The sequence below is a fragment of the Cupressus sempervirens genome, chromosome 6 (genome assembly GCF_028749045.1).
Source record: "Cupressus sempervirens isolate cs-2001-9-10 chromosome 6, ASM2874904v1, whole genome shotgun sequence".
Taxonomy (NCBI): domain Eukaryota; kingdom Viridiplantae; phylum Streptophyta; class Pinopsida; order Cupressales; family Cupressaceae; genus Cupressus; species Cupressus sempervirens.
In genome coordinates this window covers 134,203,099-134,779,814 of record NC_143123.1, presented here as the reverse complement: position 1 = coordinate 134,779,814, position 576,716 = coordinate 134,203,099, and the positions used below count along the sequence as shown (strand labels likewise).

Sequence of the window (576,716 nt, the reverse complement as noted above, 5' to 3'; positions counted from 1 at the left end):
AAATTGTTCAAGAAACAAGTCAACAAATTTTTGCCAACTTGATATAGATTTATTAGGAAGTCCTATGTACCATTCTACATCATCATTGGTTAATGATTGGATACAATTTTCATAAACACATATTCATTATGTTCTTCAAATTCTTCAACAATGTTTTTGAGATTAATCACACATGTTTTAGCAGATTCTACAACAGTTCTCAAATCATTTGACACATGGTTTGGATAACCCACTATCCCAATGAAATCTAATTGTTTATACGTTCCAATTATCATTGAAGTCCTTATTCCTTGATTTTCATGGTGAAAGTTTTTTTTTTCTTTGATTATTCACCATTTTTTTAAATTATTAGCACGATTATTTCTCCAATCACCACTAGTCTTATCCTTCTACTTTTTATTTTGAATAGGTATGTTATTTCTCTCATGACCTATCTCTTCACTCTTATTATACAAAGGATTTTTATGTATATTATTAAATGAATATTTTTTATTTTTATGAGGAGGAGTGTATTTAGAGGACTTAACTTTTTCTTTGATTTCCTTTACTTCAGTCCAATTAGGATCTTTGATTTCGCCCTTTTTGAGGCCCACTCTTTCCAATAGCTCGCTGGGCTCCTTTCTTAGGGCTTTTCATGCTTTTCTTAGGCATAACAATATTTGAAGAGCTTTTATGAGTTTTTTTAAAATTTTCATTAATCTCATCTATATAATCATCTCCTTCCTCATCAGTCTCATCGTCCACTTAGTGAGATTCATGTTGTTCTTGATTAAGAAACAAACCTATTTTGTGAAACAGATTTTCCTCCCCCTTTTCATCATTATTGGCATGATCATCAACATATTATTCTCTCTCTCTATAAGAAAACTTCTTATACCTAGTTAATGACATATCAACATTTTTTTTATCTTTTATGTTCCTCTTCTTCCAGTGTATTCAAGGTATTTTGTCCTAGAATGAACTGATCTTCTTCCCCACATAAATTTTAGGGCTAAATGTCCATTAGTTTTCTTCTTTTCAGCTACAAGTAACTAATCATTCATGAACACATTAATTCATAAATTATAAATAGATTCACTAACTCTTCTTAGAGGAACATTTACTGGATCTTATGGGTTCCTCTTTCCAATCGAGTGGAAAATTTTCTTTCTCTAGTCCGTGAAAAATGAAGTTTTTGGGTAACTTCACAATTCGAATTGTGAGCAACTCTCCCTAATAGAGTCGCCAACTTATTGGTTCTCAAATTGTTGGTTGAGTACCTATGAGCCTTGCTTGCTCGATGTTGGGAATCTCAACACAATCTTGCAGAGACTAAAACTTAATAATTCAATCTCCATACTTTAGACTCTGTGGACCTAGGTGGATGAACCTTTATCTCAACCTGTACAATGACTTGAAACTTTCTATTATAGACTTTATAATTGATATTCTTGAGTTGGCAAGTATGTTCTCAAGGAGAAATTGAATGTATGAATGCTTTAAATGTGTGTGAAGATTATCAAGTAATGGGGTGTAATAAAATATTTGTATGATGTATGTAGATGGACATAATAAAGAGTATCACCTTCTACAAACCTGTACTTATCTTTAGAAGAAACAAAATACAAATCCTTTTCCATTTGGAGAATAGAGTCAATTTCAAAATTATCCACAAATATTAAACTACATGCAGATGGGTGCACTACCATCAATCATTGGATGAAGAGCTTGAAATCATAAAACCCTAGTTAATTGTATTTAACTTCACAAGATGAAGATCAATTACACAAAACACACACAAGCATATGAGTTTTTCTTATTCAAGGGTTTGCCCTAATTTAAATCTATTGAATTATTAATCCAAGAGGGCAATTCCCAGATATCAATATTGATGATCAGTTCCTAGACTTTGGAACATAAATAAAGTATTCTTATCCATTGTGAAAATAAAGGTACAATTGAGATGTGTTTGGTTGCAATATCTACCCTATGTTGCATACATATATTTTTAGTATTTGTTTGTTATATCTTGCTATCTTTCGCTACATCTATCCTAAGGTCCCAATACCCTATGTTATAGAAAAAAAAAGGGTGCAAAAAGCTTTAGATTACAAAAAATTAACTAATGACTAATTGCAACCATTCACCAAAACTTACAATAGAAAAACTTAGAAAGTTCAAGAAAATCATAATTCTCATATCTTGTCGAGAATCTCATCACAGTGTCAATTCCCCTAAAGATCTTAAAAATCTACAAGAATTATATAAACATCGACCTTGTCCTCCTCAAGCACCAATTAATGGTTGTCACTAGTAGAGCTTGTATAACTAGTTTGTGATTCCCAGGCAACAATATACATATTGTTAAGAACATCCAGTTGGTATTCCTGGGCTAGAGTCAAATATGGTTGCATAACACGCCTTGGGTAATTCTTTGCATTGTAAGCTTGAATTGGTAGTCCCACGGCTGCATGTCCTTGAAACCTGCAAATAAAAACACAAATTTTGTATTGCGAGAATGTTGTTGATGGACAATCTCATGGTGTCCTTTTAACAATGGGCAGAAATGCATTAAGTTTGACCATATTTATGCATGTGCCATCATAAAGATATTGTCGCATCTAATTCAATGCAAATTTAGGAAAAATAAATAAATATAGTTATTTCACATGCTTCTCTTACTATGAGATTGAAGAAACAACATGCATATTTTCCTTTAACATAGATTTTCGTAATTATGACCTTGAAGAAATCTCCAATCCGTGAAATCAAGAAATCGAGGAAGCATTATTTCATAACTTGAGAAATCACAATATCGGGCTATCAAGAATTCACTAGCTACAAATCACAAAATCATATGAAGAAGATTTTGTTTACTTTGAAATTGTGAAATTAGGGTCCACTTTATATTACTTGCTCGATATTCAAAATTTTAGATTTTTGATGCCCTGCAAACATTGTCCTTCTGAAATAGCAAAAAATATTTATTTCACAACCTTGCTCAATCCAAGACTTAAAAAATGAGAAATGGCTCATCGTGAAGGAGAATTTTCTGGGGTACCATTTGGGTTCTCTACTGGATTATGGGTCTAGGCTAGCTAGAGTTGGGATCTTGCAAGATCTTGTATATATTATTGTAATTACTAATGCATTTGGCTATAACCCGAAAGGCCTTACATCCAGGTATGTTGGATGTAAATCTTATGATTCTATTATGAGAATTGGCATTATTGTTGATCTAAATCTCTGTGTTATTGCTTATATTTTATTGTGTGTTTAATTATTGGGGGCTAGGACATCTCCTTTAGGGATTCTCCTGCCTTGCATTGCATCACAAACAAAGTGACCTATCCTTACAATATGGTACTTGTTCAGAATTGACTATTATTCCATGTATTATTCATAGTGTTGCCCCTCTTGCAAGTTGGCCACCTTTGCTAGACACTACATACCAAGATAAAGGATAGGTGACATTCTTGACTAGATTCTCTTGTTCTGATGATCCTATGTGTTTTCCCATTGTAATGTGCTTCTGTAAGAATTTGGCTTAGGCCAGAATTCACCCAAGACCAAGGAACTTAGACACAAGCACAATAGTAGACCAAATGGAGAGAGTATGATCAGAATGATGATATTCATTCAATATGCCAACTTGAGAGTACACTAGGAGTGCCTATATATAAAGGCCTCATGGTAGCTTCTAGAATGCATAGAAGTCAGCATCATGATAAGTCATACAACTAGGCACATGTCCACCAAATATGGGTTATCCTCCATTAAGCACAAAATTAAGTGTGATGATGTGAGGATAAGCTTACAATGGTGTAACATGCAAATTAGTGGTGTAGACAACATGTGCTCAATTAGGAGTGTGGATAACTATGTTGTCAAATGACAACTCAGTGAATGATGCAAACTCCTGTGTTGTAGACATCATGTGCATAATTAGAGTTGCGCACTTCTGTGAGAGTACACGAACTCCTAAAGTGTCTCACCTAAATAAATAATAAAATAATGCAAAATAACTAAATAATGCCTTAACCTAAGTAAACTTAAGTAAGTGTAATAAGTAAATACTTATTTACACCAACACCCCCCCTTAAGTGCAACTTAGGGGAATGCCCTTAAGCTTACAAAATCTAGGATGATATGCAAGATGGATCCGAGCTATTAGGCCATGTTAGGTATCCATGTACATAATGATATGCAATCTCTCATAAAGTGGAGAAAGAGGGAAAACCTCATGGGAAAACCCCTCCCCCAAAAAGAGAGATGAATAAGGATGCATGGATGGATGGAGTAATCAAGACCCTCCCATTACAACATACATCTAGTATATACATAAGAGAATGATGAGAAGAGGAAGAGAGATAGGATAGGCTTCCCCCCCCACCCCCCCCACAAAGAAGAATGTTGAACAATGACTGCTTTGATAAAGAAGCTAATCCAAGACTGTAGAATGGTATTCCTCCCCTTAGGGAGAGACAATGCCAAGGGTACAAGTGAGACGCTTCCGCTGTGCATGGAAAGAATCCCATGGATAAATGATGTCTTTCAAACCTGCTCAACTGGCTGAAGAACCTGTCTCAAAGAATTGTTTGTCTTTGCAATTGATGAAGAACCTTGTTGCAACTATTGATCATAAGTATCCATAATCACTTCAACCTGTAATGATTGATCATGTAGAGAATGAACAAGAGAGTTAGATGGAGCCCTTGTGACAACTGAAGAAGGTGTTTTTGCATCAAGAAGAAGAGGTAGATCATCAATATTATCCCCAAAATCTGTCATTGAATCTGTACCTGGAAGACTGGATGTACCCTACTGTGCTAGACCTATCGCTGTGGTGATGTATGCATATGGACTACACTGACGTTGACCTCTCGCTGTAACTATCGATAGAAACCCACGTGTCTGAATCTATTGAAGCACTATCACTAGTGTCACTATCAGTTTCCACACTATATGATGTGTAGAGAGGAGTAGAGGACAAGCTGGAACAACTTTCCTCAAAGTACACATCCTTCTCCACAAAAAATTGATGTGTCTCTGGATCTAGAAGTCTATATGCCTTCACATTGTCTTCATAGCCAATGAAGGTACAGGGCCAAGATGACTGTGCCTTGTATCCCCTGAAAGATACCTTTGCCCATTCAAGACAACCAACAACTCTGAAGTGTGTCACAATAAGGTTTTTTGCTGCACCATGCCTCAAAAGGAGTCTTGATGAGGAGATCGACTAAGAATGTGAGTGGCACTAGAGATTGTTGCGACTTCTAATGATGGATCTAGAGACTTGGCATGGATCATGCAACTTACCATAGACTTAAGAGTTCAGATCCTCAATGCTGTAACATCTATCTTATGTAGACTGAATGTTGGTGGAGTTTGAAGATCAATGCCCTCGAGTCTACAAAAGTCCATAAGTCTTATGTTCACATACATGCTTCCATTGTCCATTCAGAGAACTATGATGGCCTTTCTAGATTTCCATTCTACATGAGTCTTGAAGTCTAGAAACTTGTCCAACACTTCATTCTTATTATGAAGAAAGTAGACCCAAGTAAACCTTGAAAAGTCATAAAAAAGGTAAGTATGTATCGACCTTGTCTAATTGCAAAAGGTCCCGCTAATACCATGTGAACCATCTATAGAACACATGGTGCTCTTGAAGACTTCCCTCTCTATATATTCCCCTCTGGATGCATATCCACTAAATCTATTGAGCATTCACCCTTAGAAAAGTTGATTTGAGGTAGACCTTTGACCAATTTTTATGTGCAAAGTTGTTTAAGGTAGCGAAAGTCAAGATGACCATATCGCTGATGCCATAATTGCATGTCTAAATTTGATTGTGATAACAAGGCCTTTGAAGGAGACTTGGGCACAAAATGGGAGAAAGAGTATAACCTTTTGTTATGATTCACTTTCCCCACTGCAACCAAGGAGTCACATCTTAGACTGTGCACCTTTATTGAGTCTGGAAGGAATTCAACTCTATATCCATCTCCAAGGTGAGTGATTTGGTAGATTGAAAGGAGATTTGAACTTAGGTTTGGAATATAGAGAACATCTTGAAACTCTCCATTTTCCATCTCCACTCCTTTTCCTTCAACTTCCATTTTGCTATCATTTCCCATGAAGATGTGTGGTACCTTTGATTGCTTCATTGAAGAAAAATCCTCCTTTGAAGAACCCATATGATATGATGTGCCTGAGTCAAATATCCATTCCTTTGAGGAGTTTGTATTAGCCATGAGTGCCTGCCCTTTGCCCTTTCAATTTGAAGAAGACCCTTTATCCTTGTAAGCATTAGGCAATGGAACATTATGTTTCTTTATGATATTGGTCAACTGATCAATCTTTTTAAGATAACACTCATGCTCTTCATGACCCAATTTCTTGCAATAAGCACAATTCTTCTTCTCCTTATTGTTGTCCCCTTTCTTGTTAGAATTTGAGGACTTGCCTTATTGATTGGATTGTGGTGTTTTTTTTTTCTGCATCCTCTAATTTGTTCTTCCATTTCTTCTTACCCTTTCCTTTATTTGAAGACTGTCTAGCTGAATTTTGAGAACTCTCATTGTTGACCACCAATGCTTTGGACTAAGGTGATTTGAGAATCCCCATTGATTTCAACTTCTTTTCTTCATCATCCAACAGTTTAGCATATTTGTCAAAAGTGACTTTCTTATAGGTAGACCTTGAGGTAGTTTTTGAGGTGTTAAAAGAAGATACAAATGTGGAATACTCTGATGGAAACTTGTTATGAATAAGATAGATCAGTCTATCATCTTTGATAGAACTCCCACAACCAGTAAGCTTTGTCCTTAGTTCATTCACCTTGATGATGAAATCCTATATTGAATCATATGACTTAGGATCTAAGGAGACAAGCTCATCTTCAATTTTGAAAACATCCTTTTCAGACACTTTACCATAAAGGCTTTTGAGGGTATCCCAAGCTTCCTTAGATATAGACCACTTCTTAATTTGATACATGATCTTATCATCTACCCCCAAACATATATCACCTAGGGCTTTTCTATTCATTTCTACCCAAGCTAAAATATCACTTGCTGGTTTAGGAAGAGTACCATCTACATATTATGAAACTCCATTATGCATTAAGTGATACCACATTTTGATTGACCACGTAGCATAGTTATTAGGAGTTAATTTAGGAAACTTAAAGTTGCCCATAATGCAAAAAATGAAAGAAAAGTGCAGAAAAGAGAGAACACAACACCAAGAACACCCCCTTTTTCACTAAATCAAGAAACCCCCCCAAAATAGATGCTTTGGGCACTTTATCAGTAGTGCAATTACAATGGGCCACTTTCCAATTTTGGCCTTCGTGGACTTCTAATTTTGCTTGTTACAACCTCTTAATGGATTAGAAATCTAAGACTTTACAATGTGCTACAATTCTAAAGCAATACAAAGCAAAGAAAGGCCCTATTACTGAAAGTGACACTTTTGTCCACACAACCCTACAATCTAATAGCAAATCTGGAAAGTAGATGAAAAATAATGCACTTTCAAAAAATGAGATCTATTTTCGACTCCAGATATGCCTGTATGGAGCGTTTGAAGTTGCAAAATGTAGGATTATGCAAGTACAATCACCAAAAGATGTAATTTTTGAACAATTCATGCACCAAAACTAGAAAAGAGCTACACCACTAAAAAATAAGGAAATTCTACCCAATTTCAAAAAAAATTGCACCTGATTTGGAGTTTGGATGTCTAAGTTATGGCCTCTCGAAGTTGGACTGCAAAAATCAAAATCAATCTAGAGAGGGGTTGCATTAGAAAAAGATGGCTTTAAATTTGACGATCATACAGTCATCGCAGTAATTGTAATTTGGTTAAGAATGACAGTCAAATGACTATCAAATTTAGGCTTAGAAATGTGATGACATTAGCAATGTGCAGGATGACATCAGTTGATGATGTGGCTATACAGATTGTACTGAAAAGGTCTAATGTGTGAGGGAGACTTGGATGGTATGACCTACTGAGTGTGCTACTAAGTGTCGTTAAGTCACTGGATGGGGTTGTTGACAGTATTTTGCTGACTAAGCTACCGAGTTAGATCTGACTAGGTTGATAGGTTAGCGTGAGATGTTTAAAGACTACCATGTGTTTAGTATTCAGTGCATGTATGATTTGCATGTCACAGTGGAGTCGAGCCTCATGGCAGCAAGCTACAGAGGGTGCTTCACCAAGTTTTTAAATGCACGTGACTAGATTTCAAAACAACGTTCGTCAGTTTTCACTTTCACGGAGGGTGTTGTTAGACTTTTTAATGGGTGCCAAGAATTAAAATGGATCATCAAAATATTAACTGACGTCACTGGGTTATTGGTATTTGTCCCACATTCATGGGATATTCAAATACTAATGGGCTTAAAAGAGATAGATTGCATGTAAGGAATGCAATGAAGGCAACCAGCTATTGATTCATGCTGGATTTGTCAGTCGTACGTTGGAAAGGTGGTTGTGTAGCTGGTGATGGATATGGGGTTTGGTATGGTAGCTCTTCGTTGCAATCTGTGAATTAATTGATGCTTGAATTTATTGAGCAGTACGACCAGAATTTGCAAAGAGGCTAAAAATTAAATGAACCCGCCAAATTAATAATGCCTTGCACAAATAAATTGTAAAGCTGGAATCTAACAACCCGATTCTGCAAAGAAAAATTCTCTGATAGCCCAACTGGGCGTGAAAATATTCCAAAAAATAAATTTTGAAAATACAGAGAAATAATAGATCCAAAAATGCAAATAATATGATCGAATTAGATCATACTCGAATTGCAAATCGGGGTCTCCGAGTTTCGATTTGCAATTTTTTATTGCCTCACGATCAACTTTCACCTAGCATAGGCAAGTTTATAGTCAATCTTCACCAAATTGATGCTCCGAATGTAACGGTGAGGTTAGATCTAGCTCTAGATGCTCCCAAATTTTGTGGATTCTCCAGATTCAGATCAAGGTGCTAAAGCATGAATGGTCTCAAACAACTATGTGTAGAGAATCTCCCTCCGCTCTGATACCATGTAAGAATTTGGCCTAGGCCAGAATTCACCCAAGACCAAGGAACTCAGACACAAGCACAACAGTAGACCAAATGGAGAGAGTATGATTAGAATGATGATATTCATTCAATATGCCAACTTGAGAGTACACTAGGAGTGCCTGTATATAAAGGCCTTAGGAGAGCTTCTAGAATGCATATAAGTTAGCATCATGATAAGTCATACAACTAGGCACATGTCCACTAGATATGGGTTATCCTCCATTAAGCACAGAATTAAGTGTGATGATGTGAGGATAAGCTTACAATGGTGTAGCACGTAAATCAGTGGTGTAGATAACATGTACTCAATTAGGAGTGCAGATAACTATGTTGTCAACATGACAACTCAGTGAATGATGCAAACTCCTATACTGTAGACACCATGTGCATAATTAGAGTTGTGCACTTCTGTGAGAGTACACAAACTCCTAAGTGTCTCACCAAAAAAAAAAAAAAAAATGCAAAATAATTAAATAATGCATTAACCTAAGTAAACTTAAGTAAGTGTAATAAGTAAATACTTGTTTACACCAACAACTTCTCATGTGATGTGCTATATGTTTTGTTGAAATTCCTTTAAATGACCCTTGTTTCTCTATTGGAAGGTGGTGATAAAGGAATCAAAATGTCATACACATTCCTCTATTCGTATCTCACTTCTCTATATGTTGTTATATGTTATGTCATGCATGTTGTACTCTTTATAAACGCGTCTCTGTGATATCTAATTGGTGATACCTATTATTGTCACGTGTTATTGTGGAACTAAATCTCTATGTTATTTGTGATACCTATTATTTTTGGTCTTTTCAATATTGACCCAAAAGGCTCTTCTTTATAACTTTTATGTTTTATTCTTCCACTATCTTACAGTTCTACTACTATTGGGGATGATGCTATTTTATTTTGATATAATATCTAATGTATTATCATATGATCACATTGGCCCCAAATTTAGTAGATCTCTTTTGTGCTCTATTTTATCATGTTTTTATTTTCCTTAATTTGTCATTTCTTTGGTGCATCTTACAATGGAAACATATTTGATAGGTGCTTGTATGCTCTATGAAAGATATTGCTCCTCTTAAGGTATTTGCAATTTCTTTAATCTAAGGGTAAATACTTTGCTTTGTGATTTACAATTTGCACACATATACACAATGATTTGGTGCAATCTCTCTTGTAGATTACTAGGGGGACACGACTTTCCTTATTTTTATCCTTTTCATTTGGATCCCTTAATGAAAACAAGGCTCTTCTTAAGGGAAAATTCTCCCCATTTGATCCCTAAGGAGCCAACACTTTCCATAGGCTTGATCACTTTCTTTGATCCCTAAGGAGACAATGCTTTCCTTAGGATTATTTTTTCCTTTGTCAAATCCCTTAATAGAGACAATGTTTTCCTTAAGGCCCAATCATTTTTTGATGGATTGACTAGCATAAACCAACTTTATAGACCATTCAATTCCATTATTTGTTGTTTGAGGTCTATAATAATACAACCTCTTACTCGACTAGTGATTATACCCCTTCCCCCATGCACCCTCTCTCTCTCTCTCTCAATGACTATCTTATCTTGGTTTTGGATTTGATGAGTACTTGAGTCACTTGGGGATTTGATGTTTCTTTCTCTCCTTGCTTTTGACGAGACCATCCTTATGCATTCAATCTATTTTATTGTCAACATGATTTTGTCTCATACTTTCGCTAAAGTGGGGGCTAAGTGTATCATCCTAATATGCTAGCACCGATAATTAGAGGCTCTAGAACTTATTAGACCTCATTTTAGTGATTTTAAGACTTGAGTGTCTGTTATTTCCAATCACAACAACTTGTATTTTCTTCTCCTATTTCTTTTCACTATTCCTTATATCTGAACAAAAATTGGGTTTCCTTAGGTTTTTGAGCCCAAATTTGGGCTAGGGCTTAATGGTGTGTTTTCCTCTAAAGTTTCTAAGCTACAGTCAACCTTGATTTAATTTGAATCACAAAATGGAGTATAGAAGCACATCCTCTCCCCTCATTTGATAGGAATCAATTAAGTGCAAGCTATCATCAAGAAATTCAAGTCGTGCAATTAAGAATTTGTATTTAAGATTTGAAGGTAATAAGCCAATTCAAGATCTCCAAGTTTCTATTTTCTCAATATATATTCGCAAAAAGAAAATCTTCTCTAGTTGATGCAAGTTTCACTCCCATGATGGCCAATTAGAGAATTCTCAATCAAGTAAGAAGATCCATGCATAAAATCTCTCTCTCTCTCTCTCTCTCTCTCTCACACACACACACACACACACACACACACACACACACACACACACACACACATCATAATGATCAAGAATACACACATTTGAGATCTAGTATTAGAAATCATGGTCCATGCATTTTTTTAGGCATCTTGATTCTACATGTCATTCCAAGGTTAACTCTTTCGATTCCTAACAAATTCAAACATCTTCATAGATTTCAACAATTACTATATTTGTTCATGAGGGCTTCCTGTAAGGTGAACCAATGATTTACCTTTTTTTCATTACTTTCATTTATGCAATTCAATTCAATTCAAAGGTTAGGTCTTAAATAGGGGATTTACCAAGGAAAACCCCTTTTCACAACCGTTTTCCCTCATTTTTAGTATATAAGACATGTTGTGGAGTTGTGACTTCAGATATAAGAAGTATAGGTGCAATAGAAGGATCTAAAAAAGTTGCATTAGTTTTGGCACTACTAGGAACAAGTTGACTTCTCAACTTGTCCCTACACTTTTTGGCTAAAAATTACAAAGGAGAGAGTTAGAAGTCTTAGTTTCCTAGATTTGGAGTTACAATTAATTTTAACATTCCAACAACAATTAAAATCATATTCAAATTTCAAATCTCCTCATCTTGTTTTAAGGTACAAACATTCTCTCTCTTTTCCATTACACTTATTTTTATATATCAAATTTTCTATGATTTACTTTATCATATCACATACATCACCCTCTTTAGGAATACAATAGCTCCTTTAGCATAGATCTTACATTAACACACTTGAACTTTTGGGTTGTGCTAATCAAATTATTTTAAGGGCAAGTTTGTATTTAAATGTATAGGCCACAATAGGAAACTTGGTGAGTGATCTACCTATTAACATTGTTCACCATTTTCCACTATACAATCTTATATACAATGATTAGATAAAATCTCACATATTTTCCATACAAGTTGGAAATGACACAATTTTAGATTAAATCCCTCTCTACAAATCACAACCATTTGGATGATCTACATTCCTCCAATGTTGTCACTTGTGTTGAATCTACAATTATGAATATGAATTTGGCCTAGATTTGTAGTTGTAGAATTCTTTTCCAAACTTAAATTCAAATGCAGTCATGGGTCTAAGTTGATCCATTTTTGACCACCTATTGCTTGTTGATTTGAGCATGAAATACTCAAGTTGGTATACTACGGTGTTGTGTAAAGTAACATACCCTAATTCATTAAGATAGTCTAGATGGACTTGTTAAGAGAAATACTTAGTATTCATATCACACAAGGACTTATCATCAACATTTGCATCAATAATCTAGATAGACCTTTGTATGGCTACTTGACATGTCCTTGAATTTGCCCAAAATACTGAGTCAAGTCACATTCTACATCTAAGTGTCTGTTTCCATCATCATGTTTAGCTAATAGAGGAAAACACATTTTTGTAGAAATCTGGCCACAATATCAATTTCACAAAAAATGGTAAGATTCAAGAAAATAATAGAATTTGTAGAAATAAATAAATTTATAATTGTAACAATTAAATTACATCTATAGACATAATGTAAAGTAGAATATAATAAATCTCAAAGTCTATCAAGAACCATTTATCATAATTTAATTTTTTTTTGGTTGGTATCATAATTTAAATTATTAGTTACATAATAAATAAATTATAAATAACTTTTGAGAAGAAAATGGTGAGTATCTACCACTTTGGCCTGAGAGTTATGCATAGATCTCCCACTTTGTTGTGTTTGACACAAAAAGAAAGTCCTTAACAACAATGCACAAGAAGTAGGAAAGTACAAGGACCTCTTCAAATTTTAGTGACGAGTCAAGTGAGGTACTCTCTTAACCACTAGTTGGTTCCTTCTTTTTTTAACTTATATATTCCAAAGATATTTAGTAACTTACTAAAACTATATATGAATTATTTGTCCACACAATCAGCACCTTAATTTTACTACTGTTAATATCAAAACATTGCAAGCAAATATTTTTATTTTTATTTAATTTAGTCCACAAAGAGATTAGAGATTAGAAACTATAGAAAAGGGAAATAATTTAATGCAGGCATTGGAGCGTCAAGGACTTAACAGGCGTTAGTTCCTCAAAGCATAGTAATTGGTAATAAACACGAGCTTATTTGGAACATAAATTGTATAAGGATAAGGATATCTTAGTCCCATTTCTGGCTTGTCGTTAGCCTCGTTGGAGGCATTTGTCCACTGGAAAAATATAGCATGTATTGTATGTGGTTGAGTTTTCATGGAGCCATAACCTTTTATTGAACAGGACGGAGTGATAGGCTTCTGCAGTTTATGATTCACCAAGGTCTGCCATTCCTCGTCTGATCTTCTCTTCTTAATGAATAATTTTTTTTTCTCTCGAATTTATGCAGCCGTTCTTCTATGGAGTTCATTTAGTTAAAATTAGACAAGGTTGTTACTTCCGCTTGATCAACACGAAGAAGATTCAGCATGCAGATTATTTTGCTCTTGACTCTTTAGACCGCTGGTCTCGCGAACCTTATTAAAATTCCTTCGTTCCACAACTTAAGTGAATTGAATTTGTCAGGAGCCAATTTTAATTTGTAGAGCTCAATGTAGTCGGCACGTTTAAGTGACAAACGTTCTACACTCAGTGTATTCATAATTGTACCATTTCGGTGATGCGGTTGATGATATTCTGATTTTATCTTATATAAATATATTGCCGGGACCATTTAAGACATCTACTTTCACTTGCAGAACGTTTTTTCTGTGCTTTGGTTCATTTTTTCAGCATCTTCATATATTTGGGTTTAGTCTGGTAACAAGTTAAAGCCATTATACCTGCTCAACTAGGTAGTAGTTATATATCATAAGAACAAATGCTTTTCACAATGTATCCAAATGTGAATCATGGTCTTCTAGGTGTACGTGTGCTTTGCTTGCATCTAGTGTCCAGGATTTCTTTTTGCCTGTTGAACAATGTAAGATGAGAATCGTCTGTCTCTGGCCTATTGAACAATGCATTATGAATATCACCCATCTCCATGCACGCAAACTGCAAACATGTGCCTAGTACTCCATATGGGCTTCCACAAGAGGTGGTCTCATAAGAGGAATTGGTGTCTTGGCTTGGTGGGGACCAAAGACACTTATATGTAGGTGTGTGTTTATGGTTGCCTAATCAATGTTTTATCCAGTTTTCGCTATCATCTTTCTTCTTTTTTCATATTGAGCAACATGATACATGTTGACGCAGTTGTTAGAGCTCAAATACGGATTATGTCCTTGGTTGTTTACTAGACGATAAGGGTAATCAAATGTATCAGCTAGTTTAGACCAACCGGGTTTACTGTCATCAAGTGTTTGGGGAAATTGGTTATCTATGATAATTCATGCAAATGGAAATATGTGGACGGCAATGACCTGGTGCACAGGAGGGATTATTGTACATGGCAGGGAATCAGAAAATTAGTCACGTGTATTATCTGAAGCTTCAATTAGTTTCCTAGTTTTGAAAATTTCCTGAAGTTTAAATGTTAATGAGACTTGAGCTATGAGCCTCTTAGTCTTACGCCCTGCTTTAAATTGCCCGCACCTGCTTTTTGCTTGGACAGGAGATTAGATACTACACATTTCGATTTATGACAAATGCTTCAGGCAGCAAGAGAGTTCATACCTTGTAGATCCTACTAAAGACTAGTATTTACTATTATTTTATTGGTGAAGCGACATATGTGGAGGGTTACAATGAAGAGATAAATGTGGAGAGTTTTATGGAGAATAGTTGTTGTGAAGGGATAGATGTGTAGAGTTTTGATGAAGCAAAACCAGAGTAAATTGTAGATATGAAATGCCAAATGTGAAGAATTGAGATGTAAAGCAATATCCGTTGGTTTTGATTGCTATGTATAGAAATTCAATTTTATTGTTTGTTCATGATTCAGATGCAATAGCTTTGTGTTCTACTGCTTAACCTATTTTTTATTTCTGCATGCACACTCTTTATTCTAATATCTGGAAGGAACACTCAAACTCAATGATGTTAACATTGATAAACTTGAAATAACAGCTTGTAAAATGTGCATATTAGAACCAGCGATTTGAGTATTTGGGGAAATTACTTCAAGGTTTCCATTCAATTGGCTGCCATATTTCTTCCTTGAACTGATGAATATAATCAATTTCTTAAATAGATTCTTTAAGTTCCAGTCAGTGTTGAACCCTCAGTTACTCATGGCTATCAGGATTTTTGAGTTTCCATCCACAATTGATTTATACACTACGTTATTGAAAGCCAATCTCATCCTGAACACTAGACCTTTTCCTTCTGCTACAATGTTTTTGTATTTCTAGTGATGAAGGTTCAAACACTAGGAATTCACCTGAGTGATTCTGCAGCATACACCCTGCTCCTAGGTACTTGGATTCCCATTATAAGCTCCATCAAAATTTATCTTTAGCCTCACCCATCAGAGGAGCATTCCCTCCGATGCCTTTCTTGGGTTCTTACATTTCATTGAGGTCAAATCTACTTAACTCATAACTGCTTTATTAAAATTTAATACTATATTATCATATTTCATTTTTTTAAATAATGTAGAGTTAGAATTTCTTTAGGATCATAAGCACTAACAAACCTCCTTGGTATAAAATTATACTTTGATACACAATTGTTCCTTAATTTTGTAAACTTAATCTTGACTCTCTTTAAGAGGTTTGTAAAGATATATGCTGTTTGAACATCAATTGGACCATACAATGGCAGATGGTTCCTTCTCATGTTTTATAATGAATAGCATGTCCGCTTCCTCTATGCATTCTTGAATCAGTTAAAGGCTAAAGCTAATGTATGTACCTGTTTTAATGCATTTTACATATTTATTGGCCTGCCAGGTATACATGTATTCAGGTGTAGGTCACTGCAAGTGAGACATCAATTTGGTGTATGGGAGCCTCTTATGCAAGCATCTCACATATAATGAAATAGCATGTTGACTTCCTCTGTGCGTTCTTGAATCAGTTGAAGGCTAGAGCTTAAGTTTGCAAATGTTTTAATGCATTTTACATATTTATTGGCCTGCCATGTATGCTTGTATTCAGGTGTATGTTACTGTGTGTATATATAGTGCTGAAACTTGAAAGATGTTATATATTCTACTGTATTTACTATTTTTCCAATCATTTACACAGGCATGGTCTCAGCGGTGAAGTCTCTGTAGGTTCCAAGCTAGACCTCAGTTACTTTAAGGAGTCACATAATCATGGTATCTGCAATTATTTGTCCCATTGGGTCTATCCAGTACATGCCAGGAAGGGTTGTTAACACAAGGACCAGGAAGTATTCAAAAAGAACATTATCTTCCCAAAATTCTATAGGTTCTGCAATAGCAAATAAGTCACTACCTTTCAGATCATTTTCAAATAAATTCACTTTTTATCAGAGAGAGAGATATTCCAACAGAAGACACGGTTCACTATTACACAGAATTTCAGCATCAGTTGGGAATGAAGTGACACTTGAGGAACCAAATATTGATGCTCCTGGACAAAGTGGAGATTTAGATAAGCCATCAGAAGGCGATAAAGCATATGAGTCTGGCTCATTATCAGAAACTGAATCACTTGCTGGTGAGGATCCTTCAAGTTCAGGACAGTCAGTACCCACTAGAAATATTAGCAGGAATGGGAATCCAAGAGTGCCAAATGAAGATTTAGTTCCTGGCGCAACTTTTACAGGGATAGTGAGAAGAATACAGTCATTTGGCGCTTTTGTTGATTTTGGAGCACGCGTGGACGGACTAGTACATGTATCCAGGCTTAGTGATAGCTTTGTTAGAGACCCAAATGATGTTGTTTCAGTTGGGCAAGAGGTGACTGTTAGGATAGTAGAAGTGAATCTAGAAAGAGGACGTATTTCTCTTACAATGAGTAGTAAGGACAGGGCAAGACAAGTGCCATCTATAAAAAGCAGCGTTACACCTGCCCAAAGTGGAAAAGTTGCTGGACAAATCAGCAATGAGAAGAGAGAGGCGACTCAAAAGAGGTCTAAATTGAAGCAAGGACAAATTGTAAATGGGAAGGTCAAGAATATAATAGACTCTGGAATATTTATAAGATTTAATAGTGGTGAAGAAGGGTTTCTTCGTTCAGATGAGGCATTTGAGAATTATTCTGGAAAAATGGATTTACAAGTTGGACAAAATGTTACTGTTACAGTATTGCGTATTGAGAATGGAAAGGTGGATTTGACAATGAAAAATGACGAAGGTGAGGAAAGTTTTAAAATTCTGCTTCATAAAGGCTCAGGTAAAGTTGCTTCAAATCCTTTTGAGTTGTTCTTTCGCAAAGATCCTGTTATTTCTTCTCTTTTAAAAGAAAAGGAGAAACTGCAGGAAAATGAGAGGCTAGTAGAATCTCAGGCAGAGGCAGCAGCCACAATTCTTGAGGAGCATGAAGGTGAAAAAGTGGGTATTGAAGGGTCTGGGGAAGAAGCTGCATTAACTGAGGAAGTTGATAACAAAATTTCTGTAGAGGACATCATTCCAATACCAGAAAGCATTAGGAAAGATAAAGAATCAGAAACACTTGAAACAAATGATAAAACAAATTCCATTGAGAACTTTTCTGTGTTATCGACTGAGCAAGTAATTTCTACTGAATATCCCACAGATGAGGTAGCTGACATCCAAGCTAAAGAAGTGAATGCTGTGAAGCATATTTCAGACCACAAAAAAGATGTGTTGGCAAATGATCCTGTAGGAGTAAATGAACCTATACCAGATGTGGAAAATTCCAGGTCCACTTCAGAAGCCAGCCCAAGTGACATCTCTTCTAATCATGAGGGAAGTACGATTTCTAGCTCAGATCATGCAGTCTCTGATGCATATTCATCAGGAAAAACTATTAATGTGCCTAGTGGTGAAAGCCCTCGGCCAGTCGCTAAGACAGGTATACATAATGTCAACTTTCTTTTTGTTGTTTCTCACAAATGAAGTCTTATTGGAATTATCTGAACTTTTTATTTATAATGTTTTCTGCTTCTATGAATTTTTAAGATATGTTTATTCTTGCTTGTCACATTAATTTACAGGCAGATGACTTAATATTGGATATCCTTGTTGAGATGGGAAAACCAATTTCTTTTGACTTGGGAAACGATAGAATTTGATTTTGATCATCTGTCATTTATTCAGAATTTCCTTAGAATTTTGAGTTTAGGATTCATCAAATTTTATTGTTTCTCTTAGAAAATTAGATTCCATAAATTTTATGCATTCTCGGACATCTCCAAAGGGAGATCTTCCCCATAATGAGAAGCGCCTAGGCATGAAACTGCTACAATAGTATAATGATCACAGTTGGGTTTCCACCCAACACTCTACATTATTCTTTTTTATGTTTCATAAATCTTGATTTCCATGATCAAAAGTTGCAGAGTCAGTGTCCCATTTGTCTCAAGTAAACACTAAAACAACAATATAGCAATAATTCTTTTTAGTCAGCAAGACTTAGTATTAGAACACAGCTTGAATCTCCATATTCTACCACATCTTAGAGGAAATGCACTCGCCAGTTCTTTATAGTTTGGAAAGTAAAAAATATAAATGTACATGTTGGTTTAATCGAGGAAACAGCACTTGAAAAATCCAGCATGTTACAATAGCAAGAAACAGCATCAAAAGAACTCAGCAGTGAAAAATAATTAATACGGAAACAACAGCAAACCATGGTCTTCATGATCCAGAAATATATGAACTGATATGTTTGCTCACTTGTTAGATCCTCATTGGATGTTTACTTTAGCTCTCATTCTATGAAATGATTTACACAACAAAGTTATTCTTTTTTCTCAGTAAGTTTCTGCAGGATTTTATCCAGCCTTCCAACTACCACTCCTAGCTCTGTTCTGAGACAGGCCAATGTACTGAAAGCAGTGAAGAGTGTTTGAAACTTTTTATTCAAATATCCTCTAGGAATTTCATTTTGCATTGCTTTCCAACAGTACACTGATCCTTACTAAGTCCTTAGACTCTAGTAGAGATAACTTTTTTAGTTAAACTTCCATAGAAATATCATTAGAAAGTGTTCATTTCCAAACAAACCTCATAAATCGTTAGGAGTAGGTCCACTATTACTCTTGCGTATTCTAAAATCTAGTGTAACTCGATTGTTCATAGACGTTTAACAACTTATTATCTACATGAATCTTGGAGTGAGCAAAGTGGGACACCCATGTGAGAGTGAGGATGTGTGTAATTGTTTTATTGTTTTCTAGGGACAGAAATATTGTTTTAACGATGTAATGTCCCCATTTTAGCAGTTGACCAAGTGCGTGCGCGTTAGCCTTGTTCTACATGGTCCCGAGGGCTAACGAAGGGTTTAATGGGATCTTGGAGTGTTTTGGCCTAGTCATTTCCAGTTTGGGCCAAAACGAAGTTGATTTACTCAGTTTCAGGCATACTTACTATTTTTAGTAAGTCGGCAGGACACAGTGCAGGTCAATTTTGGAGATTGGATTCGATACTCCTCGGTGAGAGCTTTCCGATGAGCTATCACTCGCATTATTCGGAGTCCGATTGTTAATACATTTTAATGCCTGAAGTTTTATTAAAGTAACGTCTAATTTAATTGTAAAATATTAAAGTGTTACTTTAATATTTATTTTATGGTGATGTGTACCCAAGGGAGACATAAGGGGTATTTTAATATATGTTTTATATTACACATCTTTTATCCCACATTGCCCATATGAGTTGAGGGGACCCGTGGGAATAGAATAAAAGGAAGCATTTGTGGCTTCATTAGACAGGTTGAATATGAGAAGAAATTGGTGTGTGAGTTGCAGCTTTGTTCTTGGCATTTGAGGACGTCTATCCTCTCTTGTAACATTCTAGACGTCATTCCCTTGGGGTTTGGCCTTTGGAATTCTTTCTTATTGGCTTTAGTATCAGGCAGTTTAGTTGCATTTCCGGCTACAGGCAGATTTGATATTTTGCTCATATCTTCTTCACTACTTGTCCGACGCTTATGCCGCTTGGAGGGAATGGTATTATGAAGGTAGTGGACTGATTGGAGGACAAAGTATTGTAGCAGCAAGTTCGTAAGCATGGGCTGGAGTATTATGACAATATTTCTGAAGTAATTAGTGAGTTGATAAATCTGCCATGTATTTGGTTTTATGAATTCTGAAAATAACATTTTATTAGCAGCAGTTCATTTCCACTTTGCATATTGTTGTAGTTTCTCTCTTGTTTATGTTGTATGATACCAATTCCATGCACGAAACACAACAAACAAATAAACGTTTGATTTCCAGAGTTATAAGGGGTTTTAAGAGGTTGCATGCAAACTGTTTGACAAAATTCATTTCAGCAAATTGGTTTAGTTTTATGGGACATCCAGGGGTGTCCATTACAGTGGTATCAGAGCTATAAGTCCTGCCATCCTGTGGAGGTCTTATAGGGAATTTGGAACAGCCGGATAGAGGGAAAAAGTAAGTAAAAAAAAACACAGGCTAAGCATTTATGTTTGAGCATGCGATAGGGGTCTTATAATTTCCGCGATACCAGAGCAAGACAAAATAGGATTTCAGACTTGCAAAGCAAACAGTCTAGTACATCCGTGCAGGGGGACATTAAATTCAACCATACAGACACAGAGGAGATATTCTGTGATCAGGACAATAATATGGGTGATCGAGATGACAGGAATACAGGATTAGGCGGAGGCAGAAATGCTGGTCCAGATCAAGGGGAGGTACTGTTCCGACAGTTACTGGATACATTAGAGCAGGGGCAGCGTATGCAGCAGGAGCAGAATAGGCGAATGGACATAATGTTGCAGCTCATGGCTTGACAGATGGGTGTCAATATTAATCCAGGTGATGCTAACATCAGAAACAATAACAACGAGGGAAACAATAACAACGGGGGAAACAATAACCATGAAGGCCAAGGCAACAACAATGGTCCTGAGAATAACATTAATGGTAATAATGGACACGGCAACAATGGGAATGAGGCTGATAACTTTAGACACGTTGCACGCCCAGCACGGACTGTGAGCTCGAGACCTCTTCTACCCACTTTTCCACCCAGAGATCCGGTTCATCCAGTAAACGAACCGCAGATTACCGAGTTACAGGATCAGTTCAGGAGGGACTGGGAGGCTAGTGGACCAGAGTTTCAGGCAGATATTTCTCTTAGAGATTATATGGACTTGAGGATGAGACACATGCCTAAAGCAGGAGGGAGGAATCAAAACTTTGAGCTGAGGAAGAAAGTTGGAAAACTTTCTTTACCTTATTATGATGCTTCAGGGAAGATGACTGCACGAGCTTGGGTGCAGAAGGTAGATACATACTTGCAGCTTAATCCTATGCCTGAGGAGGAGGCTATCAAGTATGCGGCTATGCACTTGGATGGCGTTGCACATGAATGGTGGCATCATGGCATGGTGACTTTGGGGCATAATCAGATTACATCCTATGAGGAATTCACCGAAACATTGATTGGGAGATTTGACACTAAGGATCCCGAGTTACATTTCAAGGAGCTAGCACAGTTAAAACAGTCAGGTTTTGTGGATGCTTACATTGCCGAGTTTCAGCGCTTGTCTGTACTTGTTACTGATATCTCTCCTAGGAGATTGGTGGTGTTATTTTGTGATGGTCTTGCTGATCCATTACGAGGTTGGGTGAAGGGACATGATCCACTCACGTTAGCTGAAGCAACTAAAAAGGCACGAGATTTAGCCCCTTCGGTATACAAAGGAAAAAACCATTCAACAGATTCTTCCTACCGCAAGGACAAAGACAAAAAATCATTTCAGAAAGAGTATAGCAAACCCAAAGAAGGATCAAAAGGACTAGACAATGAAACCTTGAATGAACTTCGAAAGAAGAAGCTGTGCTTCCATTGTAGAGAGCCTTGGGACTTATCTCATAAATGCTCTCTCAAGGCTAAGGCAAATCAAATGGAGTATTTTTCAGTAGAAGAGTCAGAGTCAGAAGGGGAGGATCAGCACTCCGATTCAGATGAGGGTAACACTATAGAGGAGAGCAACATTCCTAAGGATGATAGATCGTTGGCACGCTTGACAGGGGCCCAAAAGGCAATCACATTTAAGGTCAGGGGTACTATCCAAGGGCAGAAAGTGATATCTCTTATTGACACTGGGGCTACACATAACTTCATAGATGCACAGTTGGTAGCCAGGAGAGGGTTACAGACAGAGGAGCATGATGGGTTTAGAGTCATGGTGGCTAACGGTGATAAGTTATTATGCACTCGGAAGATATCTAATCTTTGCATCAGGTTTGGAGATGGCTACGAGTTGGAAGATGAGTTCTATGTTGTGGACATGGGAGATTATGATGTCATCCTCGGCATGACATGGATGGCTTCACTAGTTGAGTTCACACTCAATCTAGCGAAATTGGAGATGAGATTCCAGCATGAGGGGAGAACTGTGGTACTTAGAGGGCTTTCAGATGGAGGTTGCAAAATAGTGTCCTTGAGGAGAATGCAGAGACTTTTTCGTCATGATGACATAGAGTGGGCAGCAGAGTGCCACATTATGCTAACTTCACCAGAGCCACAAGAAAAGAGTCATCCACTAGATGTTCAGAAGATACTTGATAGACACGCTAAAGTATTTAGCGATATTCCTCATGGGGTTCCTCCTGACAGAGGGATGGAACATGTTATTGAGCTCGAGGAGGGAGCCAAACCAATTATGATTACTCCCTATCGTCATCCTAAGAAACACAAGGATGAGATAGAGAAGGCGATTAAGGATTTGTTGGAGATGGGGCATATCAGGCCTAGTAAGAGCCCTTTTGCTTCAGCAGTAGTATTGGTAAAGAAGAAGGATGGGACAATGCGCATGTGCATCGATTACAGGGCATTGAATAAGAAAACAATTAAAAACAGGTATCCCATTCCTAGGATTGATGAGTTGCATGGGGCATGCTTCTTCACCAAAATTGATTTGCGATCCGGATACCATCAGATCAGGATGAGAGCAAAGGACATTGAGAAAACAGCCTTCCGATGTCACTATGGCCACTTTGAGTTCATGGTTATGCCATTTGGTCTAACCAATGCACCTGCTACATTTCAAAGTTGTATGAACCAGGTATTCAGGAAGCAGCTGAGGAGATTTGTCTTGATCTTCTTTGATGACATCTTGGTCTTCAGTAAGACCTGGGAGGAGCACTTACATCATCTGGAGGAGGTGTTATCTATTCTGGAGAGAGAGTCATTGTATGCCAAGGAATCTAAATGTGAGTTTGGCATGACTGAGCTCCTTTACCTGGGGCATATCATTAGTGCAGATGGCGTTCGGGTTGATCCCGAAAAGATTAGAGCTATTGTAGAGTGGCCTACTCCCACAAACCTTACACAGCTTAAGGGATTCTTTGGTTTATGTGGTTTTTATAGAAGTTTTGTTAAGGGTTTCTCATAGATTGCTACACCCTTGACAGATCTTACCAGGAAAGGAGCCTTTGTGTGGACAGGGGCAGCACAGAGGTGTTTTGAGCATTTCAAGCAGGTAATGTCTTCATGTCCAGTTCTAGCTCTACCGGATTTCACAAAGCCTTTTGAGCTTCATTGTGATGCATCAGGTGATGGGATTGGAGCAGTATTGATGCAGGAGAAGCATCCCATTGCATTCGAGAGTAGGAAGCTCCGAGGAGTTGAGAAAAGTTATTCTGTCTATGACCGGGAGATGTTGGCCATAATGCATGCATTGGCCAAATTTCGATCATATTTGGTAGGTGGACGTTTTGTGATCAAGACTGATCACAACAGTATTAAATACTTCATGAGCCAGCGTGATCTTAATGACCGGCAACAAAAATGGGTAACTAAATTGCAGGCTTATGACTTTGACATAGAGTTTGTCAAAGGTAAGAAAAATGTGGTGGCTGATGCCTTATCTCGGAGACCTCACTTATGTGCTCTGGCAGAGATTTCAGGAGATTGGAGAGATCGGATTATAACAGAGTATGTCGGAGATGCTTGGGCTTTTGGATTGATTTCAGGTACCATACAGGATGATCGCTATGAGGTGATAGATGGATTGATCAGAGTTCAGGACAGGGTTTATTTGATTCCGTCATCACATTTGAGAGAGGCGATATTGAAGGCATTTCATGATGCACCCACAGCAGGACATCCGGGGGTCTTCAAGACCTATAGGCAGATCCGAGAGCGATTTTCATGGAAAGGGCTCAAGGATGATGTTCAGAGGTATGTCAGGGAGTGTATGGTTTGTCAACAGAATAAGGGAGAACACACATTTCCTGCAGGTTTATTACAGCCCTTGCCCATTCCTGATAGGAAATGGGAAAGTATTTCGATGGACTTCATCACTGGTTTACCACGAGTGCAGGGAAGGGATTGCATCTATGTGGTGGTGGACCGCTTGACGAAGTTTGCTCACTTCTTTGCTATTCCGTCCACTTACACAGCAGCACAGGTGGCAGATCTTTTCTTTAAAGAGATATTCAGGTTACATGGGCTGCCCAGATTCATTGTCAGCGACCGGGATAGTAAGTTTATGAGTGTTTTTTGGCAAGAGTTGTTTAGGTTGTGTGGTACAGATCTTACACCTAGCACTAGTTATCATCCGCAAACAGAGATTGTGAATAAATGGGCGGAAGGATATTTGAGGAACTATGTAACTACACAACAAAAGGCTTGGATCAGATGGTTGCATATGGGAGAGTATTGTTATAACACCACTTATCATATGTCCATCAAGATGACTCCTTTCATGGCACTCTATGGTTATGAAGCACCTAGCTTCATGGATTTAGTTTTGGGGGACAGTAGAGTGCCCAAAGCCAAAAACTTATTGCAGGATAGTCAGGACATCCTGAAAGTGCTCAAAGAGAATATACAACAGGCCCAGAATCAACAGAAATTGTATGCTGATCAGCACCGAATAGAGCGTAGCTTCGAGGTAGGGGATATGGTTTACTTGAGGCTACAACCATATAGACAGTCATCGCTCAAGAAGAGCGGAGCTGAAAAGTTGAAACCTAGATTTTATGGTCCCTACAGGGTGATTCGCAAAGTGGGCAAAGTCGCCTATGAGCTTGAGCTTCCAGAGGGCAATCGAGTGCACAATGTGTTTCATGTGTCTAGGCTTAAGAAAGCCATTGGTCAGAGTGTAGTGCCTTCTGCAGATTTACCCCCTTTGGATGAGGAGGGGAAGCTTGTGTTAGTACCTGAGGCTATTGTGGATACCAGAGAGAGGAAGCTTAGAACCAGGATAGTGAAGGAGTATTTGGTCAAATGGAAAGACCTGCCGGAGGAAGATTTTACATGGGAGAGTGAGCAGGTTATTCAGCAGGCTGGACTGAGATTGCTTGAGGACAAGCAATTTCAAGGGTGGCGGACTGTAATGTCCCCATTTTAGCAGTTGACCAAGTGTGTGTGCGTTAGCCTTGTTCTACATGGTCCCGAGGGCTAACGAAGGGTTTAATGGGATCTTGGAGTGTTTTGGCCTAGTCATTTCCAGTTTGGGCCAAAACGAAGTTGATTTACTCAGTTTCAGGCATACTTACTATTTTTAGTAAGTCGGCAGAACACAGTGCAGGTCAATTTTGGAGATTGGATTCAATACTCCTCGGTGAGAGCTTTCCGATGAGCTATCACTCGCATTATTCGGAGTCCGATTGTTAATACATTTTAATGCCTGAAGTTTTATTAAAGTAACGTCTAATTTAATTGTAAAATATTAAAGTGTTACTTTAATATTTATTTTATGGTGATGTGTACCCAAGGGAGACATAAGGGGTATTTTAATATATGTTTTATATTACACATCTTTTATCCCACATTGCCCATATGAGTTGAGGGGACCCGTGGGAATAGAATAAAAGGAAGCATTTGTGGCTTCATTAGACAGGTTGAATATGAGAAGAAATTGGTGTGTGAGTTGCAGCTTTGTTCTTGGCATTTGAGGACGTCTATCCTCTCTTGTAACATTCTAGACGTCATTCCCTTGGGGTTTGGCCTTTGGAATTCTTTCTTATTGGCTTTAGTATCAGGCAGTTTAGTTGCATTTCCGGCTACAGGCAGATTTGATATTTTGCTCATATCTTCTTCACTACTTGTCCGACGCTTATGCCGCTTGGAGGGAATGGTATTATGAAGGTAGTGGACTGATTGGAGGACAAAGTATTGTAGCAGCAAGTTCGTGAGCATGGGCTGGAGTATTATGACAATATTGCTGAAGTAATTAGTGAGTTGATAAATCTGCCATGTATTTGGTTTTATGAATTCTGAAAATAACATTTTATTAGCAACAGTTCATTTCCACTTTGCATATTGTTGTAGTTTCTCTCTTGTTTATGTTGTATGATACCAATTCCATGCACGAAACACAACAAACAAATAAATGTTTGATTTCCAGAGTTATAAGGGGTTTTAAGAGGTTGCATGCAAACTGTTTGACAAAATTCATTTCAGCAAATTGGTTTAGTTTTATGGGACATCCAGGGGTGTCCATTACAAACGAGGCATTGATGAGGAGATTACATGGAGGAATTGTAAGAGAATTCCCATTATTAGTGGACGCAAGGTGTAATTAGTGATCCGCGGAGAAGTGCTTGGGAGTTATACTTGACAACTATGATGATGGTTTCCAAGGTTTTTGGTGTGAGGGTATTAAACTTTTGATGGTTTTTAGGTAATTTTTGAGTCTATTTGTTGAGAGTGAGTTGGATGTATCTTGCTTTCTTTCTTATAGGGTTATGTTGCTGATTTTCCTTTAGGAGTGAAGGGTGTTGATCTTGTCAAAGTGCAATGGCTTTGTGAATGTATTGTAACATTCTTGTAGAATAATACATTGGGTGTGTCCATTTTGGAGGTTAATAATTTCTTCAAAAGGTCTTTAGAAGGTATATTTAGGTCACCTCTTTTTTGGTTATATTTTTCTTCCCTCGTTTTTGTTATTTATTGTGTTATTTCACATGTTGGAATGTTGTTGATTTTGTTTTAGATCAAATACTTATATCAAAGTATTTACTTGTTTATTATCTTAATTTTGAGTTTAGATGCCCGTGGTTAGTAGGCATATTGTTTACTGCTAGGCTTGGTAAATTACATAAATGAAATAATAATACAGATGCAATGCATACCAAATACATGAGTAAAATATATCTTTATTCGCTCATGGATTCATTACAAAGAAGAAGATCAAAGATAGTTGGCCAAGGATTACAATTCATCTGACTATATACCAGTACCCTCCTCGGCAATACACAACATATTTAAAGGACTTGATGGTTGCCAAGAGGAACACTATTGTTAACAACTGACACTTACAACCACCTGAGAGTGACAACCACCTTAATATGGACAATTCATATATTGATGGATAACTAATATTATCAAACATAAGCAATAGGCATTGTACATTGAGTACATCATCCCCTCCAAAAGAAAGTTGCAACAAGTATATGCTAATTTATATTCGGGAAGACTAATGACTTGTATTTTGCAATCTCAACATTATAACTTAAAATTAGGGTTTGGGGGCAATACCCCAATAGGGTCAAGTGGCAGTGCCCCTTTTGGGTGTTTGGGGTAGTACCATGTTGTGCACTTTTTTCGATTTTTAAGAATCCAAAAACAATATTGATAAAGCCGGAAAATGCAATTGTCAGTTGTGTCCAATTTCTTATTTGTTGAACATAGTGCTGAAAATTAAGGAATTGTCTCCATTCGAAAGAGTGGCACTGATTTGATTGTACGATGTTGGACACAACAAATTGTTTCTTCTGTACAAACAAGTGGTTCTGTTGTAATCGTACAATATTTGACATAATGAATTGTTGCTGCTGCAAGGGAGAATGATAACTAGGTGGTGCACGGTGTACAATATAATTGAACAACAAAGGGCATACAACCTAAAGACAAACCTATACGACTTGAAAGAGAACTTGTATGGTTTGGAAGAGGACATGCATGACTTGGAAGATGACGTATATAGCTTGCAAAAGGACTCGTATAGCTAATAGGGTAGACCAAATGATGCACAACAATGACCAAAACACACTTTGTATGGACAACTTGTAAGATGTGCAACATGAGTAACTAAAGTGGTTGTACGATGTGTTGATGATGTATGAACTACAAAATCTGCCTTCTAGAGGAAGAACCCAAGTGTCATATGAAAGACAAAATGATAGATTTTTCTGATGGGGATATATGTAATGTAAAAATTGCCCAAAGGGTTGCATAGAATGAACTTGTTGTACATGAACGAACTGCAAAATCTACCTTCTAGAGGAAGAACCAAAGTATCATACTGAAGATAGGATTTGCTTACGGGGCCATACATAATGTAAAAATTTCCCAAAGGGTTGTATGGGATGAACTTCTTGTACACAAAACGACCTTTGTCTAAGATGTTGTATGTGATGTAGGCACCGTATACTGTCACTGTATGTGAGGACACTTACCAATGACCATGTCCCAAGCTACCGTACAGGATGTGCAGACTCAATCCTTTGTACATGATATGCAGTCTTCATCCATCATATGGGATATTTGGTGAACTGAGTAGAACGATGCCACACCAATGCCAATGTTCTTTCCATTTCTTATTACTAAGTGCTTGACTGGATTAAATCCTGCCAATGTTGTGCTTCACTACTTTTGGCAAAGACAAACATGCACTTGTGAGAGTGAAATTCATAATTTTGCAGACTGTGTATGTTAGACAATGACCTCTTAATAGTCTTCATTATATTTTGCTTTCCATTTTCCATCTCTATAATGTCAGATGTATTGTCCATAAATTTACATACTTTTATACGTTTCTCTTCAACACAAGTTATAGCTTCAAGAAAATTATAGGTGGGCAAAAATGCTTTACAGTCCTCCATTTGCCAATAGAATAGTCCATTCAGGGAACTTGTCTCCTCTTCAAAACAATCTAACGTCTTGAGCACCCCTTCACCATTTGGTTTCATGCCTTTCCTTCTGTCCTACATTCCCAACTCTCCATCTTTTGATTTTGATACAAAGGATGCCAATTCCTTGTTCACTGCCTCATTTGTCAAATCAATATCACACTTCTTTTGCTTTTGATTGAGAGAATTTCGGCTTCTGATTTTGGTTCGATTTGGCAGCAATTGATCATCCTCTCCCAAGAAGTGCATCATAGGCTTTCTTTTCCAATGGGATAACTACAAAATCCAAGAAAAGACATTATGTACCAATTCTTGTCTTTGGTGCCATCAATGCCTGTAATGGCCTAATTTCATGTTGGTTGACAGCTACCAAGTGGCAGGTTGGCAACTAGAGTGGTGGCTTCCCAAACACTTCCACATTTCCTTTGGCAACACATGTGACTCTCGAGCCTTTGTCAAAGATGGTATTTGCCATCTTTCTCCTCATATTTCCTTTTCAATATCAATTTGCTTCCTTCCAATTGTCAGCAACATAAAATTGGTGGCCTAGTTTTCTTTGGGTGGTGACATTTGTAATGTCCCCCATTTTTACTATTGCATATCAAGAGAACAAAAGAGTTTTACACTTAGTGTCACAGAGCACTAGCACTAATCCACCATACAAAAAAAAGAATCAAAACACAGCCATTAGGCTGTCAGAGAGAGTTTATATAACTAGAATACTTGTTAACATACTAAATGAAAAGGATTATTCCTCCTCCTCTTCTCTTGATCCCAAAGCAGTGAATCTCACAGGGGAAGGCATAAATGGCCTAGGCAGATCATCCCTTTCCACTAACTTCTTCTTCTAGGTACCGTCAGTACGAATCTTATGTATAAGTTGAGCAAGGGGAATATTAAATTCATTCACATGGCAGTTTCTTTCTTTCTCCTTTATGGTGGTAAATCCATACTTGAGATCTTTCTTGTTCAACAGTCCTTTACCTTCTTGTATGAACTGCCGAAACTGCTCCTCTAGTTTGAATATGGCTGTTACCTGCATAGCAATATCAGCACATATGAGTCTCCTCAGAGACTCAGCAAGGATTCTTTCTTTACCCTGAAAAACATTATTATTCCTTAACTTCCATAGACACCAGAGAATAAATGAAGAGAGAATAGTCCAGAACACATTAAGGTTATTGCTGCTACAACAGGTTTTTCCATAAATAATATTCTCAACAAAGAAATTAATATCAAACTCAAAACCGAACATATGCCAAATAGCCCAGGCAAAGGGGCATTGAAAGAACACATGGACAACTGATTCATGACAAGAGCAAACAATACAGCTATTAGGGTCACCTCTTGGTTTACTGAAGGGCAATTTATGCAGAAACAATCTCCAAAGAAAGCACACGATTTTAGGTTCAACAGGCCTAGCCCAAAAATGGATAAGGATTTTTTTCCAGACATTATGCTGAAGGGAAAGATTCCAGTAGGAGTTAAGATGGTCAAGGATATTGGTGTTGTAGGTAAGAATGGAGTACACATACTTGGTCTTAACAAGGTGCAAGGGAGAGGAGTCAGGCCATCTCAACTGAAAGGAGCAAGAATCACTATAACAACATTCCAATGTGACTCCTGCAACATCAAGAGCACTCTTAATCATAGAGTAAGTTCTAATGGCCCCCTTTTCTAAGTTGAATTTTATAAATATTAATAATATTAAATAAAAATAATAATAAATAAATATTATATACATAATTTATTATTAAATATAGTGTGATCAAATTGATACAATATGGTATTATATCAATTGATATAGTGATAACACAAAAATAATATTTTTAATAATTAAGTAATAATATATTCAAATATAAATAGATCTTTAATAGAATTTGATTGGATATCGACATTGCCCGTCAACACTCTAGATTTGATAAAACAATATTTATCATAGAATATTAATAAATAATAATAACTTCTCAAAAAATTAAACAAATAAAATTAACAGTATGATAAAAATAATGACTAATAATAAATGATTAAAATATTATTATTATATCTCAATAAAACATATAGAAAATTAAGAATACAAATACCAAACAATAATAACAAACAAATACTGATTTAACAAAGGATATAATGAACACCAACAAGAGTTGTGATTTTCTCTAGTCGGGTATATAGGAACAAGGTTTGGGGAAGCCTAAGGGATATATCATCCAACTCCTTATGCACTAGCAGGGAAAAATAGGCTAGCCTTAAGATAAATATCATTGCAAGATTCATAGAAGAGTATCGAGAGACAACTTAACATCTGGATAAGGGTGACTCAGCAAGGAATAACAAATACGCCGGAAGTTTATCAAGCAATTCCTAAGAACTCAAAAACACTAGAGCATATACTTGGAGAAGATAGCAACGATAACATATACCCAACAAAGCATGTCGATTATTACTAGTAACTCAAAATTGAATACATTCATACAAACTATCTTTTCACCACATTGGAAAACAAAGAGCAACCAAAGAACAAGTCAAGTACCATCAGTTAGATGGGAACATTGGTGACTGGTTGTTAAACTAGACTATCTATGAAAGATTATTAGGAGGGACAAGCAGCGAATAAGGAAGTCTTAAACACCAAAAAATATAATATAATTCCAACCCAGCCATTACAAATAACGAAGACATCAAATTGATTGTGAGAGCCATTCACCACCAAGAGCTATGGGGAAAATCATTTTGCGGCAGCTTTAGATAAACTTATTCTTAGACGTAGCTTACATAACATGAATGAAGAAAGAAATGCAGTATCCATGATGGCATATGCGAGAGTGTAGCGAATGAGAGGAAGAGGATATTTATTAGCATTTTAAATTAATATGGTCACCGTCTTGTAATGAGCCACTTATATATCATTGAGACATTGAAGACCCCAACCAAATATATTGTAGTTTAAATTGTCCCTATTATCGACTAGTTAAGAGATCATTAATGAAGACTTTACAAATAAAGACATAAAGTCAATTGTCCAGTGGTTATCATTTACAAAGGGAAGTGATTTTATTAGCAAGTTGCATAGTAATGTGATGAAACTTCTAAACAATCGTTATCCATTGAAAGGATGTGATTAAGGCATGTCTTGTCACTTGACAAGCAATTGTATATAGGAGTTTTTTTGCAACAATATAAGTATAAACGTCATAGTCAAAAGGAATACAAGAAGATCTATAATCTACTTCAAACAATAATATCGACAAGTAATTGATCAGAAGACATGATCATAATTTTGTTCAAATCAGATTGCCAAGGAAGAGGAATAATAAAGAAAGAAAATTACTCAAGGGTAGAAGGTTTTCAATTTTGATCAAAGAGATTAATTGGGTATGAGAAATCAGAATTTGGGTTTATTCCAAAAAGAGACATTATAGTTGTATTAGAGCATGATGATGTCATCGTGCAAGGTGAATGATAAACATGGAATCATCAAATAAGAGAGGACTAAAGGAATACTAATCATTTAGTCACAAGAGAAAGGGCATCATTGTTCAACATCAAATAATATAATAGTACTAAGGTTCGGTAATGCTCGATCCTAGGAAAGAAGACACATTGTTGTGGTGATATATATTGAGAGCGATATGAAAGAATGAAAGCATAAGAAACATGTTGACATCATTTAAGGAAGATATGTGATAAAATAAGTATGAGTTATGTACAACTTTTAAAGAGGGCATTCGTGATGAATGTTGAGATTCCTAAAGGTAATCCAGAGACTCAAGATATTTTTTGTAGAGGGAATTTTGAATGTCGATCACAAAGGGCATTCATGGTGAATGTCAACATAGAGGGTGTTCTTGAATGTTGACCACATAAGACATTCTTTATGAATGTCAACCATAGAGGGCATTCTTGAATGTTGGCCACAAAGGGCATTCTTGGGGACTGTTGGCCAGAGAGGGTGTTCTTAGTGAACACCGCCATGCTTGGTAGAGGGCGCTCTTAGCAAGTGTTGCCATTATTAGCAAGAGGGTGTTCTTAGTGAGTGCTGCCATTATTGGCAGTGGACGTTCTTAGTGAGCACCAACATGCTTGGCAGAGGGTGTTCTCAGTGAGCGCTGCCATTATGGGCAGAGAGCGTTCTTATTGATCCGCCATTCTTGGTAGAGGGTGTTCTTAGTGAGCACAACCATTCTTTCTAGAGGACGTTCCTAGTGAGTGTCGCCACTCGTGGTAGAGGACATTCTTTTAGAATGTACCATTATTGGCAGAGGGTATTTTGGAGATTTTATATCTGAGAGACTTATTCATAAGAGGCAAGAAACACTTATCAAAGGAAAAGTGCTACAATACAACAAGATAAGTTTTATTTGAATAATATGATGAAATATTTTCAAGATGATAAGTTTGTATCCATGAGTATGTTACAGTTCTAATCTAAAGTTGAATTATCATTTTAGGATTGGAATTGCACCAAATGAACACATTGCTTGAGGACAAGCAAATTGAGGAAGGGCAGACTGTAATGGCCCCCATTTTAAAGTTGAATTTTATAAATAATATTAAATAAAAATACTAATAAATAAATTTTATATACATAACTTCTTATTAAATATATAATCATCCAATCGATGTAATATAATCTTATATCAATTGATATATGATAACACAAAAATAATATTTTTAATAATTAAGTGATAATATATTAAAAAATAAATAGATCTACGAATAATGCAATTTGATTGGATATTGACATTGCACGCCAATACTTGCATTAGAACATTTGATAAAACAACATTTATTTTAGAATATTAATAAATAATAATAATTTATCAAAAACCTTAATAAATAAAAAATTAACAGTATAATAAAAATAATGAATAGTAATAAATGATTAAAATATTATTATTAGATTAATAAAATATATAGAGAATTAAGAGTACAAATACCAAACAATAATAACAAACAAATATAGATTTAACCATGGATATATGAACACCGACAAAAGTTGTGACTTTCCTTTGGTCCGGTATATAGAAACAAGGTTTGGGGAAGCCTAAGGGATATATTTTCATCGTGCACCACCAAGGAAAATAGGGAGAAGTAACAAGGTAGCATTAAAGATAAATATCACTACAAACTTCATAGAAGAGTATTAAAAGACAACTTAATATCTAGATAAGGGCAACTTAGCAAGGAATGATTAATACATCGGAAGTTTATCCAGCAATTCTTGAGAACCCAAAAATACTAGAGCATATACGTGGAGAAGAAGCAACAATAAGATATACCCAACAAAGCATGGTCGATTATATTAGGAACTCAAAAGAATACATCCATGGAAATTGTCTTTTTACTACCGTGCAAAACAAAGAGCAACCAATAGACAAGTCGAGTACCATTGTTTAGATGAGAACATTGGTGACTGGTTGTTAAAGTATGCTATCTACGAAAGATTATTAGGAAGGACAAGCAATGAATAAGGAAGTCCAAACACCAAAAAATATATTATTTTTCCAACCTAGCCATTACAATTAACAAAGACATCAAATTGATTGTGAGAGCCATTCACCACCAAGAGATATGGAGAAAATCATTTTGTGTAAGCTTTAGATAAAACTTATTCTTTGACGTAGCCTACATAACATGAATGAAAAAAGACATGAAATATCCATAATGGAATATGCGGAAGTGCAGCGAATGAGAGGAAGAAGACATTTATTAGCAGTTTAAATAAATATGGTCACCATCTTGCAATGAGGCACTTATATATCACTGAGACATTGAAGACCCCAACCAGATATGTTGTAGTTTTTATCCCTATCATTGAGTAGTTAAGAGATCAGTAATAAAAACTTTACAATTAAAGACAAAGTCGATTAAGTGCACAATTGTTATCATTTACAAAGGGAAGTGATTTTATTAGCAGATTGCTTTGTTATGTGATAGAACTTCTAAACAATCGTTATTCATTGAAAGGATGTGATTAAGGCATGTCTTGTCACTTGACAAGCGATTATATATAGGCCTTTTTCTATTACAATTTAAGTATAAACAACAAAGTTAAAAGGAATACAAGAAGATCTATAATATACTTTGAAGAATAATATCTACAAGTAATTGATCAGAAGACACGATCAAAATGTTGTTGAAATCAGATTGTCAAGGCAGAGGAATAATAAAGAAAGAAAAATACTCAGGGGTAGAAGGTTTTCAATTTTGATTGAAGAGACTAGTTGGGTATAAGAAATCAGAATTTGGGTTATTCCAAAAAGGGACATTACAACATTGCTGTTGGTTTCATTTGTGGCTTACATTGGTTTTGGCTGAATGTATTGTCACTAACTGTGTTGTTAGTTTCTACTCTTAGTTGTGGTATAGTTTGAAGAAGTTCTACCAGCTTGATGGGTATACTTATTTGTAGGACTCGGTGATCTATGTTCTTCTTTGACTCTAATTGCATTGACGTACTGGCCGTTATTGGAGGTTATTCGTTCCTTTACCATCACTTGTTTGACATATGCTCTAGCTTCTTGAAATTGTTCATTCTTGATACGAGGGTCTAGGTACATTACTTTCTTTGTCTATGCTCTTGTGGTTGTGAGTCTTGTTCCTCCCATGTCCAACATATTAATTCCCTTCTGCTTTAGGCAATTGGTGTTGTCATGGTCACTTGGGTCGCAACATTTATACAAGAATTGTACATTGTCTTTCTTATTCTTGCAATCTTTTGTAAAGTGTCCCCATTTTCTACATTGTCGATGCTGTATGATAGAACATCCTTTGGAGTCCTATAATATTTGATTTTTCATCTCTTTCCATAATCACTTGGTGATACATGTGGTTTCAATGGAGCCGATTCTCCTTGTGTGAAGTGTACTTTCATACTTCTAGTCTTTATATTAAATGGGCACTCCTTTATTTATTTAATCCTTACCTAGAAAATCTCACGAAACATCTTTTCTAGGATAATTACCCTTTTTGATGAAAGGATACACTGCAAATGTAATAACACTGCTGTAACTTAATGTGTTTTCCAAGTGTAGATCTGGAAGTATATATATAAGGATTGAAGAGACATGTTTGTAAGTTGATCAATAACATCAATTAATAATTAGTAGATGTCAATAACATGACATAATATGCATATCTCTCTCTCTCTTTATATATATGTATGCATGTATATATATATGTGTGTGTGTGTGTGTGTGTGTGTGTGTGTATGACTCATCTAGTAGTTATTAATTACTGGTAATAATATTTAATTGGTAAACATAATCTCTTGATCAAACTAATTCGACTGAAGCTACAACATTAACACTCCCTCTTAGCTAGTGAAGATTGTTTGCAAGACGAACACATTGTACTCTTTGAGTAATGAGAGAGAAATATCATCTCAATGTGATATTTTGAATTAGTGAAAACATGAAATGTCCTTAGACTGAAAGCTACTGAAATACAAAACTGAACTATGACAAATTCGTAAACACTGGGTGCACAATTGTTAGATAATTTCAGATGCAATGTTTCGAATCATCCTCCAAATTAATGGTTATTAGAGAAATAACAGTGACAATGTATATATATTTTGTTCAAGCTACGAATAGAGTGATATTAAAGGAAAACCTTAGGAAGTTCCTTGCGTGAGCAGAAAAAACCTTACACTTCTTCCTGTTAGCTGCGAACTCACTGCCAAATCTGAGCCTGTCCCGATCTGTTAATGAATCGTTCTGATGTCATCCGATGGGTTTTCTATATTAATACTCGGAACCCACAAAGCTGAGTCACGTATCCCGATTCTGCCCTCATTCTGATTAACACTGTCGTTGGATATTGGAATATGATTTGCGACCCGTGATTGGAGTCCGACGGTTAGAACGGAATCCGTCTGGTATTAGGAAAGATCGCGCCCTGGTCGTATATTAGTTTGGGGCGGTTTGAAATATTCCTCCTATCTTCCAATGACGCTTTCGGCTGCGGACGTTCATGTGTAGTCCCACGAAATGCGTAGAAACCGGCTGCTTCTCAGACCCGATATTGATTCGAATAATCTCCTCCTGTGGTGAGAGAAGTTAAACGCCTTGACGAAAGCAAATGGCTGTGCCTTCAGCCCGTCAATCTTTGACAAGGGTGTATTTAATTGTGGGGTCTATCAAATAGGATATCGGATTTGTCCTCCTGCTGCAGCTGGATATTAACTCAAATTACTTCTATTCGGATGTTGCCCTTAACCAAATTCTTCGCTGTTACCTGTCTTCAATGCAATGTATCATTCAGAATTGGCCTTTGGCCACGAATTTAGCCCTGATGAAATGACTGCCGTGCCACCTCCAACGTGCAACCCTTCGGGGGATATTTCACCTCCTCAGTTATGTAGATCCAAGGGAGTTTTCATTCCCAAAGACCTATTGGAAATTTGCAGACCAATGACTATAAATTGCTCCAATTAAAAGAGAAATCGAATCCACAAAACCGCTTGTTCAAATGGGAGCCTTATGTCCTCTATTTATTTACTTCGCTGAGAAGTTTCTGGAAATTTTCCGGAATCATCTTTTATGATGTACTTCAATTATTAAACTTTATAAAATTAAATAAATAACTTTATAAAGTTAGAGTACAACCTTAATTTAATATTAGAACGAGTAGGCCCCACTTACTAAATTATTATTCTTCGAGAGCAAAATTGTAATTACCGGAAGACAAGAATGACCCTCTTCCCATAATCATTTGCCTACGAGAGTCGATGATAGGCAAATCCCCTGTTAGAGTTATGTCGCTAAAAAGGGGACATGACAGTCCGCCCTTCCTGAAATTGCTTGCCCTCAAGCAATCTCAAAGCTGGATGCTGCAAAATTGTCTCACTTTCCCAAGTAGCATCTTCGACTGGTAGATCCTTACATTTAACCAAATATTCTCTGATTACTCTTCTGCGGAGCTGTTTTTCTCTGCTTTCTAAAATGAATTCCGGCACTAGGATCAATTTCCCTTCATCATCCAAGGGAGGTAATACTGCAGAAGGTATCACATTCTGTCCCAACGCCTTTTTGAGGCGTGATACATGAAACACATTATATACTTTGCTGTCTGCTGGAAGCTCAAGCTCATAAGCCAATTCCCTTATTCGCCTGATGATCCTGAAAGGTCCATAATACCTGGGCTTAAGCTTCTCTGACCCACTCTTTTTGAGAGTAGATTGTCGAAATGGCTGAAGCATTAAGTAAACCATGTCACCTACCACAAAACTTCTCGCAGTTCTCTTCTGATCTGCATACTGCTTATATTGATTCTGTGCCCGAGCAATGTTATCCCGTAGAGAGCTAATAATGTCTTTACTTTCTTGCATCAAATCCCCGGCACGTGGGACCCGAACATCACCCATTAACAGGTCGATGAAACTCGGTGGATCATAGCCATATAATGCTCGAAAAGGTGTCATCTGGGTAGACATGTGGAAAGTTGTGTTATAGCAATACTCACACAAATATATCCATCTTACCCAAGCCTTTTGCTGATCAGCCACGTAATTCCTCAAGTAGCTTTCCACCCATTTGTTTACTATCTCTGTCTGTCCATCGGTTTGCGGATGATAATTGGTACTGGGTGTGAGTTCAGTGCCACATAATCGGAACACCTCTCGCCAAAATTGACTCAAGAATCTACTATCCCTGTCACTGACAACACTGCAGGGTATCCCATGTAACCTGAAAACCTCTCTGAAGAATATCTCGGCTACCTGTACTGCAGTATAAGTAGTGGTGATGGGAAAGAAATGAGCATATTTCGTTAGTCTATCTACCACCACATAAATGCAATCACGACCTTGAGCCTTGGGCAACCCAGTAATGAAATCCATGGATATGCATTCCCACTTCTGACGCGGAATGGGAAGTGGCTGTAGAAGTCCTGCTGGAAAGGTGTGCTCCTGTTTATTCTGTTGACAAATAGAACACTCACGAACATACTGCAAAACATCCTTCTTGAGTCCTTTCCATGTAAACCGTTCTCGCACCTGTCTATATGTTTTAAAGTATCCGGGGTGACCAGCTATGGGTGAACCATGAAGAGCTCGCATAATAAACTGCTTCACCTTCGATCTTGGGACTAAAAATATCCTGTTCTTGTAAACAATCAACTCATCCACAAATGTATACCTGGTATCAACAATTGTCCCGTCAATTATCCCAGATGCCCATGAGTCTCTAGCATATTTTGCAATAATCAAATGCTTCCAGTCCTCAGAGATCTCAATCATCGAACTAAGTTGTGGTCTGCGTGACAAGGCATCCGCTACCACATTCTGCGTGCCCTTAACATAAGATATATCAAAGTCATATGCCTGTAACTTGCTGACCCATTTCTGCTGCCTATCATTGAGATCTCTTTGCCCAAGGAAATGTCTTAAATTGTTGTGGTCAGTTTTTATGCAAAATTTGCCACCTACTAAGTACTGCCTGAACTTAGCTAATGCATGCATGATAGCTAACATCTCCTTGTCGTAAATGCTGAATGATCTCTCTGGCCCACGGAGTTTCCTGCTTTCATATGCAATTGGGTGTTTATCCTGCATCAAAACAGCCCCAATACCATCTCCTAAGGCATCACACTGAAGTTCAAATGGTTTCGAGAAATCAGGCAATGCTAGTACCGGACATGAAGTCATGATCTCCTTGAATCTGTCAAAACAAGCCTGTGCCTTTGCTGTCCAAACGAAAGCTCCTTTTTTAAGCAAATTTATTATAGGAGCCGCGTGTCGTGAATATCCGCAAACAAATCTGCGGTAGAAGCCACATAAACCAAGGAATCCTCTTAACTGAGTTAGGTTCTCAGGAGTAGGCCACTCCACAATAGCACGAATCTTATCAGGATCCATCCGTACTCCTTCTCTACTGATAATATGACCTAAGTATAACAACTCAGTCATTCCCAAATCGCATTTGGACTCTTTGGCATACAAGGACTCTTCTTGCAAGGTCTGCAATACTATTTCTAGATGCACCATGTGCTCATGCCATGTCCGACTGTATACCAAGATATCATCAAAGAATACCAACACGAATTTTCTCAGCTGATGATGGAAGACCTTATTCATGGTGGACTGGAAAGTAGTTGGTGCATTGGTCAATCCGAATGGCATTACTACAAACTCAAAATGCCCACAGTGACACTTGAATGCAGTCTTCTCAATGTCCTGTTCTCTGACTCTAATCTGGTGGTAACCTGATCTCAAATCAATCTTACTAAAGTAGCATGCCCCATGCAGTTCATCTATTAGCTCATCAATCCGTGGAATAGGATATCTATTCTTAATGGTTTTTTTATCCAGCATCCTGTAATCTATACACATCCGCAATGAACCATCTTTCTTCTTAACCAAGACTACTGAAGAAGCAAAAGGAGACTTACTAGGTCTGATGTGTCCCATCGCCAGAAGCTCCTTGATGGTTTTCTCTATTTCATCTTTGAGCCTTTTTGGATGCCTGTATGGAGTGATCATGACTGGTTTAGCACCTTCTTCTAGTTCGATGATGTGCTCAATCCCTCTATCAGGTGGTGTACCAGGTGGAATATCACTAAATACCTTACTATATTTTTCCCTCAATGTTCGTATGTCAGGATGATATTCTGTCTTTTGTTGTTCCTCCTGTGTAGGCATGAGAGTACACATGGATGCCCATTCAATTTCCTCATGTCTGACCAATCTTTCTAATCGTCTGAGAGAAATTGTTTGGATGTCGCTATTCCGGATAGCTCTCAACACATGCTGTTTCCCATTTACTTCAAACTTGATCTCCATGTCCTGGAGTTGAAAAGTGACCTCACCTAATAAACGTAACCATGTCATTCCCAAAACAATATCCAAGTCGCCCATATTGACCACATGGTAATCTGCCTTGAACTCATAATTATTCAGGCGTAAAGGCATATCTCTAACCATCCTGTTACACTTAAGAGTGTAACCATCAGCAACCTGTACTCGAAGACCTTCAAATTCTTCTGTCTTAATACCACGGCGCTCGACCAATCGTGCATCGATGAAATTATGTGTAGCTCCTGTATCAACCAATGTGATCACCTTTTGTCCTGCTAGAACACCACGTAATCTAAAAGATCCTTCCTGCTGAATGCTAGACAAGCGCCCTTGCTGTAAATGCAATTCAGGTTCCTCTTTTTGCTCTGAATTTCCTGTTTCTTCCTCAGACTCTGAACTTCTGTGATCATCCTCTTTTGTTGCACTGTCGAAATCTGATCCTTCGTAATATGCCCACATAACCCTATTGGCTTTTCCTTTAGGTCTCAAAGGACAATCATGATCCCTGTTATATGGACCTTTGCAATAGAAGCATAATTTCTTCCTGCGCAAGTCGTTTAATGCTTCTGCATCCAGGGGTGTAGTAGATTTTCCTTTGGTTTCAATGCTCTTCCCTTTATTCTTATCAAACTTCTTATTGTCTCTGAAAGAGGTAGTACTCCTGGAAGTGAACCTTCTAGAAGGTGTTGTAAGCTCCATATTCCGTGCTTTCCTCATGGCTTCCTGTAGTGTTGGCGGGTCAAATGCCTTAATCCATCCCTTGAGAGGTTCAGACAATCCTTCTGTAAATAAGATAACTAACCTCCTTTCCGACACATCTGGTACCATGACTAACAACTTTTGAAATTCACTAATATAAACCTCTAAATTGCCAAACTGTCTTAACTGAGCAAGGTCGCGAAAATAAATTTCTGGATCCTTCTTATCAAAACGTTCAACCAATCTATCCACAAAGTCCTGGTATGATGTTACCTGATTGTGCTGCAAAGTAACCATTCCATGTGACCACCAATCATGAGCTGCGCCTTCCAGATGCAAGGTGGCATACCTGATGGCATCTATTTCAGACATAGGCCTTAACGCTAGGAAGGTGTCCAACTTATGAATCCAAGCTTGCGCTGTCATCTGACCACTACCATCGAAAAATGGTAAAGTGAGTTTGCTAACAGCTCGCTGTAACTCACTATCATAACCTCCCCTAGGCTTCCTATTCTGGCGGCTGCTCCTCATATGTTCTCTCCTTTGGTTTAAATAGCGATCAAAGTTCAATAGTTCACGCACATGCGGGGGTAATGCCTGCCATTCTGCAGTAGCAGCCCTAAGATCATCCTGGAAATCATCCGATACATCATCTTCTCCCATCTCCTAAGCCTCTTCCCTTAGGAAAGTGGGACGAGTAGGCCTATTTGTTGTCCATGATCTGCGCCTAGGAGCACCCTGTGAGCCTGCCACACTTCTATTATCATGATCTGATGTACCTCTATCTTGTTCCTGAATCCTGGGATGAACAACTCTCTCCATTATGGTAGTCAAAGCGTGCAGAGATTGCGCTATTTCTTGCTGTCCGGTAGTCATGATTCTGTAAAACTCTCCGGTTTCATCATCATCGATTCTGGGAAATCTCGGTGGACTTTGTGATTGTCTTTCACCCATATCTCTGCTCTTAAATATTGTTCTCCTGCGAATATAGTACTTGGAATATGGTTGCATAAAATATTTCTACCCGACAGGATGGCAGGACTACTGCTCTGATACCACTGAAATGTCCTTAGACTGAAAGCTACTGAAATACAAAACTGAACTACGACAAATTCGTAAACATTGGGTGCACAATTGTTAGATAATTTCAGATGCAATGTTTCGAATCATCCTCCAAATTAATGGTTATTAGAGAAATAACAGTGACAATGTATATATATTTTGTTCAAGCTACGAATAGAGTGATATTAAAGGAAAACCTTAGGAAGTTCCTTGCGTGAGCAGACAAAACCTTACACTTCTTGTTAGCTGCGAACTCACTGCCAAATCTGAGCCTGTCCCGATCTGTTAATGAATCGTTCTGATGTCATCCGATGGGTTTGCTATATTAATACTCGGAACCCACAAAGCTGAGTCACGTATCCCGATTCTGCCCTCATTCTGATTAACACTGTCGCTGGATATTGGAATAGGATTCGCGACCCATGATTGGAGTCCGACGGTTAGAACGAAATCCGTCTGGTATTAGGAAAGATCGTGCCCTGGTCGTATATTAGTTTGGGGCGGTTTGAAATATTCCTCCTATCTTCCAATGACGCTTTCGGCTGCGGATGTTCATGTGCAGTCCCACGAAATGCATAGAAACCGGCTGCTTCTCAGACCCGATATTGATTCGAATAATCTCCTCCTGTGGTGAGAGAAGTTAAACGCCTTGACGAAAGAAAATGGCTGTGCTTTCAGCCCGTCAATCTTTGACAAGGGTGTATTTAATTGTGGGGTCTATCAAATAGGATATCGGATTTGTCCTCCTGCTGCAGCTGGATATTAACTCAAATTACTTCTATTCGGATGTTGCCCTTAACCAAATTCTTCGCTGTTACCTGTCTTCAATGCAATGTATCATTTAGAATTGGCCTTTGGCCACGAATTTAGCCCTGATGAAATGACTGCCGTGCCACCTCCAACGTGTAACCCTTTGGGGGATATTTCACCTCCTCAGTTATGCAGATCCAAGGGAATTTTCGTTCCCAAAGACCTATTGGAAATTTGCAGACCAATGACTATAAATTGCTCCAATTAAAAGAGAAATCGAATCCACAAAACCGCTTGTTCAAATGGGAGCCTTATGTCCTCTATTTATTCACTTCACTGAGAAGTTTCTGGAAATTTTCCGGAATCATCTTTTATGATGTACTTCAATTATTAAACTTTATAAAATTAAATAAATAACTTTATAAAGTTAGAGTACAACCTTAATTTAATATTAGAACGAGTAGGCCCCACTTACTAAATTATTATTCTTCGAGAGCAAAATTGTAATTACCGGAAGACAAGAATGACCCTCTTCCCATAATCATTTGCCTACGAGAGTCGATGATAGGCAAATCCCCTGTTAAAGTTATGTCGCTAAAAAGGGGACATGACAAAACAACATAATTTAGATGTTACTGTCATCGAGTATGATTCAACCAGGAACATCAACGATATGATATTCATTATACTTATATTTTCTTTGGTATGTGCATTGGCATCAGATCTCATGATGCTTGCCAAGGAAATTATTTGCACATGGTGTCTCAAAAATTACATCTCATAATATACACCATGATATATCTCAATATGATAACTTAAAGAATTATCTATGAGATATGTACTATCATGATCTCCATAGACATCAACCAAATGATATCCACCATGATAACGGGTTAAACTTTTGTTAAGATCATCACCTTACAATAGTAATCACAATAAAAAAAATCAATAAAAGATCATCACTTCTCATGATGTTTTTACAAAATCATGTTCCTGCTTTTGTCTGTTGGCTGTTTCCCTTCTTTGTTTTCTAGTTCATTCTTTCTCAGACATTGTTTGGTGCTTCCGCTGGGTTGCTCTTTATCCCTATTGTATCGTCCAATCCCTTGGACGCTTTAGTTGGTCTCTTGTTGGACATTAATAACATTATCTTATCTTATTATCTTATGTAATAACTCGTGATATCCATCATGAACCATATTAGAGGGTGAATCCACTATGGATATTCCTCAATTTTCTGTCTCACAGAGAACTCATTAAAGTACATCTCAGGTAATCACTAATGTTGAGTCTCCCTCTCAATAAGGGCTCAGACCAATAACTTCTAACTTTTCTTCAATAATCTATAAACTATACTTTGGCAAATTGCTTGGAGAAAATATCAGTTGTCAGATATTCAGTGATAATGTACTCTGAATGCATAACATTCCAAGTATTCATTAATGGTTTAGACATTCACATAAAGGCCTTTTTGTTTACACACGGAATTTCATCTCATGTCTGGTATAGTTTCCTGATCACTAGAGAATCCATCTCAACATGGTCTACTTCCTCTAAATCAATATGATGAAGATCCTAAAAATAAACTGAAGCATATCCTCTATTTGCTCCCTTTTTCATGGAAGCATACTTTGATTCATTGTAACATGAGTGAATGTACTAAATTGTGGATTTATCCTCAAACTTGGGAACACCAGACATTAAACATAATGTGGTTACCTTCTGAAACTTCAAGTACATGTATCAACCTCCTGACTTCTTTGTCCAAGGCTTCCTCTAATGAAATTTCAGGCTCCCTTTTGTTATAGAAGGATAATCATAATCCTAATCATTCAAGATATCTTGCTTCAAGAGTCTCTGACATGATTCATATGTGGCTGAAGGTGCTAGATCCAAGACCACGTAGGAGCTACTATCATAAGATCAAGTTCTAGACCAAATAGTTATATATTTATCTTGATATTTGAACAAAATCCCATCGTAGTCTGCTCCCTCTCATGGGAAGAGCCCCTCATCTTTGTTCATAATCCGAATGTTATCACCCGCAAAAAAATGCCTCAACAACATTCCTAATGAACCATTCTTCTCTTTTTGCAAGAAAATCCTCTATGACTAAAGAAAATAATAAGAGCATAACAAGGCAAATGACTCTTATGGTACATACAAGGATAATGATAAGAGATTAACTAAAAAAATATAAGAATATACTCAAGAGAGAATAGTTATCTCACATTCTAGAGCAACTGTTCACTATCCTCCAATAAATTCCATGTAGCAGTAGAACACATTCTTCCTCAAAAGGCCAAACCGGTTTGAATTTTTGTAATAGAGGAAAACCCTTCATTTGTGCAAACCCTTCCATATCATCATTGTAGAGTGTATGAAACACCTTTAATCCCTCACAACCCCCAATAAATGGGAGGAGCTCATACTCTCTCCTCCTATATAACATTTGGTGGTTCACATATAATACACATTTAAATATGAAAGACGTCTCAAACTTGGAACCTCCTATGTTATCATGATATTCCACAAGAGTTGTTTCTTTAATCCATCGCATTTTGAATGTCTTAGAACTGAAGCATCTCCTGATGAAATGCATGACTCTAAAGCACTTTACTTGCCCTTATCCCAATATTTTGATATTGGGTTGCTTCTTTTGAGAACAACTTTGGATCAACCATCTGTTTACCGTATAGGTAGAGTAAATGAACGCATACAGACAATAACACGAACAAAAGTATTATATTCGCAATAGTAGATGAATGATGCTTTATAAAGATCCCAGACGGGATATAAATACTACCGCCGAACCTTCCCGAAGGGGTCTGTCGGCCACAATTATTCTATCCGCTACAAACTATTTACCGACGACGTCGGCTACAGAATACAAAAACACTGCCGGACCGTCGGCTACAGAATACCAAAACACCACCGGACCGTTGGCTACAGAATACAAAATACCGCCGAAACCATCCAGTCGGCTAACACCATTCCCCCCAAAAAAAGGTTGTCTCCTGATGACTAACAAAATTAGGAGACAACTTACAGACCATAGAAGAAATACTAGAGAGAAGGGAGTGTCCTAGAAGTGTGCTGCTGGCGACGTAACTCGTACACCTGCTCAGTCCGGATGCAGAGATCTGTCTGAACCTGAGAATTAACTTCGACGGCCTCCTTTAAAAGAAGCGCCGCATCCATGGCCTGCGTCCTAGCTGACTGCATCTCGTGCTCAGCGGCATCCTTATCTCGAACCGCTGCCTCCATACCTTGCTTAGCCGCATCTCTCTCCTGCACCGTTGCTGCCAAATCTGCCAGTAGTGCTGCCCGCTTTGTGGCCCATGCTGCATGCTGGTCGGCCAAGTCGGCGGCTAGCTTCTGTCTAGCCTCAGTCTCAGCTGCCAATGATCTCTCTGCTGCAACCCTGTTCGCCTCTGCACGTTGACGACCGTAGTAAACATCTTTGTACAGTCCCACAATCTCATGTGCCAGCTTCATCATAGGGGTGTCACTGGGTCCTAACTCCAGCTCAGTGACCCAATCTGCCAACATCTCAGCTGTCTCTGTTGCCGGCCAGCCCCTGTCTATAAAGCAAGTCTGAAATCGCCGAGGACAAATCCCACGGATATACGCTTTGATCAAGTGCCACTCCCTTCGCCGAGTCAGGGCCTGAATTGCCACATCGTGGCCCTTCTTCAATGCAGACTTCATAGTCCTGAGGTAATCCTGACACCTGTCCTCATCTGACCCATAGTGCTCCTTGGCGAAGGCCAATGACCATTCCGCATCGCTGTTTTCCTCCTCATCAGCGGGAGCCATGCCCACATCCGGTGCCGCCTTCTCTACTGTTGGCGCAACCACGGCATGTGGCATTCCCTCCTCCTGAAGCTGAGGCTTTGGTACCGCTGGCCATGTTCCTGAACGCCTAGGAGACTGAATGGACAGACCTCGCTTGGCAGGAGTGAGTCGGAACTGCTGCCTCAGAAACTCACTAGCTCTATCCATCACCTCCGGTTGGTCGAACTGCGCAAGCTCCATGTTCGTCTCCGGTACTGGCTGGGCTGACTCGGCCTCTGCTAAAAAGGATGACGAAACGGTGACCAATACATCACAATCAATGACCTCCAACCGAACCTGCGGCTCAGACTGTGGCGGTGGCAACTGTGCTCTCGGTGTGACTGCAACGGTGACATCTGCTGGTACGACTGGAATCCCCTCCGCTACAGCCGTCGGCAATGACTCAACAACTATCCGTGGGACGACATCCGTCACTGTCTGTTGAACCACCTTCGTCATTGTCCGTGGGACATCATTCGTCAGTGCCAGTGGGGCCACCTCCATCACTGTCCGTGGGACAGCTGCCTTTGCTGGAGGAGTCATAAGAACCGGGGTATGGCGCTGACCAAACGCTGGAATGATTGTCGAGAACGTAGACAAGTGCGCTGAAGTTGACAGCTGAGGAGGGGTAAAGAATGTGGGCCCACTACCTGTTGCCTCACCATCAACTTCCGCCGATGTGCTCACCTCTTCTTCCACGGACTCAGCCTCGTCACTCATGGAAGTACCCTCTCGTCCGCTCTTTGTCTCTCCGGAAGGAGCCAATTCGCGGAGTACTTTCTTGTGACCTGCTGTTGATCCTCCTGTATCTAAGTGTCGCCAGTAGAATATGGGAGGCTCCCCGTCTGCCAACTTGCCCCTTGGAGGAGCCTCAAAGCCATACATTGGAATCTGGCTAGCTGCAGTCTCTAGAAACAACCCGATGGCATGGTGCGGCATAAAAAATGTTCGGTGCTGAAGCGTCATGAATTCCTTCATCCTGTTAGCAAGTACTGAGGCCCAATCATATACCACTCCCTGCATGATACCATTCATTAACACAATCTGCGGCAATGCGATATCTGAGGCTCGGGTGGCACCTATCAACCTGCTCTTGATGACGTCCATGATACAACGCCAATGACCCTCCCGAATAAAATCTCTGCGAAGCCCTCTGCACCTTGTCCCCTGAACTGCTGTCTCACTCTCCACGGGTGTAAGATCCCTGCATACTAGAGCTATCCAATGCTCTTTCCGTTCCCGTGACAGTTTATGATTCCTAATTTCCACTTTCCTCCCATCGGGGCCAGGGATACCGAAAACCCTAGTGAAATCCCTAGGTTTAAAAGATACTGTCATCTGATGCTGCTTGTATAGGAATGTACTTGTTCTGCTTGGAGCGCTATATGTCTTTATCATGGTGCGCAAAACTGATTCGAACAATCGGATAGAAAAGATGGGAAGCTGAATAGCCCAATGTACCTGAGCCCGCATCAAAATCTGCTTAATTTGGTCTGCCTCCGGAGTCTCCTGCCACCACTTCCGGCATTCGCTTCCACTAAGACTCTCAAACTGGACGGTGAGATGAGTGAGTTCCTCCTTGGTCTTCTGTTTCTTGCTACTGGAACCGGAAGGGCCTGCAACTCGAATTCCCGATGCCAAAACTCTTGAATTCTTCTCCATGCTAGCTGCCAACTGACTCTTCCACCGCTTCCGCTTGCCCGTTGACTCCATGCAAAAATGGCTTATTTCTCCTTATATTGTTTCCTTTATTGCCAACAGCCGTGTGTGATTGTCCCTCATTTTCTGGTATTTGAATTCTTGCAACCTCATCATTTGCATTCCAAACCGCGCTCCACTCCTTTCACTCATGATAAACAGTATACCTGCGGCCTTGTTTTTTGGTGGAGGAGAAACTCTGATTGGCGGAGCTGAATCTTTTATTTAAACCTGCATCCTTTCCGCGGCCTTTCTTTCCTTACCTGCGGCCTTTCTTATCCTACCTGCGGCCCTTCTTTCCTGACCCGCATCCTTTCTTGTTCTATCCGCGGCCTATCTTCTTCTACCCGCGGCCTGGTGGAGGAACAATTGATTAAAGCCCGTGGACAGGTTGTTGCCCGCGGGGCCTTATATTAACCCGCGGGCAGGCTGTCCGCGGGTCCGTCCTTAGTCGCCTGCGGCCTAGTCTTCTTCACCCGCGGGTCGTTAGTTGCCCGCGGGGTCGTCAAAACTCTTTTTAAATTTTTTTTTTTAAAAACTTTATTTATTTATTTTAATTTTTTTTTATTTTTTAACTTTTAAATTTTTTTTTTTTATAAATACATCAAATAATAGGGGTACCTGGGGTACCTTTGGACGACGTCGCCGCCAGAGAGTGCTGTACTGATGACGAGGGAGGATTCAATGACGGCGACAACTTTCTTGCACGATATGGTTTCAACTGGGATCCGTTAACTGACTGAGCTATCTCCTGTCCATCCAAGGTTGCCAATTTGATTGCCCCAGTGTCGCCAATTTCTCGGATCTGATATGGTCCAACCCATCGCACTTTGAATTTGCCTGGCTTGATTTCATTACGGCCATCATACTTCAGTACTAACTGTCCCGACTGGAATCTGCTACGTTTCAAATGCTTATCATGCCAGAGCTTGCGTCTGTTCTGTGCCACTTCCGTCGCCCACTGTGCCAACAATCGTTTCTCCTCTAGTCTATTCAAATTATTCAATCGCTCTTGTAAGCTTCCGTCGTCATCCAATTTGTTTTCCAATGCTATTCGGAGACTCGGAATTATGAGTTCTGCTGGAACCATCGCTTCCTGTCCAAACATCAACTGGAATGCTGTGTGCCCGGTCGTCACCTTGTATGCCGTGCGGTACGCCCAGAGGGTAGCGGGTAAGTTTTCCTCCCAATCGACACCTTCCACTGCGCAGGATTTGTAGATGATAGATACTAGAATTTTATTGGTGGCCTCTGCCTGTCCGTTCGCTCTTGGATAGTACGGACTCGACAGTGAATGATAAATCTTAAACTGAGTGGTGAGCAATCAAATAACATGATTAACAAAATGACCTCCTCTATCACTTGTTAATTGCAGCAGAATTCCATACCTGGTGATGATCTGTTCATAAATAAATTTTGGGGTGCTGACGGCCGAGTTATTTGGTAACGCACGAGCCTCCACCCACTTAGTCAGGTACTCCGTTGCAACAATGATGTATCGGCACCGTCGAGTCTTGCTCACCCTCAGTGGTCCAATAAAATCTAGTCCCCATCTCTCAAAAAGTTCGTGCGCATGAGAGGGTTGAAGTGGCATGAAATCTCTCTTTAGCGGCTTCCCGGCCCGTTGGCAAGTGTCACATCCGACAACCCATTCCCGCGCATCATTGTACATCGTCGGCCACCAGAGACCTGCGAGTAATATCTTTCGTGCAGTGGTGTCGGGTCCCATGTGTCCTCCCGCGGGACCCTCATGTGCTTCTTTTAATACCTGCGGTATCTCTTCTTCCAATACACATTGCCGAAGAATATGATCCGGCCCCATTTTGTAGAGCAACCCATTGATCAATTGAAATGTACGACTCCTGATTATCAACTTGCGCCTATCATTTGGTGACATCCCCGTGGGAAACTGTCCTGTTGACAGGTACTCGCCAATACTCCTGTACCATTCCGACAGTACCCCAATCTGGAACAGCTGTGCGTCAGGGAAGTCGTCATTCACACCATCCGCTGGTTCCCCTGTTTTGATCCGCGACAGGTGATCGGCACTGACGTGTTTCTTTCTTGGCCGGACAATGATTTTGAAAGTAAATTCCTACAACAGTAGCAGACATCTGCTGATCCTCCCTTGGATGACGGGTTTGTTAATCATGTACAATAGGGCCTAGTGATCAACATAAAACACAAACGGTGTAGCAAGCAAATAATGACGGAATTTTTGCACAGCATAAACCATTCCCAAGGCTTCTCTTTCAGTCGTGCTGTAGTTCTGCTCTGCCTTTAAGAGCAACCGGTTGGCAAAGTATATTGGATGATCCAGTCCGTGATTACCAGTCTGTGCCAGGGTTGCGCCGATCGCATAATTGGAGGCATCCACATGAACATGAAATTCTTTATATAGTCCGGATATGCCAGGATGGGTGCCGTAGCTAGTTGTAGCTTCAGCCCTTCAAATGCCTCATCCTACTTTTTCTCCCATCTAAATGATTCTTCCTTGCAGGCTAGCTTATCTAACGGTTGGGACACCTTGGCAAAATTTTTAATAAATCTCCAATAATAACCTATATGCCTGGGAAAAGATTTTACCTCCGTCACATTAGTAGATGGCTGCATTTCCAGAATGACTCTCACCTTGTCGAGATCCCTCTTTAATCCTTCCTTACAGACAATGTGTCAGAGTAGTCTGCCATGCGGAACCATGAATCTGCACTTCTTGGGATTCAACGCTAGCCGGGCCCTGCGACATCTCTCCATACACTCACCAAGTGCTGCTAGGTGTTCGTCCTCCGTGCTAAATATTGACCAATCATCTAAGAAGGCCTTGAAATTTCCCACAGACATCTTGTCGAAGATATGTAGTATAATCTGCTGGAATGTGGCCGGTGCATTACACAACCCAAAAGGCATCCGATTGTACGCGTAGACCCCATCTTCAACAACAAACGTTGTCTTCAACTTATCCTCCTCCGCTATAGAAATTTGATTATATCTAGAGAACCCGTCCATAAAAGAGTAGATTTCATGTCCTGCCACCTCCTCCAGAATGCTATCTGTGAATGGAATCAGAAAAGGATCTTTGATCGTTACTGCATTCAGGCATTTGAAATCAACGCATATCCGGATCTGAATAGTATCCTTCTTCAATGAAATGACTATCGGTGACACCCATTCGCTGGTCTGTACCTTGAAGATAATGCCGACTTCCAGCATCCGGTTGATTTCCTCCGTAACCTGGGCGGCATAGTTCTTGTTCATCCTGTAGGGTCGCTTCCGTACAAGTACAGCTCCTTCCACCAGCGAAATTCGGTGCACACACATTTCCGGCGGTACTCCTTTGAGGTCCTTGTATGTCCATGGAAACACATCTTTGTAGTCCATAAATATCTTGAATGCCGCGGCCTTGAGTACTGGATCCCAATTATCTCCGACTAGTATATTCTTCGGCTCTGCTTCGTCCCCCAAATTCATTGTTTGCAGCGTAGCTTCATTATACTTGATTGTCTCTCCTTCACTGAATGCATGGGCGGGTGTAACATCCAACGGTGCGTCCCCCTCCTTTACTTCACTAAACTCCTTCAGATATTTGTTCTCAATTGACAGAACATTGCAGCTGTGAAATAATTCGTAGTCCTTCATTTGCCAGTGGTAGAGACCGTTGACGGAATCCAAGTCGTCATCCGTTGTTCCCCCATCCAATCGGAGGACGCCCTCCTGATCCGGTTCCATTCGTCGTCTACCTTCATCCTCCTCTCCCTCAGAATCTGACGACAGGGCCTCTTCTCCTACCATTTGGGTATGCAGATCAATGACGAATCGGTGACCTTTACTTTCGAGGGATAAAGTGTTCTTCTTCCAGTTGTGTCGAGCTCTTGCTTCGATAAGCCACCCGCGGCCCAGGATGGCGTCATAGCCTTTCTTTTTCAATGGAATCACCACTAAATCCATCAGGAACGGCTGGGTGCCAATGGTTACTGGCTGTGCCATGAGAACACCCAGTGGTTTAATACTATGTTGATCGGCGGTCAGTAGCTGAAACCTTGGAGGCCACAATGTTGGCTGTCCAAGCTTCCTCCAAGTTTCTTCTGGCAATACATTTACGCCGGACCCTTTGTCCACTATGGTGTCTGTGAGAACATGTCCAAGTATCCCCATCTCGACAATTGCAGGGTGCCGTCCGGATCTTAGCGCCAGCAACATCTGATCTTCTCCTCCCGTAACAATTTCCTTTTCTTTTCGTCGACTCGGTTCTCTCGGTGACTTTTCCTTCTCGAGGCTTGATTCTCCTGCCATATTTGAAAGAGCAGATCGAAGTTGGGGCATGGTGAGAAGCAAATCACTTACCTTTACTTGCACCTCCGTTTGCAAAATTTGTCGTACTATGTTTTGTTCTGCGGAATTTCTTGCTGAAGTGGTGGCTGTGTCCGGAGGTGTTACTGCTTGAGATACTTTTCCAACCTCCGCCCGTGCTGCCGCAAACTTTTTCTTTTCTTCGACAGGGTCTGGGTATTCTTTTGCTTGTTGCCGCGTAATTGCCAGAACTTCTTCCTCATCGGCTCCAACAGTGATCAAGTTCACTCCGGATTTTGGACATTTTGAGTCGTCGTGATCGCCGGGTCCGCACCATCGACACAATAGTTGAGGTGTATTTGCTGTTGGACATTCCCGCGCAAAATGCCCCCACAAGTTACATGCTCGGCACTGAATAATTAGTTGTCCGTTTGCATCATACTGAATTCGGCTTCTGCTCGTATTGGTATTGTTATTGTTGTTGGTATTTTGTCCACGCCGATTATTCCTGTATCCTCCAGATGTAGCGCCGGTGGCATTCGTGTTTCCGTTACCACCTGACGGGGAAGCCTCCTGTGTGAGAAGTACTTGGGGAGATCCTCTTGTTTTCATGTTAAAGGGGTAGTCTTTTGTCGAATGTCCCATGATTTGACAGATGTCACAAAATTGGTTCTTCGGACACGATCCTTTAGTATGACCGTCGGTCTTACATTCCATGCACCACAATTCACTACCTTTTGGCTCGTTCTGCATATTTTTAAACTCCTTCATCATTCGAACCATATCCTTCTGTAAGGCACGAACCTTTTTGCTACTACCTTCGTCGTCGCTGCTATCATCTCCAGCAGATTCGTCATCATCAGAGTCGGAGGAGCTGGTTTTCTTCTTCTTTGTCTTTTGCGTGCTTTCAAGGTCCAGTGCTTTGTTATAAGCATCGGCATATGACGATGGTGGTACAATTTTCATTTTCCTCCGCAACTGTGAGCGTAGGCCATCTACAAACCACCTTTTCTGCAATCCGTCCGCTGGCTTGCTTTCCATTTTGTTTATTAAGTCTTTTAATCTCCTGGCATAGACACAGACAGTTTCGTGCTTCCCTTGCTTGGTATTGAAAATTTTCGCTATGATTTCATTATCAGCCTGCAAGAGTTTAAATTCTGCCAAGAACTCCTTTTTAATCTTATCCCAGGTATCCAGCTTCTGTGGATCCATATCCGAAAACCAATCAATCGCGACACCTCGTAGGGTTGCCGGAAATTGCCTGGCCCATTCGACGGCATCTGTGATTCCATTTGCCCGCTAGATCGTCTCACATGTCTTACAATGTCGGATGGGGTCGGCTGTACCATCACCTTCAAATTTCGGCAGCTTTTCTTTGGGTCCCGCCATAACACTGGAGGTGTGCACTCCTACACTGGTCGGCACTCCCACACCGGCGGTCGGCACTCCCACAGCGGCAGTCTGAACTCCGACACTGACAGTCTGTACTCCCACACCGGCGGATTGGTCTCCCACACCGGAGGTTTGCACTCCCACATTGGAGGTGTCGACAGCTACGAACCTTGGTGAAGACAAAGGATCCTCCGAAATTGTTTTCCGCGGAAGTCTATCCTGGACGAAGAGGTCACTCCACGCTCGTGCTCCATCGGCACTGCGAGCCTTGCGAGTTGATGCTCTTCCGTCTGAATTTTCTTCCCTCGGCGAACACAAATTCAAGAACTCCTCTCGTGCTTCTTCCACCAATTCCACCCACTGCCGAGTCTCCTCCAACAATTCCTCCGCACTTCGGTTTCCGTCGGCAATCTTCGTCGGCGTTCGGCTTGCTGTGCCAGAATTAAATTCTCCTGCGCAGTACGGATTCCATCTTTTCCCTTCACCTTATTCCGATCTTTGTTAAGCTGATTTGGCATTAATCTTCATTCCTCCCACCTTCCAGATTCATAACGCAATGGCGCCAAATGTTTACCGTACAGGTAAAGTAAATGAACGCATACAGACAATGAACACGGACAGCAGAATTATATTCGCAATAGTAGATGAATGATGCTTTACAAAGATCCCAGACGGGATATAAATACTACCGCCGAACCTTCTCGAAGGGGTTTGTCGGTCACAATTATTCTATCCGCTACAAACTATTTATCGACGACGTCGGCTACAGAATACAGAAACACCGTCGGACCGTCGGCTACAGAATACAAAAACACCGCCGGACCGTCGGCTACAGAATATAAAAACACCGCAGAACCGTCGGCTACAGAATACCGAAACACTGCCGGACTGTTGGCTACAGAATACAAAATATCGCTGGAACCATCCAGTCGGCTAACACCATCAACGGTATGTGAGCCATCTCATACCAACCCTTAAGGACAATACTTTAAGGCTTTATAGTTACCTGCATATGCTTGGAAACATCGTTGTCCATGCTTGATTAACGAATCCCAACAATCATAGAGTGTCTATTGCCATCTTATTATAGTCAAATGGTAGAGGCTTAATCGAGTAGATCTAACTATGTATGGTTAAGGGATAAGTTTCAATGATAATTTTAAAGAACGTGGTCCATCTCCCTCTCTTAATTATGTTTCTTTCTTCTTGTCGTTTTCTATCCACAAATTTTGATAAAGGGCCCTGATAGGCCAACACTGGGGCGGATAATAAGAGGAGAATTAACAATTTTATGATGAAGTTCGGCTGGTTTCTATGTGTCAATCCGAGAGCGTAAGCTTGCAAAAGGTGTCCGAGCAGTATGCTATCAAGGGATGGTAGTTGTGAGATGAGGATTTATGAATGCATCTATAACACACAAAAAAAACAAACTCACACCAAATCAAAATGCTTCTGCCACAGGAACTGTCACTTCTAGCAGCAGAAACTTACTGAAGTATAACAGAAATATTCTATGATAAAATAACTACAACTCTTCGTAATGTAATTCATATGAAATATTATTACACAATCAAATACAGATATTAAACACATAAACTAATATACTATGATTAAATCCATACTATGTAATGCTAAGATAATTAACATGCAAACGAAAATTAATTTAAATGCACTCCAAACATAACTCACAGAAAATAATCACTGGGTAACTTCAGAGTGGGCCCTTCCTCCTCAGCTACTTGGTGAAGAAAAATAATAGTCTTACACCTTTGTAATCATGCAAATATGGAACTTATATTACAGTATAATAATAACAGTCTGTGTACAATAATCCCTTCTACAAAAATCTGTGTATTCAAAACCTGCCTCCCCCCGCTATGATATTTGACCATATATAGATATATATACCATTGCTATAAAACAAACACTAAACAGAATATGTACATGATATCTACGTGGCTGGCTTATGCCAAGCAGACATAACAAAACAATGCCACATGAATTACATTTATAACTGCACATAAATATAGGAAACTAAATACTAATAAAGTTTCCCATGTGAGTATATGCAACGGAATTTTGCTTTGGTTGTTTGCAATTGTTTCCCTTGCATGGCTGGAGTTCATCGTGTGATGGAAACAAAGGTAGATATTAAGCAATTTAAACTCCATACAGATTGTAATACATGTGTCCAACCAACATATATTCTCAAATGAGATTGCAGCAGTAGACATTTTATTTTGGAAGAATAATAGTTCACGTCCACATGCGACAAGAAGTTACAGTCCCAATTGGCAGGCGACAGGAATTTGCAGTCCCAACTGATAGGCGACAAGAAGTTTGTTAAATGGTAGGAAGATCTACAACAACAAATCAACATGCTGTAGTAGTAAAGATTAGTAAAAGAAATCAATTAATGTATTTTCCGTATTTTAATCCCAAAACAGTATTAAATACTACTTATTTATATTAAATCATATGCAACGTAAAATAATAAAATGGAATGGAATAAAAGGAAATGGAATAAGGAAGTGAGTAGGTAAGTGCATAAAATGGATTAAAATAGGGTATTAAATAAGTTATAATTGGCTCTCATCAGGCCCTCAAAAGTTTTAATATTTTAGAGTGTAACACTCTAGGATCCAGCTCAACACCTTACAACTTCAACGGAGTATGTATCAACACTATGGTGGTAATTTTGTACTTCTTGTCACAAACTGAATATATTGGAGGCCTTTATAATGATCTCCAATATACTTTTCAAACTATATTAAATTTTAATATTCTTTGTCGATTAATCTCCTCCAACCATTTGTATTGCACAAGATAAACTTCATTTGTTTTGCCAAAACTTTTAGTTATGTGAAACAACTTTGGCATCATAGGAATCTTTGTTTCAACAAGAAAAAATAACCCCGTGTGCTCGCAAATATTTAGCAAATGACCCGTATGTGACAATTTCTAGGTAAAAAGGTACCAAACTCTAGAAATATTATGCCCAACACAGTTCATAACAAAAATATTTGAATATACTATGGAATCAATGGATTAGTAAACTCTCCATATAAATGCATCAAACATCAGGAGCCAATAAATCTTAGTTACTTCCGATTATAATGTTTCATTTCAATGTATGTCGAACTAGCAAATATTATATCCTTTCAATTTATACCTCTTGCACCAAACGTGAATGGGGCAACTTAAAATTTAATTTTCTAGGAAACCTCTCTTTCATATTTCCAACAAATATGCTTATCAGTATGCTGTCAAATAGGAGCTTAGACAACTTCCAATTTGGAAAGCTATTATCAGTGTTGTAGAAGAATGGATCACACGAATTCTTTTTTTCAATCCAACAATAGCCGCCCACAACGTAAGCCTTAGAATTGGATCAATATGACGTTCATTCCATATTAGTATTTCTACCACTAATGTACAATATATTTCTTTGACAATAGAAATATAATGCTTAAATATTCTTCAGATGAAGTCTTCGCCACTCTTATTAGTCACATTGATATCTGTTATAGAAATATTGCCTGAGCAATAGTGATCTATAATCTATCAGTCACTCCTATGATTTAGTGAGGAAGCTACAACATGTGTGTAGAAGATGCCCATCGCGTTGTCTACCTGCTGAAGAAGTGTCAAGTGTTTGTGAATGACCATCATTGTGAACCACGACATACTCTTTGACATCATCCCCGTCAGTATCGCTGCCCATGACTGCACTACACTTGCTCTAGGAGTGATGCAGGTGAGGCTAGTGATCATCCCCTGCACTACACCAATGATGGAAGGCTCGCCAAAGATTATCATATTGATGGACAACCACATGAACAAACTTGTAGCGACGCATATATGCATGTTCAACACGACCAAGGAAGCCACGAGATTGGCGATGTAGGGGGCTTCTCCATTAGATCTCAACCATCCCAGCTAGAGCATACTTGTGCCTCCCAGCATCAGAAGTAATGATGAACTTGCCATGCTTCTTTGAATCCATTATCCCCATTTTGTCTCATTTAAAAAAATATTCAATGACATCTCTTCGTAGTCAATAAATTAATGATGATGAATCTCTGATGGCTCATGATTTAAGGAAACTTGTTTCCATATCCATATATGTAACTCACGTACATGATTCTAGTAGTCAATGATATCACATATCATTATCTTGGGTGCTTCTAATGAATTAATGCTATTTCCCTGAACTCATCGATTATATTTTGTATTTCAAGCTGATTTCATTCCTTTTGCATTTGCAATCTCCTGCTGTAAAATCTACGTTTCTATCATTCGTAAAACCTCACAGGGTTGGTTTAATGTGAATCACGAGGCATGTCCTCATGTTGAATTTAGTTTAAATAATAGGCTTGGTGAGGAACCTGCTCTGATATCATGTTGATGAAAAGATTGCTGCAAATGTAGTGGCACTATTGCAACTTATGTGTTTTCCAAGTGCAGATCTCAAAGTGTGTGCGTGTGTGTGTCTATATATATATATATATATATATGTGGGTAGAGAGACATGTCTCTAAGTTGATCAATAACCTTAAAATAATAATTATTAGATGTCAATAACATAACACAATATATATATGTGTGTGTGTGTGTGTGTGTGAGAGAGAGAGAGAGAGAGAGAGAGAGAGAGAGAGAGAATAAATACTCAGTTATATATGTATGACTCATCTAATAATTACTAATTATTGTTACTAAGCTGATTGAAGCTACAACTTTAACAACCTTTAGTGTGCTCCTTATTTATCTCACAGTACACCATTGTTAATTTCTTTATTACTTAATTTCTCGACCTTCAAATTTTTCATCATTCTCATCATATCATGTTGTAGGAGCTAAATGTATGCTGATTCATCATTGCTACTACCCTCTATGCTCTCATCATTGTCCATCTTCCTCTTCCTTTAGGAGGGTGTCTTGTTTTCACTCTCTATGCCTATCGCCCGATTGTAGGCACTGGCATACAATGATGGAGGCACCACTTTCATCTTTTTGTGCAAGAAGGGAATCAACCCGTCAATAAACGATCTCTTCTTCAACTTGTCGGATGCTTAATTGTCAAACATGGCTAACAAATCCTTGAGCCTATGATTATATGCCTGCACATTCTTATTCTTCTTTTGTTTGCTATTATAAAGTTCGGTTAGAATCTCATTGTCATCTCATAGCAATTTAAACTTGGCCTCAAATGCCCTTTTAAGTGCATCCCAAGAGGTTATGGATGAAGGATCCAATTTTGTGAACCAGTCAAGGGTTGTACCTTGTAGTGGTGTGTGAAATGCTCTCAACCAATAGTACCTGTCAGTTTGATCGCTTGTTACTCAAATAGTCTTGCATGTCTACCAATTCCTTGTAAGATCTATTGATCCATTCCCTATGAACTTCAGTAGTTTCTGCCGATTGACACTTGGACTTGTCAAAGGAGTTGCTATCTTTCTTGCCCGCTTGCTCCTTTCTGTGCTAGACTTTGTTGGATTATTCCAACTGCTAAGTTCCAGTGTGTTTTGCGGTAAAACTAGTGTAACACGAACACTAGGGGACGTCGTGATGGGTTTGTGGGATGTGAGGACAAAGGGCTTTAATTTCGAGACGATGGTGGGGCTGTTGTATGTTATACATAATATATATAGAACTTGAAATGCTAGTTATGAAATGATGTTTCAGTATAACATACCAAATACTTGAACATAGCAAAATTGCAACATGAACTAGAACCAAAACCATTGAACATTCAGCATAGTAACATATCTGATAGTAAAACTAAATAGTACAAAATATCAAATTACCAATTACTATTAGATATCTGAATTATCAACATAGTTCAATCAAAATTCAAAAATATCATAAAGATGATTACAATGAGTAGCGTGATATCAAAACGAGTACAAAATCATGTCAAAATGTAGTTAACGGAGGCCTCCAATCATCCTCCAAGGAAAAATCCTCATCAGTGGAACTAGTGGACTCCTCACAGTTAAGATCTGCCAAAGAAATGCCAACCATCCCTACATTTGTAGCTGTTGTAGTCTCATTTTCATCAATCTGAGATAGCTCCTTTGGCTCTACATACATTGTGTTGTTGGGCTCTCCTTGTACATGTGTGTCCTATGGTCCATGATACACAAGGCACTGTGTAAAACCACTAGCTTCTTTTCTCTCCTAGAGGGAAATTTGTTTCTCTTATTGGAGTGGACAAAGTTATAAGTAGACTAGTTCCTCTTAGTAGCCAAAGAACTAGGAGCCTAGGATGGTAGTCGGATGACTAGTGTTGATCTTTGACCTTTGTAATCGATGACATTTCCACCACAAAATTAATTGCTTTTGTGCCATGGTTCTGATATCCATTTTTTCCACATCCGAGTAATCCGTAAGAGTGGCAAATTTCGTCTACTCTTAGCGAATCTCGCCCGTGGTATCAACATCATATAACTTAGCAATTCACCCGAAGAACCCCGCTTTCACTTCATCATCCTGAAGTGGTGTAACTCTACCAAGCCTAGCCATGTGCCACTTAGGATTTAATGCATAAGCAATCATGTGCAAAGGAGTGTTTAGCTTGCTCACCTGCATTGAGTGATTTGCCAAATGTGCTCATTGTAGGATGCTAAATTGGGGTCCTCTCTCAGTAACAACCCTAATCTAGTCAAGCATAGAATCTATGCACTCATACACCTCTCTAAGGGTAGATGCATCCCCGTCACCATATCTGATCACCTAGAAAACTAGAGTAATGATGGAGATTATTTATTTGCATCACTCCATAATTGATCCCTCTTCATTGTCTGCTTCATCCTCTTCCCTTGCTTTTTCTTGACCTCAACCCATTGATTCCATTCATGTGTTATAACCATGGGTTGTAGTGACTCTTGCAACTCAAGCATTCTCTCCAAGAGAATGTAATAGGATGCATGTCTGGTTTCAACTAGTTTCAAGAACTCCTTTGTGAAGCTCTTGAAGAGTGCATGTTAAGCGCGTTGGTTGCAGATAAACATTTACAAAATCTCTTGCATCATTGGCTACTCCTCTAAACCAGTCATTCTTCCCCATGCCCTTGAGTGCATTAATGGTTCATGGCATGCATACAACACGGAGTCGACCAAATATGTCTATAGGTTGCCTCAATAAGCTTCCTTGCAACTCTGCACAAATGTGCTGCATTTATCACTACTTGGACCACATTTTGTGGCCCAACCTCCTCGGTAGCATCCCTAAGGACCTAAAACTGAAAGTTAACATCTTGGTGATGCCTTGAACAATCATCTGCCCTTAGAAAATATGGGCGCTTTGTGTGTGTAACCATGGTGTTGGTGAGTGGACAATGACTAATGTCTGTCCACCCATCTATACTATTCTGCATCCAGATTCTATCCACATTCCTTCATCTGCTCCATTAAAATATTGATTTTGTTATATTAGTTATCTAAAGGCACAGTCCTCAATTTGTGATTTATTTGAAACTGGAAGCTAGGTATTAATGAAAATGGGTGCTTATCTGAGATTTTATTACAGCTCTGGTCATAATTGGTATTGGACAAAACACAAATAGATTGGACTGAGATCTTCTTGTTTCCTACATTGAATAGATCATCTAATAACAATATCACTTTTTTGATTACTTGTAGCTGGTTGAAAATTCAAAATGTTCTTAGCAGCGAACCTTCAGTTTTATGATTTTGGAATAGTTGCAAAAAGCTTTAAGATGAAAATGCAACAAAATAGTGAATCATAACATTTTGTCATTTTGGTTGATCATGTTATTTTTTAAGATTCAGTTGTTGAATTATGAACTTTTTTAACCCTGCAAAAGAGATCCACCTTTAAAGAAATGGAATTGTTTCCTCTTTTACTGCCTATGTTTTCAAAATATATGTTTTTAGCAGTAGCATCACCTATATATCCAGTTGCTCGTCAGTCTAATATTGTTCTTGTTCTTGAAGGTATTTCAGTTGAACACTTAATGATTTATGGCATGGAATAGAGATCTTCAAAATACTCACTGTTTTGATTTGTCATTTTTTGAATTTTACTAACTTGGTCCATAGAAGGTGATCCAGACTTTCAACTCTGATAATTTTGATATTTATTGACATTTGTTATGGCCTTTGATGTGTCAAACCAATCAGAGACAGATACAATGGCACCCACACACTCAGGTGTTATATCTGCTGCTCTTGTCAAAAAGCTAAGAGAGGAGACAGGAGTAGGCATGATGGATTGCAAGAAAGCTCTTACAGAAACAGATGGTGACCTTGAAAAGGCATGCGAATTTCTCAGGAAGAAAGGACTAGCAAGTGCAGAGAAGAAGGCTACCCGAGTTGCAGCTGAAGGGAGAATAGGATCTTATATTCATGATAGTCGTATTGGTGTGTTAATTGAAGTTAATTGTGAAACAGATTTTGTCTCAAGGGGTGATATTTTTAGAGAATTAGTAGACGACATGGCAATGCAGATTGCTGCCAGTCCGAATGTTCAATATGTATCTGTAGAGAATGTTTCTGAAGAAATTGTGAATAAAGAAAGGGAGATTGAATTGCAGAAAGAGGACCTTCTTAATAAGCCAGCAGAAATCAGGCAAAAAATTGTTGATGGACGCATTGGAAAGATACTTAAGGAGTTGGCCCTATTAGAGCAGCCTTACATAAAAAATGATAAGATCATCATAAAAGACTGGATTAAACAAAGCATTGCAACCTTAGGGGAAAACATTCAAGTAAGAAGATTTGTTCGATACAATCTGGGAGAAGGTTTGGAAAAGAAAAGCCAAGACTTCGCAGCAGAAGTTGCTGCACAAACTGCTGTGAACCTGCCAACCTCAGTGGGAGCAGAAAAATCCGGAACTGGACCTGAATCCTCTACAGTCGCTGAAGAAACTAAATCTCCTGTGGATAAGTAAGTTCCTAACGTCCTGTGCATTTTTCTGTATCAATATATTTGTTTGTCTAAAATATATTATTGCAGTTCAATCGAAATCAGATATTTGGGTAGGAATACATTATTAGCCACTTGCAATGCAGAGATATTGAAAATGGAATACCATAAAAGTAGTCAATAAGGAAGCCTTGATGTAAATGACTGCGCTGAAAATCTAGCCTGATAATGGCCAGATACTTTAAAAAAAAAAGTTTTGTCAAACTTCTGGAGAGCTTTTTCGTACAAGACAATTTAAAACTCAACTTCATCTTTTGGGTGAATCCTAATGGCACTAGGATACAAACATAAACAGGAAGATTCTCATTTCTATTCAGAATCTGTTTTGTGGCTCTTTCCACCATTTGTTAATCATCATATTACAAGTAGGATTCACACATGATTCACATGTAAGGTGTAGCTCTTCCTTTTCTGGTGAACGCAGACTTAAATTTTTTTAATTGTAGATTAAAAGAAATATAGTAGACATGTCTATTTACATTCTTTGAAGATGAGCAGAAGGAGACTCAATGTTACAGGTTTTGCCATTGGTATGTGGATCCAAAATTTTAGAAATCTTGAATCATGAGAATTTAGTTGCAGTGCTCTTTGATTTGTTAGTCTTGGACTAAGTTGTGTGATAAGTGTTTTTGAGGGTATGCATTTTTAAAAGACTTTCTAGGATTCACCTAGACTAGGTGAGTCCAAGGTGAGTGACCCTCGTTGAGTTAAGAGACTTACTAGATTCGCCGATTCTAGGCAAGTATAGTGTAATGTCCCCTATTTAGCTCACCATAGTTGGTAGTTTGGATTAGCCTATCATTGGTTCTTGTAGGCTATGTCAGATGGTTAGAGGGTTCCCAATTGGTAGAATGGGAGGCTCTTTCCCTTTTGCAGTAGAAAAGTATTCAAGATTGCTCTTAATTTGGTTCAGTTTGGTACACTTACTATTTATATTAAGTCATTTATCCAGCATTTCTATATTTGGTCGGGCATTGAACTGGTCTTAGTTGAAGTGATGACCTTTGGCCCCTTTGTTTTGATTAGGTATTGAGAGATTTGCTAATTATAGTAAATTGAGGGTTGATAGAGATGGACCCTTGCTATTTTTAGTGTGACACTCTGGGTGAAGTCAGAAGTGACTTGCAGTGAATAATGATGGAGCTATAATATTATAATGATTATTAAAGTTATACTTTTATAATAATTTATTATCAAATGCATACCTTTGATTGAATTATGAGGTGATTATAATAAAGTTATAATATAAAGTCACTTTAAGTTATTCCATCTTGTTTGAAAAGTTACTTCATAAGGAGGAATTGAAACTAAAGAATGTTTTATCCCTCATTACTAGAAGTGCAAGCATTCACCAATTAAAGAGCTATATAAGAAAAGTCATCCTTTCATTTGGGACATGTTATGAAGATTTCTTGTTTTTATTTTCTCCATTGTTGCTGGAAATCAGTGACTGGTTATTCTAAGGACAAATAGCCTTGGAATTAGAGAAGGTTGGATGGTAACCCATATATTCAAGATTGGTGGTTTTTTGGGAATGTTGGATTTGTTTGTAGTCAATAATTTCATGGAGTGGGCACTTCAAACCAAAGGTCAGTTCTTAAGTTTTACTTGACTCAATAATCTACATGGTTCAAATCTCATGGTGAATGATTATAGTGGAAGACAAATTAGTTCCAGGATTTATTGGTCTGCATTCTATATGCACAGGACTGAGTTGCACAGATTTCCTGGCAATTACATCTCTCAGTTTGTAGACATTTATTCCATTAGAAAATCAATAGTGGCTGTAGATTGCTAGATGTGTGTATTAAGAGATTCTTGGAGCTGCAATTTGGATGGTTTTTGCATAGTTTCAAATTGACTGAATTGTAAGAACAGCTGAGGGCCTGTGTTGGGTATTGAGACATACATTTTGCAGTGATTTTTAGGGGATGAATGTGTGGTTTACTTATTTACTCTGCTGGACATCTTTGGCATTCGATTTTGGCAGCTGCATATGGTGAGAGATTGTTGGAAGCATGAATGCTGATGATATTCCTATGGGGGAGTATTGTAGATATGTTATTATGATGATATGTTACATTCATGACTGAGTTTGTCATTGATGTCAACACAGTAGTCTTTTGTGGTATCTGACAGAAGAACAACAAAAAGATTAAGTTGGTATAGACAGCTAGTTGAATAGTCTAACTATCTGAGGTTATGGGAGATACATCTGAGGATCTGGTATATGCAGTTAATGTTGGAAGAATAAATGATAACTTTGGAAGAAGTTATGTAAGTATTGGTGATGTCTATTCTGAGATAGAGTTTACAGAGGCATGTTCTGGTAAACTTGTTATATCTCCTAGTAGAATTGTTATTTTGAGAATCGAGGTTGAGGATGTGAAGAAGACATGTTGGTGATGACGTGGCTAAGTTTACTCGTCATAATATCGCGTGTACAGAAAGTTATTCAAGTTGCAAGGCAAAAGATTAATGTTATCGCTAAGTGTAACATGTTCTTAATGTGGTCCTATAATGATTAATTGAGAAGGTCTAATAGCCGACTCAGGAAATTGTATTATTGGACTCGGTATAAAGGAAGGACATTTTCCTTTATCAAGAATGACATGGAAAAAGTAATTTTCTAAGCAGTACAAGAGTGGAATGCGAAGTTGAGAAGAGTAGAGCGGAAGTGAAGGAAACTTCATTGCTGAAGTTTTGTAAAGTGATCCAAGGTTTGATATTTGGATCCGAGGTTTGTGACTTGGTCTACAGGGTTTGACAGTTATTGGTTTGGTTCATAGAACAAAGGAAAGAAGAACATAATAGTATATTGCATGTTTGAGCAGTGAGCTCTTCTTGTAGTTGAAACTGCATGTTTGGGCAGTGGGCTCATCTTGCGTACATAGTACCACGACTCCTAACAGGGATTCAAAGTCTCCTAATAGGGACTCATATGTACTAAATATTGTAATAGACTCTTAACAGGGTCTATCCTCTTACAAGGAATATTTATATTAGTACATCATCTTGTGGGCATCATTCCCACCGGGGTTTTCCCTTTGATCAAGGGTTTCCCTAGTTAACATATCTGGTGTAATTGTTTATGTGCATCTTATTATGGTTGCTGTTTACTTGGGTTGAATGGTTAAGTTTGTTTAAAGAAGATAAATGTTTTAATTGTCGGATAATTGATTCACCACCCCCTCTCAGTTATCTTGGTGGACTATTGTTTCTAATGTAATGTCCCCTCTTTATTTCGACATGGCATTGATCATGGATTTGCCTATTCCAGACTCTCGTAGGCAAATGGTGTGGAAAGAGAGTCAATTCTGCGGATCAGATGGTCATATCTTGCTCTTGAAGGAGTGTTGAGGTTATATTTTATCATTATGTGATATTGGGGCCCACATGTTATAATCTTAAGTTGAGTTGCACTTTTTATTTTATAAAATTACTTTATTATAAAAAGTGCATTATAATGAGAATTTATAAAGGATGTTTCTAGAAGTTCTAGCAACTTCTTAGAAAAGTGAATAAATAGAGGGTTGGGCCTCTCATTTGGACATGCTTGGATTTGAGAACTCTTCTACTTCTTCATTGTGAAGACATTTGTAGACTTTGGATCTGCAAACTATTATTCGATCTTTGGGAACGAATCACTCCCTTGGATTGGCGACTTTGAGGGTGTGAAATATCACCTGAATTGTTGCATGATTGGAGTTGGTATTCAGCCATCTCATTGGAGCTTATTGAGAATTCGTTGTTAGGGTTTGTTTTGGTTGGAATAAGGATTTCAGATTTGCCCTATCATTGGAGAAGCATTTGACAAGAGTTTGAAGACAGAATAGGTGCATTTTTCAGAATTGGCAAAGCAGGGTTCGGAACCACATAATTGCTCATATCTCCTCAACCCCTTGGAGTTATTTTTTATGGTTTTACAGGGTTACTACCTAACCCTAGGCGCCCACTTTCCTTGCATTTGGGGGTCCCAAAACCCTGGTATTATTTTTATCTAGCAGCCGTACAGGTACGGCCTGGTACGGCCCTGCTAGTTTGGGCAGCAGCTGCAAATTAAGGACAGTTTGGGGGTGCGGTTGGAGGTCTTCATCAACGATTTGCATCAAAACGTGGTGTTCTTCCATAGTTCTTCAAACCAGTTTGAGGGTTTCAGTGGCCTTTATAAGAAGGGTCATTACAGTGGTATCAGAGCCAAAGTCCTGCCATCCTGTAGGGAATTTGGAACAGCTGGGGAAGTGTTTGACGAAATGTCAAAACACTAAAATCAGAACATGCGACAGAGGCCTTATAATTTCCGCAATACCAAAGCAAGACAAGATAGGATTTCAGACCTGTAGAGCGAACAGTCTAGCTCATCTATCCAGGTGGACATAGAATCCAGTCATACAGACACAGGGGAGGTATTCTTTGATCAAGACTACGACTACAATATGGATAGAGGTGAGAATCTTGGTCCAGATCAGCGAGAGGAAAGATTTTTACAGTTATTAGACACTTTGGCACAGGGACAACGATTAGCAGAACAGAGAGCACAGGAACAGAACCAGAGAATGGAGCTTATGATGCAGATGATGGCTCGACAAATGGGGTTGAACGCTAACATAGGTGGAGGAAATAACCAGAATGGTCACAATTAGAATGAGAATAATCAAGATGAGATACATAATGGAGGCGAACGAATTGGGAACAATTTCGGTCATGCCCCCCAGCAAGCTAGGACAGTGAGTTCGAGGCCTATGATTCCTACGTTCCTTCCTAGAGCTCCAGAGCAGCCGGTACCAGAACCCCAGATCACTGACATACAGGATCAGCTGAGGAGAGATTGGGAAGCAGGAGGTCCAGATTTTACAGCTGCAATCACCTTTAGAGAGTATATGGATGTACGGATGAAGCATATGCCCCGTGGACAAGACAGGACTCAGAGCTATGAGCTACGAAAGAAAGTAGGAAAACTACAGTTACCATATTATGATGGCTCGGGGAAGTCTACAGCAAGAGCTTGGGTTCAAAAGCTTGACACATACTTTCAATTGAACCCTATGTCCGAGGAAGAAGCTATTAAGTATGCAGCAATTCACTTGGATGGGTTAGCACACGAGTGGTGGCATCATGGTATGATCACTATGGGTCATGCACACATTACCTCATATGTGGAGTTTACGGAGAGACTGATTGAACGTTTTGATAAGAAAGATCCAGAACTCCATTTCAAGGAATTAGCCCAGCTTAAACAGTGGGGATCATTGGAAACATACATTTCAGAGTTTCAGAAACTTGCAGTGTTAGTAACAGATGTATCTGAACGAAGGCTATTGGTTTTATTTATGGATGGGTTAGTTGATCCGTTGAGAGGGTGGATTAAAGCTCTCAACCCTCCCACTTTGCAGGAAGCCATTAAGAAAGCTCGTGACATGGATTCCTCTTCAGCTTCTAAAAACAAATTTCAGGCAAAGAGTTTCCCTTCGGGAAAAGATAAGGACAGGAAACCCTTTCATAGAGAGGCACAGCTACCTAAGGAAGAAAGTAAGAGGCTGGACAAGGAGACACTTAATGACTTGCGTAGGAAGAAGCTATGCTTCTATTGCAAAGGCCCGTATGAGTACGGCCATGACTGTCCTATGAGGCCAAAAGGGAAGGCCAACCGGGCAATGTGGGCTTATTACGAAGGCTTAGATTCAGATGGTTCAGAACATCATGATGAGGATCCTGATGAAACAGAGGGAGAGCAGGAGATAGACAGTGCAGGGCAAAAGCAGGAAACAGAGCTACATTTATAGGAAGCACGACTGTCTAGTATCCAGAGAGAGGGATCTTTCAGACTTCGGGGGGTCTTGGCTGGACAGAAGGTTATTACATTGTTGGACACAGGTGCCACGCATAATTTCATTGATGCACGATTCGTAGAGAAGCGTGGACTCATTACTGAGGAGTTCGAGGGACTAAGAGTCAAGGTAGCTGATGGATACACTCTTCGTTGCGACAGGATGGTACGAGACTTACCTTTGCGCTTGAACAACTATGAGTTTAAGGCGGACTATCATGTGGTCAACATGGGTGACATGGACATAGTACTTGGAATGCAGTGGCTACATTCATTAAAGGTGGTTACCCTGAGATTAGAGGATATGGAGATACAATTCGAAATGAATGGTAGGACTCATGTGCTAAAGGCTATCCGTAATGGAGACATCATGACTATCTCATTTAGGCGGCTGGAGAGATTAACTAGGCATAATGATATAGAGTGGGCAGCAGTTTGTACTTTGATACCTACACAGGAGGAGCAACATAAGGCAGAATATCATCCTGATATTCAGAAGTTGAGGATTAAGTACGAAAAGGTATTCAGTGAGATTCCATCAGGCAGGCCACCGGACAGAGGCATTGAGCATATTATTGAGCTGGAGGAAGGTGCTAAACCTATCATGATCACACCATATCGACATCCAAAGCGACTCAAGGATGAGATCGAAAGGACCATTGAGGAGTTGCTAGCGATGGGGCACATCCGACCCAGTAAGTCACCTTTTGCATGTTCTGTTGTTTTGGTAAAAAAGAAGGATGGAACGCTTCGAATGTGTATTGATTACAGGGCATTAAATAAGAGAACCATTAAGAACAGGTATCCTATTCCTCGCATTGATGAGTTGATAGATGAATTGCATGGGGCCTGTTATTTCACGAAAATTGATTTGAGATCAGGATATCACCAGATCAGAGTCCGTGAACAGGATATTGAGAAAACTGCTTTCAGATGTCATTGTGGGCACTTTGAGTTTGTAGTCATGCCTTTCGGCCTGACCAATGCACCTGCCACTTTCCAGTCCACTATGAACAGAGTTTTCCACCATCAATTGAGGAAATTCGTGCTGGTGTTTTTTGATGACATTTTGATCTATAGCCGATCATGGCAGGAGCATCTAGAGCATTTGGAGACGGTGTTGAGCATTCTACAGAAGGAGTCCTTGTATGCAAAGGAGTCCAAATGTGACTTAGGGATGACCGAGCTGTTATATTTAGGACACATCATTAGTGCAGAGGGAGTGCGGATGGATCCTGAAAAGATTCGCGCTATTGTTGATTGGCCTCCACCAGAGAACCTTACACAGTTGAGGGGGTTCCTTGGTTTATGTGATTTTTATCGCAGGTTTGTCAGTAGCTACTCACGACATGCAGCTCCCATGACAGATTTACTGAAAAAAGGGGAATTTGTGTGGACTCAGAAGGCACAGGACTGTTTTATGAGATTTAAGGAGATAATGACTACGTGCCCAGTTCTAGCATTACCTGATTTCACGAAGCCATTTGAGCTTCAATGTGATGCATCTGGAGAGGGAGTGGGTGCTGTACTTATGCAGAATAAGCACCCCATAGCTTATGAGAGCAGGAAGCTCAGAGGCCCTGAGCGTTCATTCAGTATATATGATAAGGAGATGTTGGCCATCATGCATGCTTTGGCCAAATTCAGACAATATCTTGTGGGTAGCAAGTTTTGTATTAAAACTGATCATAACAGTCTGAGGCATTTCTTGGGACAGCAGGACCTGAATGATCGCCAACAAAAGTGGGTAAGTAAGTTGCAGGCATATGATTTTGACATCTCATATGTCAAGGGAACTCAGAATGTTGTTGCAGATGCTCTATCTCGAAGGCCACACCTCACTCTTATGGTTCAGATATCAGAGGATTGGCGACACTTGATTATAGCAGAGTATGCCAGGGATACATGGGCCTCCGATATAGTAGAGGGAACAGTGATTGATACCAGATACACACTTGTAGATGATTTGATCATTTACAAGAACAGGATTTACCTAGTCCCAGGATCGAAGGTTAAGCAACTGATTATGAGAGCACTTCACGACTCACCGACAGCAGGCCATCCCGGGTACTTCAAGACTTACAAGTTAGTTCGAGAGCGGTTCACTTGGAAGGGGCCGAAAGCTGATGTTTTGCAGTATGTTCGAGAGTGTCTTGTTTGCCAGCAAAACAAACAAGAACACAGCTATCCGGCAGGGCTCCTACAGCCACTTCCGATTCCCGACAGGAAGTGGGAGTGCATCTCCATGGACTTTATCACAGGTTTGCCCAAGGTACAAGGACGAGATTGTATTTATGTGGTGGTAGATAGATTAACGAAATATGCTCATTTCTTTCCTATCACCACTACACACTCAGCAGCTCAGGTGGCAGAGGTTTTCTTTCGGGAGGTTTTCAGATTGCACGGCTTGCCTCAGAACATTGTGAGTGATAGGGATAGCCGTTTCATGAGTCACTTTTGGCAGGAGGTATTCCGGTTATGTGGCACGGAGCTTACACCCAGCACTAGCTATCACCCACAAACCGATGGTTAGACAGAAATTGTGAACAAATGGGTGGAAGGGTATTTAAGGAATTATGTGGCAGCTCAGTAGTGAGCTTGGGTCAGATGGATATATCTCTGCGAGTATTGTTACAATACTACATATCATATGACTATACAGATGACACCCTTCATGGCACTTTACGGTTATGAAGCACCTAGTTTCTTGGATTTGTTGTTGAGCGACAGCCGGGTACCCAGTGCAGGTGAATTATTACAGGAGAGTAAGGATATAGTTGCTACCTTCAAAGACAATATTGCAAGAGCTCAGAACCAGCAGAAGCAGTATGCAGACCAGAAGAGAACTGAGCGTAGTTTTGAGGTAGATGATATGGTTTACCTCATTTTGCAGCCATACAGGCAATCTACTCTTAAGAAGAGTGGTGCAGAGAAACTTAAGCCACGCTATTATGGACCATTCAGGATTATCAGGCGAGTTGGTGAAGTGGCTTATGAGTTGGAGCTTCCCGCAGACAGTAGAGTGCACAATGTGTTTCATGTGTCACGCCTCAAGAAGGCGTTGGGTCAGAATGTGGTGCCTTCTGCAGTATTACCTCCTTTAGACGATGAGGGAAAATTGAGTTTAGTACCAGAATCCATCCTGGAGAGCAGAGAAAAGCAGCTTCGTAGAAGGGTGATCAGAGAATACTTGGTTAAGTGGAAAGATTTACCTGTTGAGGATGCTACTTGGGAGGGGGATGCTATTTTGCAGCACCCGGCGTTGAGATTGCTTGAGGCCAAGCAATTTCAGGAAGGGCGGACTATAATGTCCCCTCTTTAGTTCGACATGGCATTGATCATGGATTTGCCTATTCCAGACTCTCGTAGGCAAATGGTGTGGAAAGAGAGTCAATTCTGCGGATCAGATGGTCATATCTTGCTCTTGAAGGAGTGTTAAGAGGTTATATTTTATCATTATGTGATATTGGGGCCCACATGTTATAATCTTAAGTTGAGTTGCATTTTTTATTTTATAAAATTACTTTATTATAAAAAGTGCATTATAATGAGAATTTATAAAGGATGTTTCTAGAAGTTCTAGCAACTTCTTAGAAAAGTGAATAAATAGAGGGCTGGGCCTCTCATTTGGACATGCTTGGATTTGAGAACTCTTCTACTTCTTCATTGTGAAGACATTTGTAGACTTTGGATCTGCAAACTATTATTCGATCTTTGGGAATGAATCACTCCCTTGGATTGGCGACTTTGAGGATGTGAAATATCACCTGAATTGTTGCATGATTGGAGTTGGTATTCAGCCATCTCATTGGAGCTTATTGAGAATTCGTTGTTAGGGTTTGTTTTGGTTGGAATAAGGATTTCAGATTTGCCCTATCATTGGAGAAGCATTTGACAAGAGTTTGAAGACAGAATAGGTGCATTTTTCAGAATTGGCAAAGCAGGGTTCGGAACCACATAATTGCTCATATCTCCTCAACCCCTTGGAGTTATTTTTTATGGTTTTACAGGGTTACTACCTAACCCTAGGCGCCCACTTTCCTTGCATTTGGGGGTCCCAAAACCCTGGTATTATTTTTATCTAGCAGCCGTACAGGTACGGCCTGGTACGGCCCTGCTAGTTTGGGCAGCAGCTGCAAATTAAGGACAGTTTGGGGGTGCGGTTGGAGGTCTTCATCAACGATTTGCATCAGAACGTGGTGTTCTTCCATAGTTCTTCAAACCAGTTTGAGGGTTTCAGTGGCCTTTATAAGAAGGGTCATTACATCTAACAATTGGTATCAAATAGATACACTGGAAGATAGGTTGCTGGGTAGAAATAAGAATTTGGATGACTGTGTGCTGGTGCCCAACAGTTATTCATGTATTCATTTGTTCGATGCTTCAGCTTGGAGGGGTTTCTTAGATTGGTTAATCTGTAAGTTCATTGTGTTTGTTAGCAAGCTGCTTACAATTTGACGGTTTCCATATTCAAGCATTTAATTGAAGTAACTCTGAAACTTATTTGATCAAATATCTCTTGTAGACTAGTGCAAAGTTGATGTCACTTGGGCCAATTGTTTGATATAATACTGCTAGTAAAATCTGATACTTGGTAATGTTGTTTGGATGCAAGTATTGGTACATTCCCTTCTTGAGTAAACTGGTTGCTCTCGATTGTCACCCAAGTGCTTGTTAATAGTCTTGTGCACATTTTGCAAGTCATATTGTGTTTTTGAGACTAGTTTTTGGAAGATTTCAGAACAGAGTTTGCATGCAAAATGTTTGACAAAATGTCAAACATGCAAAATTGAATACCCAAACCAGATTTGAGACCATATCCTTGTGTGGGCTATTACAGTGGTACCATAGTGGTTTCCTGCCATCCTGTTGGTGTTTTAATTTAATATTCAGAGAGCTCACCTTGCATCATTTGAATGACTAGCACTCATAAGTTTAAAATTATGTGTTACTGCAGCATCGTAGGAGAATCTAGAGAAGAGATTGATCTGGATGCCATCTAGGTAAGGGAGAGATGTGAACAGTAAGCTCTTTGTCTCTTTGAGGGCTATCAGAGTTTGCTAGATAAATTTAAAGAACAATAATCTCTTCAGGATTATCTGAACTTGTTTGTCACCTGGAGGCCTGAAGAGATTGGGTTGGTGGGCATCTAAACTTTATGATCATGTTACAGGAACTCCCACAATGAGCCGGAATGAAATGTGATGACAAGGTCTATGCTTCATTTGCAAAAGTTTTCAGGAGCCTAAGTACTAATATACAATTAACAAGTTAAAGGAGCTTGAGGAAGACTGCGAATGGAATGAAGAGGAAGCCATGAAAGACGTAGATTTGGAGATGCATATATTGCGTGAAGATGAATAGGATTCATGGGACATCATTTGGAAGAGTGAAGAGGATCCCATGATGAAGCCATTGAGATAAAGAAGACTTATACACATGCTGATTTATATTGCATCCAAATTATTGAGCTTAATTATCATGTAGATGTGTTAGTAAATGACGAGAATGGTGTGGAAATATCTACCAGTGCTGGCACCAAGTTGGAAGTGTCAAAGATGATGAATGTGTTGGAGATATAAGCTCTAACAATTCTGATTTTGTAGCAGTAGGTGGAGTTCTTTGCATTCTCATGAGATAGCAGCCATTCTGTTTGTGAAAGATCAACGTATGGAGTTCTATAGTGTTGACACTCAGATTTGGGTGTTAGAAATGAGTTATGGGATGCATATCAGGACACAAGTAGTCTGATTTTTCAATCAGACTTTGGAAAACAAGTTAGTAGAATTATTTGTTGGTAATTGGTCCCCAGATCATGACTTGGAGGGACTTGTGGTTACATTGAAAGCAGAAGTGTGTGAAGAGTTTGTCAAAACAACTTCCACTTTACTAGTTGATCCATCTTTAGAGGTACAACAATACCTTGGTTTATGATGTGTGCATTGATGATTGCACACATGATGTTGTTGATCATGAGGTGAGCATTCGGGATACAACTTATATCATTTTGTGAACTATGATTGAAAGAGTTTGCATAGGAGCTATGAATTTCAGAGACATCATTTGGTTGGGCAACTGAATGTTAATGCCAGAATGATTGCCACAAACATACAACACTTTGATGTTGGCTGCCTATGGTTGGAGTACTTTTGTGACAAATGAGCACTATGATGGTAGTCTTTCCCTTACAAAGTTTCGTACACTTTGAGAAGCCATCGGAATAAGAAACATAACTATTTACGTTGGTTGACAAAGACTATTTTCTTGAATGAGATTTCATTTGCTATGATGTGCTGAGGGGAAAGGAAGAGGAGGTAGACAAGCTCACTCATGAGCTAGAAGTGACTATGAATACATTGAAGAGAGCGCAATTGGCCATTCACGAGTCTCAATCATAGATTGAGGAGATTTTTGTAGAGTTGAGGTTGGCACAGTCTTCACTAGCTATGAATTCAGTACAGTTGTCCATAGTGGCAGTTGTTATCCACAAGTTATGGTTTTGAGCAAGTTGAGGATGTGAATACACTCATTACAGTTATAGGTGTAGATGATATAGTTGGGAATGAGTACATCTATTGAGAGCTGTAGAGAACCACATGTTGCATCATGTTCTCCTGTAGTTGCATCCATTGTTGGTGTTGTTGGTCATGAGTTAGATGATTGAGGTTTTATTTAGAGCTAGTATAGTCAATGCTTGACCAAGGTAGGAGCATTTTATCGTAATTGCATAGGGAGTACTCATCACTACTTTTCCCATCCACACACTGAGGATTTTTTGATGCATAGGTGTGGATTGGCTTTGAGGTTGTACCATCCTTTGTGGGATGAGTTTTTATCGTCTGCATTAGATGGGATTAGTTGCTGCAAGTGTGATTACTTGTAGAGTTAACACATCTATGGGAGCTTTGTAGAGGATGGAGATAGTGGTAGTTGTACAAACACCTTTCACGATTCGCATCTCCACATAATAGATGGATGCGAGTTGAATGTGCTTTGGGACTCTAGTGATGACATGACTAGCACTACAGTTTAGGCAAGTATCATTGATTGGCTTCACCACTTCAGACATGGAGAAGTTGCATTCAGAGTTGAGCAAAAAAAGTCTAAGGATGTTTTTATAGGCAGTGTTATATTTAGAATTTGGGATCCTTCTAGTGCATTGGGATTTTGGACAGATTTCACTAAGGAATTTTTAGGAGTTTACATAGTGAGGAATGCCTATAGTTTTTCCTTTGCTTATCTTGTGCATGTCCTTTTTCAGATGCATAGCTCAATTGTGCATATGTTGGACAATGTCTATGACAACTCACTTTGCACAGATTTGGGAAACAATCATTGTCATCCTTTTGAGTTGCTCCATATGAGATTTTCACTCCTGCGACATTTATAATTGAGTTCGATTTAATTTGGCAGGTTTTGTTAGTTGTATTGGTGATAATGTTACAAGAGATAGTGATCATAGGGACATTACACAATTCTACCCTTGGGATCTAGGTGAATTGGAATGTTATTTGTTTGTGAGATTGCTTGGAGACAAGTAATTTCAAGAAGGGCAAACTGTAATGTCCTCTTTTTAGTTCAGCATAGTTAGTGGTTTTGATTAGGCTATCATTGACCCTCATAGGCTAAGTCAGATGGTTAGAGGGTTTCCAATTGGTAGAAAGGGAGGTTCTTTCCCTTTTGGAGTACAAAAGTGTTCAAGATTGCTCTTCATTTGGTACACTTACTATTTATAGTAAGTCATTTATCCAACATTTCTATATTTGGTAGGGCACTTGGACTGGCCTTAGTTGTGGTGATGACCTTTGGTCCTTTTATTTTGATTAGGTATTTAGAGATTTACTAATTTTAGTAATCTAAGGGTTGATAGAGATGAACCCTTATTATTCTAGTAACGTAGAGTGCTTAGTAGTGAATGCAGTGGGCTACTTCCTGGTGAAGTCATTGATTTGCAATGATTAATGATGGAGTTGCAATATTAAAATGATTATTAAAGTAGTACATTAATAATAATTAATTATTGGGTTGTATGCTTATTTGGTAATTAATGTTCGCTAGTTTCTGTCGAGGGCTAGGTAGAATGGTTGCAACAATTGGCACTTGCACCCCCTCGACACCTCTATATGTTTATATAATTGGCTTCGAGATATGTTGTTGTCGTCATGAAATAGAAGTATTATTGCTGTCATTCTGACACATTAAAAAGCATTGATGAGATTAGTGGAAATGTATATATGAGTTCTCTATATTGTATCTATTTTGTTACATTTACTTGTATTCTCATATGTGTTATACTTTACCCTATGGGGCAAACCTTTGGTGTTGTTGCCTAGACAAGTCTAGGAATGCTGGTACTGTATTACATGGCAAGGGTAATATAATGGGCCAACCTGTGAACAATGCGGGCGCGAGTATCAAAAATGAAGAAGGTTTTGAAGAATTGTTTGAAGGAGAAAGATCATTGACGATGAACCTTGCAAACATATTGCAAGCACCGATCAAAACTTACATCTAGAGGGAATCGACAAAGGAAGAAGTTCTTGCAAGTGCAGTGTGGAATTCCCTAGGGGTTAGTCCAACTGTGGACCACTTGATGCGCTGTCTGCCAAAGCTATATACACAACACTTGCCTTGTGTAACTCATGAAAATAAGACAACAAAGAGAACTACCGTCAAGAGATCCTTCATTGGTATGAGGAAAATAACCAAAGAGAAGACAAGAGCAACAAGAGTTGAAGGAGGCAACACATCCTCAACCCCTTTGAAAGAACGATTAATGCCAAACATACTGACAAAGATAGAAATTGTACTTGGAGAGGATAGAGAGATGAATGCAAGGCTATTTAGATAGCCTTAAGATTGTAAGAACAAGGAGAAAGAAGACAGTGGCTACAGAGACTTGCCAAGGGATGACTTGAAAGGGAAGAATTACCCAAAGAGAATCTAGGAAGTACCAAAGTGAGTGAGTAGGAAAAAGGATACAAAGTGAATAGTGCCAAAGGCAATGCAAAATGGTACATAGGATGCAAAGTGAACAATGTAGGTGGTGGTACTGAAGGGTATGGGGTGGACGGTTCTGAGTGGGGTGGTGACATCCAAACTAATTTAGGGTACTTGACATTAGTTGAGATATTTCACACTTACACTACCAAGAATTTGAAGGGAAGTAGAGGAGACCAAGAACAGATAAGTATGGGATATTGGCACAACTGAGGGTGTCGGGAGGACACAAGAGCGTGGTAATCAAAACGATATGTTCGATCCTAGTATGCAGATGTCGGGAGTTCACATTGGATTGAGGATAAAGAAGAACATAACAATGGAAAACAAATCATTTTTTTCTAAGTTCACAAGGGAAAGGAAGGAGGATCCCTATGACATTGTTAAACATGTGAGACAATTTGGTTGGCCAACAGGATACCAACTAGGATGAATGGGAGGTGCAATTTTATGCAATCCTACTATGAGTTGCCATAGATTGGTTCTCCATTGTAGACAAGATAGAGATGAATACATGGGCCAAGTTGAAAAATGATTCCAGAGCGAATTCAAATTACTGCAAGATGATAATGAGAGTCTGGTTGAGATTTATAGTACAAAGAAGGGAAACCACGAGAATGTAAGAATGTATAGGTGGTGTCTCAAGGAGTTGCTTGGCAAGATGGAGAATCAACTAATAAACAACCTAAAGAAGGGCTGGTTCATGGGGGGTTGAAATCCTCCTTAAGAAGGAAAATGAATTTTTTTCCTTTGATGTCATGCGAGGGTGTGTACAACTGAGTGGTGGACATAGAGAGCGAAAGAAAAACATCAAGAAAGAAGAAGAACAAGTTGTCAGATGGTGATGATTCCTTAGATGGAAGTAGCATGATAAAGAGTCTAGCATGAAGGTGCAAGTGCTCCAGAAAGATATGCATCATATGATGAAGGAATTTAAAGCCACGAAGGGGAGCAACAACAAGAGCAAGGGAGGGTTATGGTGTACAAACTCTAAAGAGGAGGGCCATACAAAAGGCACATGTCCTAAAAAGGCCTTATGCGATATTTTCAAGGTGATGGGACACTCCACCAAGGAGCGCCCCATATGATGTTGAAACAAGAACTACACAAGCGGTCTTTGCACAAGAGTAGTTGTCAACATTTGCAACCAAGTACTCTCAACAACAGATGAACACAACATCATCTAACGACTAGGTGGAATAACTAACGGGGAGTAAGAAGCAATGACAATAATAACACCAGATTGAGTCAAATGCAATATAATGCTAAGGTTCGATCAATGATTCAATGCTGAGCTTGCAATTCTGTATGGATCCTTCGTCCGAGATTGCCAAAAGGAGGAAACCCCTCGACATTTGTGTCAATTGTGTGGTCTTGGTGACCATGATGATGCAAATTGTCCCAATCTTGGAGTTAACTTGGTGAATACTGACAGGTCGGATGGAGGAGTATTGGAAATCATTAGAGTACAAGCCAAGAAAGCAATGTACCTAGACCCCGAAACAAAAGGAGAGGATATAGGAAGCAAATATTGACATTAAAAGGGAGATGTGGTTAAATGAAGGGAAAGCCATGACATGATGAGAACTCCATTTTGTACAGAAGCAAGACAAAATATTGTGAGGCAAGTATTGTAGATGGAGGTGCTTGTGAAGATCAAGGAACTCCTCGAAACCATGCTGAAATTGAGGATTGCCATCACATCGTACATGTACCTACCTATATTTCAAATTACAAATAAGTTCCAATCAGCCCTTCAGTAGACCTAATGTCATTGACTATGAGTAGTGGGTGACACCCCACAGTGGTGGAGATGGGCATCTTAGGAACCATCCTCACAGACACCATTATCGATAGGGGATTGAGGTTGAATGTGCTACCCAAGGGATCTTGGAAGAAGTTAGGAAAGCCGATATAGTTGTCGTCAACCTTTAATTTGGTGTGTCGACCAACATGACATCAAGCTGATTGGGACTCTAATGGCCCAATGGGTAACTATCGGTACCCAACCCTTTGTTCTTGGTTTGGTAGCGATCCCCTTGCAAAAAGAAAAGGTTAAGATGCTATTTTGCGGAGGGGGTGACTTGTCACTGTCGAGGTGAATTTAACTAGAAGTGTTATGCCTTGTCAATGGAGAATAGGGGGAGGAAATTTGTGATTCACCTAAGAACTTAGATGGTAAATAAGGAGTCAGAGCCGGAAGGGGAGACGATTGGAATGGTTGAAGGAAATCATAGGATGGAGCCAAATGATGAGGGTGTTCTAGAATTGGAAGGGTGCTCTATAGACGATATGGATTTTATGAATGTGCTCTTCCATTGACTTCGAGTTGCTCTATTAAAACTTGTTGCATATAGAGGAGTCGAAAGAAAAGGATGTGTTTCCACAAGAGTATGAGGAATATATGGAAGGAGATGCTCGAGTAAATGAGGCTCTTGTACACCGGTTTGATAAAGAGAAACATATACGATATGAGGAGCCTAGGTTAAAGGTAAGAAACTTGGGAGATGAAGCAGAACATACTGGTAGGGGATAGTTGGAATCCAATATTAAAGGCCGTGACCTTTAAAATATTCATGGAGTACAAAAATGTCTTTTCTTGGACCTACTAGGATTTGAGGGTAGTGCCTCCAAAACTATGCATACATTGCATTCCACTTGTACTTGTTGCCCAATCAGTACAAAAGAGATCGTACAAAATTATGCCACCAAAATGAATGGTGAGATAGAGAGGATGCTTGAAGTAGGCATTATTTTTTTAGTTTAGACTAGTGAAAGGGTATCACCCATTGTGATTTCACTGAAGCAGGCGAACCAAATCTGCATCTATGTAGATTTTGAGTGCTTGAGCTACTATTTGTTGTGAGGTTTTCACACCATTGCCCCAAAATTTTGGGGACCCTCTTTTTTTTGGTTGCCTTAGCAATTTTTTCGGAGTTGTCCAAAGGTTTTCGATTTGAAAATTTTACACTTTAGATGCCTTTGGGCTAGGAGGGATGTAGTTGTATTTCTTTTTTTTCACCCGGTATTAACTTGATTTTATGAAGCATGTAATTTTATCCTTAGGCCAAACAAATTTCAAAGACAATATTTTTTTTGATGGTTAGAACAAATATTCGGTAGGATAAATTTTCAAATTTTTGGACTTAGGTGATATTTTGAAAATTTGAGATAATTGTATAAGTTTGAACATTTTCAAAATGAATTTGTTAGATTTAGTCATTTCGGAAAATCTTGAATTTTTTTGGTGAAAAAGAAAATTTTGATAGTGAAATTGAAATTGGAAAATCGATTTTGAATGCCAGAGAAATGATTTATTTTGGTTAAAAATTAAAATTGCATTGCAAAATTGAAAGTGGATTAAATTGCAAAATCTCATTAAATTGGTTGAAATATTGCTTAGGAGATTCTTAAATATTAAAGGAAATTGGTAAATTAAAATCGAAAATCGATTTTAGCTTGCTAAATTCAATTGTAATGATATTTTAATTGCTAAAACGTTTTTAAATGAAAATTTTGGCATCTACTAGGCTTTCCTTGTTTTATTTTGCAATTTTTGATCACAACTAGCGATTAAATAGGCTAATTTCACTTTGAGCTAGGTAATTTTAGTGATGCATTTAAATCTAGGCCATTAATGAAGGCACTAATTTAATTTTGCTTTCCTCCAGGGCAAGTTGGCCAGCTTGGAGGGACATGGAAATTTTGGTATAAGAGGGGCTCCCGCCTCTCTCATCTCCTTATTCCATCTTCCTCCTCATGTGTTAAGAGATTTTTCTTCGAGAAGCAATTTGCAGATTTGGGTGATTTTCTTGGGAAGATTTTTCCTTGCTTGGTGGCATTTTCTTCTTCCATCTTGGGCGAATTTCTGCCCTTAGGTGATTTTTTGGGGCAGATCTGAATTTTTCTTGCTTAGGTGATTTTTGTTGAGGTCTGATTTTCTTTCCAAAGGGTGTGATTTCAATTTTCAGATTTGGGCAATTTTGTTGGTGAAGAGGCTATGTTATCCAAGGTCCGATTTTTGGCAAATATGTGGGCGATTTCAAGGAGACAAAATTCTGATTTTTGCTAGGGCATCATTATTTGCAAGGAAGGTTGAAATTTACAAAATCTGATACAAACTTGAAGAGGGCCCGGTTATTGGTAAAGAGAAAATTAAGGTAAAATTCTACTCATTTTTAGAGGCGAAGATTGGTTTAAAGGCGGATTCTATTCCTTGTTCTTGCTTGGTTTATTTCTCTTATATTCTTCTTGCATTCATCATCCACCACTTCATCATTCCATTGATAGGCTGAAGTTTGGAGAGATAATTGTAGATTTTATGATAGGACACTTGAAGAGGTAGAAATAAGCTAGACCACCCAAGGTTTGAAGTTGGGAGATATAAGTGTAGTCCATCCTAAGGTAACAAAGAGGCAGAAATAAGTGGTCGTCCCATCCCTAGGTTGAAGGTTGGAGATTGATAAGTGTAGAGATAGGACTTGGCGAGGCAGAAATAAGCTAGATTCCATTGATAGAAAGAAGGTTGGAGATCGATAAGGGTAGTCCATATCACTTAGAACGAAGGGGCAGAAATAAGTGTTTAAGATAGTGGATGTTAGTGCGAGCAAGAACCCAAAGGGAACGAACACCAAAAAAGACAAGGAAGACATGATGCCTAAGACCATCTTCTTCTCGAAATTGAGGCGAATAAGTGATACCAATATTGGTACAGTGAACATGATCTAGTTAAAGGACAGATTAAAGGAAGGACAATTCTCCATGGCAAAGAAAATCTATAAAAGCGGAATTGTACACGCGGCGACTTTCCCTCCTACCTTGCCTTGTCTAGAATTGGTCATAGAGTGTGCATCTCGGTTTGATTTGGTTAGTAAGTCCATCATTTTTGATGAAGGGAAGAGAGTATTGGCCAACATCGGCGAACAAGTGATCGAAGAAACATTTAATATCCCCCAGTACAAAGGCATGACAATGGTAATGATGGATCAGGTGGCCAAGTCATTTCAGGATAATCAGGAGGCTTTCTTCATTCACCTAAAGCAAAATTGGTTACACGAAGGCAAGAAGGGAGTTCCCAGATCATCAAGGCTCACCGTATCAGATTTCAAATCAAAGTATGGCGATCTCATTGTGCTTCTCAGCCAGATTATGAGCTTAGCTCAAGGTCTGCAATTCGAAAACTGGATGTATTATTTTATTGATTAAATTGAAAATGGAAAGAGAAGATTTGATTGGGCTAGGATTATAAGTGAGAATTAAGAGTTGCAACTTAGGACAATGCAAAATCAAAAGCAATTCTATATGGGGTCCTACCTCTTTTATTTGATTTAGTGGTGGCGAAAATTGAAAAGTGAATCTGAAGGAAGAGCAAATTTGGAGGAAGTGATTTAAAAACTATTTGAGGCTAGGCTAGGCTTGGCTATTCATGCAAACCAAATTTGAATAGGAAGGTTAGAAAAGACCAGGATGGTTAAGGGAATCAAGTTGGTAGATGAAGGAGGAATGAGTACGGTGGAGTCTTGGTTTGTTGCCTTGCAAATTCTCCTTTCTTTTGGGTAGGATAGGTGTCTGATTCTGATTGGCTGCCATTTTTGTGCCTTCTCATTGGTTGCCACTTTTCTTTTGTTTTCATTGGTCCATTGATGAGATAACATTTTCTCATTGGCCGATGGGGTGGCAACCCTAATTAGGGTTTCTAGGATCCAATCTGGATTGTTGGTTTTGCCTCTTAATCTCTACCGTTGGTTGTAATTTTGGCCTCTATATAAGGCCATTTGCTCTCATTTGTAAAGGGTCGGAGAAAATTGTTGCTAAAATAATACCAAAATCGCTTCTCTTTATCATTTTTGTGACTTGCATGGTGATTAAAAACATTTGGTGTTATTGCATGGTTTCTACTTCCAAATAGTTAAAGTTAGATTTCCTTTTCAAGTTGTTATAGTAGATTTCATTTCAAGAAAGTTAAGTAAGAGTAAGAGTAAGAGTAGATGGATAGTTGCATGGTGATATTAGTGGATGTTTGATAGGGATCTATAACTAGGCTACTAACATCCTAGTGGCTTGGTTGGGAAGCCTTTTGTGGTAAACTAGTCTTTTTCCCTTGAATCATTGCATCTATGGAGGTAGAGCTGCTGGTTAGCTTTCATCAGATTCGATCTCTGTCCATTTGCTAATCTTTCCATTCAAAGGAGTAAAATAGCAAGTAGTTGAGTAATCGGATTTCATTCTAGGAAAGTTGGGAAGGTAAAAGTCATTAGAGCATTATTGCCCATCATCATGACCCTCAACATTATCTAGCACTATACCCTCCATCATCACCACCATCAACACCATTTGGCGCTCACATATTTTACAAAGCTATCATCATCACCATCACACCAAAAGTCCAAGATTATCCTTGAGTGAACAACGTAAGGCTGCCTACGTGATTACCAACAAATCACATCGATAACTGAGTTAGTATCCACAGGTGTAAGGAACATTGGAGTTTTTCTCATGTCTTCATGAGTATTAACCTTTCAAGAGAGGAATTGAGTGTTTGATATTCCATATCAAGTGTTTAATTGCTATATGTTATGTAGTGGTAGAAAGCTGACATCAACACTATCAGGGACTCTTTTCCCATACCATTCAGAGATAGTATTCTAGAGAAAGTAGTAGGGCACAAGATGTACTCCATGGATGAGCTCTCGAGGTATAACTAGATCTCCATTGCCGAGGAAGACAAGCTGAAAACCACATTTGTGGATGAGGATGATGTCTACGCCTAGAACAAGATGCCCTTCAAACTATGTGATGTGTTGACAAAATTCTGAAGAATCATAATACACATCTTTGATGAGATGTCTGTAGGGAATTTTAAAGCATTTCTTAATGTTTGGTCCATTTATAGTAGGCAAGATACCCATTTGGAAGCCCTAGTGGAGTGTGGAATTGTGTAGAAGAGCCCAATTGGTGTTAAATCTCAAGAATTATTGAATTATGGTGCTGCAAGGGAAATGGTTTGGGCACATTGTGTGCAAAGTCTGGTTGAAGACTAACCCTGAATAGGTGAGGGTAATTGTGGAAATGGAAGCCACTAATGATGTCATCAGAGTTAAATCCTTTCTTGGCCACATCCGGTACTATTGGAGGTTCTTCAAGAAATTTGCATAAATCTCGTACCCCCTAGATAAATTGACTTAGAAGGGCTAATTATACACATGGGGGACCGCACAAGGTGAGGCCTTCAAGGAACTAAAAACAAGATTGGTGGGTGTGCCTATCTTGGCATATCCAAACTAGGACAAGGAGTTCCATGTCCATGTGGATGTCTTTGTTAGTGCTTGTAGCTTATGTCTGACATTACTGTGATCAACATGTACATATGTATATATGTACAATAGTATGATGTACATACTGTTATACATATATGCATACATACGTGCTGTATGTGATCGTTCACAGTTTGAAACCGATGACATATTTTCTGAGATCATTAAGGCATGATCGAAACTATTTTTGATTCCTTTGATATTTAGATCATTATCGATCTATCCTTTATATTGGGCCACAGATCTTAATGATTGGTAATGCATTGATTACTTTGGTTAAGGTCCGTAACAAATCGTGAAGATTAGTTACCACCGAATAGGTGTGGGGATGAATGTTCATGTCTCCATTTGAACATTCATCCCCACACCCTTTCCACTTTATATATATACCAATCTGCCCGAAGTAAACAAGGCATCAAAATCTATTAATGCAAGCACATCAAAGGATCGAAGGAAATTTCTAAGTTCAATAATATTGTTTTATCTCTGTTATTACTGCACTGACTTCTACAGAGTCTGTAAGCAAATCAGTCCATTGGCATTAGTGTTTATATTTGCAACAAAATTGTGCATCAGTCTGCAATCGAATTAAAATCTGGTAAGAAACTTTACATGGTAGCAAAGCCTTGTTAAGGAGAGATCTCATTAAGTTTAAGAGATCAGATTTCACATTAAATTGTAGTCTATCTTTTCTCTACAAGATGACAAACACGTTAAGATTCAAACACCACCTTGCAAGTGCTGATAACTTCGAATCTTGGAAACTTCGTATAATGATGTTAGTAAAAGAAAACAAATTGGAATCTTTTGTAAGAGAAGATAAGGAAGAACCTAAAGATGATCTAGAGAAAACATTATGGATCAACAATAATGAGAAGGCCATGAAGATAATTGTGGATGGTGTTCGAGATCACATTGTGCCTATTATGGCAAAACATGCAACACCATATCGCATGTTTCGAGCTCTTGAAAATGCATTCATAATAAGTAACATTGGCAAAAAACTTGCTCTTAAAAGAGAAATAAATAATATCAGCATGAACAAAGGAGAAACTATAAATGCCTTCTTTATGAGAATCACAGATTTGAGAGATCAATTATTTGCAATCAGTTATGAGATTGACAACCAAGAATTATCCCTAATAGCGTTAGGAGGACTTCTGAATTCTTGGGAATCTTTTGTACAAGGTATAAGTGCTAGATCTAAAATCCCAAAACTAGATCCATTAAGATCTGATTGTCTTCAAGAAGAATCAAGATTAATGATTAAGGGAAAACACAAAACCTTAGATGAAGACATTCAAGTTCTTAACACGATCTCTCATAGGAAGGGAAAGAAGAAGAAGAACAAAAGGAAAAGAAACTTTCATGGAAAAGGATAGTCTAAACAAAAGAAAGACTTGTCCAAAATTCAATGTTTCAAATGTGATCTATATGACATTATGCGATAAATTGTCCCGATCAATCTAAACTGCAAGCGTCATTTGCCAAATCTGATAAATCAAACGAAGGACATGAATTTGAGAAATATGCCTTCTATTCAGCATTGTCTAGTCAAATTTCAATCAAATCTAACACATGGATAGTTGACAGCGGATCTTCAAGACATATCACTGGATATTGGGATAACCTAGAAAGCATGCAAATAGAAATAGATGCAGAAGTTACAATTGGTGATGATTCTACATATTCCGTAAAAGGAATTGGGACCTACACCATCAAATTGAAATATGGAAATTCTATTCAGCTTTCTAGAGTTCTTTATGTACCAGTATTAAAAGGAATTTAATATCAATATCTGCACTTGAAGATGATGGTTATAGAATTGCATTCATGGAAAGTAAAATACTAGCTTGGCCTAAGAATTCAACCATAAACAAGGCTCTAACAATAGGAGTACGACAAGGACTATTATATGAGCTATGTACTAAGACAAACTTTGCACTTGTGCATGAGACTTCAGATTCAAATGAAATATGGCATAGAAGATTAGGTTATTTCAACTTTTGTGGCCTAACGTCCATGGAGAAGTTAGTAACCAGAATGCCCAAATTAAGCCATATTCGCAATGGATCCTGCAAAGGTTATGCCTTAGGGAAAAACACTAAAAAGTCATTCCCTCATAGTTTGAGCAAAACTAAAGATGTGTTGGAACTAGTGCACTTTGATCTATGTGGACCCATGTCTTTACCATCTATAGGAGGGTTCCTATCCTATGTGACATTTGTTGATGACTTTTCAAGGAAGACATGGATATACTTCCTGAAGTGCAAAGCATCTGAAGAGATTCTTTCTAAGTTTCAAGAATTCAAAACAATCACTAAAAACTCCTCAAGAAAGAAAATTAAAGTTCTGAGAACAGATAATGGGAAAGAGTACACTTCTGAAATATTTAAAGAGTTCTGCAAACTTGTTGGGATTAAGATGAAGTTCACAGTCCCCTACAATTCCTAACAAAATGGAGTTGCTCATAGGAAAAACAAAACTATTGTAGAAGCTGCTAGGGCTATGATTTTTGATCAAAACTTGAGTATGTCATTCTAGGCTGAAGCATCTAATACAATAGTCTATATTCAGAATAGATGTCCTCACTCATATTTGGACAATAAGACCCCTGAAGAAGCATTTTCAAGAAAGAAACTTGACATTAGTCACTTAAGGATATTTGGATGTCCTATGTATGTTCATGTACCTAAGGAGAAAAGGACAAAGTTAGAACCTTCTGGAAGAAAAGGAATTCTTATTGGTTTTAGTGAAACAGTAAAAGGATACAAAGTATACATACCTGGACATAAACAAATAGAACTAAGCAAAGATGTTATTTTTCGAAGAAGACATTGCCTTCAAAAGAGCTAAAACTTCTAATCAACTAGATATAGTTGACGTATCCCAAGAGGAGGCTCTTGCTCTTGAGATTCTGAGGGATTACCCTGAAGAGACTTCAAATGAAACTGAGATCCTATGTGAGACTCAAGAAGAGAGTCTTCATCATTCTAAAAGGCCACTTTGGGTAAGGAAAATTATACAAGAAGGAGATGGATTTGCAACACCTTTAAGGACTTTCCAAGAAAGCTAGAGACCTAGAAAATTGACGTACAGTGATTTCATTTGTGAGAGTCCAAACCTTGAACCTTCAAGTACTTCAGAAGCACTTAAACATCAAGCTTGGAAAGATGCAATGGTGGAAGAGTGTCAGTCGATACTAAAAAATGATGTTTGGGATATAGTTCCTAGACCTTAGGGAAAATCTATCGTGTCTTCAAAATGACTCTTTAAAGTTAAGTATGCTATAGATGGCAACATTGAAAAACATAAAGCTTGTTCTATGGCTAGAAGTTTTTCTCAAAAAGAAAGAATTGCCTTTGAAGAAACTTTTGCACCAGTTGCTAGGTATACCTCAGTTAGAGTTGTAATAGCCATTGCAGTAGCCAAAGGTTGGAAAATCCATCAAATGGATGTAAAAACTTCTTTTCTAAATGGAAAAATTGAGGAAGAAGTATACTTGGAACAATTAGAAGGGTTTGTGACTCATGATGTTGCCTCTTATGTATGTAAATCAAAGAGGGCTCTATATGGACTCAAATAGGCTCCCCAAGCTTGGTATGAAAGGATGAGAAATACTTTTTAAGTCTTGGATTCACCAAGAATGTGGCCGATCCAAATCTCTACTTTAAGGTAACTAAAGCCTAAAGGTGATATGCTAATTCTAATTCTTTATGTTGATGACCTTTTGATTACAGGGGAAGAACATCTCATTAATCAGTGTAAGAAAGATTTGGCTTATGAATTCGAAATGGACTTAGGAATTCTTCATTACTTTCTTGGTTTGGAAGTATGTCAGAAGTCTGGGAATATTTGTCTACATCAAGAGAAGTATATTGTTGATATTTTGAAAATATTTGGAATGTGGGACTGTCAACTTATGTCTACACCTATGGAAACCAACTTACACAAGCTAAAGGAAGCAAGTGCTGAATCTAGTCTAGTTGATCCCACTTTATACAGACAGATAATTGGGTCCCTGATGTATCTTGTAAATACTTGACATGATATCTGCTATGCTATGAATGCATTAAGTCAGTTCATGTGTGAACCTCATGAGATTCATCTTGTTGCTTTGAAGCATATATTAAGGTATCTCCAAGGTACTATTGAGTATGAACTTAACTATGAGAATAACAACTTAAAGTTACATGGATATACTGATTCTGATTGGGTCGGAAGTGTAAAAGGCCAGAAAAGCACATTAGGATGTTGTTTCAGCGTAGGATCAGCTATGATTTCTTGGATCTGCAGAAAGCAAGCTTCAATTTCTCAGAGTTCTACTGAGGCAGAGTATATTGCAGTAGTAATGGGAGCTAGAGAAGCAGTGTGGCTTCGAAAGTTGCTATCTTACTTGTTTTGTGAGCGTATGAAACCTACCACTATTCATTGTGATAACCAAGTTGTATCAAGTTATCTGTGAATCTGGTATTTCATGATAGATCCAAGCATATAGAAATTCCTTACCACTACGTAAGAGACATGGTGGAAAGAAGAGCTATTTAGTTGGAATATATTAATGCAGGTGATCAAACAACTGATGTTCTCACCAAGGCTCTTCCTAAAGTGAAGGTTGATCATTTCAAAAAGAAATTTCGCCTAGTTGAAATGTAAGTTTATGAGATTGAGTCTCAACTTTGTAAATTTGTATTATTTTAATAAAGATGTTTAAAGTGAACTCTTTTGTCATATGTGTGACTCTATGACTCATGGGCCTACCCTATGTTCATTACTTAAAAGGTGACAATCTTTTATAATGAAATGTTGATTCTAATAATATAAGGTGATGACTTTATAATTATTAGATTACTATCATGATGAATATCATGTGACTTGATTTGCATGGAAAAATCATGATAGTTAAAAGAGCATGTTGATGGATATCATGTGACTTGATATCTGATGAAGATCAATATGTTCAAACTCACGGTCGATATTATGTGACTTAATATCTATGGATATATCATAATCTTTTATGGTGGATATCATGTGACTTGATATTTGTGTACACACCATAACTGGAAAGAATATCATGAGACTTGATTTTCTTAAATATATCTTGGGGAATATTACTTTTCAAATAAGAACTTATATCTATGCACAGGGAGTGTTAATGCATGTCGCTTCGGTCTGACATTACTGTGATCAGCATGTACATATGTATATATGTACAATAGTATGATGCACATACTATTATACATATATGCATACGTATGTGCTGTATGTGATCGTTCACAATTTGAAACTGATGACATATATATTTTATGAGATCATTAATGCATGATCAAAACTATTTTTGATTCCTTTGATATTTAGATCATTATCGATCTATCCTTTATATTGGGCCACAGATATTAATGATTGGTAATACATTGATTTCTTTGGTTAAAGTCTGTAACAAATCGTGAAGATTAGTTACCACCAAATAGGTGTGTGGATGAATGGTCATGTCTTCGAATGGAGACATGAACATTCATCCCCACTCCCTTTCCACTTTATATATATTCCAATCTGCCCGAAGTAACAAGGCATCGAAATCTATTAATGCAAGCATGTTGAAGGATCAAAGGAAACTTATGAGTTCAATAATATTGTTTTATCTCTGTTATCATTGCACTAACTTGTATAGAGTTTGGAAGTGAATCAGTCCATTGGCATTAGTGTTCATACCTTCAAGAAAACTGTGCATCAGTCTGCAATCAAATTAAGATTTGGTAAGAAAATTTATAGTCTTGAACTATGCAATCGATGCTTTGTTGGCCTAGGTGAGTGAGCATGGGTTGGACCATCCAATCTACTTTGTAAGTAGCTTTTTATTGAAGGTGGAGAAGAATTACAATACAACAAAGATGGAGGTTCTTGGGATGGTCTACGTCGTACAAAAACTCTGGTATTACCCATTGGCAACTCTGTTCACATTTTATGTGGACCAACAAGCGTTCATGTACCTGGTGAACAAATTGATCATTCAGGGAAGGATCAACAAGTGGCTACTCCTGATGTAGGAGTTCACCTTCATAATCATTGTCGGACTAGAGAAAAGCCATGTGATTGTCGACCAACTATCACAGATAAAGTCTAGAGAGCCACCAAAAGGAGTAAATGACGATTTTCCGAATGCTCACGTAATTCAGATTGGGATGCTACTGGCTTGGTATACCAACATTAGAGAATACCTTTTGACTTCATGGTTTCTGAGAGACATGCCACTGGATGAAAGGAGAAAGTTTGTCTTGAGAAGTAGGACTTTTCAATTAATAAATGAATTGTTGTATAAAATGGGACTCGATCAGGCGTCGAGGAGATGTGGGATGGAAGAAGTCCTAGGAGTGTTGTGGGAGGTATGTGAAGGTTCGACAAGAGGGCATATTGGACCGGACACCACAACTCGAAAATTGTTGCTAGTAGGCTTGTTGTGGCCTAAATTGTATAATGACACTCTTGAATGGTTCATCGGGTGTGACACCTACCAGAGGGCGGGGATACCATTGAAGAGGGACTTTATGCCTCTCAATCCCTCATATGCCTAGGTGTTGTTTGAGAGATGGGGGTTAGATTCCATTGGACCATTGAAGGCAAGCCGTGTACGAAGATGTCGATACATTGTGGTGGCAACAAAGTATTTGACCAAGTGGGTGGAAGCATGAGCCTTACATGATAACTTTGGTTTGAGTACGACCAAGTTCATTTACGTGCAAATCATCAGATGACACAACATTCTTGACCAAGTGACAAGTGACCGGGGAGGGCACTTTGAAAATCATGTGATCAAGTTGCTCATGATGGATTTCAAATTTTTTCACTCCATGTGAAGCCCTTATTGTGCGAGAGCTAACAGGCGATCAGATTCAAAGAATAAAGAATCATGTGGCATTGAACAAGAAGATTGGGAGAAGCTTCCATTGGCGCTATGGGCCTAGTGTACAACATACAAGGTGAGGATTGATCAAACACCGCTCTAGTTGATGTACTGTCAAGAAGCCTTTGTATTGGAAGAGTTCATGGTGCCAAGTCTCTAAATAGCTTTTGAGAGCAGTTTTGGTGACATGGAAAGCTTGAGGGAACGATTCTATACCTTGAACAAGCTCGATGAATGAAGGATGATGGGCCAAATGTGTGATGGAGGCAGCCTAATGACGCTGAAAGTTATGGCATGATAAATATATTAGAAGGATGAGATTCACTCTGGGACTGAATTACAATGGTCATAACAAGATAAAGCCCGAAAAATTTAAAGTACGATGGTTGGGTTCTTATAGAGGTTGAGAGGCCAGAGAAAATGTAGCAATCAAGTTGTCAACTCTAGATGGTCGTGAGGTCCTCAATGCTATGAATGGGTCAAAGTTTAAGTTGTCCTAGGGAAGAGGACAAATGAATGACCTAGTTACCTGAACAAGCCCAACCAAGGGTAATTTATCTAAAACATTAAAAAAATAAAAAATTAAAGAAAAAAGAGAAAGAACTCTCTTGTACAATTGATCGTATGACAAGTCATGGCCATATGGAGATTGTCATATGGAAAGGTGGGAAAAAAGAGCCCACGACAAACAAAGAAAACATTGTACGATTTCATGGGCAATATAAGACCCCACTTTCCAACACCATACCAAAAAAAACACACAACAAAAAGGAGAGACCCTACTTTGGTCTTGCCCAACATAGGGCACACAAGGAGAAAGGAAAAATAAGGGGGGCATACAATGATAAGAAAAGGGCTAGTGATTCAAAGAGAGAAGTTTGTACACAAAGAAAGCTTAAAAGAGAGTTGCACAATAGCATAATGATTGGAGCACAAAGAGACAACATTGGGGGAGTGATGACAAGTACAACCCAAAAAAGGATTTAGAAGATTAGCGCTATACATAAGAAGACTCAAAACAACGCATTTGGAGGAATCATGGGGGGAAGCTGAGCAAATCAATTGTAAGTTGGAGTGGATTTCAGGAATAAATGCAAAGGAGATACACATAAGGAAAAGTAAGAAATACAATCCCGTATGAGATAAGAAGTCGTACAACTTGTTGTGCCTATGACAAATTGTGGTATAGGCACCACCAAGCAATCAAAAACAAGACTAGAAAATCGGAAGTTTGTACACTGGTATAGGGGAAAGACAATTCTTGAGGGTATAAATCAAACTTCTTGATTCAGCGAATGCAGGGCAATAAAGACAACAATACTATACGCCAACTAGGGAAGTGAAGGATTGTAAGTAGAATTGTTGCTATAAATTATTTGGGCTAGTGAAAGCATTTAGGTTGGCTATAAATGATAAAAGAAGAGCAAAGGGTTTATGTGTTCAAAGATCTACTGGGAACCTCACATTTTGTGACCATACATTGAGGAGAAGCAACCAATACGACCATAAGCAAAAAACAGTATGTGTATGGAAGGGTCAACTTGTACGTCCTAACTAAATCTATTGATATTATATTTAATTGATTTCAAACAACAAAGTGGTTTGATGGACCTCGGAACAGGAAAAGGTAAATGGAGAAATTAGTTATGACAATTACCTACAATAATTGGACCACCTTCGACAATGGATAGAGGAATGACGACATTATCTTCCGGAGTGTGAGTTATTGGAAGAATGAATGTCGGGAAGACACCAAGGGGAAAATGACAAGGCCAAGAGTTCGGAGTTAGATGTCGAGCCATGAGGTGACGATGGACACTATCACCTTTAAAGGTTTGAATGATGTAAATTGTAGAAAATGGTGGCTGGAGAATACACATGTCCACCCCATAAAAGAAAACCTTAGGGGTGTAGAGGTCTAGTGGGCCATCTAGATGCTTGTGTTTTGCATTAGAGATTTTGAGGTATTGGAAGCTACGATAAGCACAAGCGGTAATCTATGTTCGACTTCTAGTGACACCAAATCACAACTTCATTTGCCACGTATGTCTTTACCGGAGTCTTTTGCATTCCGGGCACACATGGAAAGAAGATTGATAAACTACAAAAAGTGACACTTGCGAACAAAGTCACCCTCTTATAGATAGTGTGCCGAGATATACTGACATTGACCAAGTAGGATACTTTCAAGCATGCTAGTAGAGGGTGGGGTGTGAACAAGTCATTTCTTCGTCATGATGACTGGAAGTTCCGATTGGATATATTGAAGAGTTGCCTGATGGCAGGCAACTACGACCATGATGAATGGGCTAAGCAATGGTTTCTTATACAATTGGGCTTCTGTGTTGGCGGATAGGATGCAGGAGTTCATGACGCTCCAACACAGGGCCTTCTACATGCCTCACATCACCATAAGGCTCTTCCTCGAGGCCGTGCATATGCAAGTGTCTCTCCACGTACATGAGTTGGCGGGCGTACAACTTGACCAACCACCTATCTTCTACTAACTGCATCTAGACATTTTTGGGACTCGACAGGGAGGTTCAGTCAAGCAAGATACACAAGTGGTGAGTTGTGGGGTCAGAGAAAAAGTCTAGGATAGGTGGATAGGATAATGATGATAGTAGACAAGAGGAGTCAATGGATATGTTGAGGGCTAGTAGAGAAAATTTTTAGATGGTACCCAAAGGCGAGGTTCACGTGGTTGAGGGAGAGGCATTGGGCTCAGAGGAGGCAATCAAGAGCCCTTCAAAAGTTTTCTTGGGTACCCCTACACCTCTTGTACAGATAGTTGTGTTCACTCGAAGCCTACCCGTATTGGGATTTGAAATGTCTTTTGATTTGGTCACCTTGACACCTTGGAGCACCGTCACCTTCATGCCTTCCAGTATGAGCACCATGGTCATGGAGCAGCGAGATGAGCTTGTTCTGACAGAGGTTAGGGAGCCCATGGTAGTGACAAAGCCTAAGGTGGTAGCGATGGTGGAGGTAGAGGTGGCCATTAAGGTAGTCGAGATAAAGGTGCTAGGCATGGAGCGGCCAAGAGAAGAGATGCTAAGGTATGGTGTTGTTAAAATGTTGGTGAGCGTAGGTATAGAGTCAGAGGCAACAATGGATGCTTGGCTCACCCATTTCCAGTACACACCCATAGCACCTGTTGGACCCACAGTCCTTTCACCACAGTGAGAGGTGCCATTGGTTCAGTAGATTTTGGATTGGATGGAGTTTATCTATGAAGGAGTTGGAGTAGATCCCTTTGCATGACATCAGAGTACAAGAGGAAATTGAAGTCAGGATTCATGTATCCTTCTAGCACGTACCTGAGACTTGTGAGTCTAGCGACCTCTAGTACGTGGCAGACATGACGCTAGGCTGCCACCAATACTTGGCCTATTTGGAGACGGTGTTCGGAAGATAGTGGCCTCTGCTCAACTCCGAGCCTATGAGTTGATAGATCAAGATGTTGAGTTGTTGTTGGCATTTGTTAGAGGGAGTTGCATTTAGGAGTTTGCCCGATGCTTTGAGTCTCGGGGATAACAAGCTACACCTTGACAATATTGGAGGGTTTGAGCCTTTTAGAGCACATGGGAGAGAGTCAAATTCATTCTTTGTTGAGGAATATTGGGCGGGCATTCTACAAGGTGTACTACGAGCTTAGGCGGACCCAACACATGGCATTAGGGGCTGAGGCCGTATTGGTGTGAGCATTGACCACTTAGGAGGGGTTGGCCTCTTGGCCCTAGGAGGTAGAGGAGTTGGTTCAACACAGGGTCTAGTTGGTAGTATTGGGGGCACAGTTGGCTTAGGAGAAAGCTGAGAGAGCACAGTTAGATAATGAAAGAGCTGAGAAGGCGGTGGTGGAGGCTCACCTTGCTGTAACTAGGGAGGAGACAAACAAGAAGGATACGGAGCTCTTGGTGAAGTCCTCAAGAATGACATATGTTAGCGGTGAGAGACTTGAGACTATGGATTGAGCAGGTGTACAAGTTGAAAATATGGTTAGCATCATTGACACCACAACTGACATTTTCCTCATTAGGGATGCTCTCTCAGCCCCCACCTACTTCTTGATTTCTTTTGTATAGTTGTATTAATCTCCATTTTATTGTGTGTTGTCTAAAGACAACTTTCTTTTTGTGGGGGGTTATGTTTTCAGCTAATTGGGTAATTAATTTTTGTTGAGAGCTAGGTAGTTGGGCAATGGTTGCCAACATTTGGTACTCGCACCCCCTTGACACCTCTATATATGTTCATGTAATTGTCTCCGCGATATGTTGTCATCATGAAATAGAATTATTGCTGGTGTCATTCTGATACATTGTAAAGCACTGATGAGATTAAAGGAAATGCTTATGTGAGTCCTTCATATTATATCTGTCCTGTTACATTTACTTGCCTTCTCTTATGTGTTAAACTTTACCCTGTGGGACAAACAAAGTGTGCATCATCAATTGAATTATGAAGTGACTATAATAAAGTTAATATAAAGTCACTTTAAGTTTTTCTGGCTTGTTTGGGAAGCACTTAATAAGTAGGAATTAAAAGTAAAGAATAATTTATCCCACTTTGATAAATGTATAAACAATCACCAATCAAAAAGCTATATAAGTCAGGTTATCCTATCATTTGGTATACGTTATGAAGATTTCATATTGTTATTTTCTGCATTATTGCTGGAAATCAGTGACTGGATATTCCAAGGACAAAAATTAGAGAAGGTTGGATGGAAACCCATACCTTCAAGTTTGGTGGACTCATATAGAGTTCACTCTAGAGATTAGTGACAGACTTTTGGGAGTGTTGGATTTGTTTGGAGTCAATGATTTTATGGAGTGTGCCCTTCATACCAAAGGTCAGTTCATCAGTCTTCCTTGATTCAATAATCTACATGGTTTATCTCATGGTCAATGATTATAGTGGAAGACAATTTAGTTCCAGAACTTATCGGTCTGCATTCTACACACATAGGACTGAATCGCACAGATTTCTGGGTGATTACATCTCTCAGTCTGTAAACTTTAGTTCCATTGGAAAATTGATAGTGGCTGCAGTTTGCTAGATGTGGGTATTAAGAGATTATTGGATCTGCGATTTGGATGGTTTTCACACAGTATCGAAGTGATTGAATTCTAAGAACAGCTGAGGGCCTGTCTTGGGTATTGAGATTATTGGATCTGCGATTTGGATGGTTTTCACACAGTATCGAAGTGACTGAATTCTAAGAACAGCTGAGGGCCTGTCTTGGGTATTGAGACATGCATATGGCAGGGACTTTTGGGGGATTAATGTGTGGTTTACTTATTACATCTGCTGGACATCTTTGGCATTTGATTTTGGAAGCTGCATACATTAGAAGATAGGTTGTTGGGCAGAAATAGAACTTTGGATGGCTGTGTGCTGATGCCAACAGTTATTCATGTATTCATTTGTTCAATGATTCTGCTTGGAGGGGGTTCTTAGACTGGTTATTTTATAAGTTTTCTGTATAACAATCTTTAGGTCTATAAGTATGAAGTCGGACCATTCTTGTGTTTGTTAGCAAGCTGCTTACAATTTGATGATTTCAATATTCAAGCATTTAATGGAAGGAAGTCTGAAACTTATATGATTAAATATCTCTTGTAGACAAGTGCAAAGTTGATGTCAAGTCAATTGTCTGACTTGATGCTGCCAGTAAAAGCTGATGCTTGGTAATGTTGTTTGGATGCAAATATTGGTATTTTCCCTTCTCAAGTAAAATGTTTGGCCTCTGTTGTCAACCAGGTGTTTGTTAATAGTCTTGTACATGTTTTGCAATTCATATTGTGTTTTGAACTTTTGTGAGACAAGTATGTGGAAGATTTCAGAATGAAGCTTACATGCAAGTGTTTGATAAAATGTTGGAACATCGAAAATTGAAGACCCAAACCAGATTTGAGATTATATCCTTGTGTGGGATATTACATATGGTAGGGTAGACTTGCTAGACTCGCCGTTTCTAGGCAAGTATAACAAGGTAGACTGCTATTTCAATTAGTTTAAAAAACAATTACAACCTTTGAGTACTTGTTTGGTTTATAACATGCCTATCTAAGATTTTTAAAAAAATGAATATGGTGTGTGCCCATGGTTGTTTGTGTGGTTTTGAAGGTCTTCATTTGGCCTTGGCAGGGGCTTGCCCCTCGACCTCATCTTGTATTGTGACTGGGGATGTGCCTAGGGTGTTGTCCAGGAACCTCACTAAGGGAACTGTTCCCAGACCCTCACAAAGGGTGCTGTCTTTTGACTCTGAATTGTTTCCGACAAACCCACATCAAAATATAAGTATGAGAAAATGATAGGTCAATGATGAATCATGATCACAAAATTTTGAAATTACATATCCCTTAATGCAATTATCTACAGCTTCACAGCCAACGCTACAATAAAAATTATCTTGTTTCATTCATTGGACACCCTGTTTGGTATACAAGGATTGCCATAGGCAAAGTTGGTATGCTACAATCATTCTACTTCTAAACATAAGTTTAATCATAGTTGGCAAGAAATGCCATTTTCATAGTGCAAAATTGGATCAATCATGCCTTGCACAAACAACTAATAGAACATTTCCATCTATTTTTATGGTAGTTAAGGTCAAACTTGAAGATAGCTATTAATCTTTTACTCAACTATTCCTCTTTGTTAATGATCTTTGTGTACTACCATATCTGATAAATTAAATACCTGAATTAATATTAAGGATGCCAATCCATACGACATATAAACAAACTTGACAACAAAACATGAACTCTGGATAAGCTAAATAAATTTATTACAGTCCGACAGGAGACCACAAAGAGGGTCTAAGGGACTATCAAGAAACAACTAGAGAAAACAGCCAACAATGGGCACATCTAAATGGTGCCCGAAATAAGAGTAGAACCAACAACCAAAAGGAAACAAAAAGAGAACCAAAGGTGACTGCCAATAGCAAGCTAGGCATCCTCCGCCACGGAAAATAATTCCAAAACCGAAGATACATCCTAGGGCAAGAGGAAGGCCGTTGCTACCGCTAGGAGTTGTTGAGAGTGGAGGACTGGTACCATGAAAAAATCCTGCGAGGCCTCACAGACATGGAGTACCGAAGGTTAGGGGGACCGAGCGACCACTTGGTACTCAAAGCCGGAGTGACCACCAAGAAGGAGGTGATGAGCTGATTCGTGGTCTGGCTTGAGGGGGACTGAATCTGCAAGGTGTGATCCCAAAGTCTCGTGATCTCCTTAAGCTAAGGGCAAGGTAATTCTAATTGGTAAATTCGAAGAAGGAAGATAGAGACCTGCACCCTTTGAAAAGACAATAGAATTTCTCTCTGATCTCATAGTAATTGGGGCACTAAAAGATAAAGTGTGCTTTCTTCTCAGACTTCTCCATGTGGCAAAGCTGACAACTTGGGTTGTCTCTAGCAATCATATGATCTATTTGGATACGAAGGCAGTGAGAGCCCATCCTGAATGAACCTAAGGATATGCAGAACGCGGGAGTCCAACACTGAGAGGTATGAGGGTTGCACGATAATTCCATCTTGTAAATCAAGAATCTGCCTCGCCTAAAAGGCCATCTGTGATGTACCCTACTTGATTGGCTTGAATTGTCGAATAACGTTCTTATCCCTTAAATTTACAAATGACTTCCTCCTATTAAAAATCGTTAATGTCAATGACAATGTTGATGCTTTTACTCAATCATTTGATCTACCTTGTTTGAATAGACTTTGGATCATGAATCCAACATGTATATGGATTGAACTATAATGGATTATTAATATAAGATATATCCTTTGCATATTGGCATTTGTGTATATTATAACTGCAGATCTTTGATCTACATAGTGGATTAGTTTATGTCAATTGTATAATCCCTAACTAGGAACCATATTTGTATTGAATGAATTTGTAATGTCATTGTTCCTTGTGGCTATGGTTATGGCCTTTTCTTATACGTGAGTTTACTTCAGTTGAATCTCTGATGATGCTGCCCTATCGCATTCAATGACTACTGTTCGATTCTCATGTTGGTTGAGCTTCCATGGTGGTGGAGGTATTAGTATTGTGTGTTGACCCTAGTTGATTTGATGATCATTGGAAATTAAATTTCTTTCTCTTGTTATCCCCTTTTTTTGAAAGATTTGATCTTTGTGGTTTAAATACTCCGATTTCTCAACCGTTGTGACTATTCCCCTATAGTCACACCATTGTTTTAATATATTCTATTAATTAATGATTATATGTTTATATTTTAATATTAAATTTATATTAAGATATAAATTTAACAATATTATTCTTTTATATATTAGTGTAATGATACTATTTCATTAATGAACTATAATATAGTTTATTATTTTATTTATTAATAATTATATATTGTTGTTAAAATTCTCTTTCAGTAAATAAATAATTATATCTAATTATTTATTATTAATTTGTTTAATCTTTTATTAAATCAATCTTGGAAATGGGGACATTACAATCCGCCCTTCCCAAAATTGCTTGCCCTCAAGCAATTCAATATTCCCTCATGATTTTATCGATAGTTCTGTAACAACAAAATATCAATTTCGGATTAGATAGTTATAAATACAAATTTATAAATCACAAGATTAGACTAAAATTAGTAAGATTGATTTAAAGAAGGAACTTATGTTGATGTTTGTAGTACTTGGGGTAAGTGTTTCTTGCCTTTAATGAATAAGCATCTTAGATATAGAATCTCTAAAATGTTCTCTATGCCAATAAGGGCAACATTCTATAAGAATGCCCTCGACCACAATTGGCGACGTTCACTGACAACATCCTCTACCAAGGGTGGCGATGCTCACTGAGAATGCCCTCTGCCAGGCCTAGCGACGCTTCTCTAAGAATTTCCTCTGCCCATAATAGTAGTGCTCACTAAGAACACTCTCTTCTACTTATGGCGACGTTTACTACAAGCGCCATCTACCCAACATGGAGGTGTTCACTAAGAACACCCTCTATGGCCAACATCCAAGAATGTTCTCTATGGCCAACATTCACACGATGTCCTTTGGGGCCAACATTTGAGGATGCCCTCTATGTCTGACACTCAAGAATGCCCTCTATGGCTGACATTCACATGATGTCCTTTGTGGCTGACATTCAAGGGTGCCCTCTATGGCCGACATTCATAAAGAATGCCCTCTGTGGCCAACATTTAAGAGTACCCTCTATGGTCAACATTCATTACAATTGTCCTCTGTGACTAGCATTCAAAAATGTCACTACAAATCTCTTGGGTCTTTGGATTCCCTTTAGGAATCACGACATTTATTTTGAATGCCCTCTTTTTAAAATTCTTATAAATAACTCATTTTGTCACATCATTCTTAGATGACCTCAATATGTTCCTTGTGCTTTTATAGATATTGTTTGAAATTACATGTGTCTTTTTTTTGAGATTTGACAAACTTTAACTAAGTCATGATGTCATTTTTTTCCATGTGATTATGTGATGGGCATCCCTTTAGCTATCACTTATTTGATGATTGTATATCTTCTACCCTTCAAGATGGCAAGATCATGCTCTGATAGCACTGTGATGTCCCCTACCTGATTGGCTTGAATTGTTGAATAATGTTCTTATCCCTTAAATTTACAAATGACTTCCTCCTATTAAAAATCATTACTGTCAATGATAATGTTGATGCTTTCACTCAATCATTTGATCTACCTTGTTTGAATAGACTTTGGATCATGAATTCAACATGTATATGGATTGAACTATAATGGATTATTAATGTAAGATATATCCTTTGCATATTGGCATTTGTGCATATTATAACTGCAAATCTTTGATCTACATAGTGGATTAGTTCATGTCAATTGTATAATCCCTAACTAAGAATCATATTAGTATTGAATGTTATCGGTTAAAGCGTCGTGACACTTGAGTCACCCTTTTGGGAAGGTATACATACACCGTCCGAAATGGACTTTGGATTATCATTGTAATCATTGGAGTTATTGTAATATGCATATTGCCTATATGAATAAAGTATCTATTCTACGTTATATCGTGCTATACTACATGTGTTAAAGTATCTTTACCTTGTAGGGTAAACATTTGGCGCCGTTGCCAATCAAACTTGGAACAAAGGAAGTGTTATGAAGATTAATGCCGAATTTATTTAACAAGGATAGGAACAAGGTAAAAGACAAGGGTGAAATATGTGCAGCACAAGAAGTTTTAATTTTAGCACAGCAAGGAGAAGCTTCAACAGATTGTCTACGGATACCGAGGGGGTGAAGGGGCACAGACGGAGGGAGTGCATTCACCTAGTAGGCCAAGGAGTACCAAGGAATTGCTGGAGGAGACTCGACAACGATTGAATTTGGAAGAAACAAGGGACGAGTTCATTAACCTGTATACATCGAGGGTAGAGTAGCCGAATGGAAGGGAAGCAACTCGCATGGCTCGAAGTGCCGATGGAGCATGAGCATGGAGTGAACTCTTTGTTCTCGATACACTTGACAAAAGGATATAGGAAGAGAATCGAACAACTTCGCTTGAGGAAGATCTTTTCTCACCAAGTAACACGGTTGTTGGAAGTAGGACGGTTGTCCGAAGCAGCGCAGTTGTACAGAACAGTGCGGATGGTCTGCGGAAGCAGTGTGGTTGTGCAGAACAGCGCAGGTGCTCAGAATAGCACGGGTACTCAGAACAACGCAAGTGCTCAGCAGGTACCTTAGAATTAGAAGAAAGTAACAATGGTAGGAACAAAGGAGAAATTGCCAAAGTTTAATGGAGACAGGACGACAGATCCAATCAGACATTGCAAAACGTGTGAAACAATATGAACGGCAAACGGTGTAATAGATGAAGATAATTGGGTTCGACAGTTTCCAGCGATCCTACAGGGTGTGGCAATTGATTGGTTTGCGGATGCCGACCCTCGGAAACTGACTACATGGGCGGATGTCAGAAAGGAGTTCATAGCAGAGTTTTGACTGCTACGGGATGATAATGAAAGTGTAGCAGAAATATACAGCACCAAGCAAGGAAAGAAAAACAATGCGTGTCTATGCAAGACGACTGAAGGAGCTAGTTGGGAAGATGGAGAGTTAACTAGCTAATGGATTGAAGAAAAAGATGGATTGTTGAGGGGCTATGGCCAGCTCTGAAAAAGATGGAAATTGTACCACCAGCATTGTACACCGACGTGTATAATCGTGCAATGGATTTGGAAAGCGAACAAAAGACAAGTAAGAAGAAAAAGCATAAATCATCGGATTCAGACAGTTCGTCATCCAAAAACAGCAGTAGTGACGAAGAATCAAAGAAGGTTCAAGCATTACATAAAGATATGCTCCGAATGATGAAAGAATTTAAGAATTTGAAAAAGAATCCGGACACAGTGAAGGGAGAACTGTGGTGCACAGATTGTAAAGAGGATGGTCATACAAAGGGATCATGCTCGAAGAAACATTTTTGTGACATCTGCCAGGTTGTGGGACATTCCTTAAAGGAGTGCCCGTTTAACATGAAATCAAAAGGACACCAACAGGTGTTACTAACGTAGGAAGTTTCCACTGGAAATAACACAAGCAACGATGCAACTTCGAGAGGATATCGCAACAATAATAGATGGGGAAGGGGTGGCAATAGCAACAAGAATAACAATGGAGGCCGGAGTCGAATACAGTATGACGCAAGTGGACAGCTGATGATACAGTGTCATGCGTGCAATCTTTGGGCCACTTAGCTAGAGATTGCACCATGAAGGAGACACTGCAACTACTATGCAGATGGTGTGGTCCAGGGGATCGTGAAGATTCAAAATGCCCAAAGCAAGGGGTAAATCTATTAAGCATTGAAACATGTAATGAGAAGGTACTGGCGGTCACACGTGAACAGGCGAAGAAAGCGAAAGACCCTAATGTAGAAGAACAGAAGGAGAGGTTACAGAAAGCAAGAACATAGCTAGAAAGGCAGATGAAAATAGGGAAATCACAAGTAAAGGACACTGTCGAAACTTTGAAAAGGAACTTAGCGGAACAAAACATGATAAGACAGATAATACAAATAGAAGTTCCTATTAAATTAAATGACCTCACGATGCCATAGTTGTGAACAACTATTATGAACAACTATTATGAATATGACACCATCCTCGAGAGTGACGAAGGAAACAGGAAGGGATAGTAATGGAACAACGGTAACAGACCTAATGCTACTGGCACTTACGACAGGAAGGCATCCGACAGTAGTTGAGATGGGCATTCTGGGCACTGTACTGATAGACACAATTGTGGACAGAGGTTCAGGGGTAAATGTCCTACCAGAAGATGCTTCAAAGAAGTTGGGACAGCTGATGTTGTGGCCACCCACGTTCCAATTGTTAACTGCAGACCAACATGGCATTAAGCCTCTAGGGATACTGATGGCACAACCAATAACTATTGGAACACAGTTGTTCCTGCTTGACTTTGTAGTCATTCTGCTAAAAAGAAGGGGATATGATGCCATTCTTGGACGAGGATGGCTCGTACAAGCAAAGGTTAAACATGACTAGAAGAAGAATGCACTATCAATGGAGAGTAGAGGACAGAGATTCATTATTGATTTACACACACAAATGGTGGGAGAAGAAGCCAAATCGTCCGATTCAGAAGCAGAGGACGAAGGTAAGAAGCAAATGGAACCAGATGAGGAAGGAATCCTATGGTTGGAAGGTGGATCGAAGGACGACGATTTGGACTCGGTGAACAGCCTATTCCACTGGCAGATGGAAGATTACGAGCTCTTTCCGAACTGTAATATGTTAAGGGTTGACGAAGGCGAGAAAGGAGAAGAAAATGAATGTCCAAAGGAATACAGAGAAGTGGAAGAAGGAAAGGCAATTACAATTGAAGCTGAAGGGAAGAACATACCGTACGAACTGAGGAAAATGAAAGATTCCACGGTACGGTACACAATGAATGGACCGCGTAGAAAGAAAATGTTACGTTGCACCACGGATATCATAGAAAGGTGTCGACAGCAAGGAAAACACATCGTGCGGTTTGCACATGAAACAAAGAGGAAGGGCTTAATGAAAATTGTAGTTGTACGGAGTGAATGTTCTAGAATCAAGAATACAGTTATTGACAACAAGGAGTGGCAACTAACGAAATTCATGGTATGTGCCACAAAGGTTGTTAGCTGACTGGATGGTTTCGGCGGTATTTTGTAGCCGACGGTCCGACTATGTTTCTGTAGCCGACGGTTCGGCGGTGTTTCTGTAGCCGACGGTCCGGTGATGTTTCTGTAGCCGACGGTCCGACGGTGTTTCTGTAGCCAATGGTCCGGCGGTAAATAGTTTGTAACAGATAGAATAATTGTGGCCGATGGACTCCTTCGGGAAGGTTCGGTAGTAGTATTTATATCCCGTCTGGGATCATTGTAAATCATTCATCTACTATTGCAAATATAATTCTGCTATTCTGCTATTATTGTTTGTATGTGTTGACTTCTTTACCTGTACGGTAAACATTTGGCGCCGTTGCCTTATGAATCTGGAAGGTGGGAGGAATGAAGATTAATGCCAAATTAGCTTAACAAGGATCGGAATAAGGCGAAGGGAAAAGATGGAATCCGTATTGGGCAAGAGAATTTAATTCTGGCACAGCAAGCCGAACGCCGACGGAGATTCCAGAAGATTACCGACGGAAACTGAAGTGCAGAGGAATTGTTGGAGGAGACTCGACAGCGGGTGGAATTGGTGGAAGAAGCACGGGAGGAGTTCTTGAATTTGTGTTCGCCGAGGGAAGAAACTTCAGACGGGAGAGCATCAACTCGCACGGCTCGCAGTGCCGACAGAGCAAAACAATTTCGGAGGATCCTCCGTCTTCACCAAGGGTTGCAGCTGTTGACACCTCCAGTGTGGGAGTGCAGACCGCCGGTGTGGGAGTTCAGACTGCCAGTGTGGGAGTGCAGACCACCGATGTGGGAGTCCAGACTGTCGGTGTGGGAGTGCCAACCACTGTAGGAGTGCAGACCTCCAGAGTTATGGCGGGACCCAAAGGAAAATTATCGAAATTTGAAGGCGATGGTACAACCGACCCCCTCTGACATTGTAAGACATGTGAGACGATCTGGCGGGCAAATAGAATCATAGGTGCCGACGAATGGGCCAGGCAATTTCCGGCAACCCTATGGGGTGTCGCGATTGATTGGTTTTCAGATATGGATCTGCAGAAGCTGGATATGTGGGATAACATTAAAAAGGAGTTCTTGGCGGAATTTAAACTCTTGCGGGATGATAATGAAATCGTAGCGGAAATTTTCAATACCAAGCAAGGGAAGCACGAAACTGTCCGTGTCTACGCCAGGAGATTGAAAGACTTAATAAACAAAATGGAAAGCAAGCCAACAGACGGATTGCAGAAAAGGTGGTTTGTGGATGGCCTACGCTCGAAGTTGCGGAAGAAAATGAAAATTGTGCCACCGTCATCATATGTGGACGCGTATAACAGAGCACTGGACCTTGAAAGTGAGCAGAAGACAAAGAAGAAGAAAACTAGCTCCTCTGATTCTGATGACGACGAGCCTGTCGGAGATGATAGTAGCAACGACGAAGGCAGCAGCAAGAAGGTTCGTGCCCTACAGAAGGATATGGTTCGCATGATGAAGGAATTTAAAAACATGCAGAAGGAGCCAAAAGGCAGTGAGCTGTGGTGCACGGAGTGTAAGACAGACGGGCATATTAAAGGATCGTGTCCAAAGAACCAATTCTGTGACATTTGTCAGATCATGGGCCATTCGAAAAAGGAGTGCCCCTTTAACATGAAGACAAGAGGATCTCTGCAGGTGTTTCTCACACAGGAGGCTTCCCCGTCGGGTAGTAGCGGAAACACAAATACTGCCGGTGCTACATCTGGAGGATACAGGAATAATAACAGAGGGCAAAATAATAACAATAATAATGGGAGCCGAAGTCGAACTCAGTATGATGCAAACGGACGGCCGATCGTTCAATGCCGAGCATGTAATTTGTGGGGTCATTTTGCGCGGGATTGTATAGCGGCAAACGCACCGAAATTAATATATAGATGGTGTGGACTCGGCGATCACGAAGATTCCAAGTGTCCAAAGGCTGGAGTAAACTTGATCAGTGTTGGCATGAATGTAGAGGAGGTTCTGGCAATTACACGGAGGCAAGCGGAGGAAAAGAGAAAAGTGGGGGAAGCACAGGCGGACATTGCAAAGGCATCGTCGGCGGGGACATCTCAGTTGAAGGATATCACCGGCACCTTGGCAAGGAACTTTGCAGAACAAAACATTGTACGACAGATCTTACAAACGGAGATACCGGTCAAGATAAGTGACCTCCTTACAATGCCCCAGTTACGGACGGCCATTCTGAATCATACACCGTTTCCAAAAGCAACGGAGGACATAGGAAGGGACAGTAGGGAAGCGACAGCAACAGACCCAATGCTGTTGGCACTCACCTCCGGACGACATCCAACGGTCGTTGAGATGGGGATTTTGGGAAATGTTTTGACAGAGACAATTGTTGACGGAGGGTCTGGCGTGAATGTCTTGCTTGAGGATACTTGGAAGAAGTTGGGAAAGCCGACGCTGTGGCCACCTACATTCCAGTTACTCACGGCGGACCAGCACGGGATCAAACTGTTGGGAACCTTAAGGGCACAAATGGTAACTATTGGTACGCAACCATTTTTATTGGATTTTGTGGTTATTCCATTGAAAAGAAAAGGATATGATGCTATTTTGGGACGAGATTGGTTGGTGCAAGCAAAAGTAAAACATGATTGGAAACGCAATACCCTATCAATGGAGCGCGGAGGCAAAAGATTCATAATTGACCTGCACACGCAAATGGTTGGCGAGGAGGCAGCATTGTCAGATTCTGACAGTGAAGGCGAGAGTGATGATGAAGGAAAGAGGAGAATGGAACCGGATGAAGAAGGAGTATTGAGACTTGATGGAGGATCGAATGACGACGACCTGAACTCGGTGAATGGCCTTTACCACTGGCAGATAGAAGACTAAGAACTCTTTCCGAGTTGCAATATGTTAATGGTCGACGAAGATGAGAAAAAGGAGGAAAACAAATGTCCGGAGGAATGCAGGGAAGCGAAAGAAGGAAAAGCTGCCAAGGCTGAAGTTGAGGGGAAGAACATACAGTTTGAACACAGAAAAACGAAAGATCCCACTGTTCGGTACATGGTGAATAGACCGCACGGAAAGAAAAGATTACACCGCAGCGTAAGATTAGTGGAAGGGCACCGACAGCAAAGAAATAATCCAGTTGCACGACGACCACAGGCACAGTGGGCGACGGGGGTGGCACAGAACAAACGTAAGGCGTACGACGGTCAGAATGAAATCAAAGTGGAAAAGTTCAAGGGCAGATGGGTTGGACCATATCAAATTCGGAAGGTCGGCGACAATGGAGCGATCAGATTATCAACTTTGGACGGGCAGAAAGTACCTCCGGCAGTCAACAGATCCAAATTCAAAATATATGGTGCCAGGAAGACTCCGTCACTGTCACAAGATGGCCAGTTGACTCCGTCGTCGTTGCAGAATGGCGACGCTTGGAGGCAAAATGGAGGTACCTTTGTTATTTGATTTCTTTTAGGAGGAAGAAAAAAAAAAAACCAAAAAAAAAAAAAAAAAAAAAGGGACCCCACGGGCAGAGTCTGTCCGCGGGTGGAAAAAGCCCCGTGGGCAGAGTCTGTCCGCGGGTGAGAAAGTCCCGCGGGCAGGGAAGCGGAGGTCCCCGCGGACAGTGTGTCCGCGGGTTATTAAAAGTCCCGCGGGCATAACATTTTAGAAAATCCTCGCTAGAAAGCCACCGGTGGAAGAATGGTCCGCGGGCACAAAATTTTTTCGCATCCTCCGCCAATGATAGCCGCGGGCTTACAATCATTTCCGCCAGAATTTTTAGCAGCCTCCGACGGTAAGAGCAAAGACTGCGGGCGACGACAGGAAGGCCGCGGGTAGGAGAAGAAAGGCCACGGGTAAGGAAAGAAAATGCCGCGGGTAGGAGAAGATAGGCTGCGGGGAGGAGAAGAAAGGCCGCGGGTAAGGAAAGAAAGGCCGTGGGTAAAAAACCATTCCCGCTAGACTCCATTCCCTCCTCCAGCCAGACTTCCGTGGGAAACAGAGACATAAAGAAGAGTGTTTGTTTTGCCAGAAGGAGAAGAATTTCTGTACAGAGGGATTTGTGGTGGATTGTAGAGGAAGCAAAAAAAAAAAAAAAAAAAAAAAAACGACGACAGAATCAAGTTGTTCAGAATGAGTGACAGATGATGCCAAAGGGAAGGGGACACATCCATGGTTGCCAGAAAGAGTGCAGAATCGGCAGATAATGATAGAAATGGTGTGTTCTGTGCATTTTTGTGTGGGTTTCGAAGTGCCAAATGTTTACCGTACAGGTAAAGAAGTCAACACATACAGACAATAATAGCAGAATAGCAGAATTATATTCGCAATAGTAGATGAATGATTTACAATGATCCCAGATGGGATATAAATACTACTGCCGAACCTTCCCGAAGGAGTCCATCGGCCACAATTATTCTATCCGTTACAAACTATTTACCACCGGACCGTCGGCTACAGAAACATCGCCGGACCGTCGGCTACAGAAACACCGCCGAACCATCGGCTACAGAAACACTGCCGGACCGTCGGCTACAGAAACATCTCCGGACCGTCCGCTACAAAATACAAATACCGCCGAAACCATCCAGTCAGCTAACAAAGGTTACACAGAACAGGCATAAGGCATGACACGACAAGCACTTGAAGTTGAACAAATTTCAATCGGGACAACTAGAGTTGAAGTATAATGGGCGCAACGAGATTAGAGTGAGAAAATTTAAAATAAAGTGGGTTGGACCATATAAAATCTGTGAAGTGGGCAATAACAGAGCAATAAAATCATGGACCCTCGACGGGAAGGAAGTAGCCAATGCAGTGAATGGGTTGAAGTTGAAAGTCTATCATGAAAGAAATAACGCACCTCCGTGGACGAGCAACTGAGAGACAGTCTAAAAATTAATATATATTGGTGTATATATGTAAAATAAGTGTAAATAATACTAAAGGATTAAAAAAATTTCATAGTAGGCATAAGTAAGAATATGACAGAAGGCACTGCATGGTCTTTGGGAGTCTTTTAGTAGCATATCACAAAAAGGATTGACTAAAGAATAGCACTGTACAACGTTGATAGGAAAGGAAGAACATTGCAATAATACCGTACGACCTTCTATGTCACAAGAAGGTTAAGTATAGGGTCGTATGGATATAAAAGAACAACAGCTAGAAGGAGAAAGTACCATACGACGTACGGAGGAACAACTAGAAGAGGAGCAAGGTTTCCCATATAGCCATACGGATCAAAGAGCATTGAATATCAAGCAAAGACCATCAGAACCATATCGTACAGCCCGTACGGAAGTACTAGGAGGGAGCATTGACTGCAACCAGTTGCAAAGACCATACGACAGTAGAAAATAGAGGAAAACACCATACGACCACATATCGAAAGAATCTGTACAGACGTTGGATGAAAGAGAACCTTGACCGTACAGCCATGAAGGGGACCGTACGGACATTGGGAAAGTGACTTGACCATACGGCCCTATACAAAGCAAAAAAAAAGTGACTTGACCGTACTGTACAATGAAGATAATTAAACTAGGAACAAAGAGACTATACGACTCTACAGACAAAGGAAACACATGCATATGGGCCATACGGACATATGGTTTAAGGAGCACTATGGGGAAATGTTGGGGGACTGTACAACCAAGCAAGGACAGTGACATACTCTACCCTATGGGGTTAACTGGTGATATAATAAAAGGGATCAGAGAAGGATAGAGAGGTACAATAATAAAGTTACCCTTTAGAGGCCATACCAGAGCCTTTCGAGAGGGATGTTATGTTTTGAGGCACTTAGAGTAGGTGTTGGACTTAAAGCTGTCTTGGTGGATGCATAAAGAGCTTGGGAGGAGCTGATCATCCAGTTGGAGGCAGTAGAGTGACACTTGGCTCAGTGTACCCAGGAGTTGGAAGCAGAGAATGCGGCACGGGTGGCTATCAAGGTCAGATTGGCTAAGGTCACAGTATTGTGTTAGCAAAGGCTACAGATGCAATGTGTTTTGGAGACCAGTTTGGTGTAGGCACGGGAGGAATGTGAATGTGATGTGATGGAAACAAATCTATCCTGTTATAGTTAGTCACAGTTAATGTATTCCGTTTCGTTGATTTGTCTCGGTAGTTTTTGTAATTGTCGTCCAGAGACAACTTTTCTTTTAGGGGGGATGATGTTGTCGGTAAAATCTATATTGTAGCCGACGGGTAGAATAGTATCCGAACGGGCGTGTGATGCTTGAGTCACCCCTTCGGGAAGGTATATGTACACCGTTCGAAATGGACTTTGGATCATCGTTGTAATTATTGGAGTTATTGTAATATGCATATTGCCTATATGAATAAAGTATTTGTTTTGCGTTATATTGTGCTATACTGCATGTGTTAAAGTATCTTTACCCTATACGGTAAACATTGAATGAATTTGTAATGTACAAATTCCATAGGTACAAGAGGACTCTTCTTATGTAATGTCTTCTATCTCTGTTATGTGAATTAGTCACTACCTCCTATGTTTATTGCTGTCTGTTTCCTTATTGAGTTTATATTTTCCTTATGTGATCCTCATGAGTTGTAGCTTTATCTGGTGTGAAAGATATTATTTGGTGTGCGGAAGGCTTCAATTACTAATGCTTTTAATATGTTGGCTTAGTGTTTATTTATGGATAGACTAAGGTTGACTCTCTATGTATAAAACACTTGATAATTCTGATACAAACTATCTGTGACTTAAGTTTTGGTTATTGATGATTTCTGTCTTTTAAATGGTTCTAACTCTAACTTAAAATCTGTCATATGTATCTAACATTGTTCCCTCTATTCATTGTTTGCTGCTTTAACCTTGTCTATTATTCCTGTTGTGTTCCTTTTCTTTTGTTCATGTTATGCTGACTATGTTCACTTTTTGTACTTTCTAAAGGAAGGTGCTCTATCTTTATGACTAACCTTACATTTTACCAACTATGTGATAGCTTGCAATTATTTTCTTCATATACTCTTACCATGATGCATGGATCTTTGGTCTGCACGAGCTTATGTGGCAATGATTATGGCATTGTAAATCATGTCTTGTCTTCTACGATTTGTATATTCTATCTTGACGCTTTCTTCTTCATGCGTTGCTTTCAATTGTTCTCATTAGCATGTTCGTTGTTCCTCGTGGCTATGGTTATGGCCTTTCCTTATATGTGAGTTTACTTCACTTGAATCTTTGATGATGCTGCTTGTCGCATTCGATGACTGCTGTTCGATTCTCATGCTGGTTGAGCTTCCATGGTGGCGGAGGTATCACTACTGTGTGTCGACCCTAGTTGATTCGATGATCATTGGAAATTAAATTTCTTTCTCCTGTTATCCCCTTTTTTCTAAAAGATTTGATCTTTTGTGGTTTAAATACTCCAATTTCTCAACTGTTGTGACTATTCCCCTATAGTCACACCATTGTTTCAATATATTATATTAATTAATGATTATATGTTTACATTTTAATATTAAATTTATATTAAGATATAAATTTAACAATATTATTCTTTTGTATATATATTAGTGTAATGATACTATTTCATTAATAAACTATAATATAGTTTATTATTTTATTTATTAATAATTATATATTATTGTTAAAATTCTCTTTTATTAAATAAATAATTATATCTAATTATTTATTATTAATTTGTTTAATCTTATATTAAATCAATCTTGGAAATGGGGACATTACACCATCTTTGGCCATAACCCTCTTGGGGGATTGGTCCTAGTCAAATGGATATACTGTCTATAAATGTCCATCTTGACGTACTTGTTTAGCTCCCAACAACAGGGGACCAAATGAGCGGATGCATCTAGAGAGTACTCAAAAGGAGGAAGGCGATCAATCTCAATCCCAACCAACCTCATAAAAACAAAGGCTTGAAAAAAGTAACACTAAGCTTGACCCGTGGGGTTAGCACCCACAATTGCCTTTAAGGACTAGTAATCCAAAAGTATATATGATGTCCCCTTGTAGAGTTTGCAAAGCACCGAAGAAAGTGGAGGAACCAAACCAGATTGAAGATGGCCTTGAGTCTGAGATGTGCTCCAAAATCGATCATAATAATATTGTGAGGGATAGATTGGTGACACCTGATGATGCGCCTAAGAAGAAGATTCTAGACCCTCTTCACCGAAGCTCAATCCTACTCCAGGAGAGAAGGTCCCCAACCAACAGAACCATAAAGCACTGCCATTTTGATCAAAGTGTCCAGCAAGGTCATTTTGGATGAGATGTCCTGAAAATGATGTTGGAAGCAGTGTCTCTCAAGCAAAGCGAGGGAGATGCACCCCTTGTTAATGCAAGGTTGTATGGTTGGTTTCATGCTGAAACAGGGTCCAAAGAACTTGACCCCCAGATGTGTATGAAGAAGAAAACTTCACCTCCATGCCCTGGAAGAAGTGGAGATGAGAGGTCTTCAAACAACCAAATATCATTGCCCGAGTCTTTCCCAGGTTAATCACTAGGTGCACAAATCACAAAACGAAGTCAGGCCATCCAGCAGCCACCGAAGCCCCTCTGGAAAGGAAGCTAAAAGAACCATGTCATCCACAAAAAGTAGGATGTACATCAATTTCTTGAAGAAAAATCTTGAGTTTGTCAATATTGTAATATCCCTCCTCATAATGGAATTTTATTATAATATAAATCTATAAACAGTTTGAAATCAAAGAAATAATATTTATGAATAATTGATTGATTAAGAGACTGATAATGATAGGATAATTATGTATTGATAATACCTGATATTATTTAAATAAATTTGAAATATGATTATATGTATATATACATATATACATACATATATACACACATTATATATTTAAGATCAATATTTAAAGAATTATATAAACCTAAACATTTATAATATGGATTCATATTAAATACACTAATAACAAATTGAATTGTAATACAAACTTGATTAATCAACAATAAATAAGGAGGAAATATATTGGTTGGGGGGAAAAGGGGAAAACAAATATCAGAACACAATTAGGGAGAGGACAATACAGGCAGGAAAGGGATATGAGCAGAAGAAGAGGAGATAGAGCTAAAACTCAGAGAAGAGAATAGGAAGATAAATAAAGATGTTCATTATGTTCAGGACAATACAGTCAGAGATTAATTGTCTTGCATTCACAGAATCAGAAGAAGAGTCCAGTCAGCCATAAAGAAGAGAATATTGAAGGGAGGACATACGGAAGAGACTAAGACATTTTCTAAATACATTCCATGTTTGAAATTATATGCAGCAATTATAATGCATACAAATTATATTAAAAACCATTATGATAAGGAGCTATCACATATCATCGAAACCATATAGACAAAAAATGCAGAACGACGAACACTCCAATATAAATATCTATGGCATAGCATGCTGACGTGGAGGATTGAATAGGACAAGACAAGGACCTTTGACGAAAGTTAGGAAAAGACAATACCAACCGTGAGATATACTAAGCACACAATAGCATAGGCATTCGTCGTGATATTGATAGGGACATGATCGCTACAAACATTGGTATTGCACGACAAACAGAGGTGATCATGAGAACTGAAACGGGCTCTTCACATAAAACAAAAATCGGCAGATGCAAAGGGCATTGCCACGTGAGCCAACAAGGACACTAATATAAAGAAGAAAGAACATCTGTAAATAAGATATGTGAGACAACAATAAAAGAATAGATAGAAGAGTATTGTTAAAGATGATGAAGACTACAAGCAATAACATATAAATAGTAATAATGCTCAAATCAATGAAAGGAAGCAGCAACGAGGGATCTAATAATTAAAAAAGCTTAGGGCAGTCATAAACAAGTATAGAAAAAGGTGGAATAAGAACTAATATACAATGTTCTGCAAATAAGAATTGTGTAGAGTAATAATTACAAGAAAGAGGCATGAGTAATTTATAACTCATATAAGTTATCATTCAGTAAAATTGTTTATAGAATGATATCTATTCTAGAGATAATTATCATTAAGTGTTTGGGATTTGCGATCATTTTAGAGGCCAATGTAATCTTGGTAGAGAACATTCACTATGAATGTTGAGTTCTTCTCTTAAAGAGAACTTATAGAGAGAAGAGGGCATTCTTTATGAATGTTGAGGTTCCAAATTGGAATTCAGAGAGAGATTCATAGAGAATCTCTTAGGGACAATATATATTATAGTGGTCAAACATATACATATGTTAGAGATAAGAGACTTGGTAGAGGTGGGATCTCTACCAAGTAGTGTTACCAGAGATCGCAAAGAGGCCTAAGGGAGAAGCTCTTTCTATGACAGTTACCTAATCGAGATAAGGGTGACTAGAGAAAGGATCTCTCCCGAAGGATTAGGAAGGGTAGCTTGGGTAGCATTTAGATTAGTATTTACTTAAATCTAATATTGCTAATATGTTTTACATACAATTTTTGATATTGTATTGACAAATGGTTGCAGGTCATAGCATTTGAACCTAATCGGAAAGTGGGGACATTACAAATATTAATGCCAAATAAGGTAGGGGAGAGGGGAGAACCATTCTTTACCCCAAAGGTGCTCTAAATGGGGTCCGGAAAGCCCTGTTGTGTCTTGAATCTGACAACCACTCTCTCATATAGTCTCATGATGGTCGTCAAGAGAGTCTTCGAAACAAGGCTGTCTGAGGTACATAATTAAAGGTTTTGCGAAAGTTTACGAAGCAACAATAGACTGTTGCCAAGTAGTGTCTAACCTCCTCAATAATAGCTTGTAGTGTCAAAATGTGGTCCACAGTTTGGAGGTCTTTGTTGAAACCAGCCTACCTTTTAGCCCTAAGATGACACCAATACGACTCTCTGTTCAGAATGGTGTGCAACTCTATAGCATATAACTTAGAGAACTATGTCCAACCATAATGGTCTTATAATTGTTGGGATCAAAAGCCAGTCTTGATTTATGGATCTAATGAATGATATGCCACAACCAAGAAAGGGGAAAGCCTGAACCCACTAGCATATTGAAGAAGCAACAATATACTGTTGCCAAGTAGTGTCTAACCTCCTCAATAATAGCTTGTAGTGTCAAAATGTGGTCCACAGTTTGGAGGTCTTTGTTGAAACCAGCCTACCTTTTAGCCCTAAGATGACACCAATACGACTCTCTGTTCAGAATGGTGTGCAACTCTATAGCATATAACTTAGAGAACTATGTCCAACCATAATGGTCTTATAATTGTTGGGATCAAAAGCCAGTCTTGATTTATGGATCTAATGAATGATATGCCACAACCAAGAAAGGGGAAAGCCTGAACCCACTAGCATATTGAAGAACATAGTGAGGCAAGACCTCAGTTTTATGATGCCAAGCTTGAAGAGTTCCACTTGGAACCCTTCTTCATCCACTGCTATTCATAGATTTGACAACCTGATTGATGTTGGAGACACTGAAGAGATGACAATGTGATGAGCGGGTAAGGAGGAGGGGGGTTGTTTGGGAATGTTGTAAAGGGTGTAGGTGTGCACAACTAAGGAGGTGGGGTCCAACATGTTAAGGAGGGGGATGATGGGGAAAAAGGGTGTACTAGGAGGACCATAAGAGTGAGGAACGAAGGGATCTGTATTGTGAGGCAATGACGAGTTGTTTCTTATGGCAGAGGAGGCAACAACAAGAGGATCTCATCGAGGGGAACTTGGGGGAGTTGGCAGAGAAGGGGGCCCAAACCGAGTGCTGGAGGGACTTGTAGTCCTCATCGTACCATTGGTTCATGGAGCGAGAACTCCGACACTTAGGGCCTTGGGAAAGGGAGGTTGAGTGGTGCGGGAAGGAGAGGAGGGAAGACTCCCAAAGCGCGATGACTAGGCAGTGAAACAGACTAGTGGCCAAGGAGGGGTCGGGAGGAAAGAGTCGTTGGAGGTGGAGGGTGAAAAGGTCCTGGTCGCCATCATAAAAGGAAATGGAAGTCTAGGTAGGGGGTGTCTTTGAGAAGAAGTGGGAAGGGGCAGAAGGAGCGAGGGGGGATGGGGGGTTGGGGGAAAGGGGAGGCCAAAAGGGTAAGCTTGAGGATAGCGTGGTTAGCCAGAGGGATGTGGGGGATGGTGAATTGCATGATGAAGGGAATGAAAGACGCAGAAGAGAGCATGTAGTCCACCATGCTAGCATCGCCACAGTGAGGGCAACATGTGAAAATCCCAAAGCTAGGAAGACATGAGACCATTCTGGATTAGCAGGCTTGATAACTCACACAGCTAGAGAAGATGACGATTGTATCTTGTGAAGGCCCCTCGTCTTTTGAGGAGCATTGCAAACCCAAAGCGGACAGATTTGACTCAGAAGTACAAACTAAATCTATTGTCTGATCATGAAGGGGGGTCTAGTGGTCATTGGTTTGTGCATTAAAGTCCCCCATAATAATGATGTCCCCCAAGGCTAAACAGGCGATGTGATCCTGGAAATCCCCGAAAGGATCTCCCTCAAGGTCATCGTACATAGCATAAGAAGAAGAGGCCAGAGGAAAGTAGTGAACGACAATAAAGATGTCCCTAGTGCGTAGTCATTTGGTCAATCTAGATCCACATAAATCGGACTGAACTATCAGAATAAACCCCAAAAGTAAAATTCAAGAAATGGTCCTTAACCAAGTAGGAAAGCCTTGCCAAACCTTTGACCCCATTGGAATACTTGACCTCATCCCTAAAAGTTGACAACCATTGAAAGCCGGTAATGCTCGAGAGAGGACAAGCAAGGCTCTTGTGCATCTTTGTCACCAAGAGAATGTCCGCTGAATCCATATCATCACCAAGAAGGCCCAACATGGACCACAAGGTACCATTGCTTTTCCAACAGTTGGCATGCAGGGAGCAGCCCAAGGACTCTCTCATGTCCGATCACCTTTGTGAACGTCATTTTGCCTTGGTCACTAGCCTTGAATCCCACCTTAGAGGAAGAGTCCCTAATCACGACTCTAAAGTTCTTGATGACCACCTACTTCCCATTAGTCTAGCCTCTGCAACCAAACCTTGAGAATATTTTAGCTTTGCAACTTGTGATTTTTTGAGGTTCTCATCAAGGCAAATCTTTGTAGGTAGAACAAAGAGCTTTGTCCTTGCCCAAAGCACTCAAAGACTGTTTGGCAATGAAAGGAATCAAAGGAATAAGGTCTTGTCTTGCCCAATCCATGCCCTACCAAGTGTAAAATCTAGAATGCTGAGCTGATTAGAAAGGAAATAATGGTCGGCAACAAGTAACTCACAGGAGGATGAAGGCTCCAAACTCTTGAGTTCCTGTGCCCGTATGACATGTTAATTTGCCATCTTGGCATGAACCAATTCTTGCACATGAGACAGTGGGGTCAGGTTGGTATTGTTACAGATTGAAGCCCACAACTTCAACTGCTGTTTAGTATCAGATTTGAGAGAGCTTTACTTGTCTAGTTTTGATTGTTTCTCCCTTAACTCATAAATTCCTGATAGTTGTGTTTTGTTGTTGTCAGTCAATGATTGTAGATCAATGATATTAGTAAGGGTTCTGTTCATTTTAGCAGTGATTTAGAGGGCGTTATGGGCATTAGAATCAAGTTGTTTACATATTCCTGTCACCATGTTGGAGAGGGAATGAACTGTCTCTCACCGGTACATGTTTTTAGATTCCAACTTTGTGATTTGATTGACCATCATTTGATAGGTGACAAGAGTGGAAGGAGGCTGTGAAATGCTGGAACTGTTATCCACTTCCAATAAATAGGCCATCAGAAACCCAAGCCACACACAAGCATGGAGCAACACATCAGACAATAGGCTACACAAAGCATGGAAAGCGTAATAGAGAAATTGTCATTTAGCGGGAAAAGGCAATCACTTGCCAGGTATAACCTAAATGCAACCAGCTATCAAGAATAACCGAGCCAGATTGTAACTGGCATTCTCGGAAGACTGCTTGAAGTTGAGGCTGGAAGGAAGACACCAACTGAGAACTGAGAAACATACTAACGCACAATGACAAATCTCATTGAGAGAAAAGTGGATAAAGACAAGAACAATTTCCAACAATAGGAGGGAAGGTGTCAAGAAGAGAGAGAGCACACATAGGCCAAGCACCACAAAGGAAACAACAACCTGAGAGGGGAGAACACAAAAAGTGAAGAGGCTCTATGCAAACACACACATGATATGAAAAGGTGGTCTCGTAGGAATACAAGGAAATGGGAGCACAGTGGAGGATAGAACCAAAAGGAACCATAGGCCAAACCACAAGTGCACAAGACAAAACCTGAGAAAGCGGGAGGCAGACCTTGCAAACACCACCTTGACAACATAGGAAATAGGAAACAAGAAACACCCATGAACATTGCAGAACGAACAACCCCCCAAATGCCACTTGACTAGTGACATCTCAGAGCAGAAGCCATCAACTCAAATGATGGCTGATTGATCGAGTGGTGAGCAAAAATGCAAGCATATCCTTTGCTTGAATAGACAAACTAAGCACTAAGACAACAAAATATCATGCCTACATCGTCCACCAGGACATATGTTAGATGTCAAGGTATTGCTTGCCTTGATGTTGGGACAAGTAATGCTTGCTACTTAGAGCCATAGACTTATATGTTTAGTTTCCATATTTGCTTGATGCCATGAATTTTATATATGTTTGACAATATTTATATTGTGATATGAATATCAGGATTTAACTGTGTGATTTTGAGTCAAACTCGATGACCCATGTTTCATGAGTAGTGATTCAACATGAATCCATCTCTCATGAGATAAATGGAACACTTAGCACTCATTGGATCTAGGTGATGCTCACAGGGGTGAAGCACCGAGACTTCCCGGGAGGTCACCCATCCCAGTACTACTCCAGCCTGAGCGCGCTTAACTACAGAGTTTCCTCCATAGTTAAACCCAAAGCTTGCAACCCCATTTGCAAAACCTTCACCAAGTGTTGTGCCTTATGAACCATTCATTAGAAAGCCCCTTAAGCTCATCTATTGATAAGTAGGAGATAATTTCCACAGCTAGTCAAATTGTGATATGAATATCAGGAGTTAAGCGCGCTCAGGCTGGAGTAGTACTGGGATGGGTGACCTCCCGGGAAGTCCCGGTGCTTCACCCCTGTGAGCATCACCTAGATCCAATGAGTGCTAAGTGTTCCATTTATCTCATGAGAGATGGATTCATGTTGAATCACTACTCATGAAACATGGGTCATCGAGTTTGATTCAAAATCACACAGTTAAATCCTGATATTCATATCACAATTTGACTAGCTGTGGAAATTATCTCCTACTTATCAATAGATGAGCTTAAGGGGCTTTCTAATGAATGGTTCATAAGGCACAACACTTGGTGAAGGTTTTGCAAATGGGGTTGCAAGCTTTGGGTTTAACTATGGAGGAAACTCTGTAGTTAAGCGCGCTCAGGCTGGAGTAGTACTGGGATGGGTGACCTCCCGGGAAGTCCCGGTGCTTCACCCCTGTGAGCATCACCTAGATCCAATGAGTGCTAAGTGTTCCATTTATCTCATGAGAGATGGATTCATGTTGAATCACTACTCATGAAACATGGGTCATCGAGTTTGACTCAAAATCACACAGTTAAATCCTGATATTCATATCACAATTTGACTAGCTGTGGAAATTATCTCCTACTTATCAATATTTATATTTTTAAATATGTTATTTCATTTAGCTAAAATTTATGTTTATACTCATGTGATCAATGTATACTAGTGTATGTTATCAAAGTAGCTTATCTTTGATGAGGTTACTGTCTTTAAGGCTTATTTATTAAAAGGAGTATGAAACAAGTTTTGATTCCTTGAAAATGTTTGAATTTTTTGGGTTTTTCAATTTGCCAAATCTTTGTCGAGCCTATGCTGAGTCCGAGTCCAAATAAAAGCTAACTTGCCGTGTCTAAAGTAAGTCTAAGTCTTTTAACATTGGTTTATGACATTAAATTTAACTTGTTTATTCTTTGATAGATGGGAAGTATTGTGATGAAATATGTTATTTAATTTAGTTTTATATGCAGGCAGAATTTACTATGTTAGATGCAATAACTTCCTTGCTTGTCACAGGTTGGTATTAGATATTGCATGTTCTCATGAATGTCAAAGAAATATCAAATAGTAGGATGCAAGTACTTTGAAGGTTTACATAACTTGATGTGAACAAGTAAGAACAAATTCTCATTTTCCTATTTATAAGGAAATTCTCTTATGGAAACATTCATTGTGCTCCCTCTCATACCCACAATTTCTAGTGACTACAACTGTATATAATATATTTGTATCCTTAGTTTATTTACTCACATACCATAATGTGATACTTCCTTCTTAGGTTCAGTTAGCTGGGTTGTTAGACTATTGTGGACTTCCTATAGGCTGTTTGGTAGTGGTAAGGGATTCCAATGTTCTTGGAGAGCTCTGTTTCAGGTTTTCTTGGTATTTGATGGTGGTTTGGAGCTCTGTTGGTGTCCATGACTGGAATGATGTTTTCAGAAGTATTTTTGGCCTCATGGGCTGTTCTCCATAGTTATTGAAGAGCACATCTATTTTTAGTAAGTTATAGCTCTCAACATCACTTCTCAGTTTTAGTTACCTCATGATGCAACCAATATTGGTCCTGATGCCTTGGTGGTTCCTTCTACAATTTGCTCAAGAATATTCAAAATATGCATCAAGGTTATAGTGACGATGTTTTATTTATATTATTTACTTCTGCATTATATTTTTATAATGTAATGTCTCCTCAAATTAATGCCTAGGGAAAGGGCACTTGGAAACGAGTTAATTTTAAACGGCAGAAAACACATTAGAGGGAAATTTAATTATTTTGAATTTGAAATTACACTTTTTCCCTCAAACTTCATAAAAGGTCTTTGGCTGTCATTTGTATTATTCAAAAGTACACACATAGTAAGGTGCTGTTGGATCGAACAGAGGGTTCTTTCAAGGATGAAAACCCTCATCACTAGTTTCAGATCCGAGAGATGGTCCCTAGCTGGCTGTAATGATTTCACACAAGAATCACCTTTGTTTTCTATATTTCCAGAATTTGGGGATTTAGGAAAATGAAGATATTTTAGGTTAATTGTTTGCAAGTTTCTGGGCTTATTTTTTGTATTGGGTTTTAGCATTTTTGGTGTTTTTTGAAGGAGTCTTCATTGAGTGTTCATAACTGGCACATTCATCTCATTCAGAGCAGTTCATATCTTATTTTTTCTGGACTTTAGGGCATTGGATGGTGTGAACATGCCATGAGTTTGGTAGGCAGGTTTCTTCTGGGTTTAAGCAGCCAAGACAAGACTGTTTTGAGGTTGCTTGTGGATTGAATGAATTATCATTTGCAGGTTATACATTACAGTGGTTCTTTTGGTCATGGTGTGAGCCCTCTAGGTTGTAACACAAGTTTTTTACCTCTTTGGAGGTGCCAACTATTTGGACTATTGTTGCAATCTATTCCAGGCTATACATAAATGTGGGTTTAATGAATTTTTCACAGATTGCTGCCCCACTCCAGTGTTTTGGACTGCATTGCAATTAATTGATGAGAGTTTCAGATGTGGGTTCATTTTCTTTCTGCCAACTTAAGGTTGCTGAATATATCTGGAGTCATTTCTTGTTAAAATTGATCAATATTGGTAGTCCTTGAAGCAGATTGGTGACTGATATCTGTGGTATTCTCGCTAACCCAGGCTTATAACAGCTGCAAATTTTGATCTGCTGTATCTCAGTTTGTAATCAACCTGTATCAGCACTTTAATCTGGGAAATCAGACTCGGAATGTTCAAAATTTGACTCCAGTATTGAAGCATTTTCCAAGTGATGTTTATTATGGATGTTTCATGAATGCAGGTCTTATTTGAATGATTGTTCTACTGAGTATCATCACAGCCGCGCTTGGGTAATTTTCAAATATAATCATAATTATGATTGTAGTTATAACACCATTGTATGGTCAAGGGCCTCAAAGAATGGGGTTCACTTTTAAACCTAATTTGAGTGGCATCCAGTTACTCTCTTGATACCTCTAGCCCCACATATATGGGTAACTTTGCACATATTTTAGGGTCTCAAAAAATGGTCTTTGTATTGTCATGTTTATTTAGTAGTTTCTTGTCCAGTCTGAAGGATGAGGATTTCTTAAGCTTGGTATAGAGCTTGATCCTTATTTTGGATCTTCACTTATCATCTAGCTAGAGTAACAGAAGCTTCTTCATTTCCATGACTTGTTTGGAGACTTGCTATGGCAGAATTGAGGTCAGTGAAAGTTAGCTCAACTTGGTATTTTTGGAAGGTGTAGGAGAGGAACTTCAGTGATGCTCTTAGTATAGGTAGTGAGAACAAGGAACACAATGGTAAGGACGGAAATTCAACAAGCCTTTTTAATAAAATTTCATCAAAGTACCTTTGTTGAGTATTTGTTCTTAATCACAGTTTAAGCACCATGATTATTTGTAAATCCATTTAACCTACTCCCACTACCTTTTAGTTTTGGTATGCCTCTCAAAATATCATTAACAACAAATATTTTTGAACTATGTTATAGAATAGGCACATATATAGGTTGACTTTGAGTGCAAAATGTCTTAGAATGGGTCTTGGTTCAAATCGGTTGTGGATTCAAACAAGGTATGCATTTTCCTGCCTGAAACGTTTTGAGTTTCACCTGCCAAGTCCAGTCGACTCTAGCAAGGATGTGATTATTATGGACTGAATGCCGACCATTTCAATCGAAGACACAAATTTTGAAGGGATTTTTGGGGATATTGTTGACAAAAAAAACTGTAAACTGTAGCATTTTTATTATATTGTGACTTTTAGCTTCTGTAAGACGAAAGGATGACAAGAAAAACATACCAGTGCAAGTTCCTGAAGGGTGAGCGCATATTCATTAGATTTTTTTGTGGGTGACATTGATGTCCTGCTGGCTGCTATTCTCTCAAACCTGGTTGTTAACATTCTGGATTTTGAGTTAAGTTTATTTGAATCATTTCATAGCTTTGCATTTACCACCAAAATGTGTAATGTTTTTTTTAATTCAGAATTTGAATTGTTTAGTATAGGTTAAACCTATATTCCCCGGGGACGTGTCCCCCCCCAAAAATGCCAGCCCCGCTCCCTAAATCGGCAAAAGAATTTGCCGTCTTGGAAACCCATCCCATTGTCCCCTGCCGTCCCCGTCCCAGAAACTCAGGGGAACATAGGGTTAAACAGTTAAAGTCTAAAATGAAACTTTAAAATTCTTTAACTGGTTTAACTGGTTTGAGCAGTAAACAAAATGGAAATGAATATGGTCAATGAAGTAACCAAAAAAAAAGCATGTTTTTAAATTTGAAGCCATAACATTTACATTTTTATAGTTTAAGGCAGACAAGAAAGAAAAGAAACATATTAAAATTTTAAAATAATTGAAATACAGACAGTGAAGACCATATTGCATTGCAAAACTCAAATATTCCGAGCCTTTGCAGTATTAATTGTGATATTTTGTTCCTTCTCATAGCAATCTAACAAGACAATAATGAACATTATACCTCAATCATGCAAGGGTCCTATCATGAGCAGTTTTAGTTATGCTATTACAAGATCCAAACTATCTTTTTGGGTTCTAGCCCTTCCCTACCCCCCAGCCCCTGTACTTCTTTGTTTGCCCATGGCGCCTAGGAAGACTGTGGGTGAACTTGGGCCAAACTTGAGTGAACATAGAGGGGCCCAAGGGTTGCCCATGTTAGATGCCTAATCCGAGATGTATTACCGGCACAATGTACTAGTAACTACCAATAATAATACTAGGTATAAATTATAGATAGCATCAGAAAAACTACTTGAGAAAACACATAACATATAATGCAAGATATGATGGAACGATATAAGTTTCCATAGCATAATAATCTCCAATACATCACCATAATTGTGGATATGAATAGTCCCGACTGTTAGTCAAGTCTGCCAGGTGTCTCTAACTGAGAAATTTTTTGGAAACAACTATTTTATTAATTTACCCCTTAACTAACAATTATTATTATGGCAAAATAGCCACCATCATCTTCCCTCCCCCCCCTCCCCCCCCAAAAAAAAAAAAAAACTTGTCTTTGAGATGACAAAAAGAAAATCAGAGTGACTATACTACTATCAGGATGGATGGGAGGACATCCCTGGAGTAGTGGAGGTAGTGGCCAATGGAAGCTACTATTGGAGAAGTCTCAGGTTTCTTTCTGCAATTAATAGTTTCTCCCTTGCTGCCTTCAACAATCTCAGGGCATCCATGAGGTCCTCCTCTGCTGCCACTTACTTTGCACCTTTTCTAGGGGTTTAGTCTTTTCTTGGCTCAATTGTGTCCGGTTCCTGTAATCTTTTCTTTAGCCCATTTTGCTCGCCTAATGCTTTTAGATCTTGCCATGTGACTGTCTGTAGCTGGAGAAAGGTATCTCTGAAGGTCTTCTCCATCTTGATGAGAATGTCTATCATGCCAGTCTTCCCTTTATGTCCAATTACAACCCAAGGAATACTCCTTTCCCACTGCTTGTCCTTCAACTCTAGATCAGGCCAATCCTGCCCCGAGAAGTGCTCCATGAATTCTTCCTACCAATCTTCCATCATGAATATCAACAATGCCTCCCTTGCTCAAGTCAGAGATCCTTGTCCAACTCTTTGGCTTTCTCTACCACGTCTTGTGTGGCTGAAGTCATAGTGTCCAACTCCATCAAGAACTGTTAGGCATAGTCCTCAAAATAAGGGGTGAGGCTTTCTTCGACATCTCCTTCCAGTTCTCCTAGTGTCTTGTCCCCCCCCCTCTATTCCCATTCCTTGTTGGGTCGGGTTGGCTTCCTCTTTAGATTGCCCCATCATGAGAGTGGGTGAGGGAGGTGGGATATCTTGTACCTCCATTTGAAATTTCTCTAGGAGGTTGTGTATCCATTCCACCCTCTTCTTGTTCCCTTCTTGAAAGTGAAGTAGGCACAGGTGGTGCCATTGTGGTAGTAACTACGGTGTATGGAGTGGCTATTGGGTTGGGAGGTGTCACTAGTGAGTTGGGTGTAATCACAAGTTCAGTCATCTGTATTGTCTCAATTTCGTGTGAGGTAGTGATCTTGATTGCATGGGTTCCCTGCTTCGTCAATTAGAGATCCATTGTCTTTGCTTGTGTTATTTGTTCTGTTGAGACTAGGTGTGCTACTGTTGACAACTAGGATGGTATAAAGGATATCCTTTTTGCACCCCAATCTAGGAAGGATGGCAATTTTCAGCCAATTATCATCTCTCCATTGCCAATTGTCATCCCACTACCAGTTGTCATCCAAATGGCCATGGTACTTCCAACTCTATTGCCAAATCTAGTGCCCATGACCAGTCCACTACTAATGTTGCCGCCTAACTTGGCTGTAAACTCCAGTGCCAACTTTGCTGCCAATGCCATTTTGATTGCCAACTCTAGTACCAACTCTGTTGCCAACTCCAGCGCTGACTTGACTGCGATGCCAATTTTCGCTACCAACCTTCTGATTGTGACCTCACTTTGAGCATCAAGTTCCCTTCGTATAGTCTCTGTGTTTGGGGAGATGTTGCCTTTTAGCACCTCTAGTGCTGTTTTTAGTACGGATCTTGGTGGTGGTCCTTCTTAGACAGGGACAAACTTGATCTCATCCGATGTTTCCTCTATGTCCTCCTGTATGACCCCTTCTTGCACTGCTCCTTTTCTAGTGCCACAGGGTGCCATCCCAAATTCCTCTTACTTTAAACTCGAAGAGGTGTCCTGTCTATTTGTCTCTTCCTCTTTAGAGATGTCATCTTCCTCCTCTTCTTCTGTGTTGGGTGTGCTTGCTATAATTTCCTATCTCACCTTCTTCCCTAGGGGCTCAAGGCTTCCAGCTGAAAATTTGTCTAGGTGTAACCAAAAGTTCATAGCTGACTTGTATGACTCTACTCGGCTAGCAGGAATAAAGTTGCACTAGTACTCAGGTGTTGCCTGTGTGTGAAGTGCATCCAAAAACAAATCTATAGCATGGTGGGGCATATAAAATGTTTTATGTTTAAATTGCAAGAACTCCTTAATCTAGTTTTATAATAACTGTGCCCAATTATATTTCTTACCATTATTTAGTCCATTTATCAAGCGTAACATCCATATGGCAATGTTTGATGTCCTACTTCCCCCTTTGTGTTTTCTCTTCACTAAATCCATTATACATCGGCATTTTAGGTTGGCTATGAAGCTTTTTTTGCAAACTTCTATTATTTTTACTCCATATGCTATACCATTGTTTTTGTGTTAAATGTTTTCTGCAAATAAGTTCCAACAACTATTTCTTGCCCCATGGAGACATTTAGAAGGTTTGGTCGTGGAGTGTCCTTTATTCAGTACCTCAAAAACTTTACTGAATTCTTTTGTGGAATAGTACATTATGAAAGTCTAATGGAAATACTTCACTTTTGACTTGTATGTGGTTTTTTTATAGCCATGAACTATGGTAGACAAGATTGGTTCAAATCTTTTTAATAAAAAATAGGTATCAAAGTATTTTATCTACCTCAGCCTTGTGCAACATAGGGTTCAATGGTTGATTTGCGTCTATGGCCTCCTACCAGGCTCTTCATTCACTTCCACTGACGCTCTCGAATATGACATACTCTGTTGTAATTCCTTCATCTTTGTCCTTGCCCTTACTCTTTGTTTTGTTAGAGATTCCCATGGCATCTTATGTTTGTAATGGATTTTTCTGTTCAACTTTATAGCAAATGTTGTATGTTCTTTTTTTAGGCTTCCCCAAAGATTCCTCTTACCATGTTATATAGGTCTCATAACTACCTTCTCAATTGGCGAATTCTTACTTCCAATTGGTGAACTCTTCTTAATGGCCATATAAATTGGAGGGACGAATTTTCAACCAGTTGTATGACTTGTATAGACAATGTGACATGGCTTTTATAGCCTTCCCTTTTAAGTTTTTTTTTTCCTTCATTTTCTTCACTGTTTCACCTAGTTTTCTAGTTCTGAGCTTCTTTGTGGGTCCCTTATCGTCATAATTCTACTTCTTTATTATTTTTTTCTCATCCCCTTGAACCTTTACCTCTGATGCATACTGCCACATACAGGTACCTAGCCCTACCCCCTTAAAGCTTGTGTCTACATAGTGCTCTTTGTACTTTTGGTGCCATATTACCTCTTCCTCATTTACTAGTTGGAGGTCCCTTTGCATTTGGAACCACTCGCCATAGAGCATTTGGCTTGGTTTTATAGGGGGCTTCTTTCCCCTTAGTACACTTAATTAATTATTCTACATAGCTATCTCATTTGGAGATAAATAAGTTGTCTATTTTTACTACCATTTTCAAGTATGTTCCCAAGGTGACATCATACTTATTCAAGTCAATCTCATCATGTATGTTTGCCTCATAAATAATCTTCTCGCTGCCTTTTCCGTCTTTCGTTGCTTGTCTTCTTCCTCATCAATGTCATAGGCAATGAATCCCTCCCACCTTCCTTCATATGGTGCTCACCATCGCAAATATACATTTATTCTTATCTAGTGGATTGGGTCTTCGGATAATGCATTGTGAGATGCTTGTGTATCCTTGGTACCATCATCCCTTCTACATGCTTTCTGATCGCTCTGCCAAAGCTATCATAGGCTTGGCCTAGTCTAAGTCTGGTGTGTATGGTTCTTTAGTTATTATAGGATCCTCTTCAATCTCTTTTTCTCTGCCAATAGTTTAGTCTCCTTCGTTGCATATCCTAACATATTGATCTTTGCAACACGTACCTCCCTCTCCTTATACGACTCCAATTTGGATCCATTCAGTAGTTCCGTGATAGGCCTATCTTCTAGCGTTGCAAGTGTAACAAACCCATTGTTTCCCACTTCTCTTACTTTATATGGCCTGAGCCAACGAACTCTGAACTTTTTAGGTTTAATTTCATTGTGGTAGTTATACTTAAGAACTAACTAGCCCGGTCGAAGATTCCTTCGTCATTGATGTTTATTGTGCCAGCATTTTCTTATCCGTTGGGCCACCTCTACTAACCATTGTGGGGTCATTCACCTTTCATTCAACTTCATCAGATTGAATAATCAGTCCCTGAGACTCTTCGTATCTCCCCATCTATCTTCTACTACCACCTTGAGGCTTGGCATTGCATATTCTGTAGGTCCAATTGGCTCCTCCCCGTATAGTAACTAAAATGGTGTGTGTGTGTTGTTGTTGTTGTCTTGTAGGTTGGCTGGTATGCGAAGAGCACAATTGGAAGCTTCTCTTCCCACCCTCCTAGTCTACATGCCTTCTAGAGTATCCTAACCAGCACTTTATTTGTAGATTCTTCTTGTCCATTTGCTCAGGGATAGTACGAGCTTGATAGGTTATGGAATATGCTGAATTTTGTTATCATGTTTTTGATCACCTAGTTGACAAAGTGTGCACCTCGATCACTAGAAATGGATATAGGTATGCCAAATTGGGCAACTATTTGCTCATATAGGAACCGAGCCGTGCTCATGACGGTATTATTAGGGAGTGCCCTAGATTTTGCCCATTTTGTCAAGTATTTAGTGGCTACCACGATATACCTACATTGTTGTGCGACACTCACTTTGAGCGGTCCCACAAAGTCTAGGTTCTATCTGTCAAATAACTATTGGGGTTGGGAAGGAAACAATGACATAAAATCTTGTTTCAATGCTTTGCCTACCCTTTGACAAGTATTATTGTCTTGCATTTTGTCACTACAAAATGTAGGTAATAGTACGAAACTTTTCTCAATAGAGTTTCACATTTCTCTGAGCTAATTCATTATTTAATTGGCCAAGATTAATCAACCAATCCTTCCCGATTGATATAATGAATCCTGTTATTGAAGGTTATCTTCAAGTTTTTTGTTTTTTTTAGTTTGTTAGCCTATACTTGATTTTTGAGGCCTTCAAAGTCTTTTTTGCATTTTCGAGTGTTTGTTTAGATTGTTTTCGTCGTTTGGTTTCCTTGAATCTCTTGCTATTGGTTTTACCTTTGATTCAATATCTCTTGGGGCTTAATTAGAGTTATCAGTCAAAAGATATCAAGGTTTTAGTGTGTAAAAAGTGGGTTCTCCAAGTCCAGTTGCATATTTAAAATATTGATGTTATATTCTAATGTTGAGTTTCTTTTTTTGAAAAATATAACTTAAAATGACTTTATATTATGTTTTTAAGTTGGTTTATTGCTTTTGATTTATCACTTAAGTGATTTAAGTGACTATAGTGATCTTTATGTTATAATTTGATGTTGTGTTGCTTTTTATTTTTTTCACTTAAGTGACTTTATACACTATATAGACTAATTTAATATTGAGATTTACTTTAATGTTTTATTATAAAACATTTAAGTGAAATGTTACTTTTTGAATATATTCACACATAATATGTAAACATTGAGTGTGAATATTATATTTGTCCCCTTCAAGTGATATTTGCTCAATAATCAATTAGACATGTGCTAAATAGAAAACTTAAGTGATGCAACTCTATTACATGTCTTTTTTGAAATATGGTACTTGCAAATGCATATAAAGAATGCGATTTTCCTCATACATTCAATTACAAGTAACCAAAAAATGCAAATGCATTTGTAGAGTGCGATTTTGGCTTGGACACCCATATGCATGAAAAGTCAAAGCACATTTTAAAACATGCAAATGCATCTATAGAGTGCATTTTTGCACTAGAGACCATATGCATGACATGTCTTTGCCCTTCTAGAGTGCAATTTCGCTCTTTGCATTGAAACGTTGAACTTAGGCAAGTTTTTTGCATATTTAAAACATGTCTTTGACCTCCAAGAACTCGATTTGCATCAAAAACATGCTTTTGCAGCCAAAATGTGACATGCAAATGCACTTATAGAGTGTGATTTTGACTTCAGATACATGCAAATACACTTCAAGTTCATGTGTTTCCTCCTGAAGACCAAAAACGCTCAAACATATGTCATTCTCTTGCATTTCAAAACATGCAAATGCATGTCAAGAGTCCAATTTACAAAGAGGGCACATGCTTTATCCAAATGTGTCACATGTTAAAGCCCTCCAAGAGTGCCATTTGCCTCTTGTATTAGAAAACATGACATGTAAATGCATTAGGAGGATTTCTTTTCTTTTTACATGCTAAGGCATTCATGCATTTGCAGCTCAAGAGTGTGATTTGCACTACGAACCCCAAATACATGCATTTCCCATGCAAATATGCTCATGCATTTGACCCTTCAGTCCATGATTTGCATCTTGAAGGCAAAAATGCCCATGTCTTAGGGCCTTCTAAGTTTGTTTTTGCGTGAAACGTTGGAGATAAAGGAAGTTGCAACAACATTTTTCTTATACACGCACATGCATTTGCCCTTGGAGACCATGATTTGCCTCTAAACTTTGAATTTTTCAAAGATCTTTGGTTTCCACATGCAAATGCACTTGGAGAACCGGATTTTGAAGAAGACAAGTTCATCCTAACTTCTCTTTCTTCCAGACTTTTCTCATTTCTCTCCAAGTAAGTGTGAGGATTCAACTCTGCTTGCATTTCCTACTTGTTTTGCTAAATTGCTACATTCTTTGGTTCATTTTTATCCATTTGTTAAAATGCAGCCCTAGTTTTTTGCTTTAAGTTTTTAAATAAGTTTGAAATCTTCATGTTGTTGCAAATGCAAAAGCTCTTCAACTTCAAAAATGAAATTGCATGTAAAGAGAGGTTTTGGAGTTTGTCAAAGTTTGAGTCAAAGCAAGAGGTATGTTTTTGTTTGTTGCTTGTTTTTTGGTTTGTATCTGGAGAAAAGTTGGAGATCTTCCCTCAAGAATGCGAGTGCATTTCCATGCTTCCATCTTCCATGTTCAATCCACTGTCCAAACTCTCTCATACTCCATATTCCCATATATATAATCTCATTCTTCAAACCCGATTACATATTTTACACCATGTAAAATGATGAGTTCTTACCAAATGTAAATGCATCTTTAGAACACGAGTTTGGTCAAAATTCACATTTTAAACACCTAAACTCTCATTTTACACATCCAAATGCATCCAACTTGCATTCTTTTCCATCCAAAACGAAAGCCCTATTTTGACTACATGTATTTCGTCATTTTAAACCCAATTTTGGCCATTGTTGCCCAAAATACAAGTTGTTCAGTTCATTCCCAGCCTTCAAAAGTGTTCAATAAGTATCTAATTGTTAGTGAACAGATTGTCTTTTCCAACTTAAACCAAAAATCTACTCTATGCCTGAGGTGGGAAAATTCATCAAAGTTCACAACAGTTTGGTAAACGTTGTATTATTCATTTCCCTCTGAATTTTTACAGGTACAGCTCCCTTTACAAATGATTTATTCAATGAATTCAAAGAATCAAAATTAATTCAATGCATACTTTTGCCATAAAGTGCTTAAGGAACACTCATATACTCATGGGTGCTGAGGTAATGAATTACATATTCAGAACATCAATAAATGGAAAAACTCACAGTGTTTTCACAAGCAAGCAAGATTTAACTATGAATTTCAACTTTGCAACAACTCAAACTAAACTTTGGGAATGATAAATATAGACGAACAACAAAAGAAACAGCAGCAGATATCATACAGAATTAATCATCACAACCCACAAAGTAACCTTGACTGATTTCGCTTCAAACGCTAAGTTTTAAAGCACGAAAAAAAGTGATTGATATATATATATATATATATATATATATATATATATATCAAAAGGACTTCTCCAAGCACCAAGTCATCAAGAGAAGATCTTCACATAATTTGTCTATTGCCATTTCCACATTAAAAAAAACTAGTACTAACTTTAACAACTATTCTTAAACTACTGAAATTCTAACCCCTATCTAACTAAATGCTCCAACATTTATAGTTCTTTTACAAACTTGAAAAGGCCTCCATTAAAGCCCAGCCTTTCGATTGGAAACAGTTATGGGAAAAAGAAACAATTTTAAAACAGTTTTCAAAGAAAATGAAACAACAAATAATTATCTTCAACTAAACATCTTTGCCTGCCCTCTCTCCTTTGGCCATGGTTTGCTTGACCAGTTTCCAGCTCTTGAAGGCGTTTGTGAATTCTTGGTCGCATGAGAGTGAGGGTTTTTTAAGCTGAGTAGCTTTGACCTGTAAGCATCCTTTTGCCATTTAAGCTCTTTAATTCCGTGGCTTTGTCTCGGCATGAGGTTCTTGTTTAGATACAACATTGATTCAATGTTAGCTAGGGTGGTGAAATCTCCAGAAGTGGGTATGTCGTCCTTGATTCCTGTTACGGCGTCATTGAAATTTTTGGTTAAAACCTCAGAGTCTATATTGCCATCTTCAAACTATAGGATCCCTATAGGGTTAACAATCTGCATATCTTTAAGGAGTTCTTTATGCATCTCAGCAATTTCAACTTCTACTGATCGCATTTCTTCAATGGCTCCTTTGTAAATCAATTCCTTCCAAACCATATTGCTTTTGAGGATAAATAACATGCATGAATCTACAGTTTTCATGGGATTCTCATTTAGAAACTTCAACACTTCGTATTTTTCAACTTCATGAACTTGGAAAACAATAGCTTGGCACTAATTCAGATCAGCTTCCCATACTAGCACAAGGGTCTGAATTTCACCTAACAACACTTATTCTGCGTACGTGGTAGTAAAATCTAAAATAAATTTACTACCTTCTTTCTATAGATCTCACCCATTCTTGTATTGCATCTGACAGTAACTTACCCCTTTGCATTTGTTAACCAATTGCTGGCTGTCTAATGAGTTGGGGTCAAAAGATTGTGGAGTTTGAACCAATGGGAGGGCGCCCAAATTCATCAGAGAATCTATATAAGCAGCCATAGTGATTACTAGTGCCTTTAGCTCTTTCTTTTCTTTACTATCCTTTTTAGACCGAGTTAGCATGTGGCTTGCAGAAAATTTGAAGAAGTGATTACCAGTGTTTCTGGTAATGGCCCCCAATTCTATAGTGGTAACTTTAAAACTTTCCGCGTCAACTTCCCCAAACTCATCTTTTTGTTTATAGGTAGCCACCTCTGTCATTACTTTTCCCGTCACTGGGTCCTTGATCAAATGTGCATCACTCTTCATCTTTTTGCTTTTAGAACCACGGGCTGCATATTTGGTGACGATATCTTTAACTGGTGTAGACACTGGCTAGAGACTCTGTTTCTTACTGACTGAATTAGACAACCATGATGGAATGGTGGGAGAAGCTGTAGTCCCTAGACATCCTCTAGGAGGGGTCATGAAATTAGGCTGATTTGTCTTAGGAGCTTCTATTAGCTGCACATCATCGTCTTGAGTATTCGAGAGGGAAAGCTTATCTCCTAGATCTTACTCCTGAGTCATCATTTTCTCCTTCCGAATCTCCTGCTGCATGAGTGCCTCGGATTTAGTTCTAGACTTGGTTCTAGGGTCCGTGATTTGTTTAGGAGATGCTATTCTTTTCTGCTTATTGGGAGTTGGAGTGTCACCTACAACATGAGATGAAATAGGGATGTTAGAAGTTAATGTTTGAGAGAAAAAAACCACTTTTGGGGATTTTGCTATTCGTTTTTCATTGACAGTTTTCATGCTTCTTCTTCTTAACCAATTATTTGTATGGGTGAGAATAGATCTGGTTCTCAAATTTATATCATCTTCTTCACCTTGACTCTAGTCAACTTTTAATTGCTTTAGTTCACTTGCCTCTTCCCATCCTGGTTCAATAATGTCTAAACCATCCTCAATTACCCCTTCTAGTTGAAATTTCAATTTGAGAGAATTAATTTGCGGCAGTGTTAGTCTCGAATGGTCCCTCTTTATCACTTCTTCCTCATTTTTACAATCTTGCCACAGATCTTCCAGGTAAGGAACTGTCGGTGATTGATGTTTTAAGCCAAGTATTTTAGCTACAAACCCTTTACTGTCAAAATTCCTCCTTCCCTAGTAGGATCCAAAATTGAAACTGAGTAAATTACTTCCAACCACTGAGGCATTGATCATATTACTACAGGTTAGATAGCCAAGCTTAACAGGGAAAATGGACTCCCACTTCTCTTGAGGTAGATTATCCTTAATCATTGAGAACAACTGTTTACAAATCTCAGCTATAATAAAACAATCTAAAGCATACTGAGGTAATCTCACCAGTTCTTCTTTGAATCCCCCTATTCGTAAGTATGTGAACTTAGGAAATTGAATGAAATAGCTCCCATACATTTGAATCAATCTTTGGGCCCAAGGGGATATCCTTGGCATGGGTGCTTTTCTAAGTTTCAAATGTACACTTTCTATCAGAACATCATGTGTTTTCCTGAAATCTTCCAATACTCTATCTCTTTGAAGTACGGGACAATACTGATAGACAGTTACATTTTCCTTCCAAGTTTCATGAGGAAGAGAAGTGATATTGCTGACACATGCAATGCAATAGGTCAGATAGGAAGACATATAAAAATCTTTTCTAGATACCTTAGAGTGTTTAAGTTGATTTCATAATGAACTGGCTATCAATTCTACCCAATCCAACAACTGTTCTCCTTTCAGGATAATTTCTATATAGCGGTACATCCAATGCTCAAAGAGAAAAATGTTTGCAGAACTTTTCACGTGATGCAATAAAACCATGAGGTCATGAACATGAGGCTTCATATGATCCTTGGTAATTATTTTGGGCAATCTTGAACTACCTTTATAATTAGTCTCTGTTTATTTCCTAGCCAACATGTTACCGTATTTCTCTGGATTTTCTTGGTATTCAACTAAGGATTGGGTAGGACTAAAAGCAACAAAGGTACATTCAGATAGACGAAATATTGATGAAATAGTCTCCCTAGAAATGGACAACATTGGTTCCCCGTCTTTATTCAGAAAACTCTTGGTTCTTACGTCATAATGATTAATGCACAACTTAAGTAATTCAGGATTCAAAAAGGCAGGGGGAAAAGCCGCAGCTTCAACTAAACCACTTAGAATTTCTAAGCAACCATTAACCTCATTAGCTTGCTCAAGGAAATTTTCCTGTAGCTTTTCAACTTTGACACCTTCCAAATTAGTGTCAGAAATGATAGGCCTCTCACACTCTAAACTGGAAATATTTCCAAAGAAATGCAAAATAGACCTCATTTTAAGAAAAGGAAATTAAAACCCAACACTTCTTTTGTGCTTCAAAACACATACAAAAGAAAGAACAAGGGGCTTCTTGTATTCTCACCTGTAGTCCACTAAGAGAAAACCATACCTCTTTTCTTCGCTTAGCTGTTCCATCTTTAATTCACCTCTTACCATGATAAAACAATTAAGTTGGAGACTTATGCTTTTAAAGGAAAGGAGACATAGGCGAAAGTACTGCCTCATAATGAGGTATTCATGGCATTTTCGTTGCGGCCTGATTTGCATGCTTGAAACTGTGACAAGATGCCTTCATTAAATGGTCATCTTTGCGGATGTCCTTGCAATAATTACAAATCTCTGACAAATAATCCGACTCCCAAATGAAAGATTTTCCCCCTTTTTTATCATGATGACAACCAATCTTTCATCTCAAACAAAAATAACTCAAACAAGATTCTCAATTATTACTCCCGACATCTCAATCAATTCCTCGGGAACCAGTTGTCCTTTGGGAATCATTAGCACTCGTGCAAGCCTTCAATGGTAGAACTGCTTTGAATTGCTTCGAACCGAAGTTCAAACAGACATCTCCAATATACTCAGCGGGTCTCGTCTGCAGAAAAGAATTAGTATCTAAATCCCTTGTTTGAACTACTTTGAACTACTTCGAACCTAGGTTCAAAGCGGTTCAAGAAATAAGAACTGTGAAAGACATCACGGGATTAATCTCTATATACAAAGCCTGGCGATACTTATAAGATATGAGACTGTGAGGGGCTTGTTTAATGTATGATTTCAAGTTTCAAAAGGAAGCGAAGAAAGTTTTAAAATATGGCAACTCAAAACTAAGGCTAACAAAAATCCATACTTTGAACACCTATACTGGTTGGAATTTTCATGTTACAACGAACTCTTCAAGTCAAGAAGGCGTGCTTCAAATCAAAAGAAGCGGTAATTCATTCAGTCTCCACTTTCCTAGTGGCTGGTCTTGAAATGTGCTAAAGCAAATTTGATCTAAAAAAAACATAGAGAGAGAAATCAATTGAAAATGCTGATGGGAAATTCATTCTGGGTTTAAAGTGTCAGAAATTTCAGAATGTGCAAATTTACATCCGGACATCAGTAAGAAGATTTTCAAAGTGTCAAAAATTTCAGAATGTGCGAATCTACAAAGAAAAATTCACAATTGTGGAATGAGGAAAAGCTTGATTACATGAAGTTTCAAATGGCAATTGACAATTCATCAAAGAGAATACAGTGGCGTAGAATACAGGGACTCCCGGTCTGAAGACCATCGACAATTGCATCACATTGCATCACGTACAAAGCCTTTGGTGATAATCTACAGGATTGTTTCAGCAGTTTTAACTTTTTCTTCAAGAGCATTTTCATGCTTCGTAGTTGCTAAAAATAGATTACGTGTAATCTGATTTCATGTCATTCAATTACACAAATGTTTAGTACATGTAATCTAATAAATCTTCTTTCCTAGTTTTACTAGGTCAAGGTGGTTGAGTTGCTCCCGCTTTTTCCTCCTCTCTCATTCCTTTTCCTATATAAAGAGTGCCCCCCTCATTGTAAAAATCATCTTTTATTCTATGCAAGAAAGCTTTGCCAAAATTGTGCAAGCATAACTTTGATTGTGTAGTACCAATTTGGAAGAAAAGTGTATACAAAGAAACAATTGGAGCTGAAACTTTGATTGGGAGCAGTTGTGATAGAGAAAATTAGAAATTTTGATTGTGATTTGTGTCTATTATCTTTGATTCATGTTACTATTGTATGATTATTAGAGCAAGTGATTAGCAAAAATGATTGGAGCCAAAGTTTTGAGTGGGAGCAAGTGTGGTAATATAAAACTAGAAGCATTGACTGTAGGTTATATTATTGGCTGATATTCACGAACTTTGTTAGATTTGAGTTACTTTAATGTCTTTGAGCTGAAATATCTTATAGAAATCATCTACTTCTGGAAGTCTTTGCGCCCCAATGATAGTGACTTACTCTTTATAGTGTAGAAAATTGGACTTAGATCCAAGCCGGTATGATTTCAATCAGCCTTTGAGGTTGGTGTTGGTTTATCGATACAACTGTTTCCAATTTTTGGATAGAAGTGTAGTTTAGAGGTTCTTCTTGCCAATTATCCACTTCGTGAGTAAGTGGATTCTTTCTTGAAATAAGAGGAAAGAACATTAGTAACACCCTTCAAAGTACCTCTAACTTCTTGCTTACCCTGAGTTGATATAAGGAATAATGAGAGGGAGCCTTCTCTTTAAGGTAGGAGAGACTTTGTCTCACACGTTGTGGCTAGTCATCCTATTTTGCAATTGAATTTGCACAAATTGTTGGTTGCAAAATATCCACTCAACAAGTATCACACTTGAGTACCCACTCTTGTGCATCGCTGTACAATGTTGACCACCACAGTCTTGCCAGTAGTACCTTCCATGCAGTAGCATTGAGTCCCATGTGCCCTCTTGCTAACCCTTCATGGGATTCCCTCAACACATTTGATATTTCTTCCTCCATGACACACTGTCGTAGTACATGGTCAGGTCCCATCTTGTATAATAACACACTGACTAATTGGAATGTTTTGCTTTTAAGTGCCAACTTCATTCATTCACTGAGTGACATCTTGGAGGGGAACGTGGAAGTATATAGGTATTGCCCAATGTGTTCGTACCGTGAAGGTAGGACTGCTATTTGAAATAGGTGGGGAAGTCTTTTTTCTCCCCGTTAGATAGTTCTCTAAATTTTATCCTTGATGGTTGGTTAGCAATGACATGGCTGTTCTCGGTCCTTATGGTGATTGTGAAAATGAATTCTTGAAGTAGTAGCAGCCACTGACTTACCCTTTCTTGGATGATGGGTTTATTCACCAAGTACATTAGTTCTTTGGTAGTCTATGTAGAACATGAAGAGTGTGGCAGGTAGATAATGCAATAATGTTTGAATGGTATATACTATGCCCAAAGCCTGCCTTTTTGTTGTACTATAGTTGCTTTCTGCTTTTGACAATAGTTGACTTGCAAAATATATTGGGTGGTCTGCCCCTCCTATGTTAGCTTGTGCCAAGGTGGCCTCAATGGTGTAGTTGGAGGCATCCACATGGAAATGGAATTCTTCATCCTAGTCTAGATAGGCCAGAATTGGTTCACTTACTTGTCTCAACTTTAATTCTTGGAATGTTGCCTCATGTTTTGTACCCCATGTGAAAAGTTCATCCTTGTGAGTTTCTCCAATGGTAGTGAGATTTCTGCAAACCCTTTGATGAACTATCGATAGTAGTTAACATGTCCATGGAAGGAGTTCACCCCCATCATATCTGCAAGAATCTCCATCTCAACAATTACTTTCACCTTATTACAGTTAGTTTTTAGGCTCTCATTGCAAGCTATATGCCTGAGCAGCATGCCTTGAGGTGCCATGAATGAACATTTCTTTGGGTTAAGCATCATTCGTGCCCTTTGGCACTACTCCATGCATTTCTCTAGGGTTGTGAGGCAGGTTTTCTTCCTATTGTAAATTGACCATTCATCTTGAAATACCTTAAAATTCCCCACTGACATCTTATCAAAAGTATGAAGTTTAATCCTCTAAAAGGTGGCAACGACATTGTACAAACTGAAGGGCACCTTGTTGTACACATACACCCTGTCTTCTATGATGAATGTCCTTTGCAATTTGATATGATTATAGCCCAAAAATCCATTCATGAATGAATACACCTCATGTCTTGCCACCTTTTGTAGTATGCTGTTAGTGGAAGGGATGGGGAACAGGGCCTTGATTGTGATGGTGATAAGACTCCTAAAGTCGAAACAAATTTGAATTTGATTGGCCTCATTCAAAGATATGACGATGTGGGGGCACCCAATTGATTGTTTGTACTTTGAAAATGATCTTGGTGTTTAGCATCTTCTCCTTTTCCTCCTACACCTTTATCACATAATTCTTGTTCATGTAGTATGGTATCTCGTGGATAGGATGTGCTCCTGGTACAAGGGGTATCTGATTGACGCACAATTTTGGTAACAGCCCCTTCAGATCTTTGTATGTCCATATGAATACATCTTTATACACTAGGAATATCCAGAATATTGTTGTATTTAGTATTCAAATTGTCTCCTACAAGGATTACCTTGGAGTCCTCCCCAAGGTTTACTTTTTCTGTGGTTGGCTCCTCGTACTTGATCGCCTTGTCCCTATCTTCCTCTGCAATCTAATATGATTATAGCCAGAAAACCCATTCATGAATGAATACACCTCATGTCTTGCCACCTTTTGTAGTATGTTGTCAGTGGAAGGGATGGGGAACATGGCCTTGATTGTGCTGGTGATAAGACTCCTAAAGTCTAAACAAATTTGAATTTGATTGGCCTCATTCAAAGATATGATGATGGGGGCACCCAATTGATTTTTTGTACTTTGAAAATGATCTTGGTGTCGAGCAACTTCTCTTTTTCCTCTTGCACTTTTATCACATAATTCTTGTTCATGCAGTATGGTCTCTTGTGGACGAGACGTGCTCTTGGTACAAGGGTTATCCGATTGATGCACAATTTTGGTGGCACGCCCTTAAGATCCTTGTATGTCCATGCGAATACATCTTTATACTCTAGGAATATCTAGAATATTTTTGTATTTAGTACTCGAATTGTCTCCTACAAGGATCACCTTGGAGTCCTCCCCAAGGTTTACTTTTTCTATGATTGGCTCCTCGTACCTGATCGCCTTGTCCCTATTGAATTGGTGGGTCACGGTGTCATCCCACTTGCCTCATCTTCTTTGTATTGTTTGTACTCCAAAGGGAAATTATTAGTATCCTCAGCTTCAATTTCCAAAATCTCTAGTACATTGCAACTAGGGTGGAATACTTAATAGTTTTCCATTTGCTAGTGGAATAGTCCGTTCAGTGAGATGGTCTCATTTTCTGAACAATTTCCTAGCTTCAGTATTCCTTCGTCATTGGGCTTCATCCTTCCCTTGCCATTGTACTCTCCCTCATCAGATTTAGAGTTCGATGCCAGTCCTTGGCTCACCATTTGGTTCCTCATGTCAATGACATATTTCTTCCCCCCACTCTTGATGGAGAGAGTGTTCTTTTTCTAATTGTGTTTAGCCTTACTTGGGATAAGCTAACCTCTTCGAAGAAGCGTGTCATAATCTTTCTTCTCCAGCGAGATGACCACAAAGTTGAGGACAAATTGTTATGTTCCAATTATTAACTTTTGGGCTATGAGTGTCCTAATTGGTTTTATACCATGTTGGTCAGCGCTTACCAAGTGCAAAGTTGGTGGCCAGAGTGTGGGTTTTCCACGGGCCTTCCACGTCTCCTTTGGAAGTACGTTTACCCTAGACCCTCCATCCACAATGGTGTTGGTAAGGGTATGGCCCACGATTTTCAACTCTACGACTACTGGAGTTCGTCCGACACCTATTGCCAAAAACATAGGGTTTGTAGTATTGCTGGCTGAGGTAGTTTTTTAGGTCTTCCTTCCTCATCTCTTTTGTCCCCTAGCTACCACCCTCTTGTCCTACGCATGTATCCCCAGTGTTGGTGATTACTAGCTGTAATTGTGGTAATGTCTTTGTTAGGTCTGCTACTCATACTGGAATTGTTGCCTATAACATCTGTTGTATGATGTTTGGTTCAAATGATGATCATATAGGTATAGGTATATTGGTTGTGCCATGCATTCGTTCTTCTTCCATTGCGCTTTCGATCTCCATTTTGGCTTCCACCAATCTTTCCTTCTTTGTGCATGCATTGGGATATATGGCTTTCTTGGTTTGAAGTCTTGTAATTGCGAGGACTTCTCGTCTGGGCATGTTACCTCTATCATGTTTGTTACCTTTCCCTTTAGGCAATCAACATCCTTGTTGTTGCCAAGGCCACACCATTTACATAGTAAACTACTACCATCTTGCTTGCTCTTGGAGCCTTGTGCAAAGTGACCCCATTTGCTACACCTACAACACATTATCATTGGCTGTCCTTTCTCAGTGTATTGAATGCAACTCATTGGTGTATTATTGTTGCTGCCTCATCTGTTGTTGCAATAATCACCTGATGAAGCATTGGAGGTTATGGGTCATGGCGGTGTGGTTAGCAGGGTTTCCTGTTCCCTTTTGAAGAGTACTTGAGTGCTCCTCACCTTCAGGTTGTAGGGGCACGCCTTGAAGGAGTGTCCCAACAGTTGGAATGCCACTAAGGGATTTCATGGGACAGTTGGCCCTCGTGTGTCCTTAGCTTTTGCACTCTGTACAACACAATTTCTTGCCTTCTTTACTTTTCTTGTGTGTCCTCATCTCTTTCATCATTCTCATCATGTCCTTTTGAAGGTCTTGTATTGTCTTGGACTCTCTTTCGTTGTCATCATTTGTACTGTCGTCATCACTTATCTTCTTCTTCCCTCTGGATGTGTTATTATCACTATTGATGTCCGTTGCTCTATTGCAAGCCTCCTTATAGGATGATAGAGGTACTAACTTCAATTTTTTTTTTGAATGCAAGGGGTCCTTCCATTAACCACCTCTTCCAATTTACAAATCAGTTCCTTTAACCTATGATTGTAGCTCCGAACTGTCTCATTCTTCCCTTGGCGAATATTGTATATTTCAGCTACCACCTCATTGTCATTACAAAATAACCTGAATTTTGTTTCAAACACTTGCTTCAGATCATTCCAGGTCATTCTCTCCATTGTTGGGAGGTCTGTATATTAATCAATTGCTATAACTATTAAGGTGGCTGAAAAAGGTTTCAGCCAATGGTCCTCGCATTTTGCCCTCTAGATGGTCACACACATTTTACAGTGGTAGGCTGAGGACAATGATCCATCCCTACTAAATTTGGGCAACTTTTGTTTGTCTAGGTTGTTCATTATTTTTCTCCTGCTATTGGTGCCTTATGTATTATTAGACTATGGTAGGTTGGTTACTCCTCTGCGTCATCTTCCCTTCCCCCTCCCTTGTTGTACCCACCTTGATAGTCTTGGTACTCCCTCCTTTTGAGAGTTTACAAATCTGGTCTCCCTATCCTTGTTTCTGATATAGAAAAACTTCCTATACCTTGTAAGGTGCTCTTTAAAAGAGGTCGAACATGTCTTCTTTAAGTTCCTTTTCCTCGTATTTGTCCTCCGAATGTACAGATGGTGTTGTTGGTGTAGAGTTTCTCTCTTCACTGTCTCCCTCCTACTCCCACGAGATGCTCGAGAGGAGAAGTTCGTGTGCAATATCCTCCCACTCCTAGTGTGTCATTGATGTTTGAATGTTTTGACTTTTGTTGGAAGGGCTGTGGGATCTTTCTGCCAACTGTTGCAAGCCTCGTCGTATTTGTATTTGTTCTTGGATCTAGAGTGATCACCTTACGACAGTTTCTACTTCCTTTGCGGTTCTTGTCTCTTCCTTTGTACACTTTCTATCCTTGTTTGGCAAGAGAGGCATTAGTATTTGGAATTGCTGGAGGTACAATGTCTACTTGTGTCTTGGGGTTCCTCTTGCCTCTGTCTCCTTTCTTTGTATGGCTGTATTTGTTGGCAGCATTCTAATTCTCTTTCCTCTCGTTCCTCTTGGAACCCCAACAATGTGCGAGCCAACAATCTTAGAAGGCTACCCAGAAGATTGTACACCGACATGTTTATCGTGAGTTTGGCATGTGTTGTGAAAGTCAAGGGAGATCTCTTGCTACCCTTCCGCTACACATACTCGTCTACCGCCGCGTCCCACACATGAGCCAAGTCCTGTGTCAATTGGTCTTCTTGAGTCACCTCCATATTGTCCTCCATGTCGCTGTTAGTTTCCACTACCTGCTGATCAAAGGTATGACCCATCACACTGTCAAGAAGTGTATCTTGCCACTGTCAAACTGCCAAGTTTGAACTTAAGCAACAATGCCAAAATGTTAGATGCCTAATTTGAGATTTGTTACCAGCACATTGTACTTATAACTGCTCAGTGATAATACTAGGAATGAATTATAGATAGCATCATAGAAACAACTAGAGAAAAAACAAAACATATAATGCAAGATATGACAAAACGATATAACTTTTCATAGCATAATAATCTTCAATACATCACCATAATGATAGTTTGCTTCCTTCCATTGTGGATAGACTTGACGGTTAGTTAAGCCTGCCAAACATCCCTAATTGACATCTTTTAGAAATAACTATTTTATTATTTTACCCATTAACCAACAATTATTGTTATGGCATAATAGCTGCCTACAGCCCCAAGTTAGAAAACAAAGAAAATAAATTATTCAGTGCCAAATACCTTATTTAGCGCTTAAGCGATTAAATTGTGAAAATGGCATGCACCATGCAGGTTTTTGCAGTTTTAAAAGCCTTAGTTGAACTGAATTGTGACAATGATGCTTGCTCGCTTACTCTTGAATGATCATTTTTTATCATATAGTATGGTATTTGATCATAAGAATTTTTCAAAAGCAACATGGTGTGGCATTTGAAATGTTTCCTATAGCTAAATATATTAATAAAACGAAACATAACAGTCCTTTTCCAGAAAATAAGTAAATCTGCCTGGCTCATTTAAATGGCTGAATTTGGATGTGGCATTGAGTTTGTCCCCCAGCTCTGGTTTCTTATGTTAAGATACTTGTTTGTTGAGTCCTCTTCAGAGATCATTATTTAGATTCTCTTCGATAATTTGCTATCCAGGGAAAGAAAAATTTCTTGTGTGCATGCCAGATTCTGTTTTCTTGGTTGGATTAGTTTAATAAAGTTTTATGCCTTCTTTACATGCATAAAGATTCTGTTTAGTATGTACGCATATGCATGCCAGGAAGAATGAAGGTAGTAGTAGGTACTGCCTTTTTGCAAGTGATGTCTAAAAATATTATATCTGTTAATTTGCTAGATCAAGGTTCCCACTTTCAAATGGGCTGTCTGAGATATGTATGTACTATCGTTTATTTGACCTGTTTGTTTGGGACTGAAATAATGATACACCGCATTGTGTTCACTATTATTCTTTTACATTTTGGGCAAGTTGCTGCTTTTTTATTCAGAGATTTTTTAAAATTTAAATAAGTGCCTCATAATCTTTTTAATATGACTGGTGATGCTGGCACAACACGCCCTCTATGTCCACGTGAAATGTTTTTGACTTGGAGCTATGAACCAGTGAGGCCACAAAAGAGGGATCTTATCCCCTTATTACAAAGCTAAGGCCCAAACCTGTGAGTATATTGGATTAGAAAAGTCACAAGCCCACAATCAGAATGGCCCAGCGGGGGTTTGAACCTAGGTAGGGACAACAGCAACACAATCACTTAACCAACATTAAGTGGTGAACTCTGGATTTTGAGGAAAATAATTTACAAAAGAAAAACATTTTAATGCTAGAAGTTTGCAGGTTTCTCCTTGAGGCAATTGCTTTGTGCAAGTACAGTGATTTAACTTTGGGTCTTGCAGAAAACACTTCTAAATGTTTTGTTATATTTTTTTGCAGCTTGTTGGGAAGCTTTAATTTTTATAGGTTTGTGAAGAATCTTGCTTGTTTGAGCACTACTTTTATAAGGATTTAGCTGCAATTTGGGAATGGAGTTGTAGGTCCAGATTGTGAGATGTGTCTAAGATGAAGATGTTAAACTATTTAAGCATCATATGATACATGTTCTCAAACTACAGGCTTTGCAAATGTGGGAAACCGCAGCTTTGCAAATTGTCATGTTAGAAAAGACCAATTGAAAGATTAGACCTTTCTTTGTTCATGCCTGTTACAATTATTTGAAATTTGTATGTCTCTTGTATCTCTGACGACTGGATGAAGGATCTCATCTAAAACATCAAACACAAATATTTGATGCAGTTATATCCAGAGCATCAGAAAATGGAAGACCGTGTTTTTATGCCTATATTCTATTGATTCTGTTTTAATGCTTGATCTATATCAGAAGAATTTACTTTATTTGAATGTTATCTCTGTATTTGATTAGTTTGACTGATGAAATTTTGCATCTATGTCACAGGCAAACTCTCATTTCTGCAGCAATTGTTAAACAACTTCGCGAGGAAACTGGGGTGGGTATGATGGACTGTAAAAAAGCTCTTACAGAAACAGGAGGTGACCTTGAAAAAGCCCAGGAGTTCTTGAGGAAGAAAGGATTAGCAAGTGCCGACAAGAGGTCAGGAAGAATAGCAGCTGAGGGAAGAGTAGGTTCCTATATTCATGACAATCGTATTGGTGTTCTTATTGAGGTTAACTGTGAGACAGATTTTGTTGCAAGGGGGGAAATCTTCAAGCAACTGGTAGAAGATTTGGCAATGCAGGTGGTTGCCTATCCACAAGTTCAACATGTTAGCATGGAGGACATCCCAAAGCAAGTAGTGGACAAGGAAAGAGAGATAGAGATCCAGAGGGAAGACCTTCTTACAAAACCTGAGAATATTCGAGAAAAGATTGTTGAAGGGCGGATAATGAAGAGGTTAGCTGAGCTAGCACTGCTTGAACAGCCTTTTATCAAGGAGGATAGCATTCTTGTTAAAGATTTTGTGAAACAGGCAGTTGCATCTTTAGGAGAAAATATTCGAGTCAGAAGATTTATACGATACAATCTCGGTGAAGGCATTGAGAAGGAAACCAAAGACCTTGCCACAGAAATTGCGAAACAAACAACATCGAAGACATAAGCACTAAGATATTAATTCTTCATTTCAGTATAGGCAGTACTCAAGAACACAATTATTTGTTTAAGGCTGACTACACCTCTTGTGCTGCTGAGGAGAATAAAACTGTGTCTCTTGCAGTACTAGATAGCATTCCCATCTTGGAGAGAAGTGTATACTTTTGTGAGGGGTTTGAAAATTTTCCAATCATTTATCGGTCATGGTTTCATAGCTCACCATAAATCTCAAACATTCTACTTGCTATGATTTATGTTGATATTATTTTCTCAAATAAAACAAATTTTATTTACAGTTGCAGAACTTTGTGCTATTCATGGTGAGCATTAGAAAATGATAATCTCACATGTTCTGATCATCCTGTTGAATATCATTCTTTCTTTTGGATGGGCATCAGCAAGCCGGATTTAACAAATTAAAGAGAAGCACCCTAAAAGATCCTACTCTATGGAATAGCGTTTTATAAGTCTTTAACATCATTTCGTATTGTACATCTGGGATGCATCCCTGGGGCTAAGAAGGTGTTCCCCTATTTGTTGGTGCTTTGAGAATGCAGGATAGGGACAGAACATTCCCCTCTACCTCTCAAAAATAGATTTTTTCTTGGGACGCACCGACTTTTCTTTGTAGTAGTTGGGTGACAGCAAGGTGTCCCCAGTGTCCAACATCTTGGGGACCCCTTCTCCCCTGCTCCCAAAACTATAAATTTTCTTGGGGACAATCCCACTTTTCTTTCGAGTATTTGGGTGATGGCAAGGTGCCCCCAATGTCCTTCCAACATACTGGGGACATCAGGGGTACCCTTCCTACTAAAAATCAGGCAAAGCAAAAATAAAACAAAGAAAAACCCTGAAGTCCATAAGGTCCCATCTTAATATTTGCACTCACATTGAAAATCCGGTGACCATGTTCATCTTATGAACTGACTATACACTTTTCCACATTTACAATTTACAATTTACTTTGTTAGTAAGAAGAAAATTCAAAAGAAAGGGATGGGGACAAATGAATGATAATAGAAAGGAAGAAGATACATGATTATATCTATTTTTCAAAAAAACTTTCTTTGTTATGTATCATTTGTATTTCTTGTTTTTTTATTAATTTTTGCTCTTTTTACATTACATTATATAAACACTTTTATTTTAATTTGTGATTGAATAAGTACAATGCATTTTGTATATATTTAGTTTAATGTTCTGTGATTAAACAATAGATACTTAAGTCTTTGTTTCCACCTAAAAACATAAATTTGTTTTAAAATCTTGTGAATTCTTCCGTATTCTTGTTTATTTATACTTAGAAATTTTTTGTTTTTCCTTTTCACATATAATGTGTACACAGTTCTGTATACAATAAAGTTGAATACTACAATGCAATTGAAGTAACATGATGCACTTCTTGGTTGGTTTTGTGATTGAACAGCGAGTATGCTGCTCTTCTTATTTTCTGCTTGAAAACATAAGAAATTTCTTTTAAACATTTTCAAATGAATTTGTACTTTAATTCTGTTATTCCAATTATTTTATGTTTCAAAATATTCCTTGTTTCGCATTAACATATATAAAGTTTGTTATTTTCTTTTGCATTTCTTATTGATGGAAATATTGTCATTGATGTCAAAGGTCTTCAAGATGAAGTTGTTAAATATTGTTATTGATGTCAAAGGTCTTCAAGATTATGTTAGAAATTGTCATTGATGTTCTAGGAGTTGTACTTGGTTGTTCACAAGATATAAAAAACATATACTACTTAATTGAAAAGTTCAGACAAATTAAGTATAAGACAACTACAAAGACAAGGAATGACAAAGAAAGGATTAAGTAGACAAGAATGCTATCAAACAAGAAAAGAAATAATTACCATCCATTACCACAAATATGATGTTGTTGCCTTAAATATGAAGTGATAGAAACGAAGGCATTAAAATATATTTGAACATGTATGATTAAGCATAAAGCTTAGCACCTATGAAGTTGGAAATATGATGAACTAAATTGAAGGCAGCAACGGTATATGCTAACAAAGAGATTAAAATTGATATGCCAAGCACAATAAGGAAGCCGCACAAGACAGAATATCCAAGTCAGCATGTGAATGATTGTTTGAGAGTGCATTCAACGCTTTAGTGAAATTAATATGAAATTAACATATATCTTTATCTTGCAGCGACGGTGAAGTAATGTAATTGCAGAGGTATGAAATATAAGATATTCAAGTTCTTATTTATACACGTGCCATTTGAATGTATGAGTTCAAAAATACAAGATACATGTTGGCATTGAAGATTGATGTCACTGAAAATAAAAAAGAGAGAAAGAATAAGGTTTGTGTTCCTTATCATGAAATATAGAGAAGGCATAATGCAACAAAAAGATGGTGTTGAATGGTTTGGCAAGTTTTTGTGGCATGCTAGTCAACCCATTAAAGGCGAATTGAATGGTCTAGAAAGTGTGTGTGGCATCCTAGTCAATCCATCAAAGATTGATCCGCAAGGGGAATCCATGTCCCAAAAAGGAAATAAAAAAATCTTAGACATAAGGATGTGTGTATCCTTAAGAGATCAAATAAAAGATTAAGCTTCTCAGTCTGTTAGTAGTCCAAAGAAGGATAAGAAAGCAATGATAAGGCCTCTTAGATTGTTAGTAATCCAAAGAGGGATAAAAATCAAGGATCAAGCCCCTCAAATTGTTAATAGTTTGATAGAGGGATCCAAAAAGAGTTGCAAGGATCAGGCTCCCTAAACTATTAATAGTTTGATAAAGGGATCCAAAGATCTATATATAACCAACCATCAAAGTGTGTGTGTGCACAAGTGGGAGTAGTGTATACATGGGATTAAGAGTGATTGCAAATACCTCAATGGGAGAAATATCTTTAGCAAAGAATACATGCATCCACTAAAAGTGTTTTTGCTACAAAATGCCCATAACATAGAATAGTTCAAGGGAAATAAACACATGACAAAAAGAGAGAGCATGAAAGAGATATAGCAATTTTGAGGTCAGTATGATCATATTTCTTAAAGAAAGTAGGACTACAAAACAAAAAAAGAAGGTACATAAGAGATATGAAGAAGAGTTATTTTGGGCCAGCAACATAGAGGCCAAAAAGAATCAGTGTTACAATATTGCAAGCATCCAAGAAGACTACAAAAGGGCACATTTATGAACAATAGCACATATAAAATATGATACCTAACAACATATAGAAGAAGAGATACAAAATAGAATGATATGTATAACATGTTTGATTAGTTTATCACCTTGCACCAACATTGTCTGCTACTAGTTACACCAACATGATCACCAATTTAGCATATGATGCTATTTTATATGGTACCAACATTTTTAATTGAGCATCTAGGCATATTTTGAAAAATCATCCAATGATCTGAGGTTTTTTTATCAACAAAATATTTTCTGGTGGGAGGAATGTTTTTGACGCCGTAGAATGTTTTAGGGATGATTGCAAAGGAATAAGATTTACAATCATCATAAGGGGCATTTACCGAGTTGACAACAAGGCCATAAGGAGTGAAAGCTAGTATTTTTTTTCATAACTTGAATATACAAACTTTAAATCACTCAAGTCTTCTATTGCTTGAAAACCGATTTCAGTGCATATTTCCCTATTTGTTAGACCTTTAAAATTATTCACCAATTTTTCATACCAAAATTCCTGAATGTGGGTTTATTTTGTGCTTCTAGATGATGAAGGGTACCCCCCTTATTAACATAAACACATATAGTAGAATAGAGAAATAATAACAAATTGAAAGAAAAATAAATTGGTTTCTTATTATCTCCACAAGAAATGGAATTGCAACATTCATAAACATGACATGAAAAGCCACATGAATATCTAACTTTGCAATATTTTGCAAGCCAGAACCACCATATGCATCCCTTAGAACTCTCCTAAACAACCTTACAAGCCTTTTTTATATGGACAATTATTAACCTTCCAAGAAAGTTCTAGAAACTTTAACACTAAAATTCAAGGTTGACCAACCCTAAGATATTATTATTCATATTTAATTACAATAGAGTAGGTCCCAACAACTTTTAGAACTCAAAAGAAATTTTGAAGGAAATTCATTTTCATCCATTTCAAGCGACACAACTTTTGGAGGCCATAACTCATCGCTAATTTATTTGATTCTCTATTATGAACCTATTGGTGTTTTTAAACTACCAAGCAACAAAATACTTGATAAAAAGATGATGAAGAAACACTTAGTCTAAGGGTTAGTTATTTCCTATGCTCAACTAAGAAGTTCTCAAATCTGGACCCAACTTCAACAAAACCACAAGGATTTTCTACTCTTTAGGTTTTGCATAACCAAGGCGGGTGTAATGAGGGATAAAATGATTCAAAACTAGATACTACTTTCACACTTCATTCATTTACTGATATTCTTTTACAACACTCATCCCCTGTAGCAAGTATTTGGTCATAATTCTTCTCAGATTTACATATAATTTTGGGTAACAACAACTAACCAAAACACAGAAATTAAATGCAACCAAGTACTAACCAACTATGATATTCTTCATACATTAAAGTAAAATTGATTTGATTTTTGAGAGTTTTTCTTGATGCTTATCCACGATCTCTTCATATGCAAATTGAAATAATCGATCAATGCCTCATTCATTAGGATTCAGAGTCTAGCCAACTATTTTGACCTAATTGATTGCATTACAATCAATATTTTCAGTTGTTTACCCTAAAACTCATTCTTATACATATCCTTCTCACTACCTGGAAATCCTATCATATCACTAAAGAATCTACTTAATTTATTGAATTAAAAGCAATAACAAACTGATATACAACCTATCTTAGTTGCATTAAATTGAATAAGCTTTGCCCATACAACCTCAAGATAACCAGTCAATAACAATGGAGACAAGACTCAGAGAAAACAAATATGGTGGTAGTTCATCTTTGTATTAATTTTCTTTGAAAATCATATAACATTGGAATAAAACTGAGAACAACTCTGGACAAGACAACATGATCCTTGAATGTTAATGTATTCTCAGATTTACAGAGAAAAATACATCACAAAAATTTACGACAAGAAAACTAGATGGAATGTAAACCTAGCAAAAACTAAAAATTACATAATATTTCAAACCCCTTCTCTAGCCTTGGGATCTCATCTATATAACATGAGATGTAACAAGCTTCAAGCTTAGAGAACAATGATAGTTGTTCTAAAGACAAAAAGATATTTACAAAAGGTTATTGTCACAAAAGACAAAATTTGGTGCAACAAAAAGATTTACATCATGAATATTCCTTTTGTGGGACCACTTCTGCTACGACTTCTTTGTTGCTGAGGAGTTTGTAATTGACCTTGACATAATTGTGATTCCTCAGAGTGTGTGACCGTTGGACTTGTGACAAACTAGGCTTTGATATTTGATAACTAAGTTTAACTTGTGGTTCTCCATCCAGGTCATTGTGTACTGATAAACTAATAGTTACACTTAATTCTTTTGTTGCCAAGTCATTAGTTTGAACTTCTGTACTTGTTATTGTAGTTGATTGTTTATCTTCCTTTTCTTCTGCTTTAACTAATGCATCAATTATTTGTAGCTCATCTTGGTCCACCTCATCTTCATTAGTTTCACTGAATACTACCTATTTTGAATGTACAAAATTTGCCATCCACTTGTCAAAAAGTGTGTCATCTAGCCAATTAAAACTCAATATTTCATGTTGCTTCTTTAAAACATATTCTCCTAATTTATTTATTTCAACAAATTCCTCCTTAAGAGAATCAAAGAATATTTGAACTTTAACAACTTCCTCAGTTGTTTTTGCCCACCATGCATGCCCATTTTCACTTATGACCCTATTAATTTTAAGGCACAACAAATCATCCAATTCTTTGGCCTATTCTTCCTTGTCTTTTAATTTATCTATTTTCCTGAGTGCATAGGGGAAAAGTTCAAAATCTTCATCAAGATACTTTGAGCAGTAGTTTAAGATTCTCTTTTGCACTACAAAACACTTATCATCAAAATTAGAGAGATCATTAGTAATGTCAAAGGTTTTTTCTATTTTCTTACAAGATAGACTAATGATTGAAAAACATAAAAGAGTGATATCCCTATCCCTATTATTCCATTTATTCACAGTTGGCTTCAAAGAAACCTCATTACTTTTTATCTCATTCCATATGTTCATTATCTTTACAAATTTCTCATAACATGTAGGCCAGCCAACCTTATCTACTAGATACATGATTGTTTTTCTTATTTTTTCCTCATATTGAATATTCAATTCCACATGTAATGCCCAAAGTTTGCTCTTCTCCTCTTCAAAATCCCCAGTTGTATAAAATTGAGGTCTCTATGGAGTATTTGGTAGGTCTATGAGGGGAGTTGACTTGAAAGGTTCAATTGGAGGATGAGGAGGATAAGCAATCTTGGGCTAGCTGGATTCCCCCACTATTATTTTTCCAAGTTGCTTGTCCATTTGGGCCATCTGAGCCTCCAACTGATGTATCCTATTTCCTCTTTCCTCATATGCCTTTAGCATCTCTTCAAATCTAGCATTGAGGTCCAAGAATTTATTCTTGTCTTTTGTAGCAACAAAAACTCCAAAATCCACCATTTCTTTGGTCATTAGAGACACCTTTTCACTATCTACCTCTTCTGCCCTATATACAATGAGGCTGCTTATATGTTCAACATTCGAGGCTTCTTGCACCCTAGTTTTATTCTTTTTTTTGAATGGACCATATCACCAATGCTTGATGATCATTACTGTATTTTAATCCCTTATGGGCCTGCAAGATCTCTTCTTTAGTTTTGAGTTAAGTATCTTTTGCTTTCCTCACAACATAAAAATCCATGGCATTTGCAATATCCTATTCAAGTAATATCAAAATTCCTGAATTCTTCAACAATTGTCTTCCCCCTGCAAGGGTTATTTGTGCAAACTCCTCCATGAAATTGGCTTTAAGTTCTTCTTCAATTTCAGAGAGCTTTTTGCCAGGTTGCTTTGCTTTGATCATTTTACACTTGGCCTTAAAATTGTCAATATTTCTCCTCCATAAGAATTGAACAAATTCTATTGACTTGACAAAACTGTCATCATCAATAATTTTTTAGAGGCCTGTACTATTACAGGATCTATTTCCTTACCTCTGTAATCTCCCACAATGAGAGCTAGTGTTGGCATGGGAGGTTCCTCAGGCACTCCTATATTTGCTATTGTAACTACAATATCCCTCTCCCATCCCATTTGTCTCAAGCACTCTCTCAAGGATACTTCATTATCTATCCAGAGTGGGGTCTAGGTAGGGGAGTATTCTTCAAACTTAGAAGATGATCCCTGCTCCTCCAATTTCTATTTCTTAGGTGCATGTGCACCAGGTGGCTTTTAGAGCGTGGTCTTTTGTATTGAGAAACACGTTGTACACTTCTAGCCACTATATATCTAACTTTCTTCTACAATGTGTATTGCCCTAGGTTGAAAATCATCTTACTTTCCAATCTCTCTACCTCAATGGCCTTATCAGGGTATGCTTGGATCAAAATTTCCTTCTTCTCATTCAAAGTTTGCATAAACCCAACAAAGTTATCCATCAACATATCTATTTCCATGCCCCAATATTTTCTATCAGCAAGGCAATCATAATCTAGTTGAAAACCATTTATAAAATCTAGGACCTTTTTATATACTTTCCATTTCTCCTTCCTAAGTTCCTACTCTTGTAATGACAACTTATTCCTAACTATATCCTCTGGAAAACATAACACATGTTTATGCTTTGGCTTTAGTTCTTTCTCTAAATAAGTCATAAAATCCCTCCAGGTCTATAAAGTGAGCATGGCATTGAGCCATTTTATATTTATCTAAAAATTTCTCCAAATGCCTCCATCCCCTTTTTATGAAAACAAAATTGTGCACAATAGTAATTTGGGGAAAGAAAGTACCTTTAGACTTTCCCAACAATTATCTTTCTTCCGTTGATCCTATCTACTATAGAAGCTTAGCAATTCCTACTTTCAAAGGCACTTGATAGGGTAGCACATGTGATTTTCCAAGAAAACCATAAACTCTGAATGTAGTAGACACTGCATATGGGATGGGGTATACCCAATTGTGACTCACCATCAACCCTTTAGCATGATCTTTTGGTCTAATCAGTTTTAATAGAGGATGAGGTATCCTAGGGCTATCCCCTACTAATAACTTTCTAAGCTTGGAGGCAAAATACCTATCAAATCTGACAAAGCTTGCATCAGTTACCTCCCATGTCATATATGCACTCCATGATTGGACAAGGAGTCTTTCTCCATCTCTTTCCAATTCTAACTTCATTTCTTTAGAGAAAAAAGGTAACTCCCTTATACAAGCATATGTACATCAACATGGAGTACCAGTGGAAGGGCTTATTGACTTTAGCCTTTGCAATACCCATTAACCTAGTATGAATTTCTTCTGCCAAGAGAGTAGCAAATTCAAAAATAGAACTCATATCATATTGAAGGGTTTGAGCAATGATGAAGACAATGGAACCTGGGATGTGGTCTTGCTCATCCATGCCAAAGATCTTGTAGAGAGAGAAATACAACGCCTATGCTCTAGGGTTGAAATATTTTTTCAACAATGGCTCTGGAGTGTTTGGTGTAACCAGGGGTAATTATCCTATTCTGACAAAATGCTCTTGTAATGGTCCTCCCCTTAAATATACCCTTTGCGTATCATATCTAGCCTGGAGGTCTTCCATATCTATCTTCTCATGGACTGCATGGTTAGGGTTTAATTTGAAAACCTCTTTGATTAATTTTGGTGAAACCCTAAAAAGATTATCATCGACATAATTCTTCACAATCCTGGTTATTGGATCATATTTCTTTGACATTATTGCAAGAAAATCATCATCAAAGAAACTCCCGAGATAATTAATTTTCCAATGTCAAATTCCCATACATTGTTTAGGGGAGTATCAAGTCTTTGCTTTGCAAACCATTTACAAAAAAACTCCAAACCTTCGACAGATACTTCAACATCTCTTAACCTATTTTCTTTATCATAAAAACCCTCGCTCTAGGGATCTTTGGAATAAATTCTTTTCCCCTAACAAGTTCATTCATGGATTGTGATATTTTCTCTAAGAAATCATCATGTACAACCCTTTTAAAGTAATCTATCTTCCCTAAGAAATCCCTTCATGGAGGCATGTTTAGTGATTATCTTACTGTGAATATATTTTCTCGATTTTCCAGAAACTCAAGATACTCACCCAATTTTCTTGTGTTTCTCCTTTGAAAATCGCTTAGCAACAAATTGAACCCTCAGAAAATTTGAGCCCTTAATTTGAAAATCTTCACTTTGTGAGAATTTTACAATTTTAGTATTCAATAATGGAAAATCAAAATTCTTATTGTAAAATTAACCACACATGAAATAGCATTGATCAAAATTAATGCCCCAATAGTTATTTCATGTCGCACAGTGAAATTTGAAATTCAACCATCGATCTTCACAAATCAGACAACTTAGCTTTAAAATCAAAATGAATGCATTTCCTTTTGTGAAAATGGCCACACGTTAACGAGGTGCTTCCCTGCATTTGCTAAGGTTCAAGCAAGTTCAAATTGTCAGAAAGCGTCGGTCATCGATCCTAATGAGATTGAATATCATGAAAAGCTTTGGAATTTCTATGTTTTCTTTTAATATTTTGGGCCCACTTACACAGTCACCCTCCAACTCATTGAACATGTAAATTTCTCAACAAATCAACAGAAGACATTTTGGCATGTGTCCCAACTCAGCATTACTAGGCAACCCTTTGAATGACTAACCCCACCAGTCCACATGTCAGTCAGGCGCTTTCCCACTTTCGTTAAACATTGAACATCTTCATAAAATGGGAAAGTGCTCTCCGTAGATCTTCAAACTATTGATGGTTCCATAAGATTTACCTTGTTTGAAACCTAGTCAGCAACAATAACCAATGAAAATGAGTTAACTTTTCTAGTGCGTCCTGATAGCAGTTTGACAACTGAGAATTATCTTGACAGGTCTAACCTTTGCGGCCCATTAAAGAACTGACATCATTAGGTACATGTGTCATGTAGGTGCTTCCCTGCATTTGCTAAAGTTTGAGCACTTTCAAATTGTGGGAAAGTGCTAATCGTTGATCTTTCTTTGATCAATGGTTTATAAAGGAAAACCCCATCATAGTTAAAAACACTGTCAAACAACAGTAGTGAGTCAATATGAGGTCAAAAAAATGGTTTAGAAAAAAGGTTGATAACAAAAGAATTTCAAGAAAGTATTTAAAAATAAACACTGAAAAATAAAGAGAATTTCTTAAATCAAAAAGCTTCCTGCGTAATTTTTCAAAATAAAAAAATGCTTTCCTATTTTTTTGAAAACTAGGGCATAACGATAAGGGTTTTATGAAACTTAAAGTTTTCATCTAGGTTTTTAACACACCTTATCTCTAAAATCATAAATCCACTAGGTTTTCACCTTGAAATGCAACAAAATTATTAGAAGTGAAAAACTAGGTTGACAAACCCCATTTCAAAAATGCCACAATCTTCTCTACAATGCTTCAATCATGCAAGATCCAATTAATCAAGGTTTGAGCCCTTTTTAGATCCTCTAAACCCTTCAAAACTGAGCTCAAAGATTTTATAACTTGTTGCTAATATTGAAAAATTTCAATATCTTCAAAAACAAAGATGATATTACAATGAAACTTTACTGGAAGACTGATATATCCAAAGTGAACCTCTAGGGGATAAAGTGTTAATTCTTGAAAAAATATGATAATATACTTATCAGTTTCTTTAGATTAGAAGATCATATTAAGAATGTTATATCCCTAAACTAAATTAGCCTTAAAATAAATTAATGTCTTCATAAGCATCGACATCTATTTGGGAACAATAAACTAATGGTCGGCCGCCTAATTGTAGTTAGATAATTACTAACTCTTAGTCATCAAATAGGGGCATTGATTTTTTGAAGGGTAATCTATCTTGCAAAGGGGCTGACCTAGACAGGGTCATGTCCCTTCTAAGGATATGCCCCTTGGTTAGACTATAAATAAGGGGTTTGAATGTGGATAGAAGGCACACATTCAATATACAAGTCTGCACTTCTAGCAGATCTACCTTGGACGATTTATAACAGTGATATAAAATAATTTTTAGAATAATATACTATTCTCCAAAGCAATTAATATTTTGTCTTGAATATTCAAAGGACCATTAGCAACAAGAAGAAGCTATTTCATCAGAATTATTTTTATTAGAAGTTACAAAAATCTTACATGGTATAGGAGCTCTGGTAGTCGAACCTAAGCTCTACAAATTGACAATCAAATTAAAAAATATCTAGCAACATCCTTCTACCTTCAATGGCCAACAAAATTAGACTCAAAGACACATTTCATTGAAAAGAACACTTTATTGCTTTGAAATTTAGAATTATGATGACTCTTGAAGACAATGATGTAGTACAATTCATTGATAAGGAATCCAAGCAACCTAGTGTTGGTCCTCATAAAACTATCTAGATTAAAGGAAACATGAAAGCCATGAAAATCATATTAGATGGTATTAAAAATGAAATATCACCTATGCTAATAAACAACAAACAATATTTAATATGATGAGTCCATTGTTAAATGCATATGAGGTTAAAAATGCAACTAGAACCTTTGCACTAGAAAGGAAACTAAATCATATCAAGATAAGGAAGGGAGGATCTATGAATTCATACTTCCTAAGTGTGGCTATTCTAAGGATGAACTTTGATGGAGACCCAACCCAAGAACATAATGGACACAATAGAAGAAGGGAAATTGTATTAACTGAAAAATAAGATAGTACATTCAGTACAGAGAAAATAAACTTCAAAACATGCCCTAAGGGCTTACAATAGCATAAATGTGGAGATAATTTCTCCTTTCAGTACCTCCTCTCAAACTCCACTCCGAACTGCCTTTTACAATGCCAGAAATCTCCTTAAATAGACCCCGGAGGGTTAAGGACTAGGAGTGCATTCTAGAAAGTTCTAGTAGGCATCCATTGACCAAATAGAAGGTTCTAGAAGCTGCGTTAGAAGTCGGCACAAATCTAGAAGAATCCAGAAATGGTCACCGAACTTTCGGCAGGCATAGCTCTGATTGACGAACCGTTTACATTTTCAGAAAGCTTTCGAAGTGCTCTATAGCCCTATGGACCAACTTCGCTCGTCCCCCATTTTTCATCCCTTTTTGAGGTCATTTAATGCCCCTAACTTGACTTTGAAGCATTCTTAGGAGGTCTCCAAAACTTGAAAAACTACAATAACTTTCAAACCGTGGGGCCTTTTGACCTGATTCTTTTTTTGGAATGCTCTAAATTACAATTACATTCATCTGGCCAATTTACACCTCCTAGTTCACCAAAATGATGGCTCAATTACATTCTCCTATTTTTTCAGGATTTACATGAACACTGATAGTGGAACTGTGAGAGTTGGAACCTTTATTTGACCCAAATGGGTATCCAAAAATGAAAACACATGAAACATAAACTAAGTCTAAGTACATTTTTTTGGGTGACACAGGATTGCCCTTATACCTCTGGATGCTCCTGCATCAAACTTGCAAGTATAGGGACCATAATTGAAGACAAAGAGCTATCATTTATGGCTATAACTGGGTTACTAGATTCATGGGAAACATTATCACAAGGAGTAAGTGATAGAGAAAAACTTCCAAACTTCAATAGACTTAAAGGATATTGCCTTCAACAAGAATCTAGGAAACTCAAGAAAGGAGGGAAATTGAAAACTGAAGACGAAGAACTTCATGTCCTCAACACAAATTTTCCTATAAAGATAAGAAGAAGCACTTCAAGAAGAAGAAGGATAATCGAAGAAACGACAAACCTAAGAGAGATTTATCCAAAATAAAATGCTTCAAATGTGAAAAATTTGGACACTATAAATCTAATTTCCCTAAGAATACAAAGAAGCAACTAAACTGTGTAAACATTACAAGGAAAGAGGCAAACTATGATCCTAAGAAATGTGTATTGTATTTAGCGCTATTAAATGAAGTATCAAGCAAAGAATGGGTAATTGATAGTGGATCATCTCGACACATTACATGATACAAAGAAGTACTAGACTCAATAGTAGAAGAAGTTAATGACGAAGTTACTATAGGTGATAATTCCACTCATTCTGTTAAAGGAATTGGGAACTTCACCTTGAAACTAAAGTCAAGTATTTCTCTTCATCTCAAAAGAGTACCCTATGTACCAAGAATCAAGATGAATCTAATCTCTATTACAAAACTTGAAGATCATGAACATAAGGTTGCATTCATGGATGGTAAAGTAATGACCTGGTCCAAGAACTCTTCATTTAAGAAATCAAAGTTAATTGGTCAAAGAAAGGGATACCTGTATGAATTAAATACATAGCCTATTCAAGCCTTAATTCATGAAGCTGCTGATATAAATGAAATGTGGCATATAAGTTTAGGACATCTAAACTTCAAAGCCTTATCAACTATAGAGAAGATGGTTACTGGTTTACCTAAGTTGAATAAAGATCATTTGAGCATATGCAAAGGATGCACTCTAGGTAAGAACACCAAAAGTCCATTTCAAGATAGCACTAGAAAAACTAACAATGTTTTAGAATTAGTCCATTTAGATTTATGTGGACCTATGTTTGTTCCTTCTCTTGGAGGATTCTGGTATTATATACTTTCTGTAGATGATTGCTCTAGGAAAAATGGATTTACTTCTTAAAATGTAAAGAACTAGAAGAAATCCTTAAGAGATTTAAAGAATTCAAATCCTTAATTGAAAACCTATCAGGACACAAAATTAAAAATCTTAGGTCTAATAATGGAGGGGAATATACATCAAATTTGTTTAAAGATTTTTGCAAAGAAGCAATAATTAAGAGGAAGTTTACTATTCCCTATAACCCATAGCAAAATGGGGTAGAAAAAAGGAAGAATAGAACAATTATAAAAGCAATAAGAACTATGATACTTGATCAAAATTTATAATATTATCTTTGGGCATAAGCCTCATGTACTATTGTCTGTATTCAAAATAGAAGTCCTCACTCCCACGTTAGAGATAGAACTCCTGAAGAAGTCTTTTCTAAGGTTAAACTAAATATAAGTCATCTTAGGATATCTGGGTGCCCAATATCCATACATCTTCCAAAAGAAAAGAGAACTAAGTTAGAATCCTCTGTGAGGAAAAGTATTTTTGTCGAGTATAGTAAAACATCTAAAGCATACAAAATTTACATACCTGGTCAAAATAAAATTGAAATTAGTAGAGATGTTATCTTTGAAGAAGAGCTTGCATTCAAAAGAGCCCTAAGTTCTAAAGATCCCTCTCATATACCTAGTTCTAAAGAACTTGAATTTCAAAGGGAGAACACTGAAGAAATTGAAGGTGAAATTAAAAATCTTAATCTTGAGGAAACTCAAAATCCTAAGAAAATACCATCTTGGGCTATTAAGACTATAGAGGAAGCACAAGACTTCACTACACAATTTGCAACCTTTAGAGAAAGCAAAAGACACAAAAAATTTTCTAGCTATGTAATAAACATGAGTGACCTATCCAAATCAGAACCAACAAATGTTTCAGATGCTATCAAACATATAGCTTGGAAGGATGCCATGATGGAAGAATATCAATCCATTATTAATAATGATGTTTGTGAAATTATTCCATGACCTAAGGGAAAATTTGTTGTCTCTTCTAAATGGATATTTAAAATCAAGTATACTATTGATGGTAGCATTGAAAAATATAAAGCTAGATTCATAGCTAGAGGATTTTCTCAGAAGGTGAGAATTGATTATGAAGAAACCTTTTCTCGAGTGGCTAAATACACCTTTATAAGAGAAATTCTAGCTATTGCAACATCAAAGGGATGGAAATCACATCAAATGGATGTGAAAACAACATTTATGAATGGAAAGATTACTATAGAGGTATATTTGGAACAACCTGAAGGATTTGAAACTCATACCCTAAAGGCTTTGTTTGAAGGCTCAAGAAGCTCTCTATGGGCTCAAGTGGGCTCCAAGGGCATGGTATGAAAGAATTGATGAATATATGACCATTTTAGGATTCTCCAAGAATGAAGCTGATCCAAATCTCTATTATACAAAGGATAAAGATGATATGAAAATTTTGATACCATATGTTGATGATTTACTAATAATAGGTGATGATCATCTTGTAGATCAATGCAAGAAATATCTAATCAAAGAATTTGACATGAAAGATTTAAGACTCCTTCATTACTTCTTGGACTGGAAGTATGGAAGAAATTTGACAACATCATACTTAATCAAGGAAAGCATACATTAGACATTTTGAAGAGATTTGGAATGTGGAACTACAAACCTATGTCTTCTCCAATGGAGACTAATATACACAAATTTAAGGAAGCGTCAATAGAATCACCCCCCATAGATTCTACTCTTTACAGATAGATGATTGGGTCTCTTATGTACTTGGTAAATACAAGACTTTCTATTTGCTACGTTGTTAATGCCTTAAGTCAATTTATGTGTGAGCCAAAGGAGATTCACCTAGTTGTAGTCAAACACATTATGAGATACTTACAAGACACTCTTAAGCTTTGGCTCAAGTATGAGAAAGTTGACTTGGACTTACATGGATTCACAAACTCAGATTGGGTAGGAAGTGTTATTGATAGGAAAAACACTTCAAGATGTAATTGCAGTTTAGGCTCAATGATGATATCATGGACATAAAAATAATTAGGCATTAGTAGCACAAAGTTCCATAGAAATTGAATACATTGCAACTACAATGTTTTTTGGGAAGCAATTTGGCTTAGAAAGTTACATGTGGGATTATTTGGTCAAACCATGAATCCTACTATCATTCACTATGATAATTTGAGTTCTATCAAGATTTCTATGAATATACTTTTCCATGATAGATCCAAGCATATTGAAATTCCTTACCATTATGTATGAGATATGGTAGATAGGAAAATTGTCAAGTTAGAATACATTTGCACTGTAGATTAGCCATTAGATATTCTTACCAAACCTCTCTCTTGAATGAAGATAGATCACTTCAAAAAAAGACTTGGTATGGTTGAATTATAATACATTTGTATTATTTAATTATTAATGAAATAATTTTGTGTTAAAATTATTATTGTTAGGCTATTGACTGTTATGGGCTTCACCATTTGTATTCATTATCTAGGAGGTGATGATCTCTGAGATAATGAACAATTGTGTAAAAGACATTATGAGAGATGATGATCTCTGAGATAATGTACTGAATATTAGAGAACTATTGTTAGATCTAGATGAGTTCAATCACATTGTGATGTAGACATTTCTATGCCTATGAACCACAACTTGGATAAATGAAGAATTTAATCATTCTTCAAATTTAATCATATGTACTAGAAGATCTTAACTAAGGATCATATTGTGATATAGGTTTGTTAGTACCTATGAGTCACAACTTGGATAAAGGAAGAATTTAATCACTCTCTAGATTTTTTCTTGTGTATTACATTCCATGCAATACTATTATCACAAGACTAGCTGATAAGTCATATTATAGGTATCTAGTAATATGAAAAAGTATCATGTGTTCAATGATACAACATGCTTATAAGATTTAGATAGATATAGAGTATCAATCTATGCTTAGTCATTATAATTGATGGGCTAGATATGTTATCTCTCAATATGATTCTCAAGTTTAGAGGGAGTGTTAATCCTTGAATAACTCTGATACTAAACTTATTAGTTTCTTCAGATCGAAAGATCTGATTAAGCATGTTATATCCCTAAAAAAAATTAGCCTTTAAATAAATTAATGTCTTCATATGCATCGACATCTATTTGGGAACATTAAACTAATGTTCAATTGCCTAATTGTAGTTAGGTAATTACCAACTATTAGTCATCAAATAGGGGCGCTGATTTTTTGAAGGGTAATCTATTTTACAAAGGGGCCAACCTAGATAAGGTCATGTCCCTTCTAAGGAAATTCACCTTGGTTAGAATATAAGTAAGGGGTTTGAATGTGGATAGAAGGCACACATTCAATATACAAGTCCACACTTCTAGAAGATCTACCTTGGGCAATTTATAGCAGGGATATAAAATAATTTTTAGAATAATATACTATTCTGCAAAGAAATTAATATTATGTCTTGAATATTCTAAGAACCATTAGCAACAAGAAGAAGGTATTTCATCAGTATTATTTATCAAAATTTGCAGAAATCCTGCATAAATTAGAATATTTGAGCTTAAATGACTAGCTTACTAAAAATGGTAAGCTTCTAGAAATAGAAACTTTGCACTGAGATAACCCTTATTGAAAAAGACAAACCATGCATTTTTTTTGGTATCACAAGATTTTCTTTATACCTAGGATGCTCTTGCATCAAAAAATTGAGGTAATTTAAGAAACAACCTTGTCACATCTCAGGTGTTTAGAGAAAACCAAGGAAGTTAACCTCCTCCTTTGTCAACTATGATGAATCTTTAATAGGTCATCCTTTCCATTTGACTAGATATTCTTCATATGTCTAGTTTCTTGTGCTTCTACCAAAACAATGGTTCAAAATATCTTCAATCTCCTTTATAGATAAAGTAGTTAGTAGAATACTACATTGTGCTTCTATGACCTCATCTTCAATGTCTCCTTCATGATACTCTATCAGGTCTGAAATGTTAAATACTGATGAAAGATTCAATTCATTTGGAAATTCCACTTCATAGTCATTTCCTGAATCATACTTCTTCAACATCATATATGGTCCAAACTTCTTCATCTTCAACTTACTATATATTCTCATTGAGAATCTCTCATTTCTCAAATAAACCAAGTCTTCATTTCCAATCTAAAATTCCTTATGCACCATTTTTTCATCTGCATTAGCCTTGTACTTTGTATTCATTTTAGTAATGTGTTTCCTCACTTGCTCATGCGAACTATTCGAGTATTTTGTAAAGTCTTCAATTTTGACACTAGTCTCCCCTTTGTCAAAATTCCTTAACAAAAAAGTATTTTTTAGACTACTTCCATATACTATAAAAAATGGTGATTTTATGGTGCTCCTATTGACATAATTATTATATGCAAAATTTTCCTATGGTAAAATCAAATCCTATCCTTTTGGCTTATCTCCATCCAAACATATCAACGGGTTCCCCAAACTCCTATTAACCAATTATGTCTGTCTATCAGTTTGTGGATGGTGTGCTATGCTGAATTTTAAATATGTTTTTGACTCCTTTCACAATGTTCTTTGAAAGTACATAACAAATTTGGTGTCTTGATCTAAAAATATAGTACTCTTCAGTAGTTCTTGTAGCCTCACTACTTTGAAAAGTAATTTTGTCATATTTTAAAAGCATCATTAGTCATCTAATAGGGAAAAAAATGTGTCATCTTTGAAAACCTTTCAACCCCCACAAAAATGAATCATGCCTATTTGAGTCCTTGGTAAGCCAAGAATAAAGTCCATACTGATATCTTTCCATGCCTTCTCTAGTGCAAATAATGACTGATATAACCATGTATTTTTCTTTGCTCCTTTTATCATTTGACATACTACTCTGTACAAATTTCTTAACATCTATTTGTAATTGTGGCCAATAAATAATCTCACTAACTAGAGAAATGGTTTTATCTCAACCAAAATGTTCAACCAACCCTCCACGATGCTTCTCCTTAATAATATTCTTCCTCATAACACTCCTTAGATGCACAATTGAATATCTTTGAATAACATACCATCCTAGATGATGAGATCGAACCACATGACACTACAACATTTGGGGTCAAATTGCGACAACAATTTGCAATGACGGTGTAATTTGTGGTCATTTTCATTTTTATTTATTTTTGTAATTCTCTCTGACATTGTCGCAATACTGATGGTGGCATTGTAATTGCAACACCCTCAAGAGCTTAAAACAAAAAAAAAAAGAAACACAAAAAATCATTTTTCGTTTCTTTTGATTTTCGAGAGCTGCACACGAAAGAGGTGGAGAGCTCCGAACGAGGGTGGGAAGCTGTGAATGTTATCATGGCCCTTGTGATCAGTGCATTTGGTTGTTGTACCCTCATGATCTCTGCATTTTGTTCTTGTGCCCTTGCTCTGCGATTGCATTTTCATGTCATGCGCTTGCTCTACAATTTCATTTTCATGTTGTGCCCTCGCTCTATAATTTCATTGCCATGCCATGCCATTGTGATCTCTGTGCCCTTGCTCTATGATTTTTTTCAAGGGAAAGAAGAGCTACATATGTAAATTTTTTATTTTCTTTATAAACATGTATGTCTTTATATTTCTTTCTAAACTTGTATCTCTTTATATATTCAAAGAGATATTTTTCAAGGTACTCATTACATATATGATCTAGCTGCATACATATTCTAGAATCCAAATAGTAAGACAATAAAACTCACTCAACCTGTGCTAAGTGACTTACCTCAAGATCCTGCAAAAAAAAAAATGTAGACCACAAAAAATTGGCTGAGTTCACAATAAATTTTATAGAAACATATCATAACAAATATTTTTAGAAAGAAACAAGCCATAACCCAGTTAAATTGGTCTAGTTGCTGATTAGCTAGGTTGATTAAAAATTCTTGTAGAATTATCATCAGATTAGGTACAATAAAATGAACAATTAGCTTTACCAAAAATGATTTAGCTACATAAATATTCCAGAATCCAAATAATAAAATAATAAAACTCTCTCAACCCGTGCTAAGTGACGTACCTCAAGATCTTACACAATAATAATGCAGACCACAAAAAATGGATAGAGTTTGCAAGAAATTTTACAAAAACATATCTTAGTAGATATTTTTAGAAAGAAACAAGCCATAACCTAGTTAAATTGGTCTAGTTATTAATTAGCTGGGTTGATTACAAATTCCTATAGAATTGTCATCAGATGAGGTACAATAAAACAAACAACCAGCTTTACCAAAAATGATCTAGTAGCATACATATTCTAGAATCCAAATAATAAAACAATAAAACTCACTCAACTCATGCTAAGTGACTTACCTCAAGATCCTGCACAAAAATAATGCAAACCACAAAAAATGGGCAGACTTCTCAAGAAATTTTACAAAAACATATCATAGTAGATATATTTAGAAAGAAATAGGCCATAACCCATTTAAATTTCTCTAGTTGCTGATTAGTTAGGTTGATTAAAAATTCCTATAGAACTGTCATTAGATTAGGTAAAATAAAATGAACAATCAACTTTACCAAAAATGATCCAACTGCATACATATTCTATAACATTGGCCTCCACATCATTTTACTTATTGTACAATAACATCATAGGGATGGTGAATTTTTCAAATAGATGTAGAGAGTGCAATGTTTCGTAGAAATATTAATGAGGAGATCTATATGGATCAACTATAGGGATATTTTTAGGAATTCTATGTTTCTTGTAGTATCTAACATTCATTATATGGCCTCAAGAAAGTCTGTGGGGCTTGGTAGGAGAAGATGGACTCTTTTTCTCTCTCTTCTGGTTTTACTCAATATCATTCCAATCCCATAGGTTACACTCAATAGAAAGAGGGAAACAAAAAGAGGGTTATAATTTTATCTTGGTATTATGTGTAGATGATTTGGTCCTTACAAATAGATCTCACTCTATGATTCAAAGTGTTTAGTGAACATTGATGGAGATTTTTGACATGACACTATTTCCTTGGGATTGAGGATGTTCAATATTTCCATGTGATTTTAATTTGTAAACAAAAGTGACATGCTTTCAAAGGTTTGGCATGCTTGATTCCAAGCCTACCGCCACACTCTTTCAACTAGGTACTGTTTTGAATACCAATAGAACTTCTTTATTAGTTGATATTTCATTTGGCAATCTTTTATACCTAACACATACTTTCCCTAAAATTTCTTTTATGGTTGACCTTTACGTGCTCACTTTTCTCATGATCCACATGAGTGAATGACAGACTATCAAATGCATTTTGAGGTACATACTATTCATCAAGCGACTCTTGCATCATTTGCTTCAAAGATATAGATTGGGTTTGTGATTTTGATGATTGGAAGTCTCCTTCTAGCTTTTTATTTATTTATTTATCTTGGTTTATGCCTTATTGCATTTTTTTTGCAAGAACTAATCTCTAATTGCATTATCATCTACAAAGGCTAACTACAAAGCAATAATTCTTAATAGTCAAAAGGTTTTATGGCTTAATTAGTTAATGATAGAGTTTCTCTCTCATACTAATGGTCTCATTATTCTTTTGTGTAATAATTAGAGTGTTATTCATATTTTGTGCAATCTAGTGGCACATCAGAGGATTAAGTGTATTCAAATCCACATTTTCATTATATTTAACAATTGATTCAAGATGATATTCTCCACTTGGAGTACACATTGATAGAGGGACATGTTGTAAGAATATTTGTAAAACCTTTGGCATCTCCATGCTATATTTAGTTGTGTTTGATTATTTTAATGAAGGAATTTGTCTTTGAGGGGTTCTCTTGAGCCCTCCTTACATCTCTTACTTTTGGAGAGGATTTTTTGACCATGTGGTTTTGCTCCTTTTTCTTCACTTCAAGAGGCTTTCATTGTGCAAGGGTATTTTTTTGTTAGGACCTATTCATGCATTTCATGGTTAGAGAGTTTTCAATCCTACATTAACTAATTACCTACATGTTCAAGAATATCATCATAGAAATTTATATACATAATCCAGAAAGAGTTTGTACATTCATTCTCTAACTTAAGTTTAGTCAATCAAACATTAATTTATAATATTCTACTCTAGTTGGGTTCTAGTTTATACATTGAACATATCATGCACTTCTAACTTGCATATCTAGCTCTATTATACTATAAATTTAGTTTGAGTTATCTCTTCATTGTAATTCATATTGCATATTATGACTTTTTTTAAGGAATATAACTCTCTATTTGAATTTTTTTCCCTCAATTTTTTGCTAAAATTTTATGTTCCAAGATCTTACTTTGTGCATACTTTGATCGTTATAAGTATATGATGATTAGTTGGTGTAGTATTTTATTAAATAGCATTAGACACAAAAATTATTTATTTAATTTAACTCCTTTTTGAGTTTTTTATTCATATATTTGCAACCACTTTGTGTTATCCTAAGATGATATGGTCTTTTCTATGCATCACAAAAACATGGAGAAATAAATTGAAAATATATTCTACAATATATAACACTAGAGAAACAATACAACTAGGAGAAGCAAGGATTTAGGTTAGTTGAAGATGAATAAATAATTTTTCAAGTGGAAATAATTTGAACAATTAGGTGTTCCCAGCTAGCAGGATCAAATACAATTTTTCAAGGTGATAAAATTGCATATGCAGATGCATCACTTGCATGCCAGGCATGAAGTGCTTTCCCCAACTTATAATGAATGGTTGGATATAAAGGCTCCATACACTTGACTAAACAATGGAAACCAAAGATATTGAAGAATAACTTCAGTGAAGAGTTGAGTAACATTGCCTCTAAACCTCTAAACATATTGAGAGACATTTTGTGGTTGAAATTGGGGCCCCTTCAAATGATGATCAAATAGGGCCCTTAGGCGCAAATGTCTTGGACATTAATTTGAGCACCCAAGATCGTGATTAAGGACTTCAAAGTCATGAGGATGAACTAGGTGAGATCACCTACCTAACATGGATATCAAAGTGAATGTGATGGGGACAAATAATAATAGCCCAACCCATTGGGAGTTAGCAAGGTAGATCTAATATCAACACCATGTTCTTGCTTTTGAGCTAATAGTTCTTCAGGTGTATTTTCTTGTAAAACACTAATTTTGATGAACATGTAAACTCTTAGAAAATTCATTCTTGTTTTCTATTACCATTGATGGGATTCCCTTGAACAAAATCAAAATGAAGAGGAATAAATATACCAATTTTTTCTTTCAAAACCATATGTGCAAATATAAACATTAAGTACAACATGTCCAATATTTTTGTAGATATACACATTAATTACACCAAATGTTTCTTTCAAAACCATATGTGTAGATATAAACATTAAGTACAACATGTCCAATATTTTTGTAGATAGACACATTAATTACACCAAAATTTTCTTTCAAAACCATATGTGCAGATATGAACATTAAGCATATGATGCTCTTGATGCAAATGATGTTGCTATTGATCATGATGATGATGCTTCTACTAATCATGACAATGAGGAGGAGGAGGATGATGATGATGATTATTATAACCTTTTACTATCTATAATTTATATGTGATGCTAATATTCAATGTAATTTTGAGTATATATATCATAAATTTTTTAGCTAACATAAAAGAAATTATTTACTATTGTAGAAACATGAAGCCCTTTCACAAGCATCCCACACAGTCTCATGGATCATGAGGTATAAGTCAATAAACCTCATAGAGATTAATTTTTTTTACCATTTCTAAAATATATCTCTCATTTACACCTATGTCTCTTATTTCATGGAGTCCAGGTACCAACGAATAGGTATTTGTCAAATTTGTCTTCCTCGAGTGAGGAAAATGTAGGAATGGAAGAAGAAAGTGAGACATTTAGTATGTCTAAATTAAGGAGATCGACTCAAGGTCAAAATATTAGAAAAAAATCAATAAGCGCATAAAATTTTTTGTTGCTCAAGTGGGGTCATGTTCTTATGATGATGAGAGTAAAGGTGAATCTAAGGTGCCCTTTAGGTACAAACATCTACAGAAACAATGGGTCCCCAATGAACTTCCTCCAATAAACACTATTTTTTGTGTTGGAGATAGGATATATCACATATCTCCGTCTTCATTACATGGTTTGGGCCTATTTTCCATGGATGGCATAAATGTCTCTTACAACAAGGTTGTTGAATTGATGGAGCATGTCGAACCTTGCTATGATTACATTAGTTGGATGTAGATTGTTAGATTTAAAAAAAAAAAGTGTAGGTATGCACTAGTGGAAAATCATATACAACAAAAAATTAGTGAACAAAGTAAAACAGTAGCTATATATATTGACGAAAGATCGAAAGCATATGGGAATATTGTAGGTTTTATAAATAGTACATGACCTGCATCAACTAAGAAGTGACCCAATTTCATATTTGAGGTGCGCGAGGGAAATCATGTATTTGTATGTGCGATAAAATCAGTACATGGAGGCGAAGAGCTTCTTAGGAATCACATAGATACAAACAAAGCCACTGTCATGGGCAAGGTGGTATGTATTATGCACATTTAAAATCAAATCCAAACAATGAAGATAAACACACCATTACATTTTTATATTTTTTTGCTAACTTAGAATAATAACACGTGTTTTAACATGTCTCAATGATTTGTTTTGAAATGCAGGGCTATAGTATGGATCGACAGCCATAGGATATACACAATAGTGACAAGTAAAACTCATTATTGTTGTACAAATTAGATACAAGAAATATGTTGATGCATATTTTTTATTATTCTTTATTATTCACTACAATTTTGGATTGATTTTAAATATAGACCTTATAATATTGCTCTCACAAATGAGTGTTGATCAAGACAAGTGAAAGGAAAAAGTAGTCCATGAGGATGAGGAACCATGCCACGATGAGCTGCCTGAATTTACTATTGATTTTAATTCAGCCCTTGATCTTGTGATTGCATTGAAAAAGTTGATAAATTATATAGGAAAAAATCTATCACAAGTGGCACTAACTCAACCTTAGTCTCCTACAACACAAGATATGATTGATAGGTTGGTAACCCTAGTTCACACATATATAGTAAGTATTAATATAGTTTTTAATTATAGCACAAGTTCACTAATGGTTTTTATAGTATAATATTTTATTTATGTCATTAAATAAAATGAATGTGTTATTTTTTCAGAGGATGGTAAGGATGTTAGGGAGTGATCCCCTAGAGGATGATACTTCAGGTGGTTCAAGTACATCACATGCTCTATTCTACACCTATTTTTTGCTTGAACAATATTTTTTTTAATAGCTCTAACAATTTTGTTTTATTGTGCTCTAAAAATCTCATTTTTCAGCTCCTACTATTAATCCTCTATTCACTACACCACCTACTACAAGGAAAAAATTGAAGAGGCACTGCCAACTACAAATTTGACAACACATAGCTTGGTGATAGATGTGGTGGCACCATGTATTGGTAAGATGATTGCTCTTTTTCTCTCTCATTTTTCATGTGTTTATTTCACTTGAACTATTATTTCTTAGGGAGAATTTCATAATATTGGATTCATTTTATGTAGGAGGCGATGAGGACCTTCCTTCCCAAGTTAGATGTATGGGAACATTAAAGAATTGATCAATTGCTCATTAGAAATGAAGATGGTCTTCCCCTGAAAGTACCCTAACTTCCAAGTACTTTAAATATTGATCCTTTCTTTTACTATACAATATTTTACTCATAATCAAATGCACTAACCTCTCATGCAGTCCCTTGCAATAACTACTAATCACATTATTATTTTGCAAGGAATAATATATTTTATAAAAAACTTAATGATGAATGTTTGCGTATATTTGGGCCAACCATATGCATAGGGTATCATATTTTGATTTCATTGCTAGATCATGTTTCCTTAATTTGATCAATTTCTTCAAGTAAATTAAAAGCTAGCTTCAGTTCATTTATGAATCTAATAGTTTTTAAATTTTTCTTAAAAGGTGAAATCTACAAGAAAAAGAGTTAACAAACCTTCTCGTTGATGCCATGACATCACTTTTTGGACCCAGTGTCTTTCAAAGACTTAGGCTCCTTAAGCAAGTGAGCCAAGCTTTGAAGTATACTGGGTTCAACTACATGACCCAACTAGAAAAAAAACCCTTGTTATTAGCAGCCCCAATATATTCTCATTATTGAGTGAGATAATCTTATAAAGGATGCCACTGAGATAAAAGCAAGAGATGATGGAGAACTAGTACCACCCAAGGAAAGAAGGTATGTTATAATATTAAGAATGAAATTATGTATTAATTACTCTTAATACTTATGTGATCAACATATTTCAAACTCCACATAGGTTTCTTGACACATCAAAGGAAACCAAAGCAAGAAAATAGAAGGACGAGCAACACAAGCTCGACTCGGGTGGATATTCAAAACTTCTTGCATGAGTTGTAAATATAAGTAAGTGAAAAATTATATGCAATCATTTATAAATTGCAAACAATTTGGTCTTGATGAGATTGATTACAAAAAAAAATCATGATACCAAAAAGAAATGTAGGCCATGGAGTTTTAAAAACAATCTCTAAAGAGGACAAGAAATTAGGCTACATAAAAGGCTATACAGTCATGGATAAATGACTTTGAGAAATGAGTGTGCGAGGTTCTTTTGCTAGATTGGTCAATGAGGTGAATAAGTTAATTTATTTTTATTTCGAATTGAATACTTTAGCAATTATTGTATTTGATAGTAAGTTCCAAAAATAAAAATTGTTATATTTGTTTAAAGTAAGGAAACAATGATTATATATTTGTTTAAAACTTTAAAGTGAATATATTTATATGTATTAAAATGAATGATTAAGATTTCTCAGTATTTGCCTTATATTTATATGTATATATTGTTGATAAATACTCTAATTATTTACATTGGATTGTAGCCTACCAATCCTAATACATCAGTCAAGCACCATGGAGGCAGCGATTCGAATGGGGATCCTAGTACTCAAGGTATATATTTTCTATTCAATTTTTGATTTTTGAATTATTAATACAAGTAAAAATATTAAATTGAATTTGGTGTAATAATAAAAATTTAACAATAATATGTGTTGGGATTAAAAAAAACATCTTGTATTGCAGTTGTAGGGGATGCAAAGGTTGTTCTTGATGAGCATGTTGAGTCCCAAGTTGACACTAGTAAAATTTGACTCATTTTTTGACGAAAATTGGTCAAATTTTTGACACATGTTGGACTAATATTCAATCAATTGGTTTGTTTCTATTTTTATTGTAAATAGTTTTACCAAAGCTTGTATTGGTCAAAATTTTGATGATTTATTTGGTCAAAATTTAACTATTGTTTCATTGCATCTTGGTGAACACATTGGTTGAAATTGCCATCGAGATTGGTCGAAAGTTGCACCGATGTTGGTCGATGTATTGGTCAAAATGTCGACAAATCTTTGGTCAAATTTTCCACCAATATTGGTCAAAAGTTACACCAATGTTGGTCGATGCATTGGTCAAATTATTAACAAATATTTCATCAAAATTGCCACCAAAGTTGGTCAAAAGTTCCACCAATGTTGGTCAATGTATTGGAGGAAATTTTCACCAACTTGTTTTGTTTAAAAAAAATTCCCTACTTTGCAACTACTAGACATGAAATGTCTAGTAGTTTTGAAGTAGAAAAAAGATAGGTAACTATCTCCCAGCCAACTTTATTATGTCATTGCAACTTCACAACTTCATTTCTTCATCGACTGTGTAGACCTATGAAGACAACTTTTAACCATTGATTGCTCCATTGTGACTACTTGTTGTTTCTTTCTACTGATTGTTGCAAAAAAATTATAACTACTAGACTAACTGCCATTGCACCATCACGACTTAGGTTCTTAACTCAATAAATAACCCTGTAATGGTGTGAACAATGATTACATAGCTACACACCCTTGATTAGGGTTCACACTTAAGTCTTTACAATAGTACAAACAATGCATTCTGTATCATCACCATCTTGACCCTAGGTTAATCTTGATCACTTGTAATGGTACAAAATGGATTGCTCTAGTTAGCTTTCACATTGTCACAACTTAAGGTGGCTCTTCAATAGTGTATCTACATCCATACATCATAAACAAGTTATGCATAAAAAAATATTTTTTGAACAAGTTTTTTTACAAAGAACAAAAAAGAAAACCCATTGCACCACATACCTTTTCTCAATAACTTCCAATTGCTCCTCCCTTTGGTTCCTGCCTATTAGCTTCCCAAACCATGAAGTAGTGCACATAAGCTTAACTTCTGACCAAAAGATGTTGACTACAATCATAAGCTTAGACATATGGATCTAAAAGACAAAAGAAATAAAAATTCCCAATTGATGGAAATGGTTAACGATCACTAGAAGAAAAGGTTTTTTCTCCTTATCATTCAACTTCGTGTAGCCTGCTAACATAATGATCTTATTCATGAGTTCTTGAATTGCAAACATGCATCCTAGATGTTCATGATATCTAAATTATGTTAGGATTAAACCATGGATAGAAATAACAATTACATGCAAATATAACCAATAATAGAAAATAATAGATCACACAGAAAAGAACACAAGGCACTAAGATTTAACGTGGTTCACTCAATCCTTGGGCTACGTCCACCAAACAACAAGTCCAATATTTTTATGATCTAGTGATTACAACCTGGTTACAATCTGTAATCCCTTACAACTCAATATTGCTGCAAGAACCAATTTTGCATCACATCTTATGAAACAATCCCTAACCCTAAGCCCTTTTATACAAGTATTTTAACTGCTTTAGGGTTATAATTAATAATTACATGTCAGCCCAAAATCCCAATAAAATAGGGCCCAATTTTTTTTTTGGGCAATGCCCTAAACCCCAAAGAATTTATGAAGTATGTATAGTACTTTCCTGATTTGTCACCACAATCTAACAAATTAAGGATACACAACCTATATTTTTGTGACACCTAAATAGGAGGGACATATCCTAATTTAACAAGCATTATGTCTATGATAACTAAAAATATAATTAGCAACACAAAAACTTGGAATTGTACTACACCAATATTGTCCATCCATGTGATGTACAAATCCAGTACTATCACTGCAACACCTTCCTAGTGAATGTGTACTTCAAATGAGTACTATTAATTCATATATTCAATATTTAGAAATATATATATGAAAACTTATTATATGATCACCAATAATTAATAATCAACATCTCTTGAACTCTTGGAAGAATCTACAGACCCATAGCCACAAATCCCTAGCTGCTACTTCTCCTAAAGTAAATGGAAAATCTCAAATGTGATTCAAAGAATGATTAAATTAGTGTAAAAGAGAGAATGTAAAATCCAATATTGATATTCATAAATTTGTATTGATATTCAATAGATGATTTTGCAACTTAAATTGATGTATTGTATTCGTAGATGCCTAGAGCCAAGTATACTTGTCAGTAAAAATGGTGAGCATTAAAGAAATTTGGTATACATATAAGTTAAAGTATAGAAATGTGGTTAACAAAAAAAAAGAAAAAAGTACCTGATCAAGGTTGATTGTTGTTGTAGTTCTTGATAGGGGAGAAGTAACATGATCTAGATAAGCAACAAGACTAAGCATTGCAAATTTTTTTACAAGGCTTGCAAGATCGTTGTTTGTGAATCCAATAAATCCTATCATGGCTCCTCGCATTATTTAGATACAAAATTTAGCTTGTTATATGAAATTATTTTCTGTATATATATATATATATATATATATATATATATATATATATATATATAGAGAGAGAGAGAGAGAGAGAGAGAGAGAGAGAGAGAGAGAGAGAGATTTAATTTAAGGTGAGTTCAAAGGTTGTTGATTGCAAGGAGATTTGATAGTAGGTATAGTGGTCATCATGGAAGAAAACATGGATACAAGCTACATTCAAAGGCCATTAATATTTAGGATGTTGGCCTAGTTTTTCACATTTTTAATTTTTTTTGTAAAATTACAATGAAAAATCTAGTTATCCATTTGAAATACCCAAAATTTTGTTGCCCCAATGACTTTTTTCTCTAGATTCCTAAAAGTGGGTTTACATTGTTCGCATTTTTAAGAATGTGTGGGAGTTTTCCTTCTTAGTTTTTAAAGTCCTAACTCATTGTTAACCCTTGCAATAATGCAATGAGGACCTCATATGTACCCAACCCGTGAAGACATGTGTGAAAAGATCCTATTCCTTCATTGGCTAAACTTTGTGTATCTTCAAAAAGTGAAAATATCTAGCCAATGATCTAACAAGATCTAATAGTTATGAAAATCATCCATGAAAATTATCTAACTCAGCATCCACCTTTGCTTAAATGTTGTACCTTTGGCAAATTAGAAAAAAACATTTAGCATATTATCCAACTCAACATTGTCTAGCAATTCATGACACAACTAACCCCACCAAGTCCACATGTCAGAACCTCACTTCCCCACTTTGGTTAAATTGTGTGCACTTTCAAATGCGGAGAAGCGACAATGGTTGATCATCATTTGATTGATGGTTCTACAAAACTGACACTCCACTATCCTAGGAAACAATCTTCAACCAATAGGAAGACATCAATCTATCACTTGCTTTAACAATTTTTCTTTTGCGGCTCACATATTGAACCTAGTCCCACTTTGTCCACATGGTGGCTTCTCGCTTCCTCAATTTCATTAAACTCCACACATCTTCAAAATTCAATGAAGTGATGATTGTTGAATCAATGATCAGGAACTCGCATGATATACACTGCTTTAAAACTAAGGAAAAGGGGTTCGCATGCCATGTGTCACAACCTCACATCCCCTCTTTGTTTAAACCTTGTACAACTTTAGAATGTAGGGATACACCCATCATTGATCTTAACATGATCGAGGGTTAATGAAATAAAATCTCCAAGGGTTAGGAGTTTTGATCCGAGCTCGTAAAGCTTTTAAGTGTGCAAAATGGCAATCAAGTTGATCGCACATTGAAAGCTTATCAAAAGACAATAATATTTTATAGTGTGACTTGGAAAAGAAACAAAGTTTCCTTAGTCACTAAGTCACATTAGTTAAGTGCTCAACTGACTTTTAGCTGACAACTAAGTGAAATAGTTAGTAAAGCCTCAGTTATGCAGTCGCTTGAATGAGAGAATTATAATGAACCTTCATAGTGACTTGGAAAAATGTTATGTTCATATAGTTAGGGCCTTAGATGATAAAGACTAACAGTTAACTATGATTTCCTAAAATTGGTTAGAAGCACATAAAGAACTTTATTTGTATAGTCACAGGGTTGACCAGATGGCTAGGATATTTGAACAACTAAGAGAAAATTGAATAGCTTGGATCTTAGGGTGGAGTGTTCATCACCATTGCAGAATTGGAAGAAGGAAATTCAATAGAACCTCCCATGCCCAACCTTGAATTGACTATGGTTAATTTCAAAGGAAAAGAGCTAGATCCTGTAATATAACATGCTAGCCTTGAATTCTTAACTGATGACTATTTTATAAAGTCAAGGGCCTTTTACCAATTTGTATGGAGAATAACTATTGAAAACTTTGAGGAAAGATGAGCAGTCAGACAAAAAAGATGAGATAAAGAATAAATGATGAAAGAATTTAGTAATGTGACTCTTGAAGTAGGAAGAAAAATTAATAAATCAGCTAGAATTTTACTTCTTCCAAATTGGGACATTTCAGATGCAATGGTATTTAATACTGTTACAAAGAAGTTGAGCACTGAGGAGAAAAATAAAAGGGCACTTAGTGGTGATAAATATAGTGAAGACCATGCTGCCTTATTTGTTTGGTCCTTAAAAAGAGGATCCAGAGCTAGTTATTCTCAAACCAATGATTCTTAACTAATGGGGAACTTGATTGTCAAAAGAGTAGAGGATACTCCAAATGAAGAGGCAATATAATTAAATGTTGAAACAAAAACTCTTACCTTAGCCACTACCAGGAAAAATAAAATGTTTATACAAGATCTATAGGAGAAATATGAATGAGTCCTAGATGCCTACACTAAGGAATTCCAAAAGAGGATTAACCTTGAAAATAAAATGACAATACATAATAGACAGTCTAGATGACACACTTTTTAATAGGTGGATGGAAAAATATTTCTCAAAAAATCACTTGTTACTAGAAGAAGTTGAAGAAATGGATGTGGACTAGGATGAGGTATAAATAATTGATGCATCAGTTCAAATAGAAGAAAGAAAAAGGGAGCAACCAACTATAACAATTGACATGGCTACTCAAACTGGTGATGTGGCACAAGAACATCCAATTACAATAGTGGATATGGCTACTCAAACTGATGATTTGGAAGAAGAGAAACCAGTTGTAACCAATATCCAAATATTAGAGCATGATACATCATGTGCAAGCTAAGTGGTCCCACAACTGGAAGATCAATAGATATAACAAGGCCAATCATCAAATGCAACAGATCAACAAGAAGTTGCTAAAACATAATTGGCAATTTTGAGAACACAAATGGATCTTGAACGACAATTCTTTCATATCTTGAGTTATTCCTAATTTTATATAAGTAATGTATTAGTTTCAAAGAATATTAATACAAGGAGGAAATTCTACAATATTTGTGTCTCTAAATTCTGTAATATGAGAGAATGTTTAGATTTTGTCTTTGACTAAAATGATTATCTAGGACTCATTTATCATTTTCACCTATCTTGTCACCACCACTGTTTCTCAATTTTGTACCTTGGACTTCTTGTTGGTGTATAGAGTCACACCAGTAAATACTTGACCTATATAATTGCCTTGCAATTAAAAATTATCAAGTGTTAACCCTAAACCCCATTCTTATGAGATCCCTCTCAAATGCTTTGAAACCCTATCAATTTATGGAAGCAATTACTTAATTCATTAAATTAAAAGCAACAATAAATTGGAATAGAACCTATCTAAGATGCATTAAATTGCATGAGCTTTTCTCACTCAATCCTAAAGTAAAAAGCATATGAAGTAGAGCCAGTTTATTCTTTCTCCCTATCTAAGATTAGTTTAATCTTGTTCTTTGTCTTTCTTTTTGGCTAATGTAGTTTATTTTCATTTAGTTTAACAAATAATTATTTTAAATTTAAAATAGCCAAAGCACCCCTAATTCGACAACCCCACAAGTAAATTTAGCTTCTAGGAAAATCAATTTCACTTATAAATACAATGAGTAAGGTTCATGCTCTTCAATTTATTTCTTTGTTTGGATATACTTGAAACAATCAAAATTTACTGCAGTGTAATGCCTCACAAGGTAGAATCTTTAGAAGCGTAAGATCGATTCTCTGCATATTTTTAGTTTTTTGCCTTTACTTGGTTAGGTATTTCCATGGATTTTTGAAAATATGGATTATTTTTGTTGGTAATAGGAAAGGAACTAAAATGGATATCAACACAAAAAATTTAGAGTGGAAGAAGGCAGCGAATTGGCTCATTATGGAAGAAGCCATTAATGATGATAACTTGGTGGTTTGCCTACACCCAAAAACCATGGAAAATTTGCAATTGTTCTACAGTGATACAATTCTTATTAAGGTATTTTCATTGGCTCTTATCCCTTTGTGAGGTTAGGATATTTGCGTTTGGGATTAGGCTCTTAGGGCTTTTAATTTTTTTTGAACTTTTCCCTTCAACCTCTCATCGGTGTCATATTGCAGTGAAGAAAAGAAAGGATATGATCTGTATTGTCTTGGTGGAAGAGACTTGCAATGAACCTAAGATTAGAATGAACAAGGTTATGCGATTGAATCTAAGAGTTCATTTGGAGATGTCATTTTTGTTCACCAATGCCTTGATGTTAAGTATGGAAAGTGCATGCATATTCTTCCCATTGATGATGCCATTGACAATACAAATGGATCTTGAATCACAATTTTCTCATATCTTGAGTTATTCCCGAGTTTACATCAGTAATGTATTAGTTTCAAAGAATATTAATACCATTGTGTAATTTTGAGAATAAAAATGGATCTTGAATGAAAATTCTATCTATCTTGAGTTATGCCTAAGTTTATATTATTAATGTATTAGTTTCAAAGAATATTAATACAAAGGAGGAAATTTTGCAATATCTATGTCTTTAAATTCTGCTATACTGGATAGATCTAAAGAAAAGAGTGTGAGTGAAGGAATTTTGAAGTGTAATATCAAATAACCAATTATTTCCATCCTTAAAATGTGATAGCCCTCATTTCATTTTTCCAATTGTCTAAAAATTTTAAGGTAAGAGTGCTTTAATTTGTGTTATGCATTAAATATGATAAGTTGTGACCTAGCGATCACTAGTGCAAAGTGCATGAAATGTTTGTTCGCTTAGTCACACTATCAAAGAAGATAAGAGTGATTAAGTCAGTGACTTAGTGATGTTTTCAACTTAGAAGAAAATACATGTGATCACATTGTTGCAGTGATAAGAGGAAAGTGATTGAAACAAGCTGCGACATGGTGAAACTAGCTAAAAGAAACTTGTTTGCATGGTCACATGGTTAATAAATGTAATACATGATCAGATCGTGACTAAGCAATATACTCATATTGAAATAAGAATGTAAAGGGTTGTGTAGTTGAGATGTTAAAGAAATAACAATAAGATAAACTGTGAAGTAACAATTGGTTTAAAAGAGCATAAAACATCCTTTTCTCACATGGTCACAAAGCAAAACTGTTATCAAATAAGTGAAGCTATGACCCAATGAAGTCTTAAGGTTAAACTATATACAATATAAATATCACATTGTCATAGGAATAAAAACTTAAAAGTGAGAAAGGTGTGTGAAGCCGTGATTTCATGGTTGCTAGGGGTATTCACATGGTCGCAAATAGTAAGTGTAGATGTTAATGAAATGAAGTGACCATGCAATGAAGGTTAAAGAGAAGTCAAATATTTAAGGTGCCCAGTTGCATAGTTAACAACCAAAAAATGTTAGATAGACTACGAAGTGATGAGAAGGGTTTGAAGCTATGGTCATCTAGTCGCCGGTGTTTAAGTGCTAAGGCAAAAAATGATTGCGAAATAACGAACAAAGGGAGTCTCTAGGTTGCAAGGATGGTTTTTAATGCAAAAGTGATTGTTAAGGAGCCTCATTATGACTTAAAAGTGATGTCCTATCAAAAGTTCATAAAAAGTTAGGAAAGGTTGGAAATACAAGTAGATTTTGGCACTTTTACAGAAATTGAGATTTTTCCAGGCACGTTGGTATAAATAGACATAAATTCTCACTTTGTTGCATTTTTTCTCTATTAATAGGTTGGTTTAAGGGTATTTTGAGTACAATCTTTTCCATAATCTAGAGATAGAACTATGAGCACTAAGAGTTTTCTAGAATTTACAGAGATTTGTTGAGCTTTTTGAAGTTTGATATTGATAGAACTTGTTTGTAAGAATTTGATTGCATAATCATGACACAAGAAGAAAGTAAGATAATAGGTCAAATTGATGTGGAAGAGTCTTCTCAAGCTACTGAACAAGAAAAACCAAAGTTGGCAACCCTATATATAGAGGAGTGGATATATTTCCTTCTAGGGTCTTCTCATGTTCAAACCTTGAATGCACATACTTTCAAAGATGCATACCCTTTTTGTATAGATGTCATTGTACCTGATATGAATGGAAATGAGCTTTTCAGGTATTTCTATCACAATACGTTTGAAAAGTCACCAATTTGCAACTCGTGGATTAGGGATATGAAAAAATGATAATGCTAAAATTAATAGTGGATATTGATTTGATAAAAGCATTGATCAAATCCTATAATCCAACAACTAAAGCTTTCCATAGGAAGGATATGAGTATCCTATGCAGACTAGATAGGGAGACTTTCATTGAGGTCTTTGACCTAGGAGGACCTGTAAAAAAGGCAATTGAAAAGAAGAAGATGAATGCAACTTTCAAAAGTTCTAAGAGTTTCTTTACTGGAAGAGTCACGAAGAGGCACATTTTGAAATCAAATATAGACAAGGGTGAGATGCCAAAGAAGGTAGGAGACCTGATACCACTTGAGTTTTCCTACAAATATTTTAGGTACACCATTTTTGGGATAAATAAGGTGATAGGAATTTATGGCACAAATAATGCCCTAGGCTACATATATGTCATTGCTTTGGATATTTAGGATCCAAATCATAATTTTGGGTATGATTTCATGGAGTATATCATCAATAGGATGCATGATGAAATTGTTGCAACTCATAATGGAGAAGTTGGGAACTTCATATTCTTCCATTACTCATTGCTGATGCACATCATTTTGTAGAAGAATATAGGGCATATCATTCTGGAATTCATTGAAGCTACTAAAGAAAATGAAGAGAACTTGCCCATGCAGATGTAGACTCACTTTTGGCAAAGGTTTTATCCATATGCTAGTGCTATTTCTTTTTAGAATGATTTTGTTTTTGCTATTACAAACATGTTAGTAGATATTACTGAAAGAGTACTTAGAGGGGTAAGGATACAAATAAGACCATCTTCTTTCCCAAATGGGGATAGGGTACCAAGTCATTATTGGGCTAGTTTGTTTGTCTTTGAAAATTTTTCAATTATAAGGGTTTTTGGGTGTTCACAACCCCCTCATGTATTGCCAAAATATATCCCTAAAGGATTAGGCCAATTAGAATTCTTTTGGCAATTTTTGATGATGAATAAAGAATATTTAGGTCCTATTGTTAAGAAAGGTTCTTTTGTAGCAAGGAATACAAAGGTAGGTGATTTTCTAATAGGAAAATATGCTATAGAAGAGATAGATCAATGCATGGGAGAGTTCAAGCTTCCCTTAGCCCCTACTAGGACCTATGATCCAAATTATTTGGTGAGGCACACTCTTAAATAGATGAGAAAGTACACCATCCCTAGTAGAAAATCAAATTGGGAAGAGGACTACATAATGAACTATTAAGAAATAGAGATTTGTAGGGATAGAACCCAAAGATGGAGTAAGATAATGAAAATTGAAGAAGCCATGAAGGAAGCTAATCCACAATTTCGGGGTTTATACCATGAGGCAACATACCTAGATAGATATAGTAGGTTCCTTGACAATTTTGATCAAATAATGACATAGGCACTTGTTGAAATCAGAGACAGGGAAGAGCCTCAATCCCCTCATTGGGAGGATGTCATAACCATTAAGGTTGATGATGATGAGCCAGAAAGTTTCTCATGGCAACAAGGGAGGAAGAAACATAAAATGATCGAGATCCTTGAAAAGGTTAGAGGAAAGAAACTTCAAATTTCTCATAAGGGATCCAACTTGTTGACACCATAAGACACAATTTCTTGTTGAAGCAAGCAAGGGAGAATGAGAAGATCCCTGATAAAATTGAATTGAAGATTCAGATGCTAGATGAGAAAATCATTCAAGCTCAAGAGCTCATGAAGCATGATGAATTCATCAAGTCAGATGAATTCAAGATATTCTTATACAAGGTAAAGCAAAGTGAGCTTACCTTACAACTGCAACTAGGAGATCCCCTTGAGAAGACTATAGAGCTGGTAGAAAAGTTGTAGGAATATGATCCTAGCAGTTAGGTCCTTATAGTAGAAGAAGCCAGAGAGATTTTAACAAGAAGTGGGATTCTTCTATTTCTAGGATGAGAGACAAGTTCATCTTTCATGCTAGACCAAATTAGAAGATATGATAAGTCAGTCTCTTTTGAAGAGACCAATATTGCTAGTGAGCTATAGGGGTTTGGATTCAACATTGATAGTAAGAAAATGGCTGTATGGAGCATGAATCTTAGGGAAATAAGCCAACCCTCATGGAGATAAAGGATTCCCCTTAAGGAAATGTAATATTTTGGAATGTCACCACTATATCTAGTGATCAAATCCATAATCTACAAAACACAACATCATTATTGAGGAAGAGAAAAATGGAAATGATAGAAGAATAACTGTATCAAGCATACATCATATCGATTGATGCTAGGAAGAAGTATGAGGAAGAACTAAAGAGGACTTATGTCCTAGAATAGAGGGTTGCCTCCTTAGAAGAAGAGACTAGAAGCCTTAAAACTGTTACAGGGCCCATCACAGAGGTGAGAGACCAAGAAGCCCAAATAGAAGTTGATACAAAAAATATAGGAGAGGGTAAATAGATGGATATAGATGAATGAGATGGTGCTAAGGAGGTATACATAAAAAAAATTAAGATCTTGATTGTGCACAAGATAGGTGTCCTACAAATTGTATCACAAAATGTGCATAGTAGCTACATTTCTCTACAAGGAGCTGAATTCCAATGCTCATAAACATTAGCCCTTCTATCCTATTTATTCATAACATGGGGAGTATATACACAATTATTTGATAGATTGGTTCCCCTGTTACCCCAAAAGAAAGGATTACCTAAGGCAATAGTTATTAGTTCAAGAAAGATGATTAATAGATTGAATGAACTGCATGGGGTTTTCTTAGGAAAAATGCAATTAATACAAGGTAAGTTGAAGACAATTTCCATGGAGATTACAAATCTTATTCCTACTATTTTAAATGCTAATCGTGTTATAAAGGAATGAAAGGAACAATTTTCCTCTTTTGAGGATATTTTGAGACATCCATAGTTTATGGCCTATTGCAATAATGAGATAGATGTAACAACTATCTATGAAATGATTGACTTTCTATTTAGTATTGAGTTAGACATGAAAAAGGATATTGGAGAATTGAATGCAATAACTGATGTTAAATGGAATAAATATCTTGAAGAGTTGCATGAAGTTAGGGATGCCACATGGCTAGATGTGGATACTAATATTTCCATCTAGGAAGTCATAGCTGATATAAAGGCTATACCATTTGTTGACAATGGCTAGGCAATGTAGGAATATAGTTAGAGGTAGAGAAAACAAGAGAAAGGAAAATAAAGTGATAGGAGCATGAAGACTAACATAATTTGCAAGGATACCTACTGAAAGTGCCAACTACCAATTTTGTAACTACATCTAGATTTTTGATTAAGTACAAAGAATGTTTTTCATGTAACATAATTTTTTGACATCTATCCTCCCATCTGAAGCTTGTTGCAATCCTCTATATAAGGATTTCTAGGATGTGGAGTGAGGGTCCGAAGTTTGTATAATTTAGTGCTTTTTCTATTCATAATCGGTCTAAATTTTGTCAATCATATGTTGTATTCAACTTTGTAAATTTAAGAATGCAGTGAAAATTTAATGATCTAGTATAGACCCTTATTGGGGGAACTTCCAAATTGAATTTGAATCGAGATGTACTTCATTTATGCTATTACTACTTATAGTCCTGCATTGTAAGTCTTGGAAATATTGGAACAAATTTTTCAATATAACGTTACTTTTCTTAATGGTTATTTTCTTCTAATGGTTTTTTTTAATAGGGAGATATGGATGTTGTACCTAAGGGATACAAAAAGGACTGAGAAATCTTCTTTAGAGAAAGCAATCAAAACTATTACAAAGAAATAACAAAACTACTATATTCAGGGTTGAAGAGGTGGAGGAGGAGAGCTCCAAGAACAATGAAAGGGGGAGGAAGGAGGAGAATAAATCTGAATTCAAGAGTGAAAAAGGGAAAGAGGAGATAGAAAAGAGTGATAATTCTACTGACAATTCTGTTCATGATGCCCAGATGTCTATAGGGAACACTCAGGTGTTGGCTGGAAATGCCATCACTATAGAGACTACCCATATTTCTGCCAGCTTCACCCTACAACCCATTACCTTCTATGAAGATAGTAACAAAGCTGATACCTCCCCCATTACCATTTCCTCCATGGTCAAGGAAAAAGCCAAGGTTTATACTAACCCAAAGGTTTTGCAGGATGATAGCTAGGTGGAAAATGCCAAAGAGGAAGCTAAAAAGGTAGGAATTGAAAACAAAGATAAGGTAAAGAGGCAAATAGAGGTGATTTCTGAGGTAAATCAAAGGGTTAATGTTTTAGAGGAAGGATTCTCTTCCTTCTCTAAATTTTCCCTAAAGGTCACTCACACTATTGCCAACATCCTCCAATTGCTAGCACAGGAGAAAGAAGACACAGGGATGGACATGGAAGATCATAAGTTTCTCTTTAAGTTCCTTGCTGATGATTGGGACTAGGTTCTTTTGGCAGGGAAGGGAAAGGAGAAAATTGAGAAATAATTCTATAGTTTTAAAGGATCTTTGGATCCTAGTTATTTTATGTTATTATGTTGTTACTTGTTTTGCTGGTATCCAACTGTTACTCGGACTTGGATTGGCCTGACTATGCCAATAGTTTTTTTGTGAACTTTAGTAGTATAGTTAACTTTATGGACTTCTAATATAGTTTAGTTTTTTCTATTCATAGTAGTATGTTTGTTAGAAGTATTACTTCTTAGTTTGCTTTTGTTTTTGTAATGTCCTCTGTTGCCTCTACCTGGTGATGTGCTGTTTACCAACATTTTGGTTGTAAGGGCCAAGCCCCTTTTTTTGGTCACTTTTAATTTCAAAAGAAAAACTACTATATTTGTACTTATTTTATGTATATCTTGTATTTTCACCAACTATAAATAAAATGAAACAATCAAACAGAGTAAAATTCATACTGATCTACTCATTAAAATTTAATGTAGTTGTTGAAAAATACTATATTCTTACTTTTTTTTATGTGGATCTTTTATTTGCACCAACTATAAATAAAATGAAAACCTAATCAAAAAAATTGAACAAATTAAAATTCATACTGATCTACTCACCATTATTGTCATTTGATTATTGCCAACAACCACATCTTGCATATAAAATTATTGTTTTAGTGTCATCCCTAGATCCAACTACAAGACAATTGAGGCAAGTTGTAAAGCTATTGAATGAAATTTATTAATTAATAAATATATGTTAATTTGAGCTTCATTTGGTTTTGAGAATAATTTAATATTCTCTACTTAACAAGGTCAACCATGTGAAGTTGGAATCTCATCTGGCCTCACCACCCCCCTCCCTCTAACATCAATTTAAACTCCCTGTTATCAGCCAATTACATACTTCATTCATTCATCCATCCATTTATGAACTATAACATTCAATAAATATGACCATATAACATTAAATCAAAGAGCATTTTTAAAAAACAATTTCTTCTTTTTGTTTTTCTTAGCTCTATTAAGGTAAAGGCTAATAGGAGCATCCATATCTTCATCATTCTCCTCCTCTTGTGGCACATGTAATGTCAAATTATGATGCCTCCTCCTATTTTGATGAGTGGAAGGTTGTTGCACCAAAGGGGGCTCTATTGCAATAACAAGTAAATGGGTTAAATTGACATACTCTTTTTCTTTTTTTAACTATTATAAGTATTTAATTAACCAGTAGAACATAATAGGCATTTTTCTTACTTGAAAATGCCACATCATGTACAATAAAATTTTGATCCACCGCCACCAGAACATGTTGAACACTTGGAACATCCTCCACTCCTTCACCATGATGTTCAACATGCTCTAAAATATTTAAAAAAATGTTACATGTCGAATTGAAATTGAAGATGTTAAATTATATTCATAATTGCATAATTAATTTCCAATATAAAATTAATACCTCCACCACTATGATGCACATCATGGCCTTCATCATGTGTTGGTTCTATAATAGGATATGAAGGCTATAGTGAAATGTTATGCACATCGTTATGTAGTCAATTTATGGTGGAAACTAACACCAAAAATTAAATTTCTCAACTATTCAATTTGATTTACTTTGCATTTGACCAAATTATCTATATCTCATTTGGTGCACCAGATTCTTGGGTATGGCTTTCAAATTATTTGCGTAGGTGTACAACCATGACTTTATAGCCTTCCCTTAAGGAAATTTTTTTAATCTTCATCCATGGGCTCTACATTGAATTCTATGCCCTGTATTTTTTTCTTAATATCATCATTTTTGCATGTATTATTTGATTAAACAAAATTTTTTGCAACATTATATAAAATTTTAATATAAAATTCCATTATTGCTACTTACAAGTTGAGACTGAAGTTCATATAGCCACTAGAGCCAAGTATGTGTTGGCCAACCTTTTCTAGTCTCGCTTTTGTAGCCACTGACATGTCCTATAGTCTATGAACAATTTGAAACATGTTAGATTATATATTTACAAAGATCACTAATTAGTGCATGATTACATTCTACTTAATACTATCATGACATACCTTCTTTTACCCTTTTCTGGTTCATTTGCTTTATCACATAATATTTTCTCTTTTGCATCTTCTATTATTTCATTCCACTCCATTAGTGGAATAATTGGAGGATGGTCACACTTTGGGTTATCCTTTAGACCCTTTCTATATTGGTTCCTCACAATTTTTATATGTCTAGATGCTCTTTTGAGAAGTAGGGTAGTGTCAAAAATGTTTTTTTTCGAAAAAGTCGTCAAAAGATGTAATGAGCTAATTTTTTAATTTAGGACCCTATTCATTCCACCTTTTGGAAAATAATAATATTGTTAGATCAATAACTTTAATATAGTAAAATAAATGGAATAAAAGAAAAATATTGTAGCAATGATATGAAACTACATACCTTTTATGTATGGTGGGTCCAAATAGCTTCAATGTCATTTGAAAAATATGATCATAGAACATCAGTTCCTAGAAAAAACATCATGGGATTATTAGTCCAAAATGAGTTATGTAAAAATAAGCTACAATTACATTGTAAATAATAACAATTTTAAAGCACCTATAAGCTTTTGTAATTTTAATGAAAACATAGTTTTCTTGTTCAATAACAATGTCCCTACAAATGAACTAGTACTAGTTACACAGGCTGCTCCAGGAAATGGTTCAACTTTAGTAGTACTATTATCTATTCTTCTATCAACTACAGGTCTATCTATTAGTGCACAAAATAGGTCAATGAGTATAAAATCCACTCGACAAAAATAATAATGCATGATTAGCACATTACAAAATATAGCAAAACAAGGTTTTACCAATTGTACTTGGCATAGTCGAAGATGTTTGTGAACTCCTTGTTGCCAACAATGCCCTTGAAAATATTAGAGCCACAACCAAAGGAGGTATCTACACTTCATCATGAGCTAAAGAATACTTATCAAAGATATTTGCAATGGATAGAGATCAAATGGGATACTAGCTAGAAGCATTCAAAAATAAAAGTTAAGTGTTATAATATTGATGAAAAAAAAACAATGTTGCACTAGTAGGGCAACAATATTATGTTATTGCTCATATTGTTCATAATGTGTACAACTACTGCATTCTTTCTTCTGCAAGTAGTCACAATTGACCATTGAGAACGAAAACTCTCAATTGCTATGCAATTTTGAGGGTGTGAAAGATCACATGAATCATTGCAGCTGTGGGAAGGATATTTCAATCCTTTCACTTGTGCTTAATTACTAGTTTGGCATTTTCAGTGGAGTTGCACTTTCACCATATCATCTTCAACATTTAGTCTCCACCATTTGATCAATCCAGGTTCTTCATTTCAATCTGTAGTTGCAACAAGTTCTCAATTGTATAGAACCAGTTAGGGTTTCTCTGTAATGTGCTATGTCATAAAGTTTTGGTGCTAAAATTTTCCATATTATTTGTAAAAATATTTGGTTTTCATTGAATGAATACATTGGCACTATTTTTTTATTATTCTAGTAATATATTTTAGCAGTGTATTAAATTTAGGGTTTTGTTTAGTGGCCTATTGGTATGGGTCATTATAGTGGTATCAGAGCAGTTTCCTACCAGCCTGATAGGGTTACCTAGCCACCATTTAATTTAGTTTATAAAAGAACCAACATAACATAGAATATGGCTAAGAGACATTCTCAAATCCCATCCAGAAGTGTGCGAGATGATGAGACTTTACAACAATAGGAGAGGCTTCTACAGTCAATAGAGGCAAGTACACAGGCAATGATGGTTATGATGCAACATTTGATTGGGGAAAATAGGAGGAATAATCATAATAATGACCAGGATGATAGGAGCATAGTAGGATCGCAACATAGGACATGGTCTGGAATAGCTGATAGACCCACACGTCCTACATTCAAAGAAGAAACTCTAGCACACACACCTGATGCTATGGTAACATATATTATAGATGAACTTTGAAAAGCAAGGAATGAGTGGGATTCATTACCAGAATATGTATAGGATGGATGGACATTTGACAGGTACCTAAACTATAGAGCTACCAAGTAGAAGCAAGTGGATAAACACAATGAGTTGCAACAAGTCACCAACAAGTTGGTATTACCCACATTTGTTGGTAGTGGAAAAATGACTGCTCATGCTTGGATTCATAAGGTGGATACTTTCCTATCTTTGAAGATGATGATAGAATTTGAAGCACTCTAGTATGCCACTTTACACTTAAATGGGATAGCACATGATTGGTGGACACATGGCATGATCACATTGCAACACAATCAGGTAACCACTTATCAAGAGTTTTTGGATAGATTGATAGAAAGGTTTGATAAAAAAATCTTGAAGTTTATTTTCGGGAGTTAGCCTAGTTTAGATAGTCAGGAGGCTTAGAAAAATGTATCAATGACTTCCAAAAGCTTGCAGTGATGGTGCCTGACATTTTAGAAAGGAGGCTAGTCATTTTATTCACAGAGGGATTAACTGAATCACTCAAGGGGTGGGTAAAGGCCTTTGATCCTCCTACATTACAGGAAGCCATGAAGAAAGCTCGTAGTATGGAACTTGTAGCTCCAGCCAACCAGTTTAGTTCAAAGAGTTCTTCATCATTTAGAGATAACAAAGGGGAATTTAGCAAGGGTAAAGAAAAGGTTAGTGACTCAAAAGACAAGCTAGTTGCACCTTAGGATAAGAAAACACTTAATGACCTGCGTATGAAGAAGCTATGCTTCTTTTGCAAAGGTCCCTATGAGTTTGGGCATGATTGTCCTATGAAGCCTAAGGGGAAGGCTAACCGGGTGATGTGGGCTAATTACGAAGGTTCATATTTAGACATCTCAAAGAACCATGATGAGGATCTTGATGAGGTAGAGGGTGAACAAGAGGTAGATAGTGCTAAGAAATAAGAGGTTCCAGAGATACATTTACAGGAGGCACGTCTGTCTAGTATTCAAAGAGGGGGATCTTTCAGATTTCGGGGAGTCTTGGCAAGACAAAAGATTATTACTCTATTGGATACAGGTTCCACACATAATTTCATTGATGCACAATTTGTGGAGAGGTGTGGACTCATTACTGAGGACTTTGAGGGACTGAGAGTTAAGGTAGCTGATGGATATACTCTTCGTTGTGATAGGATGGTGCGAGATCTACCTTTGTGCCTGACCAACTATGAGTTTAAGGTGGAATATCATGTGGTCAACATGGGTGACATGGACATAGTACTTTGGATGCAATGGCTACATTCTTTGAAGGAGTTTACCCTGAGATTGGAGGATATGGAGATATAATTTGTGGTGGATGGCAGGACTCATGTGCTGAAGGCTATCTGTAATGGTGATGTCAAGACTATCTCATTTAGGCAGTTGGAGAGATTAGCCAAACATAATAATATAGAGTGGGCAGAAATATGTGCTTTGATGCTTACCCAGGAGGGGTAACATAAGACTGAATATCATCCACATATTCAAAAATTGAGAATCAAGTATGGGAAGGTATTCAGTGAGATTCCACCAGGCAAGCCACCAGACAGAGGTATTGAGCACATTATAAAGTTTGAGGAAGGTGCTGAGCTTTCCATGATCACACCATACCAGCACCCAAAATGACTCAAAGATGAGATCGAGAGGACCATCAATGACTTGCTAGCAATGGGACACATCAAACCAAGTAAGTCACCCTTTGCATCTTCTATTGTTTTGGTAAAAAAGAAGGATGGTCCTCTATGAATGTCTATTGATTATAGGGTGTTGAATAAGAGAACTATAAAGAACAAGTATCCCATCCCACACATCAATGAGATGATAGATGAATTACATGGGGCTTATCATTTCACAAAAATTAATTTGAGATCAGGCTATCACCAGATCAGAGTACTAGAGTAGGATATTGAAAAAATTGCTTTTAGATGTCATTACGAGCATTTCAAGTTTGTAGTCATGCCTTTTTGTTTGACTAATGCACCTACCACTTTTCAATCCACTATGAACAAGGTCTTCCACCACTAGTTGAGGAAATTTGTGCTAGTGTTCTTTGATGATATTTTGATCTATAGTAGGACATGGCAGGAACATTTAGAGCACTTGGAGATAGTATTAAGCATTTTACAGAGTGAGTCCTTGTATGCCAAGGAGTCCAAATGTGATTTGGGGATGACATAATTGTTGTATCTTGGACACATCATTAGTGCAAAAGGAGTGTGAATGGATCCTAAAAAGATCTGTGCTATTGTTGATTGGCCACCACTAGAGAACCTTACATAGTTAAGAGGGTTCCTTAGTCTATGTGGATTCTATTGCAGGTTTGTTAGTGGCTACTCACGCCATGCAGCACCCATGACAGATTTTCTGAAGAAAGGGGCATTTGTGTGGACTCGAGAGGCATAGGAGTGTTTTATGCGGTTCAAGGAAATAATGATTACATGTCTAGTATTAGCATTACCTAATTTCACAAAGCCATTTGAGCTTCAATGTGATGCTTCTGGAGAGGGAGTTGGTGCTGTACTCATGCAGGACAAGCATCCTAGAGCTTATGAGAGTAGGAAACTCAGAGGGGCTAAGAGATCATTCAACATATATGATAAGGAGATGTTGGCCATCATGCATGCCTTGGCCAAATTTAGACAATATCTTGTGGGTAGAAAATTTTGTATTAAAATTGATCATAATAGTTTGAAGTACTTTTTGGGACGATGGGACCTGAATGATCATCAGCAGAAGTGGGTGAGTAAGTTACAGGCATATGATTTTGATATCACATATGTTAAGGGGACACAAAATATTGTTGCAGATGCTTTATCCCATAGACCACACCTCACTTCTATGATTCAAATATCAAAGGATTGGTGACACTTGATTGTAGCAGAATATGCCAAAGACACATGGGCCTCTGCTATAGTGGAGGGGACAACAATAAACGCTAGATACACTCTCATAGATGATTTGATCATTTACAAGAATAAGATTTACTTTGTCCCAGGATCGAAAGTGAAATAGTTGATTTTGAGAGCATTCCATAATTCACCTACAACAGGCCATCTTGGGTATTTCAAGACTTACAAGTTAGTACAGGAATGATTCACTTGGAAGAGAATTAAGGCTGATGTTTTGCAGTATGTGCATAAGTGTCATGTTTTCTAGAAGAACAAAAAAGAGAAAACTTATCTAGCAGGGCTCCTATAGCCACTTCCTATTCCTGACAGGAAGTGGGAGTGCATCTCTATGGATTTTATTACAGGCTTGCCCAAGGCCCAGGGGCGCGATTGTATCTATGTGGTGGTGGATAGGGTGACAAAATATGCTCACTTCTTTCGTATCACTACTACATACTCAACAACTCAGGTGGTATAGGTGTTCTTCAGGGAGATTTTTAGATTAGATAGTTTTCCTCGGAGCATTGTGAGTGACAGGGACATCCACTTCATGAGTCACTTTTGGTAGGAGATATTTCGGTTGTGTGGCACTGAGCTTACACCTAGTACTAGTTATCGCCCACATACTGATGGTCAAATAGAGATTGTAAAAAAATGGGTGGAAGGGTATTTGAGGAATTATGTGGTAGATCAACAGTGAGCTTGGATCAAATGGATATATCTTTGTGAGTATTGTTACAATACTACATATCATATGACTATACAAATGACACCCTTCATGGAACTTTATGGTTATGAGGCACCTAGTTTCTTAGATTTGTTGTTGGGAGATAGTCGAGTACCCTATGTAGGTGAACTATTATAGGAAAGTAAGGATATAGTTGCTACTCTCAGAGACAACATTGCTAGAGCTCAGAACTAGAAAAAGCAGTATGCAGACAAGAAGAGGACTAAGCATAGTTTTGAAGTAAATGATATGGTTTACCTCATGTTGCAGCCATATAAGCAGTCCACTCTTAAGAAGAGTGGTGTAGAGAAACCATGCTATTATGGACCATTTAGGATCATCAAACGAGTTGGTGAGGTGGCTTATGAGTTGGAGCTTCCCATAGATAGTAGATGCACAATGTGTTTCATGTATCACACCTCAAAAGGGCATTGGGTTAGAATGTGATGCCTTCTACAGTATTACCTCCCTTGGATGATGAGGGGAAATTGATCTTAGTGCCAGAATCCATTCTAGATAGTAGAGAGAAGCATCTTCGTAGGAGAGTAATCAAAGAGTATCTAGTTAAGTGGAAAGATTTATCTGTTGAAGATGCTACTTGGGAGGGAGAAGTGATTTTGTAGCATCCAACATTAAGATTTCTTGAGGCCAAGCAATTTTAGGAGGGGCAGACTTGTAATGTCCCATTTTTTTTGGAGTTAATTATAAAGTTATCAATTAAAAATATATATATATATATATTACAAGGTAACTTTATAAATTAAATAAAAAAATCTTCTAGAGGTTGCTAGAAGAAGTGAAGAAAAAAATTTAAAGTGAGGCCGACCTATCAAGGAAAAAAGAATAAATAGGCATTGAGGGCTCATTGCCTATCATCGAGTTTTATTATTGATTTTTTTTTATGTGCATTGTGGAGCCTAGGGTTTTTGCAAGTAGTCACAATTGGCCATTGAGAACAAAAATTCTCAATTGGTACGCAATTTTGAGGGTGTGAAAGATCACATGAATCATTGCAACTGTGGGAAGGATATTTCAATCCTTTCACTTGTGCTTAATTGCTGGTTTGGAGTTTCCAGTGGAGTTGCACTTTCACCATATCATCTTCAACATTCAATCTCCACCATTTGATCAATCCAAGTTCTTCATTTCAATTTGTAGTTGCAACAAGTTCTCAATTATATACAGCTAGTTAGGGTTTCTGTTTAATGTGCTATGTCATAAAGTTTTGGTGCTAAAATTTGCCATATCATTTGTAAAAATATTTGGTTTTCATTGAATGAATACATTGGCATTATTTTTTTTATATTCCAGCAATATATTTTAGCAGTGTATTAAATTTAGGGTTTTGTTTATTGGCCTATTGGTATGGGTCATTACACTGCAATTTTTAGTAATGTTGAATATATGGATTAAATATATTTATCGAGTTGGCATATATCTGACTAGTTAAAACAAAGACCCAGGAATGGAATAGCACTCAGTCATAACCAAATCTACCTTAAATAAACTCAATAGTGTAATAATATTGTAATTTTCATTAATGTTATAAAGTGAAAGTGTTACTTACATGAATATTGTGTGCTACAACCCTCACCGTGTTGACCACACGGTCTCATAGGTGTCACAAAATCCTATAACAGAACACATAATATTTTAGATCATGATCTATAAGATACTAAAAAATATAAACATCTATTGAATTTCTATTATTGCTTAAGATTAATTACTGTTTACCTTCAAATAATTGACTCTAAGTATCAATTCTTCTTTCAGTGTCTTTGTCTCCTTGGTTAGGTTTCTCTCGAGGATAATGTTAAGAATTTCATCATTGCATCTTTTTTTGAGTTGGTGGGCCATGAATATGGGGTCAGAACTATGGGCAATGTCATCTAGAACTGGCACCTGTGTTTTAGATTGCATTTGCTTTGCTGTCATTTTTGTTTTTCCCTATCAATAAGTATCAAGTTGTGAAATCAATATCAATAAAATTCCATCAAAATAACTCCAAACCCATAAAGAAAAGAACATAATAATATGACATTTGTTTCTATATAATTTATATAATTATAATAATAAAGGTTTACCTTTTCCAAAGAAGGTGTGTGAGTTGGTACATCCTCGCCTATACCTTGTGGTGTATCCATGTCGCCCTATGAAAAAGATTAGTAATTCTTAGCAATATAGACTTACCAAAAAAAAATATTAATAAAATACTAGATTTTATATTGGAGTCAATATTAATTGGAGGCAATTGGTTTAAATGTTATACTTACCAGTCCCATGATAGGGAATTTATTTGTATCTATACAGTTCAAATTGTAATCTATCAGAAGCTCTTCCCTTGTACTTATTGATTTTATCACACATACAAAAACATGATTTTCCTTGTGTGCCTTGAATATGCAATTTGGCCACTTATTAGTTGACACGGGTCAAGAACTATTTACAAATCTTGAAATATTCCCTATTGCTTTTGGCCTTCCATCAATATACTACAAATTACATAGAAGACAAAAATTATATGATGCATTCATTGAAATCATTGTATATTTTTTAATTTCTTACCTCTACTTTATGTGTAGTAGCTATGCAATATCATTGTATATACTCCATGACATTAGAGTTCAACACATAATAAATTAATTATAAAAACATACAAGTTAAAAAAATTCTCTGTAAATAAATCATGACCCCATCATACTTGACATTGATCATATGTTGACAAACATTTCATTGATCATAATCTTCATCCATGTCATCATTATTATCACCATCATCATACTTTTCACTTTGATTATCATTGTCACCACCACCATCTTCATCGCCATCATCATAATCTTCATCACCATTATTATGACCATCATCACCTTGATCATCACTATCTTCACCAACATGATCATGATCATCACCATCATTGTCAACATCACCAGAATCATCATCATCATCTTCTTCTTCTTCTTTATCATTGTGTAATAGTCGTTCGTGATCATCATTTACTTCATCTTCTAATTCTTCAATATCTTCTTTTTCCATCACATTATACTTTAATAACTTTCCTCTTGGATCATATCTAACAACAAATGATCAACCTAGTTTATTTGAAATGTCAAAGTAAAACACTTGCTCACATTGACTTAGAAGAACATAAGACTCATCTCCAACTGGCTCAAATGACCTTGTATTAATCATCATAAATCTACTATCATGTTCAAGAATAGTCCTATCAGGATCATTTTGATTCAACCATAGCTTGCACCATTTGAGGACAAATATAACTAATTTGAATGAATTAAAGTCACACTCAATTATACCATCCAAAATTTCATAGTATCAATTTTTAGATTGTTGATGATGTATGTCATTTCTAGATGAAATATTGGTGACCTTGAAGACTGCACTTATCCCAGAATCACAAGTTTTCTTCATTTTGTCTAACCTTTTTATTCAAAATTTATGGCCATGATAGTACATAGTTTTATAGTGTTTGATCTGCAATTATTCAAACATGTCAAGATTGTTTTCATTGATTAGTGAGTTTATATTAAACTTATGGGTCATGATTAATAACATTTTGTGTACTTTTCTATCCCTTAAGCCATATGCTAGATAGAGTACCATTGACATAACATTGGGATTTTTTTAGACTAATAGTGCAACATTGTCTCATGTTAATGAGTGACCATTTTTTTTTAGACTTTTGAATCCATACCGTTATCCAATCAATATTATTTCCAATATTCAAATGTAGTGCATCCTACTCACAATTAACTATAAAGAAAATGACTAGACCAATTAGAAAATAACTAGACCAGTTAGAAACAATTTATATTGATGATGGATAAGAATTAATTAACTACAATAACATCTTATAATTACCTCTCACTCTCCTCAATCTACCTTTCCCTGTTAGGTACTCCCTTTTGAATTTTAATAGAGTTGAGATCCCAAATGCGATCTACATGTATATTTGCTACAAACTTTTAAAGATATTAACTAATGTACACCATAGTCTGGTATACCATATATCCCTCTACTATATAACCCTTAGGACATGCTCTTTATCAAACTAAACCTTTCATAAATTTTGAGGTGCTTTTCAACCATCCACATTGACCTAGTTTGTATAGGTCCACACAATTCAATCTCCTCAACTTGATGTATGAGATAGTGTTCTTGAGCATTGAAAAAAGTTGAAGGTAGACATTTTTTCTTTTCACATATAAGCTATAGAATTTTTCTCTTCTAATATTTTATATCTTTTTAAATCAAATTTTTAAGATGATAACCACCTAAAAGATATTTAATATGCAAGAACATATAAATGACATTTCAGATAAAAATATACAATATATTACATAAAAAGTAAAGCAAATTATAATATAATATATGCATAAAAAATCTAAGAAATAACACTTCTAACCTCAAGTACTTTCTAAAGTCATATATAACTTATTTAATACTATTGTCAAACTAGTGTGGGAGGGATAGAGGTAGGACGTACTGCAATCATTAAAAAATTATCTTTTCTATATATTATGAAATAATACAATAGGTAGTACATGAAATTTTACAAATATATAGTAAATAAAGAATATGACTTACCTTGATGAAGGTATTCCAATCATGTGTTTTCAATCCTAGCCCAGAATCACCTTTTTTTGATATAAGACTACTTATATTTGCAACAAATCTTGTGAAAATTTTCTTTTTTATTTATTTATAATGATTTCTTTTAATGCATCACTTTTTTTCTCTATTAATAACCAAGGAAGGGAACTCATACTTATGTGGTCTCCATTGCTATTTGATTCAATGAAATCTTTTAGTGCATGATCGGATTCATGAATGTCATTAAAAAATTTGACAATTTTTTCTCTATCACGCCTTCCATCCAATATTTTTTATAGTGTCTCTGTTACATTCTTTTGAACATACATAGCATCAAATAAATGCATGATTGGAAGATCCTTGTAGTACAGTAACCTTCTAAATTGATTAGGATAACTTTTATTCCTCTAAGAAGTTGGCCATTGATGCTTTGAAGACTTTCACGAGCATCAATTACATCATTACTAAATAAAAGACAATATCAAAATATAAATTTCAAACTTTGTACCACAAACTAGATATTACCTCAATGATTTCATTGATCATATTCCAACTTCTATAAATAAGGTGCCATTCTTTGTGGCCTTGATATTGTCTCTTCTTTACCATTAAAAAGATATTTTTTCGTAATTCAATACTTATAATTATTGTGGAGAAAGTGCCTAAAATCATTGAACACCTACTTTCCTAAACTTCTTGAATGACAAGATTTCATCTTCGGACTACAAAATGGACATGCAAATTTTTCCTTTATTAAACATCTAAAAGATCATGTACAATTGGATCATGTAAAATTATCATGTGCCACTTAAGCATACAACAATAATGTGTAAGTACTATAACAAACCAAAAATATGTGACCTTAACAATAAAACATACCATAAAAATGAGTTAGCCCAGGGGCATCATGTATTGTCTATACAAGCATTGCATGGAATTGAAATTCTCTTTGTCCTATTGGTATAGAGATGTCATATAGAGTGACCCCATTTTATAACTTAAAAAATTTTTCAATAAAGGGTGTTGAAATCTGATTGAAAAGATCACTATTAAAGAGGGAGATTGTTGATAAATAATGTTTTCAATCATTGTTTTGTCACCGATGTCAAACCTGCTATTTGTTGGAATGACAATTGTTTATAAGATCTAAGTACTATCACTTAGTTGATTAATAAAGAAGATTTAATCAATACGATGTAACAAAAACACCTAAGGGAAAGGTTGAGTTATGGCTCTGTAATGAAGTACAAGGATCAGTTAAGAAAATGGTAAAATGATGTATTGATAATACACCTAAAGTTACAGAGGTTGGTTACACTTAGAAAATTTAGAAGAATAAGTTGTAACAAAGCTACCTACAAAGTTTGACTAAATTCATCAGTGGGTGCCGAGCAAGTTCAAGTGTCAAGCTAGACAAAAATATAATAGGTGCTGAGCATCAGTTGATGCTGAGTGAATCCATAGTAGGTGCTAAGTAACACAGTATGTGTCGAGCATCAGAAAGTCAATAGTGTCGAGCTGTTGCATTATTTGAAAAGTCAAAGATTCATCAGATCTAAGACAATAAGTTTGTTACCTTGAATTTTGTGAACCGGATGGAAGATAAGGATGATGAGCTGGTGGTATAGAATTCTAGGTAAACTATTTTTAAGCGAATATAGGTGGATTCTACATGATGTTTCTAGAAGAAACAAGATTAAGGGTAGATTCATTGAATCTTACCTAATCCATTTTAATAAAAAATTAGAGTGAAAAAAGAATTACATACTTCTATTTAAGGAGTTACAGGTCAAGAAGCAAGAGTGTGAAGGAGAAGGCATCAAGAGGGAGGAATAGAGTATAGAGACTCTTCTTTGATAGGTCACCACAGAGGTGATTGCACTGACACAACAAGCATGGAGACTTAGGGAGACAAAACTTGAAAGGAGGACAAGTTGTTAGAGCTACAGAGACTAAAAGCTAGGCAATTGTGTAAACTAAATTGAGATCTAAAATCTACAAGTTATGTTGTGAGTTATATCAGATCAAAGCCCTTATTTTTACTCTCTAGCAATTGTATTAGTTAGGAAAAAATCCTATGGACTTAAGTTGGTTTAACAACTATTTATGAATCAGTTAATAGGGTGATGTTCCAAGTGAATGTTCTAAAGTTCTTTAAGTAGGCTCACTTCTAACAGGGTGGTTGAAATCTCTTAATCGAGTCACATTTAGCAATGTGTTTTGTAGCCTTTAATAGGGCAGGCCTTTCACAGGGCATCACTTCAGAAGAGTGAGAAAGGAGTAGCATATTATTGGTGATTTTTTCCAAATTTAGTTTCCACATAAATCACTATGCTATATGTTGATCTTTCATGTCTTATTCTTGCATGGTAATTTATTAGTAACTTTCTAAGAAGAATGTTTAGCTTGGATGCATGGTTAGTTTAAATGGACTCACTATGATTAGTGAAAAAAATTATTAGGACATTTTGACCTTGAATAACTAATTTACCCCCCCCCCCCCCCCCCCCCCCCCAGTTATTCTAAAGAATTTCTAACAATTGGTATCAAAGCCATCTGCTGATTTGGTTTAAAAGTACTAGAAGCAAAAAAGATCAAGATGTCTAAGAGAAAAGTTCCCAAGCTCAACAGAGATAACTTTGCTACATGGAAATTTTTAATGAATTTGCACCTTAGATCAATAGATGATCATGCAAAAACCTTAATGGAAGTGGAAAATGTTGATCTAGCTGGTGTGCCTACTGCAAAAGATATGAAGAAAAAGAAAGAGCATAATCAGGCAATGCTGGAGATTGCCTTTGCCGTCAGCTATGCTGAATTTGATGACATCAAGGGATGTAACTCTACATTCAAGATGGGGAAAGCCTTATTAGATATTTATGGAGGAGATCAGAATGTCCAAAGAGAAAAAAGAGAAATCCTCAGAGGAAAGTTTGATGACATGAGAATGGAGGAAGGTGAGAACATTGCTCAATATGCCTCTAGAATAAAGGAAGTAGTAAGTTCAATAAGAAGTTTGGGTGGTCAATTAGATGATGAAACTACTAATAAAAAATTCTTAAGAATATTTCTCCCCATCTATGCTATTAGAGTTTTAGCCATCCAAGAGTGAAGATGCATACCAGGAAATGAGCTAAATCTTGAAGGTATAGTGGGAAAATTTACTGCATTTGAGTTATCTAACTTTGATAACTACAAACTTGAGAATCTTGAATCTACTTTCAAGGCCAAGCTATTGTTGAAAGACATTAAGGAGGTGAAACTAAAGAAGAAGAAAAGAAAGACAAAATATGCATTCAGTGATAGCAACACAGATGAAGAAGATGTGGAACAATTGGAAGCATTGCTGGCCAAAAGATTTCATAGAGGCAAAAGTAAATTCAAAGGTAAGCTACCTATCGTTTATTTTAATTGCAATGAAGTAGGACATATTACTGCAAGGTGCACACAGAAAAATAACTATAGAGAAGGCAACACGAACAAGAATATATGAGAAGATGATAACATAGATTACAAAGACAAAGGAAAAAAGTGTTACATTGTTGAAAAAGAGGATTCTAATGAAAATGATGATGAGGTAGTCTATGTAGTTATGAAGGATGAGTTAGATGAAGATGAGGAAATAACACTGGTAACTTATGTAAACAAGAATGATATGTGGATTATAGATAGTGGGTGCTCACATCACATGATAGGAGACAAAAGTAAGTTTGTTACTTTTACTCAGTATGATGGAAATAGTGTTAGATTTGGAAATGATGCTCCATGTCTAATCAAAGGAAAAGGTTATATTAAGCTTACAGGAAAAATTTCATGTGATAATGCATATTATGTTGAAGAATTGAACTAAAACTTGCTAAGTGTGTCACAGTTAGACAATATAGGATGCAAAATAGAATTTGGAAATAAAACTGCCAAAATCTATGACACTAATGGAAATCTAATAGGAAAAGGAGACCAAACTAGGAGTAATCTATTCTACCTAGATATGGAGGATGTTGCATGTATTATTGTAAGATTTAATGATGTGTGGCTATAGCATAAAATGCTATGTCATGTTAACTTTGATAACCTGATTAGCATCAGCAAAATGAAGAAAGTCAAAGGTTTATCCAAATTGAAGAGGCTTGACAATACAATGTGCAAACAATGTTAGCTAGGAAAGATGACCAAATCAAGTTTCAAAAGAAAAACCTATACTTCCAAAGAAGTACTAGAGTTAGTCCATACTGATTTATGTGGCCCAATAGAAGTGCAAAGCTATAAAGGAGATAAATATATAATGTTTTTTGTTGATGACTACTCTAGGATGATGATTGTCATTTTCTTGAAGCAAAAATCTAATGCATTTCAAATTTTTAAGTGGTATTTGGCCAAGGTTAAGAAAGAAATAGGAAAGAGTCTGAGGTGCCTAAGATTAGACAGAGGAGGAGAGTTCACATCAAAAGAATTTGTTACATTCTGTAATGATAAAAGAATTAAGAGACAAACATCAACACCTAGAACTCCCCCATAGAATGGAATTATAGAACTAAGGAATAGATCAGTAATAGAATGTGCCAAAATATTAATGATGGAGAAGAATTTTGCTCTAAATTACTAGAGAGAAGCTGTAAGTATAGTTGTCTACACCATGAATTAAGTAAAAATCAAGAAAGGTACAAATGCAACACCCTTTGAATTATGGTATGGTCACTCACCCAATGTAAAACATTTCAAAGTGTTTGGTTGTAGATGCTATATTCTTAAAGATTCTAGAAATGGAAAGTTTGATGCAAAGAGTGATGAAAGCATATTTCTTGGATACTCCACTAGAAGTAAAGCATATAAGTGTTTAAACACTAACACTAAAAAAATTGTGGAGAGTGCAAATGTACACTTTGATGATCATACAAAAGTTCAAGTTGATGAATCCATCAAGAAACTAGAAGAGTACAGATCCTTTGTATACTTCTATTAAGGAATGCTTGCTATAGAAGAAGCTACCAATCAAGTTAGGAATCAACAATAAGTTTCAATATTTGTCGAGTCACAACTAGTGAATGTTGAGTTGCATTTAGAAGCTAAGTTGTAGAATGAAGAAAATACACATTCTAATTTTGAAATTAGTACACATGAAAGAGATGTTGAGCTACCTGAAAGAGATGTGCATAGTGACTCTGAAGATGAAAGACTAGACATGGAAATAAGGAAAGAACCAAGGCTATCCAAATATGTGAAGAGATATCATCCTGCTAAACAAATCATTAGTGACAAGGAAGCCAAACCAATAACAAGGAACAAACTAAGGAATGAATCATGTCTATTAAGCAAGATTGAACCCAAAATAGTGATAGATGCACTACAAGATGATGACTGGTGTAAAGCTATGGAAGAAGAGATTGAGTAGATATAGAAAAAAAAAACTTGGACTTTAGTTCCAAGACCAACTGATAAGAATGTGATTGGTACCCAAGTGGGTATTTAGGAACAAGATAGATGAGAATGGTGGGATCACAAGAAATAAGGCTAGACTAGTTTGCAAAGGTTATGCACAAGAAGAAGGAGTAGACTATGGAGAAACATTTGCCCCTATTTCAAGGATGGAAGGAGTAAGAACACTACTTGCATATGCTACTTGCAAAAGTTTCAAAGTCTACCAAATGGATGTAAAGTCTATTTTTCTAAATGGTATACTGGAACAGGAGGTCTACATAGAGCAACAAGAGGGATTTGTTGATGACAACAACAAGGATATGGTTTGCAAACTACATAAAGAAATCTATGGCTTGAAACAAGCATCTAGAGCATTAGTTGATGCCAAGTGAATCCATAGTAGGTGATGAGTAACACAGTATGTGCCAAGCATCAAAATTCAATAGCGCTAAGTTGCTGCATTATTTGAAAAGTCAAAGATTCGCTAGATCTGAGATGATAAGTTTGTTACCTTGAATTTTGTGAACCAACTGAAAGATAAGAATGATGATCTAGTGGTATAGAATTCTAGGTAAGCCTTTTTTAGATGAATACAGGTGGATTCCACATGATGTTTCTAGAAGAAACAAGATTAAGGATGGATTCATTGAATCTTACCTAATCCATTCAAACAAAAAATTAGAGCAGGAAAAAAATTCTAGACTTCTATTTAAGGAGTTATAGGTCAAGAAGAAAGAGTCGTTGGTTGGAGAGAGTATGTGGTGTCAAGGAGAAGGCATCAAGAGGTAGCTACTTTGATAGGTGACCACAAAGGTGATTACACTGGCACAATGAGCATGGAGACTCAGGGAGACAAAACTTGAAAGGAGGACAAGTTGTTAGAGCTACAAAGATTGAATGTCAACCAATTGTGTGAACTAAATTGAGATCTAAAATCTGTAAGTTATTTTGTTAGTTACATTAGATCAAAGCCCTTATTGTTACTTTGTACAATTGTATTAGTTAGGAAAAATCCCTATGGACTTATGTTAGTTTAACAACCATTTGTAAATCCTTTAACAAGGTGACATTCCAAGTGAATGTTCTAAAGTCCTTTAACTAGGTTCACTTCTAACAGGGTGGTTGAAATCCCTTAACTGGTCACTTTTAATAGTGTGTTTTGTAGCCTTTAATAGGGAAGGACTTTCATAGTGCATCACTTCAAAAGAGTGAGAAAGGAGTAGCATGTTACTGGTGGTTTTTTCCAAATTGGCTTTCCACATAAATCACTATTTTGTGTGTTGATCTTTTATGTCTTATTCTTGCATGGTGATTCATCTGTAACTTGCTAAGAAGAATGCTTAGCTTGGATGCATGGTTAGTTTAAATGTACTCACTATAATTAGTGAAATTTTTTTACTACGACATTTGGACCTTGAATAACTGATTCACACCCCCCCTTTAGTTATTATTAAGCATTTCTAACAAGGGCCTCAATATACATGTTCATATCTTTAACTTGGTACTTACCTAGTAATTGAATGAACATAAACATTACATAATTATTATGACCATTTTGATGCACTATTTATAAATTAATTTAGATAACTATTAAATGAAAAAATACCTAATACAATCATTGACAAAATTATGTGCTCCCTCTTTATGGACATCCAAGGAGGAATGTTATTATTAATAACAAAAATAGGTCACACTGAGTAAAAAAATCTCATATCTCCAAATGGATTGTCATCTTTGCTATCAATGCAAGCTTGAGATTATGAGGTTCTTCTTTAAAGTGTTTCCATGTTTCTTCTATCTCTTTAAATGTAGAACCATCTACATGAATTCACATAATATCATCTTGACTTCTATTGTGTGCATGATAATCCATAAGTTGTGCCAAGCTAGTGTACCTAAATAATCGTTCAAGATGTGGGATAATGAGAATGTACTGAAGAACCTTGTGAGGAAACTTTTTTGTTATTTGATCTGACTGATATCAACTAATATGAAAATTAGGGCATTCTATTGCAAATTTATGTTGTTTATGATATAGAATGTGATCATTGGGACATGCATGTATTGTCTAATACTTCATTCCAATTTGATTCATAATGGTAGATAATTCACGGTACAAACAAGACAGAATGTTTGATAGTGGTAACAAAAACTCACCTATCAACCTATGACAAAAAAAAAAAGAATTGTTAATATAATGAATATTAATGGTATTCTAATATTGAAGATGACAAAAATGGCATACCTTATCATACGTAACATTTATACATTGGATAAACCATTCATAACCTTCAAGTTCACCAACAACACTATAACATAGAGAAGAGTTATTTGGGAGCCTTGGTATAAGGGCTTTTGTGCCTTCTCAAGTATAGATATATCAAGGCCATCTTCATCATCATTATTATATGTGCTATTACCATCATCATGAGCATCTTAATTAGTTGTTCCAATACCATCTTCTTCAATCATGTCCTCTGACACATTATCATCTTCTTTCATGGGAGTGTTATCCTTAGCTTGGATATTCACATCTCCATGTTCCTCTAATTGGAAATCCACATTCACCAATCAACAAAAGTTGTAGCTCCCTTCAATGTGACCATGTTGCCTATAATGACTCTAGGTTGTTGTGATTAGAATTCTTCATTTCTTTAAGTGCTTACAATTTTTTCTTGGACAATTAAATTTTTCAACTTTCTTTGGAATTGAGACCATAATCTAGCAATTGTCTCATTATTTTGTTCTAGGTTCATATTTCTAGGCATGGTCTTTCTTCATAGGAAAATATATCTACAAAATTATTGGACATGTTGTACTTAATATTTATATCTACACATATGGTTTTGAATGAAAAATTTGGTCACATCACTCATATTATGTGCCAAGAGAAATTGTTCTTAGAGATCTGACCTAGGTATTAGAGGTTACTATGATGCTAAATGGACCAAACTAAAAGACAATCCTTAGCAATATTGAATTTATGTATATTTCTTGAACACATCTCTTAGTTATACAAGAGTAAGAAGATCTTAGTGTATTTAAATTATTAAACTCATTCAACTTCTCTCCTTCCAATTGGTGAGTGTAGTCATTCATTGAGTGGCAGCAAATTGTAGAATTTAGAATTTATTTATGTGTAGCCTTTCATTCCTCATCATTCTCCCAATGGAATCTGTATATTCAATGATAACACCATGCTTCAAATCAACATTTTGTCTAGACTCTAGAGGCCAGACCTTCATGATGCTCAGGTTGCCAATATTTAGAATGGGAAAGGATCTACACTAAGTTTCAGTGAGAGGATTTTAACATGTCATACCTAGGTTCACCATGCTCCAAAGACTGAAGAGGCTAAAAATTTTCTTATTCTCTTCAACAATTCTAAAATTTATGTTAAATATCACAATAATAAGAAGATACCATGTAAAATGTAAAACATGATAATATTATACATTATGGGCATTCAAAATCCACCAAAAGCATATACACAATACAATGATACAATGGCAAAGAGCCATGCACACCTAAAGAGCATAAGTTATGATACATAAGCCTAGATCTATGGTAAGTTTTAATGAAATGATTTAATCATGCAATGCCTAAGTTCCCCATGTTCCAAAGAATGAAGAGGAGGGCATTTTTCTTATTCTCTTTAGTAATTTTGAAATTTATGTTAGATATCATAGTTGCAAGTAGATACCTACTAAACTCAAAAAAATGATAATATCATACATTACAAGTATTCTGAATCTACCAAAAATATATACTCAATACACTGGCAAATGAGCCCTACACACCTAAAGAGCACAAGTTACAATGCATAAGCCTACAAAAAAGGTTAGCAAGTCCAAATACATGATTGGTTACATGGACACAACATAGCTAATATGGAGCCTCCTGTGGTTGTAGTAGTTGTACCAAATATCCCCTCAACAATCTCTAATTCAAATCTCATACTTTCCATGGGAAAAAAAATTGCTTTAACCCTAAATATTTTTGCATAGATTTTTCTATGCAAAATTTATATAGTTCTGAAAAATGAAAATGCTACATATATATCATTCCAACCTATAAGCATTTGTAAGCTTTGAGCAATAGGAATTTACCTCAGGGTCTTGTTATGCTAAGAGGTGTTCCTATACATTCCAACAACAAATCAAACAACAAACTCCCATTGCCAAAAAAACCCACCAAACAAACTTGCCAAACAAAAAAATGATGAATATGATTTTTTTTCATTATGAACTTGATTTGGTCAAAATTTTGACCAACTCCAGCATAAAAATCCTAATTTGTTCAAATTTTTGACCAAATTGGGCATAAAAACAAAAAAGAAGAAGAAATCATAGGCCAATATGGCCTTTGGTTGAAAAATTTGGTCAAAAAACAAGGGAAAATGTACTAGTGTGGTGGGCAATATGATGTGGTTAGACAACGTAAAGAGCGCTACAATATTCTTTAAAATCTTTAAATTCTAACTTTAAATTTTTTTAGCCCTTTTTGTTATTAGAGAGGAATTTCCTTTGCAAAGGACAACAAGTGCACATTCATGGGTGCAAAGAAATATCAACGATGACATGGATATGCCTCTACAATAATATAGGGAAAGACAAAAAAACAAAAACCAAATGATTGATGTAACTTATGTAACTTATTTGATAATGATTGATTTTTATGTATAGATGTTTTATTTATGTTCTATTGAATGTTCATGTGAATGTTCTAATGAATCTTATGTTTCAATGTTAATGTCAATGTTTTAATGAAACTAATGTGTTATTAAACATTATCATGTGATAATTCATGAAAGTTACATTTGATTAATAGAATGAATGAATTTTAGATGTTAACAAGGAATTTAGATGTTAGGGGGGTAGGGGGGTGGGACCAAATGAGCTTCCACCTTTATGTGGTTGGCCCTGATTAGTAGAGAATATTAAACTATTATCGAGACCAAGTGAAGCTCAACATTGAGCTATGATTGCATGAAAACTAATTGTGTGAATCTCTTGGTTTCAAGAAATGCAAAAGGAAGCCTTAGTCAAACTCATTTATTTATGAAATTTAGTTGTAGTGTATGAAGTATTCAAAAGAACATATTACTATTGGATTGCCTCAAATTATTCCTCTCTAAGGTATTCTATTGTTTCTATTTATTTGCAATCATGTTTAATTTCATTTGATAACTTATGTTGTAAATTGGGAGACATGAAGAAGAATTTGAGTAGTGGAAAAAAATGATATTAGATCATTCTAAAGTATACATTGATTCATGAACTATTCTCATTATTTATTTTGAGCATGGTGATATGTTGAATAATATTACAGGGAGGAAGTAACGGAACCTAAAGTCTAGTCAAAGATTTGTCTTCAAAACTTGGTCAAATTAGCGAAGGAGGCCAACACAATATGCCATGTACTTGAACCTATGTTTCATTTTTTTGATAGTACGAAACACTAGTCCCTTTAGAATCAACTCGCACTATGTGTTCTATATGACATGAAATGCTTAATGGAGAGAGCAAGTAACATTTATAATTTCAAAATTTATAATCCTTGTTACAGATTACAATATGAAAATGTCAAACTTAATTGGCTACATCGCTATCTAGGTTTATATATGATATCTACTAATTTGAATGTTGAATTCTACTTTCAAAATACTTTGGTTAAATTATAACTTATACGTGAATATTTCAATTTGTAGGTCATTATAGTCATTTTCTATTGTCCATGCTCATTAAACATCTTGATCAAAAGAATGTTGTAACACTAATGAATGTTTTTAGAAACTCTGGCCAACGTTGAAATTTCAAATTCTTAGATATTTGTAGGGATTGTGATGAAGTCGTCATTGAATTGGTGCTTAGACAAGAATAATATTAGAATGCTACATGACTATCACACTTCACAGAATATTGTAAACATTTACTTTGTAGTGCTGACGTCAATGACTTGTCATTATTTAGTGCATTGGAAGAAAAGCATTATCATATTTCTTTGGAACTAGACAACCAACATGCTTCCATGCAAGAATGACATCTTATCTAGTGAAAGTTACTCAACGATGTGTTTATGACTTTGTGAATAAGGTTGAGCTTGATTCTTCCTTCGTCATAGAATAGGATCATTAATTAGCTTCTTTGTCAAGCAATAACTAAATTTTTTAATGTTCGTTATATTAATTAATTCACATGGACTTTATAGGAGGGTCTATTCATATATTTCCCAACTCATGGTTATCCATCCTATGCCTATATTACTTTGTGATCTTGCCTACCATTGTCTAATTTTGGATTATATTCATTGTCTCAAGAAAGAGAAAAAAAATCTTGAGATAGCTAAGCTTGTATCAAAAAAAATCAACATACATTATTTCAAACTCCATAGAACCTGCCATCATAGAAGGGGAATCTCTCTAAATAAATATGATCTTTCTCTTAACTAGGCTCTGATACCATGTTAAAGATCCCATTTAAGATCAGAGTTCTAATTATTCATCAAGTCTAAAATCACCAAACATCAAAAGGAGAGAATATTAATAGATTTCAATATTCTCTTAGCTTTGAGAAATTGGTATAACTATGTTCAAGATCCCTAAATAGAAAGAAAATAAGGTTTCCTTTCTTAACCCTAATTTCCAAAAGGAATAATCCAAATTTATTAAGCACAAGAAAGTGATCATTATAGAAATGGATGATGTGATGGAGAATAGGGAGAAAGGAGGTTCTATGGTCTTTCTATTTTGAGGAGTATGTGCTTAAATATTGAAATAGATAAAAGACAAATACTAACCTCAAATTTGGAAAGTGTTGTTTTCTAATGTCTGTGTATAGTTTTTGAAAAATTTGCAACCTGTTTCGAATTGGAAATATCGAGATGGAGAAAACCCATAAATATTTTTTCCTTTTGAAGTGAGGTTGACCTTGACCCTGATAGTAGGGAAACACTTACCCCAGGGCACAATTGTACCCCAAAAAATTGACCTTGACATGCACTACTTTGAAAAAATTTCTATTCTCAGATCCTGCAAGTTTGACAAAAAGGGTATCCAAATCTACTCTTCAATTCATCATTCCACACTTGTAACTACAAGAAAAATGGTTTTTTTTGGATGGGAGATTTTCTTTGGTCAAACCCGAGTTTGGAATTAACCTTGAAATATAATTGAAATTGTAATATGCATAAACAAAGTAAATGAAACTATTCACCTTGCTTATGTTGAAATCCTTGTGGAGGATTCATATCCTTAAATCCACAAGTACAAATGCTTCAAATGTATGTAGGATGTCTCAAATCAATGACAATATTTCTTCAACACTAATCTTGAATGTATCTTTGCACATAAGAAGGCTTGAATGAATGTGGATGGAGAAATCTTCAACAAGAGGGCTCCATAGAGATTGAATCCTTCAATAGCTAATAATTGATCTCCTTGATGAATTGGATGCTTGAACACTTGAATGCTTGAATGATTGATAGATAGTAGATCTTGTCTTCATAGTAGGTGGATAATAACTTTTCTCATAGATAGTGTATGCACTCATGAATTATGGATAGATTGTAGATATCAAAATGAGGGAAGAAGGCTTCCTTATATAGAGATCTAGGGCATTAACTCCTAGAGAAGACAGACATATGAGCATTAAATCACATTTAACATTAACCCCTAGGAATAGACCTAGATTAATGTAATTTAAGAGTCTATCATTTTGAAACTCAAAACAACTGATCCAAAAGTGGGAAAAGAAACTTTTTGAAGCCTGATGTCTTGAAACTTCCAGAAATTAAAAAATGAACCTAGGGTCAGGGATGAGGTTGACCCCACCCTAGGCTAGGGTCAAGGTTGACCTTGACCTAAAAGGTCATCCTTGACCTAGAAGTCAAAGCCCTCAGTTTCATTAAGGAAGTTGTCAGAATAGGCTAGAAACACACACACACACACACACACACACACACACACACACACACACACACACACACACACACACACACACAGAGAGAGAGAGAGAGAGAGAGAGAGAGAGAGAGAGAGAGAGAGAGAGAGAGAATAGGGGGAAAATAGCTATATCCATGCAGAGACCCATTCAAGGCACTTGACATGACCCCATACCACTTACTCAAAGGGCTAAATGATTTTAACATAGAAGTGCTTCCATTTTAAGATGATACATTTAGCTCCCACTTCAACAAGAATATGGACTCGATGCAAACTTTTGGTAAAGTATATCATAATGAAAATATAATCTTATTAAAATCAAAGTGACAAAGAGATCCTCAAGCCCCCAAAGACTTAAATCTTCATCAACTCTAATATCACAATAAGAGAGATATCTTTAGAAAAAGAGAAAAAGAAAAAGAGTGTGATTATCTCACCCAATGAGAACTTATGTCCCATTGTGAACCACATAAGGAATCTGAGTAATTGGAAAGATGGAATTGAACTGCCTAGTGAATGCAGTTACTCACTAGTCAACCCATCAAGGATTTACTATTAAGAATATTCTATTCTGTAAGAGTAAAACCAAAAAGCAAAAGAGGTCCAATCTTAAGGACATCTTCGACCTTAAGGGATCAAAAATATATTTAAAACTAGAGGGATCAAGAGATCCTAAAACATAAATCCATGCTTTAAGGATTAGTTACTAATCCAAAAAAAGAAGAAAAAGGTATATTGAAAAAGATAATATATATGTATTAAAAAGGTGTGTGTGCGCAATAAGTGAGTAGAGCATATGCCCCCACATTAAAGTTATTGCTAACACTTTAACAAGAGCAATGGCTTTGATGGAAACATAAAAAAACTCCACTGATAATGTTTCCACTATGAGATGCTCTAGATGAAAACAAATCAAGAGAAATAGTACATAAACATACAAAGAATACAGAAGAGATCTATCTACTATGGGGTCAGTATGATCATGAGATTATATATATATATATATGATATTATTGCAAATGAATTGAAATCATTCCCCAAATAAAGTAGAACTATAATCACAAAGGAGGAAAGATCACATATGAAATACAAAGAAGAATACTTTTAGACCATGACCTAGAGACCAAAAAGAATTAGTGCTACCAAGTTAGAACCCAAGAAAATTACACAAGGAAACATGTACAAACAATAGAACAAGTACAACATAACATGAAACAACATATGTAAGAATAGAGATACATATAGAGGAAAAGTACAACATGTTTGATTCTTTTATCACCTTACACTAACAGAGCAACAAAGATTGTATAAAAGAATCTAACAATATTTATCAAATACATAGTATGGGAGAAATACAATACAAAAAAAAAAGACACAAAAAATGATACCATGAAGAACAAGCCAATCAAGCATGCCACCTACTCTCCCCATATCATTGTATATCATTTAGGGAAGGTGGGTAACTCATAAGAGGGACTATATCCAACATAGTGAGAATGATAGCTAGTTCCAAACAAGGATCCTCTTGAGAATCACAATATTCAATACTAGGCGTAAGTGTAAAATGTGAGGAAAGCATAGTAGGTAAATCAATGTCAATGTTAATAGTTTAATATTCATCATTAATATCATCAACATCATCAAGAGTATCCTTTTCATCTAGACTAATCAAAATAGAATCTAAGATATGAATAGAATCATTAGAATCATGCAACTTAACATCATTATTAGCAACAACTTCTTCTAACACATCATGCATAGTTGTATCCAAAGAAGGTAAATATTTTTAAATAACTGAATTATGAGCTTTAGCTTGAGCATGATGCTTTTTATGATATTTGTTAGTAGATAGATTACGTTTTACCTTACTTGAAATTTGTTGAGAACTAAGAAGAACAATTACATGATCCTTCATAGGTTCTATAGGAGAATTAACAAGATTATTAGCAAACTGACAAGCAATAGGAGGAACTTGATTAACAGATGTAGAAGCCATAGATAAAGGAGGTATGGAAGGTGTAGGCAAAAGACCATGGTTAAGATCCATAGGAGGTAAACTTAACTCAAGAATATTACGATGCTTATAGACTTGATATGAGTGAAAAAAGATGATTAGGTAAAAAAGGACATGAGTTAGGTAATGAAAGCCAAAAGAAGTCAATGGTAGAAGAATCCCTAGGCCTTGAAGTATGATATAAACTATGATTAACTAGCTTCACTTTATCATCATAAAACAACTTAAGACATTTATGAATAGGTTAAACAACGAAATGCATGACATTTAACCATGGTAAAACAAGCTTAACTTGAAATTAATCAAAAGTAGGTACAACAACAAAGGTGGTGTTGAAAATCTTTCCACAAAGTTCAACCAATAAATCAATAGAACCAAATGATGGATAAAGAAAACCATTACAAGTTTGAATCCATACATCTGATTTATCATAAAAATCACATTGCAAACTTTTCATAAAAAGATTTACTTCGATAATCACATTAACTAAGGATGTAGGATCAACGAGACAACCATGAGTGGGTATCTCAAAAACCTTAGAATAAATATAAAAGGGACAATTAGGATCTCTAATAGTCTCAAAATAATCAAAGGTAATCAAAAGTTCCCAAGGTCATTTTTTGTTAGTTTGTTGTCGAGGTTTAGGTTAAGGCTTCAATTTAGGCTTAGGTTTTAGTTGAGGTGGAGATGAAACTTGAGATTGAAGCGGAGGTTGAGATTGAGGTGGATATAAAAATTGAACCACATGCTCCACTTGACTAACCACATGATTAAGATCATCCATCTTTGAATCATACACAATATCCATAGAAGATGGCTAAGCAATAGTATTAATATCATGTGTAGGTAAAGGATTTGTATAGATTTGAAGATTTTGATTAGGAGGAGAAACAAATTTATTCTAACTACCATCAAAATTATCAATAGATAAAGCATTAGAATTAATTAAGTCTTGAACCTTATGCTTTAAAGAATAACATTTCTCATTATCATAACCATTTTGGCGATGATATTGACAAAATGCTTTCAAATCAAAAGATTTAGTTGCCAATGTAGCAAGTAAAAGAGGTTGAATAGGAGGTAAATTAATCATATTAGTAGTTAAAAACCTATTTGTAATAGAATGTAAAGATTTGGAGAAAGGAGTAACTGTACGATTCAATCAAAAATCAATGAATGCAGAAGTGGCATTGTGAGATACAACATCAACTTGATCAAAAACTGCATTTTCTTGTTTATTTATTTTGACATAGTTATTGAATTTTTGAATTTTATTTGGATTAGAAGTAGCATCACTTTTATCAATAGGAATAGGAGCCATTAGAGTGGTGCTCTCAAATTGACTCACTTTGTAATTAATAATGATGAAGCAATGCACAAATTTGTTGAAAAGAAGTAAATCCAGTAAGTAGAATCTTATTTCTAATATCCTTTTACAAATTTTAAATAAACATACATTGAATATCAATATCAAGAACAAGATAGGAAACACGAGCATGAAAATGCTTAAATCTACCAATAAATTCAGTGAAATTTTCTTTAGAATTTTCTTTACAATGCATCAAATTAGCTAAAGACACTTGTAGACTAATGCTATTTTGAAATTGTTGAAAAAAAGCATTAGCAAGTTGAGGAAATGAATTAATAAAATAAGGAGTCAAAGAAAAAAAACTATTGTAAGGCCTTATCACGAAAAGTTTCAGCAAACAACTTAGCTAAAATCTGTGATCATGAGCATAATCACTACAAAGGATTTGAAATTTTTTAGAATGATGAATAGGGTCTCCCTTACCATTATAATTCTCAACACAAGGCATATCGGGTTGCTAAGGAATGAGAGTACAAATGATATCTTGAGACAAGGGAGTTCCCATGTCACAAGTAGGAATACTAAACTTATTTTGAGTCAAGGATGCAAGTTGTTGTTGTAAATATGACACAGTTTGATCCAAATTGATAATTGTAATATCACAAGAGGAAATAGGAGAACTAGAAACATAAGAAACACTAAGTAAAGTTTACAAAGCTACAGGAATAGAAGACAGAACTGGAGGAACACTAGGAACTAATGTTGGCATAGGAGTAAAATAAGTAAATGGAACAATATGATAATAAGGTTGTGATTTAGGAAGGGACACATGAGGAACACTCATAGGGATAGAGGGAACCATTGTAGTCATGAAAGGAGCATAAATAGGAACACTAGGAAGAGGAAAAGAAGAAGGTTCTACACTAGTGATAGGAGGAAGCAACCCTAAATCTTGACCTTCTTGAGCTAAAGGTTTAACATTGGAGTGTATAAGGTGAGTAATACCACACAAAAGATTAACACCTTGGTCACTATCACAAAGAAATTTATTAAGAGAAGATAACTTGAATAAACTCTTGATTATGGTTTTCTTAAAGAAGCCAATTACCCATTTTATCAAGTTCATTTGAAAGTTTTTGGACCTTTTTAGGGGGAACTCTTAAAGCATCATCCTCATCATGAGATGAGTGAGAATATTTCTTCTTCATAAGAGGATTACAATCAAGAAGAATCAAAGTCTCATCAAGAATCCTAAAGAAAGGAGACTCAGGCTCAAAGGTACCCATAAGTCAGTCTAACCCTAAGATTAGGAGTAGGACTAGAAGTAATAAAAATCATAAACCAATACAATATAAATTAACTAAACCAAGAAAACATAAAACATAAATATTTTTGTATTTTGAAAGAAATTTTGTAATTTTTTTTGTATTTTTGAATTTTAAAGTGAAAAAGCATAAACTAAATCTAATCTTAATGCAAGAAAAGACCTAACAAATGTGAAATGAAATATAATACTGAAAAATACAATAGGGCATCTAATTCCACGAAAGAAAAGAGGGTAAGTGTGTCAATTTTACCAAAATGAATAGAAAGAAAATAAGGTTTCCTTTCTTAACCGTAATTTCCAAAAGGGATGGTTCTAATTGATTAAGCACAAGAAAGTGATCAATGCAGAAATGGATCATGTGATGGAGAATAGGGAGAAAAGATGTTCTATGGTCTTTCTATCTTGAGGAGTATTTTCTTAAATCTTTAAAGTGTTATTTTGTAATGTCTATGTATAGTTTTTGGAAAATATGCAACTTGTTCTAGAATTGAAATGTCGAGATGGAGAAAACCCATAAATATTTTGTTCTTTTGAAGGGAGGCCAGCCTTGACCCTAATAGTGGGGCACAATCTTACCCTAGCATACAATTGTACCCAAAAAATTCAACCTTGACCTACACTACTCTAACAAAACTTTTGTTTGTAGATCCCTTAAGTTTGATGAAAAGAGTATCCAAATCTACTCTTCAATTTGTTGTTCCACACCTGTAATTACAAGAAATTTTTTTTGTTTGTTTGGATAGAGGGTTTTCCTTGGTCAAACCCCAATTTGGAATTAACCTTGAAATATAATTGAAATTTTAATATGCATAAATAGAGTAAATGGAATTATTCACCTTGCTTATGTTGAAATCCTTGTGGAGGATACGAATCCTTGAATCCACAATTATGAATGCTTTGAATGTATGTAGGATGTCTCAAATCAATGGCATTAGATCTTCAACACCAATCTTGAATGTATCTTTGCATTGAGGAAGGCTTGAATGAACGTGGATGGAGAAATCTTCAACAAGAGGGGCTCCATAGAGATTGAATCCTTCAATAGCTAATAATGGATCTCCTTGATGAATTAGATGCTTGAACTCTTGAATGCTTGATAGATAATAGATCTTCTCTTCATAGTAGGTAGATAATAACTTTTCTCATAGATAGTGTAGGCACTCATGAATTATGGATAGATTGTAGATATCAAAATGCGGGAAGAAGGATTCCTTATATAGAGATCTAGGGCACTAACTCCTAGAGAAGGCTGACATAGGAGAATTAAATCCCATTTAACCTTAACCCCTAGGAATAGATCTAGATTAGATGTAATTTAATATTTTACCATTTTGAAACTAGAAACAACTGAACTGGAAGTAGGAAAAGAAAATTTACGAAGCCCAATGTCTTGAAACTCCCAAATATTAAAAAAATGAACCTGGGGTCAGGGATGAGGTTGACCTTGCCATAGGTCAAGTTTGAGGTCATCCTTGACCTAGGTAAGGGTTAGGGTCAAACTTGACCTAAAAGGTCATCCTTGACCTAGAAGTCAAAGTCCTCAATTTTGTAGAGCAAGTTGTCAGAAATAGGCTAGAGAGAGAGAGAGAGAGAGAGAGAGAGAGAGAGAGAGAGAGAGAGAGAGAGAGAGAGAGAGAGAGAGAGAGAGAGAGAGAGAGAGAGAGAGAGAGAACAACTAGATCCATGCAAAGACCCATTCAAGGCACTTGACATGACCCTAGACCACTTACTCAAAGGGCTAAACACTCTTAACATAGAAGTTGTTCCATTTTAAGATGATATAATCCCATTTAAGATTATATTCTAATTATTCATCAAATTTGAAATCACCAAACACCAAAATGAGAGAATATTAATAGATTTGATATTTCTCTTAGTTTTGAGAAATTTTATAGGCACAAATTGGAGAAGAATAAACAAAGAGTGGTGCTTTTACTGCTTCTTTTTCATACATCATATATGTATAAGCTTGAAGAAGAGATGCCCAACATTGTACTTGTGCCCTTTCCATATGATAATTTAGACATTTTCAATCCTTGGGATAACACTTTCTCCATTGGCTAACTACTGAAATAAGAGTACTACATTATGATATTTAGTCATTGTGTTGGTGTCTAATATTTCTAGAAATAATGATTCTTTGGTGACTAACATATACCAGACAAATCACAACAATAATGGATTTGATACCAATATGATGCAGAACAAATTTTGGTTTAACTAACCAAACACATGTTTTCTTAACAAGGTCTTAATGACCATTCAATAGTGTTAGAGTAAATAATTATTATGTACACTTTTACTTAAGTTTACTTAGGTTAATGCATTTAGTTAATAGTTTTAGTTTAGGAGTTGTTGACAACTTGGGAGTTTGTTCCTATTTAAAGTCATACTTATCCTCTCACCTTGATCGAGGATATCCCACCTTTTGTGGACATATGCTTAGTTGTCATACTTATCTCCTAGCACCTTCTAGCTTTTTCTAGAAGGATCCTTGAGGCCTTTATATTTGGGCTCTCTCATTGTATTTCATAACTCATTTTCAAGGCATATTGTACATCAATATATTTTCATTGTTGCAATATATTCTCTCTCAATCCATTTAGTTTTTCCAAGCTCCACCTCTTCCTTATTTGGTTTCCCTTCAACAAGTTATTTGCATGTAGGTGATCTTGGCAAGCTATGAAGTTGGCTTTCATTAACTTCTACATGGTATCAAAGCCTCCCTGTTGCTTCTCAGTTGGAAGATTTTTGAAGTCACGATTCAGAGACACAAACCCTAGTTTGTTTGTGCATTTTTTTTCAATTAGGAGGAAGAGAACATTTTTAGAGCATTTTGGGCCTAAATGGATGCTACCATTAAGTTCAAAAGGCCTGTTACAATTAGAATCCATATAAAAATTTTCAATTTTGGAGAAATTCGATCCAGGAGGCAATTTTTTTTTGCCCCCAGGAGGCCATATGGATGCATTTATTTTAGGGTAGACAAAAAATAATTAGAAAAGCTGGAGCAACACTGCACTTCCATAGCACCACCACCGCACCACCTCCGTGCCACCCTCGTATGACTCAGGCACCACCATCACTAGTAGCATAGCCGTGGTGCAACTGTCACTCTGCGAACACCATTGCTCGATCAGCCTACCACCCTCTTGACCATGCCCCCAATTCCCACCACTTCTATAGCACCTTTGCCTATCTTTGCCACCCATGCATTGCCTCTCTGCACATTTTCCATGACAAAAGAAGTTGGCCCATTCTGCAAGTTCCATGTTGGCATTGCCACATGGTCCTCACCATGTCACTTGAGCCACATCAACATTTTGCTATGTAGATGCCATGTGGCTCTTTTTTTGTTGTGATAGTCTCATGGTCGTCAAGTCAGTTAGCATGATGTCAACATTGCATCATCACACCTACAGGCTCTCTAGGGTCCTTTTTGACCTACTTTCTTTTTTTGGCCATATTTTGAACCTACAAAAGTATTTTTCTGATCCAAAAAAAGCACCAAAAGCTAATTCTGAGACATAGACATCGGTGTAGGTATTTTGTGGTTTTAATACAATTTTTTGGCTCATTTTTGTAGTCAAAGTCTGAAGTTCTATTTTTTTTCACTTTGGCAAGCTTTTCTTTTGCATTCCATCTCCATTTTTTGAAAATGTTATATTTTTGGAAAATTGGTTTTGTCATCTTTTTAGAAATGCTATCATTTCCTTCAGATTTTGCCCCATGCTCTTTCTATCATGTTTTTGGTGTTTTTTCTCTATGGTGGATATCTTGGGTGTTCCAGGTCTAAGGATCATTTTCATGGCATTGGATCCTTTTTTTTCAACTATACCATCTTCTATATTAGCTTTTTTCCCTTTTTGATCATTGTTGATATCATTTGTAAGCATCTTTATGCAAATGCACTAAGATAAAGTGATACTCTTGCATTTTGGGTTTATGAACGTTGTTTTGAGACAATTGTACTTGCACTATTTTATAAAGCACCATGGGGGGGATAGTTGTTTGCCTCTTTTGTGCCCTCTACCTTTCTTTCCCCATGCAGTGTCAATGATCGTGCCTTTATAGGTGTTTTTACCTCTTCAACTCTCTCCTCGTTCTTGGTTCTTTCTATAGAGGATTTCGGCCCACCTTTTAAGTTGTATATCATCTCACCCCATTTGCATTAAGGGGGGGTTATTCTAATGTTCTAATGCTTCTTTGGTTTGATGGTTTGATAGCACGAACTATGTATTCAGTGGTTGATCCTATATACTAGGTGATTGCAGTGGCTAGCTACCTATGCATTTCAGTGAGATGGATCATCTACCATATAAACACACTCAGTTCATGCCTTCTATTTTTCATGGAGGTTCTTTAGATCAAAATTTTATTTCTGATAAATTTTGTGGCTTCTTCATGCTTCAGTGATGCTCTTCATGATCTTCTCTTGTTCCTATTTTCTAAGAAATTCCTCTAGTTGGAGGCTTCTTAAGTCCTTCACTATATTTGGGAAGGGTTTTTCCTATGAGGTTTTCTCTCTTTCCCCATTTTTAGAGGTTGCATTTCTTTACATTGTACATGGGTACCTAAATGGCCTCATTGCCAAGACCCATTTTTCATTTTATCTTAGCTATTGTAAGCTTAAGTGCATTCCCCTAAGTTGCACTCAAGGTGGGGTGTTAGAGTAAATAATTATTATTTACACTTTTACTTAAGTTTACTTAGGTTAATGCATTTAGTTAATAGTTGTAGTTTAGGAGTTGTTGACAACATGGAAAGTTTGTTCCTATTTCAATTCATACTTATCCTCTCATCTTGATCTAGGATATCCCACCTTTTGTGGATGTATGCTTAGTTGTCATACTTATCTCCTTGTACCTTCTAGCTTGTTCTAAAAGGTTCCTTGAGGCATTTATATTTTAGTTCTCTCATTTTATTTCATAACTCATTTTCAAGGCATATTATACATCAATACATTTTCATTGTTGTAATATCTTCTCTCTCAGTCTGTTTAGTTTTTCCAAGCTCCACCTCTTCCTTCTTTGGTTTCCCTTCAATAGGTTATTTGCATGCAGGTGATCTTGGTGAGCTGTGAAGTCGACTTTCATCAACTTCTACAAATAGTCTACTCATTAGTAGCCTTCCTAAGGTATCTAACAAAACAATCCAAAAATTCTTGGTAAAGTTACAAACTCTCCAACCAAACAAACCTTGAATCCTATTTATTCCCAAGGACTACCTTTCCACAAGTGCTTAATAACTAGGATATAATCAAATTAAAATTTATCATAGAGAATGAATGTGTTTATATGTTATTTAGACCCAACATGTAACCATAAATACTATGGTTCTTATCCATGAAAAAATCCACAATCCAATTTTCTACAGTAAGGGCTAAAATAGACATGATAAAATTAGCCCTCCTAATGAGGTGTTTGAGTTTTTTCTCCTAAAAATCCTAAATGACCCCCAAATTAAATTGCATATTTAGAAACTCTTTCTAGGCAATGAAATAGTATCAAAGAATGAGAATTTGGTTTTTCTCCTAAATCTCTTCACCTAGATTGAGTAAGATTAGGCTTGATTTGTAGATATAGGACCAACTCGGTATGTAAGTTACTATTGAAAATATTAACTAAACATCTCTTTTACTATGGAAAAAAATCCTCTACCCTTGATGGTATGATTTTTAAATATTTTCATTATTGGTAAAAACTTTTATATTATGTTGTATGGCATAAGGAGAAGTGTTATCAGAGAAGTGTTACTAATATAGTTATAATCTAGTCCAACATCCATTAACTTCTGATATAAATCGATCACTGAATTCTTCGTCTTCTATTTACATTCTCATTGGGACTTATTTTTAGTTTTCTATTGATTGTTCATTGTTATATTTTCAAAGTTGCTTCCAGTGTTTTCACATCATTCTTTCTTTGTTTCTATCTAATTGTCTATTAGTTCTCATCTCTAATGCATCCTTTTGGCATAGGGTGAAATCATTTGTTAGACAAATAATTTGTATTTTGTGTAGTAATATGTTTTCAAGAACAATAAATAACTCCTTGTGTTGTTTCCATTGTAAAAAAAAAATTGCATCTTTGATCTCACACAAACCTTGGTCCAATATTTCCTTTTATCATCCAAGTTTCCAGGATGGGAAGGATGGTAAGGGAGAATAATTAAAATAAGGAAATTGATAGAAGTATAGAATAATTTCAATTAATCATATCATAACATTGTTAAATCATTCATCATTAAACATAATGAAATCTTAATCCATAACATTAGACTTGAGTTGAGATTTCACATGAGAATTGACAATCAAATCAACAAAAAATGCTTCCACTATCAATATGCATAAATCTCATATAAAAATTACAATAACAAAATTCCAAAGTATACAACATTGAGGCTTGAATTTTGGGTGGCATCAACTATGCTACTACTGAAGGAAAGGATGCTACTAGTGAGCTGAAATAATTTTCCCAAGAGATTGAGGATAGTAACTTTTGCTAAACTATAAAATGTTATTGGTAAGCTGATCCCCAAAAATGGTTCTTAGTAACTCATGCGGATTGTAATTGTTTTTAATAAAAATAAATTGATGGCACAACACACTACATTACATGGCATGGAAATAAATTGAAGTCTCAATTGATTTTGATTTGGTGGAAGCATCTTGTTAGTCCTCTGAATGGTCTTCTTGTTGTCTTTTTCTTGTTAAGTTATTTGCTAGATGGTTGGCCCTTTTTTCATTCAAAACCCATTTTGTTGCATGTTTTCTCCTTTATGTTTAGTTTGGCTCAATTATTATCATGTATTCCATGGAAAGAAAAAAATAGCCTTTGTAAAAGAATTATTGTCAAAGGGGGAAAATGCAAGGTTTATTTTGGTGACTGTGAACCTTAGCATGTGCTCAACTCATCACCTTTTATGCCTCTCACACTCTAGTTCAAGCCAATTTTTGTTATGTTTATTCTATCTCACTTAAGCTCCTTTGAATTGGGATCTCATGCTATTTATGTATTTTATAAGCCTGTTCTTGGGTTTTTGTTCTTCTAGAAATTTGGTATGTTTACCAGATTTGAGCTCATACAAACTCTTGAGAAGAAATGTATTATAGCTTCTGTGCTTTTAATTTATAATTTAATACAACTTTTGCAACATTTGTGCAAACACATATGACCTCAAATCCCTTCAATATAGCTTAATTTTCAACTATGATTATTTTTCAAGTTGGTCCTGCTTTTCCCATCTTCTTTTCAACTATAGAGGTGAGTCTTTGGTGAAGTGAAGAGGATAGGAAGAAGAACTAGGTCCCTAAGGATCATTTTGCACCAATAGTTTATTTTACATCTTGGACCACTTTTTGTCTTGTGTGGAATTTACATTTTTGCTTTTTATAAAGAATCCTATTATCGTAGAGTAGATTAATTGTTAGATATGGTTTAGCATACAAATTTTCTTGTTTTAAATTTTAAATGATTTTTGTTTACAATTAGATTAGATGGATGTAGATCTAAATTATTGTCAGTAGACAAAATTTATTTGTGCAAAATCACTGTTAAAAGAAAATTAGTCGTAGAGAAAGCCAAACCAACCAGCAAACAACAACAAAATGGAACTCAATAAATCAATAAGGTTTCTTTTGAATTGAGAATAATTCCTTCATCCAAGCACTAAAATCAAGATCAACAAGTAGCAAACAAATTGTAATATAAAAGCATTCATTTTTTGGCCTAAAAGCAATATGAAAAGTTAGTTTATTCAATCATTACTTTGATGTACTTATTTTTCTTCTAGTTTTGATTTATTTACATGTAATTACAAGAAGGGAAAGATTTGTTGTTTTTTAAATTTTAGAATTGGATTTCTTTTTTTGGTTGTAAAGTATTCGGACTTTCATGCAAGCATGAATAAAAGAAAATAGAAAAGAAGGGTTTCCTTTCATATAAAGTGACCTTGACCTGAAATTCCACTTTAATCATTCGTTTATGACATCTTCAAATTTTTTTCATTGGCATGCAATCTTCCAATGTAAAACATGATTGTCAAATTCCTTGATGTACTTGGCCATTCTCACGGCTTGGGTGATATTCTTAGCTTGCATTTTCAAACATTCTATGCACAGTCACGATTGTGGACTGAAAATTTTGAACCAAACCAATTTGTTTTTTGTTTTTCGACAAAAAAAATTGATTCTCTCGATGAATCATGAGAAAAAGGGTCTTTAAGAATGATGAGTTTGGTTCTTGTATGAAGTAAGAGTTGGTCTTTGGAGAATAGACCAACAATAGGTGATCTAAAGGAAAGGGCCAATGTTTTTTTTTTTCCAGCCCTCATGCATGTTGAAGATAAAATGAAACACATCTATGTAAGGATTTTTTAAATGTTGGTGAAATGAGCCAAGTGAAAATTGTAGATTTGTGTTGAAGTCTCTACACTTTTCTGTATGCTATAAAAATATCATTAGCTAGAAGTCGACATTGATTCTCATGAGTAGCACTATGCTAGCAAAATTAAAATAATTTTTAAAAAGAAAAGTTTAAATCATAAGTCCAATTTCACTGTAAGTCACATATTTCAAAAAATTCATAACATTCACCTTCAAATAGTTATAAATTTTAATCTTAAAATATATACTTAACATTTGTTGGATCCATAGTGAAAAAGAGTCTAAAACCTATGGGGCTCACCTTGAATGTGGGAATTTTCATTATAGGTCTATGGTCCAATCATGTTGATCATACCAAAAAAAAATTCTAAATGAGTATTGTTCTTCAAGTGTTAGAACTCCAAAATATAAATAGTGATCATTAAAGAGGTAGGAAATTTAATATTTTGATACCACTTCTTACTTCCACACATTGACATAATAAGATTTAGTGTTTCAACATAAAAAACTACCAATAGAACCTTTATATCTTACTTGAAATGATTCACGAATACTTTGAAATTGAATGAAATCCCATCTATTTACAAAAAGAATCTTGATTGAATATTCAATCACTTACAAACAATTAGTCCTCTTGAAAGATATGAAGTCAAAAACTAGATACGTATCATTGCATTGTTTTGGAATATACTTGGCTTGTATCAACCCTTATATTTAGTCCACTATTCTGCTATTCTCATCCAAAATTATTCACCACCCAAACTAGATTTTCAACATTTCTGAACAATCACCTCTACCATCCTCTACAATGATGAATATCCCTCTTTGCATTTGTCTACAAACCAACATCATCATAGGCCTAGATTTTTGTTCTTACTTTGGTGTTTGTAAATTACCACATATTCCTCTCTCCCAAATTGGTCTTTCCTTCCTCCTAGCGAAAAAACCACACTCCCATCTCCCCATTGACTCATAATATTTGTGTTCCTCCTTTTCTCTATATATTCCCTTAACTATATTCATTTAAAAAAATTTCTCTTGTAACTAATTTAAACTTTGGGCTTGACCTGTTTAAGTGGCTGGTGTGGGCCCTTGAAATTTTCCACTTAACATTTTATTTCTAGTTTCACTTTTGTGGCTATCAATTTTTGAATATCAGGAGTCACCTTGAATGTGAGCATTTGCATTGTAGGTCTGTGGTCTATTCATGTTGATGGTAGAAGTTTGTTGCAAGTTCAGAAGTGAAAACAATCAAGGGTCAATTTCTTGTTGTTTATACCTAGCTAGCTAATCAACAAGAATGTGAAATCCTCCTCCATAGCATCATTGTTTGAAGGGTCCTCCTCTACTTCCTCTTCTAGCAACTAATTTTTTTAAAAAATATTTCAGCTAGCCATTGCAATTGCGATGGCTTGATCCAATAGAATGACATTGGATGAACAACATATCCATCACATGGTTGTTGCCATTACAATGACTAAATTTGATGGATATTTGTCACACCCATGGCACTATTATCACAAACCATCACAATTGCGACACTAACTCCGGAAAATGACTGTCAACATTTTAGCTTGGGCATCACTATTGCGATGACATAGTGAAATTGTTAGATGTCATAATTACAATAGTGACCTATAACAATTATGACAATGTAACAATGAACTCTTGGCCTTGGCTTCCACCAAATTGTGACAACATTTGGTGTCCCAATTGTGATGAATGAGCTTTCCATCACAATTTGTGATGCCAAAATTTTGATGCCCATTTGATAGGAGCCAATTCTTGGTATTGTCATTTGGGTGACGAGAGGCCATCGCAATTGTGACGACCTACCATTGTAATTTGGGTCTAAATGTATAAGTGTGATCTTTGGTAGTGTAATAGATTTTGTACAATCTTTCCAAGCTTTGCCAAAATTAGAATCTTGGATATAGAATCTTAAGTTCCTTGAACCCAACAACCTCAATCTACAACTCTGTCAGAAAAATTTGTCTCTTTCTAAAAGCATTTGCAACTTGGTTAGATTTCTCACTCTTTGCTTCAAAAAAAATTGTTTAACTCTAAAAAAACTTAGCCTATTTTAAATTCCTCTAATTCTATTTCCTTGACTATTCAAATATTGCAAATCTTGATGATCTGTAAATAAAAGAAAACTCCTAAGAAAAATATGTCTCCACTCCTCAATGAGATAAGAAAGACTACCCTCTTGGCTCAAAACCTCTCTAATGGAATTACATACCACTAGCGTCACAATATACTTGAAACACCTAGTTAAAATATGGAAGTGCTAAAACAAGTTGTATTGTAAAATTTTGTTTTAAAAATTCAAAACTCTTGTCTACTCTTGAAGACCACGTAACTCTTACCTATCCCCTCTCATTATTTCAGTCAATTGTCCACGTATATTGCTAATTTTTTTGATAAAATTTCTATAAAATATAGCGAAACCATGGAAATATCTTACCTTGTTATCACTCCTTTCAATGGGCCATTCTGGGATAGTCTTCACATTCTTTAATCTATTTTAAAAACTCTTATTGGAACTACAAATCTTAAATACACTAGTACATTTGACCCTATTTTTCAACCAAGAATTTCGACCATCCATTAAAATGTTTTAGATTAGTTGAAATCTGAAAGGAAAACATCTTTTTTTTAAAAATCCATTCCCGTGTTGGTTGAAATTTTGACCAACACGGGCTTATAATGCAAAACTCAAAAAGGGCTTTTGCATTTCATTGTCATGAAATTGCCCGCGAGCGGGAGCTTCTTGCAAAAATGATTTTCGCCCTTTCAACGCCAAAGATCTGTCCTCACTATAAAACGCTAGTAGATGCTCTTTGTAAGTTTCTCTTGTCTTCATTCATTCATTTTCATTTTGAGCTGAGATCGATTGGTGGAGTATTTAGGAAGAATGACTTGCTATAACAGTGGAAGCCGTGGGCGTGCCCTAGTTTGTCATTTTTTAAGCTTGAAACTTCTGTTTCTTCCAATGAACCAATAGATGCCTTTAAATTTCAGTAAGGAATAATGTAGCATTATATTTTTCAAAGTTTGTTTGAAGCATATCATATTAATTTGAAGCATTCGGGCTCCCCATTTTGCATGCATTCTCCCACAGCTAAGGAACTGAAGGTTACTCATTGTCTGAAGCTGCTTAATACACAATGAATATAAAGTTCTGTATCTTGGATCCACTTTTTCCTTGTAAAAATATTCTACTCAAAATCTCAATAATGATTAAGAAAGCACAGTTAGGGAGAACTTACTCTATTGTAGATCTGGGAGTCCATGGCTACGAATAAAATCCATGTGCATGAAACCAGGTTCCATCCTCTAATTTCTTCCTTGGCCACGAATTGGGATTTCTTCTTTTGAGAGACTTTTGTTTGTTTGAAACTACATAAAAGTTCAGCCTGACCTCAAAGCCCAAGAAGTATTTTTCATTTTTAGACAAATCCAATATCAAGAAAATCATGAACAATTATGCCAGTTTTTTACTAGAAAAAAGGGTGAAGGGTCTTTTTCTTTTTAAATTTGCTTGATGTATTGTGCACATAAGAATAATTGAACCTGGTAGTCCAATGCAATATGTGATGTACTGGTGGGTGATATTTCTTGTATGACTACTTCATAGTATACAAAAATGCTTCATAGGACTCACCTCAACTTGCACGTACTTGCCACTTCATAGTGTATGAGATACCCATAAATGTACAGAGTGGTGAAACTCTCCACTTTGTACCCATATGACTCACATTGTACATAATGGATCACTATACGATGACTTCAACTACTATTCCGCTAAGTCTTTTACAATAGTTTAAGAGGAGATATAAGATAGAACCAATACTTAGTATGGTGAAACAATTGCACAATTCCTCAGCTATTAATATAAGCAATAATATGTGTACAAAAGATATATATTTGATGCATAACATCATATATAGTTAGATATAAGCAAAGATGTTGAATTTCTAGCTTATTCACTAAATGGTAACAATCAATCATAGCAAGGTGGGAGGAAATACAAGGAGGTAAACTAACACAGGGTTCAGTAGCTACCCCATCTCATGAAGGATGGATAGAAGGTCTCTTGAGGTTCAAGAGGGATAGTATATCTGCTCTTGGGTCTAGGGTAGACGAACATTTCAAGCACCCTATCATGTCTCTGTATCCAAGCCTCATTGTGGTTAAACACATAATAAGTTATATATGTTATATGATTAAGATGTTAAATATGCCTCAGTCTAGATTGCCTCAGAAGTGGCTGGAAGAAGCCTGCACGAGTCTGAGACTATGAACTCTCCTTGCCTTGGCCAAGAAGAACTTGCCAACTCTCTACTATTATGGAAAACTACAGAGTGGTGTGGCTGGTCTACAACCAACCAATAAGTTCACAATTAAAGGAATGAGCCTTCCTTCGCCAAGGATTTCCAAGCAACGACCTCAAGTGTACCAATTTGATCAATGCTCCAAACATGTGAAAGTTAAGGTTTGAGGTTGGATAAGTGTGAAAGTTAAGATTTTTTATAAACTTCCCCATACAGAGGGAAAATGACTTGAAAATTTTGAATTTTTGGTGTCTTCAAAAAACAAGGCAACAACTAATTCTAACTGGGGTCAAGGACTGCGAAGGAAGTAAAGAATGAACCCAAGATCTCCCAGAAACCAATGCATTATCCGATGGGCACTAGAGTCATAATGGGAGGCAACACAGAGTCTTACTGGGGAAACATGGGACAAGCTAAAAATGAGACCAGCACAAAAAAATTTGGGGTGGATATCATCTTTGGGTCTTCTCAAAGATTTGGTGTCCCCCTAGACTATGGGGGCCCCTCATTTATATTGCTTGGTTACATCTTAAGAGTAAAAATGAATGATGCCTGGGAGGATTATTGGAGTTAATGTGGATTCCCATAGGAATCCTGTGCTAAGGATGGAAATGAAGACAAGGGAGCAACACATCAGGCAAGATAATGCCACTAGAAATATCTACATGATACAGGCATTAATTACAATATATCTTCTATGTATGCAATCTATCATGGTCTGGAAGGATTGAAAAAAAATGTAGAATGTGTACATGGTTTGGTGGGAGCATTTATTAGTGGATTAAAGAAATTGGGCACTATTAATGTTGAGGATGCTCCATTCCTTTATATTGTAAAGGTTATATGCTTATCGTTAAGCAAGGGGAGATGGGCATCAAAACTTCTATCATTACTGTCTTAGCTCATGGAATGAATCCTGCAAGTGCTACAATGTGTGGAATGAAAGTTTTTGTTGTTTGAACTGTTGCCAAAGAAAATACCAATATGGAGAAACTAAGGAAGGAGGGCATTAAATAAGATATGTTAAATCATTCAAACTTTAGTTGATAATTCTGTCATAAAACTCTGCAGGTGTGCAAACTGTGGACATAGAGATGAGCATGCACAAGATAATAGTTGTTGGGTCTGTGGATCAGAAGATGGTGCTCAAGACTGTGAGAAAAATAGGAAGAAGAATAGAGTTATGGCCATTGAATCCTTATCAGCCTGGTCACATCACCACTTCTATATATACCAAAGTTTATAATAATTATAGAAAGCACAGATACATTGGGAGTTTTGGATATTTCAAGCTTGCAGATGAAGATGAGATTTCAAATAGACGCACTTTCATGTAAGTCAGAGCAAAACCCAATAAAGTAACTCAAACCCTATTTTATGTTTCATCCTAACCAATGTTGATAAAATGTGCTGATGGATAATCTTGTTGCAGGTTAATGTTAAGGTCACTTGCTAGATCTTTTCACCTTCCAAAGAAGAAAATAATCAGAGGTTCCAATGTTTAATGCATTATTGCAAATTTATCATCTTTAATGAATTCCCAACCCAAGTAGTCTATTACACAACCCCACCTTTGACAATTTTCTAAATACTGTGATCATTATGCTTAACATGGGCTAGTGATATTTTTAAAAGTTGTAAATGCTCATTCTTGAGCATATTCTAATTGGAAAATCTCAATGAACAAATACACGTGATGTGTAGATTTTGATTATAAAATTTATTTTTGTATAAGGAGTTTAAATTAAATTTTCCAAACCAGTCGAAGGAGCTAATTATTTTTTCATGTTATCACAGTTTTGGTTCATAGATAAATTTTATGAAATCATCTCCTACTACCAAGCGGAAAAGTTGATTTTATTAGAAGGAATAGACCAATACTTTTGGAATAGACCATTACTTTGGGACATTGTCAGTGGCCTTAAAGAGGCAACTTGGTCGGGCAGATTGGTTAGCCTACATAGAGAGGCCAACTTGGTGAGACGAAATGGTGAGTCGACTTGGTGAGATGACCTGGAGAGCTAACTTGGTGAGAGGACTTAAGGAGTTAATCCTTATTGACTAAAAATCAGTGGTTAATTGTCTACAAATTTGGTTGGAGACAACTCATTGTGTTTTTCTAGTGCTTGGACCAATTTAGTTGCCTCTTTGTCAGTAGTCTTTGATTGTTACCAAGCCGAGCGCTACATTTGTCTAATTTCACTGCCATGTTTATGGTGACTCACTACAAGTTATGTTCTCTATTGTTCATTTGTATCTTGAATCCTTCTCCCCAATCCTCAACCTCAATGTGGTTCCACTATCTTTTATCCCTGACTTATGTTAGTATGGTTTGATGTTTTAATTTTGTAGCTTCTATTGTTAGTATTGTTTGATGTTTTAATTATTTTCTTCATGTATTTGCTCAATGTAGGGGGTACTTCATGATGGAACTACAGTGGCAGTAAAGAAACTTTCTTCCAAATCATTCCAAGGACAAGAAGAATTTTCCACAAAGAAACTTTTCATTAGTCATGTGCAACATCAAAACCTTGTAGCATTAAAAGGGTGGTGTGTGAAGGAGAAAGAGAGAGTACTAGTTGGCCGACACTCCAAGCTTCTCCAAGAGACACACTGCATAGATAGCTTTAGTTGCAAAGAGTTCACAGGTCAAAGAAACCACACTATGACAGATTAATAGTAGCTGGTGCACGTTGGAGTAACTGGGAGTTAGGAGCCCCAAATTGAGATCATTAAAGACATGTCGTAAACAATAGCATAGTTCCTCTGTTATCTGTAATTTATACTAGGTTCTCTTTATCATTTGTTTGTGTTGGTAACTTGTGTTAGTAATGTAAACATAGATTAGTTTCTTGGGATACAGTCAGTTATTGCTCCTTCATGGTTTCAGATAGATTAAATGTTGTACGAGCTCTGCTGTAGTGGAGAATAATAAAAATTCAAAACTATTATCTCTTGAGTTTTCATATTGTTTGCACATTCCTTTGGTCTTGTTACTATGTTCCCATGAGTGATTTCTTACAGTAGTATCCAAGCTTAAGACCTGGGTTACATGCTAACTATTTGACAAAATACTTCTAGCCCAAACTTGATCTCCTTGATCAGAACAAGCACGGATTATTACACTATTCCTGATATTAGTTATTCACATTTCAATTTTATGAGTTTCATTGGTACATTCAACATTACAAATTTGATTCTCATATTTAGAATTGGCTTAGTTTGATGAAGTTTTAGTACTGTCATTTCTTTCCAACATATTATCTAAAATTCAAACTAGAAGAATCACTTAAAAATCCCACAAGAAATTGCATAACAATGAGGGTTAGTCATTGTCAAAGTGTTTGATGAAATGTCAAACAACTGAATTGGAAAGGAAATTGGTGCTTATTGAAGCCATACCCAGTTGGGGTTATTACATACCATTGATCTTTATGCAGTTTTGACAGTTTGCTTGACCACTTAGAACATTTTCATTGATTGTTCTATATGGCTCATTTGATATTCACTATTTCAAATCATAGAGTAAGTTAGTTCATTTTCTTGTTTGAATACTTAGAAATTATTTGATATTACCTCGTTGAAAAGGCTTATTTGCCTTCCATTCTGAATGGATAGATCTTATATGTATCAGTCATTGTAAAGAAGTAAAAGTTGTGCTTTCATTTTCATAATCTAAATTGAGATAAGATTGATTTGTTCAGAAGGCTTTTGAATTTCTTGTTTAAATGTAGACCTAAGTCTTTGAGTGTATATACAAAGTTCAAGCACATGCATATGCACGTGTGTTTCCTTTTATTGGTGATAACATTTCCTTTTGCAAATTGTGTTTTGGATCAGATATAAATATCTGATCTACTTAGTTTTATCTGTGGGTTGAAATTTTACAAGATGTTGCAATTGATTTTCAATTTGCCTAAATGTCTTATATTATTGCTTTTAGTTATCAATTGACATCAATCTTCTAAAATATATCCAGGTTTCCATGTTGAAGGGAAGAGTAAATATTGCTGGTGGCACACCAAGCAGGTATTATGAATGTCATCCTGATATGATCAATGGCCTTATCAAAGTCAAGCTTGAGAATCAAAGCATCTTGAGATGGTACTTGAGCTCATTCAACAGTTTCACAAGAAAGAATTAGGTTGTCTAAAATAAAATTCCCCCCATGGAGCCAGTTTTCTCTAGCCTAAAAAATCTCTTGAGTAATGGGTTTAATTCTTTTTGCCAAAGCTTTAGCTATGATCTTATATGAGGTGTTGAGAAAAGTGATGGGTGCCAAACATTTACTAAATCTTGGTGTTTTCTTTTCAAGACAAGTTAAATAATCTATTGCTTAATGAAAGGACCAAGAGTCACAATTTCAATGCCTTCCAAGTAGACAGTATAGAAATCCTCCCTAATATGTGGCCAAAGTGCACAATAGAATTCAATAGGGAGTATGTCCATGCCGGGGCTTTTCTTTAGTGCCAAATTATACATAGCTTCATCAATTTCTTCCAAGGAAAAATATTGGTCAAGGTACTTCTTATAGCCCTGCAGGATTTTGAATACAAGGAGTTAGACTGTTTTCTAAAATGATAATTAGAGGATCAATGCTCAAATCATCCATGAATAATTTTTTATTATGATTAAAAAAGGTTTCCACGATTCCTTTTTAGCTGGTCTTGACCTTACCACTAATAGATTTAACCATAGAGATGTGTTTCTTTTTATGTTTCTACTGCAAAAATTGAAACAGTAACTTTGTGGTCTTATCACCATCCTTCAACTACTAAAGTTGAGATCACAATTGTGCACCTTTCCGTTTATAGGCATTCAATTTGTGTAGACAATTTTTAGTGTGAGCAATTGATTTTTGTAAGGGTATACTGTAGGGATTGTTGTCCAAACATTTTCTACCTTGAACAAGCTTGCCTTTAAGAGATTTTTCAAGTCTATGATGCTTCACAAAAGCTCTTCTACCATAGTCTTGAAGGAAAATGGTACAACAAGAAAGACTTCTTTCCCACCAATAGATCCATCTATCATGTTGGGGTTTAGGCTCAACTCTCCAAACAACAAGCAATCCATCAATACAGTCTTGGTTTTGAAGATGAGATGTGTTCAATTTGTATGGGAGGTCATGGGATAGAGCATTAGCACCATTAAGAGAAATGGTGGTGAATATAGGAGGTGATCTAAAAGAGTAGTAGATAAGTCTAGTTGAATGAGGTGCCCTAAAAGAGAATGAAGAACAACCAAATTGGGTGAAATATAAAATCTATCCAAGTGATACATTTTACGAAAAGACCCTTTATGATAGTTGTTCCATGTGAACCAATGGGGTCTATGAGAATACATTTTTCCTGAGATGGAATCAAGCATGCCCAAAGAATTTCGAGAAAGTGTCCAAGCTTCAAACTCAAGTGGAAGCAATTTGGGATGGCTATGCCAACTACGATTAGTGAGATGCTCCACCATGTTAAAGTCACCCCCAATAACCCACTCAATTGTAGGTAAATGGGTACATAACCAATCCCACAATGTAGCTCTTTTGGATGAGGAGTTGGGAGCATAAATGGAACAAAAGCCCAAAATAGTACCTTCAACCAACATGGTTGCACACATGCAACAATTTATTAGGGTCTAATCCAAGGCCACAATTGATTTGGCTAACTAAGGAGCAAGACACAACACAACCCCTCCACTACCTTCTGAGTGGTTAGTATGGAAAAAATGGGCCTCTTTCCAAATTATAGCAAGCAAGGCATCAAGATGAGATTGACTTTTTCACTTCTTGAAGCATTAAGACATTTTTTTGGATATTCAAGATGAACTGTTTGAACTAATACTTGCGAGATGAGATTGTTAATCCCCTCACATTCCATCATTGTATACGACAGATCATTAAGAGTCAAGAATCTCCTCATCTATGAGGAGAGCGTTGAATTGATTCGATGACAGTAAGGCCCGAGGGTCAAGAGGGTCATCCATAGGGTCTAACAAGCATTAGGGTTGAGGAGCAACAACAATGTGTTGGGTGTTAATGATGGGAAGGGTGATTGGTTCTTTTCATTTTCACTGAATGATAAATAAGTAGGTGCAGGTTGGTATGTTGCAGCTTTCACATCTTATATCTCTATGTTTACCCCTTGTATTAGTCACTTAAAAAATTTAGTAATTTTGCCAGAATATTTCCAGCTAGTAGAAGTAATTCACTATGTTATTCTGAAATGTCCTATTGATTTTTATAATAATTTGGCAGTGGACAATGTGCATTTGAAACATCAAATCAGGTTGCACATGTGAACTGCGGGAATTGTTGCACAACACTTATGTATCCATTTGGAGCACCTTCTGTAAAATGTGCACTCTGTCATTTTGTGACAGCAGTTGGAGTAAGTTAAATTTGAAATTTTAATTATGTAATTTGTATTTGAGCAATTTTTTCACTTTGAAACAAGTTTCGTTGTGATGCTGGGTGTTTTGTTGTAGCAATCACATTTCTCAAGACCCTGTTGTGTTTGAGACTCATTGATTATTGCATGTCGATCTATTGTTTTTGTTGTTTGTGCATGTTCGTTATCCATGTGACTATTTTTCCTATTTCATTCCTCACTGCTAGGTCATTTTCTTATAACAGATGAACAATATGAGGATGCCTCTTCCTGCACAAAGGCCTCCTACAACATCTATGACGCCCCCATCTTCTAGCTCACTGGTGAGTTTTACTTAGGATTATGTTTAGTATCTATTCAGTGATGAGTTGTGAACTGTGTTGTTGGACACTCATGCATTATGATATCCACTGGCTTCAGGTCCTGGATTTGGTTAAATATGAGCATTGCAGTTGACAATTTTTGAATTCTATCAATTTTGGACATATCATTTTTTATTGCTTTGGAGGCATTTGCCAGCTTTCTCATTTTTAATTATGTTCAGTTTGCTATGTTTTAAAAGTTTCTTCAGTACATGCATCTGCGACTATACCAAATTTTCATATATATAATATATATATATGTATATATGTATGTATATATATATGTATATATATATATGTATGTATGTATGTATATATACATACATACATACATATATATATACATACATATATATATATATATATATATACATACATACATACATATATATGCATATATATATGTATATATATATGTATATATGTATACATATGTATATATATATATGTATACATATGTATACATATATATATATATACATATATATACATACATATATATATATATACATATATATATATATATATATGTATATATATATATATATATATACATATACATATACATATATATATGTATACATATACATATATATATATATATATGTATACATATATATATATATATATATGTATATATATATATATATATATATATATATATATATATATGTATACATATACATATATATGTATACATATACATATATATACGTATACATATACATATGTATATATATAGCTTTGCAAACTATGATTTAGTTGACAAGAGCATAGGTCTGGAATTGTTGTATTCACTTTTTTAAGTTGCTAAAGGTATGAATATTTCCATTGTGATTTGAATGCTGATTTATCTTCTCTGCAACAAGCATGGTGTAATTTAGTCATATGGAGTTGCTAATGTTGGCAGTGCATTGTACACTACTAAAACTATGTACGTGCACCCGGGGCAGGGGGGTTTTAGGGCAGGTGCGTGCACCCAGGTTACACTGAAAAGTTTAAGTTAAACAACAACAATTCAAAAAATGAAACATCAAGGATTTAGAAAATGAAACAAGAATAATTTTAGAAATGAAATAACTATAGGAAAATGAAACAACAAAAAATGGAAAATTAAGAACTTTAAAACATTGGACATTCATTTGAAAATTAGGAAAAAAAAAAAATCATTTATAAACCCTACCGTTTGCTTAAAAAATATTTTCAACAAGGTGACAAATCTTCCTCCTCTTCTGCTTGCTCCTTGTCACTCCTCTTTGACATGCAATTACTTTTTGATTTGGCAAATTTGATTGGTTGTTAGAATTATAATTTGATTGGTTGTTAGAATTATATTGGTGCTCGATGTATACATTTCAGCTTTAGAAGTTCTTATATGTACCAATTTCATTTTTTGTGCTTCATTTAAATGTACATGGATACCAATCAATACAAAGATATTGTAAATTTTGTTGTTGGAGCATTATAAGCTTTTCCTTTCAATTAATAGTTATACAGCTACTGAATCTGATGTCTGTGAAACTTCTGAGTAATTTAGTCTATTCCAGGAAGTTTTATTATTAGAGCGATAGAGTTGATTGCAACTCATTCTACCATATTGAGAATAAGTGTGGGCATTAGGTTCTTTTTGTTGTAACCCGTAAGCCTGCCTTTAGTCTGGAGAGATTTCCATTCTATATACATTTGATCACATTATTACATTGAATTTCCTTTTGCTAATTGGGTGGTGTGGGTGGTGAAAAATCATTCTTCTTTTAGAAGCTCTCATATAATTCTCTTAAATATTGGTTATTTTGAGGCAACATTAATTATTGTTTTTGATTAAGACTATATCGATTATTGTTATAGCAAGCATTTCATACTATTTATTAATGGGTGTAACATTGTGATTATATCATGCAACCATGGCTGAGTATGTCTTTTTTTTATTATGAGTAGCAGCGAAGATATCTATTTTATGCTTCTTTTATATTCCTCTGTGTCCTCAAATGTATTAAAAATAGCTGAGGGCACTCTTAAGTATACTTCATAGGTCTTCTCTGGTGCATTGGTTTTTATTTGAGTTAGTATTAGTAACTGATAGCTTCATAATTGTTACTAATATTATGACTTATTGACATTATTGGTCAAAAGCATTGCAGGATACTGCAAAGATCTTTATAAAGCCACAAAACCCTTATTTTTGGGAAATGTGTTTTACAGGCAGTATCAAAGGTCTAAACCAGCAAAACCCTTTACATAGTCCAAATGGGTATCCTAAATTGTTGTTTTTCTTGTAGGTTGTTAAGAAAGTTTGCAAGATAATGATCAAAAATTGACATAGGAGGGCTAATTACAAAAAGGGCTGCAAAGAAATATACATCTAGTTTGGAAAGCGATTGGAAAAAGAAGTTTGGAATTGTTTTTTTTGGTCATTCTAGGCCCAAATAAGTTAGTCAAGAGTATGAACATCTCCTACAATGCTAGATAAGCACAAGTACAATACTTGGCAAAACAAAACTTAACAACCATGTTTATACAAGATAAGATAAGTTTGTGACTTAATGAGTTGACCTAGGGGGCAAACTTGGTGAGCGAACATAAAGAGTTGACTTGGTGAGTGTACTTGAATTGTTAGCTTGGCAAGCTAACTAAGAGAGTCAGCCTGGTGAGCTAACATGGCGAGTCGACTTAAAGTGGCGAGTTGGTGGGGAAAGTGGGGGTGACTTGGTGAGCTGACCTGGATAGTTGGCCTAGGGGGCAGACTTGGTGAGTGAACTTAGAGAGTTGACTTGGTAAGCGTACTTCAATTGTTAGCTTGGCGAGCTGACTTGGGGAGCCGACCTGACGATCTAACATGGTGAGTGGGCTTAAAGTGGCAACTTGGTGTGGTAAGTTGGAAAGCCAAATTAGTGAGGCCACTTAGAGACGTGAGCTAACTTGGCGAGAAAGCTCGATGAGTGGACCTAAAGATTGACCTTGATGAGGCACTTTGGTGGGGTGACTTGATGTTCAAACTCAAAGAGTCAACTTGGTGGGTATACTTGAACAGTTGACTTGGTGGGGCAAGTTGGCGAGCTAACTTAGCAAGTCCACTTGGTGAGGCGAGATGGTGAGTCGACTTGGTGCGGCGACTTGGTGAGTGGACTTAAAGACTGACCTTGATGAGGAACTTTGGTGGGGTGACTTGATGAGCAAACTTAAAGAGTCAACTTTGTGAGCGTACTTGAATAGTCAACTCGGTGACATGACTTGGTGGGCTGGCTTGGCAAGCCGACTTGGTGTGTGTACTTGAACAGTAGACTTGGTGAGCTGACTGAAAGAGTCAACTCATTGAGGTGACTAGGTGAGAGTGACTTGGCGAGCTGACCTAGAGAGTAACAATTCATATTCTACAAATTTGAGATGCTGGAACTTTTGTGGATGTGCAGGCCATTGGAACATATTTTAGGGAGGATGATGAACTTATTCTCAACTGTCAGACTCATGAAAGTGATACAAATTGTAGAATCTTAACATATGGTTGTTCAAATTCTGTATCTCCTAAATGATTTCCTTTTAGCGTATAACTTGTTGTGCACAGTTGCCAAGTTTTCTTATTGTATCAGGCATATTAATGAAGAAGCATATTAGTTACTGTCGATTTTTTTAGGCATTCTATAAAATAGTTCACATGCCTTGCGTATGATATGAGATTTTGCATGCATCCTGCACTCTCTCATCCGACTGATGATGGATTACGGAGAGTGATTTGAAACGATGACGCTAAAACACACACAATCAAATCCAAAATGAACTTGCATTACAAATGGATTGTGGAAATCTGATATTGTTGATTTTGCATGCATGTCTACTAGGACAATCACAACTTAAACATATATATGTTTAAGTTGTGATTGTCCTAGTAGACATGCATGCAAAATCAACAATATCAGATTTCCACAATCCATTTGTAATGCAAGTTCATTTTGGATTTGATTGTGTGTGTTTTAGCGTCATCGTTTCAAATCACTCTCCGTAATCCATCATCAGCCGGATGAGAGAGTGCAGGATGCATGCAAAATCTCATATCATACGCAAGGCATGTGAACTATTTTATAGAATGCCAAAAAAAAATTTACACACACGTGTTGGTAGAAATTTCTACCTTCATTGGTCGAAATTTCTACCTTCAATGGTCAAAAATTTTGACCTTCATCGGTCGAAATTTCTACCTTTAATGGTCAAAATTTTTGACCTTCATTGGTCAAAATTTCTACCTTCAATGGTCAAAATTTTTGACCTTCATTGGTCAAAATTTCTACCTTCAATGGTCAAAATTTGCGACCTTCATTGGTCAAAATTTCTACCTTGTTTGGTCGAAATTTCTACCAATTCTTGACAAAACTTGCACAATGGCTATGGACATTTTTCGACCAAAGTATTGGTCAAAATTTCGACCAACCATAAGGTTGGTCAAAATTTTGATCGAAAAAATTCTGACCAATGGGTTGGTCGACTTTGGTCAAATTTTGGTCGAAAAGTGGGTCAAAATTTTGACCAATAATGGTCAAAAAATGGTCTCAGATGTACTAGTGATACACCAAATCCTTCACAAAGTTGCACTTGTCTAGATTAATTAATAATTTCTCTTCTCTTAACCTCTCAAAGATTGCAAAAATATACATTATATCTCTTCCAATATCTTACCAAATATCAAAATATCATCTGTGTCAACAATGACAAACTTACCTAGAAACTCTTTCAATATCTCATTCATGAGCTACAAGAATATGCTCGTTGCATTGGCTAACTCAAAAGGAATGATCAACCACTCATATAAGCCTTCCTTTCTCTTGAAGGTTCTCTTTCATTCATATCCTTCTTTGATATTAATTTGGTGATATCCAATCTTTAGGTATATCTTTGTGAAATACATAAATCCACTTAAATAATTCCTAATATCATCCATCCTTTGCAAGAAGAATTTGTACTTGATAGAGATCTTGTTGATAGTTCAAGAATATGTATACATCCTCCATTATCCATTTTTTTGGGTGCTAATACTACTAGTACAATACTTGGACTTAGACTCTTTTTGTTGAGAATTGTGTCTCAACCTTGCAAGCTTTTTTCAGAAAACTCTAAAAATTTTAGCCAGAACACTCTAGAAAATTTAGAGAATTTGAGAATTTGTTTATGGTAGTTTTCCACATGTTTATGAGTTGGAAAAAGGTGTATGAGTTGTTAAAAATGTGTCTAGTCTCTAGAACAATGTAGAAGAACTATTTTTAGAGTGTAAACAACTCATTATATGACTTTTATGGGGGTCTAAACTAGAGGACAAAATTATGAACGAAAATGGTATTCTTGGAGTTACAAATTACAAGTGGGTAACATGCAGCATGGTTTTTTTTGCCAATGGTTTTGGCCCATGGTTTTGTAAAACCACAAATGGTTTCCAAGTGGAAAATCACTATAAAAGGAGGTCTTGGGGAGGTGTTTGAATCATTGAGTTTAGTTTGCAATACTAGTGTTAGAAGGAGTCTCTCTGAGTCCAAGTCTGAGTTTGGGTTGTACTGAAGTGCTCTTGTAAGAACTTACATTGCAAATGTATTGTAATCTTCTAGATTTTAGAATACATTGTGTAGGTTTTGGAGGGTGTGGTTTTTCTCCTATAAGGGTTTCCACATAGTAATCATTGTGTTGTGTGTTCATTGTTATTTTTATTATGTTATTATGCATTTCTTGAGATCTCTGCGATAGTTAGTTGAATTTGCATAATCTTTCTCTCAAAGATTAGTGTAGGAAGTGATTTTGCACACCTTAGCTTCCTTACAAGTGGTATTAGAGCCTGACCATTTTTGGTTCTATTTGTTGGGTACAGGGTTTTTTGAGCTAGTCAAGGCTTGAGTAGGAGCTTGTGCAAAGATTTTTATTTTTGTGTTGTAGGATTGCAAAGATGACAAGCACATTAGGGAGGATTGATGTCAAGAATTTTTTTGGCACAAACTTTGAAATGTGGAAGATGAAGATGGAAGATCTATTAATTGATCAGGATCTATGGGATGTAGTTGATGAAAAAAAGTTAAGGCCCATAGATCCAACTTCAACTGCAAAGTATGATGTGAGAGACAGAAAAGCTAAAAGTCTCATTAGATTGTGTCTTGATGACTCTATACTGATTAATGTCCATGAAGAACCTATTGTGCAGAAGCTTTGGAAGAAGCTAAGTGAGATCTATCAAGCAACATCACTTGTGAACAAGATTTTATTAAGGAAGATGTATTCTTTGAGAATGGAAGAAGGTGGACAAATTTCTGAGCATCTTGAAAGTTTTAATATGTGGTGACTCAATTGAGCTTAGTTGTGTGGATGGATGAAGAAGAAAGGTGCCAAATATTGCTATGTTCATTTCTAGACTCATGGGATAGCATTGTCATGACCATAGGGAGCATTTCAGTTATCTTGAAGATGGAAGATGTTGTTGGTTCTCTACTTTCTGAAGAGATGAGAAGGAAGGTCTCTTTGAATGCTAAAGAGGCTTTGAGTGTTTGAGGAAAACCAAAGGAAAGAGGCAAGAACGAGAAGTAGCATAGCCATTCTAAGTCCAAGAATAAGGGAAGATCAAAATCTCATGGTAAGTCTAAGGTGATCTATTGGAATTGTGACAAACCTAAACACTTCTAAAAGGAATGCAAAGAGGAAAAGAAAAAGAAGAAGAAGCAAGATTTTGATTTTGAGTCTGAGAAAGAAGATGGAGATGCTTTCATCATAGCCTTGGCCACTCATGAAGGTCATAATGCATGGTTGATAGACTTAGGTGCATATTTTCACATGAATCCTCATAGAAATTGGTTTAGTAAATATGAAAAGTTTGATGGTGGTAAGGTGTATTTGGGTGATAGGTCAGTTCTTTCTATTGTTGGTTGTGAAAGTATTCGTGTGAAATTTTATAATGGTAGAACTAGAAGATTTGATGGTGTCTTGCATATCCTAGGACTAACAAGGAGTTTTTTATCTATTAGTAAACTAATAGATGCAGGTGTGCATGTATAGTTTTATCAAGCAGGTGTGAAAATAGTGAGAGGTGCTATGGTAATAGAAAGAGGAAGTAGATTGGGTACATTGTACCAGCTTGATGCATGCACAGTTGAGTGTAATAGTACTTATGATAAGATTGTGAAGAGGACTACTTTTTTGGAGAAGGAGAAGGTTTCTCTTTCAACAAATGGTCATGGTTTTTGGGTACCCAAGGGTGCTCTATCTACTAAATCAAAGTTACTTGTAGAGAAGACTATGTTATGGCACCAGAGACTCGACCACATAGGTGAGAAAGGTCTACAAACCTTAAAGAATAAAAACCTTGTTGATGGGTTGAAAGACTATAATCTTGAGTTTGATTTTTGTGAGCATTGTATCTATGGTAAACAAAATCGTGTTAAGTTTTACTCAAGTTCTCATAAGTCCACATGTATTTTGGATCTAATACATTCAGATGTATTTGGTCCAATTGATGTTCCTTCTATTGGTAGATTAGTTTATTATGTTCCTTTCATTGATGATTTTAGTAGAAGAACATGGGTTTATTTTCTTAGGAGTAAAGTTGAAGTTTTCAGTCATTTCAAAGAATTTAAAGAAATGGTTGAGTTGCAGACTAGAAAGAAGATAAAGCATTTGAGAATTGATAATGGCAGTGAATATTGCTCCAATTATTTTGAAACATTTTTTAAAGATTGTGGTATTAAAAGAGAGAAGACAACTCCGTATTCTCCACAACAGAATGGAGTTGCAAAAAGAATGAACAAGACCTTGATGGAGAAGACTAGGAGTATGCTAAGTGGAGCTGGACTGGAACAAAATTTTTGGGCTGAAGCTATAGCCATTTCCTGCTACCTAATAAATAGGTCTCCTACATCAGCTCTTGGTGATAAGACACCAATGGAAGCATGGTCGGGCCACAAGCCTTCACTTAGACATCTAAGAGTTTTTGATTGTGAGGCATATGCTCATGTGTCAAAGGAGAAGCAGACAAAATTGGACAACAAAACTGTCAAATGTATCTTCATTGAATATAGCTATGGCTTGAAAGGATACAAACTTTGGGATCCTATTGCACAAAAGGTATTTTACTCTAGAGGTGTTATTTTTAGAGAAATCGAGCCTTCTTCTATTACAGTGTAGCCAAAATAGATAAAAGAAAAGAAAGATGTGATTCAACTTCTTGCTACACCTGAGAAAGTTGAATCGAGGCCCTTAGAAAGACAAGTTGTTGAAGAGATCTCTACAAATTTTGAATCATCAGAGGAAAAGGGAGAACTAATCATGAACCTGCACCTAAACCTGAACCAGATAATGTTAGAAGGTCTAGAAGATACAGGAAAGCACCAAAAAGGTATGGATATTCTCCTGATGATTGGAGGTGTATATTTTCTTTGAATGCTAATATTGATGAACTAAAATTTGTAGATGAGGCTCTTGGTATGAATGATTCAGAGTCCAGGAAGATAGCCATGGAAGAAGAGATGACAGCTCTTAAGAGGAATGACACATGGGACCTTATACCATTGTATGAAGGATGAAAGCTTGTTGGTTGTAAATGGGTTTTCAAAAGGAAGATGGGTTTAAATGGAAGCATTGAGAAGTATAAAGCATGATTGGTTGCAAAAGGTTACTCCCAAGTTGTAAGAATTGATTATGGTGAAATATTTTCTCTATAGAAAAAATGACATCCATTAAATTTTTTCTTTCTATTGTAGTAATTTATGATCTAGAAATTGAGCATATGGATGTGAAGACAACTTTCCTTCATGGAGATTTGGAGGAAGAAATTTATATGACACAGCTAGAGCACTTTGTGGTGAAAGGTAAAATTCATTTGGTCTATAAATTGAAGAAATCCTTGTATGGTTTAAAACAAAGTTCTAAGATGTGGTACCAAAAGTTTCATACATATGTATTGAGTTTTGGATTTTGTGATCCAAATCTGATCACTATATATACTACAAGTCTAATGGTGATTATTTCCTAGTTATTTCCTTATATGTTGATGACATGTTGATTATTGGAAAAGGAAAATGTTTGATTGTAGAATTTAAATCTCATCTCTTAGCAAAGTTTGAAATGAAATATCTTTGTGCAGCAAAGTACATTTTGGGAATGGAGATTATAAGAGATAGAGAAAAAAAAAATGCTTTGGCTATGCCAAAGTAAGTATGTTGGTAATATTCTAAGAAGATTCAATATGTAGGATTTTAGACCATTGAGTTTTCCTATTACTATAGGAACAAATCTTTCTACCTCATAGTGTCCTTCATCCCCATTGGAGATGGAAGAGATCAGTTTTTAGATACTTGTGGGGTACCCTAGAGTACTCTATATGTTTTTATGGAACAATATATGAGCATTCCTTTGATATTCAAGGCTATGTGGATTCAGATTGGGTTGACAATGTTGATAGAAGAAGATCCACTAGTGCATATGTGTTTACATTATTCAGTGGTGCAATCAGTTGGATGAGCAAGCAATAAGCTATGGTCACTTTGTCCAATACAAAGGCAAAGCATATGGAAGCTACTCATTCCTAGAAGGAAAACACCTAGCTTAAGAGACTATGTTCAGATATAGAGTTCAAACAGGGTGCAATGACAATTTATAGTGACAGTCAGAGTGCAATCTGCCTAGTAAAGAACCTAACATTTCATGCTAGGACCAAGCATATTGATGTACAATATCATTTTGTGAGAGATATAGTTGAGGATGGAAAGGTGAATCTTTGGTGAATGTTGTTGATGCATTAACTAAGCCTATGAGCATAGAGAAGTTTAGAAGTTGTTCAGAGTTTATGGGCCTCTCGACCCCTAGTAATTAAGTCCATGAAACTATGGAATTTTTGACTCTTGCAAGGTGTTTGACAAGTGGGAGAATGTTGTGTCAACTTTGCAAGCTTTTTTCAGACAACTCTACAAAAAATTTATTCGAAAAACTCTAAAAAATTTAGAAAATTCTAGAATTTTTTTGTGGTAGTTTTCTGCATGTTTATGAGTTGGAAAAAGGTGTATGATTTGTTAAAAATGTGTCTAGTCTCTAGAAAAATGTAGAAGAACAATTTTTAGAGCATAAACAACTCATTATATGAATTTTATGGGGGTCTAAACTAGAGGACACAATTATGGATGAAAATGGTATTCTTGGAGTTACAAATTACAAGTGGGTAACATGTGGCTTGGTTGTTTTTCCCATGGTTTTGTAAAACCATAAATGGTTTCTAAGTGGAAAATCACTATAAAAGGAGGGCTTAGGGAGGTATTTGAATCATCGAGTTTAGTTTGCAAGACTGATGCTAGAAGGAGTCTCTCTGAGTCTGAGTTTGAGTTTGAGTTGTGTTGATGCACTCCTATAAGAACTTGCATTGCAAGTGTATTGTAATCTTCCAAATTTGAGAATACATTGTGTAGGTTTTGGAGGGTGGGGTTTTCCTCCTTGAAGGGTTTCCCCATTGTAATCATTGTGTTATGTATTCATTATTATTTTTATTATGTTATTATGCATTTCTTGAGATTTTTGAAATAGTTAGTTGAATTTGCATAATCGTCCTCTCAAAGATTAGTGTAGGAAGCGATTCCATGCACCTTACCTTCCTTACAGAATAAACCCCTTCTGCAACAACTCTTGCACTTATCTGTTCAGCTCTTCACTTTCTACTAGTGTCATTCTATGTGATACCTTACTTGTCAAACTTTATCCTAGAATAAAGTCCATCTAATTATTGATCTTTCTCAAAGATGACAATTCATTAGGCACATTATCAGATATAGTATCCTGAATCTCATCCAACAAATCTATTTTTTTGTAGGCATATCTTCTACTTCCTCTTTACCCACTTTTGGAATTAAAGAAAAACATATATGCTCATGCCTCATACCTTCTAAAAAATTCCTTCCATTAACTAAACATATTCTAGAATTACTGCATAAATTTCCTTATGTTTCCTTCAATGACTTGAGCTTATGTTGCACTCCATCCTTTGTCAAAGAATAGGTATTTTTACACCCATCATGTACTGCAAAATGATCAAAATTTTCTAGCACCTCTCTAATAAAAAATGACATATAGCTATAGGCATAATATCACATAATACCCCATCATGCTAGTTTCCAATCTTGAAATTTACCAGACATTGTTTGTTAACCAAGACCTTATGATCCTTTTACAACTAAGAAATCTGGTAGGGATTCAACTACTTCTTCCTCTCCAACTTTAACTTATTGAAAATTTCATTAGAAAAAAGATTATATGTGCTACCACTATCAATGATGACATTGCATACTTTACCATTGCAATTACACCTTCTATAGAATAAAATCTTCCTTTGCTCAAGTTCATTCTCATCACTCAAAAAGGCTCTTCAGATAACCAAGAATTATCCTCTTTCAACATTTTTAGAATGTGATGACTTGACATGTTGGTCTACATGCATAACTTGTGCATTGCCTTTTGGTATTCTTTTGGTTCTCCCTTGATGTTGAGGAAACTCATAAGCTCTATGACCTTATCTATAATGTAAACACTCCCCATTAGAACCTCCTCTTCTTGGTCCTTGCCCCTCTTTCTCTTCCTCTTGGATCCCTATTATTTTGATCATGGGAGTGATTGAAATTATTTCTTCTCTAATTCAACTACTACTAGACTCATCATTCTTTTTCTAATCTTCATTTCAACCAGGTATGCCTCTTCAATATTGGTCATTCTAACCATACTCAACTGCTCATGAATACTTGGCTTTAACCCATTAAGATAACATACAAATTTCTCCTTGTCATCTTCTGCATGACTTGTTTTGATTAGGATCGATAGAGTTCTGATGTATACTCCTTAACATATCTTCATTCTTTCTTCAACCCTTTCATTTTCATTAGTAGATCAAACTCATAATCAACATGAATGAATTTTCTCTTAAATTTATCTACCATCTAATACCATCTTGTAATTTTCTCTTTTCCTCTTCTATCTCACTCCAACTATATTTCCTATCGAAAAATTCTTATAATGGTTTAGTTTTACCTTTATGATTTTGAACCTCTCAGGAGCTTCAATATATTCATAATTGAACTATTCTTCTAATTCATTGATCCAGTCAAGAAATTCCTCTAGGTTAAGATTCTTTTTTAAAATGTGGGGACTTCAATCTTGGGTCTTTTTCTAATCTTGGAAATGGACCTTGAAAAAGCTATCCTCCTTAGGATCCCTAGCCATTTCCACTCCTTCATTTTAAACATGGTATTTCTCTTCAAAACAATTCCTACTTTCATCTCTCATTACATTATTCATTTCTCTATGTATCTCCTCTTGCAATTCTTGAACTTTTATCTAGAGGACACCTCTGACTCTTTCACCATAGTTCTTTCATGGAGGAATATTTTCCCTTATCACACAAATCTAGAACCATAGTCCTACTCCAAACTACCTCTTAGTTGGCAATTTGTCTATACACTCATGAACTTTTACACTAATACCACTTGATGAAGGGTATTCCCTTTATTAACAAAAACACACAAAAAAAAAAAAGAAATAACATGAAATAGTAAGAACCAAAAATTATCTTCTTATTATCTCTACAAAAAGTAGAATTACAATATTAAGAAATATGGCATGCAAAGTGACATGGACATTTTCCTTTACGATATTCTACAAACTAGAGCTACCATATACTTCTACAAAAACTCTCCTAGACAACCCTACGAGCCTTATATAGGTAATTTTTAAATGCCCAAAAATTCTAGAAGTTTTAACCCTAAATTTTGAGGTTGAACAACCCTAATGTATTATTATTCATATTTTATTACATTAGAGTATGCACCAACTTTTAGAACTCAAAATAATATTTGAAGAAAATTCATTTTTTTCCATTTTAGGTGGTGCAACTTGTAGAGACCATAACTCATTGCTAGTTTTTTAGACTGGCTATTATGAACCCATTTTGAAAATACCACAAAGTAATCTACAAAATGTGACTCACACAAGCTCTAGCTAGACGAGGTTTGACCCCTTTTCAGAGCCTCTAAAGCCTTTTAAACTAAATGTAAACTTTTTATACCATGTTGTTAATGTTAAATTTTTTTCAATATCTTCAAATTTAGACTTGATCTTGCATTGGAACTTTACTGGAAATCTCATATATCAAAAGTCAACCGAACATTATTAGCTCAAATGAGAAGCTTACAAAAACCATTGAGCTTCTAGAAACAACAACTCTACATTGAGATAACCCTTATCAAAAAAGAAAAATCAAAATTATTTTTTAGGTGATGCAAGTATTGTTAGTTTGTGGTGACTAATCAGGGAAGTATTAAACATACTCCATAATTCTTAATGGAGTTTGGGGCCAGGCCGGTCCTTGAGCAAGGTTTTGGGAGTGGTAGCCCCCAATACAACTAGGGTCGTAAAAAATGTTTTTTGGGCTATTTTATTGATATTTTATGGTAGACATGTTGTAAACAATTTTAACCATAAAGTGGAAAAAGTACTTGTACAAAAGGGCTTAGGGTAAGGGATTGTTTCACAAGGTGTGATGTGAAAATTGCTTCTTGCAATGGTATTGAGTTGTAAGGGATTATAGATTGTAATCATGTTATAATCACTGGATCGTAATAATATTGGACTTAGTGTTTGATGGACGTAGCCTAGGGTTTGGGTGAACCACATTAAATCTTGGTGTCTTGTGTTCTCTTCTATGCAATTCAATATTTTATGATAATGTTTATATTTGCATGTAATTGTTATTTCTGTCTAAGGTTAATCCTAACAAGTGGTATCATAGCAAGGTTATTTCAATTATCCTCTGTAGGAAAGTCTCACGGTTGAGTGGGAGTCTCATGGTTAAGTGGGAGTGATGGAAGACGAGGGTAAGTTGAGGGTTGACAAGTTTATTGGGTAAAACTTTTAGTTATGGAAGATGCAAATAGAGGACTATCTTTATCATAAGGATTTGTGGAAGCCGTTGGAAGGGAAAACTAAGAACCAGGGAACTATGACAACTGAGGACTGAGAGATTTTAGATAGAAAGGCACTTGGAAGAATTCGATTATGCTTGGCACCATCAGTGACATTCAAAATTATAAAAGTGAAGACAAAGGAAGAGTTGATGGAAATCCTAGTGAATTTGTATGGAAAATCCTCTGCTTCAAATAAGGTACTTCTCATGAAGTGTTTATTTAATATGAAGGTGAAAGAAGGTGGATTTTTTGCAAACCATTTAAATGAGTTTAATATTATTACTAGTCAGTTATCTTCTATGGGAATTAATTTTGATGAAAAAATTTGGTCTCTCTTAATTTTGTGTTCTTTGGCTGAAAGTAGGAACAACTTGGTAATGGCTATGAGTATTTTTATTTATGGATCTAATAACCTAAAATATGATGATGTGATCGGTGTTATTTTGAGTGAGGAAACTTGTAGGACAACCTTAGGTGGATCTACATCAAAAAGTGTTTTGAATGCACAAAGCAAAGGTAGAATGACTAAGAGATGAAAGAATTCTAGAAATCGTGAGAAATCAAGAGGAAAGTCAAAGGGGAAGAGGTCTCAATCGAGAGGACCAAATGACTATTGAACTATGGGAAATCAGGGCATAAGAAGAAAGATTGTTGGACTCGAAAGAAAAAAAAGGAGATAAACTAGAAGGGAACAAGGAGGAAAATGTAGTAAGTAACAAATCCAAAGAGGATGCTTTGCTTCTGTCTTTAGAAAGTGTTGATGATTCATGGGTTTTAGATTTTGGTGCTTCATTTCATGCTACACCTCATAGAGGTTATTTCATTGATTATGTCCAAGGGGATTTTGGGCTTGTTTATTTAGGGATGAACCCTGTTAGATTGTTGGAAAGGGAAAACTTAAGATTAAGTTGTAGAATCAGAATCATTGGCTATTACATGTGTAAGACATGTTCCAAGGATGACTAGGAATTTAATTTCAATAGAGCAACTCGGTGATGAGGGTTGCGTAGTTACATTTAATGATAAAAATTGGAAGGTTTCAAAAGGTTCCCTTGTAGTAGCAAAATGTGTGAAAGTAGGTACCTTATATCTTTATGCAAGTCATACTATTCCTTCTACTTTGATTGTTTAAGAGCAAAATGAATGTTTAGGAACAATTTTTGTAGTTGAGCAAGGAGAACAAATTGCTGTTGTAGATTTTGATACAACGTTGTGGCACAATAGACTTGGGTACATGAGTGAAAAAGGTATGAAAGTACTTCATTCAAAGAAATTTTTACTAAGTCTAAAATTTATTAATATGGATTTGTGTGAAAGTTGTGTGTATGGAAAATAAAAGAGAGTGAGTTTTGTAAAGACTTGGAAGGAAAATAAAAGTGAGAAATTAGAGCTTGTGCATACAGATGTATAGGGACCAGCTCAAGTATCTTCCCTTGGTGGTTCTCATTATTATGTTACATTTATTGATGTTGTAACTAGAAAAGTATGGATTTATTTCCTTAGACAAAAATTTAATGTATTTCAAACTTTTAAGAAATGGAAATCCTTGGTTGAAAATGACACTGATAAGAAATTAAAATGTCTTAGATCTAACAATGATGGTGAGTATTGCATTCATGAATTTGAATATTATTAATCCACTAATGGTATTCATAGACAAAAAACTGTTCCAATGTCTCCATAGGAAAATGGAGTGACTGAATACATGAACATGACTATAATGACGTGTGCAAGGAGCATGAGGTTGTATGTTGGGTTACCCTTAAACATGTTGGCAGAGGCTATCAATACTATTGTATATTTTATTAATGGAGCTCTCTCTACTCCTTTAGGTTGTGGGATTCCAGAGGAAGCATGGATTAGTAAGAAGGTGAGTTATTCTTTTTTCAAAACCTTTAGTTGTGAAGCATTTGCTCATATAGATTCTGAAAATAGAACCAAGCTGGAAGCTAAGTCAAAGAAATGTGTATTTTTGGATATGGCATTGATGAATTTGATTATAGGCTTTGGGATTTTGAAATTTGTAAAATTATAAGAAGCAGGGATGTCATATTCAATGAGAAAATGTTGTACAAAGATATGTTGCAACAACATTAGAAGAAAGAAGATGATTATATAGTGCTAGATGATACTCGAAAAGATGATGTTCTAGAAATTCCTCATGATGTGCAATAACTATAACAAAAAATTCCCTATATAGATTCTGAAAATAGAGCCAAGCTGGAAGCTAAGTCAAAAAAAGTGTATTTTTTGGATATAGCATTGGTGAATTTGGTTATAGGCTTTGGGATTTTGAAAATTGTAAAATTGTAAGAAGCAAGGATGTCATATTCAATAAGAAAGTGTCGTACAAAGATATGTTGCAACAACATGAGAAAAAAAAAGATGATTATGTAGCGTTGGATGATGCTCCAAATGATGGTGTTCTAGAAATTCCTCATGATGTGCAACAACTGCAACAACAAATACCACACTCACTAGTGAATGTTAGACGATCAACAAGGCTAAGTAGATCTCTAGAAATATTTTCTCCTTCTTTGTACTCTATTTTACTAACAGATGCTAGTGAACATAAATTCTATGATGAAGCTTTGTAGGTGGATACTAAGATTTAGTGGGACTCTGCAATGGCAGATGAAATGAACTCTTTGCTAAAAATAAGACTTGAGATTTATGCAAGTTGCCTATAGGTAAAAGGTCTTTACAAAATAAATGATTTTACAAATTGAAATAAGAGGATGGAGATAAGAAAATATTTAAAGCTAGAATAGTTGTAAAAGGATTTGCATAGAAAAAAGATATTGATTTTGATGAGATATTCTCTCCTGTTGTTAAAATGACTTTTATTTGTGCTATTTTCAGTATTGTGGCTGTTGAAGATTTGCATTTGGAGTAGCTTGATGTTACAACAATCTTCCTTTATGGTGATTTGGATGAAGAGATATATATGACTCAATCATAGGGATTTGAGGTCAAAGGTAAGGAGAATTTAGTGTGCAAATTGAAGAAAAGTGTATATGGATTGAAGCAAGCACCTTGACAATGGTATCTGAAATTTGACAATTTTTTGGATGAGCACAGATATAGTAGGTGTCATTTAAATCATTGTATTTACTTTAAGAGGCTAGATGATGATAGCTACATTATTTTATGTTTATATATTGATGAAATGCTTGTAGTTGGGTCTAACATGGATCATATTAAGGGGTTGAAATGCTAGTTAGCACATGCATTTTCTATGAAAGATTTGGGGGTAGCAAAACAAATCCTTGGTATGAAGATTTGTAGAGATAGGAAGAATAGAAAATTGACATTATCTTAGGCTGATTATATTGTGATGGTGTTGCAACATTTCTCTATGGAGAATGCTAAAGTTGTCAACACACCTTTACTTGGTCATTTGAAGTTGACTAAGGAGATGTGTCCCAAGACACAAGAAGAGGAGGATAAGATGTCTAAGGTACCTTATACTTCAGTTGTAGGAAGCTTGATGTATGCTATGGTATGTACAAGGCTAGATATTGCACATGCAGTGGGAGTTGTTAGGAGGTATATGAGTCATCCAAGAATTGAGCATTGGAATGTAGTTAAATGGATTTGAGAGGAACATCCAATAAGTGTTTACACTTTGGGGGATCTATTACTGATTTATAGGGATACATTGACTTAGATTTGGCAGGGGATTTTGATACTAGGTAGAGTACTAAAGCTTATTTATTTACTATTGGTGCGGCAATAATGAGCTGGGTTTCTAGGTTACAGAAGGTCAATGCTTTATCCACTACGAAGGAAAAGTATGTTGCTGTTACAAAGGCAACCAAGGAGATGATATGGATTCAATTCTTCTTGGAAGAATTGGGAAACCCTCAGAAGGTTAATTATTTGTTTATAGATAGACTAAGTGTCAGTCATCTTGCAAAGAATTCAACTCTGCATTCAAAGACAAAACACTTTCAGTTGTGGTACTATTTCATTCAATTAGTTTTGGATGATGGAAAGTTAAAGTTGGACAAGATACATATAGATGATAATCCAATGGATATGTTTACAAAGGTAGTGACAAGGGAGAAGCTAAACTCTTCTTCAGATTTGGTGGGTCTTCTAGACTAAATAGAATAAAAAAACAATAGAGTCCAGGGTGGTTTGATACAGTGGGAGCCTCATGGAGTAGCGACATGACTACATGATCAGTCTCCAAGTGAGAGATTATCATCTAGTGTAGAACCTAATCAGTCCCCAAGTGGGAGATTGTTAGTTTGTGGTGACTGATCAGGGAAATATTGTACATACTCCATAATTCCTTAGTGGGGTTCGGGGATGGTCCGGGCCCTATGTGGGGGTTTGGGGGTAGTAGCCTCTAATACAACTAGGGTCGTAAAAAAAATTTTGGGGGCTATTTTATTAGCATTTTATGGCCGACATGTTGTAACTAATTATAAACCTAAAGAAAAAAATACTTGTATAAAAGGGCTTAGGGTTAGGGATTGTTTCATAAGGTGTAATGTGAAAATTGCTTCTTGTGGTGGTATTGAGTTGTAAGGGATTATAGATCGTAATTAGGTTGTAATCACTGAATCATAATAATAGTGGACTTACTTTTTGGTGGATGTAGCCCAAGGTTTGGGTGAACCATGTTAAATCTTAGTGTCTTGTGTTCTCTTCTATGCGATTCAATATTTTCTGATATTGTTTATATTTGCATGTATTTATTATTCTTGTCTGAGGTTAATCCTAACAAGAATGCCCTTATAACCAAGATGCTTCTGTAGCAATAGAGCCACACCATGAGCAAACAAACTAATTTTTTTGCACACTTTTGGAAAGCTCTTGGTGTCTGCATGTGTCTTTGGTTTTTCTTTTCATATTGTTTATCAAGTAGACAATGATATCAAATTCATCCATTTTTTGCATCAACTATTTGTTGCAAGAGGGTTTGTTTTTTTTTCTTGAAGAGGAGGGGGGAGCAGGGGGAACTTGCATAGCCCCCCTCACCCTCATAACTATCATGCCTAGAAGGTCCATATGAATAGGTTATATTGGAAAGATAGGTACTAAGAGGGGTGGGGGGGGGGGATGAATTAGTACTACAAAACTATTCATCAATTCAAACTTGAGACCTTTGAAACATTAAACTAATATGCTTTTTTAAACTTGCAACAATAGGAAACCATTACTTATTCAACTATATAATTGAAATGTAAAATCATAATGCAATCAACAATAGCATAAGATGTGTAGAGACATAACACAAATTTTTGGTCTTGCAGAACCCCTTGGTTAGAGGGAAAAATTGTGGTTGGTGTGGTACCCACAACTCATCGCTACAATAGATAAGATTGTCATGTTAGGAGCTACAATTTGTCACCTTCTAAGTTACTCACCTTGTTAGGAGTGATTGATACCCTATTAACAATATCTAATAATCGTACTTAAGACTACCTTTTTAAGGGATTTTATCCCACTATTATAGTGTTCGCCCTGTTAAAGGATTTACAATCAAGTCTAGTTAAGACTTATATGACTCTTGTTACGAACTACCTTGTTAAAGTATTTTACAAAATTGTTGCAAATTGCTAAGAAAAATAAAAAGAATTGACCTGTGAATGCTTTCTCCAAAAGTTGTTTAGATCCATAATGCTATGTATCTATCCATACAATCCTTATGTAATCTCTTTGAAATCAAATTTGTGATTGCTCCTTGATTCTACAATTATTTGTCATTCATTCATTATGATCTCATCCAATTGTTCTTCATGGTGCTTGTTCTTTTTTTAATATGCTCTTACCTTTGACTTAGAAAATCTAATTAGGGTTCTAGAATCTTCTCTAGACTCTTTACGAATTCATCTAATTCTTGATCTTTTTCTCATCTTTTAATCATGTCGGTTGGATCTAACTCTTTTGTCATTCCTGAAGTGGAAAATAACATTTTTTCATTTGTTAAAACTTTCTTTAATCAATCGCTTAGATTTTTTCTCAAATCCTTATAAAAAATTTCAATTGATTACTTGATCTATGTAAAAGATTTTATCTTTTGTCCAAATTCACCGAATCTTTCTCCATTGAGATTGCACATCAAAGTTATCAAAACTATTCAAGTTCTACCCACTCTATTGATTGATTGGTTAGCTAGTTCACCTATTCATTCTATTCTTTATTTACCATTTGCCTTAGTACCTTAGTTCATAGATAATTGACTTGTCTCCTTCATACTGATTGGTCTTGTATTTTAATTCCCAAGTAATGCTTTGCCTTTTTTTTTTTTTACCTGTATAACATGTCTTCCAATAGTGTGTAGTTTACTTGTTTGTTACATTTCACTAATATGGTATATCTATTAACCTATTTCCTATGTCTACTTACTTATTTGTGTAACTTCTCAATAATGAACCCACCTATATAATGGTTTTAGAATAGTGGAAACCATACTATAAAATCATCATCAATAACCTTACTATAATTTTCTAATCAACATTCTCCCCCTTTGACATTAATGACAAAAAATTTCAATAATTTCAAAATGTTCTTCCATCAGTTTCTTTACCAAATACTTAGTTAAAATTCTCTACTCCTTTTCTACATGATTCCTTTGTCTATTACTCCCTTATTGTGTACTCTCGCCCTTAAGTGATAACTCAACCCATTTTGTTAAACATATTATTATCCCCATTCTTTGGCAACAATGCCAAAGATAAACAAAATTTGGATATGCACGGGTACTCATCTATTCATAGTTTGTCAAAGATGGTCTTGAACTTATCCTTTGCACCAATTAGTAGGTGTTCCCATGGTTCCTTCCGTGCAGTAAGTGTAATAATTCTACCAATAAGATGAGCTATAAGTTCTTTTATACTATCTATTGTACTAATCTCAAGTGCATTGATTAACTCATCGGCCTTCTTCAAGTATTCTTGTATTATATCCATATGGGGTGTTAACATCCTTGAAATTGAAGTAGTTGCATTTGTTACAAGATAGGGTTGTCGTTGCACCAAAAGATCGACCTATTAATGCCCAATACAACCACTAGACTTGTAGAACACAAGAGGTGGTTAAGCCATGTCACGAATCTTGAAGGGGAATGTTGGTGGTTAGTGCAACAATCCCCCCCTTAGTGTTACAAGAGGAGATTCGAACCTGTGACCAAGCTCTGATACCACTTGTTACAAGACAGGGTTGTTGTTACACCAAAAGATCGACCTGTTGATGCTTGATACAACCACTAGACTTATAGAACACAAGATACAGTTAAGCCATGTCACGAATCTCAAAGGGAAACATTGGCAGTTAGTCCAACAACATTCTAATCTTGTCTTCTTCTCCCAATTCTCTTTTTCTTACTAAATAATCTCTCAACTTGGTTGTGTTTTGCATCATAGCTATAGTGAGAGGGCCTAATTGACTTACAAGTGTAGCCACTTCACTCTCAATTTCTTGTATCGAGTGGCTTTAAATTCTCTAGTGAAATTAGTAGGAATGCACATCATTCCAAATAGTTTGCCAACTTCTATTAGAGTTTTATTCATCTCCTCAACTTGTTCAAACAATGATATTTTGATCAATGCAATTTTCTGTATTAGCTATTCAACCATCTCTTCTTCTAGTCTCTTCTTAGCTTTATTAGCTATGCCAACTTCTAAATCTTGTTCTGATTCTTAACTTGTATCAACATTTTATTCAATTAATCAATCAACAATTCGTTTGCATCAATAAGTATTTGAAAATATCTCAACTATTCTCCTTAATATTATCTTATTTTTCTTCTCTCTCTTCAATTTATCCTTTTCTACAAAGTTCTGTGCATATAAGAGTTTTTCTTTATTCTTCAGAGTCTTAGGATTCTTTTTCAAAATCTCATATCCAAGGTCATCATCATCATCATATTTGTTTTGTCTTTTCCTCTTTGCACCTATTTCCTCTATGATCACTTCAAAACTACTAGGAGTATTCTCCTTTATGATTTATTCCCCTCCTTTAGGCATCTCCTATTTTTCTTCACGTTGCTCCTTATAAATTTTGTATGTCTTCTTTGAGACTTGTGTGTTGGTGTCAATAGTAGTAGCAATTGGTACCTGTTGTGTACCCATTTCAACATTATTTGTTCCCATGTCTTCCTCTATTTCTTTACTTCCCTCTTGCTCTCAATGTTTCTTAGCTTGTTGATTCTAATCTAAATCCTTTGGTTTATTAGTTGTGCTAATTGTTCCTCTTCATGCTCTTTATTATCTTACTCAATCTTATTAACCTCTTTATCCACAACATCATTATTTTTCTCAATTAGGTTCACCTCAAGTTGTGACTATAGTGGCTTATCCCCAATTTCAATTGTCTTAGCTACAATGGGTGAATCAGGGTCTGTAGGAACATTATCAATTTCCTCATCAGTTTGTTCCTTTGTGAGATCAATGTGGATTTCCTCTCATAAATTGTGTTCTAACATATCACTAATTAAATCTTTCATAATACAGGTGTCATCAATATGTATTGTTTATGTGTTCTGTTGTGATTGAGGTTTATCAATGTTGAATTCTCTTTTATACATTTTTATTGCTTCTTCTCCCACTTCCTTTTCTTGATTGGCTAGTAATCTTGCAGTCCTAGGTTTGATGTAGAATCTATCTTTATGTTTTTCCAATATTTCATCAACTTCATTGACAATCATCTAGGATATTTTATACATAAAAGTTCTTCTCTTATTATCTTCTCAATTTGTAATGCAAATTTCCATCTTGCATTTAATGTATCATGTAGTACACTACGAATGTGATCTTTCAATGCACATGGAAATCTCTTGAACTTCTAAAAATGAAAGGTAATAGCATCATCAATAATCTTTTTATCTTCTTGAAATAGTCTTGCAAACCTAATATCATCAATGTTTCCAAAAAATCCATGTTGTTTTAAAACTTTTGCAATTCTAGTGGTTGACTTAGGTATCTTGACACGATGTTGTCCAATTTTCTTCTCTTTATCAGTGATTTGTTTCTTAAAATCAACCCTTTCCTCATCAACTTTTATCTTCTTCTTTCTTTTTCTACTTTGCAAGACCTTTTTTTGGCTTCTAGTCTTCTTCTTTTGTTAGGTCTTAGGTTGTTGAGGTTGTGCTACTTCACCTTGTTTGTTTCTCGTTGTCTTAGGTTGTATAATTTCAACCTTCTTTTCAACATATCTCCTCTTAGTATTTATTTCTTCATCAATGTTTTCTACTTCAATTGTTTCTTCTATTGCAAGTAGGGTAGGGGTTTTAGTTTTCTTTGTAGTCCTCTTTCCTTTTCTCTTGGCATAAACTTCACATATAGCTCTAGATTTTTCTTCACTTGTAGAACTACTTCCTTCTCCTGTTTCATATTTGTATTCTAATTTTTCTATCATTTTCCTTTTCTTCTTTTTAATCTTAGGTTTCTTAAGGTTCATGATTATTCTTTGATATGCATCTTCATATGTTCCAAACCTTTTGGCATCCTTGTCCTTTGATAACTTTAGCAATTCTTCAATGTTTCTAACCAACACATTCTCATAGGTTTCATATTCAATTGAGGGAATCCATGATGTTCTAGGTTCTACTATATGTATCTTACACATGTCTATGTCTATAAGAAAGATAATAGTATCCCTATATCTCTCAACAATGTGTGGTGGTATCTTATACCTCTTATGTACTCTTTCTTGAAATCCATTAAAGTATCACCATGTAATAGAATCAAAGTTTCATCTTAATTGACTGATGTATTCATTTATTTGATAAATTGTTAGGTCTATCAAATTTCCAAACAACATTACCGATAGAAGGAAAGAAGTTTTGTACATAGAAAAACATAGATACCAACAGTAAATCATACTTCATCTCCTATTTGTTGGGTTGAACTCTTTTCAAGTTTACCATCGGTTATCTTCTGACCATATCTTCTTGGTCATAACTTTTTCCCAACTTCATAATTTCATAAGCTGGATGAACAATTCCTTTAGAGTCTTATTGACCAACCGACTATATTGATAAACCTTGTTGCCAATAATTGTCAAAGAAGACTTCACCTCTTGCTCTTCAATGGCATAAATAGCCATAGCTTGATGATCCTGTTTGGATTTTGTTAGTTCATCAACTTCATCTCTAGAAACAAACGTTAGGGTACATTCCTTACCATATGTCAAAAACCTTGTTACTAAATGTATAGATTCCTTTATGATTTTGATAGGTCTTTCACCTTCCAATGAGATGAATTGATCATGGTATTGACTTATCACATAACAAATCCATTCATCATCAAAAGTTTTTGGTACGTTAACTATATGAGTTAAATTCTTCGTTTCCAAATGATTAAAAAATTTCTTCAAGTTTATGTTCTTGTCGCTAATTTTTAGACATTCCTTCTTGATCTCTACATCTCCTAGTTCAATCATTGTGCAGTGCATGAAGATCTTGACATCTTCTATTAGCATCACTTGAGGAGAAATTGACGATAGGACACTAATTTTATCAATTTTTGTTGCTTTCAAAGGACATAGTTTGTATTCGGGTCCGGGACCCTGTGCAATCTCAATCAATACTGGGGCATCTACGCTCACTGTCATGGAAATCAGTGAATTCTTTCCTTAATCTTCTAAATTTCTGCAATGTTCACTACTTGGTTCTACCACTCAACTAGGGTTGGCAAATGCTCAATTTGATCTTCACAAGCCTTCACAACTAGCAATTCACACAATAAGTTCACAATAGGCATTTAGATTCTACTAAAAAAAATTACGCTTAAAAAATGTAAGGCAACAATGAATAGGCTAACATTGTATTTATTTTCCAAAAAGTGTTCCAACAACTATTTGTACAAATCATTAAATTTAGTTAACCAATATGAATTCCTTTACTAATAGTCATTGTTTACTGATAGTTGTCTCTGCTACGTAAATGTATGATTCCTTCAATCCACTGACTCGATAGTAGCCAAATTTATACTATTTCGCGTGCTATAAAAACTTTATGACCAATGCATTTGTCTATGCTAATAGGTGTTGTTGCTCAATCACTATAAGGGATTCGTAGATGAATGAATGAAACTTTAAGTCCGTAAGAAAATACTTGTTTAGTTTGATGATGAATCCCTTGAACCAAAGGATAACCGGTTACATGTTTTTGCAATGCTCTCTTCTTTCTTCGCCCCCATACTTTTTTTAGATCATTCCTAACCTATTTTGTATCAACAATTTCTTTTCATTTTCTCTCCTTAAGTAGAGAATTGGTATATACAATTGTGTGCAAGATGTCCAAGCTTTTGACATATGTAACATACTATACTTGTTGGTCTCCAATTTCTAGAATTACCTCTAGGCTTTCTTAATATGCAATTCACTGTCAGGGGTCCAAATTTTCCACATATAGTGCACACAGTAGGAATTTTTCCTTCGACTTTACGTCCACGATGATTGCATGTGTAGCAATATCCAACAAAGCTTCCTCTAGATGATCTATTGCTTGATCTCAATATGCACTCATAAGCTTTATGACCTTGTTTATTACAATTATATCAATGACCATTCACTAGTAGAATTTTGACAAATAAATGACTATGCAATTGAAACTTTTAGTCATGTGAGTAAAAATTTTAGTCACATGACTAAGATTTGGAGTCACTTGACTTAAAGTGATCAAATTATACCATTTTTTTTAAATTCACAAGTATAGATGACTAAATAAATGACTAACTTGGTCATTAGGTAAAATTACAACTACATAATTGATCAAGTAAATAAAAATGACTAGATATATGATTAAATAAATAACTATTACTCCTTTATTTAATAAAAGAAATAGAATTTTAGTTAATCTTAGCATGAAGCAAGAATCTAATGCATAGATAAAGATTCTTGTTTTCTTTGATTAATCATCAAAATCAATTAAGACAACAATTAAAAAATAGAAATTTGTACATTTTGAGAAAATAAAAAAATAAAAGTTTAAGATCTTTAAAATGGAGATTCATGTTTATTGTTGGTTTCTTTTTCCCCCTTGATACTATATAATATTAACAATGCATCCAAAGAGATCTTTTATCTAGGAGATCTTTAATGTAGATATATTAGAGGTTAAAAAATATTAAAGAAATTAGTATTGATATCTCACTTGTGTGTGTGTGTGTGTGCGCGCACATGCGTTTATTGTATAGTTATGATACATTAGATTTTAAATGTAGTTATAATAATAAAAGGTACAAGTAATATCAATACCTTATCTTGAAGTTGATAATCTAACTAATAGAAGATTATTGTTCAAAATAAAATTCATATTCTTTTATGACGATGAACAAATTTAATAAAAATAGTACATTATGAAAACATTTTAAAGAATATTAGGATAATTAAATTGATTAGTACTATTAGTATTCTTTTAAGATCAAAAGTTAATTTATCGAAAAATGAGTCACACACGCGCGCGCGCACACACATATTTGTGTGTGTGTGTGTGTGTGTGTGTGTGTGTGTGTGTGTGTGTGTGTGTGTGTGTGTGTGTGTGTGTATTCTATAGTAGACTTGAATCGATAAATCATTTATATTTTAAAGGAGTTAGAAATAACTAATTGCATTTTAGTTTCCCTTTCTACATATCTTTGGAAAAGATATTGCACACCAAAATGGAATTACTAGATTATTTTTACATTGTGATTGTTGGATCCTTTGAATGAAAAATGTTAGAATAATTTACATATCAATATTTTATGTATTCTAGATATGCATGACTAAAAAAACGCATTAGATTGATGAAAGAGATGAGCAAAGACAAGGGTAGAGGCAACCAAACTCAATTGCATAACCAAATGGAAGATTGGAGGAAGATCTTTAATGTCATAAAAGGGCATCAACGACAAAAGCAATAGCAATAGCAATAAGGTTTTTCGATCTGTCATTCACCCATGATAGGTTTTCTAATATGTTGTTCCACCATGATTGTGATTCAAGAATTATATAACAATTCAATTAAATACTTCACGAGGGTAGCCCTATTCCATCGTTCCTGACTACTTCATGAGGTGGAAGCAAAGTGAATGTTAGAAAAGTATTGACAATCATGAAGAACATGAATCCAATGTATGTTTTATTATTCACATTCCTACTGCCTTATGGTAATTTGATAGAAAGGGGATGAAACCTCCAATCACTAAAACCAAGATTCAAGATACTCCAAAATAAGGATATGCATCTTTCCTTCTTGTCTTAGGTCATGATAAACCCCTTGACCTACCCAAAGAATGTTTTTTTTCCAATTCCCAAAAATAACATTGCAATTATAGCAATCAATTGATGTTGGGAGTGATTGTAATAAAGAATTGAACCAGGATAAAGAACATAAGTGGAGCATCCTGCAAACATGATCATATGAAGCCCTAGGATATCATAAGAAGATCAAAACTAAAAACTTAAAAACTAAAAATGTTGTGTAAAGAGCAGTGTTGGCATTGTTGGATGCACTTAGATTCACCCATCCTTCACCTCCCATACCTATGAGAGCATTAACCATACTAGGATATCATAAGAAGATCAATCCAATCATGATAATATGAACAACAGGGGAATTATAGTGATACCGTCTATAAGGAACCTCAACAAATGATTTCCCTTTATTTGACACACCCATGTTTGATATCAAATCTTCTAAACATCAAGTTATCGGAACAGACAACAAATAATACCCAAAATATATTTTCCCTCAATCAAAATTATCAAACAAAGAAACAAAGATTCTTTAACCTCAACAATCACCTTAATGCAAAAGATAGGTTCTTTATGAAACACAATGTAGGATTTCTATAGGAATAAGGATCACCAGGCATCTCCCAAAAATATTGCTAGAGATTTTCACAAACATGAAGAAAAATATAAGATCATTACAACTATGAAAATATCCAATACCCATTTAGAGATAATTGCATGACTTCTAACAACATATGGCTCACCGTTGGTGGTGCCCCATTTAATTTAGTTAAGATATTAACATATAGTGGTAGTGGTGGAAGAGAGTAACTGAGACCCACTAGATGTGGTAACTATGTTGTAAGGCTTTCTTGTTTCTCTCATGCATTAATGACTGAGTACTTGTGAACATAAACATATAATTTGATTCAGTAAATATTTTGGATAAAAATGTGTAAAAGTTATTTTAAAATAGACCAATCTCTAGATAATAGTTAGACATTTTTCTTTCCTTCTCTACAATTGTCAGTCTTCAACTTTTAACTTCTTATAGAGTTTTTAACTTTATTTAATGATAATTAAAATTCAAAATCATGTTATATTCAAAGTTTCAATTAATTAATAATAAATATTGCACTAGTAATTTAATTTGTTGTTCAGATGTATTACATAGTGAAAACATTAGCAAAAGAAGCAACTATTGAGTATAGAAGCGATGAGTAGGTGCAAAGGATAACATTATTACAAACATTATTAGGTGGACGATCCTTCACTCCAACATTTCATTTTAGCTCTTTTATGGCATTGGCCCCTATTACAGATGATGTTAAGCATCACAAAAATGAATTTTTTGATCAATTTTTTTAAAATTTTTAATTGAGATTAAAAAGTTAAAATATATTAGAAATGGGAATTTATGTTTGAATTATTTGATCTTATAGAGATCATTAAAACTACTTTCTTCCCAATCTCTTTCTGAGCTATTTGATGTAATAGATGTCATTAAATTTCCTTCCGCCCATTTCATTTCTACTGAACTTTTAATCATTTCTCTCTGCCGTAAATAGCCCATCTCTGGAAACCAAGATATCTATGAAGTATTAAAACATTTCAGTATTTAATGGGCTCCGTCCCATTGGTCCACGGTGAAGACGTCTGCAACGCCTCCATGTTCTTGATGAAGAATCCAAGTGCAAGTGAAGAAGTAAAGATCATGCATGGAAAAAAATATATTGGAGACACATTACAAAATAATTATTTAGGATGAACGTAAATGTTTGACTACAACTTTTGTGAGTGGCATCTCCATTCAGCAATTCACTTTTTATAACTGTTTAACATCCAATAATTTTTAATGATAATTATTGCATACCGTAGCCTGTTAAAAATAGGAAGTCAAAGTTACCAATCTCCAACTACTTTCTCTAAGTGCCATTCATCCACCTTTCATTTCCAAGGAGACTTGATTTCATGTTCACATGGCAATCACCAGTTTCTCTTACCTGCTCTAATGACACATAAACTGCAGATTATTCTATGAAACACAATAATTGTGAGAATGGATTTGACTTTACAGTAAATACACTTGCTTTTTCAAGTGTACTCGTTGATTTACTCACAATGTCTTACATCAACATTTTTATTGATTTACTAACAATCACCTTTATTGCTAAATTCTATTACATGGGGTCATTTTCAGTTCTTTGGAGCTTAGCTTGGCAAAAAGTTTGGTTCAAGAATGAAGATTGTGTATTAAAAATTCTACAATAAGAAATAATATTTCAAATAGATTACATTCAGATTTTAATAGCAGAAATTAATCAGACTGATACACTTGATTGTATGTGAATCTTACTTATATTCTAGCATCACATAACTCTACAATAAATTGGAATACAAACCTACAATAAAACATAGTATACAAATATTTAAAACATCAACCAGAACAGTCAAACTTTTTGATATTTTTAGGCAAGGCAAAAAAAATCAAACTATTTGATAAAATTACGCAAAGGTGCAAACAAATATCATTGCATTTGTGGTAAACTGAAATCAAAGAGTAATTTATGTTTTAGCTTTTATTCTATACCCACTATTAAATTTTCTGAATGAACAAATTTTCCAAAATGCCAACTTTATTGCTCAAATGAGATGCAACTATTCCATCAGCTCATTTATAATGAATTCTCATGCAAATAAAAAATGTTCAATTTTCCCTTGAAAAACTTTCTATACAATCACCTTCCTAAAGAGTTCTCTAAAGCTACAATTTCTCAATAATGATCACAATCACATTTCTAAAGAGTTCTTTGAAGCTACAATTTCTCAATAATGATCACCAGCCTTCTAGACTGTGTACAATATACAACAAACAATCACACTACAATATTACAAGATATGAGTAAATAACTAAACTAAAAATACAACAATGATACTGTTTCTCTCAAACACTTCATTTTATGAAGTAATTAGGCCTCTTTTGAAATCTACTTTTTTCTTCTTTTTTTCAGATTTCAAAGATAACAGACCATCTAAGTTATCTACACTATTCACATCTAAGTGATTTTGTCAAATAAACATGTTGCAATGATAAAAAATGCAAATGAACACAATTAAGTGACATAAATGTTGTTCTTTGGAGACAATATTGTAAATTTCAAGTTATATTTTTATATGATTTTTTTTACAAGGGGAAAAATAGTGTTTTTTTTAATATTGTAATTAATAAAAAATACAATATTAGAAACATTTCTATTTTATTATCTAGCTATATTTCATTTAAATAACAAAAAGATTTATTTTATTTTACCTTAAAATAGAAGTAGGAAGTTATAATGTAATTCTTTCTATTTTGTAATTTGACATTGATTCTCATTATCTTGTAGACTAGTTAAAAAGTAATAATATATATATCTTTCTAATTTAATTCTTTAAAAAAAAATATTTATTTGTTTCACTAAAAAAAATTCAAGATTAATTTATAAAATAGTTATGAAATTATAATAGAAATATTTCAATTTTAGAATTAAATTTTGTTATATTAATTGGAAAATAAAAGTTGTATGGAAATTTGTATATTTTATAAAGCAAGATGTCATTAAAATAAATTTCCTTAAAAATTAAAGGTTCTTTATTTTACCATTAAAAAATGTAGAGAAAGTCTAATAAATCATTTTCATACTATGATTTTATTTAAGAATTAAAAGTGTTAGAAAGATATTTTCATGGTTTGATATATAAGTAACAACCTCTATTTAAATCTTTAAAAGTTATGGTATAAATAAAACTATGATTCTAGACTATTAGTTCACCACATATCATAAAATAAAGATATTGTTTGAATTAAAATCACTTTTATCATTGAGCTTTAGAGTATGACATAATAAAATACCTGACTTTTGAGAATGATTTATAAGGATTCACCTTTATAAATTCTTTCTTGAAAGTGACTTATACTTAGTAGATTGTCAAACCTCAACAAGGGTATAAATGCACTTAATAAATGATTAAACCAAAATGCATGGTTTTGTTACCAAAGTTTTATTTAATTTTTTAGCATTTCAGTTAATTGATTTCCACTAATGTGATCCTTCAATCCATTTGACATTTGTGCTACCAATCATTGTCTCTGTTATCATTTAGAGTCTCAATCACCTCTAAGGCTTTTTAGAGATAGAATCTTCTAAATGTGACCAATTTACTTACAATAATTTTAATTTTTTTCTCATTGTGATATATGTATAAGGTGAACAACAAGAATCACACCCATTATATTATTTTATATGTATAGAATGCTCATAATTCATAATTAAGATCTTGTCAACTTTTTATTTATTTCTTAGGTATTTATTTCTTTGTTGTCTATAGTTATCGACTTTATTTATTTTATTTCTCTTGCATATTATAATTGTATAAGCTCCTTTTTAAGCGTCATCTTTTTTCCAATTGTCCTACAAGATATACAATGGAAATGCCCTTATTAATTTATTAGGAAGGTGGAAAGAATTTGAATATTCTTCAAGTGACCACTTTGATTCTATAGGTGGTCTTGCCTATTACATCACTTTGTCTTCAAGATAAACGATAATAATATATAATTTCTTTAAAAGATGTTTTCGTACCAGTTTTAACATTATTAAAATATTTGACATTGTCAGCTACGGAAAACTAAAATTTCTAACTGATATTGTTTGGAAGAGATTGTAAATAATCCTTTCAATGATATTTTATATCTAACTTTCACACTCATAGTGTGTGCAATCTTTTCAAAGTAATGGATTACAACTTTGACAAATTTTTGCATTATTCTCTAAAGGGTACTAGCTCAATGCAAAAGCACTTATTTTCCAAGCAGTAGGATGGTGGTTTGATTCCATCGTGCCATAGTGTGATTAAATTAAGGATTAAATATAATGACCAAAAAATGACAAAATAAATGATCAACTAAATTACTAGTTATCGACAATCAATGACTAACGATCAAATCAATAACCAAGAAAATGACCAAATCAATTACTGGATCAATAGTGATAAATTTGGTCACAAGATAAATGATCGGCAATAAGCTACTAATAGTCACATGATCAAAATTAGTCATTTATCTACAATTTTTAGTAATTTATTTAGTCATACATTGTTGTTTTTGTACCAGTGATTGAATGATATACCTCTTGGAATATATACCGATATGTTTCTACAATTATTTGTTGTATGACCGAACTTTCTATAATTATAACAAGTAGGTTTATTAGGCTTCTTACCTTGCATGATGATAGGATCCTTAGCATTTTGTGATTGTTGTTCAACACCAAATTTGGATGATTTTCCAACTTCAAATTTGTTGTCTAGGTATATCTTAGGCCAGTAGTATCACCTAATTTTCTTTGATTCTTCAACTACTCATCAATCTTCTACATGCTCTGCTCGAAATTCATAAGGCTTTCATCAACTTCCCTTTCAACTTTCAGGTGATTCTTCAATTTTTCATTTTCTTCTCTTAGTTTTCATTCTTAGCTAGTATTTGCAAGCTCTCATCACTAATTTCACTTAGTTGTTCATTCAGTGTGTGAATATCTTCCCAGTCTTTGTAGGGTTGTATCCTTAACTTAGTTGGATTGCTCAACATTTCTCTTTTTCGTTTCCAGAATTCATTTTGCACTCCTATCTCATTCTTAGGGCTTGACTTTCATGTTCCCTTTTATCATTTCTCAAAAGATCTGCAATAATTACATCAACTTCTTCTGAATTGACACTTTCTTCTGACAGTCGTATACTGTTATCCAGACTTATCTTTAGTTGTTTTTTTATTGTTCCTTTCTTTTGACAAATGAGGTCTTCATCTTGTCTTTTAGATCTTGCATTTATGCAGTAGCTGCTTCCAATTGTTTTTAAAACCTTTAGTTTTTCGTCTTTGCAAATCTACTCTTGAGTTGTTAAATTCTCCCTATAGAGAACCAATGCTCTAATACTAATTGTTGGAAAGATAGGTACCAAGGAGGGGAAGGGGAGGGCAGAGGGAGGGACTGAGGGGGTGAATCAATACTACAAATCTATCCACCAATTCAGACATAGAGATAGTTGAAACATTAAACTGATATGCTTTATTTTTTTTTAACTTGCAACAATAGGAATCCGTCTACCCTTTTAACCATATAACTGAAATATAAACTCAAAATGCAATGAACAATAACATAAGACATGCACATGCGTAAAATCAGATTTTTCATCTTGTAGAAACCCTTTGTTAGAGGGAAAAACTATAGTGGGGATGGACACCCACAATTCATCACCGCACTAGATAAAGTTACCTTGTTAGGAGCTAAAGTTGTCACCTTCTAAGTGACTCACCCTGTTAGGGGTGATTGATACCCCATTAAAGTATTTAACAATCTCATTAAAGACTACCTCACTAAGGGATTTTATCCCACTATTACAGTGTTCACTCTGTTAAAGGATTTACAATCAAGTCCAATTAAGAATTATATCAATCTTGTTAAAACAAACCTTGTTAAAGGATTTTACAAAATTGTTGTAAACTATTTTTCAAAAAACAAGAATTGGCATGTAAACACTTTCTCCAAAAGTTGTTCAGATCCCTTACACTTTGTATCTATCCATACAATCCTTCTATAACCTCTCTGAAATCAACTTTGTGATCACTCATTGATTCTGCAATTATTGCTCATTCATTCATTACCATCTCATCCAACTATTCTTCATACTGCTTGTTCCCTTTTTAATATGTTCTAACCTTTGATTTAGAAAACCTAATTTGGGTTTGTGTATGTTCCATAACTTCTTTAGGAATTCATCTCATTCTCAATCTTTTTCTCATCTTTTTACCGTGTTGGCTAGATCAAACTCTTTTGTCATTCCCAAGGTGGAAAATAACTTTTTTTTTTCTTTCGTCAAAACTTTCTTGAATTCATTGCTTAAATCTATTCTCAAATCCCTATAAACTATTTCAATTGATTCCTCAATTTGTGAAACACACTTTATCTTTGTCCAAATTCACTGAATCTTGCTCTGTCATGATCATACACCAATAATGTAAAAAATGTTTGAGTTTTACCTATTTTGCTAATTGTCACATGTTCATTCTATTCCTTGTTTACCTATTACATTAGTTCATTGATAGTAAACTTTTCTCCTTCATACTAATTGGTATTGTATTCTAGTTTATGGATAATGCTTTGCCTGTTGCCTTTACTTCAATTTTTCTTCCAATAGTGTGTAGTTCACCGATTTGTTGTCTCTCACTGATAAGGCATATTTGTTAACATGTTGCCTCTACCTATTTACTTGTTTATATAACTTCTCAATAATAACTTCACCTATGCATTGGTTTACCAAAAATGACAACCATACTTCAAAATCATCATCAATAACCTTATTATGATTTTCTAATCAATGAGTTACTTATGTTCATAGGGTTGCAATGCATGTTGGATGAGGAAACCTAACTTGACCCAACAGTTTGAGATCTTTTAGCATAAAATCTAGATTAATGACACTACGGTTTTGATTGCCACACATGTCTTTGACAATCTCTTTTTCCATCTCAAGTTTTGTACTACTTTGTAGGCCTTATGGCTCTAGATTCGATATATCTTTAAGTATCTTAATAAGATTCAAGCACTACAACTAGAGATGGATTTGACTGCTTTCGTACCTAATTCCTTCCTTTCATTGAGGGCTTCTTGGAGAAGTTCAAGGCCATTCAAACTTTGTGGCATGGATGTGGGAAACATGAGATTTATAAAGAATGCATCTTCATGATGTTGTCTATGCTTCAAGAACCCTTTCAAATCTATGCTACCATGAATCTCATGCCTTCACTTTTCCTTCATTTGAGGTGTTTTATGAACACTTGACATGAGACTAATCTTTTTTGACTCAACATGATTCACTTTCTAGGTACAAGTCTCAAGCAGTGGTTGCTCAATCATCATCTTAGTCATCTATAGGGAAAAACGAGCCAACGAATAAGAAGAAGCTCAAGGGTACACAACCTACTTAGTTGATTTTAGAATCTCATGGTCACACTCTAGATTATTTTGCTTCTTCCAAAAGGTCTCCATCTCAAATGGACAAGCCTATGTGTGATTATTGTACTAAGATAGGATATGATGAGTATAGATGTTATGCAAAGAAGATTGATGAACTAGTGCAACTTCTAAAATAGCACAAAATTCAACTACCTTCATCCCACACATCCTCTTCTATGACATCAAGACATGCACATTCTAGGTCAACTTCTATAGCACATGGTGAAGACAAGATGAAAGGCTACAAACTCTTCTCATCGACACAACTTAGTCTAACAAATGGCTTCTTTATTCAAAAGCTTCACATCAGATGACATTTTTAGAGGGTATGTTCCCTTCTTTCGAGCTTCACATTTAGCTCATGCATCATCTTCTACAACATCAAGACTTATATATCAACTTCTTTAGCATGTGGCGAAGACAAGATGAAAGTCAATGGACTCTTTGTGTCAACACACACTTAGTCTAGTAGCTGACTTCTTTATTCATGGGCTTCACATCACATGACTTCTTCGGACGGTATGTCCTCTTCTTTTGAGCGTCATTCATTTCCATGGATTTTGATGGGTGAGTGTTATTGGGAATGGCTCTTTTAAGGTTGATGATGGGACATTTAATGATCCTTGAGTCCCTTCATGATCTTCCAACCTTCTTTCCATCTACCATATTACTCATAGTGAGGGGCAAGAAGGTTGATTTCAATCCTAATTCAATGCTTATCAGAGATCAACATAGTGGAGAGATCATTGTGATTGGTACGATTGAGCATGCATCACCACTCACAAGTTATTTCATTTTTCTTCCATTCAACAAGCAACACCAAATTGATTAGTCCCACCTCTGATGCATCAAGAGTGGATCATGTATCTAAGGAAAGGCTTACTCACTTGGGCCTATGTGTTCTTCAATCATCCAGAATGGTCATCATGACTAGTTTTGATCCTCCTCCACAACTTACTTCAACAAGATATTTGTTCCTTTCCTATTTTAATAGTGGAATTATTATTTGCCAAATATTGTAACTTTCTTTGATACATCACACATGCAAGACAATATCACATTGTTTGATATATCAAACTATCCAAACAGTAAGGACATGATTGAGGATATTATATTCCTCATTGATGGTGGTTTGAGCATTCTTGTCATCTTATCCTTAATGTATCTAGAGATTTTTAATTGGGCATCTATATAGTTGTTTGGATTTGCTTTAATTGATTCAAATAGTTGGACAGTTGAGTAGTTTTCAACGACACAAGGTGTTTTCCCCTTTCATGTAGTTATTGTTTGATTGGTTTCTTCCTAAGGAGAGAAACATGGTTTGCACTCTTGAATCTTCATCAACATTCATCCTCGAGTTCGAGTCTTCAACATTGGAGCTTCTCTCTTGGGAGAGGGGGATATATCGTCTCTTCTTCTCTCTCTTATAGGGGAATTCATTGTACTTATGTGACTAGTTTTATACTTAGATGGACACTTGGAGTCCTTTATCTTAGTCTCATACCTTTATTTTCCTCACATCCCTAGCTTTTTGAGAGGGACTTTCTGTATGTAGTTTTTCTCCTTTACTCTACTTGGAGAGATCTCCATTGTAAATTTGTACCTAATCAAACCTTCAATGCCAGGAATCATTCACACATTTCATGCTTTAGAGCTTTTATGTTCCCTAAGTCTTACTTAAGAAGGGGTGTTAAGAGCATGCATATTAGTTGCGTAAGACATATTTGCATATGTTGGTTTAATAAAGTGCACACGTGCTCATGAATATTCTCATATGTATATTATTATACACAATTGAGCACATATTTGCACCTTCATGTTCTAGCTTAAGTCCACTTAGGAAGCCCTACTTTGATTGAGTCTACAATCTAATTAGGTTCAAATAGCATATTGTGCATATCGTACACTTCCACCTTGCGTATCTTAACTTTGGTATGCTATTTTTAGTAACAATTAGCTTTTTTGTATGTTTAGCACTTCCACTTTCTATAAAGCAAGTGATTGATTCATTGTAATGTAATCCCAATCCCAATTTATTATTGTGTAATCAATAAAGAATTTTAGGGTTGGTATAGAGCTTACCATCTTTTCTTGGTCTCTTTTATGTGACAACAATTTTGTTTGCAAACGATCCTTGGCTTCTGCAGTTGTTTCTCAACTCCTACAGAGAATACAATTTGAACAAAACCTTACTTGTGAACTAAAAAACATTGTTCACAAAATCCTCAACCCACTAGAAACTAAAATAATTGCTTTCTTAATAACGTTCATTGTGCAAGGCATTCCTAGACAATGAAGGCATTCCTTTCTGTTATAGTGTTTGCTCCGGAACTGGTCATGTGGTTGTGCGTTGCCCTGCAGAGATGCATAAATCAAAGAACAAACCTTCTTGGTGGGTTGGGGCTTTGGTTCAACATTACTCTATCCTTAAAGCCTATACTCCTTTGGTTTCCCCAATGTCTATGGTTGCTTCAAGTGCTTGTAGCTCTTCCCCGTCTGACCAGGCTTCTGGTCCGTCGTTGAATGTGGATGTAGTGGTCTCCCCTCCCTCTGTGGGTCGGGATCTTGTGAGCAATCTTTCTAGTTTAGTTTTGCCTATTTCTTTGGTTGGGCGTGATGTTGATGCTTTGGTTTGGGAGAAGGAGACTTCTTTGGTGGAGGAAGGTTGGACAATGGTTAAAGAAAAAAAAATACAAATGATCCCAACAGTCTCATGATCAGCTTCTTAGATCTCACTCTTTTGGTTCTAAAGGGTCCTAAATGGTTTTTTTTTTTTAGTTGTAATTTGGTAGCAGAAGTGTACTATGTTATCTGTGAGGCCACCTTGGTCACATTATTTTGGTTGGTGACCTATCTCACCTCTAGTTGTTATATCTTTTGTTTGGGCTCCATTGAAAATATTTTGATGTGTAAAGGGTTTCAGGCACCCTTCAAAACATGTTTTCCTTAATCAAAAACATTCATTGTGCAAAAGCAACCTATGGGACCCATAAACAACTCACAGCACCCTAGAAATAGAGTACCAAAGTCTTATATATTTTACAACCTCCTCTTTACATTTTGATTTTTGCAATGAATTTTGTTTTCAAAAGTTTAAAGTTTCACCTTGCCCTGCCTCCTTTAACAAGGTATTTCATGCACAAAGAACACATCTAAAGTATGGACTACAAATATCACACCTATTGCTCTGAGCTAATGCAGGTTCATCTTAGGATTTTAACCCAACTTGTCAATTTCAGTTTCAGGTTTGAGGTATAGGGTCAAAGTTTGCTTGATTTTATTTGAAAAAGAATGTATAGATATTTTATGGTGCAAGGTGAAGCTAGGTTAATGTTTTGACTACTGTTACTAGTTGGGTGTGACTTGGAGCGAAGTCATTTCAAAGGTAGCCTTCTTTGCTATATCCTGTAAAATACAATTTCAGATCTGCAGATCTTTTTTTGCAGTATTTGAGGTTTTCAAATATATTTGTATGTTAAGTTCAGTTAGGATGTCATATGGTACTTTTGATGTATGTATATTTGCATCCAAACTTGAATAACAGATGTAAATCAAATGCAAAACATCGCAGCAGCCCTTGCAATAGAAAGATACATATTACCAAATATTTCAGAATTTTGTGTTAGCAGAAATCTCTATTTTACATGTTTAAGTTCTTTGATTCTTATAGGGTTTCAACTTTCATTACTAAAGATCATATAAGGAAAAATAGGGGATGTTTATACATAAATTAATGTATCCTTGAACAAAGATGACATTATGTCCCAATTGCCTATAATATGTTATGTGTCCCATGGAAAAACTGACCCAATGCAGTTAGCAAATCACATATAATAGTCTGATGTTTCACAGAGCCAGTGAAGAATGTTATGCACAGAAGTACGCTAGAATACAAGAGCCGAAAACACCAACTCGATGAAAATTTACTCAAATAAATTTGTAAGGCAGAGGTCAGAGAAGGAATGCCAATTTTCTTTAAGATCATGGATTCAAAAGCCTTCCTATCTGCAAAGAGAGCAAGAGGAGAAAATGACCGCAGGCTGTCCTTTAAAATGAGAGATTATCCTGTGTACACAACTGGTTGAACCTACTTTAGAATGGCCACAAATCACCCCAAAAAGATCTGTGAGCTTGATGGTGAAGAGTTGGGTTTTTGCTTTTAGAAATAACCACACGATCAAGAGAGCCTTGTGATCCATCTCTTTTTGTGGCATGGCAGATATCCATAGTGATATGCTTGCCCCTTCTCACAGGAGAAAATATAATCCTACCCCATCCACTCCCAAGATCAGCAACAGGTCTGTCCTTTTCCTCCTCATAGAATTCTTCTGTTTCAGTTGTATCAGAAGCATTACTGACATCTGTATCATCATCAGATGTTACATACTCTGGTTCAGACTCAAACTGGTCCTCTGGAGCAATCAAATTTGGGATTTCAGCTTTTAAGTGAAATAAATCAAAGAAAGTAGTAAAGGGATGAAATGGAGGGCTTTTTGATACTGACCATAATCAATGACCAAATCTTCTGGATTACGCTTTGCATGTTGCTCCTTCAGAGTGTCAAATTTCATCCCATCAAGGGGCCATGGTGACCTGTTAATGAAATTATAAAGGATGTAATTACATAGTACACCTCTCCTAATTCAATACTAGCTCAGAATTGTCCAAGCAGTAAAAGTTAGAAGCATAATCTTAAAATAGTAAGTACTTGTTTAACTTGTGAGCTCATCATTCCTGGTGAGTTATGTGTGAGAAACAGAGTAGCCAGTAGGTAAATGGTTGCCATCAACGATTAAACAGATATTTTCTTCACTTTTTCTGAAGTATTCTTTTATTGCTATAGATTTAAACAATTTTACGAACAATCCATATTCTAGACTCATTTTTATGCTTTGTATCTTCAAAAGTATTTTGCATGTTACTTGAAATAATGAATGAATTTCATTTGTCGAGTACCAAATCAAAGCCAAAATTTCAAGCCACCGAAAATCTTTCCTGGTCCAAATTTTGAATAGGTAGAATTATGATAGCAATCTAAATAAGATTGGAACAGGCTATGTACAATGAAATATGGATAGACAAGAATCATTGTAAGCAGCTTGAAGCACAAAACTCTGTATTACCAGACAAATGGACTTCCATAATACTCTCATGCTCCTTTTATTCAAGCATATTGGAAAGTAAACAAAACACTTTGGTATAGCCATGACTGATGACTTCTAATGAGATGCTTCAGAAAAAGTTTCATTTCCACTAGAAGCTAATATCCTTCAGCTTCAGAAAACATAATATAAGGTGACTAAGATACTGAACCGAGCTGTGTAAAGCTATTTAACAAGATGAAATATGTTCCGTCTTGAACAGAGTTATCTGGGGATGCATCCTTGGATTTTTCAGGCCTCCCTGTCCTGATGACGGGGGATGATTAGGGGATGTCCCTATAAATTCTGCATACTGACAATTAATTCTATAAGAGATTTTACTTTGATTCTCATTTTAACACAAATTTGGCACAAGAAATATGCTAATTCATATATGTCAAAGTTATATAATGTATATGTAAACACTTTGTCCATGACTTTATATGATTTTTTTTAATTCCACTATTTGTTTTACAGCCATGCCGTTCTGTCTCCTAGCTGTCCCCAAAATTGGCTTGAAAAATCAGCATCCCAGAACTGTGTTTCTCTGTCCCAGAAGGTTGGGGTAACCTTGACTCTGAATGACTTGTCAAGTCAACATAAAGTTTCTATTCTAAAACATCATTATGGTGATCCATTGATAAGGCACTATCAAAAGAAGATGCATTTCTAAGAGTGCATTCTGCTCATTTTTATCTTAAAAGAGGCCATGGGAAGAAATAATAATCGTATAGATGTACTGACTAGATTTTTCTGAACAAAGTCCAAACATGCTTCACTAGGATCTTCCATTACAATCCTATGTGTTTGCCCCATGGGGTCTATGTTCAGAAAATAACAGAATGGCAATAAAATATAATAGTAAGAATATTTGCAATGCATTGAGAATACTCAAAACTGTATATTCATTGATCTGAGAATTATTACAATGTATCTTCAGAGTATTCCCAACAACAATATTATGACCACACCATAATATAACATCTCCTGAAGGTAAGTACAATACATTTATAAAAGGTGTTGAGGGAGTGCCAACCATTGGCAAACATTGACTAACTGCCAACCCGTCGACAACACGAACAAATATTGATTAACCCGACAACACTATGCTCCTGGATATTAAAAATATTTTTTCATTTCAAATGGAAAATAGTTGAGAATAACTTGTGCTTTCCTTCTGCTTTTCCCCAGTAGAACCAAAGATACTGATGCATGGCAGCGTTTCATGACAGGCAAAATTGTAAGTGAAGAAGGCTGTACAATTTGGTCATGCATGTTACAGCAAAAGAGAGTGTGAAGCTTTGATAAATAATTGACTTGGATGTACCGATAGACAGTTTGCCAAAAATGATATAAATGTACAGATGTGTTGCCATCATACTCTTAAACCAACATATGTGTCAGTCAGTTGAAGTTTGTTTCAGCTATAGACTGCCATCCGTATCTTCTATCCAATTTGCTTCAAGCACATGCTCAAATACTTGCTTATAATAGACAAATCAGATTTCACACACTTTCATGCTAGTTTCAAGAAAAATGGTACAGTTCTTTAACCTATGACTGAAATTTACCTCTTCTTGCTGTTCTAAACAGGAGCTATGTTTGTAATAAAATGAACATGCATTCTGCATGCTTGCTTAAGGGTTTGAATTTTTGTAGCAGTTGAATAGAATAAATTAAGAGATAAAACGACCGAAACCAATATGAAAAGTATGTTAGCATTATAGGGCACTCAGGAAGGGGGGATTGAATCGGTGCAACCACAAATCTTAAACTTCTTTAGTCAACTTCCAAAATAACCAACATGCAAATGAAACTATAACATGGAAGCAAAGTAAATAAGACATGCACAGTGTGCAACACAAGAACACTAAGAATTTTTCGTAGAAACCCTTGGTTAGAGGGAAAACCATGGTGGGAATCAGCACCCACAATATCTTACTACTGCAGCAATAAGATTTTCCCTGTTAGGAATGCTACATCACCCTATTAGGGGCATCCCCAATTAAGAGTATCTATAACTTTGTTAAAAGCTATTACAAAAGCCATGTTAAGAGCCACCTAGTTAAGGGATTTGAAACTTCTTCTGAGAGTCACCTGGTTAGAGTATTTAATCTTCAGACTTATTAGGATCCTACCTATTAGGAGTAAACCGGTTAAGGGATTTAACCTGCAAATCTGTTAGGATTCAACAAGTGGTAGTGATCTTAAATTAGCACTGACTGCTTGACAGACCCAATGTCATTCTACTCAATTGCTCTGCTCTGAATTGCTTCTATAAGATTTCTGCCCTAACTCGTCAAATCACCTTCATCCATCACAACTCTTTACGATTCAATTGACATCTCCTTTTATAGAACTTAGTCATGTTGGTGGAAACCCTAAAACATGTTACCAAAGTCAACTTCAAAAGCAATTCAATCATGTGAGCGAGTGTGCCAATCCACCAACTCAAAATCCTTGATGTCGGCCCTAAACAATTCAGCAAGAAAATAAATCATGCTTTGACTTTTACTCCACCGGATTAAAAATTCAATCCAACTTACTCTGTCACTAATCTGTTCTAACTGTAATCACCAATTCACTTCATCAGATCTCTGCCTATACAACAATCTTGCTAATGCAACTCTGAACAGACATTGATATGACTCTAATAGTGCTTCCATGTGAACCAAACAACCTGAAACATCCAAAATCTCCATTCCTGATGACTTGTTTACAATAGCCTGTCTTATCACCGGTACACTGAACACTTAGCAAATTCATTGGTTTGATCCAATGCTCTACTGGTATAGCTGATCCATCACCTCCTCAATACTTTGTTACTAACAATGGCAACACTACTTTGATACTTCATGCTCTCTGGCTCAAACAACTTCATCAATATGCCAACAATGTCCCCCTTTGGCATTGATGGCAACACTTAGTGAAAAAATGGACTAAGTGTCTAAGTCAATCAAAAAGCAACCCCCAAGCTTATACAATATGCACACTGCACATGATTCCCCTTTAGACATCTCATTCATGACTCTCCCATTTGGATATCTTATAAATTTTCATTGACCGCAACTCCCCCTTTGACAACAATGAGAAAAGTATGTAAAAGGATAACAAAAAAATGTATTACTGGGATACACTTACATTCTGCTAAATACATTTGCAAAATTCGTCTTTAAGACCTAAAGATCATTCTCTCATGTCTTTTGTGCCTTGTAGCAAATAAGCTAACTCTTCCAATGCATCCATAGTACCCATATCCAGTAAGGCTAACACAGCTTCTGCCTCCTTAACTCCTTTTTGCAACAAATCCATTTTTGGGAATCAAATTGTCGTGTAACTCACGTAATATAACTACCCTCTTCTCCTACTCATTATTGAAGGTTCTGAGCTTATTGTTAACTATGCTCACCAAGACTCCGAAACTTGTAGCTAAATGACTCACTGGATCAAAACTAGAAATTAACTTCTTTAACTCCTCTTGAACTTCAGCTCTCTTCTGCTCAATATCTTGTATGAATTTAGAAAAATCACAAATTGTGGCAAGTAGCTTACTGTCTTCCTTCAAATCTTCTTTTGCTCGGTTCACACCAACTACCAATATAACCCTGTCAAGTGCAATGGATCGAACTAGTTTCTCTGACCTTTTCTTCTCATAGTCCCTTTGCACCTTGTGCATGGCTGCATCTTCAAGACTTTGCAATTGTTCACCTGCAACTGTCACTAACTAATCCAATTGCTCAATTGGTGTGGTACATGAATCACAATCCACTTCATGTACTAAGTCTGACAAAATGTCTCTTGTCGAATGGATCGCTTGTTCCCCCTTCTGTACCTTCATCATTTACCTCTTTGCCTTAAATTGCATTGTCATGGAAAAGACCATGAGCTCATAAGGGCTCAAATTACTGACATCAATTGGCCCTTGAATGGTCAGTATATCATCTTCATCTTCTTCATTAAAACTTGACTTAACAGTGGATAAGGGCTGTATAATTGTTATTTCTTCCTTCTCCTTATCTACAGTATCCTTCTTTTGTTCTTGTTTTTCTTTCTCTTCTTCCACCTGCACATCCTCAGTATGTGTTTGTTCTTCTTTGTTTTCATCACCTTCGGTAATATCTACTATCGATAGTTGTTGTTGCCACCCAATAGTTGCATTCACTGTTGTATCATCAATCATAACTTGCTTCATGACCTGATTAATCCATGTATTATCCAGAGCATCCACCTATTCATTTGGAATACTTAGGATGGGAATATCATCTATGGTGACTTTAACACCATCAATCTTCCACCCTTTATCAGTATGCGTAATCTCAGGCTCATCTTGTTCAGGCTCTTCTTCTTCTTCACACACTTTTCCCTTTCCTTGTTCCTTTAAAATAACCTCAGTTTCATCTTGAGTAGATTGAGACTCATAATTAAGTAACCTTGTCAACCTTTACTTGGTCTTAAACATTGGTCTAGTCTTCCCAAGAATCTCTTTTATTTCTTCGTTGGACATCTCTGGTTGCAATTGAATTAGAACATATTCAATCAACTCTCTATCTTGCTTGAATGCAGCACACCACCTAGTTTCAATCTTATTATAAAAGGATATGGGGATCTGTTCTTGCATCTCAATGAGGGCCTTACTCAATTTGTCCATGCTAAATACAACAACATCCTCTATCTTCTTCTGCTCTTCTTCATTAAACTCATCATAGTGCTTCTTAACATCAACTAGTACCCATTTCCTAGCATTATTCACAATTTTATCGACAGAATATTCTTAATGATGCCTGATTGATCTGTCTTCATGGTAGAAGCACTAACTACCTTGGTCTTCTTGCCACTAGCCTTCAGCTTCTTCTGGCCTTTATTACATTCAGTTTCTTCTTCCTTACTCCCTTCCTCAGATTCAGTTCTTTTTCCTTACTCCTTTTCATCTTTCTCCCTTTGTGCCTAGTCCTTCTTCCTCTTACCGACCAGCTCACTGTTTCAGTTGCCTTCTTGACCTTTGATGGCTCAGGCTTACCAGCCTTACCAGATTATTGCACAACTTCTCATATTGCTCAAAGATCACACTAGATCACAAATTCTCCAACTTTCAACAAATATAAGCTCTGATATCTTCAAAATGCAATAACCCATAGGGCACGCTGGATAGGGCACCTATCAGATCATCTTTTGTCGACTTAAAAAGATGTCTCTTGAATTCCAGTCATGGCCTCTCACAAACATCAATCACAATTGGTGTAGCCATCACAGAAATAACAAACTCAAGTGATAAGAAATGATAAATACCTTTTAAATTTCTGCAACTAGGGTTTCCTTTGAGCACACTTGGAAGCAACTTGATATTCTTCATGAAATCACTACAAACACTCTTTCCAATCACCTTAATTGCTCTTAACTGCTCAAAAAATCACTTTTTTTGCTCTAAGACTGTTCTTCAAATGCATGAAATGCAAGATGAGACTCAAATAAACTTTTGTCTACCTCTGCACACTGGCTTTAAATGCTTCACCGGTTGAACAGTATGGTTACGTTCAACTTCATGAATCTTGTTTCTGATACTATGCAACTTCATACGAATCAACACAACTTCACAACACACTTCAAAACATCATTATGCATATGAATATGCCAATGAATCTTACTGTACACACTTCAGGGGGTTCTGAGAATAGATCTGACAATGCTTGCTCCCCCTAAGCCAAAGATAGGCTTAGTCGCTGAGTTGTCCCACATCCGTTAAGGATGTGGATCTTTCCGATGGTTTACCAGCACCCTTTTCCACCACACTTTATTCATTTTCCTTCTGGTCTCTTCCATTTGCTGCAATCTGCTTGCCCTTTTGATCATCTGACTTGTTAACCAGTTGATTTGCTTTGTTGTTTCTTGACCTGCAAAACCTTGCAATGTGTCCAATCTTGTGACAATGACATGTCATTAATTGCTCTCCAAGGTCCAATTACCTCTGTTGGTCCTGAATCTGCAAGTAATAGCCACGTGACTTTTGTGACAATGTGAGCATGTAACATCCCACCGGTTCTCATTTTGATAGAAACTTTGCCGGTTCACAAATGACTTCTGATTGTTGACTCTTGTCCTGCACTTATTAGCTTTATGTCCGTTATTGCAATTGCAATAATAGCCATCAAAAGCATTAGATCTATTTCTCCAAACATTTGTAGTACATCCCATCTTATGACAAATAGAACATGTAGGAGTACTAGGTCTACTTCGACACACGCTAGCAATATGTCCCACTTTATGATAATTACAACACACAAGTTTGTAAGATTTCTTACCAGGACTCCTTTTGGTCACCTTTGGTGCAGACTTGCCATCTTGCTTCGTCCTTAGACTGACCCACTTCATAACTAGTATAGCCTAAGCCATAGGGCTCTCTATGCATCCTTTGATTCCTGATCTGCTCATCAAGCTTTGCAGAACTTTTACCGAATTTGGTCAGTAAATCATTTGCAACCTTCAATTCAACTTTCACCCATTCATTTTCCTTCATCAGATTATCATTATTTTTTGTCAGAATTTCAATTTCCATGTAGAGTTCCTGCTTCTCTTCATTGGTTTCATGTAGATGTGCATGCAATGTACCAACTTCTTGTTCATATTTGAAAAGCTCGTTTATCTTAGAATGCAATTTACAAATGTACTTCTTATACTCTTCTTTCATAATTTCCTTCCACGTATTTAGCCAAGATGAACATGTTTAGGCTGTTATAGTATCCACTTACAGTGGAGAAAGCATACGTTAAGGATTATTGCAAGATTTGTGTTATAGTATCCATTAGCAATAAGCAATGTGTGGCGTAGCTACCTGTTTCATGAATCACTCATTAAATAAATAAAGACAGCAAGGAATCTAGAGTTCCTAAATTGCTAAGATATGATGCATTACCCTACAATGATAGCCTCTCAAAATATAAAGACAGTTAACCTTTTTATATGGTTTAATATGTACATAGTTGTTGGGGCAACTAATGTCTTCTAACCACCAAAAGATCATTGTGGCCTATTTAATTTCAGCACATAGAAAACACTCATCTTTTTGTGCTTTTACAGTGCAACTTGTTCCTTTAAGTAGGCAGACTTAAAACTCTATGAAAGATAATACAAGTCCTAGCATGAGAATAACCTTGATAAAAAGTCAAAACTTACTTTGGCCGTTGCCCACGCTTTAGAACAACGAAGGAGAATTTTTCATCTTCATAACCACGCAACTTACCTTTTGACCTCTGCAAAGAAAAGAAATACAAAGTTGCACTAAAATTAGTAGATTGATAGTGCTAAGGAAAATTGAAAGCGATTATAAAGAAAAATGTCACATCAAAAATATAAGTCATCTCATATCCTGAATACTTATTAGCTTTTCTCTGAATTTTTTTGAGCAAAAGGAAAAAATAATATCTAGATTTCAGATACAACAGATGAACTACAATTTGTTCACATTGTTATCCTAAGACCATCTAAATTTTGCTAATATGAGGCCATGCAAAAGCCTAGATATTTACTTCTAAACATTGCAGTAGAATTCGGCTCAAACATTCATAGACTTGGATGTTTACCCAAGCCACAGAATACCCAAGACTTATGGCATAAGGTGCTGGAAGTGTCAAACTTCTTTAGGATTTTACAAAATTGATGAGACTGAACAGAAGAAAGTCAAAATAGAACTTTGTGGGCAACCCACTACTTGATATGCCACTCTACCAAGACAAAGTGTAAGAATGCAAAATCATGCCTTGAAGGCCCTTTCAAATTGCTACCAGAAAGATGCAAAATTTTAGCACTTCCCTCATATTTTGGAATAAGGCAGCACTAGGTTTGAGCAGCATTGGGATAGGAGTAACATTTCTGTCACCATCGCATATTACATTCCCATTGTCTTCATTGTATTACCTCTATATGCCCACGTTGAAACCCCCATACCCATTCAATGCTCCATATATTGCATTCCTAAATGTTTTACACCTGTTTTGTAGATTCTGAGCAAAGAATTCTTAATCGATCTCCAAAATTTCTTCTTCCCCTCTTCGATGCTATCATTGTCTTTGTTTTCATTTCCTTTATAAGCTTCTCTGCTTGCTTCTACCACATTATGTTAAAGAAAATACGAAAAGTTGATTGTTTTTTGCATGCAACTCCCCTATCCGTCTTTTTGCAGACGTGTGTTTGTGGATAGAATAATCTTCTCCGTAGATCTTCCTGGTAAATGATTGCCTTTATTTTTTTTGGCTTTATACCTTGTTTTGTGCTTTCACGTGGAGGGTCACAGCCATTGTCATTTCTATGGTCATGTCTTTTTAATGATTACGAGTTGCCTTATTTGGCTATTATAATGGTATTAATAATAGAACAATCAATTATTATTATTATATTTTATTTTAGTCTTTGTCATGTCCCCTTTCTAGCGACATGACTTCTACAATAGATTTGCCTATCATTGACTCTCGTAGGCAAATGATTTTGGAGAGAGAGTCATCCTGTTGCCGGATGATTGCATTTTGCTCTCGGAGAATTATAATTAATCCTACATCTAGTAAGTGGGGCCTACTTGTTCTAATGTTGAATTGAGATTGCACTTTTAATTTTATAAAGTTATTTAATAATAAAGTGCATTATAATAAGATATTATAAAAGATGTTTCTAGAAGCTTCCAGTGACTTCTTAAAAAAAAGTGAATAAATAGAGGGCAAGAGGCACCCATTTGAACAAGCGGTTTTTGTGAATTCAACTTCTATTCTGATTAGAGCAATTTGTAGTCATTTGGTCTGCAAATTCTCAAATTATCTTTGGGAACGAAAAACTCCCATTGATAAGCAATTTTGAGGGTGTGGGATATCACCTGAATTATTGCAAATCGGAGGTGATATTACAGTCACTTCACCTGGGCAGAGATTTGTGGCCTAAGGCCGAATCTTGTGGCTTGTTGATCATTAGAGGATCAGTTAGAGGGGAATTAACTATTGCAGAACTAGAGAGATTTGAAGGAAACTGGGAACACATTTGTGGTCATAAATCCCTCAAACCTGGTCAGAATTGCACGTGAACTGTTACATGGTCTTCCTTGAACCCAGACGGCTCAGTTCACATCAGGTTTAGCAATTGCAATGGAAGGTTGCAATTCATATTAAAAATCGCATTAAGCCGGCAGTATAAGCAGACTGTGGAGGAGCGGACCAGGGGCAGGTCGAGTAGTTTCATCCTACCCATTCTTCAGCCATTACCTCAGCGTTGAATAAGCAAGCACTCGGATTGGAGTTACCGAAGCAACGTTTTTCCTTGATAACAGTTTCGACATTTTCTTTCAGCACCTGCGTGGAGTATGGGAAATAATTAAATAAAATCGCAAGTTGGAATTGCCAAGGGTTCCTCATGTATTACAGAGGTCGATGTTAATTGTTTGACAAGGATTCATAAGATAATTTCGGGTCCATGTTGGAAGCAAGTTACAGTCGAATGGTGCATCAAATAATGGTCGATTTTCTTTGAACGAATGGGAACAAATCGACCCAGTCTAGACCAGCTTCATGGGAAGAATCCGCCAACAATACTACATTCCTATGAGACTCAAATTTCAGGTTTTTGATATTCGTTTGGTTGTTAAAAAAATCATAGATGATCCGTCGTTATTTTTGCAGTCCAATTTATTTTTGAATCAGACTTATTATTTGGATTCAATTGGATTACAAAGCCAGTTATTATATTAGAAAATTGTAACAGTTCAATTAGATCTCCTGAATTTGATTATTGTTGCATTAGTTACACCCATCTTATTTGGTGAATTTTGTTTGAGACATTACACCTATTTAACGATTGCATGCCACAGTTTAGTATTGGTTATTTTTTGTGATCTTAAAGTTAGGACCATCTCAGTGGTATCAGAGCAGTGTTCTTGCCATCCTGTTGGGTAGAACATCTTATGCAACCTTATCCCAGGTATTATATACGCAGAGGAGCAACACTTAAGGGCGAACAGAAATTTAGAGATATGGGTGAGAGACAGTCACAGAGTCCACCTAGAATTGATGACGATGAGACCAGAGAGTTCTACAGAATCATGATTACCAGACAGCAAGAAATAGCCCAGTCATTACAAGCATTGACTACCATAATGGAGAGAGCTGTTCCGCCCAGGATTCAGGAACCGGGTAGAGGTACACCTGATCATGATAATAGAAGTGTGGTAGGCTCACAGGGTGCTCCTAGGCGCAGATCGTGTACAACAAATAGGCCTACTCGTCCCACTTTCCTTAGGGAGGAGGCCCAGGAGATAGAGGAAGATGACTTGCCGAAGGATTTTCAGGATGATCTCAAAGCCGCTACTGCAGAATGGCACGCATTACCACCCCATGTGCGTGAGCTACTAAACTTTGAGCACTACCTGAACCAGAGGAGAGAGCATATGAGGAGTAGCCGTCAAAACAGGAGGTCTAGAGGAAGTCATGAAAATGAGTTACAGTGAGCTGCTAGTAAACTCACTTTACCGTCTTTCGATGGTAGTGGACAGATGACAGCACAAGCATGGATTCATAAGTTGGATACATTCCTAGCATTAAGGCCTATGTCAGAGATAGATGCCATCAGATACGCCACCTTGCATTTGGAGGGAGCAGCTCATGATTGGTGGTCACATGAGGTGGTTACGCTGCAACACAACCAGGTGACATCTTACCAGGACTTTGTGGATAGATTGGTTGAGCGTTTTGATAGGAAGGATCCAGAGATCTATTTTTGTGACCTTGCACAGTTAAGACAGTCAGGCAGTTTGGAGGTTTATATTAGTGAATTCCAAAGGTTGTTAGTGATGGTGCAAGATGTGTCTGAGAGACGGTTGGTTATCTTGTTCACAGAAGGATTGTCTGAACCCCTCAAGGGTTGGATTAAGGCATTTGAACCACCAACACTTCAGGAGGCTATGAGGAAAGCACGGAGTATGGAGCTTACAACACCTTCTAGCAGGTTCACTTCCAGGAGTACTACTTCTTTCAGAGACAATAAGAAGCTTGATAAGAATAAAGGGAAGAGCATTGATACCAAAGGAAAATCCACTACACCCCTGGATGCAGAAGCATTAAACGACTTGCGTAGGAAGAAACTATGCTTCTATTGCAAAGGCCCATATGATAGGGACCATGATTGTCCTTTGAGACCTAAGGGAAAGGCCAATAGAGTTATGTGGGCATATTACGAAGGATCGGACTCTGACAGTACAGCACATGAGGATGATCACAGTGATACAGAACCTGAGGGAGAGACAGGGAATTCAAAGCAAAAAGAGGAACCTGAGTTACATTTACAGCAGGGGCGTTTGTCTAGTATTCAGCAAGAGGGATCCTTTAGGTTACGTGGTGTTCTAGCAGGACAGAAGGTGATCACATTGGTTGATACAGGTGCTACGCACAACTACATTGATGCACGTCTAGTTGAGCGCCGTGGTATTAAGACAGAGGAGTTTGAGGGTCTCTGTAATGGACACCCAGGAATGCCCAAAAGCTGAACCAACTGCTGAAATTATATTAATTCTAAAAATGCTGCAATCAAGTACAAAGAGATGTATTCCAAAGGCCAAACCCTAAGGGAATGACGTCTAGAATGTTACAACAGAGAATGAACGTCCCCTATTGCCAAAAAAGATATGAATTCACACATCCAAGCTGTTATCAAATGCAAGTCATAATCATAGGATACAATAATCTGATAATCAGCAATGAGACTTTCAGCCCTATTTATCCTATTCTTCATCCTTTTGGAAGGAACTAAAACATTAATTAATTGCAAGAGCTAGAAGCTTCCTCCTTCCAATAATTAATGCATTCTCTAGAAATCCCTCTCTAGCAATAATTAATTAAATGACTAGAGACTCTTGGGCTTCTTTGTAATTAATAATTAAATTAATTAAATACAAAGTCACTTTTAAATTGAATGACTTTATAAGAAATTAATTTAATTTCTTCTTATCCTCCACTTAGACTTTGGAGAACGTGAAGGCCAAAAGATGGGATCATTACAAATCCGCCCTCCTTGAAATTGCTTGTCCTCAAGCAATTAAGTAACATAATGGACTCCAACCTCCACCTGGATCCCAATTGAAGTAGTATGTGATATCCATATAGACATTAAACAAACTGCAAATGAACATCATTAAGATCAACCACATGTCCTGCAAATTAGCTCCCAAAACTTGTGCTGAAGAAGTGTAAGTCTGAATGTCACTAAAAGGCGGCTCCATAGAAGATCTATGAAATCTCTTCTTCCCAACTGCTGCAACACAAAACTGAATCTTTGTAGATGGTGAAAACAAATCCCAACTCCACTTAGGAGAGTGATCAATATCGACCGCAAACATCAAATTATCATAAGACAATGTGGCATCCATGTTGAACATAGTACTATTGCAGAAGTGAACATCAACACTTTGTTGATCGATAGTATAATATGACTCTGGCACTATATCACTCACCTCATTAGCAATAATAGGTGTACTATCATCAAAGCACACACCTACAACTGCATGCATACTGCTAAACTCCTTGTTGGATGGTTCAACTGACATAGGAGTGGCTGCTGATATGATAGTATCCTTGCATTCTTCTAATCCCACATCGATGGACTCCATATCACCAGCATCATAGCTAGGTGGCTCTATATGTGTCTCAATCCCACCTGAGGAAACAACTTCTTTCTGCACTGGAGCAACATACAGATTGTCAATATTGATGCCCATCTGTCTAGCCATAAGCTGCAACATCATACCCATTTGCCTATTATGCTCCTGTTGCATCCGTTGCCCCTCCTCTAATGAACTAAGTAACCTAAGCATTGCATTTTCTTGATCTGGACTGGTATACATTTTGTCAAACTCTTTTCCCTTTATCTCGCTGTTCCAAATTTCCTATAAGACCTCCACAGGATGGCAGGACTTATAGCTCTGATACCACTGTAATGGACACCCAGGAATGCCCAAAAGCTGAACCAACTGCTGAAATTATATTAATTCTAAAAATGCTGCAATCAAGTACAAAGAGATGTATTCCAAAGGCCAAACCCTAAGGGAATGATGTCTAGAATGTTACAACAGAGAATGAACATCCCCTATTGCCAAAAAAGATATGAATTCACACATCCAAGCTGTTATCAAATGCAAGTCATAATCATAGGATACAATAATCTGATAATCAGCAATGAGACTTTCAGCCCTATTTATCCTATTCTTCATCCTTTTGGAAGGAACTAAAACATTAATTAATTGCAAGAGCTAGAAGCTTCCTCCTTCCAATAATTAATGCATTCTCTAGAAATCCCTCTCTAGCAATAATTAATTAAATGACAAGAGGCTTCTGTCCTTCCAATAATTAATACATACCCTAGAAGCTGCTCCCTTGTAATTAATAATTAAATTAATTAAATACAAAGTCACTTTTAAATTGAATGACTTTATAAGAAATTAATTTAATTTCTTCTTATCCTCCACTTAGACTTTGGAGAACGTGAAGGCCAAAAGATGGGATCATTACAGTCTCCGAGTACAGGTTGCTAATGGTTACACTCTTAAGTGTAACAAGATGGTTAGAGACATGCCTTTACGCCTGAATAGTTATGAGTTCAAAGCCGATTACCATGTGGTCAATATGGGTGACTTGGATATCATTTTGGGTATGACATGGTTACGTTTATTGGGTGAGGTCACTTTTCGACTCAAGGACATGGAGATCAAGTTTGAGGTAGATGGAAAGCAGCATGTGTTGAGAGCTATTAGGAATAGTGACATCCGAACCATTTCTCTCAAACGATTGGAAAGATTGGTGAGGCATAATGATATTGAATGGGCAGCCATGTGTACTCTCATGCCCACAAAGGAGGAACAACAAAAGACAAAATATCATCCAGACATCCAGATATTGAGAAAGAAGTATAATAAGGTATTCAACGATATTCCACCTGGTACACCACCGGATAGAGGGATTGAGCACATCATTGAGTTAGAAGAGGGTGCTAAACCAGTTATGATTACTCCATACAGGCATCCAAAAAGGCTCAAGGATGAAATAGAGAAAACCATCAAGGAGCTTCTCGTAATGGGACACATTAGACCTAGTAAGTCTCCTTTTGCTTCTTCAGTAGTTTTGGTAAAGAAGAAAGATGGTTCACTTCGGATGTGCATAGATTACAGGGTGCTGAATAAGAAAACCATTAAGAATAGATATCACATTCCGCGGATTGATGAGCTGATAGATGAACTACATGGGGCATGTTACTTTAGTAAGATTGATTTGAGATCCGGTTACCACCAGATTAGAGTCAAAGAACAGGACATAGAGAAGACTGCATTCAGATGTCATTGTGGGCACTTTGAGTTTGTAGTTATGCCATTTGGTTTGACCAATGCACCAGCTACTTTCCAGTCCACCATGAATAAGGTCTTCCATCATCAGCTGAGGAAGTTTGTGTTGGTTTTTTTTGATGATATCTTGGTATACAGTCGGACATGGCGTGAGCATATGGAGCATTTAGAGACAGTATTGAATACCTTGCAGGCAGAGTCTTTGTATGCCAAAGAGTCCAAATGTGATTTGGGTATGACTGAGTTATTATACTTAGGTCATATTATCAGTAGAGAAGGAGTATGGATGGACCCTGATAAGATCCGTGCTATAGTGGAGTGGCCTATTCCTGAGAACCTGACCCAGCTGAGAGGATTCCTTGGTTTATGTGGCTTCTATTGCAGATTTGTTTGCGGATATTCGCGACATGCGGCTCCTATGACAGATTTGCTAAAAAAGGGAGCCTTTGTTTGGACATCAAAGGCACAGGCTTGTTTTGACAGATTTAAGGAGATCATGACTTCATGTCCGGTACTAGCATTGCCCGATTTCTAGAAGCCATTTGAACTCCAGTGTGATGCCTCAGGAGATGGTATTGGGCCTGTTTTGATGCAGGACAAACACCCTCTTGCATATGAGAGCAGGAAACTCCGTGGGCCAGAGAGATCATTCAGCATTTACGATAAGGAGATGTTAGCTATCATGCACGCATTAGCTAAATTCAGGCAGTATCTAGCAGGTGGTAAGTTTTGTATAAAAACTGATCACAACAGTTTGAGACATTTCCTTGGTCAAAGAGATCTCAATGATAGACAGCAGAAATGGGTGAGTAAGCTGCAAGCTTACAACTTTGATATATCATACGTGAGGGGAACTCAGAATGTGGTAGCAGACGCCTTGTCACACAGGCCACATCTTAGTGCGATGGTTGAGATCTCTGAGGTTTGGAAGCATTTGATTGTTGCAGAGTATGCTAGAGACTCTTGGGCTTCTGGGATAGTTGATGGGACAATTGTTGATACCAGGTATACACTTGTGGATGAATTGATTATCTACAAGAATAGGATATTTTTAGTCCCAGGATCGAAGGTGAAGCGGTCTATTATGAGGGCTCTTCATGATTCACCTATAGCTGGTCATCCTGGGTACTTTAAAACATATAGACAGGTACGAGAACGGTTCACATGGAAAGGACTCAAGACAGATGTGCTACAGTATGTTCGTGAGTGTCCTGTTTGTCAGCAGAATAAACAAGAGCACACCTTCCCAGCAGGACTCCTACAGCCACTTCCCATTCCGGATCGGAAGTGGGAATGCATAGCCATGGACTTCATTACAAGTTTGCCTAAGGCCCAAGGACGCGATTGCATTTATGTGGTGGTGGATAGATTGACGAAGTATGCACACTTCTTTCCCATCACTACTACTCACACAGCAGTGCAGGTAGTTGAGGTATTTTTTAGAGAAATTTTAGGACTACATGGGATACCCCGAAGTATTGTGAGCGACAGAGATAGTAGATTCATGAGTCATTTTTGGCAGGAGGTGTTTCGATTATGTGGCACTGAGTTGACACCCAGTACTAGTTACCACCCGCAGACTGATGGACAGACGGAAATAGTGAACAAGTGGGTAGAAGGCTACTTGAGAAATTACATAGCTGATCAGCAGAAGGCATGGGTGAGATGGATTTATTTGTGTGAATATTGTTATAATACCACCTTTCACATGTCTATTCAGATGACACCTTTCCGAGCTTTATATGGGTATGATGCACCGAGCTTTATTGACTTGCTGATGGGTGATGTTCGAGTTCCACGTGCTGGGAGTTTGATTCAAGAAAGTAAGGACATTGTTGACGCTCTCCGGGATAACATAGCCAAGGCACAGAATCAGTATAAGCAGTATGCAGATCAAAAAAGGACAGAGAGGAGCTTCGAAGTTGGCGACATGGTTTACCTCATGCTTCAACCATTTCAACAATCTACTCTTAAAAAGAGTGGATCAGAGAAGCTTAAGCCTAGGTATTATGGGCCTTTCAGGATCACCAGGCGAATAGGGGAATTGGCTTATGAGCTTGAGCTTCCAGTAGATAGCAAAGTGTACAATGTGTTCAATGTGTCGCGCCTCAAAAAGGCGTTGGGATAGAATGTGGTACCTTTTGCGGTATTACCTCCCTTGGATGATGAAGGGAAATTGATCTTAGTGCCGGAATTCATTTTGGAAAGTAGGGAAAAGCAGCTCCGCAGAAGGGTGATCAGAGAATATTTGGTTAAATGGAGAGATGTACCAGTTGAAGATGCCACTTGGGAAAATGAAACAATTTTGCAGCATCCAGCTTTGAGAATGCTTGAGGACAAGCAATTTCAGGAAGGGCGGACTGTCATGTCCCCTTTCTAGCGACATGACTTCTACAGTAGATTTGCCTATCATTGACTCTCGTAGGCAAATGATTTTGGAGAGAGAGTCATCCTGTTGCCGGATGATTGCATTTTGCTCTCGGAGAATTATAATTAATCCTACATCTAGTAAGTGGGGCCTACTTGTTCTAATGTTGAATTGAAATTGCACTTTTAATTTTATAAAGTTATTTATTTAATTTTATAAAGTTATTTAATAATAAAGTGCATTATAATAAGATATTATAAAAGATGTTTCTAGAAGCTTCCAGTGACTTCTTAAAAAAAAGTGAATAAATAGAGGGTAGGAGGCACCTATTTGAACAAGCGATTTTTGTGAATTCAACTTCTATTCTGATTAGAGCAATTTGTAGTCATTTGGTCTGCAAATTCTCAAATTATCTTTGGGAACGAAAACTCCCATTGATAAGCAATTTTGAGGGTGTGGGATATCACCTGAATTATTGCAAATCGGAGGTGATATTACAGTCACTTCACCTGGGCAGAGATCTGTGGCCTAAGGCCGAATCTTGTGGCTTGTTGATCATTAGAGGATCAGTTAGAGGGGAATTAACTATTGCAGAACTGGAGAGATTTGAAGGAAACTGGGAACACATTTGTGGTCATAAATCCCTCAAACCTGGTCAGAATTGCACGTGAACTGTTGCATGGTCTTCCTTGAACCCAGACGGCTCAGTTCACATCAGGTTTAGCAATTGCAATGGAAGGTTGCAATTCATATTAAAAATCGCATTAAGCCGGCAGTATAAGTAGACTGTGGAGGAGCGGACCAGGGGCAGGTCGAGTAGTTTCATCCTACCCATTCTTCAGCCATTACCTCAGCGCTGAATAAGCAAGCACTTGGATTGGAGTTACCAAAGCAGCGTTTTTCCTTGATAACAATTCCGACATTTTCTTTCAGCACCTGCGTGGAGTATGGGAAATAATTAAATAAAATCGTAGGTTGGAATTGCCAACGGTTCCTCATGTATTACAGAGGTCGATGTTAATTGTTTGACAAGGATTCATAAGCTAATTTCGGGTCCAGGTTGGAAGCAAGTTACAGTCGGATGGTGCATCAAATAATGGTCGATTTTCTTTGAACGAATGGGAATGAATCGACCCAGTTTCGACCAGCTTCATGGGAGGAATCCGCCAATAGTACTACATTCCTATGAGACTAAAATTTCAAGTTGTTGATGTTCGTTTGGTTGTTAAAAAAATCATAGATGATCCGTCCTTATTTTTGCAGTCCAATTTATGTTTGAATCAGACTTATTATTTGGATTCAATTGGATTACAAAGCCAGTTATTATATTAGAAAATTGTAACAGTTCAATCAGATCTCTTGAATTTGATTATTGTTGCATTAGTTACACCCATCTTATTTGGTGAATTTTGTTTGAGACATTACACCTATTTAACGATTGCATGCCACAGTTCAGTATTGGTTATTTTTTGTGATCTTAAAGTTAGGACCATCTCAGTCTTTTCTGACTATTATTATTTATTTATAATAATAGTTTATAAATATTATTATTACTATTATTATTATTTTATAATAGTTAATACAGATAATATATTAATAATAAATTATATCGTAATTTATTATTAATATTTCAATTATTAATTTAGTATTTATAGTTAGACTCTATTAGGGATGGGACATTACACAGTTATTGGTGATAGCCGCACACCAAGGGCAAGGGATTGGCTTCAGGGGGAACAAGATATACTGAGATGCTTGAAGGAAAACCTACAGCAGGCACAAAATTAACAAAAGATGTACGTCGATAGACATAGAATGGAGAGGAGTTTTGAAGTAGGAGATTTGGTCTATCTCCGGCTCAAGCCATACCGACAATCTTCATTAAAGGAAAAGGGAAAAGAAAAATTGAAGCCACGGTTTTATGGCCCCTATTATGTAGTTCGTCGCGTTGGTGAAGTCACATATGAACTAGAACTTCCGGAGGGAAGTTGTATTCATAATGTTTACCATGTTTCATGCTTGAAGAAGGTTGTAGGGAAGAACATCACTATAGCCAGAAACCTTTCACCGCTCAATAAATAAGGGAAGCTCATATTGGAACCAGCCGAGATCATCGAAGTACATAAGAAGACTCTATAGAACCGCATGGTGAAGGAATATTTGGTGCATTGGAAACACTTGCCATTGGACGACGCAACATGGAAAGGTGAGCACATTCTCTAGCTCTCGGCATTGCATTTGCTTGAGGACAAGAAAAATTTGGCACGGGAGGACTGTAATGTTCCCGTTATAAAATAAATCATTTATCAAACTATTGTAATGGGCCAATTGATTTTATGTATCTCAGACCCTTTTTTTTTTTTTGTTTCCGTAGTTTGTGTCGCCGTCAGCTATCTTTGTCCACCCTCGGAAAGTTTCTCTCAATTGGTATTTTAAGCATGGCTTGTAGGTAGTCTTTAGCATGCTTTTGGATTATTTTCTATGTACTGTGAATTCCTCTTGGAATTCTGGATCGTTCGCCAATTTGGAAGTGAAAGATCTTCCCTATTTGGCTAGTGTGGTTTCGGTGGGATTCAATCCTCACCCTATTCTGTTGTTGCATGTATTACTTCACTCGGATCTAGCAAATCAGAGCACTATCTTTCGGCACATATTGAAGGAATAATTCATATTCAAGTTTCTAATCTTATATCTAATCTATTTGTGTTTTGTATGAACAAACTGCCATTCATTGTTGTATCTTGTGGTATCCGGACACTTCCGTATGGCTCTCTCCTTGCCCATACGACATTCATTCTCCCACACCTCTTCCACCACACCCCTATACCTTCCTTCCTCTAATTCCCTCACTGTACAACCTGCTATACGGCTTACTAAGTCCTCATTCTGTAACCATTCTTAGCCGCTACCACGCAACCATACTTCTCTTTCCACTCCTCGTATGGCTCACCGTACGGCCAACTCGACTCTCACCACCCACCATTCTGTCCTTAACCGTACAGCCTTTTAACTCCTTTCCATTACCCTCCCATTGTAGCATGCATACGACCATCTCTTTCATACCATACGGCTTTATAAAAGCTGAAGTATGACCAACTTCCTAGTACCGTATGGTCTACATTTGCCCTCATCTTTGACTCGCCGTATGGCCTCCATTCCCTCTGCACACATTGAAGAAAAACCTCCTTTCTTATTCCATCTGATGGCCACATCGTCTGGAGAAGATAATTGGTGAATTCAAGTACGGGAGCAAACATTACATTCTGGCTTTGTGATCTTGAACGGCCTTTCCTACTTCCCTGGATCTGAGTTCTTTACTTGTTGGCTGCATTGTGGCAGTGTTAGCATTGTTGATTATGTTCTTGCCTGTCCCTCCATCTCTTGCATTCGCAGTTTCACCACTTTGCGCCTTCCTCTTGCAGACCATGCTCTCCTCAGTATTCACTTTCGCCTCCTCTCTTGTCGCCTCATCTTTCATCTATCATTGCTTGCTCACCCATTCACTTCCGTTTTTTCGACAATGATTGTGAGCTCATTTCTGCTCATCTTTTGAGTCTCCTCAACCCTTGGACTCGTGCGAGGCCGCCTCCATGTTTGACTTGCTTGCGATAGCTATCCTTAGGTTTGCCATCCTTTCTATTCCTCATCGTCCTCCTTTGCCCCTTTGCAACAAACGTCGTAACACCTACCCTGTGAACCAGTGATTCGATTTGGACTGCAAATCTTTCCATTGTTTTATGCGTTCTTCTTTTGAGGCTCGCTCCAGTGATTTTGCCCACATTCACTTGTCTTACCTCTGCTTTCTTTGGAGTAAGAAATGTACCTTTGCCGCTTCTAAGTGCAAATCCCTTTGCTCCATGCTGATCCGCAATCCCCAGCTCTTTTCCCCCACAGTTCCCCTCCACCCTCCACCCTCAACTTTCGCTACCTTACCTTGCACACCATGGCTCTTTATGACATTCTCGGGCAGCTTTATATCCACCCCACTTTGCCTTCTTTAGCCCACCTTTTCACCCCCTCCCACATTTATGAGACCATCAAATCCATGAAGTGTAGCAGAGTTGTTGACGAGGAGGGTTTCCAAGCTGAGCTTTTCAAGTTCAGTGCTTCGGTTCTGGGCCCCTATCTCTCTATTATTTTCAATAGAGTGATTCACACTGGGTTTCCGACCTCTTGGTCCAGCCATTTGATTTATCCTATTCATAAGACCAGCCCTATCTCTGATCCAGGGAACTACAAAACCATCATGATTGGGCACACATTTGCCAAATTGTATACGACAACCCTTAATGCTATGTTATTTGAGGAGCTAGACATGAAAGGTTGTAGGGCTAGAGGGCAGGTTGGTTTCCAGGCAGATTATCAGACTATGGATCACATCTTCACTCTACGGGCTATTATTAAGGAGGCCAGACACAGATCGGAGAAGGTCTACTGTTGCTTTGTTGATTTTTGCAAAGCTTTTGATTCTATTCCTAGGGTGGCTCTGTTTGAGAGGCTTAGGAAGGTTGGTATTTCTGAGATGTTATGTACCGATATTATGAGACTTTATGAGACCGTGGTTGGTAGATTTAGGACTCCTCTCTCCCCTACTTTGTTTAGGTTATATATTGATGAGCTTGAGGACTTCCTCCTGAAGTCTTCGCTCTCTAAGGACGGTTGTTATCTTCATCAAGTTCTGATCTCCATCCTTCTTTTTGCAAATGATGTGGTTCTCCTTGCTTCCTCTCCAGATAGGTCACAGATACTTCTTGATGGCTTGGCTTCCTTTTGTGATCAGTGATAGCTTGTGATTAACTTAGGTAAGACTCGGGTCATGATCTTTAATTGTTTAAAGACTTCTCATCTTCACTTCGTTTTCTAGGGTCAAGAGATTGAGATCACTTCATCCTACACATATTTGGGGGTTATGTTTTTCGGTCCACGATTCAGTATGAAACCAGCTATTCAGCCCAAAGTTAATAAGGGTATGGGTTCTCTTGCTTTGCTTGAGAAACAGTGTTTCAGACATCACTTCCAGGACACCTTGTCCAAGTTATGTCTCTTGAACTCTTTTGTGCGACCGACTGTTCTTTATGGGTCTGTGGTTTGGGGCCCTTCTCTTCTTGGTTTTAATTGGGCCTCGATCGAGCGGGTTCAGACTTTGTTCTTGAGGTGCATCATCAAATGTCACAGGTTCACTCCTCATAGTGTCATTTTTGCTGAGTTTGGTGCTCATCCTTTTAGTCTCGCGGCCATGTTTGATTTGGTTTGGTTCCTCTATTGCCTACGTGGTTTTGTGGATAATGTTGGTGATCGTGATCGATACTCTATTTAGCCTACTGTTTGTCTGTTTCTCCTAAGATTGCAGAGTCTGGTTCTCATGCATGTTGTTGGTATGCACAGGCCTCTTCTTTGCTAGGTTCGATTGGGATTGGCATTGAACGTCTCCCCCCTTTCTAGTCCTCATTGGATGCCCTAGCTCATCTTCTCCCCTCTCGGTAGGAGTTGAATGAGCATGTTAGATTTGACATTTATAGAGGATACATTGCCACTACTTGGGCTAACCCTTCTAGCAAGTTGCATCCGCGGATGTCCTTTTATGCGGAGCACTTCGGAGATCTCTGATGGGATTATTGTTCGTCCAAGCTACCTTTCCCAACAATGATCTCACACCCTGTGTATCTCCTTAGGATCTTTCAGAGTTGGTTCTCACCGTCTATTGTTGGTAAAATTATAAAATAGCTGACAGGTAGATTAGCATGTTGTTGGTGAAGTTATAAAGTAGCCGACAGGGTTGAGTCACCCCTTCAGAATGGTATATGTACAACTTTGGATCATAATTGTAATCATCATTGAAAGCACTATGTAATCCCTTCAGCTTATATGGGAATAATAACAAGAGTACTGTTGTGTTACATGTTCTTGTCTATTGTTTGTATGCATTAAACTATTTACCCTTCGGAGGAGCCAAGCAGATTAGGCAGCAATTGAGAGGGCTCGAGAGGAATCATTTGTCGGGTTACCCGCAGAAAGGGCGGCTTGGGAATCCAAGAGGGCAACCTTGCCAGGAAAACAGAGTCGATTACATCAATTGGCAGTAGAGAAAGAGAAGCTAGTAGATGAGAAAGAAAAGGAAATAGGAGAGACTGCTAGGATGATGCAGTCAGCTCTGGAGCTTCAAATGGAAGTGGAAGCCGAATTGAAAGTTTGAAAGGAGTAGGTCTACAAGCTACAGGCTGAGTTGAGTGAACTGAGAGCACGGACACCTACCATGCCAGGGACCCATTCCCCTGCCTAGTATTTGTATATTGATGTAATTAGTTGTGCAATTTTCAATTTTTGAGTTTTGTAATTGTCGTCTGGAGACAACTTTTCTTTTTGGGGGGATGAAGTTGTCGGTAAAATTATAAAATAGCCGACAAGTAGATTAGCATATTGTCGATGAAGTTATAAAGTAACCGATGGGGTTGAGTCACCCCTTCGGAATGGTATATGTACAACTTTGGATCATGATTGTAATCATCATTGAAAGCACTATGTAATCCCTTTGGCTTATATGCGAATAATAACAAGAGCACTGCTACGTCACATGTTCTTGTCTATTGTCTGTACGCATTAAACTATTTAGCCCATACGGTAAACATCGTCTTCGGGCTCAGACCAACCATCATATTGATAGTGGGGAGCAGATCTGTATGATCTGTACTTTAGGGGAGGTGGAGACTAAGACTCACTTCCTTTTTCGATGCCCTATATATTACGAGAGTAGAGGGAGATTTTTTTGTCTATTTTGGGAGTGCTTCTCTCTATGACTTTTTCAACTACTATGATCAGCAATGTCTTGCACTTTATCTTCGTGAGGCCACTATGCTCCATGATAGCACAATGCAGTCACTGCTTCCACACCGGCACTCGTCTACTTAGCTCATTACTGCCTTCTTTACACCATTATCTCCTTTGCGAGGTGTGAAAAGGCCTTCTAGCTCCACTAGATCTACCGGGCATTCTATATGTGTCAGACCCCGTTCCGGTTATTTGCACCAGCGACACTCCTTTGCGAGTGCCCAGAGACAGTACAGAGCCTCTGCACATCGGCAAGCGTATCACTCAGTGACTGATTTTTTTTTGCTTAAGAAAGACTCCTAATCTCTCTTGGTGTTCTCTCTGTCTCTTTATTTTTTGTTGTTTTGGTTTTGTCATTTATTTTCGGACACCTTTGTGTGTTCCTGCTGGTGTCAGCCTCACTATTGTAATCTTACAGTCTTATAGACCTCTTTTTGGTCTTTTGTTGGACATTAATATCATTATCATATCTTATCTTATCTTATCTAAGTATGCTTCAGTAATTTGAACTCAATATATAGATAGATATTCAATGACAAATGATATTTCAACAACTTGAAAGTCTGAAACATTATCAAACCTGAATTAGTTTGCGAACATAAACATTACAACTTGATAGGGAGTTTCATACCCAGATAGCCACCAGCTGACAAAACGCAGTCCACAAACTTATAGAAGCTCCCTGTTCCTGTACTGTACAGCCTTCAATATAGAGGTGCAGCACTTTGGAGTTTGTAGGGAATATCCAAATCTCCTTTCACTGTGATATATTCTAAAGAACAACCACTAGCAATATGAAGACACAAATGGATAATAGGGCAGCCAGCTCTATAAAAAACACAGCTATGGAAGTAATTGGAATCTGAACATAAATCTGATACAACCCTTTTTTTCTGTAAATCTGAATGTCCAAGTAATATGATTTACAAACCCCTGCCAACATACAGAATTCTCCAGATTTAACTGTCAAACATACGTGTCTTTTAATTTTTTTCAAATTTTGAATAACTTCTTGTAGATTTTGCAAGTATTTCAAGTCTTCTTTGGTAAATTCTAATAAATTTGATCTGTTTATGTTAAGGAAATAGGATAAGATTTAATACCTTTTTAAAATTATATATATATATATCCCTGATTGTGATGGATTTACTAACTTGAATCTTCTTGTTGATGCAATTAACCAAATTCTTGTTGCAGGTTTTGTATATATAATATGGCTGCCAACATGTAAGTACACTCTTGAAATTACTTTCAATATAAATTGCAAGGGTGTTCATTAGAAATCACTGCAATTGCATAAGTACTGCAGTATTCTGTATTTTCCAACTTGCAGTGATCTTGATAATATTTATGAGACAAATAGACATGTCCCATGTAGGGACATGTCTCTATGTGGCCTAAGCCACGTAAGGACATCACCATACAAGGGGCATGTCCAAAGGATTACTCCCATCGGTTCACAACAACAAAAAGTATCATTCCATTACAGTGCGATCTGCATAATAATAATGGCCGCTGTTGATTACAAACCCGATCTGGATGATAATAATATCAATCGGTATTGTAGTAAATGATTTGAATGACAACTGTTTCATACAGATTATCGATTCAATCAGATTTGAATGTTGATCAATAAGTACACATGGATTAATAATCATTAGATGATATTAACTTAATACAAATGCATACACACGCACACACACACACACACACACACACACACACACATATATATATATATATGTAGATGTATATGTATATATTAATTATATAATAATTATTAATAAGAGATAAAAACTAGTAACCATAATGCCTGAATAAAACAGTATCTCTTGATCAAATCAATTTGACTGAAGCTACAACATTAACACTCCCTCTTAGCTAGAGAGGGTTGTTTATAAGATCAACACACTATTCACCATACTTAAATTTTGTTTGGTATGTGCACTAGTGTCAAGTCTCATGATGCCTACCAAAGAAAATATCTATACATGGTGTCTCCAATTATACTACATCTCATAGTATCCACCATGCCATATCTCAGTAATGCAACTTCAATAATTACATAAGAGATATGTACTATCATGATCTCCATAGACATCAGACAAATGATATCCATCATGCTAGAATGTTAAACTATTGTTAATAATTGTCACCTTATAATAGTAACCACAATCAAACATCAATTAAAGATCGTCAACTTTTTTGATGTTTCTCCATAATCAGGTAGTAACTCACATGACAAGAAAAGAGTATACACATATATATCTCTTAGCATTAAAACTGAGACTCAACCTCGTAAATTATAATTACATTTTTATCATGCCAAGTTTCCCTATGAAGTGTTCCACTTTTCATTTTGAGAGGGATTTAGTTAGAATGTCAGCAGTTTGCTCATCCATGCTAATATATCTCTGCTGCATGAAATGTCTTTCTACCATGTCTCTGATATAATAATAGGAGATCTCAATGTGTTTTAATCTGTTATGAAATACAGGATTCACAAAGAGTTTTATACAACTTCGATTATCACAATGTATGGTAGTGGGGTCCAAGGATTGTCCAAAAAAACCTACTAGTAGTTTCCTGAACCATACTGCTTCTCAAACTCCCATAGATGCTGCAATGTACTTGGCTTTCGTAGAACTCAATGCAATAGTAAGATTACTTTTTACTGAACCAAGATATCATGCTAGATCCTAAATTGAAACAACACCCTGAGGTACTTTTACGATCAACAACACTGCAAGCCCAATTTGAGTTGGATCTATCCATGTTGATGTATATTCACATTACCATATTTTAATCCCAGTCCAATACTTCCACATAGATACTGTTGTCAAAAAAGCTTGCACCTTGGTCCAAAGTCTTACCTAAAGATAGCCTCGTGAAACATGGAAACAACCTCCAACCTATGGGACTTGAACTATGAGGTCGAGTCTCTGGAGAAGGGTGGTTTCCTCTACTATTAGGATGCACTTAAACTATTCTTGAAGAGAAAAGGGAGAAGGAATACATGAAAGCAACTACCTAATCTATTCTAATGAGGTGATGCATCAAAATAGGGTGTTCAGACTAGTCTCTGCCCATACATGCATAGTACTATCGTTATGACAGCCCAAAGATATACGAATTCAAACTTGCTTTAGTCTGTAAATTGCATAAAGATCAGATAACCATATGAGTGACATGAGGAAAAAATGCTTCACTTCTTATCATTCACGGGTTAGAGATACAGAAAATGCAGATCATAGATATCCAGAGTAAATCGAGAGAGGTAGGCAAGCTTGCACAGTATGACGACGATTGAAAGAGATAAGGCAAATAGTCATATGATTCAAAGGCAAAGAGGGAATTTACAGTAGTATGCCAAGGCAATACTAGAGAAAACAGAGAAGATCCAACCCTCAGAAAGAGTACAATATCTGCCTTTATAGTGTCGACATAATTTGGATGGCCTCCCTAACAAGGTAAAGAAATCTACCACTACAATCAAATCTCCAGAGAATAGTTACTACAAGGCTGAAAAGATCTGGCTGTTGAGTAAATCCACACATGAGAGGATCACTTCCGCACCAAAAAAATCTCTGAGAGGTCAGGAGTGACAGTTATTTAATCTCTGACTAAATGAATGGATCAACCGATGATGGTGGAGTACCTCCTTTGCATTTATCAAGCCTAGGGATCGATGAGAGTAGTTACAGGAGATCGGAAAGATTGGATTCATCATTCAAAGAACTGTTTCCACAGCCACCAACCTCCAACTCGATTGTGACTCTTGATCAATTGAGTTTTAACCATCGAGTCTTGCTGTGTGGACCAAACACTTTTTATCATTGTGCCACTCTGTCACTGGTCCAATCCTTACACCTTGCGTTGACCATCCGCGATCGTAACCGCACCACCCTCTTCCTTAGATAATAGTTACTACTTGCGAAATCGTGACCTAATAATTCATCGCTGCCTTGCAACCTGTCTTTAGCATTCCTTACTAACCGTTGCGTCCCCACGAAAGCTAAGATCTGACCACATTCGAATTGTCACCACCTTGAGTTGATGTTACTGTCGGGCCCCTACGATCAACTGAAACGAGGAAACCGCTCGATCGCAACTCAAAACTTGCCCATCCTTTGATTTGCCGCAATTATGCACCTGTCGTAGATCTTGAAGCATTGAAGATCTACCTTTTCCGCGCCGTCGCAGTTTAAACTATAGCATGCCAATGTAATCATGCGATCAAGAAAATACAAAGCAAAGCACACCTTCGCCATCTTGACCTTGGTTAGCATTTAATTGACTGTGACTGCGCGAATCGCATGATTGTAACTCAAAACTATCTTAAGTTGTAATACGAAATAGGAATATGGCCAATGCTAAATCATTTCATAAGAAACCCTTGGTAACCGTTGGGTGAACTATCATTTAAATTTGATTTTCTGGCGGAAGGGTGTTTTAGTTAACATTTTTGGCGACTCAGAGGGGATGCAAGCCTGCGTAGCATATGACCAATGACTATCAAAAGATCCATTGGGCTATGGAGTCTCTGAAACTATGAAGCTCATCAATTTACCACCTCTACTGTACTTTAGGCCATAACATGCCCTTTTCCTCTACAACTTGCAAAAACTAAAAACACCCTCAAAACATAACATGTGCCCGTGCACTTCTTGGGAAATAGGAAGGAACAAAAAAGCAAAACTACACTGACTATATACATAAAATAAACTCCATCAGAAATAAGGCTTAAGATATATTTCATTGACTGGAATAGGCAAGACTTCGCCATTAGGCCTACCCAATCAGGAAACATTAGATTGTTTGCAACTAATGATTACTAGGGAGCATTCCATAAGGCATCAAACTTTGAGTGTCTCCCTACTTAAGCACAAGATCGCCTTCCCTGAAATTTCTGGCCTTAGCCTTCTTATCAAAACTATTCTTCATCTATCATTGATGTGTCTCCAAGGTCTCGATTGCTTGACTCCTTTACTCCTCTAGCTTACCCTCAAAACCATTCTTACAATCATAGCATCATTTCCAACTAATTCCAACTGATGAGCCAACTCAAGAGCAGGAAACTCCAATGAGACAGGAAGCCTAGCTTCCCTAGCATAGACCAACATGAAGGGAGAATTCCCTATAGCTCTTTTGGGTGTTATTCTATCAGCCCATAGGGTAGTCTTCAATTTCGGGTGCCAACACCTTTGGTTGTCTTCAACAATCCTCTTGATGATTCTGATCAATTTTTTATTGGACGATTCAGCTAACCCATTGCCTTGAGGATAATAATTGGAAGATGTGCTCAAGAAAATACCATGATCAAGTGCCCATGTACAGATCTGAGCTCCTATGAATGATTTAGCATTATCTAAAATGATAGTCGAAGGAGCACCAAACCTTGTGACAATTCCATTAAAGAATTTTACAACGAAGCTTTTGTAGAGTCTTTCAAGGCTATTGCCTCTTTCCATCTTGTAAAATAATCTGTGGTAGTTAGAATCCACTTATGACTAGAGCTGGAAGGCAGGTTAATAGGGCCAATAAAATCTAATACCCATTGACAAAAAGGTTGATCAACCTGGATGGGGTGAAGTGGGAGAGCCACAAGCTTCTATTTACATGAGAAGAAGGCGCACTTCCCACACTTCCTTATATGCCTGTGACAGTCATCGAACAATGATGGCCAGTAGCAATCGGCTCTCATGATTTTTATTGCAATGGTTTTTGCTGAAAAGTGACCGCCACTAGGACCATTAAGAAGCTCTTTAACTACCCTTTCTGCTTGATCAACATCAATACATCTTAGCAGGGCTCCATTGAAATCTCTCCTAAATAGAACACCATCAATTGTAGCATAAGGAATAGACTGCAGCTTGTACTATCTCCTTTTAGCTTTGTCCAACCCTTAAGGATACCCATTCCCAGCTAAGAAGGTCCTCATAACATCTATCCATCTTCTTGGATTACCACTTCTTGCCTCCTATTGTTTTGCCAATACTAGGACAACCTCCTCATCAGTCTCATGAGATGAGATCATCTATTTGCACAACCCTTTTCCCCTGATCAGTTTGGTGATCTGAATATCCACATCATATTCCATTACCTTGGTGATCCAACTCGCTCTTTTCTCACTAATGTCTTTGCTTAACAAGAAATCCTTTACACTAGCATGAGGAACCAGCAAATTGATTTTGTTATAAGACAACAGGTGTTTGAATTTCTTCAAGGCTTTTATGACTGCAAGGGCCTTCTTTTCTACATTGCTATATTTATTTTCACATTCCTTGAGTTCTTCATTAAAGAAAGCAATAGGTTGCTCTTCATTGTTTTCATTTAGCTGAGTCAAAACAGTAGAAATACTCAACTCACCTCCTAAGGTACACAGAATGAAATCCCTATCAAAATTTGGATTAGTGAGAGTAGGAGCTCAAGCTATGACTGCTTTGATCTCTCTGAAACTTGCTTTCCCTTCCTTGGTCCATAAGAAGGCCATATTCTTTTTTAGCATAGTTGTAAGAGGTTTCACCAAGGTAGCTAGGTTAGGAATAAACCTTCTCACAAAATTTATTCTACCTAGAAAACTTTGCAGACCTTTCTTGTGACTAGGAAGAGAAAGGGCAAGTATTGCCTCTGTCCTTTCTAGATCAATAGTCAGATCATCTTTAGATACAATGTGTCCTAGTAATTTCCCTTGATTACTGGCGAAGACACATTTGCTTGGATTCAAGGATACTTTGTACTCTCTACATCTTGTAAATACTTGTCTGAGATGACCGAAATGTTTTGCTACATTTTTAGAATATACTGTGATATCATCAAGGTAGACTAACACAAACCTCTCAATCATATTTTGAAGGCCATCTCCATTACTTTTTGAAATGTGGCACCTGCATTTGTTAGTCCAAAAGAAATCTTGCAATAGGCATAGGTACCCCATTTGGTAGTACAAGCAGTTTTGTATCTATTAGCTTCCTTAACTAACACCTGATTATAACCTAAGAATCCATCCAAGAAGGAGAATCTCTCTGAAACACTAACCTTGGACAATATTTGCTCCTTGGAAGGGAGGGGATGATGGTATTTAAGGAAGGCTTGGTTAATATCCCTAAAATCTACGCATAATCTAATCTCTCAATTGTTAGCCGACTGGATGGTTCCGGCGGTATTTAGTTTGTAACGGATAGAATAATTGTGGCCGACGGACTCCTTCGGGAAGGTTCGGCAGTAGTATTTATATCCCGTCTGGGATCATTGTAAATCATCAATCATCATTCATCTACTATTGCGAATATAATTCTGCTATTCTGCTATTATTGTCTGTATGTGTTGACTTCTTTACCTGTACGGTAAACATTTGGCGCCGTTGCCTTATGAATCTAGAAGGTGGGAGGAATGAAGATTAATGCCAAATCAGCTTAACAAGGATCGGAATAAGGTGAAGGGAAAAGATGGAATCCGTATTGCGCAAGAGAATTTAATTCTAGCACAGCAAGCCGAACGCCGACGAAGATTTCAGAGGATTGCCGACGAAAACCGAAGTGCGGAGGAATTGTTGGAGGAGACTCGGCAGCGGGTGGAATTGGTGGAAGAAGCACGGGAGGAGTTCTTAAATTTGTGTTCGCCAAGGGAAGAAAATTCAGATGGGAGAGCATCAATTCGCACGGCTCCCGGTGCCGACGGAGCACGAGCGTGGAGTGACCTCTTCGTCCAGGATAGACTTCCGCGGGAAACAATTTCGGAGGATCCTCCGTCTTCACCAAAGTTCGCAGCTGTCGACACCTCCGGTGTAGGAGTGCAGACTGTCGGTGTGGGAGTGCCGACCACTGTAGGAGTGCATACCTCCAGAGTTATGGCGGGACCCAAAGAAAAATTACCAAAATTTGAAGGCGATGGTATAGCCGACCCCCTCCGACATTGTAAGACATGTGAGACGATCTGGCGGGCAAATGGAATCACAGATGCCGACGAATGGGCCAGGCAATTCCCGGCAACCCTACGGGGTGTCGCGATTGATTGGTTTTCGGATATGGATCCGCAGAAGCTGGATACATGGGATAACATTAAAAAGGAGTTCTTGGCTGAATTTAAACTCTTGCGAGATGATAATGAAATTGTAGCGGAAATTTTCAATACCAAGCAAGGGAAGCACGAAACTGTTCGTGTCTACGCCAGGAGATTGAAAGACTTAACAAACAAAATGGAAAGCAAGCCAGTGGACGGATTGCAGAAAAGGTGGTTTGTGGACGGCCTACGCTCGAAATTGCGGAGGAAAATGAAAATTGTGCCACCGTCATCATATGCCGATGCTTACAACAGAGCACTTGACCTTGAAAGTGCGCAAAAGACAAAGAAGAAGAAAACTAGCTCCTCTGACTCTGGTGATGATGAATCCGTTGAGGATGATAGCAGCGACGACGAAGGTAGTAACAAAAAGATTCGTGCCTTACAGAAAGATATGGTTCGAATGATGAAGGAGTTTAAAAATATGCAGAAAGAGCCAAAAGGTAGTGAATTATGGTGCACGGAATGTAAGACCGACGGTCATACTAAAGGATCGTGTCCGAAGAACCAATTCTGCGACATCTGTCAGATCATGGGACACTCGAAAAAGGACTGCCCCTTTAACATGAAGACAAGAGGATCTCCGCAGGTGTTTCTCACACAGGAGGCTTCCTCGTCGGGTAGTAGCGGAAACGCGAATACTACCGGTGCTACATCTGGAGGATACAGGAATAATAACAGAGGGCAAAATAATAACAATAATAACAATAATAATGGGAGCCGAAGTCGAACTCAGTATGATGCAAACGGACTGCCGATCGTTCAAATGCCGAGCATGTAATTTGTGGGGTCATTTTGCGCGGGATTGTACAACGGCAAATACACCGAAATTATTATGCAGATGGTGCGGACCCAGCGATCACGAAGATTCCAAGTGTCCAAAGGCTGGAGTAAACTTGATCACTGTTGGCACGGATGTAGAGGAGGTTATGGCAATTACACGGAGGCAAGCGGAGGAAAAGAGAAAAGTGGGGGAAGCACAAGCGGACATTGCAAAGGCATCGTCGGCGGGGACATCTCAGTTGAAGGATATCACCGGCACCTTGGCAAGGAACTTTGCAGAACAAAACATTGTACGACAGATCTTACAAACGGAGATACCGGTCAAGATAAGTGACCTCCTTCTCACAATGCCCCAATTACGGACAGCCATTCTGAATCGTACACCATTTCCGAAAGCAACAGAGGACATAGGAAGGGATAGTAGGGAAGCGACGGCAACAGACCCAATGTTATTGGCACTCACCTCCGAACGGCATCCGGCGATCGTTGAGATGGGGATTTTGGGAAATGTTTTGACAGAGACAATTGTTGACGGAGGGTCCGGCGTGAATGTCTTACCGGAGGATACTTGGAAGAAGTTGGGAAAGCTGACGCTGTGGCCACCTACATTCCAGTTACTCACAGCGGACCAGCACGGGATCAAACCGTTGGGAACCTTAAGGGCACAAACGGTAACTATTAGTACGCAACCATTTTTATTGGATTTTGTGGTTATTCCATTGAAAAGAAAAGGATATGATGCTATTTTGGGACGAGATTGGTTGGTGCAAGCAAAAGTAAAACATGATTGGAAACGCAATACCCTATCAATGGAGCGCGGAGGCAAAAGATTCATAATTGACTTGCACACGCAAATGGTTGGCGAGGAGGCAGCATTGTCAAATTCTAACAGTGAAGGCGAGAGTGATGATGAAGGGAAGAGGAGAATGGAACCGGATGAAGGAGTATTGAGACTTGACGGAGGATTGAATGACGACGACCTGAACTCGGTGAATGGCCTTTACCATTGGCAGATAGAAGACTACGAACTCTTTCCGAGCTGCAATATGTTAACGGTCGACGAAGATGAGAAAAAGGAAGAAAATGAATGTCCGGAGGAATGCAGGGAAGCGGAAGAAGGAAAAGCTGCCAAGGCTGAAGCTGAGGGGAAGAACATACAGTTTGAACATAGAAAAAGGAAAGATCCCACTGTTCGGTACATGGTGAATAGACCGCGCGGAAAGAAAAGGTTACACCGCAGCGTAAGATTAGTGGAAGGGCACCGACGGCAAAGAAATAATCTAGTTGCACGACGACCACAGGCACAGTGGGCGACGGGGGTGGCACAGAACAAACGTAAGGCTTACGATGGTCAGAATGAAATCAAAGTGGAAAAGTTCAAGGGCAGATAGGTTGGACCATATCAAATTCGGAAGGTCGGCGACAATGGAGCGATCAGATTATCAACTTTGGATGGGCAGAAAGTACCTCCGGCAGTCAACAGATCCAAATTCAAAATATATGGTGCCAGGAAGACTCCGTCACTGTCACAAGATGGCCAGCTGACTCCGTCGTCGTTGCAAAATGGCGACGCTTGGAGGCAAAATGGAGGTACCTTTGTTATTTGATTTCTTTTAGGAGGAAAAAAAAAAAAAAAAAAACAAAAAAAAAATTGAAAAAAAATGAAAAAAAAAAAAAAAAAACAAAAAAAAAAAATTTTGAAAAAAAAGAAGAAAAAGAAAAAAAAAAAAAAAGGTAGCGGCCGGGAAGTCCCGCGGGTCCGCAGGCAAGAGACTCCCGCGGAGGGTAAAGCCCCGTAGGATAACTTTACTCTGGCAGAGAAAGGAGGAGGACTGACAGCATAAGTTCCTCCGGCAGAAAAAAAGAAGAAAGAGCCCCCGCGGGCATTATATTTTATAAAATCCTCGCCGTTAACCACCAGTGAAAGAATAGTCCGTGGGTAAGGAAACAAAGCCCGCGGATAGGAGAAGAACCGGCCGCGGGGAGAACAAAAAGGCCGCAGGGAGAACATGAAGGCCGCAGGGAGAACAAGAAGGCCGTGGGCGACGCCAGGAAGGCCGCAGGTGAGGACAGAAAGGCCGTGGAGTAGGACGCGGGCGCCAGTCAGAGGTTCAGTACGAAAAAAAAAAAAAGAAAAAAAAAACGTCGACAAAATCAAGTTGTTCAGAATGAGTCACAGATGATGCCAAAAGAAGGGGACGCATCCGTGGTTGCCAGAAAGAGTGCAGAATCGGCAGAGAATGACAGAAATGGTGTGATCCGTGCATTCCTGTGTGCGTTGCGCTGCCCCTCGACCCCGCCGGGGGTGTTGCCCCATGGACCCCCAGTCGTGGCGGATATCAGTCGTGGGAGTCTGACCAGTTGAGAAGAGTTGAAGTTGCTGCAGGCATGGACTTTCTGTGTACCAGAGGTAGTGGGAGCAAGTGTTGACTGTGAGGCTGTCTTGGTGGATGCGTAGAGAGCTCGGGAGAAGCTGATCATCCAGTTGGAGGTAGTGCAGCGACACTTGGCTCAGGGTGCCGAGGAATTGAAAACAGAGAAAGCAGCACAGGTGGCTATCAAGGTCAGCTTGAGGAGATAGTATTGTGTTAGCAGAGGCTACAGATGTAACGGGATGAATGTGGAAGTGATGTGACAAAAGCAGATTTCTCTTGTTATAGTCACTCTGTTAATGTATTTTGTTTGTTAATTTGTCTCAGATATTTTGTCAATTGTCAGGAGACGACTTTTCTTTTTGGGGGGGATGGTGTTAGCCGATTGGATGATTCCGGCGGTATTTTGTATTCTGTAGCCGACGGTCCGGCGATGTTTCTGTAGCTAACGATCCGGCGGTAAATAGTTTGTAACGGATAGAATAATTGTGGCCGACGGACTCCTTCGGGAAGGTTCGGCAGTAGTATTTATATCCCGTCTGGGATCATTGTAAATCATCAATCATCATTCATCTACTATTGCGAATATAATTCTGCTATTCTGCTATTATTGTCTGTATGTGTTGACTTCTTTACCTGTACGGTAAACATCAATTCTTTTTTCTAACAGGGACAAAGTTCGCCACCCAAGAGGAGTGCTTGATAGGGAAAATGATATTGGCTTCAATTAATTTGGATAGTTCATTTCTCATTAGGGGCTCAATCTTGGGGTCTACTGGCCTCTGTTTCTGCCTAACAGGCTTGACATTGTCCCCCAGGTTTATAGTATGCTGAAACAAACTAGGGTCAAACCCCTTTAAATCGTCGTATGTCCAGGCAAATACATCATTAAATTCTTGACATAGATGGACAAAACTTCCTTGCTTAGTTTTAGAACATACCTTTCCCATGTTTAGCATCCTTCCATCAGCAATCGTAATTGGCACCTGGTCTCCTTTGTTGACAATCAATAATAAATATTGTGATTATGAAAATAAACATATAAAATGATTTAGAAACATAGATCATATTAAACAAAGGATTATAGTCACGACCAGTGCAGAGGGTCATGCCATTTGACCGAGCAGGGATATTTAATATCATCTCATGGCAGCTAAGAAAGGAGGCATTGGACGAACATAAACGAGGAAGGAAAGGATTCCCACAGAAACATACAAAATTATCAGACACGATGAGAGCCGATATCACCATATCTACCAAAGGCGTGAATCGACATTATAGTCTGAGGACGAGAGTCGACATTACCATACTTGTCAAGGACGTGAGCCGATAGTTCCTATTTCCTACCTTAACATGGAGGCACATACAGATTGTACCCAGACGGTTACTGAGATTACTTCCGCCAGAATTTGAAATCCTTTAGCAAACCACCAGCAACCAAGTCTAGATACCATCATCGCTGCAACAATAAAAATAATAGCCCGAGCCAAAGGTTAAAAGGGAGAGAACTAAAGAATATAGATTTAAGGAGGAACCTCTCCTCACAAGAATTATAATTCCTAAACAGGAATTAAGGCAGAGATATTATCTCTGAAGGTCAGTATATTCTAATGGTTGAATATATATATTCAGATAGGTTAACGTACCTAAGGTAGTTCATATGGCTTAAGTGAAGAGTAATCTTCCCTAAGAAGGATGGATGTTTCTAATCAATCATCCATAAGGATTAATGAGAGTAATTGTGAGAGGATGTCACTTAGTGGAGAGATGTTCTATTTTAGGAGCCTCAGGAGGCTCTCCCCCAGGAGTTAAGTGATCGGTCACAACCTCTCCTTAAGAAGAAAGTACTAATTAGGATATAAATTTAAATGTTTTCTATAAATGAAATGTTTATAATTTCTTTCTTTTTAAAAATTTGCTAAGCACTAACTATTGTGCAGGTTCATCGCTAGGAAAGTGTGAAAATAGTTTTTTAAACCAAAAATCGGGGATATTATACCTTGCAAAAAGAATGCTAAAAAAACAAATTTTATGAAAATTATGTACAAACAGACTCCTAACTAGGTGCTAAATAGGCCTGCACTCTTTATTTTATTAATTACATGGTGCATGAACCTTTACATGACTTCAAAACTACCATAGGAGATAAGAAGAAAGAACTCTTTAGATGGAACTTGAGTCGCTGGAACTTCTAAAAATGAGAATACAACCTTCTCCATTTGTTTCTACCAATTAGACCATTGTCAAAACCACAAAGACATGTTTTTTGTGCGTGAAAATGACCAAAATCAGAATCGGCAGTTAACTATTGGAGCACCGGAAATGTTCAGGAAAGTTGCACAGGGACAAAATTTCTTCCTCAACCAAAACTTCAAAATGCGGACATACGTGCCTTCAGTGACCTCAAGATCAAAATTGGCAGGATTTTCCAAAGTCCCCAAATCTTAATTCCTAGCATCTTGGTCTTGTTGATTTTCGACTAAAACAATGTCTAGATGGGCCGCTTTAATCTTTTGGATGGCCGAAGTGATCTCTTGGAGATTTGGTGAATCCAAGGCTTGATATTTGGCTCACTTGTGAAAATCACAAACCTCCTGTCGCACTTCTACAAAATTCTTAAATTTTGAGTCTAGTTCCTTCGGTGTCTCCTCAACTTCAGATATTTGCCGAAAATCATCTTCGAAAGACAATTTCAAAAGATGCTCGCAATTATCGCACAACTATTTCCATCGAGCATAGGTGCATTCCGGAGTTATCATCAAAAATCTCCAAGCTAGTTGCACTGTAATATTTATTTGCTTTCAAAAATTGGGCTAGAGTTCTACCATGCATCTTTTAGATAAACATTCAACTGCATTCTGCATCTCTAGCCTTTTATTGTCTGAAGTGCCTCTAGGTCATTGGTCTAGGTGGACACCTCGTCCATTAACCCAAAATCCTAGTTGACCACTATTGCCAGCTTCTCTGCATTCTTTTGTATGCTATGTAGTAGATGCATATTTGTCTCTATTATATCTAACACTTTCTCTTCAAAATTGTGATGCCATCTCTTACATGCATTCAAAAAAGAATCACTTGGTTCTGGGGCCGGAGCTCATTTCTCGAGTGTAACTGATAAAGCAATCTCAGGGTAGTTATGGTCAATGGGACCTGTTACCTCTATTACAAAACTCTCGCAAAATGTTATTTTGCTTCCCAAAACTTGTAGCTCCTTTTCTACTTGGTCTAAATAGTGAAACACCTATTTAAGACCCATAGTTGTCAAAACCTTGGCCATATCCTTGGTAGCCTTCCCCAAAAGGACCTCCTACACCTGATAGTATTGTGTAGTGATAGTCTCTATATCTGCATGAGGAGGAATGACTGTGTCCCACCAGCTCTTGTTGTTGATTCTTTATGATGAAGGCTACCTACTTTGGGTGCTCTCGAACAAGCACCGTCAACTTCATTGCCTATGTCAAAATTGTCATTCCTTCCTCAAGGGTTTTCACATACCTCATTTCATGGGTCTCTACCTCTTGTTTCAGCCAACACTGAGTAGTGCCCATTGGAGACATATACTGACCAGATGATGAAGTTCTCGTGGATGTTGGTCCTTTTCCTTTATATGTCCTCTTCAGGATCTTTTCCACTCTATTGTTCTACCACTGGGCCAACCGTTATGCTTCTACGAGGGGAGGAGAGTGGTTGTGTTGCAAGAGCTTGCAATGCAACAACTTGTCCTCCTTTGGAAGCTCCCTCTATATGGCACACAACATATATTTCATCTTCTGTGATCTACATCTGTTGCTCTATAACTAGAGGCAAGGTCACGACATCTTGCTCTGCCGGAGGCGGCGATAGTGTCTCTAGTTTTCCCAAAGGTGGAGGTATGTCGACTAGACAATGTAGAAGTGGAGGTAGTGTATTCTAGTCATCGCCCAACGGATCCTGGCTCAGTGTTTTCCTTATTTCTCCAGACCCGAGTAGTAACTTGCTCTGGCGGCCGATGGGTAGACTATATAGGAAGTCATGTAGAACCATGTGTCATTCTGCACCAAAAGAAGTTGCTCATCCAATGTAATGTCCCCTTTTTGACAGGCACCAACTACTTATTTATTTTAGCCTTTATTTTCCCCGGAGGCTAAAAAGGAAGAAATAAGGGGGAAAAGATATATTAAATTAATTACTTATAAGGTTACCAAACAATGAAATATTAAAAAGTAACTTTATATTTAATTGATTTAATATTAAAGTGACTACAATAATAAAATATCAAAAAGTCACTTAAAAGAATTGTTGTCAATCAAGATTGCGCCTATAGCGAGATAAGAATCTAGCTATCCTGTTGGAACATGGAAACCTCTCTCGGATGGTGAGGTTAAGAAGAAGAGAAGAATCTCTGGATTCTAAGCTGGTTCCTATATGATATCACCTATAAAACTAACTCTGAACTCGGGAAAAGGGTTGAGAATATATGTAAATAACTGGATACTAAAACTAAAAATACGTGATACACCAATGGTTTTGAATATAACTTTGATCAAATTAGCATGAATTAAGAAAAGGCAATTGATTCACAATACTCGGACAAACACGTAACCACAAAAGTGTTTCTATGCAAGGACTGGGATCTTCTGCTTTGAAAGGGATACCTAGGTTTCACCAATTTTCTGCAAAAAGACGATAATCACAAACATAGACTTGTAATCACATGTATCACGATTCAAATTTGCAATAAGGGTCATAACTAAAATGAAGGCGAACACAACATTAAAGCTATGTTCCCCCAAGTTTCTGGTACGGGGACAGTTGGGGACAGCGGGATGAGTTTCCGACACGGCAAATTTTTTTGGCGATTTTGGAGACGAGGGGGGACAGCAAACGAGGACGGCTATATATATATAGGGAAATTTTAAAATATACATTGAAATTTGTAAACATACATGTCATTCATATGAAACTAAGCACAAAGCATGTCATTTAAACATAATAGAACCATAACATACAAATTTTAATGCCATCTACGAAATAATATCCAATTTTACTATTTAAGTACCCAATTGTCAAAATGCATATTAATACAATATCAGATAACATTGAACAATGAACATTAAGTTATTAACAATTGTCAATATCATAAGACTCATAATGATAAGCACGATAAATCTGAAAATAAAAATCAAAATATGTCCAAAGCTATAGGCCCAAAGGGTAGAGGGCTGCCATAAAGTAATAAGTACCATATTATCAATGCATCATAATCATGTTCATGTTCAACACAAAAAGAAAAACATAGAAAATGAAGCAGACTGCTGCTCCTATTCTGCCTCTACTGCCATGGCATCAAAATCAGAGTCCTCCTCACTGTCATCCTCCACAAGAAGCGTAGTCTCATCTAATGGAACCCCAATCAGTCCTGGTGTTGTGTCATCTTCATCTATCTAGGCCACATCCTTAGGCTCAACATCCCATCGCAAAGTTGGTGTTTGCCTATACTCTGGAGTCTGACGATCGGCAAGTCGAAGAGCATGATGCACTGTCACTAGCTTCTTTGCTCTTTTAGAGGTAAGTCTATTCCTCTTGATAGAGTGGATAAATGAATATGTGGACCAATTCCTCTCTGCAACTGAGGAACTAGCAACCTGTGAAAGGAGGCGACTGGCAAGTATCTTTAACTCAGGTGTATCTCTCCCATGCCAGGTCCACCATCCAATAGGATCCCTCTGTGCCAAAACAACTCTATCCAACCTTGCTTGTGGCTTACCCAAGTTTGGGCCACGAAGGTTGGTGAAGTCAAGGAACTGTGCACGAAGAGTAGAGGCATCTTGAACTGAATACATCTTATCAATTGCTTTTGTGAAGCCATCCAAAACTTCAGGATCATCACATGGGAGGCCCCTTCCACCCAACTATGCATACCATTTGGGATTTAGAGCAAAAGCTGCCATATGAAGTGAGGTATTCATCATATTCCACCTCCGAGTCACAATAGGCCTAATATGCTCCTCATAAAAGCCCAATGTAGGATCCTTTGCTGCAACAATTCTCTTCATCTTACCCAACATGTTGTCAATAGTCTCATAGATCTCTCCCAAACTAAGAGCATTAGTATCAGCATATCTAATGACATCAACAATGGGTGCTATGACAGAGCAAATATATCTGCAAGATCAAGATGCCAACAAAAATAAAAATCAGAATTAGAATTTTAAGAATTTTAAGATTTTTAGTAGGAAAATCAGCAAACAAAAGACTAATAGTAAATTTAAAAATCAACAACTTACTTCATTGTGGACCACCAACTCTCATCAAGGATCATTTGCCTCGCCGCTTTTCCTTCAGAGGACTTAGAATGAGACCATCGTCCCCACTCTGGATTCACCACCATCAATTGAAGGGCCTCATACACCTCAATCATCCTCTCCATCAAGATGAAATATGTGCAATACCTATAGCAACAATTAAAAATTTAAAATTTAAACTTAAACATTAATGATTAAAATTTAAAACAAAAAGCATCACATGTAGGTAAAGTTATAAATAATTTTTAAAAATAACTTAAACTTAAAACAAACAAAAAGTAAACTATAATTATAATTGACATACCTTGTCTCGGTTGGTTTGAGGAACTCCTTCTTAGAGAACGACCTGAATAGAGCAAGTGAAGTGTGGTGGTTACAAATAAACATTTGCACTTCTCTAGCTTCTAGCACCGCTTTTTTCACCCATTCAATCTTCCCTATGTCCTTCAATGCATTGTTCAAGGAATGAACACAAGGGGTCCAAAATATGTGCCTATAAGCACCCTCTATCATCAAACCAGCTGATTTGCACACAGGTGCAAAATCTGTGATAACCTGTACAACATTAGAGGGCCCAATCTCCTCTATGGCATCTCGCAAAATGGTGAACTGAAAATCTGCATCCTTCTTCTTTCCTGAGCAATCTATGGCTCTCAAAAAATAAGACCCAGTAGGGGATGTGACAATGATATTGTTGAGTGGCCGATGTCTAACATCGGTCCACCCATCCATCATAATAGAGCAGCCTGTCCTAAACCAAGTACGTCTCATATCTTCAAATAACAAAACAACCTTTGAGTACTCTTCATCTAGGGTAGTGGTTCGTAGCTTATGCTCACCGACGGGTACAAATGAGGAATTCGTGCTCAAAATATCTTTCACCATTTGTTTATAATAAGTGGAATGGGCTGCATTGTATGGGATACCATTAGCAACAAAGAATCTACCAATGGATGCCTCACACTTCTCCTTTGCCTGTGCATTAAACATACTTTCTATCGAGCCCTTCTCACCGCTACTTATCTTCCTCTTCCCTCTAGACCCACTAGGGCTGCCACTAGTACCAATGGCGGATGAAATATGCCTAGATGATTGTGAAGGAATGGATGGTGATGTCACTATCAAATTTTGTCTCTCCATTTCAGTCTCAAAGTGCAATCTTTGGCATTCTAATTTTTGTTCATCAGTTAGGTTAGGACAAGCTTTGACTCCTTGGCATGAAACACCTAAAAAATGTGACTGCACTCTTGTATAACTGCCCCTAAAATTATCAAGACAAACATGGCAATCCCACACCCTAGTCCCTCCCGAATTCCTTTTATCTTTTGGCCGAGGTGTGACATATTGGAGAAGAGGTTTTTTCCTATTGAAAGGACTCTTTGCAAAATTCTTCATAATGGCGAAAGGGCATTTAAACAAATCAGCTTTAGGATTGAGTTTTTGCCTAGTGTCACCACTAGCAACATCAACCCCTACATTTTCTTCTTCACTACTACTACTTGTACTCCCACTGCTGCTCATTGTGTTTAAATATGCAATTGAATAGATATATAAGGTGAAACAATGAAAAAATAAAATAAAAATCAGACTTTGCAAGCTGCAAATTTATTAAAAAATTGATAGATGAAAGCACAAAGAGTTTTATACTTATTTAGTGGACAAAATAGAAGATCAAACCCTTGGTCAAGTTCTTGGAAGCAAAAATATTACCTCCTCTACTTGCAAAATGAAAACTTCAGCTGGCTGCAACATAAAATGAAAACCAAACAATTGTTAAAACAACTTAAATGTGTGGTGTTATATACATTTTAGGGTTTTTGGAGGAGTGGGGCCCACTAGCCGACCAAGAAAGAGGCATTAAATGTTTTTTTAATATATTTTTTTTAAAGTTTCAATACTCGTGTCGAACAAAATGTGGAAGTTTTCTGTCAATTCATGCTCCCCTTCGAACATCACAAGTATTATGTTTTCATGAATTCTTGCATTCTCCTCCAGAGGTATTCCCGTTTACTCTATTTGTGGTATGCCATTGGTCGTGTCGCTTTTCCTAGATTTGAAAATGATAGCAACGCTAAATGTTTAGCCTCGTGGGGTAATAGAGACTAGTTGCATATAGAAATTAAAGTACTCAACATAGAATGGAAAGAGAGAATAGTAATATTATATTCATTAGTTGATCACCGTACACAAATGTACTCCATACCAACATGTCCCAATTAAAGGAAATAATTGCATACATATAGTGTACAAGGGGTCGCAAGGTGAACCGTCGCGACTGTGTAACTCCCTCGGATGTACCAACCATCAATAACCTGACAACACATGTCATTTCACTTGGGCAGCTAGCAACATTTCCTTCCTAGCTCTTTGTACCCATCAATCACAAAACACTTGTTTTTTTTTTAATCTTACCTAGTGTGATGTACAAAGTTATAGTCTATGTGACTAAATCCACAACAAATTACTCATGCTTAGACCCTTCATCATATTTAAAGAATACCTTCATGCGCTTACACAAACATCTCTACTTGCTCCACTAGAAATCCCTCTCAATACCAACTTCCTGCCATCCACCTTTCAAAACTTTGGCAATATTTATCAAGGGACTCCTTCCAATGCTCAAAAATCAAATAACATCTATGACATCCAATGCCACTACATAAAAGTCATCAATAATAATATGGTTACCTAGTGTGATCCCCGATTGACATCCATGCCATCCAATGCTCAAAAACCAAAACAACATCCACATCATCCAATGCCACTACATAAAATTCATCAATAATAGTATAGCTACCTAGTGTGATGCTCAACTGAGTAGGCATGTGCGTACAAGGCACTTGATGACAACTAACTACTTTACTATAAACCCTTTGTGTTTTACTGCCTACAATCCTCTCTTGACAACCAAGGCAGCATTAATTAAATTGTGGTGGCCCCGCTACCGAGCATGACAATGACGCGTCCTTGTAATACACCTTGCACTCAGAAAATGTTATATCATGATATACATTATAATATAGCAATAGTTCATAGCTAACATATTGTGGACTTTTGAGTTTTATTATCGTCTCCTCTTTTTGTATTAATTGTGGTTGAGGAGCATTTATACAATTGAATATTATAATTTCTATGTTGCTGGATGAGGGTTTAGTCTGCAGATTGGAGTTTGTTTTGGGCAGCATTTGTAAGGGTAGATTGTGAATGCTAAATTGAAATTGGACCAGGTTGCTTTTAGTTTGACTTTGCAATTACATTCTATGGCAAAGTCCAGGGTTATTACACTGGTATCACACCGATTTTCTACTAGTCTGCAAGAACTGAGCTAAGCTTTTATTTTGTTTGCTGCTGACTTTGAAGATTTTCAGATCTGATTTCTAGAGTGACCAGCACTTTATTTTCTCCAGCTATGGACAGACATAGGACTGGCAGTTCTAGAAGTCAGTGGAGTAATGAGAAAGTTAGCGTAAAAATGAATGCCTTGCAGGAGAGTTTGGAAAAACTGAAGCTCCATCCACAGAGGTTGGCGGAGAGCTTGTTAGATCCAATGATGGTTGAGAGGGCAGTGAGGTATATGGTTTCCGCCTTTAGAAGACCAACATCAAGGTTATAGGGAAGGAAGCTTGAGTTTTCCCCGACAGGTGTCCATGATGTTGATGTACCTATATTTAGTTCAGCAGCTGCTAGCCCCATCCGCAATGTTGATGATGGACTCATTTCACAGAGATCAGTATATGTGTCAGTACCCTTGGTGGATGCTGGCATTGAACTTCAGCAGGTTGAGGTTCCCAGAGTTGTTGCAGCTAGTGTAGAGATAGCTGATGCAATTGTTACTACTGACGCTTTTGGCTCTCTCGAGGAGGGGATTATTGTAGATTTGTATGTAAGTTATCATAGTGTTGCTCCAGTACAGGAGGCAGCTGCTTCCTCAGGTGGGACCAATGCATATATGGAATCACCCAGCTATGATGTTGGTGATTTGTATGCTACAGTTGAGTCAGTAGATGCGGATGCAAATAGTATAGACACATCTAATGATACATTTGATGATGCTATGAGTTGCACTGGATATGATATCCCTTGCCAAGTATTAGCTAATGACTCTGAGGAGGTTTTGCATGGGTCCCAGGATCAGTGTTTACAAGATCTATGCTTTGAGGTGGAAGCTACGACATGCGAGGAGACTGATACTACGAGGGCTTCCATTTCTTCAAATGAGGAGTTGGTTGAGGTACATGGTAGTTGTATCTCAGATGCAAAATTGTTCAAGGATGATAGCACACATATGAGCAATCTTGTGGCGAACAATTCTGATTTTGTTTCCTATCACAGTTTAGTTAGTGAGACAAAGAGCTTGCATAGGAGGCAGGGGTTATAGAGGCATCATGCGACCAATAAGTTGAAGGTGAGTGAAAGTGACATCTCTTAAGCTTTTAAGCATTATGGTGTGATCCGTCTGATGCTGGCTACATCTGGTTGGGTTACTCCTATGTTTGATGAGCACTGGGATAGTACTCTTTCTGTAGCAGAGGTTCATGCGCTTCGAGAGGCTATCAAGATCTTGAAGCATAACTATTCGCAAATAGTTGCTGGCAGGGATTACCTTCTAGAGTGGGGTAGCACCTGTTATGAGACATTGTTAGAGAAAGAGGAGGAGGTGGTTGAGCTCACCCAAGAGCTTGAGGTGACTATGGACTCTCTTCAGTGTACTCACTGGGCTCTTCAAGAGTCATAGTCCCGATTGGATGAGGTGATCGTGGAGTTGGAGCATGTTCGGACCACACCAACCCCAAATCCAGTTTAGTTGCATATTGTAGTTGGTGGTGAGTTTTCTTCTACTGTTGGGGATGATGGACATGATGATGGGGCTGAGACATCCATCCTAGATATGGATGCAGTAGGTACGGATGAGATGAGAGTATCAGGGGAGTTGGGATCTCATGCTGATTTGCTTCCTTGTGCTAGAAGCGAATCTATTTCTTCATCTCATATAGCTGATAGCATTGGACTGTTAGCAATGCCACATTTTCAGAGGGATTGGTTGTGTCACAGGGGAGCAGATGGATGCTTCCACATATAATTCCTACTACACAGAGTCCTTCATGGAGTATCTGTTGGAGAGTTCAGATGTGAGGGAGGATTCATACAGAGTGTCTAATGGTACTCTCATCTAAGGCTCTCATGCTATTCAAAGGTTGGTGTGAAAGATTGTAGGTACTCTGTCTACTATGCTTCCCCACAGGGATTTCGAGGTTGGGTTTGCTAAGAGATTTGCCTAGGATCTTGGCCGATCAGTAGTTCAGAGTCAGAGATTGGAGCCATCTTTTGATTCGCAAACTAATATTGACGAGCCCTTGACAGAAATTGGGAGTTTTTATCGCCATTACACTGTGAGGAGTGCTCATCATTTTTATTTTGACCCACGGGTAGAGGATTTAGTTTCACGTCGGTGTGGGTTGCCTCCAATTTCATGCCATCCATTATGAGATGAGTTAGCACCATCTTTTGCAGATGGGATTGATAACTGCAAATTAGACCCTTTGCAGTATCCACACACCCAGGACAGTTTGGTAGAGGTTGGAGTTAGTGGTAGTGTTTCAGGTACCTATAGCTGCAACCATCTCCACAGTGCAGTTGGGTGTGAGTATCGGTTTGATGGGGACTCAAGTGTGGATAGAGTTGGTATTTCAGTTGGATTGAGTTCTGATGGGTTGTCATCATCATCAGCGTCTACAATCAGTTTTCAGATGATTTTGTCATTCATATATGTTATCTAGGTGCTGATGCTATAGAAGTTTCTTGTACACAGTAGGGAAAGTATGTAGTTCTACCTTTGGGATCAAGGGGGATTGTGATGTTCATTTTGCTCTGGGATTGCTTGGGGACAAGCAATCTTAGGGACAGAGGATTGTAATGTCCCCATTTTTAGCAAGTTCCTGCAGTTGGCCAGGTCAGTTCACCATCGCGACCCTTGTGAGCTCACAATGGGATTTGAGGATCTCAGTTGTGTGGTTATAGGCTTTCTAGTAGCCTAGGGTGTGTTTTGGCTCTGTTTGAGGGACTTACTATTTAAAATAAGTCAATATGTTGATTCCGATGAGCTCATTTGAGTTAGAGGATTTGGAGGATGCTCTCAATTTTTATTTCAGACTTCCAGTTTGAGCTCCAAGAATCTTGGAGGGAGCGTCTATTTATAGTAAGTCACCCTGTCAGGTTCACTCATCACCTTTCATCATCAAGATCCCTTTGGTGTTGTCAAATTTTGATTCTGATGCCTCTTCAATTGTTTTCGCAAGACGAGTGAATTATTATTATTATTCATATAAATATGCTGAGGTTACTATTTTTGATAGTGTTATTGGTTGGTCACCTCAATATCATAGCTCGTTGGAACCAGGACAAAAAGTTTTAAATCATGGGAACAAGAAACAGTGGCCTTACATGTCAGAATTTTAAGTTATGGTGGAAAAGGTCATTTTCGGAGCCAAAAACAATTAATAAATCAGATTATAATAGCACTTTATTATATTTTTAAAGTTGTGTGTGGAAAGCTTCTTAAGTGAAGTTCATTTGGGAAACTTTGTGCCATTCGGAGATTATAAATATGAGCCCATTTGATGAGTAAAGGATCCAATTATTTGATTATCTTATTTTGCTCCTGTTGTCTTTGTGACATTTCTGAGTCTAAAGTTTGTGCCCTTGCTGAAGTATAAGGGTTTGGGATCTACAGCTGAAGTATTGTAGATTTAATTCTAAGAATCCATAGCTGAAGTATTGTGGACTTTTGAGTTTTATTATCGTCTTCTCTTTTTGTATTAATTGTGGTTGAGGAGCATTTATACAATTGAATATTATAATTTCTATGTTGTTGGATGAGGGTTTAGTCTACAGATTGGAGTTTGTTTTGGGCAGCGTTTGTAAGGGTAGATTGTGAATGCCAGATTAAAATTGGACCAGGCAGCTTTCAGTTTGACTTTGCAATTACATTCTACGGCAAAAACCAGGGTTATTACAACTTGTGTTTGAGTTCTCCATAAAACGTGGCTCCTCATCAAATTCATTGCTTGTGTGGTCCTTTCCATCACTCTCTGAGATGACCTCAATGTAGTCAACCTTCTCCCTTCCACAACATCAAAGTTCTTGTTCCCACAAGTCCTTGCAGCTAAAGCATAAGTTCCCCCTTTGCAAGTTTTGTCTAGTGGTTTAATCTAATTGGTTCTTTCAAGGTCATATCCTCTAGAAGGGTTTGTTTCTATTCTCCTATGAAATGGGTGCCTTAGATGGGAGCTAGCCCTTTGAAGTAGTGGAGGTCATGGATTAGCTTTCTTGATCACCTCCTAGAGTGAACTTGAACCAAGGGCCTTTACTCACTCTTTCAATGGATCCATCAATCCATCCACAAATGGAGAAATTAATCTACTCTACAATACATTTATCACCAACATTAGAAGCCTTTGAAATTTTCAAATGTAGATGTCAATTGTTCCCCCTTGCTTTAGGTTTTCTTACTCCTACTAGAGTTTGGGGTCCTTACTATAAAACCTGTTGATAAGCCTACGCATGAAACCAGCATTTGAAGTGATTTGATCAGTCCAAGGGTGACCATTTCTTTATGCCAACATGTGTGAGCAATCCTCTCAAGATGCAGAGCTGCTAGTCAGTATTGATGTGTGCAATCTCTATTTAGATAATTAAGTATGGACTAGCAATCTAATATTCTCCTTTTATACTACCTCCATTGACATTTTCCCTCCAAAATATTTTGAATTCAAGTGGGCCCTTAAGGGGAAAAATTAATAAAGTGGCCCTAATCAATATTTTAAAATTCAATGGGACCTATATTAATAAACTTGTTACTTCCATCTATGAATTTTTGGATGGACATTACACAAGTGCAAAATTAAAGGTGACTTATTACAGACCTAAGAACATAATTTCAGGGCAAATTAGTGCAGATCTATGGGGAGAAAATTTTGCAGATTTCAAGAAGCTTTTGAGCAGACTTGTGGAGGATTGGATCTGATTCACGAACAAGATCAAGTATTTAAGACTTTATGCTTTTGGAGGCCAGTGCCTCATTTTCAAAGAGATGGGTATCTCCTTCTGAGTTGGTACTCAATTGTGCGGATTGACAGGCATAATTTCAGGGCAAATTAGTGCAGATCTATGAGGAGATCTTGCAGATTTCAAGAAGCTTTTTAGCAGACTCATGGAGGATCGGATCTGATTCAGGAAGAAGATCGAGTATTTACAACTTTATGCTTTTGGAGGTCAGTGCCTCGTTTTCAAAGAGATGGGTATCTCCTTGTGAGTTGGTACTCAATTGTGCAGATTGGCATTTCCACTGAGTTGGTGCCTACAAATCATCTGAGGGGATTGGTGTGTCTTATGGGCTGGTGCCTAAAAGATTCTTAGGAGGTTTTCTCACAAAAGGGTTTCCATGTAAATTATACATTATTGTGTTTCTCCTTGCTTGATCCTGCATTAGTGGTTGATTAAGTTTCAAGCATTACTAGTGTGATTAGTTATGTTTTACAATGTAAAATTCATTACTATACTGATTCACTCCCTCTCCTCCCCTTCCATGTATTATTGTGTGCTATTCAAAGGTATCCCACATATTCAATGGATTTGAATGGAATACATATTTGTTCTACTAGGACATTAGAAGATCTTGCACCCACCACTCATATAAATCTAGATCTGAAAATGCTTGAAGGCGAGACATATAACAGATTCCAGCAAGCACAAATTATCATGTCCTCTTTTCAAAATTAAAATAGTTGAAAGGACCAATAACATATTTATTCATTTGCTAAGGGGTAGATTTAGGGAAATGATTAATTATAATATTTTAAGTTGGGCATAATAACTTAATTTTAGGCCGACAACTCGTATATCATTATAGTATAAAGTGGCCACCTCATTGGGACATCAAAAGCCTTCATGTAATGTTTTACTTTTAAAATGTTTTTACACACCTTTTTAGCCAGTTTAAGGAGGGAATGGAAAATTCAAATTAAGTGACCAAAAAGATATTTTAAAAAGGTTGAATTGGTCAAAAGTGAAATTTGTGTCCAAGGAGTTGAGCATAATTGAATAAAGCATTCAGTTCTCATTGTGGAGACCCAAGTTCAAATTTTGAAGGAACATCTAATATGGAATTGTATGTAGTCAATTGGGATTTTCCATCACCAACTTCTAATGTGGAACTAATTTCTACGCAAATGGATTTCTTAGTTGTGACTCTTGGTCCTCCATAGGCAGTTTCTAGTGTGGTTGCTTAAAGGGAGCTGATATTAGTTTCACAGTTGTGCTCACAATAGCTTGTATTGGTCTGTGTTGATGCCTATATAAGCAAACAAATTGTAATGATAAGCAATATTAAAAAAGGGCAAATGAATATTTTGGGACATTCAATGTTGTGAACATAGTTACAATATTTTTGACTCGATTCTCAAGCCCCCAGGCCTCATTTCAACTTTCTTTCCTTAGGACTCACCCAGTATGGATGAGTCCAACAGTTCTCGCAACACTAGTTATGATACCTTAAGTTCAAAACCTAGAAGGAATGCTCTCCATCAAAATCAAGTTGTTATATGTATCTATATGTTATAAGTTTCCAGTGCAAGAGCATCTAGATCTCCTAGCAATCCTATGTCACCCAAAAACAATGGTTGTCAAAATTTTAATTGTTGCTCTCATTTTGTGTGTTTTCAAGTTGCTTCTTGTCCATTTCTAATTTCCATGTTGTTGTTGGTGACTATTTCCTTGTTGGGGGCCACACTTTGACTAGGTTGCTAGAATACCTTTGGAGATTCACTTTACAACATAGCCTTTAGTTGCATATGTAAAATACGACCAATGTCCTTTGAAGTATTTGTCTTTTACTTTGAGCAGTCTAGTCTTATGTGAAGTCCTCTAAGAATGTGGCCCTTGATGGACATTTCCCTAAGGCCCATGTGATTAATCACCTATTCATTCAAAGCTTGAATTGTGACTAGCTCTCCCATCTGCACGACAATTTCAGAAATCTTTGCATTTATCACTAGGACTTGTTAATGTGTGCTTTATGAGTCACCAAACAGTACAACAAAATATCAAGATATATCTTATCCTTTCTTGATCAAAATCCTATGTATGCTTAGATTGCGAAAGATCATACAGGTAACTCTTGAGGTTACTTTTGTCTTGGGCCTTGACCGTGGATAAGCTCAATGATTGACATGATTTGTTGATTATTATAAGGGACCTTACATTTGTATACCGAATTTGACTTTAAATCATATGAGATGGGGAGTTGTCGGAAGATGTGGCAATGAAGTACTTATGGTTTTCACAAAAATATGCCAAAAGAAGATAAATAATTTAGAAATTCTATTCTAATCTTAAGGGTAATGACAACAACGAATACTTCTTTGACACACAAATTCTAAAATAACTGAGCTTCACTTTGCCAAGTTATACTACAGCTATGCGAGAACTAATGCAATCTTCAAGGGGTTATGCAAATGATCTTCATACCACATTGAACACCATTAAAAAAAAAATGTACATTAAATGACAGAAGTTAGGCATACAAAAAAGGTGGGTTCAAACTAACTTTGCATAATGACTTACGATCAGTAAACCATTTAGAAGGTATGCACCATATAATTCATCAAAACACCATCATATTCTCCATTGATATCAAAACATTTTATTTAACAATCTAATCTAAATGACGGAACTATGAAACCAAGCAAGCCTTAAGACACATCAAATGATCACCAAACTTCAATGAAAATTTTCTTGTCTCAATAGCTCTTAGCAAAAAATCTCATAATTCTATTGCTTACAAATGAGAAATGAGGCCTTCATATAGGTCCTCTATTACAACAGGTAGTCCAAATCAAAACAATAAGTGATAGACCAAATTATGCCACCTTAGTCAAATTAGGGTCAGGGAAAAGAAAGAAGGGACCTACATTAATGAAAGGGATTACATTAACCAATCAAGAAGAACCACCCATCTTAGTAAGTAATAAATCCCCAATAATCATGCCCATTTAGAAGAGTGTGGGGTGCAATCAATGCCCTCTATGCATGCCCACAATGAGTTAAATGCATCTCTTCCCAAATAGTCTACCTCTGATCTTGTCGCATGAATCCTTGTAATCTACCCATCACTGTCTCCAAATCTTCCACTTGGTGTTGATTCTTATTTGTATTCCAAGACTATTATCACCCTTTCAAGTTTGCTCAAGTTGTCCTTCTAATCTAGTAACAAGTCCTAATATGTATGCATGGTATTCGAGAAAATGGAGAAGTTCTCAAAATCCTCCCTCTTGAAGTAATTCATCTTAAAGAACTCTTTTAAATTTCTCTTTAGGTTCTCTACTATAATTTCATTCTCTGCCAACCTCTATAATAACAAGGATGCAATTGTATTGGAGCTCTCTTTCTCGATATTAACTATTGAACTCCTCAACCGAGAAAATTCCTTGGTGAAATGTTCAAACATTTCCTTGGATGTGATCATTTCATTGTACCACCAAAAGAAGTCCCACACCTCTTTCCCCTATACCTACATCGTTAATCAATATCTTTTTGGAGGTCTCCATCAAATCCAACAACGTTGTGGTCACCTCATCTTGATAAATGTACTCATCCTCACATGGCTCGTCCATGCATTGTATCCTAGAAAGGACAGCTAGTGCTTTGTCATGAATCTACACCAAGTCTTCAGCATGTTTTTATGCCTCATTTTGAATGCCCTCTATCCAAACTTCTACAACTTGAGTAATTCATATGATCATGTCTGTACCTTCCATTGACTAAGTCAAAATTGCTAGAGGAACAAAGGATGGGCCTTCTTCCCTCACTCGACAAAGTAGGTTGTTTATGTATCCGTACAAGGCCCTGATCTTGCCTTTCTGTTTCTGATAAAAATCTTCTAGATTTCTTATCTTATCTTTCATTGCCTATGCAGAATCATCAAACACTTGCATAACTTGCTCTCAAAAGATGTGACCAAGATCAACTTTTATCACACTGTACTCATCTGAAATAATATGATCTTTTGCCTTGTCCACTGTAGGTGTTGCAAGTTAAAAGAATTTGGATCCAGATTCTCCTCTAACGACTTTTGCAAACCTTTTAGCTTTTCCTTTCTCATTAGATTGGTTTACTTAGATTAGGATTTCCTACAATTCCACCGTCGAGTCAGCCGCTTTCTCTTGACTTCTTTGTAGCCTTTGCCTGAACCATTCTAGAACAACATTGTGATAGCTCTGGATTGTCTATTGTTGTTTCCTTTACATTTATCTTACATCAATCTCTTCCTTGGCAAGAAGACTTTTTGTTATGTCCTCTTGGACTGCCACCTCTATAGGAGGAAGCTCTACTTCTAGTATAGGGACTTATGCTTCTACTTGAGGACCCTCTATTTCTTGTTAGAGGATAATAGAAAGACTTTCCTCAGTGGTAAAATCCTATTTTCTTCCTTTTCTTGTGCACATTCTTCATTGGCATTGATACTAAATCCGTTTGCACTAGTCTAGATATGTGATCCTCTTGCTCTATTCTTCTTCTACTTGTTTCTTCTTCCCTGGTGAAAGGACCTATCTCCCGCAAACTCGTAGCCCGGCTAGGTGAAGATGGAACATTCCCCTCTGTTTCTTCTACTCAGGTCCTTCAATGTGAATATTTGGCCTACTCCTTTATTGTACATCTTGAGAAACACTTTTTCCTTCACTTCGTTGATGGAATTTCTCCTTCCAATGTTCCTTCTAATAGTTGTTTCGGCCTTTCATCTCTAAATGGTTGATGACACATTAACTTATATGTCAAACTCTCCTTCACCATGTTCACCATGTCAAATTGTTGATCAACCCACCATTTCATGAAATCCAAGACTCGTGCAAATAATGTATAAATGTCTAAATCTCCTAATAAATAAGTGTAACAAATTCAATTTTCATATTCAACTAAAGTCTATACTCAATCCTTAGCTGAAAAGCTTTCACAGGAAAAGAAGCTTGATAAGAAATATATAAAGTGGGAGAAGATATTGAAATTTTGGACAAGGTTTAAATCTAGATTCTTCTTCACACTCATAGATGTACTCATGAATATGAAAAGAGGTTGCGGATGTTCTAGTTTATTCAAATATAAGTCATGAGAGATCATGGAAAAAAAAAAAAATTTGACTCAAATGCCAAGTTAAAAAATAATACTCGTGGATTTTTAACCTTTTCAAGTGGCAGGCAGTGGAAGATAAATCAAACTTTTGAAATGAAATAGAATATTAATTAAATATTACATTTTATATATAATATTTAAATAATAAACATTTGAAAAAAAGTGACAAATCAACTTTTTAAAGTTAAAATTTAAATGTATAGATAACTTAACTCCGCACACATAAATATGAAATAAATTGATAAATGTCTATGTATGAAGCAAAATAAATCAAGAGTTATCAACTAGAAACTCATTTAGCATGCAACACAACCACAAAAAACATGCATTTGTTTCTCTGCTTCCTCTTGCGGGACGAAAGAAGCACCTTTTGACCCCAAAATTTGGACAAATTTCAGCTGCAAACATCCAACTTATCACGTAGTACCAAATTATGAATATGCTTATTCTTACTTAAGATTTCAATTTCTATACTACATAACAGAGTCAATACAAGAATTATATGATTCAGATATCATAGTTTTATCCTGCAGCTACCATTCACCAGGACTGGAACAGCATTACCTTGTATGTGCGTTGTGAGTGGGTTCTTTCCAAGCGTTGAACAAAGTGGCAATATGTTCCTGTTTTATCCATTGGACATACTCCATCATGTCCACACTACAGAAAAAGGCGGCACAGTGTCAATTATGGTAATGAGAAAACCTAATTTATTAATCTTTGGATAGATTAAATTTTCTGTCTAGCAACTCACAGGAGCAACTACAAATGCACCAGATCGTGAAGACACTGAGCTATCTTCTGTGCTTTCTTGACCTTTCGGAGCTTTTGTGGAAGTAATTTCCCCCTTTCTGCATCTCTAAAAAATAAGCTAACAAATAAATAGGATTAAAAGGTTGAAAACTTGAGAATAATACCAATCACTGAACTTAAATGCACTTGAAATACCGAAGCAACTGAAAATAGATCACAGGCATAAAAGTAAGGGATACATGTGTGGCTTATGCAAAGTTATCTGAAATAAAAGACCATGAAATTATCATCAGAACCATGCAGCTTCTAACTATTGGTACCCTATTTTTCCTGCCATGTGAATGATATCCCTAGCATTTTTTCCAAAAGCAGGAAACTGAAAAATTATATGAAATCAATGACACCCCGGTTACCTTTTTCTCCATCCATAGAATGTGAGATCTAATTTGACGGATGGTGCTTGACCCTTCTGGAGTCCCGGGTTCAATCAGTACCTGTCACATACTCCATTAGCATATTAATACAAACTTTGAAATGTAATACCCAATCATAAGTTCCAAGCGAAATGTCAATTATTTCACCACTTCATATTTATTAACGCTATCAATCAGTAAAAAAATTATTGATCTCGTAACTATATTTCAATACTTTTCATATGATCATTGTTTCCAAGGTGAGAGACACTGTTACTTTAGTATGGCCAAACATTGTACACAGTACACAGCTATAGCTTGTAGCTCTTTAGTGCTATGTGATGTCCCTTATCTAGAGCAGTATTGAATGATAAAATATATTAAAAACCTAAAATAAACAAATGAACCAATAAAAATAATATAATCTATATTTAATATACTAATATAAAAATATATATTATACATATAATATTATTATTAATAAAATAATTAAATATACAATAGCAAAATTCTATAATAAACAAACAATAAATATTATTAGTAAATATATTAATCAATGTAAAAATTGAAAGATTACTCATGTTACGCATTAAACAATAACTATTGATAATCATAAAAGTAATGCATTATTATAAAGAGGCACGAATCACTACATAGCCGCTGCATCTACAACATTGGGTAATGTGATCACATAATACTGGAGAAGACTATGATGTGGTTTACAGATAAGCAAATAGTGACACAAATGGATTTTGTCCAAGTACAGATCACTACAAATCTATGCAAAGTCATTGACGTGTAAAGACAAACATATAAGGTTTCCATATCATATCAAATGTTGAATATTCAGCATCTTCCATATGCTAATTGATATTATGGGCAGCGGAAGTAATGGACATTACCAAATTTGCCTTTAATGCTTTCTCATAAAAAGCATATCAGCATGTCCATTCATTGTACATTTTTAAGAGGAAGCTGTACCTGTCAATTCAGGGGAGAGTTATCAATTTAACGTTAACTTACCCAACTGCTAGTGCAATTTGTTCTTCTTTCCGGACATCTGGAGTCAATTTGTTTATCTATTCTTTGATGACAAAATCTGTTTACTAACACTATGACAGAATTTCTTGTCAAACAGGGACTAAGCTCTACAATGAATCCTACTAGGTATATATATTCCTTGTAGTCTACCGAGAAAATGAATTTCAGTAAGCATTCAATGTTAATAATGCTTGCAACCACAGGCATCAAGAGACTCATATTTTTGACATGGTTTGATGTGGTCTACCAGCAACAATGCAATATCACAGTTCATTATTGACTTGAAAATTGTTTGTATTAAAGTGACAGACTCCCTACAAGCTAGAGCTGCTGTCAATTACAGCAGCTCTGATTTTTTTGTGAAGTTAATAAAGGCTATTCAGCAGTTCAAAGTTAGCATGATGCCATTTCATTTTTTCATGCTTGTGGCAACTCCACAAGGGAACAGCTAAAGGACAATACCCAAAAGGGTGATTATTGAGAATTATTTAGAAGTTTAAATTTGTTGTCTTTATGAATATTTATTTGCTTGTAATCTCCAAACAGTACAAGGCTTTGGTGATCAGTGTCAAACCCACTTGTTTGCACAGAGATTAAATTAAAACTAATTAATAAATAGATCTGTGTACTTGACCTATGAATTATATTTAATATGCAATGGATGTGTGTTTACAATGAAACAATACCATTACACATTCAGAGAAGTAGAGGATAAAAATGTATTTCTATTCATGGACTTAGAAATTACAAGTGTGTACTCGCATTGGCCAAATCTAAAGGTGGAATACATGATGTTTGAAATGTATTACATGCATTAATAATAAATATATAGTGTGCAAACATTAAATAATAATTAAAAGGACTGATACAAATTCCACAATATTTTACAAGATGGAGTACAAATTCATATCCCAACTGTTTCAGTCTCCTCGACCAATTCCTACCCAGCGACAAAGTATAGATTGATTGATTAATGAAAACATGTGCCCCATTAGCGTCCTCCTTTGTATCGCTGTATAAATGAGCTAGATAAGATGTTGTGCCTTCAACAATCTTATCTGAAAGTGTTCCAAAGCCTGCAAGTTGGCAAGCAATAGTAGTAATACCATATGAATCCATCCTAGATGTAATTGGACTAATATGGGAACACAAATCACATATGGTTATGCGATGATCAATTGTCTCTCTAGAAAATCAATGGCCCCCTTTGCACAGGTTGTCAATGGAAAAAATAAAGATTGGAGTTGCAAATAAGTGTAATACTTAGCTTGATTTGAATGGTGTCCCTTTTTCATAACTCAGAACAGCTATGAGCAACAAGTCTGATTTGAGATAGTGTTGGTGAGTTCATCTTCATTGTTTGCTCAAAAATGTAGTATACCATTAAGTTCTTAATACTGAGTGCTATCTTTCGATAACCTTGGATTATATATCTTTTGCCACCGTAAATAAGAAAGACAGTTATTAAATTGTGATAGCTAGTGATAAAGTGGTTATTTTATTATAAGCTAATGGATAGCAAACAACAAGGCTAACTAACTTCAAAGGCAAAAAAAGAAAAACAGATTGGTGATTTCAATTCCATTAATTCAATTATTGCACAAGTATAACATGCACTAGTATAAATATACTACCTATATCAAGTATCTAAACTTTTCCTCTTACCAAAATATCATGAGTGAGGCTCCAGAGCTGCCGAGCAATTGTGATGCGTTCCCTCAATGATGGTATCTCTCCAAGTACATAAGACTGAAAATATAAAGAGGAGGCATTAATTGTTTGCAAAGGTAAACAATAGACACAAGAATTTTGATGCAACACAGTAAAAGGCATATCCCTTTGAAAAGTAAATTGTTTGTACTGAACAGTCTCAAACATGGACAAACACAAAAATGCTGGATTCAAACATAATATGATATCCCCAGATTCCAGTCATCTGCATTCTATATAAATCAATAACAAGATTTCACAAAGAATAGCAGACATTGTCCCTTGTACATAATATGCAATGCATTACATAGTGATAAGTGATCCGTAGTAATGTTCCTGATTAATTTATTCACACACTTTGACAATCTCCATGGTATCAATACTCCATGCAGCCAGCACTATCATGCAACTTATATGATCACTTATAAATGGCACCATGCCATACAGACTACATGAAGGGCCGATGACATGATGGTCAGCTGAGTCCGCCTCGCATCATGTACCGGCTTACATGATTCCTCCAGCCCTAAATCATGATTGTATTCATATTTCACATACATCCATTCATAGTTCACTACACAGCTACTGCACAATCGTACTCCATAATGTACTGCCATGTCTCATATACATTATTCAATCATATTTCATTATTGCACTTACGTCCTTGGTCAATCCACCTTGACAAATATTGATGGGATCAGATTGGTATCAAAGGCATGAATATTTTAATTAATTGACTAAGTTAAAGTTGATATTCCATTCGCCAAAGCATACGATTCAGGAATAACAAATGGTTAAGAGTAAACAAATTATAATCATGAGAAATGATGAGATGCATCTCATCCTCATAACTTGTCCTTCACAAAATGCAAGTATATTAAGGACATTAAATTATCTTTCCAAGGCATCAAAGACATTTGTTTATCATTTACAGATCTGCTCTGTTTAGAACAATTGCCTTTGGCATTTTGGTGCAAGTGCATATTCGCATATTAGAGACAGCAATCCAGGATTGCAGAAATTAAAGAATTCATATCAGATACAGAAGCCATTTTTTATAGCAAGATATAACTATAAGAATATCAGACATTGCATTATTTAGTATCTTGCCTCCAAAGTGATCCATACTTCATACATTGTGCATGTCCAATTTCATCTCAGAAACAGCAATCGTATTGCTATAAATAACATATTAACCTATTGCAGATAAAATAAAGACAATTCAGATGTAGCAATCAATTTCCTTGGCAATATCTTCTCATCAATTTTGGATATAATCAGATTGATCAGGTATTGCCACCATTGTTGAAAACAGTTAATATCGATTTCATAATCGAAGTGTATTTCAGATATTGCATATCACTATAGACAATAATAAAACATTTATATCGCACATTTCATGACATTTATATCCGACATTGCTGTTTATACATTATTTTGCACACATTTATATTGTTTAAACCAGGAATTGCAATCGATCTTGATTTAGTTTCCATTAATTGCTTAAATAGTAATCAGAAAAGGGAAGTTGAGGTAGTTGTCTTGGCTTCGTAACTTAGCCAAATAGGTGACATCACGCATAATATTGGGCTGCAAGTCCCCAGCCTGCTTTGGGTCAGCACATGAGATTTAGTGCTCCTTTTCTACTTCCTTTCTTTCTTGCTTTTCTTTTCATTATTCGTTTGCTTCAAGTCTAAGGTTCTTTCATACCTAGCAATTCACTATTGAAACATACTTAACTAAAATATTGTACATTCCAGTCCCACTGACCTCGTCTTAGTCATTCCTGGAAGCCAACATTTTCTCTCTTTTAAGGACTATCATCTCTTACAGGTGCATTTGTGCCTTGAGGATCCCCTTGCCTTGTGATTATTATAAATTTGCATGAGCGAAAGGTTATAGAAGTAATGATTACTCCTTAAAAAAAGTCATTGGGATGATAAATCATTCATTAAAATACTCTACATTGTTACATCCCAATTTTTTGTTTAGTTTAAAATAATCTTCTAGCCGTTGAAACTTCATGTGAAGTTAGTCAATCAGTAAAGTTGTTGAGATAATTGGTTCATGTAAAATTGATTTATCGGTACAATTGTTGAGATATTTGATTCATGTGAAGTGTAACTTTTGTTATTAGTTATTATTTCATGTGACATGTTAGCCGCTATGATGGAAATTGAAAAATGAATATCTTAGGAATTGAAAATGATTATGTGATATTTTATTTATATTTCAAATTATGGAAATATGTTACTCCGAAATCATTTCCTTTTTGCAGGAGAACAATGAAGGGGGAGAGTGTTGACAAAATGGGAGTTAGAAATGGGGCACCCAAATCCATTGTCAAACCATCAAGTATGAAATCTAACAACTTGGATCAAGGATCAAATGGCTAGACAATCAAAGATGTACAAAGGATGACCATGAGCTGACCAATTAAATCGTAACATTATAAAAACTCAAATAAGAAAGATTACCTTCATTCTAAGGATGATCTCAATAAACCTTGCAAATTCTATCATGTCTTAGTATAATAATATCGTCTCTATACTCGTACTTGTGTGGGTAAGAAATATGTATGTATGTACACACACACACACACATATGTACATACATATATAGATATGTTACAGCTACTCAAACAAGCATGAATATAAGAGGGTGACATTAATATATTAAGGCATGAATGAAGATATTTGTTGCCACCCTCATTCTTTTATTTCGAACCTTGGTAATGGTTTATTTATTTATTTATTTATTTATTTTCCTTGAGCGGCCACCTTTTTCATATCGCTTTTATGGCATCAGGATATATGTTATATTTCTTTTCATTCAAATCTGAATTTGAAGGTTTGTGCGAACGCTTAGCCACCTCAGTCATTCTTGTGTAACCCAGCTTGAGCGTGGGTGTCTCTTTGTTTATCTTGCTCACCTCATTAAGCATGCATTATATACATTGCCTCTCACCCCTCTTGCACAGTTCTTCCATGCATTTTTCTTTCACAGTAAGTCACTCTTGTTCATGCTATGATTTCTCTTCTTTTTCCAAGCAAGAGTGTGATCATAATCGGCAGTTGTTTCTAAATTAGCCGAGCTTGTGATATATTCCAGCATTCCTTATGCTGGACGTAATTGAAAGCTTTGGTAGCGCAGGCAGGTGGCATATACCCGACACCATCACATTCATATTCCCAAATCGTGCTTACCGATCTCAAGTCATGCATTACATTTTATATACTTTTTATCATGCTTAAGTCATGCATTTTGACCTTGTTGTCTTGCCTCAAAGAGATAGCTTTTGTATTTGTTTTTCCTTGGATGTTTCAACTTGAGTGTTCTTTCTTTCTAATAAAAACTTGTTATAAGAAATGAACTATCTAATTGTCGAAAGACCTTGCCTGTGATAGCATTTTGAATGTGAAAGCACCAATGTTTTTCTTTCAAAGAGTGCTAACTCATGCATAGATAAGGTCAATATATCTTTGAGATGGGATGTTGCTCCATATGATAAAGAAATAATGAAAATGAAAGCTTAACTCATTTATGATACCACAGGCCAGAACTGGCATGAAACATAGCATTGTATATACTCTATGAACCAAATATCACATAAGAAACCTCCCCAAAATTGATCCATGAAGACCCAACATGGTTGAGATCAAGGGAGAGAATGGGAATAATCCATCAATGAAAAGTGAATATAATCAGTAACAACACTCAAAACCAGTAACGAAGTTGGCTCATAGAAATCCTTTGTGTAACTTCTTGTTGTCAAGTCGAGTAGTAGGCGATCGAGCATCTATGTTGCCCATCTGAAATCCTTGGCCAAGGTAGGTTAATAGCATGATTGTAGGTTAATGTTAGAGTGCTAGCAATTAGAGGATAGGTTGATTGGGAAGTGTCCACAACCTCATCAGCTGACTAGCCGACACTCAACACCAAGATGCCTAGTGGCAGGACACGGGTGTCATCCTACTCTCAGGGTAGGGAGGGTTTTTCTGAATGGAGATTGTGTGGGGATACTTAAATTCCGTGGTTGGGAGGTTAAGCCCATGGCAATGCTTCTCCTCTCTTCCTGATGCCAAGGCTTGCGCAACACAGGGACATCAACATCTTCTTATTCTCTGGTATATATTTCATGTTTTCATATTTTCAATTGGTGTACATAATATCACCATGTATTCAAATTATATATTTCTTACTTCTAGATGTCAAAAAATTATATACATGAATTACAAGTGAAATGGTATTTTTTAATTGAATATCATGCAAACCTAATAATTGAAACAATCGTTAGTTCCTAGATATTCGGAAATATAATTTACTGTTAACTTGCATTTTTCCTTTCATGTGAAAGAGTAGAATAATTGATATAATTGTACCTCTTTTCATTCGATTAAGATGGTGATGTTGTTTCTTTTATTTAATTGTTAAATAGTTTTCAGAAAAATAGTCTGTTACATATGTTATCAGAGCGCTAGGTTTAACTCTGAACCATGGGCTCATTGCACCTTTTTTTAAACCAAACTAGAAAACTGAAAATGTAGATTTGAATGTTAATGAGGATGTATACCCGAATGACTCTTCGCAAGAAACCCCAGCACTCAATATTTTTCTATCTAACTAAAAACATGCCAAAACATTATTATTTCTACTGCTCCATACAAGGATAATGAAATCTTTGTGCAAGCATTGCGGCAAATCAAAAAAGAGCAGGTCAGGTGGACTCCGACCAAGAAGGCAATAATGAGAAACAAACTTATTGTGGCATGGAATGCCAAGAAAATTAATCCTCTTATGATTTATCATAAACCATTTGCCCCAAGATGAAAATGGATAGAATACCCAAGAATAGGGTGTCCAATTTATTGTCAAGTTAATCTTTATGCTATGTCATTAGAAGAGGAAACTTTTGTAAATAATGTAGTTGCAATTGCAACAAGCAAATTTAGTTAAAACAATGAAACAAGCAATTGGCAATTCTTTTCTTTTGTTGTACTTAATCTTTTTAAGCAATCATATACTTTGTTGCAAACAAATGCGAGAATGGTATTGATTAAAGAAACAATTGTATACCTTAGGAAAACTCAAAATTAAAAATATGGCCAACAAAGGAAAGACTGTCGAGAACAAGGTGACCAGCAAGGCCAATCCTCAAAACTCCTCAGATCTGTTGATCTATATTTTGCAAGATACGCAAACAAAACTAGAAAATATGGAAAAGAAGATGAATGAAATGGCAGCTCAGATTGGGCGAGGTCAGGAGAAGACTCATTCCTCGTTTCCTCCTAGGTCAAAACTTGAGAACTCTGGGCATAGCGAAAAAGAAAAAAAAGTTTCACTAACACCATATGAAAAAGAAAAGAAACAGGAAATAGTCAGCGGCCTATCCACCGATATTAAGAAGATCAAACCTCCTAGGTTCTCAGGCTCTAAGTCCGGATAAAATGTTGAGGCATGGTTAACTGAGATGGAAATATATTTTGAAATCAAGAGATTTTTTATGAAATCTATAGTATGGGGCATATATCATCTCTCCGGAAAAGCAACCACTTGGTGGGGAAACACCAAAATAAAGCTCAACATTAAGACCACTGAAATTACATGGGACAAGTTCGTCTCTATTTTCAAAAAACCAATGGCTGCCCCAAACCTTCTATGACCATAAACTATTAGACTTCCAAAATCTCAAGCATGTAGATTTGACTGTGCACAATTAATGGGAGAAGTTCACCCGTTTACTAAAATACATCCCACCTTATCAGCAAGACAAAAAATTTGAAAGTTAGGAAGTTTATTATGGACATAAACAATAGGATAGGGGGAGTTGTGGATGTCCTTGCCCCATGAACTATGGAGGAAGCTCTCTCACGAGTCATTCGTCAAGAGCAAAAGCAAAAGGGATGACTCCATCCGAGATAATAAGAGGAAGACCAGCTGGAACGTTGATGGTTCAAACTTAGGACCACATAAAAGGAGTTTTAAGAACTTCATCCCAAACAAACTAAATTTCAAGGGAAACAATGGAAAGGAAGTTAAAGGTAACCCCAGTAACAGCAATAAAGGAAATGAAAAAAAGGGGCCACTGAAAGGATGTTTTACATGTGGAAGGCAGCATTACGCTAATCAATGTCCCAACAAGAACTATGGAGGAAGCTCTCTCAAGAGTCATTCGTCAAGAGCAAAATCAAAAGGGATGACTTCATCCGAGATAATAACAAGAAGACCAAATGGAACGTTGATGGTTCAAACTTAGTTCCACATAAAAGGAGTTTTAAGAACTTCATGCCAAACAAACCACATTTCAAGGGAAATAGTGGAAAGGAAGTTAAAGGTAACCCCAGTAACAATGGCAGCAATAAAGGGAATGAAAAGAAGGGGACACCCAAAGCATGTTTTACATGTGGAAGGGACCATTACGCCAATCAATGTCCCTACAAGTTCAACACCAACCAACAGCCATGACCCCTACTACCCCCTCAAAAAGTTGTTTATCAGCAGAGGATTCATGCAGCACTAGACAATAGGAAAGTCTGAACATCAATTGGGCCCTATAAAAAAAACCGGGTAAGATTTATGGTAACTCCATCTCTATATTGATTGATACAAGAGCAACAAAAATGTTTTATTTCCCATAAATTGTTGAGTAGATTTCCTAAGAGAATTGGATTTATGGCAAAATCTTCAATTGTTGAGTATGCAAACAAGACAAGGGCTAGGCTAGAGCAGTGTCTATTTCCGGCCTGGGTAGATTTTCCAAACTTCTCCACTAAGATAAATCTGTATGTAGCACCTTTAGGGTCTTATGATATCATTATGGGTATAAATTGGCTCAATGAGCACAAGGCTAAAGGGGACTATATTGCCAAGACAGTGGAGTGTCTACACGACCGAGGAAACCCTATAAGCATTCAAGGGATAATGCATGAGGTAAAACCTCGCCAATTCTCAGCCATACAGTTTAAAAGATGCAGAAGGTAGGGGTGTGAAATTTTCGTTGTAAAGATAGAAGACTTGAAGAAACCACTTATCAAGATGACATCTTTGAAGATAGGGAAATCAAAGAAAACATTGAAGGAATCCTTCGAAGTAAACTATAGATACCTTAAAAAATTTCAGGATGTATTTCCACAAGAAACTTCTTGGCCTACCTCCATCCAAGGTATTTTATTTCACTATAGATTTGGTGCCCGAGGCAGAACCCATATCAAGAGCACCTTTTCAAATGACCACTACCAAATTAATGGAATTACCAGTTTAGTTGGAAGACCTGCCGGATAAGAAACTAATTCGACCAAGTGTCTTTCCTTGGGGAGCCTCAATGTTGTTTGTCAAGAAGAGGATGGACTATGAGGTTGTGCATAGATTATAGGATGGCTAATAAGCTCATCATCGAGAATAGGTACCCACTTCCCAAGATTGACGATCTATTTGATCAGATGGGAGAGCAACAGTATTTTCCAAGATCGACTTAAGATCAGGCTATCATCAACTTCGGATCAAGGAAGAGGACATTCACAAAACTCCCTTCAGAACCCATTATGGCTACTACAAGTTCACAGTATTAGGCTTTGGGCTTAACCAATGCCTTGCCAGCCTTCATAAATCTCATGAATAGCATATTCCACGATTGTTTGGATAAATTTGTATTAGTTTTTATTGATGGTATTATTGTCTTCTCCCGAAATGAGGAGGAAATCAAAGGCATCCAGAGATAGTCTTGCAGAGATTACAAGAACATAAACTGTATGGGAAACTATCCAAGTGCTCTTTCTATCATAAGGAAATTCAATAACTAGGGCACATTATATTAGCTAAAGGAATAGCCGAAGATCCTACCAAGATCAATGCAATCAGAGACTGGTTGATGCCTATGAATGTGTCAGAGGTCGGGAGCTTTATGGGCTTAGATAAATTCTACAGAAAGTTTGACAGAGATTTCTCTAGAATTGCATATCCCATCACCTCACTTCAAAGGAAGGGGAAGATGTTTATTTGGACACAAAAATGCCAAGCAGACCTCGAATACCTAAAGGAAAAGTTAACTACAGCTCCAATACTTAGAGTACTTGATCCAAAAGGTCAACTCGTAGTTATAAAAGATGCATCAGGAAAAGGGTTAGGAAGCGTATTTATGTGAGAACATCAGGTCATTGCCAATGAATCGCGAAAATTGAAAAATTAAGAACAAAATTATGCATCGCTCTACAAATGTGGATACACTATTTAATTAGGAAGCCCTTCGAACTTCAGTCAGATCATCATGGGCTGAAATACATATTTACATAGACTAATCTCAATGCTCGTCAAAGATGATGGTTAGAGTTCCTAGCAGATTATGACCTTGAGATCAGTTATATCAAGGGTAAAGAAAATAACGTAGCAGACGCTTTAAGCCGATGACGACATATATCAGCTAGGGTGGTAATAAATATTGGGCTCAGGAGCAAGTACTACAGTGTCTACCTAGTGAGGATTTCTATAATGAGCCCAGTCAAGCACTTCAGAGGGATCCTTAATATCTCATAAATAGAGGATACCACCTAAAAGAGGATGGACTCGAGATATAAGGGTAGGATCTATATACCCAAGGATCCAGGAATTTGAAGGATGTTGGAGAAATTCATACTACTCCTTATTCTAGACACCTTGGGGTGACCAAGATGTTGGCAGATGTAAAACCGTTTTACTTTTGGAAAGGGATGAAGACAAAAATTGCAAAATACTTGGTAGGATGCCTCGAATGTTAGAGAGTCAATGCAAAGCATCATTATCCAGTTGAGCTATTACACCCAAATTAGGTTCCAAAATAAAATGGCAAATAATCACCATGGATTTTATTCAAGGGTTGCCCATGACTCGTAACAGACATAATACCATCCTAGTGGTTATGGATAGGCTGACCAAGCTAGCTCATTTTATACCAGGTAACCTAATACATGGAGCACCAGAGATTGCTCACAAGTTTGTGGATAAATATGTAGACTCCACAGAGTCCCATAAAAGATTATATTCGATAGAGATACTAGAATAACATCTAGATTTCGGCAAATCTTACTCTCGGCCTTGGGAACCAATGTTTACCATACTGGTAAAGAAATCAACGGATACAGACAATGGAAATACGAACAGCAGAACTCCTTAGATTATTCGCATATGCCAGAACATTACATTATTCTTCATAAGATGAATGATGAATGATAGATGATGCTTTACAATTATCCCAGACAGGATATAAATACTATCCGCCGAACCTTCCCGAAGGAGTTCGTCGGCCACAAACATTATGTCCGCTACAAACTATTTACCCATCGGCTATAGAATACAGAAACATCGACGACAATCACCCCATCGGCTACAGAAACACTGATGACAATCATCCCGTCGGCTACAGAAACATCGACGACAATCACTCCGTCGGCTACAGAAACACCAACAACAATCCAGTCGGCTGACACCATCCCACCCAAAAGAAAAAGTCGTCTCCGGACATAATGTTTGTGGCCCACGGACTCCTTCGAGAAGGTTCGGCGGATAGTATTTATACCCCATCTAGGATCATTGTAAAGCATCATCTATCATTCATCATTCATCTTATGAAGCATAATGTAATGTTCTGGCATATGCGAATAATCTAAGGAGTTCTGCTATTTGTATTTCCATGTCTGTATGCGTTGATTTCTTTACCAGTATGGTAAACATTTGGCGTCATTGCCTTATGAACCTAGAAGGTGGGAGGAATGAAGATTAATGCCAAATCAGCTTAACAAGGATCAAAGTAAGGCCAAGGAAAAGATGGAATCCATACTGCGCAAGAAAATTTAATTCTAGCATAGCAAGCCAAACGCCGAAGGAGATTTCAGAAGATTGTCGATGGAAACCGGAGCGCCAAAGAATTGTTGGAGGAAACTCGGCAGCGGGTGGAATTGGTGGAAGAAGCACAGGAGGAATTTTTGAATTTGTGTTCGCCGAGGGAAGAGAATCAAGACAGAAGAGCATCGACTCGCACGGGTCGAAGTGCCGACCGAGCAAGAGCGTGGAGTGAACTCTTCGTCTGGGATATACTTCCGCAGGGGACAACTTCAGAATACCCTTCTTCACTAAGGTTCGTAGCTGTTGAGTCTGACGGTGTGGGAAAACAGTCCGCTAGTGTGGGAGTGCAATCCGCCAGTGTGGGAGACCAGTCCGCTGGTATGGGAGTGCAGTCCACCAGTGTGGGAGACCAGTCCGCCGGTGTGGGAGTGCAGACCGCCGGTGTGGGAGGGCAATCCGCCGGTGTGGGAGACTAGTCCGCCGATGTGGGAGACCAGTCCGCTAGTGTGGGAGTGCAGTCTGCCGGTGTCGGAGTACAGATAGCCGGTGTGGGAGTACAAATAGCCGGTGTGGGAGTGAAGACTGTCGGTGTGGGAGTGAAGAGGGCCAGTGTTGCAGGACCGAGCAACGCCTGTTTACAAAAACCAATCATGATGGCGGGACCAAAAGAGAAACTGTCGAAGTTCAATGGCGATGGTACGGCCGATCCCATCCGACATTGCAAAACATGTGAAACGATCGGGAAGGCAAATGGGATAATTGATGAAGACGACTGGATGAGACAATTTTCGGCCACCCTACAAGGCGTAGCAATTGATTGGTTCACTGGTATAGATCCACAAAAGCTAAACAGTTGGGATAACATTAAAAAGGAGTTTCTAGCAGAATTTAAACTGTTGCGGGATGATAATGAAATTGTAGCAGAGATCTTCAATACTAAGCAGGGGAAGAACGAAACCATCCGCATTTACGCTAGGAAATTAAAAGACTTGATAAACAAAATGGAAAGTAAGCCGGCGGACGGACTTCAAAAAAGATGGTTCGTGGAAGGCCTACACTCAAAGTTGCGGAGGAAAATGAAAATTGTGCCACCGTCGTCATATACGGAAGCTTATAGCAGAGCATTGGACCTCGAAAGTGAGCAGACGACAAAGAAGAGGAAGACTAGCTCATCTGATTCTGATGACGACGAGCCTACCGGAGAAGATAGTAGCGACGATGAAGGCAACAACAAGAAGGTCCGCGCCATACAGGACATTATCCGCATGATGAAGGAGTTTAAAAATATGCAGAAGGAGCCAAAAGGCAGTGAACTGTGGTGCACGGAGTGTAAGACCAACGGTCATACTAAAGGATCGTGTCCAAAGAACCAATTTTGTGACATTTGTCAGATTATGGGTCATTCGATAAAAGAGTGCCCCTTTAACATGAAGACAAGAGGATCTCCACAGGTGCTTCTTACATGGAGGCTTCCCTATTGGGCACTAGCAGAAACACGAATAGCGCAAGTGCCACATCCGGAGGCTATAGGAATAATAACAGAGGGCAAAATAACAACAATGCGAACAATAACAATAATAATGGGAGCCGAAGTCGAACCTAGTATGATGCAAACGGACGGCCGATCATTCAATGCCGAGCATGCAATTTGTGGGGTCATTTTGCGTGGGATTGTACAGCGGCAAACACACCGAAATTATTATGCACATGGTGCGGACCCGGCGACCATCAAGATGCCAAGTGCCCGAAGTCGGGAGTAAATTTGATCACTGTCGGCACGGATGAAGAGGAGGTTCTGGCAATTACATGGAGGCAAGCAAAACTGCCGGCGGAGGAAAAAGGAAAATTGGGGGAAGCGCAAGTGAAAATTGGAAAGGCATCGTCAGCAGGGACATCTCAGTTGAAGGACATCATTGGCACCTTGGCAAGGAACTTCGCAGAACAAAACATTGTACGACAAATTTTACAAACGGGGATACCGGTCAAGATAAGTGACCTCCTTCTCACAATGCCCCAATTACGGACGGCCATTCTGAATCATACACCATTTCTGAAAGCAACGGAGGAGACAGTTAGGGACAATAGTCCAACGATGGCAATAGACCCAATGCTTCTGGCGCTCATGACGGGAAGGCATCCGACGGTCGTCGAGATGGGGATTTTGGGAAATGTTTTAACAGACACAATTGTTGACGGAGGGTTCGATGTGAATGTCTTACCGGAGGATACCTGGAAGAAGTTGGGAAAGCTAACATTGTGGCCACCTGCATTTTAGTTGCTCAAGGCAGACCAACATGGAATCAACCCGTTGGGAATCTTGAAAGCGCAACCGGTAACTATTGGAACGCAACCATTTTTATTGGATTTCGTAGTCATTCCATTGAAAAGAAAAGGATATGATGCTATTCTCGAACGGACTTGGTTGGTGCAAGCAAAAGTAAAACATGATTGGAAACGAAATACCCTATCAATGGAGCGCGGAGGCAAAAGATTCATAATTGACCTGCACACACAAATGGTAGGTTAGGAGGCAGCATCATCAAACTCAGAAGGTGAAGACGACAGTGACGACGAAAGAAATGATGATGAAGGAAAGAGGAGAATGGAACCAAAAGACGAAGGAGTATTGACACTAGAAGGAGGATCGAATGACGACGACCTAGACTCGGTGAATGGCCTTTACCACTGGCAAATAGAAAACTACGAACTCTTTCCAAGTTGTAATATGCTAAGGGTCGACAAAGGTGAGCAAAAAGAGGAAAATGAGTGTCTGAAGGAATACAGAGCAGCGAAATAAGGAAAGGCAGTTATGCCCGAAGCTGAGGGGAAGAACATACAGTCCAAACCTAGAAAAAAGAAAGATCCCACCATTCGGTACACGGTGAACGGGCTGCACAGGAAGAAAAGAATGCATTGCACCATAAAATTACTTGAAGGGTACCGACAGCAAAGAAATAAGCTAGATGTGCGAGGACCGCAGGCACAGTGGGCGACGTAGGTGACACAGAACAGACATAAGGCGTGGCATGACAAACTCAACAGGTTTCAGCTGGGGCGGTTGGTACTCAAGTACGACAATCGGAATGAAATCAAACAAGAAAGGTTTAAAGCAAGATGGGTTGGACCATATCAGATCCGGGAGGTCGGCGACAATCGAGTGATAAAGTTGGGGACGTTGGACGGGCAAGATATACCTCACGCAGTCAACGGATCCTACCGTGCCAGGAAGATGTCGTCGCTATCACCGTCACAGAATGATCAGAGGATTCCTTCGTCGTCATCGTTGCAAAATGGCGATGCCTGGAGGCAAAATTGAGGTGCTGTTCATTTTTATTTTTTTGGTAACAAAAAAAAATGAAAAAAATGAAAAAAAAAAAAAGAAAGAGAAAAAAAATGAAAAAAAAAAAAGCAAGTAGAGGGTTGTCCGCGGGCTCACCCCGTGGATTGTGCTCCGCAAGCAGGATGTCCCGCGAACTTCTTTCTGTTGGATGTCCCCACGGACTTCTTTCTGCGGAGACCCTTTCCTCCTTCGCGGGTTTGTTCTATGTCCACAGTGTATCTCATCGATGGATGTTCCCGCGGACTTCTTTCCGCAAAGACTTTTTTCTCCTTCGCGTGTCTTTTCCGCGGGTTTGTCCTCAGTCCATTGCAAACTCTCTTCCACGAGCATATAACTCTTTTCTGCGAGCGTACAGCAAGGTTTCCTTGCATACTTTGTGCCTTCGGTGATAATCCTTAGCAGCAATGACATCCGTTATGCAATGGTCTACTTGGCATGATGGATAGGAGGTGACGGCGGACTCAAATCTCCACCGCTTGGTGTTCTTTGATTTGCTTCTGCCGAGTTCAACGTTAGGTTCACATGAATTGCTTGCATCTTCTTCTTCAGAAGACTGCTTTCTAGTGCAGACATATATCACGAATAGTGTAAGGGTTGTGTTCTTCAACCAGAGACCGCAGTCACGATTATCAAAGGGACAGGGGAATTCCTGTGTAACATGTGACAGGGTTCTGCAGGAGCCCTACCGTTACTGTTTCGTCAGATGCAAGGAAGTAACAACTCGCTCCAAGCTTCGAGGGCAGTCCCAGGAACTACCACATTGATCAAGATTGAAGCGGCAGCCCGAGAGCGTTTAAGGATGGATTTTGATGAGCAATTCAGTTTGATATTTTCGGTGGAGAAAGAGACGTTTCACCGGAAGTTTGTTGGAGTTCTGTTTCTCATTTGTTTGAGTTTGTGTAGAAGATGGGTTTGAGGGTTTTTTTATTATTAAAAAAAAAAGACTACAAATTGAAGTAGTTCAGAATGAGTAACGAAGGATGCCAACGAGAAGGGGAAGTATCAAGGGTTGCCAGAAAGAGTGTAGAATTGGCAGAAAATGTCAGAAATAGTCTGTTCGCGCTGCCCCTCAACCCCACTGGGGGCGTTGCCCCCTGGACCCCCAGTCGTTGCGGATATCATTCATGGGACGTATGACCAATTGATGAAGACTTGGAGCTGCTGCAAGCATGGAGTGTCTATGTACTAGAGGCACTGGGAGTAGGTGTTGGCCGAGAAGCTGTCTTGGTGGATGCGTAGAGAGCTCGGGAGGAGCTGATCATCCAGTTGGAGGCAGTGCAGCGACACTTGGCTCAGGCTACCGAGGAGTTGAAAATAGAGAAAGCAGCACAGGTGGCTATCAAGGTCATCTTGGTTAAGGAGGCAGTATTGTGTTAGCAGAGGCTACAGGCACGAGACGAAGATATTTTGTAATTGTCGTCCGTAGACGACTTTTTCTTTTGGGGGGGATGGTGTCAGCCGACTGGATTGTCGTTGGTGTTTTTGTACCAGACGAAGTGATTGTCATCGATGTTTCTGTAGCCGACGAGATGATTGTCGTCAGTGTTTCTGTAGCTGACGGGGTGATTATCGTCGGTGTTTCTGTATTCTGTAGCCGACGGGTAAATAGTTTGTAGCGGACATAATGTTTGTGGCTGACAGACTCCTTCGGAAAGGTTCAGCGGATAGTATTTATATCCCGTCTGGGAACATTGTAAAGCATCATCTATCATTCATCATTCATCTTATGAAGCATAATGTAATGTTCTGGCATATGCAAATAATCTAAGGAGTTTTGTTGTTCATATTTCCATTGTTTGTATGCGTTGATTTCTTTACTAGTACGGTAAACAACCAAATTAAACTTCAACTCGCTTACCACCCTGAGAGCAATGGTCAGACAGAAAGGGTGGACCAAGCATTAGACGACCTCTTAAGGGTATATTGTGCATATCGGCAGTACCAATGGGAAATGTATCCTCTATTAGTGGAATTTGCATATAACAATTCTTACCAATCTACTATTAAATGGCACCCTTTGAGGCTCTTTATGGACGCAAGTGCAGAACCCCTGTAAGTTGGAACAAGATCGAGGACCGAATCATTGTCAGGCCTAAGATGCTTCTAGAGATGGAGGAATAGGTAGTTCATATCCGTCAGAACAAAGGAGGTAAATAATCGATAAAAGAGCTATGCAGATGCAAAGAGGATCCCTAGAGAGTTCTTAGTGGGAGAAAAAGTCCTTAACGTTAAGCCGCAGAAAAGCAATATTAAGTTTGGTAGAAATTTAAAACTAACCCTAAAATATGTGGGACCATTTTAAGTGTTAGAGATCATAATCTCAATAGCCTACAGAATTGCTCTAACTCCAACCCTTGCCAGAATGCATAATGTGATTCATGTTTCATACCTTAAGAAATATATAACCCATCATGAACATGTTATTGATTGGTATCTCTTGCAAGTGCGAGATCCAGGGGTGTGGAAATAAAACCACTCAAAATACTCAAGGTGCATAAGCTCCACTTGTGGAATCGAGACATAACTCAATGCAAGGTCAAGTGCAACCAGTACGCTAAGGAAAATGCCACTTGGGAAGATTATGATGAGATCTTCTAGTTCCTCATCTTTTTCCAAGAACTTGAGCTATGAAAGAAGTTTGAATTAAATTTGTTGTGGACTTATGTTTTTAGTTATAGTATTTGTTTGGATTGTGAAATTCATCGAGGACGACGAAACATAAGGGGAAAGGTACGTTACATTCCAAATTTTTCCTTAATTTAAAATAATCTCCTAGCCATTGAGAATTCATGTGAAACTAGTTGATAGAGAAAGTTGTTGAGATAATTAATTCATGTGAAATTGATTTATTGGTAAAGTTGTTGAAATATTTGATTCATGTGAAATGGAAATTCAGTTATAGTTATTATTTCATGTGATATGTTAGTCGTTGTCATGGAAATTAAAAAATGAATATCTTAAAAATTGAAAATGATCATGTGATATTTTATTTATATTTTAAATTATGGAAATATATTATTACTTCTGAACTATTTCCTTTTTGCAGGAGCACAGTGAAGGGGGGGGGAAAGTGTTGCCAAAATGGGAGTTAGTAATGGGACACCCAAATCCATCATCAAACCATAAGGTATGAAATCTAACCACCTGGATCAAGGATGAAATGGATAGACAAGCAAGAATGTACAAAGAATGACCATGAGCTAACCAATTAAATTAGAACATTATAAAAACTCATATAAGAAAGATTACCTTCATTATGTGGATGATCTCAGTATATCTTACGAATTCTAACATGTCTTAGTATAATAATATTGTATCTATAATCATACTTGTGTGGGTATAAAATGTGTATGTATTTACACACACACACACACATATGTATGTATGTGAATCTCTAATTTATCGTATACATATGTATATGTGTGTGTGTGCGCGCGCGTGTGTGTACATATACATATATATATATATATATATATATATATATATATATATATATATACATGTTAAGGCTACTCAAACAAGCATGAATATAAAGGGGCGATATTAATATATTAAGGCATGAATAAAGATATTTGTTGCCACCCTTATTCATTTATTTTGGACCTTGGCAATGGCTTATTTATTAATTTGCCTTAAGCGATCACCTTTTTCATATCTCTTTTATAGCATTGGGATATATGTTACATTTATTTTTATTCAAATCTGAATTAGAAAGCCATGTGCGGACACTTTGCCACCTCAGTCAGTCTTGTGAAACTAAGCTTATATGCAAGTGTCTCTTTTCTTATCTTACTCACCTCATTAAGGATGCATTATATACATAGTCTCTCACCCCTCTCGAGCAATTCCCATGCACTTTTCTTTCACAATGATTCATTCTCATTCATGCTATGTTTTCTCTTCTTTTTCCAAACAAGAGTGTGATCATAATCGGCAACTACATCTTAACTAGTCGAGCTTGTGAGATATTCTAGCATTCCTTAAGCTGGACAAAATTGAAAGCTTTGGTAGTACAACCAAGTGGCATATACCTGATGTCATCACATTCATATTTTCAAATAGCACTTACCAATCTCAAGTCATGTATTACATTTTATATACTGGTTATCATTCTTAAGGTCGTGCATTTTGAACTTGTTGTCTTGCCTCATAAAGAAGGCTTCTATATTTGTTTTCCCTTGGAATCCAAAATCAGGATGTTTCAACTTGAGTATTCTTCTTTCAAATAAAAAATTGTTATAACAAATGAACTATCTAGTTGTCGAAAGACCATGTCTATGATAGCATTTTGAATGTGAAAGCATCAATGTTTTTCTATCAAAGAGTGCTAACTCATACATAGATATGGTCAATATATCTCTGAGATGGGTTGTTGCTCCTCCATATGATAAAGAATTAATCAAAATGAAAGCTTAACACATTTATGATGCCATAGGCTAGAACTAGCATGAAACATGGCTTTCTATATACTCTATGAAGAAGATATCACATAAGAAACCTCCCCAAAATTCATCCATGAGGACCAGCATGGTCAAGATGAAGGGAGAGAATGGGAACAACCCTGCAATGAAAAGTGGGAACTAAGTTAGCTCATGGAAATCCTTTATGTAATTTCTTGTTGTCAAGTCAAGAGGTTGGTGACCAAGCATTTATGTTGCCCATCTCAAATCCTTGGCCGAGGTAGGTTAATGGAATGATTGTCGTTGTGATCACCAGAGGTCAAAGTGCTAGCGGTTAGAAGATAGGTTGATTGGGAAGTCTCCACAACCTCATCAGCTGACTAGCCGTCACTCTAACACTAGGATGCTCAGTGGCCCGAGCTTGCTCCTAGGGTAGGGAGGGCCTTTCTCAATAGAGATTGGGTTGGGATACTTAAGCTCTGCGATTTGGAGGTGAAGCCCATGGCAATGCTTCTCCTCTCTGCTAGATGCCAAGGCTTGCACAACACAGGGACATCAACATCTGCTTATTCTCTGGTATCTATTTCATATTTTCGTATTTTCAATTGATGTACAAGATATCATCTATTTTAAATTATCTATTTCTTATTTCTAGAAGTCAAGAAATTAGATTGATGAATTGCAAGTGAAATGGTAGTTTTAATTGAATATCATGTGAACCTAATAGTTGAAATGATCGTTAGTTCCTAGTTATTTGGAAATATAATTTATTGTTAACTTGTATTTTCCCTTTCATGTGAAGAGTAGAATAATTAACATAACTATAACTCTTTTCATTCGGCTAAGATTATGATGTTGTTTCTTTTATTTAATGGTTAAATAGTTTTCAGAAAATTAGTATGTTACATACATGGTGAAAAATCTAACACACACAAGATCTAAATGTTAATATTGTGCACAAGAAATTAGACACACAAAAATTATGGATATAATATACTATTCTTACTCCTAAATATTATCTATCAACAAAATATATTTAGATTTTAGTAATTGAATATGCTTCTAATTCCTCGCACTACGACTACGACTTCCCTCACATCGCAACCATGTTTGTTGTTAATCAGGGGTTCTGCCTATGTAACATGCTAAAATTTCCACTCTTATCTAATTGATTTAATGAACAAAATAACATTTCCTTTCAGAATCACATGAAGGACAATTATAGCGACCAGCATATCATATTCACATGAAATACAATTAAATCCTCAAATTATATATTCAAATGAGAAGAAAAACTAATTTAACTATAATAACCATCTAAACATACATCAGTTAGAAATGTGGTAACATAAAAGTAAGGTACTTGAGAAGTAGTTATCTTGCATGCAGATCATATCCTAGTGTTGTGCAAGCCTTGGTATCCGTAAGAGAGAAGCATTACCAAGGGCTTAACCTCCCAACCGTGGACCCTTAAGTATCCGACACAATTGCTACTAAGAAAGGCCCTCCCTATCCTAGGATTAGGCTTGGGACGCCAATGTCCTGTCATTGAGCATCCTAGTGTTAGAGTGTCAACTATGGAGCCATCTAGACTATGGATACCTTACATCAACCTATCTACCAATTGGTAGCAAACCTGGCCTCTAGTGATCACAGTACCAAGCATGCTACTAACCTACCTTGGCCAAGGTTTTGTTTGGGTGCTATATACCCAATCACCCAAAGCTCGACTTGACAAACAACACCTATGCATTGCACTACCAAGAGCTGACTCAGCTTAAAACATTTTCATTACTGGCTTATTAGTTACTAATTATTTTTTCTCTTATCATGCAAGGACAACCCATGGTTCAATAATTATCAATACACCCTTCATCTCATCTTTGTTAGCCTTCATTGATGAATTCATGGGGTGATTGTCTAAGCATTGTACAATTCGAGCCAATTACATTCTACCTGATCTGGGCTTAAGGCTTAACAAAAGATTCATGATGCTTTGTAATTTATTTCTTGATTCTACATGAGAGTGTTGTCTCTTATCTCTAGCACATATGGAAGATCCCCTTCTATAAGCTTTGCACAGATTGGATCCCTTTTCAAAATAAACGAAGTTCTAATAAGAAATCTAATTCTGAATATAACAACATGACCAGTAATAATTAGATTGAGAGGTGAGTCAGCATAGGAAAATCAGACTTAGCATTTTTTAATCAATAGTTTTCAGTAATTACTTGCCATTATACATCCAACTCAACATAGGGGCATATACAAGTTGTTTTAACAAAAAAATAGAAAATCATTCTTACTGTCAGGTCTAGTTAGTAAAACCATCAATAAAAAGGTAAAATACCATAGTTACACCGCCCTGGGAGACGGGGGGACGGAAGGACAAGTTTCCAAGATGGGGGGATAGAGGGGCCTTGATTTGGGGACTGCAAGGGGACGGTGGTGACGGATCGGGGGGTAACAGAAGGAGCAAGGGTGTATATACCATACATATGGTACTTAAAATGCTAGTGATGAAAAAACTTGTATACTACAATTATACAATATAAGATACAAAGATGTAAAAAACTTAAACATTGAACATTGTATTGAAGTTTTCAATTGGAACATCATGATTCATGATTAACCGACAAACAAACAATGAACATTGAACATTAGCAAATAATAAATATTAGTCTAGACTCTATATATCAGCCTTCAGATCAATAGTATGAGTATCTAGATTCTACTATCTAATAGTAATCAATGATCATATGAGTCATGACATAAAGATGATTACAATAAGTATCATGTGCCATGAATCATGATATCAAAATAAGTACATTATGCAAACAAACACTACAAGTCTCCAAGAGTCCAAATCAAAATGTCAAATCAATGAAGAAGACACCTTGGCATCCCCTCGCAATGAAGGAGACTCCTTGGCACCCCCCCACAACCCCACACTCAGAGACGTCCTCCACGTCTCGGAGACCTCTAGCCGTCTCGAAGACGTCTTACTGTCTTCGGCAACGGTGGCGCTCTAAGTGGTGCCACCCAAAATGCTGAGATGCCATCCCCCCGTCTTGGGGACGTCCCTATCTCAGAGATGGCTCATTTGTTTTTTTTTTTTTTCGGGGGGGGGGGGGGGGGGGGGGGGGGGAGGACGCGTCCCCGTGTTACATTGTAAAATACATAAGGAAACTAAGGAAATAGTAATACATGGGACAATTGAGTCAAGAGAAAGAGAATAATAAGACAAGTCTCTACCAGTAAACATAGAGTCACCATCAAGACAAAGGCATTGAGCCGGAGATTCTAATACAGACGCAACCCTCAGTATTCAAGTATTTACACTCAAATATAATTTAGGATTCAAATTGTATAGAATCCAGCAGATTAGCATTGAAAGAACGAATTCATCATTTATACATTTACTTCCACCATTACAATAAAGGAGATATTGTATTCTTGAAAGAACTAGTCATAGGAAACAAGAATTATTTCTAGCATGGCAGAGAAAACTCCAATATTCTTCCACTTACAGACATTCACCAAGGAAAACAAAACAAGTATAGGTCATAACTCATTAACATCATCAACATCCAACTTAAGGTGGGAGATTCAATAACTTATCACTCGCAGAAAGAACAAAAAAATGAAGGTAAAGTAGTACTTGATGTACGAATAGGACTGAAATTACTCAAGAAGCAAACCACAAGGATCAAACATCAAGGATAAGGCACTATTCATATAAATGCAAGATTATTATCTTGTTGATAAGTCACATCTACATATATTGGTCTAGTATAAATATAAAGCCATAAAACTATGTAGAGACCCTTCAGGAGAGATTCTTGTGCAGAAAATACTACAAAAAAAATAGTGTGCATTATCCCTTGACATTTTGGACCTCAACTTGCTGATTTATAGCTCAAGGAATATTGTCAAACACTTCCAATACAACTTCTATGCTTGTTGTTTTTGAGTTTCAATCTGATTATGCTTGCTTGAGATGATATCAAAGGGAATCTAAGAGCATGTAATTGATTACTACTATATCTAAGCAAAGAACTAAATGCATATGCAATTCTCTTTCGGCTTTTCAAATGCATATATATGAATTCTAAATGAAAAATTTGTGCTTACAGCCAATTGGTATTTTGTCAAACACTTGGCATGCATATTATTATGTCAATCATGAAAGATATAAATATGCATATTAGATCAAATATATGGATCTGCAACTTATCACTCCTTTAGTGAGATATTTTCTAATTCAATACTTAACATAATATTCCAAGGCTCTTGGCTTTGCAACCCCTAAAATCCAAGTACAAATGACATTATAAATCTAATATAAAATGTGCATCTACAGCTACCTTATGACAGCCACCTTTACAATGCCAAATGACCAATTTAAATGATGGAAATTGAATGTAGAACCTGATGTAAAAATCGCCCAATAAAGGAGATGAAATTGCAATCATAATCAGGCCAAGTAGTGTAGCACAGGTATTGTTCACGTCATTGCTCATGGCGTTGTAGCAGCCAGCAATAACTGTATTCTCCAATTTAAGCACAAATGAAAGGATTGAAGAATCCCTTCCAATTTGCAACCCTTCAGAGGATATCTCAACACCTGAGTTATGCTAATACTATGGGAGTTCTCGTTCCCAAAAATCAAGAAGATAATATGCAAAAACCCTTCGCTCCACAAAACTCATCAAATGCAAATGACAATAATTGGATGATAAGAAAAGAAACTCCCATTTTAATTTATTCTTTCTTTGTGAGAGCTCACTTACTTTTTTCCCCAATGTGGGATAAAAGATATTCTTATATTTGCACTTTATTATAATATTATAATATGAAATTATGCCCCATCATAAACCGTCAATCCCCAATAAAATCCTCTAACCACTATATTAGCCTACGAGGGTCACATAATATGCTAATCTCAATTACTGAGAGATGTCAACTAGAAGGGGACATCATAGTCCCCCCTCAAGCAATTTCAATTTAGGATGTTGCAAAATCTCCTCACTCTCCCAAGTGGCGTCTTCTACTGGCAAGTCCTTCCACTTCACCAAGTACTCCTTGATAGTACGTCTCCTCAAATTCCTCTCCCTAAACTCAAAGATAGCCTCTGGTACTAAAACAAATTTCCCCTCATTGTCCAAGGGTGGAAGCACTATAGAAGGAACAATGTGGTGTCCTAATGGTTTTTTGAGATGTGACACATGAAAAACATTATCAACTCTGCTCTCTATTGACAAATCCAACTCGTTAGCCACCTTTCCAACTCTCTTAATCACCCTAAAAGGCCCATAATAACGCCACTTAAGTTTTTCGACACCACTCTTTTTGAGAGTGGATTAGCGATAAGGCTGTAACATTAGATATACCATATCATCTACCTCAAAAGTCCGCTCAATCCTCCTCTGATCAGCATATTGCTTCTACTGATTCTATGCCTTAGTGATATTCTCCTTAGGAGCCTTTACAATGTCTTGGATCTCCTATAATAAGTCTCCAGCACTGGGCACTCTACTATCTAATAGCAACAAATCTATGAAACTGTATCCATATAATGCCATGAATGGTGACATCTAGATAGACGTGTGATAAGTAGAATTATAACAATACTCACATAGATATATCCACTTAACCCAAGCCTTATGTTGTCTTGCTATGTAATCCTGAGGTGTCCTTCCACCCATTTGTTCACTATCTCCGTTTGACCATCTATCTGGGGGTGGTAGCTAGTACTCGGACTAAGCTATGTCCCGCACAATCTAGACGACAACTACCAGAACTGACTCATTAACCTATTGTCCCTGTCGTTGACGATGCTTCGAGGTAAGCTATGCAACCTGAATACCTCTCTAAAGAATATATCTACGACCTGTGCAGCAGTGATCAGGAAGAAGTGGGCAAACTTCATAAGCCCATCAACAACGTATATACAATCTCTACCCTGGGCTCTCCAAAGTTCTGTAATGAAGTCCATGGACAAACACTCCCACTTCCTATTAGGAATCGGAAATGGCTGAAGTGAGCCGGCTAGGTAAGAGTGCTCCTGTTTATTTTGCTAGCAAGTAGGACAGTCTCTAACATACTACAACACCTCAGCTTTGAGCCTTTCCCAAGAAAAACACTCATCAATCAGCCAGTAGGTTTTGAAAAAACTTGGGTGTCCTGCCATAGGTGAGTCATGATAAAATCTCAACACCATCCTCCTCATCTCTAACCCTAGCACCAAATAAATGAGCCCTTTGTAAATGATGAGCTCATGCACAAGGGTAAATTTACTATTTTGGATCGATCTATCTATGAATCCTGATGCCCATGCATCATTTGCATACTCTGAAAGGATCAAATGTCTCCAATCCCCTGATATATCTTTATCAAGCTCAAGTGGGGTCTTCGTGAAAAGGCATCTACTACTACATTTTGTGTCCCTTTGAAATATGTAATATCAAAGTCATATGCTTGTAATTTACTTACCCATTTCTTCTACCTATCATTAAGCTATCACTGCCCCAGGAAATGTTTCAAGCTATTGTGGTTGGTTTTTATGTTGAGTTTGCTACCCAATAAATACTACCTGAATTTGGCCAAAGCATGCATTATGGCCAACATTTTCTTATCATAAATGTTGAAACTCCTCTCAGGCCTATTGAACTTCTTACTTTCATAAGCAATCAAGTGCTTGTCCTACATAAGCACCACTCCAATACCTTCGCCAAATGCATCACAATGCAACTCAAAAGGTTTGCTAAAATCTGGTAATGCTAGCACTGGACGAGAAGTCATCAACTCCTTGAATTTATCAAAACACAACTGTGCCTCAAGAGTCCATAAGAAAGCCCCCTTTATCATCAAGTCCATCAAGGGTGTTGCATGCCTAGAATATCCACTAACAAACCTCCTGCAAAACCCACACAACCCCAAAAATCCTCTCAACTATGTTAGGTTCACTGGAGTAAGCCACTCACTAATAGCACAAGTCTTTTTAGGATCCATGTGTACTCCCTAAGCACTGATAATGTGACCCAAATATAATAACTTTGATAATCCCAAATCACATTTGGCCCCCTTTGCATACAAGGACTCCCTTCTCAGAATGCTCAACACAGTGTCCAAATGTCTCATCCCATGTCCTACTATACACCAGCATGTCATCAAAGAAGACTAACAAAAATTTCCTCAATTGAGGTTGAAAGACCCTATTCATTGTGGACTGAAAAGTAGGTGGAGCATTAGTTAGCCCAAATGGCGTAATGAACTCAAAATGGCTACAATGACACCTGAATGTCATCTTCTCTATATCCTGCTCTCTAACTCGTATTTGATGATAAGCCTGATCTCAAATCAATTTTGGAGAAGAAACATGCTCCATGTAGCTCATCTAATAACTCATCAATCTGTGGGATGGGGTACCTATTTTTTAAATTCTTCCTATTAAGGACCCTGTAATTTATGCACATCCTAAGAGTTCCATCCTTCTTCACCAAAACCACAGAAGAAGTGAAAGGAAACTTACTTGGTCTAATGTGCCCCATAGCAAGCAATTCCTTGATGGTTTTCTCGTTCCTATCCTTCAATCTCTTTGGATGCCTGTAGGGTGTGATCATGATGGGTTTAGCACCCTCCTCTAACTCAATAATATGCTCAATACCTCCATTTGGAGGTCTACCTGGTGGTATTTCACTGAAAACCTTGTAGTGCTTGATTCTCAGTTCCTATATGTCTGGGTGTTATTCCGATTTTTGCTGCCCCTGTGATGGCATTAAAGTGCAACGGGCTGCGCACTCAATCTAGTCATGTCTCAACAAGCTCTCCATGCATCTGCAAGACATCATCCTAAACGCTAAACCTTGTAATCATAAAATCGTTTTTTTTCTTTCTTAAAATTTTTCCCTTCCACTTTGACTTATATCCAATGCCTTTGATTACAAGAAAATTCTCAAACTTAAGCCTTCCTTCACAACTCTTTAATGGCAAACAATGCCCTCTCCATTAAATTAATTCCTTACCATTCATTTTCTTCCCAAGGAGCGCATATTCATATACGGACTTAATATCCTTATCCACGACGAATTTAATTTTTTTGTGATATTGCCATCGAGGTTCAGCTGTGTAGTTTTCATCTACTAAAAGTTTCAATTTTTTGTAATGGCATCTTGTGCATTGCTTTGCTTCATACTATTCTTTGGCATAGTGGATGATTATTTCTCTTTAAAAAATTCATTGACTTAGTCATTTTAGTGTTGGAATGCTATTAGCAAGAGACGTGGAGTTTTCCCTAGTTGCAATGTTTTGTGACTAACTGGAAACTGTACTTGAGTGCATTTTGCTTGGGGTCATGGATTTTATTTGTCTTGGAAATTTTCCACTATCCTATACAAAATGCGCTTGAGCACAAAACAAGACAACCGCATTGGAGAGCGTATTGAGCACTTTAGTATTTTTTTCGTTGTGTTTGTATTTTTATACATTGGAATAATCTCCCACTCTGACAAAAGAGCGTTGGGCATGAACTAGAGTTGTCAACGGACATTTACTTATACTACATTTCCTAGCATGAAGGAAAAATCACTAGACACAGTTTTGCAATCATCATGGATTGCAATTTTCTTAATGTACTTTAGTTCACTCAAGATCTTGTCCTCGGTTTGTCAGAGATTCAAACTCAACAACTTGGAGTCTATCATGCATGTCAGGCTAGGAAGCAACATTGCACACGTTTCACCAATGGCAATTCATGGCAAGCTTCTCAAGTACTTCAGCTTGTTCATGCCGATATCTACGGCCCTATGGCCACTCCCATTCTTGGGTCCACGTATTTTATATTCTTTGTTGATGATTTCAATAGAAAAATGTGGGTTTATTTTCTTAAAAAGAAATCAAATGCATTTTCTAAATTTCATAACTTTAAACCTTTAATTGAAAAAGAGTCTAGGAAATCTATTATTACTCTTAGATCAGACAATGTGGGGGAATTTTGTTTTAATGAATTCTCTAGCTTCTTGGATACTCATGGCATCAAACATCAATTAACCACACCTCACACACCACAACATTAATAGTCTAGTTGAACATCGGAATAGAATAATCACCAAGATGGCTCAATCCATGCTCGAACACAAATATGTTATGAAGAAGTTCTAGGCAGAAGCACTCAACACTACAATTAATCTTTTGAACCGGTCACCCACAGTGGCGATCAAAGGTAAGACTCTGGAAGAGGCCTGGTAATGTCGCAAGCCCAGAATCAGTCACTTGGAGGTTTTTGGCTCCCTTGCTTTTGTTTGGATCCTTGATGCGTCACGCACCAAGTTGGATGCCAAGAGTCAAAACTCATGCTTGCAGGATATAGTAGTCTTCACAAAGCCTACCACTTGATCGATACTGAGACATTCCTGCACAATCGTGATGTAGTCTTTAATGAGCAGTGAGGCCCATTCATGCTTGTTTCTCCTGTTCCTTATCCAGCAGACCAGCCTATGAAGGCTCGTGATTTCAATGTTAGGCTTCCATTAGATCCACCTAATGGGAGGGCTTTCGTAGCTCCTGCAACTCCATCTCTACTAGTGATACCTATACAGACACCTCCAGCTTCTCCTGCAGGATCACCTTGCTTTGTAAATACTTCACCTGAGTTTAACCCAAATACTTCTGATGAGGAACTCAATCACCAAGCATCTCCTGATACCAATGTTGGTCGTTCTCCTCTCCAGGCTAAGTGGTGGGTTAAGACACTTGTTGATCTTCGTGATGATGAGCTCAATGATGGGAGAACTACTCGGAAAAAGAGCAAACCTACAAAGTCTATTAACTTTGTTCTCATGGCCAACATTCACTATGTGTTTGAACCTCAAACATATTCAAACACTAAATGAATTCTAGAGTGAGAACAGGCCATGACATCTAAACACCAAAACTTGCTAAAGAATAATACCTGTGCCCTTTCTAATCTTCCACCAAGGAAGAAACCCATTAGCTACAAATGGGTTTACAAAATCAAATACAAATCTGATGATACTTTAAATAAGTACAAAACTCGTTTAGTTGCAAAGGGTTTTTCTCAACGTCATGGTGGTGATTACAAAGAGACCTTTGCTCCTACTACAAAGATGACCACCATCAAAATTAGTCCTGTTGTCCTGCATTTTGTCACCACAAAATGTTGGTAACAGCACGAAACTTTTCCAAGCTACTTTCGTGTCTCTCTAAGCTTGAATTTGATATTCAATTACTTAATGTTGATCGATTGATCCATTTCAATTCGAATATCAAATTGTTTTACTGAAGGCCTTCGTCAAGTCGTTTTTGTTTTTCTTTCTGTCGAGCCTTTGCTTGATTTTTGAAGCCTTCAGAGTCCGTTCTTTGCTTTTGAGTTTGTGTTTGCTTTTTTTTGGTCCTTTGAATTCGCTCATCTTATGCTTTTCGTTTTCCCCTTCGATTCGGTCTAACCTAGAGGTCAATCGGAGTTGTCAATCAAGAAATATGGTCATTTTAGTGCCTCAAAAGTGGACATTTTAGGTGCAACAGCACGAATTAAAAATTTGATGTTATATTTTCAATTTGACATTCACTTTTTGAAAATATAACATTTTATTCACTTTTTGTTATGTTTTGAAGTTACTTTTCATTTAAATTTATAACTTAAAGTGACTATAGTGCACTTTATGTTATAATTTTAAGTTGAGTTACTGTTTAATTTTTCACTTAAAGTGACTATAGAACTATATAGTTACTTTTTAAATTTTTGATTTTTAAATCAAATACTTATATAAATGTCACTTTAACTTAATGTTTATGACTTATATTGATTAATATAATACATAAATATTATTTTTGACCCATATTGTTGACATTTTTATAAAAATAAGTGAAATGCATAACTTAAAAGTCTAAAAGTGGACATTTTATATGCATATGCATGTAAAAAATTATAAAAAGTGGAAACTTTTCATGCTAATGCATATAAAAATTCATTTTGAGGACCTTTTTCAAGTCATTACATCAAAAGCTTCTAAAAGTGGACCTTTTTGATGCAATGACATAAAAAGTTGAGTTTTCATGCTTGTGCATGAAAAAGGTGAGATATGTTTATAAAATATGTAAGTGACTCCAAAAAGTGAGATTTTGGAGAGTTGCACATTTTAAAATATGTAATGGGCTTCAAAAAGTGAGATTATAACCAAAGACATATTTTAAAACATGCAATTGTATCAAAAAGCTCCTATGTTACCTTATTACATATTTTAAAATATGCAATGAACAGAAAAATGTCCTATTATGTGAAGAAAACATGTTCTTGCTCCAAAAACCCCCTATTTTGATCATAACTTTTGATTCTCTTCATGGATTTGAATGAAATCAATTGCATTCATCATGTTTTGGAGAGGTGATCATTTCGCCCTCATCAAAAATCAAGTTATTGCACCCAAAAACATGTTTGAAACTTCAAGCTAGGGCACGTTTTTTGCATAAAAATCCATAAATCTGCCAAGTTTGATCACGTTTTTGCATGAGATCAAGTCGTTTTTACCTTTTTAGGTGATTACATTGGTTGAGGATCATTATTTTGGTGTTAAATCATCAAAATACTTTACTTTGAGGATCACGTTTTTTGCTTGTTTTGATAAAAACGGCTCAAGAACTTTCAAATCTTTAAAACGTGGCAATGAGGAGCTAATTTAGGGCACGTTTTGTGATCTTGCATAATAATCTCCTTGTTTGCTGCCCTCTATCATTCGGATTTTGGAAATTTGACAAATTCTCATCATTTTTGAAGAAAATTTCAAAGAAAGAGCATCTTTTCCTTCATTTTTGGCACATATTAATAAAGTAAGTGGACTTCTTCTTTCTTGTGTTTTAATTCATGCTTACCCTTGCTGATTTGATGCTTGAAATCGTTGGATAGATGCCATTTGTGAAAATCTTTGCCTTAGAATGTGCATTTTTTCTTTAAATATGAAATTTTTCTTCATTTTGATGTCTTTGGTTCTTCCCCAAGTTCCAAATTTGAATTTCATCTTTGGGAGTGCATTAAATCTTGGTATGTTTTGAGTTATTTTCAAAGGTATGTTTTTCTCTTGTTTTGTTTTTGTATGCTTGTTGCCGGTTTTTCTCCATTTTGGAGAAGTTGCAAGTTTTTTTCCCAAAAACTTGTTTTTCCTTCACTACATGCGAAAGCATTATCATTTCATTTCACGTTCCGTTTCCATGTCATTACATCTCACATTTCATCCGACAAATGCGATTACATGTTTTTCACTTCATTCGCCATCCACACATGCATGTAATCCCATTTTCTGTTTCCATTTTCATCCATCTCATTTTTCACTTTCATTCGCACGACATGATTACACGAAATGCTTTACGTATAATTGCATCTTAAACGTCCGATTTTGATCAAAAGTCATATTTTGAAAAGACAAAAAAGATGTTATTTTCATTTTCCCTGAATTTTGACTTCTTTCTTCCTCCAAAAGTGACTATATAATTCATTATCTCACCTCCATTGTTTCATTTCCATCTTCATATATGCATTCGCACTTACATGAATAAATACATGTTTCCACCTCATAACATATTTTACATGTTACCCTCCATCCGCATTCGTATATACATGTAAAGTATACACATTTGCATTTACGCCTCATTTTTTCACCTTCCGTTACATATTGCATTTACATATATGCATGCTTCATTCAATAAAGCTTTGAAAACATTCAAGTCACTTTTGAAATCAGCAACTTTCACTTTGCACGCATTCCCATGCATTTCACCTTCGCGCATTTCCATTTCATTACATTTTCCATATTCATACTTTCATTTCATTTCACATTCCGTTGCATGTGCATACGCTTTCTCTTCGAAAGTCACTCATATTCGAATCTTCACTGCTGCTCTGGAATTCACTTACATGGAGATTCCTTCTGACGATGTATTTGTGTTTTGGAATTTTTGTGTTACAGTACAAGCACAAGAAATGTCCTCACCTTCCAAATCCAAGGGCAAGATGAAATACCAATATGACAAAGAATTGGCTCATGCAGTTCCTTCTTCAATTACGTCTATTCTGGATAACATACTAGACACCAAGATTGGTCACGTAGATGTAGCCGATTTTCTACAAAGGATTGAAGCTCCAGCTACGCATGAGATGAAACGCATTAAAAGAAGCAACATCCATTTGGTTTCTACATTTCCCATGGCGGCCATAGAACCTGATTTTGTCTACGGATGTGCTCAGCGCTTCACTCCTAAGACAAGGAATATCAAAGATGCTGACGGCAAGGTTATTATTAGCCTTCACCCTGAAGTCATTGAACAAGTCTTCAAAGTTCCTCATAAATCAGAATGTGTTGATTTGACTAAAGATTCCTCATTGGCTTGTTGGAATGAACAAAAAAGTAACTATCAGAAGTATGTCAACCTTTACGAGTTAGACAACAAAAGAAGTAATTTTTCCAGATGGCCAAAGACTCTTCACCGGTCCAATTTTAAACAGGAATATAAAGACCTCATCATCCTTCTCAGCAGAATCTGTGGTCTTAAGGATTCTTACGACTTTGAGCCATGGATGTACAAATTTATGTTTCAAATCATAGAGAACAAAGAACATATCTTTTGAGGAGAGCTTATTAGTACTGCACTCTGTCAGCAGATATGCAAAGTAGGAACATCAGTACCTTTTTACATGAATTCATTTTTAGTTTACATTGTTGCTACTATGGGGTCTTTTTCGGGGCTATCCACCAAAGGTGATCCTCTTCAAGTACCTGTTTGGGAATACTATGACCAAATTACTTTGGCTAACAGTAAGTATCATTACAGAAAAGTCCAAGATGGTTTCTTTGGACATTACAGGTGTCTGTTCGACAAACAGTTGTGTATCAAATGAGTATCTAATGCAGCATGAGAAAAGATAAAACAGTACGGCTGCATTTTTCTTCAATTTCACACTTTCACATACTTGAGAGTTGGGTATTTCAAAGGAGAGCCGTATACCTTACCTAGGTATGCTACAGATCGAATTATTCTAATGGAGTTAGCAAGACAACTCATGGATGTGCAGAATGATCAGCATGCATCACATAGGCCTGGATTTGGCATCAACTCAGCTAGACCTTTATCTATTGGCAATTATTTAATTGTTTCTATACCTAAAGCAAAGAATATGGAAGCAGAGTTGCAACTGATTACATTGAAGAGGTTCAAGGGTAGATTTGACTTTGATTATCGAGAGATGAACTCTCAGATAAAGAGGGCTTATACTCATGTTTATCGCATTGAAGACATTTGGATTGACATGAGAACAGAGCTTGATATTATGAAGATGGATTATTGCAGGTTAACCTTGCAACAAATAATCAATCTTAATATGTTGGAAATCCCTCCAGATTTCCAAGTTGAAGATGATGGCAACATCCTTGATCAAGAATTTCATCAAGCCGGTTTTGATAAAACGTGTCCTTTTCCTATTCAATGGCAACAAAAAGAAGGTACATCTATTATGGACAGGTTTCAATCCATCTTAGCAAACACTAACAAGTGGTTGAAAAGTAAAGGCCTAAAAAGAGTAAATCCTAAAACGGGTCTAGATTGTGAAAGCTTTGGTCCTCCTGGCAGGAAGTCACAACTGGAAATTACAGGAAAAGATGGTGCTTCATCTTCAAATGTCAAGAATACTCTCAAAATCAAGTTAAAGGGTGGAAAAGGGACTAAATCATCCCAAGTTCCTGAACCAATTCAAGAATCAGTGACAGAATCAGAAGAAGAATTGGAAACAGAATCCGAAAAAGAAGATTCAGATGAAGAAGGAGAAATAAGAATCATATCTCCTCCTAAGCCTGCACAAGCTTGTACGTCTTCTCCACATGAAGAGCCCTTTTTGCATGAGGTTGATGATGATGTAGATTCATTTTCTACTATTTTCACTCACTCTATTCCCGTCTCTGAAGTTAATACCATGGCTCTTCCAATTTCATCTGTTGCTCCTCGTGTTCCTACACATGATCAATTTGAACACTTAGCAAATGTGTTTGAAGATTTTCCGACTCTTACTAGTGGTCAAGTTTCCCAACTTGATACATCTTTGACAATATTTGAACTTTTCATGGCAGAATCTTCACAACATGTTCCTATGCCTACAGCAGTGCAAACTGAATCTTGTTCAGTCACTACAGATATACAATCTAGATCAATGTCAATGGTCTCCACTATGCTTGCTTCTACAGATGAAACTTTCAGCCTACCTGCATGGTTGAGTAGAATAACAACGAAGAGAAGGAAGGTGGTTGTTCCTCCTGAAAATCTTCCTGTGAAGAAGACTAAATCCAAATCTCTAAACGACAAGATTGTTTCTAGAATTTTGGTTGATTCTGACAAAACCAAGTATGTTGAGGTTGCTGAGCCTTTAGTAGATAAACCACTAGCTCTGATTATAAATTTATTAAGGTTGAAGTTGGAAGGCAATCTCGTTTGAGTTCTTTGCAAGATGCTCATAATGCATTGGCAAATGTATCAAAAAGCAATCATGAGCTTTGGGAAAAGAAGAATCAATTGAAACAGGAAATAGCTCGTTTGAATGAGATCATTCAGAAACAACCTTCTCAGAATGTTGTTACATCACAAACATCTAAAGAAAGAAGGTTGATTGAAGGTGCTAAGTCTTGGATACAGGAAATCATTGTTGAAGGAGTTCGAGCTATCATAGAAACACTTGCACTTCTAAAGCGTATCAAAGAGATGAACAAAATGGAACTAAGCTTAATTTCTTCTTTGACTCAAGAAGCAAATAACCTGAAGGAAATCCTTGAGGATTGGGATGAAATGATAAAATTTGATCTAAATGCTATGGTCTCATGTGACATTCTTCCGTCATGTGAAATGTTCTTCAGATTTCAAGGACTCATTGGTTACAAGGAAGAGACCTTAAGAAAGTTGATCACAAAATTGCAAGTGGCTCTTGAAGATTGTCAAGCAGTTGAAACAAGCCTTACTTGTGATTTAGAGCAATTGGGATGCCATGTTACTAATAATCTTGGTAATCTTTTAGCAGCAGAGAGAATGAATTCAGAATATACAATCAGAATCAATGATGATGTAGATTCTGAAGAATTCGGTTCGCACACAATGAACAAGTTCATTTTGTACAAATCCTTGACAAAACACTTGTTGGATAATACAATAGCAAATTCTAAAGTTGTTCAATCAGCATATGAGAATGCAGTGAGGATCGAAGCCATATCAAAGACAATGGAGATTGCTGATCTTCCTAAATGCGTGACGTCATTATGAAATTCAAAGCACTAAGAAGCAATATTTAAGATTGTTATGTAATTTCTACTTCATAGTTGTTTTAGATGCATTACATGATAAAGTGTAATTGCATGTAATGCGAATTGCATGTATGTAAAAAGTGTAATGCGAGTTGCATGTAACCCTTTTAGTTTCTGTAGTTAGACTTGGTCAAAGTTGGTTGAGTTGCTCCCACTTTTTCCTCCCCCTTTTTCTCAACTTCTTTGCCTATATAAAGGAGTGCCCCCCTCATTGTAAAATCATCATTATCTTTATACAAGAGAGCTCTGGACAAATTGTGCCAGCAGAACTTTGTTTGTGTAGCACTATTTTGAGAAAAAGTGAATACAAAGGAGCATTTGAGACTTAACTTTGATTAAGTGAGATTGTTATTTGTGTGAATTGTAAGATTTGTCTATAATTCATTCAAGTTACCTTTGATTCGTACTATCTTTTGTCATTGATATTGTATCTTGTGATTGATAGAAAAGAGTTAAGAAACAATTGAATCCTGAGCTTTGACCAAAAACAACTGTGAGAATCCATAGCTAGAAGCTTTGTCTGTAGCTTGTATTTTCGTCTTAATTCACAAAATAGTTAGATTGTTATTACTTTTAGGAGTTTTTGTGCCCTAATTGTAAAGATTTTACCACATAGAAGTTCAACGGGACTTAGAGCCAAACTGGTACGTTTTGGCTAGCCTTTGAGTTAGTTAAAATTTATCGGTATCACTGTTTCCAACTCGCGATAGAAGTGTAATTAGAGATTCACCTTGCCCATTATTCGCCTTACGAATAAGTGGATCCTTTCTTGAAAGTTAAGAAGAGAGGATAATAGTAACACCCTATTTATAAATCTCTCAATTTCTTGCTTACCTTGAGTTGATCCAAGGAACAGTGAGAAGGGGGAGCCTTCCCTTTAAGGTAGGAGAGACTCTGTCTCACACGGTGTGGCTGGTCATCCTATTTTGCAACTGAATTTTTACCCAAAACTGTCAGTTGCAAAATATCCACCCAACAAGTCCTAACCATAGTAGCACAATTTGGCTGGAAGGCCCATCAAATGGACGTCAAGAGTGTTTTCCTGAATGGTAATCTCCACAATGAGGTCTACATAAAGACCAAGGTTGGCGATAAAGACCATCAAGTTCTCAGATTGGTCAAAGTTCTCTACGGCTTGAAGCAGGCCCCTCAACATGGTTCATAAAAATTGATAAGTACCTCAGGGATCAAGGCTTCCAAAGGAGTTCTTCAAACTCAAAGTTGTACATCAAGACTACTGACAGTGACATCATCCTTCTGGTTATTTATGTGCATTATTGCCTAGGTGTTAAGGTTTGGCAATAGTCTTCTGGTATATTCGTCTCTCAGTTCAAATATGTCAGGGCTTTGTTAGAAAAATTATGTATGCAGGATTCCAAGCCTGCATCTACACCTATGGAGAAAGGTCTCAAGTTATCAGCCAAGTCTGATTCTCCTCCCGTTAATGATACTACATATAGGAAACTAGTAGGAAGCCTCATCTACCTCTCTACTACTAGGCCTGATATCAACTTCGAAGTTAGCTACATCTCACACCTTATGACAGTTGCCAAGGCTGATCATTGGTTACCAGCAAAGCATGTGCTTTGTTATGTGAAGGGCACTTCAGATTATGGAATTCTTTACTCTTGAAGTTCTAATCCTAGACTCAATGCGTTCACAGATTCAAATTGCGCAAGCTCTATTGATAATAAGAAGTCAATATTAGAATGTTTATAATATTAGTTAGTGGTAGTTATATGTTAGCTTTCTTTAGCTTTCTATTATTTACGATCATTTCCTAAGGAAACATCACTTTATTCTTTTGTATATATAAACCTCTTAGTCTCCATTAATAACAAGCAAGTATTTTACCAATTACTTTGTAATAACAAACACGAGTTCAACGTTTTGATAACAAGTATGTGTTGCTAGATTTCAAACTCAAGAGACAATTCCCAAGCATGTTGTCTTAGTATTGATGTGTTGAGGGACATCTGAAATGTCACCACTAGTGATGGAAGTTGGTATTGATTATTTCAGGCAATTCTCATTCTTTCAGAACCCAAGCTCATTTGGTTCGTGGATGATGACAGGAATTGGCTTTTTCATAACCCGAATTTGAAAATTTTTGCATTTGTTTCAAAATTGGCAAAATGGAATTAGAATACCAAACTTCTAATTTTGTCTCAAAACCAGGTTATCAGCCTTCCTACTAGCAATTAGGAATTGAAAATCAAAACCTGGTTATGCTATTTGAGGTGTGTAAAAAAATTAGATTGGACTACATTTTGGAGTCTGCCTTCAACTCCAAGCTTATGCATAAAAATGTATCTTTCCACTCATCTTCCGAGTGAAACAAAAGGTAGAAGTAAAATCCCAAAAATAGGAATGAAGGTTTGCAAAACGTTGATTTGGCTAAATTGGGATTTGTAGAAATCTCGATTTCTACAAATCCACGAACCAAACAGACCCTAAGCGCATACTTATGAAGGTTCTTTCCTATTGAGAGATTTTTATTTTGAATTTGAATGAGATTTCTTCATCGTATTTACAATCGCAAGTATTATTCCTAATGGCCCTTATGTGATTTCGTTCATATGCGGCTAGTGCTTGGGTGCATTCAAACATTGAGACAAATAATGTTGTTATGAATCAACATGCCTTTGCCACATTCCTTTACTTGACTTACAAAGCATAAATTTGGACTCCTTTGAAATCTCCTATTTTGTATGGGAATCTATGCCTCGAACAGTTTTCTAATAAAGAAGTTTGAGATTTTGAAAAATCTTGAGCAAGTGTATGAATCTACAGATTTCAACATTCAAACAATTCCTTCACCTTATATGAACTAGCATCGCTTATGAAGTTTATTGACGGACTTTCTAAACTATTGCAAGGTGATTACCATATGGGACTCACGTTGTTGAGAGCAACTTGTTCTTTGCAAGAAATGTATGCTCAAGCACATATGGGGCTTCCACTTCTTCCATCTCTCCTTTTCTTTTCATGTACCTTTCTTTGTAGCTACTAGGTGCCCTAAAAGAATATTTGAATAATACATAGCCCTTATGTGCTTTCGTTTGGCAAACAAACATTGAGTCGTTAACACACTCTCATTCACAACAACTCTGTAGATCCGTTCACTCAGATTTTTTGTGAAGCCTATCAAAGCAAAATAAATGTTGCATTGGATTTTCAGATTCATTTCAGCTTAGGATTCCCATGTGTCCCTTTATCTTGGTCCATCTAATCTCATGTTGTGGAGCTTAATAGCTACTGCATGGAGACTAATATTTTGAGCATCTTGTTGAGTGGGATTTGTGTACCATAACACTCGTGGAAGACATTTGATGCAACTTTAAAACATTCCACGTTGACAATTAAGTCCACATACAGCCACTGCAAGGGAACTTAAAGTTTGAAGCAAATTCTTGAAACAATATAGTTGTGCTTGTTGTCAATTGCCTAATTTGATTATGTATATAAAGGCCATGAGAACAATCTGGTATAGTAAAGAATTTTGCTTCCAAATTAGTTTCTTGTGTTTGTGAAATTCATGTCTTTGGGTGTAAAAAAAACACTTGACCCAGACTTCACTTTTCCTTGTCAAACTTGAATTTGGCCCTTGAAATTCTTGTAAATTATCTTTCATGCAGTTATAAGACATATTCAATCACTTCCAATGCTTTTGCACTCCTTTTGCTCACACTCCACTTTGTTAGATTCCCTTCTTTTGATTACCTTTTGATGAATATAGGTATAGAATTATCTCCTTACCTCTCTTAGATGCTTTTCAAGCATGAAATGCTCAAAAGTTGGGGATCTACTTTTCAAACAAGACTAGCCATACTTCAACTTCATCTCTTTTGAATGCTCTCGGGATTATTGCTTGACCCACTTTTAGATGTTCAAATTCCCCTTCCACCTAGGTGTAAAGGGGCCTCTACAAGAGACTTTGAAATTTCTCTAGCTAGCATTCAATTGACATATCATTCAAATTTAAGACTCAAAATATGGAAATTCTCCAAACCTAAGCTTTACTCGTCTTGGGCATGACTTACCACTTCTCAATTGGAACAAGAGGAAACTAAGAGGATTGAAGCTAGAGCTACCAACAATACCGAAACAAAAGAGGCCAAGACAACCCAAAAGACAAGGGGTCACATCTTTCATGTCGGATAGGTGAATAGGTCGCAACAGGTTCCAGGCAGAACTCTTCAAGAGCAAGATCACTATGTTAGGCCCTTTCCTCACCGAGCTTTTCAACATGGTGGTTTCTATGGATTTACCACCTCATGGTCACAGCATATCATCAATCTGATACATAAAGCTAGCCCCATTTTTTATCCAAAAAATCACAAGACTATCATGGTTGGACATAGTTTTTCTAAATTATATGCCATAGTTCTGCATGCTCTCCTTTTTAGGGAGTTGGATCAACGTCAAATATGGGCTAGGAGATGGGTTGCATTCAAGTCAAACTATTATACTATGGATCACATCTCTCAGTGCTAGTATTGAGGAGACTCGACATTGCTCTTCGAAGGTCTATTACTGCTTTGTGGATTTCTGCAAAGCTTTTGATTTTGTGCCCAGGTTTGACCTTTTCAAGAGGCTTCGCAACTTTGGTACTTTAGAGACTCTCTTGATTTCCTTCATGGAACTCCACAAGACAATGATTGGTCACAAAAAGAACCCCCATGAGGTTTGTTACTTCATTTGGAATACCATCTAAATGTAGCAAGGTTTGTTGTCCTCTACCTTGTTCGACTTGTCTATTTATAGCTGTAGGATTTTCTACGACAACACTGGCTCTTGGAGGATGATGGTTGTTTGCATCAGGTTTTGATTTATATCTTTCTCTTTGTCAAATAATGTGGTCCTCTTAGTCTTCTCTCCTAAGGGTTTTCGGAGAGTGCTTGATGGCCTCGCTTCTTTCTATAGTAAGCAAATCAACGCATACAGATAATAGATAAGAACAACAGAACTCCTTGTATTATTTGCACATGCCAAGAGATTACATTATGCTTCTGATGATGATTACAATGACCCAAGAGGGTGTATAAATACTTTTTGAAGAACCTTCCCGAAGGGATCCATTGGCTACATGACAATCACTGAAGGGCCCGACGGCTACATAAAAAGAAACTTCCCAAAGGGACCCGTCAGCTACATAACAAGAACCTTCCTGAAGGGACCCATCGGCTACACAATATCTATCGACGACATCATCCCCCCCAAAAGAAAAGTCGTCTCCTGGCGACTTCAAAACTAACAAAAACAAGAGACTACAAAATACAATAGAGAAAGCATATAAACTACAGAGGAGGTTGTGATCCTGAAGAATGTTGTTGTCAGCACAACTCATAGACCTGCTCCGCCCGGATGCTCAAATCCATTTGAATCCATGTGTTAACCTCTATGGATTCCTTTAGGAGAAGCGTTGCATCCATAGCCTCGGTCTTTGCCAACTGTAATTCCTACTCTGTCACTTCCTTATCCCGCAACAGTGCTGAATGCACAGCTGCCCACGCTACTTGTTGGCTGGCCAGATCTGCATTTACCCTTTCCCTAGCCTCCTTCTCTGTTGCCAAAGATCTCTCCGTTCCGACTCTGTCTGCTACCCTGTCCGCCTCCGCATGCCTGCGAGCATAGTAGACTGCTTTGTACAATCCTACTATCTCGTGTGCCAACTTCTCCATGGAAGTATTGCACGGACCCAACTCCAGATTGATGGCCCAATTCGCCAACATCTTCGATGTCTCAACTGTTGGCCATCCTCTATCCTCAAAACACGAACGGAACCATTGTGGACAAATCCCCCTGATATAAACCCGAACCAAATGCCACTCTCTCCGCCGAGTCATAGCCTGCAATGCCACATTTTGTCCCTTCTGCAGCATAGCCCACATCGCCCTGAGGTAATCTATGCATCTATCCTCATCTGACCCATAATCCTCCTTCGGCACATTATCCATGGTCCATTCCCCATCACTGTTCGTCTCTGCTACCGCTACTGTAACCATGTCCACGTCTAGTGCTGCCTCCTTCCTAGGCGAACCCTCCAACTGTGGAACTGACACCTCCCGTGGCTTTGGTACAACTACTGGTTCTGTAGGGATTCCTCCATGACTGGGGGACTGAATGGACGATCCGACCTCGGCAAGAATGAGTCGAAACTACTGCCTCAAAAATTCGCTTGCTCTATCTATCACCTCCATTCTCTCGGACTGCTCTGACTGTGCCTCCGTCAACAAAGAAGATGAAATGGTGACCACTGCATCTGAACCAATCACATCCAAACGAACTTGGGGTTCGGACTTTGGCGCTAGAAACTCTATCAACTCTGCCTCTGTTGGTGCAACAGGGACTAGCGTACGATCCTGGGAAAGCAAGCCCTCGGTCAAAGCTATAGGAGACACAAGATCCCACCTGCACTTCTTGTTTCAGGGTTGTAAGGTGGAGATCTCCTTTGCACACACTTGCTCAGGGGTCAAGTTTCCAGGCCCTCACTTCAGCATGCGTTTAACCCTTCAGCATCATATCAAGGTTATGGTTCTTTAGCCATTCTAGAGAGGTGTTTCCAGGACACCACATCTAAATGACTCTTATGGATAATTTGAATTAGACTAGCAATGCTTTATGGCTCAATTATTTGGGGGCCTTCTCTGCTTGAGTCAGATTGGGCCTCAGTGGAGCAAGTACAGTCCCTTCTTTGCATCATCAAATGCGTGCAACACAACCCTCAAAATATTATCCTTGTTGAGATCATTGCTCGCCTTTTCAGACTTGGCACTATCTTTGACATGATTGGGTTCTTACATCACCTTCGATGCTTCGCAAACTCCTCAAAGTGGCATCACCGATACTCTTATCTTGCTTATTGCTCCTCAGAGGCCATTGTCAGTGTTTGTTCTCTCAAGTTGAGGCTCTCCTTGTGTCAATTAGGATCGAGATTGATCACCTCCCTCCTTTCCAATACTCTTTGGATACCCCCTTTCATCTCCTTTTGTCTCGACAAGAGTTGAACATGCACATTGTATTTACCGTACCGGGTAAATGGTTTATTAATGCATATAGACCATAGACAAGAACAGCAGTACTCCTTTTATTATTCGCATATATGTCAAAGAGGTTACATAGTGCTTCCAATGATGATTACAATCCATCTTAGATGGTGTACATATACCTACCGAAGGGCCTTTCAGAAGGTTCCCGAAGGGACCCGTCGGCTACATGTCAACTACATAACAATTAATTCATGCTAATCTACGCATCGGCTGACAAAATATTTACTGACGACATCATAGGGGCTAGGGGGCGGGTTCCCTGGGATCAAATATTCCCACCTAGGTTTACGTCACCAATTGATGATGTATTGTCGGGATTCCCCCCTACGACGCATATTCCGTCGTACAGGCGGCTGTATCAAACATGCAGATGTTCCGTCTCGCCCCACCTAACTAATGAGAAAGAGACCTTTCTCGCAGCGCGACCCGATTCTACGTCTGAAGTAGAAAAAATCGTCTCCGGACGACAATCACAAAATATCCGAGACAAATTAACAAAACGGAATACATTAACTGACTAACTACAACAAGATAGATCTATTTCTGCCACACCACTTTCACATTCGTCCCATGCCTGCACCAAACTGGTCTCCAAACCATGTTGCATCTGTAGCCTCTGCTAACACAATACTGTCTCCTTAATCAAGCTGACCTTCATAGCCACCCATGTTGCTTTCTCTGCTTCCAGCTCCTGGGTACCCTAAGCCAAGTGTCGTTGTACTGCCTTCAACTGGATGATTAGCTCTTCCCGAGCTCTCTATGCATCCATCAAGACAGCTTCATGTCCAACACCTACTCCAAGTGCCTCAAAGCATATCACCCCTCTCGAAAGGCTTGCTCTGTTGTTCTCTTCACCTCTGGTATACAAACACTCTATGACTGCAACAGCTCCAAGTCTCATCAACTGGTCACACTTCCCACGATTGATAATTGAACCAACTAATCGAGGGGCAGCACCCCTGCGGGGTCCTAGTGATTTTCTTCTTATCCCACACTCTTTCTGGCAACTGGTTGTGTTTTACTACCTATTTATGTCTTTCCCTTTCCTTCGGCATCATACATTAATCATTCTGAACATTTTTTATTTGTTGTTTTTTTTGGCTCCTCTTCTAACTGCTTCCTTCTGCCTTCTCTTCTTTACCCGTACGGATATGTTGTTTACTCGCCCATCCTCCTGTTCAACATACGCCGCAAGTTTTAATTGTTCTGTCTAGTTGTACGGCAACCCATTATCTGCTTCACATGCCCATCATTAAATTCTCGTACGGTAGTTTTCTGAACACATGCTATGCTTTAATTCACTGTATGGATTACTTCGTTTGTCGCCTATCTTTGTCCCAATTCGTCATACAATGGCTAAGTTAAAACGTCGTACGATGTCTATATTAAATCGTCGTACAGTGCCAATGCAAGATTATAACTTGTTGTACGGCCATGAAACTCTATTTAAAAGCCGTACGGTAAAATAGAAGATGAGTATACGGTGTTTTATTAATCTCCCTGAATCCAGCCATATGGTGCTTACTAGGAAAACTCACACTGTCATACGGTGAATAACAAGAATCCTTGACTATATATTTCGTACGGACATGAGGGCCCCTAAAAAGGTCGTACGGTAATTTTTGAAGCTGCTGTATGGTGAACTTGATGACCTCTTTTTTTTCTTTTTTTCTTTTTCAATTTTTTTTTTTTTTTTTTTACAAGACTAGATCATTGTCTGTCCCTCTTACCTTTCCCACTGCCGGTCACATTCTCTTCAAATCTTGCTTGACTCCTTTAGAGTGGGATCACATCAACTCCGTGTTCAAACTAACCATCAGACAGCTACGAAGGATAGGTTCTGTCAGCAATGTGGTTTGGGCAAAGCTGAGACAAAGACACATTTCATCTTTCGCTGCCCTATGTACAACAAGATCAAAAGGAAATACTACTTCTTGTTTAGGAGGATCCAACCTCTCTCATCCTTCTTTAGGTATATTGATTAGAGGTGCCTTGCGCTTTATCTTCAAGAGGCCTTGAAACTTCAGGACCACTCTCTACAGCATCAACTCCCTATAAGGCCACACCCTAACTAATAAATCACTTCTTTCTTCACGCTGATTCCACTTGCGTGGGGTACCACGAGTCATCCCTCTCCAATTGGCCATACTAGATCAGTGAGACAATGCAATGATTCCACTCAGGAAAGCTCTTATTCATATTCTTCTTCCTAAGGTCATTAGAGACAATACACAAATCCTTCTCACCTTAGGGCCTATCCTTTGGTTCTGGATTTTCTTTTTGGCTTCTCAGGGAAGCTATTGTATGCCATTGGTTGTTGTTTTCTTTTTTATTTTGTTTTCTCTCCTTGGACATTGTTTGGTGTTCCTTCTCTAGGTTAGCCTTCCCTGTTGTTTCCGCAGCCCCTTAGCCCCCTTTAGTGGTCATTCTTGGCGTTAATAAATTTATCTTACCTTAATCATAAACATAAGAGCCACTAACGATTAAGAATGACAAGAACATAGACAACACACAAGAAACAAACAAATTATCCTCTGAGGTTGAAAATGAGAATCACAACAAAGGATTTGCACACGAAACAATAACCCACATACGGTAATGGTTTTCCAATAAAAGTCTAGACAAATGTTACCCATACTTTTGATAAATTGCAGCTAACCAAATTTATTTGAAGACTAAACTTTTATAAATGAAAAGAGGCTACAAAAAGAACATTTTATGTTTTGTGGACATTTATCAGAAGCATAATTTAGAGAATGTTGAGAAGGCAACAAAATTATCCAACAAAGAACAAATAAAAATGATAATCTAGGGCAATTGAAATTTTCGTTATATTCACACAATATTGGAGATAAAGAACTTACAGCAATGACAAGGTCATGATCCCGCTCACTCTTGTTACTGTGTTGAGACAATGCTTGGATATTCTCGTAGCTGTTAATTACAGGCAATCCCTTCACATCTTAACAAGAGAGCAAGGAATCAGAAACTAAAGTGTTTTACAATGAAATTCAGAAAGATAAACATGTAAACCTACCAAAATTGTTATTAATGATCTGCCAAAATCTAAAAACGAATCCCACCAGCACAAACACTTTCACTTCATTCATCATGTGTAAAGCTATTTTGCACTGTTATACAGAAGCTGTCATAGCATTGCGTAATGGATACTGCAAATTTTTTCAAGATGCAGGCCCTAATACATATATGTCTACATATGCAATTACAAAAATGCAAATATAACTAAATGTATACATATAAAGGCATATGACATGACACTTAATCTATTTGTTTATATATTCTTTTCATTTTATATTGTCAATTTATAATTTTTATTTTGTCATTATATATTTGTTTTCAGTGATTTGAATATTTAAATTTTTCATTTGCAATTTTTGAAAGTGCTTCTACAAAAGCAAATTGGGTGATGCTTAACAGTGTGCTATCCTATCCAGACATCAGATACAAGGAAATATGGGCTTGAATATGTATGTGTTCTAAAACAAATATACTAACAGATGTATATAGGTAAGGGAAACAACTCTGGCATATGCCCATTTCATAGAGTGGTCTAATCCACTAAGACTTTTGTTGTGCCTGATAGATCTTAATGTGCTTGAATCCTTTAGGCCTTATGTGATATCCCTGCCATACTAGGGCAGAGGGAAATTAGGGCCGACTCAAGGCAACAAAGTTCATGAGGAAAAGATAGCACTCGAATTAAATAAAATAAAATCCTGTATATGGCCGACCCTTTTGAAAAGACACTTCCTTTTTATCAAGTCATCCCTCCAAGAGTTGCACCCTTGGCAATTAAAATGGTATTAACAGATGCTAAAGTCGCAGGATAGGAGGTGTGAAATGGATTGTATTTACTCTGATCAATTTGTTTAGAGCAAAAAATAGGGCAGTTGATGCAAAAACACATAACAGAAAAACGGGTTAAGGGTTATGCATAGAAATTAATAAGAAGCCATGAGTTATTAAGAATAATTGTTCATAATTAACAAACAGAAAATACATTTTCCCAAGGCAAAGACTAACATGGTCTCCTAAGGCAGTGATTAATATTGTTAATGGCAGTGGCAAAGAATAAAGAGCAGTAATTAATTTTATAATAAAGCAGCAAATATCTTTCTAAAGGACGGTGATTAGTAAAGCAAGGGCGCCATCCTTGGATAGCAATGCTTGTTTAAGAAGTATTATATCTCTTCAATTAGGTAGCAAGATATAAAAGGAAATAGTCTTCCTTGGAGGCAGGCTCAAAATCAACTAAGTCGGGCATGGAAACAGAGAAAATTAGCATTTGATCAACCAAGAGATTTTCAGTCTCAGAATTAATAAAATAGACAGCCATTTATATACTAATCAAGTATTTTGGTATGAAATATAATGCATGGCATTCTGATTTGGCTTATTTTTTATTTGTCATCCATCTGATAGGAAGTAGGATTCAATGCAGATAACATATTACTTTCATCCAATCTGTACTCCCACTATGGAGGGGAGAATGTATATACAAGGGATGCAAGTAGCCAGGGTTCCATACAAATAGAGCAACCCTGAGTCGGGCTGGGAGGCTGAATGGTGGATGTCATTCCCTGCTCCTGGGCTTGATGGATAGGCACAAGACCCCTTGTATGATCTCCCAAGGAGCTCCATAATGTGGATGGGTTGCTGGAAAAAGCCTTAAGAGAATCCCAAATGTACATTATGTAGATTACAATGTTGATTAGAATTCCTTTATATAACATTGCTGATTATATGTTTATTATTCTTCCACAATGATAACTAACCTGATTGCAGGCTGTAAATCAAGATTTAAAATGCACAATTTACATTCATAAATATATTGCATACCTTCTTTAGGGATTCTAGTGCAAATCCTAGTAGGAGACATTATAATTGGCATAAGAGAAATAATAACACAAGCCTACGGGACAAAACTACTTCAACCACCATCTAATTAGGGGTAATATCCAAAGGTCAAAACTAAAATTGAGTAAGCCAACACTGCATTTCTATATGTATGTAACTACTTAATGTCTAACATAAGCATGCTTACTCCATGTGTATTTTATGAATGCGCTTGAAATGTACGCATTGTGTTTACTTCCCAAGTGATGGACTTAAACATGTTTACTCCATGAGAACACTTCTCATGGCTGCTTCGTGTCTTTATGTATTGCTTCATGCCTTACATATCTGACCTGTATTTATATAGCTTCATGCCTTTATGCCTTACATGTCTGATGTGTATTTATGTGCATTTTTCATGCCTGACATGTATCTATATTGCTTCATGTCTTCATGCCTTACATGCATTTATATTGCTTTTGCCTTACGTGTATGATTTGTGCCCTACATGTATTTACACTCCATCTCTTGCATGTACACTTCATGCCATATGTGTACTTATGTGTGATACTTATGCGTTACATATGCTGCATTGCATGTAGTCATGTGTATGATTTATAGATCACAGGTATTCATGTGTACACATCATGATTTACTCCTTATGCATATCCATGAGTATGATTCGTGCCTTATGTATACTGCATGCATTGAGTGTTTGCTTCATGCCTAACATATTTACTCCAATGTCTCTTCTGTGTCTTGTATGTTTGCTTCATATTCCACATGTATTTAAGGTTTCCCTCCTGTATGTCATATTTTCAACATGATTAGTTCATGTGTTTATGTCCCTTCCTAATGCATGCATTTAGATCTTAAATATGTTTGGCAAAAAGTTTGTAATGTCCCCCATTTAGCAGGTTCTCATAGCCAAGATTGGTCAGTTCATCACTGCCACCCTTGTGAGCTGATGGTAAGTTTTGAGCGTCCATGAGGCAGGTTTGCTATTTATAGTATGTCTGTTTTCGACTGAATGCTATTTTCAACAGTGCAGTGGAGGCACAGTTGGTTGGTTGTCATCTGCATTTGAATAAGCATATTATTCATGGAGTTCATATTTGCTAAGTTATTTATGAGGCTTTCATTATTATAAAGGTACTTTAAGTTATTTTATGTTATAATTTGAAGTTGTGAAGATGAAGCATCTTAAGTGAGAAGTCTGAGGAAGAAGCTGGTTTGCACAATTGAGTTATAAATATGAAATCATTGCGAAGAATTAATCATCCAATTATACGTTAATCTGAATTTAGTGTCTTCTCATACTGTCATAACTGTGGCTGAGAAGCGATTGTTTGCTACTGGATTTGGCGTCCAGGAATTCTGATATTCAAGGTGGTGCTATCTGGTTCTTTCATTTGCATTGTTGTCTCAGCCTTCCCGGCATAGTTGGCAGAATTTTTAATTCTAGAAATCTGTGTTGTATATGAGTCGCCTGTAATTCTCTTATGGCCCTAATAATTAATGCCTCATTTGGGCATTTGCCTTCTCTATTATCACTCACAGGTTCATGGCAATCTATTTTTCTTGGTAAGCAACTGTCTACATGCTGTGTGCGGTTTTGTTCATGACAGATACAAGGCAGCGGTTTACCTCCTGATCTAGCTGTGATTGGTATTTTGGCATGGGAGTGTTGAGTTATGCAATTTGGATATCTACTGCTGTAAACAGGTTTAATTTAATATCTGAAATCATTCCCTCCTTTTGGGAATAGAAGAGATTAATAGCAGCGTTTAAATCGAAGACAATTGTGATTCTTCCATAAATACTTTTAAAATTTAATCACTATTTCAGTATTTTCTGTATATTCCAAAAATCCAAAAAAAAGAAAAAGAACAGTAAAAACTCAAATTCCAAAAAAACTTGTTCATATCATTCAGCATTGTCAGCTAGAGCCAGCTTGGACTCTTTACAGTGGTCTCAGAGCGGTTTCCTGCCAGCCTGCAGGAAATTGGGTTCATTGCATTATCGCTCAGAGATTCATTCTGAGTAGACACTATACTCACAAAGGTCGCAATTCTCCGCTAGGTGTTGGAGAGCGGGAGATACAGTTTGGTAGCATGGGCGATAGAGGTGCTAGTGGTTCAAGAGATACAAGTTAAAGAGATGTTGGCACTAGTTTTGAGATTAATAGAGAGGCCAAAGAGACTTTCAGAGATCCGGTAGCTGGACAACATCATGCCACAAATGTGTTGCAGCATCTTTCTAACACACTGCAGTGTATTGCACTCCCTAAGGGACAGAGTAGGGAGAAAGGTACTCGTGAAAATTTTGCCAATTCACACAAGTCCCGAATAGATGACAAGTCTACAGCTGGTGACAATATTAGAGTAGAGCACTGGGTCAAGATTGATGATAGGATCAACAAGACTGGTTATATTGGTGCATATGATAGGTCATAGAGGCATACTTTTATGAGACTAGAGGCCGATGCGGTCAGTACTCAGACTGAGGCCACACCTTTTGTGGATGATATGGCCACACATTTTGCTCAGTGGGATGCTCTTCTGCAACCCATCATGCAAAACCTTATTTTTGACAGATTTTTGACACAAAAGCAGAAGCATACTAGAGGTAGGCTTGCACCTAAGAGACAGAGACCTAGGTAACCTGATTTACAAGAAGTGCCCAGTAAGATGACATTAGCACATTTTGATGGCAATGGTAGAGTGAGAAATCAAGCATGGGTCCACAAGCTCAATATTTACTTGGCATTACGTCCTTGTCGTCAGGAAACGGTGTACCAGGAGCTTCCCGACGTTGTTTCGGGAGGTTCCCGACGATGTTTCAGGATGTTTCCGACAATATCAAGAGCTTCCCGATGGTGTTTCAGGATGTTTCTGACAGTGTATCAGGAGCTTCCCGATGGTGTTTCAGGAGGTTCCCGACGGTATATTAGGAGCTTCCCGACGGTGTATCGGGCTGTTCTCGACGGTGTATCGAGAGGCTTCTGTTAGTGTATCAGGATATGTGCCGTCAGGCCGACATGTATCGGGATGTATCCAGAAGGTTCTATTATTGTAGTTGACATGTTGTATGTGGCCGATGGATACCTTCGAGAAGGTTCCTCGGACAATATTTATATCTCCCTTCGGGATCATTGTAATCATGATGATATCAGAACCTAATGTAATATCTTGGCATGTGCGAATAATAAGAAGAGTTCTGCTGTTCGAGTTCATGTTCATTATCTGTATGCAATTCTTAATTAACTTGTGCGGTAAACATTTGGCGCCGTTGCTCGATGGACCTGGAAAGGTAGGAGAATGAAGAGTAATGCCGAATCAGCTGAACAAGAATAAGAACAAAGTAAAGGACAAGGACGAAATACGCATAGCACATGGCGATCTGATTTTGGCGCAGCAAGCTGAACGCAAAAAGAGATTCCAGAAGATTACTGCCGACGGACGCAGAAGTGCGGAAGCATTATTGGAGGAAACGCGACAGCGTGTGGAATTGGTGGAAGAGGCAAGGGAGGAGTTTTTGAATTGGTGTTCGCCGAGGGAAGACAGTCTAGACGGAAGAGAATCGACTCGCACGGCTCGGAGTGCCGAAGGAGCAAGAGCGTGGAGTGAACTCTTCATCCAGGATCCACTTCCAGAAGGAACGGATTCACTTAACAGAGACCCTTCTTCACCAAACACAGTTGTACCGAGTGCGAGCATCGGAATACCAAGCGTGCGCGTCGGGATGGTGGGACCAAAGGAGAAGTTACCTAAATTTGATGGTGATGGAGCAGCTGATCCCATCAGACATTGTAAAACTTGTGAAACGATTTGGAGAGCTAATGGCATAACGGATACAAATGAATGGATGAGGCAATTTCCGGCAACCCTACGAGGTGTTGCAATTGATTGGTTTACTGATACCGATCCACAAAAGTTAAACAGTTGGGATAACATTAAAAAGGAGTTCATCGCCGAATTTCAACTGCTGCGCGACAATAATGAAATTGTAGCAGAGATATTCAATACTAAGCAGGGGAAGAATCAAACAGTCCGAGTCTTCGCAAGGAAATTGAAGGACTTGATCAATAAGATGGAGAATAAGCCAGCTGACAGGTTACAGAAACGATGGTTCATTGAAGGCCTTCACCCAAAGCTGCGGAAGAAGATGAAGATCGTGCCACCATCGACATACATTGAAGCATATAACCGGGCAATGAATTTGGAAAGTGAGCAGAAGACTAAGAAGAAGAAGAAGAATAGTTCATCCGATTCAGATGACGACGCCTCTTCAGGAGAAGATAGCAGTGATGGTGAAGGCAGCAGCAAAAAGGTTCATGCCCTTCAAAAGGACATGATTCGGATGATGAAGGAATTCAAGAACATGAACAAGGAGACTAAGGGCAATGAACTGTGGTGCACAGAGTGCAAGAAGGAAGGCCATACAAAGGGATCCTGCCCGAAACAGCAATATTGTGAGATCTGCCAGATTATGGGACACTCGGTAAAGGAATGCCCTTTCAATCTGAAAACAAGAACACCGCAGCAAGTGTTCCTGACACAGGAGGCATCCCCGTCAGGAGGGAAGGAGACCACCAGTACGGAAGGTGCCACATCAAGAGGATACAGAAATAATTGGCGTGGTCAAAACAACAACCACAATAGTGGCAGCAACAATAATAGTGGAAGAAGTTGAATCCAGTATGATGCGAATGGCCGACCTATAGTTCAATGCCATGCATGCAATCTGTGGGGTCACTTCGCCCGAGAATGTACAACGGCGAACACACCGAAGTTGCTATGCCGATGGTGTGGACCTGGCGATCATGATGATACTAAATGCCCGAAGTCCGGAGTAAACTTGATTGCCGTCAGGACAGACGAGGAAGAAGTTCTGGCTATCACACGGAAGCAAGCGAAGCTCTACCCTAATCCGACAGAGGAAAAGAAGAGACTGGAGGAAGCCCGTGCAGAAATCCAAAAAGCAACACAGGGAGAAACGGCACACCTGAAGGACACACTTGGTACCTCTATACGGAACTGTGCAGAACAAAACGTAAGGCAAATCTTGCAAGCCGAGGTACCCGTCAGGATCAATGATTTGTTGCTCACTATGCCTCAACTCCGTACAGCACTCACGAATACAGTTCCGATTGCTAAGCAACCAGTAGAGCGAGAAAAGGAGAAACAGGGAGACACAAGTGCAGAAGACCCGATGCTGTTAGCTCTTTCATCTAGACACTATCCGGCAGTTGTCGAAATGGGCATTCTCGGAATTGTGTTAACAGACACGATCGTGGATGGAGGGTCTGGTGTCAATGTGTTGCCAGAAGATACCTGGAGCAAGTTGGGACAGCCGACATTGTGGCCACCTACCTTCTAGTTGTTAACAACCAATCAACATGGGATCAAGCCATTGGGAATACTCACAGCGCAACCAGTGACAATTGGAACACAACCATTCCTGTTGGACTTCGTGGTGATTCCTCTAAGACGGAAAGGGTATGATGCTATTCTAGGTCGAGGGTGGCTGATACAAGCCAAGGCAAAGCACGATTGGAAGAAAAATACTCTATCGCTCGAAAGCAAAGGCCGAAAGTATGTTATCGATCTGCACACTCAGATGGTCGGGGAAGAAGCCCTATCGTTAGACTCCGAAGGCGAAGAAGATGAAAAGGAGCAAAGCATGGAACCAGATCAGGAGGGAGTTCTACGACTGGAAGGAGATGATGAATTGGATTCAGTAAATGGTCTCTACCATTGGTAGATAGAGGATTATGAATTGTTTCAGGGCTGCAACGTATTGACAATAGAAGGATACACTAATGATGAATTTCCAAAGGAGTTTACTCAACTGAAGGAAGGCAATGCGTCACTCGATGTGACCCCGGCACATAAGTTCTCTGAAGGGGAACCCATCAAATACAACGAAGTCGCATTGCAGACCATGAATTTGGGAGATGAAACCGAACCACGGAACATACTAGTAGGGGACAACTGGGACACAGTACTAAAGGCAGCAACATTCAAAATATTTTTAGAGTATAAGGATGTGTTTGCATGGACATACAAGGACCTCAAAGGAGTACCGTCGGAGTTGTGCGTGCACCGCATTCAGTTGATCGAAGGAGCAATACCTGTAAGAAAGCGGCCCTACAGAATGAACAAAAATTATGCGGCACGGGTTACGGAGGAAATCAATCGAATGTTAGAGGCCGACATTATTTTCAAGGTGCGGACCAGTGAATGGGTATCCCCGATAGTGATCTCACTGAAAAAGGACTCCACTCAAATCCGAATGTGTTGATTTCCGATGCCTAAATGCCGTCACCATCAAGGATCCGTTTCCGATTCCATTCACAGACAACATCTTGGAAGAGGTAGCGGGACACGAGATCTACTCATTTATGGATGGTTTTTCTGGCTGCAATCAAATTTCCATCGCAGAGGAGGATAAGCTGAAGACGACATTTGTCGTAGAAGATGGGGTGTATGCGTATAATCGGATGTCGTTCGGTCTGTGCAATGCGCTTGCGACATTTCAACGAATCATACTACATATTTTTGATAAGATGTCCGTCAGAAACTTCAAGGCATTTTTGGATGATTGGTCGGTGTTCAGTGCGGAGGACAAACACCTGGCAGCATTTGGCGAGTGTATTTATGGTTCCCCAGGGCAAGTTGCTCGGACACATAGTCTATAAGGAGGGACTAAAGGCAGATCCAGACAAAGTGCGAGTCATATTGGAGATGCAGCCATCCACCAATGTAACGGAGGAAAAATCTTTCCTTGGACATATAGGCTATTATAGATGCTTCATCAAAAATTTTGCCAGGGTAGCATATCCACTGGACAAGTTAACGTGCAAGGGAGAATCATTCCGATGGGAAAAGGATCAAGATGAAGCATTTGAAGGGCTCAAAGTGAGGTTGGCTACTGCACCCATCCTGGCCTACCCGGATTGGAATAAGGAGTTTCATGTGCATGTTGATGCATCTAACTATGCGATCGGAGCAACTCTCGCACAAACAGGAAGCCACGGGTTGGATCATCCGATCTACTTCGCCAATCGGTTACTATCAAAAGCAGAACAAAATTATAGTACGACCGAACGGGAAGCATTGGGGATGGTCTATGCTATGCAAAAATTTCGATATTACTTGCTGGCTACTCCGTTTGTGTTCTATGTCAATCATCAGGCCTTGTTGTATATGATCAATAAACCAGTCATTCAAGGAAGGATCAGCCGATGGTTACTCCTGTTGCAGGAATTTACCTTCAAGATCATCGTATGGCCAGCAAAGAAACATGTAAGCGCCGATCATTTGTCACGTATCAGAACAGGAGAACCGGCAAACGGTGTGAATGATGACTTTCCTGATGCACAGTTGTTCCGGATTGCCGCACTACCGAAGTGGTATACAAGCATCGGCGAATACTTGTCCACGGGACAGTTTCCAGATACCATGCCATCAAATGAAAGACGGAAGTTGGTGATATGGAGCGGAACATTTCAGCTGATTAATGGACTGTTGTATAAAATGGGACCCGATCAGATCCTGAGGCGTTGTGTCCTGGAGGAAGAAATTCCACGGGTACTGAGGGAAGCGCATGAAGGACCGACAGGAGTACACATGGAGCCGGACACAACTGCACGAAAGATACTTCTAGCAGGATTATTGTGCCCAACGGTATACAATGATGCCAAGGAATGGGTTGTTGCATGCGATACATGTCAGCGCGCGAGGAAACCCTTGAAGAGAGACTTCATGCCTCTGAATCCCTCTCATGCTCAGGAGCTCTTTGAACGATGGGGTTTGGATTTGATAGGACCCCTGAAGACGAGCAGAACCAGAAGGTGTTGTTACATTGTGGTCGCCACGGAGTACTTGACTAAATGGCTGGAGGCGCGTACACTACCAGATAACTCAGCGGTAAGTACAGCACAGTTTATTTATGAGAAAATTATTACCAGGTACGGCATTCCATTACAACTAACAAGCGATAGAGGAGGACATTTTGTAAACCATGTGATCCGACTGCTCACCACGGAGTTCAAAATTTACCATTCACTATCAAGTTCGTAATACCCAAGAGCAAACAGACAGGCCGAACCTACCAACAAAATCCTGGTATCAATTATATACAAATCCTGCGTAGTCGAAGGAGAGGATTGGGAGGAGAAATTACCTTCTGCTCTGTGGGCTTACTGTACAGCGTATAAAGTTACAACAAGACAGACGCTGTTCCAACTGATGTTCGGGCAGGACGCTGTAGTACCAGCAAAATTCATGATACCAAGCCTGCGGATAGCGCTAGAAAACAAGTTGGGTGACATGGAAAGCTTAAGGGAGCGGCTGTACAAACTAAACAGGTTGGAGGAAAAGCGATTGTTAGCACAGTGGGCCACTGATGTAACCCAGAACAGGCGGAAGGCGTGGCACGGTAAGCACTTGAAATTGAATAGGTTTCATCCTGGACAGTGGCTGTTGAAGTACGACGGCCGGAATGAGATCAAGCCGGGCAAGTTCAAAGTTAAGTGGGTCGGACTGTATCAGATTCGAGAAGTAGGAGACAATGGAGCAATAAATTAATGGACTTTGGATGGACAGGAACTGCCCCAGGCGGTGAATGGCTCGAAGCTCAAGGTATACCACGGTCAAAAGACTTTTGTGTCAAAAAATGACCTTCGGGTGACCCCGTCGTCGTTGCAGACCGACGATGCTGACGGTCGAAGGGAAAATGTAATGTCCCCTCTTTAGTTCGACATGGCATTGATCATGGATTTGCCTATTCCAGACTCTCGTAGGCAAATGGTGTGGAGAGAGAGTCAATTCTGCGAATCAGATGGTCATATCTTGCTCTTGAAGAAGTGTTAAGAGGTTATATTTTATTATTATGTGTTATTGGGGCCTACATGTTATAATTTTAAGTTGAGTTGCACTTTTTATTTTATAAAATTACTTTATTATAAAAAGTGCATTATAATGAGATTTTATAAAGGATGTTTCTAGAAGTTCTAGCAACTTCTTAGAAAAGTGAATAAATAGAGGGCTGGGCCTCTCATTTGGACATGCTTGGATTTGAGATTTCTTCTACTTCTTCCATTGTGGAGCAAATTTGTAGTCTCTTGGGTATGCAAATTATTATTTGATCTTTGGGAACGAATCACTCCCTTGGATTGGCGACTTTGAGGGTGTGAAATATCACCTGAATTGTTGCATTTGAGGAGTTGGTAATTCAACCATCTCATTTGGACTTCATTGAGATTCAGTTATAAGGGTTTACTTTGGTTGGAATAAGAGTTTCAGTTGTGCCCTAGCATTTGTGGATTGATTAACAGGGTTTGAAGACACAGTTGTGCATTATTTTCAGACTGCCAGTTGAGGGTTTGGACCCACGTTTTTGCTCATAACTCCTAATTGGCTTGACGGATGAATTTCATATTTTAGGGGGTTATTCAGCAACCCTAGGCGCCCAGATTTATTGCTTTTGGAGTGACAAAAAACGCTGCAATATTTTTATCTAGCAGCCATACCAGGCCATACCTGTACGGCCCTGTCAGTTGGGCAGCAGCACCAATTTTGTGAGTTGGTTAGGGGCAGATTGTGAGGTCTTCGTGTGGCATTAATTCAGCATTCATATCCAGCAAAATTGGAGCTATTTCAGGTGCACAAACTGAAGTTTTGATTGCCAAAATATTGCATGTTATGGATTAGAACAGTCAGCACTGTCATTGCATAAATAGTTATTTCTAGTCATTAATAACTGTTGTAAAAGTTTCATCCTTTGCATTCCAAATCTGAACTGGGTTATTGTTCATGTCATAACATTGCATTGTCAAGAGCTTGATAGTTGTCTCTCATTGTAATCAGTTCTATTTGCTGTCATAAAATCAGAATTGCATTGGACTTCATATTTGAGTTTCATATTGTCATCTATCTCTTAGATTGGTAGTGTTATAATCTGGAATTGTTGTTCATACATTATTGGCATCATATATTGAGGTTTCGTTGTACCACAATTAGTAATATTGCAGCCTTATTCGGTTACATGCCAACTGTTTGACAAAATTCCTAAGTCCAGTTTGAGGGTTTCAGTGGCCTTTATAGTAAGGGTCATTACAGAAAACTGACTCTGCTGTTAAAAAAAAAAAATTTAAAATTTTTTTAAAAATAAAATAAAATACCGTACGGTCCATATAGTGGTCACCGTACGGCAAGCTATTCCATGTCACTGTCACCGTACGGTGTTATCCATGTCACCATACGGTCCTATTTTGGTTGTATAAGAGCATGAAATGTAAAGAGAGGCCATTCAACTTGGAGTTAGAGATGAATGAAAGCTAAACGCAAAGGCCACTTTCAATTCACCTATTCTCAGTACACAGTGCTTGCGGATTAGGAGAGAGAGGGCATAGGGCGAGATAGCAAACCGACAAGAACCTCTTTACATGGAGCATCATTGGTCTTCTCAGGATTTGAGTTCTCTTCATTTGGCTGAGCTTTATGAGAACGAAGAGCCATTGGCTTCGTCTTTGATCCCTCATGACTTTTATTAGCTCTTGATCGCTTTGATTCTGTAGATGACTGACTTACGATTTTTGGATCTTCAATTTGTTCACAACAAATTGGGCAGTGCCACTTTCTAGGTGGAGTGCGCTTAAGGGGTGGGTCAAGACACTGAAGATGATAAGTTCAAGCGCAGCGATCACAACAAAGCAAGTTGCCACCAACATCGCAAACAACACATTCAAAATAGTATCCATCCTTTCCTTTGGTTTTTCTTTCTGACTAATCACTTTTAACATCCCTCAACCGCCTAGAACGTGTTTTTGGATGATGCAACACTAGGTGGTTCGTGAGCTGGGTCAATAGCTTCCCTCTCACAAGGCTCACCCAATCCTGTACCAAAGAGTCTCTTGCGCTTAGGTGTTGAAGCTAACTGATTATCTTGCAAATCTCAAGCAGCAGGAGATACATGGGAAATTAGGGAATCCGTACGGTTGTACGGCAAGCACAGGAAAGATAATAAGCATCTACACTCACGTCCAGAAGGAAAAATTTTGCAAGCTGTACGGACACGTCACTTAAATAACAACTTTCTTTTCAGCAAAAGACATAGTATGCAATCAGCCGGTAAGAGAGCTTAGAGGAAACACCTGGAGCAAGATTCAGTCATGAATCAAGAGGTGCAGACAGGACCCTCGCAAGCACGGCCACGGGGAAAGGAGACAGGCAAGCACAGGGAAAAACTACAGACTCAGCCGAATGTCCATACAACGCCACAAATTGTAGCTTTTGAAGGGCTAAATGGAGGGGATTGTCGGAAATGGTGGGAGGAACATCCAGATACTCACCTGGTTAAAGCAAGCATCAGAAAGGCGCAGGTGGAGTGGGCTATCCAGATGCCACTTTTTTGTATTAGAGACTTTGAGGGCGTTTTGCGGCCGATGATTGAGGCTTATGACAAGCATTCTCGAAAATGTTCAATTCCATATTTGGGGTATGACATAGTGGTATCCTTTCGGCCAACTGATTTTACAAGAGTCTTTGGTATACCAGGGGCGGCGCAAGGTGGAGCCAAGATTGATGGCAAACCCAAAAAGATGAGCAAGGAGATGAAGTTGCAGCTCATACGGATGGTGTGTAACGACGAAGTACAGAAGCACATCAATACTCTCATGGACACGTCGAAGAAAAGAGGGCTGCGGAAGTCTGAGATTCGTGAAGGACATTGGAAGTGTTTGATGGATGTGGTTAAAAGCAGGCTTACAGGATCCAGCAGGGCATCTGAAATTTCCTTCCCCTTGGCCAGTATGATGAATGGAATCATGAACGGTAAGGTCTATGACTAGGCTTCATTGTTAGCCACGCGCATGGAGGAGTTCATGACCTTACAACACAAAACATTCTATATGCCGCACTATGCCATTGGACTCTTTTTGGACGCCATGGCCAGGACGATACCCCATGAGCAGCTAGAAGTTAAGCCGACTCCGGCAGTACTTGGCGAGCCTCCGGTAATGCAATGGAAGCATTTGGATACACCTATAGGTTAGAAGAGCAGGGGCCAGAAGAGGACACGGCAAGAGATGGAGGAATCAGGTAACACCGATAGTGGCCATCAGGACACATCTTGCGATGAGGATGACGACTCTGAAGGTATGGTGGTAGAACAGGAAGAGGAGGAAGAAGATGAGGAAGGTAGCATAGTCTCAGCAGTCCCGCTTCGCTTTTCTCGACCAGCTGCACCTGTGACTATCACTTCAGCTCCGGTAATTTCGGCACCCCACATTCACACCATGGCAGATGTTCACATCCTAGGGTTTGGTCAGTTTCGGCATCCAGTGGTGATGACCCTAGTTACTCTACATCCAGCATCACGACCCTAGTTACTCTACATCCAGCATCACGAACAGCAGTAGCACCTATGCAGCCAGCAGTGCGCCAGCGGACAGCAGCACCTGTAGCCACGAATACGCAGCTAGCGGTTCACGAACCAACTCCCATACCTATACTAGAGAGTTTGCCTCAGCCACTTCCTGTGGCGAAGCCTGTGACAGAGGAAGGAGTCAGTGGGAGAGGTACGCAGGAGCAAGTTCGGTTGGAAGTGATTGGGTCAGATGCGTAGTCACTGTAGCAGACACTCTGCTAAGTGAGGATCAGAGTGCTCACTCCAGTATCCCTGAAGCGGCACCCCAGGCCCCAGCAACAAGTGTAGCAAGTCGGGCAAGTGAGTACCTAAGGCGCCGACTACTTGCCCCTGTCACTAGAAGTCATTCCATTCAGTCTCCCATGAGAGAGCACACACCCTTGGAGGCCCATTGGTCCAACAGTGAGATAGTCGAGATACCGGCAACACCTAAAGGGGACGATCAGAGTGTAGCGGCAACAAAGAAAGTGGCCACGAGAGTGCAAGCGTCAGATCCTCTACCAGCAGAGACAGAGGACATGGATATTCATTCGCGCCTAGCTGTCATTGCGGAGCAAAGCAAGTCCATAGCGGAAATGGTGTTGACAGAGCGAAGAAGGGCAGAGGCTGGGTGGAAGGCTCGGGAGATAGCAAAAAAGGCTCAGGAGGAGATGGCCGACCAACTTACCACCTAGCACCTTGCATGGGAAGCGGAACGGACAGCGTTGTTAGCACAGCTCGAGGAGAGTGCGCGAGGGAAACAGCAAGAAGAACAGCAGTTAACCACACTGGAGCAGCAACTAGCAGCAGCCGAACAGCAGTTGACAACAGCACGTCAGGAGGAGGACTCAGCGCAACAGGCTCACGATCAGAAGGAAGCTGAGTGTCAGGAGGTTGCTTTGATGCTGAAAGAAATGGTGGAGGAGAACTCACAGATTAGAGCTGATTTGCAGATACGGACAGATCAGGTGTATCAGCTTCGACGCAGCCGGTCGTCACAGTCTGAGACTCAGCCTTCGAGTTGATGATGTTTACGTCCATGTTGTTTTTGTTTTATAAATAATGTAAAGAGTGAGTTTTTTTGTATTCTCTTCATCGGGAGACGACTTTTCTTTTTGGGGGAGATGATGTCGTTAGGAAACGGTGTACCAAGAGCTTCCCGACGGTGTTTCGGGAGGTTCCTGACAGTATCAGGAGCTTCCTGATGGTGTTTCAGGATGTTTCCGATGGTGTATCAAGAGCTTCCCGATGGTGTTTCAGGAGGTTCCCGACGGTGTATCAAGAGCTTCCCGACAGTGTATCGGACTGTTCTCGACGGTGTATCGAGAGGTTCCCGACGGTGTATCGGGAGGTTTCTGTCAGTGTATCGGGATGTGTGCTATCAGGCCGACATGTATCGAGATGTATATAGAAGGTTCTATTATTGTAGTTGACATGTTGTATGTGGCCGACAGATACCTTCGAGAAGGTTCCTCGGACGGTATTTATATCTCCCTTCGGGATCATTGTAATCATGATGATATCAAAACCTAATGTAATATCTTGGCATGTGCGAATAATAAGAAGAGTTCTGCTGTTCGAGTTTGTGTTCATTATCTGTATGCAATTCTTAATTAACCTATGCGATAAACAGTCCTATGTCTGAGGAGGATGCTATTAGATTTGTTGTAATTCATCTTAATGGAGTTGCTCATGTATCATGGGTTGGTTTCTTTACATCATAATTAGATTACTTCCTATCAGGAGATTGTGGATAGGTTGATAGAGCATTTCAGTAGGAAGGATCCTGAGGTATATTTTCAGGAGTTAGCTCAACTAAGGCAAACAAGTGGCCTTGAGGTCTTCATCAATGAGTTCTAGAGGCTTTCAGTCATAGTATATGATATCTCAGAGCTGTTGGCCCACTTTTCATCCTGTACCCATTATGCAGAGTGGAAAATGGTCTTGTGTCTCAATTAGGTTTAGGTATGTCTAAGTCTGTTTCTTTTCCCCAAGTGCAAAGTCTCTCCATCGGGTTTTCATCTTCCTTCTTCTCCCGCATTACATAACTGGGTGGGTTTCCCTTGTCGTCGTGAGTTTTATGGGTAGTATAGGAACCTTCCGATGGAGATTCTTGGGTCATATCACGATCTTTACAAAGTCATTTCCAAGAATGAACTTTCTCACGACTTATTATAGTTTGCACATAAAGAAAATGAAGTCTGCGGAAAACCTAGCATTGGCTTCTCCTTGGTGGAATTTCAAACTGCAAGGGTGATTTTCCGCAGAGGTCAACAAAAGAGGTATACAAGCTAGAACAAGGAGCAAATGAGTTGTTCCTACATTGCAATATTCTACCTCGGGAGTTACTCAGAAATCATCATAATGATCAGAATAGCATCTGGCGGAAAACTCTGAAGTAGCTTCTCCATGGCAGGTTTTCGCCCCGGGAAGTCAATTTTCCAACGAAGACATTTGTAAGGGAGAAAAGCAAGTGGGTTCCTTTTTCATTTTCGCAGCCCTTTTAAGATTTTCCGAAGCTTAGAGACACATTGACTTAAAGGGCTAAGTGAAAATAAGAACAAAGGCGGAAAAACAGAAGTTGCCTTCTCCTCGGCAGGTTTTCAACCCTTTGAAGCGATTTTCCGCATCCATTTAAAAATCACTTCTGCAAGCATGTTGGGCTCATAGATCAATCGCAGGATGCTTAAAAAGCATAATGGAAGCCAGTTGATCACATTTGGGAAGGTATCTTGAGCAGAATCTAGTTGGGCAGATTTTTCCCCACGGAGTACTCCGTTCTTAATTCTCCGCAACTTGGTGAAAAACGGGAAAGTGAGTCTGTAATAAAGGAAAGTAACTATTGGGCCAACAGGAACAGTGAAATGACATGTAAAATTCCGTTGGAAACCCCCGCATTTACTAATCTAACAGATTTATCCTTTAATTCACTCGTGTGGCACGGATCTTGAAGATTAACAGGTGGATTGGGATTTCTATATAGAGATGAACATAACGGATTTTCAAACTACCGCTTTCTTATTTGAACTATTATGCCGTTGAATTGAATAGTGATTTCAGAATCCTCACAACTGCAAAGCTCTACTCCCTGTACTATTTTCAATTTTAAGATTTACAGTTCATCTCTATCTCAGCTAAGATGGCAACAAGATTTGCTGGTTTCAATGGACTGAATGGGATTAAGTCGACATTGCAGAATGTTACAGATACTTCACTCTGCTTCTTCGACATGCAAGATTTCCAAAGAAGGTTGAAGACGGAGCCAATCCACCCAATAACAAAGAAACTCCGAGGAAGCGGGCTAGTGGAAGCAGCCGGATTTCTAGTAGCAATTCAAGCCCCCGAGCTGATCATTGAATCCATTAACCATTACAATCCGGATACTAAACAAATTATGTTGCCGGATCATACAGTTTTGATCTCAATTGAAAGGCAAACTGTAGTCAATTGCCTCCAGATTCCAGAGCGGGAAGAATTTTCCAAATTGACCATGGGAGGAGCCATGTCTGAGTTCTCCTTGAAGAAGATGGTGTGTCGGAAGGAAATCATGAGGTCTTGGTTCCAAAAGCCACGAGGACCTAAGAGTAAGGTTCCTAAGACCCTTTTTGGCACTGATCTCAAGCTCAAAATCGTGGACATCCTAGTTCTTTTGCATCGGTTGAAAGGTGAGGTAGAAGCACTCAATTTCGTAGAACAATATTTCTTTTTAGTGCAAATCATCTGTTCAGACACACCTTATGTTGATTGGGTGTATGAGGTGAGTGAACATCTGTCCAGAACTCGCAGTGCTGCAAAGTTCTACAATACCTTCTACATGTCTTCTTTCCTGATTTATATGTTGGATTCTTTACAATTGTGGCCAGGCCTTTCCAGAATAGAGGATTTTCCTGATGATGTAAAAAGTTATGAATTTTATCCATGCTTGTAGTTACAGAATAGTTATGCAAAGTATGTCAGTGTTAATGACTCTTTTACAATGTGGATTTGTAGGGAGCTACAAGGATTCCTGGAGAGGAAGTTTAGCCCAGAAGCGATGGCAGCCATCAGTCAGTTTGGTAGTTACTTCATTCAATTCTCATCCTTCTCATATTTGCGTCTTGCAGCTTTCGACGGATTTCCTCTGAAGCTGCCCAAATACCCAAGCGACATGATCGTGCTCGTAGAGATTGTAAGACAAGCTATCCAAGTGAATGTGCTGAGCACCAGTCTAAGGAAGAAGGGATATGAGTTCCCCATGAAGGTCGAAGCTTACAGTTGTGATTCTCGGTCTGATGCTAAAAACATCCTCAAGGCATTCGAGAATAAGTACAAATTGGAGGAATATGAAGTTATGAGGCTCATGTTCGACCCAAATGGATATGCAAGGGAGGTGCTTCAAATCAGGAGTGTGATCAAACATGTCACCACTCTAGAGGATTATTGGGCAGATTGCAGAGATGAGTTGGAGAGATGTGATCATGCATTTGCCAAACTCACGGTGGAACAAATAAAGACATATGGCATTGATCTCAATGTAGAAGGATTAAAAGATGATGGTCAAAATATGTATAGCAATACATATCTAACTAAATTAAGGGGAATTCCTATCAGTTCCGAGCCATATGTGGATGTGGAGGAGAGTCTCGATATTATGATGGCAAGGATAATCAAGAGAACAGGGAAATGGGTCGAGTGGACAACTAGAAAGAGCCGGAGTAAGGGTGCAACCACTCAAGCCTCTCTAGCAGCTGCAATGCCTACTTCATCTCAGACTGCTACAGTGGGTGTGACCATAGCTTCCACCCAAGGACCAGCTCAACTTACAGGCAGAGGTGATCAACCCCCAGATAAGAATGTTCTTATAGCCCCAACATGTCATGATGATTCCTTGCCAATTATAGGAACCCAGACTGGCACTAAAGAGAAGAAAGCAGAAGAACTGAAGGGCAATGCTCCTACTCCAGTACCTTCCCCACATCCTACTCCCGTTCCATCTCCTCACACTACCCCTGTTCCTTCTCCAACCACTCCAATCCCATCCCCTCATCACAGCCCTGTGCCATCAGCAAGTGCTTCACTTCTGAGACCAGTTGGCTCCCCCATACAGATAGTAGACTTAGGGGATGGAAAAAGTAGCACCAGTGAATCAACTGAATCGGATGAAGAGACGAAGAAGACTTCGGAGATGGAGAAGGGCCCGGCTTCTTCCAAACTCATCTCAAAGGACTCAAAGAACCCTTTCTCTTCAACTGTTGTAGCCACGACTCGAGTGAAGAAGAAGATGTTCAACATCAAATCACTTGGAATAGCTTCCAAGGTGATAGGAACTGATTCTTGGCTAGAAGATACTTTGGAAAAGAAAGAGAAAGGATGAGAGTGTTTCTGCAAAAGACACTGTATCCCTCGCAGTTCGTTCCGAGATTGCATTGGCAAAGGTCAAGAAGCAGAAGACTCTGTCCATACTTGGGCAAGATCCAGAAACACGACACTTGACAATGGAGATAGCAAAGCCGAACAAAGGAGGGAGAATTGAGGATATGACTCCTGATGATTTTACTTTGCATTTAATCGACCTTGGGGAAGCCAGACATGATACAAAGGTTGGCTTGTGGAGATCGAGTAATGAAGTGATAGAAGGACAATTAGAGAGTCTTAAATTGTCAAAGATCAAGATGAAAGCAGAAATAGAAGAATTGAATAAGTTTATTAGGCAGCTAGTCACTCCACTAGCAAATGTTTCTGGTATGTCTGTGACTTAGACTCCTAGTGCAGCTGAAGTGCAAGCTCTCATTTCCCAACTCCAGGAAAATAGGCACTATGGCCAGAACGGTAGAGAGTGGATTGAGAGACTCAAATCAGGAGCTTATCTCATAGATCAAATTGGAAATGTTATCCTCAGACTGGAAATAGAGAACGATAACATATTATCTAACAGTAATACTCTAGCCGGAGAAAGAGTCAGGTGTGATGAATGCATCTCCCTTTTAAAGATGATCATCCAGATGAAAGCAAAAGAAGCAGTCGAAGCCAAGATTCTAAAGAAAGAGAATGAACCTTTGTTTGAATGGTTCCAAAGTATGCAGTTCAAGCTAAAAATGATCCAAGAAGTTGAGAAGGGGCTCAAGGAGACAAAGGTATAAAATAAAGAAGACTCAAGATAGAGGATTTGAGTTGATGAGAGGGCTACACACTGACTCTCAAACTAGTGGTCAAGGAAAGGACCTCATTAGAGTGGAAGTGATGAAAAGTAACTTCTCTACTTTTTAGGATAACTTGTCCGCAGTGGCTTCTTGTAGCCAGAACAAAACTGCAGAACTCCAAGCGCTCAGTAGATGGATACATGTGGCCGCAGAGGAGTTGCCGGATCAGTTGAATGTCGTAAAAGAGTTGGCAAGGGAACATGCAAAATGGCTTTTGAGATTCACCAATATACATGTGCCCAATCATGAGGAGGTGATCCCAATAATGGTTGCTGCCAAGTCACATAGAGCGAAAACAGAAAAGGGGGAGAAGTCTAAATGATTCATGTTATGCCCTCTTTTTGTTTTCTTTTGTAATTTTGTAATATGACAAACTGGCACCTTGCCATTTGTCACCCTCAGAAGATGAACCGATTAAACTTCCATTGTAACGGTCATCTCAAAAAACTCTATATGTAGGAATTGAAAAAATTAATAAAAGGTCGGCAAATTTTTGGTGTGAAATACTTTTTGTTGTAGAGACAATTGAATGGTATTTTATGTCAATCATTTTCTATTCCAATTAGTATTGTATTTAGTTCATGTTTTCTCTTTCGTTTGAATTGGAACAAGGGAAGAACAGAGTTTTACCTCCCCTATTTTGAGGCAATGGATGAATTGTCGTCGGTAGAAATTGTGTATCAACCGACGGGTCCCTTCAGAAAGGTTCTTGTATGTAGCCGACGGGTCCCTTCGGAAAGGTTCTTGTTATGTAGCCGACAGACCCCTTCGGAAAGGTTCTTGTATGTAGCCGACAGGTCCCTTCGGAAAGGTTCTTGTTATGTAGTCGATGGGTCCCTTTGGGAAGGTTATTGTCATGTAGCCGACGGACCCCTTCGGGAAGGTTCTTCGGAAAGTATTTATACCCCCTTCGAGAAGCATTGTAACCATCAAATCATTCAAGCATAATGTACTGTTTGGCATATTCAAATAATAATAAGTTCTGCTATTCAAATCTATTGTCTGTGCGTGATCTCTTTACCCAGTACGGTAAACATTTGGCGCCGTTGCCTAATGGACTTGGTACGATGACAGGCAAATGAAGATTAAATGCTGAATCAGCTGAACAAGAATAAGAATAAGTTGAAGGAAAAGGATGAATTACACGCAACACAAGAAAATTTAATTTTGACACAACAGGTTGAACGCAGACGGAGATTTCAGCAAGTTACTGACGGACACAAAAGCACTGAAAATTTGTTGGAAGAGACTCGACAGCAGCTCGATTTGGTGGAAGAAGCAAGGGAGGAGTTTCTAAACTTGCATACGCCACAGGAAGAGAATCCTGACGGAAGGAGATCGACTCGCACGGCTCGGAGTGTCGAAGGAGCACAAGCGTGGAGTGACCTCTTCGTCCGAGATATACTTCCGGAACGAACAGCTTCGGTTGACAAAACCTCTTCTTCACCAAACAGCGTGAAAATCGAAAACAGTGCGGGTGTTGCAAACAACGCGGGTGTTGAAAACAGCGCGAAAGCCGAAAACAGCGCGAGTGTTCAGAACAGCGTAGGTACACAACAAAACCCCCAACATACAGTGATAATGGTAGGTCCGAAAGAAAAGTTGCCTAAATTTGATGGTGATGAAGCAGCTGATCAAATTCGACATTGTAAAACATGTGAAACGATCTGGAGAGCGAATGGCATAACAGATGCGAACAAATGGGTTTGAAAGTTTCCAGCCACCCTACAGGGTGTTGCGATTGATTGGTTTACTGACATAGATCCGCAGAAATTAAACACTTGGGATAACATTAAGGAGTTTTGTGCAGAATTTCAAATATTGCGCGATGATAATGAGGTCGTCAATGAGATATTCAATACCAGGCAGAAGAAGAATGAAACAGTATGGGTCTTCGCTAGGAGGTTGAAAGACTTAATCAGTAAAATGGAGAATAAGCCAGCAGATGGGCTCCAGAAAAGATGGTTCATTGAAGGCCTTCACCCCAAGTTGCAGAAAAAGATGAAGATCGTGCCACCATCGACATATATTGAAGCATACAATCGGGCACTGAACCTCGAAAGTGAACAAAAGACAAAGAAGAAGAAGAAGAAGACCAGCTCATCCGATTCAGATGACAACGAGCCTTCAGAAGAAGATAGCAGCGACGATGAAGGCAGTAGATGGAAAGTTTGTGCTCTTCAGAAGGACATGCTGCGGATGATCAAGGAGTTCAAAAACATGAACAAGGAGACTAAGGGCAATGACCTATGGTGCACAAAGTGCAAGAAAGAAGGCCATACGAAGGGATCATGTCCGAAAGACCAATTTTGTGAGATTTGCCAGATTATGGGACACTCGGTAAAGGAATGCCCTTTCAATTTGAAAACAAGAACACTGCAGCAAGTGTTCCTGACACAGGAGGCATCCGCATCAGGAGGGAGCGGAAACACCAATACGTAAGGTGCCACATCGAGTGGATATAGAAACAACCGACACGATCAAAACAACAACAATAGCAGCAACAACAATTATGGCGGAAGGAGTCGAATTCAGTATGATGCGAATGGCCGACCGATAGTTCAATGCCGCGCATGCAATTTGTGGGGTCACTTTGCCCAAGAGTGCACAACGGCCAACACACCGAAGTCGCTATGCCGATGGTGTGGACCTGGCGATCATGACGATGCTAAGTGCCTAAAGTTCGGAGTAAACTTGATTACTGTCGGGAGCGACGAGGAAGAAGTTCTGGCAATTACTCGAAAACAAGCGAAGCTCTACCCTGATCCGACGGAGGAAAAGAAGAGACTGGAGGAAGCCCGCGCAGAGATCCAAAGAGCAACACAGGTAGAAACGGCACACCTAAAGGACATGCCGAGTACCTCCGTACGGAACTGCGCAGAACAAAACATTGTACGACAAATATTGCAAGCCGAGATACCCGTCAGGATAAATGATCTGTTTCTCACTATGCCTCAGCTCCGATCAGCACTCACAAACATTGTTCCCGCTGCTAAACTACCAAGAGAACATGGAAGGGAGCAGGAAAGTGGAGCAAGTACAGCAGACAAAAAGGAGAAGGAAAGTGGCACAAGTGCAGAAGATCCGATGCTATTAGCCCTCTCATCCGAACGCCATCCAGCAGTCGTCGAAATGGGAATTCTCGGGACTGTATTGACAGAAACGATTGTGGACGGAGGGTCCGGTGTCAATGTGTTGCCTGAAGACACTTGGAAAAAGTTGGGACAACCGACATTATGACCGCCTCCATTCCAACTGTTAACGGCCGATCAACATAGAATCAAGCCATTGGGAGTACTCACAGCGCAACCAGTGGCGATTGGAACACAACCGTTCCTGTTGGACTTTGTCGTGATCCCACTGAAGCGGAGAGGATACGATGCTATTCTGGGTCAGGGGTGGTTGATACAAGCCAAGGAAAAACACGATTGGAAGAAAAATACTTTATCACTTGAAAGCAAAGGCGAAAGTATGTCATCGATCTACACACTCAAATGGTCGGAGGCGAAGCTCTACGTCGGATTCCGGAGAAGAGGATGAGAGGAGGCAAAGTATGGAACCCGATCAGGAGGGAGTCCTACGATTGGAAGGAGATGACAATCTGGATTCAGTAAACGATCTTTACCACTGGCAGATAGAGGATTATGAGCTATTTCCAAGCTATAATATGTTAAGGGTCGATGAAGGTAAGAAAGAAGAAGGAAATGAATGTCCGAAGGTACATAGAGAAGTCGAAGAAGGAAATGAATGTCCGAAGCAACCCAGACAAGACGAAGAAGGAAAGGCGGGTATGACTGAAGCTGAAGGAAAGAACATACAGTACGAACACAAAAGGAGGAAAGATTCCACTGTACGACCGCGCAGGAAGAAAGTATTACGTCAAACCACAGATATAGCAGAAAGGTGCCGATAGCAAGGAAGACACACGATACAACCTGCACAGGAAACAAAAAGGAAGGGTTCAATAAAAGTTGCAGTAGCACAGAGTGCAGGTGTTATTGACGGTCAGAAGGGGCAGCTGACGGAGTCCATGGTACCAAGCTTCGAGAACAAACTGGGCAATAAGGAAAACCAGATGGAGAGATCATGTATCCTAAATAAACTTGATGAACGATGATTGCATGATAGACACTTGAACTTGAACAGGTTTCAACTTGGACAGTGGGTGTTGAAGTACGACGCTCGGAATGAGATCAAACTCAGGAAATTTAGCGTCAAATGGGTAGGACCATACAAGATACAGGAAATTGGTGATGATGGAGCGATGAAATTATCGACACTAGAGGAAAAGGAAGTGGCCGACGCAGTGAATCAATCGAAGTTCAATGTCTACCATGGAAGAAGTAACGCACCCCCGTGGACGAACAACTGAGAAAGACTGTAAGTACTGTATAAATGTAAATATTGTACATAATTGTTCCAAAAGTAAGATTTTCAAAAAAAAAAAAAAAGACCATACAGATTTTCTAGTCTGGCAAGAGCGTACAGAATTTTATATTAAGTCTGGAATTGGCATAAAGCTGTACGGTTTCCTTCACACATGAATGTACGGATTTTTAGCTATTTTAACCATGCACCGTACGGACTTTATTGACAATTACCATACGGTATCTCAGTACGGATTTTCAACAAAAGTATAGCACGGATTTTTTAGTATAGGGACCGTACGGATTTTCTAGGGGTTTTGATTAGTACGGATTTCTACATGTTCTGTACGGATTTCCGAGGAAAGCCACTGGCACTGTACGAATTTTGGCCATACAGCATACGGAATTTGGAGGAAGTTGGAAGTAAAGGTAGTGTACAGAAATTGCAGTTTGGAATGTAATGTATAGATTTTTTAAACGAGTGGCCAACACATGAGTTTTAGCAAGCAGAGTACGACTTCTTTCATGCAGTCATAGTACGAATTTTCATAGAGTTGAGGATGAGGAAGGATATTGCTACAGTACGGATTTTAATGGATAAGTTTCCTGTGTGCTTCAATATGAATTTGCAAATTTAAAGCTTCCAGTTGCATATAGATTTTGCAGAAGGGGATGTGTACAAATTTTTGAAGATTGAAAGACTTGGCGTAAGGAAAAGCCTTCCAAAATTTGGTGTGCGGATTTCATTATATGTTTGAAATATTGTTGCTATACGGATATTGCCTTGTCGCGTTTGAGTTTTGCATAAAATGTTGCATGGGTTTTTATGGCGTATGGATTGTACAGGTTTGGGCGTACGGCTTCTACAAGATATGGCATTCAGATTTTGAATGACATTACAGTTTATTGCATAAGGAATTGGCGTACAAGGTTAAGGATGTAATGTAATAGAGGGTGGCAGGAAGTTTTCCAAAAAAAAAAAAGTCCACAAATCAAGAATGCTCAGAATGAGTATCAGATGATGCCACAGGGTAGAGGAAGAACCAACGATTGCCAGAAAGAGTGTGGGATTAGAAGAAATTGCAGAAATAGTGTGTTTCATGCAGTTTTGTGTGGGTTTCGAAGTGCTGCCCCAGGACCCCGCCGGGGGCGTTGCCCCCTTGACCCCCAGTCGTTGCGGATATCATTCGTGGGAGTCTGACCAGTTGAGAAGACTTGGAGCTTCTGCAGGCATGGAGTGTCTGTGTACCAGAGGCACTGAGAGTAGGTGTTGGCCGTGAGGCTGTCTTGGTAGATGCGTAGAGAGCTTGGGAGGAGCTGATCATCCAGTTGGAGGTAGTGCAGCGACACTTGGCTAAAGGTACCAAGGAGTTGGAAGCAGAGAAAGCAGCACAGGTGGCTATCAAGGTACGCTTAAAGAGTCAGTATTCTGTTAGCAAAGGCTATAGATGCAACGGGAAGAATGTGAAAGTGATGTGGCAGATCAACATTGTTGTATTAGTTGTTTGAGTTTTGTTCTGTAGTCGTCAGGAGACGACTTTTCTATTTGGGGGGGATGATGTCGTCGATAGAAATTGTGTATCAACCAACAAGTCCCTTTGGAAAGGTTCTTGTATGTAGCCGACGGGTTCCTTCAGAAAGGTTCTTGTTATGTAGCCGACGGACCCCTTCAGAAAGGTTCTTGTATGTAGCCGACGGGTCCCTTCGGAAAGGTTCTTGTTATGTAGCCGATGGGTCCCTTCGAGAAGGTTATTGTCATGTAGGCAACAGACCCCTTCGGGAAGGTTCTTCGGAAAGTATTTATACCCCCTTCGGGAAGCATTGTAATCATCAGATCATTCAAGCATAATGTACTGTTTGGCATATGCGAATAATAATAAGAAGTGCTGCTATTCATATCTATTGTCTGTGCGTGATTTCTTTACCCAGTACGGTAAACATGAATGTGATAAGTATTGTTATAGTTCATTCGACGAAGAGATTCTACTAGTATTTCCAATTTATTAGGCATAGTTTAGATTTGAATTAGCTTAGTTCAGCATCAGTTAATTATGTGGATGGAATTTATGGATTCATAATATGTATGGATGCATAAATCTGTTTCAGTATTTAGAAGTTTTTATCTGCCTGAGTTGGATTTTATTTAGGTCTAGCTCGGTTATCCCTCTACTGTTCTCGAGTTAAGAGCATACCCTAAAGTAGTTTAGGAAGAAAACAAAATTTATTGCAAATCTATTTCAGGGAGCTGTACCTACCAATTCAAAGGAAAGCTAAAATATCCATAAAGAGCTTTCCAATTGTCTGTGATCAGATACTGTTCCGAATTGGGCATTAAAGAGTAATAATCTGATAAAACAAATCTGTTTACCAACAAGAGTAGAGGAGAGTTATTCTCTTCATAGAGGGTTTGGTTGAGCCATTCAAAGGATGGGTTAAGTCCTTAGACCCACCTTCCCTACAAGATGCCATAAAGAAGGCTAGGAATCTAGAGGCATCTGCACATAGAGGCACGTTTGTTTTGAGATCTTCTAGTTTATCTTATCATAGAGCAGCCCCTAAGAAATAAGAGAGATCAAATTCTAAGCGTCCTATGGAAGTCACCATAGATCGGGAAACTATGAATGATTTAAAGAGGAAGAAGTTGTGTTTTTCTTGCTTGGCACCCTATGATGTTACTCATGATTGCCTAATGTAGCGTAACGCTAGGAATAAGATGATGAAGTGGTTCTACGATTATGAGGATAATTCTGATTTTACAGGAGCACCAGCTGATTATGATTATGATGCACATAGAGCTACAAGAGATGATGATGATGAGGTAGATGATCCTCACCTCAAGGTTGTCTGACTTTCTAGCATGAAAAAGGAAGTAGCTTTCAGGTTGCTATAATGTTTCGTTTGTCCTGTGTATCTGATTGCGACTTACAAAATGTTGAATAGTCGTATGGAAGGGGTTGCAGGGAGGCCGTACAATAATAAGTATGGTCGTACGGCGTCTGGCAGGATGATGTGGAGGCTATAGGTCAAATTTAGGAAGTCATACAGTAACTTGAAGGTCGTACGGTATGTGATGACGATGATAGGCAGGCTGTACATGGAGGTGAGATGCTAAGGCCATACGGTATCTGGTGGTCGTACGATAGGCTTGGTAGTGGCTGGAAATGGATGGCGGTAGGAGGCTATACCAGGTGATGTACAAATCTGAGGGTGTACGATGATTGCAAACCAATGGAGAAGGGAGTAGTACGGATGGTGTGACAACAGAGATATTTAATGTAGATAAACAAAGAGATTGAATTACCCAATACAAGAGAATTGATCGAATTAAACACAATGATTTCTCCAATTCGCAATATGATGGTGCTCCAATTTCCCAGATCCGAGCGAAGTACTACAGGCAACGGAATAGGGTGAGGGTTGAATCCAACCGAAACTGGAATAGCCAAGTAGGGAAGATCTTTCACTTCTGAAATAGCGAATAACAAAGAACTCCAACAAAAATTTGCGATACAAAGAAACTTATCAAAATCACATACCTACGAGGCTATGACTACCTACAAGCTGTGATTTAATACCCGTCGAGAAAAACCTTTCCAAGGGTGTACAAAGATAGCCGACGGCAACACTTACCAACAAAAACTAAAACAAAAATGGGTTAGAGATATACTAAATAAATCAGCCCATTAACAAAAGTTTGATTAATAATTTATTTTCTGACAAGGACATTACAGATGCATGGACTCTTGGCAGGGCAGCGAATGATTGCACTTTTTGATACAAGTGCCATGCATAGTTTCATTGACTCCTTTTTTGGTTGCCAAAAGGGGGATTCAATTGAGGGTTTTGAAGGATAAAGAGTCCAGGTGGGAAATGGTTACACCCATAGGTGTAAAAAGATGATTTCTGAGCTTCCAGTGAAGCTGAAAACTTATGCATTTAAGGCAGATTTCTATGTGGTGGATATGTGCAGCACATATATAGTTTTTGTAATGGCATGGTTGCATACACTTAAGAACATTTGCATCAATACAAAGACAATGGAGATGAGATGCATTAAGGATGGCAAAGCACAAGTCCTTAAGGCTATCAGGAACGATGATCTTAAGCATTTTTCTTTTAGACCTATGCAACACTTGGTTCATCATGAGCATGTGATATATTGGGTAGCAGAGTGCAGCTTGTTGCCTACATTGGATAGTACAGATAAGCCTACCTACTACCATGACATTCAATAGTTGAGGACTAAACACTTTGGGTTGCATTTGAGTGGACTCCTTAGGCACAAGGGTTCTTTGAAAAGTTCAAGGTGATTATTACTGCATGTTCAGCTTTAGCTTTGTGATATTTTATGAGGTCATTTGAGCTGCATTGTGACTCCTCGAGTGAGGGCATTGGAGTATTTTTTTAACCAGATCACAATCCCATAGCTTTTGGGAGCAGGAAGCTATGGGGTCCTAATAGTTCATTCAGTGTCTATGACAAGGAGATGCTGGCAACCATGCATGTTTTGGCCAAGTTCAGACAATATTTGGATGGCAGAAAAATTTGTATTAAGACAAATTATAATAGCTTGATACATTTCCTTAGTCAGCCGTACCTGAATGAGAAACAACAGAAATGGGTTAGTAAATTGCAGTCCTATGATTTTGACATCTCCTATATTAAGGGTACACAGTGTTGTAGTTGATGCCCTTTCTCACAAACCCCACTTATGCTTGATTAATGCAGATTGGAGACACTTGATTATCGCAGAGTATGTCAGAGATCAGTGGGTAGCTTCCTTGAATACCATTTATACACTCCTCACATTTTCCTCTCAAAAAACTTTCTTACCAACCTATCATATAAAATAATTAATCAATGCACTTCCCTAAATACCATGTTTATCGTATGGGGTAAATAGATTAATGCATACAGACAACAAACAAGAATATGTAACACAGCAGTACTTCTTTTATTATTCGCATATCTGCCGAAGAGATTAAATAGTGCTTACAATGATGATCCAAAGTTGTACATATACCATTCCGAAGAACCTTCCCGAAGGGGCCCATCGGCTACATAACAATTACCGACGACATCAACCTGTCAGCTACACAATACTTACCAATGATATCGTCCCATCGGCTACACAATATTTATCGACGACATCATCCCGTCGGCTACACAATTTACCGATGACATACCAGATGTCCACTTTGTTTTTCCAAAACAACTACAGACCACCATCCTATCTTTTTTCTACAACAAAACTCCACACGAAGAAAAGATGGTTCTCAGTCTTTAATCCAAAATAGCCAACAATAACAAGAACACTCAACTTATGAAATATACCACTTAGTCATGTGCTAAAGTTTGAATGCCCAACCAGAATGACATTACAAAATCTTAAGTTGTCATGCCACTAATAGAATGAAAGAATAAGTGAACTTGGTTTCAAATAAGAAACTCCCAATTATAAATAATGATATCATCCATAAACATGGAGTACATGCATTGAATGCATATTTAAATTACCCACCATACACACCTTACGCCATAGTATTGTTGTAATCGCTTGACATAGATAAATGTCATGCTAATAATAAAGAGCCCCAATATAATTCTCTTTCAAGATTATTCCAATTAGCCACAAAAACTAAAATATAAATCTCCAATGATTATTTCAACTGGACTTTAGGAAACTCAAAAATGAACTGACAATGTTAAAAATAAAGATTGTATCACATTCAAAGAACAATCCAACAGCTCGAGCTCGCAACCAAGCAGCTCGTTCATGCAACCAAGTAACTCAAACAGTCAACCAAGCAGCTGAAACATGCAACCAAGTAGCTCAAGAAGACAACCAAGTAACAAATGAATATAACCTTTTGTGTCATACTTCCCTATTACCTTTGAGTAATCCTCCAAAATTTCTACAACCTTGATCATCACCTTTGAAATGGGTATGGCTATGTCATTTTATTGAATATTGAAAATTAATGCTTAGAAGAAAATAAAGCTATTATGGGTGCTTTGCGAGTTTCTAGATGCTAGGGTTTCTTCTAAAAATGTGCCCCCTATTTCTCTTGATCAAGGATGATATAGCTCCAATAGTCATGGGCTTAAGGCACATGGTCATTTGGGCCTATGCAAAGAGGCAAGGGATGGGGTTTGGCGTAAAACCTATGGCAAAGGATTTCTAAGGCAGAAAAGTGAAAAGCGTTCTGGTGGTAGGCTTCCTAGTTGTAGGGCGCTCCAAGGCACTTTTGCCCTAAAAAAACCCCTAAAGCAATGGTTATTGCATGATATTGCCTATCTACAAGGAAATAAGGGTTGCGCTATACTTCCATGTCCTCACCATCAGACTAGTGTCCAATACAACTGCAAGAGAAGTGAGGTGCCTAAGGAGCCTAGCTATCATGTTGGAAGACAAGTCTCCTTTTCTCAAGTGGTTGGTGATGCAAGTAAGGTTGCACTAGGACTTGGGCAAAGTCCAAACTAGTCTAGGTGAGTTCCAAGGCAAAGCCACTTCACAATATGGGCCAGACCATAAGGTAATAGGTAATGGACTCTCCAATCTACCTAACACTTCCAAACCCCTTGTTCCTACTCCCACATCCACACTCACCTAACTTCAATTTGACTCCCTATCTTCCTTCAACCTTCACGAGCACCCCCCCGAGATCTTTCCACAACTACGGTTACAAGGCATCCAAAGAGAATTAAAGAGGCATTAGACATCTTTTCTAACATGTTTCCAACTATTCCCAAGGTTACAAGTTTGTATTCCAGTACCCACAACATGAAGTTGCTCATAGGCCTAAAACAAACCTAGTAGAATTAGGCCTCCAATCTCAATTTTTTGCAAATAACTTCAATTTTCTCCTAAACACCATCTAAACTAATTTGATAACTAGATACCCCTTTGGAAGCTCTATGAGATTCCAAAATTGCATGTTCTAAACTGGAGTTCACAACAAAAAGCCCCAAATTGCCCAATTAATGAGGGTTTAAAGCCAAATCAACTAGGGCTTACCAAAATTCATGGTTCTATTGGCAAACCAATTGAATTAATTGCTCACACACTTAGAGGACACAACAAACAAACCTTTCAACTCCAACCATGTCATTCTACACACCATTATACCACTACATCTATATGTTGTTTCACCTGGCTAGTCACATGTTCATACCTAGCCTCAAAATGATTGCATTTTGCAAAGGCTTGGCAAGTGGCAAGAAAATTGGTAATGGGGTCTTATAATACACATGCCTACCCCTCTTTCTGCAAAAGATTACAAATTTACAATGGTGGAATCAAGAGGAATAGGCCATTCTAATAGAAACTCTAGGTACAGGCTAGAACAAGGCCATTGACAAAAACAATTTGTCAAAACCCACAAATCCAGCTATAACAATCAATCAATGTATAACAATTGAATGTAATAACATGTACCTCATCCTCGATGCATTTCCAAATATAGTTATTCAAAGCAAATTGAAAATTGCAAAGGAATGGTTACATACTAGTTATCACAATCAAGAAATTTCACACCAAAAAATATTGCCCAGCTTCATTAACATTGCAAAATGTCTTGCCACATCCTTAAATCATCATGGGAGATGAACAAAAATCCATTACTTCATCTTCAACAAAATTGCAAAAGTGGTATTTTTGCAATTTTGTAACTTTTTAGACAACTTACATCCAAACTAACATATGACCCCTACTAACATATCCAATTGGCCCAAAAACATGCCAATATCAACTTTACTCCCTCACTAGCCCAACATTCAACTTTGATTGCTCGTTGACCAACGTTGACTCCAGTTGACCAATGAGCAAACAATGCGCAATTGATGCAAAAACATACCAAATGATTACAACTTATTATGAAATGACTCACACATGCATAAAACACCTAAATGGATTCATCTGATAATCAAACACCAAAATTTGTGGGAAGAAATGGCAAGATCATGCATGATGCACCTGCATCAGTCGGTGTGGAGAATGATGTTGGTGATACCATGCAGAAAAGATCGCAAGGATAAAATGGAAGCCGCGTGGATTGAACCCCATGAAGACATGTTGTTGGCATTCTTAGATGAGGACACTAAAGAAGAAATTACTAGAAAAGTAAAAAATTCAAACAACGGGGTTTGATTGGGAGATTTAACGGTTTTCGACCAAGTTTGGGTGCCCTCCATAAATGGGTTTCAGATAACTAGAGCCCCGTTTTAGAGGGGAAAGTGCATATTTTTCCTGGTGCTCAGAATTTGTTTGTGGTGGTCTTTGATAGTCAATAAAAAGAAAATTGTGCGTGAATTGCATTGGACTTGGGAGAACAAGTATATGCTGCTGCTAAAACCCTGGCACCTGTTTTTTACCCGTCTAATGAATCCTCTGATAAAATTCTTGTATGGGTAAGACTCTCGAATCTCCCTTCACAATTTTGCTGTGATCTCTACTTTGAGCCTATTGGGAATTCTCCAGGTAAATTTTTGGGGCTAGATGAGGGATCTCAAGAATTTTACCATACAAAATTTTCTCTCATCTTAGTTCAGATGGATCTTTCGAATGCTCCCCCAGCTGATTTATCCTTAAAGCTGTCCAAGGGTAATGGATACAATCTGTAGATTATGAAGGTATTTCGTTCAGATATAGAAGGTGCTTTCAGACAAAGCACACTGCAGCGAATTGCTCAAAGAAGAAAAGACATAAAGATACCTCCTACTGGAACGATTGTCCTACACATTTTCCCTACACAAACCCTCAACACCCTCATCTATTAGTTACCCAACGCTTGGTAATGCCAAAGAAACTATAGGTGTGTAGTGAGTTCTTAATGTTTCTTATTTGAACAAAAATTAAAAGATTTTAACTAGGGTCTGTTCAAGAGAGAAAACAAATGTTCTGAGCCTCTATAGTCTTCATATTTGTGCCATGTTAAAACAAAAAGGCAAATAGCCTAGGCCTGAAATTTTGTTTGTTTTTTCACAAAATAGTTGTCAATCTTATGAATCTTACTGTTGATCAAAATATATATAATTTTCCTGAAGGATTTTAGAGGTCAACTATAGTCGAGGAGCAAATTATAAACCATAGGCTGATACAGCATTTGAATTGAAATTGTCTTTATGAGCTAAACTGTCCACCTCCATCATTTCCTTCTTTGACAAGTTAATCATATTTATTGAGAAATTTGGTGTAGAGCATAGTGGTTAGATTTATATTTATTGAGGGTTACATCAATTCTGAATGTTTTGTTTGTGGATTGTGATAGGGTTTTAGTACTTCTATATTTCTAGTATTCTAATTGAAAGCATTTTTGAAAGGTCTGAAAGAGTCTTGTAGCTTGGTTAAAGGGAGTCAAATTATGAAAAATAGCGCAACCCATAAAGGGTTTGTGTGGTTTCAAAGGCTTTAATTCGGGATTGGTGGCAAGGGCTCCACGTCTTGATCATGCCCTATATCCCAATAGGTAGAATGCTAGGGTTTCTGCTCCCGGACCTTGCAATGGACACTGCCCCTTGACACCGCTAGGGGCATAATCCCCAAGATCCTATGAAGAGCATTGCCCCTTGACCATGCTAGGTGCTGCCACCATAGATCCCTACTATCATTTGCAAATTCTCTCTATATCTTTGAGCTATTAAAATGCCTATAAAGTAAAAAATTAGTATGTTTTTCCTTTTTCTGTGTTCTGATAATTCAATTTTTTCCATGAATATTTCAGATCTTTAAAAGAAAATCTTATACTTTTAGTTTGCCAATTTTTTCCCCAGAAGATTTTTGCCGCTGTGGAGATAATAATGGACATGAAAAGGTAGGACAATGTTCTAGTGGCAAATGTTTAACTCTCATATATCCTTCAGTCTTGACCTTCCAAGGCCATTAAAATTTGAAAATGACAAATTCTTTGGGCCTAAGTCTCATAAAAATTTGACAAAGAAAAATTTGAAGAATTGTGACCGATACACAATTTTATTTTGGTTGTGACAAATTTGGCACCTAGACCATACAGAATTGACATTGAAAAAAAACTACTTTGGGAAAGATATCTGCCTGAATTAATAACTTCGGGTACAAAAAGAAGCAATTTTCATCAAAAACCAAGGAACAATAACCATGTAATGCGTGATTAACTGGAAACAATTGACGACCCTATGGGAATTAACAAATTTATACAGAAACCAAATTTCAGAACAAGACCCAGGAAAAAGTAAACAGTCTTTAAATGAAACAAAGTCGGAACAAGCAATGCAAAGCAGAGTCCCTGTTCCAGTCTTCGTAACCAAGTTTCACTGCCTATTCTGTACACTATTGAAATTAACAAATTTATAAAGAAACAAAGTTTCAGAGGAAGATCCGGGTGAAAATAAACAATCCAAAAGAGAAACAAATTGAGAACAAGCAATGCTAAAGAGAGCCCTAGATACAGTCCAATTAAATAAAGGCACTAGTATTTTCCTATATGCTTGAAGTTCCCTTCACCAGAGTTTCACTACCTCTTCTGCCTCAAAGTATATCCAAAACACATCAAAATATCAAGTGAATGCTCAGAAGATATGATGTATTACAGTATTTCATCTTTGTTCGGGAAAATCTAGCCAATTTCAAAGAAGTTTCCTGTCATCAATGTTCCTGGTTCCACAATAGAATTATGTAAAGACAATCCACATTATCAAGTGCCCAGTAATTAGCACATACTAGTTTTATAACAAAGATCAACAAAAGCAAATTTCTAGAGAATGTCAATGATGATAGAGCTATCGAAAATGAATATGGATTGGCTATTAAAAATGGTACAACAAAACAAAAGGGCAGCTTATAGCTTAAGCCATGGAATATGAAAATATCAACTTAAGCAAATGATACCTCGCAACAGATTCCTGTTGACATACGACATTGCTTTGGAAGGTTCCACCAAGTTTAAATTTGTAATTGAATGAGACCAAAGATATCGTAAAGACCTGCAATATATCAATGAATTATTCAATTCTGAAGCTAGATATCAAGCTCAACTAGTGTAACAATAAGCCACAAGCAAGCAGATAAATAAAGAGGCATTACATACCATCCTTGAACAACAATTTTCTTTCCCAATTCTAAAACAACATGCCTTATTGCAACCCAAAGGTTGATATCAAATATCACATTTACAAATGAGAAACTACATAGATTTGAAATGACTCAAAAGAGCAAGAGAGTGATCAAATATTTACAAACAATTTAGTTTTTCCGCAATTTCTCCAGAGAAAAAGACAATATCCAATGTAACAGGTTATTTGTTACAAAGAAACCTTTCCAGCAAGTTCCAAATGATAATTTTGATAGATCTAATTTTGATACTGCTCAAAAGTCCTGCAATGCATTAGGGTGCAGCATAAATATTTATGCAATGCCACAATGGGTGGATCTAACATTTAAATAAATTAACTCCTGATTTACATGATCTTGAAAGAATCCTTTGACATACATGTCGTCCTTACTGTGTACCTAAACTTGTTGCATAGAAATTCTTCAAAAACTTCCATTATAATATATTTTTCAATTAACACGTGACCTTGATGTATATGTGGACTTCAGTTAGTTTCGTCTCTAAATAAGCAAGTGGTAAGAAAGTGGAACTGTGGAATCAGTGCATGGCAATGTTCGGTTCTAGCTGGATTGTCAAGTGACTGCCATATATATTGTACACAACTAAATTCATTTCACAAGCTCCACATTCAATCCGACCATCATTTACCTAGGGATGACTGGATCTGCCAGCTTTGTGATATGGAGGTGGTTGAGACAGCGGCTTGCTTCATTTTCCTCTGCCCCATCTACTGTAAGATCAAAGGGAGGTTCTATTGCTTGTCTAGAGGTGCCTTGCTCTCTATCTTCAGAAGGCCTTGAGGCTTTGAGACCACTCTTTAAATCAGTGTTTCCCCACAAGACCACACCTAGATCAACTCGTCACCTCATTCTTCATGGCAGTCCCTCCTGCGCAAGGGGCCAAGCGGCCTCATGTCCCCCGCCTGAGCCCCTCAGCATTGTGCGTCCTCACATATCCTCCATGCAGCTATGGCCCTTCTCCCCTTCTTCTAGAGGTCTTCAGCAACAGCCTGAGTTTTCTTCCTGCCCTAAGGTCTAGCCTTCTGTTCTGGATTTCTGTTTGTTTCCTTTTTCTCGGACACCATTTGGTGGTCCTGCTGCCTTCTGGCCCCAATTTGTACTTTCGGTCCCTTAGGCCCGATTGTGGTCTCTTGTTGGACATTAATACTTATCTTAACGTATCTAAGTTGCTCGAGGCAGCTAGTGGGGTGGTTCAGTTTCTTTTCGGTTTGCGAGCTCTTGCTTTTGTTGTTCTATATTCTTTCCCCAAACACCCTTTGGTGCTCTTTATGTAGGCTTTCTCTTTGCTGTGTTTTTACAGTCCCTTGGACCTTCTTGTTGGTCTTTTGTTGCACATTAATAAGTTATCTTATCGTATATATAGTCCCATTAATACTTAAAAGAAAATAACATATTACAAGGGATTATAAATGGATGGGATTTCTACAACAATTTCATTTGATAGTTAAATGTATAAAAGCAGTCACCAATATTGTGACAAATATGTTGTCTAGGCTACCCATTTTACCTATGGTAATGGTAACTAACTTGAAGCCTTTTTAACAAAAGGGGCTTACATTGAAAAAAAAAAAAATGCACATCATAAAGACTTTGGAAAAATACATGAAATATTTCATATTGTCAAAAGTGAAGAAAAATTTTATCTTCAAAATTGGATACTCTATAAGTATGGAAAATTATGCATGCATAAAGCACAAAACTACCAATGAGGAAGGTGCATACCACCAAAGCAGTATGTCGTTTCAGGTGTCGCTAAAACAGTGGCTCACTTGTAAAATTATGTGTTTTGCCTCTAATCCAGCAATAAGTAGCAAAATCTATTGGAAGGCCATAGATGAAAATGCAATAGAACTTGATCTACCTCCTTTTATGAAGATATACCAATTTCTTATTTATGAACACCTAAAATTCTATCAGCTTCCCGTGGTCGATGAAGGACAAATACGACCCTGCTTATAAGGTTTGGGTGTGGAAGAAAAAGCCATACTTTCAAAGCTGTATGGTTGAAAAGAAGAAAGAAACTCAAAATAGAGTTCAACAAAACAGGGAAAAATAGACAAAAAAGTAGATGAATTGAGTCAAGTAAAGTGGTATTGTTACATCCCTTCCTTGTGAACATTTTTATTTTATTACCGTAATCACTATTTCCTATGAAGCGTGACAATGGCAATTTAATGGATTTCAGTTAATTTTGGTTATGTTGATTTACTAATGACAATAGAAATGTATATTTTATTCTAATAATGAAAATAATATCAGAAGGGATTGTATTTTCTTATGTGGAAAATTGGAAATGAATTATTAGTGTATATTTATGTTACTCTAATAGCATGAGAATATTTACAATGACATGGGTATCTAATCCTTCGATGTAAGTGGATGCAAGAGGAGAACCATCCCACGATTAGAGAAGAGTATCATCAGCGTAAAAGTGCACGAGTATTTATTTGTTTATTCCTTTGGAAATATATATATATATATATATATATATATAGTATTTCATTTTACCTTGTCTTCTGCATTTGGCAATATTACATTTTTGTTAATGTAATCTCATACACACACATTAACATATAAAGATATTATTATTATTATTGTTTCCATGTTGCATTCTCATGAAATTATTTCCGAAACAAATAGCAACCAAATGCTATGCTTTGTCTATGTCTTTCATCGGGGGAGCTCTTCTCAGGGTCGCCAAGACTAACTCCCTCTTGCCATATCGACAAGGAGATACCCTTGCCACGCCCAAGCTAAGAAGCTAGGGGTCGCCTAAGCAAGCTCATTCTTTCTCGCTTGCAATTTTTTGGGAAAAGCAGCATGTGTGGGGATTTTTGGTGTTGAGCATCATTTGATTTGTCTTTTGCTGCAACTGTTGCTATGGCTTTGAGCTGGTTGTTATTACATGCTACTCAATTTCTCCTTGATCATAAATAGCAAGAAGAACACATGGAGCAGACTAGAGTCATGGGTTATTGAAGCAGAAAGCTTTTGAATAACCAGTATTGGCTTTACCGGATTTCAAAAAGGTATTACAGTATTTCAAGTGGATTGTCATACAAGTAGGAATGCAATTGGAGTTGTGTTAAGCAGATAGACCTGTTTCTTTTTACAGTGAAATATTGAATGATGCCAAGAGAATATATTTGGTCTATGATCAAGAGTTATATGCCATAGTTCAAGCTTTGAAGATGAGGATACATTTCATGTTGCCTGAGGAGTAGTATTGTATACTGATCATAGAGCATTGCAGTATTTGTGTAAAGGAAAATTAAACCAAAGGCACATGAGATGGGTTGAGTTCTTGAAGAGTTATACTTCTGTCTTGAAGCATAGGAGGGGACAGTCAACTAAAGTCATTGATGCCTTGAGTAGAAGAAGGAATTTGTTCACATAGATGAGGAAAGAAGTACTTGAATTTGATGAATTGAAGACTTTGTATGAAATAGAACCTCATTTTGCAAAAGCATGGAAAGCTTGTAAGGAACCTGAAATAGTTGATGGAAGCAAGTGGTTAGTTTATTTCATTAACGATGGTATGTTGTTCAAAGGAGTTTAGTTATATGTACCTAGATGATTAATGAGGGATAACCTGATTAGGAGAAACATAGTAGAGGACTTGCACAATAAGTTCGGTAAGTGAGAGTTAATTTTGCCACAAATTTATAAGGATGTCAAGAAAAAAATTTGAAGTTGTAGAATTTGTCAAGTTGCTAAGGGTAGTAGTGAGAATATGAGTTTAAATACATCATTGTATGTACCTAGTAGACCTTGAGAGTATATTAGCATGGATTTTGTTTTGGGATTACCAAAGACACAAACAGGTGATGATTCTATATTTGTGATGGTGAATAGGTTTTCTAAAATGTCACATTTGATTCCTTGTAAGAAGACATCAGATGCAGTACATGTAGCTGGCTTATTCTTTAAGGAGATTGTAAGATTGCATGGACTGCCGAGGCATATAATTTGTAATATCCCCCTCAGTAATGAAATCTAATATCAAGATATAATATGCACTTGGTAAATTAATTATATGTTTGATTAAAATGATATTAAGAGAGGATTAAATGATTATTAGATAAAATAATTATTAAACAATTAAATAAATAAGTATTCATATGGGAAAGCCAAATATAAATAATAATGAATACGTTATAGCTTTAATAACAATATAAGAATTATCCGCTAGACTAATCCAAAAAATATTAATATCCCTTATGTAATATAATAATTCCTAAACAGATTGGACCGATGACAAACAAGATATGATTGGACATGTCAAGAGGACACATCCCATCAAAAGGGGACTACGGGTATTATGAATACCAAATAGACAAGATACCAAAAGGGATAACTAGCATCACCGAAAAATATAAAAGAAATCATAAACTTCTCGCCAAATGGAAAACACATTTTGGAACATATATTTAATTACTTATGTATCTAGGGACCCACCGCTAGCAAATAGAGTGTTAAAGAAATAGGTTTAAATAGGACATGATATAAGGATAAGGATAAGAAACAAACCCAAGGAAAAGAAAAGCATTGAACAAAAATATAAAATAAGAAAAGTATACTAAAGGATGATCACAGAGTAAGTTTTGACACATGGAAAATGATTTATTAAACCATTCACTTTACCTTGCAATAATATCCAACGTGGGCACCATAAAATCAGTCAATGGGAATTGTTATTCAACATTGGTAATAAACCCAAGGTAGGGTGAGATTATATTACCCAAAACATGTATAAATGGCATTCTATTCAATAACCCAAGAACTAATATAAGATCAGATCTGAAATAGAAGATTAGTCACATTTATTAATAAAGAAGATATACATTAAAAAGAAAACAAGACTTAGCAAATGTCAATGGAAGGTTAAGGGAATAGAGGGATTAAAGGTCATAAGGAAAGAGACTTATAATCATATTCATTTGGGACTTCTAAATCAGAATTATAAGGGAACCATCGAAGATACAAAGAAAGGGGTCAAACATAAATTGCAGCAATAACATAAGGAAGACAAACATAAAAGGTAACTAATGTATCTTATATATTTAAGTCTTTTTTTAATTTTTTAAATGAATATATCATGGTGTTATATATATATTTAATTCATTTAGAGATATATGAGTAAATTTACACATATAGAGCATTCCGAAATTTTTAAGAAATAATATATAGATGATCATTTGTATGTAATGTGATGTTGATTTTATATTTTATACACTTTTAGGTATAATATGATTTTTATTTATTGAATAATGTGAATATATTTTATGATGATAATCAATATAGTTCCTTATGTGACGAACATAGGATCTTGGATAATATTGTGTCAGTCTATTAGGCTGACACCATGGAGATTAAGGGAATCTCTATCATGGAGTATGTGAGGCATTAAGGTCTCCATTTGACAAGCATGACAAGGATTAATAGACAACCTCTATATGCCAGAATATTCTAATCATGTCAACATATGGATATGTGATTGGCTTTGGACAAAGGATGTCCCATCTAAGAAGACTCTTAATGGGAGCGCTCCATGAGAAGACGGTGGAATAGCTAAGGTTTAGGAAGCCTGATCTGGAGATGTCATTAAGTTTGGGGTTTAATTAGAGGGTAAAATTATATAGTTAATTCTGTTGTTATTATAAATCTAGCATTTATTTTGCAAGTATTACTTGTCCCAAAGATAACCCTAATAGTGGGGACATTACATAATTTCAGACAAGGATAGCAAGCTTGTAGGGTATTCCTAGAGGACCCTTTCTAGAAAGATAAATACTGATTTGAAGTTTAGTTCTACTTTTCATCCACAAACTGATTGACAAACAAAGGTAGTGAATAGGAGCTTAGGATATTTGTTAAGGAGCTTGGCTGGAGATAAACCTCGTAATAGGAATTTGGTTTTAGAACAAGCATTCTGGTGAATAGGAGCACAGGAAAGACACCATTTAAAGTAGTTGTTGGCATGAGCCTTAAGGGAGTTCGGGAGTTAAGGGATCTTAAGCAGGACGACAAAAAAAAGTGTTGAAGCAAAGGAATTTGTGAATTTTATGAAATCATTAAATGAGAAAGTTAAGCATCATTTCGAAGTATGAATCAAACGTACAAGAAAAAGGCTGATGGGACTAGGAGACATAAGGATTTCTCAATAAGAGATGAAGTTATGGTTCATTTGAAGAAAGGAAGATTTCCGGTTGGGACTTATAACAAGTTGAAGATGAGGAAGTTTGGACATTGTAAAATCTTGAAAAAGTTTGATTTAGAAAATGCTTATGCAGTGGAGTTGCCTAAGGATATGCATATTTCACCTATATTCAATATTGCAGATTTGTATGAACATCATGAAGATGATGTGTCTTTGGAGTATGATTCAAAAGTGAAACAAAAATATCCTAACAAGTAATTGGACAAGACAAAAAAAAATTGAACAATAGAGTTGGAAGGAGTACAAGAGGTTTTAAGTATAGTGTCTGATCAAGTGGAAGGACAGACCTACCAAAGATCCTTCATGGATTTCTCAAGTTGAGTTGGATTACTTTGATTCTTCTTAGGCATCAAAGTGACACTCACTTTCTTATCAACCCTAGGTGTCTCATGCAGGAGAATCCTAGTAAGACAACTAGGTTTCAAATTGGTCCTTGAAGGTCATTCCCTTCATGCGTAGTAAACTAAGAAACACAGTCAATGATTCGCAAGATCTGGATCCGACGAACACCTCATCAGAGAGTTCAAGCCCCTACTATAGGGCAACTATGGATGGCTCACACCATTTATGATCTCTTTGGAGTAGCACCCTTGGGAGACCATGAGATCTTAGCACATTATATTTGTCATTTCCACAAGTAAAGGCGTAGATGGTTGTCTTCGGACAAGGAAGACTTTGAGAAACCAATAGAAAATACTAACACTAAGGAATGTCTAGTTGAGCGTGTGGGCTCTAACAAGCCCTCAAATTGTAGAGTGCCAACCCCAAGTTCCGACTTTGATGATCAAGAGGAGCCTATCACCAATTATAGTGACTCTTGAAACAAGCACTTCTTGAACAATTTTGTAACTAAGGAGAAAAAAATTGATGTCATCAACATATGTTGAAAACAATAAAAGAATGTCGTTGTCTCTATCTATATCTATCCTTGCCTTTTACTCGTAATGAATGGAATAATGAATTACTAATAAGTAATTAATCAAAAAATCTTCTTGTTAAAAGCAAGTGATCTAAAAGTTGAAAACAATGTAAAACTCAACAAACCCTCTTAAGGAAAATGAAGATGTCAACAAGCCTACAACAAAGTTGGATCAACTTCTTAAGATGATGTCTAACACTCAAGTTTGAACTCTTAACTTGGAAGGCAAGGGCAGACAGACCACCCAAGTCCATGTATGATGACCAAGAGTCTCAATCAAGCCTTAGGACTCACAACTCTAACATACCCATCAAAGTGACCTAAGGCTTTCCCAACAAATTCAAATAATGTTGAACAACACAAGCAGTTGGTTAAGCAACTATCCTCATAAATGAGATTATGCAATTGGTTAAGCTTTGACTATAATTTGTGCCTATTGTCTTGATTCATGTTATTATTGTGTGTTCACTAAAAGAGCATAGAGAGTTAAGAAACAATTGAAGCTTGAGCTTTGACAAGGAACAATTGTGAAAATCCATAGCTAGAAGCTTTGACTGTGGCTTGTATTTTCATCTTAATTCGCAAAATAGTTAGATTGTTCTTACTTTTAGGAGTCTTTGTAACCTAATTGTAAAACTTTTACCATATAGAAGTACGACCAGACTTAGAGCCAAACCGGTATGTTTTTGCTAGCCTTTGAGTTAGTGAAGATTTATCGGTATCACTATTTCCAGCTCGTAATAGAAGTGTAATTAGAGATTCACCTTGCCCATTATTCACCTTACGAATAAATGGATCCTTTCTTGAAAGTTAAGAAGAAAGGATAATAGTAACACCCAGTTTATAAATCTCTCAATTTCTTACTTACCTTGAGTTGATCCAAGGAACGGTGAGAAGGGGGAGCCTTCCCTTTAAGCTAGGAGAGACTCTGTCTCACACGCTGTGGCTGGTCATCCTATTTTGCGACTGAATTTTTACCCAAAACTGTCGGTTGCAAAATATCCACCCAACAGTAAGCATGTAATCACCAACTCTACCAGGCACTTGCTTCGCTTTGTGATCTCTCCACCTCTGGCACACTATGCCTACAGTAGCTCCTGGTCTCATCAACTGGTCAACGGAGTCGAGGGGCAGCGCCCAAGACCAAATTAGCACTCCAGAACCCACACAAAACTGCATGGAACACACTATTTTTGTGATTTTCTTCTGATCCCACACTCTTTCTCGCAACTGCTGGTGCTTCCCCTTCCCTATGGCATCATCCATTACTCATTCTAAGCATTCTTGATTTGTCAACAATTTTATTTTTTTTTTTTTTTTAGAAAGCCTCTTTTTTTTCTGACTGCTTCCTTCAGAGGACATGTCTACAAAACCCAAAACCCAACACAAAATAGCTCTCCCAAGACGACGATTGCTGCCTGTGCATGCCCGTACGGTGGTACTGTAGCTGTGGTTTGCCAAAATAAATCATAAACTTCCCCTCTGCTAGCCGTGCAGTGGCCACAACATGTTTGCAGGGCATACGTACGGTTTCCTTCTTTAATTGTCGTACGGTGGTCTTATGCATTTCTGGACAATCAAACTTCCATTGTTCTTCTTGAGTGTACGGCCTCTAAGTTTCCTTACTGGCATACGGAATGTCTCAGATGTTTTCGAAGCAAGCCGTAGGGTGCCCACAGAGGGTTTAACTTTCAAATCCGTACAACAACAACATAAAACTTTAACCTTTGAATCCGTACTGAAACAAAGCCGTAAGGTAGCAAGTAGGCAACTAATTCTTCAAAATCCGTATGGTGTCCAATTAGCCTTTAGAGTCCGTACACCACTTAGAGGGGAAAATCCATACACCAAGCTATATCAATCAATCCGTACATCAAGTTCACCGTATGGTGTCCTTCAAGACACCACACGTTGTCGTACAGTGCCAGCTAGAAGACGCACCTTTCAAAATCCATACGGAGCAAATAGTTAGCTTGAAAATCCATACAGCAAATTGCAAAATCCATACAACTTAGAAAATCCGTACAGTAGACTGGAAAGTCTGTACGTCAAGCAAGGGAATCCATAAATCTGCAAAATTTCAAATACGTATGCTACCTCCCTCATTCAAATTTTTGTATGATGCTTGCCAGTTTTAAAATCCACCATGTACTTGGAAGGCCATATAGTGAATGAGCTTAAAAGCCGTACGGTGACCCCCTTTCTTTTCGATTAACTCTGTCCTTACTTATCTTACATATGTATAGTATTTACAGTCGTTCTTTTCTCAGTTGTTCGTCCACGAAGGTGCGTTACTTCTTTCATGGCAGACATTAATCTTCGACCTATGCACTGTGTCGGCCACGTCCTTTCCATCTAGTGTCCATAATTTCATTGCTCCGTTATCACCCACTTCCCTAATCTAGTACGGCACGCTGATCCATTTCACTTGAAACTTGCCTGGTTTGATCTCATTCCATCTATCATACTTCAACTTCTTTTGCCATCTCTTCCGCCTGTTTTGTGTAACTTTCGTGGCCCATTGTGCCTGCAGTCGTCGCTCATCCAGTTTATTTAAGGTACACGATCTCTTCCTCCAGTTTTCCGTATCGCCCAGTTTGTTTCCAAAGCTCAGTACCATGGACTCTGTCGTCTGCCCCTTCTTGCTGTCAATAACACCTCCACTTCATACTACTACAACTTTTATTAAACCCTTCCTCTTTGTTTCCTGTACAAACTGTATGATGTGTCTTCTGTGCTGCCGGCACCTTTCTGTTATATTCGTGGTTCGATGTAACATTTTCTTTCTGTGCAGTCGTACAGTGAGATCTTTCCTTTTTCTGGTTTCGTACTATATGTTCTTCCCCTCAACTTCAGCTGTAACCGCCTTTCCTTCTTCCACTTCTCTGTATTCCTTCGAACATTCATTTTTCCTCTTCTTTCTTACCTAGTCGACCCTTAACATATTACAGCTCAGAAAGAGCTTGTAATCCTCCATCTACCACTGAAAAAGGTCGTTCAACGAGTCTAGATCGTTCTCACTTGACCCTCCTTCCAGTCTCAATACTCCCTCTTTATCATGTTACATTCTCTTCTTCCCCTTGTAATCATTCTCGCTTTCACCTTCTGAGTATGATGATGCTGCCTCCTCACCTACCATTTGTGTGTGCAAGTCAATTATGAATCTTCTGCCTCCACGCTCCATTGAAAGAGTATTCTTCTTCCAGTTGTGCTTAACCCTTACTTGCACTAGCCATCCACGGCCCAAAATAGTGTCGTACCCTCTCCTCTTCAATGGAATGACGACAAAGTCGAGCAGGAACGGCTATGTTCCAATCGTCACTGATTGTGCTGTCAGGACTCCCAATGGCTTGATTCCATGTTGATAGACCGTTAGCAGTTGGAATGTAGGCGGCCACAATGTTAGTTGTCCCAACCTTTTCCAGGTATCTTCTAGTAGCACATTGACACCGGACCCTCCGTCCACAATCGTGTTCGTCAGCACAGTCCCGAGAATGCCTATTTCGACAACTGTCGAATGGCTTCTGGATGAGAGAGCTAACAGCATCGGATCTTTTGCACTTGCGCCACCTTCTTTTTCCCTTCCTTGTTCTGCTAGTTGCTTAGCAATTGGAGCTATATTCGCGAGTGTCATACGGAGTTGACACATAGTGAGCAACAGATCCTTTACCTTGACGGGTACCTCGGTTTGCAATATTTGTCGTATGATGTTCTGTTCTGCACAGTTCTGTGTGAAGGTACCAGTCATGTCCTTTAGGTTGGCCGTATGCACCTGCGTTGCTTTCTAAATCTCTACCCGTGCTTCCTCCAGTCTCTTCTTTTTCTCCGTCGGGTCGGGGTATAGTTTCGCCTGCTTCCGAGTGATGGTCAGAACCTCTTCTTCATCTGTTTTGACGGTGATCAAGTTTACTCCCAACTTCAAGCACTTAGTATCTTCATGATCGTCGGGTCCAGACCATCTGCAAAACAATTTCAGTGTGTTCACAGTTGTGCATTCTCGGGCAAAGTGGCCCCACAAATTGCATGTGCAGCATTGAACTATCGGCCGGTTGTTCGCATCGCACTGAATTCGACTCCTCCCGCCAGTATTGTTGTTGCCACTGTTGTTTTGACCGCACCGATTATTTCTGTATCCTCCCGACGTGGCACCCTCCATACTAGTGTTCCCGCTCCCTACTGATGTAGATGCCTCCTGTGTCAAGATCACTTGTTGTGGTGCTCTTGTTTTCAGGTTAAAAGGGCATTCCTTTATCGAATGTCCCATAATTTGGCAAATTTCACAAAATTGATCTTTCGGTCACAAAATTGAAATTTCGGCCAAGATCCTTTCATATGGCCTTCTTTCTTGCACTCCGTGCACCATAGCTCATTGCCCTTAGTCTCTTTGTGCATTTTATTGAACTCCATCATCCGAATCATGTCCTTTTGGAGGGCGCGGACCTTCTTGCTGCTGCCTTCATCATCACTGCTATTTTCTCCAGAAGGTGTCGTCATCCGAATCAGATGAACTATTCTTCTTCTTCTTTTTGGTCTTCTGTTCACTTTCTAGGTTCATTGCCCAATTGTACGCTTCAATGTATGCCGATGGTGGCACGATCTTCATCTTCTTTCGCAGCTTCGAGTGAAGGCCTTCAATGAACCATCTTTTCTATAGCCCATCAGCTAGCTTATTCTCAATTTTATTGATCAAGTCCTTTAACTTCCTGGCGAAGACTCGGACTGTTTCATTCTTCCCCTGCTTAGTATTGAATATCTCAGCTACGATTTCATTATCGTCATGCAAAAGTTGAAATTCTACGATAAACTCCTTTTTATTGTTATCCCAATTGTTTAACTTTTGTGGATCTATATCAGTAAACCAATCAATCGCAACACCCCGTTGGGTGGCCGGAAACTGTCGGACCCATTCATTTGTATCTGTTATGCCATTCACCCTCCAGATCGTTTCACATGTTTTATAATGTCGAATCGGATCGACGGTTCCTTCACCATCAAATTTAGGCAACTTTTCTTTTGGTCCTGCCATTATTACTAGATGTGGTGGGTTTTGTTGTGTACCTGCGCTATTTTGTACACCTGCGTTGTTTTGCACAACCGCGTTGTTCACACCCGCACTGTTTCCAACACCTGCACTCTTTGGTGAAGAAGGGTTTTCGTCAACCGAAGCTATCCGTTCTGGAAGTATATCTCAGACGAAGAGTTCACTCCACACTCGTGCTCCCTCGGCACTCCGAGCCGTGCAAGTCGATCCCCTTCCATCTGGATTCTCTTCTTGTGGCGTTTGCAAGTTTAAAAACTCCTCCCTAGCTTCTTCCACCAAATCAAGTTGTTGTCAAGTCTCTTCCAACAATTTTTCAGTGCTTCTATGTCCGTTGGTAACTTGCTGAAATCTCCATTTGCATTCAGCCTGTTGTGCCAAAATTAAATTTTCCTGTGCGGCACTTATTTCGTCCTTTCCTTTCAACTTATTCTTATTCTTGTTCAACTGATTAGACATTACTCTTCATCCGTCTACCTGCGTACCAGGTCCATCGAGCAACAGCGCCAAATATTTACCGTGCTAGGTAAAGAAATCAATGCGCACAAACAATAGATGGAAATAGCAAAACTTCTTCCTTTATTTGCATATGCCAAAACATTACATTATGCTTGATAAGATGATTACAATGATTACCTGGAGGGGGTATATATACATCCCAAGGAACCTTCCCGAAGGTGTCCATCAGCTACATACAACATGCCGGCTACATAGTTAGAACCTTCTCGAAACACACATCTCGATACACAAGAACCTTCCCAATACCGACAACATACATCCCGATACACACCCTGTCGGCCGATACCGATGACATACATCCTGATACTGACAGAATGCATCCTGATACACTTTTTACTGTCGACAGAGAATGGCTTACTAAGATAGAAAAATACTTTGAAATTTGTAATGTTCCCATTATAAAATAAATAATAAATCAAACTTTTGTAGCGGGCTGATTGATTTAATATATCTTGGACCCATTTTTATTTTTTGTTTCCGTAATTTGTGTCGGCATCAGCTATCTTTGTACACCCTTGGAAATATTCCCAACGGGTATTTAAGCACGGCTTGTCGGTTGTAGTCAGTTGTAGTCGGTACGTTTTGGATTTTTTTTTATGTACTGCGAATTCCTGTTGAAGTTCTAGATCATTCGTCATTTCAGAAGTGAAAGATCTTCCCCATTTGGCTCACGCGGTTTCGGTGGGATTCAACCCTCACCCTATTCCGTTGTTGCATGTATTACTTCGCTTGGATCAAGCAAATTGGAGCAATATCTTTCGGCAAATAGTAATTGAAGTTACTTGTGCTCAATTCTCCATTCTTGTTATATTTGGAATTAATAATTAAGTTGCAGATCTGTGTCGTTCCCTTTTGTAACCCATCTGTCGCTCACATACTGCCTTTTGTACAGCTCTTTGTGGCCTCCATAGTCGCCACCATTACAACGTACGGCCACTCATTCTAATCCTCCATTTGTATCTTTTGTATGGCCTATTGAAATCACCGTACGGCCTTTTATAACATTCGTACAGCCATACATGAGGGGTCCACCATACTTCCCTCCAAACTATCTTGTACGGTACTAGTGGTTTGCACCGTACACTCAATAGACTCTTCCCATCTCCGTATGGATTGTCTTGTCGAGCATACGGGCAGACATCTTCCATACAGCTTGGTTTGACTATTGTACGGCTTCTTGTAACCTCTGTACGGACTTATCTGAGCCATCATTCTCCGATGCCATCCTTCAAACCCGTACAGGAGCCCAAATACCATTACCCTATTGTCTTATTCTAACCCCAGAGGAAGGTGGGAACACTACAAAATCTACCACTACTTTCAAAAATTTAAGGCCACATGGGGAGCTTTCCAACTGGTTGGAGAAGCAACCACATGGTGGGAAAACAAAAGAATAGAACTCAAGCTGAAAATAGCCAAGGTCACATGGCAGTAATTTCTTAAGAATTTTTGGACAAAAACAAAGTTTCAAGAGTTTCAAGATTGAAGACAAAGAAGAAATTCACTAGATTCCTAAAGTATGTCCCTCAATACCATGCATATGAAGAATTTTGTGCAAATTTATTATGGGGCTCAACTATCACATCAGAGGAGTTGTAGATGTGTTTATAACCTTGCACTACCAATGAAGCTTACGAAAGAGCTGTATGTTGGGAGCATAAAGCCAAAGATGATGATGTTGCCAAATATCGAGGTAAGAAGAAACTCAAGTGTAAGCAAAATACTTAGACCTTCAAAAGCAAAAGATTCAAAGGGTATAACTCAAACTTCAAGAAAAACAACGACGAAATGATTACTACAAGGAAGGTAATGGGACTCCCAAAAACCCTAAGAAGAAGTGACCAACAAGAGGATGTTTTACATGTGCTAACGATCACTATGCAAATTAGTGTCATGGAAGATGTTTGGAAACCAATCCTAGAGGAATCCTCTACCCCCACAGAAGACGGTCTTTCAACATAGAATTCACATTGCAATAGATAACAGACAAGCCAACCTTCAGATCACTCCTATAGAAACTACAAATACTATTTATGGCAACTTCATTTCCATTCTTGTTGATACTAAAGCGACAAGATGTTTTCTGTTTCTTATATTATTAAATAAATTTCCTAAGAATGATGGAATTGAAGAAAATTCTTGGTCATTTGAGTTTGCCAACTAATCAAAAGCAATGTTTGTTTCAAGCCAAAGTTGAACTTCCTAAGTTTCCTCCCAAAGTCAACTAATATGTAGCTCTCCTCAGATGAACTAGTTATTGAGATATCGACCAACAATAGATTGTATCGCCAAGCAAGTGGTATGCTTAAATGATAGGAGAAACCAAGCCTTTATTCAAACAATGTGTTGAGGAATACTATTCCAATAGATTTCAGCTATGCATCTTAATAGAAGCAGGAGAAACGTATGTCAAAATTTGTAGTCAACAAGTGAGAGGCTAGATGGTTAGGAGAGATAGTTTACCGTGATGACAAGACGCTTTATGGGACAACTACTCAAATGTCAAAAGATCATGTTATGACAAGTTAGTTTGTGAAGAAATATCCTTTCCTACAAGATTTTCAAGATGTATTTTCAAAGGAATCACTTCGATAACCCCCCAAGCAAATGTTTTGACTTCTCAATTCACCTAATGCCTGGAACTAAACCCATTCCGAAGGCCCCCTATAGGATGTCCACCGTCGACCTAATGGAACTCAAGGTTAAACTGCAAGAACTACTTTCCAAAGAATTTATCAAACCAAGTGTTTTTCATTCAAGTGTACTAGTAATATTTGTAAGAAAAATGGAACCTTTTGCCTTTGTATTGATTACAAGATGTTAGATAAGGTCACTATGAGGAATAAGTATCCGTTACCAAGGATTGATGACTTGTTCACCCAAATAAGAGTGGCAACAATCTTCTCCAAGATAGATCTATGATCAGGTTATCGTCAATTGAGATTAAGGAGGAAAATACCTACAAGACATCTTTCAAGACTCATAATGGTCATTGTGAATTCACAGTTTTATCTTTTGGACTCACTAATGCTCCAACTGTCTTCATGAATCTAAATAGTAGTTTGTTTTAGTTTTTCTCAATGAAATTTTATTTTATTCCTAAAACAAACTTATTCATGAATCTAAATAGAGGTTTATGCATGCATATGCAATGAATTTTGATCTCCCATGAAGAACCATCAAAGACCAAGATAGTCCACCATCATCAATCTAGACCTAGAGAATATTGATAGGATATTCCAGGTTCCCCCTAGTCTATTGGCTACCAACATTTCAAAACAAAGGACCTTGGACAGATGGAATGATGACATTACATTGTGCATCAAGTATGCAAACGACAACTAGTTGATTAAGAAGAGGTCAGATAGCCAAAGGGAGTGTATCGCACTAAATTTAAAGAGGAGATCAATGATCTCATTACATTATTGAGTTGCATCAGTGGACTTAGGATCCAACAACTTTTACCCCATGGATGTACCAATACATTTCTCCCATCATTTAATTGAAACAAAAGATGATCTTTTGGGGAAAAATGATCAATGATTTCTGGTCTGCATAGTTGTCCTAGCTTACTACTATTGGGACTTTCTACGTGAACTCTTATTGAGTATACATTGTTGCTGCCTTGGGCTCATTCTTAGCCTTATCTACAAAAGGAGGTTGGATGTCAATGTCGGTTTGGGGGTACTCTGGCCAGCTGCCCTTAAAGGTCAAGTGGAGGCACTACAAGAGGGTGCAAGAAGCCTTCTACGGGCATTAAATGTTCCCAATTGACAAACAAGTCCAAAGGAGAAGGAAGTGTGTTGGATGAGGTTTGGACCAAGGTAAATGAATATGCTTGCGTGTTCCTTCAATTCCCCAACTTCACATATATGTGAGTTGGATATTTCAGAGGTAAACCATAGACACTCCCTAGGTACTCCATCGATATGATCAAATTGATGTAGTTGGTAGGGAAACTCATGGCAGTGCAGTCATACCAATCTACGTTGTGTAGACCGAGGGTGGGGATTTACTCAAGAAATTCTTTGAAGATTAGTGGTTACTCTTTCGACATGGTGCGCAAAGCAAAGAACATGGAGTTTGAACTCCAGAAGATTACCTTGAAGAAGTTCATGCCAAGAACTTGCTTTAACTAGTGGGGCTTAAATGATAAGATGGGAAGGTAATTAATTCATATTCATCATCTTGAGGACATTTGGATCGATTTTGCGCATAGAGATGGACATCTATCGAATGGACTATTATCGATTAACTGTAAAGAAAATCATAGACTTCAACATTGCAGAGATCCCTGTCAGAGTTGAAGATGTTCAGATTCTAGATCCAAACTACATCATTTGGAGAACCTACCTATTCTACTTCCATCATGGTCAACAAAGGAGAGCACCTCAGTCTTGGACCATTTCAACAACACTAACATCTAGTTAAAGTGGAGAGAGTTGAAAAGCATAAAGATCAAACCGAAAAGAGACTTTTATCCTACTGGTCTAGTCGGGTTAAAATCTGAAATGAGAGACTTAGGAAAAGATGGCACATCTGCCTAAAGTCCAGAACCCTTGGCAGCATCTCCTTTGAAGATTACCATTAAAGGGGGCAAAGCAATGGGTCGTGTGCCTGAAGTAAAGTCTACATAACCTCAAAAGATCCATATTGATCTAAGTGATAATGAACCACCAAAAAAATTCTCTTCAAAGGCAACTCCTCCGATAAGTTGCCATAACTCTCCCTGATTTCGCACCCCTTTTAAATGAATCACTCGATTCACACAACCATGGATACCTTTCCTATAGAGCAGGCACCACCTCATGAGCACCCTACCCTAATTACACTGAGTTTTCCTATTTCCTCGGTTGCCCTTACAGTCTTGGCGTTGGATCAGTATCACAGTTTTGAGAGTATGTTTGATGCATACTCCATGACTATTCCTAATGTCACAATTTCATCCATGGTATTGGATACCCTATTGACACAACTCAAATAGTTCATGGCAAAGGTCGTGCACATTAGTCAAAGTCTAGTTGTAATCTAGACTAAAGCTCCAGCCACTGTGACTATAGTTGCACAAGTTGCTCTAGTATCCTATTTGGTTAGACAACTACATCAGGATCCTCTTTGTTTTCTCTTACTCCTTGGATAACTACAATTACTCAAAAGGGGAAGAAAGAAGAACGCCCACTCGAGGTTGACATTTTTAGGCAGATTGCCAAGACCAAGGCCCCTAAAAAGAAGAAGGCACAAATAGTTTCCAAGGTCATGGTTGGTGATGACAACACCAAATATGCAAAAGTAGCTAAGCCTCTTGTTCAAAAGCCAATGGAAGAGATGCAATTCAGTAACTACAAGTTCACCAAACTAAACTTGGTAAACAAACTTGTGTGGCTTGTCAGCAAGACATACCTGATGTTGTCAACTTGCTTACTCAAAAGAATGACAAGTTGTGGGAGAAAAAGAAGAAGCTAAAGGAGCAAAATGCACGACTACTTGGTATCATTGAGAAGATGAAGGCCTCTTATTTAACAGCTAGTTCTATTTCGTTAGAACATGCAGTATATGTTGAAAGGAAAGTCAAGGTTGTGGATGACTAGTGTGACCACCTAGAGTCTCAAGGTGTGAATATGATCCGAAAAAGCTATAAGATAGTCAAGCCTAGAAGGGACATTTCAGCTAGGTTAGGGGAACTTCTCACTTCTTTTTATCAGCAACTCAAGATCCTTGACGCTAATCTGGAAGTATGGAGGAGTATGACTGAACTTGACTTAGTTGTTTTGTGCAATTGTGGAATCGTTTCTTCAATAGAAAAGTATACAATTTTTTGCATTTGTTGACGAACAGGGAACAAGTGCTACAAGGTCTAGCGACTAAAGGAGATACAACGATTAAGCAATTACAAGATCAAAAGCACATGATCAGCAATTGTTTCCAATCACTGACATGCAAAATCATTGCTGAGAATGTTGAACTTGTCGAGGACGACTTTTTAGCAGAGTTCGTGAAAGTTATTCATCTACAGCTTGGGACATAAACTTTGATTTTAGCATGATTGATATTCTCACAAGCTACAAGATTTCACTGGTTAGTCTTGTTAGAATGGTCAAGGTTGTCATTGCACCAAAGATCAGGCTACCAACCCAATACAACCAATAGTCTTAGAGAACCACAGGAAGCAGTTAAGCCATGTCAAGAACCCCGTGAGGGACCTTGGCCCACTGCTAACAATCCCCCTGCCAACATCACACGTCATAGCATGCATGATCTGAACTTGTGACCAAGCTTTGATACCACTTGTTAGAACAATCAAGGTTTTTACACCAAAAGATCAACATGTCGATGCCTAATACAACCAATAGTCTTAGAGAACCACAGGAGGTAGTTAAGCCATGTCAAGAACCCCGCGAGGGACCTTGGCCCGCTGCTAACAATCCCCCTACCAACGTCACACGTCATAGCATGCATGATCTAAACCTATGACCAAGCTCTGATACCACTTGTTAGAACAGTCAAGGTTGTTGTTACACCAAAAGATCAACATGTCAATGCCTAATACAACCAATAGTCTTATAGAACCACAAGAGGCAGTTAAACCATGTCATGAACCCCGTGAAGGATGCTAACCCACTACCAACAAATCTACAAAACATGACAGCAGAGTGTACCAGCATTACTTCTGGAAATGCAGATGTAATCTGGAAGTTAACAGTTGTTTCACAACATACAGGAGAATCGATGCAGCAGCTCTCTAAGAATCATTGCAACAATTTGAAGAATTCGTAACACTATCAAGATTCCTAAGGGTCTTGAGCACTTATTTTTCATTTTTTTTTGGAATAGATATAGTTTATGGCAGGTTGCATGTAGAAGCTGAACACTTTGTAACTACAAGAAAATATGTACAAGTATACACGCTTCACGTAATCAAGTCGCAAGTGCATTAGGCATTCAGCATTGAATAAGTCATAGGTAGTTATAGAATAAGTCAAGGTGGTTGAGGGTTTCCCCTTTTCTCTCCACCTTTCTCTCTCTTTGTTTCCTATATAAAGGAGAGAGTTCATTGTAAATAATCATCTTTTGTTTTTGCAAGGAGACAACGCTGAAATTTCTTGTGACTTAAACACTTTGTGTTTCTTGATGCGAAATTTCTGAATTGAATAAAAATAAAGCAAGTGCTCCCAAATTTGTGTTGTAAAGCTTGAGATTGATTGGTTTATTTTTGTGTTGAATTGATCGATCTATTTTTGTTTCAATTTATAGTTTGTTTGTGTGAATCATTTGAGCACTCAATTCGGTTTCTTGAAGACTTTGTGCTTCAAGGAAAGGCATTGTTATAGTTAATAGTGGCTGCAAATACTTGGAGTTAAAGACTTTAGGCTTTGATTTTAAGTATCTTATTTCAGTTTAGGATAGTTAGTAGGTGAATTCGTGCTTTGCTACTTATTCTGATTTTTTTCAAACAGATTAATCGTAAGAAACTTGGGGCTCTTATTATTAATCTAGTAAATATAATCACAACCGTTATCTTAGTATTGTTCTTAAGTCAACAACCCAACCCCCAGTATTACCGTAGCAATAGATATTGTTTGTTAGGATTCAAGTAGTACTTTTTTTCAAATATCATTCCTGAAAACAGAGAAGTTGATCTAGAAAATAACCCATTTTCTCAAATTCAGTTAAGTCTCTATTCAAGCCACCTGAGGTAAGGAGGGAGCCTCCCATATTGCTGAGAGGAGAGATTTATCTCACTATATTTTTGCCTAAAATCACAATTTTGTAAGTTGTAGTCTTTCATGACTTGCAAAAATTTTAGCCAACAATTGGAATTGACTTGTGTTTACAACTTTCAGATTAACTATATCAAGGGTAAGGGAAAAAAAAGTGGTTGATGCTTTAAGCTGCAAGAGGTATGTTTTGGAAATAGCAACGATTGGTACCAATTTCAAAACCAAAATGCCATGTCCCCATTTTAAGATAGAATTTAAAGCATAATTAGATAATAAAATGTTACTACATACTAGATGATGCTAAAATCATTTATTAAAATATAAGATAAGAAATAATAATAAAGAATAATATATAAATAATCTATTATCAATAAAATAAAATTTAAACCTAAGTTGTCAGTTCTAATTTAGGTACGGGTTCAAGTTCGAGATTTGGGTTCGAAATGCGTTCAAATTTTTTGGGGGTTGGGTTCAGATTCATTTTGGATTCATCCATACAAGAATATATGTTTTTGAAATATAGGTGTGTGTGTGTACAAATATGCAGCAGCAAATGAATTCATACACCACTATGCTAATCTTAAAGCAACATAGTAAAATACACCACCATATCAATCTTTCAATTCAAAAACAATAATGTCAACATTATAAATCACCCATCACAATCAAATATCATGAAAAACCATCAAGCAAATCATCATCATTTTGTTGTTGCAAATTAGAAGCACAAAAAGTAATGTTATAGGTCCATTTAAGGCCAATGTTGTGATTGTGCCAATATTGTGAGCTTCACCCGTTAATTGTCATACTCAATGATTTAAATAAAGCAGCTTTGCCTAAAACTGGATGAAGCCGAGAAAGCAGGTTTTGGTTCCAGATTTAACCATAGTAAAGATCTCTTTAGATTTTTCTCAATCCATAGTTTTCTATACACGTTCGCCTATATGCAAAAATTATGGTGTATTACATACATTCCATAATAGATGTGTGACACTTTTATACATCTCAATACTTCTAAAGTAGCATTTAATTGAAATTAAATAAGATTAGTAATTTGAGTCTAGTCATGTGCTCATGAGTCTAATTCGGTATTAAAACTTTTTGAAAAAGTAAACAAAAATGCGTTTTTGACCAAATTCTCTGAAATTATATCTTGGTTCCTATGCTGAAATCTAAAGTCGCTCAAAAGTCGTCTGAATTCTGCAAGGGTTCAAAAGTCATCTAAATTCTACAAGGGTTCCTTTTTTGAGAGAATTCCCAACAAAATTCGGTTTATGTGGCAGACTTTTGACAAAATCTGACAATGTCCAGACTTTCACGAAAATTGAACCAAGAATTCCTAGGTTCAAGAGAAATTCTGGTGAATTAAGAGAAATTCTGGTGAATTTGAAAAAATTAAATAAAATTATAGTGAATGAATTTATAAATTAAAAAAATTTTAAAAAAGTGAATATTGTAGAAAGTATGTTGTCTTTCTAAATAGAATTTAATATCAAATATAAATGAACATAAAATAAATAAGTATATAAACTATATAATATAGAATAATATAAATTTACTAAATTTAATGAAAAGTCAAGAGATGTAATAAAAAGTTGTTACAATTATTACAAGTTTTAAGCATCAAATACTCAAGCCAGGAGAAGGTACACTGCAGTGGTATCAGAGCATGATCTTGCCATCTTGTAGGGTAAAAGAGGATATAGGAAAAGAATTCATTTGAGTGACTAATGTGGAATGCCAATGGATATTGGAAGAGGTTCAATCATAGCCATTAAGAACACTTAAGAATCTAAACTAAAAGGCATGCATCTTATTACGATAATAGATAAGCTTCTATTATTAGTTAATAGTTATCTATTTGTAATCTATTCTAAATATTAGAATGTTTCTAATTTAGTTAGTCTGTAGATAACTATTAGTTTCTTTTAGCTAGAACAGAAAGTTTCTATTCTTTATGATCGTTTCCTAAGCAAATATTCTTTCATTCTTTTGTATAAGGAGACCTCTCGGATTTTGTTAATAAGAAGTATTTTACCAATTACGTCATAATAAGGTATCAGAGCCGATACTTTAAAAAAATCCGAAAAAATTATAATTTCATTAGAAGTTATTTTCCTTGATTTTTCAAAATTATTTCTGAGATTTTCTCTACAACCTATCTACGACTTTTGTTTTTGTGAGAAATTTGTATGTTCAAACCTGAGTTTCGACTAGGTTTTTTTGAGATCAGTGTCTACTAATCGTGACTACAAATCACGACACCAAAATCGTGAAAAAAATCATGCCCTTTTTGGACAATCTTTGTCTACAAAATCACGTTTTACCCTCTCAAGCTCCACACTGGTGATGTCTACAAATCACGATCTAGACAAATCGTGTATGTGATTGCTCATTTTTTCTGCTCATTAGGGGCTCAATTTCGCTAAAAATCGTGAGCTTTTGGTAACCACCATTATCGCGTCTCCTCTACTCCCAACTAGATACAAAAAATCATGAGTTTTTTAGTGACACTTTTTCCAAAATGGCTCAGCCTCATCCATGCATCTGAGCCTACAAGTTTGTGTTGTGCCTTGAGTTCTTCACATCTCAATAGTGGTCTTTGTTCACAAGTCACTCTATGGAAACTTGACCTTCCTTTCTCTGCAATCGCCATTTTTTCTACACATCCGACCTGCAATGGCTTCCAGGAAGGGTTTTTCTTGAAACCCTAAACTTTGAGCTCGAAAAAAAATTATTCATATTCTTGGTGGGTTTTTTGAGAGCTCAACCGAGTTGTCGTCAAATATTTCTAGCTGCCTTGATTTTCAAGCCAGTGGATCCAAAAATCGACAACATATTATTTCTGAGTTTTTTGAGCTCTCTTTTGCATTCACCTTCGAATATTTTGGGTCTTCCATTTTTTTACCTCAAAGAAAATGCCTTCATAGATTTTCACGTTTTTCATTGAAAAACATGCTATCGCATCTTTGACTAATATTTTGCTCGAGAGCAATTCAAATTTCAATGGTCATAACTATGCCACTTGCTAGCAGTAGATAATAGCAAATTTTGAATATTGAAATACCGATCAGATTGTTTTGGGTGTTACACAATGTTCGACTGCCACTAGTGCTGATCAAGATACATGGGATTTGAATAATCAGGAGGCGGTGATACTTCTCAAATTATCCGTAGCTAATGATCAACTCTCTAAGATTTTATCCGGTAAGACAATTGTCTAGATATGGGCACATCTCAAAAATCTTCATGAGACTTCTGATAAAAGCAAAGCTTTCTTCTTGAAGAACACTCTGTTTTCTATTATCATGGATGAGCGAAAATCACTCTAGACTCACCTGAATAAGATTCAAAAATCCATGATCAGTTGCTTGCCATTGGTCTTAAGATGTAGGAAGAGGACATTGTGGTTATCACTCTTCAGATTTTACCAAAGTCCTTTGAGCATTTTATCAATACTCTCAACATCACATCTTCCGGTGTTGATCTGAAGTTCACCGATCTCTACATGCTTCTACTTCGGCAAGATCAGTGGAAACAACAGTTTGGTAGCAGTTCTAGCTCCACCTTCATAGAGCAAGCCTTTGCTACTAAATCCTTTCAGAAGGATAAAGGCCAATCTCAACAGAAGTCTTCTGCTCCAACCTTAAGAGGCTCCCAGAAGAACATTCAATGCAACTATTGCCACAAGTTTGGTCACATGAAGGTTGACTGTCGGAAACGCTTAGTTGCCCATTCTAAGCAATCAAATTTGCAGCTCAAAGTAAACAGTGCAAACCACAATGAGCAAATGGAATCTACCTTTTACACCTTCATGCTAAAAGACCTCCAGATCCTATGAAGTCATCTACCGGGTATATTGATTCAAGTGCCTCGTCATTTCAGCCACTATAGAGATTGGTTCACTGACTACCAACCTTACTCTAATTCTATTATTTTGGGTGGTGGAGAAGAGTACACAATTGTCGGTAAAGGCAACATTCAAATTCAGTCTACTGGGAGGAATCTCATTTTCCTCGATGTGTACTACGTTTCAGGGATGGAACTAAATCTACTCTCAATTAGTTAGTTACTACAACATTCTCCATAGTTCAATGTCACCTTCAGTTCACATCAGTGTACCATCACTAATCGGGCGACTCAGAGAATTGTTGCAATGGATCTTGATGATCATTGTCTTTTTCCAACTTACTGATTCTAGTGATTATTGGGACTTAGCTATGACTGCTCAGTGGTCTTCTTTTAGCACACTTTGGCATCAACAATATAGGCACTTAAATGTGCATGCTCCCTCTCAACTTCCTTGGGAAGAGCTTGACCTTAGTTTGCCAGAGATTCAGACTCAACAACTTGGAGTTTGAGATGCATGCCAGGATATGAAGCAACATCGCACACCTTTCACCAATAGCGATTCATGGCAAGCTTCTTAGGTACTTCAGCTTGTTCATGCCGATTTCTATGGCCCTATCACCACTCCTATTCTTGGGTCCATGTATTTTATATTGTTTGTTGCTGATTTTAGTAGAAAAATGTGGTTGTATTTTCTTAAAAAGAAATTAGATGCATTTCCTATATTTCAGAAGTTTAAACCTTTAGTTGAAAAAGAGTCTGGGAAATCTATTATTACTCTTAGATCAAACAATGGGGAAATTTTGTTCTAATGAATTCTATAGCTTCTTGGATACTCATGGCATCAAACGGCAGTTAACCACACCCCACACATCACAACAAAACAGTGTAGTTCAACATCAAAACAAAACAATCACCAAGATGGCTCGATCCATGCTAAAAACAAACATGTTCCAAAGAAGTTCTAGGCAGAAGTAGTCAACAAAGCAGTTCATATTTTGAACTAGTCGCCCATAGTGGCGGTCAAAGGTAAGACTACGGAAGAGGTCAGGTCAGGTCGCAAGCCTAGAATCAGTCACTTGGAGATTTTTGGCTCCCTTTCTTTTGTTTGGATCCCTAATGCATCACACACCAAGTTAAGTTGGACGCCAAGAGTCAAAAACTCATGCTTGTTGGATATAGTAGTCTTCACAAAGCCTACCTCTTGATTGACACTAGACATCTTGTCTCCTGTACGTTCGTGACATGGTTTTTGATGAGCAACGAGGACCATTCATGCCTTTTTCTCCTGTTGCTCATCTAGCAAACCAGTCTATGAAGACTCATGATTTGGGAGTTAGGCTTCCATTAGGTTCACCTGATGGGAGGGCTCCAATAGCTCCTACAACTCTAGTTATACCAGTGATCCCTATCATGTCTCTTGTACGTTCGTGACATGGTTTTTGATGAGCAACGAGGACCATTCATGCCTTTTTCTCTTGTTGCTCATCTAGCAAACCAGTCTATGAAGACTCATGATTTGGGAGTTAGGGTTCCATTAGGTTCACCTAATGGGAGGGCTCCAATAGCTCCTACAGCTCTAGTTATACCAGTGATCCCTATATAGACACTTCTAGAATCTCCTGCAAGATCATCTCACTTTGTAGATGCTTCACTTGAGTTTGCTCCAGATTCTTTTGATGAGGAACCTAATCACCAAGCATCTCTTGATGCTAATGTTTGTGATTCTCCTCTCCTGCCTAAGTGGTGGGCTAAGACACTTGTTGATCTTCATGATGATGAGCTTGTTGATGGGAGAACTACTTGGAAAAAGAGCAAATCTACATAGACTGTTAACTTTTCTCTCATGGCCAACATTCAGAATGTGTTTAAACCTCAAACATAATCTAAGGCTAAAGGATTTCTAGAGTGGGAATGGGCCATGTTTGAACACCAGAGCGTGTTGAAGAATAACACCTAGGTCCTTTCTAATCTTCCACTAGGGAAGAAACCCATTGGCTGCAAATGGGTTTACAATATCAAATACAAATCTGATGGTATTCTGGATAAGTACAAAGCTCATATATTTGCAAAAGGCTTTTTTGAGTGTCAAGGCATTGATTATGAGGAGACCTTTGCTCCTACTACAAAGATGAGCACAATCAGATTAGTCCTAGCCATGGCAGCACAGTCTGGCTGGAAGGTCCATCAGATGGACGTCAAGAGTGTTTTCCTAAATGGTGACCTCCACGAAGAGGTCTACATGACGCAACCTCCTAGTTTCAAGGTTGTTGGTAAACAACATCAGGTTCTCAGATTAGTGAAAGCTCTTTATGGCTTGAAGCAGGCCCCTAGGGAATGGTACATGAAAATTGTTAAGTACCTCAGTGATCAAGGCTTCCAAAAGAGTTCTTCAGACTCAAATTGTGCAGCAAGACTACTGACAGTGATATCATCCCTCTAGTTATCTATGTGGACGATTTAATCATCACTAGCAGTTTGGCATCTTTGATCAGGGAATCAAACAAAATTTATGCGAGTCTTTTATTATGACTGACCTTGGGCTCATGCATTATTGCCTAGGTGTTGAGGTTTAGCAACAGTAATCTAGTATATTCATAACATTCCAAATATGTTAGGGCTCTGTTAGACAAATTCCAAATGCAGGATTGCAAACCTGCATCTTCACCCATGGAGAAAGGTCTAAAGTTATCAACCAAGTCTGATTCTCCTCTTGTTGATGATACTATATACAATAACTAGTAGGTAGCCTCATCTACCTCTCTACTACTAGGCCTAATATCAGCTTCGGAGTCAGTTATATCCCAGGCTTTATGATAGCTTCCAAGGCTGATCATTCGATGGTAGCAAAGCGTGTGCTTCATTATGTGAAAGGCACTTCAAATTATGGACTTCTTTACTCTAGAAGTTATAATCTTAGACTCAGTGGGTTCACAAATTTAGATTAGGCAAGCTCTATTGACAATAAACAGTCAACTTCTGGATATGTGTTCAATTTGGGATCAAGTGTCATCACATGTACCAGTAAGAAGCAGTAGCCAATTTCTCTCTCCTCTACAGAGGCTGAATACAAAAGAACTATTAAGGCAGGATGTGAAGTTGTTTGGCTTGGTCAAATGCTTGGGGTTATGCAGATGTGACCAGCAGGATCGTCCAATTTGTTCATTGATAACGAAGCCATTATCAAGTTAGCACGAAATCCAGTCTTCCATGAACAAACCAAGCATGTGGATGTTCACTGTCACTAAATATGACAGTTGGTTGAAGACTGGACAATAGACTTGCAATATGTTCCTACCACGGATCAGACTGCAAACATTCTCACCAAGCCTCTTGGTCCTGATAAGTTTGTCAAATTCAAAGGACAACTAGGTGTTGTGACTGTCGTCAGTAAATATTGTGTAGCCAACATGTTGATGTTGTTGGTTATTGTTATGTAGCCGATGGACCCATTCGGGAAGGTTCTCCGAGATGATATATATATATAACTTTAGATCATCATTGTAATCATCATGGGAAGCATTATGTAATCCCTTTCAGCATATATTTGAATAATCAAAAGAGTATTGTTGTGTTACATAGTCTTGTCTGTTGTCTGTATGCATTAATCTATTTACCCCATACAGTAAACATTTGTGCAGTTGTCGGGGATGGAACCCAGGTCACCCGCGTGACAAACAGAAATACTCACCACTATACTATGCCGCACTATGCCATCGGATTCTTTTTAAAGGCGACTGCGAGGATGATACCCAAAGAAAAGTTGGAAATCCAGCTGAGTCCAACAGTACCCGGCGAGCCTCCAATAATGCAGTGGAGGAATTTAGACACACCTAGAGGGCAGAAAGGCGTTGGCCAGAAGAGGATACAGCAAGAGATGGAGGAATCCAGAAATGCGGATAGTGGCCGGCAGGATACGTCTTGTGAGGATGACTCAGAGGAAATGGAGGAGGTGAAGCAAGATGATGAGGAAGTCGGGGTGATTTCAGCAACCCCGCTTTGCTTTTCGCGGCAGTTAACTGCTGCATCGGTAACAGCTACGCCATCTTTTTTAGCACCGCATGTCCACACTATGGCAGATGTTCACATCTCAGGTTTCAGATAGTTTAGGCAACCAGTGGTGATGACCCCAGTCACCTTGAACCCCAGATTACTTACAGCAACAGGAGTGGCAGGATCAGTTGCACACTCAGCAACTGCCCAACCTTCAAGAAGCTGGAGGACAGCATCACTAGTGGACACACCTACGGGAACGCATCCTCAGCCAGCGGTTCAAGAGGGAAGAGAATTGACCTCCGTACCTCAAGAGCATGGATCACCTCAGTCAATAGCATTGAGTCTACCTTAGCCACATCCAGTAGCAAAGTCTATAGCCACGAAGGGAGGAGATAGTTAGGGAACGGCACAAGAGCAGGTCCGACTAGAGGTGATTGGGACGGATGCAGTATTCACGATAGCCGACACACTGCTAGATGATGCAGTAGATCATAGTGTTGATTTGAGCATGCTAGAAGCTGAACACCGAGTGCCACCAACTGCACAGATTAGCTCAGCGAGTTGGGCGAGTGAGTATTTGAGACGACGACTACTTCACCCTGTTACCAGAGGTCCTTCCATTCAGTCTCCCATGCAAGAGGATCTTTAGTTAGAGGCGATTTGGTCGAACAGCAAAGTTGTCGAGGTCCCTACATCACCATAGGCAAGAGATCAAAGTGCAGCGGCACCAAAGAAAGTAGAAGGAAGGGTACAAATGCAAGGTCCTATACCAGTAGCGGAGGAAAAGGATAAGGTTATCCATTCATACCTCGGTAACATCACCGAGAGATGCAAGTTCTTGGTAGAGTTGGTGTCACAAAAAGACGACGGGCAGACGCTGGGCAAGAAGCTCAAGAGGCCGCAGAAAAGGCTCGGGAGGAGATGGCAAACCGACTTGCCACCCAGCAGATTGCATGGGAAATGGAGTGGACAGCATTTTTAGCACAACTCGAGGAAATTGTACGAGGGAAGCAAGAGGCAGAACACAACTTGCAGCAGCGCTACAGGAAAAGGAATCAGCAAAAAAAGAACATGATTAGAAAGAAGCTAAATGCCATGAGGTCACGATGATGCTGAAGTAGGTAGTGGAAGAGAATTCACAAATCAGAGCTGATCTAAAGGTCCGGACGAAACAAGTGTATCAGCTACGACAAAGCCAATCTACATAGTCATAGACACATCCTTCAGTCCAGTATATGTATAACTTTGGATCATCATTGTAATCATCATGGGAAACATTATGTAATCCCTTCGGCATATATGCGAATAATCAAAGGAGTAGTGTTACATGGTCTTGTCTGTTGTCTGTATGCATTAATCTATTTACTCCATATGGTAAACAGTGACAGATTACTCATTAAGGGAGGGTGTTGCGATAATAGATAAGCATCTATTATTAGTTAATGGTTATCTATTTGTAATCTATTGTAAATATTAGAATGTTTCTAATAGTTAGTTAGTCTATAGATAACTGTTAGTTTAGCTAGAATAAAATGTTTCTATTCTTTACGATCATTTCCTAAAAAAACATCGTCTCATTCTTTTGTTATCTAATTGCTTGAGGATAAGCAATTAGAGGAAGGGTGAATTGTGATGTCACCATTTTAAAATAGAATTTTAAGAATAATTAGATAATAAAATATTATAATGATGCTTAAATCATTAATTAAAATATAAAATATAAAATTATAATAATAGTTTGTTTACCGTACTGATGTAAAGAAATTAATGCATACATGCAATAGATAAGAACAGTAGAACTCCTTGTATTACTCACATATGCCAAAGACATTACATTATGCTTATGACGATGATTACGATGATCCCAAAGGGTGTATTTATACTTTCCGAAGGAGTCCATCGACCATATACAACATGTCCGCTACCTAACAATAACCTTCCTGAAGGGGCATATACCGATGACATACATCCTGACACACACCCTGTCAGCTACACAATATCCACCAACGAAATCATCCCAATTACAAAATATTTGAGACAAATTAACAAACAAAATACATTAACTGACTTACTACAACAAGATAGATATGTTTCTATCACACCACTTTCACATTTGTCCCGTGTCTGCACCAAACTGGTCTGCAAACCACATTGCATCTGTAGCCTTTGCTAACACAATACTTTCTCCTTAATCAAGCTAACCTTGATAGCCACCCGTGCTGCTTTCTCTACTTCCAACTCCTGGGTATACTGAGCCAAGTGTCGTTGTACTGCCTTCAACTAGATGATCAACTCCTCCTGAGCTCTCTATGCATCCACCAAGATAGCTTCACATCCAACACTTACTCCAAGTGCCTCAAAGCGTATCACCCCTCTCGAAAGGCTTGCTCTGTTGTTCTCTCCACCACTAGTACACAAATACTCCATGCCTGCAGCAGCTCCAAGTCTCATCAACCGGTCATACTTCCCACGACTGATAACTGCAACGACTGGGGATCTAGGAGGCAACGCCAAGACCAAATTAGCACTCTGAAACCCACACAAAACTACGTGGAACACACTATTTTTGTGATTTTCTGCTGATCCCACACTCTTTTTGGCAACTGCTGATGTTTTACTACCTGCTTATGTCTTTCCCTTCCCTTGGGCATCGTCCATTATGCATTCTGAACATTTTTTATTTGTTGACTTTTTCTTTTTTTTTTTTATATAGAAAACCTCCTATCACCCTTCTTCTGCACTGCCAATGCTATAGCTACACCATGGAGTACGGCCTCTCGATTCCTTCCTTATACTACTTCTCCTCAAAAGATAAATTGTAATTGCCTGTACAGAACACATGTTTATAATGCTGTACACATGCACCTTCGTAATCACTCTCCTAAACACCATACGAAACACATTTATAATATTGTACACTTGCACCTTCATACTCACTCCCCTAAACATCGTACGGAACACATGCTTATATTGCCTGATAAGTCGCCGTACAGATGATAGTTTCCCAACAATCAGTTAATAACAAGCTACCATACGGAACCCCAAGCTGACATACGATGACTCTATTGCATGAGAAAACGCCGTACTATGTTGTCTGGAAAAGGACATATGGTCTCAATAAGGGTGCATGAACAGTTTAAAACACTCAAGGTTATGTCGTACAATGGTCACTGAAAACACCGTACAGTGTTCATCACTCACCGTACGTCTCTCCATAATGTTGTATGACTACTTGACTTACACACCGTACGGTTCCTCCATAATGTCGTACGGCCACTTGACCGTACGGTGTTCCTCTTTTCTCTCTCTCTCTTTTTTTTTTCAATTTTTCCTCTTTTTTTTTTTTTGCAAACTGTATAAAATCAGTTCTCCTTCCAAGCTCCATCACCCTGTGATGACGAGGGAATCGTTCTGGCATGGTACATCTTTAGCTTCAAACCATTGACTGCCTCTAGTATTTCTTGTCCGTCTAATGTCCACAACTATATCGCTTCGTTGTCGCCTACTTCCCGAATCTGATATGGCCCGACCCACTTAACTTTAAACTTGCTTGGTTTGATCTCATTCCGACCGTCATACTTCAACACCCACTGTCCGAGTTGAAACCTATTCAGTTTCAAGTGCTTTTATCGTGCCATGCTTTGCGCCTGTTCTATGTCACCTTTGTGACCCACTGTGCCTACGATCGTCGAAGTTTATTTAAGTTACACAATCTCTCTCTCAAGTTTTCCATATTGCTCAGTTTGTTCTCGACACTCGGTACCATGAATTTCGTTAGCAACCACTCCTTGCCATCCATAACTGTATTCTTGATTTTAGAACCTTCACTCCATACTGTTGTAGGTTTAATTGAACCCTTCCTCTTTGTTTCCTATGCAGACCATATGGTGTGTCTTCCGTGCTGCCAGCACCTTCTATTATATCCGTGGTTCGATGTAACATTTTCTTTCTGCATGGTCGTACAGTGGAATCTTTCCTTTTTTTGGGTTTGTACTATATGTTCTTCCCTTCAGCTTCAGTCCTAACTGCCTTCCCTCTTCCGCTTCTTTGTATTCCTTCGGACATTTATCTCTCTCTTCTTTATTACCTTCATCGACCCTTAACATATTACAGCTCGAAAAGAGCTCGTAATCCTCCATCTGCCAATGGAAAAGGTTGTTCAACAAGTCCAAGTTGTCCTCATTCAACCCTCCTTCCAGTCTCAATACTCCCTCTTCATCAGGTTCCATTCTCTTCTTCCCCTCGTCATCCCCTCCACCTTCGCCTTCAGAATCCGACGACGCTGCCTCCTCACCTACCATTTGTGTGTGCAGGTCAATTATGAATCTTCTACCTCCGCGCTGCATTGATAGGGTATTCTTCTTCCAGTCATGTTGAACCTTTGCTTGAACAAGCCATCCTCGGCCCAGAATGGTGTCCATTCCTCTCCTCTTCAACGGGATGACGACGAAATCGAGTAGGAATGGTTGTGTTCCGATAGTGACTAGTTGTGCCATCAGGACTCCCAACGGTTTGATCCTGTGTTGGTTTGCCATGAGCAACTGCAATGTAGGTGGCCACAACATCAACCGTCCCAACTTCTTCCAGGTATCTTCTGGTAACACATTAACACCAGACCCTACGTCCACAACTGTGTCTGTCAGAATAGTCCCCAGAATTCTCATTTCAACAACTACCAAATGTCGTCCGGATGAGAGGGCTAGCAGCATTGGATCCTCTATACTTGTGCCACTTTCCTTTTCTCTTCCTTGTTCTGTTGGCAATCTAATAGATGAGGCAATGTTCGTGAGTGCCAATTGTAGTTGAGGCATCGTGAGCAACAGATTGTTGATTTTGACTGGTACCTTAGTTTGTAATATCTACCTTATGATGTTCTGTTTCGCACCGTTCCTTGCAGAGGTACCAATAGTGTCCTTCAGGTGTGTTTTCTCCGCCTGCGTTGCTTTCTGAATTTCTGGCCTCTCTTCCTCCAGTCTCTTCTGTTCTTCCGTCAGGTCCGGGTACAATTTTGCTTGCTTCCGTGTGATTGCCAGAATCTCCTCTTCATATGTCCCGATCGTGATCAAATTTACTCCCGATTCTGGGCACTTGGCATCTTCATGATCGTTGGGTCCGCACCATCTGCATAATAATTTTGGTGTGTTTGTTGTTATATAGTCTCGAGCAAAATGGCCCCACAAATTACATGCTCGGCATTGTACTATCGATCGTCTATTCGCATCATACTGAATTCGACTTCGGCTGCCATTGTTATTGTTATTATTATTGTTTGCATTGTTGTTATTATTTTGCCCACGTCTATTATTTCTGTAACCTTCCGACATGGCACCCTTCATACTTGTGTTTCTACTCCCTCTAGACGCAGAAGCCTCCTGTGTCAGTAACACTTGTTGAGGTCCTCTGGTTTTCATATTGAAGGGACATTCTTTTGTGGAATGTCCCATGATCTGGCAGATCTCGCAAAACTGGTTCTTCGGACAGGATCCCTTCGTATGGCCTTCTTTCTTGCACTCGGTGCACCATAGCTCATTTCCCTTGGTGTCCCTCTACATGTCCTTGAATTCTTTCATCATCCGAATCATATCTTTTTTGAGGGCGCGGGCCTTCTTGCTGTCTTTTTCGTCCTCACTGCTCTCTTCTTCTGAAGATGCATTGCCATCTGAATCAGACAAGCTACTCTTCTTCTTCTTCATCATCTTCTGCTCACTTTCCAGGTTCATTGCTTGATTGTATGCTTCAGTGTATGACGTTGGCGGCACAATCTTCATCTTCTTCCACAACTTCGGGTGTAGGCCTTCAATGAACCATCATTTTTGCAGCCCATCAGCCGACTTATTTTCCATTTTATTGATCAAGTCTTTCAATCTCCTGGCATAGACTCAAACTGTTTTATTTTTCCCCTGTTTCATGTTGTATATCTCCACTACGATCTCGTTGTCATCACGCAACAGTTGAAAATCCGTAATAAATTCCTTTTTAATGTTGTCCCATTTGTTTAACTTCTGGGGATCTATATCGGCAAACCAATCAATTGCAACACCCCATAGGGTGGCCGGAAACTGCCGGACCCATTCGTTTGTATCTGTTATGCCATTTGCCCTCCAAATCGTTTCGCATGTTTTACAATGTCAAATTGGATCAGCTGCTCCATAACCATCAAATTTCAGCAACTTTTCTTTTGGTCCTGCCATTATTACTGGATGTATAGGGGCGTTGTTTGGTACTGCAACACTGACGTTTTGTATTCTGGCACCAATGCTTTGTACTCTGACACTAACACTTTGTACTCCGGCACCAACGCTTTGTATCCCAACACCAACGCTTTGTACTCAGACATCAACGCTTTGTACTCCGGCACCAATGCTTTGTATCCCGATACCAACGCTTTGTATTCCGGCACCAATGCTCTGTATCCTAACAGCTATGCTTTTTGGTGAAAAAAGGTCTCTGTTAACTGAATTTGTCTGTTCTAGAAGTATATAATGGACGAAGAGTTCACTCCACGCTTGTGCTCCCTCGGCACTCCAAGCCGTGCGAGTTGATTCTCTTCCGTCTGGATTCTCTTCCCTCGGTGAATACAGGCTCAAAAACTCTTCCCTTACTTCTTCCACCAATTCCACCCACTGTCGAGTCTCCAACAATTCTTCAACACTTCAGTGTCCGTCAGCAATCTTTTGAAACCTCCTTCATCGTTCGGCTTGTTGTGCCAAGATTAAATTTTCTTGCACAGTACATATTCCATATTTTTCCTTTATCTTATTTCGATCCTTGTTAAGCTGATTTGGCATTAATCTTCATTCCTCCCACCTTCCAGGTTCATGGACAACGGCGCCAAATGTTTACCATACTAGGGTAAAGAAATTAATGCATACAGGCAATAGATAAGAAAAGCAGAACTACTTGTATTACTCGCGTATGCCAAAGACATTATATTATGCTTATGATGATGATTACAATGATCCCAAAGGGTGTATTTATACTTCCCAAAAAACCTTCCCGAAGGGGTCTGTTGGCCACATAAAACATGTCCGCTGCCTAACAAGAACCTTCCCAAAGGGGCATATACCGACGACATACACCCTGACACACACCCTGTTGGCTACACAATATCTACTGATGACATAGTTAATATGTAGATAATCTATTATCAATAAAATAAGATTTATAACAATTCAATGAATTAGAATGAATGAAAAAATAAATAAAAATTAACTACAAGAGAATATTGTAGAAAGTATGTTACCTTTCTAAATAGGATTTAATAATAATTAACATAAAATAAATAAGTAATAAACAATATAATATAGAATAATATAAATTAACTAAATCAAATAAAAAGTCAAGTGATATGAAAGAAAGTGATGTAACTCCTTCAAATTAAGATATGAAAGGGAGCAGAGTTCATTTGAAAGATGAACGAAGAGGGGGAGAAGATGGGAGTAAAAGGAAATCGAAGAGGAAAAGAATGAGAAGAAAATAAGGAAGATACTTTTTCAAAAGGTTGAAATTATGAAAGGTGTGGCTCTTTGAAAGGTTGTAATTATTAATGGTTGTGACTCTTTGAAAAGGTTGTAATTATAAAGTGTTCCGACTCTTTGAAAGGGTTCTAATTATGACATATTGTGACTTTTCAAATGGATTTTGATTATGAAAGGTTGTGACTTTTTAGAAGGATAAAGATGACAAATAAAATATAGGAGGATGGGAAACGATTATACCCAAGAGAGCTGGGTTGCAGGACCATCAGAGTAGAAAAAGTAACAAAAATAAACTAGTATATATTTTGAATGAATACTAAGAATTAAAATAATATATATTCTACAAAGGATTATATAGAATCAAAAATAAATATGAATCATTTGGTAGATAAAACTATCAATCAAGGATTGATAATCAAGCTTGAGATGAGAACTTTATAGTTCTCATAGAGACTAAGCAACAGCTTGGTATAGGGCATTCATTAGAATGTCGAGTTTCTTAAGAGAACTGTCATGTGCCAATATTTATAAGATTTAATAATAAATAATGGAATAAATAATAATATAATTTATTATTATATATTATAAGTATAATAGAAAATTGATAACATATAATATATATTGATCAAAATAATCATACTATTATATGATATGATTATAATGTAATTAATCCCATATTAATACAGCAGTAGTACTAATATCATATTATAATATCAATATTATAAGACAATATTCATCGTTATATATTTAACCAAAATAACATAGAATTGAGATTATTTAATATATAATAACCATTTAATGATAAGTAGTATAAACATCTACTAAGTCACGACACTTGGTAAGGGAGGCAGTGCTTATCGATCATGTACATATGGTGGCACTATGGAAAAAGGGCGGGAAGAAGGGTATGATGGCAGCGAACAGTATATGGTAGACAGAGAAAACTGAATATATGGAGCAGGGAGAAAATCACGACCTATTCACATAATTAGATGACTTGTGTGAAACAGAGGATAAGAAGATGGTAAACAAAGAAGATAGTGGCTAGTACCAGCATCTACAACAGATGGTGAACATACAAGATTAAGAGGTCTTACCTGACCAAATCCATTGTGCGTATCACATAATCATACGATAACATCCGAGATATAAATCTGTTTGAGCAAATAGTCATAACCATCAACTCTGTCCATTAGTTGGGAAGAATCAGTCCCAAATATGACAAGGTATGGAGTAGCAGAGGGATCAAAATCCAAATCATCGAATCATACTAACAGGGAAGAGGTGAGACATCGGACACCAGCTCTACCCAGCCAACACCAATTAGCACCCGATAGTATTATAACCAGCAGCCATCAGAACCATAACACACACAGAATACAAGGCAGCAACCAAGCCAGAGGGAGATACCAAAAAAATTATTACAAGGGTGGTGATAAAAAAAAGTGATGGAGAAATTGACATGGAAGGTGATAATAAGAGTACCCCATGTACCATCGAACATGAAAGAAAAAGATCTACCTACAGTCATCGGACACCAAAAGGATTGGAAGCCAGCACATATGGGGAAGAATTAATAAACTGCATATCATGTCTTAGTAAACAGTCACCAATTGAATACCATATCTAAACATATCGCCATCAAAATACGACAATTACTCAGCATGGATATTGAGGGAAGATGAGAGGAAAGATATGGAGGATAGACAAGATATAGATGAGGAAGCAGCTCGACGTAAAACTGAATCGCATAGGGCAGAGAAAGAATAATAGAGTTTTAAATAGCACAAACCATTCTTATTCAGTAAGCAATGGTCATATAGGTTCAAGTAGGGAAGATACATATAATTGAATATCGGAGGAAGATCTTACGTAGCTAACAATATATCCAATCATTGAGTAAGCAGTCCAAAACATATTGGAGTCTAGACAAAAATAAGGAGCAGATTTTTAAGAGAGCAGCAACGGATCAATTCAGGGCACAAGTCTGATAATCAATTGATAGGTCGTTGGTTAAGGTCAGTTCAGACATAGCATCCACTTTGAATTAATATAATTCTTAGTATGGAGGACTCAATTTACACTAACATCATAATCAGTCCATTTGGAAATTCATATCACAGAATGACAAGAACCAAACAATAGGGAATTATGAAAATATATTAGATATTGATCATATAGATCAGAAAAGTCTCATGATTAAGAATTATTATTTATAGAATATCATATATGATATGGAAGAATCAGGGAGTACATAATATATTGAATACTCTTATAAAGAAGAGATGCAGAAGGGGATGAATGATATTTTGTTATGAAACATATATGATGGAATGTAATCATATCTGATTTTATCGAGGATAAAGACTAGAAATACATATCAAATATGGAGTGCACGAACTCATAAATAGGAACAAAGCACGACCCAAATCTTAAATAAAAGCTATTGAGTAAATTATTTGTGTTCCTAGGTGGGGACATTACAAGAACTCAGAGATTAGAGGGCATTCTTGATTGAATGTCTGGATTCCAACTTGGAACCCAGACAAAGATTTGCCAAAAAACTCTTAGCTCTTAGAGACTATATATGTTGGAGACAAGAGGTTTGGTTAGAGGTGGGATCTTTGTCAAGTATGTGTTGTTAAAAAGTTCACTCATTAATAAAGATCCCAAAGGCCTTAGAAGGCATCCGTAACATGATGCTTGCGCTCTTAACATGATGTTTTACTAAGAGTTATTCTGATCTGAGGATTAGGTAAATTTGAGTAGAACCACCCTCTAGTGATTAGGTGGGTTTAGTATGGGAATTAGTACTTACATAATTTAAGAAATATTTCCCTTGTTATTTGCTAATAATTATTTCATAATCATATGCTTATGCTATCTTTTGCATATACTAACAATTATTACAGGTTTTAAGCATCAAAAGTTCAAGCCTAGAGAAGGGACATTACACATAAATCCTCCAAGAATTAGAAGACGACGAATACTACAATCAAGTCAGAGTAGAATTACAAAGAGATCCTTGCATCATTCTAAATGTGAAGGTTTTCAGATTGAGCAAGATGGACTTTTGAGGTATAAAGGAAGAATGTACATAACTGATCTTACTAAGCTACGGAAAAAAAATCTTACAGAAGCTCATTCTGCACCCTACTCAGGATCATCCTAGTATTACCAAAATATTAGCTAATTTCAAACCGTTGTATTTTTGGAAAGGGCTGAAAAGTGATATCACCAGATTTGTAACATGTTGTCCTGAATGCCATAGATTAAAACTGAGTGCCAACACCCAGCAGGTCTACTTCAACCCCATGCCGTTCCAAATTGCTAGTGGCAAATAATCAACATGGATTTTGTTCAAGGCTTTCCTATGTTTCGCAATAGACAGAATGCAATTTAAATGGTGGTGGATAGATTAAAGTAGTACATTTCATTCCTAGAAATCTGACCGATGGAGCTCCTATCTTAGCCAGGAAATTTATCCAGTAGATCTTCCAGCTGCATAACATACCACAGAAATCATCTCAGACAAAGATGTTGGGGTAACCACAAGATTTTGGAAAATCCTCATAACAAACTTGGGAACTCAGCTGAACATCAATTTGGCTTATCATCCAGAAACGAATGGACAAGTAGAATAAGCAAATTGAGTTTTGGAAGTTTTGTTAAGGGTGAACTGCATGGCCCAACAATACAAGAGGGAGGATTACCTACCATTGGTAGAATTCACCTAAAATAATTCATATCAATCAGCCATTAAGATGGCATCCTTTAAAGTTTAAAGCACTCTTGGGTAGAAAGTGCATAAAACCTATCAATTTGGATCAACTTGAACACAGAATAATTCTTGGGTCTGAGATGCTTTTAGAAATGGAAGAACACGTGCGACTAATTAAGGGACGGCAGATTGAAGCCAATGACAAACAAAAGAGTTATGTTGATGCAAAGCGCACCCCTAGACTGTTTGAGAGTGGGGAGAAAGTCTTTCTTGGTGTCAAGCCCAACAAAATTTCTTATAAGCTTGAAATATCGTCCAAGCTTGCACCCTGCTATGTTGGACCATTTGAGGTCTTGGAAGTCAGCAACCTGGTTGCCTACAGAATTGTTCTGCCACAAGGTCTTGCCCAGTTGCACAATGTTTGTCACGTCTCTTATTTAAAGAAATATAAACCAGATTTTGAGCATGTTATTGACTGAAATTCCTTGCAGGTGTAAGATCCAGTAGGGGTAATGATAAGCCACTTAGGGTCCTCGAGGTACGTAAGTTGTGCTTATGTAATCGTGAGGTGAACCAATGCAAGGCCCAATGGGACCTATATGGATAAGTTGGTGCTACTCTAGAGGATCAGGAAGAGATCATTCAAATGTTTCCTCACTTGTCTTGAATATTGAACTTATGTATTCAACCATGTTGGATCTTACTAGTGCATTGAATAAATAATCATGAAGCACAAGGGGGGATATGTTACATACCTTCCTCATCACCATTTTTAAATTATAACCATGATAATTATTTTTTGTGAAGAGTTACAATGGCAGTTTAATGGATTTCAGTTAATTTTGGTTATGTTTATTTACTAATAAGAATAGAAATGTATATTTTGTTCTGTTAATGAAGACAATATTAGGAGGAGTTGTATTTTCTTATGTGGAAAATTGGAAATGAATTGTTGGTGCATATTTATATTATTCTCATACCATGAGATTATTACAATGATATGGGTATATAAACCTTCCATGTTAGTTATCCAGGAGGAGAACCATCCCATGAGCAGGGAAAGAGCATAATCAGCTTACGAGTGCACGAGCAAACAGTGAAAGTCAGGAATGCCATCCAAGCTAAAACCTTGACTCTAGACAGTTCATTAGGAAGGGGCACGTGGTAATTGAATGTCTAGGTGGTCTAGTTGTCGTAGGTGCTGTCTCCTTGTCGATTTTTCTAATCAACCTTGGTAATCATTATTTAATTATCCTTGTATTTCTAATGTATTTGTCCTTTTGGAAATATATTTATATGCATGCCTATAGATGTATATGTATAGACATATGCATATATAAGTACACACACATTAATTTAGCATTTTGATTTGCCTTGTATTATGTGTTTGGCAATACTACCTTTATGTTAATGTAATCTCACACTCCCCCACAAACACACGCACATAAATATACATTGGAATGCATATCTATATATATACATGTACATATAAAGATATGATAATATTATTATTGTTCAGATGTCGCATTCTCATAAGTTATTTCCAATCATATAGTAATCAGATGTTATTTATGATTTGAGTGTCTTTTGTTGGGGGAGCTTGTGTGTAGGGTGGGCAAGGAGTTCCCCTTGCCACTCCCAAGCTGAGATGCTTGGGGTTGACTGAGGGACCTCATTCTTTCTTGCTTTTGAATTTTCTGGAAAAGAAGCATGTGTGGGTATTTGTAGTGTTAGAGCCATTTGTTTTGTCTTTTGCTGCAACAGTTGCTACGGCTCTGAGCTGCTTATTATTACTTAGTGCTCAATTTCTCCTTGACTGCAAATGATAGATTTAGCAAAGATGCTTCAAGGAATATTGCATTTCTTTTTGGATGCTTATGAAATAACATGGAGTATGATTGTGATGATATTTTCTTTACTGAGATGTTATGTGATTGTCTCTTTATATACATAAAAGACACACAGTTGTGCCATGATTGATATAAGTGTGCACTGCATTTTGATTTGTTAACAAGATAGAATCTCTATCAGCATTATCTGTATCATTGTATAATTACTGAGTTTGCATATGGTTGGGAAAGGTTTCCTCCGCATCATGGCATTGTTTATCTGCATCACGGCAATCTTTTTTGCATCATGGCATTGACAATCTACATCATGACATGGTTTATCTGCATCGCGATGTTGTTTATCTGCCAGATTTGGGTAATCATACTGCAGTAGATTAGTTGTCATGCAACGTTTGTACTGATTATAAACCTTGTATAAATTTCTCATGCATGCCTTTATGATTGATGCAAATCAAAGAAGTAATAACCCATCTCCAGTAAAGAGATTGTTAATCTTCACAAATGTAACATATCCATGTCTCAGTTATGATAGAGCCAGTCAGGTTCAAGATTTTTTCAACTGATTCCAATTATGGTCTACTCTATTGTTAATTTCTAGGATCACTGCAAATTTACTAACAATGCCATTTTTATTGATTGTTTTCCAAATGCAATTGAAGGGTTATTAAATATGAGCAGAGGGGACATGTCTCATGAAGAGACATGTCTCTACGGTTAATCATCACTAGTTAACATATTATTTATATTAGTAATATAAATAACTATATATATAATATATTATTATTATGCAATATATATAACAATATATATATATATATATATATATATATATATATAATATAATATATATATTATATACTATAATATATATCGTCTATACAATAATATATATATGTATTATATACAATAATATATATTATTTAACATGGATAAGTATATATAGGAAATAATGATTTACCAATAACAATAATGTATATCAGATCAAATCAATCTAATTGAAGCTTCAGCATTAGCACTCCCTCTTAGTTAGGGAGGATTTGTAGAACACATTATGCCCTCAAGTATATGAAGAGATATCATCTCAATATGATATTCAATTCACTATAAGGCTAAACTTCTCAACACTCCTTCTTTAGCAAAAAGAGAATTGAAGCAATTATAATACAAGATTTGAACACCACTTTAAGTGTGGTCTATGACAGATTTAAGTTATGGTGTCCGGCAAGATCCGACCCGAAGAACCATAACAATTGATTTTCATAGTGTCCGGTAAAACCCGGGCCGAAGAACCATTATGAGTTGATTATGAAGCTATCCGGAAAAATCCGGCCCGAAGAACCATGACAACACTTGCTCCAACACATTTTGGTGTTAGAAGATAGATCAACTATTGATAAGGTCGTTACCTTACAATAGTGACCTCACACATATGAAAGATTGTCACCTTTCAAAACACACAATTGTAAAAATTTAGTCTTTCAATGACAACAACTTAATGAAGTCCGTTATGATACATTTGTTAACATGACTTTCAGAACTGGGACAACAGCTTAATGAAGTCTGTCATGATAACAGGTCTAAGATTTATAAGATTGTCATCTTACAATGATTACCTTCTGTTTATATATGTCAATGAAAGATTGTCACCTTCATTACATATCATATGCAAAATTGTAACCACCATGAACCAAGTGAGAGGGTGGTACAAGGGCTTTCACCTCAATTCTCTCTCATAGAGAAGAACATATTAAAATAAATTTCACTTTGAACTTCTCCTCATAGAGAAGATATCATTCACAAAGGATTGTACCTCAAAAAATTCCCCTCTGAACAATGTTCCTGGGAAGTCAGGTCCAGTAGTTACTCCCTTGGAGGCTCTCTTCACCCAAGGATTCTTGTCAAACTCATTCTAAATCTGATTTTCTGGTAATAAGTCATCACTTCCTCATGATATACATAGGAGTAGGCCCATCAACATCATGCAGTCAAACACATGAATTTCTAGACTCCCTCTAAGTATCAATCTTCTAAGCTCCTGTGTTGCTTTAGAAGAAGTGTCATACTCCCTCTTAATGTAGAAGGATCTCATAATCTCAATCATCAAGGATATTTTCTTCAAGAGCCTCACTTTATCCAGCCTAATCACAACTTCTTTAAACTTAATGTCATAAGCTGCCTAACGTGTCATTCTTCTTTTCTTGTAAGATCAACTTCAGATACAAAGGAAAAGATCAAGGTAAAATAACTCTTTTAGTATATATAAAATTACAAAGTGAGAGAAAGGCTACAATAAGTAGATGAATATAAAATGAAGAATACGTATCTACACATTCTTGACACAAGTTGCTTTAATGAAAGCCTATATGCATCAAATCAAATAATGATTCAAATTTGAAACACTAATGATGCCCCTTCCCTGACATCTCCCCCTTTTAAAGATGGTTTAAGTGGGAATGAATACATTGATTATTATTCCTCCCACAATGTAAAATCCCCACTCTTGAACAATTTTGCATCACATTAAATATGGAAAACTTCTATACATGCTTTCTTTTTCTTCTTGCAACACCCCTAGAAGAATTAAAAAAGATTCTTCAGCTGCTCCCTCTAACACAGATGCATACTCTTTGAACAATAAACTTCATGTCCATACACTTTGAAGATTATAGCATACTTTGTGCTCACAAGTTCTGTAACTCTTGAGTCCTTTAAAACACATGAGTCTTTTGCAAGAACAAGCATTGCAACAAGTATTTGAGCAAGCCATTTTTCTAGAACCATAACAATTGATTGTTCTTGAAAGGTTCCTCGGGCAATAGCTCTCTCAAAGGCTTGCTAAAATCCTATCATAAGACAATATTCCCAATGTTCAGATAGCAATTCAATAAGGGTCTTCCTTATCCACTATGAAGCCCAACAATAGTCTTCTTAGTTATAACTGATATCTTTAAAGTATGCTTATCACTCTTAATGCTGAGAATATATTCAGATAGATCTATATCACCATCAATCCTCCCCATACTAGAAATGAACCCCTAAATCACGATGAACCCAACTTTTGTCTCTTCTGAACTATAGTGATGCCAACCATTTCAAATTGCTTTTACAAACTTCAGGAGATCAAATTTATTTCATATGAAGCGTAGAACCACCATATATTCTGGTATTTTTAAATTGAAGATCCCTATCGGATCTCATATTCCAATGCTATAGATTTGCCCTACACTGTATTTGAGTCGTTTGCAGTCTCTCAGCTGTATTTTTATCAATCTGTACCTCTGTTAGCAATTTAGATAAGAGAATTGAAGAACCAAAATGATGATTATCTCCATGCGTGGGCCCTTGAGAATATTATCTTCAAGATTTCCAAGAAGCAACACTTTTATTGTTCCACAAGCAAGGTGGTACGAATGCACATCAACGACAAGTAAGAGGGTTATTACATTTCTTTTGTGCTAAGTCCTTCAACTCAAAATAGTAAGAGTTCTTGTAGTCAATTGGTTTCAAGAACCTTGGAGGCAATCATGGGAGTGCGAATGATGAGTCTTGTGGACATTGCAAGAGTTAATTTTGAACTGTGGATGGAATTGAATAAGACAATGAATAACGTGTATGCCACCACAAATACGGAAGGACTGCAGTGAACACATCTGAAAGTTCTCTTCAAGGATTTTTTTTTTTTGTATGCTAATGTCTAGCACCTTCACTCCATTGAACACCCCGTACTTTGGTGAGCTAAATGTGAGGTTGTTTGATATCACTTATCTTGGTATCTTTTGATTCATTTTCCCTCTTACAGAATCATATGCACGAAAATGCTACTTCCAAATTTGCTTGGAAAAAATGAGATACCATTCTTATGATTACTACTTATTGTTTACCGTACCGGTAAAGAAAATGAAAGCATACAAGACAATGAACACGAACAGCAGAATTATATTCGCAATAGTAGATGAATGATGCTTTACAAAGATCCCAGACGGGATATAAATACTACCGCCGAACCTTCCCGAAGGGGTCCGTCGGCCACAATTATTCTATCCGATACAAATTATTTACCGACGACGTCGGCTACAGAATACAGAAACACCGCCGAACCGTCGGCTACAAAATACCGAAACACCGCCGGACCGTCGGCTACAGAATACAAAACACCGCCGGACCGTTGGCTACAGAATAGAAAATACCGCTGGAACCATCCAGTCGGCTAACACCATCCCCCCCAAAAAAAAGTCGTTTCCTGACGACTAACAAAATTAGGAGACAACTTACAAACCACAAAAGAAACTAGAGAGAAGGGGGTGTCCCAGAAGTGTGCTGTTGGCAACGTAACTCGTACACCTGCTCAGTTCGGATGCGGAGATCTATCTGAATCTGAGAATTAACTTCGACGGCCTCTTTTAAAAGAAGCGCCGCATCCATGGCCTGCGTCCTAGCTGACTACATCTCGTGCTCAGCTGCATCCCTATCTCGAACCGCTGCCTCCATACCTTGCTTAGCCGCGTCTCTCTCCTGCACCGTTGCTGCCAAATCTGCCAGTAGTGCTGCCCGCTTTGTGGCCCATGCTGCCTGCTGGTTGGCCAAGTCGGCAGCTAGCTTCTGTCTAGCCTCAGTCTCAGCTGCCAATGATCTCTCTGCTGCAGCCCTGTTTGCCTCCGCACGCTGACAACCGTAGTAAACATCTTTGTACAGTCCCACAATCTCATGTGCCAGCTTCATCATAGGGGTGTCACTAGGTCCCAACTCCGGCTCAGTGGCCCAATCTGCCAACATCTCAGCTGTCTCCGTTGCCGGCCAGCCCCTGTCTATAAAGCAAGTCTGAAATGGCCGAGGACAAATCCCACAGATATACGCTCTGATCAAGTGTCGCTCCCTGCGCCGAGTCAGGGCCTGAATTGCCACATCGTGGCCCTTGTTCAATGTAGACTTCATAGTCCTGAGGTAATCCCAGCACCTGTCCTCATCTAACCCATAGTCCTTGGTGAAGGCCTCCAATGACCATTCCGCATCACTGTTTTCCTCCTCATCAGCGGGAGCCATGCCCACATCCGGTGCCGCCTTCTCTGTTGTTGGCACAACCACGGCCTGTGGCATTCCCTCCTCCTGAAGCTGAGGCTCTGGTATTGCTGGCCATGTTCTTGAACGCCTAAGAGACTGAATGGACGGACCCCTCTTCGCCGGAGTGAGTCGGCTAACACTTATACTCCCCATATCGTAAGATACCTGATTTGACTTCACTAATGATAATTCTCAATCCTATTGTTTGTCATCTTCCATGAATTGGAATGTTCTGATTGCTGTCACTTAACATGGATCGATAATTAATTATTTTTCGATCATTCGCTAGTCAACAATGATCTTCGTATCAATTATACTTCATGACCGCCAATTCCTATTACTTGATTTAATCGAACCTTGCCTTCCAAGTTGATGGCATATTTGTTTTTCCATATTAATGTCAATAGGAATCTGTTGGTAGCAATGATCTAGTCACAGATGTGGCTCATTTGTAAATAGTCTATGCGATTGAATGCCAAAGTGTTGCTTGTATGAATGCATTACCTTACACATACTTCAAATATATTCAATGATAGAACAATTTCCGGTCAAAGCTTCTGTCATTTATTACCACCCTTTGTTAGTTGCCAATATAATTATGTCGTTCAAAACTAAAGTTGTTGTCTTCTGTGAAATATTTATATCTTTATAATCTCCACCATAGGGAATATGTATTGGTTCAAAGATTTTCTGGCATCGGGTTAATCTCCTTCATTCCATGAGCCTTCCTTTGACCCCTCACTCAAACTATATTATTCCTTTACACATTTCAATTGGTGACCGGGCATTCCTTACTAATTGCTTTTATGTTTTCTACGTCCCAACAATAATGAATATGATGTGGCTTTTGTCCATGATTATGTTCGTAACTTTCCTCTAGTCTTGAATACGTTCAATCACAGCTTGAGCATGTATGCATTTGTACCCTAACACTCTTCATGTATTCATATACTGATCCTTATGAAATGTTCTTCACTCTGCTCCATGCTCTAGACTGAGATTCTAATGCAATACTTTGATAACTTGGACTGTAATAAACGTATATCTCTGTCTGATAATCTGGACTAAGACACTTTGCATCAGTTGTTTCTTATGTGGTTTGTATGCCAGGATATTTAAGAAATGTAATCCATTCTTCCCATTGTCAACAATTTCAATCAAGTTGGGTCTCATGTACAACAACTTTTCGTCTTTGTTGACTGGCTGTATGATTTCAAATTTCAATCGATGAACGTGGAAGCTACGGAAGAACGTGGAAGCAACCTATGAATTTTGTCTTTGTTGACTTGATCATTGGATTTGCAAGTAAAGGTTGTGGAGATAACATACCCATATTTTTTTTTTTTTAAATTTGTTCATTGACTGTCGAGTCACTCCTATTTTCTACACTTGCAGCCTGCAGCTCTGATACCATGTTAATTTCTAGGATCGCTGCAAATGTACTAACAATGTCATTTTTATTGATTGTTTTCCAAATGCAATTCAAGGCTTATTAAACATGAGAGGAAGAGACATGTCTCTACGGTTAATCATCACTAGTTAACATATTATTTATATTAGTAATATAAATAACCATATATATAATATATTATTATGTAATATGTATAACAATATACATATATAATATATATAATATACTATAATATATATATAGTATGTACAATAATATATATATATATATATATATGTGTGTGTGTGTGTGTGTGTGTGTATTATATACAATAATATATATTATTTAACATGGATAAGTATATATAGGAAATGATCATTTACCAATAACAATAATGTATATCAGATCAAATCAATCCGACTGAAGCTGCAACTTTAACATCTATCAGGTCCGTTTGGATTGTTTAATTCTCTCTCGATTACAATCAGATCTGTGTATGAAGTTTAGTCTTTGAGATTTATGTTTGAACACTTTGAACATCCTTAAATCTGTAATGGACTAAACCAGTTAAGATGCAACCCTGGCAAACATTAATGCCATCAGAATTGTAATATCTAATATAACAGACCAGGAGTTCCATGGAACAAACTTGGTTACATTGACTACATAGGGTATGTATTCGATTAATTTGTTTATTCTTGGTTCATGCTAATTTAGCTTTATGTTCCAGAATCTTAGCTAATAGTCATTTAGTCTTTCTTTTTTTTCATAGGTCATGTAGGCTTTCTTTTTAGTTTTTCTTAATTTAGTCTATTTTAGACTATGCTATTATCAGTGTCTGTAAACTCTATTTAAGAGTGCATTGTTAATAGAATTATTCATTCCATTTTTAACACTTCATGGGGTCAGAGCATAAGGTTTTCTTAGGCAATTTTTTTGTGGTGAAATTTGCATTTTATTTTTCATCATTTATTTTGTAATCTATCCTAAGGAAACCGATAGGGGTTTTTTCAGCAAATTAGAGGGTCCTTTTTTGGCTGCTATGCACCAAACTGTTAAAGTTTCTGACCATTTGTGGGTTAGAAGAGACAAATATTCTAAGAACTTTTTCAGACCGCGATTTTCGCATTAAGAGCTTTGGCATCATAGAAATTTGTGCTTTCTTTCCCATCATGGAATTTTCCCAAAAACCCTGATCTTCGGTGGTCAAACTAGACAGCGTACTCAACACAAAAGGGACAAAATAAGTTTTGCTAGGAAAGATTTCAGCATAGTCTGACCAGACCCTAGATTTGTTTTACCAGAGGAGAGATGCCGAAGAGAGGAAAAAACAAAAAAATTCAGATCTATTTATTCCAATTTTTTTCTGGAATTTTATTTCAGGAATTCATTTTTTATTCAACCCTAGTCTGAATTTAATAAGATTATTGTTTACAAGTTTGTCATTATTTTTTAGGGAATTTAGATTTTTAAATCATAAACCTGATTAGGATTTTCTAATATTTTCAAAAACAAAAACAAAAAAAATGATGTTTTTTGTAGGTTCATCCAATGTGTTTTATCTGTCTCGACTTCCATGTCTTCACAAGGTTGATTAGCAAACTTTGCTCCAGTAATGGCATCTTTGACTAACATTATGTTGGAGGGAAGTCAGTAGTTTAATGGTCGTAATTACAACTAGAAGCAGTGCATGATGACAATATTTGAATATCATTGTCTTGTTAAAATTGTTTTGGGTAAGAACCATGTCCTACAACCGCTGAGACAGATTAGAATAAATGGGATAAACGTAATTGTGGAGTTGTCATGTCACTCAAACTCTCAGTTAAATATGATCAGCTCACTTAGGTGACTTCTGATAAAATACCTAAAAGAGGTTTGGAACATCTTTAAGGATTTTCATGAGACGTCCAACAAAAGTCAAGCTTTCTTTGTGAAAAAAATGTTTTCTATCATGATGGATGAGAAGTTGTCTCTACACGCACAACTTATGAAAATCAAGGACATGCGAAACTAGCTCGAGATTATTGGTTGCAAGATAGAGGAAGAAGATACAATAATGATCACAATAAAAAGCTTGCCTCAATCCTACAACCATTTCATAGAGATGCTCAATATTAATTCTACATAGTTTCTCTCACATTCTATTATCTTTGCACCAAGCTTATACAGGAGGATTCATGCATGTTCCTTTTCTGAACAGGTAGCATGTCTAGCACAAGCCTCAAACAACAACACCAACACCTCAATTCTCCCAACAACATGGACCATGTGAGCCTCTAACATTTTTAAAGAAGAATGCTCAGTGCAATTATTCACAAGTTTCGTCACATGAAGAAAGATTGTAGGAAAAGGTTAGCAATTGCATACACTTGACACAAAAGGTCTCAGCAGAAGGCCCTAGTTGCTTTGCATGCAGATGAAGAATTTGCCTCCTTGCAATCTAATAAAGTCATCCTATGGGAGGGGTTTTTTTTTAATTTCCTCAAAAATTAATTATTTGGGTTTTAATAAAATTTTCCCCAATAAATATTTTTGGTCTTGATTGATTTTTCACCTTAAAATTTGTGTTTGGTTTGATCAATTTTTCACCTCAAAAATTGTTGGGTTTTGGTCAATCTTTCTCCTTGTGAATCATTTTTGGTGTTGCATCCCAAATTTTTTATCTTTTAAAATAATCTTATAGCCATTGTAATAATTAGTTAAAAACTCTCAGATGTCATAATTTTGTGAAATGAAAGTTGTGGTTAATCGAATTGATTCTTGTGAAAGTCACTTGTTAGTTAATTATTGTTATTTTCACTAAAAATGAATGCTTATATTCTAAGATAAATGCTAGTGGTGGTTAGTTGTTGTGACAGTTATCAGTTATTGTGTTTTCTTGATATTTCGATTTAAAATGGAGTAACATGTTATTACTATGGAAATATGTTTTTTTTGTTGGACGAGCAGACGAAGGGGGGGAAGCATTGCTAAACGGGATTTAAGGAATGGGGTACCAATTTAGTCCATCGTCAAGCCATCAAGTATGGGTTCTAACTACTTTGGTGAAGGATTTAATGGCTAGGCAACAGAGTATACCTTGGAGAATCATGAGCTACTCGGTGAGTTCTTAAAACAAGAGAAAACATTATACACACACACACACACACACACACATATATATATGTATATATGTATGTAAAATTATAGGTAAAATCCAATAGCATGATGATAATATATATACAATATATATTTGTTATATAAAACATGAGAAAGTATAATCTTTATGTCTTAACTTTGGCTCCATATTGATGAGGGTTAGCCACCTTCATATCGGTATTATTTCTTTTAAAATTTGAAAAATGTGAGAAGTTTCTTGTAACTGATGTTCGGCCTTGATTGAGACTTCCTTCTTGTAATCAATGAGGCATGGGAGGCATTACTTACTAACCCCGTGGCTAAAGACAAGCATTCGGTAAATCATTTCTCTTCCTCATGTGATTTCTCTTAGCCAAAGCTCTTTCTCCTTCCATAACACTTTCCAAAGACAAGTATTATTTTGGAGGATCATATAATGTAACCTCAATTGTAGTATCAGCCACACTTTGACAATATTGTTGTGTTGGAGCTCTATTGTCAGACCACGACAACAGATTCTAAGTTGCATTCCAAGTCATGAAATCATTCTGCAAGTCCTATTTCATATTTCATGTGTTATGTCTTTTACGTTGCATACCTTTTAGATGAGTTCCACTATGGAATAATGGAATATTATGATAAAGCACATCCACAATCTTGGATAAGTATCTTAGCCGTAACCAAGGCTCAAGAGCTTTAAGATTTTTGATAGAACATCAGCTTTGTTTTCCATTATACGTAATAGTTCTTTTTCCCATGCATATCGAGTGCTAGTACAGACCCGCAGAGTCAAAACCAAAGTGACTCCATTATGATTGTTGATCAAATACTTGTATAATGCATAATATTGAACGTTTTGCAAAAGAATGGTTTCTTCATTTTTCACAAGGCATATATCTGACTTATATAGTGGTAATATCCATATACCAGTTGAGATAAGAATCAGATTGGTATAAATAAATTCTGATTGATAAAAGAGTACATAGATACCAACAAATCTCCCAGGAGGCACCCAAGATTAGTAGGGTCGAGTATAAACCCTACAAGAATAAACTAAGAATCAATAACTAGAGTACATGAACACCTAAAAAAAAAATTGCTTAGTCCAAGTCAGCTCATGGTTGTCCAAAGTGTATTCAGGTTGCCAAGTCGAGCGGTGGTGATTAGGTTGTTCATTTGCCCATATAAATCCTTGCCCAAGGTAGATTAGAGGCATGCTTGCCACAAATGATCACTAGAGGTCAGAGTGCTAGCAAAAAAAGGGAAGGTTGATGTAGAAATTCCTCATCCTTGTCTGCTGCTTAGTCGACACTCTTAACACCGAAATGCTCAGATGGCGGGACTATGGTGCCCCAAGCCTAAACACAGGATAGGGAGGGGCCTTTCTCGTAAGAGATTGCATGGGGATATGTTAAGGTCCGCGGTTGGGAGGTTAAGCCTATGTCAATGCTTCTCCTTTTCACCGGATGTCAAGGCTTGCACAACACATCAACAATTATCTTGACACATGTATGAATTCTTAATTTTTTGCTTGAACATACTTTACATATTACTTTGAAATGCATAATCGTATATATAGTTTCATTTATGAGTTCCTTTCAAAATGTAATTATAGAAGTTGGTTATGGAAGTTATATTAGTTTTCTTTCATATGAAATGGATGGTCGCTGCTTTAATATTGATTCATTATCTTTGTAAAACGAAGTTAGCTATAATTATTAGAATATGTTCTCTACTTTTCAACTTAGTAAATTTGTATGTTACATTTGGTTTTTGTAATTCACAATGATATGGGATCTTATGATAGGTGTTATTGTTTTATAGTTTTTACTGTTTTTTCTAGAACAAAAAATGCTTTGTAAACTTATGCATGCTCAAATAGGCTTCTTCATCTGCATGTGTCACTCTCACATGGCCTTTAGCTCTCCTATTTGTCCTTCCTTGTCATTGATGATATTCATAGGCTCAATGTCCTTCTTCACCACAATGGAAACAAGTTCCTCTAAAACCGCCTCTCCCTGGACCTTGTCTAGACCTTCCTCTTCCTCTTTTTTGATTTCCATGGTGTTTGATCATAGGCACAGTTGAAACCATCAATCCTATGATTTTGGTCGGTACCCATATCTTCATTTTTCCTCTAGTCCTCATTTTGACTTCCATAGGACCTACCACTGCCCCTTCCTCCTTGGCTTTGCCCTCTCTACTTTCCTTGAAACCTCTTGTCTAGCTTCTCTTTGACTCTCATGGCAAATCCGTATGCCTCTTCAATATTGGTCATTCTAAGTAGACTTAGCTCCTTCTAAATACTCAGCCTTAAACCATTAAGGTAACGAGCAACCTTCTCCTTGTTCGCTTCTGCATGACCTATTCTGATAAAGACTTCGGTAGAACTCCTGTGTATATTCTTGGACAGATTTTCCCGCTTGCTTCAACCCTTGCATCTTCTTGAACAAATCAAGCTCATAGTCTATGGGAATGAATTGTCTCTTCAATTTATCTACCATCCGATCCCATCTTGTTATCTTCTCCGTTCCTCTTCGATTCCTATCCATCAAGACCTCCTACCACCAATTTTCGGTATGACCCTCTAATTTGGCCTTCACAAATTTGACCCTCTCAGGATCTTGTACATCTTCATACTTGAAATACTCCTCTATATCACTGATCCAATTGATCACCTCTTTTGAATTAAGGTTTCCAAAAAATGTGTACACTTCAATTTTTGGTCTTTTCCACTTCTACAAATAACCCTCAGAAGCCTATCAGCCTTTGGATCCCTCTCCGCTTCTTGGACTATTTCAACTTGCCACTCTACTTCAAATTCTTCCTCACTTTCTTCTTTTGTCCCAATATCAATCCCTCTTTGTAGTTGTTCTTGTAAAGCTTCTAGTTGGCTCTAGAAGGCTCTAACACCATCTTCAGTACACCTCAGCTCATCATCACAGTTCCTTCGTAGAGGCATTTTCACACTAGTCTCTCAATCCACAACTACAATCCTCGTGCAAAATGCCTCACAATTGGCGATTTGTCTACACACTCAAGAACTCATGTTCTAACACACTTGAAGAGGGCACAACTCGAGGCACAAATGGACACAACTAAAGAAAGGAAATTTCTATTATTTGAATTGAGAAGCTATTACATTCATTAAAATAGAAAACAAACCCCACTAATGAGCTACGATGTTATCAGATTCTAGAGAAAAACCCTTCTCACAGTACCTTCTCCCAAAATTGACTTGCTGCCAACAAGATGGGCCTTAAATTAACTATTTTCGATTTGGAGACAAGAATGAAATTTACATTTTGAAATTTGGCAATCAGGTGCCAAAACATACATTTGAAATTCAAATTAGAAGTTGGGAAAAAAAGAAAGTTCCAAAAGAGTGGTCCAACTTCTGAAAGGCATAACTTTTGATCCGGGACTACAATTGACAAACTATTTATATCATCGGAAACACTTTGAGTTCTCTACAACGCTATGAACCGCTTACAGTCGTTCCCAATTTCGCGGGGTCTTCAATATGGATGATCTATATATATATATATGTGTGTGTGTGTATGTATGTATGTATGTATGTATGTATGTAGATACATTCTACATACATACATACATACATACATACATACATACATACACACACACACACACACACACACACACATATATATATATATATATATATATATATATATATGTATCAAATTAGAAGTTGCGAAAAATAGAAAGTTTCAAAAAAGTGGTTTAACTTCTGGGGGCCATAACTTTTGATTTGGGACTCCGATTGACAAACCCTTTATATTGTCGGAAAACACTCTGAGTTCTCTACAACGCTATGGACCGCCTACATATTAACATGAATGTTGATGGTAATCCTATGGTGGAGTATCCTAGCAGTGTCGAACACATGATTCAGTGGTTGTGTCTTGTATTCATGACAAAGTTTGTCATTGATGTCAACATACAAGTTATTCTGTGACGACCGACAAAACAGCAGACAAAGTTTGGCATTGCGCAGTTCGAGGATTAAAGATCAGCTTATGTGCATGTGGGATTATGTTCTAGAGTATGCCTAGATGCTACCGTTAAGAGGGCGTAAGAAAATACAAAGACTGGACAGAGTTATGAAGGATTTGGTGAAGGCAGCTTTCAAACAGCGTTTCTGGAAAGCAAATACTAATGTTTGGATTTTTTCTCCTAACATAGATGGAATCAAGTTGAGCAAGCTTAGAGAAAGGTTGAAGACATGCTAAAGATACTTTGGTTAATCACGCACATTCAGATGATTGGCGAGTACGAAGCTATGAAGACTCTAAGCCAACTAATTACTTGTAATTGTGAAAAGATGTAATATTGTAGTAACGTGTGATGTAATATCTTAAGTTGGTCCTATATTATTATTGTAAATTAGGAAAGCCTCAAAGCCAACTCAATAACTTATTCTAGGACTTTTTATAAAAGAAAGATTATTTCTGGGAGGTAGAATGTGATATGTTGTCATATCTATTTGATGAATTGTGTGAGCTTACATGCGAATATCTATTGGATCAAAGAAGGGATTGGTGCAGTTGAGGCACGGTGAGCTTACATGAAACTGTATTTGGCAAGAGAAGTTGTTGTTGGATAGTTGTTGATGTACAACTATATTATTTAGTGAGGATAGTACTGAAGTTGTTTGGGCAATGGGTCCATCTGTCTTCCTTTCAACTCCTAAAAGGGTTGGCACAACTCCTAACAAGGTTGGAATCTACTAACAAGGATTCAAAGTCTCCTAATATGGACTCATATGTACTGATTGTATTTCAATGACTCCTAACAAAGTCCATCCTTTCACAAGGAACTTTTATATTAGTACATCGTCTTGTGGGTATCATCCCCACCGAGGTTTTCCCTTTGATCAAGGGTTTCCCTAGTTAACAAATTTTGTGTTATTGTGTATGGTTATCTTTTTGTGGTTGTTGCAGCTATTATTTATATGTTTCATAATTAATAAAGATACTAAGAGTTGTTTTAATTGCACAACTGATTCACCCCACCCCCCCCCCCCCCCCCCCCTCTTAGCTATCTTGGTGGACTTCATTTTCTAACAATTGGTATCAAAGCATCAGATCCTTGAAGGAAAAGCTTAACATCTTTAGGAGATCTATGGCATAACACAGGAAAGAAAGTTCAAAATTTGATGGATTTAACTATGACAGTTAGAAAGAAAAGATGAAGACACGTCTGTTATACATGGGTTCAGGTTATTGATTGATTACTACAAATAATAACGATGCCATTGAAGTAGACAAGCTTGAGGGTTATAATGAAACAAAGAAAGACACATTCATGTACAATATGCTGGCTAGAGAAGCACTATTATCAGCTCTTCCTGAAATTGAATTTGGTCAGGTAAGATCTTTAATAATTGCTCATAAAAATTGGAAAGCTTTGCAAAGTACATTTGAAGGTGATAAACATTCTCAGAAGGTTAGAGTACAAAATTTGATATGCTTATTTTAAGATTAATCTATAAGAAGTTCCTTTTTGTAGGATAGCGAAGATAGTTACAAAAATTAATACTTGTGGTGGAAAGAAATCAAATAATGAATGTATGGAAGATTTTGAAGACTTTGACACCTGTATACAAACAGATGGCGCAGATGATTGAACAAGTTATTCCCTACACATCTGATTTTACACAAGAGACTCTTCTTGGGAGATTACAGTCAGCTGAGATGTGAATGAGACAAAGTGCACAATTGCCTAGAGTTGAAACTGCTTTCAGCGCACTAAGTATTAAACTTGTGTTGACAAGGAATGCAAGTACAAGTGGAGATTATGCCAGCAGCGACCAAAAAAAACAAACGAAGACAAGAAGATTGAGGAAGGACTTAAGTGTTGGACTTGAAATGCATATGGTCATTATTCTTCTAAGGTCCTAAGAGAGTGAGGAAGTTTAGAAATCCCTATAAATCAAGAATGCCTAAGGATTGCCTTTTTGCTGATGAGGAAGAATTGAATGTTATATTACAAGTATTATTTAGTGAAAGTAATGATGAGAATGATGAAATAGGATTGTTGCTATTAAGGAAGAAAGCCACGAAAAAGAAGAAATCTGATTGGATTATATTGTAATGTCCCCTCTTTAGTTCGACATGACATTGATCATGGATTTTCCCTATTCCAGACTCTCGTAGGCAAATGGCGTGGAGAGAGAGTCAATTCTGCGGATCAGATGGTCATATCTTGCTCTTGAAGAAGTGTTATATCTTGCTCTTGAAGAAGTGTTAAGAGGTTATATTTTATTATTATGTGTTATTGGGGCCTACATGTTATAATTTTAAGTTGAGTTGCACTTTTTATTTTATAAAATTACTTTATTATAAAAAGTGCATTATAATGAGATTTTATAAAGGATGTTTCTAGAAGTTCTAGAAAAAGTGCATTATAATGAGATTTTATAAAGGATGTTTCTAGAAGTTCTAGCAACTTCTTAGAAAAGTGAATAAATAGAGGTTGGGCCTCTCATTTTGGACAGGCTTGGATTTGAGATTTCTTCTACTTCTTCCATTGTGGAGCAAATTTGTAGTCTCTTGGGTCTGCAAATTATTATTTGATCTTTGGGAACGAATCACTCCCTTGGATTGGCGACTTTGAGGGTGTGAAATATCACCTGAATTGTTGCATTTGAGGAGTTGGTAATTCAGCAATCTCATTTGGACTTCATTGAGATTCAGTTATAAGGGTTTACTTTGGTTGGAATAAGGGTTTCAGTTGTGCCCTAGCATTTGTGGATTGATTAACAGGGTTTGAAGACACAGTTGTGCATTATTTTCAGACTGCCAGTCGAGGGTTTGGACCCACGTTTTTGCTCATAACTCCTAATTGGCTTGACGGATGAATTTCATATTTTAGGGGGTTATTCAGCAACCCTAGGCGCCCAGATTTATTGCTTTTGGAGTGACAAAAAACGCTGCAATATTTTTATCTAGCAGCCGTACCAGGCTGTACCTGTACGGCCCTGTCAGTTGGGCAGCAGCAGCAATTTTGTGAGTCGGTTTGGGGCAGATTGTGAGGTCTTCGTGTGGCATTAATTCAGCATTCATATCCGGCAAAATTGGAGCTATTCCAGGTGCACAAACTGAAGTTTTGATTGCCAAAATATTGCATTAGAACAGTCAACACTGTCATTGCATAAATACTTATTTCCAGTCATTAATAACTGTTGTAAAAGTTTCGTCATTTGCATTCCAAATCTGAACTGGGTTATTGTTCATGTCATAACATTGCATTGTCAAGAGCTTGATGTAATTAGAAGTGCATAGTTGTGACAGTCTCTCATTGTAATCAGTTCTATTTGCTGTCATAAAAATCAGAATTGCATTGGACTTCATATTTGAGTTTCATATTGTCATCTATCTCTTAGATTGGTAGTGTTATAATCTGGAATTGTTGTTCATACATTATTGGCATCATATATTGAGGTTTCGTTGTACAACAATTAGTAATATTGCAGCCTTGTTCGGTTACATGCCAACTGTTTGACAAAATTCCTAAGTCCAGTTTGAGGGTACAGTGGCCTTTATAGTAAGGGTCATTACAGTGCTATCAGAGCTATAAGTCCTGCCATCCTGTGGAGGTCTTATAGGGAATTTGGAACAGCTGGATAGAAGGGGAAGTGTTTGACGAAATGCTAAAACACTAAAATCAGAACATTTATGTTTGAGCATGCGACAGAGGCTTTATAATTTCCGCAATACCAAAGCAAGACAAGATAGGATTTCAGACCTGCAGAGCGAACAGTCTAGCTCATCTTTACAGGTGGACATAGAATCCAGTCATACAGACACAGGGGAGGTATTCTTTGATCAAGACTACGACTACAATATGGATAGAGGCGGGAATGTCGGTCCAGATCCGCGAGAGGAAAGATTTTTACAGTTATTAGACACCTTGGCACAGGGAGAGCGATTAGCCGAACAAAGAGCACAGGAACAGAATCAGAGAATGGAGCTTATGATGCAGATGATGGCTCGTCAAATGGGGTTGAACGCTAACATAGGTGGAGGAAATAATCAGAATGGTAACAATCAGAATGGGAATAATCAGGATGGGATACATAATGGAGGCGAACAAATTGGGAACAATTTCGGTCATGCACCCCAGCAAGCTAGGACAGTGAGTTCGAGACCTATGATTCCCACGTTCCTTCCTAGAGCTCCAGAGCAGCCAGTACCAGAACCCCAGATCACTGACATACAGGATCAGCTGAGGAGAGATTGGGAAGCAACAGGTCCATATTTTACAGCTGCAATCACCTTTAGAGAGTATATGGATGTGCGGATGAAGCATATGCCCCGTGGACATGACAGGACTCAGAGCTATGAGCTACGAAAGAAAGTAGGGAAACTTCAATTACCATATTATGATGGCTCGGGGAAGTCTACAGCAAGAGCTTGGGTTCAAAAACTTGACACATACTTTCAATTGAACCCTATGTCTGAGGAAGAAGCTATTAAGTATGCAGCAATTCACCTGGATGGGTTAGCACACGAGTGGTGGCATCATAGTATGATCACTATGGGTCATGCACACATTACCTCATATGTGGAGTTTACGGAGAGACTGATTGAACGTTTTGATAAGAAGGATCCAGAACTCCATTTCAAGGAGTTAGCTCAGCTTAAACAATGGGGATCATTGGAAACATACATTTCAGAATTTCAGAAACTTGCAGTGTTAGTAACAGATGTATCTGAACGGAGGCTATTGGTTTTATTTATGGATGGGCTAGTTGATCCGTTGAGAGGGTGGATTAAAGCTCTCAACCCTCCCACTTTGCAGTAAGCCATTAAGAAAGCTCGTGACATGGATTCCTCTTCAGCTTCTAAAAATAAATTCCAGGCAAAGAGTTTCCCTTCAGGAAAAGATAGGGACAGGAAACCCTTTCATAGAGAAGCACAGCTACCTAAGGAGGAAAGTAAGAGGTTGGACAAGGAGACACTTAATGACTTGCGTAGGAAGAAGCTATGCTTCTATTGCAAAGGCCCGTATGAGTATGGCCATGACTGTCCTATGAGGCCAAAAGCGAAGACCAACCGAGCAATGTGGGCTTATTACGAAGGCTCAGATTCAGATAGTTCAGAACATCATGATGAGGATCCTGATGAAACAGAGGGAGAGCATGAGATAGACAGTGCAGGGCAACAGCAAGGAACAGAGCTACATTTACAGGAAGCATGACTGTCTAGTATCCAAAGAGAGGGATCTTTCAGACTTCGGGGAGTTTTGGCTGGGCAAAAGGTTATTACATTATTGGACACAGGTGCCACACATAATTTCATTGATGCACGATTCGTGGAGAAGCGTGGACTCATTACTGAGGAGTTCGTGGGACTAAGAGTCAAGGTAGCTGATGGATACACTCTTCGTTGTGACAGGATGGTACGAGACCTACCTTTGCGCCTGAACAACTATGAGTTTAAGGCGGACTATCATGTGGTCAACATGGGTGACATGGATATAGTACTTGGAATGCAGTGGCTACATTCATTGAAGGTGGTTACCCTGAGACTAGAGGATATGGAGATACAATTCGAAGTGAATGGTAGGACTCATGTGCTTAAGGCTATCCGTAATGGAGACATCAGGACTATCTCATTTAGGCGGCTGGAGAGATTAACTAGGCATAATGATATAGAGTGGGCAGCAGTTTGTACTTTGACACCTACACAGGAGGAGCAACATAAGACGGAATATCATCCTGATATTCAAAAATTGAGGATTAAGTACGAAAAGGTATTCAGTGAGATTCCACCAGGCAGGCCACCGGACAGAGGCATTGAGCATATTATTGAGCTGGAGGAAGGTGCTAAGCCTATCATGATCACACCATATCGACACCCAAAGCGACTCAAGGATGAGATCGAAAGGACCATCGAGGAGTTGCTAGCTATGGGGCACATCTGACCAAGTAAGTCACCTTTTGCATCTTCTCTTGTTTTGGTAAAAAAGAAGGATGGAACTCTTCGAATGTGTGTTGATTACAGGGAATTAAATAAGAGAACCATTAAGAACAGGTATCCCATTCCTCGCATTGATGAGTTGATAGATGAATTGCATGGGGCTTGTTATTTCACGAAAATTGATTTGAGATCAGGATATCACCAGATCAGAGTCCGTGAACAGGATATTGAGAAAACTGCTTTCAGATGTCATTGTGGGCACTTTGAGTTTGTAGTCATGCCTTTCGGCCTGACCAATGCACCTGCCACTTTCTAGTCCACTATGAACAGAGTTTTCCACCATCAGTTGAGGAAATTCGTGCTGGTGTTTTTTGATGACATTTTGATCTATAGCCGATCATGGCAGGGGCATCTAGAGCATTTGGAGACAGTGTTGAGCATTTTACAGAAGGAGTCCTTGTATGCAAAAGAGTCCAAATGTGACTTAGGGATGACCGAGCTGTTATATTTGGGACACATTATTAGTGCAGATGGAGTGCGGATGGATCCTGAAAAGATTCGCGCTATTGTTGATTGGCCTCCACTAGAGAACCTTACACAGTTGAGGGGGTTCCTTGGTTTATGTGGTTTTTACCAATTACTTCGTAATATGGTATCAAAGCCAATACTTTAAATTTTTTTGAAAAAATTATAATTTCATTCGAAGTTATTTGCTAAAAAATTTCAAAATTATTTCTGCAACTTTCTCTACAACCTGTATAGGGTTTCCATTTTGAGGAATTCGTCTGTGAAGAAAATCGCATTTTTTTACAAAATCCGGAAGTGGTCTTCAAAACGTGACCTACTGCAGTGATTTGGTCTTCAACTACAGACACCTGTCATCATTTTTTTGCAACCACAACCTTTGTTTTGGTTGCAAACGTCTCTTAGCAAGATTGTGTGTCGTTTTTTGCACATTTGTGCATCCGTAAAACCATTTTTTTGTGTCAAATCTATCATCTCTAGTAGCATTTGTGCATCAACACCCCTCTTTGTGAAAAAAATGACTATCTTTTACCAGTAAATTCCATTTTTTTGCAAGTTTTTTTTCTTTCGTGGCCGCAAACTAGGGTTTTGTTTAAAAATCCTAATTCTATGACTCAAATTTATTTTGATTATAGATACCTTGTGGGTTTTTCGAGTGCTCAACTAGGTTGTCGTCAAATTTTTTGGTGTGCCTCAATATTTGTGACTTGGTTTTTGAGCCAGTGGATTCAAAATTCAACAACATATTCTTTTTGGGTTTTTCAAACTCTCTTTGGTGATTCCTTCATTTTTTTGGATCCTTTGTTTTTTGCCTCAAAGTATGTGCCTTCACAGAATTTTCACACTTTTTCACTGAAAAACGTGCTATGGCATCTCTGATTAATATTTTGCTTGAGGGAGATTCAAAATTCAATGGTCGGAATTATGGCACATGGAAGCAGCGGATACAAACAATCTTTGAATTTCAAAATATTGATCAAATTGTTTTGTGTGTTACACAACGTCTGATTGCAGCTCATACTGATCAAAATTCATCAGATCTGAATAATCAAGAGGCAGGGATGCTTCTCAAATTATTCATAGCTGATGATCAGCTCCCTTAAATTCCATCTGTCAAGATAGCTATCGAGATATGGGTGCATCTCAGGAAACTTCATGAGACTTCTAAGAAAAGCACCTTCTTTCTGAAGAACACTCTGTTTTCTATTATCATGGATGAGCAAACATCGCTCCAAGAGCACCTAATTAGGATTCAAGAAATTTGTGATCAGTTGCTTGCCATTGGATACAAGATAGAGAAAGAGGACATTGCGGTCATAACCCTCAGGAGTTTACCCAAATCCTACGAGTATTTATCGACTCTCCACATCACTTCTACTAGTGTTGATCTGAAGTTCACAAATCTATGTGCACTTCTGCTTTAACAAAATCACTAGAAACAACAGTTCAGTAGCAGTTCTATCTCCACCTCCGCAGAGCAAGCCTCTGTTGCTAAATCTTTTGCTGCTAAATCCTTTCAGAAGAATAAAAGAAAGTCTCATTCACAGCAATCTTCTTAGCAGAAGTCCTTTGCTCTAGCTTTAGAAGACTTTAGGAAAAAGAACATTCAATGCAACTACTGCCACAAGTATGGTCACATGAAGGTTGAATTTCAGAAATACTTAGCTACCCAATCTAAGCAATCTAGTTCGCAACCCAAAGCGAACAATGCAAAACACATTCAGCGGACTGAATCTGCCTTTTACACCTTTCATGGCTAAAAGACCTGCAGATCATGTGAAGTTGTCTGCCTCATATATTGATTCAGGTACCTCTCATCATTTCACCCACAGCAGAGACTAGTTTACTGACTACTAGTCTTATTCAAATTTTGTTATTTTTGGTGGTTGAGAAGAGCACATTGTTGTTGGTAAAGGCAACATCCAGATTCATTCTGCTACGAGGATATCATTTTCCTCAATGTGTACTATGTTCTAGGGATAGAACTAAATCTACTCTCAATCAGTCAATTGCTACGACACTCTCCACAATTAGATGTCACCTTCAGTTCACATTAGTGTACCATCACTGATAGGGCAACTCAGTCTATTGTTGCAGTGGATCTTGAGGATCATGGTCTTTTCAGACTTACTAATTCTAGTGATTCTCAGGACTTAGTTATCGGTAGTCTTTTGACATCACACTTTGGCATCAACAGTGTGGGCACTTAAATGTGCATAGTCTCTCTTAGATTGCTCGAGAAGAGCTTGTTCTTAGATGTCAAAGATTCAGACTCAGCAGCTTGGAGTTTGTGGTGCATGTCACGCTAGGAAGCAACATCGCACACTTTTCACTAGTCACAAATCATGGCGAGCTTATCAAGTACTTCAGCTTGTTCATGTTGATATCTACAACCCTATGGCCACTCCTGTTCTTGGGTCCAGGTATTTTTTGTTGTTTGTTGATGATTTCATGAGAAAAATGTGGGTATATTTTCTTACAAAGAAATCAGAAACATTTACTGTACTTCAAAAATTTAAACCTTTATTTGAAAAAGAATCTGGGAAATCTATTATTGCTTTTAGGTCAGACAATGGGAGGAATTTTGTTCTACTGAATTCTCTAGCTTCTGTGATACTTATGGCATCAAGCGCCAGTTAACCACACCCTACACACCACAACAGAACAGTCTAGTTGAACGTCAGAACATAAAAATCATTGATATGGCTCGATCCATCCTCGAAAACATACATGTTCTGAAGAAGTTTTGGGCTGAAGCAATTAACATTGCAGTTTAGCTTTTGAACCGGTCACCCACAATGGCAGTCAAAGGTAAGACTCTGGAAGAGGCCTGATCAGGTCACAAGCCTAGAACCAGTCACCTGAAGGGTTTTGGCTCTATTGCTTTTATCTGGATCCCTGATGCATCATGCACCAAGTTGGATGCCAAGAGTTAGAAACTCATGTTTATTGGATATAGTAGTCTCCACAAAGCCTACCGCTTGATCGACACCAAGACATCACGTCTCCTGTACAGTCGTGATGTAGTCTTTGATGAGCAGTGAGAACCATTCATGCCTCTTTTTCCTATTCTCGATCCAACAGACCAGCCTATGAAGGCTCATAATTTGGGAGTTCGGCTTCCATTAGGTCCACCTAATGGGAGGACTCCAACAGCTCCAGTTATACCAATGATTCCTGTATACACACCTCTAGCTTCTCCTGTAGAATCACCTTGATATGCAGATGCTTCACCTGAATTTGATCCCAATTCTTCTAATGAAGAACCTGATCATGGAGCATCTCCAAGTACTAATGTTGGTCATTCTCCTCAATGGCCTAAGTGGTGGGCTAAGACGCTAATCTTAGAGATGAAGAGTTCATTGATGGGAGAACTGCTCAAAAAAAGAGCAAACCTAAAAAATCTGTTAACTTTGCTCTCATAGCCAACATTCACTGTGTGTTTGAACCTCAAACATATTCCGTGGCTACAGGAATTCCAAAGTGGGAACAGGTCATGACATCTAAACACTAAAACTTGTTGAGTAATAACATTTGGGTCCTTTCTGATCTTCCATTAGGGAAGAAATCCATTATCTGCAAATGAGTTTACAAAATCAAATACAAATCTAATGGTACTTTCGATAAGTACAAAGCTCATATAGTTGCAATGGGTTTTTCTCAATGTCAGGGCATTGATTATAAGGAAACCTTTGCTCCTACTACAAAGATGAGCATTATCAGATTAGTCCTAGCCATAGCAACACAAATTAGCTAGAAGGTCAATTAGATGGACGTCAAGAGTGCTTTCCTAAATGGTGATGTCCACAAAGAGGTCTACATAACGCAGCCTCCTAGTTTCAAGGTTGCTGGTAAAGACCATCAGGTTCTCGGATTAGAGAAATCTCTCTATGGCTTGAAACAAGCCCCTCGGCATGGTACATGAAAATTGATAAGTACCTCAGTAATCAAGGCATCCAGAGGAGTTCTTCAGACTAAAATTTGTACATCAAGACTATTAACAGTGACATCATCCTTCTAGTTATTTATGTAGATGATTTGATTATCACTGGCAGTTCGGCATCTTTGATTCAGGGAACCAAATAGAGTTTATGCCTGTCTTTTGATATGATTGACCGTGGACTCATGCATTATTGCCTAGGTGTTGAGGTTTGGCAACAGTCTTCTGGTATATTCATCTCTTAGTCCAAATATGCTAAGGTTTTGTTAGACAAATTTTGTAAGCAATATTGCAAGCCTGCAACTACACCCTTGGTGAAAGGTGTCAAGTTATCAGCCAAGTTTGATTCTCCTCCCGTTAGTGATACTACATGCAGGCAACTAGTAGGCAACCTCATCTACCTCTCTGCTACTAGGCCTGATATCAATTTCGCAGTCAACTACATCTCACGCATTATGACAGCTCCTAAGGCCGATCATTGAATGGCGACAAAGCATGTGCTTCGATATGTGAAGGGTACTACAAATTATGGACTTCTTTACTCTTAAGAGTTCTAATCCTAGACTCAGTGGGTTCACAAATTCAAATTGGATAGGCTCTGTTGACGATAAAAAGTCTACTTTTGGATGTGTTCATTTTGGGATCCATTGTCGTCACATGGATCAGTAAGAAGCAGTAGGTAGACTCTCTCTCCTCCATAGAAGTTGAATACAGAGAGACAATTAAGGCAAGTTGTGAAGATTTTTGGCTTCGTCGAATGCTTGGGGATATCCAAATGTCACCAACACGGACCAATCAATTTGTTTGTTGATAATGATGACATTATCAAATTAGTACGGAAACTAGTCTTCCATGAACGAACCAAGCATGTGGATGTTTACTTTCACTACATACGACAGCTGGTTGAAGACGGGACAATAGACTTGCAGAATGTTCCTACAACGGATTAGACTGCAAACATTTTCACCAAGCCTCTTGGTCCTAATAGACTTGTCAAATTCAGAGGATAGCTTCGTGTTGTGGATAGATTAACCATTAAGAGTGGGTATTACGATAATAGATAGCTTCTATTATTATTTAGTGGTTATCTAGTTGTGATCTATTGTAAATATTAGAATGTTTCTAATACTTAGATAGTTTGTACCAGAGTAACGAGAATCACCCAAAAATCTCGTGAATTGGCGATTCAGCGATTAGATTCATGGATGGTGATTTTTTTGGAGTCGGAAATCACCATCGCCGATTTCATCGGGTGAATCGCCCAAATCGACGATTCATCCAAAAAATCGCCTGATAAAATCGCCAAGAAATCGCCCACGGCCAGTAAAGTATGAACTTGTAAAATTAAAAAAAATCACTTGTTTTTTTTACTTTCTTTTTGACCTATTCTCTTTGTTATAACCCTAAACGGTCTTCTATTTGTTTAACATGAGTAGAAGAGAGGAAAAGTGAGAGAGAAGAAGAGAAAAGAAAAGTCATAGGTTTCTAACCGGCAAGAAGGAAGAGCACAAAAGAGATCAACAATCCATTTGGGGAGGCCATCAATTGCATTGGGAGCATTAAGGAGCTAATCTCAACATTCCTCAACTCATTTGCAAGAGGTAAGTGCTCTTTTTTTTTTTTACATGTTAGTGTATTATGCATTTTTTGTTAAATTTTTAGTGTATTATGCATTTTTGTTAAATTTTTATAGTTTTCAAGATTTTTAGTTTAGATCTTGAATGTTCTTTATTTTTACTAAGTTGCAAACTAGGGTTTGTTGTTTTGTAGCTTTTATTAGCTTCAAACTTTGATATTTTACATAAAAAAATTTATTGCAGCAGCCTTTGCTTTCATTTTTTGCAAATTCACAATGGGTAGAAAAGATGAATGTTGGAAATACAACGAAGAGTTTCCTGGAAGAACCAAATATCAAACAAAATGTATTTTTTGTAAAGAAAAAATAACTTCTGGGGGTATTTATAGATTGAAATACCACATTGCTGCTATACCTGGACACGATGTTACAATTTGCACTCACCAAACTCCTGAGGCAAAACGCACTTGCTTAATGGCATTAAAAAAATTTTAAAAAGACAAAGCCAATAGGAAAATGCAACTTGAAGGGTTAAGGGGTATTGGCTCCCATGTTCCCGTATCCGCAGCCGCATCCACATCTGCATCAGCTTCCGCATCCATAGGTTGTGTTGGAGAGGGTTCTTCTAGGCCTCCTTTTTATCCTAGTTTTTCTGCTCGTGCTAGTGCTAGTCAGTCACATACTGAGACAGAGTCCCACACCAACCCATTGCAGCCTAGAGTGCGGAAAAACAAAATGGATAATTACTTTGTACCCCGCACTACTCCTGGTTCCCAACCCACGCTTGAGGGCATAAGTTTGAACAAGGAGATTCATGATGCTGCCAGAAATGAGATATGCAAATTTTGGTACTTTTGCAACATTCCATTTATTGCAGCCAGGTAATTGATTCTTTTTTCTTTGTTTTCTTTAAAGTTAAAATTAAAAGTAAAAGTAAAACTTTAATTATATCTACTAGTTTTATAATTTGAGTCTTTGACATCTAAATTTTTATTTGTGACAGGGCTCCTTATTGGCAGAACATGATAGATGCGGTTGCTATTTGTGGTCCGGGGTTAAAAGCTCCAACTGAGGTTGAGTTGAGCGGATACCTCTTGGATGAGATGGTAGAGGACATGAGGGCTGAGCTCGAGAAGAACCGAAAGGAGTGGATTGCAAAGGGTTGCACCATCATGACTGATGGTTGGACAGATAGGAGGAACAGAACACTCCTCAATTTTCTTGTATCTTGTGGAGGTGATTGATCATTCTACTTTCCTACATACATAATCGTAAATTTTGATTTGTTGAATGCTAATTTGTTGATGATCCATTTAATATTCTAATTCGTTGTTTTGTTACTTGTAGGATATACCATGTTCATCAAATCCATCGATGCTTCCGCACATGTAAAAAATGCCACATACTTATGTGAGGCTATTGAGGAAGTCATAGCTGAGGTGGGAGAACAAAATGTGATTCAAGTGGTGACGGATAATGCAGCAAGTTATGTTGTTGCAGGTAAACTTTTAACTTTTCAAGTTTTGAAAATAAATTTATTTGAATTTTGAAATTTGAATTTCTAATTGACTTAAAATTGTTGTAGGTAAACTTTTGATGGAGAGGCACCCCACCATATTTTGGTCCCCTTGTGCGGCACACTGCATTGACCTCATGTTGGAGGAAATTGGCAAACTTGAGTTTGTCAAGTCATGTGTGGAAAGGGCAAAAAACATATGCAAATTCATTTATAATCATTCGTTTGTCCTTAGCACAATGAGGAAGTACACAGAAGGCAAGGAGTTAGCTCACCCAGGTATCACGAGGTTTGCCTCGAATTTCAGCACCCTGCAGTCCTTGTTGACATCAAGGGATGAATTAAGGAGCATGTTTGTTGGGCGGGACTGGATTTCCTCTTCCTATGCTACGACCACTGTAGGGATAGATGTGGTGGATTGCATATTTGATGAGGATGGTTTTTGGAAACCCGCTAGAGAAATCCCGAAGGTAAATTTATTGCAATTTAACATTTAGTATTTTACTTTTACTTTAAGTTATATTATTTTATATTTAAGTTTTGACTCAAATTTTTTGTTTTACTTTATATGTAAGTCACTGAGCCCCTTGTAGCTTTGCTACGAACTGCTGATGGGGAGAAGCCCTCTATGGGCTACATTTATGAGGGCATGGATAGGACCAAGGAGGCCATCAAAGCCCAATATGCAAGAGTGTAGGAGAGGTATGGCCCTATTTGGGACATCATCAATAGGAGATGACAGAATCAACTCCATCGAACCATCCATGCAGCAGCTTACTTTTTGAATCCAGCATTTCGTTTCCGTCCTGAGTTCAAAGCGGATGCGGAGGTTCTCACTGGCTTATACACAGTGATTCAGAGGTTGAGTAGCGATGAAGATAGCGCTACTACGATTGTTGAGCTAGACCAGTTCAACAATAAAGAGGGGCCACTTTTCTCTAACAGGATAGCCATAAATGCTCAAACAACACTACAGCCAGGTAAAAATTAAATAATATATTCAATGTTCATGAATCTAGATTCTAAACTTAAAGTTGATTATGTAATTTTAGAGTTAACTTGTAATTTGTAAATGAGACTAATTGTTTCTATTTTCCCTTATTGCAGATAGATGGTGGCAAATGTTTGGGGCCACAACCCCAAAACTTCAAAAAATTGCCCTCCGTATTCTAAGTCAACCAAGCAACGCTTCTGGATGTGAGCACAGTTGGTCCATGTTCAAGCACATCCATTCAAAAAAGAGAAATAGGTTGACAGTGCAGAAGTTGAATGATATTATCTTTGTTCATTACAACCTCCATCTTAGGATCAGACAAATTTTGGGCACTAAATCCTCTCCGATCATTCTGGAGGAGATTGATCCAGAATCAGAGTGGCTCATAGAGGTTGTGGATCCAGTCTTCACTGAAGAAGATCGTGCGTGGGTTGACCAGGTGGATATAGAGGCTAACGTAGCTAGAGCACGTTCTTCAGGCATTGGTAGACGCACACATGCACGCACAGGCACAGGCCCTAGCGATGTTCGTGAGCCCATCTTACATGTGGGAGATATGGCTCGACAGTCCTCTAGGACCTACATTAGATGCCTTGCTACTAGGCAGACTAGATACTCAGACGCTGAGGCTGAGGCTGCAGCCGAGCTTCAGGATGATGTTGAGGATGATGATGATGGCTATGAGTCTGAAGCTTGAGCTGGAGCCTTGTTTTTATATTTTGTTTACAAATATTGATACTGAATCATTGATAGACATACGTTCCAAACTTTCATGGATCTTCATCTTAGATTCTTACATACATTTATGATTTGATGTCTTATGGATCATCTTACATACATTCTATGATTTAAATCATTATGATCATTTGATTTCTATTTACTTCAGCTAGCCTACAATTTACATTTTAGATAACATAGTTATGTATGTGATGGATTTTATGTTCCATGTTTATGTATGTTAAGTTTTAACTTCTATTTGATGATGTTAGAGTGTGTTTAAGTTATATTCAATAAAAGGTGCATGAAATAAGTTTTAAATTGTTAAAATCTTTAAATTTAAAAGGTTTTTTCAAATTTGCCAATTCATCGCCGATTCATTGCCGATTCCGATTCTTGTTACTTTGGTTTGTACTTAACTATAAGTTTTCTATTAGCTAGAATAGAATGTTTCCATTAGCTAGACTACAGTGTTTCAATTCTTTACGATTGTTTCTTAAGGAAACATCATTCATTCTTTTTGTATATATTGATATATTGATCATTGTTAATAACAAGCAAGTATTTTACCAATTACTTTGTAATAGAGGAGAATTTACTTCAAATGAGTTTAACAATTTTTGTGAAGATAGCTTTCAGCCCCTAACATACCTAAACTGAATGGAATAGCATAAAGGAGAAATAGAACAATAAGATGTAATGATCCGAACTGGTAATGACCAGATTTGAGCTTTGAAAATTGAATGCGATTACTGCTATAGGATGTCCGTACAGTATGGCAGGAGGGCACTCTGTGATAGCCGTACGGCATACACAGGAGATTGGCATATGGTTGTAGGGGAAGTGGAGATGCCCGTTTGGTTAAAGCCCGGAAAAAGGACATACGGATGCAATAGAAACAGTACGGAAATCAATGAATATGCATACAATTATTATGAAGTCTGTACGGTATCAGAGATCAAGAGTGAGAGGTCGTACGGTGAACTACCAATGGGTCGTCTGGTGATGGCAAAGCTGGCCGTACAGTGGACTTAAGTTGGCCGTACATGTGAGACCCGTACGGTGACTAGCTGTACGCTAAGAGCAAGTCCGTATGGTATGACAGAATTTGAATATGAAGCCGTATGTTTAATGGTGTATCCGTACAGGTTGGGTGAATGCCAGTGAAGGGGAATTGCACTAAACCATCCATTAGGAGGCGAGGCACCAACAATGGTAGTGTGATTTGCAGGGCAGGACGGATAGGTAGAAAGACGCAACAAGGAATCACACACAGGATGATGGAAATCACAATGTTGCACGAACACACAAATACAGAATATCATTAAATCAATGGTAAACGCAAAAGATTTCGAGCACCAAATACATTCACTAGATTGATAAGAATTGCAAATAAGGAGGGCACTTTGATTAGCCGAATACAGACTAGATGAGCACCAATGGAATAGGTGAGGTTGAATCCCACCAAAACCGCACAAGCCAAATAGGGAAGATCTTTCACTTCTGAAATGACGAACAATGTCGAACTCCAACAGGAATCCGCAATACAGAGAGATATAATCCAAAAGCATGCCTACGAACTGACTACAAGCCATGCTTAAATCCCCATCGAGAAAAGCTTTCCGAAGGTGTACAAAGTTAGCCGACGGCGACACAAACTACGAAAACTAAATAAAATGGGTTCGAGATAAAATAAATCAATCGGCCCATTACAAAGATTAAATGGGTACATTTATTTTATGAGGACATTACATAAGAGACGTAGCAAGAGCAATGATACTTGAAAACAATGTATCTAAGATCTTTTGAAGAAAAGCAATAAATACAGCAATATACACTATGAATAGAGTACAAACCAGACAAGGCATTGATAAGATACCTGATGAACTTTGGTTTGGACATATACTTTCTATGAATTATTTTAAAATCTTTGGAAGTAAATGTTACATTAAAAGAGATAATGATGTTGGAAAGCTTGATTCAAGAAGTGATGAAAGTATGTTCCTTGGATATTTGTTGAAAAGCAAGGCATATAGATGTTTTAATCAGAGAACTCAGACTATTGTTGAGAGCACTAATGTGAAAGTTGATGAAAAGTTCAAAATTCAGTAAAAGATGCTTGATTATAATTCCGATGAAGAGACTAATCCAAGGCCTATTAGATAAAATGTTGAGCAACAATTATTTTATGAGACTAACACTAATTTGCAGATTGAAATTCAGAGAGAAGTACATAGAGAAAAATAGAGAGAAGAACCGAGATCTAAACCTAGAACAGAAACCGGAGTTGAAACTGTGACACCTAACGGAAATTTGATAAAGAACCACTGTTGAACACAACATTGGAAGCAAAAACAAAGGAGTGATGACAAGAAACAAGGTACAAGAAGAACTATGCTTAATTTCACAAGTTGAACCTAAGAATGTTGATGAAGCTTGCAAGGATGATTATTGGATTAAAGCCATGAAAGAACTAGAGCAAATTGAGAAGAATAAAACATGGGAATTGATTCCTAGACCTAAAGATAAGAATGATGTTGGAACTAAATGGGTATTCAAAAACAAGATGAATGAACAATGTGAAGTTGTAAAAAAAGAGCAAGATTGGTATGTAAAGGTTATTCACAGCAAGAAGTAATACGTCTTACAGAAACTTTTGCACGTATTGCTAGATTAAAAGCAGTAAGAATGTTTTTGGCATATGCAACTAACAAGAACTTTAAAGTCTATCGAATGGATGTTATTGGAACTAAATGGGTATCAAAAAACAGGATGAATGAACAATGTGAAGTTGTAAGAAACAAAGCAAGATTGGTATGTAAAGGTTATTCACAGCAAGAAGGAATACACCTTAAAAAAACTTTTGTACCTGTTGCTAGATTAGAAGCAGTAAGAATGTTTTTGGCATTTGCAGCTAACAAGAACTTTAAAGTTTATCAAATGGATGCTAAATCAACTTTTCTAAATAGAAAACTTGAATAAGAGGTATACATTGAACAACCTGATGGTTTTCCTTTAACAGGTGAAGATTATATGGTTTGTAGATTGAAGAAGGCATTATATGGATTGAAACAAGCACCTAGAGCCTAGTATGCAAGATTGGACAAACACTTGACAAGATTGGGATTTGCGAAAGGTAATGCTGATAGTATCTTGTATTTGAGAAAAGATGATAAAGGATTACTGATTGTTGTAGTATTTGTGGATGACATTATTTTTGGAGGTAATGATGAAGCAAGGTATTTTCAAACAAAAAAAAAAAATTTGAAATGAGTATGATTGGTGAGATGAAGTACTCCTTAGGATTGCAGACTGTACAAAACAATGATGGCATTTTCATATCGCAAGCTAAGTACCTTAGAGATTTGGTTTGGAATGTTTCAAACCTATTGGAATACCATTGATAATTTGATGTAAATTGTCTAGCAAAGATGAATCCCCTACTATTGAATAGAAAAAATACAAATCTGTGACTAGTGGATTGCAATATTTGACACATGCTAGAACTGATATAGCTAATGCAATTGGAATTGTGACAAGATTTTAGATCCTAAAGAGACACATTTTGTAACAATAAAAAGAATTTTCAGATATTTGAAAGGCACGCCTACTTATGGATTATGCTATGACAAATCAAATGATTTCACTCTATGTGCACATACTGATACGGATTGGGCAAGAAGTGTAGATGACAGAAAGAGCACTAGTGGTGGAGCATTTTTCTTGGGAGGAAGATTAGTCTCCTGGCTAAGCAAAAAACAAGATTGTGTTTCACAAAGTACAACAGAAACAAAGTATGTAGCAGCAGCAAATAGTTGTAATCAGATTATTTGGATGAAACAAATGTTGAAAGACATCGGGATTGAGTTTACAGAGTCTATTATCATACATTGTGATAACACAATTACAATATGTCAAAGAATCTAGTATTTCATTCAAAGACAAAGCATATATCTATTTAGTATCACTTTTTGAGAAAGAAAGTTGCAAAGAAAGATCAAATTGGAGTATGTTAACACAAAGGAGTAGATAGCAAACATATTTACAAATACTTTGGCAAAGGACACATTTGAGTACTTGGGAGGTATGCTTGGGGTTATGCCCCAGCCTACTTTTGAGTAGTTGATGTAGAGATTGCATCAGTCCAGTAGTAACAGAGAACTATTTCTTTTATCTGAACTGGATGCTTGATGCTTCTTCTATGGGGGAGTATCTGTGTTTGAGCTTGTTGGGTAGTCGTTATGCACGAGGTCAACGGCAGGAATCCATTGCGCAATTCCTCTCTTGAAAAGCTAATCTTTGGGGATCAACTCCAACGTTCAGTATTTGTCTTACGATGTACCAAAATCCGCTCAGTTGAAGATAAATGTGATTGTTCACGAGGAGGCCTTTGTTGGTTCTAATTATAATCTCAGAATGAAGTTAATCTGTTTGCTGTCTCAAAATCACACACAAGAACAATATTTTTGTATTTTCTAGTTTTTCAATGAATGCAATTCTAACAGTGCAACTAAAATGAGTTCCTATTCTAACAAGGGGTTAGCAAAGCAAATAATGAAACTGAAAGCAAATAACATGAAATTGAAATCCTAAAAAGACATAAGCTACACAACACCACGCTACGAGCTAAACTTTCGAAGAAATCGATAGGAAACCAATGAAAACAGGAGCAATGCTTCCTAGAATTCACTGATGCAATCGTCAATAGGAAATTTCAATAACCGAATGATGTTTCACTCCATCAAATCGCAAGGCCACGAAAAGTGCGCTCATGCAAGACAAAGAATATGCAGGCACAATTTGTGATCTCTCCTCAAACTAGATAAGTCAGCGGAATTCATAAATCTGTAGCAAACACCAGAACTAAAAGATCGCACAACAAGAAACAACACAATAAACCTTTGGCTCAATCACAATTCCATGAACAAAATTCACAAAACAATGACACATTCAGGCAAGAATAACTACACTCCAAATGCAAGCACCAAAAGCATAATTTTATTGCATAATAACAACAGCCTTTGTTACATATTACAATAGGGTATTTATAAGAAATCGTCTCCTCAATTTGTGTTGAGAGTGAGAGATATCTTCATGTAATAAAATGATTTTAAAACATTAAAACAAACTAAATATATACAGACTAACAATTAATCTAGTGCTTGAAGGGACTCCATCTATATTTTATTTATTAATTGGATGCATGAGCCCTTTACATGTCAAAAACAGAGAAAGCATGAGAAAGAAAGTTGGAGGAAGCCTTCAGTCGAAGTAGGAGTATCTAGAGGTGCAAAAAATAGAAGTTGGTCCTTCACTAGGCGTGTGTCGAAGTTAAACTGCCGTCAGAATGCATTCCCGTTGCATGGAAAGTGTTATTTTTGGAACTAGTAGTTAACTATCGACACACCTCTAAATTGCGTAGCTACAAACCTGCATACCTGCAGACCTTGACAGGGTCAAAATCACAAAATTTTAATATGTCAAAATTGAAATTTTGGCATTTGGGTTTTGTTCTTCTTCATCCCAAAGCTATGTTTGGATGTTTGCCCTTGAATTTCTCTATCATCTCAGTAATCTTAGCCGCATCTGGAAAATCTAAAGCCTCATATTTATCCTTGACCTTCTGTCTATAGTTGTCCACCTCAATTCAAGTATCAGCAAAATCAACGAGTTTGGTATCTAACTCTAACAGGGCTTCTTCTGTCCTGAAGGCTTGTTGGATGTCATCATCAGCAACCTCCACAAAAATCTTCCTGAAATTCTCCACTACTATCTCTATAGGTAACAACCTCTCTCGTTCCTCATCTTCAAAAATATCCAAGCATGCATCACTGTAGTGTCTCTCTGCTTCCAAAATCCGCTCTTGGGCTTGGTCCTTGAGCCGGTGGATCTCCTCGTGTAATGTCTCCATTACTTTATTGCTATCCACTATTTTTTCTATCCAATCATCAATCATATCTAATTCTTCTCCGATATATACATCGATCAAAACCCAATATCTTTGGCCGTTTATAGCTTGTAAACTCTGCAAATCCTTACTCCAGGCACGTACCTCATCCATGATACTGAAGTCCTGCTTCAAAATTGCTACGATCTTATTCACATTCTCCTGTGTAGCATGCAGTAACTTCAAATTTCCTGTGATGATTTTAATACCTTTCTCCTCAAAACTTTCTCGTCATTCCTGACAAGCCTTCAAAAATGGGTCTAATTGTACACCTCCCCCTTCTCTAAGTACAATGTTCAGAGTTTTCTCTGGGTGTTCAGGATCAAGAGGACCAACGACTTCGGCTAGATATCCTTTTAAGATCTCAACTTGCCTTCAAATTGCTTGGAGTTCAATCTCCTCTTGTTTCGTGTGCTTGAGGACCTCTTTGACTCCCATAGTCATCATTTGTCGGGTTGAATCCCGTGTAGGTCTTCCCAACATAACATCCTTTAACTCATAATCTTCGAGACTAAGGCCTTTCGCATCTATGCCTTCAGGAGGGAGAGCCACTTGTGCAAATAAATCCTGGTTCCGTATGGTGGTGACAAACGCCAATGGAGACTCAGGTTTGCTCAAGATCTCTCCAATGTCACAAATGTCTTCCTCTGAAGTACGGAATTGAGGCTTAGTACTCCTCATTATCTCCTTTCAAATCCATCTAGGGATGCGTCCTACTGAAGACCCAGTTCTTGATGACGAAGGAGTATGTTCTACAACTTCCTTCCCTTTGTCACTCCTGTTGGGAGTCGTATCCTGTTGGGAGGGCTCTCCTTGTGTAGCCTCAGTCTCAGTAGACCCTGTAGCCTGTACCTCAATGTCATGGGAAAGTGGTTGAGAATATTCCACCATTTGTCCCTCTGACACTTCACCGGTCGCCATTTGTTCTGGTCTCTCCTCTGATAATGGTTCCTTCTGAACATGCTCTTCCTCTGAACTCTGAGGTGGGGGAGTCACCGAGCCCTGTTCTACCATTCTAACTTGTGGTGGAGATAGAGGAGTAAGATCAGGACCCTGTGTATCTGGCGGCACTTGTGTCCAGTCTTCTTGTTGAGGTTCACTTGTAGGGGTGTCCCTTATCTTATCCCCGATCAACTCTATTCCTACGAGCATGAAATCAAAATCTAACATTGAGAAAACATCATCACTTTCTTCACTCTGCACATCCACCCCCTGCTGTAATTCATCTTCCGAAGAAGAGAGCTCTAAAGGTTTTGCTTGAGTGGATGACGGGGTACCCGTGGCACTCTTTCTCCTTTGCAACTCTGTGGCTCTAGCTAGCCGAGTTCTTCCCTGTAGGGACACTTGTTCCTCTTCCTCTTCAGATTCTTCTTCTTCCTCTTCATCACCCTCCGGAATGCTTTCAAAAATAGATGGATTAGGCACTAATCTTCTACTAATCCTTTGCCTTTTCTTCATTCGAATCTTAATCCTTTTCTTATGTTTCTTGGAGGTAGAAGGAGAAGCTGGCTCTTCTTGCGCAGGAGGAATGGAGACTTGCAGAATCTCTCCCTCTTCTGGTTGGCTAGACACAATAGGAGGCAACTGTGGTTCATCTTGGACTTTGGTAGCTCCGGTATCTTGGGACCCTTGTGGACTCTGTTCATACTGCTAGGGAGGTGCCTGTTCTGTCTAAATCCTGTGAGGAGAGGTCCTCTTCTTTTGGTCTTTCCCTTCCTTTTAGGAGGGTGATAATATCCAACCGAGCGATCAAGCTGGTATACTATTTCTGGCCTGATAGGAGACTGGGCTGTGAAGGTAGGAATTGTTACTTTCCTTCCTCTGCCTCTTTCTGGGCGAGCATGTATGTGAAAGATCACTGTGTCAGGAATTGGATCAAGTGGAAAAGGTTTCTTCATCCAATCCTTTGTCATTCTGATGACATGCCTCACTCGATGATTAATATCATCGGCCTCCTCCCTATCAACCTCAGCATTCATAATGAGTCTTTCACCAATTTTGTCAACGTTAAACAAGGGGTCCAGTAACTCCTTAGAATCCTGTTGTTTTATCTCCTCTGGGATATTCAACTAGAGAGCCTTTTTTGCTAGATACACAGTCATCCTACAATAGTCTCTAATAAGGACATCGTAGTCATTTGTGGCATTCATCTAGTAATCTTCAACAGCATCCTCTGGATGGAAGTCTCTTCCTGCCAAACTCTCCACTTTCCTGACATTGTCAAAATATGGCCAAGGAGAGTTGTATTCTTCAAGAGGATAGTTCTCCCACTCCCATTCGAAGGACGGAATATCCTCCTTCCTCTTCACCTGATATGGTCCAATGACCAATGGCCATGCCCAGCAAGGTCTCCGCTTCCTCTTTATCTTCTCATAGGTTGACTCAATTTGCCAGGAAATCTCTAATAGCACCAGTTTGTCACTTGGGTATCTCGGGAGCTTCTTAGGATTGATGGATGCACCAGCTACCCGCAGATATGTGAACATTTTGAACTGGATAAAGTAGGCTCTAAGAGTTGTGCCTTGTGCTTTGGCTTCGTCAAATAACCTCTTTCCATAATCTCCCTCGATGAATCAAATGATTGCAAAGATGAACGCATCATTCACAATTTTGTATTCTTTGCTCTGCCCTAAGAGCTTCTTCTTCACCAGCTGAGTGTAGACTATATACGGCCAGACATTGGAGTCTTGCATACTGCCTATCCTGTACAAACCGGGATAGTTTGTCACCCTTGTTGCGAGCAGGTATACCATGTAAGAAGTAATGTAAAACTTTTTCTTATCCTTCACTATCCTCAATTGTTCACACAAGTTCACTTAGTGTGGTGGCCTAATCCAATGGTATCTTTGCCTGTCTGATGGTCTCAATGAAGTTGACCATGAAGGTGCTGAGGTGGCCCGCTACAGGTAAGCCCATGACTCTGCTCAGGAGAATAATAGAATACCCGATGTCCTCCTTCATGTATCCTCGGGTCATATCCACTTTGGTGTTATCTTTCCCCGAGGAGGCTTCTCAATGAGGTAAGAAGATTGTATGATGTCTATGGCCTCCTGTTGGTGTTCCCTGTACCATCTCTCAGCTGCTTCATTGGAAAGTCTGATGAACTAATCCACTTTTGGGAGATGGAAGACCCTCTCAATATTGTCGGGTCGTAGGTCCAACACAACCTCTCTAGTTACACTCTTGACTATTCTTTCATCAGGAACAAAATGCTATGACAGGGCCATGATTAGTTCAGCTAACTATACTGACATGGGATGTGAAGCTGCATTCACCAATCCAGCACGGATCAATGCAAATACCAAGGCTGACCTCTCTGTTGGTTTGTTGCAAATTCTCAAAAATTATCCTAGATCTGTGTCCAAGGTCGGTATCTCTAATTTCTGCGTGGTCGTCATGAAATCTCAATTTAGAGGGTACACCTTGGAACTTGAACACGACAGGTTTGGGTGCTACTCTGGATGTAGACGTCATTTGATTACCTGCACATTGCGAGAAAAAACGTTATTAGTCCAAAGATAACGTAAAAGCTATGAATAAACATGAGCGAAAAAAATCCCATTTGGGCATTTTATTTACTTTTTTATTTTTTCATTTTATCCCTTTTTTATTTTATTTTTTTTATTTATTTATTTTTTTTTTTTTTTTTTTTAAATTTAAATTTAAAAAAATGGTTTAGGCGCACGCACCAAAGCAATTGGTGCATGAAGTGTTGAGCACGAGCACAAAGCGCCGCCACGCATTGGCATAAGAGCAGGGGCGTGCAAGAAGCGCCGCCACGTGGGAGTGATCACAGGCGCACGAAAAAATGCCGCCCCGTGGGTTTAGCGCGGGAGGGTAAAAAGCGTCGCCGCGCAAGAGTGAGCACGGGTGCGCAAACAACGCCGCCGCGAATGAGTGAGCGCAAGCGTGCAATAAGCGTTGCCGCGCGGGAGTAAGCGTGGGCGTGCAAACAGCGCCGCTGCGAATGAGTAAGCATAGGCGCGCAAGAAGCACTGCCGCACAGGAGTGAGCGCAAGCGGGCAAACAGCGGCGCCACGAATGAGTGAGGGCGGGTTTACCTTGCATGGGAGATCACTACACCAAACTTGATGTAAAACAAATGAAAACAAAGGAAGTGTTGGGGGGTTTTATAACCCCACGTTGTGCCAAGTGTGCAGCATGCACACGCATGCGCATGATTGAAATTTTTTTTTGTTTAAATTTTATTTTCTAATTTTTTTGTGTTTTCTCAATTTTCTAATTTTTTTTTTGTGTTTTTCAAATTTTCTAATTTTTTTGTGTTTTTCAAATTTTTGACGACTCTAAAACTTTAACTCTAACAATTTTCTCCCGACTCACAAACTGTGAGTTCGGGAGTTTGAAAAAAAAAGATAGGGGGTCCCCATTCGTAGTGAGGAATGGGGTGTGTGTTGTGAACACCACAACAGAGCTGAGTCATGAAGGACTCTTGGTAATTGGTATTTAACAATGTCTTTGGACACATGAGCTTATTGCAGATCATACTTGGAGAATTGACCTAAGGATACCTTTGTCATTGATGTCAATGGGGGAGAGTTGCACATAAAAATCATCCTTTGTTATGAATGTTTAGAGACATCTTATGGGGGAGAGTAGCAGATGAAAAATATTCTAGGAGAAATATGCTTAAGGGAGAGATTCATGTTGATTGATGAAGAGAATTTGAAAATTTGATTAATGAAGAGGATTTGAAAAGATGTGGATGTATGTGAGAGATTAACACCTTCCTTGTGCATGATAGTTACAGCACAAATGACATTCATGGACAGCATGAATGGAGGAGCAGATGTAGTAGAGACACATTTGGTATTCATGAAACCTAGATGTTTTCCATCTATATTTGCCATCAATGTCAAAGGGGGAGATTATTAGCATGAATGTTGATGATAATCTTATGGAGGAGTATCCAAGCAGTGTTGGAGACATTATTCACTAGTTGTGTATTGCATTCATGACAGAGTTTGTCATTGATGTCAACATACTAGTTATTCTATGAAGACTGGCAGAGCAACAGATAGAGTTGGCTTCGCGCAATTCAAGAATTGAAGATCAGCTTATGCGTACATGGGATTAAGTTCTAGAGTATGTCTAGAATCTAGATGCTACCATTAAGAGCGTGTACAAAAAATTGATGACTGGACAGAGTTATGAAGGATTTGGTGAAGGCAGCTTTCAGACAGGGATTTTGGAAAGCGAGTACTAATGTTTGGATATTATCTCCTAACATAGATGGAATCAGGTTGAGCGAGCTTAGACAGAGGTTGAAGACATGTTGAAGATACTATAGTTAGTCATGCACATTTAGATGATCAACGAATACGAAGTTATGAAGACTATGAGCCGACAGATTACTTGTAATTGTGAAAAGATGTAATATTGTAATGTAACGTGTAGTGTAATAACTTAAGTTGGTCCTATATTATTATTGTAAATTGTGAAAGCCTCAAGGCCGACTCAACAACTTATTCTAGAACATGGTGTAAAGGAAATATTATTTCCTTGAGGTAGAATGTGATGTGTAGTCATATCTATTTGATGAATTGTGCGAGCTTACATGCAAATATCTATTGGATCAGAGAAGGGATTGGTGCAGTTGAGGCATGGTGAGCTTACAAGAAACTATATTTGGCAAGAGAAGTTGTTGTTGGACAGTTGATGTACACCTGTATTATTCAATGAGGATGATACTGAAGTTGTTTGGACAATGGGTCCATCTAGCTTCCTTTCAACTCCTAATAGGGTTGGAATCTCCTAACAGGGATTCAAAGTCTCCTACCAGGGACTCATATGTACTAATTGTATTTCATTGACTCCTAATAGGGTTCATCCTTTCACAAGGAACTTTTATATTAGTACATCATGTTGTGAGTACCATCCCCACCAAGGTTTTCCCTCTAATAAAAAGGTTTCCCTAGTTAACAAATCTGGTGTTATTGTGTACGATTGTTGCATCTACTAATTATATGATTCAGAATTAATAAGGATATTGAAAGTTGTTTTAATTGCATAACTGATTCATCCCCCCCCCTCAAATATCTTGATAGACTTCACTTTCTAACACTACATTCGTCCCTAATTTTTAGAGGTCGTACAATACCGTTTAATGCCTCAAATCTGACTTTGCAGGTTTTTCTGGAGTTCTTTGGAAACTTAAAACTGTGATAACATTCAAACAATGAAACATTTTGACCTAAAAATCACCACCTTCCCCTAAATGTACACCCTCCAATTCTTTATAATTATGCTTCTCTCCTACAAAATGGCTCATTTTCCTACATTTCTTTATCGGCCTGAACTTTTGAAAGTGACCCAAAAAAGGAGTTGTGGAAATCTAAGAGTTCAAATCTCTAATTTTCCCAAATGAGTATACAGAAATGTAATAGCATCAAACAGAAACTATCACTAGACATATTTTTGGACAATTCAGGATTGTCGTGACATTGCTAGATGCTCCTACATCAAAATCATTTTTAGCTTCTTTTGTGTGGGAATTCATTTAATGTCCAAGAGAACTCTGTTGTCATATAAATCTATATAAAAGGTACTATGGTTTGTTGAAAAGCATTGGAGATTACATAATAACAAAACTATTATAAAAAAATTGGTTGTTCATAGCAACAAGGAAATAAACAAATGTAGAGGGAGGAAATGTAATCCTAGTTGTTATTACCTTTCCAACATAACAAAGGAGATAGCAAGTTCATTGTCACTGGCATAACCGTTGGTTTTTCTTCACATCTGTAATGTCCCCTTTTCGTATTTACTCTTTTGGTCACTTTGAATTCCCAATTTATGGTTTAACATAGATCTTATAAATAACTTGTAAATACTTTAATTATATATCATACTAGGAAATGTGTATGATTTATCCCCTAATTTAGAAGAGGTCCACAAATATGTATAGATTCTTAATATATACAGGAAACACAGTATATTTATTGTTATGCATCTCCTAATAATGTAGGACTTTATGTGTTTCTCTTTCCCCCAATTAGTATTATCCCACAAATGATAAATGCACCCTATGATCTTATTAGCAATTTTGGAACTTATTTGACCATTTGATTACTCTCATAAACTACCACTTTATCTTTAATTCTCCTGACGACTATCTACACTTACGTGGGCTTCTTTGGTGTTTGCTGAATGTTTTAAAGTTCATATAACTTTCACTCAGGTGGTCTTCATTAAATACATGGAACAGCTTTTCTCTTCCTTAATTCGATGTCACCGAGTGTTAGTTGAAAAACTCAGTGCAATTTCTGATGGCACTGTCACTCCTTTATAATATGCCTCGGTTCTTCTTCCATGTCACTGAGACGATGTGCTTATTGTGGTTTAAGCATCTACAAATGCTCCACGGCTTCCTCCAGTCCCATTCCTATGTGATGAGGTCCTTCGTGCTTGTTTAAATCATGACTTGAATTCCACTTTGTTCTTTTTGTTGTAAATGGGATATTCGATGCTTGTTGTTGCTCGTACTTTATTTGAATATGCTTCGTTGCTGATTTCTATACTTTCCACGCTTTGTTTTTAATCCTATTCCCTGTTCTTCTTTCAAAGTTGAATCCGACTCAATAAATATACGAATATAATCAAGGCAATGTGATGAATCGACATGCCAATATGTATGGTTATTAATGTGTCTCTTCGATGGTGCCCATTAATCATAGTTGATCAATATCGGTAGTTATTCGATGGTCAATATAATTTATAAGAGTTATATTAATTGAAAAATATTTGAAGTTTAATTAATTGATATATAAGATATTTGATATATAATTATAAGGGAGAATTGATCGATATTAAATCAATCAATTCATAATTAAATCAATTTACAATTAATTGTATCACTATTAAATGATATTAGTTTCAAGATCTAAATATGTATATATATATATATATATATAACCTATGTTTATATTTATATTATTATGAATAATAATTTATATTGTTATGAATAATATAAATAATTAAATAGAATTATTATTATGAATAATTATAAATTATATTATTATGAATAATATAATTAAATAAATAAATCATAAGTATTTATCTATATAGTTTATCAATATTATTCCTTTTGTGAATAATCAATAATAGTATATGAATTATTATTATATTTTATCTAATTATAGGATTCTCTTTAGGAGGGGTCATGACAACATCCAGTGTTTCCAAAATAAAAAGCCAAGTTTTGTGTGAGTTGTTCAAAGTTTAATTTATGTTTTAATCACAATAATCTCCTTTTAAGCAAACTTCATTTGCATGAGAAAGTATTTAAATATCTTGTTGATTCTTGGATCCTATTTTCCTATTTAATGACCGAAATCAAAACATACTAATGTTAGCATTTCTCATAAGCATACAATTAGACTTGAGACATTGATAATAGGATAATAAAATAACTATTAAGGAAAATGTGTGGCTAAGGTTTTCAAACACAAGAAAGACAAAAGACAGAGATATTCACATTTATGATCCATTTGCTAGTTTGCAAAGCACAAGGATCTTGAAGAGAAAGAAAGGAAGTAATTATATTAATATTCGCAAACCACCTAAACCTAAATTAGTCAATGAGACTCAAAATGAACAAAATAGGACATTTGATATAAGTCATTCATAAATGACTAAAACATGGGACTCAAAAATACTACTAACAATACAAGGCCATTAATCCATCTTATCTCAAACATAAAATCAAATACAATTAAATAGTAAAGACTTGTTAACAAAGGATACAGGATCAAGGCTAATAAAATGTGCAAACAAGGCCTTATCTATATCAATAGATCAGGATCCAACAACCCTACAATAATTGTGAGGGTATTGATATAAGTTTTGCATCTCTCCTACAGAATGCACCAAGCTAATAGGCCTTGACTAGATGATACTAGGAGGCACAAATAGCATTGTTCAAAAAATAAATCTAGAGTTCTAACATCTAGACACTAAAACAGCTAAAACACTATTGGAGGTGAAAAAGTAATTGATGACGTGCCTGGGTCAAGGAACACAAGACCTTAAGTGGAATAGGCCATCTCACTAATTTGTCAACACCTATGTGAAAATTTGTGAGCCTTCAATACTAACAATAGTATAAAGCGACAAGGTGGTCAACTGCATGGGCCTAGGTATCCCCTATAAGGCTCTATGCCCAAGGTGACAACCTCCCTCAAGAAAAGAGTCAAGCATAATTGATCCAAGTAGCCGAAGAGGTAGAAAGTGAGCTACTAAGGGTCCCCTATAAGACTATGCCCAAGGAGAGAAACCCCTCAAGAAAAGAGTCGAGCATAATAGATCCAAGTAGGTGAATAGATAGAAAGTGAACCACCAGAGTCTCTATACAAACGATGAGACAATATGTAAAAACAAGGTGTTGTGCTAGTTAGAAATAGACAAATGAAATGGCATCGTTGATGATTGATAATAATAGCATTATCTTGCTACATGATTTAATGAGGGATAATGTGTGTAGATTCAAAGTGTAAAATTTTTGCAAATTCTATGACTAAATCAGAGATTAGATTCGACCTTCTTCCTCTCCTTTGCGCTTGTTGTAAATAACTTCAAAGTATTGTCTTGATTTCAATTAGAAATATAATTCTGAAAACTGTCTTTTCTTCTACAAGTTGTATATGGGCAGTATTGACTAAGAAGCAAACTATTATGTGTTCGTGGGTGCTCTTAGACTTCAACCATACCCATTATAAATAGAGAGACCTAGGGACATGTCCCTTCCAAAACATTCTTTAACTAATCCTAGAAGTCGGCAACTTTTCCAAGAAATGATAAATTTAAATATAACTTAACACAAAATGAGTTTAGTTAAATCCAAACTAATTCTAAGGATAGACACCAATATCCCTAAGAGGATAATGCAAAGATTTTGGATCACTTTATGTCATGTAAAAATAGATCAGACCGATTTGTTATCAGATCCGTAGGATTACAAGTTACAGATTTAACACTCCCTCTTAACTTGATAATTATACTGAGAGATATCATATCTAGCAACATCAATAAAGATGAACAAGCAAGAATTGATACTCTATATTTATCTGAATCTTCTTAGCATGTGATATCATAGAACACCTGACACAATGTCATATTACTAAACCTATGATATGACAAATCACTGCTACTAGTGATAACACTATTGCAAAGAATACAATATACAGGATAAATCTGAAGAATAATTTAAGTTCTTCATTTGTCCAAGTTGTGACTCATAGATACTGGTATTCCTATATCACAACATGATCCTAAGTTAAGATCTATTAGAACATAGGATAAACCCAAGAGAATTAAAAAATTCTTCCTTTATCCAAATTGTGACTTATAGACATAGCAATGTCTACATCACAATATGATCTTGAACTTATCTAGATCTTACAGTAGAACTCAACTATTTAGCACATTATCTAAGAGATCATCATCTTTCATAATGTCTTTTATACAAGTGTTCATTATCTCAAAAATCGTCACTTCTTAAATAATGAATACAAATGATGGAGCCCATAACAATCAATAGCCTAACAATAAAATTATTTTACTAATAATTTAAAGAATACAAATGGATTACAATTCAACCATACCAAGTCTTATCCTGAAGTGGTCTATCTTCACTCTAGATAGAGGTCTGATGAGTATGTCTGTTGTCTGATCTGCAAAGCAAATGTATTCTAGTTTTATAGTATTTATGTTTACCATATCTCTTACATATTGGTAAGGAATTTCAATATGCTTGGACCTGTCATGAAAAACTGGATTCACCGAAAGCTTGATGGAACTTTGATTATCAAAATGAATAATCGTAGCATTCATGGCTTGCGCAAATAATCCCACAAGTAACTTCCTTAGCCAAAATACTTCTCCAAAGGCCATTGTTGCTGCAATGTATTCAGCCTTTGTGGAGCTTTGAGCTACTGAAGACTGCTTTCTGCATATCCAATATATCATTGCGAATCCTAAACTGAAATAGCATCTTGAAGTACTTTTCCTGTCTTTAACACTTCCACCCCATTCCGAGTTAGTGAATACATGTAAATCTAAGCCAACTTTCTCATATTTGAGTCCAAGATTAAGAGTGCCTTGTATCTCATAATGTGTTTAACTGCAACTAGGTGAATCTCCTTTGGCTCACACATAAACTAGCTTAAGGCATTAAGAACATAGCAAATATCAGGTCTTGGGTTTACTAAGTATAAGGGATCCAATCATCTGTCTGTAGAGAGTAGAATCTATGGAAGGTGATTATGTTGTTGCTTCTTTAAGTTTATGTAGATTAGTCTCCATTGGAGAAGACATAGACTTGCAATTCCACATTCCAAATCTCTTCAAAATGTCTGACGTATACTTCCCTTGATTAAGTATGATACTGTCAAAATTTTGTCGTACTTCCAATCCTAAGAAGTAATGAACGAGTCCCAAGTCTTTCATCTTGAATTCTCTAATTAGATCTTTCTTACATTGATCTATGAGATGATCATCACCTATTATTAGTAAGTCATGAACATACAAGATCAAAATTATCATACCATCTTTATCTCTTTTATAATATAAATTTGGATCGGCTTCATTTTCGGAGAATCCTAAGCCAGTGAGATACTTATCAATTCTTTCATACCAAGCCCTTAGAGCCTGCTTAAGCCCATAGAGAGTTTTCTTGAGCCTACAAACAAAAACGTTAGGATCATGAGTTTCAAATCTTTTAGGTCGCTCCAAATATACTTCTTCTATAATCTTTCCATTTAGGAATGTTGTTTTTACATCCATCTGATGTACTTTCCATCCCTTCGATGCTGCGATTGCTAGGACTGCTCTTACAGAGGTATATCTAGCAGGAACAAAAGTTTCTTCATAATCAATCCCTTCTTTATATTTCTCAATGCTACCGTTAGCAGCATGCTTTATTTTAAATATCCACTTGGAAGAAACAACAGATTTACCTTTAGGTCTTGGAACAATTTCCCAAACATCATTCTTCATAATAGATTGGTATTCTTCTGTCATAGCTTCTTTCCAAGTTGTATGTTTAATAGCATTGGAAGGATTGGTTGGTTCTGTTTTGGACAAATCATTCATGTTTGTTGTATAACTAGAAAATCTTTTAGGTCTTTTGCTTTCTCTAACTGTTCTAGAAGGTGCAGCAAAGTCTTGTGCTTCCTCGACTGTTTTAATGGCCCAAAGTGGTCTTTCCTTTGAATTTTGAGTTTCTCCTAAATTTAGATTTTGAATTTCATCTTCAATTTCTTCTATGTTCTCCCTCTGAGACTCGGACTTACTATTTCTTTCAAAACTAGGTAAAGCAGAAGGTTCTTCAGAACTTAGGGCTCTTTTGAATGCTAGATCTTTTTCAAAAATTACATCCCTACTAAGTTCAATACTTTTCTATCTAGGTATGAAAATCTTATATGCCTTAGATGTTTCACTATACCTTACAAAAATACCTTTCCTCCCAGAGGGTTCTAACTTAGTTCTCTTTTCTTTTGGAACATGGATTTATATGTAGCACCCAAAAATCCTAAGATGACTTATATTGGGTTTAACCTTAGTAATGTAATGTTCCACTTCCGCACTTGAATTTGCTAATTATCTACTCAAAACGATGTGGCCGCCAGATGGGATAGGGAAGGATGTTTTTTCCTCAATGAGTGCAAAGGGAATGGAGGCCGTACGACCTAGGTGTACGCAATGTCGAGACAAGGACAAAACCAATCGTAGGAAGTTGGTCGTACTTCGGTTTTATGGCCGTACGGATACTATATGAAGTCGTACGGTATGGGAAAGATGGTTGTACAGATACTATATGAAGCCATATAGTATGGAAAAGATGGTTGTACAGATGCTACAATGGGAGGATAATGAAAAGGGGTTAATAGGCCATACGTTAGTGGTAGGATGGTGGGTGGTGAGAGTCGAATTGGACGTATGTTGAGCTGTACGGGGAGTAGAAAGCGCAATACAGTGACATGGTAGGGGGGGTAAGAATAGTGTATGGGATGTGGACTTGGTAGGCTGTACGGTATGGAATTAGAGGAGCAATGAAGGTACAGGGGTGTCGTGGAAGTAATGAATGGCAAGGAGAGAGTCCTACAGAAGTGTCAAGATACCACAAGATACAACAATGAATGATAGTTTATTCACGGATGGATGGGTAAAGGCCGTACGAGCAGGGACTGAGCAGCACGGAGAACACACAGTTAGGGATCTAAGACTAATACGAAACACAATCTTGTTCATACATAGAGAATGTTGATGATATCCACACAATAATAGACTTGAATGTGAATAATAATTGCAAAAGATAATGCTCCAATTTACCAGATTTAAACAAAGAAATACATGCAACAACGGAATCAGGTGAGGGTTGAATCCCACCGAAACTGCACGAGCCAAATAGGGAAGATCTTTCACTTTAGAAATGGCGAATTACAAAGAACTCCAATAGGAATTCGCAGTACAAAGACAAATAATCCCAAAAACATGCCAACTACAAGCTACAAACCGTGCTTAAATACTCGTCAAGAAACTTTTCGAGGGTGTACAAAGATAGCCAATGGCGACATAAACTACGAAAACAAAAATAAAAATGGGTCCGAGATACATTAAATCAATCAGCTCGTTACAAAAGTTTGATTTATTATTTATTTTATAACGGGAACATTACAGTCCTCCCGTCCCAAAATTTGCTTGTCCTCAAGCAAATGCAAACCTGGTTCTAGGAAATCTTCCATAATCAGCTCCTTTTGTTCCGAGTCAAGCACTAAGCAGATCTTCCCGTCGAAGTAAATGATGTCATCAATAACCTTATATCTTTCATTGTGTACATAACCATCCATCAACTCACATGAAAAAGTGTTCTCGGAATACTCGACCAATAGATGAGCCCGCCACTTATCCAAGGAATGCGGTGAGGTGTTGACTATCTTGCTTTTACTTGCAGCATCTGGGGCCAAATCTTGTTTAAAAATTGCCTCCATCTTCTTGATTGTGACTTCCCTCGATCCTTTATTTGACATTCCTCTTAGCAACACCTTCTTGCCATCCATCTTGAATGAAAAATCCATCCTTTTGAAACTTTGAGTGTACTGGTCAAGAGTTTCCAACCACTAGATGCCCAAAATGATATCAGTATCAACCAAATCTATGACAAAGAAATCATCTGCCAGAGTATAGTTTCCCGTGGAAATTTGTAGTCGTGGGATCACCTAAGTCCAAGGTAACAAGGTTCCTCTTGCAACCTTAACCTCAAACCCTCCGTGCTCAACTGCATGCAGGCCTTTGCTAGTGACAAAAAATGAATTGATGAAATTGAGTGTGGCGCCACTATCAATCATGATTGGGACCCGTTTTCCATGAACTGTGTTGCGAACTCTGAAGATACCACCTCTAGTCGATGTAGTGAGGGTAGCAATGGAACCTGCTTATTGTATCAGGGCATTTATTCTCTCCTACTCGAAAATTTCTTCATCAGTCGCTGCAAGTATTTGTTCTTCGTCGTTATCAAGCATCACCTCAATGTAGTGAATCTTTCCCTTCCCGAGGTAGCAATGACCGGGACCCCATGGTTCTTTGCACGTAAAAAAGATCTTTTTCCTTCGGAGTTCTTGCCAGAAATCTTCATCAAACTGAGGTTTTTTTTGAATTGGCTCCTTGTCTTTGTCTTCTTGTGGGGATGATGTTGGTATAACTGTGTGAGTTTTGAAGGAAGATGCGGCCATGTCGCGCACCTTCTTAATAGCTTCGTTGAGTGTACCCGGGTTGAACCCTTTGATTCAACCTCTCAAAGGCTCTCTCAGCCCATCCATGAATAACACAATTCAACGTCTTTCAGAGATGTCTATGACTAACACTGACAGCATTTGGAACTCAGTGACATAATTGTCTACAGTGCCCGTTTGCTTTAGCTGAGCTAGATCTTTGAAATTTAGCTCATGATCCTTCCCATCATAACAATCAATGAGTCTCTCAATAAACTCAACATAAGAGGTCACTTGGTCGTGACCGAGAGTGACCAGTCCATGATGCCACCACTCATGCGCCACTCCTTCCAGATGAAGTGCTACGAACTTGATTACTTCCTCTTCGGGCATTGGACTGAGCTGGAAATAGGTGTCTGTCGTTAGGACCCATGACTATGCAATAATGACTCCAGATTCATCAAATGGCGATAAGTTCACCTTTCTGATCTTTCTCCTGAGATCATCATTAAAATAACCGCGATTTCCTCCGCCAGAATATCTCATTCTTAAATCAACATAGTCTCTGTAAGATATATCTCCTTCCATACTTGCATTCCACCAACCTTCCCAAAGTTTTTCTTCCATTTCCTCAAAAGTGGCCTCTCTTCCTTTGTGTGGTGCTTCCGTCCTTGGAAGGAAGATGGGTATTGAGGGTCGAGAGCGAGAGGGTTGAAAGTTTGTCCTTTCGGAAATAAAATCGTCACTATGCCCATTTTGTTCTCCTGTTGTCTTTCCCATGGCCATTTTTTGTAGAGTTTCCTGCATAAGCCTTTTGGGTTTCAGTGATTTACATTTGATTTTTGTTCAACTCTTTTAAAAGATTCATGAGTTCTGTCGTAGGATCCTAATGATCTACCATTCTATCAATAGGATTATTTTGTCTTCTCCTCCAAGTATAAACTTTCATTCACTTCCAACAGGCAGGCAAGATCAAAAGCTCTAATACCACTGTAATGTTCCACTTCCACTTCTACACTTAGTTCTCTTTTCTTTTGGAACATGGATATATACAAGGCACCCAAAAATCCTAAGATGACTTATATTGGGTTTAACGTTAGTAATGTAAAGTTCTACTTTCGCACTTGAATTTGCTAATTATCTACTCCAAACGATGTGGCCGCCAGATGGGATAGGGAAGGACGTTTTTTCCTCAGTGAGTGCAAAGGGAATGGAGATCGTACGGCCTGGGTGTATGCTATGTCAAGACAAGGACAAAACCAGTCGTAGGAAGTTCGTCGTACTTCAGTTTTATGGTCGTACGAATACTATACAAAGTCGTACAGTATGGGAAAGATGGTCGTACAGATACCATATGAAGCCGTACGGTATGGAAAAGATGGTCGTACGGATGCTACCATGGGAGGATAATGAAAAGGGGTTAAGAGGACGTATGTTAAGGGTAGGATGGTGGGTGGTGAGAGTCGAATTGCACGTACGGTGAGCCATACAAGGAGTAGAAAGAGTAGTACGGTGACATGGTAGGGGGGTAAGAATAGTGTACGGGATGTGGACTTGGTAGGCCGTATGGTATGGAATTAGAGGACCAATGAAGGTACAGGGGTGTCGTGGAAGTAATGAATGGCAAGGAGAGAGTCGTACGGAAGTGTCAAGATACCAAAAGATACAACAATGAATGATAGTTTATTCACGGATGGATGGGTGAAAGTCGTACAGGTTGGGAATGAGCAGCACGGAGAACACACAGTTAGGGGAGATCGATACGAAACACAATCTTGTTCATACACAGAGAATGTTGATGAAATCCACACAATAATAGAGACTCGAATGCGAATAATAATTGTAGAAGATAATGCTCCAATTTGCCAGATCCGGCCAAAGAAATACATGCAACAACGGAATAGGGTGAGGGTTGAATCCCACCAAAATTGCACGAGCCAAATAGGGAAGATCTTTCACTACCGAAATGGCAAATTACAGAGAACTCCAACAGGAATTCACAGTACAGAGACAAATAATCCCAAAAACATGCCAACTACAACCTACAAACCGTGCTTAAATACCCGTAGGGAAACTATAATATCCCTTTCCTGGATATTTGTTGATTTCTCTTTAAAACAAATTAACCAGAACTAAAACCTTGCACATGTCTTGAACACAAACGAATACAGTTCAACAGCCAACAGATGTTTAACAAGCTTCTTCTTAATAATAATATTCAAACTCAAAAATAGACAAATGGAATACAATACGATGTTTGAACCAGGAAATTTCTTCACCAAATGATAACCAGTTCCTTTCAGCTTATATTCAGAATTCCAAGCATAAGCGGATGTAATACGAACAGCAATAAGAAACCAGTATTTTCGCAGATAAATCTGTTTGCCTCAAAATGATATTAAAGATTCAAGCATATAAAAATGTATTACAAATCAGTAGGATAAAACCAGTAGTCCTTTAATACTCCTAAAAACGTTATTGTATTATATAACAGCAATATAATAACCAATACAGAACCACAATCCTAAATACAACAGATTTAACAATCGAATTGAAATGATAGGATAAGAACCTATAAATGCAAATGAAACAACTGAAGTGATGTTTCCCGAGACAATGGGTTTGCGTCCACTGCCTGCTAGCACGAGGGGCTACATCCTCCAACTAGTTGAAAGCCGAAGCTTTCTAAGACTCTTTTAAGAGAGGAAACTGAAATGAATAATAAAACCAAGCATACCCAAAAGTATGAGTCTCATCTCCTTTTATCTTCACAATAGTGACTCTTCAACTTCTCCCTAGTAAATCGTCTTATTCCTCCTCGTCCTCTTGTGACCACATAAGGTACTAATTTGACCTTTAATAATAAATCTCCAAGTAACATAGTCAAATTTATTATTGAAAATTTGTTCCTTTTTAATAATTCTAATGTCCCCAAAGAAGGGACATTAGAAATCTCCCCTCCTTGAGATTGCTTGCCCCCAAGCAATCAGTACCAGGGTCCCATACAAGTCTGCAGGCAGCCCTGAAATCCAAACTGAAAACAATTTCGGCCATACTGCGAAGCCAAATGTCTCTCTGCAATAATACTTTCAACTGGATCCTTGGATCCCATATAACTCTCTGAAAGAACTCATCACCTACACTTGTAAACTATTCAACACTGACCAACACCTGGACCACAATAAAATCCTCGTCCAACCATAGATATAATCTGCCAACACCTAGATCCCAAACTCTGTTATGTTGCCTCGCTGCTATGATGAGATAGAAATATATCCAAGGCCCATGTATAATCCAATAAAGTATGAAGACTTGACCTAAGCAGATGATGTAAGAAATGCACTGCTCAAAAGCTAAAACTATCATCCCATGGACATCAAAGTTCATATTGTCGGCATAAACTTGGAGAATTCTCAAACGCATAGGTGCTATGAGTATGAAAGATGTTGAAAATCTACCCACAAACCTCAAAAAAATACTCCACCAAGAACTGTTCAAAGGCTGATGAAGAAAATGCACCCAACTCCTAAATGGAATGAAATCAGAAAATATGTTTGAAACAGATCAAATGATAAACAATGGAAGTTGATTCATCATTCCCTTGTTGAGATCTAGATTCACTACTAGTGTCTGAGTCAGGATCCCAAAGTCTGAAATCAAACTTTTCCTCTTCATGGCAAATAAGAGATGATCATTCATTTAACACAAAAAAGAGGATTGTCAGACTTCCAATCAGCAGCAACTTCAAACAAAGAGTTGTCAACAAGCTGAAAGTGTTCTGAAGTTTTGCTACTTAACCGTTTGGGGCAGCTATCTAAGTCATACATCTGCTGAATGCTCTCAAGTTCATCAATGACTTCCTGGAAGAACTCCTGCCTCATCCTATTCTCATGTTCCCGAGAGTGTTCCATGAGCTTGATTTGATTTTCTGATCCCAGTAAAGATAACTGAGTTTCACTTAGTGCCTCTCGAACATTCTTAAGCGTCCTGCGGAGACCCTCAATCTCATCATTTTCCCTATTTGACTGTGCTGCATAAATCTCAGCAACCTTAAGAATATAATCCCTATCGGACAGCAAATATAAGTAATTTGATTTCATAGTCTCGAGTGTTGATTTGACCTTCTGTAAATCGGTCACATGCCAGTCATCTTCCCCTTCCCTTGGGACTTTCCTATAGAGATCCTCAACCAACTCGTGAGTACCGTCGTACTGTACCAAGGATGTCACAACCATTTCTTCACTAACCTTCAATTGATCTTGTATGGTATGTATTTCATTATCTCCTTGCTGAAACCATTCGTTGTCTTGCAGTGTCATCCCCGGTTGTTCCTCCAAATTCAAGTTCTGAGTATCATGAATATTGGGTTCATAATGCCAAGGTCCCAAACCACTATTACCTTGAGTGCAATCTGCTTCATTATTCTGCTTGACAAGGCTCACCTCCAAGTCACCAACGAAGAAAATTGTGCCCTGTGTAATATCTACTATGTAATCGTGAGAAGGCTGCCCATCTTTGGTAGTTTTCTGTTTTTCTATTTCAAGATAATCCTAATCTATCTGAATTTCTTTGTATACTTCTATGTGTTGTTCCCTTGCAAAAAGATCCTGGGCCAACTCTAGATACCTTCGCTTTGTCGTATCAGTCATATTTAGTTGCTCAAGGTAAAAATCCATATAATCATTGAATGATAGATCATTTTGAATTCGGTTAGGGAGTCTTTGATAATCCTTGTAAATGTTGAATATTTCAGTTTTTATAGTGGAATCTGAATTCCGAACTAATGATTCTTGTGGCTTCATGGTCACTTTCTTGATATTATCCGAATTCTTTCCTAATTTTGTAATCCAAGCAATTTGATCTGCTTCTTGAACCTGATTGCATCTACCCAACGACAGACTCGCAATGCTAAAACACTTGATAGTACTATCCAACTGAATCTTCTTCTTCAAAACCTAAAATCAAGGTCTTAGATTTCCTCAAAGAGTTGTATCCCTGAATGCTTCAAAGGCTCTAATGTTAGTCCTTGCGTTATCTAAGCTTATAATCAGATAGGCATGAAACTCATCCTTGCCTGAATTTACTCTTGATGAATCAGATGGAGGACTCTGTGAACCCTTGTTATTCCTGTCTAAGGCAATCGCAAATCCAAACAAAAAAGAAACCTAATACTCTGTAGTTGGTCAGATTTGTTGAACTGCTGTAGGAAACTTATGCATTAGTTGAGGACGATTGTAGCCACACTGATCTCCAATGTATTGCGAGCCACGTATGTATCTTTAATCTTTTGGTTTGTCCAACTAATAAGTGAATTGTAATATATGTTAGCTTGTATTGTTAAACCTGCAGAAAAGTAGATGGTAACCTTCAAGTTCATGCGCTCCCAATAATCATCCAGTAATATGCAAAGCTCCTATAATAATCCAAGTTCGCCGCTGTGCTCTCCCCAGTGCAAAGGCTAGAATGAGAACCTCCCTGAAGTCATACCTTGATGTCTTTCCTCTCTAACATTCTCCACAGCTTTTGAACCAACACCAAAATTGGAAATCACTTTATAAGAGAAAGGCAAGCTGCCATTTGTTAAGTTTCTACCATGTCCTACAGGACCTACTTCACTTTTTGAAAAAACAAATGTTTACGCATGGATTGTTGAATAATTTCCCTTGAAGAGCTTCTTTGGCTCTACAAGCAGCAACCACACTTTTAAACTGAACAAACACATAAGCCCGACCAGGAAATGCAATAACGTGTTCAATCTCACCAAAAGGAGAAATAAACTCTTCTTAAGCTTATTTCGTCCACTTTCATGTATGTTGGAAAGCCTATCCACAATACTTCACTTGGTTCTGCATTCCTATCTCCTTATATTTCTCAAAGAAAGAAGCTTCAGAATTAGGACTCAAAACTTTTGAATCTCTAGTACCTAACAGCCCTGCCATATCAGAAAAGCACCTCTCATCTCGAAATCTTGTAAGATCATCCGTATGTAGAACTGATGATGGATGACTATCCTGTATATGTTCTAACTTCACTATCGTCCTTCAATGCCAACGCAATCGCTTCCGTGAAATGCTTAATACTTGCACTCCATTCTTCTATAACTAAAAGACCACATCCGATCACCTTAAAGTTATGTGAATAGCAAAAGGAGCTCGTCCACCAATGATTCTACTGAGAGTTAAAATGAAAAATGTTTGGAGCTACGTCCAACACTCCACAAGGTTGTCATCCTATGCTAGCAAACGATTAAAGTCACCTATTTCTTTGCAAATTCTCCAAGTGATTTTTTTCTTCTCCCCTGAGAAATTTGAATGCTGTAATCTGTTTTGCAGATGGCGTTACATGCAAAAATACCGACTTCATTCCATTATTCCCACTTCTGCCAAATATGCACCTCTCCAGCGCTAGTAGTACATGACGACAATCGTTATTACCTCTCCACGAAGCAATACAAACTCAAAAGCGTTAACCATTCAAAACGCATAATAAAATATGCTTTAACGCCAACAACTGAAATATTTCCGTTTCCATGCACTCCTCCATCCAATTGTTCAACAAACACGATAGTCTGTTGGAAAAGTAACGCACACAATTTTCATGTGTCGGTTACTTCCAGATGTTTGACGGTTCCCATACCAATCCACTGAAGATGTGTGCTTTTAGCATGTATTCCTTTACCTGTTTGGAAACCTCTTCATGCCGCGGTTAAAGTGCTTTTGTTCCCACTATCGCCTTCAACAAATCCTAACTTGAAGGCAGTTTGAAAAAAGGCAAACCGTTTCACTACACCCACTGGTGACGGTTCCTCTATTCGGCTTGATGTTACAAGCTCCTACGTGGACAAATATACAATCCTGTGACCTCCACGATATCAGTCTCCTTAGGTGTTATAGTTGGCATGCCTCTCAACTCGTGTCCCTGAGTGTGGTAATCTCCTTATTGTTTCCTCGTCTTCACTCCATGTTATTGAATTCCCGCTTCACAACATCCTCATCATTTCCATGAGCAACTCCTGAATATGCGTAACGCTTTATTGAGTGAGATTTTACTGCTCTTACCTAGAGGCAACTCGAACTCTATCAAGAGGAGAACAATTGTTCAAAGCTGCTTTTCTACCAGGACTTCACTCAGGATATAGAAACGTTCACAAAGTCTTGTGATATAGAAATCTCTAGTCAAACTATACTCCACGCTATGAATACCCTCTGCACTTGTTTTCTCTGCTTACAAATTGGATCTGTGCTATATATCTTGAGTTTGATAATATACTCTGACAATGGATACACCACAGAATAAAGTTCAACAATGTTACACGTGCAAATGCTCAACGTATCATCGAGCCTTATTTGCAAATCTCTTAATAGATGAATCACTGCTAAGAGAGCCTGGAAGATTTTTTTCTTTGCTCCTGACCTGATGCAAGAATTTCTTGTATTCTTTCTGGCCAATCTGAGTTTAATCTCCTTGCAAAGTCCGCAACCTCCTTGTCGACTTTTTCCCTCATTACTGGGTTCAATTCATCATCATTGTTAACGTCATCATCAAAGTCACCTGAAAATCTCTCATCACTAACTTCTTCAATTCCGCTTATCTTATTTGTATTTGATTCACTAATAGCATTCTCAAACTCATAACAGATTACTTCAGAACCGACCTTTAAGGAAACCCCATTTGCACTGCCTAAGATGACATCTTTTGCCAATCTCCCTGATAGAAATAACAATACTTCCTCAAGCACTACACGCAGATAAAACTAGATTCAATTTCACCTGTATGGTAAATTATTCAAGACTTGTAGCTTGAAGCCCAATTTCAAAGTCTCAATGCGATTGTCTGAATAACCTTCACAAGATGGCAAGATCAAAGGCTCTGATACCACCGTAATATCCCTTTCTTAGATATTTGCTGATTTCTCTTTAAAACAAATTAACCAAAACTAAAACCTTGCAGATGTCTTGAACACAAACGAATACAGTTCAACAGCCAATAGATGTTTAACAAGCTTCTTCTTAATAATAATATTCAAACTCAGAAATAGACAAATGGAATACAATACGATGTTTGAACCAGAAAATTTCTTCACCAAATGATAACCAGTTCCTTTCAGCTTATATTCAGAATTCCAAGCATAAGCGGATGTAATACGAACAGCAATAAGAAACCAGTATTTTCCCAAATAAATCTGTTTGCCTCAGAATGATATTAAAGATTCAAGCATATAAAAATGTATTACAAATCAGTAGGATAAAACCAGTAGTCCTTCAACACTCCTAAAAACATTATTGTATTATATAACAGCAATACAATAACCGGTACAAAACCCCAATCCTAAATAAAGCAAATTTAACAATCAAATTGGAATGGTAGGATAGGAACTTGTAAATGCAAATGAAACACCTGAAGTGATGTTTCCCGAGACAATGGGTTTGCGTCCACTGCCTGCTAGCACGAGGGGCTACGTCCTCCAACTAGCTAAAAGCTGAAGCTTTCTGAGACTCTTGTAAGAGAGGAAACTGAACTGAATAATAAAACCAAGCATACCCAAAAGTATGAGTCTCATCTCCTTTTATCTTCACAATAGTGACTCTTCAACTTCTCCCTAGTAAATCGTCTTATTCCTCCTCGTCCTCTTGTGACCACATGAGGTATTAATTTGACCTTTAATAATAAATCTCCAGGTAACATAGTCAAATTTATTATTGAAAATTCGTTCCTTCTTAATAATTCTAATGTCCCCAAAGAAGGGACATTACAGAAACTTTCTGAGAGTATACAAAGATAGCCAACGGCAACACAAACTACAGAACAAAAATAAAAATGGGTCCGAGATACATTAAATCAATCGGCCCATTACAAAAGTTTGGTTTATTATTTATTTTATAACGGGAACATTACAAGTAAATACTTCTTCAGGAGTTTTATCTCTAAGGTAAGAGTGAGGGCTTTTGCTTTGAATATAGACAGCAGTACAAGAGGCTTTTGCCCAAAGATAATATTCTAGATTTTGATCAAATATCACAGCTCTAGCAGCTTCTATAATTGTTCTATTCTTTCTTTCTGCTACCCCGTTTTGTTCTGGATTATAACGAACGGTGTACTCCTTCTTAATTCTTGTTTCTTTACAAAACCTTTTAAACAAATTTGAGGTGTATTCCCTTCCATTATCAATTCTAAGAGTTTTAATTTTATGTCCTGATAAGTTTTCAGTTAATTCTTTGAATTCTTTAAATCTCTTTAGTATTTCTTTTGATTCTTTGCATTTAAGAAGTAAATCCATGTTTTCCTAGAGAAGTCATCTATGAACAAAATATAGTACCAAAATCCTCCAAGAGAAGGAACAAACATAGGTCCACATAAATCTGAATGAATTAATTCCAAAACATTATTTGTTTTTCTAGTGCTATCACGAAATGGACTTTTGGTGTTCTTTCCCAGAGCGCACCCTTTGCATATGCTTGAGTGAACTTTATTTAGTTTAGGTAGACCAATAACCATCTTCTCCATAGTTGATAAGGTTTTGAAATTTAGATGCCCTAATCTTCTATACCATATTTCATTTATATCAGCAGCTTCATGAATTAAGGCTTGAATCGGTTGACTAGATTCTAAATTTAATTCATATAAATATCTTTTTCTCTGACCAATCAACTTTGCTTTCTTAATTGAGGAGTTCTTTGCCCAAGTTATTACTTTACCATCCATGAATGCGACATTATGCCCATCATCTTCAAGTGTTGTAACTAAGATTAGATTTCTTTTTATTCCTGGTACATAGAGTACACGTTTGAGGAGAAGAGAATTTCCTGATTTTAGTTTCAACATGCAGTTTCCAATTCCTTCGACAGAATGTGCTGAATTATTACCAATGGTAACTTCGCCATTAACTTTTTTTGATATAGAGTCTAATGCTTCTTTGTATCTTGTTATATGTCTAGAAGATCCATTATCAATTACCTATGCTTTACTTGAGATTTCATTTGATAGTGATGAATACAATACACGATTTTCGGGATCATAGTTATCTTCTTCCCTAGTAACATTTGTACATTTGACTTGTTGTTAAGAATTTTCAAGACAATTAGATCTTTAGTGTCCAAACTTTTCACCTCTGAAACACTTTATTTTGGATAGATCTTTCTTGGGTTTGCCATTCTTTTGATTTCCCTTTTTCTTCTTGAAATGCTTCTTCTTGCCCTTATAGGAGTTTGTATTAAGAACATGAAGTTCTTCATGTTTTGTTTTCAGTTTCCCTCCTTTCTTTAATTTTCTAGATTCTTCTTGAAGACAATCCCCCTTAAGTCTGTTGAAGTCAGGAAGTTTGTCTCTGGCACTTATTCCTTGTGCAAAAGTTTCCCACGAATCTAGTAATCCATCTATAGCCATCAGTGCTAGTTCCGTGTCACTAGTAATGGTTCTTATCTTTGATAGTTCATCTCTAATGCCGGCAACCCTTAGGAAGTGAGAATTCATTGATTCTCCTTTCTATATTTGTATGTTATTTAGTTGTCTTTTCATAACGAGAACTCTAGTTGCATTGTTGACCTCATATGCATTTAGTAATGCATTCATCATATCAAATGTTGTCTGATGTTTTGTTAGCATAGGTACAATATCATTCTTTACTCCATCTAATATGATCTGAATGGCTTTTCTATTTCCTTTACTCCATATGAATATATGAGGTTCAATACTAGGTTGTTTGGATGCTCTATCAACAAATTGTTTTACATCATTTCCTTCAAGAATCATCATGATTCTGAATTTTCGGGCATCAAAATGTTCTTTCCCATCAAACCTGTCCTCGGGTCTGATTGTGTATGCCATTGAAGATAGAAGATAGATGCAAGATATATATAAAGTCTGATTACTGAATTTTGCAGAGCCTGGGTTTGACTACCAAAGCTTTGATACCATGTAAAGTTTCTGCAAATTCTATGACTGAATCAGAGATTAGATTCGACCTTCTTCCTCTCCTTTGAGCTTGCTGTGAACAACTTCAAAGTATTGTCTTGAATTGAATTAGAAATATAATTCTGAAAATTGTCTTTTCTTCTGCAAGTTGTATATGGGCAGTATTGACTAAGAAGCAGACTATTTTGTGTTCTTGTGTGCTCTTAGACTTCAACTATACCCATTATAAATAGAGAGACCTAGGGACATGTCCTTACAAGGGACATGTCCCTTCCAAAACATTCTTTAACTAATCCTAGAAGTCGGCGACTTTTCCAAGAAACAATAAGTTTAAATATAACTTAACACAAAATGAGTTTAGTTAAATCCAAACTAATTCTAAGGATAGTCGCCGATATTCCTAAGAGGATAATGTTTAGATTTTGGATCACTCTATGTCATGTAAGAACAGATCAGACAGATCTGTTATCAGATCAGTAGGATTACAAGTTACAGATTTAACACAAAGCTTCTTCAGTGCACTTGATATATAGTTTGGAAACAAGAACAGCAAATTTGGTCAAGATGTTTATAATATTGCAATTAAGTTAAATGCCAGGCTATTCTATTTACTTTCTATTTACAGCAGTTATTGGATTACATAGCTTTAATCCATTTCTCATACATACTGTAACATAAGATTTCTTGTTACTAATTTGCATATTGTACTTTCTAGCTACTCTTTAGAACACTTTACACTGAGTGTCTTCTGTTCAGATGTCACAATTGGATCTCTCATCAAACATATGAAAAATCTAAATGCAGTGGCAGTGCAATTCATCTTTTACTGCCAAATTCATCCAATAAATATTTTTTAACATGTACAAATCTAGTTCTAAATGCCCCAAGTTCTTACCACAAAACTGAACCAGGACCAGAACCGAAATCCAATACTTTTGTTGGAGAGAAGTTTGGTAGTCTTCGAGCAACCTACAGACATTTATTGCAAACATCAAGGGTATAAAAAATGTAAGCACACGATCACCACATTTTGTCATTAATATATTAATAAAATAAAAATAAGTAGGAGATGATTTCCACAGCTAGTCAAATTGAATCACTACTCATGAAACATGGGTCATCGAGTTTGACTCAAAATCACACAGTTAAATCCTGATATTCACATCACAAAATAAAAATAAACAATCATTAGCATGTTTTGCTTAAAGTATTATGATCATTAACACCCACGTGATTTTTGGAACTCTGAAAAAATCCAACACTGAAGCAAAAAAGAATATTTTTAAAATGCATTTCATTTTCCATCAATATAGACAAAATAGTGAGTAAAATATCGTCATACATTTATCAAACAGAAAATAACAGCTACAACAGCATCATTTATCCTTAGTCTAAATGCACGCATTTCTATCCATGTGAATAAAATAGATAAATAGAATGACTTGCATGTTTATGAGAGGAAATGGTGGAGAGCTAAAGTTAGCTTCTCTTTACTAAGTCTAATAATATTCAATTTCCATCCAGTTCACCAAAATAAGAAAAACATATATAAAAGAAATCGGAAAGGTTACATTAGGCATATATATGCCCAGTCTAAATGAGCTTGATTTCCATCACTGAAACTAAGAGAGATCATGAATAAGTGCATATGCATAAATGGAGGAAAGCAAAGAAGCACCACATGGGCCATCTCTTTCTTAGAAAAGTGCACTTCATACCCTAGCCAAAAGTGTAACAAACTAGACCCTACCAAAAAAAACATCATGGACCCATGTTATTAAAAAAGAGTCGAAAAAGTCAGTAGGACTCACCACAGACTCAAGACTACTAATAGGCAAAGTCAACTCACCACAAACTCAAAAGCCAAGTCCAAGCAAAACTTGCCCAAAGTCTCGCAAGTTTCTAGCCTCAGACATGCGAAATTGGGGCTAAGGCTCGCAAGTCCTTGCCAGAGACACTCACATATTGCTCAAGACAACCAAGCAGATTCAAAACACATTTTTTGTTTTTTCAAATGTTTTTTGACACTAGGAAGGCCAAATTGAATGTAGTCATGAAAATGATGTGTGTAATAGAGTTCAATGTGGTTCTGAAGGTCTTAATTTGGTCTTGGTGGTAGGGCTTTGCCCCTCAAACCTGACAAGGATCACACCTGAGCACTATACCTAGACATTGCAAGGGGTGCCACCCTCATACACCCACAAGAGGCAATAACCCTTGACCCCATTGGGGATGTTGCCCCTTGCCCCTAGACCCCCACAAGGGGCGTTGCACTTAAACCCCACAACGGGCGCTGCCCCCAAACACCTAGAAGAGGAGCTACCCCTTGACCCTATTGGGGCGTTGCCCCCAAACCGCAATTGATTTTTGAAGTACACTACAACTTTGAGTTTTCATAGCACAAGTTGTTGTCTATACTCTTGCCATTAGCCTTTAATCATGAGCAAATATCAATAAATTTTATTCCCATATGTGGTACACTGTCATTTTTATTATTATTCCATGTATTTTATTAGATATAGTAGTAAACAACAGAGGTCCTATGTCAAGTTTCAATTATGGCTCTTATATTCTCGGAGTACATTAATTTATTTTTATTGTTTTGTAAAACTATGGTTTTCTTCTTTATTGAGTTCTTTCCTAGTCCTTTCTCAAGTTTTTGGCCGAGTTTGAGTCCTATTGTTGGGCTAACGATTTTGTCGCAAGCCTGAGTTTTCCAGCTATGACTAAAAGTGAGATGTAAATGTGAGCACAATTGTGTGTGGGGTAGATGTGAAAGTCTAGGATTTAAATTTGTCTCATGCATGCATATCTAAAGAGACAGAGAGATTGTATTGCTAAAGTTACAAGTATTTATGACCCAAGTATTAAGGAGCCACATTAGGTATTTGTACACTTGTCTAAAGCTACTTGATTTCTATTGATGTAACCAATATAAATTATTAGAACATAAATATATATGAAAGAAAGGTATCTCTTTCCTTTAGTCTAAACTCATCCAAAAATAAATTTCATGAAAACCTAAGTTCCTATTAAAAGCTTTAACAAACAAGACCCTAGAAAATAAAGCATGGACCTATGTCATCAAAAGTGAGATGTGAATGAGTCAAAGTGCACGTGGAATAGATATCAAATTTCAAGAATCAAATTTGGCTACATACATACATATGTATAGAGACAAAGAAATTGCAATGTTAGCACTGTGAATATATAGGATCCAAATATGAAAAGTAAAAATAACGAGATCAATAAAGTTTGATATATTATTCGTTCACAAAAACACAACACGTTGATGATTACCATGGATTATTTACAAAAAAGAAATTAGAAAGACATAAGGTGTATACACATGTAAAAGACCAAGAGGCAAACCAAATAGATGACACCGTTCAAAAGCTAGGGAACGTGGTAACCCTCCATTTGAGTTGAGAACTCAACATGGCAATGAGAACCCATGAAAATTTTGCAAAATATTTCATTAATATCCATGGTTCAAGATGGTATGAACAATCTTGTAGATAAATAAAGATACTCTAGCTCAGGAGAGTTTTCTTCTTTATTGAAACTAACTTTGATCTCTTGAAGATATTCTACTTCCTTAATTGTGTAGTTTCAAAAATCTTGTGGATGCAACAAATCTTTACAAATCATCTCATGTTTTATCTATTTTACTCCACATCACTTCAGCATAGTTCATTATGACTAAAATGAAGCATTTTCATTGGAAGAGTGTAGTGTCCCCACCATATTCTCGCTAAAAAAATGCAATCATTCCCACATGTATTTTTGACAAATAGTTCCCATACAAGTTTATAGAGTTATTTGTCAACCGAGATCAGATGTAATCCGCAATACAGAGAGATACAATCCAAAAGCATGCCTACGAACTGACTACAAGCCGTGCTAAAAAGCTTTCTAAGGGTGTAAAAAGTTAGCCGACAATGACACAAACTACGAAAACTAAATAAAATGGGTCTGAGATAGAATAAATCAATCAACCCGTTACAAAGATTAAATGAGTACATTTATTTTATGACGGGGACATTACGGTCCTCCCGTCCCAAAATTTGCTTGTCCTCAAGCAAGTGCAGTGCCGGGCGCTGGAGGATGTGTTCGCCTTCCCACGTTGCGTCATCCAGTGATAGATGTCGCCAAAGTACCAAGTACTCCCTCACGGTGCGGTTCCATAAGACCTTTTCACGCACTTTGAGAATCTCGATCGGTTCCAAAATGAGCTTTCCTTCCTCATTGAGTAGCGGAAGGTCAGTAGTGACTATAACATTTTTCCCTATAGCCGTCTTCAAACAAGAAACATGGAAGACATTGTGAATGCGGCTACCCTCCAGAAGTTCCAATTCGTACACTACCTCACCAATGTGACGGATCACGCAGTAGGGACCATAAAAATCGTGACTTCAGTTTCTCCTTTCCTGTTCCCTTTAATGAAGACTGTCGGTATGGCTGAAGCCGGAGATAGACCAGATCCCCCACTTCAAAGCTCCTCTCTATCCGGTGTCTGTCCGTGTACACCTTCTGTTGATTTTGAGCAAGTTTTCTTTCAAGCTCCTCAGAATATCCTATCCTTCCTGAAGCCAATCCTTCGCCCTTGGAGCGCGACTGTCGCCTAGAACTGTGTCGATGAAGGACAGTGGTTTGTGCCCGTACAGAGCTTTGAATGGCGCCATCCCAACTGACATGTGATACGTGGTGTTGTAGCAATACTCCCCGAGATGGATCCATTTTACCCACACGCGTTGTTGAGTTGAGACGTAGTTTCGTAGGTAGCCTTCGAGCCATTTGTTCACAATTTCAGTCTGGCCATCTGTCTGCAGGTGATAACTTGTGCTCGGTGATAATTCTATCCTTATCATCCAAAACAACTCTGTCCAAAAGATACTGACGAATCGACCATCCCGATCGCTAACGATGTTTCGAGGTAACCCATGTAGGCAAAAGACTTCTTTGAAAAATAGTTCGGTGACCTGTGCAGCCTGAACGTTTGAGGCGATGGTGAAGAAGTGAGCATACTTTGTTAATCTATCAACCACCACAAAGATGCAGTCCTTTCCGTTCACCATGGGAAGACCTATTATGAAGTCCATTGATATACTTTCCCACTTATGTTCGGGAATCGGCAAAGGCTGTAACAGTCCGGCAGGAAGAGTGTGTTCGGATTTGTTCTGTTGGAAAATAGTACATTCTCTCACATGCTGCAACACGTCCCCTTTCAGTCCCTTCCATGAGAATCTCTCCCGAATAGTTCTGTAGGTTTTAAAGAAGCCGGGATGTCCAACTAGAGGGGAGTCGTGCACTTCCTTCAGGATCTTCTGCTTCAATTTGGATTCCGGCACTAGGTAGATCCGATCTTTATAATAGATGATATCATTCACCACCTTGTACCGATCATCGTGGATGTGACCATCCATTATCTCACAGGCAAACGTATTCTTGGAATATTCTACCAACAGTTGTGCCTTCCAATCAGCTGAGATTTGTTTTAGTGAGCAGATGGTGGGTTTTCGGGACAAGGCATCTGCAACAACATTGTTTTTCCCTTTTACATATTCAATGTCCAAATCAAAAGACTAAACTTTGCTTACCCATTTTTGTTGTCGTTCATTCAAGTCCCGTTGCTCCAAGAAATACCTCAAACTGTTGTGATCTATACGGACAACAAACTTGGCACCAACCAAATACTGTCGAAACTTGGTCAGTGCATGTATGATGGCCAACATTTCTTTATTATAAATAGAATACAGGCATTCTGCTGGTGTAAGCTTCCTGCTCTCATAGGCGATGGGGTATCTGTCCTGCATCAGAACTGCTCCAATGCCCTCCCCAGACGCGTCGCATTCCAAAATGAACGGTCAGGTAAAGTTAGACAGTACCAAGACTGGGCAAGTGCTCACGGCCTCTTTTGGTTTATCAAATGTGAGTTGTGCTTCTTCATTCCACTGGAAAGCCCCTTTCTTCGTCAGATCCGTTAAAGGCGCACTGAGCTAAGAAAAACCTTTGACAAATCTTCTATAGTAACTGCATAATCCGAAGAACCCTCACAGATCCGTGAGTGATTTTGGGGGAGGCCAGTTGAGGATAGCCTGAATCTTCTCCTAATGCACTTGAACCCCATATTGACTAACAATATGCCCCAAGTACAATATCTCTGTCATACCAAACTCACATTTGGATTGTTTGGCGAACAGGGATTGTTCCTCCATGATACTCAGGACTTCATTTAGGTGCTTCAGATGCTCCTCCCATGTCCTGCTATAAATACGATCATCAAAGAAGACCAATAGATACTTACGCAACTGTCTGTTGAAGATGTAGTTCATGCATGACTGAAATATGGCAGGTGCGTTGGTCAGACCAAACGGCATGACTAGGAACTCATAGTGTCTGTAGTGGCAGCAAAAGGCCATTTTCTCCACATCTTCTTCCCTCATTCGGATTTGATGGTATCCAGAAGGGAGATCTTTTGAAAAATAGACCGCGCCATGTAGGTCGTCTAGCAACTCATCTATCCTTGGAATGGGGTTCCTGTTCTTTATTGTCCTTTTGTTCAAAGCGCAATAGTCCACACACATGCACAACATTATGTCCTTCTTGACCAACACCACGGATGACGCGAACGGGCTAGAACCGGGATAGATCCATCTCTTCTCAAGCAACTCCTAAATCGTCCGTTCGATCTCATCCTTGAATTTCTTGGGGTGGCGGTACGGAGTGGTTATGACTAGTTTTGCCCCTGATTCCAACTCTATTGTGTGTTCAAACCCCCGATGTGGTGGTATGCCAAGTGGAATATCCATGAAAACTTTTTCATGCCTTCTTAAAATATCCTAAAGCTCATCATCCTGTGTAGGTGTTCGGTGCCCCTTCATAGGTTCCGTTGAGATAAAACAATGTGTAGCCCACTCAACATCATTGTGTTGCAAGACTACCTCGATTCGATGTGCGGAAACTTCCTTCGAACCTTCATTTGCCATCCCTCGGAGGACAACCTTCTTTCCATCAACCACAAAAGTGAAGTCCATTCGCTTGAAACTCTGAGTGTACTCATCAAGCGTCTCCATCCACTGTATGCCAAGAATGACTTCCATGTCAACAAGATCCACTATGAAAAAGTCCTTCGTAACCATGTGATTCGCCATCGTCATACTCAATTGAGGGACAAGGTGCAAGCAGGGCAGGAAAGTCCCTCCGGCAACCTTGACCTGAAAGCCTGCATGTGCTTCCGTAGGGAGACTTCTGCGCTTTACCAAGGATGAGTTTATGAAGTTCAAAGTAGCTCCACTATCCAGCATTACCATGACCCTTTGTCCTTGAAGGGTACCCCGTACACGGAAAACTGTGCACCTCGGACTGCCTGCCAAAGCAATGGATCCCCCATGTTGTACCAAGGCGACAATCCTCTCCGTTCGGTTTAAACTAGCCATGTTGGTGTCACCGATAGGTTGGATATCTTCCATTGGAATTTCTTCTTGTTCCTGTTCATCCTCTTCATCGGACATTACCTCGATGTAATGGATCTTCCCCTTCCCGAGGCATCGATGGCCAGGCTCCCAAGGCCCCTTGCAATTGAAACACAACTTCTTTCTTCGAAGTTCTTGTTGGAATTCTTCATCCAATGATGGCTTCTTGAGCGAAGGTTTGTCCCTCAGAAACGTCGGTGGTTTCGAAAGTAACTCCAAGATGATGAAGATGATGCCGACGACGATGCCATGCTTCGGGCCTTACTAATCGCTTCCGACAGGGTTCACGGATTGAATCCCTTCACCCAACCCTTTAGTGGTTCTGCCAACCCATCCATAAAGAGCACAACACGCCTCCTTTCGGAGATATCTGTGACCAACATGGAAAGTCTCTAAAATTCTACAATGAACTAATCTACCGATCCAGTTTGCCTCAATTGCGCCAAATCTTTGAAATTGAGCTCGAGGTCTTTTCCATCAAATCGTTCTATTAATCTCTCCATAAACTCCGCATAGGTCTTTATTTGATCATGCCCTAGTGTGATAGTGTCGTGGTGCCACCATTCGTGTGCAACACCCTCCAAGTGCAATGTGGTGAATTTGATAGCTTTTTCAGGGATAGGATTCAGCTGGAAGTAGGTATCGGCTTTCATCACCCACGCCTGTGCTGAAATGGAGCCCGATCTGTCAAATGGAGACAAATTCACCTTACTCAATTTTCTCCTAAGATCATCGTTAAAATATCCTCCTCTATTTCCGCCTCCCAAGTATCTCATCCTCAGATCTACGTAATCTTTGTAGGAAGTATCCTCTTCAAGGTTTGCATTTCTCCAGTCCTCTCTTATCTCTTCGAAAGTTGGTAGTCTCTCCCCGTGGTGTGCTTCTGTTCGTGGTGGGAAAGTCAGCATGGAAGGTCAAGAGCGTGTTGGCTGAGGGTGTGGTTTACCCGATACTGAGTCCGCGCTATGCCCATTTTGTTCACCAGATATTTTGTTCTCTGCCAACTTCTTGAGGGTTTCTTCCATGAGTCGTTGCGTATCCGTGATCTGTGCCTAATTCTAGGCAAGTTCCCTTAGAAGTGCCACAAGTTCGGCACCAGTTGGTTCTCGTTCCTCAACCATTCGATCAATGGAATGTGTCCTTCTCTTGCAACTATAAACTCTCATTCACTATCCACAGGCTGGCAAGACCGACAAGTTTGATACCACTATAATGTACCGGCTAGCAATGACCAGCTGGGGTTTCAAAATTGAATGCAATTCTGGGCCTGCAGGATGTCCGAACAGAGTGGGAAAGAGTCTCTATGATAGTCGTACGGTAGTAAAGGAGTATTGCACAGGCGTACGGGGATGAGATGACAGTACGGTGTATGGGTTGCCAATAGAAATTGTCCGTACAAGAGGGAGTTTTGGATGCAGTACGGTAGGATAAAGGTCATACAGTGGCTGAGACAGTCTGTACGATGACACCACAGACCTGTACAGTGACAAATAAGACCGTACAGAGGTTGAACAAAGCACAGGAAAAGTGGATGGGATGTGGGTTAATGTGCAAGGTCCGTACAGGATTTATGGAGCAAAGAAAAGCTGTATGGTAACTTAGATAGGGCATATGGTTAATATAGGAGTCCGTACATTGATCCAAAAGGGGATTTCAGAGCCGTACAGATGGGTGAAAAGAGGAGTGAAGATGGTATAGAGGGGTGGAAGCACAATGTTGCCCGAACACAAGTTACAGAATAAATCAATGATAATCACTAGAGATATCAGATACCAATCAATACCCACACAAGAATGGAAAAACATTCACCAGAATCAATAAGAATTTGCAAATAATATGAGCACTCCAATTTCTCGGACACAAACCAGTTACACACCAACAGAATAGGGTGAGGGTTGATTCCCACTGAAACCATGCAGGCCAAATAGGAAAGGTCTTTCACTTCCGAAATGGCAAACAATGCTGAACTCCAATAGGAATCTGTAGTACAGAGAGATATAATCCAAAAGCATGCCTACGAACTGACTACAAGCCGCGCTTAAATACCCATCGAGAAAAGCTTTCCAAGGGTGTACAAAGTTAGCCGACGGCTACACAAACTACGAAAACTAAATAAAATGGGTCCAAGATAAAATAAATCAATCGACCTGTTACAAAGATTAAATGAGTACATTTATTTTATGATGGGGACATTACAAAATGTGAAAGGGCTTATGCAAATAATTTTCTGTATGTTTTTCTAATCCACAAGATAGAGAGCATTCACGTTGATGCCCAATTCATACGTGTGAGTAAGGAAGCATGATCAACCAATAAGAAGGCGTGAAATATCAGATATTTGCCCAAACTATAGTCCCTGCTAATGTTTGGTTATGCACTGACTATTGGGCCATAAAATAATTCAATTCACCAAATGTCTTGATGATAATTCTCGCCTGGATTTCCCTCGACTACAAGCTTGCCACTAACGTATTAATCCATCCAGACTATAGCTCTCAGCTCTTTAAATTAATTACATGAGTGTCAACATATTAATATTAAACCCCGTAGAAAATTTAAATCACCAGCCAATATTATAAATTGACAACCTCATCAGATCACAAATATTTCAGATATAACCACTGTAACCCGGGTGCGCGCACCTGGTGCGGGTGCGTCACGCACCCAAGCACCCCCGCCCACGGCTTTTTCGCCGCCGCACCGGTCAAGCACGGGGTGTTTGGGTGCTTCCCGGATGCGTGGGTGCGCGGGTGCGCCACGGGTGCTCACAGGGTGCTTCCCGGGTGCGCGCGGGGTGCGTCGAGAAGAGGCCCAATTTTTGAAAAAAAAACAATACTTTTTGCTCTTTTTTTTGTTTTTGTTTTTGAAGTATGCTAACCCTAATTTGGTGTGGGTCCCATGTAGTCTATTTGAAATCTTAATAAGACCAATAGATCTCTTATTCATTTCACCATTTTGGAGCAGCAAGGAGCTAAGTGAGAAAGAGTGTTTGGAGGAGCTTGTGAGAGATTAGTGGGTGGTTTTGCAAGGGATTGCAAAATCAAGAAGAGCAAGAGGAGCAAGAAAGTTTGATTTGGCAAGTGTCTCCTCAAGTTCGAGCCTTCAAGGTAGGGTTTTTTTTATTTTACTTTGTTTTTTTGATTTTAAAAATCAATTTATAATTTTTAAATTTAGTATTTAGCATTTAGTTTTACTAAGTTACTTTCAAGTTTCATTCTTGAATCTTGTTGATAGTTGAATCTTCTTAGTTCTATGATTTTTTATTTTATTATTTATATTAATTTTTAGTTTTTTTCATTGTTCTTAAAATAAAAATATGGCAATATGGCATATGCTGAAACGTATTTAGTAAAATACATTTCAGCATATGCCATATTGCCATATTTTTATTTTAAGAACAATGAAAAAATTTAAAAACTAAAAATTAATATAAATATTAAATAATAAAATAAAAAATCATAGAACTAAGAAGATTCAACTATCAACAAGATTCAAGAATAAAAAATAAAACTTGAAACTTGAGAGTAACTTACTAACTTAGTAAAACGTTTCAGCATATGTCATATTGCCATATTTTTATTTAATATTTTCTTTTAGTATTTTGCTATTTAGTTTCATTTTTTAATACTTTAAATTTTTAAATAGTAAATGCTAAAATTAAATAGTAAAGTTTTAAGTTTTAAATTATTTTTACTTGGGCTGAAATGTATCATGATCATTTTTATAATTTTACTTTCATTTTGTGAAATGCAGTTTTATAAATGGCTTCTAGATCCATCCAAAGTGCAGAAGACATGGAAATTAATGAGCCAAGTGCATCTGATTATGAGCCTAAACTTGAGCCTGAAGGAAGTGATCATGGGGCTGATGTAGGTGGTCAATCTGAGCCTGCGGAAGAGCCTCCTTATGTTGCACCAGGGGTGCCTTCTACTGATTGCCCTTCAGAGATTTTGAGGAAGTATGCTAGGGGTCCTTATGACCCAAAGTCCCCTCTTAAACAGTTTGCTACAAAAATTACACGCCCTACACCTTCAGGGGGTGGCACACGCAAATGGAAGTGCAATATATGTGGAGCAAAATGGTTTGGCAGCATTACAAGAGTTAATTCACACCTTCTTTTTTGGAGTGGCTATGGTGTGAACCCATGCATGTTCTTATCAAATCCTGAGAATGTCAGATACAGAATTGAAGTAAATAAACTATGGGGCATTCCTGATGATAGTGTTGTTCCAGTGCCTAGATCTTTGTCTGCTAGGCAACAGGTACAGCATATACAGCAGTTACAGGGGCAGCGAGATACATCTACTCGTATCTTGCATCAGAGAGCAGGGACTATGTCACCTACACCATCATTCTCCTCACCTACACACAGTTCAGCTAGGGACAGCAATAGGGGGAAACGAAAAGCAACTTCAAGTGGTACTGATAGTAACCCCATTGCTCATTTATTTAACATGCATGCAAGGGACCGGTTAGATGATGTTGTTGGTGATTTCTTCTTTGCCAATGGCATCTCTACACATGTGGCTCGATCTCCCTATTTTGTGAGGATGATTACCATGGCAGTGAATGAGGGAGAGCCATCATATGTGCCACCAGGTGACTACAAGCTGAGGACTACAGTGTTGGATAGAGCCTATGACAAGGTTGGGATCTTGATGGAGCAAATGAAAGCATGTTGGATGGACTCAGGTTGCAGCATTATCATGGATGGGTGGACGGACATTAGTCATCATCCACTCATCAACATTATGGTTACATGCACGGAGGGCCCATATTTTTTGAAGGCAATTGATTGTTCAGGGCATCGTAAAGATGCTGAATTTAGTTTCATGTGCTTAGGGAAGCCATTGAGGAGGTTGGACCACAAAATGTGGTCCAAGTTGTGACAGATGCAGCACATGTGTGCAAAGCTGCAGGGAGGCTTGTTGAGGCAGCTTATAGGCATATTTGGTGGACTCCATGTTGTGTGCATGCCATGAACAATGCACTCAAAGACATGGGGAAAATAGAGTGGATTAGAAAGGTGGTTAATGATGGGAGAGAGGTGCAGATATTTATCTGCAATCACCATACATCACATGCACTTTTCAGGAGCTTCGCAAAGAAGCAATTCCTGAAACCAATTGAGACCAAGTATGCATCATATTATATTCTCTTGGAGAGAATGATTGAGTTGCAAGAGCTATTGCAACTCATGGTTATGACACAAGAATGGAATCGATGGCCTGAGTCCAGAACAGAGCAGGGGAAGAGGGTAAAGGAGACAGTGAAGAGTGATCAGTTTTGGAGTGATGCAAAATACATAGTCTCCATCATTACTCCAGTGTTTCAGGTGATCAGATATGGAGATGCAGATTCACCTAGCCTTGGAGAGGTTTATGGGTGCATTGATTCCATGCTTGGGCAGATGAAGGCTGTTGTGCGTGAGAGAGACCCCACTCTAGCATTCTATACGGAGCACATTGAACCTATCATTCACCGCAGGTGGGAGAAGTTGAACACTCCTTTGCACATGGCTGCCTATGCATTGAACCCGAAGTGGTACATACCTAGGCCTGGTAGAGTCACACCACTTCAGGATGATGAGGTGAAGAATGGGTTCTTTCGATGCATTGCCAAAATGTATGATACTAGGACTGCTAGTGAGATCCGTACCGAGTGGTCCGAATTTGCTAGTCTTTCAGGTAATCCTTAAATCTTGATTCAGTGCTCTAAACTCTTTATAATTATAAGTTCTTTTAATAATTAATTGTTACTTATAAGTTATAACTTTATTTAAGTTATTTATAATTTTAATATTATGTTGTAAACTTTAAAACTTGTAACTTGTAGGATACTCGGATATTGCAAAGGTGGATCTCAAAACCATGGCACAAAAGAATCCCATTTTGTGGTGGAAATGTCATGGGTCACAAAAGTTAAAGATCACCTCACTAGCCATTCGACTGCTTTCTTAGGTTTGTAATACTAATAACTAATTCCAGCCCTTTACAATCTTAACTTGAAGAGTTTTACCTTGCTGATTTTAATTTATGATTCATTGATTCAATAATTATTAATCATCGATTTACCATTTATCATTTGTTACAAATTGTATGAACATTTGTTTGTAACTTGTAAATTGTAACTTTCAACTTTGTTATCTCAGGTGTCTAGCTCCTCAGCTGCAGAGAGGAATTGGTCCACCTATAGCTTCATTCACTCTGTTAAGAGGAATAGACTTACCTCTAAGAGAGCGGAGAAGCTAGTTGCTGTACATGGTCACTTGCGGCTCAAAGATCGCAAGACACACGAGTACAAGGAGAGCCCTGCAGCACAATGGGATGTGGAGCCAGAGGATCCAGCTCAGATTGATGAGGATGCCGATGCAAAAGCCAATGTAGGGCTAGTTGGTGTTCCTTTAGAGGATCAGGATCTTACCCAGGAGGAGTCTAGTAGTTCCAGTGATGAGGACTTTGGCATAGGGGATGATTAGAGAGCACTTGAGAATCATCCATTCTCATTATTGGCATTTTGTCATTTTGTTGATTATACTCACTTTGATATGGCTATGATACATTATTATTATTTCACTGTTTCATGCTATTCAGCTCATTGTCATCATGAGCATCTTTATGATATATGATATTCATAAAATCATATTTGAACAATGAATTTTGAATCTTGCATCTTGAACTAAGTTAATTTGTCAAATGGTCATTAGTTAATGGTTATGAAATTTCAAGTTTCAAGTTTGAGCTTATGGTTTGTGAATCACATTTTAATTTTCTCTATTCATTGTAGTCAACTATATTTGATATGTTAATGTTACATTGTTATATAATATATTGAAGTATCATTTCATAATTAGCATTTTCAATCATATATATTAATAATATTATATATATACTATGCAACCCCCTCCCCCCACTCTCTCTCCTCCCCCCCTCCCTTGAACCCCCCCTCCGCTCCCCCGCCGCCGCACCCTTGCCATCCCCAAATTGAGGCTATTTTTTTCCTGCACCCAAAACTCGTCCCGACGTCCCCCCGCACCGCCACACCCCCGCGCTGGGGTAACACTGGATATAACTACTCAACCAATAGATTGGGCCACAATACCAGTAATAGTCATGAATTTCACCCATAGGTAATATGAAATTCAAAAAATGATATTTCTACAGAATCTTTCTCAAACAATTCAACCTTACAATTTTGCCTTTGAATGAAGACAAGACTTCACAATTTTAGCCCAGATGTAGATTCCGTTACAGATTTACCACTTTTGAAAGAACCAGGTTTTCATTCAGCCCCTCTGTTAATTCCTGAAGGTTTTCATCTCCAAAAATTTGCTTCACACAAAGCTTCTACCACTTATCAAATTTGAATATTATCTAAACATATTGAATGCATTCTGAATCCCTCCATTTATAACAATCTGGTGAACCTTCAGAAATCCTCATGCCATAGCTTTGCCAATAAGCTGGATGACTTATTAAAGTGACTTTTAACAATGCTTTGTTATTTTATTAAGTCATGCATTAAATAAAACAATTAAAATAAAGTCATCCCTTTAATATTTTATTTTTTTGGATATCCGTAAAATAATTAATATAATTTATTTATTTTGCCAAAATTGTGGACATTACAGTCCTCCCTTCCCGGAGATTGCTTGCCACCAAGCAATCTGCACCTATATACTAAAACCCAGTGCCTAGATCCCATATAAACCTTAGGTACACTATTCCACCAGTATGTTGACAGTTGCACTACTCTAATATAACTAATTTCAACCACTCTGTTATGTTGCAGCACATTGGAAAAAGAGCCATCAATCATGAAGAATCTTGTATCCTGGGTCTGAGTATCTGAATATATCTCAAGAGTGACTAGATTGTAAAGTTCTGCAAATTCTTGAGTCTTGAATCAGACTTATAGTTCAATTCTGAGTTGGCTGAGAATGATCTTCTTAATATTATCAATATTCAGTTTGTTGTTGAAGGTATATCTTATCGTGAATGCAGATCCAATGTTCTATTATCAATCTGATAATACAGAATATTGCAGGACTTATTGATTGCTGGAAGTGAGAAACTTATAGGAGCAGACTGTTGTGAATTGTGTGTCCTCTAATCTGCATCCACAACTGAATATATATCTTGCAGCTTGCTAGAGGGTGTGTCCCTCAAGGGACATAAACCTTAACTTGACATTAATTATACCTCTTCCTAAGTCGGAGATTTCAAGAGACTTAGTTTAGGAATTAACTAACTAAACATTAGTTTAGTCAAACACAAACAAAGACATCTCTATGAAAGTTGCCGGCACCTATAGGCTAAACAAGTATAAATATTAGATGTCAATCTTTAGATATATTAACACTAAGAGAGGTACGGTCTGTACTGTCAGACCTGTAGGATTATTTAGGTTAGAATTTTAACACTCCCTCTTAACCTGATAATCCTACAGAGAGATATTATATCTAGCAATCATCAATACAGATGAGCAAGCAAGTATTAATACTCTATATTTGTCTGTCTCTTATGTGGTATCATAGAACGCATGATACACAATCATATTACTTAAACCTGTGATATGACAAATCACTGATACTAGTGATATTATACAAGATAAATCTGAAGGGTAATCTCTTCATTTATCCAAGTTATGATTTCATAGAAACTGGTATCATAACATGATCCTAAGTTTTAAGATCTATTAGAATACAGGATAAACCCGGAGAATACCAAGATTCTTCCTTTATCCAATTTGTGACCCATGAACATAACAATGTCAACATCACAATATGATCTTGAACTCATCTAGATCTTACAGTAGATCTCTATTGTTTAGCACATTATCTAAGAGATCGTCATCTCTCATAATGTTTTATACAAGTATTTATTATTTTCAGACATCGTCACCTCTTAAAATAATGAATACAAATAGTGGAGCCCATAACAGTCAATAGCCTGAAAAAATAAAATTATTTTATTAATAATCAAAAGAGTACAAATGGATTACAACTCAACCATACCAAGTCTCCTCCTGAAATGTTCTATCTTTACTCTAGATAGAGGTTTGGTGAATATGTCTGTTGTCTGATCTGCGGTACAAATGTATTCCAATTTTATAGAATTCCTATCTACCATATCTCTCACATAATGGTAAGGAATTTCAATATGCTTGGATTTGTCATGGAAAACTGCATTCATCGAGAGCTTGATGGAACTCTCATTATCGCAATGAATAATCGTAGGATTCATGGCTTGCCCAAAGAATCCCACAAGTAACTTCCTCAACCATACTACTTCTCGAGAGGCCATTGCTACTGCAATGTATTCTGCTTCTGTGGAGCTCTGAGCTACTGAAGACTGCTTTCTACATGTCCATGAAATCATAGTTGATCCTAAACTGAAACAACATCCTGAAGTGTTTTTCCTGTCTTTAACACTTCCACCCCAATCTAAATCGGTGAATCCATGCAAATCTAAAGCAACTTTCTCATATTTGAGTCCATAATTGAGTGCCTTGTAAGTATCTCATAATGTGTTTAACGGCAACTAGGTGAATCTCCTTAGGTTCACACATAAACTGACTTAAGGCATGAACAGCATAGCAAATATCAAGTCTTGTATTTACTAGGTACATAAGGGACCCAATCATCTTTCTGTAGAGAGTAGAATCTATTAGAGGTGATTCTGCAGCTACTTCTTTAAGTTTATGCAAATTGGTCTCCATTGGAGAAGACATAGACTTGCAATTCCACATTCCAAATTTCTTCAACATATCTAAAGTGTACTTTCCTTGATTCAATATGATACTATTTGAATTTTGTCATACTTCCAATCCTAGGAAGTAATGGAGAAGCCCCAAGTCTTTTATCTTGAATTCTCTAGTCAGATCTTTCTTGCACTGATCTATAAGATGATCATCACCTGTGATTAATAAATCATCAATATACAATATCAATATTACCATACCATCTTTATCTCTTTTATACTATAAGTTTGGATCGGCTTCATTCTTGGAGAATCCTAAGCTGGTGAGATATTTATCAATCCTTTCATACCAAGCCCTAGGACCCTGTTTAAGCCCCTAGAGAGCTTTCTTGAGCCTGCAAACAAAAGTGTTAGGATCATGGGTTTCAAATCCTTCTGGTTGCTCCAGATAGACTTCTTCTGAAATCTTTCCATTTAGAAATGTTGTCTTTACATCCATCTGATGTACCTTCCATCCCTTAGATGTGGCAATTGCTAAAACTGCTTGTACGGAAGTATATCTGGCAACAGGAGCAAAGGTTTCTTCATAATCAATCCCTTCTTTCTGAGAAAAACCTCTGGCTACAAACCTGGCTTTATATTTCTCAATACTCCCATAAAGCAGCATGCTTTATTTTGAATATCCATTTGGAAGAAACAACAGATTTTCCTTTTGGCCTTGGAACTATTTCCCAAACATCATTTTCATAATTGATTGGTATTCTTCTATCATAGCTTCTTTCCAAGCTGGATGTTTAATAGCATCAAAAGGATCGGTTGGCTCTATTTTGGATAAATCAATCATATTTGAGGTATGACTAGAGAATCTTTTAGGTCTTTTACTTTCTCTGACTGATCCTGAAGGTGCAACAAACTCTTGAGCTGCTTCAACTGTTTTTATGGCCCAAAGTGGTCTTTTCTTTGAACTTTCCTCAAGGCTTATATTTTCATCTTCGACCTCTTCTAAGTTCTCCCTCTGGTATTCAGATTCACTAACTTTTTCAGAACTCGATAAAGGAGAAGGTACATTGGAACTTATGGCTCTTTTGAATGCAAGATCTTCCTCAAAGATTACATCTCTGCTAAGTTCAATAGTTTTCTGTCCAGGTATGAAAATTCTATATGCTTTAGAAGTTTCACTATACCCTACAAAGATACCTTTCCTCCCAAATGGTTCTAATTTGGTTCTCTTTTCTTTTGGAACATGAACGTATACCGGACATCCAAAAATTCTTAGATGACTTATATTAGGTTTTACTTTAGTAAATACTTCTTCAGGGGTTTTATCTTTAAGATAGGAGTGAGGGCTTCTGTTTTGAATATATATAACAGTACAAGAGGCTTCTGCCCAAAGATAGTATTCTAGATTTTGGTCAAAAATCATAGCCCTAGCAGCTTCTATAATTGTCCTATTCTTTCTTTCAACTACCCCGTTTTGTTCTAGGTTATAAGGAATAGTGTACTCCATTATCTGTTCTAAGGGTTTTAATTTTGTCCTAAAAAATTTTCAGTTAATGCTTTGAATTCTTTAAATCTTTGTAGGATTTCTTCTAATTCCTTGCATTTTAAAAAAATAAATCCATGTTTTCCTAGAGAAGTCATCTATGAACAAGATATAATACTAGAATGCTCCAAGAGAGGGAACGAACATAGGTCCACATAAATCTAAATGAATTAACTCTAGTACATTATTTGTTTTCCTAGTACTATCATGAAAGGGACTTCTCGTACTTTTACATAGAGCAAACCCTTTGCAAATACTAGGGTGATCTTTATTTAATTTTGGTAATCCGGTAACCATCTTTTCCATAGTTGATAAGGTTTTAAAGTTTAGATGCCCTTATCTTCTGTGCCATATTTCGTTTGAATCTTCAGCTTCGTGAACTAGGGCTTGAATGGATCAACGGGGTTCTATATTTTATTCATACAAAGATCCCTTTCTTTGACTGATTAATTTAGCTTTCTTGATGGAAGAGTTCTTAGCTCAAGTTAATACTTTGTCATCCACAAATGCAACATTGTGTCCATCATCTTCTAATGCTGTAATTGAGATTAGGTTTCTTTTAATCCACGATACATAGAGTACATCTTTAAGTAGAAGAGTATTTCCTATTTTTAGTTTCAAAGCGCAGCTACCAATTCCTTCAACTAAGTGTGCAGAGTTATCACCAATAGTAACTTCACCGTTAACTTTCTTTGATAAGAAATATAGAGTTTCTTTGTATCCTATTATATGTCTAGAAGATCCACTATCAATTACCCATGCCTTATTTGAGATTTCATTTGATAGAGAGGAATACAAAACACAATTCTCAGGATCATAAGTCTCTTCTTCTCTAATGACATTTGTACAATTTGCCTGTTGTTTGGAATTTTCCGGACAATTAGATCTATAGTGTCCAAATTTTTCACATTTGAAACACTTTATTTTAGATAGATCTTCCGTGGGTTTTCCATTCTTCTGATTTCCCCTTTTCTTCTTGAAGTGTCTTTTCTTGCCCTTATAAGAGTTGGCATTAAGAACGTTAAGTTCTTCATCTTCTACTTTTGATTTTCCTCCTCTCTTTAGTTTTCTCGACTCTTCCTGAAGACAATCATTCTTAAGTCTGTTAAAGTCCGGAAGCTGATCTCTAGCACTTATTCCTTGTGTGAATGTTTCCCATGATTCTAGCAATCTATCTATGGCCATGAGCGTTAGTTCGGTGTTATTTATGATGGTTCCTATGCTTGATAATTCATCTCTAATGCCGGCAACTCTTAGGAAATAAGAGTTTATTGATTCTCCTTTCTTTATTTGGATATGATTCAGTTGTCTTTTCAGTGCAAGAACCCTAGTTGCATTGTTTATTTCATATGCATTTCGTAATGCATTCATCATATCGTAGGCAGTTTGGTGTTTCGTAAGCATAGGTACAATATCATTTTTAACTCCATCCAAGATGATTTGAATGGCTTTTCTATTTCTATTGGTCCATATGGATTTGTGAGGTTCAACTGGTGGCTATTTGGATGCTCCATCAACAAATTGTTTAACGTTGTTCTCTTCAAGAATCATCAAGATTCTGAATTTCTAGGCTTCAAAGTGTTCCTTCCCATCGAATCTGTCCTCAGGTCTGATTGTATATGCCATTGAAAATGGGAGAAAAATTACTTGAATATATATGAGGTCTGATTACTGAAATTTGCAGAGCCCTAGATCTGATAACTTGGCTCTGATACCATGTAAAGTTTTGCAAATTCTTGAGTCTTGAATCAGACTTGTAGTTCAATTCTGAGTTGGCTGAGAATGATCTTCTTAATATTATCAATATTCAGTTTGTTGTTGAAGGTATATCTTATCTTGAATGCACATCCAATGTTCTATTATCAATCTGATAATACATAATATTGCAGACTTATTGATTGCTGGAAGTGAGACGCTTATAGGAGCAGACTGTAGTGAATTGTGCGTCCTCTAATCTACATCCACAACCGAATATATATATTGCTAGAGGGTGTGTCCCTCAAGGGACATAACCCTTAACTTGACATAATTATACCTCTTCCTAAGTCAGCGATTTCAAGAGACTTAGTTTAGGAATTAACTAACTAAACATTAGTTTAGTCAAACACAAACAAAGACATCTCTATGAAAATCGCCGGCACCTATAGGATAAACAAGTATAAATATTAGATGCCAATCTTTAGATATATTAACACTAAGAGAGGTACGGTCTGTACTATCAGACCTGCAGGATTATTTAGGCTAGAATTTTAACATAGATAGCATGCCGGCATAAGTCCACCAAAGGAAGCATCTTCAAGTTGTTACCAACTCCCTGAAACATAACTACCCATGGTAATGCTCCACTTGAATCCCACAAGTGAAAAACTCTATCCACCCTTCCCACTATCTGTAATATCCTATTGTTTCAAAATGATTACAGGTGAAATGTTCATCTGCCACACACTGCCTCTCTAACATATATCCCAATGCAGGTACCATAATGGAGAAGCCAATAGGAAGTCCAACTAGATTTGGCCCCTTTCGAAGTAGTAAGCATCTCATACCAACTATTCCTCCAACTCTATGCATCACATAAAATATCAAGTCATCAACAAGTCGGCTGAAGGTAAAGAGGTATACATGTCACACTATGTAATTACAATGGAATGCATTAACAGGCTCCAGCAGAGGTACTGAACCAATTGCCAGACTCCATGTCTGACTGAATGTTTCTAGAAACTCAATCATGAAACATGAAATGTTGGATTTGTGTCATTAAGTGCAGGTGGTTTACCGATCCCAACTAAGGCATACGTACTCATTATGCTCTCTCCTGGTGTTAACTTCATTGACAACCTCAGTGATAGTGGTACTCCCAGTATCAATGGAAATTGTATCATCACTTTTCAGATTCAGTAGTCACAATATGGTATGGTTCAACCTATTCAACTTCTGAAGAGGCATAATCTCTATCAGGTAGTAATAGAAAGATAATTTCTTCAACCCTTTCTAATGCATGCCTGATTGTCTATAAGCTTGTCCTTGAGACTCCAGCTTTAGGCCTATGTTGTATGAGATAATAAATGTGTCAATCCTATCAATAGCCGATGGCTTGTGCAACTGTCTCTACTTCTAAGAACTACAGCAAGTGGTGCAATCTGCTCTAACTATTTTGCATCCACTGTTAAAGCCGTAGCATCAAGACTGCAAGTTGTGTTGCCATGTGGTTTCTTATCCTCCACAGCTGATTTGCAATCTGAATCATGCTCACTTGTTACACTTGTTAATTTAGTATTACTGAGATTGAGAGAGTGAAGTTTCTCGTTCTGATAAGAATATTCCTCCCATGTGCTTCCTATTTGCCTTGTCAATTCTTCTTTGTCTAACTTCCTGTTATGTTGACTCCTCTGAGTTCTGTTGGCCAAGAAAACAACCCACATACAACCTCTTAATCTTTTGCAAACATGGGAGACTATTGACGGCACTAAGAGAAAGTTCCAGAGGAGGAATAGTAATATATTTGATGGAGTATGAACAACTTCACTCCCTTAAGCGTCACCAATCTCTTTAGAAAATGACTCCATTCCTTATGTGTTTCGTTATACATCTATTCCTCAAGCATGAACTCAGTAATATAATGAATAACCACTGCACAGCCGGATTCCAATTTTGAGTTCAACACAGTCAACCTTCCCAGGCGACAACTCCAATCGCACAATATTCCCAGTACAAAATGATATTACAGTAGAGCTTATACATCTATTCCTCAAGCATGAACTCAGTAATATAATGAATAACCACTGCACAGCCGGATTCCAATTTTGAGTTCAACACAGTCAACCTTCCCAGGCGACAACTCCAATCGCACAATATTCCCAGTACAAAATGATATTACGGTAGAAATCTTCTCAATGGCAAAACACGGCAAGTCTGTTCTCAGAAATAACACGCGGTCTGTTGATTACTACTATTCCAATGAATTATCACAGCTGCAATAACTCCAATACTTGTCGATAGAACACCCCTAAGTTAGAAATTATTCTGTGATGCTTTCCTGCGATGCATTTCTTACTATCAGTCTTTTCTCTTCACCTATCCTGGGCACATCTTCAAGTGCAGAATATAATAAAAACACCTTGACAAGAATTTGCGAACTACAGAGGTCGAGCCAATCCAGTCACCTGGAAATTACTCTGTCAAACTGAAAAATTCTTCCACCCCGATACCCTTCGTCTGAGCCACTCTTCTCCTTTTATCCATCATCTCAATGTAACTGCCCACAAATCTTGATTCCATCACATATCTTATATATTCTGCTCTTTAAACTCAAAACACTCCCCAGACAAGAAAAAACAAATATTTTACTTCATTAATAAGTTATTTATATTTAACGACATCAATAAAATATTTATACTAATCTAATTAAATACTTTAGAGAGCCTCAGTATTTAATTAGATTTAGCAATGTCTCTTATGAACCTGGAGGGGACACTACAGGTTGCATTTATCAGGGGCTTTATTACAAGTTTACAATAACTTTTCAACATGTTTGACTCATGGCCACCAATTCATTATTCTAGTATCAATCAAGTGGGCAACAAACAGTTGCCATGCTAGATGTTGAGACCCAAATGGAAGATCTCAAAAGTGCCAAGGGTCAATATTTAATGTAGGAGAGTAAATTGAATCTATCAACATTAATGAAGTTTGATGCTGGTTGGTAATAATGTAAGCATATAGAATGTAAATCAGTTATTTTTGTATTAAAGAATGCCAAAATTTAACATGTTTTAAACTGTTACCTTTACATTATTAAAACCAAGATTATGAGACTCTTATAATATATTTAAAGCTACATACATACATTATCATGTATAAAAAGGGCTTGGAACATCATTTTGTAATATTTTGCAAATATTCACATAAGTTGTTAACTAGCTTAAAACCCATAATCAACAGCAATTTATTTCCCTATGAGCATATTACAGCTTCCTAAGCACATTCACTAGGAGCTGCCAATGAATAGATTCAGACTTTCAGTTAAATGAAAAAATGTAAGAAGAGTGATGAAAGACCTCTCTCAGAACTCGATGTGCAGCAGAATACACAGCAGGCATTCGAGCTGCCACATAGGCAAGTGCCTCGTCATCTTTGTACCTGAGGCCTATATCTTCTTGCGAAGTTTTTAGTTTCCATCGTCTTGAACGATTATTAGTATCAATAATGTCTTGGAAAGCTTCAGGGCCAGCTCCGGATTCCAGTTGCCGGCTAACATTCTGAAATTCCTTCATGGTCTCAGACAATTTCACTACTTTTTTCTTCATATTTTGCTTTTCCTGTTCTGAAAGAACAACAGTTCAGGCATTAATTTTACATTGAGTATGGTAGCATAATGCTATATTAAAGGGTTAGTTCCCAGTTATTAATTCATCAATTAAAAGCTGATTCCATGGTATGTTAAAGAAACTTATCAAGATTTATGTGTTATCCATTAAGGTCCAAAACTTCTACAGTTATATATTATGAAATCTAACTCTATGCCTTTAATCAACAATCGAGATCTCAACAACAATGGATTAAAAAATTTAAAGAAGATATGCGTAGTGTTAGTAAAGGAAGCTTTTAAACATTGCTAAACAAAGCCTGAGAGTCATCTACAAGATCTTTATTTAACTGTTTTGCTGTTTGTCAGCAAAAATATGCTTTATTTTGTCTTCTGAACATTTATTGTTTTTCTTCTAGGGTTCTTGCTTTATAGAACTTTCTTTGTTAACTATTGTAACATCAAATCCATTGACCTACTTTTGGTCGTCTATGGTCATTACTACAATTTCTCTCTCTCTCTGTCATAATGAATTGGAATTTTTCTTTGTAATAAAAGAGTAATCTTGCACGTATTCTCATAACTTTGAATTCCCATATTTGGCAAAATGACTCTTTTTCATAAACCTTAAACAGTGTTCAACTTATTAGAAGGTAAACTACAAATTATATAGAAGCAAACATGCATCAGAACAACTTCTTGTAAAGTTCTATTCCAAGTTAGCTCTGAAGTTGACCCAGAACTAGATACAGGGATACCATGGATACAAACAGGGACCTCAGTGTTTTAAACGTTTCAAACCAACCATTTACAGCTAATCTGAATAGTGTGAGCAATTCTCACAAGTCAAAATTTTGAAATCTAGGACATTTTTTGGTCATTTTCTATATTTTGACAACTTTTCAAACATTTAGAGTTGACCACCTATCAGACTTCCCCTTCCCAACATGCCTATATTCCACCCCTGACCTACTAGCCATTTGCAGTTAAACTTTTGTCTAAGTCTTCAAAACAGAGTTTCGGACCTCCCTCATCTGAGTGACTCATGTAGGCAACCACTAATTTTCAACTCCTGACTCAGTTTTTCCTCAAGTGCTTTGTTAAAATCCGGGCTTCCCTCTACCTGAGTACCTGTAATATCCTCTTTCTGAAATAATATTTAATAGATACTACTAAAAAAAAAGTAATAATAAAATATAATATGATGAGATGCATGAATCAACATAGTGAAACCCTAATTTGGAAGAATTAGAAGGTTTGGTTGAGCATGATAGAGACTGTTGAGATGTGTTGACATTTTAGTGTTTTGTCATTGATGTCAATATACTATTTGTTCTTGCAGACAGTGTATTGAGCAGTGTTCAGTTTGGTGATTTGAATGGTTTTGTTAATGGATTGAAGATCTATTGTTGCTATTCATGCTGGACATTCTAAGATGTTTGCAGTTGATGCTTGTCAACTTACAGAGGTTCAAATGATTGTGTGAATGAGTTTTAATCAAGTTGCTGATTACTGGTATTGCAGTGGTACAGTGTGCAGAGGTTGAGTATACGGTTCGAGAGTTGGATTTGATAATTCAGAGGTTGTGAAGCTGGTATATCATTGTGCCCACAGTTTCTATTGTTCATAATTCTGAATACAAGAAGCTATGTTTTGACATGACAGAGTTCAGTAGTACAGTGTTCTGGTTGATCGATACTAAAGATGAGTTTGGATTTTGAGTTAGACTTGATGTGAAGGTTCTGATTGGTATTCATGTTGCTTGTTGGTGTTCTTGGATTGTGTGATGATCTTGTTGTTGGTCCACATTGATTAAGGAGGTCAAAATTGTTGTTTTGGTAGCATGTGGGCATTTCTTCATTTTGGTCCTAATCGACTTGATTGAGTAACATGGTGCGATTCTTGGTACTGCATTGATGATGGGATAGCATGTTTGCGGTTGAAGATTTGTGTCCTATTTAAGTCTTAATTATCTTGATTTTGGATCGCATTGGTGATTGAGTATATTGTTTTGAACTAGGTCAGCTAAAGTACCTAGTGGATGTTTATTCTTTGTATTCGGTATAAATGAAAGATAATTTTGTATTTGAGAGTGTGAAATGAGTGTGAAAGGAATGTGAGAGGATAATGTAAGCAAGGTGATGTGAATTGTACCTCATTGGAACTGTATAGGCAAAGGAGATGCTATTTGTCGGTTCAGTTGTAATGGATTGCTTGTCCATCTTGTTGTAATTCAAGAAGAGATCGGTGAACCTGACTGACGGCCAGATCTGTGATTGTTTTGTGAGCAGTGTACTCTAGGCAGTGTGCCTGTAAATTGGGTTGTAAGCCTGTGGCTGTAAGTACACCTTTTGTTCTTTATTTTTACGCTCTCAACCAGGCAATAGTTTTAGCAGAGTACATCATCTTGTGGATTAGACACTCGCCAGGGTTCTTCCTAACAGGTTTCCTCGAGAACAAATCTTGTGTTCAATTGTTGTGTTATATTATATATCTTTCAGATCTGTATTATGTTTGAGAGATTTTGAGTTTTAATTGTTACAACTGATTCACCCCACCTCTTAGTCGTGCTTGCCTTCTTTGGGCCTAACAATTGGTAAGAGAGCTAAGTCCTTTTGCAGAAGCTTAACCACTTAAAGGAGATCCATCATGGCAAGTTTGAGGAGAGAGAATCTGAAGTTTGATATACTAATTATCTGATATGGAAGGATCGGATGGCTACCTCCCTGGTATGTATGGGAGATGAATATTGACAAGTTACAACAGATAAGAACTATGTTACTCTGACTGATTTATCACAAGCTACTGCAGCTGAAAACAAGAAATTCAAATAGAACATGTTGGCTAAAGAAGCAATTATTAGTGCCTTATCTAATACAAAGTATTCATATATCTATGGATTGAGAACAATGTATGAGGTATGGAGTAAGTTGGAAACTACTTATGAAGGCGATGAATATGTTAAGCAAGCTAAGTTGGAAGGATTGAAAAGAAAGTGTGAAGACATGAGGATGAGCAAAAATGAGACTATTGCATCCTGTATGCAGAAGATAAATGATCTGGTTTGTGCAATCAGATGTGTTGGTAGAACCTTGAAAGAAGATGAGGTTATAGACAAGATCCTGAGATCTTTGCCAAAGTGTTACAGTGAGAAAATTGCAGCTATTGAAAAGTTGAAAACAATCGGAAAGATTTCTAGAAAAGCATTGATCAGAAGACTTAGTGCATCTGAAATGACTACCCTTGACAAGGGACCTTCTGAAGATTGAAACTGCATTCAAAGCCACGGGCAGTAAGGATAGAAGAATGATTTAATATGGGAGCCCTTCTACTATGAACAATGACAAAAGAATAGTTGAGTAGGACAGTTCTGCAAGTTCTACTAGATTTCGAAGGTATGCTAAAGATTGGGAAGAAATTAAAGAGGAAGAAAGGAAGATGGATGAGTTGGACGCCTTGATTGCAAGAAGACTACCGAAAGAATATGGTATGTATGAAGAAAAACTACATTTTAAATGCTTTAATTGTATAAGATTGGACATATTACATCTAGATGTACTGACAAAAATGTTAGAAATCATAAGTATAAAGGAAAATATAAGAAATTCATACATAAGGGAGATAGAAGTTATTATGATACTGATGAAGGTGTGACTGATGAAGAAATTATTGCTAATGAGAAAGAGATTGTGTTCATTGCAATTAAAGAAGAAAATACTAACGCACAGACAGCTTTGGTTTCGCATGTTGGAAAGAGAAGAATGGGTCATTGACAGTGGATGTTCACATCATATGAATGGTGATAAGGACACGTTTATAAAATTTGAAGATTATGATGGACATGTTGTAAGGTTTGCTAATGATGCCCCTTGTTTGATAATCGGGAAAGGATCTATTTCTCCTAATGTAAGAAAGGTGCTGTTGACCGAAGGAACAGATCAATTCTAGACACAACTAGAACAATGATGATTGAAGAAAAAGTACCGCAGATCTACTGGAGAGAAGCAATGAGTATAGCAATGTATACATTGAACAGAGTGCAGATAAAGCAAGGAACCAGTAAGATGTCTTATGAATTATGGTATGGACACGTCCCTACTATGAAATACTTAGGAATTTTTTGAAGTAAATGCTATATTATAAGAGATGAAGATGTTGGAAAGTTTGATCGTAAGAGTGATGAAGGAATATTTCTTAGTTATTCTCCAAAGGTAAAAGCATATAAATGTTGTAACTATAGATTAAAGAAAATTGTTGGAAGTGCAAATGTCACACTTGATGAGAGTGTGAAAAGATTTGAAAGTGACAACAGATATGATATACAAGAAGAAGACAGTCATGATGAGGAAGCACAGAATCAGATTGAGTTGCTGAATAATCTGGTAGAACAAGCAAAGGTTACTGTGGAAGAGATTGGCATTGAAGAGCCTGTTACAAGATGTACTCCAAAGACACAACGGTATGTAAAGATTAATCGTTCTGAGAATGTTATTATTGGTGACTAAAACAAAGGCGTTCAAACTAAAGGAAAGATTGCAAGGAATGTGATGAGAGTCGGATAAGAACTATGGAAGAAGAGTTAGATCAGGTTCAGAAAACAATGCTTACGATTCTTGTTCCTTGACCTTTGGAAAAGAATGTGGTCGGAACTGAGTTGGTATTCAGGAAAAATTGAACAAGCAGGGTAAAGTGGTCGAAAATATAGCAAGACTGGTATGTAAAGGTTTTCCACAAATGGAAGGTATTGACTTACAATGGAACTTTTGCTCTTGTTGCAAGAATTGAAGCAGTTGAAATATTACTTGCATGTATTACTTATAGACATTTTAAAATCTATTAGATGGATGTTAAGTCAACATTTCTTAATGGTGAGTTAGAGGAAGATGCTTATAATATATATTGAACAAACTAATGGATTTACTCTAACTGATGAAGGAGACATGGCCTATAAACTAAAGAAAGCTTTGTACAGATTGAAACAAGCTCCGAGTGCCTGGTATAATAGACTGGATAGGTATTTACTAAAAACTGGTTTCACAAACGGAACTCCAGAAAGTAATTTGCACCAGAAAGTAACAGATGACAATATTTTAATTGCTGAAGTATTTGTTAATGATGTGATATTTGGAGTAATGATGAAATGAGTAAAGGTTTTGCAGACAAAATGCAAAAAGAGTTTGAGATATCTATGATAGGTGAGATGAAATTCTTTCTTGGATTGCAAATTATAAAATTGGATAAAGGAATTTTGTTACTCAATCCAAGTATGTAAGAGAGTTGTTGAAAAAGTTTGGGATGGAAGACTCCAAACCAGTTGGTACCCCTATGGTGACTGGTTGCATATTGACAAAAGATGATGAACCCTCTTGTACTAATCAAACTAGATACAGGCCATGATCAGTTGATTGCCTTATTTGACACAGACTAGACCAAATATAATTAATGTAAAGTTTCTGCAAATTCTGAACTTCCAATACTGATATAGTGCCTTTAGACTTGCTCAAGATGGTCTTAAATATACCAGATCTTGTATCAAGTGTTCTGGTTATGATGTACAGTTCTGACAAATATTTATTTCTGCTATGAATCGTAGGAGGCAGTAAATGTTAAAGGAGCAGACTTGTTGTAATTTGTGTGTCCTTTATCCACATTCTTACCACTTACTTATATGGCACCCAAGAGGCATGTTCTTAGAAAGGAAATGACTCTTTCCAGGTCAGCCCTCTATATAAATTACTAAATATATTGCCAAGATCGGCGTCTCCCAGGATTACAATTAGTTAGCAAGTAAACTAATTATTACTTATGCAATTAGAACATTTTAAATTCTCCCAAGAAAGGCGCTGATTTGGTTAAACATATAAGGTTATTTAAGAGGTCAATCCTTTCGAAGGATATTCATGCTTTACTAGATCTGTACGATCTGTAGTTCAAAACAATAAGATATCAGAATTATATAGAATTAACACTCCCTCGTAACTTGATAATCATATTAAGAGATAACATATCTAGCACCATCAATTAAGATGAATAAGCATACATTGATACTCTAAATCTATCTGAATCTTCTAAGCATGTGGTATCATTGAACACATGATACTGTATAATATTACTATACCTGTGATATGACTTATCACTTATACTTGTGATAACAGTGTTGCATGGAATGCAATATACAGGATAAATCCGAAGAGTGATAGAATTATTCCTTTATCCAAGTTGTAACTCATAGGTACTGGCAGGCCTATATCACAATATGATCCTAAGTTAAGATCTACCAGTATACAAGATAAAATCCGGAGAATGATTAAATTCTTCATTTATCCAAGTTGTGACTCATAGGCATAGAAATGTCCACATCACAATGTGATCTTGAACTCATCCAGATCTGATAGTAGTCCTCTATTGTTCAATACATTTAGAGATCATCATCTCTTATAATGTCTTTTATACAAGTGTTCATTATCTCAAAGATCGTCAACTCTTAGATAATGAATACAAATGGTGAAGTCTATAATAGTCAATAGCCTGACAATAATAATTTTAACACAAAATTATTTTATTAATAATTAAAGAATACAAATGTATTATAACTCAATCATACCAAGTCTTTTTCTGAAGTGATCTATCTTCACTCGAGAGAGAGGTTTGGTAAGAATATCTTATGTCCGATCTACAGTGCAAATGTATTCTAACTTAACAGTTTTCCTATCTACCAAATCTCTTACATAATGGTAAGGAATTTCAATATGCTTGGACCTGCCATGAAAAATTGGATTCACAGAAAGCTTGATGGAACTCTGATTATCACAATGAAAATAGTGGGATTCATGGGTTGACCAAATAATCCCACAAGTAACATTCTAAGCCACACTGCTTCCCGAAAGGCCATTGATGCTGCAATGTATTCAGCTTCTGTGGAATTTTGTGCTACTGATGCCTACTTTCTGCATATCCATGATATCCTCGCTGAGCCTAAACTAAAACAGTATCCAGAAGTGCTTTTCCTATCAATAACACTTCCAGCGCAATCTAGGTCTGTGAACCCATGTAAGTCCAAATCAACTTTCTCATACTTGAGCCCAAGGTTAAGAGTGCCTTGTAAGTATCTCATAATGTGTTTGACTGCAACTAGGTGAATCTCCTTTGGCTCACACATAAACTGACTTAAGGCATTAACAACATAACAAATATCAGGTCTTGTATTTACCAAGTACATCAGGGACCCAATCATCTATCTGTAAAGAGTAGAATCTATGGAAGGTGATTTTGTTGTTGCTTCCTTAAGTTTGTGTAGATTAGTCTCCATTGAAGAAGACATAGGTCTGCAATTCCACATTTCAAATCTCTTCAAGATGTCGAAGGTATACTTTCCTTGATTAAGTATGATGCTATCAGAAATTTGCCACACTTCCAGTCCTAAGAAGTAATGAAGGAGTCCTAAATCTTTCATATCATATTCTTTGATTAGATCTTTCTTGCATTGATCTATAAAATGATCATCACCTGTTATTAGTAAACCATCAACATATATTATCATCTTTATTCCTTTTATAATAGAAATTTGGATCAGTTTCATTCTTAGAGAATCCTAAACAGGTGAGATATATATCAATTCTTTCATACCAAGCTCTAGGAGCCTACTTAAGCCCATAGAGAGCTTTCTTGAGTCTACAAACAAAGACTTTAGGATTATGAGTTTCAAATCCTTCAGGTTGTTCCAAATATACCTCTTTTGTAATCTTTCCATTCAGAAATGTTGTTTTCACATCCATCTGATGTATTTTCCATCCCTTTGATGCTGCAATAGCTAGGACTGCTCTTACAGAGGTGTATCTAGCAACTAGAGCAAAGGTTTCTTCATAATCAATTCCCTCCTTCTAAGAAATTCCTCTAGCTACGAATCTGGCTTTATATTTTTCAACGCTACCGTCAATAGCATGCTTGATTTTAAATATCCATTCAGAAGAAACAGCAGATTTTCCTTCAGGCCTTGGAACAATTTCCTAAACATCATTCTTAATAATGGATTGGTATTCTTCTATCGTGGCATCCTTCCAAGTTGTATGTTTAATAGCATCTAAAACATTAGTTGGTTCTGATTTAGATAAATTACTCATGTTTGCCGCATAATTAGAAAATCTTTTGGGTCTTTTGCTTTCTTTGAAGGTTCCAGATGGTACAGCGAAGTCTTGTGCTTCCTTTATAGTCTTAATAGCCCAAAGTGGTCTTTTCTTAGGATTTTGAGTTTCCTCAAGATTAAGATTTTGAATTTCACCTTCAATTTCTTCAATGTTCTCCCTCTGAAACTCAAATTCATGATTTTCTTCAGAACTAGGTATATGTGTAGGATCTTTAGAACTTAGGGCTCTTTTGAATGCTAAATCTTCTTCAAATATTACATCCCTACTAAGTTCAATGTTTTTCTGACCAAGTACGAAAGCTCTATATGCTTTAGATGATTCACTTTACCCGACAAAAATACATTTCCTCCTAGAGGGTTCTAACTTAGTTATCTTTTCCTTTGAAACATGTATGTATATTGGGCACCCAAATATTCTAAGATGACTTATATTTGATTTAACCTTAGAAAAGACTTCTTCAGGAGTTTTGTCTCTAAGGTGGGAGTGAGGACTTTTGTTCTAAATATAGACAGTTGTACATGAGACTTTTGCCCAAAGATAATATTCTAAATTTTGATCAAATATCATAACTCTTGCTACTTCTATAATTGTTCTATTCTTCCTTTATGCCACCCCATTTTGTTGTGGGTTATAAAAGAACAGTATACTCCCTCTTAATTCCTGCCTCTTTACAAAAAAAATTTTAAAAATCTAAAGTATATTCCCCTCCATTATCAGTCCTAAGAGTTTTAATTTTGTGTCTTGATAGGTTTTTAATTAGGGATTTGAATTCTTTAAATCTCTTAAGGATTTCTTCTATTTCTTTTTACATTTTAAGAAGTAAATCCATGTTTTCCTAGAGGAATCATCCATAAAAAGTATATAGTACCAAAATCCTCCAAGAGAAGGAACAGACACAGGTCCACATAAATCTAAGTGGACTAATTCTAAAACATTGTTAGTTTTGCTAGTGCTATCTTGAAATGGACTTTTGGTGTTCTTAACTAGAGCACATCCTTTGCATATGCTTGAATGATCTTTATTCAACTTAGGTAAACCGGTAACCATCTTCTCCATAGTTGACAAGGCTTTGAAGTTTAGATGTCCTAACCTTCTATGCCACATTTCGTTTATATCAGCAGCTTCATGAATTAAGGCTTGAATAGGTTCTATATTTAGTTCATACAAGTATCCCTTTCTTTGACCAATCAACTTTGATTTCTTAAATGAGGAGTTCTTAGACCAGGTTATTACTTTACCGTCCATAATGCAACATTATGTCCATCATCTTCAAGTGCTGTAACAAAGATTAGATTCCTCTTGATTCCTGGTACATAGAGTACTCTTTTGAGATGGAGAGAAATACCCGACTTCAATTTCAAGGTGCAGTTCCCAATTCCTTTTATAGAATGAGTGAAATTACCACCAATGGTAACTTTGTCATTAACTTCTTTTGATATTGAGTCTAGTACTTCTTTATATCTTGTAATGTGTCGAGATGATCCACTATCAATTACCCATGCTTTGCTTGATACTTCATTTGATAATGTTGAATATAATACACGTTTCTCAAGATCATAGTTTTCCTCTTTCCTAGTAACGTTTGTACAGTTTACTTGTTGCTTTGTATTCTCAGAGCAATTAGATTTATAGTGTCCAAATTTTTCACAATTGAAGCATTTTATTTTAGATAAATCTCTCTTAGGTTTGTCATTTCTTCAATTACCCTTCTTCTTCTTGAAGTGCTTCTTCTTACCTTTATAGGAATTTGTGTTGAGAACATGAAGTTCTTCATCTTCGGTTTTTAATTTTCCTCCTTTCTTGAGTTGCGTAGATTCTTCTTGAAGGCAATCTCCTTTAAGTCTACTAAAGTCTAGAAGTTTGTCTCTAGCACTTACTCCTTGTGAGAATATTTCCCATAAATTTGGTAATCCATCTACTGCCATTAAGGTTATTTCTTCATCATCAATTATGTACCCAATGCTTGTAAGTTCATCTCTTAGACTAGCCACCCTTAGGAAGTATGAATTCATAGATTCTCCCTTCCTTATTTTTCTATGATTTAGTTGCCTTTTTCGTGAGGGTTCTGATTTTATTATTAACCTCATATGCATTGATTAGTGCACTCATCATTTTGAATGTCGTCTGATGTTTCATTAGCACAGGTACTATTTTGTTTTTTTACTCCATCTAATATGATTCTCATAGCTTTCCTGTTTCCTTTGATCTAGGTAGTTTTATTAGGTTCAATATCAGGTTGCTTGGATTCCTTATCAATGAACTATGATACATCATTTTTATCAAAAGCCATCATAATTCTGAATTTCCATGCAATGAAATTATTTTTACCATCGAATCTATCTTCCGGTCTGATTGCATTAGCCGTTGCAGCCATTGTAGGTAGAAGAATAAAGCTAGATATGAATTAAGTCTGATTACTAATCAAAGCCAAGGTTCGACTACCAGACCTCTGATACCATGTAAGGCTTCTGCAAATTCTGAACTTCCAATACTGATATAGTGCCTTTAGACTTGCTAAAGATGGTCTTAAATATACCAAATCTTGTATAAAGTGTTCTAGTTATGATGTATAGTTCTGATAAATATTTATTTCTGCTATGAATTGTAGGAGGCAATAAATGCTAAAGGAGCAAAGACTACTTGTAATTTGTGTGTCCTTTATCCACATTCTTACCCCTTACTTATATGGTACCCAAGAGGCATGTCCTTAGAAAGGACATGACTCTTTCCAAGTTGGCCATCTATATAAATTACTAAATATTTTGCCAAGATCGGCGTCTCCCAAGATAACAATTAGTTAGCAAGTAAACTAACTATAACTTATGCAATTAGAACATTTTAAATGCTCCCAAGGAAGGCATCGATTTGGTTAAACATATAAGGTTATTTAAGAGGTAAATCCTTTCTAAGGATATTCATGCTTTACTAGATCTGTAAGATCGGTAGTTCAAAACAATATGATATCAGAGTTATATAGAATTAACAATTAATGATGTTGGTATTGTTGCTAGATTTCAAGTTGATACAAAAGAGTCGCATGTTGCTGCTAGATGTTGGTATTGTTGCTAGATTTCAAGTTGATCCGAAAGAGTCACATGTTGCTGCTATAAAGAGAATTTTCAGATACTTAAAACTTAAAAGGAACAGTAGATGAGTACACTAATGTTGATTGGCTAGGAAATTTTGAAGACAGAAAGAGTACTAGTGAAGGTGCACTCTTCTTGGGTACAGGGTTAATCTCCTAGACTAGCAAGAAGCAAGATTGTATTTCACAGTCTACTATTGAAGTTGAATGAGTTGTTGCTACTAATAATTGTATAGAAGTCATTTCGATGAAGCAAATGTTGAAAGATTTGAAGGTATGCATTAATTAACCAATAGTTATTTACTTTGACAATTCAAGTCTTATTGCCATTTCAAAGAATCTAGTACAACAATCAAGGACAAAGCATATTTCAACTAAGTACCATTTCTTGAGGGACAAAGTGAATAAGAAGGAAGTCAAATTGGATTATGTGCTTACTAAAGAGCAGATTGCAGAAATTTTCATGAAGCCTTTACCGAAGGATGCATTTCAGTATCTTTGAGCTAAACATGGGGTCATAGCCCCTCCTAGTCAGAGTTAAGATGCTTGGTGTAGCATTAATCTAGTGCACTATCAAAACATTATTTCCTTGGATTGGTGTGTTGGGGACTTCTCCTTAGGGGGAGCAAGTCCTGTGTGATTCGGTGTTGCAAGGTTATTGGTCAACGCTTTGAGGTCAGTTTAGAGCTTTGATGTCCTTGGCCCCTTAGCCCTCAATGTCAAAGGGGGAGAGCTAATCATGAGAAGGGAGAGATGTGTAGAAGGAGATAATTGTTGAGGATATGGAGAGATTGTTTGAGCTGGATATTCAGGGTGATCAGGTGGACATATTATGACTTTGTGCATTGATTGGTTTTTTCACTTCATATGTTGCCATCAATACCAAAGGGGAAGATTGTTAGAAGGTTTGGTTGAGTAAGTCAAAGATTGTTGAGGGGTGCTGACATTAGTGATTTGTCATTGTTGTCAACATACTATTTGTTGTTGCAAGCAATGTATTGAGCAGTGTTCGGTTTGGTGATTTGAATGGCTTTGTTAATTTATTATAGATCTATTGTCGTTATTCATGCTATAGGTTCTAAGATGTCTATAGTTGATGCTGGCCAACCTATAGAGGTTTGCATGATTGTTTGAATGAGTTTTGATCAAGTTGTTGGTTACTAGTATTGCAATGTTGCAGTGTGCAGAGGTTGAGTATTTGGTTCGATGTGAGTTTGATTTGATGATTCAGAGGTTGTGAAGCCAATATTATCATCGCACTTTATCACTGTGTCCGCATTTCCTATTGTTCATGTTCTAAGTACAAGCTATCTTTTGAAATCACAAACTTCAATAGTACAATGTTCTTCTTGATCAGTGTTAAAGATGAGTTTGGATTTTGCGTAAGAATTGATGCGAAGGTTTTGGATGGTATTCATGTTGTTTGTTAGTGTTCTTGGGTCGTGTGATCATCATTTTGTTGGTCCGCATTGACTGAGGAGATTAGAATTGTTGTATTTGTAGTGTGTAAGCATTTCTTCATTTTGGTCCTAATCAATTTGATGGAGTAACGTGTTGCGATTCTTGGCACTACATTGTAGTGTGTTCATGGTTGAAGATTTGGGTCCTATTTAAGTCATAATCGGCTTGATTTTGGATCGCATTAGTGATTGAGTATACTGTTTTGTACTAGGTAGGCTCACGTACCTAGTGGATGTTTATTCTTTGTAATCAGTATAAATGAGAGATCATTTTGTATTTCAGAGTGTGTAATAAGTGTGAAAGGAATGTGAGAGGACAATGTAAGCAAGGTAATGCAAATTTTACTTCATTGGAATTGTATAGGCATAGGAGTTGCTATTTGCCAGTTCGGTTCCAAAGAATTGCTTCTCCATCTTGTTGCAATTGAAGAAGAGATTGGTGAGCTTGACTGAGGGGCAGATTTGTGATTGTATTGTAACCAATGTGCTCTTGACAGTGTGCCTGCAGATTGGGTTGTAAGCTTGTGGGTGTAAGTACACGTTTTGTTCTCTATTTTCATTCTCTTAACTGCACAGTACTATTAGCATAGTACATCATCTTGTGGGTTAGACATCCACCATAGCTTTCCCTAACAGGTTTCCTCGACAACAAGTATATTCAACTATCATATGTCGTGGATCTTACATTTACTATTTATCTTTCAGATCTATATTATGTTTGAAAGGATTTGAGTTTTAATTTACAACTGATTCACCCCCCTCTCAATTGTGCTTGCCTTATTTGGGCCTAACAGAATATTCAAAATAAATAACTATGTCAAGGACTGAATTAAAGATGAGTAACAATGTTTAGATATGATTGTTAATTCAAGAAAACTCATGGTAAGATGACAATAAGCTGAGAGAACTAAGATGAACAAGACTACCTTTGAAAGAGTTATTATGCACAATTGGTTGTAATGCCCCATATCTACATGTAGCCAATATTTCTATGTCGTTCTAAAAATGAAATAAAGCAATTGGAGCACCGACTGAGAAGATCAATCAATATCGTCGATGCCCTATCATTAGAAATATAGAAACAAAAGAGTAGAGATTAGTTTGGAATAAAGGAACAAAATATATATGTGTGTGTGTGTGGGGGTGTGAATATCGATCTATGGCTATAACGATGACAAATGAGAGCAAATAAGGGAATATTATAAGATCTCGTGGCTGCAGAAAGGGTTCATCACATAGTGTGATGGTTAAGTGGTTGCATTGTAATGGTGCAATAAAGGTTCAAATCCCCACAAGGTTTGCACAGTGTTCATACATTTACCAGGCTTTCTTGGTGGACATGTCACGGGTGGATCTGAAGGAGGAGAGGAGTGATTAGGATACAAGTAGCAGGAGATGGGTTTCCCCATTGTAATCCAGGAGGTGTTAATGTCTTGCTGTGTTCCCAGGATGGGGTCCTCCATTCTGATCCCACTAGTTCAAAGCTCCAATCAAAAGTGATTATCACTGATCAAAAAAAACAAAGATCTCATGACAGAAGCCATCTAAATTAGACTTCAGAGATAAGCCAATATAAGGATATCATAAGTATCACATTTTCCAAAATTGATAAGGCATAATGATCAGAAAGTTGAGTATAGTACGTTCAATAAGAATAAAAGGATTTACCATTCAGAAATATAGTAACCATTAGTCACAAAGTCGATACAAGTTCTTATGTATCTATCAGAAGACACAATGGTTATTGGTCATCACCAATTACAATATTCAAACACCATTTATGAAAGAGGTTAACAAGAAGGGCGGTGATTAGTGAAGGGGTTAATAATAAATAGGCATGAGTCATGTCTTTTATAACATGATTCACTCTTCCAATCAAAAGATATAAAGAAGCACTCATTATCACCTCAATAGGATGCAAGGATAAATAAGGAATTGGATCACGGATGGAGATGATCCAAAGGATCAGAAAAACAAGTATTTGTTTCTGATGAAAACATCAGAGATTGTTATTTATTCATCAAGGGAAGGAATTAGAAATCAGAGATTATTAGTGGTAATTTGTACTCTTCAAAGGATGGGAATTATTATTTATAACCTGTGCTCAATGAATCATATAATGTTGGAAAGCATCATGTGGCAGAAACACATACTGTAATTTAGATATGAATCAATTCTGATCTACAGAATGCTGTATCAGAATTCCATTGCGGATGAAAACCTCCATATGGTCTGATATATATGTAGATAGATAGATAGATAAAATTTTAACAAGAGTACATTGAGCAATTGGGGGGGCTCATCATTAGTCTACACAAGAGGCGAACAGCGCTACTTAAGTCTGCTTGAGTTGTCTTGCTGTCCCATAGGCTATTTTTGGCCTCGTGGACGTTAAAATTTTATCTATCTATCTATCTGATATATATGTAGTATATCAGTTAGTAATAATGAAACCAAAATATTATATCAGTATTACACACACAAAAGATAATAATATATACATAGCCTATTCCTTAATCACTCAGTAATACTATTAAAACGGATTGGGTGGTTTTGTCAAGAAGAGATGGAGTAATACCTCCCATTGTAGAAGGAAACTCCCAAGATGGGGTAAGGACATATATTACAAATCCTTGAGGGAGAAATCCCAGGACAGGTGTGCATATATGTTCACGAAACCTTGAGGGGGCCTACTTGTAGATCGGTTTCCAACTGTCATACCGACAAGTAATTACCCATCCTTCTTTAGGTTTATGCTTAGGGGATAACAAAGGAATTAGGACTTAAGTATGTATTGTGAATCATTGTTTCTTAACTTTATCTGATTTAAATGCAAAGTGATGTATGTTAATCATTAGGAATTGGCAGCCTCCTAATAGGGAACATTACAAATTGCAATTCCCAAGTGCAATCCAAACCCTAATTGAAAATTTTATGGTAAATCCAGTAAAGTCCCGGTTATAGACATTACAGTACCCTTTCCATGCCATCCCTAGCATCTCAAATCTCTGCCCTCCAAAATTTTCCTAATGATATTTGTCGAACTTTTATACTTTCCATCCTATCATACCTTCTCCACCAACTCCAACTCCCAAATTGTTTTTTAAGCAATCCCTCTAAGTGCAACTTTCACTCTTCTCTTCACTTATTTATGAGTCATAAGGTATCCAAGACCTTTGAAGTCCAGAAGTCATGCATTATTAATATTCACACTCACCTACACCCTGCGTGTCCAAAAAGCTATTTATGACCAAGTTTACTGTAGCAACTAATAAAAAAAAGCTTTTCCCCTACAACAACCACTATTCATCAAAAGGTTGTAGATTTACATGTAACTTATAGCAATAAAGGCGAAAAAGTCCGAAAATGCCATTAAAGAGCTAATGAAGCTTTGTGGTTACTAGATCAAATTGAACAATGCCAAGAAATCATTCTTTATTCTAACTGGTGTATATTTAACGAAAATGAAAGGTAAACCAAACATATACTTCATTTAAGGAAACAGTTTCAGATCCAATAGTGTTCATGCCATTCCCTAGCACCACATTTGGAGCACATTTCCATTCCCCTCAAATATTAGATCCAAGGCCCATTAAACGAAAAATGGATTTGTTAATCTTTAGGGTATTCTTCCATGCCTCTAGCATTGGTTTCAAAGTTACCGCAAGAGAGTTAATTTGAGATGTGAATCACAATGTATGGATGATTGAGAGCAATGGATGGTAGGTTTTCTTCACAACAACACTATCTTATCATTATGTGGCTCTCTTTTGTGAGTTGGGTACCTAAACAACACTTTACATATACCAGTTTGTTGTTCATAGAAATAATTGGTCGCGAAGCCAATTTTTGGTTTACAAGTGCCTTCAATGTTTCTAGGGCATCAAAATTTGAGCATTTAGACTACAAATGAATGCATATGCCTCGTAATGGTATAGGAAGGGTTTTATATTGTACCTATTTAACAGTGGTATGTCTTCATTGCTATTTTTAGTGATTCAAGTCAGTATGTAATTGCAATTATTCATTTCCTCTTACCACCTTTATTGCCATATGTCACGAAGGTTTGGTGTGTGCATGACGGTACCTAATTTATTACAAAATCTTTGTAATGATCACTTCTCGATTTCATATGGGTCATTGTTATTCTAGTTATGGATCATTAGTTAAGAATATTACAAAGATGTAATCTTTCATTTACATTTTAGAGTAAATCTGGTTCTATTATTGCTTTGCAATATGTATCTCCTTCCTTTTTCTCATTCATGATTGCCCAATGTAGTAGGCACCGTTCTAGATTGGTGAACAGTCAAACATATTTGTTGGCATTTGAGTTACCAGATTCTCTCCTTAACCTAGGAATTCCTGGTTCAGTTCTCTCAAAAGTCTGGTCCTTGTCAGATTCTTGTCAAAAGTCTGCCACAAAGACCGAATTTTGTTGGCCTGGCAGAATTCAGACGACTTTTGAGCGACTTTAGAATCCAGCATAGGAACCTGGACATGAATTTTGGAGAATTTGGTCAAAAAACACCTTTTTGTTTACTTTTCCAAAATGTTTTTTATACCAAATTAGACTGAGAATTAGACTCAAGCACATGATTAGACTCAAATTACTAATCATATTTAATTTGAATTAAATGCTACTTTAGAAGAATCGGGATGTATAAAAGTGTCACACATCTATTTTGGAATGTATGTAATACACCATAATTTCTGCATATAGGCTAAATTGAACAAAATCTCAAGAGATCTTTACTGTGGTTAAATCTGGATCCAAAACCTGCTTTCTTGGCTTCATCCAGTCTGAGATAAAGCTGTTTTATTTGAATCATTGAGTATGACAATTAACGAGTGAAGCCTACAATATTGGCACAATCACAACATTGGCCTTAAACAGGCCTATAACATTACTTTTTGTTCTTCTAATTTGCAGCAACGGAATGATGATGATTTGCTTGATGGTTTTTGATGATATTTGATCGTGATGGCTGATTTATAATGTTGACATTATTGATTTTGAACTGAAACATTGATATGGTGGTGTATTTTACTATGTTGCTTAAAAAATAGTTGTATGAACTTATTTGCTGCTGCATATTTGTACACGCGCACACATATATAGTTTAAAAACATATATTCCTGTATAAACGAACCCAACACAAAAAAATAAAACAAATTTCGAACCCAAATCTTGAACCTGAATCCGTACCCGAATCAGAACTGGCAACTTAGATTGGCATGAATGTTACAAGATTTGGTATGTACATGTCAGCACCTTATGGTTTACAAATTCTTTGTAATAATAATAAGTTAATAAACATTTCTTTATTCCAAATGGGTTGCTGTAATTGTAGTTATGGATCACTGAGTATGACTGTTGCACCAATATAGTTTTTTGTTTGTTTTACAAGATTTATCTGCTTCTTTTTTGTCGTTCGTGACTTTTTTCCCAATGGAGTAGGCACCGGCCCACACTACTGAAAGAAAATAAATTTTGAGAAATATGTAAGTTAAAAGTAAAGAAATCCCCGGGTAGACCTAAATGGGGAGTTAAAGTGCCATTCGGTTCATTGTGAACAGAAAACAATATTCTTTCATAATATACAAATATTGGAGTACATATACTGTAAATATGATGAATACCTTTGTGGAGAGCACTCCAAGAAAATAAGGAAGATTTTACGTTTCAGTTCTGACTGGTTTATGAAAACTTAACATGGCATTAAGAATAAGATTCGAACCCTGAGAAGAGATGATAACAGCAACATCAATCTACAAATGCAGCTTGAGGAGAATATTAGAAGAAAAATTTACAGTACTGCCAACAAATGGGCCGAGAATTCAGAGGTGGGAATTCTACTTGGTCCATAGAAAATAACATATCATATATAATGTGAGAATAAGCAACTGAATTCAATTATATTGCCAGCGCCTCCGATGTCATCTTTTACATATATTCTAGTCTAACACAAAAATTAGCAACGTTCAAAATGGCAACTTACCCTGAAGAAAATTCTCGATAGCTTTCTGGAGGCGACGAGGAATGGGAAGAATACCCATAGATTGCTTAGCTGCACCTTTAAGCCCTTCTGCGGTGAACAGCTTCTGGGCAGTTTCCGGTATTCGTGAACCCATATTTTTCTTCCTCCTCCGCGCTGTCGGGGAGGATTATTGAGGTGCTTCTCCACAAAAAGAAATCTGCCTCGAATACAAGGTTCAAAGCATGGCAGAGCAAGATTCAGAGGAAATATACCGAAACATAAGCATAAACCCCCGACTGCGAGTAGGCGTTTCAGTTGAATATTTGAAGGCTGTCATGGGATAGAAGCTCTCAACTCACTAGGGGTAAAGATCCCATTTCCGACTGGGTGCGGTAACCGTTGTAGTCCTTCTCATAGGTATCCCTCAAAACACGCTTTTTCTTTCAACTCATTTTCAAATTTATGTGTATAAAGACATCACATTTAAATTTAAATTTGTGGATATTATGTCTCGCAGCTCTTGGGACAACTTATTCATTGAGGAATTAGGTGGGTTCATCATCAGCTTACACACAAAAAAAAGCTGAATAAAGCTAGTTTAGTTGGAAGACAGATCAATAGACTATTCTTAGCCTCGTGGACATTAAAAATCATCTATCTATCTTTTCTACATAATAACAAAAAAGTTAAGAAGTAATTGTTTGCACATTTAATAATAGTTTATTATTATACTAGTGAGTAAACAAATAAACTATAAAGTTAGTTATGTTTTATTTACCCATTAAATTGTAGTAAAAAGATTGCATTTTTATTAAAAAAATAAATTAGTAGGAGATATTTTTCTACAAGTCAAATTGTAATATTGCTATCAAGATTCAAATGTGGAAAAATATCTCCTACTTATTTGTTGATGAGCTTAAGGGGCTTTTAGTGAATGGTTTATAAGGCACAACACTTGATGAAGGTTTTGCAAATGGAGTTGCAAGCAGAGTGAGTTTAACCATGGAGGAAACTTTGTAGTTAAGTGCACTTGAGTTGGAGCAGTACTAGGATGGGTGACCTCTCAAGAAGTCTTGGTGCTTTACCTCTATGAGCATCACCTAGATCCAATAAATGCTAAGTGGTTCATTCATTCTCATGAGAGATGAGTTCATGTGAACTACTACTTGTGAAACATGGGTCAATGAGTTTGACTCAAAAACTACACAGTTGAATCTTGATAGCAATATCACAATTTGACTAATTGTGGAAAAATATCTTCTACTTATCAATTGATTAGCTTAAGGGGCTTTTTAATGAATGGCTTATAAGCCACAAGACTTGGTGTGCAAATGGGGTTGCAAGAAGAGTGGATTTAACCATGGAGGAAACTCTATAGTTAAGTGTGCTCGAGTTGAAACAGTACTGAGATCGGTAACCTTCAAGGAAGTCTAATGCTTCACCTTGGTGAACATCACCTAGATTCAATTAGTGTTAAGTGTTTCATGCATTCTCATGAGGGATGGGTTCATGTGAACCACTACTTGTGAAACATGGGGTCAATGAGTTTGACTCAAAAACTACATAGTTGAATCCTAATAGCAATATCAAAATTTGACTTGTTATGGAAAAATTATCTCCTACTCATCAATTGATGAGCTTAAGGGGCTTTCTAATGAATGGTTTATGTTAAAGTTGAGGAAAGCTCAACTAACAGCTCCCAAGAATCACTTGCATGCAAACACTTGCTTGAATTCAGAGATCCACACAAGATGAGGCATTCTTGATGTGCAAAAGATAAATTGCAATTGTATTGAATGAATGAATGAATTACAATTACAATCCTTATAAAGCAAGAAAGGTAAAATCCCTAAAGGGAAATATTCTATGTTGCATGATAATAATTAATTATTATATGCCTAAAGTTTAGCTCAAGAAAAATAGAGATAATAAGTGACTTAATAATTTAATCAAAATGATTTAATAAATAAGAAAATACCTTATTACTCTAACAGTTTATAAGGCACCACATTTGGTGAAGGTTTTGCAAATGGGGTTGCAAGCAGACTGGTTTAACCATGAAGGAAACTATGTAGTTATGAGCACTCAAACTAGAGCAGTATTGGGATGGGTGATCTTCCAGAAAGTCTCAATGCTTTATCTCTATGTGCATCACCTAGATCCAATGAGTGTTAAGTGTTCCATTCATTGTCATGAGAGATGGGTTCATGTGAACCACTACTCATGAAACATGGGTCAATGAGTTTGACTCAAAAACTACATAGTTAAAACCTCATAGCAATATCACAAAAAAAATAGTTTGCACGCATATACAAAGTCAATGGATTGGTCCAAGAATATAAATATAATATATTAATATATATTTCATGTTCACATTATGGACATATATGCATAGTTATTGGTGCATTCCATATTAAATCAACTACATACATGTACAACTATCGGTGCATAACAACTTTTTATATCACTCTTATATGCACATTCACCCAAAAAGGTATGACATCTTCATACATTTAATCCAACTACAAATTGTACATGCACGAATAGCTAATTGTGTAAGGCTTATCAATTGATGTAAAATAAACAATAGAAATACAAAATAAACAACCCCAAAAATATTACAAATTTGAATTTATGAAGTCACCATATGAACTAAAAATTTAATGCAATTTTTTGCATGTGTATTGACTGATCCATTCCTACCACGATTTGAATTTAAAATTGACTAGCCAATTCTTCAATGACTAGATTTTGACAATTAGGATATAGTGTCATGTAAAATCCATCGAAATTCTCTGTCTAACCATTGGTGGTTTATTCTCTGCAGTTTGTATATTCTTTGCTCTTGTATGCTTATTGTATGTTTAAATTGCCAGCTTACAATGTATTTAATGGAATGAATATATTGCTCAGTATAGTTACATGCCTCTAAATCGTAACTTATTAAAACATTAACAAACTAACTCTGCATAGTGTATAATAAGTATTTAGATGTATTCTTAGTTTTGTAATGTATTCAATGAATAACCAAGAATAGGCCACTTTACACACATGTCATTAATTTAAAAGATGTGTTTGATGCATGGAAGCATCATCTCTCAGGTTTCACATTGTTGATTTAGTTTTGTAATATTTTCATTGATATGTTACAAAACTACTTGAGCATATTGCTGACCTAGTTTTGTAATGTATTTATTGAATACATTACAAGACTAACTCACCTCACCGTACTGTTGACTTAGTTTTGTAATGTATTCAACAAATACATTCTAAGATGTTTTTAATGTGGACCTTCTTAGTATGTAGTAAAGGGAGTGAAGGGGTTGTAATTAAATCACATTGTCCCTTGTGCTAATCAAAAGCCATCTAATTATGCCCCATGGACAGAGGACCAGACTAAACTTCTCCTTACTCCATATCTAATCACCTTAACATGTTTGCAACTCATCGACTACCATGTAAGTGCTAGTGGTTAACCCAATTACTACTCATAGGGAGCTCATGATGAAGTAACAAATATCTCATTATTTCAATAAGTGCTTGTAAAGATGTTTGTGCATTGATAAATGTATGCTTCAATTGTTTCACCTTCAAATTATCATTACATGTAATGTGAAGGAATGAAATTATTAGAGGAAATGGGAAATAAATAGTGCACATTATCAATTTAATTAGTGTTGGGTGTTGTAGTTTGAATGAATCTCAATAATTTCTTCATTTTTTTAATTTTAAATATGGGGTTTTCTCTAGGTTTATCGTTATTTTAAACATATTGTTTCTTTGGTTTTACCATTATTTTTCCCATAATGGGTTCATCTAGGTTTTAGATATGGGAATTTTTTTTAAACTCTATCTGCCTTGAACACTTCCCATTGACCTCATTTCTCTGCATATGAGGAGAGTTTTAGTCTAGGACTCATTAAATTGATCTTATATTACATGTGTGTATTCTTAATTTGTCTTTTTTTTAATACCTTGATTATACGCATTTGATAAGCTTGCATTGGTTGCATGCACTCTTTACTTTCACACTTTTAACTCAATTGGCAAGCCTATCATGATTGTGTGCATTCTTAAGTTTTCATTGAACTATTTATCACACTCATGATTATACGGGGTGGTGGAGCTTACAATATTTGTATGCATTATTAAGTTGGCATTGATTGTATGCATTTGTCTTATGCATTCTTAAGTATGGTTTAATCATTTAACTAGTTTCTCATATTCATTCAATTATTTCTCACTCAAATTATACTCCTTTGCCAAGCTTGTATTTATTGTATCCATTCTTTAATTGACATTGATTATATGCATTTCACATGTATTCATTGCTATTTTTCCTTCTTAAGCTAACATAATTTATATGCATTGAAGTTTACATTGACTAAATGCATTGTTAATTTTTACTCACTTGTTTCCTATGCTCATGAATGTGTGTACACAGACTCAAACTAAGATTCTTTAGGTTAAGTTATAAGCATGGTAGGACAAAAAAAGATAAGGACATCGAAGAATACTCATTCAACTATGAGAAATATTCATGGAGTGCATTTCACTAATACAGAGGTTAATGATGCTCCTCTTGCCAGTCCATAACAAGTCTCTGGTGATGCTCTTGCAGTCAATGCAAAAGAAGATAGTGGAGGGGAAATTTCCTCAACTAACACTTCCCATCTAACCTTGATAAGACAATCAAAAATTGAAGACATGGATGCACTAATTATCAGTGTTGAGAAAGGTGAAATATCAATAACAGGTGCATCCAAGAAGTGGAAGATACTTGTTTCCATTTTGAGGGCCTAGATTGTCACTGAGAGGAAAGGGCCTAAAACAATCCTAAATAATCAAGAGAAGGAAGATTTTTTTAAGTGGTGCAAGGACATGGTGGATATGGGAAATAGAGCACAAGTCAATCAATTGCAATGAAGTGTGCCCAAATAACTACAGGGAAAAGTAACCCTTTTATAGACAAAATATTGGGAAGATTATGGTGGTGAGGTTTCAAATTCTGACACAAAGACTTGAGTATTAGAATAGAGGAAGTTCTAGACATAGATAGAGCTGTAATTTTATGTCCTACCACTTTATTTCTTTTTATGAACCTAGAAACAATGTACAACATCAACCACTATATGTCTAGTAGAATATTGAACTATGATGAAACTAGAGTGCAAGATGGATAGAAATGTGGTAGCAAGTGATTGCATGTATAGGAGCAAAAAATATCCCACAACTAATATAAAAAATTAGGGAATGGATCAGTTTTCTTGCACATGTGAGCATGGTTGGTATGAGAATTCTTGGTTTTTACTTGTTCAAAGTAAAGACATGCATTAAAATTTACATTGTCAATCGTGAGTCTAGGTGTGCATGTCAATACAAGAACATGAGTGGATGAAAAAAGAGATTTTAAAAAAATTGGTTGGACTGCTTTGAAAGAAACAACCCTAGTGCTATCTCTCCCTTAAATAGGGCACTTCTCGTATTTGATAGTCATGACAACCATATGGTGTGACATACAATTGATAAAGCAAGATTGTTGGGTATAAATCTACTCACACTTCTTGCACATACTAGCCACAAGTGTCAACCATTGGATGTGAGTGTAGTTTCACCATTTAAGAAATATTTCAAACAACATAGAAACTTTTGGTCATCCAAGAATCCCTAAACTGACGTTGGATGTGAAGAGATGGCAATGTTGGCTAGCAAATAGTCAAAATGGCACAGACCCCAAGCAATATATTGAGTGGATTTCGTAGGACATACTTATGGCCTTTCAACCAAGAAGCCTTAGTGGATGATATGTGTCAAAGTGAGGCTTTTATTATTGATGAGGATGTGAGAATGGGATCAATTTAGCCTCAGTTTGAACATGTAGTTCTAGCATCAGTGGGATCAACAGGTGGTACAAATATTGTTGTTGGTGCAAATGTACTTGAAGGTGAGAGGGAGGCAATCACAATGGAAGCATTTATGCAATTTAGAGGATACAATGAAGATTCAATTAATATTTTTTTCTAAAATTATAATGAAACCTATCAAGGGGTAGTAGCTAATGCATCAGATGAACAACCAATAAACCATGAGTAAACAACAAACCATGGGTAATAAGAAAACCAAAAAATAGCCCCCAAACCATGATGGTGTGGGCATTTATGTTATCTTGACCTTGCCAACACAAGCTTCTCAACCAAATTGGATGCAAGAGGATGTCACGAACATTAGTCAACCAATTAAGTGTGTGAAGGAGGATATTTCCCTATCAATGCCCCCTCTACCACATATTGACCTAGTTGACATTATCCACTACTTTGCAAGTGTAGAGATGTGGGATCAAATGGATAGTTAAATGTGTGATGATACACAACTCTTAAGAGACAATAATGGTGATGTTGACTTTATGCCATGTATGCTTGTTGATATTAAACAACCTTCTAGTTTAACCAAAAAAAATCCTAATATTACCCATGAAAAGGATGAAGTTGTTAAAAAGTATAGTCAACCAAGATAGGTGAGAGGGGGTGAATCAATTATGAAATTAATGCAAGTCTCAATATCCTTATTAGTCTTGAAACATGTAAATAGTAGATGAAACAACCATAAAAAAGATAACCATGCACAATAGCACCAGATCTGTTAATTAGGGGATCCCTTGATCAGAGGGAAAACCTCGATGGGGATGGTACCCACAAGATGATGTACTAATATAAAAGTTTATTGTGAAAGGATGATCCTTTTTAGGAGTCAATGGAATACAATTAGTACATATGAGTCCATGCTAGGAGACTTTGAATCCCCATTGGGAGATTCCAACCCTGTTATGAGTTGTGCCAACCCTGTTAGGAGTTGATGAGGAAGATAGATAGACCCACTATCCAAATAACTTTAGTACTATCTTCACTGAATAATACAATTTTTCATCAACAGTGTCCAATAACAACTTCTTTTCCAGATATAGTTCCTTATCAAAGCACCATGTCTCAAATGCACTAATCACTTATCTGATCCAAAAGATATTTGTGTGTAAGTTCACAGAATATAATATCTCACTAATTACACAACATCCACATGGGATCTCACTCTTAAGTTTGCATATCATAAAGTGATCTAACTGATCATTACAACCAAGGAAAACATCTTTCCTTTAAACCAAGTCCAAAAAAAAATTATAGAGTCAACCTTGAGGCTTTCCCAATTTACAATAATAATATAGGACCAACTTAAGCTATTACATTTACAAGTTACATTGCAATATTACATCATTTTCACAAATACACTCAAATTGTCGGCCCATAGTCTGCATAACTCTTCACTTGTTGCTCATCTGAATAAGCATTCTTAACAATAATATCTTCATCATGTTGTCTACTTATGTTCAAGTCCTCTTATCTAGGTCCTATCTCTATTAGGAGATACAATCCAAACAATAGTAATCCCTTCCTAGAAACTATTTCTGAATGATGCCTTTACTAAAATTGTCATGAATCTATCTAGACTTCTATTTCTATGTGCACTCTTAACTATAGCATTAGGACACTTTGTAGAACATTACCCCAAGTTTGCACAAGCTTATATCCATTCCTCAAACCTCACAAAGTCTATGTATATTTCTCTTCCAATCTTCATAGAATAACTAGTGTGTTGACATCAATGAAAAAATCTACCATGAATGCAACACACAACCTCTGAATCATGTCTCCAACAATGCTAGGATACTCCTCCATAAGAATATCATTAGTATTCATGCTAACAATATCCCTATTTGGCATTGATGGTAACATAGATGAAAAACATCTAAGTTCCATGAATACCAAATGTTTATGCTACAACTACTCCCCCATTCATGCTCTAGATGAATGTCAGATGTACAGTGGCCATCATGCATAAGGAAGGTGTTAATCTCCCCCATACATCAGAATCTTTTCAAATCATCTTCATCAATAAAGTCTTCAAATTGTCTTCATTAATATTTTCAAATCGTCTTCATCAATCAAACTCTTTTAGGAACCTCTCTCCCCCAAAGGATAGGCTCCTTTGAATCTTCATTCCCCATTGACATCAATATACTTTACATATTTTTTTCTTAATTAATTTAAGTTAAATACACGTGTGTGTGTGTATATATATATATATATATATATATATATATATATATATATATATATATATATATATATATATATATATATATATATATATATATATATATATATATATATATATATATATATATATATATATATATATATATATATATATATATATATATATATATATATATATATATATATATATATATATGTCTTCAGGTGTGGATAGAAAAATTATGTATGGTTACAAAAGGATAGAAAAAACATGATCTTTGAATTCTATTATGAGTACCAATCATCACAATTGGACATTGTACATGAGATATTCTTCATGTTTTTGTTGGTGTTGTATTGCTAAGAATTATTTTAAATGCATCAATAAAGATCATAGATATGTAGGTCCATGGACTTTGGTGCCACTTGTTGTTACTCTTTTTAATAAGATAAACAGGTTTTATAGGGACCCTAAAACCCAAAAGTAGCTATAAACCAAGGCTAATAATAAGCAAAAAAACCCAGCCAAAAAAAATGAGTCTAACAGCTGATGATAAGCATAAGGCCCAACCAACAACAAAGGCCAACAGAAAGGCCAGATCCAACTGTCTTCAACATAACTAAGCAAAAACCAAAACAAAAAGCCAAAAGAGAAACAAAAAAAACACAAAAAGATAGAACAAGAGGGCTACTCTTCATTCTTCTTCTCAAAATCCTACATGGTATGGGCAGCCTCATAAGTCTTTTGGTGCTCCTGGACTTTCTCTATTTCCTAGTCCAAACTGGTAAAGGTGATGTCAGTAGCCATATCATTATCAAATCTGGCTCTTTCTTTGTCCTTTTCGTTCTCACCTACTAGCAAGCCTCTATCTTTGAACACACTGGTTAAAGAGAGAATATTGTTATTGATCAAATTGAGGAGAGAGATCATCTGACTAGCCAAATTATGATTGTAGTTTTCAAGATTCTTAATTCTCCTTTCAACCAGATTGGCTCTATCACTCTGATCCTCATGGTTCTCATATCTAGTCTTCTTGTTATTGCCCTCCATCTCACAAACCTTCTCTCTGACCTCTTCTAGCTCATGGTAAAGCCACTTGATTGATATGAAATTATCAATCATGTTGTTACAAGTGCTTTTGAGAAGGTCCATACATGTCTCCCTTGCATTATCAGAGATGGACACAATAGTTGGGTCTATGAGCTCTTCAAATATGAGGATTCATAGCTTCTCTATAAATTCCCAATGTCACAATCCTAACACTGAAATTCCTCCAAGCTTTTCTCCTATTTTTGACAAGCACTTCCCCCTCTTTAGCACCAGTATTATCCTTTTCCTTCTCCTCAGAGTGAGATTGAGGATGGGGATGAACAAGGGAAAGGGGGAGAATCGAAACATCCAATCCCTGATTTGAAACCCTCTCATTATCTGGCATCATCCCTCTTCCATTTTTTCCTAGCATGGTCCTCTTTAATCTCCTTGTCTTCGTCTTTAGAAGCCATGTCCTCATCATCCTCATTATAATCCATATCATCTTTACCAGAGATTTGGTCATGGTCCCTTGGGCTCTTTCTTCTAGGGTTTAAATCAGAGGACTACTTCTTAACATGACCCTTAATTTTCTTTCTAAAAGAAACAATCCCCTCCTCCTCTGAGCTTATGCTCTGAATTTCATTAGAGTCAGAAGAGTAGTTGGAGCTACCACTGTCCTCATCCGCATCCAGCAAAGGATTGTTGCTAATTGTCTAAGCTTTGAAGTACTCGTGGATTAGCAACAATAATCCCTCATGCAGAGCAGGGTTGACAATGGGTTTCTTCTTAAAGCTAGTGATAGCCTTACTCATGGAGTTAAGTAAATAGTAAGGGAAAGGAATTTTCCTATCATGGTAGAAATGATTAAGAAGAACGAAATGGTGGGTTCTTACTCAATCAAACCTAGGGTCTAGAGTAATATATTCAATGATAGCACGCAAAACATACCTCCAGAGCTTCTTGATGGAATCTGTCACATAAAAAGTCTCACTTTTAATTAGTTCATTCATTTATTCGGTGCTCTTCACATAATCCTTCACATCATTGGTAGAGATTTTTTTATCCCTGTAAAACTTGAAACCCTCCATAGGAATTTCGATGACTGCAACGATAACCTCCTCAGTGATAAAAAAAGAGACACCATTCACTTTCACCTTGTTGTCTTTCCATGAATTTACCATATTGTTGGTGACCTCAGGATCGAAACCATGAAGTTTGGCAATGTAACTAGCAACCCCTCCCTTTTTCAACTTTTTTCCATACTTTTCCCCTATTCCTTCATTTCTCCAGATCCCCCATCGACTCCTTTTTATAGCATTCTCCAACCATCTCTTCAGTATTAACTCCAACAATTCTCATAAACTCCAGGCTCTACATCTCCTTTGCAAACAAAATTTTGGCACTGTTTCTCTGATATGCACCAAGATAATTCACCTTACTAAAATGCAAGTAGTAAATGACAATTTTGACCCACAAAATGTGTCAAAAAGACAATGATAGCCTTAACTGCTTTCGTAAACCAAAAAGGCCTTTATGACTCATACTCATATCCCATATTCCTTTAATATTCATTATTACCATTAGATCTCCACCATACACCCCCAAATTGTTTCTAGGTCGATAAGGGTCTTGGCTTTCACCAAAATATCTATTCCTGATTGCCATGTAATCAACTTGTCAGATCCTTCACCTTTATTGGTAAACCAATCCGCAACTGGATTTGCTTCTCTAAATGCATGTGTGATGTGGACAGTCTCAAATTTAGCAAGGGTGTCACATGTCTCTTCAATTAGATTGGAAATTGACCAAGAAGGATGAGATTTTCCATTAATACAATTAATTTTGTTATTGGAATCCCCTTCTAACCAAAGCTTAGTTATTCTGACTTCAAAAGCCAGTTTAACCACATGGCACATTGCTTTGGCTTCTGCAAAGTGATTAGTTTGGATTCCCAACGAAAGAGAAAAATCCGCGACTCCCTCACCAAAATTATTTCTTATTATTCCACCACTTCTCGAGGGACTTGGATTTCCTTTTGAGGCATCTTCAAAGTTGGCTTTGTGCCATCCTTCCGAGGGAAGAAGCCATCTAGCTTCCTGTCTTTTTAGCTTCCTATCTTTTCCCTCTTCTATCTTACTACCACCAACTTCAAACTCTCCCCCCTTCTTAACTTGATAGTTTTCCTTAATGTTTTTATAAATCTTCCTCCCAAGAACAAGAGTCGGCTCCTCCCTATCCCCAAAAAATTATATTGTCCTTTCCTTCTAGATACTCCAACAAAAGTGAGGCAAAATCTAGGTGCTTAATTCCTGCAAAATATAAGATTTAAATAGACTTTTCCATTGACTGAAGAAATCCAGGAGATTATCCAGAATGCACCAGCAAATCTCAAAATCTCAGGTTAGGAACTCCCAAACCTCCCTAGAGTAAACACAATGAATGAAAAGATGGTTTACCGACTCCAACTGGTTTTTACAAAGAGGACATCTATTATTCATGACATGTCCTCTCTTTTTAAGATTATCTCGAGTGAGAATTTTATTCTAAATGGCCAGCCAATAAAAGATGTTGATCTTGGGAGTGAGACCAGGAAGCCAAGCATTTGCCCAGGGGGTTTTTCCCTCATACACCAAAGAGAGTTATAGCCTAAAGCAACAAAATAACTACTGTTAGGATTATCCCCCCAAATCATTTCATCTCTTTTATTACTAAGAACCATAGAGTTAAAAAAATTAATATAATCGATTTCAGATCTTCAGATATGAAGGAAAGATCTCTCCATCCCCAGCCAATCCTATAGTTGCTAACTTTATACCCAAATTGTCACGTACATTCATTCACCCATACTTCATAGGCAAGATTGTTAATAAAGGGACCTTGAAATAGCCAACAAATAGAACAAAACCAAATATCCTCTCCATTACCCAGTTTCCAAGAAATCTTGGCCTTTGCCAAGTCCTTGGCCTTCAGGATACCATTCCAGATAACTAATCCTTTTGGAATATCCTCATTGTTTAAAATAAAATGAAGAGAAGGCCTTCTGATATATTTATTAACTAGGATATCCCTCCTTTCACCAATGTTGTTGAAGATGTGGCTTATTTGCTTAGCTAGAAGATCCTTATTGAGATGGGTTAACTTTCTTATGCCAAGGCTACCATACCTCTTTGGAAGACACACATTTTCCCAAGCAACTAGAGGATACCTTTTTCTCCCTTCAAGGCCAGTCCATAGAAAGTCTCTCTGAATTTTTTCCATTTTCTCTGCAAATCTCCCAGGAATTCCATACAAGCTCAAAGCATACATAGGCAAGTTCTATAGAATAGATTTGACCAACTGACATTTTCCTACCTGGTTGAGCGAAGCACTTTTCCACCCAACCAACTTTCTATTGAATCTGTCCAAAATCCCATTCCAAAAGGATTTTGGGGGAGAAGATCCCAAAGGGAGCCCAAGATAGGTAGAGGGATGCTTTCCCACTCTGCAACCAAGGATCCTAGCAATTTTTCTCTGCCTGACTTCAGGGGTATTAATAAAGAAAATTGAGCTCTTTTTCTAATTGATCAGCTGACCAGACCCTCTAGTGTAAATATCAAGGATCTCCTTCATAGCCTTAGCCTCCCTAATAGAGGCCTCCCCCCCCCCCCAATTATTGTGTCATCCACAAAATGTTGGTGGGAGAAAGGCTCACATTTAGATGAAGGCTTGATCCCCTTAAGACTTCTATCTTTCTTATTGCACTCAATAAGCCTACCAATACATTCAGCCAAAATAATGAAAAGAATAGGTGAGAGGGGGTCTCCTGTCTAAGACCTCTAGAAGGTTTAAAGAAGTCTAAGGGAACTCCATTGACCAAAATAGAAAGAGAAGAGTTAGAAACAAGTTGAGAGATAATCAAATCCAAAGGCTTGAAGGACTAACCCAAGAAAAGACCAGTCAACCCGATCATAGGCTTTAGAGAGATCTAGTTTTAGCAACATACCTTCATGTTTACTAGCTTCCAAAGAATTAATAGCTTCATGAACCATCATAATTGAATCTAAAATCTATCTTCTAGGGACAAAGCTAGTTTACTGTCGAGGAATAATCAGAGGGAGAATTTTGAGAATTCTAGAAGTAAGCACCTTCGAGATGATCTTATAAAAAGAGTTGCATAAACTAATAGGTTTGAATTTGTCCAAAGAGTTAGCACCCAGAGATTTAGGGATGAGGACCAAGAAAGTGGAATTAATCTCCTTGAGAATACTTCTCACACCAAAAAACTCCTAAACAACCTTCACCACATCTACCATTACCACCTACCAATACATTCGAAAAAAGAAGGTAGGAAACCCATCTAGACTTGGAGATTTATTAGTAGACAAGGAAAAAAGAGCTTCTTTAACTTCTAGTGCATTAGGAATAGCCCAAAACATTTTGTTGTGGTGGGGTTGGATTATCTGAGGGATACAAGAAACAATGTCCTCCTAATACATCCTTGATAACAAGGGGTCCCATGATAGAAGAGAAGAGAAGAATGACACCGCCTTAGCAGAGATATCATTATCTTTGGTCAGCAAAACCTACCCCCTCTTGATTCTAGAGATTTTGTTATTAGCTCCATGCTTAAAAGTGGAGAGGTGAAAAACTTCATGTTCTAATCTCCCTCCTTGAGCCAATTTATTCTTGATCTTTGTCTCCATAATTTTTCCTCCTTATTGATGATATTGTGCAAGTCTGAAAGAATAGTCAACTCAACCTCCCTATTCATCTCATTATAGCCTTCCTACTAGATATTGTCTTGAATTGAGGTTAGTTTATCTGATAGATCCTCCTTATCATGAAAGATATGACCACAGTTCATCTTGTTCCAAACTTTAATCATCCTCTTTACATTGCTCAATTTCCTAGTAACTCTAAACATAACAGTTCCTTCCACATCAATCCCCCACCAGAATTTTACTTTTTCTAGAAGCTTTGGGTGGGAAGTCCACATTTTTTCAAACCTAAAAGGGAAGTTCCTTCTTTTTTTAATAAGAACAATCGAAAGGGAAATAGGAGAGTGATTAGAGCCAACTCTAGGAAGTAGAGATAGCTTACAAGAGAAAGATTGCAACCAATCAAGAGATATTAAGGCTCTGTCCAATCTTACTTGGTTACACTTCTAACCTGATCTTTTGCTAGACCAAGTGAAAACACCTCTCGAGAGATCCAAATCTAGAAAAGCCAAACCATTAATAAAACTAGAGAGGTCTTGCTTACTCTTCCAATCCAGTGCTAGGCCTCCCATCTTCTCCTCATCCACAAGCAGAGTATTGAAATCTCCCATTATTATGCCCTTCCTTAATTTACTGGACTGCACCAGCTCTCCTACTTTAGACCAATACTTCTTTCTTTCTCTTTTATTGTTAGGACCATATAAGTTCAACAAAAACCAGCATTCATTAGAATGCATATGATAGAATCTACAAAAGAGAATGTTACCTTCATTATATTCTAGTTCAAATTAAAAATAATTGTTATTGTATAAGATCAACAGGCCCCCTGATGCACCCTCTGAGTCAAAAACAACACTACTCATGATGTTGCTAAATTTAATGTTCCCCAAGCTTTCCTTTCTCATTTTAGTTTCCTATACTAAAAAAACATCAGACCTTTGGTCCCTAATGATATTCTTTACAATCTCTTGTTTGTGGCTACCATTGTGTCCACAGATGTTCCAAGATAGAATCTTTATGCTTTGACTAATGAACATGATTCTTGGATGGTACATTGCGTTCCATCCATTAAATTTCTTCTCGTTTCCTCCTTTCTTAGTTGGTTCTTGTTTTTCCTGCCGGACTAATTAGAGGTAAGGCCAAGGTCAACTTTTACTCTTCTCCTTGTTGTAGTTGGAGAAGCAAGAGAAGAGTCACGACTATTCTTCTTCTTTCTATTTCTGACCACAGACTAGGGAGCTTCATCAGCATCCTTGCAATTATCAAACAAAGACTCCAGTCTAGCTAGGTGTCCTGGTGACGTGGTTGAGAGTCACTCAATGATTTTGTTCACAGTCTTAGGGGTAACCCTATTGACTAGGCTTGTGTTGGATTCTTGGGACAGAGGAGGATCAGTTGCCATAGGCTCCTCCAAAGAGTCTGGGACAAAGGATAACTCAGGTTTCAGATTGATAGAAATCATGACCTCATGTATCTTCTCAGGTCCTTGGTTCACCCCCTTACCTTCCTCTTCTGGTAAGTGAGGGAGGCATTTCGTGTCATCAAGTTTTTCCTTCGTATCTTTTTCTAAGTCTGCATCCACCTCTAGTATTAGCTTTCCCCACTATCTCCCCTACCTTCTTGTCTAAAGTTTCTTTCTTCTTCCATTCCTTTTTGGGAGCATTGGCAGTATTCTTGCTGGCTTTGTTTTGGACCTTCCCCTCCTTACCTTTTCCTTTAAATAACGGGAAGGTGCTAGCTTTGTGGCCTGCCTTTGTGTAGTGGAAACATGCAAAAGGGACACTTTCATAGTCGATCTATTGGATTCTACTTCCCAAATGGGATTGGAGTTCGATGACTTTGGGCATGTCTTGGCCTTTCGTTATGCCAATACTTGTTGTTACTCTTACAAATAATGGAGATGGAGATGAAAACTTTGATGACATTCCTTTGATTTCTACCGATTATAAACATATCTCTGGACTAGTTCTAATTGGTAAGAATTTTTAATTTTTAATATATATATATATATATATATATATATATATATATATATATATATATATATATATATATATATATATATATATATATATATATATATATATATAACTCACAAGGACAATTTAGCTCACATATACACGTATCTATTTCTTGTGCTTAGGGAAAGTCTTTGCAGTTAATGTTGAGCCTAGAAATGTAGAAAGGTGACTTATTATTTATTGTGTTGCACTATAGAAAGGATGAAGTTAACGAAACTTAAAGAAAGCAATGAATTGTTATTCCTATTTAAAAAAATTATTATTGTATATTTTCGTTGATGTTACACAAATGTCACACTCTAATTGAGCATAATTAGTATTAATCAAGCTTGTTTAGTCAAAGAAAAAGTTAGTGTTAACTGAGTTGGATCGGTCATCAAAGGAAGTTTAGTATTAATTGAGTGATTTTGTCTAGTGTTAATGGATTGACAATAGATTACTTTTGTTAATTATTTGGTTAATACAAGCCAACTAAATGGATATTTATTGATGTTTTATAAGGGTTTACAAGCCAAATTTTCCTAGCTTATGATATATAAGAAAGGTTAATTTGTGGGGATTAAAGAGAGTATCGAGTTGAATAAAATAGATGGACATGTGAGTGAAGACAAGGCAGAGAAGAAAGTGTGAAGATTAAGCTACAAAGAAACATCTGACTAGGAAGGATCCAGAGGTTAAGCAAAAATGGTGATCTAAATTTTCAAATTTGATTACTTCATCAATCAGGTCAAATTACTGTTGCTTTCTAACAATTGTAGTAGTAAAGAAATGTCTTAGCAGAGTTGACTTAATAGTCATTTTGTAAATCCTCTAGCAAGGTAGCATTTCTTGATTGAAGTCTCTAAAGACCTCTAA

The 576,716-nt window shown here is 37.3% G+C and overlaps 2 protein-coding genes across 4 annotated transcripts; one reads left to right on the top strand and one right to left on the bottom strand.

The window, feature by feature from the left end:
- The first annotated feature begins 13,497 nt into the window (after positions 1 to 13,497).
- Positions 13,498 to 147,980, top strand: EMB2726 (elongation factor Ts family protein). Of its 3 annotated transcripts, XM_089787096.1 has the most exons (5): positions 13,498 to 13,658; positions 16,211 to 16,320; positions 16,508 to 18,265; positions 62,919 to 63,684; positions 147,023 to 147,980. In XM_089787096.1, the coding sequence occupies exons 3-5, from the start codon at positions 16,579 to 16,581 to the stop codon at positions 147,681 to 147,683; spliced, it is 3,114 nt and encodes a 1,037-aa protein (XP_089643222.1). In that variant the 5' UTR covers positions 13,498 to 13,658; positions 16,211 to 16,320; positions 16,508 to 16,578; the 3' UTR covers positions 147,684 to 147,980. The 3 variants fall into 3 exon arrangements, with proteins under 3 accessions (XP_089643222.1, XP_089643223.1, XP_089643221.1); XM_089787097.1 differs by lacking the exon at positions 16,211 to 16,320 and having other exon boundaries at positions 62,925 to 63,684; XM_089787095.1 differs by lacking the exon at positions 16,211 to 16,320 and having other exon boundaries at positions 13,499 to 13,658.
- Positions 147,981 to 276,189: 128,209 nt separating this feature from the next.
- Positions 276,190 to 560,461, bottom strand: LOC149551581 (copper ion binding / methyltransferase). The gene is made up of 12 exons (XM_089787094.1): positions 560,045 to 560,461; positions 541,106 to 541,371; positions 518,225 to 518,298; positions 415,412 to 415,506; positions 379,595 to 379,692; positions 335,732 to 335,815; positions 333,026 to 333,106; positions 332,614 to 332,718; positions 332,424 to 332,519; positions 284,799 to 284,875; positions 276,995 to 277,083; positions 276,190 to 276,902 (listed from the first exon to the last, which is right to left on the bottom strand). Exons 1-12 carry the CDS (start codon positions 560,175 to 560,177, stop codon positions 276,583 to 276,585), a joined length of 1,518 nt encoding a protein of 505 aa, XP_089643220.1. The 5' UTR covers positions 560,178 to 560,461; the 3' UTR covers positions 276,190 to 276,582.
- Between the last annotated feature and the right edge of the window lie 16,255 nt (positions 560,462 to 576,716).

Bases quoted from the DNA above. Each gene is read 5' to 3' on its own strand.
- EMB2726 (XM_089787096.1), top strand. From the start codon at position 16,579: ATGGTATCTGCAATTATTTGTCCCATTGGGTCTATCCAGTACATGCCA. The intron at 18,266-62,918 runs GTATACATAATG...CAAACCAATCAG, and splicing joins TCGGCCAGTCGCTAAGACAG to AGACAGATACAATGGCACCC. The intron at 63,685-147,022 runs GTAAGTTCCTAA...TCTATGTCACAG, and splicing joins ACTAAATCTCCTGTGGATAA to GCAAACTCTCATTTCTGCAG.
- LOC149551581 (XM_089787094.1), bottom strand. From the start codon at position 560,177: ATGGGTTCACGAATACCGGAAACTGCCCAGAAGCTGTTCACCGCAGAA. The intron at 332,719-333,025 runs GTAACCGGGGTG...CTTATTTTTTAG, and splicing joins TTCTATGGATGGAGAAAAAG to AGATGCAGAAAGGGGGAAAT. The intron at 277,084-284,798 runs GTAAGTTTTGAC...TTTCATTAACAG, and splicing joins AAGCGTGGGCAACGGCCAAA to GTCACCATGGCCCCTTGATG.